This window comes from Rhinoderma darwinii, chromosome 5 (assembly GCF_050947455.1).
Source record: "Rhinoderma darwinii isolate aRhiDar2 chromosome 5, aRhiDar2.hap1, whole genome shotgun sequence".
Lineage (NCBI taxonomy): Eukaryota > Metazoa > Chordata > Amphibia > Anura > Rhinodermatidae > Rhinoderma > Rhinoderma darwinii.
In genome coordinates, this window is record NC_134691.1 from 199,524,337 (window position 1) to 200,101,052 (window position 576,716).

The following is a 576,716-nucleotide window of genomic DNA, read 5'->3' on the forward strand; positions in this document are numbered from 1 at the left end:
TATAGGTCACATTTAGGACAATTACGCAAATAGTGTGCTGGAGCGTCCCTATAAGATAAATTAAAGGCGTATGTTGCTCTATGCATAAGTCAAAAGTGCATCTCCCGCCACTGTTCATTTACCATGACCTTCCTCACTTTCTCCCACCCTTCCAGAATTTTACTGGAGAGTTCTGGGTCATCGAGCTCCACCTCCCAAGTCCTAAAACAAGAAGTACTAAAGGAATTGAGATGAGCATTTCTGAGCTTGCCATATACAGTAGACTTGCTAGATTTCTTCCCATAGCGTTCTGTGGCACCGTCCCATCAAATGCTCCCCGTCTCTCCACCGCATCAATGTTGCAGACTTTGTTTTTACAGAACTCTGTAACTTGGGCATACTGCAAATACTGGTTATCACCTAAATTATATTTACTTGAGAACTCCTGCCATGTAAGCCATCTCCCCTCCTCAACATTCATGAGTTGACCCATAGCATTGATCCCCTCAGATATCCATTGAGAAAATAATTTATTCTGACTTACCTGTGGAAACATAGTATTATCCCACAGCGGCCAAAATTTAGAAAGACCATAAGGAAGACCATATAGCTTCCGTATCGCCTTCCACGCACTTATTGTATCTCTAAGCAGTAAACTGGACTTAACAGTACTAGGAAGCTGAGCATAGGACAGGTGCAATAAGGCTGACAAAGGAACCGATCCTGCCAGATTCTGTTCCAACTGAACATTAGAGTACAAATTAGTATTATGCAGCCAATCACCTATGTGTCTACAGAGTGCTGCTAGGTTATAATACTGTATAAGTGGTAACTGTATACCACCGTCACACTTGGGCAGAATTGTAAAAAAGCCGACTTTAGTCTTTGGCTATCTAAATGTTTGATCAATATGGGTATAGTTTGCATGGGATACAGAAGACAAGCAAAACTTATCATTTTTAAAAGGGCTGCCCTCCCAAACAATGACAACGGTAGTGACGACCATCTGTGCAACACCTTATGAATTTTTTCAAACAAGGGTAAATAATTGAGTTTATACAATGAAGAGGGAATTTTGCCTATTTTAATCTCCAAGTATGTTATACAAGACCTGGCTATGTCCACTGTCACACGTAAGGGTAGTCTCGCTCTTGATTCCGTCAAGTAAAGCAGTTGACTCTTTTGCGCATTGACTTTATAACCTGAGAACAATCCAAAATAATGTAGCTTCTCCAGCACCCCCCCCCCCCCAAATGATCCCCCGGCGACCCCAAAAATAACAAAAGATCATCAGCAAAGCAAGTCAATTTTATCTCCTGACTACCAACCATTATCCCCTCAAAATCATTGGAGGACAGAAAATGTCTTGCCAATGGTTCCAAGGCCAAGTCGAACAACAATGGAGAAAGGGGACAACCCTGCCTCTTGCCCTTCTGCAAGTGAATCGGTGCAGAAAGAAAACCTGTGGTAAACACCCTGGCTTGTGGGTCTAAATATAGCGCTTCTAGATAATTCCGAAACAATCCCTGAATCCCAAAACGTTCTAAAACTAGACCCAGCCAATCCCAGTGCACATTATCAAAGGCCTTTTCGGCATCTAACGTCAAAAGTGCTGGCGATTCATATCCCGCAATGTTAGTAGACTTTATTGCATCTTGTACCGCCAGCACCGTACGAATGTTTTTGACCGCTGATCTGCCTTTAACAAAATCCACTTGGTGTGGTCCAATCAGATCTGGAAGAAACTGAGCCAACCTGTCGGCCAATATCTTGGACAATATTTTAACATCCTGATTTATCAAAGATATTGGGCGATACGATCCCGGGTCAGTCGGATCCTTTCCTTCCTTATACAAAACCTTAATATATGCTACATTGCCCGATTTCAGGAATTCCTTATTTAGGAGCATATGATTAAGAACCGGAAACAAAATGGGCGTGACTTCCTCCCTCATAATCTTGTAAAAGTCGCTGGATAATCCATCTGGCCCTGGCGCTTTGTTATTCGACAATGAGTTAATGGTTGATAGTATCTCTTGTTCCGTGATAAAAGCATTTAACAACCCCTATCGGAGTCCGAGAGTGAAGGCAATGTTAAAGAGTCCAAAAACGCCCTACCCTCCTCCATATTTGCAGTATCCCATGCATATAAAGCAGTGTAATAATCACCCAGGATATCATTGACTAGCTTTGGATCCTTCTGCAAATCACCTTTCCCATCTCTCAAACCCCCTATATGAGTCGGTCGAAATTGTCCTTTCGCCAATCTGGCCAACAGTGAACCCGTTTTATTGCCATATCTAAAAAAATGCGCAGTTCTTTGTTCTCTCTGAAATATTTCCTTTCTATCTAGCTACATTTCAAAGTCAGCTTTGGCTGTAAGCCATTCCGCCCTAAGCGCTAATGTGGGGTTTGCCATGTACGCTGTATATTTCATACCAAGAGTAGTACTAGAGTCATTATAAAATGTATTGGTCTTGCGTTTAAGCGATGACACAAAGGAGATAATCCTCCCCCTCAACACTGCCTTAGCAGCATCCCAAAACAAATGACTGTCATCTTTATGAGCCTGATTCTCCTGGCTATATTCCAAAAACCATCCCTTCAAGCGCGATTGAAAGGATTCATCATTCGCCAAGAAAGAAGGAAATCTCCACAAGATGTCCGATCCCCGTTTAAATGTATCAGCCAAGACCAGAGAGACCGGCGCATGATCTGAAATCACCAAGTCCTCTATCCGAGCACTAATGATCCTAGGGAGGAGCACCGGAGAAGCTACAAAATAGTCAATACGAGACCATGCCATATGTGCATGGGAAAAATGCGTGTATTCTCTACCCAAAGGAAATTGCGTTCTCCATACATCCACCATACCCGTAGAAGACAGTAATGGAGCCAGAACCTTATCATGCGATCTTTCTGCTAGTCCCCTACCATCTCCCCTTCGTCTGTCCTCCGTTGTGCATAAAACTGAGTTAAAGGGAAAGTGTTGCCAGCAAAACATGTTTTGTTTTTTTTTTAGTTAAACAATTAGTGTATAGGTGATTAAACATTGTTCTAATTTTATTTATTTTTTCACGAGTCAGGAAATATTATAAATTGGATTCAATTGGATTCTAATTTATAATATTTCCCATTGCTGGTCACTAGATGGAGCCATTCCCAAAATTGCAGCATTGCATGTGGTAAAGCAACCACATTGCTTTATGCTGCAAAATTGGGTAAAAAGCCCTCGCTCTAGTGAGCTCTCAGCATCCCCCCCTCCTTTATCCTGGCTAGTGCCGGGAGAAACGAGGGGTTTGAACGGTCTAACCTCTTACACTGTGTGTCGCCATTTTTTGAGCTAACACACAGTGTAGAAGGTTTACATACAGTAGTAAACACACACTGAAACACAAACATACATAGAAATCCCTTACCTGCTCCAGTCGCCGCCGCTCCCTCCGGTCCATCCGCTCCGTCTGCTGCCGCTGCTCCATGTGCACAAGTCCGGAAGCCGCGACCGGAAGTAGTAATCTTACTGTCCGGCCGCGACTTCTGGTCCACAGGAAAATGGTGCCAGACGGCGCGCATTTCAAATTGAACTGTGTGGGAGCGGCGCATGCGCCGTTCCCACACAGCAGTGTACATGTTAGTGGATGGAACGGGCCCTGTTCGCAGTCCCTATGGGACTGGAGCTGCCGTATTCCATGTCTGTATGTGTCGTTAATCGACACATACAGAAATGGAAAAAAAAATGGCAGCCCCCCCCCAAAAGGTTCTGAGGTTCCTTGTCAGCTAAAAGTTTACCTTCCATAAATTGAAAGAAGGCCTGGTTATTGTCATTCGGTGAATATATACAGTACAAGCTCAATCTGCCCATTGTACCGTCCACAATAACATGTAAATATCTGCCCCCTGCATCCTGCTCAGAGAAAATCACAGAACAATCCAGTTTTTTGTGTATTAGGAGTAAGACGCCTGCCTTGCCATTAACTGCTGGAGATCCCAATACCGTACCCACCCATAGTTTTCGCATTCTCTGGAAATCACCCTCTAGCAGATGAGTTTCCTGTAATATCGCTATATCAGCTTTCAGTTTTTTCAAATGACGAAGAACCATAATGCGTTTATGCGGGGACTGCAGCCCCTTCACATTCCACGTTATTGTTTTCATGTAATGTCAGTCAAATCACAAAAAGGACCTAATTGGCATCCCACAGAAATGGCAAAGCAGACCTCAACCACCGAGACAATTCCCCCCATCCCTCCCCCTCAATGAACATAAAACAAGACTGGAACCCTAACAGCAGATCATTACTAGTTACAGACTTCACGTTTTTCGCACATATAAGCGTGGAATCTCTGCACATTCCACCACTAGAACACCTTCGGTAGAACATGAACTTCCAGTATTCCTTAGAAGTAACGACAATTCAGTATACTTCCACCCGACTCTATGCCAAAATTCCCTCATAACCCTCAATAAATGTTGAATTTCCTACCCATATATCCAGTAAACATTATCAACAGAAACACAGGTAAGTAGGACAATTTTGAAGCAAACATTGTGAAACTAGAAATAGCCTGAGACTCCCTCCGTCACCGTCTGGACATCTCCCTTCAGTCCGGGGAAGAAGAAGTAAGGTCCCTCCTGGAACTCCTGTGTCTGGAACAACCCCTGTGAGGCAGTCCATCTCTGTGTGACTGAAGATCGCCATTATTGGCTCGGGGCAAACTGTCCACAAATTTAGCCGCCTCCCTCGGAGAAGAAAACGAATCCACCCCACCACCTGGTTCAAAAACCTTGAGAATGGCGGGAAACATTAAAGAAAAATGAATGCGTTTCTGGACCAAGGGAGAACAGACCGTGCTAAAAGCACGCCGCTTGCGTGTAACATCAGCAGAGTAATCTCCAAATATTAAGATTCTATGGCCTCGTATTCTCACTTGTGCCGAGGGTCAACGATAAGCCTGTAACACATTTGTTTTATCCACATAGTCCAGGTACTTTACAATAACTGGCCGCGGTCTTGCTGGGGCGCCATCTTGGGTAGAACCCCTTATCGGCCCCACTCTATGAGCTCTCTCAGCTCTCAGCGGGGAAGGCAATCCTAGCGCCTGAGGCAATTCCACCGCACACAACTTTAGCAACTGGCCTGCAGGTATAGATTCTGGGTGACCAATAATGTGCAGATTGCTTCTTCTTGAGCGATTCTCCAGGTCATCAACTTTATCCACAAGCTGGAGATTAGAGGCAAGCACCCTCTGCACCTCCGCCTGCGTTCCCGCCAACTCATCTTCCATTAAACTGAGACGTTGTTCCAAATCTGTAATACGTTCCGTATGAACTGAGACATCAGACTGCAATTGATGTAATAACTTTGACACTGTCTCTTCCAGAGAAGCTGTAATATCTGGGGCTATGAGTTTAGCCACTTCTATGGCCAAGGTTTTGCAAGAAATGCCCATGTTATGAAGGAGAGTGTCAGGCTCACCTTCTTCCCCGTCTGGTTGCACCAGAGGAGGTTGCAATGCTGAGCGCGAGCTCGTGCTCCTCGTGTTCCTGGCTGGCTCAGGCGCCATTTTACCCAACGGCAGCGTGTCTTCAGTCTACAGGGCCTGCGAAGTCATGCCTGGGGTCCTGGTTTTCACCAGGAATCTCTCCATACGCCGGAGAGAAGCCGGTAAGTAAGAGTATCAGCCCGTAGCCTGTGAACTGAAGTCAGAGCCTTGGGATCCCGGTTTTTTGAGTCGGGTGAGCGGAGCTCTCTCTACTCGCATCTGGTTATGTGCGTGCTGGAACCGGAAGTCTGTTGGGTGGACTTTCAATGTTTGGACATAAACAGAAGTGGACCCCTGTATTATAAGAGTATGTGGGCCCCTTGCTCCTGTTAAGTGCTATGTGATCATCACAGAGTTTCTCTCAAATCTTTAACTGATGTGCCAATCTCTCCGCTATATTGCAATGTACTGTACCAGTACCAGATATTCAAGCTGGAGTTCTTGTAATCCATGTCGAATGCTCACCATAAACTAGTAATATCTTCGTAGGTGGACTAGGCTCTGACTTTTAGGTTCTAGTATTGAGTACAGGTGCCTTCCTGTAAAGGTCCTAGGTTCTAATACTGAGTACCCGAACTACAGTATAAGTAATGTACAAGTGTTAACTGTGATAGTAATGAGCTAGAGCTCAATTCTCCAGGAACCAAATAATGTGCTGTTTCATAGCATTTCTTTGTTCTTCATTTGCTTGGTAATAAACTATGAAAAAAGTGCTTCCTTTTTATCCTACTGATAAGCAAGCTCTTCCAAATTGCATATATTATATATTTTAGAAAGTTTGTTTGAAGCCCGATTTTTCATTGGTTTAAAATGGATCACGCCATCTGTAAGCCATAACAAACAATCAGATCGCTGCTTGGATTTTTAATACCTGCTTTGGAAATTATAAAAGCTTACCTGATTGGCTGCTGGTAGGGATGTAACAACCAGAGTGATGTCCCACTGCTGCTGCTGACATCATAATCTGCCTCCCGGTACATTATTCAGAGACCAGACACCCATCTAATACACTGCCTGCTGCCACCAGACTCCACATCCAGGAGAGGACGCACAATATTCCTCACAAGACCGTACTCCATCTCCTGCTACAAAGAGAAGCCATCTCTGCTGTGTTTTCCTGGGACATGATCAGAACAACTTCCTACATGTAACATGGGAGACATCACAGTCCTTCTACTATACTGGATAAAGGACGGGAGACAGTCCAGCAAGCCGGGTTAGGAAAGGAGGTGTTTATGCAAATTTGTGTTTTCAGGCAGAAAGGGGGAGAGTCATCAATGCTTTGTTACTATGGATTTGGGTTGATTGGTAATGATATATAAATAGTACGGGGGAGGGGTATGAGTGAGATTATAACCTATTTGTTCATCCACACACTAACGCTCTGTGCAGTAACGGGACGTCTCTGTAATGGAAATGTCACCAGATTTTTTTATGGACACAATCCATTATAACGTTCATTTTTATATCCATGTTACAGACAATTCTATTGCTTATTTATATAAATTAGACTTTCAATGTTAGTGTTTACTGAAAATTACAATGTTATATATGTCTCATAATGAGAGCCACTGTAGTTTATATGAGAAGAATGTGTTGTGCTGCTTACTATGGTGATAGCAGCCATCTTGGGGCTTATGTCAGAAGAATGCATTGTGCTGGTTGCAATGGCAGACATCTTGGAACTTATGGGAGAAGACTGAACCTCATTTAACACAACTGTCTAATAGAAAAACTGGATTTGTTGACCGTAGCAACCAATCACAGTGCAGCTTTCATATTTCCAGCGCAGTGGAAATAAAAATGAAAGCTGAGCTTTGATTGGTTGCTATGGGCCACAGGATATGTTTTTCTATTAAACAGTTTTGATAAATGCGGCTCAATGTGCTGTGCTGGTTACTATGGTGACGGCAGCCATCTTGTTACAGTCAAAGGCAGTTGGTGTGAGCAGCCTGATACTGGATAGAACTATATAAAGTTTATTTGTTTGAAGCCCGATCAGGGAATAGCTATTTTTGATTGGACATTGAACAAAGTTTGCCTCCTTTTGTGATTTTTGATTGGATTAAAAATCGCTTTTACTGAAAGTCACTTTTACTGAAATTTACTTTTCACTGCCATTCACTTTTCAATTTACATCGAAGTACACACTTGCCTGATCGTGACTTTTGATTTGTTGAAAAGCTAACCAATAGCGATTTTTGATTGGTTGGAAAACAAACCAACACGATTTTTGATTGGTTGTAAAACAAACCAGTAGCGATTTTTGATTGGATTGGACATTTCTCAAAGTTTGCCTACTTTTGCAGATTTTGATTAAAAGTCACTTTGATTGGTTGAAAAACAAACCAATAGCGATTTGTGATTGCATTGGACATCGAACAAGTTTGCCTCCTTTTGCCACTTTTGATTGGTTTAAAAGTCACTTTTACTGAAATTTACTTTTCACTGACCATGGCTCCCAAAAGAAAAACTCCTGAACAAAGACAAGGTCGACGCTTGGCTCAAAGAATACATCGAGCAGCAGAAACGCCAGAAATAACCAATGCTCGGCTTGAAGATCAAAGATTGCGACAAGCGACCTCAAGAGCTGAAGAAACACCTCAAGCGACTGATCGTCGGGTTCGAGCACAAGGCACAAGAAATATTGTTTCTCGACGAACATCTTGGGATTGCATGAACAAAGCTGCTATGCAATATGACCAAACAATTGAATATGATCTGCACGACTTGGTCAATATTGGAAACATGGACACGACCTGTGAACATTGTGAAGCCCAGAAGTGGAAGTCAGAGCCACCTAGCATGTGCTGCTCTGCTGGCAAGGTTCAACTACCCCCACTTACTGCGCCACCAGAACCACTCAGGTCACTGATGACTGCGAACACTCCCCAAACCAAGCACTTTCTGGGAAATTTGTGGCGCTACAACTCTTGCTTTCAGATGACTTTGTTTGGTGTGAACGAAATTCGAGAGAGAGGCTTCATGCCCACCTTCAAAATTCAGGGACAAGTTTGCCATCGACTTGGATCGCTCCTGCCATTACCCAATGAACTACCAAAGTTTCTGCAGATTTATTTCATGGGCGATGAAAAGCTTCAAGTTCTGCAATGACAGAGCAACGTCCCTGGAACTCGGGCTGACATTTTGCTGGAACTGTAGCAGATGCTTCACAAATATCACTGTTATGTCTAGATATTCAAGAGCTCTTTGGAAATGATGACTTTGGATAACTACAAAGTGGTCATCAAGGCTGACCGAAGGCCAGCAGGAGAGCATGAGTGGCAATACAACGCACCAACTGTCAATGAAGTTGCTGTCGTCATCTTCGGGGAATTTGAAAATGAGGATATTGTGCTGCAGAAGCTCCCCATGCATGAAAGATGGCTTCTGTACAAAGAGATTCCAAAGACAGCTGATCCATGAAACTCAGTCTGTAGATGATGGTTGTCCACTTTATCGCAGAAGAAAAGTGGGAGTAGGCGGGTTCACTGCATTGATGAAGATGAAGATTGGCAATAGTTACCAGGACATCGAGGTCGACAACAGATGGATTGTACCCTACTCGCCATTTCTTTCCAAGACCTTTCAATCTCACGTCAATGTTGAATATTGCAACTCAGTTAAGGCGATCAAGTACATCTGCAAATATGTCAACAAAGGATTGAATCAAGCAGCATTTGGCTTGGAAAGACAAGGAAGAACAACTGATTAAATCAATCGCCAAGAAAGACAAGAAAGAAAAATGTATGAAAACGATCGCTTCCAAACTGGACGTTACATCAGTAGCAACGAGGCTGTATGGCGAATTTTGGACTTTCCAATTCATGACCGCTATCCGACGGTAGTTCATCTCAACGTCCACTTGGAAAATGGACAGAGATTCTACTTCACTGAGGAAACTGCTGCACAACAAGTTTTGCAGCCCAAAGACACCACACTGACAGCATTCTTCAAGCTTTGCCAACAAGATGACTTTGCAACGACACTACTGCGGTGTTCCAAAGTATTATACGTGGAATAAATCTACAAGAGTTTTCAAGTGAAGAGTCCAAGGAACACCAGTGGAAGGTCATGTTGGAATCAAGTCAAGTGATGCTCTTGGCAGATTCTACACAGTGCACCCAAACAACCACGAGTGCTTTCTCCTCCGGTTGCTTCTTCACACAGTAGCAGGCCCGACATCGTTTGTTAGCCTCAAGACTGTTGGCGACCATGTTTGTACAACCTATTGGCAAGCATGTCAAGAAAGGGGACTCCTTGAGAGTGCTTCTCATTGGGACAAGACTTTAGAGGAAGCAGCAACCTGTCAATTTATTTGCTGTCATACTCACGACGTGTGGACCATCCAAGACACTTGAACTGTGGGAAAAGTACAAAGAGCACTTCTCGGGGGATGTTCTTCTGCAAGCACGACGGCAAAACCCGGGACTCCAATTGGATAGCTGTACTACGCAAATGTTCAACATGTCATTGATCCTACTTGAAGAAAAGACCCTCATGATGGTTGGAAAGAGACTTGAGCAACTGTGACTTCCCGTGACGGAAAGGAACAATGACGAAAGACTTGGATGGGAATTGCTTTCAGAAACAAGCTATGACATGAGCGCCCTGGAGACTTATCTTGCAACGAATGAACCTCTTTTGGTTGCTGACCAAACGACGTCGTACAATCAGATCTTGGACATGGTTATGAAAAACACCGGTGGTATTGCCTTCTTGGATGCTCCTGGCGGAACAGGAAAGACGTTTGTCATAAACCTGTTGTTGGCAAAGATCCGACAACGATCCAGGATTGCTCTGGCTGTTGCTTCCTCAGGCATTGCGGCAATATTGCTTGATGGTGGCAGAACTGCCGATTCAGCGTTCAAATTACCGCTCAACTTGACTCAAGATGCGTCTCCTCTTTGTAACATCAGCAAAGGTACTGGTGTGGCAAATGTCCCGCAAGAATGTTTGATGATTGTCTGGGATGAATGCACGATGACACACAAGTTGGAGCTTGAAGCTCTGCATCGAACTCTGCAGGACTTGCGTGGAAACAATACAGTCATGGGAGGTGTCGTCTTGGTGTTGGCCGGTGATTTCCGTCAGACGTTGCCTATTGTTCCAAAGTGAACACCAGCAGACGAATTGAAAGCTTGCTTGAAGCAGTCAGTGTTGTGGAGGCATGTGAAGAAGATGAGTCAGACTACCAATATGCGAGTTCATTTGCATGGAGATGCCACAGCTGGTCAGTTTGCCAGCAGAATACTCAATCTGGGGATTGGAGATGTTCAAGTTGACAATGGGACGGATCTGATCAGCTTCCATGATGATTTTACTAATTTTCCCAAGTCGTTGGAAGAGCTTACAGTGTCTTTCTCAACATCGCCTTCAACTACAGAGATCATGAATGGTTATGTCAACAGGCAATACTGGCTCCAAAGAATGATTCTGTCAGCGCCATCAATCAGCAAATTCAAATGACTCTGCCAGGTCAAGAAAAGCTGTACAAGTCCACCGACACAGTTATTGACCCCGATCAGGCGGTGTACTATCCGACAGAATTTCTCAAATCTCTCGAGCCGCCTGGCTTACCTGCCCATCAATTGATGTTGAAGGTTGGCTCACCTATCATGCTGTTGAGAAACATTGACGCTCTGAAACTTTGCAATGGGATGAGGCTGTGTGTCAAGAAGTTGATGGCTCACGTTATCGAGGCCACCATACTAACAGGATGTGCCAAGGGGGAAGCTGTCTTTATTCCTCGCATTCCCCTCACTCCAAATTATGTTCCTTTCGAGTTCAAACGGCAACAGTTCCCAGTATGCCTAGCCTTCGCAATGACAATTAACAAGGCTCAAGGTCAATCCCTGAAAGTGGCAGGAATACACCTTCAAACTCCCTGTTTTTCCCATGGGCAACTATATGTTGCTTACTCCAGAGTCGGCACTGGAAAGAATCGCTACATCTTGGCACCGGATCAAAAGACAAAAAACATAGTTTACAAGAAAGCGTTGGAATAGAAACATGCAGTCCTAAATCAACACTATATAAATCTGTAATGAATATATTGCTTCATTTAATTTCTTTTTTTTTTTTTTTTATTCTTTTATTTTCCGTTTTCGTAAGAACATTGTGTTATGGTGTCTAGCAAGGCTGCACCAACATCGGCTCGCAGGCCAACAACTGAGAATACATAGGCACCATAATCACAGAGAAAAATATCACAAAATGCAGAGAACATTGAAATTATAGAAGCTCTGGTATGCACCCTCAACCCGCAGCCATGCATATATACCCGTAAGGAAGAGCAGTAAAGCGTTGCAGTGCAACGAAAGAGGGGAGAAGACAGAAGAAAAAGAGAAGGGGGAAAGAACTGACCTGACACATGGGCCCACTGGGTAAGCTCAAGAAGCCATGACGATCTTGTAATCCTCTGCGGATTGAAAGCGAATCCATTCACGCCACGTTTTGAGGAAGGCGGCATGGGATCCCTTCATTGATGCCGTGAGGTCCTCCATTCTCATGGTCTCCTGAATTTTACCAAACCACATGCCCACATGCCCACAGTCGGGGGACAGGATTGTCTCCACAACGTGGGAACACATGCCCTGGCTGCATTCACTAGATGGCGCACCACTGACCGTCGGTAAGCAGATAAAGGCATCTCACACAAGTGGAGCAGGAAGAGGCCCGGTGACCTCGGGAGGGGGAAATCCGTAAATTTTGATGTAATGCGCCATACCTCAGACCAAAAGTCTGTCAGCGTGGGGTAGTCCCAAAAAATATGTAAGAGAGTACCCACATGGTCTCCACATCTCCAACACAACGGCGAGACCGCCGGTAACATCACATGCAATCTGGAAGGCACCCTATACCAACGATACAAGATCTTATACCCTGCCTCTTGAAATCTACTAGCCAGAGATGATTTATGTGTCATGTGGAAAATGCGATCCTTATGCTCTGGGGTAAATGTTAGACCTAAGTCCCGTTCCCAGCTAAGCATGTATGATGGTGTGGACAGGGTGGAGGGAGAGATCAGGAGGGCATAGAGTCTAGACAGTGCGTGACGAATTGTGCCCGTGCCCGTACATAAGAGTTCAAAAGGGGAGTTATCTCGCGAATACGCCGCTGGGTCAGCTAAGGACACAAGGAAGTGTCTCAATTGGGTAACCTGCCAAAAAGAAAAAGAGACCGGGTCCGACATGGACTCCAACTGAGTGCTACTCATCCACACCTCATCCTGTAAAAAATGGGCCGCACGTCCTTTACCTGCCTTCAACCAGTGCTGGAAGGGACCTCCTTCCCGTCCCAGTGGAAATGCAGGATTGCCCAGGACCGGGAACATCGGGGAGGGAGAGGGAGAGATCTCTTTCCGAGGAAAGATCAGTGCCACAATCGCCAGAGTGGGCCCAATCGTCGGATGTGTCCTTGCCGCCAGAGGGACCTGATTGCCCAACCATGGTAAGGCCTACAAAGGAACTTCCGTGAAGACCTGTTCCATGGACACCCATTCTTTAATCTCAGTATGTCTGAACCAATCCAAAATTCGTGCCATGTGGGAGGCCTGATGATAGGACACAAAATCCGGAAGGTCAACACCACCCTCACACTTCGCACGAAAGAGCATGGATCTGGCAATACGCGCAGGTTTCCCCGCCCAAATGAATTTATGAAGCATGGACAACAGAGACTGGAAGAAGGGGCATGGGATATGTATCGGCAGCGCCTGCAAAACGTATAGGATCCGTGGTAAAATGTTCATTTTAAATATGGCACATCTACCAAACCATGTAAAGGTGCCCGACGTCCAAGAGTCCAGATCGCTCTTTACCCAGGAGTGAAGGGAAGTTCACCGCATAAATGCGAGACAGGGCACTCGGAAGCCTGACCCCCAGATACTTAAGCAAATCCCTAGCCCATTTAAAGGAGAATGACTCCGACAGATCTGCCACAAGAGTCTGCGGCAACGATATGTTAAGCGTCTCTGACTTCGAGTAGTTGATCTTGAAACTGGACAGTTTCGAGTATTCACCCAGCTCCGTCATCAGGTAAGGCTAGGAAATCCTGGGGGCAGTGATAAAAGAGAAGGTCATCCGCATAGGCAGCGACCTTGTGGGACCTACCTCCCAAGGCTACACCCACAATATCTGGATTGGAGCGAATATAGCACAGGAACGGCTCCAGGCATAAAATAAAAATCAGTGGAGACAAGGGACAGCCTTGCCTCGTTTCATTAGAGATTGCGAGCGCAGAGGAGAGGTGTCCATTAACCTTAACCTGAGCTGATGGGGAGGAGTAAAGACCCGAAATCCAGCTCATCATATGTGTCCCCAGCTCTATGTGGCGCAAGGTAGCCAGCATAAATTCCCAATTGACTCTGTCGAAGGCCTTTTCCGCATTCGTCGACAGGGAGCAAGTGGGAAATGCAGTAGCGGCCGCTTGCTACATCACGTTAATTGCTCGTGTGGTATTATCCCGTGCTTCCCGTGAGGGCATAAAGACCACCTGATCATTGTGTATCACATTGTGAAGTAGCGGGGACAGCCTTTGGGACAGAATCTTAGCAAAGAGTTTAAGATCAACATTCAACAGGGAAATAGGGCGATAATTCTGACACATGGAGGGGTCTTTACCCTCCTTTGGTATTACTGTGATATGTGCCCTCAGCGTGTCCCGGGGAATGGTGCCCCCCTCTTTAAGTGAATTGAACGCAAGCAGGAAGTGGGGCGAGAGCACGTCTGAACAGGTCTTATAATATTGTAACGGCAGGCCGTCCGGGCCCGGGGCCTTCCCCACTGGTGAATCCTTCAGTGCCCACGACAACTTGTCCAAGGAAATGGGAGCCTCTAAGGCTTCAACCGCCTACAAGGGGATGCGTTTCATCCCCGAGGACCGGAGGTACTGCTCAATCTTTCCCAAGTGACTGCTGCCACCCGGGGAAGAAGGGGCTTGAGGGAGATTGTATAACGAGTGGTAGTAGGCACGGAAGGCCTCTGTGATATCCTGCAGAAGCTGTAGGTGTCTACTATGGGAGCCGAGAATGTGTGGGACATAGGTACTTGAACGTGATTTCCTAAGTGCCCGCGCCAGAGTTTTACCTGGTTTGTTACTGAATTCATAGAAGTGCCTCCTACACTTAACTATGGCAGCCCGAGCCTTAGAAAGACAGAGCGAACGTACCTGTAGCTCTCTCAGTTGTCCCAACTCTGCCCCCACAACCCGATTCTGAGACACCTTATGGGACTGTTTGAGCCGATGTATCCGGGTCAATAAGTCCCGGAGGTGTGCCGCCCGCTCCTTCTTAAGTACCGATACGTATAAAGGAACCACGCACTACACATTTATGGGCTTCCCAGATACAAAAAGGGTCAACTCCCGGCGAGACATTCATGTCGAAGTACTCCCCTAGTTCCCTGCGAATGTCCGATACTACTGCCGGATCCTGTAAGAGCGATTCATTCAGTCGCCACTTCCAGGGACGCGGACTGGCTGTTTGGCGGGCTAAAGTAAGCGTAATAAGGGCATGGTCGGCGAAGGTGATGTCGTCTATGGAGGCGGACGTGAGGTTGGAGAGGTGGTGATGGAGTAGAAAGAAGTAGTCCAGTCTAGAGTATGAGTTATGAGGTGCCGAAAAAAACGTGTAGTCTTTGGCCGAGGGATGCATAAGCCTCTACGTGTCAACAAGTTGATGCTCATGCAGCAGCCGGCGAATGCGGCGGTGTGCCGACCTAGGCAGAGAGAAATGCCCTCGGGAGGAATCTAATGTGGGGTCTAAAGTGGCATTCAAATCTCCCCCTAGTATGAGAGTGCCTTCCAGAAAGTCATCCAGAGCCACAAGGACCTTCTCCAAGAAGGCAACCTGACCCATGTTAGGGAGATAATATGAGGCCAGTGTGTACAAAGTGTTATCCAGCTTACCCTTCACGAAGAGGTATCGTCCCGCCCCATCTGTGCGAGTCCCCACATGCTCCCAGGGAAGAGAGCGAGAAATCAGGATGGAGACGCCCTTAGTCTTGGAATCAGGAGACACTATGATATCCTTCCGTATAATGAGAGTCCGTAAGCTTTGGTATGCAGTCGGCCCGAAAGTGGGTCTCCTGCAGGAACGCCACGTGTGCCTTACTTTTCCACAGGAGACGGAGCATGGAGGACCTCTTTTCCGGCATGTTCAGATTCTGTGCATTTAGGGAGACAATGGTAAGGTCAGTCATAGTGGACAGAATGATGGACAGAGGAGGGAAGGGGCAAAAAGACAGAAAAGAAAAGGAAGGAGAAAGGCTCCTGCACAGATAACCAAAGTATAAGAGATAAGAGGCAACACTATCCCACTAAAATCGGAGTACAAATTCCCTCCACTACTCAATGTGGGCTATGTCGTCCTCAGAGGAAATCACTCCGACCACGACACAGCGACACGGAACCCTAATGGGGAACGAAGAAAGACAGCGGCGTAGAAGACAATGTCACGCAAATACAGTAAACAACTAAATGCACAAATTGAAAGTGGCACAACCCCGGACCCCCCGCATTAACTAGTACTTAAACCTGCCCTCCCCTGTTAAACTAAGCTTTTGAACCCATCCATACTATAGAGAACTCCCCGGTCCATAGCTGGTACAGGAGACCCCTAGGGCCACACCAGCAATGACTGCAGTCACGGCTAACGGGGAACCCTATGGAGAAAAGAGGGGTTAAGTGCAAATAACGTCCCACATGATCGTAGAAGATCAATCTCTCCGCGGGGATCGGCGCCTCTGAGGCCGTGGTTCGACTGGTCCAGCTCCACCATCTCTTCGTGGGGATCGCCGCCCCGAAAGCCGTGGATCAGACATCTCGACTCCAGGGCGAGGTGCATGATGAGGCACAAAATCAGGATTGGGACCACCTCTAATAGAAAATGGTGCCGGGGGTTCAGTCCAATCCGGTAGTCGCACCGGTGAGATGTCCAAAAATCGGAAGGCCTCCTCCAGGTCGTCCGGGGACCTGACCGCGAACGATTGCCCTTGTCGGCAAAGGATGATGTGGAAGGGGTGGCCCCATCTGTATGTAGCTCCTGCAGACTTGGTTGCTTCTAGCAATGGACGGACAATTCTGCGCATGGAGAGAGTCAATCGGGATACATCCGGCAGGACGGTGATCTCGGAGCCCTGAAAAGTAACGGCTCCCTTCTCCCACGCTCTCCGGGCAATCTCCTCCTTCTGCTTATATAAGTGTACCCGACATGACGTCTCTGGGATGGTTACCATCTCTGACCCGGGGGCCTGCCAGCCTATGAACTCTGTCCATCTCGATGGCCATGTCTCATGGGCGATCAAGGAGGTTGTTAAAGATATGTGACACTGCGTCGTAGAGGCCATCCGGGGGTACTGATTCCGGTACACCCCCAACTTCAGGTTATTGCTTCTTCCCCTATTTTTAACATCGTCTAAATGGAGAGAAAAGTTCTGTAATTGCGAGGCTTGGGTGGCCAGAGTCTGCGAGAGAACTGAGATATCCACAGTGGATATGGAGTTTTGGCGCTCCAGGGTTTCCACCCTTGCAGTCAGGGCCCGCACCACGCTGCGGGGTCTGGGTGTGGCCTGCAGGAGGAGTGGAGGAAGATCGCGGCGGAGTCCCGTCCATCGTGGAACTGAGGTATCTGCCGTTTGTAGAAGAGCCAGCTGAAACCGGGAGGTTTTTGCGGCTTCTCCCCTTCGTCATCCTGCGGTGGAAACCGGTAAGTATGCCCTGTCGGGCGATTTTCTGTGCGGTGAGTCCGGAGCTGCAGCAAAACACGTCTTCACACTGCCATGCCTAAGCCACGCCCCTCATTTAATTTCTTTTATGCTTCCAAAAAAATTATTTACACTCTCTAGAAATTAAATTCATATCGAGAGGTAGAAATGAAATTCATACTAAGAGGTATTTAAATAGTGAGCTTTTACTCTATCTATACCGTAAGTCAACCTCCCGAGCAACGCCGGATATAAAAGCTAGTTTTCCTATATACACAGTGGCGGATCATCATGAGGGCGGTTCGGGCCCATGGCCGCCCGAACCGCACTTGACCGAACGGGCCCCCTCATGCCCGGTGGCGTCGCTATAACCGGAGGACAGCCACATTCACTTGTATTTGTGTCCACAGGATGCAAATACAAATGAGTACTATAGGCTGCAGGCCACGTTAGGACACCAGCCTACAAGGCACTGGGAAGACTCCCCGCACAGGCCAGCATGATGATGTCACTGCATCACGCTGGTCTGCACATGCACCCCGCCCGGTGGGTGTGTAGCGCTCCGTCCGTCGCGGGAACGGGGCAAGCTAAGTAAAATATTTTTTATTTTATTTGTTGTTTTTTTTGTGGGGGGAGCTCTATGTAGCAAAATATACAAGAAGGGGGGAAGCACTGTGTAACACTATATACAAGAAGGGGGGGAAGCACTGTGTGACACTATATACAATAAGGGGGAGCACTGTGTGACACTATATACAAGAAGGGGGAGCGCTGTGTGGTACTATATACAAGAAGGGGGGAAGCGCGGTGTAGCACTATATACAAGAAGGGGGAGTGCTGTGTGACACTATATACAAGAAGAAGGCAGCGCTGTGTGGCACTATATACAAGAAGGGGGAGCACTGTGTAGCACTTTATACAAGAAGGGGGGAGCGCTGAGTAGCACTACATACAAGAATGTGGGGCAGCGCTGTGTAGCCCTATACACAAGAAGGGGGGGAGCGCTAAGTAGCACTACATACAAGAATGTGGGGCAGCGCTGTGTAGCCCTATACACAAGAAGGGGGGGAGCACTGTGTGACACTGTAACATCTATGGCCACAGTCTGTCGCTCTGCCTTAAAACTCGATGGCCGTGGCCGTGGACATCTTACCTGCTTGCAGCGTCGTTCCCCTGTGAGGCGCCGGCACTCACTTCCGGACATCGAGACTATCTCCGGCGGGTGCGCGTGCCCGTACGTGCACAGTCTTAAAGGGCCAATGCGCACATTTTGCAGGAAGTCTGCAATCTAGCCCACGATGCCCTGGGCTATGAAAAGGACTCTGCCCTCTTGCTCTTTGCCAGAGCGTTGTTTGTTACCCATAGTTTGTCGTGCTAATGGTCTCCCAGTGTCTTCCAGTTTCCCAGTGTAGCTTGTTCCTGTATCCCGTATCCTGTTTCCATGCTACCCAGTTCTAGTGCCGTGCTGTGCTGTTGCCGTGCTGTTGCCGTGCTGTTGCCGTGCTGTGCTACAGTCTCGCTTGATTTGCTATGCCTCTCCTGATGTGTTCCTGGACGTGCCTGCCTCGTTACTGTCTAAGATTGCCTCAGGCATCCTCGCTGAACTATTGAATTCTGTACTTACCTATTTGGCCAGCTGCCATCCCACTACGCGTTACGGCCCAGTGGGTCCACACCCCGCCTCGTGACAGACACTATATACCAGAAGGGGGGGGAAGCGCTGTGTAGCACTATATACACGAAGGGGGGGGACGCTGAGTAGCACTATATGCAAGAAGGGGGGGAAAGCTGTGTAGCACTATATACAAGAAGGGGGTGCTGTGTATCCCTATATACAAGAAGGAGGGAGCGCTGTGTGGTAATATATACAAGAAGGGGGAGCGCTGTGTAGCACTATATATAAGAAGGTAAGAGGGGGGCGCTGTGTGACACTATATACAAGGGGGAAAGCACTGTGTAGCACTATATACAAGGGGGTAGTGCTCTGTGACACTATATACGGGGGAGTGCTGTGTGGCACTATATACAAGGGGGGAGCGCTGTGTGGTGCTATCTATAGGCGGCTGTGTGTGGCGCTGTCTACAGGGGGATGTGTGTTATGCTATCTACAGGGGGTCTGTGTGGTGCTATCTATAGGGGTCTGTACTATCTACAGGGAGTGTGGCGTTATCTACATGGGGGTGTCAAAATCTACAGGGGAGATTTACTGTGGTTCTTTACTTTACAGTTTGTGACACAATTATATTCAGGGGCACAGTGTTTGGTACTATTTTATTCAAGGGCACAGCATGTGGCAGCATGATAATTTTATCTTCGTTTATAGGTGTGGAAATGTTGGAAAAGTAAAGAGCGAAAGACATCTGAGTGCCAAATTCTGCAGAAATGGGTCATGGCCGGGAGAAGTCGTTATGAAGTCTGGAACAGATGGGGAAGAAAAGGGGGAAAAAACTACTGGAATCTGAGATGTCACCTGTGAGTCACTAGATTTATAGAGAATCTGTCACCTCTCCTGACATGTTTATTATAGGAAATCCTTGTATTTCAGAAAAAGACTTTGTGAAGTCCAGGACTGATAGACAAATTGGGGTTACCATTCCCCTTGTCAGGAGAATGTGTCCATGCACAGTGTAATCCTATCAGTATGTAGGGACACAGCCCTTTGACAAGGGGAATCGTAACACCCATTTGTTAATGTTTGCACAAAAGGTGGTGTTAACAATAGTTAGGCACGGCAGGGTGGCGGTGGGGAAGGGGGGGCAAGAGTTTAGGTAACAGCCCAGGGCCTATGGTCTACTTAATCCGTCACTGTATATAAATATGCAGCATATTACTTCCACACACACTGCCAATTTGCAACAGTAATTTGGAAAATCAAATGCATATTTTTCTAGAATTTGTCCTATAAATACGTATACTTTATGACCTAATTGTAATGTCGGGGTAGGGAAACAGACAAGTGAGCCCTAATCTTCCCGCCACTCAGTCCCTGCCTACTTGCAATGACCCGCCCTAGGCGACGGGGTACAACTGGGCGATGGTCCCTGCACTCAATAGGTGCACGACAGACAAACAGACAAGGGTACAAAGAAGCCAGGGAAATGGGGAAGTTGCCCACGGGAACACCGTGAGCAAAAAGCGAGTCAAACCAGGAGATGAGCGAGGCACAAAAATGCAGAGCAGAAGAGTGGTCAGAAAAGCCAAGGTAAATCACAAGCAGAGGATCAGTAGTTCAAGAAGCTGCAGCAGGGCCAGGAAACCAACAGAGAAGAAGCAAAGGAGGAACAGGAAAGGCAGGTATAAATAGACAGAGGGCGGGAGCTAGCTCCGTCTGGCCAGGCTGTGATAGGCTCTCCCACTCCTAAGCCTGCCATCTTGGGTGGTGGAAGATGGAGTCAGTCTCACAGACATAGAAGCAGGTGCAGATTGATTACCTATGGGCGTCGACACAGAAGTTGTGTCTGGCAGATCCTTTACACTAAGGCGGAATTCACACGACAGGGATTCCCGGCCGGGTGCCGGCCGTTCATAAATCGGCCGGCACCCGGCTGCATCAGGAATAATAGACCCCTAATGGGGCTATTCACACGACCGATTTTTTGACGGCCGGGAAAACCGCCCGTCAAAAAATAGGACATGCTCTATTTTCAGCCGGGTGCCCGGCCGCCCGGCTCCCATAGAAGTCTATGGGGCCGGGTAATACACGGCCATCACCGGAATGTGTTCCGAGTGATGGCCGGGTCTACCGTCGCTCTCTCTCCTCCTCCTCACAGTGCAGAGTGCATGTGAGGAGGAGGATCTTTTATTGCTCGCTGTAGGAGTCGGAATCCCCAATCCCCGGCTGGGGATTGGGGATTCCGCTACAGGAGAAGTGAGTGACTACACTGTCCATATATGGACACAGCGAAGTCACGCACTTCTGCAGCGGAATCCCCGACTCTATGGCCGGGGATTCCGCTACAGGAGAAGTGAGTGACTACACTGTCCATATATGGACACAGCGAAGTCACTCACTTCTGCAGCGGAATCCCCGACTCTATGGCCGGGGATTCCGCTACAGGAGAAGTGAGTGACTACACTGTCCATATATGGACACAGCGAAGTCACGCACTTCTGCAGCGGAATCCCCGACTCTATGGCCGGGGATTCCGCTACAGGAGAAGTGAGTAACTACACTGTCCATATATGGACACAGCGAAGTCACGCACTTCTGCAGCGGAATCCCCGACTCTATGGCCGGGGATGCCGCTACAGGAGAAGTGAGTGACTACACTGTCCATATATGGACACAGCGAAGTGACTCACTTCTGCAGCGGAATCCCCGACTCTATGGCCGGGGATTCCGCTACAGGAGAAGTGAGTGACTACACTGTCCATATATGGACACAGCGAAGTCACTCACTTCTGCAGCGAAATCCCCGACTCTATGGCCGGGGATTCCGCTACAGGAGAAGTGAGTGACTACACTGTCCATATATGGACACAGTGACGTCACTCACTTCTGAAGCGGAATTCCCGACCTGTGGCAGGGAATTCCTCTTCAGGAGAAGTCAGTGACTACACTGTCCATATATGGACATTGAAGTCAGTGACTTCTCCTGGAAGGGGGGGGGATGGGTGCAACCTACAGGGGACTGTGTGGCATCACCTACAGGGGGCAGGGTGGCATCACCTACAGGGGGCAGGGTGGCATCACCTACAGGGGGCAGGGTGGCATCACCTACAGGGGGCAGGGTGGGTGGCATCACCTACAGGGGGCAGGGTGGGTGGCATCACCTACAGGGGGCAGGGTGGGTGGCATCACCTACAGGGGGCAGGGTGGGTGGCATCGCCTACAGGGGGCAGGGTGGCATCGCCTACAGGGGGCTGTGTGGCATTGCCTACAGGGGGCTGTGTGGCATCGCCTACAGGGGGCTGTGTGGCATTACCTACAGGGGGCTGGGTGGCATTACCTACATGGGGCTGTGTGGCATCACCAACAGGGGGCTGGGTGGCATTACCTACCAGGGGGGCTGTGGCATTATCTACAAAGGGCTGTGTGTGGCAACAAATTTAAATGAAATTCATCCGATTTTAAAACGGACAGGGAAAAAAACGGATGCAAATCGGGTCCAAATCGGCCGGAAAAAACGGCAACTCGGCCCGGAACGGAATCGGAACGGATGCAAATCGGATGCAAACCGGCCGGGAAAATCGGCCAAAAACGGCCGATTTTCCCGGCCGACACTCGGACCCTGTCATGTGAATGAGGCCTAATGCAGATAAAAACATACTGCATGAATGACTTCTTTAGCAATTGTAAAAAGCGTGCACAATACTGTTCAACTACACTACACATACAGTTTAATGCCCGCAGGCAAAGTATTGACTCTGGCAACTTTTCTACTGATGAACTCAAACTAGGACCTCATGCTGTTAGCTTCTGTATTACACACTAGTGTTATAGTGTGTATGTGGTTGCTGCTAGCAATGACACATGTAATAGTAACGTTATATTTATCTGTTCTCATTTTCTTGTTATACCAAGAATATCATCTTCTCTTCCTCTATTGTTTTACCTTAGAGCACCTGCAGTTATTATATTACTATCATACCACTTTAACGCTGTCAAATATAAGACCTATTGTCTCCACTACGAGATTTCTTCACCCAATTACCATGAAGAAGTGTCAGGTATTATACTTATGCAGTCAATGTCTAGACCGTTATGCTGGTTCTTGGAGTCCTATCAATCGAGTTTACTCATCAGAACTAGCTCACTTGTATCTGGACTCTATGTCATAAAGCGATCAGACATAGAGTTGGACTGCAACATTATTCTTAAAAAGCACTCAATCAAACAAATCTAATGTGGCACACAAATTAACTTGCAAATAGGCAATTACTTAGCTTGTCGCATGAGATTTGTTGGCTGTGAGTGTAATCTACTGAGTCAGGGGTGGTAGGCCAGCATTGCAAATTATAAATCTACCGCATGTCATTGAATGCACGTATTCTGTGCGTAATCTTTTTGCAAAAGGTGGATGAGATTTGTTAAAATGTCATCCACTTTGCTGCTTCTGTTCCACCCACAACTGTGGACAGAAAATCTGCAGAGTGTACATTAACCCCTTACCGCTCAGTGACGTACTATTCCGTCATGGAAACCGCCCAGTAACGGTTTCGGCCCGTTTCGGCCCGTTTCGGCCGTCCTCCCGACACATCACAGCTCCTACAGCGGGGACCGATCGCTGTGTCCCTGCTGATTAACCCCTTAAAAGCCGCGTTCAATAGAGATCGCGGCTTTTTAGGGGTTAAGCTGCCATCGCCGGCCTGCTACACGATAGCGGCCGGCGATGGTGACTATGGCAACCGGACACCAAACAATGGCGTCCGGCTATGCCATCGACGGAAGCCTAGTGGGTCCTGACGAAATCAACTATGCTTGCTGTCAGTGAGTAGCTGACAGTTCTAATACACTGCACTACGCATGTAGTGCAGTGTATTAGAATACCGATCAGGGCCTCCTGCCCTCAAGTCCCCTAGTGGGACAAAGTAATAAAGTTAAAAAAAAGATGTGTAAAAATAAGAAAATAAAAGTTTTAAAAGTGATCAAAGTAAAAATCCCCCTTTTTCCCTTATCAGTCCTTTATTATTATTAAAAATATATAAACAAACAAATAAACTATACATAATTGGTATCGCCACGTCCGTAACGGCCTGAACTACAAAATTATTTCGTTATTTATCCCGCGCGGTGAACGCCGTAAAAGAAAATAATAATAAACCGTACCAGAATCACAATTGTTTGGTCACTTCACCTCCCAAAAAATGGAATAAAAAGAGATCAAAAAGGTTGCATGTACCTAAAAATGGTAATGATTGAAACTACAGTTCGTTACGCAAAAAATAAGTCCTCACACGGCTTTATTGATGGAAAAATAAAAATGTTCTGGCTCTTAGAAGAAGGTAACACAAAAAGTAAATGATTTTTTACAAAATGTATTTTATTGTGCAAACGCCATAAGACAAAAAAAACTATAAACATCCGGTATCGCCGTAATCGTATCGCCCCGCAGAATAAAGTGAATATGTCATTTATAGCGCTGTAAACAAACTAGAATAAAAAAACAATAGTAGAATTGCTGTTTTTTAGTTACCACGCCACTTAAAAATAGAATAAAAACGGATCAAAAAGTCGCATGCACCCCATGAAAACTACAATGATTTCCTCAAGGGGTCTAGTTTCCAAAATGGGGTCACTGTTGGGGGGTTTCCACTGTTTTGGCACCACAAGACCTCTTCAAACCGGACATGGTGCCTAATAAAAAGGACGTCTCATAATCCGCTAGGTGGTCCTTTGCTTCGGAGGCCGGTGCTTCAGTGCATTACCGCACTAGGGCCACATGTGGGATATTTCTCAAAACTGCAGAATCTGGGCAATAAGTATTAAGTTGCATTTCTCTGGTAAAACCTTTTGTGTTATAGAAAAAAATGGTATAAAAATGGTATAAAAAGGATTTTCCGACAAAAAAAAAATGTAAATTTCACCTCTACTTTGCTCTAAGTTCCTGTGAAACACCTAAAGGGTTCATAAACTTTCTAAATGCTGTTGCAAAAACTTTGAGGGGTCTAGTTTCTAAAATGGGGTGTTTCATAGCGGTGTCTAATATATAGGCCCCTCAAAGCAACTTCAGAACTGAACTGGAACCTAAAAAAATAAATAAATGAGGCAATAATTAGCTTCTTATATTATACTGATAATGAGCAGTGCCCACCCCCGAGATGGCCCCAGTTTTGACCGTTTGTATAAACGGAGACCCCTATCAGACCGTTTCAGTGCCCGGTTTTCCCAAGCATACACCCCAAGAAGTGTATTTCTATTGATGAGTCCTTGGTAGCTTTTAAAGGGAGGCTTCAATTCCGCCAGTACCTGCCGAGTAAGAAGGCAAGGTATGGCGTGAAGTTGTATAAGCTGTGCGAGAGTGCATCAGGGTATACCTACAAATTTAGGATATATGAAGGGAAGGACAGCAGTATTCAGCCCCAAGAATGCCCCCCCCCCCCCTTACTGGGAGTTAATGCAAAAATTGTGCGGAATTTGGTGCACCCACTGCTGGACCAGGGTTACCACCTCTACCTGGATAATATTTATACCAACGTCCCACTCTTCAACTGCCTCGCTTCCAGTCCTGCGGCATGCGGCATGCGGCATGGCTAGAAGAAATCTGAGAGGCCTCCCTAAGACACTGCTTGGGCAAACAAGAAGGGGTGAGAGCAGGGCACAATCTAGCAGCAACATATTGTGTGTCAAGTACAAGACAAGAGAGATGTCCTTGTATTGACAACAATACATGCCCACACCAGTACCCATGTACCTGTACGAGGTACCAGTACAGAGACCCCCAAACCAGACTGCATCCTGGACTACAATAGGTACATGGGAGGGGTGGATTTGTCAGATCAAGTCCTGAAGCCCTACAGCGCCATGCGGTGTGGTATAAGAAGCTGCCCGTGCACATCATTATCAAGAACCTAATCTTTAGGGACCAAGAAGGGGGCACCCAGTACTTCTGGAAGCGAGGCCACAAGCATCGTACCAGGGCAACACTTTCCAGAAGAAGTTCCCCAAACTGGCAAGAAGGGAAAAAGTCAAAAGAGGTGCAAAGTCTGCTATAAGAGGGGGTTAAGGGAGGACACAATATATCAATGTGACACATGTCCCGAAAAACCAGGGCTCTGTATGAAAGAGTGTTTTAAAATTTATCATAGATCCCTTAGATTTTTCATCCACCCCGATGCACTCCGCACAGCTTATCCCCCTCATCTTTTCCTGCTGAGCGCTGCTGTGTGCCCAGGCAGCTAATAAAAGCCACATGTAGGGTATTGCTGTACCTGGGAGAACCCACATTACAGTTGATGGGGTGTATATCTCCGGTGGCACATTCTGGGCACACTATATCGGACACTGAAATGGCATAGATATATAGAAAATTGCAAATCTCACACTGCCCCAACTGCTGCGCATTATCTTTTACACAATACCTGTGGGGTCAAAATGCTCACTACACCTCTAGATGAATGTCTTAAGGGGTGTAGTTTTTAAAATGGGGTCACTTCTCAGGGGTTTCAACTGTACTGGTACCTCAGGGGCTTCTGCATACATGACTTAGCAGCAGAAAAGCTCCAGTAGGCCAAATGGTGGTGCAAAAAAACTGCAGTTTACCACCACAAATGGGGTATTGCTGCACTCAGGAGAAATTGGGCAATAAAATGGGGTATTTTGTTCCCTGTGAAAGTAAGAAATTTTGATCAAAAATGACATCTTACTGGAAAAAATTACATTTTTTTAATTTCACAGCCCATTTCAAATACGAGCTGTGAAAAAACTGTGCGGTCAAAGTGGTCACAACAACCATAAATCAATTCCTTGAGGGGTGTAGTTTCCAAAATGGGGTCACTTTTGGGGGATTCCTACTGTTTTGGCACTGCAACACCTCTTCAAACCTGGCATGCTGCCTAAAATATATTCTAATATAAAAGAGGCCCCAAAATGTACTAGGTGCTTCTTTGCTTCTAGGGCTTGTGTTTTAGTCCACGAGCGCAGTAGAGGCACATGTGGGACATTTCTAAAAACTGCAGAATCTGGACAATACACATTTAGTAGTGTTTCTCTGGTAAAACCTTCTGTGTTACATAAAAAAAATGGGATAAAATTTAAATTCATCAAGAAAAATGAAATTTGCTAATTTCACCTCCACTTTGCTTTAATTCCTGTGAAATTCCTAAAGGGTTAAAAAACTTTCTAAATGCTGTTTTGAATACTTTGAGGGGTCTAGTTTTTAAAATGGGGTGTTTTATGGGGATTTCTAATACATAGGTCCCTCAAAGCCACTTCAGAGCTGAACAGGTACCTTAAAAAAAGGCTTTTGAAATTTTCTTAAAAATATTAGAAATTGCTGTTTATGTTCTAAGTCTTGTAACGTCCAAGAAAAAAAAAAAAATGTTCAAAAAAACAATGCCAATCTAAAGTAGACATATGGGAAATGTGAACTAGCAACTATTTTGGGGGGGTATAACCATCTGTTTTACAAGCAGATGCATTTAAATTCAGAAAAATGCTATTTTTTCAAAATTTTCCCTAAATTTTGCAATTTTTCACAAATATACACTGAATATATCGACCAAATTTTACCACTATCATGAAGCCCAATGTCTCACAAGAAAACAGTCTCAGAATCACTTGGATAGGTTTAAGCATTCCGACGTTATTACCACATAAAGTGAAATATGTCAGTTTTGAAAAATGGGCTCTGAGCCTTAAGGCCCAAACAGGGCTGCGTCCTTAAGGGGTTAAGGCTATGTTCACACGGAGTATTTTGCAGGCAGAATTTCTGCACGCCGATTTTCGCTGCGTTTTTCGCCCGCGGCCACTGGGCGCTGCAGGCATAAAACACCGCGAAATACGCTTTCTCTGCCTCCCATTGAAGTCAATGGGAGGTCAGAAGCGGAAACGCCCGAAGATAGGACATGTCGCTACTTTCTCCCGCGGGAGAAAACCGCCCCCGCCTCCCATTGAAATCGACGGGAGGCATTTTCGGGCCGTTTTTGACCAGCTTTTTGGCGCTGTTTCCGCGTCAAAAAACTCATCAAAAAACTCTGTGTGAACTTAGCCTAAGGGTATATGCACACGCAGAGCCAAAAACGTCTCAAAATGCGGAGCTGTTTTCAATGAAAACAGCCCCTGATTTTCAGACGTTTTTTGAGCAACTCGCGTTTTTCGCTGCGTTTTCGCAGCGTTTTTTTACATCCGTTTTTGGAGCTGTTTTCATTGGAGTCTATGAGAAAACGGCTCAAAAAACGTCCCAAGAAGTGTCCTGCACTTTTTTTGACGAGCCGTCATTTTGCGCGCCGTATTTTGACAGCGACTCGTAAAATGACAGCTCGTCTGCACAGAACATCGTAAGACCCATTGCAAGCAATGGGCAGATGTTTGCCGATTATTTATAGTATTGGAGCCGTCTTTTCAGGCGTAATTCGAGGCGTAAAACGCCTCCATTACGTCTGAAAAGAGGTCGTGTGAACATACCCTTAGTGTAAACATACCCTAACATTTTCACAATATAAAACTTTTTGGGGAATAGTTAGTAAAGTAAATCACAACTCTGTGTAAGAAGTCCAGCGGCATAGGGCACATGTACAGGTGTCAGTACAGCTTCACTGCACATGATGCTGCTCCTGAGCTCTCTGAAAATTGTAAGTTACTTTACTAGCTGTTCCCAAAATGCCAGTCTTTGATGTGGGCAGGTTTGGAACACTTAACCCCAGCTGAAAAACTGGAGTTAAAAAGAGGAGTTAAAGCCCCTGTAAGTACTCTTCTTTTCTTTTACTTTAACAATTGTTCACAGTTTTTTTGTAACTGGGATAATGGATAGTAAGATTGGAGGTTTTCTTCAGTGCACAGTTTGCCATATGTATGCACAACTGCAGCCAGAGTTCCAGGGTGAATACCTCTGTGGGAGATGTGAACATGTTGTTCGCCTGGAAGCTCGCATTAGAGATCTGGAGGAGCAAACTGCAACACTGAGGGCGATAGACAATCTTGAGCGGAGAATGCTGCTGAATGAGCAAGCAGTTAGTGGGGTAGAACTGCAGGGTGAAGACATGGGTCAGCAGGATCAGGCAAGTAGCTCACGGGCTGAGTCCGCTCCATAGAGCGAGTGTGTCGGCTTGTTTAACCCGTTAAATGCCGCGTTCAATAGAGACTGCGGCATTTAAATTACTAAAAACAGGGGGGCGACCCCCTGTAACGTCTCAACGGCCCCCCCGCGGTGAGATCGGGGGGAGCCGTTGGTTCACACGGCTGCCTGGGGGTCTGACGAAGTCCCTCAGGTCCGCCATCTTGGTACTCCTATGAAGCTCTGCCTCCGGCAGGGCTTCATAGGAGACTGTCAGAATCACGATATACTGCAATACATTAGTATTGCAGTATATCGTGCAAGCGATCTAACGATCGCTGGTTGAAGTCCCCTAGGGGGACTAATAAAAAATGTAAAAATGAGTTAAATAAAGGTTTTTTTTGTGTAAAAAAAAAATAAAATATTAAAAGTACAAAAAAAAAACCCTTTTCCCATTTTCCGCATAGAGCATAGTAAAAAATTAAATAAATAAACATAATTGGTATCGCCGCATCTGTAAAAGTCTGAACTATCACAATATATCATTATTTAACCCGCACGGTGAACGCCGTAAAAAAAAAAATTGTAAACGCCAAAATCTCTATTTTTTGTTCACCTAATCTCCCCAAAAAAATGAAATAAAAAGTGATCAAACCGTCACATTTACACCAAAATGGTATTATTAAAACCTACAGCTTATCCCGCAAAAAATAAGCCCTTATACCACTTAATCGACGGAAAAATAAAGACGTTACGGCTCTCGGAATTAGGCGAAACAAAATAAATTTTCTTTTTTACACTTAGGTTTTAACTTGTAAAAGTAGTAAAATATAGAAAAAGCTACACATATTTGGTATCGGCGTAATCATATTGACCCATAGAATAAAATGAATATGTTGTTTTAATTGTACAGTGAATTCCGTAAAAATGGCACGCAAAAAACCATGACGTAATCGCTGTTTTTTTCATTTTCTACCCCACGAATAATTTTTTTCTTGTTTCCTAGTACATTATACGGCAAAATAAATGGTGCTACGAAAAACTACAACTTGTCCCGCAAACATCAAGCCCTCATAGTACTATATCGACGGAAAAATAAAGGCGTTATGGCCTTTGGAAGGTGGGGAGGGAAAAACTAAAATGAAAATCTGAAAAAGGGCTGCGGCGTGAAAGGGTTAAACTAGGGCTGAGGAGGGAGGTTAATGTAGAAAATAAAGGGGTAATCAGGTTAGAGAGGGGTCAGACTATATTGGTGGGGGGAGAAACAGACTGTGGGGAGAGGACTAGACAACAGGATAGGGAGATCCTTTTGTTATAAAACAGCAATGAAAATGAAAATAAAAATGCCCAAATAATCACATTTCTGATACCGAAAGTGAAAAACTGAAAGGCAAGCCAAAGTGTATGTTCACAAATGCTAGAAGTCTAGCAAGCATAATGGGGGAGCTGGAGGCCTTGGTACTGGAAGAAAATATAGATATAGTTGGTGTTGCTGAAACATGGCTGGACTCTTCACATGACTGGGCTGTAAATCGACAGGTTTTTACACTTTTTCGGAAACACAGGACAAATAGGAAAGGCGGTGGTGTATGTCTGTATGTGAGAAGCGATATGAAGGTGAGTGTGAAAGAGACAATAGTGGGTGAAGATTGTGAGGAGGTTGAAACCTTGTGGTGGAACTAGACAGGGAGGTAAACACTGAAAAAATTACTTTTGGTGTAATCTATAGACCCCCCAATATAACTGAGGAGATGGAAGTTCAGCTATATAAACAGATGGAGCGGGCTGCACAGGCGGGTACTGTAGTGATAATGGGAGATTTTAATTACCGGGATATTAATTGGTGTCATCGTTCGGCTTCAACTGCAAAGGGGAGACATTTCCTCAACCTGTTGCAGGAAAATTTTATGGGCTAGTTTGTGAAAGACCCGACTAGAGGTGAAGCTCTGTTGGATCTGGTCATTTCTAATAATGCAGATCTTGTTGGGAATGTCAATGTTCGTGAAAACCTCGGTAACAGTGATCACAATATACAGGGTGGGCTATTTATATGGATACACCTAAATAAAATGGGAATGGTTGGTGACATTAACTTCCTTTTTGTGGCACATTAGTATATGGGAGGGGGGAAACTTTTCAAGCTGGGTGTTGACCATGGCGGCCATTTTGAAGTCGGCCATTTTGTATCCAACTTTAGTTTTTTCAATGGGAAGAGGGTCATGTGACACATCAAACTTATCAAGAATTTCACAAGAAAAACAATGGTGTGCTTGGTTTTAACGTTACTTTATTCTTTCATGAGTTATTTACAAGTTTCTGACCACTTATAAAATGTGTTCAAAGTGCTGCCCATTATGTTGGATTGTCAATGCAACCCTCTTCTCCCACTCTTCACACACTGATAGCAACACCGCAGAAGAAATGCCTCCCGATCTGACCCCCTTAGACTTTTATCTTTGGGGTCATCTGAAGGCAATTGTCTATGCTGTGAAGATACGAGATGTGCAGCAACTGAAACTACAGATACTGGAAGCCTGTGCTAGCATTTCTTCTGCGGTGTTTCTATCAGTGTGTGAAGAGTGGGAGAAGAGGGTTGTATTGACAATCCAACACAATGGGCAGCACTTTGAACACATTTTATAAGTGGTCAGAAACTTGTAAATAACTCATGAAAGAATAAAGTAACGTTAAAACCAAGCACACCATTGTTTTTCTTGTGAAATTCTCGATAAGTTTGATGTGTCACATGACCCTCTTCCCATTGAAAAAACTAAAATTGGATACAAAATGGCTGACTTCAAAATGGCCACCATGGTCAACACCCAGCTTGAAAAGTTTCCCCCCTCCCATATACTAATGTGCCACAAACAGGAAGTTAATATCACCAACCATTCCCATTTTATTTAGGTGTATCCATATAAATGGCCCACCCTGTAGTTCCATTTTACCTATACTGTAAAAAACAAACCCAGGCTGGGAGGGTAAAAACACTTAATTTTAAGAAGGCCAATTTCCCCAGGATGAAGGCTGCAATTCAGGATATAGACTGGGAAGAACTAATGTCAAATTATGGTACAATTGTTAAATGGGAGATTTTCAAATCTACTTTGGGTAATTATAGTGCAAAATTTATTCCTATAGGTAGCAAGTATAAACAACTAAAATTAAACCCCACATGGCTTACACCTTCTGTAAAAAGGGCAATACAAGACAAAAAAAAAGGGCATTTGCAAAATACAACTCTGAGGGTACAGCTGTAGCCTTTGTAAAATATAAAGAGCTTAATAAAATCTGTAAAAATGTAATAAAATTAGCAACAATACAAAATGAAAGGCAGGTGGCCAAGGATAGTAAAACAAATCCCCCAAAATTCCTCAAGTATATAAATGCAAAAAAGCCAAGGTCTGAACATGTAGGACCCCTAGATAGTGGTAATGGGGAGTTGGTCACAGGGGATCAAGAGAAGGCAGAGTTACTAAATGGGTTCTTTAGCTCTGTATATACAACAGAAGAAAGAGCAGCTGATGTAGCCGGTGTCAGTGCTGTTAATATATCAGTTGATATACTGAATTGGATGAATGTAGATATGGTCCAAGCTAAATTAAATAAAATAAATGTACACAAAGCCCCGAGACAAGATGGGTTACACCCTAGAGTTTTTAAAGGGACAGTGTCATGATTTAAAAAAAAAAAATGTATGTGTTTTTATTTAATAAAATATAATATTGACTTTATTTAATTTTTCACACTTTAACACTTTCTTACTTTACTGGGGGCTGCCATGTTTTATTTCATCTGTGTATGTGCTGAGTGTGTGTCTGTGTGCAGCAGAGCTGAGTGTGTGTGTGTAGCAGTGCTGAGTGTCTGTGTGTAGCAGAGCTGCGTGTGTGCGCTCGCGCAGCAGGGTTGTGTGTGTAGTGTGCGCAGCAGTGCTGTGTCCTATTTTTGTGTAGCGGAGTATGCACGTGCGCCGCTGATCCTTCATAGCGCTTATCAGCAGTTTTGAAGAATCAGCGGCGAGCACCCCCACCCCACACACACACACACACACACAAATCCACCCAGACATGCAAAATCAAGCGTTTTTTGATGCGGTTTTTGGCACGTAAAATGCGCAAGAAAAACGTGTCAAATACACGACATGTGAACCTGTCAACTGAAAAGTAATTTGCTTCATCATTCTAAGGCCTTATTCACACGAACGTATAAGACTGTCAGTGAATTTCACGCAGCGTATGTGCGCTGCGTGAAACTCATGACATGTCCTATATTTGCACGTGTTTCGCGCTGCACGCACCCATTGAAGTCAATGGGTGTGTGCAAATCGCGCTCGGCACACGGAAGCACTTCCGGGTGCCGCGCGTTATGCGCGCTATAGTAGTAAAAACTATGAATGAAAACAGAAAAGCACCACATGCTTTTCTGTTTGTAAACATAAAAACAGAGTGTCATCATGATGCCGCCTGCGCGAAAATAACGCATCCGCGTACAACATGCTGATGACACACGGACATTTTGTGCGCGCAAAACGCAGCGCGCAAAACGCCTAAGGACTTATTTACACGAGCGTGTTTCACGTCCGTGATACACGCGTGAAAATCACGCGCGTCGCACAGACCTATGTAAGTCAATGGGGCCATTCATACATTCCGTGTTTTTCACGCAGCGTGTGTCCGCTGCGTGAAACTCACGACATGTCCTATACGTGAGCGTTTTTTGCGCATCACGCACTCATTGATTCGCGCAACAGTAGATCAAGAAATGAAGGGAAAAATAAAACCACCACCTTAATTTCTTTTTCTAAACCTCAAAACCGCGTGTCATAAGGATGGCATATGCGTGAAAATCACGCAGCCACGCACCAAACACTTATGACAAACGGAACTGCAACGCGCAAAAAATTTAGCGTTTTTTTGCGCGCGCAAAACGCACACGTTTGTATAAATAAGGCCTAAGGCTATGTTCACACGCAGTGTTTTCAGCCGTTTTTCGGGCCGTAAACGTCCCGAAAAATGTCGGTAAAATGGGAGGCAGAACGCCTACAAACATCTGCCAAATGGTTTCAATGGGAAATACGGCGTTCTGTTCCGACGGGGTGTTTTTTACGCGGCCGTTTTCCAAAAAGGCACGTAAAAAGATGCCTACCAAAAAGAAGTTCATATCACTTCTTGGGATGTTTTTGGAGCTGTTTTTCATTGACTCTATAGAAAAACAGCTCCAAAAACAGCTGTAAAAAATGCAGCCAAAAATGTGAGTTTGATTAAAAAATGGCTGAAAATCAAGAGCTGTTTTCTCTTTGTTTAGTAAGCGTGTGAACATACCCTTAGCCTTTTGGTGTGTCCTATAGCTTCTGCCAGCTGCCATTTGTACATTCACAACCAAAATGGCAGCCAGACACTGCTTAGCAATTTGAAGACACCTTTTCCTGGCTTGTAGGAAGGGGGGTGAGATTCCCTCTCACATTTACGGCAGCTGTGAGTCAGGTTGTTTGGCCTTATTCACCTTGCTGTAATTCTGGGAAGTGCTCCTTCTGGTGGCCAACATAGGAAAACATATCAAATTATTATTTAATTTTTAATACTTTCCACCATGTGGAAGAAAAAAAAAAATACGGTCAAAAACTTAAAAAATATAATAGAAAAGAGTAACTTACTTAAATAAAAAAGGTTTAATTCGCGACACATTCCCTTTAAAGAGCTTAGTTCAGTTATTTCAGTCCCCCTCTTCATAATATTCATAGATTCTCTAGTGACTGGTATAGTGCCAAGGGACTGGCGCAGGGCAAATGTGGTGCCTATTTTCAAAAAGGGCTCTAGGTCTTCCCCGGGTAATTATAGACCAGTAAGCTTAACATCCATCATGGGAAAAATGTTTGAGGGGCTATTGAGGGACTATATACAGGATTATGTGACAAAAAAATAGTACAATAAGTGACAGCCAGCAGGGTTTTACTAAGGACAGAAGTTGTCAAACTAACCTGATTTGTTTTTATGAAGAGGTGAGCAGAAACCTAGACAGAGGGACCGCTGTGGATATAGTGTTTCTGGACTTTTCAAAGGCATTTGACACTGTCCCTCATAGATGTCTAATTAAGGACTATAGGTTTAGAAAGTATCACTTGTAATTGGATTGAGAATTGGCTCAAGGACCGTATCCAGAGAGTTGTGGTCAATGATTCCTACTCTAAATGGTCCCCGGTTATAAGTGGTGTACCCCAGGGATCCATGCTGGGACCACTATTATTCAACTTATTTATTAATGATATAGAGGATGGGCTTAATAGCACTATTTCTATTTTTGCAGATGATACCAAGCTATGTAGTAATGTTCAGTCTATAGAAGATGTTTGTGAATTGCAAGCGGATTTAAACAAACTAAGTGTTTGGGCATCCAGTTGGCATATTAAGTTTAATGTAGATAAGTTATGCATCTGGGTACCAACAACCTGCATGCATCATATGTCTTAGGGGGAGCTACACTGGGGGATTCCCTTGTAAATCATAAACTGAATACCAGCATGCAATGTCAATCAGCTGCTTCTAAGGCCAGCAAGGTATTGTCGTGTATTAAAAGAGGCATGGACTCGCGGGACAGGGATGTAATATTACCACTTTACAAAGCATTAGTGAGGCCTCATCTAGAATATGCAGTCCAGTTCTGAGCTCCAGTTCATAGAAAGGATGCCCTGGAGTTGGAAAAAATACAAAGAAGAGCAACGAAGCTAATAAGGGGAATGGCGAATCTAAGTTATGAGGAAAGATTACAATAATTAAACCTATTTAGCCTTGAAAAAAGACGACTAAGGGGGATATGATTAACTTATATAAATATATTAATGGCACATACAAAAAATATGTTGAAATCCTGCTCCATGTAAAACCCCCTCAAAAAACAAGGGGGCACTCCCTCCGTCTGGAGGAAAAAAAGGTTCAACCTACAGAGGCGACAAGCCTTCTTTACTGTGAGAACTGTGAATCTATGAAATAGTCTACCACAGGAGCTGGTCACAGCAGGGACAGTAGATGGCTTTAAAAAAGGCTTAGATAATTTCCTAGAACAAAAAAATATTAGCTCCTATGTGTAGAAATTTTTACCTTCCCTTTTCCCATCCATTGGTTGAACTTGATGGACATGTGTCTTTTTTTACTAACTATGTAACTATGTAACTATCTAACCCTAACAGTGTCCAATATAAGACTGTTTTGGGAATAGTTAGTAAAGTAAATCACAACTCTGTGTAAGAAGTCCAGCGGCATCGGGCACATGTGCATTGCGCACATGAAGCCAAGGTCAGTACAGCTTCACTGCACATGATGCACATGATGCTGCTCCTGGGCTCTCTGAAAATTGTAAGTTACTTTACTAGCTGTTCCCTAAATGCCAGTCTTTGATGTGGGCAGGTTTGGAACAATTAACCCCATCTGAATAACGGTTTGCTGGTAGTTTATGGTCTCCAAACCTAGTGACAGGTTACCTTTAAACTTTTCTTAGGAGTCCATTTAGTAGCGCTCATGGGCAGTCATGATTGAATGAGAGCCCTTAATCCCTCCTGCTTTGCATGTGTCAGAGTTACTCATTTGTATGTTAAGTGGCTGTGCACTAAACATTGATTTCCCTTCTGTCCAATTACACACTCGGTAAGTACCGGAGGTCATAGACAAGAAGCTGTGCTAATCATCATTCTCATTAACAACAATCTCTGACCGGCAAAATAACATGGGAATTGGTAACATGGTGAGCCAGGGTCGGGATGTATTCCTGGCATACCTTTTGAAAGAATTCTATGTGGTGCAATAAATGGTGAAGAGAAGAAAAAAACTTATATGCTAGTGCTCATTCTGTTCAGTAGTTGAAGAGGATTTGCATCCAAAACATAAAATTGGTCATCTATTAGTAAAGCAGAGGTTGTAGTCAAAGTTTCAAAATTTTTTTTTACTTCCAATGATATTGCCAAATAAATGCAAATGTAAAATAAAATTAAAAAAAAAATTATTAGAATAGATAGATAATGGTGGGAAAAGAGATTACACTGTACAGTAGATGGTTGAATAGTTATCTTTAAAGGAGAGCGATTGGTTTATTTAAGTACAGTAAAATGTCTGATAACCCAGGAAGTCTGATAATTCGGCATATGTTTCCTACACATAAATACAATATAATGCGGAATTTCAAAAGACCAGAAGACAGAGAGAATAAAATTTGTACCAGAATTAGGCCTTGCTCACATCTGTTTTGGAGGCAGCGTTAGGGGCCTCCATCACAGATCTGGCGGGTGCCGATGGTGTCCATCATGTAGCGTAAGCGGTGCTTCCAGTGTGTTTTCATTGTTCTGCTCCTCTGACGGAGGAGTGAAAAGGATTGGACAACTGATGTTTTAATTTGTATCAATGTCTATTGACTCAAATGGGAAAAAACAAGTCCCTTCAATTTTTTACATAGACTATAATTAAAGGGAACCTGTCACCAGCATTTCACCTCTTGAACTTTAATTCTCCCTCACTGGCCACTGCTATCAAAAGTTCATTGCCGTTATCCCCTCTCCCAAACTCCTCCTCCGACTGTAAATAACGGCCTGCAAACATTTTGCGCCTTTTATCGTAATAATCCGGTGTCCCTTTGTGCGCACACACCAGAAGAGGACATCAATACACAAGCGCGGGATTTTGTGTGTGGGGGGAAGGCGAGGAGCTGTCAATCAAAAGTAAGGAGGCGAGGTAAACTCGGAAAGACTTGAGGAATGAGGATTTGACTCTTTTCAAACGAAGATATGACTCTTTTATGCTCATTAGCATACGGCGTGGGAACACTAAAAAGCGGAATACTAAAGCTACAGAGCCGACAAAGCAGACAATTATAGGTTATATAGAAATAATTTTTCACCCTCTACCACCAGGTATTGCTGGTTTAATAGGTGAAATGCTGGTGACAGGTTCCCTTTAAGGACAGAATAAGTAATGTAAAAACTGCATCAGTTGAATTTTCTAGTGAAGAGGCCTCTGCTATTATGTTATGCGATTAGCTATATGTATTATATGTATTATTTATTTAATAATTATACAAAAAATGTTAGAAAAGCATGTCAACGAGAGAATGTTCTACTTGACATTCATTGATTAGCAAAGCTAGAGTATTCTGCCACCTCTTTAGTTTAATAAGAAGTACTGTAGGCTTTCGCATCAGACTCTGGCAGGAATACTGATCTGAGGCATCCTTGAGAAATCTCAAATATTAATTATTTCTAATACTTTATTTAAAGCATTGACAGATACATTTCAGAAACTAGCCTAAAGACAAACATTGGTACTATCCTTAACAGATGACGGCTTGCATTTTCTGGCCTGTTTATGCAAAATTACTCATGGAACCATGTTGGTCAGGATGTCTCTGACCTTTTCTATTTGCTTTATAAAATACTTGCTTTAAGTTAACATTTTAGTTGTCTTTTGTAGTGTACTTTATGTGTGAAAAATTGCGTTTCTCACAAATAATGAAACCAGCGTGACTAAAGCTATGTTCATATCATGTTTGGGCTATACATTTCAAATAAAAAAAATCTGATCGATTTGACGGCTCTGTAAAAAGTATATGTGCGATAAGCTATTAGTAAAGGCTCAGCTCTGTTTACCCAATCTGCTGTTTTTGTAAAAAAATATATAGTGAAAGTTTTGGTGTCCAACTGATCCAATTTTATACAAATGTATGCCATTGCCTGACATATGTTTGTACCCGTCTGCTATTCTAACAAAAAAAGTGTATTTATGTTGCTGAAAGCGTAGCAAGCATAAAGAATAGTACCCAGACATAAGCTTGTCAAAAATGACACTACACACATTAAACTTTTATGTTTCAGAGGTTTTATTTAGTAAACAAGCATAAGGCCAGATACCCACGGGACGGATACACTGCGTAAAAATCACGCAGCGTATCTAACCAGGAACCCGCAGGACATTCCGTCTGTGGTGCGATCTTTTGAATGGAAATTTCGCTGCAGTAGAAAGCCATTCATACTTACCCCCTCCCTCCTCTGACGTCCGCTGGATGACGTTGCAGGCAATGTGACGCTTCAGACTGTGATTGGCTGCAGTGTTCACATGGGATGCAATGTCATCCCAGGGGGCCGGACTGCAGGGAGAAGGAGGGCGTTCTAAATAAGTGTGTTTTTTTCTTCTTCCAGGATTGTGATTTTTGCGGTGTAAATGCTGAGATTACGCAATGCTTGGCTTTCTGTTTCGGGTTTTGCATCCCCATTGAATTCAATGGGGAAAACCTGCATCGGAAAATAAACAAAAACGCAGCATAAATTGATATGCTGCCAAATTCAATTCTGCACTGCAGGTCAAGTTATTAATGTTTACGCTGTGTGTTTTTTCCGCAGCATGGGCATGAGATTTACTAAATCGAATCCACTTTGCTGCTACTGTAAACGCTGCAGAATTTTTGCACACAATTCGGTTGCGGAAATTACGCAGCGTTTACTCTACGTGTGAACCCGGCCTAATACATCCGGATTATGGCCAAAAAGTGAACGATTGTGCAAACGGGAAAAATATATATGCCTTGTCTGCTTGCACTTATCAGTACAAATTTAAAACACCCGCTAAGTGGACTTAATCTGAGGCTGCCTTCTTCTATGCCTCCTTCACACAAGGTTTTTCTCTACCATTTTTAAACTGCATGAAAAAAGGAATGTTAAAAAGGCATTGATTATAAATGTAATTTGCATGTTTTACATGCATTTTTTTGGTGTTTTTTTCGCTCTATAGACAAGCCGATTGAAAAAACCCCATATTTTCGCATAGACTTTAAAGTAACATCTGGCTGCAGCATTTTTGGGAGGACACAATGTATTTGAATCCAGCCTTAGGGCGGATTCACATGAGCATGATTTGCGTCCGTGCAGGGCGCGTTGTTTTCGCGCGCCACGCACAGGCCAATAGAAGTCAATGGGGCAGTACAGACAGTCCGTGATTTTTGCGCAGCGTTTGTTCGCTGCGTACAAAACGCAACAAGTTCAATATCTCTGCGTATTTCGCGCATCACGCACCCATTGAAGTCAATGGGTGCGTGAAAATCACGCATGTCATACGGAGGCACCTGCGTGGAACGCGCGTTTTTCACGCAGGACACGTTGTCGCTATCCTAAGGAGTTTGAGCTAACTAGTCGAAACCAGCAGAAAAGCAGGAAGTAACTTAGAGACCAGGTTTTCAAAAAGAGGCCAAACCGTTTACTCCTGCACCACAAGCAGCTTGCAGCCATGCCTCGCCAGATGGATGTTGCTAAGCTAATCGCATTAGTTCAGGAGCGGCCGGAGGTATGGAACACCCATGCGGAGTCATACCATGACCGCACACTCAAGGAGGCTGCATGGGAGCATATTGCCGAGGTGCTGTTCGAGCAGGAGTGGGCCGACAGCCCCACCCGTGACCGCCAACGCATTGGTGAGTGTATATATGTGTGTCGACATATACGTGTATAATGCCATCCATATTGCCTATTGAGTCCCTGTTGAAACAATGCCTGTCATGGGCAACGTTTCGGTTCAGTGGCATCTTTATAGTAGCTGAAAGTAAGGTCTGTTCTTGTGTGGCGGTGTCGTACTGTCGTTTATATGCAGTGTCTGTGTGCGCAGTAACATCTGGTGTGTTGCTTGAATGATGTGTTCTTTATTATTTATACAGTGGACGATGTAAAGAGACAGTGGCGAAGTTCCAGGGACCAGTTCCGGAGAGATTATGGTTCCAGCGGCCACAGCGGAGGTGGCACCAGGAAGCGCCGCTATATATATTATGATCAGCTGTTGTTCCTGCGGGAAATAATGGGCATGCGACCGTAAGTACTCGTTGTTGGCCCTTTCTGAAAACGTGACCTCCCAAAAATGTCATATACGCCAAAGATGCTTTGTGTTTGAACAGTAAATTGTGTTCCTCAACTGACGTCTCCCCTATATTCTAGAACTAGCGACAATCTTGACGCGTCGGAAGAGGAGGCACGGGCCGAGTCTACCCAGGCGTCCGAAGCCCCTGCTACCCTAGTCACCCTAACCCCGGACCCCACCAGAGAGGATCCTGTCGTAGTCGCCTCAGCGCCAGAAGTGGGCCCACCGGACCAAGTGGCACCTACCCATGCAGCACCCCGCCGCAGACGCCCTGTGAACCCGTCCGCAGGTGCACAGGTGGACGCGCGTGTTCTTGAGTACCTGCGGTATGCAGCTGATGAGGACAACTGCGACTACTTTTGTCGCAGCATGGCACCTTTAATGCGCCGGATACCAGAGCATAGGCTGGCGCGCCTGCAATCGAACAGGCTGTCGCTCCTCGACAGTGCTACACCCCTGCTTAGTCCAGGGCGGTGCTTCACTGCTATCGAGCAGTGGCGTAGTGTGTTTATGCCCTCAGCGGGCTTCCATTTGCCAGGGCACTCACAACCTGCCCCTGCCATATCGCAGATGCCGCAATATCCTCCAGGGCCAAGATACCTCTCCCTTGGCCCAATGGCTGGCCCTGTCCGTCACTTCCCTCCCTACTCCCTACCTGCCCCAAGTTTTCAGGCTCCCATCCAGCCTCACGGCTACCAGCCACAGTATCAGCACCACTATGCTGCTCAGGGACATCCTAATCAGGCCCGGGGACAGCATAGTGGTGCTGATATGTCTGCATACACATCGCCGCCCCATGCCTATCACAATCTGTAGGGGCGCGTGTATACTAAGGCCAAATGTCCAAAAGCCATGACAGCCTTGTAATCATTCCTGGTTACTATCTGCAATGCATCATGTTGGTGCCAATTTTTGTTGGGGTATGTAATCCCCCGTCTGTTTTTTTGTGTTATGGAGTGTATGTGCAAATAACATAAATGCCAAAGTTATATATTTCACTCCCGTGTGGACAATCCTTCTGTTACATAGCTCACCGATTTCTATAGCCTCTACCGCTATGAGGTGCCATGGCGTAAGAGGTTTGGACGGTATGACATTTCTCCACCACATCGTTGAGGTCTTCGTTGATCGGAAGGGGTTTGGAATACCAGGAACTGAGGTGTTATTAGAATAGTTATTGTTTGGCCATACCTAGCTTCACTCACGCAGAAAGGGGCGCTGACATAGGGCAGGAAATCCTTTGTCTACACAAGAGGATGTTATGTCAAGGAATTGGTGGCTTAAAAAAAGGGAATTCCAAACCCCTCCCGAGATGTAAGCTCGCAACCCACATCAAGGGGCCTCAAGTTTTGTGAGTCCCTAACCCTACCCCACCCCCTCAAAGCAAAAAAAGGACTAGAGGGATAAACAGACATTCAACAAAAGAATACTAACTTCACCACACCTCAAATGGCTACGTTCTGCCAGGGTACATCTCCAGGCTGGCTGTAAAAATACTCTGCAAATTGCTGGCACACTCGCAGGCCAGATGTCGGTGGCCGCCCTGGCCGAGCAGGCTGGGCGATGCTGGTGGTGGGTACAGTTGTTAACATATATTCCCCATCATGAGCGGCATCATGGATGCGGGTAAAGTTGTGCAGCACAACACAGGCTTTGATCACAGATGTCACATTGGCTGGCGACATTTGCATTGCTGTCATCAGGACCCTCCACTTGCTGCACATGATGCCAAAGGCGCATTCCACCACTTTCCGTGCTCTGCCTAGCCGGTTATTGAAAATGTGCCTACGGTTATCCATGCCCCTAAGCGCATATGGACGCATGACTTGTCTGCTGAGGGCAAAACCCTCATCTGCAACCATAACATAAGGAACGGGTGGACCGCTGGTGCCAGGGAGGATGTTATACTCGGGAACATCAAGTTGGTTAGACATTAGACGCTGGCCCATTCTGGACGAGCGAAATATGCGGGCATCCGCAGAGCTTCCATAGGACCCGATGTCGACGATGGTAAAGCACAAATTACAGCCCGACAAGGCTAGCAAGACTATGGAAAAAAACTGCTTGTAGTTGAAGTATCGAGACCCAGAGTGGGGGGGGGGGGGGTTTCTGGACACGGATGTGCTTCCCATCGACTGCACCAATACAGTGGGGAAATTGAGTGTTGGTTTCAAACCACAAAGCCAACATGTTAGGTAGGACATGAAGCACATAAAACAATGTGTAACCTGGATTAAGAAACAGCACATACCGTAAGGTGACAAAGAGACACTCCTCTGGGGAAATACAGCGCCGCATGTTGGTGTCCTGATAGGTTATTCCTGGCCGAACCAGCTCCAGCAGCATATCAAAGACAGGCACAGACAGGCGGCAAAAGGAGCAAAATTTATCTGGGTGACGACGGAGGTCAGCATACAGGGTATGAAAATGCCCTTTAGAGGTGCGTTGGGCCACTATTAGGTGAACCCACATCCTACCTGATCTCCGCCGGTGTGGCAGTAGAATGCTACGGCGTTGGCCAAACCTCTGGGAAACCATCCATGCTAAGAGGACACGGGCCAGAGAGCTAGGTGGCATCAATGCAGTGGGGCATACAAAGTAACCGCAAATACTCGTTCGAACACTCTGTTGCACCAAAAGCTCACAAATTCAGCACCACAGGTGCGCACATCAAGCAGGGGTGTTGCATTCTTGGCCTTTTTGTAGGCTGGCGAAAACAGAAGACCTTATTGCGTTTTTTACAAGCGCAGGAAAAACGCATGTCTTACGCGCGTATTACACGCACACATGGCCCAAATATGCATGCCACACGCTGCGTTTGTTGCGTGCGCAAAAACGCAACGTTCGTCTGAATAATCCCTTATACTTATTCTCCCTTTTAGGGTAGGAACACACATGACGTAAACACTGCGGATTTACCGCAACCATGGCCGGCCTTAGGTACGTGCGACCAGTGCGGTCGCCCCGGGGCGCCGCCCGCCGCAGGACGCCAGCGGGTCAGGTGCCACTCACTGCACCGACCTCATACTGGCTGTCCCGCGCCTGGCCACCGCTCATCCGCTCACCCTGTCCTGCGTCCTGAATGATGAGACAGGCGTGATTACATCATTCAGGACGCAAGACAGGGAGGCGATACCGGCGTTCCTGTGTGTTTCCAGTGCTAGTGGGGACACAGAGGGAACGTTTTTTTCCAGGGCGGCTCCAGTTCCAGCAGGCAGTGTTTGCAAGAAGCCCAGGCAGGTATGTCACTGACTGGACTTTGTTTGAATGTGGTAACTGATGGGGTTCTAAAAAGGGAAATAATGGCAAATGGACAGAGGATTCAGTGCCACCTTGGTGCCCATTTGCCACTTATTGCCCTTTTAGTGTCCTTCTATTCAGTGCCCCCCTTGATGTCCATTTGCCATTTTGTTGCCCCGTTATTGTTCTTCTGTGACAAAAGATGCTAAAGGCTACAGGGGCAGTAAATTGCAAAATTGCAAATCGGCATCAAGGGGCCACCAAACAGAAGGACGCTAAAGGGGCAAAAGTGGCAAATGGGCAACATGGTGGCACTTAAAGGCACTAAAGTGTTAATAAATGTCAAATGGGCACAGAATTCAGTGCCTTCATAGTGCACATTTACTATTTGTTGCCCTTTTAACCCTGTTCAGATTACGTGAAAAGCTATGTACCCCTTTGAAATTGTTTTTTATTTTCAGTGTGTTTGGTGCAACTTTGTAATTACATTTAAGGCTTTGTTCACATCTGCGTCAGGGCTCCGTTCAGGCGTTCCATCTGAACTTTCCGTTAGAACAGAGACCTGACTGAAACAAACGGAAACCATAGGTTTCCGTTTGCATCACCATTGATTTCAATGGTGACTGATCCGCTGCAAATGGTTTGCGTTTGTCTCCGTTGTGCAAGGGTTTAGTCGTTTAGACGCAATCAAAAGTGCAGTCGACTACAATATTGATTCAGTCCGGTTTCTGTTCTGGCAGGAAAGCTCAGATGGATTGCCTGAACGGAGCCCTGACGCATATGTGAACGGAGCCTTATTAAACTATTTTAACTTTTTGAGATACAGCTGTTTTGTATTCTGTATACAGAGCAGCCGTATCTAGCGCTGAGACCTGAGTCCGCAGGTCAGTGGGACTGACGGGTTCAGTGTCAGCGGGTCCTGTGCGTCGACGGTTCATAACTTAGATGTGATCGATAACAGGTGGATCCTGCGTGTCAGAGACACAGGATATGCTGACACTGAACCCGTCAGTCCCACTGGCCTGACGGATTCAGATCTCAGCTCTAGATATGGCTGCTCTGTATACAGAAAACAAAGCAGCTGTATCTCAAAAAGTTAAAATTGTTTTTAATAAAAATTATTTATTTAGAAAGTTGCACAAAACACACTGATTATTTAAAAAAACAAACAAAAAAAAAACACAATTTCAAAGGGCTGCATAGCCTTTAAAGTGGTTGTCCAGAATACAAATTAAACATTTTGTTGAAGCAGCACGAGGAGTTAAAATTAAAAAAATAGCTTATACTTACCTCTCTCCTCCCAGACGTTCCTGCGCTGGGGGCTCCCGTCAGAACTGTTCTCTGTTTGTATACAGTGGTGACATCATGTTGACCGTACACCACCACTGCAGCCTATTAATAGCCTCAGCGGCGTTCAGCTGAGACCAGTAATTAGCTGCGGCAGTGATGTACTGTCGACATGATTTCACCGCTGCAGTCACTCTGTGTACACACAGAACAGAGATGACAGAAGCCCCCAGTGCAGGAATATCTGGGAGGAGAGCGGTAAGTATCAGGGCCGGCTCCAGGTTTATGTTGGTCCTTGGGCGACACAAGACTTAGTAGGCCCCTTTGTGGGGGAACTCACGGCGGCAGTAATATGGCAGAAAATGGCACTTTGTGCCCCCATATAGACGTTAGGCCGTGTTTATGCCTCCATATAGAAGTTAGGCCCAAAGTTTGTACCCCCATAAGTTTAGCACCCTCCGTAGATAGTGCCACACAGCCCCCCTCCCAGGTAGTGCCACACAGCCCCCTCCCAGGTAGTGCCACACAGCCCCCTATCTCATGTAGTCCCACACAGCCCCCTCTCCCTGGTAGTGCCACACAGCCCCCTCTCCCTGGTAGTGCCACACAGCACCCCCTCCAAGGTAGTGCCACACAGAACCCACCTCCCAGGTAGTGCCACACAGCCCCCTCCTCCCTGGTAGTGTCACACAGCCCCCCTCCCAGATAGTTCCACACAGCCCCCATCCCTTGTAGTTCCACACAGCCCCCCCTCCCTGGTAGTTCCACACTGCCACCCTCCCTGAAGGTTGCGCCTTTAAGGTTCCCTCTAGGAGTGGAATCCCCAGCCAGAGCATTGCCGACTCTCTGGGTAGGGATTCCGCTTCAGGAGCAGCCCCACACGTCACTGTCCATATATGGACAGTGTGTTCCGAGGCAGCCCAAGAGCCATAGTCCCGGGCAAAGAGCACTACTAGCACTCTGCCCCAGTTCTCCTGCTCTGCTCCTGACATCACTGTCCATATATGGACAGTGATGCCTTGACGACAGCAGAGTCAACACCCGGCGGCCGAGTGGCCCCCCCAAGGGAAGTGGGCCCCAGCACTCGCATGGGTTCGCCGGGTGCTGACGCCGGCCCTAGTAAGTATGGGTTGCTTTTTTATTTGAGGCCCTCCTCTCCTGCTGCCACATAAACAGTTTAAACCCAGACAATCCCTTTAACCTCTTAACACTATCCGTCTATGTATGGCGGATGTGCGTTCCAACAATATTGCATGTTCCACTGTGTGTTATCTGTGGTGTTACATAGGACTGCAGGTAACACTACTACATTATCTGTACTCCGAGAGCTATCACTGCGTTATCTGTGGTGTTACATAGGACTGCAGGTGTGTGTGTATTTGTGGGTCTAAGTGCCTAGATATGTATCTGTATGTGTATATATTTTTGTGTGTGCATATACTACATTATCTGTACTCAGTTATAACTGTGTTATCTGTGGTGTTACATAGAACTGCAGGTAACATCTAGTACATTATCTGTAATCAGAGAGTTATCACTGTGTTATCTGTGGTGTTACATAGGACTGCAGGTAACTATCTGTTCTGTGTATATATGTGCCTGCGTGGGTATATTTGGGCCTGTATGTCCATATATTTACCTATATGTATTTGTATAAGACCCATTATGTGTGTATACATGCCTCGTGTGTGTGTGTGTGTGTGTATATATATATATATATATATATATATATATATATATATATATATTGTGAGGGTTTAGCATCAGGAGAGGTTGGTACAGCGGTTTCTTTGTAGCCAGAGACAGGCACACCGTGCATTAAAAGTCATAACAGGGCTTTGCTTGTGTTTTTATTCTTGTCAAAGAAACAGCCTCTTGTACAACAAGGCAAAATACAAAGTAAATCCTGCTCGTCTGAGCACTAACTAAACAAGATATTATCTAACTATACCGAGTGCCTTCCTACCAGGCACTGGACACAAAGTAACACAGGTCTTTACTCACATAGAATACAGGCTACTCCAGCCTTAGTAGTCTCCAGTCTGAGTCAGGGGTGAGACTCACACACACTGTGTCTGCACCTTTTTATACACAGGCTGCAGGTGCAGCTAATTGAGCAGCAGCCTTGTCCTACAAGCAGAGATGGACTAGGGATTGGGGAACCCGCCCTGCTCTTCTCCAATCCAACTCAAGGCCCTTTTTCCGGCTTTTCCTTAAGCCGAGATTGGAAATCTAGAGCTTTCTATTGCAAGAACTACTCATTCCCTGGAGCCTAGGATACATATGACAGGATTGTAGGGGAAATGTACCTTCCCTCAATGACTTTACCTGTCACTGTCTCACAATATATATATATATATATATATATATATATATATATATATATATATATATACAGTATATAGTGTATATTTGCCTGTATGTCTAAATATGTGCCTTTATGTATGTATAGTATATATGTTCCAGTATGTGCATGTCTATATATATATATGATTAATTTTTTTTGTTTTGTAGGGGGCAGCAATAGAGAATCCCACACAGGGCGCCATCCAACCTAAGGCCAGCCCTGACCGCAACAGATTAATTGCGGAAAGTCTGCAGCGTATTACAGTAGCAGCAGTGTGGGTGAGATTTCAACAAATCTTGTCCCCACACAGCGAAAATAAGCTGCCGAAAAAAACACGCATAAATTGACCTGAGGTGCAGTTCCTTCAGCCGCAGTATGTAAATGAATGCTGCAGAATCACTGCTTTTCTTTTGTGTGTTTTTCCCATTGAATTCAATTGGATGCTTAAACCAACAACAAATTAGTGTGGGTTGCGACTTTTGCGTGGAATCCCAGCTATTCCACTGCAAAAATCGCAAGTAAGAAAAAAAAAAAGTCAGACTTACCCAGAGTTCCCTGTTTCTTCTCCAGTCCGGCCTCCTGGCACTACGCACAGAAGTAGTCATCGCACCACTTGTGTCATTGAAATGCGCTGATTGGCAGGGCAGAATGACTTGCCCTGCCAATCAGCGCCTTTCAACTACGCAAGTGGCGCAATGAAGTAATCGCACTGCTTGTGTCATCGAATGGCGCTGTTCCGTGCCCCGCCATTCAGTGCTTATGCATGTAATTGTATTTGTGTCCTATAGACGCAGGTACAATAAGGGTATTTTCACACGCAGTGAGCAAAAAACGTCTGAAAATGCAGAGCTGTTTTCAGGCGAAAAGAGCTCCGGATTTTCAGACTTTTTTTTAACAACTCGCGTTTTTCGCTGCGTTTTTTACGGTCAATGAATGAATGGAGTCGGGTAGTGGAGTTTTCCCAGGGCTGGAGTCCCCGGGCAAATCTTCTATTAGCACTCTGCCCAGGGTCTCTGGGGCTGTTCCTCATGTCCACATATGTAAGGCTTCCCACAAACGAGCGTGTTCGGTCTGTGAGATACGGACCGTATGTCGGCAGTATTTCCGTGACCGAACACAGTGCAGGGAGCCGGGCTCCTAGCATCATAGTTATGTATGATGCTAGAAGTCCCTGCCTCGCTGCGGGAAAACTGTCCCGTACTGCAATCACATTTTCAGTATGGGACAGTAGTACCGTGGGGAGGCAGGGACACCTAGCATCATACATAGCTATGACGCTAGGAGCCCAGCTCCGTGCACTGTGTTCGGTACGGGAAATGCGGCCGGCATACGGTCCGTATATCACTGACCGAACACGCTCGTGTGTTGGAAGCCTAAGGCTTTGTTCACATCTGCGTCGGGGTTCCGTTCATGGGTTTCGTCTTTCCTGTCAGGGAAACCCATGAACGGAAACCAAACAGAAACAAATGGAAACCATAACATTCAATGGTAATGCATCGGTTGCAAATGGTTTCCATTTGTCACTGTTCTGTAAGGTTTCCGTTGGTTTGACGGAATCAATAGCGTAGTCGACTGCGCGGTTTTGATGTAAATATACCCTCCCCCACACAAAAACTTTAACTAAACTTTTCCCTTGCATAACATCTACAGCAAATGAGCTACAAAGGTCTCTTCACACGTCTAGGTCAAATCGCGTTTTTTTGCAACAGTTTTTGTAAAATTGCTTTATAACCATGTAATTTGCCATGGTTTTGCGAATATCTCTGCAAAAAAACAAACAACAATGCAATATGATCGTAACTTGAGAATATATGCTAAATAAGTCCCCCCACACATGACATTTACGGTGAAACACACCCCCCCCCACAAGACTATTTATTTTTTCGGAGTTGCGATTTTTGCTGCGTTAATGCTGAGATGACACCACAAACGTCGCAACCCTTGGCTTTCTGTTGCGTGTTTTGCATCCCCATTGAATTCTATGGGGAAAAACCGCAACAGAAACTCAACCAAAACGCAGCATAAATTGACATGCTGCGGAATTAAATTATGCACCGCAGGTAAAGTTATTAACATTTACGCTGCATCTTTTTTCCGCAGCATTGGGATGAGATTTACAAAACCTCATCCACTTTGCTGCTACTGTAAATGCTGTGGAATTTCTGCACAGAATTCCGTTACGGAAATTCCACAGCATTTACGATACGTGGGAACACGGCATTACCGATCACATCTAAGTTATGAATAAAGATGTGATTGATAACAGCTTTATCCGACAGCTGTGACTGAACCTATGTCAGCAGTATTTCCCAGACCGAACACACTGCAGGGAGCCGGGCTCCTAGCGTCATAGTTATCTATGACGCTAGGAGTCCCTGCCTCGCTGCGGGACAACTGTCCCGTACTGTAATCATGTTTTCAGTACGGGACAGTAATCCCGCAGAGAGGCAGGAACACCTAGCGTCATAGATCACTATGTGTTAGAAGAATTTTCCATACTTATCAATAATGATTCAAGTTTTCACCTCAATAAGAGCTTCATTTTATTCTTGCGGCAAGGAGACAAGTGGCAAATCAGCAGTTGTCTGCCTTCTTTACATAAACTCTGGCTTATATGGGCTTTAACCACAACCAGGTGACATTTTGCACATGACAGTGAGAATCTTACACAAAATACTAGTCTAATGCAGTTTTGATTCATATAGCATATTTTGACACTAACAACTGAAACTGGGATAAAGTTGAACTTCCCTAAATTCCATCTGACTTTATTGAGAAATTTCAACTGTCCCAAATTTTTAAGCAAAACATATTTAACCCTTTATCAGCTAAAACATTTCCTGAGAAGTTCTGCATAGCTCAGTGTATCTATTACATGAAGTAAGAATACATTTATAATAAAACTTTCCTAACAATCCCCCCTGCTATAAATTTATCAAGAAATGTTTTTGCGAGATATCCAGGACAGGTATTCTTCTTTTGAATCTTTTGGCACATTGTCTTTGTTACTGAGATCTCAATTAACCTTTGGATTAATCCTCTTATGCAGGGTATCGCACAACATCCACAAACAGTCAATATACTGGCAACAACGGCAATGGCCATAAGTAAAGAGGTTACCAGGCCAGTCCATTTTCCAAACTACCCTTCAATCCATGAGGTAAAGTTGTCATTTATTCTGGAGTTTTCCCGCAAGCTCTTCGGACAGGGAATTGAGTCCTTCCAATGCCTTGGTAATACTACCATCAGGATCTGTATTATTGGGAATAAAAGTACAACAGAAGATACAAACATTTAGCAAAAACCCCCTTTTCCTGCTAGTAACATATCCAGGGCCATTCTATTTCACCATGTCATTAAAAATATAGGTCCCAACTGATCTGCAATGCCCTTTATTGCATCTCTGGTATTGTGATAAATATAATTAATCCAGTCTACATTTTTATTTATCGTAGACCACCAGCATGATGCAATCTGATTTTGGGCCTTAAACTCACTTGGCACCCCTCAAGGTACTCCTATTTTCTATGGTCAAAGGAACCTCCAGGGATAGACCGCTTATAGCGATTTAGATAGTTTCCAGGGCTTTTTCTCATTCTCTAAAACTCAGGGACTGAAAACAAGTGGAATGGCATTAGAAGCTGAACCAGAGTACAGCCTCCCCGCCACTTGGCCTTCCTGTCCCCACATAGCCACCAGAGATCAGTCCTTGCCCTTGTCTGGTTGGTAAACCAATTAGAGCAGTAATTACTATTATTGGTCACAAAACTCTTTAGTGATGTTCCCTACTTTCTTACATTGCCCATTCCTCAGAAAGCAGGTGTAGTTGCCTGGGAAAGCAACTACTAAGGGAGGGATTTCATCTCTTCACACAGGTGGGTACAATAAAGAGAATGTCTTTAGACTTCTGGTTCCGGCGCGCACATGAGCAGACGTGGGTAGAGAGAGCTCCATTCACCCGACTCAGAACGGGGTCCCAGGGCTCTGAACTCCGTCCAAGTTTCCTTGGTTGATACTTTTGATCAAAGGACTCTCTCCGGCGTATCGAGAGATTCCTGGTGAAAATCGGAACCCCAGACATTTCTTTGCAAGCCCTGCAGAATGATGCCTGGCCGCTACTGGGCAAGATGGCGCCGGAGCCAGCAAGGACCACGAGGAGTACTAGCTCACGCTCAGCATTGCAGCCTCCTCTGATTCAGCAAGCAGTGGAAGAAGGTGAGCCTGACACTCTCCTTACAGATCTTCACATTTCATGCAAAATGTTGGCTATTGAAGTGGCTAAGCTTATAGCCCCAGAAATTACAGCTTCTTTGGAGGCAACGTTGTCGACCCTGTTGCATCAATTACAGTCGGATGTTTCTAACCATATGGAACGCATCACTGACCTAGAGAAACGCCTCAGCTTAGTGGAAGATGAGTTGGCAGGGGCACAAACAGAGGTACAGCAGGTGATCGCTTCCAACCGCCATCTGATAGATAAAGTCGATGACCTTGAAAATCGCTCGAGACGAAACATCCTACACATCATTGGGCTTCCAGAATCAATACCTGCAGGACAGTTGCTTAAGTTATTTGTGGTGGAGTTGCCACAGATGCTAGGTATGAATACTCCGCTACAAGCTGAGAGGGCTCATAGGGTGGGGCCTGTTAAGAGGCTCCACTCAAGATGGTGTTCAGGTGCGACCACGGCCTGTCATTGTGAATTACTTGGACTATGTTGATAAAACAAATGTGTTACAGGCTTATCGTAGATCCTCTGCACAAGTTCAACTATGAGGCCACAGAATTCTTTTGTTTGGAGATTATTCGGCTGATGTTACCCATAAGTAGCTCTACTTTAGTGCAAAAAAACATTCGCTTCTCCTTGCTATTTCCCGCCATCCTCAAGATCTTTGAACCAAGTGGAGGGGTGGATTCATTTAATTCTCCTGGAGACGCGGTTAAATTTGTGGAAAGCCTACCTCGGGCGGGCAATTCAGAGCTTCTTCATCCACATAGGGACAGATTGCCCCGTAGAGGATGTTCCAGGAATAGGAGTTCCAGAAGGGGACTTGCTTCATCTTTGCCAGACTGAAGAGCGCCGCTATGGTGTGGAAGGCAGGAGAGTGACGAGGCGACCTTTTTAACATGGATTGTTTTTTACTTTTTTACAGAATGTTAGATGTGTAGGAAGCAGTTACGATGTATTCATTTTGATAGCTCAAAGTTTAATGCAATGTTCTGAGGAGCTTTGGAATAGAGTCGGGTGGGAGTCTACTGATTTGCCAATATTTCTCAGTTATATAGAAAGTATACGCTATTTCTTAGCTTTAATTTTGTTGGAATGTACAGAGATTCCACAACTATATGTGTGAAAAAAGTGAAGTCTGTGACTAGGTATAATCTGTTTTTGAGGTTCAAATACTGTTTTTGGTTATCTGTTTGGGGAGGGATGGGAGGGAATGTCTCAGTGGTTGAGGTCTACTGTAAAGGATCTGCCAGACACAGCTTCTGTGTCGACGCCCGTGGGTAATTAGTCTGCACCTGCTCCTAAGTCCGAGAGAGTGACACGATCTTCTACCAGTCAGGCTGGGAGGCTGAGGAGTGGGAGAGCCTATCACAGCCTGGCCAGATGGAGCTAGCTCCCGCCCTCTGTCTATTTATACCTGCATTTCCTGCTCCTCCTTTGCCTGTGATTCTTTTCTGTTTCCTGGCTCTGCTGCTCCTGCTATGATTATTGACCTTGCTTCATTTTTGACCCTGGCTTTACTGACTACGCTCCTGCTCTGCAATTTGTACCTCGTGCACTCCTGGTTTGACTCGGCTCGTTCACTACTCTTGTTACTCACTGTGTTGCCGTGGGCAACTGCCCCATTTCCCTTAGCTTCTGTGTACCCTTGTCTGTTTGTCTGTCGTGCACTTATTGAGCGTAGGGACCGTCGCCCAGTTGTACGCCGTCGCCTAGGACGGGCCTTTGCAAGTAGGCAGGGACTGAGTGGCGGGTAGATTAGGGCTCACCTGTCTGTCTCCCTACCCCATCATTACATCTACTTTGCAATTTTTGTGGGTTGCCAACTAGCTACTTTTAGAGAAATGTCTGATATAACATGAAAGTATTAACATGGAATGTAAAGGTACTGCAGTCCCAGCATAAATGTATTATGGTTCTTCGTCACCTGAAAAGGTTAAAAGCAGACATAGTTGTTCTGCAGGAAACCCATTTATCAGAACAAGATTTCCAGAGAATGCAAAAATTATGGGTGGGTAAAATATTGGGTTCTTCGGCAGTTAATGGCAAAGCGGGCGTAATGCTACTTTTGCATAAAAATCTGGAGTGTACTGTGGTTTCTACAGAAAAAGATGTGGAAGGCAGATATTTACATGTAACTTTGGAAGGAAGAATGGGCAGATTGAGCTTGTACTGTATATATGCACCAAATAATAACCATGCCCTTTTTCAATTTTTGGAATGTAAATTTCTAGCTGACAGAGAACGTCAAATTCTATTGGAGGGGCGACCTCAACTCAGTTTTCTGCACAACGGAGGCCAGGCGATGAAGGGACGGTAGAATATTAGCTGAAAGATCACATGATAAAGTACGGTCTCCACTACTGACTTCCACAGGTATGGTAGATGTTTGGTGGACACAATTTCCCTTAGGCAGAGAATACACACCCTTTTCTCACTTGCATTCAGCATGGTCACGTATTGATTATTTGATGGCTTCTCCCGTGCTTCGTTCCTAGAATCCTTAGTGCTCGGATAGAAGATTTGGTAATTTCCGATCATGCGCCAGTCTCTCTGACCATGTCAGATACATATAGAAGGGGTTCTGACATATTATGGAGGTTTCCCTCTGTTTTGGTGACAGATGAGTCCTTTCAGTCTCAACTAAAGGGCTGGTTCTTAGAATTTAGCCAGGAGAACCAGGCTCATAGGGATGACATCCACCTATTTTGAGATACAGCAAAGGCAGTATTGAGAGGGAGGGTTATTTCCTTTGTTGCGTCGTTAAAAGCTAAAACTAATAAGTCCTACAAAGAATCTAGCTGTAATCTTCGTGCGAAATACACTGCGTATATCAACCCTCCCACGTTAGCGCTTAGGGGTGACTGGCTTAGGGCCAAGTCTGACTTTAAAATGTGGTTAGATAGAAGAGAAAGATTTAAGAGAGCGCAGACAACGGCGCACTTTTTCAGGTATGGTAATAAAACGGGTTCGCTATTGGCCAGACTGGCGAAAGGGCAATTTCAACCGACCCATATAGGTAGTATGAGAGATGGGAGTGGTGAATTACAGAAAGATCCTAATCGAATTAATGACATATTGCGTGATTATTACACTGCACTATACGCGCACAGCACTTCGAATGTAGAGAAGGGTAAGGTTTTTCTGGATTCTCTCACCTTGCCTTCCCTCTCGGATTCGGATAGGGATTCCTTGAATGCTTTAATTACGGAGCAGGAGATAAAATAGACCATTCAGTCACTGTCAAATAATATAGCGCCAGGGCCAGATGGTTTTTCTAGTGACTTTTATAAAACTCTGAATGACGAGGTCACGCCAATCTTATTGCCAGTTTATAACTGCATGTCAATGAATAAAGAATTTCTGAAATCGGGCAATGTAGCTTATATTAAAGTTTTACATAAAGAAGGCAAAGACCTGGCTAACCCAGGCTCCTATTGCCCCATATCCTTGATTAATCAAGATGTTAAAATATTATCGAAGATATTGGCTGATAGGTTGGCTCAGTTCCTTCCTAAATTGATTGGGCCACATCAAGTGGGTTTCGTTAAAGGGAGGTCAGCGGTCACAAATATACGTATGGTTCTTGCTGTACATGATGCATTAAAGTCTAGTATTACTGATGGCAATAATTCTCCAGCACTCATAACGCTAGATGCCGAAAATACTTTTGATAATGTGCACTGGGATTGGTTGGATTCCATTTTAGACCGTTTTGGGATTCAAGGCTTGTTTCGGAATTATTTTGAAGCGCTATATTTAGACCCGCAAACCCGGGTGTTTACCTCAGGATTTTTATCAGCTCCGATTCACTTACAGAAAGGTACGAGACAGGGTTGTCCCCTTTCACCACATTTATTCAACCTGCCCTTGGAACCATTGGCAAGACATTTTCTGTCCTCCAATGATTATGAAGGTATTCTGGTAGGTAATCTGGAAATCAAATTGACTTGTTTTGCAGGTGATCCTCTGTTATTTCTAAACTCACCTGGGGCTCATTTGGGAGGAGTACTGGAGAAGTTGCATTATTTCGGCACGTTCTCATGTTCTAAAATAAAAAATGCTATAAAAAGTCAATTACTTTATCTGACGGATTCACGGTCGAGACCAGAATTACACAAGATAGTGGAAATAGCCAGATTTCATATAACGTATCTGGGAATTAAAATAGGGAAATTGTCCTCCTCATTGTACAAGCTAAATTATTTACCCCTGTTTGAGAAAATTCACAAAGAATTACATCGCTGGTCGTCACTACCATTGTTCTTGTTTGGGAGAGCTGCTCTCCTAAAGATGTTAAGTTTTGCCCGCTGTCACGGACACAGGGTATGTGGACCCACTAGGCCGCTCCGCCGTAGCGGGGAGGCAGCTGACCAGGTCACAGTCTATGCGAAAGTCAATGGCAGACAGTAATGCTTGGGTACCTGAAATAGTCCAGACGATGGCTGTGGCTTCAGCATGGATGGAGGCTGGTGCGGCAGGTGGCGCCAGACGTGGCAGGCAGTAGACACCGGACGTGGCAGAAGACACTGGACGTGGCAGAAGACACTGGACAGGGCAAACAACACTGGACTTTGCAGAAGACACTGGACGTGGCAGAAGACACTGGACGTGGCAGAAGACACTGGACGACGTGGCAAACCACACTGGACGTGGCAAATGACAGCAGGTGCAGTAGACACGACTCCAACGCTGGTAGGCACAGGAACTAGAACAATACAGAATACAGGAACGGGTAACAGGGCACGGGTAACAACTGGAACGGGGAAACACGAAGGGACCATTTGCGAGACAGACTGGGATAGACTAACAACGCTCAGGCAAGGATCAGAAGGCCTGGGGCCTTCTTATAGACCAGGAAATCATGGCAGTTGATGATGATGACAATCCTTTTGTGCGCACGCTGGCCCTTTAAGCAGGACGGAGCGGAAGTGAGCGCTGTCGTCTCCTAGGAAGGAGACAGGGGCCAGCGCTCACGGATCCATGCCTGCGGGCGTCGGGAGGTGAGTAAACCCGACGGCCCGCGGCCATGGACGCTACACCCGGCTTCTCTATCCCATGCAAACTATACCTTTATCAATTAAACATCCAGATATTCAAAAATTACAAACCGCATTTCTACAGTTTTCGTGGCAGAAGAAAAGACAGAGGATTGCATATAAGAAATTGTCCTTACCTAAATGTGATGGGAGTATACAGCTACCACTTGTGCGCTATTATAATCTAGAGGCACTCTGTAGACACATAGGAGATTGGTTGCATAATACCAATATATATTCCAATGTTCTGTTGGAAGAGACTCTAGCAGGACCGATACAGTTGCCAGCCTTATTACACTTGCCATATGCTCAGCTCCCTAGTCATGTTAAGTCCAGTTTACTGCTTAAAGGAACAGTGTTACCACAATTTTTTTTTTAATATGTTAAAGATGTTAGTGCTTTATTAAAAACGTTTGGATTAATTTGTGTGTTTGTGTGTTACTTTTTCTTATTTTTACACTTTTTCTTCCCTATGGGGGCTGCCATTTTTTTTCCATTTCTGTATGTGTCGATTAACGACACATACAGACATGGAATACGGCAGCTCCAGTCCCATAGGGACTGCGAACGGGGCCCGTTCCATCCACTAACATGTACACCGCTGTGTGGGAACGGCGTATGCGCCGCTCCCACACAGTTCAATTTGAAATGCGCGCCGTCCGGCACCATTTTCCTGTGGACCAGAAGTCGCGGCCGGACAGTAAGATTACTACTTCCGGTCGCGGCTTCCGGACTTGTGCACATGGAGCGGATGGACCGGAGGGAGCGGCGGCGACTGGAGCAGGTAAGGGATTTCTATGTATGTTTGTGTTTCAGTGTGTGTTTACTACTGTATGTAAACCTTCTACACTGTGTGTTAGCTCAAAAAATGGCGACACACAGTGTAGGAGGTTAGACCGTTCAAACCCCTCGTTTTTCCCGGCACTAGCCAGGATAAAGGAGGGGGGGATGCTGAGAGCTCACTAGAGCGAGGGCTTTTTACCCAATTTTGCAGCATAAAGCAATGTGGTTGCTTTACCACATGCAATGCTGCAATTTTGGGAATGGCTCCATCTAGTGACCAGCAATGGGAAATATTATAAATTAGAATCCAATTGAATCCAATTTATAATATTTCCTGACTCGTGAAAAAAAATAAAAAATTAGAACAATGTTTAATCACCTATACACTAATAGTTTAACAAAAAAAAAAAAAACATGTTTTTGCTGGCAACACATTCCCTTTAAAAATAATATTGGTGCTTGGAAGGCGATACAGAAGATATATGGCCTTCCTTATTGCCTTTCTAAACATTTTCCGCTATGGGATAATACTGTGTTTCCGCAAGGGCATCAGAATAAACTATTTTCTCAATGGAAATCTGAGGGAATCAATGTCCTGGGTGCTCTCATGAATGTAGAAGAGGGGAGATGCCTCACATGGCACTAATTTTCTAGTAAATATCATTTGGGAAATAACCAGTTTTTGCAATTTGTTCAGGTGACAGAGTTTTGCAAATCCAAAGTTCACACTATAGGTGCGGTGGAGGTACGTGGAGCATTTGATGGGTTGGTGGGTCAGGTCGCTATGGGAAGATCCCTTGCAAGTCTTTATGGCAAACTAAGAAATCAATCTCTCAAATCTGTTAACACTGCTTGTTTTAGGCAACGTTTCACCTTCCCATTGGAGGCATTTTCAAGCTATGAATGTGTGTGCTTCAAGCATTTAAATAGTGTGCAAAAATACAAATTGGCAATGTATGATAATCAAACATGATTAAGTTTAAAGTGCAATGCAGTAATACAACATACAAATACTGTCATTAATAAAACAATCATGTGAAAGACATGTGAAACAATAGTTGAATAAAAATTGAGCATATATCACAATAATCAGAAAAAATTACATGCATGTGCAATAAAGTGTCAGTCATCATGTTACGAGTCACAGCTGGCACTTACCCCAAGTCGCTACGAACAACACACCTGTTTAGGTTTTAAAGTATTAAAGGTAATACAATATTACCGTCATGACGATCTCGGCGTTCATTAGAAACCATCGCGCATGCTCGCATCCTCATTTCCGGATTCCACTGTTAACCAATCAAATGATAGATTGGAAAACCTGTGGACAAGAGATCACGCACACATGCATACTAGTTAGACTGAGACCTACATCGCCATTTTGGAAAAGGTAAGTATAACCCTGAATGACTGTCCCTTATACTGTAATAAAATGAATTCTAAAACATGTGTTGCTGCCGCAACTAAAGTGGATAGAATAGAATTAGCAACTCCAGTTGATTTATTAAAATAAGAGACAAAACTGTATATTATCATTTAAGGAAGAAACACTCTATTTAGGTTCTCAGAAAAAGACCCTGCGGGTTCTTACGACCAATGAATGTTCAAAAAAAATCATGATACATAATATCGAAGGGGGGAATTAAATTCACACAAGATATTGATGACGGATGTGAGAACATGCATAGACGGGGTTATATAAAATAACATGACCGTCATGACATAGTAAATATTTTCAAATCAGTCGTGTTCATCTCGACCAATGAGTGCACAGCCAACTTCCGACAATAATCTGTGAAAAAAATAAATAAATGTAAATAGAGTGAAGATGACCCAATTTGGCTCGATACAATAAAATATCAAATAAGTATATATCACATTCTGCCTATAGCTAAATACCTGACAACTCAACATAATCTAGGGGATTTTAGCAAATGATCCTTACCGAAGTATTTTCAGAGGCTATGTATGATCTCAACCTATAGTTGTTTTGTTACAAAATTTATTTCCTGAATACATTCAATGGATAGTCCACATTTAGACCATGTACCTGAAACATCAGCTCCTATAGCATATAGTCCCTTATCCTTTTTATTAGGGTATTTACATAGATAGTACAAATGTATTTATCTGGATATGATAGTTTATAAGCTATATTTCTATCCTTGCATTGGTCTCTCACCACAGCGCAGAAATCTATTTCATATGTTGCAGTCTTACCTTCAGTGAAATTAAAATATTTAACTCTCCAAGCTAAGTCTTTAGGGAATCATACCCCCGATCCTGCTTCCAAGGGATCATATACCTTAGGTTGACACACCTTGGACCCCCATAGGATACCTAGAATAACAAATAACATTTTGCCCTGTCTCCTCCCAGGCTCTGGATGTTTTCTTCGTTGAAGTTTGAGACCAGTCACTTCTAACACATGACCACCCTTTGTAATCAGTCTTTTGTAGCCTAGGAGGATAGTAGCAATTCCCTAAGTGTATCCAAGATTTACATTCGGCTATCTTTACGGCCGTAGGTGTGGTAAGCAGAACCTGATATGGTCTTTCTCAACAAAAATAAAATCCAATTTCCACACAGGTACAGGGTCACCGGGAATACAATTAGAGATAGGACCTTCCCTGTTGGTTAGCATTTTTGCCATATATTCAGCAAGTGTAAAATCAGACTCCTCCTAGAGAATGGTTTTAACTGTGGTATTACAAATGGTCTACCCATTTGGTAAATATATCAATAATCACTAAGCAATTATTATTCCCTTTGAGTTTCACATGAGAACCAAGGTCAAAAATAACAAATTTTAATAACATATACGAAATCAACATTAATATACTTGTCTTAAAGGAACAATGTCTTTCTTATTCACTACATAAGAACAAGATGGGGGTCTCCAGACAAGATAGCTGCTACACAAAATGAATTAATTTAAACATTATTTTAATCACTTTCATTTTTCCCACCTATTGTTTATTTGAGGACATTTTGTACCCAAGCCAGATACTTAAAAGAGGGCTTATCCCTCTTACGGACTTTATTTTCTACTTTCTCTATATTATGAGCATTCTTTACTGCTAAACCTACTAATATAAGCAATAATCCAAACTTGTCCTACCATATTGGTCATAATTGTCGCACTGTCACTTACTGTCCTAATGGGACTTTTACCCCTGCCTATATAACAGGTTGTGGGCAGCATCTTTCTCAAACCTAAAGACACCCAGGTAACATAACCTCAGGGCTCTCATTGCTGCCATGTATTTCTAACTTATGAGTGACAACAACCAGTGACCTTCACCTCATAACGCCACATAAAACACCCCAAGTTGTTATTCACATTACCGTGGCATGTTTACATACATTATAATTATAAACCTCAGACAATATAAACAATAGGGCCTCAACTAAGAAAATAATACAATCACCAATCTCATACTATTACCCCTCATGTTTGGGTCCCATCAGTTTATTGACAAGTACTGTACATCAAATAAAACAAACAAACAAACAAACAAACAAACAAACAAACAAACAAAGCACCTTTATATAAGAAAAACTTTTCTGTCTCTCTGGAGAGGGCACATAGAAATATGTAGTTACTGGGTACATTTTATGTCACACTTGTTGTTACCCTTTTCAGCAGGATTTGTACCTTGATCTGAGCTTATTACCGGTAACATCTCCTACTCACAGAAATATTCACAGATACCATGTATTTATCTGACAAGTGTCTCAAACCAAATTTTTTTCTTACCTACTCTGAGATTCAAATTAACACCCTTATACATGTTCCAAATATCTTACGAAGCTAAAAACAACTTCAATGAAAACCATGTGTTAGAATGGATATTGTGGACTTGGAAACTGTCCTCTTTTTGGACTTACATCCCCCTGTGGTTTATGTTTGGCGCATGTTAAACAAGTTAAACAAAAAGTTTTAGAGTAGTTAGTAAAGGAATATGCCGTGAACACTTTAGATATGATTTCTACCATCCCCCCTGTTGAGACATGGCTTGTAATATGGCTCAATATGACTGCATATCTGAATAAGTTGCTGGGTAGGATGTATTTGTTCTTACAAGATCCATCTACAAACAGTATGAGATCACTATTTGGTAGTGGAGTATCTTTAAGATCTAATCTTGGTAACACTATTTCTGCTATGGAGGATAAGCAATAATGTGGTTCACCATCCTCAGCAGTAGGCTTCTAGGTCGAAAAATTTAAAGTGGTACATCTTTCTATCATAAATAACACTAATGTGACGGAAGCTCTTATAGTATCTGCAGCGGCTACAACTGATTGAACACAGGGAGGTTAGGCTCTAGCTACTGGGCCGAGTAGTAAGCTAGAGGTCTATCCTTTCCCCCATACGCCTGTGTTAGCACTTAAGTCATGTATCATTTTTTTACAATCTACAGTTTGAATAAAGGTTTTATTTTTTTTAATATTTTTTTTAATAATCAGGTAGTCCAAGCACTGAAGATCCTACAAGAACCTCTTTTATCTGGAAAAAAATGCCTCTTCATAAATCAAAGACATCAATGGTCCAGTAATAGCAGCCTAATTGGTGATCCAATTTCTGCAGAAGTTAGTCATACCCAAAAAGGACATCATTTGCCATTTTGTCAGAGGTTTCGGTGCTTGGAGTATTGCTGACTTTCTTCCTTCATACAGATGTTTACCTTCTTGGGTAATATGGAGTATGGAATGCCTGTGTGATGCCGAGCCTAGTAAGTATATGCCCTAATACTTCTCCTGTGAAGTGGGTTCCTCTGTCTCTCTCATATACTTCAGGGACCCCATATCGGCATATTACTTCACTGAGTATTTTCCTAGCAGTGTTTTTAGCTATGTTCTTGGTTACTGGCCATGCTTCAGGCCAATTTGAAAACACGTTAGTACATACGAGGACATATTCATATACACCTACCTTGTGTAGCTGTATGTAGTCCACCTGCAGTCGTTGGAAGGGGTAATCAGGGCGAGGCATGTGCTTACTCAGTGTTTTTATCATTTTACCGGGGTTGTGTCTGACGCATGTCAGGCAACCCTATACATGTCGAGCAGCTGCGTTCTTAAATCCAGATGCAAACCAGTGTTGTATTGGTTTGCCAGTTGCAGTCAGAAAGCCTGTTGCGCGCCATATTGTGTCATAATCGTGTGCGACTCCAAAGGTGTACCTTGAGTCTGTATAGATGTTCACCCTTTTACCTGTGCCCAAATTACATGCTTCTGTGAGTGCCATGAGTTCTGCCTCTGTGACAGAGCTGCTGGAGGGCAGTGACTTTTTCAGCACTGTCTTACCTTCCTGGACTACTGCATACCCGATGGTGAAATATCCTGTCTGCTTATTCCAGTATCTGGATCCGTCTACAAAATACTGAACATCATAGTTAGTCAAAGGTACATCACTGACACCTGGTAACCCTTGGGATTCAAATTGCATTAAACTGTGACAATCAGGCTCATGTGCCATATCACACAAGTCATTGTCATTTGAAAATTCATACATTAAGGGTCCGGCACATATATCAACATATTGCAGTAGACAAGTGGTGGAGTGTTTGGGGGACCACTTATCCAACAGTTCTTTCATTGTACAGATGACAATATCAAAGGAATTTACTGCATCCTGGGGAAGCACCATCCAGGCATATTGTTTGCCTTTATGTGTGAAGGCAAAATATTGGCAACAATCTAGAGACAGTGTGATAGAGAAAAATACATAATTATCAATTTATTTTCTAATAAATCAGCACTATCTTTTATATAGACTGTGCTTGTTGTAATATTTCACTTGAGGGAGAGATTGGCAGTTTACTTTTTAACACACTGCTCCCCCCCCCCTTGTCTTTTACCACTTCCCTTTTGTTATAGAAACTTCAGCAATCCAAAATGCTGAAAGGAAACTGCTGTATTTATAACTCTAAAACCTGATTTTACACAGCTAACTTTAATTACTTAAAAAGTCAGTCTATTTACACAATCTTGTACTTTAGTTCAATGTTCTAGGACTTTTTACATACTAATTTTACATATAATAACAATCATTTGAAATTCAATTAATTCAGTATCAACATATAGTGACACATTCTTCTATAGTTTTGCTTTTCCGATAATTTTAACATTCTGTCAGAACCTTCCACCTTGTTCCCTTTTCTGAAATTCACACTTTTCAATTTCCTTCACTAAATTATAACATTCAATTACACTCAAATTCCCTTTAAATCCAAATTTGACACACCTTTTATCATCATCATCATTTTACATTCACCACATCTAATTTGTGCATATACTTAACATCCCCTTCTAAAGAAATATTTATTTACTTTATAACACAAACAACCGCATCCTGAAGCTGTTCCTGATATGTTACCCATGGTACAAGCGGTGTCCTTTTGAAAGGACGTCTAATTAAGCAATTTCAGAATATGTCTCGGGTTCCTCTCTATTTAATGGACACCTAAATGGGGCGCCTTCTAGCGATATATAGTTTGCCTCCTTCTAGGTCCGTTAATAATGCGGCAATAGTTTTTTTTTCTAGAGTAGGAGTCTTATGTATATTTAATCTAAACACTTTAAATGCAGAAAGATTTTTTGTTAAGGAACCAAATCCTTGAAATGTTCGTGGTCGCTGACCACGAACTCCTTCCATCCAGTCGACGCCCTTCTCTCAAGAGATGTCTGCACATACGGCCGTCCTGCTCCACAGTGACCACCAGGGTGCGCTCACGAGCTCAGTCCAGACTTAAGAAGCCAGAGCGCACACATGTTGGTGATTGTGTTAATTGCTCCAGAGCACCCTTCGCTATAAGAAGGTCCCAGCTCCATCCTCCCATGCCTGAGCTTTGTTGTTGTATTCCAAGTCTGTCTTGCAAATGGTCCCCTAGTATTTCCTGCGCCCAGTGTTCCCTGTTCCTGTATCCTGTAACCTGTATCCTGATCTAGTGCCATGCTTAGCTGTAGCCGTGCTGTGCTGCATACCATGCCTGTCCTGAATCTCCACGCCTGACGTCTACCTGCTGCCTAGTTCCTGCCAAGCCTGCCTTGCTACTGTCCGAGCTGCCACAGGTACTCTATATAAATTATAGACTCTGACCTGCACCCTGTTGGCCAGCTGCCGTACCGCCAAGGCCAAACCCTACGTAACAATCCTGTTTGATTAACTTCATATCCTTTATCAATTATTTTGACTATTCTCCAACCTTCAGTGGAAATAGCCAACATTAATCCAAACATACACTCAGGATAAGACATTCAAAACAATCTGGTGGGCCTTTGTCCTTTTCTAATATTTTTAAATATCATAGTCATCACAAATATAGTAAATAACAAAAGACCAACCAAATTTAATGAGAAGCTTTCGGGACAATAGACGTTAATCCACTTTTGTGCTACGTGACAATTTGGCTTACTAACGTTCATGTATCCCTTTATTCTATTATTTGATCTTGGTTTTATGATCTGACTCTAATTTGATCTCATTTAAAGAGTCTTGTAGAATTTTGATGGTCAGTTGGGAATGTTGAATAACAGTGTTCGCTGCACCTTTTAAATAAAGCCGCTTACCAAAACGTTATTCTCCCAGGACTGTAGTACTCACTGCACTCTAGATGCCAAGAGCCGCTTACCAAAACACAGTCCCAGGACAGTAATATCGCTCACCCAAGGTGACCACGACGAGAAAATGTGAAAGACTGTCTCAACTCTCACTTTTGCCACATTTAGACAAGACACGTGATTAACGATTAACAAACAAACAAATTTGATATGAATAACAAAACATACTATCATATTCTATATTTCTGTATACCTCGTATATCTTGACCACAAGGTATTTTCACCAAAGTCACAGTACACACACAAAACTTACAACAACATGCACAAGTATTATGCTGATCAGTCATATACTTAATGTTCCTGGGTGTTTTAACAGTATTTTTCCTACTGATTTGTCCTGGTAACAATTTTACAAAGGACCATTCCTGATTGAACTCCCTTATACACACAGGGTTTTATTTATTTAATCTTCACAGTCAAGGAGTCTCATATATGTGTAATCTATAAAAAAACATTTCTTTCAACTGCACAAAATAAATACTTGATTACCTTAAAATTTCTGGTGTCAGGGGCGTCCAGAGACAATAAGAGGCTGGTCAAACCAGCAGCAAATGTTCTGGATGTGTCTTTACACCACAGTTTGAAAGTCTTGGCCTGCGAGCCGATGTTTGTGCTGCTGATGTTTGCACTATTGTGTCTTGGTTATTGGAAAACGGAAAATAAAATAATTTATAGAAAGTCTTTATCTTTATTTAACTTTGGATTTAGTTTATCTCAATCATTCAATACTTTTAGTCACAATCTTAAACTTTATAAAACAAATAATCCTAATACTCTTTAAGAGATCCTCCAAATCTCCAAGTACTTTATCTTTTACGTGCTGCACGGAGGTATTTATTACCTGTAGCCTTCTCACACAGGCTATGGACTATTAACCTATTCCCAGGTTTTTATATTAAGACCTGTGCTTAGGTACTAAGACTGGGTCTTAGTTATATTAAGATCCAACTTAGGTTTTTACAGCATAACCTTATAACATCTAAATATGAAAAATAATAAAAACACATATAAACAAAATTATATTACCGTTATTCAGACGAAAACTCGAATCCTCAATTCTCCTGTCTATGTTCTTTTAGAATCTGTCACTCCACCCCATCCGTCCCATCAGACTGGCCTCTGTTTGACAGCAATTCAGCTAGAGGTCTTTAGATTTAGTGAGTTCATTGAATAACTGACCCCGTGCACGAATTGACGAATTTTATTCCGCAGCATACCAATTGTATTTACGGAATTGCTGCTTATTTTTTTGCGGGTTTTCTCACAACTGAATTAAAAGGGGAGGTAAAACCCGCAACAAATAGCAGTTGTTGCGGGGTTTTTTGCAGCGGGTTCGCAGCGATTCCGCTGCAGAAAATGAAAATCATACAAAAATATTACCCAGAAGGCTGTGTTTCTTCATCCCTCCTGCGCTGGCTCCTGGAATGATGTTTCATCCCATGTGACTGTAGCAGTTGTCTCCTGGGATGAAACATCATGCTAGCAAGCCGGCTGAATGCAGCAGTTTCTGCAGCGTAAAAACTTCACCACAGTTTGGTGTGGATTTTTGCCTGGAATTCCATGCGGTGCACAGGGCGGATATGCTGTGTGCTTTTACGCAGCATAACCACACTGTGTGAACTCAGCCTAACAGTTAAGTTCCCCCTCCCCAAAGAAAAATTAATAATGAATCCCTTTCCCCACACATAGCATTGACAGCCAAGTCCCACCCTCCCCCACAAAATTGTTTTAAACAAAATTCCCTCCCCCACATATAGCATTTACAGTTAAGTTCCCCCTCCCCACAAAACCGTTTTACAATAAATCCCCTCCCCCACATATATCATTTACAGTTAAGTTCCCCCTCCCCCACAAAAACTATTTGTAAAATAATTCCCTCCCACACACATAACATTACAGTTTCTTACTCTTACCTGTCCTGGAGGAATCTTCTGCTTGGTACAAGTTGCAGGCAGGAGGGGAGGAGAGCGGTGTGTCACTGCTTCACTCCAGCTCTTCTTCCTCCATTCTTCCTGTCTGGTGGGCGGATCCCTCCACACGGAGCTTCCGTTTCCTGCTCATGAAGCATGTTCCTCTCAGGGCCCCAGCGTAAGTTACTTCAGAGTAAAGTACGGCCCGTTACATTGCCTTTCTCCAAGTAACTAACGTTGGGCCCTCAATGAAATGTTTAAAGTAGCAGACGGGGCTCTTCTTTTCATGATTGTGGCCAGGCCCCTGACTGGAATACCAGCAGTACTGCCCTGATGGCGGCTCTGCACCCTAGTTGCCAACAGTCCTGATTTTGCTGGAACAATACTATTTTTAAATTCTCTGTGCCTACTGTCAGAGACTATGTCTTGTAAACTTATCAACTCTGCTTTCCTCTCCTCTTTCTTTGCTCTTCTGTCTTCTTCCTTTCCTTCTTAATGCTTCACTGGTGAGTAATATGTATCTGGGCACTTTATGGCACTATCTGTTATTTGCACTTTGAGTGCAGTGTATAGCCCTATTTTGATGTCTAATATTTGCCCCGGTGTGGGTTTAGGCCCCGATGTCACATAGTCTCAATTTCTGTGAAAAATTATCCTTGATATTTTATAGGATTGTTGGTAACTTTGACTACAGTTAAAAATAAAAAGACAGCTACTTTTTGTCATTTTTTTTCCCACTTCAAATTCGTTTTTGGACTTGATTTATCTTGTACAATTCACTACTCTGTCACATTTTCCTTTGATATCTGTCAGAGCAGCTTTTAATTTTAACAAAATGAATGACAAGAGAGTGAAAATAAAACAATTTTATTCAGTTAAAAGTCTTACGGATTTTGAATTGAATATTCAAAGTGTATAATTGCATAGGAAGCATAAAACCTAATGATGTAAAGTCCTTAACACCTGGCAACTAATGCACTGTAATGAATAATATTGTTAATTGTTTGAACAAAGAACTATACTTATATTTTATACACTGCTTAAAATGGCAAAGTACAAAGCATGTTATTTGGAAGAAATGTGTGTGGGATGTACTTAATGCATGTTTAATGTACAGAATGTTTTTTAATTAGTTTATGATGTGATTATGAAATTTCTTTTTGTGTATAAAGAACTAAAATGTCTGAACTTCTGAATAAAGACTAAAGAACTTAAGTATTCCTTTGTAATAACATTGTCTGTAAAACACATATAATATGAAGTGCTGATATCAAACTTCTCATGGTCGACGGTCCGCAGCTTTCAGCTGCATCGCTGGGTCTTCTAAGTGACCCAACAATGCAGCACAAGCAGCCAGGGGCGTCACTAAGGCTGGGTTCACACACCCTATTTACGGACGTAATTCAGGCGTTTTAGCCCTGAATTACGTCCGAAAATGCGGCTCAAAAGCGTCGGCAAACATCTGCCCATTCATTAGAATGGGTCTTACGATGTTCTGTGCCGACGGCGGCGCGTAAAAAAGACGCCCGCGTCAAAGAAGTGCCTGTCACTTCTTCAGCCGTTTTCCATTGACTCCATGGAAAAACACCTCCAATTAAGTCCGTAATGGACGCCGCGAAAATCGCCTGCAACATGCCATTACGGCTGAAATTACGGTGCTGTTTTCTCCTGAAAACAGGACCGTAATTTCAGCCGCAACGGACGTGTACGTGTGAACATACCCTCAGGGCTTAAAATGTCAGGGGAAATAGCCCCAATACATATGAGTCCGCCCAAAAAAAAATGTGTGTATAGGAGACAGCATAGCATATCTATAGCACTACGACCCTATAAATTATGGATAGGATTAGATACATTGGCTCAGCAGACAGTATCACACATGATAGGATTAGATGCAGTGGCCCAGCAGACAGTATCACACATGATAGGATTAGATACAGTGGCTAAGCAGACAGTATCACACATGATAGGATTAGATACAGTGGCCCAGCAGACAGTATCACACATAATAGGATTAGATACAATGACTCAGTAGACAGTATCACACATGATAGGATTAGATACAGTGGAAGGCAGTATCACACATGATAGGATTAGATACAGTGGCTCAGCAGACAGTATCACACATGATTGGATTAGATACAGTGGCCCATCAGACAGTATCACACATGATAGGATTAGATACAGGACTCAGTTCGCTGACATTGCGCCTCCAGCGCTGGACCCAGGAAAGGTAAGAATAATAATTTAGCTTCTTTATGTGTTACTGATTATTTTTGTGCGTTTGTGTTTTTTTACAGGTTCGGTTGTTGGACTTCGGATACGAGGACTTCAATGACGGCGTTTTTTTATTCTCAATAAAATGGTTGATGAGGGTTGTTTTTCTATTTCAATAAAATATTTTTTCTATGCGCTTGTATCTTTTTAAACTTTATTATCACCGCCTTAGTAATGGCCGCTGGCTGATCGACAACCTCCATTACTAAGGCGGGGCTTAATGTTAGCTGGTGCAAAGGCCAACACTAACCCCCATTATTACCCCGGTACCCACCGCCACCAGGGGTACTGGGAAGAGCCGGGTACGAACCAGTACCCGACCATCTGTAGTGACCGTCAGACACCGGGGTGGCCGTAGGCTGGTAGTATTAGGCTGGGGAAGGCCAAAAACAGTGGCACCTACCACCCTGGTAATGCTAGGCGCTGCTGCTGTTGTATCTGGCTGGTTATGAAAATTGGGGGGGACCCGACATCGTTTTTTCCAATTATATTTTTTTTTTTTTTTTTTTAAATGACGTGGGGTCCCCCCTATTTTTTATAACCAGCCAGATACAATAAAGCAGCATCAGCCTAGCATTACCAGGGTGGGAAGGGGCACTGTTTTTCGCCTTTCCCCACCTGATAATACCAGCCTGCAGCTACCCCAGTGGCCGACCATCACTACAGATGGTCGGGTACTGGATCGTACCCGGCTCTTCCCAGCACCCCTGGTGGCGGTGGGTACCGGGGTAATAAAGGGGGTTAGTGTTAGCCTCTGCACCGGCTAACACTAAGCCCCGCCTTAGCAATGGATGCTGTCAATCAGCCAGCGGCTATTACTAAGGCAGTAGTAATATAGTTTAAAAAAAAAAAACACACACACAACCCTCATTAACCATTTTATTGATAATAAAAAAAAAGCCGTCATCGAAGTAGTCCTGCAATCCGACGTAGTCCAACGACCGAACCTGTAAGAAAACACACAAAAAAAACGATTAGTAACACATGTGTTAGACTTAGATACAGGGCCCATGTGTGATCCTGTCTGATGGGCCCTGTATATAAGCCTGCCACAAGGTAGGCTTAGATACAGGGTCCAGCAGACAGTAATCTTATACAGTATAAGATTAATGTGCGCTGGGGCCCTTTATCTAAGCCTACAGTGTGGTAGGCTTATATACAGGGCCCATCAGACAGGATCACACATGGGTCATGTATCTAAGCCTACCATGTGATTGGCTTAGATACAGGGCCCAGCAGACAGGATCACACAATCTGTGATCCTGTCTAATGGGCCCTTTAAGCCTGCTACATCGTAGGCTTAAAGGGGTTGTGCAGTCCCTAAACATTGATGGCCTATCCTCAGGATAGGCCATCAATAGCTGATGTGTCGGGGTCCGTCTCCCGGGACCCGCCAATCAGCTGTTTTGAAGGGGCCGCAGCGCTCGTACGACAGCTGCTTCCCCTTCATTTCACTACTCGCTCACACTGTGAATCACCGACACCGATTCACAGTGTGATCGGAATGAAGTGACCGGAATGAAGGGGAAGCAGCTTTCGTACGAGTGCTGCGGCCACTTCAAAACAGCTGATTGGCGGGTCCCGGGAGTCGGATCCCGCCAGTCAGAGCAACTAATCTTACCTTCCTCTTCAGCAGCGGAGGTAGTTCTGTCCTCTCGAAGTTGTGCGCGGCGCACAGCGCTTGACGTCAGGACCTCCGCTGCGATCCGGAACCAGGAAGGTAAGTACAGTCTGTTACTATAGTAACAGGGGCCCGCGGCCCGAGTTACTATAGTAACTTTTTATTGATGTGGTGCGGGGGGCTGTGGGCCCCCCTGGCTTCGGGGTCCGGTCGCAATTGCAACCGCTGCGACCCCTATAGCTACGCCAGTGCATGTACATTGTACAGAGTTAACTGGGCTTCAGTGGTGCAAAATCCATAAAGTCTGTCTCTAAATTCCAGGTGTATTAGTACAAGACAAATATATTAAAAGTGCATTTTCAGTGATCTGGACAAAAAAACAAACAACAACTTTCTGGCTATGGTCTGCATTTACTAGATTATGTAATCTGTGAACTACATTGCTCACCATGCCTAGCTGCAAGATATTTACCTGGGAAGGTCTGTCTATATGTTATTCAGTATGTCATTTAATTGCTCACATGCATTATTCATGTGTCTTTCTAGATGTCAATAAATATCAATAGGAAACAGAACAAGGTATACAAAGTAAAGCTACCACAAGATACCTAAAATTTTCTACGAATCCGACAAAAAACAGTATAGCAGAATAGTAAGTGGATTGAAAATCAGTGAGATCAGCTGGAGACCCACTGGAGAGGAAAAAATTGCTTCAAAAAGAAATGGAATGGACACAATGGGTAGATTTACTATACACCAGAATTCTTGGTTATTCTCATGTTGTAGACAGTTTTTGCTCTACAAGCTTAGTAGCTTAGTAGGTGGGGTCTAGTGGAAGGGGTGTGGCTTAAAATGCTACACCGTGCGCCAACAATTGTCATAAACTAAGCGAACAAGTGATATAAGGAAAATAAAGTTGTCTAGCATATCTAGCAAGATGCACCAAATTTATCATACTGCTAAATCTTAGACAGCATTAATAAATCTGCCCCAATGTTCCCAAGTGGTATGAACATAGAACTTGATCACAATTGCTCTATTCATAGATGATTCTTATTTTATTTACTGTTAGGCAGTATTCACACGAGCTTGTTTGGTCCGTGATATACGGTCCGTATGTCAGCCGCATTTCCCAGTCCGAACACTCTGCAGGGAGCCAGGCACCTAGCATCATAGTTATATATGACGCTAGGTGTCACTGTCTCGCTGTGTGAAAACTGTCCCGTACTGTAATCATGTTTTCAGTACTGTAGTTCCGGCGGAGAGGCAGGGACACCTAGCGTCATAGATAACTATTATGCTAGGAGCAGTGTGTTCAGTCCGGGAAATGCGGCCAACATACGGACCGTATATCAACACGCTCACGTGAATCCGGTCTTAGTTCACACAGGGCGGATACGCTATGTAAAAGCACGCAGCATATACGCCCAGTATGCCGCAGGGAATTCCAGATGAAAAACTGCACCAAACTGTGGTGTCCGCTGCGAAAAACTGCAGCACTTTGACATTTTATCACAGGAGAACGCTGCAGCCTATGAAGTGTCATCCCAGGAGGTCGCACCCCTGATGTCATCCAGGCCGGCCTCTTGGGATGATTTTTCATGCCATATGACCGCCGCTACAGCCTGTGATTGGCTGCAGCGGTCACATGGGATGAAACGTCATCCCAGGGGTCAGCCTGGAGCAAGAAACACAGACTCCTGGGTAAGTATAAGATTCAAAAAAAAAATCGGAGTTGCGTTTTTTGCGGCAGAATTGCTGCGAACTTGCCGCAAAAAAACGCATCAACTGTTATTTGTTGAGGGTTTTACCTCCCATTGAATTCAATGGGGAAAACCCACAACAAATAAGCAGCGTTTACTCAGATTCAATTGACATGCTGGAGAACAAAATTCCGCAGCGCAGGTGAATTTCTGAGCGTTTTTTCCGCTCAGTATTTACGCAGCGTGTGGATAAGATTTGTTTTACAACATCCACTTTTGCTGCTACTGTATTTGCTGCGGATTTTCCGCAATGAATATTGTTGCAGAAAATCTGCAGTATTTATGCTACGTGTGAACTGACCCTTAAAGTCACATTTCATTATGTAGCATTTTATTGGTTGACCAGTGAAGAGAGCCGGAGGCTATGTCTTTTTAATGTAATGAAGATCACAGGTGGAGGATCCTTGATGAAGCCATAACGGCGAAACCGGTTGGGTATCACCTCTGACTTATGATATGCTTGCTACAAGTTCTACATCTTGCGAGTATAATAAAGAAATAGGGATTACTCCTTTTTAATCTGAATCAATGCAGTGTTGTTCTTTTTTCTCTGTGGTTCCTTTGCTGTAGCAAGGAACAAGGCTGGGTGTTGGAATCAGTTGTGACTGATGAGGTAGTTTGACCACTTAAGGTATTTGTAGCTACATGCACTAGGAGAGTTGGTGTCTGTTAACTTGAATTTAACTCTTTATAGGGATTTAATATGTGCTCTATTTTTATTATACTAGATATTTAATGTGATGGATTAAATGAATTATATTACATAATATTTGCCCATCCTCTCCCAAAATTAGGGGAGGTCTCCTGGACTCTTGGCAAACCAGGCAAGCAGGGCCGGCTCCAGGTTTATGTGGGCCCTTGGGTGACAGAACCTTAGTGGGCCCCTATGCGGTGCAACCCGAGCGGCGGCTGTATAAAGGCAGAAACAATGCCAGAAGGATGTAACCGTGGATCAGGGAATAGAGAATAGGGGTGATCCTCCAGCTCACCTGAATATAGCAGTCACACTGTCAGTAGCGCTCGGGTCCTCGTGTCGGCACACACAGTGAATGAGCGAGAAGGAGAAAGGAATGGATCCAGCGCTGAGACCAGGTGGTTTGGTTTAAAATTGGAAACTTCTTCCAAGATTTATTTTACAAAAAACAAAAAGAGTGAGTTAAAAAATAGACTAACGGTGTTCCTTCAGTATACAGTGGCTAGTTGAGGGGAATAGGCGTGTGCCTACGTGTTTCAGACGTGATCTGCGTCCTTAGTCATGGCTTACTATGAAGAACCGTGGATCACTTACCATTCAGATGTACGTCATGGGCCAATGAATCCAGATAGTGCAGTTTCTGCAATGTTTGAATCTTGATGTACCTGTTACATGGAGGTTGTGATTTCCGGAAGACCTGGTATCAGTAGGCTTGAGTATTTCAGTACCTGGAGTAATTAGAGCTAAACGTGATGTTGATAAACTGCCTCTACCAATACCACGTATACTGTCCCTGTAATGACAGGGATAGGGAAACAGACAAGTGAGCCCTAATCTACCCGCCACTCAGTCCCTGCCTACTTGCAATGACCCGCCCTAGGCGACGGGGTACAACTGGGCGACGGTCCCTACACTCAATAAGTGCACGACAGACAACAGACAAGGAAACACAGAACAAAGGGAAACGGGGCAGTTGCCCGCGGCAACACCGTGAGCAACAAGAGTAGTAAACGAGCCGAGTCAAACCAGGAGAGTACGAGGTGCCAAACGCAGAGCAGGAGAGTAGTGAACAAGCCGAGTCAAACCAGGAGTGTACGAGGTACCAAATACAGAGCAGAAGAGTAGTCAGTAAGCCAGGGTCAAAACGAAGCAGGGACCAGTAGTTCAAGAAGCTGCAGCAGGGCCAGGAAACCAACAGAGAAGAATCACAAGCAAGGAGGAACAGGAAAGGCAGGCATAAATAGACAGAGGGCGGGCGCTAGCTCCGTCTGGCCAGGCTGTGATAGGCTCTCCCACTCCTAAGCCTGCCATCCTGAGTGGTGGAAGATGGAGTCAGTCTCACAGACATAGAAGCAGGTGCAGACTGATTACCTATGGGCGTGGATACAGAAGCTGTGCCTGGCAGATCCTTAACAGTACCCCCCCTTTTATGAGGGGCCATCGGACCCTTTCTAGATGGACCTGGTTTATTGGGGAAACGAAGGTGGAACCTCCTGACCAATACCCCAGTGTGAACATCCCGGGCGGGTTCCCAAGTCCTCTCCTCAGGCCCGTATCCTCTCCAATGGACCAGGCACTGGAGGGAGCCTTGGACCATTTTGCTGTCCACAATCTTGGCCACCTCGAATTCTACCCCCTCAGGGGTGAGAACGGGGACAGGAGGTTTCCTCGAGGGAGCCAAGGACGGGGAGCAGCGTTTAAGGAGGGAGGCATGAAACACGTCGTGTACTCGAAAAGATGGGGGCAACTCCAGTCGGAAGGAGACAGGATTGAGGACTTCAATGACCTTGTATGGCCCTATAAACCGGGGAGCAAACTTCTTGGACGGGACTTTAAGGTGCAAGTTCTTTGACGATAGTCACACCAGATCCCCGACCATAAACAAGGGGTTAGCAGAACGTCTTCTATCTGCCTGAGTTTTTTGTATGCTCTGGGACGCCTCTAGGTTCTTCTGAACCTGGGCCCAGACTGTGCACAGTTCCCGATGAACGACCTCTACCTCGGGATTGTTGGAACTACCAGGTGAAACGGAGGAGAACCGTGGATTAAAACCAAAATTACAGAAAAAGGGGGAGACCCCTGAGGAGTTACTGACCCGGTTATTAAGGGAAAATTCGGCGAGGGGAATGAATGAGACCCAATCATATTGACAGTCAGAGATAAAACACCTTAAATATTGTTCTAGAGACTGATTAGTCCTCTCGGTTTGGCCATTAGTTTCAGGATGGAAGGCAGAGGAGAAGGACAGATCAATCTCCAACTTTTTACAGAAGGCTCTCCAAAACAAAGAAACAAATTGTACCCCTCTGTCAGAAACAATATTGACAGGGAGCCCATGGAGACGCAGGATGTGTTTGACAAACAAGGTAGCTAACGTCTTAGCATTTGGTAGTTTTTTGAGGGGCACAAAGTGGCACATCTTACTGAAGTGGTCTACTACAACCCACACCACCGACTTGCCTTGAGATGGAGGCAAATCGGTGATAAAATCCATGGAGATATGGGTCCAAGGTCTCTGGGGAATGGGCAAAGAACGTAATAAGCCCGCTGGTCGGGACCTGGGAGTCTTGGACCTAGCACAAACCTCACAAGCGGTGACGTAGGCCTTAACGTCTTTAGGCAACCCATGCCACCATTAGTTTCTGGCAATGAGGTGCTTGGTACCCAGGATGCCTGGATGACCAGATAGTGCGGAGTCATGATTTTCCCTAAGTACCCTTAGCCGGAATTGCAGGGGAACAAACAGCTTGTTCTCAGGAAGGTTCCCGGGAGCTGAACCTTGATCAGCAGCAATTTCAGAGACTAAATCAGACTCAATAGAGAAAATGATTATACCTGGAGGCAAAATACAAGCAGGATCTTCCTCCGAAGGAGGGCTGGCCATGAAGCTACGCGACAGTGCATCAGCCTTAATATTTTTAGACCCAGCCCTATAGGTAACCAAAAAACTGAATCTGGTAAAAAAATAACGCCCATCGAGCTTGTCTCGGGTTTAGCCTCCGGGCCGATTTCTAGGAAAACCAGATTCTTGTGGTCGGTAAGGACCGTTACCTGGTGCCTAGCCCCCTCCAGGAAGTGGCGCCACTCTTCAAACGCCCATTTAATGGCTAAGAGTTCGCAGTTGCCAATATCATAGTTACTCTCAGTGGGCGAAAACTTCCTGGAGAAGTAATCACATGGACGGAGATGGGTGAGGGACCTGGTACCCTGGGACAAGACAGCCCCCACTCCCACCTCGGACGCGTCAACCTCCACGATAAATGGCTCCATTTGGTTGGGCTGAACCAACACCAGGGCCGAGATAAAGCACTTCTTAAGGACCTCAAAAGCCTGGACAGCCTCAGGAGGCCAGCGGAGGATATCAGCACCCTTGCGAGTGAGGTCCGTAAGAGGCTTAGCGATGACCGAGAAGTTAGCAATAAATCTCCTGTAATAATTAGCGAACCCCAAGAAACACTGTAACGCCTTCAGGGAGGCAGGTTGGACCCATTTCGCCACAGCCTGGACCTTGGCGGGGTCCATGCGGAATTCATGAGGAGTGAGGATTTTTTTTTTCTTTATCAAAGATTTTTATTTTGAAAATATAACAATACAGAAACATTTCACGGTTTGTGCAAAAAAATGAAATTTGCACGCAGTGCAATACATTTAAATGAAGTATCATAGTGTAACAACAGTATGCATATATATACATGTATAAGAACAACAGTAAAAGGTAGCCTCCCACCTATCAGAATTGAGTGATAAGAGAGATATAACGACAATAACTGTACCATGTTCGCGTCAAATCAGTGCAATAGTCAGGGAGACCGCCCCCCCAGTAAAGTGAAAAGTGACACATATAAGAGCACTTTTGAATATATGGACACACAACACATAACACCAGACAACAAAGGGAAAACACATACAGACAAAGCGCCTCCGGTAGGTAATATAATTTGTTCAGAACATTCCATCCAGCCAGAGAGGCAAATCAGCACCATCCCGGAATCCAGACCACACCATCCAAGTTTGGACGAAGAGCCTTGATTTGTCCCTATCAGCGGACAGCAACTCCTCCATCCTCATAATCCCGTTCACCTCCGTTACCCATTCCGCCAGGGACGGTACAGTATGCGACTTCCAGTGACGAGGTATCACCGTTCTCGCTGCGGTCAAGAAATGTCGAAAGATCCCCTTTTGAGGTGTGGGAGTGATCCAGGAACCATAGAAAGCAAGCCTATGGAAGCCGAGGTCGGAACCTCAGTATGGAAAAGCTTGTTGCCTAGATCAAAAATCTTTCCCCAAAAGGGACGTAGCATGGGACAGTCCCACCAAATATGCAACATAGTTCCAGGAGCCCCCCCACACCTCCAACAATCAGCAGACACATCAGGGTATAGCCTATGTAACAAGGTCGGACAACGGTACCACCTGGTAAGTATTTTGTAATTCTTTTCCTGGGCAAAACAAGACATCGGTAACTTATGGGTTAGAAAGAAGGCGGTGCCCCACTCCTCTTCAGAGTGTCTAACCCCCATTTCCTCGTCCCATGCGGCAGTGAAGGATAATTGAGAAAAATAAAATTTTGGCAGGAGGATCCCATGTAGGTGGGACAACACATGAGAAGGGGCTGTGGGCAAGGACAAGTAGAGTTCCAGAGGAGTCTTATCCTGTAGTAATACCAGACAGTCACCCATGGAGGAGAGATAGGACCACAACTGCAAATAGGACCACCAAGTTGACCGCCTCCCCGGGCAGGCAGCAGATACATCAGTCATTGTCAATATGGCACCGTCTGGAGTAAGGGACTCAGACAAACATCCACCATTTCCTCTCTCCCAACAGAGGAATGTATCAACACCCTCCGCCGGAGGGAAAGAAGGATTATCAAATAGAGGAGTCTAGGGACCCAGGCGATGGACAAGGCCCGTAGTACCCAGCATCCGTTCCCATACCATGAGAAACTGACGTGTGAGGAAAGGTAGAGAGAGAGTTTGTCTCTGAAGGACTTATAGCCACGGCAGAGAGGACAATGCAAGAGGAAACATAGCCTTTTCAATGCGCACCCATTGCTTACCTGTTTCCGAACGGAACCAATCCACTACTCTCATAATTATCGCTGCTTGATGGTATTGTTTAAAGTCTGGGAGACCCGCGCCCCCGTCTATTTTTGGCCGGCTAAGGACAGCAAACCGGATACGAGGCTTAGAGGAGCCCCACACAAACTTGGTTATGGCCCTATGTAAAACCTGGGAAAAACTGGATGGTACAGCAATAGGGACGGTCTGGAAGATATATAGAAATTTGGGCAAGATATCCATTTTAACCGCATTGATACGCCCAAACCACGACATGCGGTTCCCGCCGTATTCCGCCAAGTCCTTCATGGTACGCTGTAGAATGGGCGTATAATTCAGAGCATACAAATCCGACTGTTGTGTGGGGACATGTACCCCTAGGTATTTTAAAGATGTAGGTTGCCACCTGAACGGAAAAACCTGAGCGAGATGGGCAGCTAGAGGGTGATCCAAAGAGATATTCAAGGCCTCCGATTTAGAGTAATTTACTTTAAAGTAACTTAAATGACCAAAGCACTCAAACTCCTCCGTCAAAGATGGCAAAGAAAACATGGGAGTTGTAATGTATACCAGGAGGTCATCTGCGTATAACGCCAATTTATGATGCTGTGAGCCAACGCGTATACCATTAATATCAGGGTTGTTCCGCAGTGCCACGGCCAGGTGTTCCATGACCAGAACATACAAAAGAGGTGAAAGTGGGCACCCCTGTCTCGTGCCATTAGCAATAGACAGAGGATCAGATAATAGTCCGTTGACACGAACTCGAGCATTAGGCCTTTGGTACAAGGCCATTATCCTATCCACCGTGGTGGTGCCAAGGCCAACCTGCGTCAGGACACTGCGGAGGAACACCCAGTGCACTCTATCAAAAGCCTTTTCGGCATCTATCGAGAGTAAGCACATCGGTATCTTACGGGTTTGGCAGTATGACGTCAAAAGGAGAGTTTTGTTCGTGTTATCCCGCGCTTCCCGACCACACACAAACCCCACCTGATCATCCACGATCAAGCCAGGCAGTAATGGCGATAAGCGAGAGGCAAGCAACTTTGCGAAAAGCTTCACATCTACATTGATTAGCGATATGGGCCTGAAGTTTGCGCACACCGTTGGATCCTTGCCTGGTTTTGGTAGGAGAGTTATATGAGCCTCGAGGGATTGAGGCGCAAAGGGACACGAGGAGGACATCGAATTAAAAACGTTCGTCAGAAAAGGAGCCAATTGATCTTTAAATGCCTTATAAAATTTATTATTAAACTCATCGGGCCCCGGGCTCTTGCCCAAGGGTGACTCTCCAATAGCACGCTCCACTTCGGCTTCCAAAAAATCCTCCTCAAGCTCCAAAGCTACCCCCTCCTCCAAGGTCGGCAACGCAGTATCATGAACATAACGGTCGATTTTATCCCGTAACGCCTCCGCCTGCATATCATGAAATTGGCTTTTAATATTGTATAGCGCCGAGTAATAGTGTTTAAAGCAGTCAGTAATACCAACCGGGTGATGAACCTCACCGCCCGAGGGAGATGAAACTTTAGGGATATATGACGCTTGTGTGCGGGGATGCAGCATCCGTGCCAGAGACCTACTGCATTTATCCGCATGTTCGTAGGAGTGCTTACGCATCCGATCCCTGAACCGAGCGTGTGACTGGTCTAAGAACGCAAGGATTCTCTCGCTGTAGTGAGCTCCGCAAAAATCTGTGAGGATGGGACCTGTTTATGACAGGATTCCAGATCCCGTATCTGAATCAAGAGACGGGCAATAGCAAACCCTTTTTCGCGCTTCAATCGTGCCCCATTTTGTATTAGTACCCCTCGAATGACACACTTCAGTGCCTCCCACTGGAGTGGCAAGGGAGTAGCTTCATATTCATGAACCTCAAAGAAACCGGTAAGTGAATCTTTAATGGCCGCCATGCATACTGCATCCCGTAACAAATTGTCATTAAGTTTCCAGGATTGGAAATTAGGCAACGAGTTAGGAAATGTGAGATTCAGAAACACAGGGGCATGATCCGACCAAACCATAGGGCCCACGTCAGAGGTAGGATGCCAGGTAAGCAAGTGGTGGCTAATCAAAAAACCGTCTATCCTACTGTACATGTTATGCAGTGGGGAGAAATAAGTGTATTCTCTTACCTGAGGGTGTAGAATCCTCCACATGTCAATCAACTGCATGGAATGCATCACAGTTTTCAGTGCCCCCAAATGCGACTTAGGGACAACAGACCTGCCCGAGGAGGTGTCAAGTCTGGAATCGAAAGTCAGATTAAAATCACCTCCAACAATTAAAACGCCCTCAGTGAACTCCTCCAATTTCCTTAAATACAATCGGCCCACTCGTGCCTGGTCCTTATTGGGGAGGTACATATTAGCCAGAGTAAAGATCTTATTACGTATGGATAGCTTCCGGGTCAACCAGAACATCAAGAATTTTTTGAGAGAGTGACTTATGAATACATATACTGGCACCCTTGGACTTGGATTCCGGGTTGGTACTGTGGAACCAGGCCGGAAAATATAGATTCGTGAACTGTGGCGTATGAACTGTGGCCTGAAAGTGGGCCTCTTGTAGGGACAAAATATGTACCCGCTCTTTATGCATGTTATATAAAATTTGTGAGCGTTTTTCTGGGACATTAAGCCCCCTAGCATTAAAGGTACAAACCTTCAATTGTGCCATCGCCACCTCTCACTGAAGGAACTCGTAGAGCAATGCACTAAGCAGAGGCGAGACGAACAGCAACAGGACAAACAAGGAAGGGAGACACGACAACAAAGACAAACAGACAGGTGAAATAATCACCCACTCCTTGAGCTACTCAAGGAGAAACAATCCAATATACACCGGATATAACCAGTGAGTCCCTAAGAGGAGAAGTGTCAGGACAAGGTCTAGCCAGCGCCCCGCACCCCCCAAACCAGTGCAAATATCACACATCTTAGAACCAAAACATAAATGGAAAGAGAATCAAGGCTATTAGCTCAATATCACGAGAAAATGAAGTAATGGCCGATATTAGGTCAGAATCGAACAGAGATGCCAGCATAACAATACATTCACGGAAATTTACACAGTTACCGCAAGAGTATACAGGCATGTAATTAGTAAAAACGTAGATAATCACATAACATACATAGTGCAGTAGGACTGGCAGCTGAGGAACATTAAGTAATCACGGGCAAATGGCCTATCTGATCACCTGCAGCCCATGCCCAGAGCGAAAGAACCAGTATAACGGAGTATTACATGAAACACATCAGACTTTCGCCTCCCAAGATATAAGCAGTAACAAATGAACTTAACAGGCCTAAGCCGACTGCTGGCCTACAAAAAAAAAAACATCCAGACGAAATCACAGCGGATCAGCACGTCGCCCACCAGGACGACCCATAGGAGAACGACCACGCCGGCGTGGCCTTGGACGCTGTGGTGGTAGAGGGACATACGGCCAATCATGCAAGGAAACTCTCGGCACCTGGAGGGCAGCACAGAAGTCCGGGACATCTCCTGGGTCTCGAACACTCAGCAATGTCCCGTCCCTGCGAACCTGTAGCTGGAAGGGGTGACTCCAGCAATAGGAGATCTCATGCTCTCTCAGCACATCCAGTAAAGGACGAAGCACTCGGCGTTTGTCCAGGGTCATCTTGGACAAATTGGATAACAACTGGATCTTGACCCCTTGTAATAAGACTTCTCCTTTATCTCGGGCCTTCCTCATTATCTGCTCCTTTAGAGAGAAAAAATGGACACGGCATAGCACATCTCTAGGCCTATCAGGATCCGGGTTACGAGGGCCAAGAGTCCTGAGAGCCCTATCCAGCTCCAATGGATCATCAGCAGGACGCTCCAGCAGGGAGTTAAACAAGAACTGTAAGACAGGTATGAGTTGCCCCGAAGATATATCCTCAGGAATACCCCGGAGCCGAATATTGTTACGGCGATTCCGATTCTCATGATCTTCAGCCAGGTTAAATAGAGCATGAATCTGCTGGGAGTGATGATCCAGCCGTTCTGCATGAGAGACTTGCTGCTGTGTGACAGTGGAAACGTCGCCTTCTATGCGCTGAACTTGATCGGACAATTGAGAGACATTAGTCGTAAGAGCCTGTATCTCAGATTTATAGGTCATCTCAAGACGATTCACATAACGCTTCATGTCCTGTTTAGTGGGCAATGTGGCTAGCTGTTGTCTCAGGCCCTGTAAATCATCTCCCATGCTAGCAGAGCCGACACTGTGGGGAGAGGAATGTAGATCCAAATCCCGAGGAGAAGCAGGCATCAATGCAGACCCCAGCATGCCAGAGGATGAGGAAAGAGAGACCCGGGTGCCATGACTAACACCACGTGGCGAGCAGGACGGAGTGGGAAGCGCCATGACAGTTCCAGAAGGACCCATCTCCACCCCCGCCTGCAGGGAAGGAAACGGACCCAGGGAGCCAGAGACAGAAGAGGGGGTACTGTCGGTACCTGATGCTGCAGCGGCAACCCCCGAAGAAGACTCCTCTGCAAGCGGGAATCCTGTTCCAGTTCGTCTCCCCTCCAGCGGCGCCATCTTGGGAGACGGCCCGGCAGCAGCGTCGGTGAGGAATCTTTGAATGGAGCCGGCTGAAGACATCTGCCTCGTACAGTATGGAGTCCCCGTGGTTGCCTTAGATTTCCTGACCATTAGGTAAGTTCAAGTGTGTCTTTTTAGTATGCTTATGAGCGGGTTAGGGAAGTGCAGGAACGGAGCTCTCAAGCAGCATGTCTGGTCAGCGCCATGTCCAAGCCACGCCCCGAGGAGTGAGAATTTGACCCAAAAATGGTATCTCCTGCACCCCAAACACACATTTTTCGGTCTTCGCAAACAGTTTGTTTTCCCGAAGGACCTGGAGCACCTTCCTGACATGCTCAATGTGGGAGGACCAGTCCTTGGAAAACACAAGTATGTCATCAAGGTACACTACAAGAAATACCCCCAGGTAATCTCTTAAAATCTCATTTATGAAATTCTGGAAGACCGCGGGAGCATTACACAACCCAAAGGGCATGACGAGGTATTCGAAATGACCTTCGGGCGTGTTAAACGCAGTCTTCCACTCATCCCCCTCTTTGATGCGGATAAGGTTATACGCCCCCGTAGATCAAACTTATTACCTAAGAGATCAGGAATCAAAGGAAGGGGATACTGGTTCCTTACAGTGACCTTATTCAAGTTACGGTAGTCAATGCATGGCCTAAGACCACCATCCTTCTTCCCTACGAAGAAGAAGCCAGCACCTACCGGAGAAGTAGAGGGGCGAATATAACCCTTGGCCAGGCATTCCTGGATATACTCTCTCATGGCTTCACGTTCGGGACAAGAGAGATTAAATATCCTACCCTTAGGGAGCTTAGCTCCTGGTACCAAATCGATAGCGCAATCGTATTCTCTATGAGGAGGTAACTGTAATGGCAGGGGGTAGGGAGACGGACAAGTGAGCCCTAATCTACCCGCCACTCTGTCCCTGCCTACTTGCAACGACCCGCCCTAGGCGACGGGGTACAACTGGGCGGCGGTCCCTGCGCTCAGTAAGTGCACGACAAACACGACAAACATACAAGGAACACAAGCAAGGAAAAGGGGCCGTTGCCCACGGCAACACCGTGAGCAACCAGAGTGGTGAACGAGCCGAGTCAAGCCAGGAGTGTGCGAGGTACAAAACGAAAAGCAGAAGAGTAGTCGGTAAGCCAGGGTCTGTATGGAGCAGGATCAAAAATAGCAGGAGCTGTAGCTGGGCCAGGAAACCACAAGGAAAGAAACACAAGCAATAACAAGCAACGAGGGACAGGAAGTGCAGGCTTAAATAGACCGAGGGCGGGAGCTAGCTGAGTCTGGCCAGGTTACGATAGGCTCTCCCACTCCTAAGCCTGCCAGCCTGAATGGTGGAAGCAGGAGTCAGTCTCAGGGATGTATTCTCAGGTGCTGACTGATTAGTTCTGGGAGTTAACTCCGAAGCTGTGCCTGGCAGATCCTTTACAGTAACACTTCGGAGGCCTCCTTAGAGAAAACATCAGCGAAGTCCTGAACAAACTCAGGTAGCGTGTTCACCTCCTCAAGGGGAGAAATAGAATTAACAGAAAAACATGACGTCACGCATTCATTACCCCATGGAGCCGGGACATAATTATACCCACCCGCTGGCTCTCAGAACCTGAGGAGTGGGGCTTTAAACGAAAATAGAGCCTACAACTCTCCCGAAAGGAGAGAAAAGTCTTCCGGTCCCCTGAGAACCGGTCAGGCAACTTGAGGTGGGGTTCAAGAGGTGAGGTGAGGGGCACTACCATGGTAGCATCAGGCTGGTTGACCCTCTGAGCCAGGGCCTGGACCTGTAGGGAGAGACCCTGCATTTGCTGAACCAGGGTCTTAAGGGGGTCCATAGTGGTGTGAGGGACCAGGGTAGAGTAGGTATATGGGCTTGTGATTAAGTAATGACAGGGATAGGGAGACAGACAAGTGAGCCCTAATCTACCCGCCACTCAGTCCCTGCCTACTTGCAACGACCCGCCCTAGGCGACGGGGTACAACTGGGCGACGGTCCCTACACTCAGTAAGTGCACGACAGACAACAGACAAGGAAACACAGAACAAAGGGAAACGGGGCAATTGCCCACGGCAACACCGTGAGCAACAAGAGTAGTAAACGAGCCGAGTCAAACTAGGAGAGTACGAGGTGCCAAACGCAGAGCAGGAGAGTAGTGAACGAGCCGAGTCAAACCAGGAGTGTACGAGGTACCAAACGCAGAGCAGTCAGTAAGCCAGGGTCAATACGAAGCAGGGACAAGTAATTCAAGAAGCTGCAGCAGGGCCAGGAAACCAACAGAGAAGAATCACAAGCAAGGAGGAACAGGAAAGGCAGGTATAAATAGACGGAGGGCGGGAGCTAGCTCCGTCTGGCCAGGCTGTGATAGGCTCTCCCACTCCTAAGCCTGCCATCCTGAGTGGTGGAAGATGGAGTCAGTCTCACAGACATAGAAGCAGGTGCAGACTGATTACCTATGGGCGTGGATACAGAAGCTGTGCCTGGCAGATCCTTTACAGTACCCCCCCTTTTATGAGGGGCCACCGGACCCTTTCTAAGTGGACCTGGCTTACTGGGGAAACGCAGGTGGAACCTCCTGACCAATACACCAGCGTGAACATCCCGGGCGGGTACACAAGTCCTCTCCTCGGGCCCGTATCCTCTCCAATGGACCAGGTACTGGAGGGAGCCTTGGACCATCTTGCTGTCCACGATCCTGGCCACCTCGAATTCCACCCCCTCCGGGGTGAGGATGGGAGCAGGAGGTCTCCTCGAGGGAGCCAAGGACAGGGTGCAGCGTTTGAGGAGGGAGGCATGAAACACGTCGTGTATCCGAAAAGACGGGGGTAACTCCAGCCGGAAGGAGACAGGATTGAGGACCTCAATGACCTTATACGGCCCAATAAACCGGGGAGCAAACTTCTTGGACGGAACCTTGAGACGCAAGTTCCTAGACGACAACCACACCAGATCCCCGACCATAAACAGGGGGTTAGCAGAACGTTTTTTATCAGCCTGAGTTTTTTGTACGCTCTGGGACACCTCTAGGTTTTTCTAAACCTGGGCCCAGACTGTGCACAGTTCCCGATGAACGACCTCTACCTCAGGATTGTTGGAACTACCAGGTGAAACGGAGGAGAACCGTTGATTAAACCCAAAATTACAAAAAAAAGGAGAGACCCCTGACGAGTTACTGACCCGGTTATTAAGGGAAAATTCGGCGAGGGGAATGAAAGAGACCCAATCAAATTGACAGTCAGAGACAAAACACCTTAAAGGGAATGTGTTGCCAGAAAAACATGTTTTGTTTTTTTTAAATTAAACATTTAGTGTGTGGGTGATTAAACATTGTTCACATTTTTTTTATTTTTTTCACGAGTCAGGAAATATTATAAATTAATTCTAATTTATAATATTACCCATTTTTGGTCACTAAAAAGCCCTCGCTCTAGTGAGCTCTCAGCATCCCCCCCTCCTTTATCCTGGCTAGTGCCGGGATAAACGAGGGGTTTGAACGGTGTAACCTCCTACACTGTGTGTCGCCATTTTTTGAGCTAACACACAGTGTAGTAGGTTTACATACAGTAGTAAACACACACAAACACGAACATACATTGAAATCTCTTACCTGCTCCTGCCGCCGTGGCTCCCTCCGGCCCGTCCGCTCCGTCTGCTGCCGGTGGTCCAAGTGCACAAATCCGGAAGCCGCGACCGGAAGTAGTAATATTACTGTCCGGCCGCGACTTCCGGTCCACAGGAAAATGGCGCCGGACGGCGCCAATTTCGAATTGGACTGTGTGGGAGCGGCGCATGCGCAGTTCCCACACAGACGCCGTACACTGAAGTCAATGGGACGGGAGCCGTTCGCAGTCCCTATGGGACTGTGGCTGCCGTATTCCATGTCTGTATGTGTCGTTAATCGACACATACAGAAATGGAACAAAAAATGGCAGCCCCCATAGGGAAGAAAAAGTGTAAAAATAAGAAAAAGTAAAACACAAACACACAAATAAATATAAACGTTTTTAATAAAGCACTAACATCTTTAACATATAAAAAAATAATTTGTGATGACACTGTTCCTTTAAGTATTGTTCTAGAGATTGATTAGTCCTCTCCGTTTGGCCATTGGTTTCAGGATGGAAGGCAGAGGAGAAGGACAGATCAATCCCCAACTTCATACAGAAGGCTCTCCAAAACAATGAAACAAATTGTACCCCTCTGTCCGAAACAATATTGACAGGGACCCCATGGAGACGCAGGATGTGTTTGACAAACAAGGTAGCCAACGTTTTGGCGTTGGGTAGTTTCTTGAGGGGCACAAAGTGGCACATCTTACTGAAGCGGTCCACCACCACCCACACCACCGACTTGCCTTCGGATGGAGGCAAATCGGTGATAAAATCCATGGAGATATATGTCCAAGGTCTCTGGGGAATGGGCAACGAACGCAGTAAGCCCGCTGGTCGGGACCTGGGAGTCTTGGACCTAGCACAAACCTCACAAGCGGCGACGTAGGCCTTAACGTCTTTAGGCAACCCAGGCCACCAATAATTTCTGGTAATGAGGTGTTTGGTACCCAGGATGCCTGGATGGCCAGATAGTGCGGAGTCATGATTTTCCCTAAGTACCCTTAGCCGGAATGTCAGGGGAACAAACAGCTTGTTCTCAGGAAGGTTCCCGGGAGCTGCACCTTGATCAGCAGCAATATCAGAGACTAAATCAGAATCGATCGAGGAAATGATTATACCTGGAGGCAAAATACAAGCAGGACCTTCCTCCGAAGGAGGGCTGGCCATGAAGCTACGCGACAGTGCATCAGCCTTAATATTTTTAGACCCAGCCCTATAGGTAACCAAAAAATTGAATCTGGTAAAAAATAACGCCCATCGAGCTTGTCTCGGGTTTAGCCTCCGGGCAGATTCTAGGAAAACCAGATTCTTGTGGTCGGTAAGGACCGTTACCTGGTGCCTAGCCCCCTCCAGGAAGTGGCGCCACTCTTCAAATGCCCATTTAATGGCTAAGAGTTTGCGGTTGCCAATATCATAGTTACTATCAGTTGGCGAAAACTTCCTGGAGAAGTAGGCACAGGGGCGGAGATGGGTGAGGGACCTGGTACCCTGGGACAAGACAGCCCCCACTCCCACCTCAGATGCGTCAACTTCCATGATAAATGGCTCCATTTGGTTGGGCTGAACCAGCACCGGGGCCGAGACAAAGCACTTCTTAAGGACCTCAAAAGCCTGGACAGCCTCAGGAGGCCAGTGGAGGAGATCAGCACCCTTGCAAGTGAGGTCCGTAAGGGGCTTAGCGATGACCGAGAAGTTAGCAATAAATCTCCTGTAATAATTAGCGAACCCCAAAAAACACTGTAACGCCTTCAGGGAGGCAGGTTGGACCCATTCCGCCACAGCCTGAACCTTGGCGGGGTCCATGCGGAATTCATGAGGAGTGAGGATTTGACCCAAAAATGGAATCTCCTGTACCCCAAACACACATTTTTCGGTTTTGGCAAACAGTTTATTTTCCCGAAGGACCTGGAGCACCTTCCTGACATGCTCAATGTGGGAGGACCAGTCCTTGGAAAACACCAGTATGTCATCAAGGTACACTACCAGAAAAATCCCCAGGTAATTTCTCAAAATCTCATTTATGAAATTCTGGAAGACCGCAGGGGCATTACACAACCCAAAGGGCATGACGAGGTATTCGAAATGGCCTTCGGGTGTGTTAAACGCAGTCTTCCACTCATCCCCCTCTTTGATGCGAATAAGGTTATACGCCCCCCGTAGATCCAATTTAGAAAACCATTGGGCCCCCTGAACCTGATTAAAGAGATCAGGAATCAAAGGAAGGGGATACTGGTTCCTTACCGTGACCTTATACAGGCTACGGTAGTCAATGCATGGCCTAAGACCACCATCCTTCTTCCCCACGAAGAAGAAGCCAGCACCTACCGGAGAAGAAGAGGGACGAATGTAACCCTTGGCCAGGGATTCCTGGATATACACTCTCATAGCTTCAAGTTCGGGACAAGAAAGATTAAATATCCTACCCTTAGGAAGCTTAGCTCCTGGTACCAATTCGATATCGCAATCGTATTCTCTATGAGGAGGTAACACTTCGGAGGCCTCCCTAGAGAAAACATCAGCGAAGTCCTGAACAAACTCGGGTAGCGTATTCGCCTCCTTAGGGGGAGAAATAGAATTAACAGAAAAACATGACGTAAAACATTCATTACCCCATTTGGTTAGCTCCCCAGTATTCCAGTCAAACGTAGGATTATGCAACTGCAACCAGGGAAGACCTAGAACCAAATCGTACGATAATCCCTGCATCAACGGTACAGAGCATTGCTCCAAATGCATGGAGCCAACAAGGAGTTCAAAAACAGGGGTATGCTGTGTAAAATAACCATTAGCAAGAGGAGTGGAGTCGATACCCACTACCGGGACAGGTTTAGGCAAATCAATAAGAGGCATAGCAAGGGACATAGCAAATTCCACAGACATGATATTAGTAGAGGACCCTGAATCCACGAAGGCACTGCCGGTAGCAGACCTACCACCAAAAGAGACCTGAAAGGGAAGCAAGATCTTAGTACGTTTCATATTTACGGGAAATACCTGTGCGCCCAAGTGACCGCCCCGATGATCACTTAGACGCGGAAGTTCTCTGGCTGCAATCTTACGCTTAGGACAGTTGTTCACTTGATGCTTGTCGTCCCCACAGTAGAAGCAGAGACCATTCTTCCTGCGGAATTCTCTACGTTGTTGGGGGGACATGGAGGCCCCGAGTTGTATAGGTATCTCTGAATCTTTCGGGGAGGAACGAAGCAACGGAGCTTCGGGAGGCATCACATAAACGTTCACGTTGTCGTTCCCTGAGACGTCGGTCAAGTCGTATCGCTAAAGCCATAACCTGGTCTAGGGAGTCAGAAGAGGGATAGCTAACTAGCAGGTTTTTCAGGGCATTCGACAGACCCAACCTAAACTGGCACCTTAAGGCAGGGTCATTCCACCGAGAAGCTACGCACCACTTCCGAAAGTCAGAGCAATACTCCTCAACAGGTCTCTTACCCTGACTTAAGGTCACCAGCTGCAAAGGCAGTCCTGTCAGTCTCGTCATAAATAAGTCCGAGAGCAGAAAATAAACAATCAACGGAGGAAAGTTCAGGGGCGTCAGGAGCCAAGGAGAAGGCCCACTCTTGGGGCCCTTCCTGGAGCCGGGACATAATTATACCCACCCGCTGGCTCTCAGAACCTGAGGAATGAGGCTTTAAACGAAAGTAAAGCCTACAACTCTCCCGAAAGGAGAGAAAAGCCCTCCGGTCCCCTGAGAACCGGTCGGGCAACTTGAGGTGGGGTTCAAGAGGTGCGGTGAGGGGAACTACCAGGGTAGCATCAGGCTGGTTGACCCTCTGAGCCAGGGCCTGGACCTGTAGGGAGAGACCCTGCATTTGCTGAGCCAGGGTCTCACGGGGATCCATAGTGGTGTCAGGGACCAGGGGTAGACTAGGTATGGGCTTGTTATTATGTAATGGCAGGGGGTAGGGAGACGGACAAGTGAGCCCTAATCTACCCGCCACTCTGTCCCTGCCTACTTGCAACGACCCATCCTAGGCGACGGGGTACAACAGGGCGGCGGTCCCTGTGCTCAGTAAGTGCACGACAAACACGACAAACATACAAGGAACACAAGCAAGGAAAAGGGGCCGTTGCCCACGGCAACACCGTGAGCAACCAGAGTGGTGAACGAGCCGAGTCAAGCCAGGAGTGTGCGAGGTACAAAACGAAAAGCAGAAGAGTAGTCGGTAAGCCAGGGTCTGTATGGAGCAGGATCAAAAATAGCAGGAGCTGTAGCTGTGCCAGGAAACCACAAGGAAAGAAACACAAGCAATAACAAGCACCGAGGGACAGGAAGTGCAGGCTTAAATAGACCGAGGGCGGGAGCTAGCTGAGTCTGGCCAGGTTACGATAGGCTCTCCCACTCCTAAGCCTGCCAGCCTGAATGGTGGAAGCAGGAGTCAGTCTCAGGGATGTATTCTCAGGTGCTGACTGATTAGTTCTGGGAGTTAACCCCGAAGCTGTGCCTGGCAGATCCTTTACAGTAACACTTCGGAGGCCTCCTTAGAGAAAACATCAGCGAAGTCCTGAACAAACTCAGGTAGCGTGTTCACCTCCTCAGGGGGAGAAATATAATTAACAGAAAAACATGACGTCAAGCATTCATTACCCCATTTGGTAAGCTCCCCAGTATTCCAGTCAAACGTGGGATTATGCAACTGCAACCAAGGAAGGCCTAAATACAAATCGGACGATAATCCCTGCATCAACAGTACAGAGCACTGCTCCAAATGCATGGAGCCAACAAGGAGTTCAAAAACAGGGGTATGCTGTGTAAAATAACCATTAGCAAGAGGAGTGGAGTCGATACCCACTACCGGGACAGGTTTAGGCAAATCAATCAAAGGCATAGCTAGAGACATAGCAAATTCCACAGACATGATATTAGCAGACGACCCTGAATCCACGAAGGCACTGCCGGTAGCAGACCTACCACCAAAAGAGACCTGAAAGGGAAGCAAGATTTTATTACGTTTCATATTTACGGGAAATATCTCCCCGATGATCACTTAGGCGTGGAAGTTTTCCGCCTGCTTATTCTTACGCCTAGGACAGGTGTTCACTTGATGCTTGTCATCCCCACAATAGAAGCAGAGACCATTCTTCCTGCGGAACTCTCTATGTTGTTGGGGGGACACGGAGGCTCCGAGTTGCATAGGTACCTCCGAGTCTTCCGTGGAAGAACGAAGCAACGGAACCGCGGGAGGCATCATGGGGGAGTCAGAGGAGAAAACACATAAACGTTCACGTTGTCGTTCCCTGAGACGTCGGTCAAGTCGTACCGCTAAAGCCATAACCTGGTCTAGGGAGTCACAAGAGGGATAGCTAACTAGCAGGTCTTTCAGGGCGTTCGACAGACCCAACCTAAACTGGCACCTTAAGGCAGGGTCATTTCACCGAGAAACTACGCACCACTTCCTAAAGTCAGAGCAATACTCCTCAACAGGTCTCTTACCCTGATGTAAGGTCACCAGCTGACTCTCGGCAAAGGCAGTCCTGTCAGCATCATAAATGAGTCCGAGAGCAGAAAATAAAAGATCAACGGAGGAAAGTTCAGGGGCGTCAGGAGCGAAGGCCCATTCTTGGGGCCCTTCCTGGAGCCGGGACATAATTATGCCCACCCGCTGGCTCTCAGAACCTGAGGAGTGGGGCTTTAAACGAAAATAGAGCCTAAAACTCTCCCGAAAGGAGAGAAAAGTCTTCCGGTCCCCTGAGAACCGGTCAGGCAACTTGAGGTGGGGTTCAAGAGGTGAGGTGAGGGGTACTACCATGGTAGCATCAGGCTGGTTGACCCTCTGAGCCAGGGCCTGGCTCTGTAGGGAGAGACCCTGCATTTGCTTAACCAGGGTCTCTAGGGGGTCCATAGTGGTGTGAGGGACCAGGGTAGAGTAGGTATATGGGCTTGTGATTATGTAATGACAGGGATAGGGAAACAGACAAGTGAGCCCTAATCTACTTGCCACTCAGTCCCTGCCTACTTGCAACGACCCGCCCTAGGCGACGGGGTACAACTGGGCGACGGTCCCTACACTCAATAAGTGCACGACAGACAACAGACAAGGAAACACAGAACAAAGGGAAACGGGGCAGTTGCCCACGGCAACACCGTGAGCAACAAGAGTAGTAAACGAACCGAGTCAAACCAGGAGAGTACAAGGTGCCAAACGTAGAGCAGGAGAGTAGTGAACAAGCCGAGTCAAACCAGGAGTGTACGAGGTACCAAACGCAGAGCAGAAGAGTAGTCAGTAAGCCAGGGTCAATACAAAGCAGGGACAAGTAGTTCAAGAAGCTGCAGCAGGGCCAGGAAACCAAGAGAGAAGAATCACAAGCAAGGAGGAACAGGAAAGGCAAGTATAAATAGACAGAGGGTGGGAGCTAGCTCCGTCTGGCCAGGCTGTGATAGGCTCTCCCACTCCTAAGCCTGCCATCCTGAGTGGTGGAAGATGGAGTCAGTCTCACAGACATAGAAGCAGGTGCAGACTGATTACCTATGGGCGTGGATACAGAAGCTGTGCCTGGCAGATCCTTAACAGTCCCTTACAGGGAACCAACACCACAAAAAAAGTTACCTTTACGAAAATAGTTATTGTTTAGTTTTAGTGCCACCTTTCTACTCGCTATACAGTGATACCTCCATATGTGCTCCCACACAGTAGTAATGTCTAATTTTTGCCCCTAAAGTATAGTAGTTCTCTTTCGTGTCCCCATATATTAGTTGTTTCCCTATATATTAGTAAGGCGCCCTTTATATTTCCCTATATATTTTTTAGGTCTCCTTTGTGCCCCCATATATTTGTTAGGCCCAGGGGCGCAGCTAGGGTCTGAAAAGATCAGGGGCACAAGCCCTGAGACATATATTTACCCCCCCCCCCCACGCCCCCTGGAAAATTAATAACGTTTTACATACATATCGGAGATAGCATATCTATAAGACTAAGGCTCCTTTAGCTACACTGCTGAATTTAATTGGATGCATTGTCTCAGCAGACAGTATCATACATGATAGGCTTAGATACATGGCCCCAGCAGATAGTATCAAACATGATAGGCTTAAATACATGGCCCAGCAGACAGTATCACACATGATAGACTTACATACAGGGCCCCAGCAGTAAGTATCCTTGTACTAACGTATGTCCACCCACTAAAAAAATGTGTGTGTATGTCAATGTAATGTCGGGGTAGGGAGACAGACAGGTGAGCCCTAATCTACCCGCCACTCAGTCCCTGCCTACTTGCACGGCCCGTTCTAGGCGACGGCATACAACTGGGCGACGGTCCCTACGCTCAATAAGTGCACGACAGACAAACAGACGAGGGTACACAGAAGCTAAGGGAAATGGGGCAGTTGCCCACGGCAACACCGCGAGCAACAAGAGTAGTGAACGAGCCGAGTCAAACCAGGAGTGTACGAGGTACCAAACGCAGAGCAGGAGAGTAGTCAGTAAAGCCAGGGTCAAATTGAAGCAGAGGTCAATAGTACTAGCAGGAACAGCAGATCCAGGAAACCAGACAGAATCACAGGCAAAGGAAAAGCAGGAAATGAAGGTATAAATAGACCGAGGGTGGGAGCTAGCTCCGCCTGGCCAGGCTGTGATAGGTTCTCCCACTCCTCAGCCTATCAGCCTGAGTGGTAGCAGATCGAGTCACTCTATCAGACCTAGGAGCAGATGCAGACTGATTAATCACGGGTGTCGACACAGAAGCTGTGTCCTGTAAATCCTTTACAGTATATGTATGTATATATATATATATATATATATATATATATATATATGAGACAGCATATCTATAGCACCATGACCCTATAACTATGGATAGGATTAGATACAGTGGCTCAGCAGACAGTATCACACATGATAGGCTTAAATATAGGGCTCAGCTCGCTGACATTGCGGCTCCTGTGCTGGACCCAGGAAAGGAAAATATAAAAATAGTTTTGCTTTTTTTTTTATGCGTTACTAATTTTTTTTGTGTTTGTGTTTTTTTACAGGTTCAGATATTGGACTACTTCGGATTCGAGGACTACTTCGATGACTGTGTTTTTTTATTCTCAATAAAATTGTTAACGAGGGTTGTAAGGGGGTTTTTATTGGATCGTACCTGCCTCTTCCCGACGGTGGTGGGTACCAGGGTAATAATGGGGGTTAGTGTTAGCCTTTTTACTGGCTAACACTAAGCCCCGCCTTAGTAATGGACGCTGTTAATCAGCCAGCGGCCATTACTAAGGCTGTGGTAATAAAGGTTTAAAAGAAAATACGAAGACGTAGAAAAAAAATATTATATTGAAATAAAACCCCACACACAACCCTCATTAACCAATAAAAAAAGCTGTCATCGAAGTAGTCCTCGAATCCGACGTAGTCCAACGACCGAAACTGTAAAAGAACACAAACACATAAAAAAAATTGTAAGCCGCAGATGACGTAATCATGTCAGCGTGACATGATTACGTCATCTGCGCACATCGCTTTGTAATTGTGGATGCGAGCGGCGCCATGTACCAGGAAGAAGGCAGCTCGTCGTGGGAACGTGATAGGTGAGTTTTTTTACATTATTTTTATTGGAGCAAAGGCACCAAACTGGGGGATTAACTTTTATATGGGAGCACAGGCAACGGACTAACTTCTATATGGGGCATGTGTGTATGTATGTATGGCCATGTATGATACTGTCTGATGGGCCCTGCAATCTACCACGGATGGCTATAGTTAATTTAAGCAGGTGGGCGGCGTAAAGCACCCGGCGGCCGAGTGGGTTCGCCGGGTGCTGACGCCGGCCCTGCAGGCAAGGCTCCTGAAAAATTCAGGGTTTGATTGATAGTAGGGGTCAGTCACTGCCATCTATACTGATCTCTGACACATGTTGGCCACTGATGATGATGGAAGGAGGTAAGTTTGGGAAATTTTTATACGAACAACTTGACATTGTCATTGTTTATGGTGGCAATATGGCTGACAGTGTTTAGGCTATGTTCACACATACTGGGTATGCTGCAGAAAATTTCCACAGATAATCTGGAGGAAGCCTCACAAATCCTGTGGATTTTGATCAAGACTTGTTTGCAAATTTGCCCTTGCGGATCAGCTTTCATAAAAAAAAATCTGTATACTAAATTTCCCATTCTTCTTCTGCCTCCTTGATAACGCTAGCCTGGTCTCCTGCCAATGTTTGTATCCTGGCCTACACATGTGAATGGGAATGGGAAGCAGCGGTCACATCTTTACATGACAAAGTCATCGCTGAGGGCCAGGATACGGAAGCCGGCGGGGAACCAGGCTAGTATTAACAGGGAAGCTGCAGAAGAATGGGAATGTAAGTATAGTGGGTTTTTTTTCTTCATTTTAAACTGCTTTTTTATTTTACATTTTGTCAGTACCTCCATATTTTGCAGCAAAATCAGCGCCAATTGGTGATTAATGCAGATTTTTACTTCCCCATTATTCCCCATTAAATCTGCACCCAATCCGCATCAGAAATTAAAAATTTTTTGCAGCATGTGTATGACATTTATTATAATCTCATCCATTTTTGTGGTACTGTAATCCACTGTGGATTTTTCTGCTGCAATTCTGGACGGAAAATCCACAGCAATTCTGTCATATGTGAACAAGCCCTGAATTGGGGCACTGACTTCTCATTGAAAATGGGGGCACTCTGTTTTGTAGCTTGGCCATTATTTGAGGGTTAAGGTTTTGCATGCAGGTTCATCTACCTTAAATTCTTGAACGTTGACAACCATGAATTACATAAATCAGTGGACTTTAACGTGTGACTCTCCAACTTTTGTGGGGCTACAGAATAAACACTTCCTCAGCATGCCATGGTAGTCTGTAGCTTTTGTAGCATGATGGGAGTTGTGGCTATCAAGCTGTTGTGAAACTTATATACATCATATACATTCATGTGCAAGATCTATCATCTGTGGTAATTAGCAGGTACTACTGTATATATAAACCTTAGATAGCGCAGAAATCTGAGCTCTGCGCAGCTCCAAACATTGAGTAAAAACAGAATGCTCAATTAAGTACTCCACGTAAATATAGTATCTAACTGTTGAAACTTAGGGTATGTTCACATGCCCTATTTACGGACGTAATTCAGGCGTTTTACGCCTCGAATTACGCCTGAAAAAACGGCTCCAAACCGTCTGCAAACATCTGCCCATTAAATTCAATGGGTCTCCGGTGTTCTGTGCAGACGAGGTGTATTTTTACGCGTCGGTGTCAAAAGACGGCGCGTAAAAAGACGCCCGCCTGAAAGAAGTGCATGTCACTTCTTGGGATGTAATTGGAGGCGTTTTTCATTGACTCCATTGAAAAACAGCTCTAATTACGTCCGTAATGGACGCTGCAAAAAATGCGTGCACTTGTAAAAACGTCTGACATTCAGGATCTGTTTTCGCCTGAAAACAGCTCCGTAATTTCAGACGTATTTGGCGTTGCCGTGTGAACATACCCTTAGAATTGACCCCATATGTTTACAACATATATTCTGCAAGTTCATGAAATAGCAATATTATATGCGTACAGATTAAATTCTTTAATACTGATCTAAAAATATAAATATAGTTAACTACTTGCCGACACAGGACGAGAATGCTCGTCCTGAGCATCGGGTGCTTCGCGCATTAGGACGAGCATTCTCGTCCTGTGTGACAGTCTTGTCCACGTGCGTTCAGGTTCAGGGTAATGGCTGTAATACACAACCACAGCCCCGCTCTAATGGTGGAGAGAAGAGAAACCTCTTCTCTCCGCCATTAACCCCTTGAATGCTGCGATCAAAGCTGATCACGGCATTCAAAGTAAATGAGAAGATGGGGGACTGCCCTTTAATCGCGTCACAGAAAATCCCTGTGACGCGATCAAAGCCCATAACTTGTATGGCCAGGCCGCCTAGGGCCCATAGAAGGAACCAGGGCTGTCTGACCATATTTCCTGTTGTTAGGGCATATTGAGGTATGCCCTAACAACTGCCTGTGTACAATCAGTAAACAGACTAATGTACTGGCATATAGATATATGACAGTACATTACAGTTAAAAAATCTAAATCAAAATGAAAAATCCCACTATGGGATTAATAAAAAAATGTTACATTAATAAAAAAATATATATAATGTTAAATAAAAAAAATAGTAAAAAAAATACACATAAATACACGTTTTTTACAATAAATAAACTTTTTGAAATATAAGTCCCAAAACATGAAATAATATAGACATATTTGGTATTGCCATAACCGTAACAACCTGTACAACAAAAATATAACATTATTTATGATGATCGGTGTATGGTGTAAAAAAATGAAATAATAAAACTGCAGCAGAGCTTTTTTTCTGCATTTTCGCCAAAATAAAAATCTGTATAAATGAAACTATAATGTATTTGTACCAAAAAATGGTACCAACATAAAGTACAACTCGTCCCGCAAAAAAAACAAAGTCTCATACAACTGTGTCGTACAAAAAAAAAAACAACTTATGAGCATTGGGATGCAAAGATGGGAATCTAAAAAAAATTGTTCTGTCCTCAAGGCCAAAATTGGCCGTGTCTTTGAGGGGTTAAAGGCCATTTTTTTTAAATTATTATCACATTGTATGTATTTTATTAAATAAAACATATTTACAATTATTTTTATAATATCAGTTATCCAGAGCCATAAATACAAAGAGTACAAAACATTTTCTAACATCCAAAAACTTTTGAGAATAGATAAGATTATACATATACAAGGAAACAGACATTTAGTATATATCTAGGAGAAAGCATGCAGGATGAGGCCCCATGCACATGACCGTAAAAAATCTCCGTAATTGTGGACCGTAATCATGAGACCTCAAAAGATATTCTCTAATTTTCAAAAGACGTCCTGTATTTCTCCTCCTCAAGTACCCTCGCATGCAGTAACGTAACTAGGAAAGACTGGGCCCCATATCAAACTCTTGACTGGCACCCCCCCAGGTGCCACATGCAGCCCCCCTTATAGATAGTGCCCCCTGTAGATTGTGCCATACAGCCCGCTGTAGACAGTGCTATACTGCCCCGCATCTGGACAGTGTCACACCCCACTTTTAGATAGAGCCCCCACCTCTAGTGGGCCCCCACCTTTTAGTAGAGGAATTCAATAATTTTGTGGCAGCCCTTAATACAAACGATTTAGGGCTCAGGTTCACATGTGAAATCAGTGATCAGGAATTATCTTTTTTAGATCTTAAGATAATTAAAACTAAGGAAGGCACAATACGTACTAAAGTACACCGAAAGGAGACAGCAACCAATAGTTTCCTACAATGGAACAGTTGTCACCATTATCCCCTCAAACGTGGGATTCCCAGAGGCCAATTCATGAGAGTACGCCGAAATTGTAGTTCAATGGACGATTTTGAGTCACAGGCACATGACCTCACAAACAGATTGAAGGAGAGGGGCTTCCCTAAGGGGGTAATTAGAAAGGCCTATGAGGGAGCGAGGGATGCAGATAGGCAGAGCCTTTTAGTCCCTAGACAACGTCAAGAGGAAAGGGTCACTAGGCTCATAGGTACTTTTGACTCCAAACAATCTGAGATCATGGAAATCCTCAAGAGGTATTGGCGTATCCTAGGAGCCGATGCGGACTTGGCGGATCAGATAACACAATGGCCTTCAGTCACGTTCCGTAGAGGTAAAAACATCAGGGATAGGGTGATGCAGAGTTGTTTTGATCCAATAATCCAAAAGGGTACTTGGTTAGACAGGCAGATACCGGGTACACACAGATGTGGTAGTTGTAGAGCCTGTGATTTCATTCAAAGTGGAAAAAAATTCAAAAGTGTTACCACCAAGGTTGAGTATGATATCCGAGATTTTGTGAACTGCAAAACGGCTGGAGTTGTCTATTTAATCACATGTCCGTGCCCACTGAATTACGTGGGCAAGACGATACGGCAGTTTCGGCGCCGGATTAGGGAACATGTTGGAGATGTTACAAATGAAAAAGATACTTCCATATCAAAACATGTGCATGCAAAACATCAAGGCAGGGCAGAATGTTTAAAATTTCAGGCAATTGAATTGGTACGTCCTCCTAAACGGGGAGGGGATTGGGATAACCTCATTCTGCGTAAAGAGGCCCAATGGATCTACAGACTGGCTTGCGTACATCCTGAAGGTTTAAACGAGCAAACAAATTATACCTGTTTTATTTAATATACAATCCATATCAAGTCATAGGGCTTTTTTGGTCCTCTGGGTGGGGGTATGGTAATGCATTCCTAGTCCCAGTGTAGTCACTTGTAATATATCAATCAATAAGTAGCAGGTATGGCAATTGAGTCCAGGAGTGTGTCATATGTTTTATGTGAGGTTTACAATTACGTCGTTCTTCCATCCATATATTATGTATTTTCAGGGTAGGTGCTCCTATCGTGGTAGTCCAATTGCGGTCCTGAGCTGATCCGCAACATATATCCAACCTAATAGTGTTATACTCCATCCTTGAATAGCATGAGGCTTTGTGTAGCAAACAGATACTTCTACAGCCTCCCATTGAGTCAGCATGCTCTGTGTTGTTTACATTGTTACTTCCGGGTATGTCAGCTGACAGCCGGGAGTCACATGGTTGAGCATCATGGATGTGCTGGGCCAGTGTGATTGGCTGTTTGATGTATGCTGCCGGAACCAGGGGGCGGAGTATTCAGTTCATAGTGACTCAGAGTCCCAGAGTGAAGCATGCCGCTGACATCTATGCGTGCATGCTTCCGTGTTGTGCAGTAGAATACCTGCTGCTGAAGATATATCGCTGGCATCCTGGCCAGACTGACAGACCCCTGATGATAAGTATAGAAACGCGTAGGGTCGCGTGAAGTGAGGGAATTTTGCGTAGGGGGCGGTGGCATTGTTGTGCATCTGTACATTGGGAGAATCTGGTGCGGTTAACGCAGGCTCCTGTGTGAACGAGGGTCCAAACAACTGCTTTACCAATGTTATACGCTGATTCCATATTTTGATATCTCTGTTTACATACCCAGTCACAAAGGGTTCGCAAACGAACTAGGACTGGGAGTATTGTGTTTAATACGTTTTTAAATACACGGTTGGGCTTTTCACAGTGGTGATTGTACCCCTGTTTTTAGATAGCTATGAAATAAAAATTATACATTTTACTCATTTATCACTTCAGTGAATTTTTCAAAAGAGCCCCCACCTCCACCTTGTAGATAGTGCCATACAGCCCCCCTGTAGATATCACCATAAAGCCCCCCTGTATATAGTGCCATACAGCTCCCCCTGTATATAGTGCCACACAGCCCCCCCTTAGTAGATATAGATAGTGCCACACAGCCCCCCTTAGTAGATAGTGCCACACACAACCCCCTGTAGATAGAGTTACAGCCCTCCCCCTTGTAAATAGTGGCATACAGCCCCCTTAGTAGATAGTGCCACACATGCCCCCTTAGTAGTGCCACACAGCCCCTTGTATATAGTGCCACACAGCTCTCCAATGTGTATAGTGCTAAAAACAAAATGCACGGCGCCACATTGTGCGGATAAATCCAAGTTGGCAAAAGTTGGTGAAAACAATAATATGCTCTCTTATGTACTCAAACAGTGGTCAAACACAGCTCGAGGTAGCTAATAAGTCCAATATGCGCTGCTGCCAAGATCCAAACCGGTTAACCAACAGGTCACTACAATAAAATGGAGGATTCAAATGAAGAAAAAAACGGATAATGAAAAGGCGCTGCTACATTACAGGTGGACAAAGGGACATGGAGATTTTAGACAATGTGAATTTAAAACATATATATATTTAATAACAATAAGAATGGCTACGCATTTCGACGTCTTCCTCAGGCCATATGTATAACAAATAATAAATAATACAGCTTCTTAAATATTTTACTAAATCTAAAAAAAACGCCAAAGCAGCAGAGGTCATTACCAGAAAGAAAAACCCACTAGGACATTGTGTAAAACAGTGATAAAAACCATTACAATAAGATAAAACATCAGCCATAGAAGAATATATAAATAAAATAAGTATATGTATGGAATATGTAAAAGATATATATAAAACTGTATGAATTTGAAAAAAATATACCATTTCTCAAGAAACATTTGCAATAACATAATAAAGTAGTTTTGACATAGAAGCAAAAAATGTATATATTAAAAATGTATATATTAATAAGAGATAACTGACATCAGGAAAAAGGAGGAGGGCAGATGCACAAAAAAGTAACACAATAGCTAATGTGCCGCTGGTTTCACAGATACACAGGCGGCGCCAGTAAGCATCCCTGGAGTCAAGGCAACAACAAACAGCTACGGAAGCCGAAGAGGGTCAAGGAAAACAAGCAAAGATGTGCGGAAGACACGCTACAACATAGGTAGGTAAAAATAAAATGTATGTATTAACCAGTTCAGGACCGGGCTATTTTGCGCCTTCAGGACCAGACACCGTTTAGCCATTTTTAGCACTTGTTAGTTAAATGGCTATAATGTTTTTATTTGTTGGGCTAACGACGTGATTTTTGCGACGTTTTTTCCGTAGGCAATGCAGGTTTCATTTTTTATCGTTTTTATACACACCTTTTTTGCGATTTTAGAATTTTTATTCATAAAGTTTGAAAATAATAGTAAAAAAATAAGCTTTTTTACGTTTCAGCTATTTTTTTGGGGTAATAACATAGTTTTAACCTAAAATAGACCTTTTATTTGTGATCGTCATTGTCTACAGTAAATTTTAATATATTACATGTCTATATTAGGGTAATTGGGTCAGCGCTAGCGTTACAACAATGATTGGCGGGGGGAACATGTTTTTTTTGGGGTGGGTATTTTATGTGTATTTATTATTTAATTTTTTTTTGCACTTTACTTTATTATTTTTTTATTACTATGGTCTGTCCCCCAAAGGTCAAAAAAGACCTTTGGGGAACTTTATATATATTTTTTCTTTCTTTTACACCATCTTTTCCACTGTAACTGGAGCTGCACAGCAGCCCCAGTTACAGGGGAAATCAGCCCTCTCATAGTGACGATTGTCACTAATAGGGCTGTGCTGGGTCTTGTAAGACCCAGCAGCAGTCTGTCACTAACGGGACCCGGCGATCATGTGACCTGTCACATGATCACCGGGAGGAATAAAGACAGCGCCGCTGCTGCTGTCTCTATTCCTATACACAGCGTTCATTGAACGCTGTGTAAAAACACATCGGAGAAGACAGAAGCAGTGAAAGCTGCTTCTATCCTCTCCTCAGGGTCCCCGGCAGTCACTGACAGCCGGAGACCCGACATTCAGCTGCCCGATCGCGCGGGCAGCAAGATAAAACCCGAGCCGTAAAAAGTCTATGGCTCGGGTTTTAAGGACCCTGACCACAGGCCGTAAATATACAGCCAGCGGTCGGGAACCAGTTAAACAAAGATGAGTTCTAAAGTAATATTGGTCAAGGATGTACATTGTGGTATAACAGATCAAACTACGTACACTTCCGTTCAAAAATTTTGGGTCACCCAGACAATTTTGTGCTTTCCATGAAAACTCACACTTATATTTATCAAATGAGTTGCAAAATGACTAGAAAATATAGTCAAGACATTGACAAGGTTAGAAATAATGATTTTTATTTGAAATAATAATTTTCTCCTTCAAACTTTGCTTTCGTCAAAGAATGCTCCATTTGCAGCAATTACAGCATTGCAGACCTTTGGCATTCTAGCTGTTAATTTGCTGAGGTAATCGGGAGAAAGTTCACCCCATGCTTCCAGAAGCCCCTCCCACAAGTTGGATTGGCTTGATGGGCACTTCTTGCGTACCATACGGTCAAGCTGCTCCCACAACAGCTCTATGGGGTTGAGATCTGGTGACTGCGCTGGCCACTCCGTTACAGATAGAATACCAGCTGCCTGCTTCTTCCCTAAATAGTTCTTGCATAATTTGGAGGTGTGCTTTGGGTCATTGTCCTGTTGTAGGATGAAATTGGCTCCAATCAAGCGCTGTCCACAGGGTATGGCATGGCGTTGCAAAATGGAGTGATAGCCTTCCTTATTCAAAATCCCTTTTACCTTGTACAAATCTCCCACTTTACCAGCACCAAAGCAACCCCAGACCATCACATTACCTCCACCATGCTTGAAAGATGGTGTCAGGCACTCTTCCAGCATCTTTTCAGTTGTTCTGTGCCTCACAAATGTTCTTCTGTGTGATCCAAACGCCTCAAACTTCGATTCGTCTGTCCATAACACTTTTTTCCAATCTTCCTCTGTCCGATGTCTGTGTGCTTTTGCCTATATTAATCTTTTGCTTTTATTAGCCAGTCTCAGATATGGCTTTTTCTTTGCCACTCTGCCCTGAAGGCCAGCATCCCGGAGTCGCCTCTTCACTGTAGACGTTCACACTGGCGTTTTGCGGGTACTATTTAATGAAGCTGCCAGTTGAGGACCTGTGAGGCGTCTATTTCTCAAACTAGAGACTCTAATGTACTTGTCTTGTTGCTCAGTTGTGCAGCGGGGCCTCCCACTTCTCTTTCTACTCTGGTTAGAGCCTGTGTGTGCTGTCCTCTGAAGGGAGTAGTACACACCGTTGTAGGAAATCTTCAGTTTCTTGGCAATTTCTCGCATGGAATAGCCTTAATTTCTAAGAACAAGAATAGACTGTCGAGTTTCACATGAAAGCTCTCTTTTTCTAGCCATTTTGAGAGTTTAATCGAACCCACAAATGTAATGCTCAAGATTCTCAACTAGCTCAAAGGAAGGTCAGTTTTATAGCTCCTCTAAACAGCAAAACTGTTTACAGTGGTGCTAACATAATTGCACAAGGGTTTTCAAGTGTTTTCTAATCATCCATTAGCCTTCTAACACAGTTAGCAAACACAATGTACCATTTGAACACTGGAGTGATGGTTGCTGGAAATGGGCCTCTATACACCTATGTAGATATTGCATTAAAAACCAGACGTTTGCAGCTAGAATAGTCATTTAGCACATTATCAATGTATAGAGTGTATTTCTGATTAATTTAATGTTATCTTCATTGAAAAAAACTGTGCTTTTCTTTCAAAAATAAGGAAATTTCTAAGTGACCCTAAACTTTTGAACAGTAGTGTATGTCTATTAGATATAAGAATAGATAATATGTTGATTATATTGCGGAACAATTGTAATACGGACCAAGTAAAATACTCATAACTAGAGAAGAATGTATATATACACATATATGTAAATAGAATAATATACCAACTAATAATGATAGAAGGAAGTAACGAGAAACAACAATTCCATCAATCAGGAAATTGACACATTAATTAACCCCTTAATGACCAGCCTATTTTAGACCTTAACCTCTTCACGCGCTGCTCCGCAATAGTACGTCCTGCAGAGGGGTTAGTTCCCGCATCCAGACTTACTATTGCGGAGTAGCTGTCCCTGACAGCTGACACTCCAGCCTTGCCGGTCAGCGGACCATCGCCGCTGATTTCGGCAATTAACCCCATAAATGCGGCGACGGATTGCCGTCGCCGCATTTAAGTGGTTTGAAGCACATCGGCAGGTGATCGTGGGGGCTACCGATGCTTGTCACGCCAATCGGAGGTCAGACAATGACCTCCGGGTTGCCATGTACGGAAGCCTCGGAGGAGCAGCCTCCGGCCGGTCCTCCGAGGCTTCCTGTCAGTGTGACTGTCACGTCACAATGACAGTTAGAGTACATTACACTACGTGTGTAGTGTAATGTACTCTAGCAGCGATCAAAGCTGCAAGTCTAAGTGTCCCCTAGTGGGACAAGTGAAAAAAGTAAAAAAAAGATAATAAAAATGTTTTAAAAAAAGTGTAAAAATAAAAGTTATAAGTTATATAAACAAACTGCATTTTTTTCCTATAATAAGTCTTTCATTATAGGAAAAAAAAATGAAAACGTTAAAAAAAGTACACATATCTGGTATCACCGTGTTCGTAATGACCCCAACTTTAAAACTATAATGTTATTTTTCCCGCACGATGAACACCCCAAAAAAAATCAATAGAAAACGACACCAGAATCGCTATTTTTTTGGTCACCACCCCTCCCAAAATAGAGAATAAAAAGTGATCAAAAAGTCGCATGTACCCGAAAATAATACCGATAAAAACTACAACCCGTCCCGTAAAAAACAAGCCCTTACACAGCTTTTTTGACTGAAAAATAAAAAAGTTACGGCTCTCAGAATATGGTGACAGAAAATAAATTCTTTTATAAAAAAGTGATTTTATTGCGCAAACGCTGCAAAACATAAAAAATCCCTATATACATATGGTATCGCCGTAATCGTACCGACCCGCAGAATAAAATATAATGGTAATTTATAGTGCACCGTGAACGCCGCAAAAAATAAACTAAAAAACATTGTCAGAATTGCTTGTTTTTGGTCACCCTGCTTGCAAAAAAATGTAATAAAAAGTGATCAAAAAAATCGCATGTACCCCAAAATGGTACCAATGAAAAGTACAGATTGTCTCGCAACAAATAAGCCCTCACGCAGCTCCGGTGGTGAAAAAATAAAGACGTTCTGGCTCCCAGGAATATGGCGATGCAAAATGTGCAGTGTTTTCTAAAAGCGGATAAGATCCGACACCATTTATCAGTGCGACACCGGCCACATATCTATGAATTATTATTTATTTACCGCATTTTTATACCCTCTTATTATGCCCTGATGTTCTCCGCACAGATTACATATGTCCCCACATTATAAACTGAAATACTAGCAAAACCCAAAACAGAAAAACTACCAACCAAATTCTGCACTCCAAAAGCTAAATGGCGACCCTCCCTTCTGAGCCCTGCAGCGTGCCCAAACAGCAGTTTGTGCCCACATATATGGCATCACCATACCCGGGAGAACCCGCTTAATGCTTTATGAGGTATTTGTCTTCAGGGGCACAAACTGGGCACAACATATTATGCACTAAAATGGCATATCCGTGCAAAATTGCAATATTCACACCATCCGCTGTGCATTAACCCCTTTGAGCACTATGACTTAATAGCACGTCATGGTGCGGGGGTGATGTATGGAGCGGTCTCACGTGCTGACCCCGCTCCATACGCTGCGGGTGTCGGCTGTGTATTACAGCTGACACCCGGGACTAACGGACACGAACAGCGATCACGCTGTTACAGGAGTCTAAAAATAACAATACACTGCAATACATTAGTATTGCAGCATATTGTACCCGCGGATCCAATGATTGCTGGTACAAGTCCCTTAAGGGGACTAATAAAATGTGTAGAAGAATTAAAGTTATTAGTAGTGAGAAAGATAAAAGTTTAAAGTTAAAAAAAAAAACATTTTCCCATTTTTCTTCAAAAGTAATGTAAAAAAATAAACAGAATTGATATCGCTACGTCCGTAAAAGGCCGAACTATTACAATACACCATTATTTAACTCGCACGGTCAACACCGAAAAAAACTTAAATAATTTAAACCGCCAAAATCGCTGTTGTTTTCGTTTTTACCGCACGGCGAAAGCTGTAAAAACGAAAAACAAAAAAAATGGAATCAGATTTTTTTCCTATATTCCTATATTTTCCTATTTTTTTTTCAGTTTCCCAGTACTTTTTATGGCACTTTAAATGGTATCAATAGAAACTACAGCTCCTCCCGCAAGAAATAAGCCCTCACCTCACTCTACTGACGGAAAAAGAAAAAAGTTATGGCTCTTGGAAGGCGGGTAGTGAAAAACGAAAATAAGAAAGCAAAAAATGGATCAGTCCTGAAAGGGTTAATTCATTTCTAATAAAAAAAATGTATGACCACATGTGGGGTATTTCCGTACCCGGGAGAAATAGCTTTACAAAAATTGGTTGTTTATTTCTCCTTTATCCCTTGTGAAAATGAGAAAATTCAACATTCTAGTGGCAAAAAATTGTGATATTAATTTTCTCCGCCTAATTCTAATAAATTCTGAAAAAGACCCGTGGAGTATAAATGCTCACTATACCCCTAGAAAAATTCCTTGAGGGGTGTTTCCAAAATGGGGTAACTTGGGGGGCTTCCACTGTTTTGGTCCCTCCAGGGCGTTGCAAAGGCGGCATGGCACCGAAAAACAATCCAGCAAAATCCGTGCTCCAAAATCCAAATGGCGCTACTTCCCTTCTGAGCGCTGCCATGGGTCCAATCAGCAGTTTATTACCACATATGGGGTATTGCCGTAATCAGGAGAAAATGCTTTACAAATGTTGTGGTTCTTTTTTCCTTTATTCCTTGTAAAAATTTAACATTTCTATGCTTTTTCAGAAAAAAAGTTGATTTTCATTTTCACTGCCTAATTCCACTAAATTCTGCAAAAAACCTGTGTGGTCAAAATGCTAACTATACCCCTAGATAAATTCCTTGAGAGGTGTAGTTTCCAAAATGGGGTAACTTTTGGGGGGTTTCCACTGTTTTGGTCTCTCCAGGGCATTGCAAACGCGACATGGCACCGAAAACCAATCCAGCAAAATCCATGCTCCAAAATCCAAATGTCACTCCTTCCCTTCTGAGCCCTCCTGTGGGTCCAATCAGCAGTTTATTACCACATATGGGATATTGCTGTAATCAGGAGACATTGCTTTACAAATGTTGGGGTGACTTTCTTCATTATTCCTCGTAAATATTACAAATTTCTATGTTTTTTCAGAAAAAAAGTAGATTTTCATTTTTACAGACTAATTCTGATAAATTTAGCGAAAAACCTGTGCGGTCAAAATGCTAACTATACACCTAGATAAATTCCTTGAGGGGTGTAGTTTCCAAAATGGGGTAACTTTTGGGGTGTTTCCACTGTTTTGGCACCACAAGACCTCTTCAAACCTGACAAGGTGCCTAAAATATATTCTAAAAAAAGGAGGCCCAAAATCCACTAGGTGCTCCTTTGCTTCTGAGGCCAGTGCTTCAGTCCATTATCACACTAGGACCACATGTGGGATATTTCTAAAAACTGCAGAATCTTGGCAATAAATATTGAGTTGCATTTCTCTGGTAAAACCTTCTGTGTTACAAAAAAAAATGTATTAGGAATAAAATATGTAAATTTCACCTCTACTTTGCTTTAATTCCTGTGAAACGCCTAAAGGGTAAAAACACTTTGTGAATGCTGATTCGAATACCTTGAGGGGTGCAGTTTTCAAAATGGGGTGACTTCTGGGGATTTTCTAATATATAAGGCCCTCAAAGCCACCTCAGAACTGAACTGGTCCCTGAAAAAATAGCCTTTTGAAATTTTCTTTAAAATATGAGAAATTGCTGCTAAAGTTCTAAGCCTTGTAACGTCCTAGAAAAATAAAAGGACGTTCAAAAAACGAGGCAATCATGAAGTAGACATATGGGAAATGTTAACTAGTAACTATTTTGTGTGGTATAACTATCTGTTTTACAAGCAGATATGTTAAAATTTAGAAAAATGCTAATTTTTGAATTTTTTTTCTAAATTGTGGTGTTTTTCAGAAATAAATACCAAAATTATCGACAACATTTTTTCACTAACATAAAGTACAATATGTCACGAGAAAACAATCTCAGAATCGCTTGGATAGGTAAAAGCATTCCAACGTTATTACCACATAAAGTAACACATGTCAGATTTGAAAAAATTGGCTGGGTCCTGAAGGCCAAAACAGGCTGGGTCCTGAAGGGGTTAATGACCAGGCTATTTTTTGTGTTTTTCCATCGTCGCATTCCAAGAGCAATAACTTTTTTATTTTTGCGTCGACATAGCTGTATAACGTCTTGTTTTTTGCGGGACAAGTTGTATTTTTTAATAGCACCATTTTGAGGTACATATTATTTATTGATTAACTTTTATTAACTTTTTTTGGGGGGGGATAGAATTTTTTTTTTCCGCCGATGCAGTTGTATGAGGGCTTTTTTTTTTGCGGGAAGACTTGTAGTTTTTATTGGTACCATTTTGGAGTAGATGTGACTTTTTGATCACTTTTTAATCACATTTTTTTAAAGTCAGGATTCACAGAAAACAACAATTTTTCCGTTGTTTTTTATTTAATTTTTTACGGCGTTCACCGTGCGGGTTAAGTAATGTAATAGCTTTATAGTCGGAGTCGTTACTGACGCGGCGATACCAAATATGTGTACGTTTTTACCTTTATTTTGTTTTTTTAATAGTAAAGCAGTTTGTAAGGGGAAAAAGTGGGTTTTTCATTTTTTTCACATTTTTTTTTTATTAACTTTATTAAACTTTTTTTTTAACTTTTTTACTAGTCCCACTAGGGGACTTCATTATGCGATCCTCCGATCGCTATTATAATACACTGAAATACTATTGTATTGCAGTGTATTACTGCCGGTCCATTTAAAGCGGACAGGCATCTGCTAGGTCATGCCTGCGGCATGATCTAGCAGGCATTCATTACAGGCAGACCTGGGGGCCTTTATTAGGCCCCCGGCTGCCAGTGGGATGAGAGGGAGCTCCCTCCCTCTCTCCAAAACCACTCAGATGCGGTGCTCGCTATTGAGCACCGCATCTGAGGGTGTAAACGGGTGAGATCGATACTAATATCGATCTCACCTGGCAGAGCAGGGATGCCCCCAGCCCTCAGCTACGTCTGGCAGCTGAGAGCAGGGAGATTTGACAGCTCCCTGCTTTGTTTACTTATTCCAATGCCGCGATGTAAAAAGTCCATGGCATCGGAATGAGGCCCGTTAGTGACCGACTTAAAGACTATGGGCCGGTCACTAACGGGTTAATAAGATATACAAATAAACAGCATCAAACAGGGCATGCACACATTAATCAAGTGATAATTCGGAGATGTCATTTAGACCCCCTGGATGTAATGTTAGAAGTTTAAATAACCAATTGTTCTGCCGTTATAAAATCTATTTGGAACATCCGAGCGAATGTGTTCAATGGGGGTAATAGTAATCGAATTGGCGATTATGTACAGAAGCACAGTGCCGGGAGGCACTATGCTTAACCCCTTGAGTACCCAGCTCATTTTGGCCTTGAGGACCAGACCCATTTTTTCAAATCTGACATGTGTCACTTTATGTGGTAATAACTCTGGAATGCTTTTACCTATCCAATTGATTCTGAGATTGTTTTCTCGTGACATATTGTACTTTATTTTAGTGAAAAAATTTGGTCGATAAATTCATTGCTTATTTGTGAAAAACACCAAAATTTTGAGAAAATATGAAGAAATTATTATTTTTCAAATTTTAAATGTATCTGCTTGTAAAACAGATAGTAATACCACACAAAATAGTTACTATTTCACATTTCCCATATGTCTACTTTATTTTTGCATCGTTTTTTGAACATCCTTTTATTTTTCTACGATGTTACAAGGCTTAGAACTTTAGCAGCAATTTCTCACATTTTCAAGAAAATTTCAAAAGGCTATTTTTACAGGGTCCAGTTCAGTTCTGAAGGGGTTTTAAGGGCCCTATATATTAGAAACCCCCATAAAACACCCCATTTTGAAAACTGCACCACTCAAAGTATTCAAAACAGCATTCAGAAAGTGTTTCAACCCTTTAGGCGTCTTACAGGAATTGAAGGAAAGTAGAGCTGACATTTTCAAATTTCATTTTTTTTTACAAAATTCATTTGTAATAAATTTTTTTCTTTACCACAGAAAGTTTTACCTGAGAAACGCATCTCAATATTTATTGCCCAGATTCTGCAGTTTTTAGAAATATCTTACATGTGGCCCTAGTGTGATAATGGACTAAAACACAGGCCTCAGAAGCAAAGGAGCACCTAGTGGATTTTGGGGCCTCCTTTTTTTAGAATATATTTTAGGCACTATGTCAGGTTTGAAAAGGTCTTGTGATGTCAAAACAGTGGAAACACCCAAAAGTGACCCCATTTTTTAAACTACACCCCTCAGGGAATTTATCTAGGTGTATAGTTAGCATTTTGACCCCACAGGTATTTTGCTATGTTTATTGGAGTTAGTCTGTGAAAATGAAAATCTACTTTTTTTCTGGAAAAACGTAGAAATTTCGAATTTTTGCAAGGAATAAAGGACAAAAAGCACCCCAACATTTGTAAAGCAATTTCTCCCGATTACGGCAATACCCCATATGTGGTAATAAACTGTTGTTTGGACCCACAGCAGGGCTCAGAAGGGAAGGAACGCCATTTGGATTTTGGAGTGCTGATTTTACTGGAATGGTTTTCGGTGCCGTGTCACGTTTGCAACGCCCTGGAGGGACCTAAACAGTGGAAACCTCCCGAAAGTGACCCCATTTTGGAAACTATTCCCCTCAAGGAATTTTTCTAGTGGTGACCCCACTGGTTTTTTGCTGCATTTATTGGAATTAGTCTGTGAAGATGAAAATATACTTTTTTTCTGAAAAAACATAGAATTTTCACAAGGAATAAAAGGAGAAAAAGCACCCCAACATTTGTAAAGCAATTTCTCCTGATTACGGAAATACCCCATATGTGGTCATAAACTTCTACTCAGAAGGGAAGGAGCACCATTTGGATTTTGGAGCACAGGTTTTGCTGGAATGGTTTTCAGGCGCCATGTTGCATTTGAAGAGCCCCTGAGGTATTAGTACAGTGGAAACCCCCAAGAAGTGACCCCATTTTGGAAACTACACCCATTGAGGATTTTGTTTTAGGGGTGTAGTGAGCATTTGGACTCCACAGATGTTTCATAGAAGTCATAAACATTGGGTAGTGAAAATGAAAAATCGATTAAGCCCAAAACTTTTCATTTATACAAGGGGCAATAGGAGAAAGAGCACTGCTCAATTTGTTACCCATTTTCTCTTGATTACAGCAATACCCCATATGTGGCTGTAAACTGCTATATGGGCACATGGCAAGGGTCAGAAAGGAGGGAGCACCATTTGGTTTTTGATCACAGATTCTGCTGGAATATTTTTCAGGCATCATATTGTGTTTTCAGAGCCCATGAGGTACCAATATAGAGGAAACTCACAAGATGTGACCCAATTAAGAAAACTACACCGCTCAAGGTATTCATCTAGGAGTATAGTGAGAAATTTTACTTTTCAGATTAGGAATTAAAACAAAATTGGTAGAATTTTATTTTTTATTTATTTTACAAACGCGTGAGTTTGATGAAACATTTTGGGGATGTATCAAGCACCAATGAGAAAAAAAATAACTCACAATTCATTCATTTTTTTTTCCTGTGTTCATGGATACCCTATATAGGACCTTTTTGTATTGAGGCACACGGTGGGGCCCGGAAGTGAAGGTGTACCATGAGGCTCTTCAAGGCCTAGTTTTTGCTTGGGTGATTATGGGCTACCATGGTGGTATTCATCTAGGGGTATAATGATTTTTTGTTTTGTTTTATATATCCAATTGGTGTACAAGTTGACAATTTTTAAATGAAGGTGACATAAAATTTAAGATGAAGTTTATATGGACATCCTGAAAATGGCATGAAAAAAATTAGTAGTCCACTGAAGAATGGTAAATTCTGAAACATTCTTTCATGCAAAGCCCTGGTTTGGAGGGGCAAGTGCTGCATTGATATATTGTATCCTTTCGGATACCCCTCTTCGAGCACACGCGACATCGTTTTTGTGGATGGCTCTTTTTTTCCGTTGGGGGTACTTCACTGGGGAAGTGCTGGCCAGGGACAATTCTATTTGCCTCACTTCCTGAAGCCCTGCTACTCGCTCCTTCCTCTTGGTCTTTAAAAAGTAATTTTTTAATTACTTTTTCAAGGTACTCGATGTACCTAGAACGATTGCCAGCACTTCGGTACAAAATAAAAGAATTGAGCAGGGCCATTTCAATTAAATATACGGACAGTTTTTTGTACCATACTTTTGTCTTTCGCATGGCACAGTATGGCTTCATTAGTTGATCTCCCAAATCCACCCCTCCCATATGCTTGTTGTAGGCCTGTATGCATACAGGCTTTGAAACAGTGGTGCTTGTTCCATGCACTGAAACTGGGTTTGTGGTGTTGCCATGGATTGTGGAGAGCATGAGGACCTCTTTTTTGTCCCTGAATTTTACTAGGAGCACATTTTCATCATATCGTGCCTTGGTTTCGCCAACTGACAGTTTCTCAGCAAGAAAAGGCTTTGGGAGGTATTTTAGATTCCTGCGAGCAGTGCCACAGGCCATTGTTTTCCTTTCAACAAGGCACTTAAAAAGCGGAACGCTAGTATAGAAGTTGTTGAGGTATAGGTTGTACCCCCTATCCATCAGAGGATGCAGCAGGTCTCACACTATTTTACCGCTTGTGCCAAGAACTGGGGGGCACTCTGGGGGACTAATCTGTTTGTCTTTCCCCTCGTACACACGAAAGGAGTGTGTGTATCCAGACTGGCTCTCGGACAGTTTATATATTTTTATGCCATATCTGGCTCTTTTGTTTGGCAAATATTGTCGGAAATGAAGCCTTCCTTTGAAATGGACTAAAGACTCATCAATGGCTATGTTTTTTTCAGGAACATAAACTTCTGCAAAAACTAAATAAAAATATGTGATGATGGGCCTAATTTTTAACAGCCTATCATCCGGGGGTGGGCACTGCTCATTGTCAGCAAAGTGTAAAAACTTTAAAAGGGCCTCAAAACGTTTTCGCGGCATCACAGCACGGAATACAGGTGTATCATACAAAATATCTGTGGACCAATACGATTTGATGGTTGGCTTTTTTATAAGGCCCATGTGGAGCAAGAGCCCCCAGAAGGTTTCAATTTCATTTGCATTGGTTGGATGCCAAGCTTGGGTTCTGGCATAATGGGATGTCAGATTTTTGGCTAAGAATTGTTGTGCATATAAATTTGTTTGCACAACCATTAGGTCAACTAAAGTATCCGAAAAAAAACATTTAAAATAAAATCTATTTCCTGAAAGTCAGTTGGATTTATTTTTATGCCAGGGGCAGAGGTAAACGCAGGAATTTCAGGTGTGTAAGAGGTAGGGGGTAGCCATATGGGGTCACTGGTGCTGGGGTCACTTGTGCTGGGCTAATTCGGATCACTAGCCCTGCTTCGTTTCTGAGGGGGTTCCTCATCATCAGTGGAGGAGGATAACAAAAACTCAGATCCACCCTCACTGGCGCTTTCCGCATCTGAACATAAAATGGCATATGCCTCCTCCATGCTAAATAGACGAGACATTATGGGTGTGTAATAACGCTGCACTAACCCTGACGTGCAAAACTAAATTCCTGAACAGTATTGGCAAGAAAACTGTGACGTGCAAAAGTAGCACACACAATTACTACTAAATTACTAAAACTTTTTTGTATTTTTTTTTGGGGGTTTTTTTGTATTTTTTTTATGAAGATAAAATGTAGAACCCCACAAAACTACTACTCAAATATATGGTAGTAGTGGGCGAGGTTGAACTAGTGTTGATTGGCACTAAAGGGTGGGCAGTAAACGGTGCTGGTGGGCACTAACGGGTGCTGACAGACACTATAGCGTCACTGAAGTGTGGGCAGTAATGGGTCCTGGTGGACACTAAAAGGTGTTTGTGGACTATAGCAGTACTAAAGGATGGGCAGTAAAGGGTGCTGGTGGACGCCAATGGGTGCTGGCAGATACTATAGCGTCACTAAAGGGTGGGCAGTAAAAGGTGCTGTTGGACGATAAAAGGTGCTGGTAGACTCTATAGCAGAACTAAAGGATGGGCAGTAAAGGATGGGCAGTAAAGAGGGCTGATGGGCACTAAAGGGGGCTAATATACTGATGGGCACTAAAGAAAAGTATTATATAGGTTTGATTGTTACTAGTGAGGGCTGATGGGCACTATAATGAGCACCAAAGGGGGCTGGTGGGCACTAAAGATGGCTGGTGGGCACTAAAGATGGCTGGTGGGCACTAGAGAGGGCTGCTGGGCCCTAATGGGCACTAAAGAATATTATTAGGTATATTCTGAGTGATGATGGGCACTATAAAGGGCAGATGGGCACTATAAAGGGCAGATGGGCACTAAATTGGTCACTAGAAACGCTGTATTTCACTGTATTTCTGTCACTCTCCGATCTCCTCACAGTTCTCACAGAAATGAGGAGATCAGAGACGCTGACAGGAGCTTTCTCCGGTTTCCTACGTCATAGATAGCTGTCATTGGTCAGTCTCTAAAGACTGACCAATCACAGCAATCGCCGACATCGGGGCATGCAGATCTGTCCCCAGCCCGGCAACAGAGGCGGTCAGCTATCACTGACAACTGCCGCCATTTCGCTATCACTATGTGATTTTACATAGTGTTCGCTATCACTATGTGATTTTACATAGTGACAGTTTGATCCTTCTCCGCAATAGTACGGCGAAGGTACGCTGGAATAAGCGGCCAGCGACGTACTATTGCGGCGAAGGTACGCAAGGGGTTAAGAAACCTTGTATTGACATTAAACCTGTGTTTGTTGATCCTAGTTCTAAACTTTGTGTCGTCCTACCTATATATTGTAAATGACATGAACATTCTAAAAGGTATACCACATAAAAACTAACACAATTGAGGAAAGATTTAATGGGGAAGGATTCACTAGTGACAGTTGATGTGTACACATCCTTCCTATGTGAAATGTTAGTGCAGCAAAGGCATCATGAGTGGCCACATTTAAAAGAACCATGTAAACTGGGGAACATTTTGGGAATAAATGGCTTAAAATTCTGCACTCTGCTAGGAGCAAGGATATTCCTCAAAGACTGTGACCGTCTGAACGTAATAAATGTATTTTCGGGTAATTCTTCTTTTAAAAATGGGTCATTCCTAAGAATATGCCAATACTTAGATAAAACAGACCTAACAGATTTATTCCCACTATTGTATGAGGTATTAAAATTATTTTTACATCTTTTTACCTCCTTTTTCGTTTGTATTTGGTTAATGCAAAATTCCTGAGTTAAATTGGCGGCTTTGTTGCGTGCACTTTTTATCAATTTAGTCGGAAAATGTTTCTCCTTAAACCTTCTTTCCAAGATGTTACATTCCTGAATAAAAATATTATTATCTGAAGAACAGTTTTTTCTTACCCTTCTGAATTGCCCGAAAGATAAATTTTTTATCCAAGGGGGATAATAACTCCTAAAATCAATATAACTATTGACATCTACAGATTTAAAATTTGTTTTTGTACCAAAATTGTAAATCTTGTCAAAGCTAATAGTCAGATCTAAAAAATCTATAGATTTAACAAAAAATGTATGGGTAAATGATAAACCAAAATTATTCGAATTAAGAGTCTCAATGAATAGAGAAGCCTCTTCCTCTTCACCTTTCCACACAAAAAAAAAGGTCATCAATAAAACGTCTATACATTAAAATTTTGTCTTTAAAACGATGATCACATGGATATATTTATCCTCGAAGGTTCCCATGTCATATATGGAAGGTTGGTGGTGAGGGCCCTGATCAATATGAACTTATTACCAAAAATGTTGTATGTTCTGATGAATAGTCCGATCTGGTTAACAGAGGGGATATATAAAACATTTGAAAGTTTATTTTCTGGCTTGGTTTGGAGAGGGAAACGTCCTAGAATCTCAACTTAAACAGCTAAAGAATTCAGCTGATTCTGGCGGTTTGGCAATACCGGCAATGAGGGAGTATTTTTTGGCTGCCCAGGTTAAAAAGATTCTTGACCTAAAGATGGAAAGTATTCTGGCTCAGACTCTAGGATATAGATATCCAGTGTGGCGGAATTACAATGTTTTTTAAATTTTGTTATCGAGAATGGGGAGAAAATATAGAGAGTAACTTCCCTCCTTGCACCTCTACACTATGGTATGGAAGGTAGCAGCTAAAAAATTTGACGTATGGATACTTTAGAACCACACCAATATGGGGGAATTTAAATCTGGGAGATTACTATTTTAATACTGAGTATAAATTCTGGAAGCAAAAAGGAATAAATAAGCCAGGGCAGATTCTCAAGGAAGGAGGTTTAAAACCATTTCAAGATCTAGTTGTGGAATATGGATTGGGGAGAAAGATAAAATATTTACAATTATTCAAAAATGTTTGTCTTCTGCCGCTGCAGACACCGTTCAATGCTTAGTCCAATAGATCAGCTGAATGTCAGCTCCTCCCTATCTTCTCTCTACACTCCTGAACGCTATTCTAAGCTGACATCTCATTTGACTTATGTTTATTTTCTGTGGTTGTAAAGATGTCAGCTTTGAATAGGGTACAGGAGAGCACAGCGAGGCTAGAGATAATCAGTTGCAGGGCTAATCGAAGCTTATGAATATCGAGGACTACGCAGCACGCTCAGTAGTCCTCAATATTTATGAGCTGAATGTATACGGCATGAATACGGCCTGCAGAAGAAAATTATTAAAAGAGATTATTGGCAAGTAGGGGACTCAATGATGAAATCAGGGTCTCTGTAACTACTTTATGCTGCCCTCAGATAGGGCAGCATAAACCTGGTGACAGACTCCCGTTAATATCAGACCCCAGACCCCTATATTAATATTGGACCCTAGACCAGAAAACCTAAATATATTCAGACCCCATGCCATGAAATGTGTCAATAAAAACTGTAGACTGCATTTACAGCTTTACTTAACCCCTTAATACCGAAGGTATTTTAAACCTTAATGACCGAGCAATTTTTTAAGTTTTTCCATCGTCGCATTCAAAGACCTATAACTTTTTTATTTTTGTGTCGACATAGCTGTATAAGGACTTTTTTTTTGCGGGACAAGTTGTATTTTATAACAGCACCATTTTGGGGTACATATAATTTATTGATTAACGTTTTAATGACTTTTTTAGTGGGGTACTGAAAAAAAAACAGAAATTTCGCCATTTGTTTTGCGTCTTAATTTTACGCCGTTTACCGTGTGGTATAAATAACATAATACATTTATTCAGCAGGTCGTTACGATTGTGGCAATACCAAATTTATATGGATTTTTTTATGTTTTCCTACTTTTACACAGTAAAAACAATTTTTTTTTCAAAATTATTTGCTTTTGTGTCGCCATATTTTAAGAGCCATAACTTTTCTTTTTTTGACCAATGCAGCTGCATGAGGGATTTTTTTTTTTGCGGGACGACTTGTAGTTTGTATTGGTAGATGCGACGGTTTGATAACTTTTTATCAAATTCTTTTGAAGGCAGGATGAACAGAAAACAGCAATTCTGGCGTTGTTTTTTATTATATTTTTTACGGCGTTCACCATGCGGGTTAAATATTATAAACTTTTGACTTTTTTTCATAAAGTATTTTGTAAGGGGACAAAGTGGTTTTTTTTAAATTTATTTTTTACTTGGGACATTTATTTATTTATTTCAAACTTTATTTAACTTTTTTTTACTTTATTTTTAGTCCCACTAGGGGACTTTACTGTGCAGACTTTTGATCGCTATTATAATACACTGCAATACTTCGTTATTGCAGTGTATTATTGCCGGTCAGTGTAAAACTGACAGGCACCTGTTAGGTCATGCCTCTGGCATAGCCGAACAGACAATCACGAAAGGCAGACCTAAATCACTAAAGCCGAACAGGCAATCACTAAAGGCAGACCTGGGGGCCTTTGTTAGGCCCCCAGGCTGCCAAAGAACGCATCTGCACCCCGCGATGCCAGTGGGATGAGAGAGGGAGCCCCCTCCCTCTAAAACCACTCAGATGTGGCGCTCGCTATTCAGCACCGCATCTGAGGGGTTAAATATGATCGGAGACCACTGTTAGTGGTCTCCGATCGTTGCCCTGAAGCCCGAGGCTGTGGATAACAATCCAGTGGATTCCGGGGAGACTATGGTAACTTTGGATTCAGCAGCGTTGATCGCAGGTTGTATAGATGTGGATGTGTTTTTTGCACAATGCAATCTCAAAGATGAGTTGCAGGTGATGGGCACAAAAGCTCTTGAGAACAAGGTTATGTTCCTGTCTGAAAAAGAAGTGAAGTTATTTTGGACTGTCAATTCCTTACAATCTTACAAAGACTGTAATAGATCACCCAGAGGATTACGCATGTATAAGGAGATCTCGCAATATCAGCAGGATATTTGGATGTGGAATTTGCTACACAATGGAAACAACTGCATATACAGCATTCTTTGAATTTAACAGAATTAATACTGACCCGCACTGAAAAAGAATATGCATCGATTAAAGAGGAACTTGGAAAAGCCAAACTGGAATTAAAAACGAGATTAACGGAAACACAGTTTCTAATGTTCATTAAAAAAGTTGACAAAAAGATCATTCCTGACCAATTGGAAACCAAGGAACGAAAGAAGGATAAATTTATTCGAGACAAAGGGGACTTTGATACTGGTCATATCTTCAATTGGGGCAATCGGAGAATGCGGAAGTTTAGACGTCAGAGAATCCAACATAAATCTTCCGATTACTGGACTACCGATTGAGGATCAGACTCGAGCCATGGAGTAGAAGTGACCAGGCTTGGTCCATTGATGGACAATTCTATCAGTCCTGTGACTGAAGGGAATAATAACCCTTTAGGCGGCATACCCGTAGGGGGCGCCAGAGGCAGAAGAGGCAACAATGCAGGTGTCAAAAGAAAGCAGGTCTCTTGGAGACAATAAGAGATTGTGCCTCCAATGACACCGCATTCATGTCTGATAGAGATGTACCCTATTCTACTAATGAGGTCACTGTGATTAATCTTTCTGATCTCACATTGACCTCAGATTGCATTTCTCTGCTCTCCAAGGGTTTTAACTATTGCATTAATTCAGAATTCGATCTCACTAAATTTGAGATAGATCTCTATAAATCGATACATAAAATGAATTTACATAGGGTGTTTTCAAATAATATCTCAACAAGAATACCTCCTATTGGGGAAAGGAAAGTCACTGTAGGTACCTTAGGTTTTAGCCTAAGTGATAATTTTTCAGCTGAAGATAAAAAGATGTTACACATACTTATGGATGTCCCATTAGAGGAAACAGATTATGACCGACAGTTGCAGTACACTGAGAAATTTCAGGGGGGAATACCATCTACTTTTAACCCTCCCTTGCCTGCCGGTACACAATTGGATTTATTTAAAAAAGAAGTCTTACGTGATGTCAAATGTTTGATTTATCCATCAGCCATTCCCAACTTGGAAAGAAAGGCATTGAAATGGTTGAGTTCCAATAAAAATGTTATATTAAAACCGGCAGACAAGGGAGGTAATATAGTGCTGCTGTCCAGAGAATATTATGCACATGAAGCTCATCGTCAATTAGATGATAATAGGATTTATGAGATTCTTAAACAAGAACCGACATCGTTGTACTTAAGGTTATTGAGATCATTATTAAGAAAGGGAGTAGAGGGTGGCTTTTTCTCGGAAAACTTTGCATAAAAATTAATTAAACCATTCCCAAAAAGACCATATTGGTATTTCATCCCAAAGGTACATAAATCTATTAAAGTCCCTCCGGGGCGTCCAATTATAGCAGGAATTGGGTCAGTTACTGAGCCACTTTCACGCTACTTGGACTGGGTTATGCGCCCATTATTAAAAAATATTCCTTCATATTTACAGGTTACTCAGTGCCGACGTGGAAACGCGTCGCTTCAGAAGAACTACCCTGAACGGCCGACGTAAAAACACTATACGCCGGTCGTTAAGGGGTTAAACGTTGCTTACTTGGTGGTGATTAAACCAACCGTTTTTCATCAAATCTGGAAATCCTGGTGCTGTTACCTGTTCTATGGTTTCTTCTATATTCAAGTTGGGGAATTGATTCATCCTCTGGTAACGTGCACATGGCCTGATTTACAGCTGGGTTAGAGTGCTGTGTTCATCTTTGTTTGGACTTTATATATAATATATATATATATATATATACATAGGAGACAGCATATCTATAGCACTACGACCCCTTTAGCTATGGATAGGATTAGACACAGTGGCTCAGCAGACTTTATCACATATCATAGGCTTAGATAAAGGACCCAGCTCCGCTGACGTTGCGGCTCCAGGAAAGGGAAGTATAATGATTGCTTTGCTTCTTTATGTGTTACAAAAATTTTTTGTGTGTTTGTGTTTTTTTACAGGTTCGGTTGTTGGACTACTTTGGATTCGAGGACTACTTCGATGACGGCAGGTTTTTTATTCCCAATAAAATGGTTAACGAGGATTGTGTTTTTTGTTTTATTTCAATAAAATATTTTTTCTATGTTCTTGTACTTTTCTAATCTGGCTGGTATGAAAAATGGGGGGACCCCACATAGTTTTTTTCCAATTATTATTATTTTTATTTTTTTTTAAATTACGTGTTGTCCCCCCCATTATTCATAACCAGCCAGATACAACATATGGCTAGCATTACCAGGGTGGGAAGGGCCACGTTTTCTGGCCTTTCCCAGCCTAATAATACCAGCCTGTGGCCGCCACCCAAAGCCCGACCATCACTGCAGATGGTCGAGTACAGGATCACGCCCGGCTCTTCCCAGTATCCCTGGTGGTGGTGGGTACCAGGGAAATAATGGGGGTTAGTGTTAGCCTCTGCACCAGCTAACATTAAGCCCTGCTTTAGTAATGGATGCTGTCAATCAGCCAGTGGCCATTACTAAGGCAGTAGTAATAAAGTTTAAAAAACTACAGAGACATAGAAAACATATTTTATTGAAATAAAAAAAAAACACAACCCTCGTTAACTATTTTATTGAAAATAAAAAAGCCGTTATTGCTGTAGTCCTCAAATCTGACTAAGTCCAAGAACCGTAAAAAAAAACACAAACACAAAAAAAAAAACATTAGTAACACATAAAAAAAAATGATCATAACTACCTTTCCTGGGTCCGTTAAGGTAAACTAAGTACTTCTTGATCCCTGCGCCACTGCCTGCTTTTGCAATAGGGCTGGTGCAGGGATATTAAATAAGAAGGTCATAAAAATTTTTATTAGCTTGTGTCTCTGCCGATGCCGTGGTCACAGGCCTGTTGAATGGTGCAGGTCACCGGGTGACCGGATGAAGTAGTCCAGGTGTGTTGACATGCCTGCTTCCCAGAATGCAAATCGCCATAACAGTCTCTGTGCAAACAATGAATGAGCAATTAATACTGAGAGATTTGAGCTCTGAAGCCTGAATAACTGTAAATGCAGATCTGGTCTATAATACAGCTTTAACTAATCACCAGTACAAGATAAGATATGCAATGTAATTTTTTCAATTATACAAAGAACATTTAGTCAGATTCTCAATCTCCACAAATACTGTACGTAAGCATGGCATCACGGATGATTTCTGTTATTATATAAGCATTCAGTACTAATTTATATCATATATTTATTTAATGTGCTTTCATTGCTTAAGACTTGTTTTTTAAGATGTGTTAGAATACAAACCTTTTGTTTGAAATTTCATTGTGCTTTATCGTGCTTATTTGTATCTAACCTGAAAGAATGTAAGAAATGAAAACAATGATTCTTTGCAAACTTTGGTAAAGTTATCTATAATTTAGGGTCTGTATTTGTACTTAGGTGTCTTTTAATGTGCAAGCGATAACAGGCCTGTAAAAATAGCATAACTGTCATTTCCTGTACAGATCAACCAGGCAAAGTGCAGTGAAATTTTACTGTGGTGTTCATGTGTCACATACAGTATGTTCTTGTCTCCTCTGATACCGAAGGATTGTTTTTAGAATAGTATTTTTCCTGACCTATTTTATTCACCCATCATCTGTCTGATTTTTCTTTTATGTACTGTATATGCAACTAAAAATGACGAATTCAGCTAAACTAAATCCCACCAATTCCAGGATCACTGATCTATATGTATCTGTTTTTGATATTGATATTTTGACAGTTTAAGGGCCTGATTTTATGGTTTTAATAATAGTGGAATAAAATCATGTTTTAAGGCTAAGGTTAATGTTTCTGTGATACCGTTTTTTTGGTACCTATGCTATTTTAAATTACCATATTATTCTGTGATTTTTAGTGGCTACAGTCAAAGTCATTTGCATTGAAACCCAACACTGTTTTATTTGAAGAGGATTGGTCAGCTCTCCTGACAGTAGATACATCAACTCTCCATGAAATAACAATTCTGGCTCATTTGTATTGCTCGGTATTAGACTATAAGCAGCAGCGTTGACCGTGGATTCCTTGGATCCACCAGACAAAATAAAAAGCCCATCCCCCATTTATGCAGTACCCGTACACATGCACTTTTATATACATTGTAATCTTTGTTGTAATTATAGTCATAGGGCATATCATCATTTCAAAAAGAAGAACTAAGAATAGGTTATTTATGAAAATAAGAAATAGACCTTGTGTCAGGAGATTTGCTCCAAACTCAACTTTGAATGGAGTCGTCTTCTGCTGGTTCTTTGGGGCCTATTATTGTGTCAGAGCCTGGATCCACTAGAGAATTCTGGTCGTTCGGTCGATGACTGACTATAAGTGCAAAAACGTACCTGGATGCCGGTCCCCGGCTAGTGTAGTGAGAATGTAGATGACGTCTCAAAGACGAAGCAGAAAAGTAGCACAGCAGGAATAATCTCCAGCGGCACCATGCAAACTTGTTGATAATTGTTGATTCTTGTTAATAATTAATTAACCCCTTAAAGAGGCTCTGTCACCAGATTTTGCAACCCCTATCTGCTATTGCAGCAGATAGGCGCTGCAATGTAGATTACAGTAACGTTTTTATTTTTAAAAAACGAGCATTTTTGGCCAAGTTATGACCATTTTCGTATTTATGCAAATGAGGCTTGCAAAAGTACAACTGGGCGTGTTGAAAAGTAAAAGTACAACTGGGCGTGTATTATGTGCGTACATCGGGGCGTGTTTACTACTTTTCCTAGCTGGGCTTTCTGATGAGAAGTATCATCCACTTCTCTTCAGAACGCCCAGCTTCTGGCAGTGCAGATCTGTGACGTCACTCACAGGTCCTGCATCGTGTCGGCACCAGAGGCTACAGATGATTCTGCAGCAGCATCGGCGTTTGCAGGTAAGTCGATGTAGCTACTTACCTGCAAACGCTGATGCTGCTGCAGAATCAACTGTAGCCTCTGGTGCCGACACGATGCAGGACCTGTGAGTGACGTCACAGATCTGCACTGCCAGAAGCTGGGCGTTCTGAAGAGAATCTGATGATACTTCTCATCAGAAAGCCCAGCTAGGAAAAGTAGTAAACACGCCCCGATGTACGCACATAATACACGCCCAGTTGTACTTTTACTTTTCAACACGCCCAGTTGTACTTTTGCAAGCCTCATTTGCATAAATACGAAAATGGTCATAACTTGGCCAAAAATGCTCGTTTTTTAAAAATAAAAACGTTACTGTAATCTACATTGCAGCGCCGATCTGCTGCAATAGCAGATAGGGGTTGCAAAATCTGGTGACAGAGCCTCTTTAAGGACCGGGCCATTTTGCACGTTAATGACCAAGGATTATTTTTTGTTTTTTCACGGTCGCATTCCAAGAGTCGTAACTTTTTTTTTATTCCGTAGACATAGCCGTATAAGGGCTTGTTTTTTGCGGGACGAGTTGTATTTTGTAATTGTACCATTTTTAGATGCTTATAATATATTGATTAACTTTTATTAACTTTATTTTAGGAGAGTATTGAAAATAAGCAGCTATTCCAGCATTAATTTTCACGTTATACATTTACGCCGTTTACTATGCAGCGTAAATAACATGTTACCTTTATTCTATGGGTCGGCACGATTACGGGGATACCAAATATGTAAGGGTTTTATATGTTTTCCTATGTTTGCACAATAAAAAGCCTTTTAGAAAAAAATGACTTGTTTTTGCATCGCCGCATTCGAAGAGCCGTAATTTTTTTATTTTTCCTTCAACGTGGCCGTATGCGGGCTTGATTTTTGCGGGCCAATGTGTAGTTTTCATTAGTACTATTTTGGGGTACATAGGACTTATAGATTAACTTTTATTTAATTTTTTATGGGGGGAATGGTAGAAAAGAGAGAATTTTGCCGTGGTTTTTTGCGGTTTTTTTGGACGCCGTTCATCCGGCGTTTTAATTAATGTGTTCATTTTATTGGTCAAGTTGTTACGATCGCGGGGATACCATATATGTGTATGTGTTATTTGTTTTGACACTTTTACTAAATAAAACCACTTTTTGGGCAAAAAAAGTAGTTTTATTTTGACTGTAAATTATTTATTTATTTTTTCACAAACTTTATTTAACTGATTTACATTTTTTTTTTTAGTCCCACCAGGGGACTTCACTATGTGATCTGCTGATCGCATATATAATGCTTTGGTATACTTAGTATACCAAAGCATTATTGCCTGTCAGTGTAAAACTGACAGGCAACCTATTAGGCCATGCCACTGGCACGGCATAATAGGCATACAGCCAGGGCAGGCCTGGGGGTCTTTGTTAGACACCCGGCTGCCATGGCAACCCGTTGGCAGCCTGAGATCGCATTCGCAGGCCGCCAATGGGTGACAGAGGGAGCTCCCTCCCTCTGTGAATAGATTTAAATGCCGCGGTCGCTATTGACTGCGGCATTTAACGGGTTAAACGGCTGAGATTAAAAATTTCTTCAATCTCGGCAGTTGCAGCGGGAGCCCAGCTGTCAGTAACAGCCGGGCTCCCGCGGCGATCGCGCGTCCACACCTTCTGTGCCCGCGTGATTTCCATGCACGTGGGAATGCACGAACAGGCTGCATTCCCCGACGTGCATGTACGTGAGTTGGAGGACTATGAAGGCAGCATTACCAAGTGGGGGCACTATGGGAGCAGCATGACTTAGTGGGAGCACTATGAGGGCGGTATTACAAGGTGGGGGCATTATGAGGGCATCATTACTGAGTTGGAGCACTATGGGGACAGCATTACTGAGTGGGGGCACTATGGGAGCAGAACAACTGAGTGAGGCACTATGGGGCAACGATTACCAAGTGCGGGCACTAGTACTGGGGGCCATAAGAAAGCAGCATTACTGAGTGGGGCTTTAAGGGGGCGCCATTACTAAGTGGGTGCACTATTACTAAGTTAAGGCATTAAAGGGCACCAATACTGACTGGGGGCACAAATACTGAGTGGGGGCAATAAAAGGACACCAATGCTGAGTAAATAAATGCAAGAAACACACACGGCGCCACATAGCGTGAGTAAGCCCAGAATGACAGTCAAATAATGACGAATGGATGCTTACCACAGGAAGGTAGATCAATCACGTAAGACAAGTGAATAGCAGTGAGTGCTGCTGCCGAAATCCCAAACGGTCACGCCAATTGGCCTCCGTGCAAAATGATCAAGTATTAGTAAAAAACGGGAATATATACGGCGCTGCTACTCAATAATGATGCATAAGTTATAATGTGATGTTTATTAGATAAAGGCTACGCGTTTCAATGCCGCAGCGGCATCTTCCTCAGGCCATAATGCTGAGTGAGAGCACTATTACTGAGTAGGGGCATTAAAGGGCAATACTTGGTGGGGGCACCAATACAGAGTGGTGGCACTAAAAGGGCACTATTACTGAGTGGAGGGAACAATTACTGTGTGGAGGGAACTAAGTTGGCACCAATACTGGGGGGGAGGGCACTGTAACTGTGATAGGTAGCACTATAACAGTTGGGAGAACTAAAAAGGCCCCATTACTGGGGTGGCACAGTTTATATGTGGGGTACTCAGGGGGCACCATTACTGTGTGGGAGCACACAGGGGGCACCATTACTATGTGGGTGGCACACAGTGGGAATCAGTACTTTGTGAGGGGGACACAGGGGTCACTATTTCTGTGTGGGGAGCACACAAGGGGGCACTACTACTATAGGAGCACTAAATAGCCACTATTTTTGTGTGGGGCACTGAGCACTGTGTGGTGCACTAAAGGGGGCAGCAAATGCTGCAGAAACAAGTGTTGCCTAGGGATGTCGTCCTGGCAGTCTGGGTCGGATGATCAGAAGAAAAGACGTTACCTGTGAGTCACTGTACTCACTGTATTCACTTATATTATAGTTCTGCAGTGTAAATATGCGCTGCAAAGTGCCAATATAGAGCTGGCAGGAAACTCACCTTTACGAGAAAAAGTGTGGGGCGTGTGGCAGTGGTAAGTGCTTCACCGCGAGAAAGATTTGGACAGGCTGCAAGCCCTGAAGTCAAGCAGGGATCTGCATCGAAAGAGGACGTTCTTCTGTGTCCAGGAGGAGTGCCATGGACCCTGTCCTCCAGCTTAATGGTGAGCCAACCATCATTGCCTGAAATTGCCTGGACCAAGTTGTAAGATTACCTTTCACCTGCCCATGCATGAACAGCTGAGTGCAGCATGTAATAGGCAGGGCTGCACAAACCCTGGGGCACTTTAAAAAAAATTCCTATCCTCCTCTGTTATTTAGAAATTGGTGCCGTTATATTTGGCGCCCGATATTTAAATAACCCCCTGAACTGTCAATGGGGCGTGTAATTGGCAAGGGAGCGTGTAACATTTCTGTGACACTGTTCAATCAGCTACAGACAGTGTCACAGCAAGAGCTGGAGAGAGGAGAGCGTGTGCATGAGCGCGTGGGCAGCTCGGAGCTGTGCGAGTATGAGTACGTAAGCTCTCACTCTTCTGCTCTTGGCAGACAAGGACAACAAGACTGTGCGATCTCTCTTGTCGTCCTTGTCCGCTGAGAGCTGAAGAGTGAGAGCATGCGCGCGCGCCCGCACGCCTGCGTGCACGGCTCCGATGCCACTGCTGAAGATACTCCCACTGCCGTTACATGCCCCCTTGCCAATTACACGCCCCATTGACAGTTAAGAGGGTTATTTAAATATTGAGCGCCAAATATAACGGCACAGATATCTAAATAACGAAGAAAAATAGGATTTTTTTTTATAGTGAGACAGTGTTTGTGCAGCCCTGCCTATTACATGCTGCACTCAGCTGCTCATGTATGGGCAGATTAAAGGTTCTCTTTAACCCCTTGGAGACAGCCAGTTTTGGCCCTATTTTCAAATATGACGTGTCACTTTATGTGGTAATAACTTTGGAATGCTTGTACTTTTCCAAGCGATTCGGAGATTGTTTTCTCGTGACATATTGTGCTTTATGTTAGTGAAAAAATTTTAACGATAAATTCAATATTTATTTGTGAGAAACTCCAAAATTAGCATTTTTCTCATTTTAAATGTATTTCTAAAACAGATAGTAATACCACACAAAATAGTTACTAGTTAACATTTCCCATATGTCCACTTTATGTTTGCATCATATTTTGAACGTCCTTTTATTTTTCTAGGACGTTACAAGACTTAGAACTTTTGCAGCAATTTCTCACATTTTCAAGAAAACTACACCCCTTATGGAAATTATCTAGGTGTATTCTGAGCATTTTGACCCCACAGGTTTTTTGCAGAAATTATTGGAAGTAGGCCGTGAAAATGAAAATCTACATTGTTTCAAAGAAAATGTAGCGTTAGCTACTTTTTTTTCATTTCTACACGGACTAAAAGAGAAAAAGCACCACTACATTTGTAAAGCAGATTTTTTGCAGAATTAATTGGAAGTAGGCCGTAAAAATGAAAACCTACATTTTTTCCTATAAAATTTCGTTTTAGCTAGGTTTTTCCATTTTCACAAGGTCTACAGGAGAAAAAGCACCCCAAAATTTGTGAAGCAATTTCTCCTGAGCACGTCAATACTCCATATGTGGTCCTAAACTGGCGTTTGGGCACACGGTACGGCTCAGAATGGAAGGAGTATTTTTTTGGCGTGCAGATTTTGCTGGATTGGTTTTCAGAGGCCATGTCGCATTGGCAAAGCCCCTGAGGGACCAAAACAGTAGAAACCCCCTAAAAGTGACCCCATTTTAGAGACTATACCCCTTAGGGCATCTCCAACTAGAGGTAAAAATAATAAGTAGTATTTTTGGGGGGGTTTTGCTGGTATTTTAATTTGTAATTGTGGGGGCATATGTAAGCTGTGTGGAGTACATCAGGGTATAATATGGTGGTATAAAAAAAAGGGTACATGAATAATAAAATGTATAATTCATAGATGTGTGGTACACTTTAAAACACTCCTTTATGCACAGGGCAGGTTTTTATGGGCAGGTGTCACACTGATAAGTGGGGTCCCTTCTTATCCCCCTTTTTGAACACACTCTTCACCTTTTTTGGGACATTCTCTTCTTTGCAGTTTGGGGGCCGATGCTGGGAAAGTGCTGCCCTGGTACAATACGGACGCCATTACTTCCAGCAGATGTGCTCGTTCCCTCTCCTTCCTGGTTTTCAACTAGAAGTGCCTTGATACCACTTGAAACTGAAGAAATATTTCTGTCCGGCCTTCACATCGGGATAGCACATAAGCGTTATACAATGCTTTCTGTACAATCTGCACGGCCACTTTTTTGTACCATGCCCTTGTCTTCCGCATTCCACTATACAGCTTCAGCACTTGATCTGACAGATCAACCCCTTCCATGTATTTACTATATCCCAGGATGCAATCTGGCTTGTGGGTCACTGTACTGGTACCTTGTACAGGGACAGGGGTGCTGCCATTCCCATGTATTATGGTCCGCTTGCCCTTGTACTTGACAAACAACACGTTCCCGCTGCATAGTGCCCTGCTCTCACTTCTTCTGGGACTTTGGCCAAGCAGGGTTTAAGGGAGGCCTCGCTCGTTCCCACACCTTCCTGGTTTTCAACTAGAAGTGCCTTGATACCACTTGAAACTGAAGAAATATTTCTGTCCGGCCTTCACATCGGGATAGCACATAAGCGTTATACAATGCCATCTGTACAATCTGCATGGCCACTTTTTTGTACCATGCCCTTGTCGTCCGCATTCCACTATACAGCTTCAGCACTTGATCTGACATATCAACCCCTTCCATGTATTTACTATATCCCAGGATGCAATCTGGCTTGTGGGTCATTGTACTTGTACCTTGTACAGGGACAGGGGTGCTGCCGTTCCCATGTATTATGGCCCGCTTGCCCTTGTACTTGACAAACAACACGTTCCCGCTGCATAGTGCTCTGCTCTCACTTCTTCTGGGACTTTGGCCAAGCAGGGTTTAAGGGAGGCCTCGCTGATTTTTGCGCACGGTGCCGCATGCTGCAGTATTTCTGGTGAAGAGGCATTTAAATAATGGGATGCTGGTGTACAAGTTATCCAAGTAAAGGTGACAACCCTGGTCCAGCAGTGGGTGCATCAAATCCCACACTAATTTCCCACTAACTCCCAGGACGGGGGGGGGGGGGGGTGCATTCTGAACGTTTAATCCTGGAGTCCTTCCCTAGGTAAACCCGAAACCTGTGGGTGCGCCCTGAGCTACTCCCGTACAGCTTCTACATTTTTATCCCATACCTTGCCCTCTTACTTGGCAGGTATTGGCGGAATTTTAGCCTCCCCTTAAAATGTACAAGGGACTTATCTATTGAAATGTTTTTTTCGGGGGGTGTACGCTTCTTGAAATTTTGTGCTAAAGTGATCAATGACTGGCTTGATTTTAAATAGGCGGTCATATGTGCGGTCATCACGGGGCGGGCAATGTGCATTATTATTATAATGCAAAAAATTACTTCAAAGCAGGTCCGCTTGGTGGCCATGCGGTAAATCGGGGTGTTGTACATAACATCTGTACTCCAGTACTGCCTAATCTTTGGCGTCTTCACTAGACCCATATGAGGTACCAGGCCCCAAAATGTCTTCATATCCGCTGCATCTAAGGGTGTCCACCTGAGGGGTCTAGCATATGATGGAATGGGGTTCTGGGCAATAAATTCCTGGGCATATAATCTCATCTGGGCCACCATTAAATTCACAAATTCTTCACTGAAAAAAAACCTTTAAAAAAAAAACAATTTTTGTGAGGTCTTCAGACTCAAAATTAATTCCTGAATTGCGCATGAAATCAGGTATCTGAAGCTGATAATTTACGGGGGCTGAGTTCCACATGAGCTCAGAAATTTGGGGGGTTTCATCAGCTGATGTTCTCGGGTGCCTTTGCAGGGGTTCCTTATCACCGGATGATGAGGAAGAGGAGGAGGAGTATAAGATGTATGGGGCAAATTCCTCTTTTCCTTCGCTGGTCGAATCAGTGTCAGAGGCCAGGAGGGCGTATGCGTCCTCTGCTGAATAGACCCTTTGGGATGATTGGGAAATTTTTATTAGGGGGGTGTAGTGCTATAACACGTGTAATACACAATTTATTTTTATACAGGGGGTTGTGTGTGTTGTGCTTTTACATGTGTATAGATGTACAAAATAAAAAATATTGGAGAAAAAAAAGTACTGAATAAACCAATAAAAAAAATAAAAATATGGCAATATGAAACTGCAAAAGTTCTGACTTCCTGACACTAAAAAATTATCCCTTACTGTAGTATAAAAAATATACTACAGTAAATTTAGACTAAAACTATAAAGCTACATCAATGTAAAATTTAGTGAAGGGACTTCAGTAAAAACCAAACTGAACGTCCGTCACTAACTGACGCTAATCCTATAACGCTATTTATTACTACTAAAAAACTGCAGTAAAAAATTACTATAGTAAATTTAGACTAAAACTATAATACTATGCTATGTAAAATTTTGTGAACGAACTTCAGTAAAAAAAACCTGAACGTCCGGCACTAACTGACGCTAAATCTGTAGTGCTAAAAATACTGCAGTATAAAAATTATACTGCAGTAAATTTAGACTAAAAATATAAAACTACACCTATGTAAAATTTAGTGAACGAACTTCAGTAAAAACCAAACTGAACGTCCTTGACTAACTGACGCTAATCCTGTACCCACTGGCGTAGCTATAGGGGTCGCAGCGGTCGCACCACAGCGGTCGCAGCCCCCCGCACCACATCAATAAAAAGTTACTATAGTAACTCGGGCCGTGGGCCCCTGTTACTATAGTAACAGACTGTACTTACCTTCCTGGTTCCGGATCGCAGCGGAGGTCCTGACGGCAAGCGCTGTGCGCAGCACATGATGTCACAGCGCTATGCGCCGCGCACAACATGAGAGAACAGAACTTCCGCCGCGGCTGAAGAGGAAGGTAAGATTAGTAGCCCTGACAGGCGGGGTCCGACTCCCGGGCTGTTTTGAAGGGGCCGCAGCACTCGTACGAGAGCTGCTTCACCTTCATTCCGGTTACACTGTGAATCGGTGTCGGCGATTCACAGTGTGAGCGAGTAAGTGAAATGAAGGGGAAGCAGCTGTCGTACGAGTGCTGCGGCCCCTTCAAAACAGCTGATTGGCGGGTCCCGGGAGACGGACCCCGGACACATCAGCTATTGATGGCCTATCCTGAGGATAGGCCATCAATGTTTAGGGACTGTACAACCCCTTTAAGCCTAAGATGTAGCAGGCTTAGAGGTCCCATGAGACAGGATCACAGATTGTGTGATCCTGTCTGCTGGGCCCTGTATCTAAGCCAATCACATGGTAGGCTTAGATACATGGCCCATGTGTGATTCTGTCTCATGGGCCCTGTATATAAGCCTACCACACTGTAGGTTTAGATACAGGGCCCCAGCACACAGTACTCTTATACTGTATAAGATTACTGTCTGCCTTGACCCTGTATCTAAGCCTACCTTGTGGTAGGCTTAGATACAGGATCCCACAGACCGTATCACACATGGGCCCTGTATCTAAGCCTAACACATGTGTTACTAATCGTTTTTTGTGTGTTTTCTTACAGGTTCGGTCGTTGGACTACGTTGGATTCCAGGACTACATCGATGACGGCTTTTTTTTTTTATTATCAATAAAATGGTTAATGAGGGTTGTGTGTTTTTTTTTAATTCAATAAAATATTTTTTGTATGTCTTTGTGGTTTTTTTTTAAACTATATTACTACCGCCTTAGTAATGGCCGCCGGCTGATTGACAGCATCTATTGCTAAGGCGGGGCTTTGTGTTAGCCGATGCAGAGGCTAACACTAACCCCCTTTATTACCCCGGTACCCACCGCCACCAGGGGTGCTGGGAAGAGCCGGGTACCATCCAGTACTTGACCATCTGTAGTGATGGTCGGCCACTGGGGTGGCCGCAGGCTGGTATTATCAGGAGGGGAAAGGCCAAAAACAGTGGCCGTCCCTGGTAAATAATAATTGGAAAGAACGATGTCGGGTCCCCCCCCCGATTTTCATAACCAGCCAGATACAACACAGCAGCTATCTAGCATTACCAGGGTGGTGAGGGCCACTGTTTTTGGCCTTCCCCAGCCTAATACTACCAGCCTGCGGCCGCCCCGGTCCCTGGCCGTCACTACAGATGGTCGGGTATTGGTTCGTACCCGGCTCTTCCCAGTACCCCTGGTGGCGGTGGGTACCGGGGTAATAATGGGGGTTAGTGTTGGCCTTTGCACCGGCTAACACTAAGCCCCGCCTTAGTAATGGGCATTATCAATCAGCCAGCGGCCATTACTAAGGCGGTTGTAATAAAGTTAAAAAAAATACAAGCACATAGAAAAAATATTTTATTGAAATAAAAAAACACAACCCCCATTAACCATTTTATTGAGAATAAAAAAACGCCGTCATTGAAATCCTCGTATCTGAAGTCCAACAACCAATCCTGTAAAAAACACAAACACACAAAAATAATCAGTAACACATAAAGAAGCAAAATTATTATTCTTACCTTTCCTGGGTCCAGAGCTGGAGCCGCAATGTCAGCGAGCTGAGTCCTGTATCTAATCCTATCATGTGTGATACTGTCTGCTGAGCCCTATATCTAATCCAATCATGTGTGATACTGTCTGCTGAGCCACTGTATCTAATCCTATCATGTGTGATACTGTCTGCTGAGCCACTGTATCTAATCCTATCATGTGTGATACTGTCTGCTGAGCCACTGTATCTAATCCTATCATGTGTGATACTGTCTGCTGGGCCTTATATCTAATCCTATCATGTGTGATACTGTCTGCTGGGCCTAATATCTAATCCTATCATGTGTGATACTGTCTGCTGGGCCACTGTATCTAATCCTATCATGTGTGATACTGTCTGCTGAGCCAATGTATCTAATCATATCCATAGTTTATAGGGTCGTAGTGCTATAGATATGATATGCTGTCTCCTATACACACATTTTTTTTTGGGCGGACACGTATGTATTGGGGCTATTTCCCCTGACATTTTAAGTCCTTAGTGACGCCCCCGGCTGCTAGTGCTGCATTCTTGGGTCACTTAGGAGGCCCAGCGATGCAGCAGAAAGCTGCGGGCCGTCGGCCATGAGAAGTTTGCGGGGGGGGCCAATAAGAACTTTCGCATCGGAGCCCATGAGCCTTTAGCTACGCCCCTGCCTGTACCGTTCTGACCACAGAGGTCATGGTATTCCCACCTCATTCAGATGAGTTGCGGGTGTTACTGGAGACTTCACCCAGTGCAGATATTGGGGTCATAGCACTCAAACTCTGCCAGGACCCAAAGAGTCTTAAAGAGGCTCTGTCACCAGATTTTGCAACCCCTATCTGCTAGTGCAGCAGATAGGCGCTGCAATGTAGATTACAGTAACGTTTTTATTTTTAAAAAACAAGCATTTTTGGCCAAGTTATGACCATTTTTGTAGTTATGCAAATGAGGCTTGCAAAAATCCAAGTGGGTGTGTTTAAAAGTAAAAGTCCAAGTGGGCGTGTATTATGTGCGTACATCGGGGCGTTTTTAATACTTTCACTAGCTGGGCGCTCTGAAGAGAAGTAACATCCTCTTCTCTTCAGAACGCCCAGCTTCTGACAGTGCAGATCTGTGACGTCACTCACAGTCGATCTTACCTGCAAACGCTGATGCTGCTGCAGAATCAACTGTAGCCTCTGGTGCCGATGTGGCCGTCACGATGCAGGACCTGTGAGTGACGTCACAGATCTGCACTGTCAGAAGCTGGGCGTTCTGAAGAGAAGTGGATGATACTTCTCTTCAGAGCGCCCAGCTAGTAAAAGTATTAAAAACGCCCCGATGTACGCACATAATACACGCCCACTTGGACTTTTACTTTTAAACACACCCACTTGGACTTTTGCAAGCCTCATTTGCATAATTACAAAAATGGTCATAACTTGGCCAAAAATGCTCGTTTTTTAAAAATAAAAACGTTACTGTAATCTACATTGCAGCGCCTATCTGCTGCAATAGCAGATAGGGGTTGCAAAATCTGGTGACAGAGCCTCTTTAAGCTAACAGCATGGAGGTTGACCAGCCCCTTTAGAAGCTCTCCAATCAATTCATGAAGACCTGCCCACAGTCCAGGTCTGGAGCTACCATAAAGACTTACACAAAGGTTGAATTTATTGTTTTCAGCATCATATTTTACTCAGGGAGTGGAGAGTTGCAACCCGCGGTTTAACAATATCCTACACAGCAGGAAGGATTCGGGAAAGTACTGAGTCTATTGACCTGGATTTTCCAAGATTTAGTCCAGGTCTGCATTTGGGTAAGATCCTTGTCACAAAAGCCCTTGGTAAAAAAAGGTTCCTGAAACGGTCTGCTAAATGAGACCTGTTATCCTCAGACCTATTGCAAAATGAGATTTTGCCTTAGTCCTAACAGGTTTATGATCAACTACCTCTGAACGTCTGGAAGAGGTCCCACATAATTACCTATCCTAAGAGATTATTTACTTCTGGTCATAATCAAAGGTGGACACAGGCGGTGGAGAGCCCCGTGTAGGGGGTAAGGTGTGTGGGACCCCATACTCTCCAATAGTTTACCATGGCACATTGCGTTGTATCATTCCAACAGTGCACCACTAATGGTATGCCGCTGTCTCGGTCCCTCAATTGTATTTTACTGGGCTCCTGTGCATCTGCACAGTTTGCATATAGGGGTTGTCCGCCCCTAATCAGAACATCTGTCAGAACTTCAAACCTTGTCATCAGTGGATCCATACATCAAATTCCTCCGGGACATAGTCTTACAGTTACTACCAGACTTCACTCAAAAGTTCCTCATTTGTAACCCGAAATCAAGTCAACTCCCTTCCAGTGTTCTGGCACGTGTCTTCCTCTCATGAGGAACATAATCTCCTTTCCTAGATCTCTGCTGTGTCTTGAGATCTAGTTGGCTTGGAGTAAGAGATTGGGAAGGTGGAGAATTTATTGTTTCCAGAAAGAAACAAAGACTTAAAATCCACTAAACCTACCTTGGGTAGATAAGGTGTAGAGACCAGTACGTTTAGCTTACAGTGTTAGATCTCAAATTAACCTCATTTAGTGTAAAACTACTCTAGTGGCCACCTCTTGGGCTGAATAAACTCTGATCCCACTGGATCAGATTTACTCTTCAGCTTGGAGCTCACTCTTAATATTTATCAACCATTATGGGCTGAATTTCGGTTCTCCAAAGAGACGGCTCCTGAGCGGTCAATCGTGGGTTCCACCAGTCAAAAGGGCCCTCCCTAAGGGGTTACTTCTCGCTAAATCCCCATTACAGTGCCCTCTGTAGATGCTGCCACAGTGCCCTCTGTAGATGCTGCCATAGTACCCTCTGTAGATGCTGCTACAGTGCCCTCCGTAGATGCTGCCACAGTACCCTCCGTAGATGCTGCCACAGTGCCCTCTGTAGATGCTGCCACAGTGCCCTCTGTAGATGCTGCCACAGTGCCCTCTGCAGATGAAGCCACAGTGCCATCCGCAAATGCTGCCACAGTGCCCTCTGCAGATAATGCCACACACACCCCAAGTAGATAGCGCCATTGGGGCTCCCTCTAGGAGTGGAATCCCCAGCCAGAGCGTAGCCGACGCTTTGACTGGGGATTCCTCTACTGTTGAATTCCCTGATGTCACTGTCTATACACAGTGACATCAGGGGATCCTGCTGGACCGGAATGTGATATCAGGGGCAACCCCAGAGCCGGAGTCCCGGAGCAGAGCACTAGTATAGGCTCTGCACCGGAACTCTGGGGAAGCCATTAACATTAGTGTCAATATATGGACAGTGATGTCAGGGGCTTGCCCAGAGCTGGAGTCGCGGAGCAGAGCCACCTCTAGCACTCTGCTTGGGATTCCAGCTCTGCTCCTGACATCACTGTCCATATATGGACATGGATATCAGGGGCAACCCCAGAGCTGGAGTCCCGGGCAGAGCGCTAGTAGGCTTTTCCTGGAACTCCAGCTGTGCTCCTGACATCACTGGGACTCCTGCTCTGGGGAAGCCCCTGACATCACTCACTGTCGATGTATGGACAGCGATGTCAGAGGCTTCCCCTTTATTAGCGCTCTGCCCGGGACTCCAGCTCTGGGGAAGCCCCAGACATCGCTGTCCATATATGGGCAGCGATGTCAGAAGATTCCGCAGTGTCCCAGAGCAGAACCTATACTAGCGCTCTGCCCGGGACTCCTGCTCTGGGGAAGCCCCAGACATCATGTGTCCATACATGGATACCGATGTCAGGGAATTCCACAGAGTCCCGGAGCAGAGCCTATACTAGCGCTCTGCCCGGGACTCCGGCTCCGGGGAAGACCCAGACACACTGTCCATTCATGGACAGCGATGTCAGGGAATTCCACAGAGCCCCGGAGCAGAGCCTATACCAGCGCTCTGCACGGGGCTCCGGCTCTGGGGAAGCCCCAGACAAGTCAGGGAATTCCAGAGTTCCGGAGCAGAGTCTGTACTAGCGGTTGTGTCCCGCGGGCCGCAGATGACAGCCCCAGGGGTCGCATGCTTGAGACCCCTGCTCTAGTTGATTAGTTTGATTTAATTAAAGATTCCATATGTCCTAATAGTTCACAGGGGCAGAAATATCCCATTATTGTGCTGCTACTAGGACTAAGAGAAAACAGATTAACGTTAGAAATCTACTCTTCTTTACCTCAGTGGGAGGTGCTTAGCTCTGGGCACCTGTCAACTGACATCTGTGTATGGTGAGATAATTAATGACTGAATATCTGACAATTTTAGCTAGTGCAGCGAGCGAAGATCAACGAGACAGCTCATTGATCGGCGCTCGTTTGCTCCTGTCACAAGGAGCTGTGTATGGGGACGAGCGGTCATTACTCTAATCGCTCATCCCCATACATTATTATGTTGGCAGCACGTCTCGTCTCCCTATTTACACAGGGAGATGTGCTGCTGAAAAGGATAATATTTTACTTTTTTAAAACTATACTACCAGCATATGATCCAGCGTTTGCTCGTTCATCTGCTGATCGCTGCCCTGTTTACACAGGGCAATTATCGGCCATGAGCGTTCTATAAACGACAGTTTGCCTAATAATTGCCCAGTGTAAAAACCCCCTTGTGTCATGGAGATAGAAGCCACTTAATGTAATAGTGTAACAAAATATGGAATAACCCCAAATAACAGGAAGCACAAAGCTTTTACAATTCAAATTTAAAAAATACATATAAAAACAATGTGATGGTGGATTTTTCCTTTTTGACTAGAATGCTAAACAGACATGCAGTAAAAAAAAATGAAATTAATGTGCATTGTGTAATAGCCCTGAATTGCCCCTTGACTCTGATGCCACGTCAATAAGTAATGATTTCTAATGCTAATGGCTGTGTCTGTGGGTAGTGACAGGACTGTGGCATAACGGGATCAGTAGTTTCGGAGCTGTAGCTGTCAATCACACTGCCTGAACTACAGTACTGCTGTCCACAGTGGGCTGCTAGGCAGCTGTCCCTTATATACAGAGGCGTAGCTAGGTTCTCCAGCACCCGGGGCAAAGATTCAGTTTGGCGCCCCCCCCCCCAACCTCTTTCCCGACATCTCCTTCCCCCTCGCCATGTTTGTTTTCCCAACCAATCAATGACGTGTCAATTCTTTTCCACATTTTTTTTTATGTAACTAAATCATAAAAACATTTGTACATTTTACAAGCAATATAGTTCTATCCACAACACCAGAACCAAGCGCATTACATAAATACAGTACCAGAACAAAGCTCATTACATATATACAGCACCAGAACACAGCTCATTACATATATACAGTACCAGAACCAAGCTCATTACATATATACAGCACCAGAACACAGCTCATTACATATATACAGCACCAGAACAAATCTCAGAACATAAATACAGCTCCAGAACAAAGCTCAGTACATAAATACAGCCCGAGAACCAAGCTCAGTACATACATATAGTACCAGTACCAAGCTCAGTACATATATACAGCACCAGAACACAGCTCATTACATATATACAACACCAACACAAATACAGCTTAATTTAGTGCAACCCCTGCCGTATAGGTTTGCACTAAATTGTTTCCAGCTCCCAGCATGGCCCAAACAATGGTAAGGATATGCTGGAAGTTGCTGTTTCAAAAAAAATCATATTATAATCACACCACCCATCATCTCGCTGCAGATTATACAGTGACTACAGTACTGATTAGAGGCAGAATAAAAATTTACATTAAGTGACTCACCGGTGACGTCTCAGATTCTAGTTATTTTTCTGCATCCGGTCCAGACCTCTATGATGACTTCTCCAGGCCACAGCCCGCTTCTGCAGTTTGCCGCTCAGATGTCTTCCAGCTTCTCACTTTTCCAACATTTCTACACCTATAAACAAATATAAAGTTCTCATTACACCACACACTACACCCCTAAATATGATAGCGCCATACACTGCACCTCTAATTATAATAGCACCATACACTGTATCCTCCACACACACCATGCCCCCTGTAGATAGTGCCTGCCATAGAGCCCTTTGTAGATAGTGCCCCCGTAGAGCCCCCTGTAAATAGTGCCCCCCATATAGCCCACCCCTGTATATAGTGTCCCACATATAGCTCCCCCTATAGTGCTCTACAGATAGCCCAGCCCTGTATATAACCCCCCTGTAGATATAGCCCACCCCTGTATATAGTGCTCCACATATATCCTACCCCTGTATATAGTGCTCCAGATAGCCCACCCCTGTATATAGCCCCCCTGTAGAATAGCACACCCATGTATATAGTGCTCCACATGTAGCCCACCCCTGTATATAGTGCTCCACATATAGCCCACCCCAGTATATAGCCCCCTGTAGATTTAGCCCCTCCGTAGATAAAGCCCTCCCGTAGATAAAGCCCCCCTCTAGATAAAGCCACCCGCCGTAGATAAAGCCCCCCTGTAGATATACCCCCTGTAGATACACCCCCCCCTGTAGATAAAGCCCCCCTCATAGATAATGCCACACACTTTTTTATTAGGATAAAAAAACAAACTAAACAAACTCTCCTTAATCCCGTTCCAGCGCCGTCCGACGGCAATGGAGACCTGCTCTATTCTGCACAGGTCTCCTGGGGTTGAACGACGCAAGCAGCGCGATGATGTTATTTTGCCGCTTGCGTCTACGAAAGGCGCTGATTGGCAGGGCAGAAAGACTTTCCCTGTCAATCCGGGACGGTTGGGAGGTATGATATAGATAATAGATAGATATGAGATGGATGGATAGACAGACAGACAGACAGACAGACAGACAGACAGACAGAGGTGGATGGATGGATGGATGGATGGATGGATGGATAGATAGATAGATAGATAGATAGATAGATAGATAGATAGATAGATAGATAGATAGATAGATAGATAGATAGATAGATAGATAGATGTTAAATGGAGAAATGTGTTTTTTTTATTACAACTCTTACTATTCTCCCTCTCCTGCCAGGAGAGGGAAAAGTTACAGCAGTCCCGTGAGGGGGTGGGGTCGCGAGGGGGGGGCAGGAGCCGTAAAAAGAATGTGCCTGGAGACACAAGATTTTCTAAAATCATAAAATAATGTAATAGTGTTCCCAGGCACTAAATTGTTTCCACTGTGTACTCACCACTGTCCTGTGTTTTCTTTTCCTCTGCAGTGCCCTGCTCCGGTGTGTCTGCTCCCTCTCTCCAGGCATGTGTTTATGGATTTACTCTTTGTACTGGGGCATAATCATGCTGGGAAAAGAAAAAGGCCTTACCCAAACTGTTCCCACAAAGTTGTAAACATACAATTGTCCAAAATGTCTTGGTATGCTAAAGCCCTAAGATTTCCCTACATTGGAACTAGACGGCCTAGGCCAACCCCTGAAAAACAACCCCATACCATTATTCCTCCTCCACCAAACCTTACAGTCGGCACAATACAGTCAGGCAGGTAACGTTTTCCTGGCATTCGACAAACCCAGACTTGTACATCGGACTACCAGATAGGAGCGTGATTCCACAGAACGTGTCTCCACTGCTCCAGAGTCCAGTGGCAGCGTGCTTTACACCACTGTATCTGACGCTTGGCATTGTGCTTGGTTATGTGAGGCTTGCATGCAGCTGCTCGGCCATTGAAACCCATGACATGAAGCTCCAGGCACACAGTACTTGTGCAGATGTTAATGCCAGAGGAGGTTTGGAACTCTGCAGTTATTGAGTCAGCAGCAACTTTTATGCACTATGCAACTAGGCGTATGTGACTTGTTGCAATGGTGGCATCCTATTTCAGAACCACTCTCAAATTCAGTGTTCTCTTCAGAATGACCCACTCTTTCACAAATGTTTGTAAAGGCAGACTGCATGGCTAGGTGTTTGATTTTATACATAATAATAATAATAATAATAATAATAATAATAATAATAATAATAATAATAATAATCTTTATTTATATAGCGCCAACATATTACGCAGCACTTTACAATTTAGAGGGAACATGAAACAAACAATATTAGACATTACATAATGACAAAGTTAATTTACAATTCAAACCTGAGGAGTGAGGACCCTGCTCGCAAGAGCTTACAATCTATGAGGAAATAAGGGAGATATAAAGTGTAACAGTGTTTGTTCTGTACAATAGTCCAGCCATTTTTATACACATGGGGTGGTACACATAAAGCTGCATGAGCCGGTCACCAGCCAGTATCCATGTATGACGGACATGAAGAGAATTAGTGTTACAGAATCTTATTCTGATGATTAATCTAAAAGGAGGGCCATGGAAAGGAGTCAGATTAGGGAATGTTATAGGCCTGTCTAAATAGATGTGTTTTCAGGGCACGTTTAAAACTGTGGATATTGGGAATTAATCTGATTGTCTGGGGTAGCGCATTCCAGAGGACTGGTGCAGCACGAGAAAAATCTTGGAGACGGGAGTGGGAGGTTCGGATTATGGAGGATTTTAATCTAAGGTCGTTGGCAGAACATAGAGCCCGAGTAGGGTGGTAGACAGAGATGAGGGAGGAGATGTAACGAGGTGCAGCACTGTGGAGAGCTTTGTGGGTAAGAGTAATAAATTTGAATTTTATTCTGAAGGGGATGGGCAACCAGTGCAGTGACTGGCACAGATTAGAGGCGTTGGTGTAGCGGTTGGTCATAAATAATAGCCTGGCTACTGCATTGAGGATAGATTGGAGAGGGGAGAGTTTGGTGAGGGGAAGACCGACTAGTAATGAGGTACAGTAGTCAAGACGAGAGTGAATCAGAGCAACAATGAGAGTTTTGGTGGTTTCCTCCGTAAGAAAAGGGCGGATTCTGGAGATGTTTTTGAGGTGAAAATGACAGGATCGTGAAAGTGATTGAATGTGAGGAGTAAAGGAAAGATCGGAGTCAAAAATAACCCAGAGACAGATGGGCGTGCTGCTTAGGAGTTATGATAGTACCACACACAGAGATGGAGACATCAGGTTTACGGAGGTTAGTAGATGGTGGGAACACAAGGAGCTCAGTTTTACAAAGATTCAGGTTCAGATAGAGAGAGGACATGATGTTAGAGACAGCGGACAGACAATCACTGGTGTTTTGTATTAGAGCAGGGGTGATGTCACAGGAAGAGGCATAGCATTAATTGTGTGTCATCAGCGTAGAGATGGTACTGGAAGCCAAATCTGCTGATGGTTTGTCCAATAGGAGCTGTGTAGAGAGAAAAGAGGAGCGGACTTAGGACTGAACCCTGGGGAACCCCGATAGCAAGGGGAAGAGGACAAGAAGTGGAACCAGCAAATGACACACTGAACAAGCGATCAGAGAGATAGGAGGAAAACCAAGAGAGAGCTGCGTCCTGGAGGCCAATAGAGTGGAGCATGTTAAGTAGGAGTATGTGGTCTACAGTGTCAAAGGCTGCAGAGAGATCTAGAAGAATCAGGAGTGAGGATTTACCGTCCGATTTAGCCGCCAAGAGATCATTTGAGACTTTAGTAAGGGCAGTTTCTGTGGAGTGTAGAGTGCGGAAACCAGATTGTAAGGGGTCTAGAATGGAGTTAGCAGAGAGATAGCGGATAATGCGAGAGTAGACCAAGCGTTCCAGGAGTTTGGAGATTAGAGACTGGTCGGTAGCTAGCAGCGCTGGATGGGTCAAGAGTTGTTTTTTTTCAGTAATGGGTTTATAATGGCATGTTTAAAAGAGGAGGGAAAGATACCCGAGCAAAGAGAGAGGTTACATTTTTAGTCAGGTGACCAGTGACAGCTGGGGAGAGGGACTGGAGGAGGTGTGAGGCGATATGATCACTAGGACAGGTAGTAGGACGAGAAGAATTTAGGAGCCTAGAGACTTCTTCTTCTGTGTTTGCGTCAAATGCTGAAAGTGAAGAAGAGGGAGTGCGGGAGGGAAGGGGATCGATGTTATTAGGGGACTGGGAGATAATATCATGCCGGATGTTGTGAATTTTAAATTTAAAATAAGTGGCCAGGTCTTCAGCACTGAGATCTGTGATTGGCGTCTGCACTTTAGGACTAAGGAGGGAGTGAAAAGTATCAAAGAGGCGTTTTGGATTATTAGATAGTGTGGAGATGAGAGAAGTGAAATAGACTTGTTTGGCTCGGTGAAGGGCAGAGTTGTAAGTTCTCAGCATAAATTTGTAATGGAGAAAATCTGCATCCAAATGCGATTTTCTCCACAGTCGATCGGCACATCTCAAGCACCGCTGAAGAAAGCGGGATTGAGGCGTGTGCCAGGGTTGTCTCTTTGTCGAGTGGTTCGCAGTGTAGGCGGGGCTGCTTCATCCAATGCATTCTTGAGAGTGTTAGGGTATGTGCACACGTAGTGACCAAAAACTTCTGAAAATCCAGAGCTGTTTTCAAGGGAAAACAGACCCTGCTTTTCAGACGTTTTTTGACCAACTCGCATTTTTCGTGGCGTTTTTCGCGCCGTTTTCGCGCCGTTTTTTACGTCCGTTTTTGGAGCTGTTTTCATTGGAGTCTATGAGAAAACAGCTCCAAAAACGTCCAAAGAAGTGTCCTGCACTTCTTTTGACGAGGCTGTATTTTTACGCGTCGTCGTTTGACAGCTGTCAAACGACGACGCGTAAATAACAGGTCGTCTGCACAGTACGTCGGCAAACCCATTCAAATGAATGGGCAGATGTTTGCCGACGTATTGTAGCCCTATTTTCAGACGTAAAACGAGGCATAATACGCCTCGTTTACGTCTGAAAATAGGTCGTGTGAACCCAGCCTCATTGTAAAGTTTGGCAGCCAGATTGGGACAGGAGAGGGAAGAGATAGGGGACAATGAGGACTGTAGACTATATATGAGTTTCTGAGTGTTAATGGCATGTAGATTTCTGTATGTCTGATACGTAGGGATGACCTGAGAAGGCAGAGAATATTTGATAGTAAAGGAGAGAATGTTGTGGTCAGAGAGCGGGAGAGGAGAGTTAATAAAGTCAGAAACTGAGCAGAGCCGGAAGAAGACCAGGTCAAGCGAATGCCCGTCTTCATGTGTAGGAGAGTTAGTAATTTGTGACAGACCTAGGGACGAGGTTAAAGATAGAAACTAGCAGGCAGAGAGGGAGATTGTTTTATCAATGGGGATGTTGAAGTCACCCATGATGAGAGTGGGTGTTTCAGAGGATATAAATTGTGGAAGCCAGGCAGCAAAATGAACCAGGAATTGGCGGGGTGAGCCCGGGGGGCGGTAAACAACTGCCACTCGGAGGGAAAAAGGGTGAAAGAGTCTGAGGGTGTGGACTTCAAAAGAGGGAAATGTGAGTGAGGGGACCGGGGGAATGACCTGAAAAGTGCAGTGTGGAGAAAGAAGTATACCTACTCCTCCACCCTGCCTGTTCTCAGGTCTGGGGACATGAGAGAAATGCAGACCACCATAAGATAGAGCAGCAGGGGAAGCAGTGTCAGACAGGTGTAGCCATGTTTCTGTAAGAGCCAGAAGGTTGAGAGAGTTAGAAAATATTAAGTCATGAATAAAGGTGAGTTTGTTGCACATGGACAGAGAATTCCAGAGAGCACAGTTAAAAGAGACAGGAGAAGATGTACAAGGAATGGTAAGAAGATTTACAAGGTTTCTATGTGTGGCAGGTAAGTGGTTGAGCTTGGCAGAAGAAAAGGGAGGACCAGGGTTGGGAGAGATGTCCCCTGCAGCTAGTAGCAGGAGAATGGAGAGAGACATGATGGTTCTGTGATTTATGAGAGCGTTTTTTTTGTTGAGCAGTGGGATTGTCAGGTCCGTATTTCACACCGAATAACCACCTCTGTAAATTGAAAGCTGAAGGCATGCCTGGAGAGAAGTACACCACACAATTGTCTGAGGTACAGCTTCAATGTCAGCCAGGAGGAACTGAACTTTATTCAGAACAAAGAAACACACACACAGAAAACACATGCTCCTCCCTATAAGTTTTCCTATACATTCTTCTGCACACTCCTCTTTGCATTCCAGGGGGCGGTGTCTTCCATAGGTGTGTCCGACATGAACAAAGAACTTGTTATATATATCAGTATATTACACAAAGAACTGAAATGTATATACATATGTGTGAGGATAATATTTTTCAGACAATATACATAGTAATGATCCCTGACAGTCCCCCCTAAAAATATTATTCTATCCCTGAGTCGTGCTTAGCAACCTACCACTGACCACTCGAACCAGGCGGGTAGGGGTTTTGGATTTCTTCACCAGCTTGAGACGAGCTACTCCTGATGAGTAACCCCCCTTTGTACCTGGACTTCCAAGGTGTCGGAGTGGTCCTAACTTTCCCTATTCTCCTCTGGATACAGGATGGTTGTCTTGATATAATCTACAAACCACTGCTGGTTGTAATATATATATATTAATCCGGTCTACATTTTTATTAACAGTAATAATTGTCGCACTGTCACTTACTGTCCTAATGGGACCTTACCCCTGCAGATATGACAGGTCATGGGCAGCACAATGACCTTCACCTCACACCTTCACATAAAACTCCTCAGATTGTAATTTGCAGCACCGTGGCATATTTACACACATTATAATTATAAACCTCAGACATTATAAACAATAGGGCCTCAGCTAATAACATAATGCTATCACCAATCTCATGCTATCACCCTCAGGTCTCGGGTCCCATCAGTTCATTGCCAGTCCTGTACACCATCGTCTTCTTCTTCTCCTGTCTTCTGCTCTTCACTGACTGTCACCCTCAGGGTAACCCACACAATTGTGGAGTCAGACTACGTTGGTGTCCAGTGGGGGCGTTATTATTACCCCCTCCTGGTCACTTACTTATCAAAACACTTGATCCTGCTGACGGATTCACTCAGGTCTTTGGTCTTTACTTTGCTGATGTCATCAGGACTTGGTTTGGTCCTTCTCATCTGTCCGACACCGTCTCCTTTAGTTTACGTCATCAGGCTGTACATAGCACCTCATGTTGTGAGCCTGGGGTGAGATCCCACGTAGGCGGATTAGTGGAGTTGTATTGTGACTATCAAACCCTCCGCATCTGTACTCTTCCTCTGGCAAGTTACTTGTCTGGGCGGCCGCTTAGAATTGTGACACTGCCGTCAGTTCATGATAAACGTGTTGTAGTGGCTCAGGCTGCGCCTGCCGCATCTCAGTGATGGAGTTCATCGTGTTAAAAGTCTTATTGTTCATATTTACTGGCACTTGCTGGGGACCCCCAACTCTTGTCAATTGTTAAAATAAATACTAATCTGGTGATAACATCATCCGCATACACTATAAACGTTGTTCTAAGTACATACAATAATGTCAGGCCCTTAAATGACATCAAACACCTTTATATAAGGAAAAACTTCTCTGTTACAATGGACAGGGCACCTAGAAGATGTGTGATTACTGGGTACATTTCATTTGCACTTGGTGATACCCTTTCAGCAGGATTTGTACCTTGATCTCAGCTGATTGCCTGGAACATCTCCACCTCACAGAAAGATACACTGATTCCACATGTTTATCTGACAAGCGTCTTAAACCTATTTTTCTTACTCTAATCTGGTTCGTTCTACCTGGGAAGGCCTCTCAAGGTCGGTTCTCTTCGTGGGAGGCGGGTATGATAAGGTTGGCACCGGTCTGCCAGGACTGTTCTGTAGGCAAATCAAACAGCTCTAACAGAATTTAGCAGCGACTGCTGTAAAACCTGGGACATACCAATTAGATCTTACCAAATCGATCCTTGCAGTCTTGGGGCATATGTGAGGTCATACACCATCAATGCAAAAGCCATCAAGAGTGCCTTGGGGGGTACCGGTTTACCTTCCTTTATCCATCCACATTCTGTCAGAATCTGGTTCTCACGCCTTCCGCTCCCAGTTGGACTCTTCCTGTGGAGAACAAGCTTTTTCATTGTATAAACATTAATTGATCTTAATCAAATAATTCATTTGAAGAAAAACATTAACAAATAGCATCTTTACATAAAACGTTCACACTGGTCAGTAACTAAAACTTACAAATTGATTCTTCTTCTTTATATACATATCTATACATACACATATACACTGCACAGAATTCTCTGCTCTAAAATTTCCCTTTCACAGCAAAAATAAAAATAAACAAATAAAAATGTTTTCGAATGGGAATATTCCGCTTCTGTACCTTTTATCTGACGCATGACTCTAATAGTCCAATGCTAAGGCTGGTCCAGAACTTTACATAAAACTTAACCTCAGTATTTAATATTCCCACAACACTTCTTAAATACAATTATTAAACAAACTAACTTTGGGACAACGTCTAGAGAACTGCTGACATCTTATCATTGTACAAACATCAGGTCAATACTTGGGATAACACTGTTCCCCTGTCACTTACACACAACGTCTGCAGTGGAGAAGATACCGGCGGGGCTTCAGGCCCCCCCTGAGAACAGGTCTACACACACGAGCACATTGTCATACACTTCTACCTCGGGTAGTTGTATGTTCTGCAGTCGCTGGGACGGGTAATCTGGCCGGGCTGCACTTTTCACAGGTACCTTTGCTGTTTTACCTATGTCATGCCGTGCGCACATCATGCTGCTACAAACTAGCGGCGGCATTATTGTATCCAGGGACAAGCCAATTTACTGACACCTGGCCGCACATACTCTTGTTGTCAGGTCTGTCTTCTCTCGCTCTCTCAATTGGCTTACCCGATGATCCAATAAAGTTCCTACTACCACCAAATTAATTAACTCAAAACAAACCAAAATTGTACCTGATCAAACCAAAATTGTACCTGATCAGTTCCTTCACCCTTCCCCCCTTTGTGGACTCTGCGAAAGTAATGTAGCAGAGTTCAAAACTACATCTCAACATAACAAAGTCTGGCACTCTATCTGTGCGGCACTAGTTTAACCCCCTGTAATGTGCAACAGCCTGAAAAAAAAATGACTTTTTCCTGACGAAAATACATTTGATCTTTACAATGACATAATTTATGTGTGAAATCAAAAACAAAACAATTGTAGTTAGTTATTCAATAAAACAAAAAATATTATCTCTGATAACATTAATTACTGCAAACCAATAAACTGTATATATAAATAGGGAACGGTGGGGGCACATACATTTTCAAAACCCCGTGTCTCACAGTATCTGTAGTCTAATACATCTGAATCAACATCAAAACACATGAAATCTGATCACATCAGAACACATAAATATCGTAACTTTTATAAACAACAGCGCATGCGCAAAAGAGAATAAATTTATTTAGGTTTGTAGACATTACTGATATATATATATATCTCTCAGCAGTGCATATTGAAATCCCTTTGTCCCATCAGCACTGCAGACTGCACCCAGTCAGCCCCCCTCCTCCTCCCAAACACAGCACACTACAGGGGAGAGGGAGGGGGGTCACACACTCATTTCTCACAACTTCTAGTCTCACAATCTTAACACTTTCAATGCCGGCAAAACAACATACGTATCTGCAATCATTCATCACACCATTGTATAGGAATTATCTACGTTAATGTTTAACCGTACAATCTGTCGGCCACCATCTCTATATTATGATGACGTGTTGTTTCATCAGTGAACTAGACTGGAACTTCTGTAAATAGAAAAAACACTACAAATGACAAAATTAACAAGGTGATTATTTCATACTGATTTGGTTGGGCCGGGCGTGGCCACATCAGGGGCAGGGGGGGGCAGCCTCTCCCATTGGAAACACAGTGCGCAGCTGTGAAGGGGGGGTGGTTTCCCACCAACAATGAGGACACACTCAACATGAGGTACGGACTCCATTACCGGGCGTCGGCTGGTCCTGTTTTCTAATACATACAGCATACAATACCTTTCTTATTCCTAACTTCCTCTTCTGCAAATCCCTCTAAAGCACTTTCCATCAACTTACTACCTTCCAACTTCCCTTTGTTCTCCAGAATACCTTTTGCCCAATCTGCGGCTTGGAGCCGCCCTCCTCTATGGATCCCACATACTTCCATCAATTTCTTCATTTTACGCACGATCCTGGAGATTTGAATATGGACTGTAAACCATCCATTCTAACAGTCTATATTATACACGTAATTTATATAACAATTTTCGATCTGCAACTCTTGGTCTGGCAGGAAATATATAATTTCACAGTCTCCAACACTAAGTCTCGCCGAAATAGTATCATCTCTAGTCTGCAATGTATTTATTATTACATCTCGCTAGAATTATAAAAATCTTTAATTAGACTCTCTGGCCTCGCTGGAAATATTAAAATTCCACAGTCTGCAGCTCGATGGTCGGTTATATAATCTTTTATTTAGACTCTAATTACCCAGAGGATGGTTAGTCGGGCGCGACTAAGGTCTCACAGGTTTTCAACCTCACAGCGGAAAATATCACCTCTGTCGCCTGTGATAATCCAGGAAATCAACAAAAGGGTTCTACAGATCGCCACAAGACTGTCCACTAACACAGATAAGACGAAGATTTATAAAATCAATTCGCTTACCGTGTTATTGCGGAGGTGATCAAATTCCTTCAGTGAGCAACTTTGAGTCCTCTGTTTCACCCTGTGATTGTCGACTGTCCGGATTTTGATTTTTCCTCGAGTGAGGTCCAGGTTTCGGCACCAAATGTCAGGTCCGTATTTCACACCGAATAACCACCTCTGTAAATTGAAAGCTGAAGGCATGCCTGGAGAGAAGTACACCACACAATTGTCTGAGGTACAGCTTCAATGTCAGCCAGGAGGAACTGAACTTTATTCAGAACAAAGAAACACACACACAGAAAACACATGCTCCTCCCTATAAGTTTTCCTATACATTCTTCTGCACACTCCTCTTTGCATTCCAGGGGGCGGTGTCTTCCATAGGTGTGTCCGACATGAACAAAGAACTTGTTATATATATCAGTATATTACACAAAGAACTGAAATGTATATACATATGTGTGAGGATAATATTTTTCAGACAATATACATAGTAATGATCCCTGACAGGATGAGATGGGTTAAGGTGACTGAGGAAAGTGAAAAGTGCATGGGAGCTGTACATGGGCGAGGCAAGGAGAGAGAGACTGATGTGGACTGATTTTTGCCAAGGCCTAAATGGGCGATAGGATTGTAAACCGATAGCAGCTATAATGATGAGCGCGGTAGTGAATATGTTTGTTTGTAAATTGTTTGTAAACAGGTTAAAAATTGAATCTAATAATTAGAATGTGTGCTAGTTTGGTTTTGCAGCTTACCTGTGTAACTGCCATGTATAACTGCCAGGACACTTTGACAATATGACACTTAGACAGAGATGACTTCTGCCTTCGAGCCCCCCTGCATGAGTGCCTTCCCCTTATGCTACATCTAAATTTATAGCGGAGTAGATGCTCAGATCTAGGCCTGATTAAGCACGTTCAGCTATTAATCAAATCAATTAGACACATGAGGTGAAAAGCTATGCAGAGATAAACAAACAGACTAGCTGGTCTGGATGATCATAAAACTTAAGGACAATCAAACACTTTGACAAAAGTTAGAGATAACATTAAGCTATATAGGAAGACAGGAAAGCAGAGTACCATAAAATAACAGTTTCAGCTTTTTGAAATGCAGCTACAGCAGAGATGTAGTTCATGCAGGAATGAAATGGATTATATACCATAAAATAACAGTTTCAGCTTTTTGAAATGCAGATACAGGACCCTAGCAGACAGTAATCTTTTACTGTATAAGATTACTGTCTGCTGGGGCCTTGTATCTAAGCCTGCCTTGTAGTAGGCTTAGATACAGGGTCCAACAGACAGTATCACACATGGGCCCTGTATCTAAGCCTACCACATGTGAGACTAATGTGTTTTTTTTTGTGTTTTTGTTTTTTTACAGGTTGGGTTGTTGAACTACTTCGGCTTGTATTACTAGGCTAGGAAAGGCCAAAAACAGTGTCCCTTCCCACCCTGGTAATGCTAGCCTGCTGCTGTGTTTTATCTGGCTGGTTATGAAAAATAGGGGGGATCCCACATCATTTAAAAAAAATAAAAATGGAATAAACGTCATGTTGTCCCCCCCCCCCCATTTTTCATAACTAGCCAGATAAAACATAGCAGCAGTGGGCTAGCATTACCAGGGTGGGAAGGGCCACTGTGTTTGGCCTTTACCATCCTAATAATACCAGCCTGCGCCCGCCCCGGTGCCGACCTACATTACAGATGGTCGGGTACTGGATCGTACCCAGCTCTTCCCGGTACCTCTGGTGGCGGTGGGTACCAGGGTAATAATGGGGGTTAGTGTTAGCCTCTGCACCGGCTAACACCAAGCCTCGCCTTAGTAATGGACGCGGTCAATCAGCCAACAGCCATTACTAAGGTGGTAGTGATAAAATGTAAAAAAATACAGACACATAAAAAATATTTTATTGAAATAAAAAAATTCACATCCCTCATTAACCATTTTATTGAAAATAAGAAAAGCCGTAATCGAAGTAGAAGTAGTCCTTGAATCCATAGCTATAGAGTCATTATGCTATAGATATGCTGTCTCATATATATATATATATATATATATATATATATATATATATATAAAACAAAAGAAACAAATATCCTTTTGAATAACCCAAAAGATGCAATTGTTATTGCATAGTGCCGTCCAATATAATAGTATAGCAAAAAAGAAAAAAAGAAAAGAAAACTATTGAACAAAACCAGCACACTTTGGGTAGAAATAATAATATTTCTACCCAAAGTGTGCTGGTTTTGTTCAATAGTTTTATTTTCTTTCTTTATTGTTTGCTATATACATATACATATATATATATATATATATATATATATATATATATATATATATATATATATGTCTATATATATATATATATATATATATATATATATATATGTATATATATATACACACACACATACGTACACGCATACACATGTTTTTTTTTGGGGAGGGTGAACGTATGTTAGTACAAGGATACTTACTGCTGGGGCCCTGTATCTAAGTATCATGTGTGATACTGTCTGCTGAGCCATGTATTTAAGCCTATCATGTGTGATACTGTCTGCTGGGGCACTGTATCTAAGTCTATCAAGTGTGCTACTGACTGCTGGGGTACTGTATCTAAGTCTATCATGTGTGATACTGTCTGCTGGGACCATGTATCTAAGCCTATTATGTGTGACACTGTATGCTGAGACAATGCATCCAATTCTATCCAGCGGTGTAGCTATTGGAGCCTTAGGCCTTATTCACAGGAACGTGTTCGCACAGACCTATGTTAGTCAATGGGGCCGTTCAGACAGTCCGTGATTTTCAAGCAGTGTATGTCCGCTGCGTAAAACTCACGAAATGTCCTATACTTGGCCGTTTTTCGCGCATCACGCACCCATTGAAGTCAATGGGTGCGTGAAAATCTCGCGCAGCACACGGAAGCATTTCCGTGTGTCGCGCGTGATTCGCGCAACAGTAGATAAAGAAATGAAGGAAAAAATAAAAGCACTTCCTTCATTTATTTTTCTAAACATCAAAACCGCGTATCATAAGGATGGCATATGCGTGAAAATCACGCAGCCACGCAGCAAACACTGATGACACACGGAACTGCAACATGCAAAAAAAGTCAGCGTTTTTTGCGAGCGCAAAACGGACAAGTTCGTGTGAATAAGGCCTAAGTCTTAGGGTATGTTCACACGGCGGGGGTCCGTAACGGCTGAAATTACGGGGATGTTTCAGCCTGAAAACATCCCCGTAATTTCAGCCGTACCGGCATGTGCAGGCGCTTGAACGCCGCGTCAATTACGGCCGTAATTAGCGCTGCTATTCATTGGAGTCAATGAATAGCGGCTCCAATTACGGCCAAAGAAGTGACAGGTCACTTCTTCTACGCGGGCGTCAATTTACGCGCCGTCATTTGACAGCGGTGCGTAAATATACGCCTCGTGTGAACAGACAAACGTCTGCCCATTGCTTTCAATGGGCAGATGTTTGTCAGCGCTATTGAGGCGCTATTTTCGGGCGTAATTCGGGGCAAAAACGCCCGATTTACGTCCGTAAATAGGCCGTGTGAACATACCCTTATAGATATGCTATCTCCGATATGTATGTAAAAATGTATTTATTTTTCGGGGGGAGGAGGGGGTAAATAAATGTCTCTGGGCTTGTGCCCTTGATCTTTTAAGACCCTAGCAACGCCCCTGGAGAAGGCACATATAATGATTTGCTGTTGCTTTTACATTCACCATTTCCCATGATTTCTCTGGATAAGTAAAAGCGTATGATTTCCTATATGCAGTATTTATCCGTGAACCATTTTAGCTCTATGGCCTTGCATTCATCACAATGCTTCATAAATAAACAGATTGCAGTTCAACGATTATTCTGTTTCCATGGCAAACAGCTCATTCGGTGTTGCAAAATACATTCAGTTAAAAACTGTGAGCTTTCTACCTTGCATATGTAATACATGAAGAGATGAACAACAAATAGGTAAAATTGTAGTACTTATACTGAACATAATCTAGTCTGTTGAGCAGAGAACATGACATGGAGCAGTATACGAAATGAGTTTCTTATATAAAAGTGCAAAAATACTTATCCTTATAGCGTATTTACATAGGTATAAAACAGACACTGGGAGAGATTTATTAATACTGTCATACAGCGTAGTTAACCATTCAGGTAACTTTTTGAGAATAAGCTGTCATATGTGTAGGGTTATTACCTTTTTCACCAAAACATACCAACCAAGGTAAAAAGGGATGTGGCTTTGGGACAGGGCTTAACACAGAGTTAAGTCAGTCCACACCCTAGTGTAAACGCTGCTGTTAGCTGGCTTTCAAATTGAGAGCAGCTAATGGGGCAGAGCCTGACCACTGACAGTGATGGCAGCTTAAAGAGGCTCTGTCACCAGATTTTGCAACCCCTATCTGCTATTGCAGCAGATAGGCGCTGCAATGTAGATTACAGTAACGTTTTTATTTTTTAAAAACGAGCATTTTTGGCCAAGTTATGACCATTTTTGTATTTATGCAAATGAGGCTTGCAAAAGTCCAAGTGGGCGTGTTTAAAGTAAAAGTCCAAGTGGGCGTGTATTATGTGCGTACATCGGGGCGTTTTTACTACTTTTACTAGCTGGGCATTCTGACGAGAAGTATCACCCACTTCTCTTCAGAACGCCCAGCTTCTGGCAGTGCAGACACAGCCATGTTCTCGAGAGATCACGCTGTGTCGTCACTCACAGGTCCTGCATCGTGTCGGACGAGCGAGGACACATCGGCACCAGAGGCTACAGTTGATTCTGCAGCAGCATCGGCGTTTGCAGGTAAGTCGATGTAGCTACTTACCTGCAAACGCTGATGCTGCTGCAGAATCAACTGTAGCCTCTGGTGCCGATGTGTCCTCGCTCGTCCGACACGATGCAGGACCTGTGAGTGACGACACAGCGTGATCTCTCGAGAACACGGCTGTGTCTGCACTGCCAGAAGCTGGGCGTTCTGAAGAGAAGTGGATGATACTTCTCGTCAGAACGCCCAGCTAGTAAAAGTAGTAAAAATGCCCCGATGTACACACATAATACACGCCCACTTGGACTTTTACTTTAAACACACCCACTTGGACTTTTGCAAGCCTCATTTGCATAAATACAAAAATGGTCATATCTTGGCCAAAAATGCTCGTTTTTTAAAAATAAAAACGTTACTGTAATCTACATTGCAGCGCCTATCTGCTGCAATAGCAGATAGGGGTTGCAAAATCTGGTGACAGAGCCTCTTTAAGCACTAGTGCTGAGAAAGCGCTCTTACGACAAGCATTCATGCCTCAAGATGGTCAATATGGGTACACATAAAGACAGAGACCCTCAGAGCTCCCCGAGAGCAAACTAAATCCAGGCAAATATTCAGAAATTCCTTAAAGGGAATGTGTTGCCAGCAAAACATGTATTTTTTTTTTAGTTAAACATTTAGTGTGTAGGTGATTAAACATTGTTCACATTTTTTTTATTTTTTTCACGAGTCAGGAAATATTATAAATTAGATTCTAATTTATAATATTTCCCAGTGCTGGTCACTAGATGGAGCTATTCCCAAAATTGCAGCATTGCATGTGGTAAAGCAACCACATTGCTTTTTCCTGCAAAATTGGGAAAAAAGCACTTGCTCTAGTGAGCTCTGAGAATCCCCCCCTCCTTTATCCTGGCTAGTGCCGGGATAAACGAGGGGATTGAACGGTCTAACCTCCTACACTGTGTGTCGCCATTTTTTGAGCTAACACACAGTGTAGTAGGTTTACATACAGTAGTAAACACACACAAACACGAACATACATAGAAATCTCTTACCTGCTCCTGCCGCCGCGGCTCCCTCCGGCCCGTCCGCTCCGTCTGCTGCTGCTGGTCCAAGTGCACAAGTTCGGAAGCCAAGACCGGAAGTAGTAATATTACTGTCCGGCCGCGACTTCCGGTCCACAGGAAAATGGCGCCGGACGGCGCGCATTTCAAATTGGACTGTGTGGGAGCGGTGCATTCGCCGTTCCCACACAGACGGCGTACACAGAAGTGGATGGGACGGGCCCCGTTCGCAGTCCCTATGGGACTGTGGCTGCCGTATTCCATGTCTGTATGTGTCGTTAATCGACACATACAGAAATGGAAAAAAAAATGGCAGCCCCCACAGGGAAGAAAAAGTGAAAAAATAGAAAAAAGTAACACACAAACACACAAATAAATAAAAACGTTTTTAATAAAACACTAACATAAAACTGACATGAAAAAAAAATTTTTGGTGACACTGTTCCCTTAACAAAATGAATGCTCACTATCCCGCCGTGGCACTTTAGATAGCAAACGAAGTGCGTGCTATTGCAGACACAGTAGATGAATCTAACATGAAGAGCCTCACAGACAGCGCTCAGGCGAATCCTCTGCGACACCGATCTCTAAGGTCTTCCTACGAAAGACAGTATTTGCAAGACCTGAAGCTGAGCTAGCCAACATTAAAACATGTGAAGCCTTCGTCCCTCAAGTACACCTGCAAAAAAAGAAGTATCAACAGGGCACTCATATTGATCGAATATGAAGCAAAACATTAGATGTAAAGGCATGCCGGAATCTTGGTTGGTGGATGTCCTCCATAAGATTGTTTCTGGACTATTTAATGATGTTTTGGGTTCGGACAAAGCATCTGAAATCACCATAGAGAGAATTCACAGGGCACTGTGTGTGAAACCAAGGCTAGACGACCCTCCAAGAGATATAATCTGCGAGCTGTTGTCATACATGGATACGGTAGCAATTCTAGCGGTGGCAAGCGAAAAGCAAGACTTTCATATATGTTAAAGCAGTAGTTTACTATCAAGATATAGCACCCTCAACTTTAGCAAAGCACAGACAGATGCGACCCAAATCCCAGAAGAATAGGTTGATGGCATCCAAGAATACGCAATATGCATATTCAATATGCAACTAACTTGTTTCCTGCAAAGATTCCTGTTAATATCCTGCTACCTGATACTAGTCCGCATCTCGCTATCTGCTATTAGTCAGTATCCTGCTTCAAGTTTGTATCCCACTACCTTCTACCACACTATATCCTTCTACCCGCTACCAGTCGGTATCCCACTACCTGCTACCAGTTTGCATCCTGCTACCGGCTAACAGTCTGTATCCTGCTATTAGTCTGTATTGTGCTACCTGCTGCCAGTCTGTATCCTGCTACCTGTTGAACTGTGACCTCTCCAGCTGCCTGCCACAGATCATCTGCCAGTGCCTGTACCCAGGGTGTACTTCCCCTTTGTCTCCTGGTCCGCTGGGCCAACTGCAACTAACACTGGGACCACCTCATGAGGTAGCGACTTGGTAGTATCCTCGCAGTGAAGTCCAGATCCCCATATGGGGGGTTACAGGGTGAATATCTAAATTGGATCAGCAAGGAGATTACAACCTGATCCGCATCCGTGAAGGTGACGAGTGGAAGACGGCCTTTAATACTCATGATGGCCACTATGAATACCTCGACATGCCGTTTGGACACTGCTATGCTCCTGCTGTATTTCAAGAGTTTATGAATTAAAATTTCCAGGACCTGCTATACGTCAATGTGGGGGTTTATCTAGACGACATCCTGATCTTTCCAACCGATTTGACTACTCACCGGAAACATGTTCACCAAGATTTTCAACGGTTGCGGGAAAACAACCTCTATATCTGTCACGGCTGTGGTCTCGGACCTGCCCTCACCTGTTAAAAATTCCCTAATACATCCCTGATCATCCTAGACTATAAAAAGGGCTCCGCCCTTCCACTCCTTGCCCAAGCATTGTTGTAGTTTTCCCATGTTTGTATTACAAATGGTCCCTTAGTGTTATCCTGCTCCCAGTGTTCCCATGCCCTGCTACCTGTATTCTGTATCCCATGCTGTGTTTTGCTCCTTAGCCGGTCTAACTTTGGAATCGTGTTTTATGGCCTCTGCCACATCTGGCGCAACCTGCCATGCCTGCTGGTATACACCACATCTGGTGTCATCTGTATCATCCGCCATGTCTGGCACAACCTGCCACATCTAGCCCCATCTATGCCAGAGCCTCTGCCACCGACTGGACCATCTCAGGTACCCTTGTGCTACAAACTTCTTGTAGAGACTTTGTATAGACCGTGACTTGGCCAGCTGCCTCTCCGCTACAGTGGAGCGGCCTAGTGTCCGCATACCCCTAGATCGTGACAATATCAAGTTGGAGAAATGTGTCTTTGAGAGATAATCCCATCCTTTTATGGGTTACATCGTCTCTGACCAGGGATTAAGGATGGATTCTGATAAATTGTCTGCTGTGTTGAAGGGACCACGTCCTTAGGGTCTTTGAGCAATTCAATGCTTCCTTGGATTTGTGAATTTCTACTGCCAATTCATTCCTCACTTGCCCTCATTGCTGGCTCCAATAACAGCCCTAGTGAAGAAGGGGGTAGATGCCAAAAGTTGGACTCCACAGGCAGAAGCTGCTTTTCTTCAGATAAAGAAATCCCCTCCATTTTTTATTGTCTACAGTCAGCATCCTCCGACACCTCTTCCAATTCCTTCTTCCTCTGAAGTACCCACTGCCAACTCCACCTATGGAAATTTGCACGTATGGCAGCAAACTAAATCTGCCATAATTCAAGCTGCCTCTACTATGAAGAGGTATGCAGCTAAGAAGAGAATATCTCCTCCACAGTATTCTCCTGGGGATAAAGTCTGGCTTTACTTGAAGAACATCTGTCTGAAGGTACACTCGTACAAGCTTGCTCCCCATGTTCTGGGCTTATTTGAAATATTGACGATAAATCCGGTTATCTACAAACTTCATCTGCCTCCTTCCCTTTAGGGTCCCTAACTCCTTCCATGTGTCTCTGCTCAAGCCTGTGATTCTGAATAGATATTCTAGGACTTCTTCTCTTTCTTCTGTTCCTGCTCCTGATGGTCTTGAAAAGAAGTTTCAAGTTGGGGATATTCTGGACTTAAAGAGAATAGGGAAGAGGACATTTTATTTGGTGGATTGGAAGGGCTTTTGTCCTGAAGAAAGATCATGGGAGCCTACTGAGAACATCAACACCCTGGAACTCCTGAGAAAATTCCATTCTGGTACTGGATAAAAGGAGAGGGGACGTAAGAGTGGTACTGTAAAGCCGATGGTGGGTGCCTCTCCTGCTGGTGGTACCCCTGCTGCTCGAGGCAGCTGCCACTTCTGCTCTGCTTCCCAAGGCCACGCTCCTGCTTGCTGCTGCATGTCCCATATGGCGTATGTGCACTCCCTGGCCGTCTCATAAACCTCTGGCGCGTTCACTATCCTCCCGAACCAACCCCTGTTGCTCCCGGCTTATTTAACCCCTTGACGCACCATGATGTGCCAGTAGGTCATGGTGTAGGAGAAGAAGTATGGAGTGGGCTCACTCGATGAGCCCGCTCTATAGGTGCGAGTGTCAGCTGATGAATTAAGTCAGGCAGCCAGCCCCTTCATCCGCGTCATCGACATACCTAGAGAAATGTGGAGCTCCTTTCCCTGGAACTTGTATCAAGGCATCACAGCAAGAACTGCAGCTCCGAACTTCTGGGTCCACTCCTTAAAGACTGAAAACCTGCAATCTGTGCAGGTTTAAATAATAAAGTATATTAGAACGTTTCTTCATTTCAGAAAGGCAAAATAATAAATAGTTTTTTTCTTTGTCAAACCACCCCTTTTAAGTTTTGTCCCAAAGAGAAAAAACTATTTAGACTGCACATAGAAAAAAAGAAGCAATAACAAAATAAACAAAAACTGTTTAACCTTATGGTTTATAATAGTAGGTGGATCCACCGGTTTGTCTGATGAATCAATGATAGACAATTAAATATCAGATGGCTGATAACAGATAATGTTTAACACAATATAGACATAGGTGGATTTTCTCACTGTAATTGACTGCCAGCAGAGGGAGGTGAGCCAACTGGCTACTGGTTGGGGTAGAAACTAGATCCCTTTAAATATTCTGTGAGATTTCATGGATTATGGAAAATACAGAAAAGTATTTGTCTGAATGGTCTCTAGGTGATGCCACCATAGCTCAGAAGTAATTATTTTTCATTTTGTTTATGCTACCGAGCTCTGTGCAGTACTGCTGTTTTCATACTAGCAAGAATTACTGTGGGTGGGATTATCATGTAAAGGATTACAGTTCCCATGATTCCTCTCACAAACATAGTTTATACAGTATATACAGTTGACTGCATGCTCCCCTATTACATAATGTAAGGTAGTGCTGTAACTACCAACTGTCTTCACACAACACAGGCTTTGCTACTGACACTGCACAATCTGCTACCCAGCATGTGAAATAGGGCAGGCAGAGAAGGGCAAGAGCAGGGAGCAGTGGAGACAAGAGTCATGTGATCTGATATGTTTAGTTCTTCAAAGAGGGGGACGGGCACAGGGGAGATAACCATATGTTCAGAATACGAAACCTCAGAAAAGAAGGAGATAAACATCATGAGCATGGTCATGTGACTACTGGTTTACAGAAGCTTTTCAGCTACAGACAGCAGATTAGTGACAGATCTTACTGCAGTTACACCATCTGCACATAATTTTTAAAAACAGGAAATTCCCTTTAATAGAATTCCATAAACAAACGTATGGTCATAAGTCTAAAACAAAACTCATGTGGGCCTGTTTAGGATGAGTCAGACAAAATAGCTGTTGGCAAAACAAGCATTTGCCCAACGGGTATCTGTGTGTGGCCGGCTTAAGACAGGTCTCAGTGGAGCTCACAAGAAAGGACAAGCTAAGATACTAAACAACTGCAATTCCCTCCAAAATAACTCAAACTAAATAAGGAAATATCAATCCAGCAGCTACGGAATTTTGGGCCTAATCAGATTCCAGCATGGTGCATACCAATGTGAAACAAAATTGGCAAAAGAGAAACTCAGCTTTGATACAGGTGATACAGTAGATTTCATACCAAGGAAAACGGAAGCTCTCACTCTCTAACAGTTTCTGGATGAAGATATTGGATCTGCATAGCTTCAGGAATACATAGCCAATGAGCTATGAGTTTTTGTTTTTTTATCATATAGAAAGCACAAACGACAGTTAAAAAGAAGAGCCAGCCTAGAGTAGCATGCTTGGGACAAGAGCATACATACCTTATGGGCAGCCCAAGCAGTTGCTTTATTGACTAATGAAAAGTCAGTTCAGATTAGCCTCATTCTCCTCAATCTCAAGTGTGAACATCTACAGTGCTCATTCTCTCTATAGTTCCCATAATGTTAGCAAAAATAATGAATCGAACAGGCCAAAAATTCACGTAGCTCTTTTCTCATACAAGGGCAGTTTATACCAAGCATTTATTAAGACTGGTTTTTCATATTACCATCCTTGCACCAGAAATTGAAATTTACCTAAGCCATGAGTTTGCGTGGATTACGCCATAATTTTCATCAGCTACTGATCAATTTGTCAAACCATGGGTGACTCTGCCCCTTCCACTAGGCTCCAGACACTTTAAAGAGGCTCTGTCACCAGATTTTGCAACCCCTATCTCCTATTGCAGCAGATCGGCGCTGCAATGTAGATAAGAGTAACGTTTTTGTTTTTTTTTTAAAACGAGCATTTTTGGCCAAGTTATTACCATTTTTACATTTATGTAAATGAGGCTTTCTAAAGTACAACTGGGCGTGTTTAAAGTAAAAGTACAACTGGGCGTGTATTGTGTTCGTTACATCGGGGCGTTTTTACTTCTTTTACTAGCTGGGCGTTGTGTATAGAAGTATCATCCACTTCTCTTCACAGCGCCCAGCTTCTGGCAGTGCACAGACACAGCGTGTTCTCGAGAGATCACGCTGTGATGTCACTCACTTCCTGCCCCAGGTCCTGCATCGTGTCGGACGAGCGAGGACACATCGGCACCAGAGGCTACAGTTGATTCTGCAGCAGCATCAGCGTTTGCAGGTAAGTAGCTACATCGACTTACCTGCAAACGCCGATGCTGTTGCAGAATCAACTGTAGCCTCTGGTGCCGATGTGTCCTCGCTCGTCCGACACGATGCAGGACCTGGGGCAGGAAGAGAGTGACGTCACAGCGTGATCTCTCGAGAACACGCTGTGTCTGTGCACTGCCAGAAGCTGGGCGTTGTGAAGAGAAGTGGATGATGCTGATTCGTCAGCATCATTCACTTCTATTCACAACGCCCAGCTAGTAAAAGAAGTAAAAACGCCCAGATGTAATGAACACAATACACGCCCAGTTGTACTTTTACTTTAAACACGCCCAGTTGTACTTTAGACAGCCTCATTTACATAAATATAAAAATGGTCATAACTTGGCCAAAAATGTTCGTTTTTAAAAAAAAACTAAAACGTTACTCTTATCTACATTGCAGCGCCGATCTGCTGCAATAGGAGATAGGGGTTGCAAAATCTGGTGACAGAGCCTCTTTAAGAACAGTGTGATGAATGGCAAAAACTGCACAAAAGTCGTAATTTTTACAGCAAATTGCAACTTTTGTGCTTTTTTTAAACTTTTGTGACATTGAAAAGTTAATAAATTCTACCCAATGTCTCTGGTTCTAGGGATTAGATAATGTGAACATACAGATGTAGCCGTCTTTACCTTGGCTTTTAACGCATTAAATAAACAATGGCTAGAACTCTTATCTTTACCTTTTTCAATGACTTTTCAATGGCTTTTGTTGTGTCATATCACTCTGCAGGAAGTCAGAATCAAGTTAAAGATGGCTACATCTTTACATCAGCATGGTGGTCCCAATTTAAATGTACTCCCTTAGGTTTGGTCCATCCTTGCGTGATTTTATATGCAAGAATGTACGTACTATGTTTGAGAATTCACCATCTAAGTTGTACCTAAAGGCCCTTTTACATCGGTCAATAATCGGGCAAACTAACGTTTATATGAACGCTCGTTCCCGATCGTTGCCCTGTGTAAACAGGGTAATAATTAGCCTATGAAGGGGGAAACGCTCGTTCATAAGCTGATTGCATCTTTTATGCTGCTAAAAAAATGATCGCAAGTCGGCAGCACATCTCCCTGTGTAAACAAGGAGATGTGCTGCCAACATAATGCAAATGTATGGGGACGAGCGATCGTAGTAACAATCGTTCGTCCCCATACTAAACGAACATTGCTTCTTTTTAAAGGAACAACGAGTGCCGATCGACAATCTTTATTGTCAATCGGCGCTCGTTTTAAAAGTGGTAAATACAGGCAATATCTGCCTGTGTAAAACCACCTTAAGGCCTCATTTACACGAGCGTAATATACGCGCGTGCGACGCGCGTGCTTTTCACGCGTGTCGTACGCACCTATATTACTCTATGGGGGCATGCAGACAGTCCGTGAGTTTTGCTCAGCGTGACTGCACTGAAAAAAACTCACGACATGTACTATAAATCTGCGTTTTTGGCGCATCACGCACCCATTGAAGTCAATGGGTGCGTTAAAACCACGAAGGTCGCACGGAAGCACTGCGTGATTCGCGCAAGAGCTGTCAAACTGAATGTAAACAGAAAAGCACCACGTGCTTTTCTGTTTACAAACATCCGAACGGAGTGTCTTACAGATGACCGAACCGAACTTTACCGGGTTCGGCCGAACTCGTTTTGACCGAACCCGGCAGGAGACAGTCACTGTGCAGGGTGCTGAAAGAGTTAAACTGGTCCAGCACCCTGGACAGTGACTTCCGATTCCAATATACGTGAACGTGTAAAAAAAAGTTCTGACTTACCGATAACTCCCGGCTTCTTCCTCCAGTCTGACCTTCCGGGATGACAATTCAGTCCAAGTGACAGCTGCAGCCAATCACAAGCCAAGCACAGGCTGCAGCGGTCACATGGACTGCCGCGTCATCAGAGGAGGTGGGGCCAGATGTCAAGAGAGGCGCGTCACCAAGGACGCGTCACCAAGGACGCGTCACCAAGGCAACGGCCGGGAAGTTCTCGGTAAGTACGAACCTCTTCTTTTTTTTTAAACAGGTTACTCGATATGGTGATCGGAATGCACTGTCGAGGGTGCTGAAAGAGTTACTGCCGATCAGTTAACTCTTTCAGCACCATGGACAGTGACTGACGTCGGCTAGCCTCATCTCTATGATGGCGGCTGCGCGAAAATCACGCAGCCGCGCATCATACACAGATGACACACGGAGCTGTCAAGTGCCTTTTGCGCACGCAAAACGCTGCGTTTTTACGCACGCAAAACGCACACGCTCGTGTAAATGAGGCCTTACTTGCATTATAAAGAGAATAGGCCACTATGGGTCTTTTTTTTTTCCTTGGGGAGAATGTGTTTGAAAACATGCAATTCAAGGAAAACAGGATGAATGTTAGCCAGAAGGAATACAATTTTACAATAAAGCATTGACTTGTGTTTAGAAGTCTGCACCTCATAAGATTAGAACATTTATCATTGGTGTTAAATTACACAGGCATTTAACTAACTATATATATAATACCATCATTATGTAATTGCACAATTTCACATGAATGACACAGATGTAGAGTAAAAATTGAAAAGTGTGCTCTTACAAGGTGGTTAGAAAAGCGCATGGATTTCAGAAATATAAGCAGGTGCAACCCAGTGTGCTAGATTATTTATCACAGCAAGTACTACAATAATCGCCTGTAGAAAACAGCGCTGAACAGACTGAATTTTGGTTAAATTAGATTGTAAATTATAGTCAATCATCCCAGTGTAAGCAGACAGAATTTACATACTTAGGAATATCTTTGTTTTTGTGTGTTCACATGTCAGGGTCAATCTATTGCTACAGTACTTGTTAGAACACACATAGTACTATTCTATAAAGTCTGGAAGTAGAGATCTAGCTAGGAGGACTGCAGAGAAAAATGGAGTCCCAACTACTCCAACCACTTTCTGCATTTTACCCAATACTCGGCATAAATACTGAATGTTTAATGGTGAGAAATAAAAAAAATCTTCTTCGATTCTAAGTTTTCATTTATCAGGGCCTAGATAGTGTGGTCCTCATCCACTTCTATAAACAAATAACCTCTGGTGACACATTTCCATATGTAGTCATTGGGGGAGTTTTATTAAGACATATGTTTTATACGATTTGTTGGAGTAAGATGCGACACATTTACTGTGGGAATAGCATGCGGCTGAAAGCCCACTTACTTGTGGTGGCCAATCACTGCACGATTTTGCCAGGTGTTACTACCAAAATCACCTAGTCATAGAGCGGGTTTTCTGCTGCATGCAGACCCCGCTACATGGGACTGTACTCTTAAAAAAAAAACTGCATCAAAATGGTACGCTCATTAAAAAGAACCTTCCACCTGCCCATACTTTCGCAGGTGAGTGCAGCAGGTAATGGGCAGGGCTGCACAAACTCTGGGCACTTTAAATTTTTCACGCTCTCCTCTCTCCAGCTCTTGGTGTGACACTGTCCGTAGCTGATTGGACATTGTCACAGTCAAAGTAACACGCCCCCTTGCCATTACACTCCTCATTGACAGTTCAGGGTTATTTAAATATCGGGTGCCAAAGGGGCGTGGCTTGGACATGGCGCTGACCAGATGTGCTGCCTGAGAGCTCCGTTCCTGCACTTCCTTAACCCGATCATGAGCACATCAAAAAGCAAAATCTCACTTACCTGATGGTCAGGAAATCCAAGGCCACCTCTGGGACTCCTTATTTTACGAAGCAGATGTCTTCAGCCGGCTCCAATCAGCGATTCCTCACCGACACTGCTGCTGGAACGTCTTCCAAGATGGCGCCGATGGATGAGAGACGAGCTGGTGCCGGGACTCCGCTTGCAGAGGGGATATCTTCGGCGGCCGTCGCTGCTGCATCAGGCCTCTGGTTCACTGGGGAAGTTTTCTTCCCTGCGGGCGGGGGTAGAGATGTGCTCTTCTGGGGCTGTCATGGTGCGTCCTGCTCTGGACTGCTCAACACGTGGTGCGGGTCATGGAGCCCGGGTCTCTCCTTCTTCCTCCTCTGGTGTGCTGGGGCCTGCATTGCTGCCTACCACCTCTCCCAGGGATCAGGATCCTCCTCCCTCTCCCCATATAGTTGGTGCTGCTGTCCTGGGGGATGATTTACAGGGCCTAAGACAACAGTTATCTGTATTGCCCACTAAACAGGACATGGAGGGTTATGTAAACCGACTGGAGACGACCTATAAATCAGAGATACAATCTCTCACCACTAATCTCTCTCAATTGTCTGATCAAGTTCAACGCATGGAAGGTGACATCTCAACTGTTACACAGCAGCAATTTTCTCATTCCGACTGGCTAGATCAACACTCCCATCAGATTCATGCGCTTTTTAACCTGGCTGAGGATCATGAAAATCGTAATCGCCGTAACAATATTCGGCTTAGGGGAATCCCTGAGGATATTTCTCCGGGGCAAATCGTAAACTTGTAAAATATAAAGAGCTTAATAAAATCTGTAAAAAGATACTAAAATCAGCAAAAATACAAAATGAAAGGCAGGTGGCCAAGGATAGTAAAACAAACCCTAAAAAATTATTCAAGCATATAAATGCAAAAAAGCCAATGTCTGAACATGTAGGACCCTTAGATAGTGGTAATGGGGAGTTGGTCACAGGGGATCAAGAGAAGGCAGCATTACTAAATGGGTTCTTCCACTCTGTATATACAACAGAAGAAGGAGCAGCTGCCAGTGCTGTTAATATATCAGTTGATATACTGAATTGGATGAATGTAGATATGGTGCAAGCTAAATAAAATAATATAAATGTACACAAGGCCCCGGGACCAGATGGGTTACACCCTAGAGTTCTTAAGGAGCTTAGTTCAGTTATTTCTGTCCCCCTCTTCATAATATTTAGAGAGTCTCTCATGACAGGTATAGTGCCAAGGGACTGGCGCAGGGCAAATATGGTGCCTATTTTCAAAAAGGGCTCTAGGTCTTCGCCGGGTAATTATAGACCAGTAAGCTTAACATCAATTGTGGGGAAAATGTTTGAGGGGCTATTGAGGGACTAACTGGTGTAATATATGAGTAAAATATAACATTTATTTATAACTCTCTAAAAACAGGGGTACAATCACCACTGTGAAAAAGCCCCACCGTGTGTATAAAAACGTATTAAATAATAAACACTGAGTTCTAATTCAATTGTGAACCTCCTATAGCTCAGTGTTCAACAAGAATATCAATACGGAATCAGCATTTGAAAAATGGGCATAACAATAGTCTTGACCCTAATTCACACTAGAGTCCGTGATAACCGCACCGGAAGCTCCTAGTGTTAAGGTATACAAACAATGCTAGTGTTCCCAATGCTAAAAAATTCCTATTCACAACCGACCCTATTGAGGGACTATATACAGAATTATGTGATAATAAATAGTATTATAAGTGACAGCCAGCACGGTTTTACAAAGGACAGAAGCTGTCAAACCAACCTGATTTGTTTTTATGAAGAGGTAAGCAGAAGCCTAGACAGAGGGGCCGCTGTGGATATAGTGTTTTTGGACTTTGCAAAGGCATTTGACACTGTCCCACATAGACATCTAATGGGTAAATTAAGGACTATAGGTTTAGAATGTATAGTTTGTAATTGGATTGAGAATTGGCTCAAGCACCGTATCCAGGGAGTTGTGGTCAATGATTCCTACTCTGAATGGTCCCCAGTTATAAGTGGTGTACCCCAGGGTTCAGTGCTGGGACCACTATTATTCAACTTATTTATTAATGATATAGAGGATGGGATTAATAGCACTATTTCTATTTTTGCAGATGACACCAAGCTATGCAATATAGTTCAGACTATGGAAGATGTTTGTGAATTGCAGGCAGATTTAAACAAACTAAGTGTTTGGGCGTCCACTTGGCAAATTAAGTTTAATGTAGATAAATGTAAAGTTATGCACCTGGGTACGAACAACCTGCATGCATCATATGTCCTAGGGGGAGCTACACTGGGGGAGTCACTTGATGAGAAGGATCTGGGTGTAATTGTAAATCATAAACGAAATAACAGCATGCAGTGTCAATCAGCTGCTTCAAAGGCCAGCAAAATATTGTCGTGTATCAAAAGAGGCATGGACTCACGGGACAGGGATGTAATATTACCACTTTACAAAGCATTAGTGAGGCCTCATCTAGAATATGCAGTCCAGTTCTGGGCTCCAGTTCATAGAAAGGATGCCCTGGAGTTGGAAAAAATACAAAGAAGAGCAACGAAGCTAATAAGGGGCATGGAGAATCTAAGTTATGAGGAAAGATTAAAAGAACTAAACCTATTTAGCCTTGAGAAAAGACGACTAAGGGGGGACATGATTAACTTATATAAATATATGAATGGCACATACAAAAAATATGGTGAAATCCTGTTCCATGTAAAACCCCCTCAAAAAACAAGGGGGCACTCCCTCCGTCTGGAAAAAGAAAGGTTCAACCTGCAGAGGCGACAAGCCTTCTTTACTGTGAGAACGGTGATTTTATGGAATAGCCTACCGCAGGAGCTGGTCACAGCAGGGACAGTAGATGGCTTTAAAAAAGGCTTAGATAATTTCCTAGAACAAAAAAATATTAGCTCCTATGTGTAGAAATTTTTTACTTCCCCTTTCCCATCCCACTTCCCCTTTCCCATCCCTTGGTTGAACTTGATGGACATGTGTCTTTTTTCAACCGTACAAACTATGTAACTATGTAACTCATACCCGCATTACAGTCCCTGTTTAACTCCTTGCTGGAGCGCCCTGCTGATGACCCGCTGGAGCTGGACAGAGCTCACAGGACTCTTGGTCCTCGTAACCCAGATCCTGATAGGCCTAGAGATGTGCTATGCCGTGTCCATTTTTTCTCTCTCAAGGAGCAGATCATGAGGAAGGCCCGGGATAAAGGCAAAGCTTTGTTGAATGGGGTCAAGATCCAGCTGCTGTCTGATTTGTCCAGGATGACTTTGGACAAACGCCGAGTGCTGCTCTCCTATCACCCCTTTCAGCTGCAGGTTCACCGGGATGGGGCGATGTTGAGTGTTCGAGACCCAGGGGATGTGCCAGATTTCTGCGCTGCTCTCCGTGTGCCTAGAGTTTCCCTTCCTGATTGGCTTTATGTTCCCCTTCCACCGCCGCGTCCACGATCACGCAGACGTGGTCGCTCTCTTATGGGGCGTCCTGGTGGTCGTCAGGCTGATCCGATGTGATACCGATCAGATGTCTCCTTTGCGGCCTACTGTCGGATTTAACATTTCATTTTAATTGTTATTGCATCCATCATATGCGGCGATTGTCTGATATGTTTAATGTGAAATTGCCGTTTGTGTTCGTTATTTTGCTCTAGGTGGATGCTGCTGGAGAACAGGTTGGCCACTTGCTGGTGGTCAATTGCTGCTGTTGAGCTAACAGAGTTGCCTCAACGTGAATGTTATATTACTATTTCCGTTATTGCTAATTGCCTGTATGTACATTTATGCTGACAATGAATGTATTCAGGGGAGTTTCTTCTCTGATGGCGTTTCTTTATGTACCTGATAATGCTGTCTGCCATTGCTTAATTATCTTGGGATATTATGCCAAATACCTTGGTTTCTTTTCCTCTTATGTTATGTTTTTATTAGCCATGTGATATTTTTTACTGGGTTGGGGGGTGCGGGGCGCTGGCTAGACCTTGTCCTGACACTTCTCCTCTTAGGGACTCACTGGTTGTATCCGGTGTACATTGGATTGTTTCTCCTTGATTAGATCAAGGAGTGGGTGATTGTTTCGCCCGTTTGTTTGTCTTTGTTGTCATGTCTCCCTCCCTTGTCTTGTCCTTTTCGCCACTGCTTTAGCGCATTTATTAGTTTGCTCCTTCTGAGAGAGGTGGTGATGGCACAGTTGAAGGTTTGTACCTTTAATGCTAGGGGGCTTAATGTCCCGGAAAAAAGCTCGCAGATATTGTATAACATGCACAAAGAGCGGGTACATATCTTGTTCCTACAGGAGACTCACTTTCCGGTGTCCCATACACCACAGTTTACGAATCGATATTATCCGGTCTGGTTCCACAGTGCTAACCCGGAGTCCAAGTCCAAGGGCGCTAGTATATGTATTCATAAGTCACTTTCTCATAAAACCATGGTTTTCCTCAAATTGTCCATCCGGAATAAGATCTTCACTTTGGCTAATTTGTACCTCCCCAATCAGGATCAGGCTCGAGTGGGCCGATCGTTTTTGAGGAAATTAGAGGAGTTCACATAGGGCGTTTTAATTGCAGGGGGTGATTTTAACTTAACAGTCGATTCCAGACTTGACACCTCCTCGGGCAGGTCCGCTGTTCCCAAGTCGCACTTGGGGGCATTGAAGACTGTGATGCATTCCATGCAATTGATTGACGTGTGGAGGATTCTGCACCCTCAGGTAAGAGAGTATACTTACTTCTACCCACTGCACAATATGTACAGTAGGCTAGACGCTTTTCTGGTTAGCCACCATTTGCTTACCTGGCATCCTACTTCTGAGGTGGGCCCTATGGTTTGGCGGATCATGCCCCTGTATTTCTGACACTTACATTTCCTAATTCGGTGCCCAATTTCCAGTCTTGGAAAATGAATGATAATTTACTGCGTGATGCAGTGTGCGTGTCGGCCCTTAAGGACTCGCTCACCGGCTTTTTTGAGGTTCATGCGCATGAATCTACTCTCTTGCCGCTCCAGTGGGAGGCGCTGAAGTGTTTAGTTAGAGGAGTCCTGATACAACATGGGGCACGATTGAAGCGGGAAAAAGGGGTAGCTATTGCGCGTCTCCTTACTCAGATACGGGATTTGGAATCTTGTCATAAGCGCGTTCCTTCCTTTTTGCGGAACTTACTACAGCGAGAGAATCATTACGTTCTCTAATAGATCAGTCACACGCTCGGTTCAGGGATCGGATGCGGAAGCATTCTTACGAATTTGCGGACAAATGTGGCAGGTCTCTGGCACGGGTACTGCATCCCCGCACACAAGCGTCATACATCCCTAAAATTGCATCTCCCTCGGGTGGTGAGGTTCATGACCCGGTTGGCATTACGGATTGCTTCAGACAATATTATTCGGCCTTGTATAATCTCAAAGGCCAATTTCATGATATGCAGGCTGATGTGTGACGGGATAAAATTGACCGTTATGTTCATGATACTGCGTTGCCGTCCTTGGAGGATGGGGAGGCTTTGGGACTCGAGGAAGATTTTTTGGAATCGGAAGTGGAGCGTGCAATTGGAGACTCTCCCTTGGGCAAGAGCCCAGGACCTGATGGATTTAATAATAAACTCTATAAGACATTTAAAGATCAACTGGCTCCTTTTTTGACGAAAGTCTTTAACTCTGTGTCTTCCTCCTGTCCCTTTGCGCCTCAGTCCCTCGAGGCTCACATTACCCTTCTACCAAAGCCGGGCAAGGATCCGACTTCATGCGCAAACTTCAGGCCCATATCGCTGATTAATGTAGATGTAAAGCTTTTCGCGAAATTGCTTGCCTCTCGCCTGTCGCCGTTATTGCCTGGCTTGATCATGGATGATCAGGTGGGGTTTGTACGCGGTCGGGAAGCACGGGATAATACTAACAAGACCCTTCTTTTAACGTCATATTGCCAAACCCGTAAGATACTGATGTGTTTACTCTCGGTAGATGCCGAAAGGCTTTTGACAGGGTGCACTGGGTGTTCCTCCGCAGTGTCCGGACACAGGTTGGCCTTGGTACCACTATGGTGGATAGGATTATGGCATTATACCATGGGCCTACAGCTCGTGTTCGAGTTAATGGTCTATTATCTGACTCGTTGTCTATTACTAATGGCACAAGACAGGGGTGCCCACTCTCGCCTCTATTGTATGCTTTGGTCATGGAACACCTGGCCGTGGCACTAATGTTAATGGCGTATGTGTTGGCGCACAACATCACAAACTGGCACTATATGCCGATGATCTCCTTGTGTACATTACAACTCCCATGATTTCCTTGCCATCTTTGACGGGGGAGTTTGAGCGCTTTGGTCATTTAAGTAATTTTAAAGTCAATTACTCTAAATCGGAGGCCTTGAATATATCACTGGATGCTCATCTGGCTGCCCATCTCGCTCGGGTTTTCCCGTTTAAGTGGCAATCTAAATCCTTAAAATACTTGGGGATGCAGATCCCCACACAACAGTCGGATTTGTTTGCCTTGAATTACACGCCCATTCTGCAGCGTACCTTGAGGGAATTGGTGGCGTATGGCGGGAACCGCATGTCGTGGTTTGGGCGTATTAACGCGGTTAAAATGGATATATTGCCCAAATTCCTTTACATCTTCCAGACCGTCCCTATTGTTGTACCAGCGGGTTTCTTCCAGACCTTACATAGGGCCATAACTAAATTTGTATGGGGCTCCTCTAAGCCTCGCATTCGTTTTGCTGTCCTTAGTCGGCCGAAAGTGGAGGGGGGTGCGGGTCTGCCGGATTTTAAACACTACCATCAAGCTGCGATACTTATGAGAGTGGTGGATTGGTTCAGCTCGGAAACGGGTAAGCAATGGGTGCGCATTGAGAAGGCTATGTCTTCCCTCGCATTGTCCTCTCTGCCTTGGTTGACGGTCCTCCAGCGACCAACGTCTTCTCTGCCTTTCCTCCCACGTCAGTTTCTTTTGGTTTGGGAACGGATCATTGGTACTTCGGACCTTGTTCACCGTCCGGGTCCTCTGACTCCTCTCTTTGATAACCCTTCCTTCCCTCTGGCGGTGGGTGTAGATACATTCCTCTGTTGGGAGAGAGGGGAGGGTGGATATTTGGCTGAAACCCTCACACCTGATGGTGCAATATTGTCGATGACTGCTGTCTCTGAGGCCTGCCCGGGGAGACGATCAATATGGTGGTCCTATTTTCAGTTACGTTCATATCTGTCTTCCATGGGTGATTGTCTTGGGTTGCTACAGGATAAGACTCCTCTGGAACACGATTTGTCATTGGATACTGCTCCTTCTCATGTGTTGTCCTATTTACATGGGATCCTTCTGCCTAGGTATTCTTACTGTCAGTTGTCATTCACTACAGCATGGGATGAGGAAATGGGGATTCGACATTGGGAGGAGGACTGAGGAAATTCTTTCTTTCTAACTCACAAATTACCAACTTCTTGTTTTGCTCAGGAGAAGAATTACAAGATACTCACCAGATGGTACCGTTGTCCTGCCTTGTTGCATAGGATATTTCCTAATGTACCTGCTGATTGTTGAAGGGGTGGGGAGGCTCCTGGAACTATGTTGCACATTTGGTGGGACTGTTCCAAGATTCGTACCTTCTGGGAAAAAAAATTTGATCTGGGTAACAAGCTTTTTAGCACTGAAGTTCCGACCTCGGCTTCTATTGGACTACTTTCGATGGTTCCTGGATCACTCCCACACCTCAAAAAGGGTGTCTTTAGGCATTTTCTGACCGCAGCGAGAACGGTAATCCCTCGACACTGGAAGTCTAGTACGGTGCCTTCTTTGCAGGAATGGGTAACGGAGTTGAACGGGATTATGAGGATGGAGGAGTTGATGTCCGTTGATCGGGGCAAATCTGCACTCTTTGTCCAAACTTGGGCAGTATGGTCTGGATCCCGGTGTGGTGCTGATCTGCCTCTCTGGTTGGATGGCCTCTTCTGAACTGCTTATATAGCTAAACTTGGTGTGTGTGTTGACCGTCTGTGTTTCCCTTTGTTGTCTTGTGTCTGTGTGAATTTACGTTTCAATATATGCATTTATACGTGCCAATTCCTACCTAATTGTGGGGACTGGTTTCCCTGAATATTGCATTACTTCTACTGTGAACATCGTACTGTTTCTTGCCATTGAATTTTATATTGATGCTAAAACCTGGCCGGTTGGGAGGCTACCTCCTACTGATGTTCATATGTTTTTGTAATATTTCTACGATCTGAAGTTAATATATTGCACTGCTCTGTTATATTTTCAAAATAAAAATCTTTGATAAAGAAAAAAAATATATTGGGTGCCAAATATAATGGCACCGATATCTAAATAACAGTGGAGGGTAGGAAAAAATTTAAACTGCCCCAGGGTTGGTGCAACCCTGCCCATTACGTGCTGCACTCAGCTGCACATGTATGGGGAGGTGAAAGGTTCTCTTTAAGACACAAAACATCACCACGATATAATAAAACACAATTAATAAATTTACGTCCAGGTGTTATTATTCAAATACAGAGGAAGAATAGAGAGAAGAAGTGTGACCACCTCTATAAAAGCAGAACTTTTGTCAGTTTTGTGTTCTGGGGCATTTAGGAGGTTGTCTACATCATGCCAAGAAGAAAAGACATCAGCCATGACTTACTAATCTGAGAAGGGTTATAAGGCCATCTCCAAATAATTTGATAGTCACCATTATGCAGCAACAACATATCATGTGCCAAGCATAAGGACAAAAGGAATGTCCTTATATCGACAACAATATACCAGAACAGCAGCTACCCATCCCAGTATGAGGTACCAATATAGAAACCCCCAAGCCAGTATATACCCAGGAGTAAAATAAGTACATGGGAAGGGTTGATTGGTCAGTTAAAGCGCTAAAGCCGTATGGTGCCATGTAGAAATCAAGGGTGTGGTATAAGAAGGTATTATTTGTATCCTGGGATATACGTCTGACTTACCTGTGATGTAGGGGCAGAGACTGGCGGTTCTGAGACTTTTGTATCATGCTCGTAAACTGATAGCTGCACACTGGACATATACTGATACCCCCCCCCCCCCGAGCTTGTAGAGTTTAAATCTAGGGTTAATACTCTGCTTTGGCTCCATTTTTTTTAAATTTAAGACGGGGCAATTATAAGAGGTTTGAAGACCTATGGGCTCCCTGGTTGGACTCACCGGATCTGGCCTCAGCTGAGCTAATCCTAAACAGAATGCCTATATGATAAGATATATTGATTGGGGATATTGAGCATTCCTGCTAATCTCTGGCCCTCCTATGATATTGTTCTATATGATATGTGATGAAAATGTGTAGTGTATCTCTCATGTATTCTTTTCTGCTGGCTAAAACATTGCTGTGATGGTGATACAATGTTGAATGCTTACTGTGATGGTTCTCTAGAGCTCTCTGTTTAATTACTGCAACGTGTGCTAATTTGTGATATACAATTTGTTCTCTTGTACCAGATGGCTCTAGTTTGAGCAGGGGTGGGATAGGGCGGAAAGGAAGGGGGGAGGTTGTGCAAAGTTATTTTCATGTATGTAAATTGTGAAATGTTAATAAAAAATTATTTGATTTAAAAAAAAAGTGCAGACTCTCAGCTTTAATTTGAGGGTATTCACATCCTAATTTAAGGAAGGGGTTAGGAATTACAGCTCTTTAATATGTAGCTGCCTCTTTTTCAAGGGACCAAAGGTAATTGGACAAATATCTCAAAAGCTATTTAATGGGCTGCATGGGCTGTTCCCTCGTTAATCCATCATCAATTAAGCAAAAAAGGAAAAAGGTCTGGAGTTGATTCCAGGTGTGGCATTTGCATTTGGAAGCTGTTGCTGTGAACCCACAACATGGGGTCAAAGGAGCTCTCAATGCAAGTTAAACAGACCATCGTTAAGCTGAAAAATATGAAGAAATCCATCAGAGAGAGCAAAAATTTGTGCTCTGATAATCTCGTGAACCCCAAAAGGCCTGGACGTCCACGGAAGACAACAGTAGTGGATGATCGCAGAATCCTTTCGATGGTGAAGAAAAACCCCTTCACAACATCTATCCAAGTGAAGAACGTTCTCCTGGAAGTAGGTGCATCAGTATCTAAGTCTACGATAAAGAGAAGACTTTTTTTTTTTTTACGTTTTTAAATAATTTATTTCAATAAGGCGAATAACGGAAAAACAATGATATCAATATAAGGACACAAGGATACATATTCTCCAATCCCTGACCCTAATTAGAACACATTGAACCCCCTCCCATCCCTTTTTTTTTTTGGGCGCACAGAAAAAAGAAAAAAAAAAAAAAGAGAAACATATAGTGGTTTTAATCGAAAAAATTATATATGTCTTGTTTGATCAAATAAACACTTTATCAGTTTATTCCATGGTTTCCTCTGAACTCCTTCTCCCTGATAAATAAATGGAAGAAAAGCTGCTTCTAATTCTTTTAATTCTTTGTTTTTTATTATGATAGGTATTATTTGGAATGTACATAAGATTTTTGGAAATGTAGTACCATTTTCACTAATGACATTCTTCCAAAGTGTGGCAAGTCCCTCCATATTCGTAAAGATTTTTCAACGTTTGCTAATAGTGTCTGTATATTGTTCTTGTAGATAAATTCTTTAATTCATCCCATCCTAACACCTAAATATTTTATTTCTTATTAGGCAATTTTTAATCCCTGTTTCTGAAGTCCCAGATTTTCCCTAATATTTTGTGCTTCGTCAAGAAACAATACCTCAGTTTTTTCATAGTTAATTTTAAAGCCTGATAGGGGGCTATATTTATTAAGAATATTCATAACTCTACGAAGGTCTTTATCTACATTATGTAAACATCAGCAAACATTGCCACTTTAACTTCGTAGTTGTTCATTTTAATTCCCTGTATATTATACTTTTGTATGATAGATCTAGCTATAGGCTCTATACATACATTGAACAGTAAAGAAGATAGTGGACATCCCTGTCTGGTTCTTCTTGATCATTTGAAAAATTAGAGTAATAAGCCCTGGAATAGATATATGAGCTGTAGGTGAATCATATATTTTTTTTTAAGTACCAAGTTGAGCCCGGGCCAGGCCACTCTATCAAAGGCTTTTTCTGCATTGAATGTAATAATTCCAGCCCTTGGATTCGATTGTGGCCTAAGCCTGGCCAAATCATGGACTGCCAATATTTTCCTTATATTTCTCACCCCATTCCTTCCTTTTATAAAGCCATTTTGATGTGGACCTATCAAAACCAAAAACGCTTTTGCTAACCTAGTTGCCATTCATTTAGTATAGATTTTGATATCGGCATTGATGAGGGAAATCGGGCAATAAGATTTTCGATCTGAAGGGTTTTTATATTTTTTTGTATCAATTTTATAGATGCTACATTTCCCGATTGCAGACCTTTATCATGCTGATACAGTTAAAAATATTTAATAAAGCATCTTTTATATGTGGAATGAAAGATTTAAAGAATTAATTTGTGAATCCATCTGGTCCTGGACTTCTATCATAGGCTAATCCAGCAATTGTTTCCCTAAATTCTTGAAAGGTTATTGGTTTGTTTATACTTGACAGTTGATCATCATTGAGTTTAGGCAATTTAAGTGAGTCTAAAGTGCTAGATGCAAGTTTTAGATCGATATCATCCCTTTTATATAATAGCCATGTGCACGGCCGTGATTTTCGGGTCGGCCGGGTGTGGAGATTCAAATCACGGGCCGTGCACATGGCCGTGGCCATTATTTGCTATGAGCCTGGACCGCAGAACACGGCCGTAATAAGACATGCCCGTTCTTTCTGTGGTCCAGGCTCCTGGGCCATGCACGTACCGTGGAAACCACGGTCGTGTGCATGGCCCCATAGGAATGAATGGGGCTGCAATTCTCACGTGGATTTTCAGGGGAATTGCGGCCGTAAAAGCACGTTCGTGTGCATGGGGCCTTAATCAGCCTCAAATATAGAAAGGCCAGATCAAACAACATGTAAAGAAGCCATCCCAGTTCTGGAACAGCATTCTTTGGACAGATGAAAGTAAGATCAACCTGTAATGATGGGAGGAAGAAAGTATAGAGAAGGCCTGGAGCAGCTCATGATCCAAAGCAAACCACATCCTCTGTAAAACATGGTGGAGGCAGTGTGATGGCATGGGCATGCATGGCTGCCAAAGGCACTGGGTCACTAGGGTTTATTGATGATGTGACTGAAGACAGAAGCAGCCGGATGTGTTCAGGGATTTACTTTCTGCTCAGATTCAACCAAATGCAGCAAGGTTGATTGGACGTCGCTTCACAGTACAGATGGACAATGACCCAAAACATTCTGCGAAAGCAACCCAGGAGTTTTTTAAGGCAAAGAAGTGGAATATTCTACAATGGCCAAGTCAATCACCAGATCTCAACCCGATCGAGCATGCATTTCACTTAAGACAAAACTTAAGGCAGAAAGACCCACAAACAAGCAACAACTGAAGACAGCTGCAGTAAAGGCCTGGCAAAGCATCACAAAGGAGGAAACCCAGCGTTTGATGATGTCCATGGGTTCCAGACTTTAGGCAGTCATTGCCTGCAAAGAATTCTCTACAAAGTATTAAAAAAAACACATTTTATTTATGGTAATGTTAATTTGTCCAATTACTTTTGAGCCCCTGATATGAGGAGGCTGTGTAGAAAAATGGTTGCAATTCCTAAACGTTTCACAGGATATTTTTGTTCAACCCCTTGAACTAAACCTGAAAGTCTACACTTCAATTGCATCTCAGTTGTTTCATTACAAATCCAATGTGGTGGCATGCAGAGCAGCCCAAATCATGAAGATTGTGTCACTGTCCAACTAATTCTGGACCTAACTGTATGTGTGTGCGTGTGTGTGTGTGTGTGTGTGTGTGTGTGTGATTGGTGCGAATGCAATTACATTTTATTAAAAATTATTTTTACTTTTTGAGATACAGCTGCTTTTGTATCCTGTATACACAGCAACTGTATTGTGCGCTGAAACCTGTATCAGTCACGTCAGCGGCACTGACAGGTTCAGTGGCTGCATATCCTGCATGTCTGACCCGCTTTGACTGAACCCGTCAGTGCCACTGACCTGACGTATTCAGGTCACAGCGCACGATACAGCTGCACAAAAAGTAAAAATAATTTTTATTAAAATATAATTAGAAATTTGCACCAACCACACTGATAGACATTTTGATTAAAAGAAAACTGTTTTCAAGGTGTACATAGCCTTTAAGAAGTTTGTTAGGGTGTACCTCCAGTTATATTAAAAAATGAATACAGTGTAGACCTCACCATCATGGAAAATGAAATTGGAGATGGTAAGCACCACTATCTTAATGTCTAAATGATCTGCTTTCCACATTTCCTGTTTTCGAGAAAGCAGATAATTTTACAGGACACCTTCATCCTGTAAATTCTACTACACAAATGACTTACTGTTTGTGCTAAGAATCTTAGTTCTTTAAAGAAAAGTTTGAGTTATGCACTAGGACAAAGATGAAAAATACTGGATTAACAGAATTGAGAAACCTACTATCAGTAAATCTTCTAACATTATCAATGCTACAGTACAGTATTTTACCCATCAAAGTGTTGCACAGGATACATGTAGGGTAGACACTCGTACCCAGCCATAAAGGGCCAGCCCGCCCGCACATGGGAATTAACATTAATTAGCCCATGATCACCTTGGACTAAAAGAAAAGCCCTGCCCCATTGTCTGAGCGATGTTGTGCTTTCCTATGTTAGTCTTGCAAATGGTCCCTCAGTGTTATCCTGTTCCCGTTGTTCCCGCGCCTTGCTACCTGTACCTATTTGTTCCTGTGCCTTAAACCTGTTGGAGTCATGTTGTGCCACCGGTTCCACCTGCTGTGTTACACCACGTCTTGTGTCTGCTGTCAAGGTGCCATCTGTGCCTAGCCGTTGCTACTGTCTGAACTACTACAGGAACCCTTGTGCTTGGACTATTTACATATTGGCTTGGTACTCTGTTGGCCAGCTGCTACCCCGCTGCGGCGGTATGGACCAGTTGGTCCACATACCCACAGATTGTGACAATAAGTACACAAGTACTATCTTCGACTGAAACAATACTGACTATAATGCTCCCTTTGTAACTTTTGTGACATTTTAAATTAAAAGTAGGAAACCCCTGAAAATAGACTCCCAAAAATTATGGCTAGTAGGGTTCCCGCTTTTTAAACATCAAAAACAGATGCTGTGCTACTAATATCAGACTACAACCTATATGATAACGAAGTTCAAAGTCTCAGATTTTATTTACAATATATAACCAGGTGCAAACACACCAAAAGTACATGAGCATGTGCGTATTGCAAGTAATGTGGTTTTTGAGGCTAATTAATAAAAAAAAGGAATACATGTGGCTGTAAATGGTCATTTTGCAACATACAGGTGATAATTTGTGATGTAAATATTTTTGCAGATTTTTTTTTATTCATGCATTAGTATAATAGTAACCTGTCTATTCACCATCTATAGTGGGAGTAAATGGCTCCCTAGTGCTTGATTATAGTTATTATTGAAATAACTGTTCATCCCCAATGTTCTAGTGATGAGCAAAACAAATAGTGCTTTAGGCTCAGCTGACAGACTACTGTGCAAATACTTTTCATAATCTTTGTCACAGCAGGGGACATGACAGATGCTGTGGCCACCTATGGATCACATCATGTTAAACTGTATTCTGTGACACATACACACACACAGTCTGTACACCCTTCTTGACCTATAATTGTTGGAAACCTTTGAAGGTCTCTAATGATAAACCTGTCATGTGAGTGTTACTTGTAAGATATATTTCCCACAGTGAAGATTAGTTAATTGCTGCTCATTTCTAGTCTTATCACTAGATAAAAAAATATATCAGGAAAACATTTGCTTATTTGACCAACAGTGATTTTATTATTTGTGTAATTATATCTAGATGCACTTAAAGAAAATAAAAATTATCCCCCATCATGCTCAATATTATATCATAGCCATGGAGTATTTATGTGTAATCCATTTTTTTACTAACGTTTTCACATTGTTATTTTTATACTGGTTTTTGTTTGTTTTAAAAAAAAAAAAAGTTTAATGTTTTAGCGTAGATGCTACCAAAAGCATTAAAAGTCAATAGAAAAAAGCATTTCATTGCAAGTACATTATACAGGGTAAACATATAGGGTATGCAATCTCCAACACTATGGATGGTTTTACAAGGGCAGATTTCCAGTCAGGTAACAAGCGTCGATCGACCTCAATAACATGTCAATCGGCACTTGTTTGCTCCATTTACATGGAGCAATGATTGGGAGTATGAGGACGAATTATCTTTTATACAATTGTACATCTTCATACAGTTTTCATCTTGTCCACAGCACATTCCGTTTACATGGGGAGATATGCTGCTGACAAGCTATTTTTTTGCCCCATAAAAGGTGCGGTCATCCGACAAACGCCATGTTTACACGGTGCAATGATCGGAACGAGTGTATGGACGAGTGCTGATTATCTGCCGTGCAATTGGGCCTTAGGAGTTAATAGTGTATAATAGTAATTTAACAAGAGACTAGATGAAAAAGACAAGAAAATCCCCAAGAGGAGGAAAAAAGGACAAAGATAGGGGGGAGGGGTAAGATGTAAGAGGGAAAGTTAAGGAAGCACGCAGCCTCAGAAGAGGGTATATAAATTAGTAAGGGAACTGAACAAGATTCAACCAGACCAAATTCGCAAAAACGTATTAAACCCATATAGTTAGATCAGCTTTCTCGATGAGCATATAGACAGACGGGAAACATATGGCAAATGGCGGCGCAAGACTTTCCACGCAGCTATCAAGAGGTAATACAAAACGTTCTTCTTAAGAAAGGCCAAAAAGACTTGAAAGGAGTGCAAGCTGAGAAGAGCAATCCAAAATGATTCCACAGAGCCACTTACTGACTGTGAAGACTTGAGTTCATAAAGTCTGCAGAAAAAAACAGCCCCACCAAACAGGAATCACGGTGCCCACATCATTCTCACATCAGTAACATGTATTTTGCATGAAATGATAAATAGAAAATGGACCACTGTAGGACAAGAATGCCCTCTGGAGAGAAATTGGCAAGTGTGTTCTTGAGCCGTGCATGCAACAACCAGTGAGTGGGCCAAAACACAGGCCTTACGTTTATCATCATCGGTCAGTGGTAAGCCCAATTGTCCAGTAATAGACTAACGCCAGAATCGATGAGTTGTAGAAACAAACTATGTGTTATGGAGAGGAGGTGGTGAAGTGCAGAGGCATTCAAAATAAGAGTTATAAAGTCTGTCATGGAGATAAAGTAGGGGATCTCTACAACAAGGAGTCAAGGTAGAAGATAATTATTCATATTCCAACCAAAATAAGGGTTAACCCATGAAAAAACTCAGTCAACTTTGTTACAGTTGTGCCAGCCCTAAAGCAAGACCGGAAGCAAGATCGGGCCTTGAATCTTAGATGAGATAGCGGGACACTCACACCCCTGTGGAAAATGGGGATTTAGTCCAGGTCTGACAGAAAGTGCCTATTTGCTGATCAGGGCAGTGGCGGATTATCATTAGGGCGTTTCGGGCGGTCGCCCGGGGCCCAAGACTGCCAGGGGGCCCAAGGAGCCTATGACCGCCCGAACCCCCTCATGCCCAGTGGCGTCGCTAGCACCGGAGGGAGCCCCGGTGCCAGGACCGCACCTGTCAGGCGAGGGGAGCTTTGCTTCTACTTAGCAGCCGTGGTCTGTGCTGCTTTAGAAGCTCCCCCTCCAGCCCCCCTTCCCTGCTCTAAACATCTCTGCTGCTAGCTGTCGGGACATGGGGGAGGGGAGACTGTCGGCGGGCTCTGTGCTGTGAGCAGGAGAAGAGCTGCAGTGAAGACATAAAAGGTAAGTGCATGTGTGTTTAATATCCATATTCATGTGTGTTTAATGTCCATATTCATGTATGTTTAATGTCCATATTCATGTATGTTTAATGTCCATATTCATGTATGTTTAATGTCCATATTCATGTATGTTTAATGTCCATATTCATGTGTTTACAAGGTGTACTTTGTGTATAATGTGCATACTCGTGTATAATGTGCCTACTTAGTGTATAATGTGCATACTCGTGTGTACTTTGTGTACTATGCATACTTTGTGTATAATGTGCCTACTTTGTGTACTTTGTGCATAATGTGTGTACTTTGTGTACTGTGCGTACTTTGTGCATAATGTGCGTACTTTGTACTGTGCGTACTTTGTGCATAATGTGCGTGCTTTGTGCGTACTTTGTGCATAATGTGCGTACTTTGTGCGTACTTTGTGCATAATGTGCGTACTTTGTGCATAATGTGCGTACTTTGTGCATAATGTCCTTACTTTGTGCATAATGTGCGTACTTTGTGCATAATATGGTACTTTGTGTACTGTGCGTACTTTGTGCATAATGTGCCTACTTTGTGTACTTTGTGCATAATGTGGTACTTTGTGTACTTTGTGCATAATGTGCGTACTTTGTGCATAATGTGCCTACTTTGTGTACTTTGTGCATAATGTGCGTACTTTGTGCATAATGTGCATAATGTGCGTACTTTGTGCATAATGTGCGTACTTTGTGCATAATTTGCGTACTTTGTGCATAATGTGGTACTTTGTGTACTGTGCGTACTTTGTGCATAATGTGCCTACTTTGTGTACTTTGTGCATAATGTGGTACTTTGTGTACTGTGCGTACTTTGTGCATAATGTGCATAATGTGCGTACTTTGTGCATAATGTGCGTACTTTGTGCATAATGTGCGTACTTTGTGCATAATGTGCGTACTGTGTGTACTTTGTGCATAATGTGCCTACTTTGTGTACTAGTGTTTAGGTAGTGTTAGCAATAGTTACGGCGCGGCAGGGTGGTGGTGGAGAAGGGGGGCCCAAGTTTGGGTAACAGCCCAGGGCCCATGGTCTTCTTAATCCGCCACTGGATCAGGGGATTCCATAGTGTCAGTAATGGGTTGGAGTGGAACAATAGGTCTAGGCCTGTCAGAGAGGGAGAGGGGACAAGCACAACAGGTACTAAGGGTGAAGTATTTACAGGTTTCTTTCATTGAAGATGCAATTTAATCCAGAACAAAATTATTCTTTTACTTTGTTGAAGTGGTTGTCTGATGACAACCGTTTAATAAACGGGTCAATGAGGAAGGTCATAAAAATGATCAGACATCTCTGTCGGCCATTATTGTAGAGAACAAGGCACTCTATAGAGCTTAATGGGAGTGCCAGAAATTGCTAAGTGAGTGCCCATTATATGGAAAGCAACAGTGCACCTGAGAACAGGGATTTGTGACCCTTGGTTTGCCTGTAAAGTTTTGTTTACCAGTTAATGCTTTATTCCATCCACTGATTGTAGCAGTGTAAACCCTCATATTTCTAGCTCACAATTTTATGTCTGTTTTGCCTCCCTCGAAACCAACTGCCAGGTACACATTTTACTCACATTCACACAAACCATGGCTCAGTTACAATCACCCAAATCATGGGTCTCAACCATTCACACAAAACAAGGGTCACACTCATATCACAGTGGGGCAGATCCAGGGTCAAATCCTAGGTGCAAAAAAGCGGTGCACACCTATTTCGTCATGCCTCTCGTCACGCTACTAAATATGTAAGCCACACCTACAACACAAGAAGGAAAATAAAAGTTCAACACAGAAACTCCTAATTACATAGTTGGGGACAGGTGTGCATTTGCACATTCAGTCAGGGACGAGTGAATGCTCCCACTATACGAAGACCAATATAAGCAATAATAGTGCCAATCGAGGACCATATAGTGTCATACAATGGGTCAAAACAGGTGATCTGCAGCCTATACAAGAGACTACAAAACGAATCAGATAGAATACGCTTAACAAAAAACGGCTGTAAAACACGGAGCTGTTTTCAAAGGAACACAGCCTCTGATTTTCAGCCGTTTTGTTATGCATCAAGTGTTTTTTTCTGCATTTTTTACGGACGTTTTTGGAGCTATTTTTCTATTGAGACTATTAAAAACAGCTCCAAAAACTACTCAAGAAGTGACATGCACTTCTTTTTTACGGGGCATTTTTTTACGCGCCGTTTTTACGAATGGTCGTGTAAAAAAATGCCTCGTGGGAACGAAACGCCGTTTTAGCGTTTGAAATCAATGGGCAGATATTTGGAGGCGTTCAGCCCCCGTATTTACAGACATTTTTCGGGGCGTTTACACCCCGAAAAACGGCTGAGAATAGGCCGTGTGAACATACCCTGACAATTAGATCCAGTGATTGACAGGTTGTCTTTTCTGATTCAAGTCGATCGCTTTCCAATTTTTTTTCCATCCAGCCAAAACTGCCATGACAATGTCTCCTGATGACTGCAGAGTTTGCTTCCCAGACATCCTGGGTGCCTTAACCCCTTAATGACTAGGCCTTTTTGCGATTTAATAACCAAGGATTAATTTTTTTAATTTAGTCGAGATAGCCGTACAAGGGCTTGTTTTTTGCAGGACGAGTTGTATTTTGTAATTGCACAATTATTGGATGCATATAATATATTGATTAACTTTTATTAAATTTATTTTAGGAGAGAATTTAAAATAAGCAGCTATTCCAGCATTGATTTTCGCATTATAAATTTATGCCTTTTACTATGCAGCGTAAATAACATGTTACCTTTATTCTACGGGTCGGCACGATTACGGGGATACCAAATATGTAAAGGTTCTATATGTTTTCCTACGTTTGTACAATAAAAACCCTTTTTTTTAAAAATTACTTGTTTTTGCATTGTCGCATTCCAAGAGCCGTAACTTTTTACATTTTTCCATCGATGTTGCCGTATGTGGGCTTGATTTTTGCTGGGCAAAGTGTAGTTTTCATTAGTACTATTTTGGGGTACATGGGACTTATTGATTAACTTTTATTTTATTTTTTATGGGGGGAATGTGAGGAAAAAAGGAATTTTGCCGTTGCCTTTTGCGTTTTTTTTGGATGCCGTTCACCCGGCGGTTTAATTAATGTGTATTGTTTGAGTGGTTACGATTGTGGCGATACCATATATGTGTATGTGTTATTTGTTTTGACACTTTTACTACATGGCCTAATAGGCCGGTGGCTGAAGGCAGACCTGGTAGGTCTTTATTAGGCCCCTGGCTGCCATGGAAACCCAACAGCGCCCCGCGATTTCTTTGCGAGGGTGTCGATGGGGTGACAGAGGGGGCTCCCTCCCTCTGTCAAACACATTAGATGCCACTGTCACTATTGACAGCGGCATATAATGGGTTACACTGTCGGAATCGGAGAGCGTTTAGATTCTGGAAGTTGGGGCAGGAGCCTAGCTGTGTACAACTGGCTGTTTGCACTTTAAAGGCTACACAGAGCGTTTGTTTGATTCAGCTTATGCAATTAAAAGGCAATGCCACCAAATAATAGTGAAATGTATGGAAAATTTTCACCCATTGAAAAACTAATATAGTAAATAAAACCTGATATGAATTTATCTCTAAGGCCTCGTTCACAGCTGCGTTGGGCTTCCGTTCGTGTGTTCCGTAAGACCTTGCCGTCAGGGGAACCCATGAACGGAAAGCCAAACGGAAACCATAGCTTCCGTTTGTATTACCATTGATTTCAATGGTAATGCTTCAGTTGCAAATGGTTTCCGTGTGTCTCCGTTCCGTAAGGTTTTATTTTTTTTTGCGGAAACAATAGCATAGTCGACTGCGCTATTGTTTCCGCTAAAAAAAAACAGAGAATTTATGGAACGGAAACAAACGGAAACCATTTGCAACGTAAACATTACCATTGAAATCAACGGTTATGTGAACGGAAGCTATGGTTTCCGTTTGGCTTTCCGTTCATGGGTTCCCGACAGAAAGGTTTTACGGAACCCATGATCGGAAGCCCAACGCAGATGTGAACGAAGCCTTAATTATTATTTTCCAAGCATTTCATAAGGAAACAAAGCACATACCCTAATTTACTTAACATAGAAAATGTATGGTTACATGAAATCTCTAAAGTAGTGAAAAATGTAGTTAAAATGTTTTTAAACTAAGTGTACGTGAACTTTAACCCTATATATATATATATATATATATATATATATATATATATATATATACACCCACACATATATAGTTATATTATAATTTTGTTCAATAAATTACAGAATATATGCTACTATAAATGCAGGAGCACCTCCTAGTGGCAGTATTTAGTAAGATCGTTTGATTTTCTTAGTTCCCAGTACTATATTTTCTGTCCCATGAGTAAAGGCTAACTAAGGATCATATATTATAAGTACAGGTCCACTATGTGTCTGTGCCAAATGGCACAAAAAATAAGCAGTAGTTATTGTAATATTAAAGTTGTAAGGAGTACAATGACTGCCTCACTATATGCGAATATATGGTGGCAACCATTACCCAGTAGTGAGAAGGGCAGCGCTTCTTTCATGAATATAGTGGACTCATAGGAATTGGTCTGTATTCCTTCAGGCTTGATATTCAAACAAAAACAAAGAAACAAAGAAATATTTTTTTCTGCAATGTGGCAAAGACAGACAAAGATAGTGGAGTTGCACTCAGGGCTGGCCTTAAGATTGATGGTGCCCCATGCGAAATTATGTTTCGGCGCCCCACCCCATCATTAAAAAAAATGCCCCATAAAAAGTATAATGCCCCATATAGTGCCCCCAAACAGTATAATGCCCGTTTAGTGCCCCCATACAGTATATCAATAATAATAATAATAATAATATTTAATAATATAATATATTATAACCCCTTCAAGGACACAGTATTTTGTCCTCTAATTGTGCCCACACAGTTTTATGCCCCCTAAATTCCACACGCAGTATATTGCCCCCTGCAGTGCCCCCACACAGTATAATGCTCCCCTCCCCTGGCTGCCACACACAGCCCCCCCTTGTAGATCGTGCCATGCAGCCCCCACCTTTCCCTTATAGACAGTGCCCCCATGCGGTTTTTTTAAGCTATTGAAGCCAATGCAAAAGACGCAGGCAAAAAAAGCAATCCAAACGAGCACTGCAGGTATTTTCTGCCTCCTATTAATTTCAATTGGAGGTCAAAGGTGAAAACCACTTGAAGACCATCAGCCGCCCACTTACAGTAAAATAACCATCAGCCCACCACTCACAGAAAAATAACCATCAGCCCACCACTCACAGATTGAGTGACGGGCACAGCGTCGTGAATTCCATTCAAGGAGAAGCCCCTAACGTCTCTGTCCATTTATGTCGGCAACGCTGTGGACGGGGATTCTGCTTCAGGAGTTGCACCTGATGTCACTGTGCATATATGGACAGAGACATCAAGCGCTCCGTCTAGGAGCGGAATCCCTGGCCACACGGGGATTACGCACCTTCAGGGAGCTACAGTGGTGCTAGTAGATAGCAGAGCAGGGAGATACCTCCCTGCTCTACTAGTGTTTAATAGTATCTGCATCCTAAGGACGCAGATTCTATTGAATGTGTAGTCTCTACTGCTGTAGCAGCCGCAGCAGCTGAAAGCGGCGCCGCCGTCCATGGGGGGCCCGTCCTGACAGGCGGCACAGGCGCCCTGATGCCTGGTGTTGACGCTAGCAGCCGCCATGGCTGCTACAGCGGTAGCGAAGCCACTGAGAGAAGAAGCGTCCGGGCAGAAAGGCAGCTGCTGAGTCGCCGGGCCCGGGCACTTCTAAAACAAGAAGGGGAAGGAAGCCAGTGCAGTGCCCCCTTCCACCTGCTGGAGTGATGCGCCCTGTGCAATGGTACAGGTCGCACACCCCTAAGGCTGGCCCTGGTTGCACTTCTAATCTCCTCCCTTAACTAGGGCAGCATATTAAGTAACACATCAGCATTAAACCCAAAAATATAATTAGACATTGAAATAAGATATGCCATCAATATCTGTTCGTGTGATGCTTGGACCCCATCAATCCATTGAACAATGGCTGCAGACCGTTTTTATTTTTTTCTGACACTATCATCCAAGTAAATGGTGCTGTGTTGCAGTTTCTACAAAGCACTGGATATGAACTGGTACTGTGTCTATACAGCACAGATTTGATGCAGATGTTGCAAGTTTTTTTTAAGCCAAAATCAGGAACAGAAGCTAAACAGTGTCTCCTCTTCTAGATACAATTCTGGTTTAGGCTTAAAAAATGCATGCAAAATCTGCATCAAATCTGCATTGTGTGAACAAGGCCTTAAAGTGTGCCTAAGTTTTCAGATAACTTTTCAGAATAAGTGTGTACATGAGAAATAATACTATTTCTGGTCATTACATGAACTGTATTCTGCATTTTTTAGCAGTTTTCCCTCTGTAGGCTCTATCTCTAATTTTCAGTGGTTTCTGAGCAAGTGGGTGGAGCCTAACTGCTATCATGTGTTCTATATTTTTCACAGAATGGAGAGGAGAATCCTGCTCTCCTATCTCTAGCTATCACATGTATAGAAGTTGCAGCAGCATGGAGGAGATTATACAGCTGTAATTAGCAGTGTAGCTGAGAATCCAGGACTGGGGTGGGACAGTCAGGGTATGTTCACACGATGAGAGGCATTTACGTGTGAAAAGACAGACTGTTAACAGCTGCCTCGTTTCACACATAAATGCTCCTCCTCGCATTTTGCGAGCCGTCTGAGACGCTCGTAAATCTTGAGCTGTGCTTCATTGAGTTCAATGAAGAACAGCTCAAATTACGTGGCAAAGAAGTGTCCTGCACTTCTTTGCCGAGGCAGTCCATTTACGCATCGTCGTTTGACAGCTGTCAAACGACGACGCGTAAATTACAGGTCGTCTGCACAATACGTCGGCAAACCCATTCAAATGAATGGGCAGATGTTTGCCGACGTATTGTAGCCCTATTTTCAGGCGTAAAACGAGGCATAATACGCCTCGTTTACGCCTGAAAATAGGTCGTGTGAACCCAGCCTAAGACTTACCAGAAACTGCAGCAGGAGTTCTGGGGAGCAGGAGAGTGAGAGACACAGACAGAATATACTTAGTATACCAAAGCATTATTGGCTGTCAATGGAAACCTGACAGGAAATCTATTAGGACGTACCTCCGGCGTGTCCTAATAGGCATATGCCCAGGGCAAACCTGGGGACTTTTATCAGGCCCCCGGCTGCCATGACATCACATCGGAGGCCCATGATTGCATTTGCGGGCCGCTGATGGGTGAGAGAGGGAGCTCCCTCCTTCTGTAAACAAGTTAAATGCTGCGGTCGCTATTGACCGCAGCATTTAATGGGTTAAGCGGCCGCGATCGAAGTAAACTTTGATCGCGGTCATTGGAGCAGGAGTCCGGCTTTCATCAGACAGCTGAGCCCTGGCTCCAGCCTGCACGGGACACTCGTGCCGGGCTTAGACTGGGCCACCGTAAAAAGGCGACGGCCTAGCCTAAGGCCCCTTAGTGACCGCCGTAAAAAGGCATATTGGTGGTCACTAAGGGGCTAACAATTGTGTGGTTTGTCAATATTACTTAATAAATAATAAAGGTTACGTTTTAATAAACCATGGATTATCAGGCAGTGAAGAGACACCCCCCCCCCCCCACTTTCTGCAGTCGGTCTATAACTAGGGATGGATTTTGCTTGACAACAGGAGGTGGGCTGCAGATTTCAGGATGTGAGGCACCATGTGGCAGTTACTTCACACAGAATTTGCATGGAAAAAACAACAACATATTAATAGTAGGTAACTTACAAAGTTGATCTATATCAGGTATATTATTAGATTAGCATAAGTTGTTTGAAAAGTGTATACTGAGTGACGTAGTATAATTATACATGGTGTACAAAAGAAGCAAGTTAGGCTGGGTTCACACAGAGTTTTTTGCAGGCGGATATTCTGGCTCAAAATTCCGTTTGGAAGTTTGAGGCAGATTTTCCTCTCCCTGCACGCCGATTTTCACTGCGTTTTTCGCCTGCGGCCATCGAGCGCCGCGGGCATAAAACGCAGTGAAATACGCTTTCTCTGCCTCCCATTGATGTCAATGGAAGGTCAGAGCCGTAAACGCCCGAAGATAGGGCATGTCCCTTCTTTCTCCCACGAGACGGTTTTACTGCTCGCGGTAAAAAGACACCTCCGCCTCCCATTAAAATCAATGGGAGGCCTTTTCGGGCCGTTTTTGACGAGTTTTGCAGCGCAGTTTCCGCGTCAAAAAACTGTGTGTGAACATACCCTTAAATTGATTTTTAATTTCTATTGACTTCATAGTAGCTCCTATTAAAGAGAGGACCTGTACCTCTCCTGACATGTTTATTTAAGGAAATAATTGTATTCTCCATGAAACAACAATTCTGAAGCATATTTTCTTAGATCTCTGCATTGTGTCATTCCTCTTTTATTCCTCCTAGAAATGTATAAATAAATTGACAACTGGGCGTTACCATTCCCTTTGTTGAAAGGGTGTGTCCTTACACAGTCTGACTGATTTTGTAGTGCTTCTCTAGACGAGTGCATATTTGCCGATATGGTGAAAAATATATAATGAAATACTTATGCTAAATGTTTGCTATACGATATTTTGTTTTTTACTTCCGGTAATCACAGGAGTTTTTGAAATTTGCCTTGAACGGATATACTGGATAGAAATGCTAGGAGTTCACATTGACCTTCACACATGCCATGATTAAGGACACAGGACGTGTCTGAAACACGTAGGCGAATAATCAATGCGATTCACCCCTTTCTTGCACTTTGATATTTTTAAATTTGTAATTCAAATAAAATTGGAACTCCGATTCCTTTTACAAACCTTCAGCGCTGGATCAAAGTCTCTCTGGCTTCTTCTGTCATTTGCCGTCAGCCGTACGGCAATCCGAGCGCAGTCTGAACAGGACACAACTAATGGTGAGCTGAAGGATTCTTCCCCATCTTCCCCCTTTTTACGGTTTCTCTCCACAGACTTAGTAGTGGTCCACGCACTAAATGACTTGTTTTACGCATTGATGTTCAGTCCAGATTTGGTGGAATTCTGGGAGAGACACATACTGTAGAAGAAAGTCTACAGTGAAAAGAAATAACCTGGCTCGTAGACACTGTAACCTCTAGTTTAAAGGTCCAAAGACGAGCAGTGATAAGTATGTGTGGCCTCCCAATATAGGTGGGCATGACTTTGTCTTAGTAGGAAATCTCTGTCTCCCGCCAGCAGGGATTCAACAGGGGAAAAAATATTCACATATAATATGTATATTTATTTAACCCTCAGTATATGTATGTAAATTATCTGATAGTCTTCTTTATCTCGCTATTGGCTTGGTTTTCTGTTGGTTTTAATGATTCTACCCTTGCTGTAAGCATATGCATTAAATTCAAGATAAACTACTGCTACTGCTTGTACATAGAGTACAGTGTGGCCGAAGAGTTGTGTCGTCATGACGGAAGACTGTGCAACTACACTTAGGGGGGATTCACACGAACGTGTATTCGGTCCGTGCGGGCCGCGTGGTTTTCACGCGCCACGCACAGACCAATACAAGTCTATGGGGCAGTACAGACAGTCCGTGCTTTTTGCGCAGCATTTGTCAGCTGCGCAAAAAGCGCGACATGCTCAATATCTCCGTGGATTTCGCGCATCACGCACCCATTGAAGTCAATGGGTGCGTGAAAACCACGCAGGTCGCACGGAAGCACTTCCGTGCGAACCGACTGAAACAGCGCACCAGCTGTCAAAAGGATGAATGTAAACAGAAAAGCACCACGTGCTTTTCTGTTTCCAAACATCCAAATGGAGTGTCTTGGAGATGAGCGAACCCGGACAATCGAACCGAACTTCACCGGGTTCGGCCGAACTCGTTTTGGCCGAACCCGGCAAAAAAAATTCCGGTACGCGACGTCAGGAGATAGTCACTGTCCAGGGTGCTGAAAGAGTTAAACTGTTTCAGCACCATGGACAGTGACTACCGGTCCCAATAAACATGAACCTGTAAAAAAAAACGAAGTTCTGACTTACCGATAACTCCCGGCTTCTTCCTCCACTCTGACCTCCCGGGATGACAATTCAGTCCAAGTGACAGCTCCAGCCAATCACAGGCCAAGCACAGGCTGCAGCGGTCACATGGACTGCCGCGTCATCCAGGGAGGTGGGGCCAGATGTCGAGAGGCGCGTCACCAAGGCAACGGCCGGGAGAGAAGTTCTCGGTAAGTACGAACTTTTTCTTTTTTTTTAACAGGTTGCTGTATATTGTGATCGGCATTCACTGTAGAGGGTGCTGAAAGAGTTACTGCCGATCAGTTAGCTCTTTCAGCACCTTGGACAGTGACGGGCGTCGACTAGCCTCATCTCTATGATGGCGGCTGCGCGAAAATCACGCAGCCGCGCACCATGCACGGATGACACACGCAGCTGTCAAATTGTTTTTGCGCGCGCAAAACGCCGCGTTGTTTGCGCGAGCAAAAACGCAACGTTCGTCTGAATCTGCCCTTAGGCTGAGTTCACACGGGGGAGATATGCTGTGTAAAAGCACGCAGCGTATCGGCCCTGTGCGCCGCAGGGAATTCTGGGCGAAAAACCGCACCAAACTGTGGTGCAGCTTTTTGCCCGGAATGTCCACTGCGGAAAACTGCAGCACTTAGCTGGCCTCCTGGGATGGTGTTTCATCCCAGGAGATCGCTGCAGCCCGTGATTGGCTGCAGCAGCGGTCAAATGGGATAAAGAGTCATCCCAGGAGGCCGGCCCTCGACGTCATCCAGGCCGGCCTCTTGAGATGATGTTTCATTCCATTTGACAGCCGCTACAGCCTTTGATTGGCTGCAGCGGTCACATGGGATGAAACGTCATCCCAGAAGGCCGGCCTGGAGGAAGAAACACAGACTTCTGGGTAAGTATAAGAATTATTCTTTTCTGAGTTGCGTTTTTTGCAAACCCGCCGCAAAAAATGCAACAACTGCTATTTGTTGCGGGTTTTACCACCCCATTGAATTCAAGAATATAAATTAGCGAGTGTACTCACATACTGCAGTAAGCACACTCCTAATACATTTTGCTTCCCACATAACCTCTTTAAGTGTACTATATCCAGGAATCAGGCTAAAGAATAGATCTATGGGTCCCTATACCACCATTCAGGTCGGTAACCCAAACAGGGCATCTCGTTTTGGGGATCCTACAAAAATAAAAGATTTTCCCTTAAACCCCTGAATATTAGGCAACCTCTAAACCTTTAGATCAATGAAGCATATTACAAAACTACTCTCTATAACCCTAACTTTAGTTTGATGTGAGACTATTAAGAACTAAAAGTCCCAGCAATAGCCATTCGACTTCTGCCCATGCACGACATTTAAACAGAATATCTGCTCTAGAGCATTGTCTATAAAACGAGACTTGTCTGCAGTTACTTTTGTTACATTTATTGAAGATAGTGAAATTTTATTTAAACTACCAACTAGAATCTGGCGAATGCACTACGGGATTATCAGGACGCTAAAAAACAAATGGCCATAGAGTTTAAAGCAATTTATTTCAAAATTCTATATGGTGGTAATATTTTTAATTGTTTTATTACACAATCACGTGGTCACATTATTTCTACATAGCTGAACGGTGGGCACCAAGAATTATTTCCTCCGGTGGGTCCAAGCTACTCCAGTCCGACACTGGATGTGTACCTTCACAGTCTGGCACTGACAGCGCTGATTGGACAGTGTAGGGAAACGCCCCCCCCCCCCCCAAAAAAAGTAACACCCAATTTTCAATTTATTCATAAATTTTTAGCAGGAATAACAGAGTGATGGTAGAACGCAGAGTTCTAAGATGCTCCAGAATTGTCATATTAAAGGGGATTAGAATTATTTACAGGTTAGGTCCTCTTTAAAAACGTATTCCCAATAATCACACAATACCCGTTTACTTATCAAATAAATGTTTTATTTCATTAGCAGCTTGTAACCAGTGATGTGAATCATATTTCTTTATATTCAGTACTGTACCAAAAGCAAAAATTGTACAGAAGAATCTTTGCCCAAGCTTATAAAATAATCCGAATAAATTCATTTGAAAAACAAGTGTCATAAATTAAAAATATTACATCAATTTACATTTCAATGCGCTTGATATTTTTAAAAATACATTTGCTAATCTGTCCTTTTCCATGTCAGATTCGCTACTTTGTGTTGACATAATTTACATCTGTACACAATAGCAAGAATGAAACAAAAACAAAAAAAAAGGTATCATGATATGGCTGTAGTAAAAGTGAATCCACTATGGACAACATACATTCCAAACTTGTTGTAAATGTAGTATCTAACATGTACTGGATGATATTTAACAATGATGAGATAATGGCAAACCCCAAACATTAAAAAGTGAGGTATTTAAAAAATGTATAGTGATTTTTTTTTAAATATATATGTGATACAGCCTCACTTTTACACCTCAGCTTGTCTATATGTCTCCATGGCCTACCGCATAGACTGTCTGTATTTATACTGTGCATTACTAGTCTTAGTATGAACAAAATGAGGACAATGATATTTTACAGGTTTTATGAAATTCATAAAATATACATTTGAAATCATCCACAGATACAGCAATTTATTATGTCTACACAATTAAAGTGTTGTGGAACATTTAGGACTTAATATAACTTGAGCCCAAGGTTCCAAATAGTGCATAATATTTCTTTGTGGGAATAAAAACTAGGGCATGCCCTGTGCGAAGAGGCATGTGGCTTAAATGGCATTGTCTGACATCAGAAAACAGGTTAATAAAAATAAAGGTTTGGCATGGTTCTGGACACTGGCTAATCTGCCCTGATTGGGGATGTTATGAGGTATGTATGACTGTACATAATATAGTAATAGCAAATAATATAGCAGTAACATTAAATTATAAAGTTCTATAAAACACCACAGTAGTCTTACAGACATTGGTTAGTAAAACGTATATTGATATGTATCTTCAGTTTGTCCCCATGGCTTATAAATCTTGAGCTACAACTGAATAATAACGATGTACTGTCAAAGTAACAATGGATTTCCACTGCAGAGTTAAAATAAGCCACAATAAAATCAGATAACAATATACTCGGGAATGGCTACCGTTACTGTATTCTATTATATAGTGAATATGTAAAAATGATACCCATTGGAGTTAGTTAGGATCTGCAATTTTATCCAAGCATTGCAGTGTTTACTATAAGTGATGATCATAGCTGATCCAGGATCGACCATATTGTGTAGAATGTGCTTGTTCAGGTTAAATATTCAACATATTAATTTATAATCATATTTACACACTATGAAAAAATATAAAATATAAAATGTCTTCTCTTGATTTCTGTTAGCCCTATAGAGTCTTTAGTTTTGGCAATATGTCTTAATAACAAACTACAGTATCAAACTATTTAATGCATGCTAAGGATGTAGTGTCCTTTTGTAAAGTAAGATTTATTGCAATGGTATATTAAATATTGCTTCTTGGTGGACTGGCAGCCAGAGTTTGGAAACCTGGAATGTTTTCTTATATAAACTTGCGGACAATAGATCTTCATAAAATACCTCCTTTTGATAAAACAATGTAAAATGTCCATGATAACCATGTGATAGATAATGGACTTGTAATTACTATGACTCAGATATTTGTTAGAGTACCACTGTCATGAGACATAAAGGTTTAAAGTACTGCCCCGTTTGCCCTCTTTTTGAAAAGGACCTGTGGGTTGCCCAGAATTAATAAAAAAAACATGGCTACTTTCTTCCTTAAACAGCACCACACTTGTCCACAGGTTGTGTGTGGTATTGCAGCTCACTTCAATGAAGATGAGCTGTAAAACGAAACATAACTCATGGTGAAAGCAGTCATGATTTTTGAATCCTGGACAACCCCTTTAAGTAAGACAGCTCTGTCGGTCAGCGGCTCCCCCATAACCAGCTGTAAAAACAGACTAACGGCTCTCCTCTTAAAGCACTGCCTGCCCTTCACGCTCTTTTCAGACAGACTGCAAAAGTGTTAACCGTTTATGGGTAAATAATAGATCCTGTCATGGCATTTATCATTTATCAAAGTGGCACTTTCAGTTCAATGCACATTGTCACAAGATTCAAATAAATTGGTATGTGTGAACCAAACGTTGATATATTTTGCTCAAACATACCAAATTCTTACATACTTTTATGACGGTTAACTGGGCGCCTGGCACACTGAAAGGAAAACAATTAGTCAATAAGGGCATGGCTTCCATATCTTATACTGATGGAGGGTAAGTAACCTGAAAGTCAGAATAAATGGCTCTATACTTACAGGCTGTAGCTGTGCTATACTCCCGCAGATCTGGAGGCATGCTGGCTACAGGGGGATAAAGGAGCAGTTTGTATGTCTACCCACACTTTTCTTGAATGAGGATGAATGGCCTAGTTTCTTTCGCTATTGTATGAGCTATGCAAATGCATTCTGTTAGAAATGCTTTGATGTGGTTTTTTTCACATTTTAAATCAGAACTACTTAAAGTTTTATTTAACTGTCCTTTTATTTCACATTAAATAATTGAAAAATATCCACTACCTTTTTCTTGTGCAGAAAAAAAAGTGAACGGAGCAGAGTAATGCCATGTACAGTGGCGTACCTCTTATAGAGGCAGAACATGCCACTGATATGGGGCCCGTGCCTTCTCAGAGAGATCTCTTTTCCTGATTACATACAGATGTAGCCATCTTTATCTTGACTTTTAACACATTAAATACACAGTGGTAAAAAACTTTAACTTGACTTTTTTAATGGCTTTTGTTGTGGGATATCCCGCTGCAGCAAATGATCAGAGTCAAGTTAAACTTGGCTACATCCGTATAAGCCTTGTATGTGAAGGAAAAGTGCTGAATGGTGGTGCAGCCTGTCAGTCACTCATCCGATGCACTGTGCAACTGTCCTACCAATCAGCACTTTTTCTGAACAGAGAAGTGCTGATTGGACTGTAGCTGTATAGTCTACTGAACTGAAGACGGGAAAGGGAGGAGCCAAGCACAGCACTGACTAAGGCTCTGTTCACATCTGCGTTGGGGTACCCATTCTGATGTTCCGTAGGAGCTTTCCGTCAGAACGGGACCCTGAACAGATAGAAACGGAAACCAGTGGTTTCCGTTTCCATCACCATTGATTTCAATGGTGACGTATTGGGTGCCCATGGTTTCCGTTTGTCTCAGTCGTGCAGGGGTTCCGTCGTTTTGCCGGAAGCAATAGTGTAGTCGACTACGCTATTGCTTCCGACAAAACTATGGGTTTGGTGCACAACAGAGACAAATGGAAACCATGGGCACCGGATCTGTCACCATTGAAATCAATGGTGATGGAAACGGAAACCTCTGGTTTCCGTCTGTGTCAGTTTGTGTCTGTTCAGGATCCCGTTCTGACGGAAAGCTCCGACGGAACGTCAGAACGGGACCCCAACGCAGATGTGAACGAGGCCTTAGCCGTACAGGCTGTGAGCTGCAACTTCATCTACCATTAAGTAGAAGGCATTATATACTGCATACAGAACTGACAGGGGGAGTCTATTGCTGGTGTGGGGGAAGCGGTAATGAACGGTTATTATGTACTTTACACTAGTGGTGCAGGAAAATGGGTTTTGATCTGTGCGTTTATCCACATACATGCATGTATTTCTATGTATGTACATTCTGGTTTATTTGTGATGTACAACTATGTGTAGTTGTGTCTCATCTTTTTACATATGTGTATGCTTTCTTTAATGTGAACTTGTGTATATGTATCCGTTGCAAAGGAGGGGGGCCCATTCAAAATGTAGCCATATGGCCCAATGATTACTAGTTACTCCCCTATGCATGTTGTCACATGGGCATGGTATAGTTTCTAATCACAATCCACATCAATCTTGTACAGCAGTTGTAAGACTATATAAATTAATGTGGATGGTGATTTGTTTCCACACACATACTATTGTTGTTGTGCCAGAATTCTCGCCTTAGTTGCACCTTTTTGGTGCAATTCATTTTAAAAAACAGATGTGTGCAACTTGTTCGACAAGGGGACGTTATTTCAAGAACATACTCAAATATGAATGAACTCACTACAAGTCTGGACAAAGAATATATCCAATGATCCATTTTAAGGCAAAATACATCTGTTTAGAAAGCAGGTATAGGTTGAGCTCATAATTAATCAAGGTCAACCATTGCTTTCCCTATGATATGTATATTTATAAAAAATGTTCCTTATAATATGAAGTGTTTATATGACAGATCCATTCTAAGTTATCCGTTAGGATCTGTTTGGATTCATATCTGTTATATACGGCATGGCTACTAGGAAGCCATGATGTCAGTGTGAACAAACAGTTATTGCCATTTCCTAGTACTTCAAGTGAGAAATTCAGATTATGTATGTATTTTCCAATTTTACTTTATGCTAAAATCACAAAGATAAACCTTTAAATATTTATCCAAGTGTATGTTGATCAGTCAGCATTGTGCCAATATAAGCCTGTGCTGCTCACAGATCATCTTCACTTGTATTGTAAGGCAGAACAGTTATTTTATGAGTTATAATGCTAAATGTGTAGAAATATTCCCCTGATGTGCTTTTAGCATGTTTGGAAAAAAAATATTCTTTTTTTTGTCCATATATGTGCTCATGGAAAAGGCACTTGCCTGTAAATTGGTGGGAATGGCAAGACTTGTGCGACATCATTGGGATTTTGAGGCATTGTTAGTTAAATGCATTAGGGGATATAGTACACCAAAAATTGAGGACGAATACAAAACTAAAGATGGTGAAATTTCCAAACTTAACATGGAAAAGGGGCATGGCTCATGATGCACCAAATTGCAGCAAATTTTAGCGCAAATAATGTGGGCTAAAATCAGCCAACCAAGATGTGGTATGAAGTTAGTCAGAAGAGTCTTAGGGTATGTTCACACAGCAGCGTCCGTAACGGCTGAAATTACGGGAATGTTTTCAGGAGGAAACATCCCCGTAATTTCAGCCGTAACGGCATGTGCAGGCGCTTGAACGCCGCGTCCATTACGGACGTAATTGGCCCTGCTTTTCATTGGAGTCAATGAATAACGGCTCCAATTACGCCCCAAGAAGTGACAGGTCACTTCTTTGACGCGGGCGTCTATATACACGCGCCGTCTTTTGACAGCGGCGCGTAAATATACGCCTCGTGTGAACAGACAAACGTCAGCCCATTGCTTTCAATGGGCAGATGTTTGTCAACGCTATCGAGGCGCATTTTTCGGACGTAATTCGGGGCAAAAACGCCCGAATTACGTCCGTGCACCAAATGTATCATCGAAAATGAGCCAGTATGATAAATATGTTGCATCTAGTCTAAATTGTCTGAATTTAAGACAGTATTAGTAAATCTGGTGAGCACTGAACTACAAGAGATTCCGCAGAAAGTATAGTTTTGGAGACAATGAAACGGAGTAACATTGGACAACTAAATCTAAGCAATGATTTCTCCACACAAGGAAAGTAATGAATGAGAATTAGGCTGCTGTATAAAACTTTTAGTAGCTCTCATTTAAAGTTGCCAGACACAATAAAGCTTAGAAGTACATTTTAATTTTAAAGATACACTTGGCATCAGATATATGTCAGTCTTGCATATTGTTCATATTGTGAATCAGATCAGGGCTTCTCAGACGTTTTATACTGGAGTCTCACCAGCTAGAAAATAGTGATGCCTGGGCCTCATCACCATTGGCAAAGTCCATGCCCAAATAAAAAAATATTGCTCAATTTACCTTTTATTGCTCAATTAACCATTTTGTGTCCTGTACCTAGTATATAATAATAAAATAAGTAGAAAATGAGTCAAATATGTTGCTAAACCAGAGATTGCTGCAGATTTTCTGGGGAAGTTGCCTCCCCAGCTGCACCTCACTAACGACTAGATAGTTCCAGTGAAACAGAGAAATATTACTCACTAGGTCATTATTTTGCTCCGTGTCCATTCTATTTACTTATATTACGATTCTGTGACTACTTTTAGCCTTTATAAATATTTTTTTTTAGCTAATTGTCATTTTTGTAGTTACACTACTAACTACTTATTTATCATGGGGTTACTCAAACACACCCCTTTTATCTGTAAGTCTTCATAAAGATTACTATACAGGTTTTCATTCATTTGTGTGGGAAAATTCGGTCTACCTGATCAATAAACTCTGCATAGATCTATCTAGTTTTTGAAAAAAATATATAGATATTTCTAGTCAATCCAATAATTTTTTTAACTTCAAATTAGTTTGTCTTAACCCATAAGTAAACACATAATTAATAATAGACACAGAACTGTAATTTTTTTCACTCTGTCTTTTTTAAATTAGTTCTGTGACTTATGCAAAATTAGAAAAATTAATTTAAATTTCATAATCTATTAAGAGATGTAATTTTATATTCAAATAGGGAATTAAAAAAACCATTTACAAAACCTATAAATAAACCCACAAAAAACATTTTTAGTTATAGAAATGTATACATTAGGCCTTCATACACATATTCCTAAACAAGCAGAATACCATAGAATAAGCTATTAAGGACACTTTGAGCTACAGTACAACAGGGCAATACAGTGGAAGTATGCATACAATGACTGGCAGTTTTTATATTTTAAAATGTCAAAAAGAGTCAACATTAAAGAGCTTTTCCAAGCTTATAAAATACACAAAAAAGTGCCTGTGTGTGTCTGAATGCTCACCAGGTGATGCCACCATAGCTCAGTAGTAGTTATTTTTCATTTTCATTATCTTACCCAGCGCCGTACAGTATCTCTGTTTTGATGCTGCCAGGGCTTTCTGGGGGCAGAATTACCATGAAACGGACTACAGTTCCCATGATTCTTTTCTCCTCTCATAGGCTTTGTCTATATTTACAGCTGCATATATACCCTTCTATTACAAGATGTGGTAGTGTAGTAATTACTGTCTGCTACTAAGACACAGCTCTGCTGTTCTGCTGCAAGACTCTGCACTGTCTGCTGCCCATCATTTGATACACCCCCCTCCAGAGAGGGAGGAGGTAGAGCCAGGGAGAAATGGAGATAAGAGTCATGTGATGTGTGAAGTCTTGTACTATGTGTTCTGTAGAATGTCACACAAGCAGGGGATGAACACCAAGTGAGATTGACTTACAGAGACATTTTAGCTACAGACAGTACATTAGTAAGTGACTAATTTAACTCCAGTTAAACCATCTACATAAAAATTTCAAAGATCAGATAACTCATTTAACTTCAATAGAATTTTTTTTCAGGTAGTGCAGAAAAGATGTGCTGCACTAGCCAGTAAAAAATGGACATGGAAGCATTGATGCAGATATTAAAGAGAAACTTTCACCTGCCCATACATGTGCAGCTGAGTGCAGCATGTAATGGGCAGGGCTGTACAAACCCTGGGACACTTTAAATTGTTTTCCTATCCTCCTCCGTTATTTAGATATCGGTGCCATTATATTTGGCGCCCGATATTTAAATAACTCCCTGTACTGTCAATAGGGCGTGTAATTGGCAAGGAGGCATGTAATATCGCTGTGACACTCTAAAATCAGCTACAGACAGTGTTACATCATGAGCAGGAGAGAGGAGAGTGTGCGCGAGCTCGGAGCTGTGCGAGCATGCGTGCGCAGGCTCTCACTCTTTAGCTGTTGGAAGACAAGCTGAACAAGACTGTGTGATCTCCTGTGAGAGATCACAGTCTTGTCCTTGTCTGCCGAGAGCTGAAGAGTGAGTGAGACTGTACACGCGCGCACGTACGCGCGCACATCTCCGATGCCGCTGCTGAAGATAATCCGGCCGCCATGGAACAGAAGAAGAAGAATCCACATTCTTCTTCTCCGCTTCTGTTCCGTGGTGGAGGCGGAGCTGCGCGTGTGCGCACACGCTTTCCTCTCTCCAGCGTTTGCTGTGACACAGTCCGTAGCTGATTGGACAGTGTCACAGCGATGTTACACGCCCCCTTGCCAATTACACGCCCCATTGACAGTTCAGGGGGTTATTAAAATATTGGGCGCCAAATATAACGGCACCGATATCTAAATAACTGACAAAGATAGATTTTTTTTTTATAGTGAGACAGGGTTTGTACAGCCCTGCCTATTACATGCTGCACTCAGCTGCACATGTATGGGCAGGTGAAAGGTTCTCTTTAAGAGGTTCCTTTTTTTTTAATTTCTATAAAGTATTCACCGCTTATTTATTTAACTTGGTTACATACGGTTTATATTAATTCACTTGAGCTACTCATTTTGGGCCTTTAAACATTTTTTGGTATATAGTTATTTCAGAAACATAATCAAATATGCATGAACTCACTACAAGTCTGGACAAAGAATACATCCAATGATCCATTTTCTGTTTATAAAGCAGGCATAGGTTGAGCTCATGATTAATCAAGGTCAACCATTGCTTTCCTTATAATAGTTATAATTATAAAAATTTTCCTTATAATATGAAGTCTTTATATGACAGATCCATTCTATGTTATCCGGTAGGATCTGTTTGGATTCATATCTGTTATATACGGCATGGCTACTAGGAAGCCATGATGTCGGTGTGAACAAAGCCTAACAGTTATTGCCATTTCCTAGTACTTCAAGTGAGAAATTCAGATTATGTATGTATTTTCCAATTTTACTTTATGCTAAAATGACAAAGATAAACCTTTAAACATTTATCCAAGTGTATGTTGATCAGTCAGCATTGTGCCAATATAAGCCTGTGCTGCTTACAGTTCATCTTCACTTGTATTTTAAGGCAGAACAGTTATGAATTATCATGCTAAATGTGTAGAAATATTCCCCTGAAGTGCTTTTAATGTGTTTGGAAAAAAAAATCTCTTTTTTTTGTCCATATATGTGCTCATGGAAAAGGCACTTGCCTGTAAATTGTCGGGAATGGCAAGGCTTGTGTGACATCATAGGGATTTTGAGGCATTGTTAGTTAAATGCATTAGGGGATATAGTACACCAAAAATTAAAGATGGTGAAATTTCCAAACTAAACATGGTGCATTGCAGGATATGAACCAGTAATCCTGTATTGTCACAGGGAAAGGGCTTATGGAACCCAAGGGTCATTGATGAAGAAATGTGCATTTATATGTGCGCACAGGCGTGTGGTAAATTGATTCAGGTAGAATTCATTTAATTTTTTTTAAATTAACATTTTGAAACTTTACATTTGTTGGGTAGTTTGTGTTATAGAAATACTCTAAATAAATATTATTACATTACAGAGCTTATAAAATCTGAAATACATAGTGGTGCTTGTTTCCTAAAAGACACGTCTTATTTTTGGCACTCAGGAAGCTGTTAAAACTAATATATATATATATATATATATATATATATATATATATATATATATATATTATTTTTACTACTAGGTTACTCTATTTTGCTTTAATCTTCAAAGAAACGGTCTATTCTCACAAAGAACAGTAGGAAAATTATTCTAAGGCAAAACAAGGTATTTGCTAGTGTGATTGTGGTTACACAACTTTGTGAAAAATGAACTGTATGGAAATTATTTATATAGATTTCTGAACAGATATACACAATATACATATAAACATACATAGTTTAAAATGCTTTACGGAAATTTAAAGTGCCACCGATGTGCTCATCTTTTTGAGACATTCTGTTGTTCTTTTTGGAAGCCCCTTTGATATGAAGGTAAATTAGATCAACTGTGATGCAACGGCTGCAATAAACCATCTTTGTAAACACGGAGAATGGCTTCACATACAAACTTGTACTGACTCTGTGGAACAAGACAAGAAAATTATACAATTTTGTAATTCCCACACATAAAAATACCAAAAAATCGCTAACGTTTCATAGATATTTTTAGCTCTTTTTTGTAAACTGTAAATTCTAGGAAAAGACGTCAGCATAACAAGCAGTATTATTAATATTAAATGCGATGATATTTTAAAATAATATTTGGACTGAAATATTATGGAATAAGTTGAATGTTTCTTATTTAGATAGTTATATAGGGTTCTCTTTTAGGGTATGTTCACACGCAAACTCAAAAACGTCTGAAAATACAAAGCGGTTTTCAAGGGAAAACAGCTCCTGACTTTCAGACGTTTTTTAAGCCACTGGCGATTTTCGCTGCGTTTTTTACGGCCATTTTTGGAGCGGTTTTGTATAGAGTCTATGAAAAACGCCTCCAAAAACATCCCAAGAAGTAACCTGCACTTCTTCACGGCCGTTTTTTTGAAAAACGGCCGCGTCAGAAAACGCCATTTTTCCCATTTAAATCAATGGCCAGATGTTTGGAGGCGTTCTGCTTCAGATTTCTCAGGCGTTTTTCGGGCGTTTACGGCCCGAAAAACGGCCGAAAATAGGCCGTGTGAACATACCCTTACACTGCAATTATATTTTGATATTCTTCAAACAATACTATTTTTCAGTGAAAGGACTAGGGCCGAATTATCATTGAAGCACTGGCTCAGGGACACCCCCGGCAGTCCCCATTGGCTTGGGAGGCTCTTATATACAATTGGACTCAATTGTCAGGACTGGCTTGCCTGCCAGTCAGTTTGCTTCCCTGCCATTCTGTGCTTTTCTTGTGATGCAGGCAGCGCAATGACATCATTGCGCCGCCTGTGTCGTTCCGCTGGAGCAGGCCTGGTAAGAATAGGCGCTGGAGGATGGCATAGGAACGGGTATAGGAAAGAGTTCCTGCAGGGGGCACTATGTGCATCACTTTCTGCAGGGGGCACTGTATACGTCACTTTCTGCAGGGGGCATTGTGTGTGTCACTTTCTGCAGGGGAAAGTGTGTGGTACTTTCTACAGGGGGAAGTGTGCGGCACTTTTTACAGTGGGCATCCCCAAGGTGCCTGAGCAATATTGGAAATACATAGTATTATCCTGCGAAAATTCCTCTATGCACCAGATCCAGTCTGCGCATGCTACCAGTTATCAGCCTGCATCCAGTTGTTCGTCACCAGCCTATAATCCTGTCTGCGGTTGCTATCCACCACCAACCTGCATCCAGTAATCCGTTACCAGCCTGCATCCAGTAATCCGTTACCAGCCTGCATCCAGTAATCCGTTACCAGCCTGCATCCAGTAATCCTCTACCAGCCTGCATCCAGTAATCCGCTACCAGCCTGCATCCGGACATCAGCTGCCAGCTACCTGCTGGTGTTCGACTGTCTACTGTCCACCTGTCATCCGTGATCCGCAGTCAAGCCTCCATCCATTAAGGTGCCATCTACCTGTGAGTGTCTTGCATGTCTGGCCAGCAGCTACTCCACCAGGACCACCTGAAGAGGTAGCGAACTGGCAGTCTCCCCGCAGCGAAGGCTAGATCACTGTATAGTGGTTAAAGGCTGAAGAACGGGGAGGCTGTTTAGACAACGCCCTTAGAGCTTGCCCTAAGCCAAACTGGTGGAGTAGCCCAGTGGGTCAACAAACCTGCTGGTCATTACAGTTTTCTCTACGACGCCATCCAGAATCTCAATAGGTCGCCAGGACCAGATGTTGCAGTATATTAATTACTTGGCTGCTGAGCAGAAGGTTAACCCATCACCTGTCCCACAGGCTGCAGCTCCAGCAGCACCTCTGCCTACTGCTCCAGGTCTCCACCTGCCATTGCCAACCAGCTCTTATGGGGATCCCAAGGCATGCCGAGGATTCATCAATTTATGCCAGATCCACTTCCAGCTGCACGCTCACCATTTTCCCTCCGACCAGAACAAAATTGCCTTTATGTTATCTCTCTTATCGGGACAAACATTGGCATGGGGAAATCCCATGTGGGAGCCTCAGGTACCAGAGACCTTAAGCCTTTCTACAGGCCTTCAGGACTGTGTTTGAGGAACCTGTTCGAACCTTGTCAGCATCCGCTGCCAACCTGAACACTCGCCAGGGCAGTTCTACCATGGGCCAGTACGCAACACAATTCTGGACTCTGGCGGCGGAAGTTTCCTGGAATAAAGAGGCCCTGGTTGCAACCTTCTGGCTGGGGTTTTCTGGCTGAATTAAAGACGAGTTGGCAAGCGTGAGTTGCCTTCTTCACTGGATGCACTCATCTCGCTGGCCACGAGAATTTACATCCGATTCAGGGAGCGCATCTAGGAGCATGCTCTAGAAGAGGTGCACAAGGGTTTACAAACTAGCCCCGTCCTTAAAGGGCCTCTGCTCACACAGATTTCTGAAGAACCCATGCAAGTCGAGAGGTTTAAAATCTCAGCTCAAGAATGCCAGCATAGACGAAAAGGCAATCTCTGCCTGTGCTGCCGAGGTGAAGGCCAATTTGTGCGCAACTGTCCAGTGAAGTCGGGAAACTCCAGCACCTTGGTTCGGTACGAGAGACGACCCTAAGTGGAGATGGTCCCTCTCTAAAATTGACTTTGTTTGTAAAATTGTCTTGTGGTCATACATCAGCTACAATCCAAGCCTTTCTTGACTCTGGGGCCGCAGGAAACTTCAGCTGTCAAGATCTGGTGACCCATTTTAACCTGCTGGTTGACTGTCTGGAGAGACCCTTAAGAGTGACATCCGTAGATGACAAGCATCTTCCTGATCCCATCCGGTTTATCACACAGCCTTTGTTTATACAGGTGGTAGTTCTGCACTCTGAACGGATTTCCTTCTATGTCCTGTCGGTTTCTATTATGGCTTCTGGGTCTTCCCTGGCTACAGTTTCATGCTCCAGTCCTTGATTTGAACTCCGGTCAAGTCCTTCAGTGGGGAACAAGCTGCCCCCTAGTGCTTGACACACATCAAACCTGCATCTGCACCGCCTGTGCCACAGAACCTGTCGGTACTGCCTCCATGCTACTCGGCCTATGCAGACGTCTTCCGTAAAAGAGAGGCAGAGACATTTCCACCACATCATCCCTATGACTGTCCTGTTGACCTCTTCTCATTGTCAACTCCTCCTCGAGGTTGAGTCTATCCACTGTCCCTTCCAGAGACACTTGCCATGTATGAATACATCAGAAAAAACCTAGAAAGGGGGTTCATCAGGAAGTAGTCTTCACCGGCCAGAGCTGGTTTCTTCTTCGTCTAACAGAAGGATGGATCTCTAAGACCATGCATAGACTATCATGGTCATAATAAGATCACTATAAAGAACAAGTACCTGTTGATCACTGAACTCTTTGATAGGATCCATGGAGCAAGGATCCTCACTAAACTGGATCGGCGCGGAGTATACAATCTGATGCGCATTCGTAAAGGTGACCAGTGGAAGGCGGCCTTTAATACTTGTGATGGCCACTATGAGTATCTCATCATGCCATTCAGTCTCTGTAATGCTCCTGATGCTTTTCAAGAGTTTGTCAACTACATCTATCGAGATCTTTTATATGTTAATGTGGTAGTCTATCTGGACGACATCCTGATTTTCTCACACGATTTGACTACACACCGGAAACATCTTAGTCAGGTCTTTCAATGTTTGCGGGACAATAAGCTCAATGCAAAATTGGACAAATGTTTCTTCGAGAATTCCTCCCTTCCCTTTCTAGGTTATATAGTACCTGACCAGGGATTGAAGATAGATCTCGACAAAGTGTCTGCTGTGTTGAACTGGCCTCGCCCTCAGGGTCTCCGTGCAATTAAACGCTTTCTGAGATTTGCAAATTTGTCCTGGCAGTTTATTGCACACTTCTCTTTGTTACTGGCTCCTATATTAGCCCTTACGAAGAAAGGAGTAAATGCCTAGAATTGGACTCCTGGAGCCAAATCAGCTTTTCTTTAACTCAAAGAGTCTTTCTCTGCCGCCCCTATATTGCGGCATACAGACTTCTCCAAGCAATTCTTCCTTGAGGTGGATGCTTCTTCTTATGGTGCAGGTGCCGTCCTGACGCAAAAGGGTCTTACCAGTAAGTTTCTTACCACCGGCTTCTTCTCCAAGTTGTTTTCTCCTGCTGAGAAGAATAACTCTACAGAAGACTGGGAGCTTCTGGCCATTAAATTGGCATTGGAAGAGTGAAGACATCTGCTAGAAGGGGGCGTGCATCCTGTAATTATCTTCACAGACCACAAAATTTTGATCTACAGACTGCTCAGCAGTTGAATCCGCGCCACGCCAGGTGGGGGCTCTTCTTTGTCCGATTTGATTTTCTGTTGCACTTCCGTCCTGTCGAGAAGAATACTAATGGTATGTTCACATGCTGAGTCAAAAACGTCTGAAAATACGGAGCCGAATAAAAAAAAACGACCCGTCGGAACAGAGTGCCGTTTTTCCCATTGCAATCAATGGGCAGATGTTTGGAGGCGTTCTGCTTCCGATTTTAGGCCATGTGAACATACCCTAAGGCTGATGCTCTGTGTCGGTCATTTGATGTTTCTGATCTACTTGAAGATTTGCAACATATTATCGATCCTTCTCGCATAGTTCCAGTGGCTCCGGTCCTGCTGAAGGATATCCCTCTAGGTAAGACCTTTGTCCCCTTGGCCAGAAGAAGAGTTTTATCCTGGGGACATAGCTCTAAACTGGTCCGGTCAAGCTGGAGTGTGTAAAACTCGAGAGCTCATTTCTTTTCAATTTTGGCGGTAATCCATGGTCAATGGTTTTCAGGACTATGTCGCTTCTTGTGCCTTCTGCTATCACTCCCAGTTCCTGATTCTCTGTGGCAACATATTGCGATGGACAGATCTGCCTCTTTCAGCCGGATGCAATACTATATGGGTGGTCGTAGATCGCTTCTCCAAAATGGCACACTTTGTTCATCTGTCTGGTCTGCCTTCTGCTCCTCATCTTGCCTGTCTCTTTATATAGCATATATTTTGTCTGCCAGGCCTGCCCCATCATATTGTCTCAGCAGTGTAAAGTTCACCTCAAGATTTTGGAGAGCTTTGTGTGGCCTACTGGAGGTCAAGATAGACCTTTCCTCTACCTACCACCTACAGTCCAATGGCCAAGTGGAAAGGGTCAACCAGATCCTAGAGAACGTTCTTCGCCATTTTGTGTCTGCCCAATGTGACAACTGGGTGAATTTTCTTCCCTGGGCCGAATTCTCATACAACAACCACTCCAGAGAATCCACAAACTTCTCTCCAGTTTCTCATCCCTCTTCCTGTGTCCCTTTCCTCAGAGGTTCCTGCTGCCAACTCCACGTTTGGGAACTTCTTTGGGATTCTTGCAGATCTGGCAACAATCGATGTACTACTGCTACTGCATGTACATGATGAAGAGTCGAATCATCATCAAAGTAGACTGTGCAAATCTCAGAATCAGGGACCGGAATGTACAGGGTGGGCCATTTATATGGATACACCTAAATAAAATGGGAATGGTTGGTGATATTAACTTCCTGTTTGTGGCACATTAGTATATGGGAGGGGGGAAACTTTTCAAGCTGGGTGTTGACCATGGCGGCCATTTTGAAGTCGGCCATTTTGTATCCAACTTTCGTTTTTTCAATGGGAAGAGGGTCATGTGACACATCAAACTTATCGAGAATTTCACAAGAAAAACAATGGTGTGCTTGGTTTTAACGTTACTTTATTCTTTCATGAGTTTCTAACCACTTATAAAATGTGTTCAAAGTGCTGCCCATTGTGTTGGATTGTCAATGCAACCCTCTTCTCCCACTCTTCACACACTGATAGCAACACCGCAGAAGAAATGCAAGCACAGGCTTCCAGTATCCGTAGTTTCAGTTGCTGCACATCTCGTATCTTCACAGCATAGACAGTTGCCTTCAGATGACCCCAAAGATAAAAGTCTAAGGGGGACAGATCGGGAGACCTAGGGGGCCATTCAACTGGCCCACGACGACCAATCCACTTTCCAGGAAACTGTTCATCTAGGAATGCTCGGACCGGACACCCATAATGTGGTGGTGCACCATCTTGCTGGAAAAACTCAGGGAACGTGCCAGCTTCAGTGCATAAAGAGGGAAACACATCATCATGTAGCAATTTCAGATATCCCGTGGCCTTGAGGTTTCCATTGATGAAGAATGGCCCCACTATCTTTGTACCCCATATACCACACCATACCATCAATTTTTGTGTTCCAACAGTCTTGGAGGGATCTATCCAATGTGGGTTAGTGTCAGACCAATAGCGGTGGTTTTGTTTGTTAACTTCACCATTCACAGAAAAGTTTGCCTCATCACTGAACAAAATGTTCTGTGTAAACTGAGGGTCCTGTTCCAATTTTAGTTTTGCCCATTCTGCAAATTCAGTGCGCCGATCTGGGTCATCCTCGTTGAGATGCTGCAGCAGCTGGAGTTTGTAAGGGTGCCATTTGTGAGTAGCTAATATCCGCCGAAGGGATGTTCGACTGATGCCACTCTCCAGTGACATGCGGCGAGTTCTACGCTGTGGGCTCTTGCTGAATGAAGCTAGGACAGCCACTGATGTTTCTTCATTAGTGACAGTTTTCATACGTCCACATTTGGGCAAATCCAACACTGAACCAGTTTCACGAAACTTGGCAAGCAGTTTGCAAACTGTAGCATGGGAGATGGGTGGTCTCGTAGGGTGTCTTGCATTGAAATCTGCTTCAATGACCCCGGTACTGCGTTCACCAGACATCAACACAATTTCTATCCGCTCCTCACGTGTTAACCTCTGCGACATGTCAATGGCTGTAAACAAGAGAAGCTTGTAAATAACTCATGAAAGAATAAAGTAACGTTAAAACCAAGCACATCATTGTTTTTCTTGTGAAATTCTCGATAAGTTTGATGTGTCACATGACCCTCTTCCCATTGAAAAAACGAAAGTTGGATACAAAATGGCCGACTTCAAAATGGCCATCATGGTCAACACCCAGCTTGAAAAGTTTCCCCCCTCCCATATACTAATGTGCCACAAACAGGAAGTTAATATCACCAACCATTCCCATTTTATTTAGGTGTATCCATATAAATGGCCCACCCTGTATATTAGCGGGTGTACTTACATACTGCAGTGAGTACACTGTTAGTAATTTTTGTTCCCCACATAACCCCTTTAAAGGTTGTTGCCACAGTGTATTTAACGCGTTAAGAGTCAAGCTAAAGATTGCTGCATCTGTACTGTATACTTAACAGGAGTAGCATAACATGCTGCTTGCGAGCTATTTTTTATAATCCATATATATTTCTTTTTTAAGGGGGGACGCAAAAATAACAGTTTGCATGGGGTCCCACCTAATCTATGGCCAGCTGGTCCTTCCACAGCTGCATCCCCATCCCTATTAATGAACCTGTTCAGGGAAGTTATTGTGTACAGTGTGGAACTAGGCATGCTTGGGACGTGCAGTTCCACTACTGCTAGTTATATTTGCTTAAATTCACAAATAATAATCTGACTTGCTCAGCTCAGGTACCCGAGTTCCTCCATTAATTATTTTTTTAAAACTATAAGGCTACATTCACATGAGCGTATCAGAGTCACGCGCGTGAAAAACGCGCGTGAATCTGGTCCGTATGTGTTGCGTTATTGCATCTGTGCTTTGCAAGTGGCATGCATTATTCACGCACTTGCAAAACACATCTTTTTTTAATTTTTATTATTTTCAATTGAATTGATGCGTAAATCACGCACCGCACATGAAAAACTCCTGCATGTGTGAACGGCCCCATTGAAATCAATGGGTCCGTGTGCTGCGCGTGATTTTCCTGGGCAGCACACGGACGTTATTCACGTTCGTCTGAATGAGCCCGAACGCTGCCCTGACAGCTGCAGACCTTCAGGGATTCTTTGGGGGTGTAGTTAGGAAACTTAATAGAAAAAAAAAAATCGCATAGATTGTCCCTTTTTCCATTCCTTAAAAGGCATGTATAATATATCGGCTGTAGACTGGCTGCAGCATTGGGACCACACAGACCTATGTATAGCGACATAAAGTGGTTTATATTATGTATCTATAGATAAGTTTATATGGTCCCTGTTCAAGGCGCTTATAATGTCATAATCTGATATGTAACCTGAAGCTCCTGGGCCCCAATGCAAAATCAGCAACAGGGCACCCCACCTGCCATTTGCGATTCATAATACTGGCGGTCTTCCTATGTAGCAGATGGGCCATTGGGCCCACTTAGGCACCAGGGCCTGGGTGAGACTGCTACTTCTGCACCCTTTACTATAATATAATATTAACTAATTATACACTTATTCATATGCACGCAAGTACATGTTAATTTTGCTTACTGATGTTTGAATCATCATAGGCCGCTGGTCTCGCATTTGCCTCACAATGTCCAAAGGATAGACAGGCTGGTTTTGTTCAATCAGACACATTGCTGTTTCCATGGTAATCAGAACGCCAGTACGACCGATCCCAGCGCTGCCAACAAAAGTAAATATTATGTTACAAACTATTATGGAATAAATTGATTGTTATATGACAGCTGTATAAAATATTAAACTAGAATAAAAAATGTTATGCAATAATTTATTTATATAAATGCCTCTTCTATTACATACGTTAAAGGCTTTGTACACCTTTGGAAGTAATTTTACTTTTTTAATTAAATCAATGTGTTATTTTTTGTAAGCAACTTTTAAATTTACTTTTATTAAAAAAATGTTTTTACTTTTAACAATACAGCTTCTATGTATTTTGTATACATAAAATCTGTATCGTTCTCACTCAGCCGAATCCGCCAGTTTAGCAAAACTGATGGCCCTGCTGAGAGCAGGTCTGGCGTGTCTCTGACACACAGGACCTAGCTAATATCACACATTACTTAGATTTGATTGATATTCGCTGGGTACGGTGTTCTTATTCCCGACTGTGCCTTTAACTGGTGATATCTCCGGTTGTGTCACAGCTAGAACTGCGATCCTGGTGGCATATGAAAGATAATCTCCTCTTTCATATGCCACCAGAACTACTGTTGTAGGTAGTCCAGAGCGGGAGATATGGCTATTTGAAGTGATCTCCCTTCCCTCCAGCCTCAGTCTCTCACAGTGAGCTTCACGCTGAGCTAGCACTGTGTGTGAAGCAGCCTCATGCTGAAAGGACAGTGTCAAAGGCTGTGAGCTAGCTCCATCGGAGGAGGATCCCTGGCGTTGACACCTTTTTGGCTAGAAAGCAATTTATTACCATATTTGGCGCCAAAACCACTGAGGGCCAAATGTCGGGAACAGGGGGCGTAGAAATAAAAGGAAAGCACCGTTGGAGTCCATGAGACAGCAGTAGTAAAATGAGACTGCTGGTTCACTTTCTATGACCTAGTGACAGGTCCTCTAAATATTTTTTATTCCATTTTTTAAAGGGCGGTAAGGTGATTAACAAAAGTCTTTTTTTTTCTTTTTTACAGCGTTCACCCTGCAGGAAAAATAATGTTATATTGTAATAGTTCAAACTTTTACAGACGTGGCGATACCATTTATGTTTGTAAGCCGATAGAAAGAGGGGGTGGCCATCTCCGACAGCCCATTACCCTCCTCCCGCACGGAGTGTGGATGGCTGTCAAGGCAGTCGGGGGCCTAACAAAGGCCTCCAGGTCTGTCTTCTTTCTTCTCCTGTTAAGCGTCGCCTCTAGTAGGGCTTAACAGGAACCTGTAAAAATTACACTGTGATACATTAGTATTTCAGTGTATTGAACCAGCGATCTGACGATTGCTGGTTCAAATCCCCTAGGTGGACAAATAAAAAGTTTTAAAAAAGTTAGATAAGATTTTAAGTAGTGTACAAAAATATCAAAACATATTAAAAGTTTCAAAAAAAATTAAACGAATAAACAAAATTGGTATCGCCGCATCCGTGAAAGTCCTAACTATTACAATACAATATTATTCAACTCGCACAGTGAACGGCATAAAAAAAATTTCAAAAGCCAAAATTTCTGCTTTTTTTGCTACCTTAGCATTAATTCTTTTTTTTTATAGAACGTGATCAAGAAAAGTCGTATGTACCAAAAATTGGTACCAATAAAAACTACGGCTTGTCTTGCAAAAAATAAGCCCTCACACCGATCGACTAAAATGTAAAATGTTATGGCTTTCAGAATGTGGCGACACAAAACAATTTTTTTTTAACAATTCAATTTTTCTTTGTAAAAGTAGTAAAACATTAAATAAACTATATAAATTTGGAATCGCCGTAATCGTATTGACCAGCAGAATAAAGTAAAGTTTCTCGTTTTTGACACAAAATGAAAGACATAAAACGAAAACCCAAAAAGAAATGGAGGAATCTCAGTTTTTTCCAATTCCACCCCACAAAGAATTTTTCCTAGCATATTTTATGGTACTTTAAATAGTGCCAATAGAAACCGCAACTCCTGCTGCAAAAAATAAGCACTCCATTGACCGAAAAATAAAAAAACGATGGCTCTTTTGAAGGCAGTGAGTGAAAAACAATTTTTTTATTTTAAAAATGACTGACTGCAAGGGGTTAAAGGAAAAATAGGAAAAGGTTTTTTTTTTCTACTTTTAATATTGGTTTTTTTTCTGATAAATTTCTATTTAACTATTTTTTTATTAGTACCCAGAGGACTTAAACATGATATCTCTTGCACAATACACTGCCAAACTTACATGTGTTACAATGTGATTTTACTTAAAGAGAACCTTTCACCTCCCCATACATGTGCAGCTGAGTGCAGCATGTAATGGGGAGGGCTGAACAAACCCTGGGGCACTTTACATTTTTTTTCTACCTCCCTCTGTTATTTAGATATCGGTGCCGTTATATTTGGCGCCCGATATTTAAATAACCCCCTGAACAGTCAACGGGGCATCTACTGGCAAGGGGGCGTGTTACTATGGCTGTGACACTGTCCAATCAGATATGGACAGTGTTACAGCAAGAGCGAGGAGAGAGTGTGCACACGCGCGCACACGCTCTCACTCTCAAGCTTTCAAGATGTCTTCTGTCGAACTGGCAAGGGGGCGTGTCACTGCTACGGACAGTGTAAGAGCTGTGGAGAGGAGAGCGCGCTCTCATCTCTTCAGCTCTTGCGAGAGATCAGTCTTGTATTGTCTGCCGAACTGGCAAGGGAGCGTGTCTCTGCTACGGACAGTGTAAGTGCTTCCCAGTTCTTACACTGTCCGTAGCAGTGACACGCCCCCTTGCCATTTCGGCAGACAAAGTACAAGACTGATCTCTCACAAGAGCTGAAGAGATGAGAGCGTGCATGCGCGCTCTCCTCTCACCAGCTCTTACACTGTCCGTAGCAGTGACACGCCCCCTTGCCAGTTCGGGTGAAAAGACTGCAATCACACACTCTCTCTATCCTCGCTCTTGCTGTGGCACTGTCCATATCTGATTGGACAGTGTCACAGCCATAGTAACACGCCCCCTTGCCAGTACACGCCCTGTTGACTGTTCAGGGGGTTATTTAAATATTGGGCCCCAAATATAACGGCACCGATATCTAAATAACGGAGATAGAAAAAAAAATGTAAAGCGCCCCAGGGTTTGTGCAGCCCTCCCCATTACATGCTGCACATGTATGGGGAGGTGAAAGGTTCTCTTTAATGGCTTAATGCCTTAGCACCAAGATGGCAGACCTGGTTTTCATTAGGCTTTCATTAGGCTTTCATAGGGTCCACAGGCTGCTATGATAAACATCGGCATCTCGCAATCGTATTGCGGAGGGGCAGGTGAAGTGACAGAGGGGGCTCCTCCCTCTTTCTAAGAGCTTGGATGCCACGGTTGCTATTGACTGCGTTATCTAAGTTGTTGAACTTCTGGGATCAGAGTTAACTCTGATCATGGACGTTAGTTCAAGGTGTCAGCTGTAATATACAGCTGACACCTGTTACATATAGAGCGGGCTCAGCCTGCTACATATCCCCTTTCCCTACCGACTATATCAAATGTAGGTAAAGAGTAAATATTAAAAAATTTTTCAATAACAGAGCATTTTGTAAGTGGATTTTTTGGGAGGGACTTTTGATTTGTTTTTTTATTTGCGAATATTTTATTTAACTTTTTTTAGTCCCACTAGGGGACTTAAACATGCAATTATGTATGAGAGCCACAGCGCAGATATGAACACAGCCTAAACCTTGTGGCGGTACAAAATTGTGAGGCAATGTCTAAGTTTTGGTGTACCAATAAGGTCAATGCAGACAAAATAGTTTCCCATGCAAGAATAATGAATAACAAAAAAACACAATACATCATAACAAATCCGGTAACAACTGGAAAGATTAAAAAAACCATACCTTGGCTCTAGGACATTTAGAAAAAAGATTGCTCAGGCACAGGGGAAGTGTCAGTAACCTCCTTAAATAAAGGGGAGGTAATTGGCACTAATCCACAAAAAGTCTCAATTTGTGTGGATCCAGGCTGTGTCAGAAACAGAATGAATTAGAGGAGGGTCTATGCATCATTACATTTTCACCACTTCGAATGTAATGGTCTTTACTCCCGACTATATAATTCAAACACTTAGACATTCCTCATAACCGAAGCTCTCCAAGATATCAGGTAACATCAACACGTTAGGATTATAGGTTGGACTTGATGGACCTGTGTCTATTTTCAACCTTATCAACTATGTAACTACATGTCTGACAGTGGAATGGAACTAAACCACAATTTGGAAAACCATTGTAAATATGCATACGGATTGACAAAACAACATGAAATAACTTATTTATTAATTCAACTTATTTATTAATGATATAGAGGATGGGATTAATAGCACGATTTCTATTTTTGCAGATGACACCAAGCTATGTAGTATTGTTCAGTCTATAGAAGATGTTCGTAAATTGCAAGCTGATTTGAATACACTTAGTGTTTGGGTATCCGTTTGGCAAATGAGGTTTAATGTAGATAAGTGTAAAGTTATGCATCTGGGTACCAACAATCTGCATGCATCATATGTCCTAGGGGGAGCTACACTGGGGGAGTCACTTGTTGAGAAGGATCTGGGTGTACTTGTAAATCATAAACGAAATAACAGAATGCAATGTCAATCAGCTGCTACAAATGCCAGCAAGATATTGTCGTGTATTAAAAGAAGCATGTACTCGCGGGACAGGGATATAATATTACCACTTTACAAGGCATTATTGAGGCCTCATCTAGAATATGCAGTTCAGTTCTGGGCTCCAGTTCATAGAAAGGATGCCCTGGTGTTAGAAAAAATACAAAGAAGACCATGAAGCTAATAAGGGGAATGGAGAATCTAAGTTATGAGGAAAGATTAAAAGAATTAAACCTATTTAGCCTTGAAAAGAGACGACTAAGGGGGGGACATGATTAACTTATATAAATATATTAATGGCACATACAAAAAACATGGTAAAATCCTGTTCCATGTAATACCCCCTCAAAAAACAAGGGGGCACTCCCTCCGTCTGGAGAAAAAAAGGTTCAGCCTGCAGAGACGACAAGCCTTCTTTACTGTGAGAACTGTGAATCTATGGAATAGTCTACCGCAGGAGCTGGTCACAGTAGCTACAGTAGATGGCTTTAAAAAAGGCTTAGATAATTTCCTAGAACTAAAAAATATTAGCTCCTATGTGTAGACATTTTTCCCTTCCCTTTTCCCATCCCTTGGTTGAACTTGATGGACGTGTCTTTTTTCAACCGTACTAAGTATGTAACTATATAAGGCCTCATGCACACGACTGTAGCCATGAGCACGACCATGATTTTTGGGTCGGCCAGCAGCGAAGTGTCACCCGCAAGACGCCCAAAAATCGTGGCCCGTGCACATAGCCGCGGCTATTATTTGCTATGAGCCTGGACCACAGAAGATGGCCGTAATAAAACATGCCCGTTCTTTCTGCGGTCCAGGCTCCTGGGCCATGCAAGGACCGTGGAAACCACGGTCATGTGCATGGCCCCATAGGAATGAATGGGGCTGCAATTCTCCTGTGGATTTTCGGGGGAATTGCAGCTGCAAAAGCACGTTCGTGTGCATGGGGCCTTACTATATAACTGGTGAAATAAACCATCAACCCCTGCTAAAAGAATTGGATTATAAATGCACACAGAAACTGATTTTTGAAATTCCAAGATGAGTAACAGAACTAATAAAATTACCTGCAATGTACAAGGATGGGTTGCTTTTCCACTCTCTTTTGTCTCACACAGGTTACAAATTCCAGGAAATCAGATGATTCATCTGGTACTCCATGATCAGGCCAAGCAACGTACTGCAGGTGAGAAACTGGAAGCTCTTCTCCTGTCTTTAAATAATAGTTGGATCACTTTGGCTGACAAGTTTTCTGTCAGACACATGTATATTGGTGTGACATTAAGAAAGGACTGAATGACAAACTAAACCATGTACTGTATATATTCTGAAGCTCTGCTACTTGTTGATAATAAATAATAATTCCTTGTGGCACAATACAGTTGTATGAACATGTTTGAGCACTTCTTGCAAAATTACACATTCAGCTGCTAAGTATTAGCACATACACCTCAGATGTTACAAGGGTTAAATCATTTAAATGGATTGTATGAGATTTAAAAAAAAAAAAAAAAGTCTGCTTTATTTTTAGGAACAGCACCACTCATGTTCATGGGTCCATTTAACATGCGAAAAGTACACTATATTATATTTACTTCAAGTGCTTTCTTATTTATCATATAAGAATCCTATGAATACGAGTAATTTTTAAAAACATTTTTGTATTTCTTTGCCACACCTCTTATACAGTATAATTTTATAGATAATATTCTTAGAAAGATGTGCCTAATAATGTGGCCAATGAGCGCGCACATCTATACATGTCCTTAAATGAGCGAGAAGAGTTTATACTATTAATGACCAGCCACAAGCCCCAGGCTTAAGAAGCAATTATCTAGACATTTATCAAAACATGCACCGGTTTTTACCTCTGTGTTTGTTACTATCATTTCTCTGAATACATAAGCAATCGTACAGTCTTCCGAGTTACACATCACTCGGAAATTCCCATATTCCATTACATCAGGAGGGTCAGGCCAATACTGTTGACATTTGGTCTAAAGGAACACAAAGGTTTATAAAATATAAATTTTCATTGACTTGTCATCACACACAAATCATTCATGCATCATCGACACATTTTTCGGAAATTCCTTGTCTTTACATCTTTGCACAAACCAAGGACTAAGGATTTGTTACACAATATCTATCTGGAATAATAATATGAAGTGATCATATTAGGGCACATTTACGAAGACTAATGTACTGCCAAGTATACAGCAACTTATACCACTTACATATCTTATCTATAGCCAAATTCATACTGTTTAATTTCAGGGTAAAAAAATATATTGCTTTAAAGTGTTTAATTATTGGTCTGTACAATCAAAAATAGTTGATTTGGGTTATGTTAATATTTACCACTGATCTAAAAATATAAACAAAAACAATGTCAAATATAATGTAAGAAATAAAAACCAACATTTTCTTATGAATATATGTAGCATATTGACTATTTGGTGAATTTTAAACACAACAATGGACATGGAAATATATATTTAAAAATGTATGTATTATATTTTAATACTAATGAAGACTGGTTATCAAAACATGATAGTTGAATAACTAGTTATTTGCTTTAATTTTCAGTGCATTTAAGATCAAGAAATCAAATTTAGAAGAGTGGTCGTCAATTGATTTTTCTAATTTCACAGTGGTTTTAAAAAGTATTTGGGGGGGGGGACGCTGAGATAGAGAGGACACGCTTTCATGAGGCTCCAAAGACCCGGTAAGGATTAAAACACAAACTCTGGCTGAGTGGTCGTACCTGCACCGCATAACCCACCAGACGGAACCGCCGACCTGTGGGATCCAGCGCCGGTGAGTTTGAAGTCACTAAAGTGACTTTTACCGCCACTGAAGCCGCGGTCTAAATTTCCGGCCGGTCCCAGTCGCGATTACAACCTCCACACAGAAGAGCAAGGGGAGAGATAGATATTAACTCCCTGGGCAACTGAAGCGACCATCACTAACACAGCATAGCGACACCACTGAGGCCGCGGTCTAGAACTGCAGCCAGCCGCCAATCGCTGGGTCACAGCTATAATACCGGCAGATCAAAGGGATAACCTCCTGATATAACAGAGGACAAACTGCCAAGTCAAATCCCCCTGTCTTCTAGCCTGTGGTAAGGTAAACAGAAAAACATTTGAAAACAAGAGACATCTCTAAAGAACTTGTACTGTTTCTCTGACATCAACAATCTCTCACCCTGTGTATGCTTTAAAAAAAAAAAAAAAAGAAAGGGGACAAAGCCTTACGAAGTAAGGAACATCACCTAGCCAACTTATAATCTATCAACACTACTGAATTATCTAAATAGTCCCAGTACTATACAAGGAAAATATCCCCTTCATAAGGGACAAAGCATTACTGCATGTGATATATCATCTAGCCTTCTTATCATTTATCAAAACTACTGAACTATCTAAACAGTCCCAGTACTGTACAAGGAAAACATTCTCAACATAAGGGACCAAGCATTACTGTATGAGAAATATCATCTAGCCATCCTATAATTTATCAATACTACTGAACTATCTAAAAAGTCCCAGTACTGTACAAGGAAAATATACCCTACATAAGGGACAAATCATTACTGAATGAGAAATATCATCTAGTCATCCTATCATTTATCAAAACTACTGAACTATCTAAACAGCCAGAGTACTATGCAAGGAAAACATCCTCAACATAAGGGACAAGCATTGCTGCATGAGAAATATCATTTAGCCATCCTATCATTTATCAATACTACGGAACTATCTAAAAAAATCCCAGTACCGTACAAGGAAAACATCCTCAACACAAGGTACGAAGTATTACGCACAAGTAAATTAAACTTAAGCTCAACTTACCAATGAACGACCAAAATGTAATGTAAAAAAAACAAACTTCTTTATTCTCCCCAGCAAAATTACATTCTACCAAACAACCATAGGGAAAACATCTAGAAACTCGAACGAGGAAAGAAATAGTAAAACCCCAAAAAAAGAATCTGAAAACGACAAAACCAACAAAAAAACTGACTTTTGGCAATAATCAAGGCAACAGACCAAAGACAGACTAGAAAACAAACATTTAATGGCATCTAATTGGTCAGAAAGTGAAGAAGAAGCGGAAAAATCACAAGACACGATGGATCTTAAAGAATACATAAAAACTTTGCCAACCACTGAATGTATCAAAAACCTATTTACAGAATTCACTCAAACAGTGAAAGATGACATATCCGAACTAAGAGGTGATGTTAGACAAGTCTTCACAACGGTACACACTCTGGAGGATAAATAAATTCTTCTTGATAAATAAAAATAAAATTATCTACAAAAACTCCACATAGACGATCTAGAAAACAGATCAAGGAGAAATAACCTACGAATAAGGTATCCCTGAACTGGTACCAGACAAAGATATACCTATGGTACTGAACCGGATCTTCAATTAACTTTTGGGCAAAGAAGAAAACCCTGATATAGGTCTAGAAAGAGCTCACAGAGCCTTCAGACCAAAATCGATAGGCTAAGACAAACCCAGAGATATTTTGTGTTACCTCCAAAGTTTTAGGGATAAAGAAGAGATCCTGTCAAAATCCAGAATTGCAAAAAGGATCGAGTACGAGGAAAGTGAAATTCAACTCTATTAAGACCTTTCAAAACTTACTTTGGACCTTAGGAGACAACTGAACCTCTAACCAGAGCTCTCGGGGAAAGAAACATTATATATAGATGGATGTTTCCATTTGGATTGATGATCTCTTTGGCAAACAAAACGCTAACAATCAAAACCCCAGACAACCTTCTTTATGTGCTAAACAAATTGGACTTAAAATCATATACAGATCTCAGACTGGATTACATCAGAAGAAAAACTGAATTTACCATCTCTTCCTACCTCAGGTGAATGAGAGAAAATTACACCACTGAAAGCCAAAAGAATGAAAAAATCTGAGGTCGATAGAGAGGAACGAGATTAAAACAGAATCGACTGGAAATCTTTACTTATCTATTGAACCTACAAATCAAGATATAACACTTCTTCAGGTAGTGGAAAAGTTTTTGTTCTGAACCATTGTGGTCTATGACCCACTCAAGAGACTATGATGTATCCTTTTTTCTATTGTACGCTGACTTCGAATTTATAATATCTTGTTGTTCTCTGGTTATTATTGTAATGACAGGGTAGGGAGACAGACAGGTGAGCCCTAATCTACCCGCCACTCAGTCCCTGCCTACTTGCAACGACCCGTCCTAAGCGACGGGGTACAACTGGGCGACGGTCCCTACGCTCAGTAAGTGCAAGACAGACAAACAGACAAGGGTACACAGAAGCTAGGGAAACGGGGCAGCTGCCCACGGAGACACCGTGAGCAACAAGAGTAGTGAACGAGCCGAGTCAAACCAGGAGAGAACGAGGTACAAAACGCTGAGCAGGAGAGTGGTCAGAAAGCCAAGGTCAATAACAAGCAAGGGATGAGTAGTACAAGCAGCAGCAGCAAGCCAGGAAACAAGCATAGAACAATCACAGGCAAAGGAGGAACAGGAAAGGCAGGTATAAATAGACAGTGGGCGGGAGCTAGCTCCGTCTGGCCAGGCTGTGATAGGCTCTCCCACTTCTAAGCCTGCCATCCTGAGTGGTGGAAGATGGAGTCAGTCTCACAGACATAGGAGCAGGTGCAGACTGATTGCCCACGGGCGTTGACACAGAAGCTGTGTCTGGCAAATCCTTTACAATTATAATTCCAATTCATATTTTCGTTACTAATATATAGTATAGCTAATATTGGTTTGTTATTTTTACAAATTATTTACTAAGATTTTGTTGGGGGGAGTCTCAAGAGTGCGAGCCTCTATTACTATAACCGAGGCCTGACCCCCTCCCCCCCACCAAGAATGGTAATTTTTTTTGCAAATTACTCTGGTGTGGAAAGAGGAGATCCCTCGGTTTCATAGCAGCTGCATAAAACAATAATTGTTTCCACTTTTGAAACATGTTATTTTTTTTTCCCTTATTCTCTAGTATTACCCTCTTCTACCCCCCTTAAATTTTCCTACACATCGTACCGCCATATTACCATGCTGACTATATAAAATTTAGCCTCTCCATCTTTCCATTTAGATTATGGTTGAATTAAATATTGCTACGTATAATGTAAAAGGTATCAATATCCCTCATAAGAGACTACAAATGCTCCAATTTCTAGAAAAAAAGGAAAACAGATGTTATATTGTTCCAGGAGACCCATTTTAAAAAAATCCTACACCCCCCTCACAAAAAACAAAACTTTCACTCAATGGTATAACTCATCATCTCCTCTTAAGAGAAATAAAGGAGTCTCCATAGTTATTAACAAAAATAACCCCATTTAAACTAAAAGAAACCAAGACAGACTCAGATGGAAGATTCGTATTTGTCATGGGCATTATCTTTGATAAAATGTTTACATTCGCAAATATCTACTCCCCAAATGTAGGTCAAGTCAAATTCATTAAATCTACAGGATGGGCCATTTATATTGATACACCTAAATAAAATGGGAATGGTTGGTGATATTAACTTCCTGTTTGTGGCACATTAGTATATGGGAGGGGGGAAACTTTTCAAGCTGTGTGTTGACCATGGCGGCCATTTTGAAGTCGGCCATTTTGTATCCAACTTTCGTTTTTTGGGAAGAGGGTCATGTGACACATCAAACTTATCGAGAATTTCACAAGAAAAACAATGGTGTGCTTGGTTTTAACGTTACTTTATTCTTTCATGAGTTTCTGACCACTTATAAAATGTGTTCAAAGTGCTGCCCATTGTGTTGGATTGTCAATGCAACCCTCTTCTCCCACTCTTCACACACTGATAGCAACACCGCAGAAGAAATGCTAGCACAGGCTTCCAGTATCCGTAGTTTCAGTTGCTGCACATCTCGTATCTTCACAGCATAGACAATTGCCTTCAGATGACCCCAAAGATAAAAGTCTAAGGGGGTCAGATCGGGAGACCTAGGGGGCCATTCAACTGGCCCACGACGACCAATCCACTTTCCAGGAAACTATTCATCTAGGAATGCTCGGACCTGACACCCATATTGTGGTGGTGCACCATCTTGATGGAAAAACTCAGGGAACGTGCCAGCTTCAGTGCATAAAGAGGGAAACACATCATCATGTAGCAATTTCAGATATCCCGTGGCCTTGAGGTTTCCATTGATGAAGAATGGCCCCACTATCTTTGTACCCCATATACCACACCATACCATAAATTTTTGTGTTCCAACAGTCTTGGAGGGATCTATCCAATGTGGGTTAGTGTCAGACCAATAGCGGTGGTTTTGTTTGTTAACTTCACCATTCACATAAAAGTTTGCCTCATCACTGAACAAAATGTTCTGTGTAAACTGAAGGGTCCTGTTCCAATTTTTGTTTTGCCCATTCTGCAAATTCAGTGCGCCGATCTGGGTCATCCTCGTTGAGATGCTGCAGCAGCTGGAGTTTGAAAGGGTGCCATTTGTGAGTAGCTAATATCCGCCGAATGGATGTTCGACTGATGCCACTCTCCAGTGACATGCGGCGAGTGCTACGCTGTGGGCTCTTGCTGAATGAAGCTAGGACATCGACTGATGTTTCTTCATTAGTGACAGTTTTCATGCGTCCACATTTGGGCAAATCCAACACTGAACCAGTTTCACGAAACTTGTCAAGCAGTTTGCAAACTGTAGCATGGGAGATGGGTGGTCTCGTAGGGTGTCTTGCATTGAAATCTGCTTCAATGACCCCGGTACTGCGTTCACCAGACATCAACACAATTTCTATTCGCTCCTCATGTGTTAACCTCTGCGACATGTCAATGGCTGTAAACAAGAGAAGCTTGTAAATAACTCATGAAAGAATAAAGTAACGTTAAAACCAAGCACACCATTGTTTTTCTTGTGAAATTCTCGATATGTTTGATGTGTCACATGACCCTCTTCCCATTGAAAAAACTAAAGTTGGATACAAAATGGCCGACTTCAAAATGGCCGCCATGGTCAACACCCAGTTTGAAAAGTTTCCCCCCTCCCATATACTAATGTGCCACAAACAGGAAGTTAATATCACCAACCATTCCCATTTTATTTAGGTGTATCCATATAAATGGCCCACCCTGTATACTTAAGACCTTAGATCATTTCAAAGAAGGACTGCTAATATTAGGAGGGGACTTTAATGTAACACTACAACCTTCATTAGATACTTCCAACAACTCCTCGGTGACCACATACAAAAAGCTCAAGCTTATCAAAAAATTACTAGCAGATTTACAACTAATAGACGCATGGAGAATAAAATATCCGTCAACTAAGGAGTACTCCTTTTTCTCACCAGTTCATAAAAAATACTCCAGAATCGACTACATACTGGTACCACTTACCATACTTGGGTTGATAAAAAAAAGTGAGCTACGGTCTGAGAACCCACTCAGATCATGCTCCCCATTTCCTCTCATTGGAATTGAACCCTAATGAGAGAGGTACATTTAATTGGAAATTTAACGAAAGTCTTTTGAAACATAAAGACGACAAAACATATATTTCGGATTGTTTAAAACATTTTTTCAACGAGAATTGCCCCGATGGCCTCTGTAATGCTAACATATGGGAAACCCACAAAGCAGTCATCAGGGGATGTCTGATTGAACTAGGTTCCAGAAAAAAAAAGGGAAAAAAGTAAAGGAAAGAACGATATGTTAGTTCAGATCCAAAAACTAGAGCAGATACATAAAAAATACTCTCTGTCTTAAGACTGAAAAAGACTTATTTAGATTGAGGTCAGAACTTAAGGATTTATTGAATCTCCACACGGAAAAGTTTCTATATTATGCTAAGTTGACATCATATACACATTCTAACAAATGCGGCAAGAAACTTGCCGCCCTGGTAAAAAAACATAACATAACAACCTACATCCCAAAAATGAAGGATAAAGGACATAGCTAAAGTTTTTAACAATTATTATGAAGAACTTTACAACCTAGAGACTAATAAACAATCTTATCAAGATAAGACACACAAAAAATAAAATAAAGTATTGGATGCTGTTGTTCTACCTAAGATTTCTGACCCTCAAAAAACTATACTTAATGCTCCCTTTTCACCCCAGGAAATTGAAGAAATAATTATGAAGAGCCCAAAAGGCCCAGATGGATTTTTATCCACTTACTATAAAGAATTTAAAGACATTCTGACCCCGTACCTTACCCATTACCTGAATAACACCAACTCGTCTAACCCATTTCGAAAAGAATCAATGACGTCCCATTTAACCCTGGACCCTAAGGAGGGTAAAGATCCTACTGTTTGTAACAATTATAGGCCAATATCACTAATAAATAATGATGTCAAAATATATGCTAAAGTACTCGCAAATAGAATACAGCCATTACTACCGTCACTTATAAACCCTGAACAAGCAGGTTTTATCCCTAATAGAGAAACAAAAGATAATACAGTGAGAATACTCAATATTATTCAATATGCCCAAAGACGTAATATCCCATTAGCCCTTCTTACGACTGACGCATTTGATAGGGTTGATTGGCAATTTCTAAAATTAACTCTTATAAAATTTGGCTTCCCAGACTTCATACTAGACAAAATAATGGCTCTATATAAAAATCCTTCTGCCAAAATCAAGATCAATGGCGAGTTATCCCCATCGTTTGAAATTAGAAATGGCACAAGACAAAGCTGCCCTCTATCCCCGCTACTCTCTGTCCTAACAATTGAAGTTCTTGCCCAAAAAAATTGAGAAAACCCAAATATTAACGGCATGTCATGCAATGAAATCGAACATAAAACAGCCACATTTGCAGACGACATGCTTATTATTTTGTCCAATCCTCAAAAAACGCTCAGGAATCTGATTAATGAACTCCAAATCTTTAGTTCAATATCCAATTTCAAAATCAGAACTCCTTAACATAAATATCAACACAAAGACTTGGAGATATTTATTAAAACTATCCCCCTTTAAAAACAACTCTGCCAGTATCAAATACCTAGGAACACAGATAAATCCAACTTTTTCAAAACTTTACGACCTAAACTTCAAACCACTATTGGAGAAGCTAGAGAAAGATGTGTATCACGGACGGAAATTATGGTCGGACATTGAACTATTCATACATAGTTACATAGTGTGAGACAGTGACAGGTAAAGTCATTGAGGGAAGGTACATTTCCCCTAGAATCCTGTCATATGTATCCTAGGCTCCAGGGAATGAGTAGTTCTTGCAACAGAAAGCTCTAGCTTTCCAATCTCGGCTTAAGGAAAAGACGGAAAAAGGGCCTGGAGTTGCATTGGAGAAGAGCAGGGCGGGTTCCCCAATCCCTAGTCCATCTCTGTTTGTAGGACAAGGCTGCTGCTCAATTAGCTGCACCTGTAGCCTGTGTATAAAAAGGTGCAGACACAGTGTGTGTGAGTCTCACCCCTGACTCAGACTGGAGACTACTAAGTCTGGAGTAGCCTGTATTCTATGTGAGTAAAGACCTGTGTTACTCTGTGTCCAGTGCCTGGTAGGAAGGCACTCGGTATAGTTAGATAATATCTTGTTTAGTTAGTGCTCAGACGAGCAGGATTTATTTTGTATTTTGCCTTGTTGTACAAGAGGCTGTTTCTTTGACAAGAATAAAAACACAGGCAAAAGCCCTGTTATGACTTTTAATGCACGGTGTCCCTGTCTCTGGCTACAAAGAAACCGCTGTACCAACCTCTCCTGATGCTAAACCCTCACAATAGTTACATAGTTTGTACGGTTGAAAAAAGACACATGTCCATCAAGTTCAACCAAGGGATGGGAAAGGGGAAGTGGGATGGGAAAGGGGAAGTAAAAAATTTCTACACATAGGAGCTAATATTTTTTTGTTCTAGGAAATTATCTAACCCTTTTTTAAAGCCATCTACTGTCCCTGCTGTGACCAGCTCCTGCGGTAGGCTATTCCATAAATTCACCGTTCTCACAGTAAAGAAGGCTTGTCGCCTCTGCAGGTTGAACCTTTCTTTTTCCAGACGGAGGGAGTGCCCCCTTGTTTTTTGAGGGGGTTTTACATGGAACAGGATTTCACCATATTTTTTGTATGTGCCATTCATATATTTATATAAGTTAATCATGTCCCCCCTTAGTCGTCTTTCTCAAGGCTAAATAGGTTTAGTTATTTTAATCTTTCCTCATAACTTAGATTCTCCATGCCCCTTATTAGCTTCGTTGCTTTTCTTTGTATTTTTTTCAACTCCAGGGCATCCTTTCTATGAACTGGAGCCCAGAACTGGACTGCATATTCTAGATGAGGCCTCACTAATGCTTTGTAAAGTGGTAATATTACATCCCTGTCTCGCGAGTCCATGCCTCTTTTGATACACGACAATATTTTGCTGGCCTTTGAAGCAGCTGATTGACACTGAATGCTGTTATTTAGTTTATGATTTACAAGTACACCCAGATCCTTCTCAACAAGTGAATCCGCCAGTGTAGCTCCCCCTAGGACATATGATGCATGCAGGTTGTTCGTACCCAGGTGCATAACTTTACATTTATCTACATTAAACTTCATTTGCCAAGTGGACGCCCAAACACTTAGTTTGTTTAAATCTGCCTGCAATTCACAAACATCTTCCATAGTCTGAACTATATTGCATAGCTTGGTGTCATCTGCAAAAATAGAAATAGTGCTATTAATCCCATCCTCTATATCATTAATAAATAAGTTGAATAATAGTGGGCCCAGCACTGAACCCTGGGGTACACCACTTATAACTGGGGACCATTCAGAGTAGGAATCATTGACCACAACTCTCTGGATACGGTCCTTGAGCCAATTCTCAATCCAATTACAAACTATACTTTCTAAACCTATAGTCCTTAATTTACCCATTAGACGTCTATCGGGGACAGTGTCAAATGCCTTTGCAAAGTCTAAAAACACTATATCCACAGCGGCCCCTCTGTCTAGGCTTCTGCTTACCTCTTCATAAAAACAAATCAGGTTGGTTTGACAGCTTCTGTCCTTTGTAAAACCGTGCTGGCTGTCACTTATAATACTATTTATTGTCACATAATTCTGTATATAGAACCTCAATAGCCCCTTAAACATTTTCCCCACAATTGATGTTAACCCCTTCCCGACATTTGCCGTACATGTACGTCATGGAAAGTACTGACTTCCCGCATCTTGCCGTACATGTACGCCAAATGTTTGGGACCGGCTCAGAAGCTGAGCCGGTCCCATCATCACCGGATCTCAGCTGTATCTTACAGCTGACATCCGGCTGTAACGGCGGGGACCGAAATTAGCTTCGATCCCCGCCATTAACCCCTTAAGTGCAGCGCTCAAACGCGATCGCTGCACTTAAGGTGTTTGCAGCTCATCGGAACCCCAGTAATGAAATTGCCGGGGTTCCGGTGGCTGCAATGGCAACCGGAGGCCTAATACTGGCCTCCCGGTCTGCCTAGCACCGAAGCCGGTCAAGATCCGCCCGGCGGCGGAGCCTGATCGGCTTCCGTAGCTGTCGGCAAGATGGCGCCGGGTCAGGAGCTGATCCGGCGTCATCAGCGGTGGAAGTCAGCTGTACTGTACAGCTGACATCCACCTGTAACGGCAGGAACCGGAGCTAGCTCCGATCCCTGCCATTAACCCCTTCGATGCAGCAATCGAAAGCGATTGCTGCATCGTAGCGGTTACTAGCAGATCGCCAGCCCTGACAGGCAATCGGGACTGGCGACTGCTGTTATGGCAACAGGAGACACAATGGTCTCCTGCTCTGCCATTACGGAAGCCGATTTAGGCCCCGCCGGGAGGCGAAGCCTAATCGGCTTGCTGTCAGTGAATGACTGACAGATCTAATACATTGCACTACATAGGTAGTGCAATGTATTAGAAAAAAAAAAATCTGACCGTTGGAACTTCAAGTCCCCTAGTGGGACTTGAAGAAAAGTGTAAAAAAAAGTATAAAAAAGTGTAAAAAAAAGTGCACAAAATAAAAGTTTGAAAACCGTAAAAGTTTCAAGTAATCAAATAAAACACAATCCCCCTTTTACTCTTATCAAGTCCTTTATTATTGAAAAATAATAATAAACCATATGTATTTGGTATCGCCACGACCGTAACGACCGGAGGTATCAAAATATTATATTATTTATTGCACGCAGTGAACAGCGTAAAAAAACCCGTAAAAAACGTTACCAGAGTTTCTGTTTTTTGGTCACTTTGCCCTACAAATATTAGAATAAAAAGTGATCAAAAAGTCGCACGTATCCAAAAATGGTACCTATAAAAACTATAGCTCGTCCCGCAAAAAACAAGCCCTCATACACCTCCGTCGACAAAAAAATTAAAAAGTTATGGTTCTCACAACTTGGCGACAGAAAAAATACATTCTTTTTACAAAAGTAATTTTATTGTGCAAAAAGTTGTAAAACATGAAAAAGTTCTATAAATTCGGTATCGCCGGAATCGTACTGACCCGCAGAATAAAGTTAACATGTAGTTTATAACGCATGGTGAACGCTGTATAAAAAAAAACGAAAAAAGCTGTGCCAGAATTGCGTTTTTTTGTTTACCTGGCATCCCAAAAAATAGGATAAAAGGTGATCAAAAAGTCGCATGTACCCCAAAATGGTACCAATAATCGCTACAGCTCGTCCCGCAACAAACCAGCCCTCATACCGCTACGTCTATGAAAAATAAAATTAGTTATGGCTCCAATAAGTCAGGAAATAAAAAAATATGCAGTTGTGCCCGAGGGGAACATTTCTTCTGTTTGAAGAGGCGATTTTTCAAGGACCTAAAATTAGGGAACCAGGAAAGGGAGGGCCCAAACATATCCGCTGGAAGCGACGGTGCCCGTATTATACCAGGACAACACTTCACAGCAAAATTCCCCAAACTACAAAGGCGCGGAGTGTGGACCAAAAGGGGGATAAGAAATGACACCATTTATCAGTGCGACACCGGCCTGTGCGGAAAGGATTGCCTCACAGCGTAACACACATCTATGGATTATTTTATTGGTTTTTTTTACCCCGTTATTATACCACCTGACTATGCCCCTTATATACTCCGCCCGGCTTACATATGCCCTACATTATAAACGGAAACACCAGTAAGACTCCAAACAAAACTACTACCAAGCAAAATCCACGCTCCAAAAGCCAAATGGCATTTCCTCCCATCTGAACCCTACAGCGTGCCCAAACAGCAGTTTCCTTCCACATATATGGCATCGTCATACCCGGGAGAACCCTTTTAGCAATTTTTGGGGTGTGTGTCTCCAGTGGCATAAGCTGGGCACGACATATTTGCCACTGAATGGCATATCTAGGGAAAAATATAAATTTTTAATTTGCACCATCCACAGCGCATTCATTTATGGAAAAGATCTGTGGGGTGAAAATGCTCACTACACCCCTTAATAAATGCCTTGAGGGGTGCAGTTTCCATAGTGGGGTCACTTCCCAGGGGTTTATTTTTATTATTTCACATCTGAGCCTCTGCAGTTGTGAACCAATACTTTGTAAATCGCCAAATTAGGCCTCAATTTTACATGGTACCCTTTCACTCCTAAGCCTGGTCGACTGTCCAGGCAAGAGATTAGGGCCACATGTAGGGTGTTTCTAAAACCAGGAAACCCAGCATAATAATTAGAGAGCTGTCTCGTTATGGTGGCACAAGCTGGGCACCACATATTGTCCACATATCTGTGGAAAAAATCCCATTTTCACTCTGCAACATCGAGTTCACACTAATTTCTACAAAACACCTGCAGGGTTAACATGCTCACTACACCCGTAGGTAAAAGCATTGAGGGGTGTAGTTTCCAAAATGGGGTCACTTCTGGGGGGTTTCCACTGTTTTGGGCCCACAGGCGCCCAGAAACCAATCCAGAAACATCTGCACTCCAAATGGCGGTCCTTCCCTTCTGAGCCCTGCCGTGTGCCCAAACAGCAGTTTATGACCACATATGGGGTATTGCCGTACTCGGTAGAAATTGCTTTACAAATGTTGGGTTCTTTTTTTCCTTTATTTGTTGCGAAAATGAAAAAATTTGCGCTAAAGCTACGTCTTATTGAAGAAAAAGGATTGTTTTTATTTTCACTGCCCAATTCTAATAAATTCTATGAAACATCTGTGGGGTCAAAATGCTCACTACACCCCTAGATGAATTCCTCAAGAGGTGTAGTTTCCTAAATGGTGTCACTTTTTGGGCGTTTTCATTGTTTTTTCCCCTCAGGGGCTTTGCAAATGTGACATGGCCGCCGCAAACCATTCCTGCTCAATGTGATCTCCAAAAGCCAAATAGCGCTCTTTCCCTTCTAAGCCAAGCCGTGTCTCCAAACAGCCGTTTATTACCACATGTGGGGCATTGTTTTACTCGGGAGAAATTGCTTTACAAATTTTGTGGTGCTTTTTCTCCTTCAGTCCTTGTGGAAATGAGTAAAAATAAGCTAAACCTACATTTTCTTTGAAAAAATGTTGATTTTTATTTTCAGGGCCTACTTCCAATAATTTCTGCAAAAAACCTGTGGGGTCAAAGAGCTCACTATACCCCTAGATAATTTCCTCAATGGGTGTAGTCTCCAAAATGGGGTCACTTGTGGGGGGTTTCCACTGTTTTATCCCCTCAGGGACTTCGTAAATGTGACCTGGCCTCCGCAAACCATTCCTGCTAAACTTGAGCTCCAAAAGCCAAATAGCGCTCTTTCCCTTCTCAGCCCTGCCGTGTCTCCAAACAACCGTTTATTACCACATGTGGGGCATTGTTTTACTCGGGAGAGATTGGTTTACAAATTTTACGGTGCTTTTTCTCCTTCAGTCCTTGTGGAAATGAGAAAAAATTAGCTAAACCTACATTTTCTTTGAAAAAATTTAGATTGTCATTTTCAGGGCCTATTTCCAATAATTTATGCAAAAAACCTGTTGGGTCAAAACGCTCACTATACCCCTAGATAATTTCCTCAATGGGCGTAGTTTCCGAAATGGGGTCACTTGTGGGGGGTTTCCACTGTTTTGTCCCCTCAGGGGCTTTGTAAATGTGACATGGCCTCCACAAACCATTCCTGCTAAACTTGAGCTCCAAAAGCCAAATAGCGCTCTTTCCCTTCTCAGCCTCGCCGTGTCTCCAAACAACCGGTTATTACCACATGTGGGGTATTGTTTTACTCGGGAGAAATTGCTTTACAAATTTTACGGTGCTTTTTCTCCTTTAGTCTTTGTGAAAATGAGAAAAAAAATCGCTAAACCTACATTTTCTTTGAAGAAATGTTGATTTTAATTTTCACGGCCTACTTCTAATAATTTCTGTAAAAAAGCTGTGCGGTCAAAATGCTCACTACACCCCTAGATAATTTCCTTGAGGTGTGTAGTTTCCCAGATGGGGTCACTTTTGGGGGATTTTGACTGTTTTGGCACCGCAAGAGCCCTTCAAACCTGACATGGTGCCTAAAATTTATTCTAACAAAAATAAGGCCCCAAAATCCACTAGGTGCTCCTTTGCTTCTGAGGCCGGTGCTTCATTCCAGTAGCACGCTACGGCCACATGTGGGATATTTCCTAAAACTGCAGAAACTGGGCAACAAATATTGAGTTGCATTTCTCTGGTAAAACCTTCTGTGTTATAAAAAAAATTGTACTAAAAATTTATTTCTGCAAAAAAATATGAAATTTGTAAAATTCACCTCTACATTGCTTTAATTCCTGTGACATGTGTAAAGGGTTAAGACATTTTCTAAATGCTGTTTTGAATACTTTGAGGGGTGAAGTTTTTAAAATGGGGTGACTTTTTGGGGGTTTCTAATATATAAGGCCCTCAAAGCCACTTCACAACTGAACTGGCCCCTGAAAAAATGGCCTTTTGAAATTTTCTTGAAAATGTGAGAAATTGCTGCTAAAGTTCTAAGCCTTGTGAGGTCATAGAAAAATAAAAGGATGTTCAAAAAACGATGCCAATCTAAAGTAGACATATGGGTGATGTTAATTAGAAACAATTTTGGGTGGTATAACTGCCTGTCTTACAAGCAGATACATTTAAATTGAGAAAAATGCTAATTTTTGCAATTTTTCGCTAAATTTTGGTGTTTTTCACAATTAAATACTGAACATATCGAGCAAATTTTGCCAGTAACATAAAGTCCAATGTGTCACGAGAAAACAATCTCAGAATCGCTTGGATAGGTGAAAGCACTCCGGAGTTATTACCACATAAAGTGACACATGTCAGATTTGAAAAATGAGGCTCGGTCAGGAAGGTCAAAAGTGGCTAAAGAGGGAAGGGGTTAAGCTGGATAAAAATCTGGAGAACTACATCTGGACCACTCCACATAATAAATTTCAATATAAATCAGTTGTAAATACCCTAATAACACGCTAAGAATTTGGCATAGACTCAATAAAAAATACAATCTCCTACCAAAGATTTGTGATGCCACACCCTTTTCATTCCTTATACCGAACAGATTCAGATCTCTAAAACAAAAACTAACCAGAGATAAAGGCTTAGCGAAGCTATCGGTTAGCCACCTCATTGCAAACAATGATATCATTCCAGATCTGAAATCGATACCTATTTTGGAGAACATAAAATTAATCTCTCAAGAAGTTGAGATTATACTAGGATCCATCAAACCTTTCCTCCCGGACATTACGGATTTAAATCAGAGAAAGCTAGTTAGTTAATCTACTAAAATCTCAAAACAGACCAGTCAAAGGCCAAATAGCAAAATTATATAAATCTCTTATAGCACCACAGGCATTCCCATCATACTTATTGAAATGGGAAAATGATTTGAACACCTCCTTTACGTCAGAACAATCTAAACGGATTCTAAGCAATTCCCACTCTTTCTCAGTTTCTTCAAGAATCCAGGGACTCCATTATAAAATCATAGCAAGATGGTATAAAACCCGGAATTATTACATAAATAGACCAAAATCAATCACCTACATGTTGGAGATGTAATAAAGAAAAAGGTACCATGTTACATATATGGTTTAAATGCTGTGTAATGTCCTGTTTTTGGCAAACTATTTAATAAATCTTAAATAAATATAGTAGGAAACCTATCACCCTTACACCAGAACTGCTATTACTCTATCTAGATATTACTCATCAACATATTAACTCAAAATCCATTATACCACACCTCTTAAATGCAGCGAAAACTCTAATAGCCAGACATTGGAAAGACACAAATCCTTCTACAACTCTGGAATGGTTAAAAGAGATCAATCTCATTCAATCCTTTGAAAAAAACAAATGGTCTAGGAACCTACAATACGATAAATATATTTCTATCTGGAACGACTGGTCTACATTTTATGGCTCAAATGAAATAGAACCATATCTACTCACAAACTCAATGAATTAATATCACAACATAAGTAACTACAGTCTCCATATCAGGGCAATAAGCAGATACCTTCGAGACCTTGTGCAAGCATAACTTAAAGAGGCTCTGTCACCAGATTATCAAATCCCTATCTCCTATTGCATGTGATCGGCGCTGCAATGTAGATAACAGCAATTTTATATTTATGCAAATGAGCTTTTCAATGGACAACTGGGCGTGTTTTCTCGTTTTACCAACTGGGCGTGTATTGTGTTTTTACCAACTGGGCGTGTATTGTGTTTTTACCAACTGGCCGTTGTGAATAGAAGTGTATGATGCTGACAAATCAGCGTCATACACTTCTCATCGTTCCCACCCAGCTTCTTTCACTGCAGACTCAGCGTGACGTCACCCACAGGTCCTTCAACCTTGTCGTCGGACAAAGAAGATACATCGGCTCCAGGTGTCCAAAAGGTTAAAATGCTCGTCTCTAGGGAGTTTACTATGCTCACCTGCACATGGTGATGATGCTGCAAATTCAACTATACCCTCTGACGCCTGGAGCTGATGTGTCTTCTCTCTTCCGACGTCAAGGTTGAAGGACCTGTGGGTGATGTCACGCTGTGTGTCTGCAGTGAAAGAAGCTGGCTGCGAATGATGACGTCACCCACAGGTCCTTCAACCTTGATGTCGGAAGAGAGAAGACACATCAGCTCCAGGCGTCAGAGGGTATAGTTGAATTTGCAGCATCATCACCATGTGCAGGTAAGCTTAGTAATCTCCCTAGAGATGAGCATATTAACCTTTTGGACGCCTGGAGCCGATGTATCTTCTTTGTCCGACGACAAGGTTGAAGGACCTGTGGGTGACGTCACGCTGTGTCTGCAGTGAAAGAAGCTGGGTGGGAACGATGAGAAGTGTATGATGCCGATTTGTCAGCGTCATACAATTCTATTCACAACGCCCAGTTGATAAAAACACGATACACGCCCAGTTGGTAAAACGAGAAAACACGCCCAGTTGTCCATTGAAAAGCTCATTTGCATAAATATAAAATTGCTCATAACTTGGGCAAAAATGATAGTTTTAAAAAAAACTAAAAACTTTGCTGTTATCTACATTGCAGCGCCCATCACATTCAATAGGAGATAGGGATTTGATAATCTGGTGACAGAGCTTCTTTAATATACCTACTCTTCAATTACAAATAATCTAACTAGATAGTCACTCGTTATTTGTATTAGTCAGCTACTTCTCCTAGGCTGAATATGCTTAACAAAATATGTTAATGTGGTACTAACTCACCCATCCCTTTTCCTTTCTGTACCCCTTCCCCATGAATCCTTTAATACAAAAAATAAAGAATTTACAAAAAAAAAAAAAAGGAATTGCCCCTTATATTGAATATTTACTTAAATAAAATATAATAATAGATAAGGGGAACTCAGCAGACTTTTTGAATTATTACTGCAATTATTTAAGAAAAATATTTTCAAACCATATATTACAGAAAAAACACCTATTAAAACCAAAGTAGCGTGAGGATTATCTGTTAGCAGCGGGTCCGGATTCTCTAACCCACGGCCATCAGGTCACTCCATTCCCCTGTAGTTGCTGCTTTTTCACACACCATCAGGTAATCCCAAATTTGAACATTTGCAGGAAAGGTACAAAACATGCTGACACAAATACAGTATATATCGCTGGTAGAAATAATGTGTTTACAAAAAGTGTATAAAATACATCATACCTTATCCTGCAAATCTTTGAACTGATCATTTGTGTGGAAGTTTTTATAAGGCGATTTTAATATACCGGAATAACATTTTTAGTCACAGTGAATCATTGGCTGTGCCCTGGTACATTATCTTTAGTGAGAAGAAAAAGCATTTTTACAATCCTAAGACATTAAATTAAAGCCCTACCCTTCCTCGTTCTGTTAATGTTGTTAACATGATGATATGTGTTAACCTGTTGTCCCAAACCATCTGCCAGAAATGTGCACACGTATGAGGAAGTGGGCCTTGAGTTGCAATATATCTGTTTATAATATTAGATGGTGGAATTTCCATCTGCAAAAGGAAAAGGAAACTTTAGTTACAAGATATAGGGCCTCATGTACAAAAACTAGAACAAACAAGAACTGGAGACGTTGCTCATAGCAACCAATCATACTTCAGTTTCTATTTTTTTTAAAGCATGCCAAAAATGAAAGTAGTAATCAGATTGGTTGCTGCAGGCAACACCACCAGTTCTTGTCTGCAAAAGCTTTTAGACATAAGGACCAAACATTTTTTTTTTCCTGTAAATGCACTTATAACAAAATTTTTAAAAAAACCAGTACATTGAATACTCCATTGAACAGACCTTTAGGAAATAATACAAACTACCCCTTATTTCAGTAATTTTACATGTCGAAAAAGGAACAGCAAAATGTGAGTGACCTATTATGGCTCTGTGAAAAATAGAGCTGTAATACGACCACGTGACCGAGACCCTAACAGTACAAGCGACACAAAAACAATGTTCTGTAAACAAATTAATTGCTATCGGTCTGGTGCATTCACGAGGAGCGCATTCCCTCAGCCACCTCCTACCCTCTTCACAGTTGAGGGATAGTAGCCGCTGTATAAAGAGATAGTCATCAGTCAACAGCACACAATGGGTAGAAATGATCAACTTTTTTACGGAGTAGAAAAGTCGCAAACAGCTCAAACGTCGCAAAAATTGTCTATTTTTGGAACGTCTCTGTCGGCCTTCTCACATTTCTAAAAAGTTGACAGGGCTTAGTGGAAAGGGGCATGACCACCCACAGTTTGATGCATTTATTGGCGTAAATTATAGCGGAAATCCAGATAGCTGTCGTAGATTTCACTCGCCAGTCTTAATAAATTTCCCAATGTTTATGAGCCATGTGTCCTAGTACTACTACTAGGCGTATCCATCACCAACAACAGTCGTCTGTAACTGAAAGCCGAGATCCCACAGTAAATACATCCACCCCCTCAAAAAAAAAATTATAAAAAATAAACGCTAACTTCAAAAGGGTACCACTAAAAAAAATACAAGTTATCCCACAAAAATTAAGCCCAAATACAGCTATGTCAAAGGAAAAGTAAGCAAGTAATGGCTGTCCGTAAAAACAAAAAATATTTGCAGTGTACCGTAGAGAATACAGATACTCTTCTGGTGAGGAATGAACACAAAATACACACTTTTCCAATGGCTAGCATCCAAAATACACAGTGCTTCAAACATGTACCTTTAAGCCTATTTGCATACCTCATTATAACGCTTAAATTTCATATATCTGCTCAATAAAAACAGATGTCCTTATGAAGACTATTATAGAAAACACCTTGTGAGATATCATAACTTTAAAGGAGTTGCCCATTCATAAGAAATTGATGGCCCAGCCTCAGGATAGACCATTAATATCAGATCGGTGGGGGTCCAACTACCGGCATTGAAGTGAATGGGAGAAGGCTGTAATACTCTAAACCGTGTGTCGGCGAATAACAGTACAAGCAGGTAAGGAATAACGGCAAAGTAGTGCTCGTACGAGCGCCACGGCCTCTTCAAATCAGATGATCGGCGGGGGGTGCCGTGAGTCGGAAGCCAACCGATCAGATATTGATGACCTATCCTGAGGATATGCCATCAATTTCTTAAAACTGGAAAACCCCTTTAAAGTGAATGTCCACACTCTGATATATTGTTTTTAGGTCCAATATTCTATTCAGATTAATGTTCGTAATATATCTTTATAGAGATAGAAGCGTTTTTCTGACACAATGCTCCAAGTCCCCTGCATAGACATCAAGTCAGAGCTTGATTTAAAGGGGGGGGGGGGGTGGGTGTGCAATCACCTCCCTCCAATTGAGCCCTGTTGCAATTGTTTTTATTGGATTTATCCAATAGATAACGGCGAATTCTGACAATACTTACCTTCCTCACTTCCGGGCTCTTTTTCAGAGCCGGGAGCTTTCGCTCTGTGTCCTGACACTGTCCACCAGTGTACACAACGTCTAGGACCATGTCTGTGGTGGCGGCAGCTGAAGAGTAGCCAGGAGGCATACATCAGTGGGTCTGGTCTCTGGCATCCGATCTCTGGTCATAATATATATACATGATCTGGTCTAGGGCCTAATTTAATTTGGGGGTCTGGTCTGAGGTCGGATTTAATTTGGGGTCTGGGGTCTGACTTAATTAATGGATCTGGTGTGTGAATTTATTTGAATTGCTACATAGACTTGGGATGGCTGCAAAAGTGAGGGGCCAAAGATGTCTGGGCAGAAAACTCTGCAAACATCAGGACGAGTCGTCATGTTGCCTTGGCCGGATGGAGAAGAAAAGGAAATAGATGTCACCTGTGAGTCAAAGAATTTATAGAGGATCTGTTACCTCTCCTGACAAGTTTGTTATAGCAAAACCTTGCATTCCCTATGAGATAATAATTCTGCAGCATCTTTACTTAGAACTCTGTGTTGTGACGTTTCTCTGTTATTCCTCCTAGAAATGTGAGTATAATGCCTGGGCTACATGGATACTTTTGTGACACAACTTAAAGGAGCACTCCACTTTATTTTTTTTATTGCACCCTCCATTTGTAAATTGGTGTTTCAGTGGGTTGCTTTGTGCAAAAGCGATCCCTGCATCTTGTCTTTTTCGGGTCCAGCGCCGCTCACGTGATCTTCCCTCTGACTTGTCTGAAGTCACTGTGCTTTTGAATAAACCGGAACTCAGGCTCTCAATGCATTCCTATGGGAGCCAGAACAGGGCTTCATAGGAATGCATTGAGAGCCTTACTTCCGGTTTTCTGAACAGCAGCGATTCCAGACCATGTCAGAATGAACAAATCAGGTGAGCGGCGCTGGACCAGAAAAAAGACAAGATGCGGGGATCGGTAAGTATTTCTACACACAGCACCCCACTGAAACACCAATGTACAAATGGAGGGTGCAATAAAAAAAATAAAGTGGAGTGCTTCTTTAACTGAATTTACCTATAGAACTACAGCTGCAGTACAAAACAATACCTTGAGCTGCAAGCAATCTTGTGGTCTGCAGCTGTCACTCGATAGTTAAATCAATGAATAGTGCTACAAAAAGTCTCTGCGTAGCCCAAGCCCATCATTGACAACTGAGTGCATTCTTCTCGCCAATAGTATGTGTCCCTAAACAGTCTGATACTGTTAGCGATGATTAGACACTGTGAGTGTGTGTAGGGACTTGTCCCTTTGACAAGTAAAATGGTACCACCTTTTTGTCAATTTATTCATATATTTCCAGGAGAAATAACAGAGTAACAGAACACTGCATAGTTTTAGGAAAATGTGCTCCAGAATTGTTATTTCCTCGGTAATACACGTATTTACTAAAATAGACATGTCAGAAATGGTCCTCTTTAATTGTCATGTATTCTGCCTGTAACTGCGTCTATTCTATTGTATAGCCTGCAGCGTGATAATACTCTGCAGAGCGCCAGTGTAGAACTGGTATGTTATCACAGTATAAAAGATTTGTATTGGTGCTTGTATAGTAGTAGAATACTGTTGTCCCTGACTGGCAAAGCGAAGCCTGTCCTTGACCCTGTGATGGAGGTGTTTCTATGTTCTACTATTAGTTTCCTTCTTGTGATGGTGTGGTTTACATATTTAAGGTAGTGACAAGGGGTAAGACCAAATAACGCAAAATTTTCTCCCCCCCCCCCCCACTTTGATATAGCATTCTGACTGCCTGCAGCTGCCACTTTAGGGAGCTTATGCCAATGAATAGAGACTTGTAGAAGTTTTTCAATAGTAAAAAAACACAAAAGAAAATACTAAACTTATTTTCAGTAATATAATTATTTGGGCGTCAGAATGTGAAGGGGGAGTTTTACCTCATCCCTCGACCCTGACATTTACCCACAGACATTGCTGAAATCTTTTTTTATTTAAAGAAGGGGTTTCTTTTTTTAGTAGAATGTAATTTATTTTTTACAGTCAAATATGCAGAGCAGTTTCAACATATTGTATTTACTTACATTCACATAACTTGCATTTATATAGTCTTCATTTCCCTGTAATAGTACTCGTGTTGTGTCATCTGCATGTTAGAAAATAAAATATAAAATCCTCAATGAGCTACTAAACATTTTATTTATGCTGTCTAATAAACAAAATGAAATGTATTAGGCTGTGTTCACATCAGCGTCAGGCTTCAGTTCATCGGTTCGGTTTGACTCTTCCGTCGTAGGAACCGATGAATGGAAACCATAGCTTCCGTTTGCATTACAATTAATTTCAATTGTAATGCTTCCGTTGCAGTTGGTTCTGTTTGTTTCCATTCAGTAAAGTTTCGACTACGCTAATTGTTTCCGCAAAAAAACCTGAAGCTTTACGTAACGAAAACCAACAATTTCCAAAATTCATCGATATATGATTTAGGAGGATACATTCACACATGCAGGTTTTTATGTGATATTCGGTACAGTTTTGGAAAAAATCACAGAAAACTGTAAGAAAAAAACACATTAAACAAACACATGTAGACGTACCCTTTTGTTCCCCAACTATAAGAACGAGGGGAAACAAATGAATCATATTTATCACAAAAATGAGGTTTACTGTATACCACAAGTAGTCAACCCCTCGTCTAAATCATGCCGTCCAGTCTCTACGAGTGCAGCTGTTGAAACCTCTAATAAACAAATGTCAAAAGAAGCTGGGAGCGAGGGAAACTGTAGTATTGTATGGTGCCCATTTAAGTGTGTGGAATCCACCAGAGCAAGAGCTACTCTGCTCTGAAGAATACAGGAGGAATCCAAGCAGGGGGTGTCCCGTCTTTGACATTAACAGTCCCTGAAGTGACATATGGACAGGAGCTGTACAGTTGGCACAATCCATTTGGAACTACAAATTCTATAGAAATGATTTAACATATTCATGTGTGCAAAACAGGGTATTCTATCATGACAAAGGTATCTGCAGAATTATTGACACTGGATTCATTGTATGGTTTTGTACTTTTTTTTAGATAAAGTGGTAAAATTCAATAAACATACTCACAAGGTAAGACATCTTTATATCGGTTTTTATCCATATTTTGACCAGTCTTTGCACAAGTAATAGCAAGCCCTGGTTTCTTCCGATATAATTGCTTTAAAACATGAATGAGAACAGAATTAAATTTTACAGAATGTACAGATTACAGAAATGATAAAACATGCGTAGTTAAAATAAGCTATGTGCAATTGTATTTCTCTTCAGACAATCAATAATATTATTTTAATACAGAAAAGAGTTTGAGGGGCTATAAATGTAGTGCAGCCAATGTAGTTCTATGGGATTTTATTACAGTGGTTTCTCAAGTTACAATGGCCTCAGGTTACAATATTTGCAACTTACAATTGTCTTTTCTGGATCATTGCGGCTTGAAATAATACTCAACTTACAATGCTACATGCAGTTCTGATCTACCCCACATGCAATTGTCACGAAGGTTCAGCCAATCGGTGTGGGTATTTCACTAGTAAAAGTCTTGTAAATCAGCCCATGACATTGGGAGCAGGTAGAGCCAATCAGTGGGCGATGTGGGCATACCGATTGGCTGTCTAGTTGCACCAACTAGGGGGGCTCCAACATAGAACGTGACACACCAGCTTCCTGCAACGTCCAGTTACATGTAAGGGCTAGTTTTCTACTTTTTTGTTTTTATTTTTTTATCATCTTTTGGAGGCTTCTGAACCAATTTCTAGTTTTCGATAGATTTATGGCCTCAGGTTACAATATTCTCAAGCTACTATGGTCATCACGGAACAAATTAATATTGTATTTTGAGGGATAACTGTAGTTCTGTTGTGTGTCAAAAGCAGAATTCATCACCATCTAATTTATATATTTGCTCTGGTTTACCGCATTTACAGTTTCAATCGGGACAGTTACCCTGTAATATTAAATTATTGTACCAGTTTTAGGCTCCATTCACACGAGCGTATCAGATTCACGCGCGTGAAAAACGCGTGCGAATCTGGTCCGTGTGTGTTGTGTTATGCATCAGTGTGCTTTTTTTACATTTTTATTTTCAATTGAATTGATGCGCAAATTACGCATCGCACACGGATGTGCATTCATGTGCAGTGCGTGGTTTTCACGCACCCATAGACTTCAATGGGCGCGTAGGTGTGTGAAAACACGCCAATATAGGACATGCAGTGAGATTCACGCAGTGGACTCTCGTTGCGTGAAAACTCACGCATGTGTGAATGGCCCCATTGAAATCAATGGGTCCATGTGCTGCGTGTGATTTCCATGCGCAGAACACGGATGTTATTTACACTCGTGTGAATGGGGCCTTGCAAGCCCTTTTTCCCGGCATAGTGGGCTGTGGGCACTGGCAGCAGACTGTGCAGGATTGTTAAACAATAACAAAACCTGAAGCCCAAGGGTAAAATATTAAATAAATAGCAAGGGGAGTTGTCTCTGACCCCCGGGTCATACCAGAAAAAGCAGCAAATGGAAATACAGGTAGAATTGACATCTAGTTTGCCTTTAGATATGTATCAGTTTGCAAAAGCCACATCCTTAGGCAACATTGAGACAAGCGTATTGTACCCATATTTAACTATCTGTGTTATGGATGTCACATACATCTTCAAGAGATCCACACATGATTTGCATAAATTACAACAAGAAATAATTTCTCTGATTTGTTTAGGTGAAAATAATTGATCAATTATAACTAAATAAAAAAATATTTCAAATAAAAAAATTAATAAACCTCAAATTGAATGAGGACAATTCCAGTCTCAAGGCCTTTAGTAAGTTGCTCCATTGAACCTTGCAATGTGTCGCAGTATTCTGTGGGAAGTATTATTGGTGGAAAACGCTGAAAGTCTGTTTCATCTCCGGATTTCAGCTCTCCAAACGGCTTCAAAACTAAAAAATAAATAAAAAAGAAACCCTTTAACCTTTAGGAATTTTTCATATGACATTTACCGCTCCGGTGTAGCAGCTAACAGGGGGACCTACTGCTATGTATATATGTCATCTGCTTTGACTTCAGGAGGCATCACCTGGTTATCTACAATGTAATGAAGTAGGGGAAGGGGCATTAGGCAAAAGCCAACACACCAAAGGCGACATTGACACTGTTCAATCAACCCATTTTGAGTTCAACCTTGTGGAGAAGGAGAAACAGTTGAACATTCAATGGATGACTAATGTAAATACATATGCCAAGGACTGCCATATCCTGATTTTGTCTCATGCTGATTATATACACTACAGTAATGCCAAGGATCAAGAAGACAATGACAATTCTTTGAAATAATGTTGTATTTTACATGAGACAGGATTTACACAAAGCGCTTAGGTCAGAATTTCATGTTTTTTTTTCTTTTGGTTGATAAAAACTTAAATGTTTGCTTGGCGATAGGAGAATAATAAGTTCTCTACACACAAGGGACGCGATGTATCATAACTGATGTAAAGGATAAGTGGAGAAGTTTCCCATGGCAACCAATCAGATTTCACATCTCTTTTTCAAAGGCCATTCAACAAATTAAAGCAGCAAACGGATTGGTTTCAATGGGCAACTACTCCACTTTTCCTTTGCAGAAGTTCTGATACATCTGCCCCGATGGGGCAGATTTATTATTTACTATACTCTTTGTGCTGTGCTCGACAAGGAGGAGGGGTGTCTCATAGGAACATGGGATATGGTCTAGTGGAAAACCACCATGCTGTAGACTAAGCCAACTAAGAGGTGGTATAGGAAAGAGAATTGTGTCTAACAGGTCTAGCAAGATTCATCAAATTTATCATGCAGCTTGCACCACTATGATACATTTGGTGCATATTCTGACTGCCTTGTCTAAGTTTACGTGGTCTAAATCTTAGACAGTATTAGTAAATCTGTCACAATGTGTTTTTGTTCGTGCCATTATTGGTCCTAGTGATGTTTTTCCAAACCTAACAATGCTCAAGGTGAAGAGTTTGAGGGCGTTTTCCCCAAATCTAAATTTTAATAAGAGCTGCACTAGGAAGTGCAACTGTCTATGTGAGGAAGTTTTTTTTTAATGTCATTTCTTAAACACACAAAAAAAAAGGTATCAGAAGTCAAAGTAGAACCTTTAGTTCAAGGTAAAATATATTTGTCCTTGTAGAAAAACACTCTTAGGGCTTATTCAGATGAACGTATATGTAGTCCATGTGACGTATGCTTTTTTAAACATCCACCACACGGCTGCATGCATTTCTATGGGGCTGTTCACACGGCCGTTGTTTTAACGGACCATGTGAAGGGCCCATGAAAAAATAGGTCATGTCTAAAGTCTATGAGGGATCCATGAAAACAGGTCCTGCACGGGTGTGACTCGGACGTGAAAAACTGCTGTTTTTCATATCCAAGTTTACACTCGTTCATCTGATCAAGGCCTTACATTCATAAAAAAATTATGTAATATGATTTTTTCCACAGCTTTTATATAGTAAATGTGTCAAAGAAATCTAGGTTGGGCAATTTATCTTTTTAACAGTCATTGTAAAGTATGGAATTTTTGTACTCACATTTCTTAAAGGGGTTATTCGACTTAAAGAGGCTCTGTCACCACATTATAAGTGCCCTGTCTCCTACATAAGGAGATGGGCGCTGTAATGTAGGTGACAGTAATGCTTTTTATTTTAAAAAACGATCTTTTTTCACAACGTTAGGAGCGATTTTGGTCTATGCTAATGAGCTTTCTTAATGCCCAAGTGGGCGTACTTTTACTTTCGAACAAGTGGGCGTTGTACAGAGGAGTGCATGACGCTGACCAATCGGCATCATGCACTCCTCTCCATTCATTTACACTGCACTAGCGATATAGTTATATCACTATGTGCAGCTACATACACAAACCCTAACATTACTAAAGTGTCCTGATAATGAATACACATGACCATCCAGCCTGGACGTCATGTGTACTCAGAATCCTGACACTTCTGAATCTTTTTTGTGAGATTCCGGCAAGTGAAATGAAATCTCGTTTAGCTCCGTAATCTCGCGAGATTTGGTTTCACTTGCCGGAATCTCACAAAAAAAGATTCAGAAGTGTCTGAGTACACATGACGTCCAGGCTGGATGGTCATGTGTATTCATTATCAGGACACTGTAGTAATGTTAGGGCTTGTGTATGTAGCTGCACATAGTGATATAACTATATCGCTAGTGCAGTGTAAATGAATGGAGAGGAGTGCATGATGCCGATTGGTCAGCGTCATGCACTCCTCTGTACAACGCCCACTTGGTCGAAAGTAAAAGTACGCCCACTTGGGCATTAAGAAAGCTCATTAGCATAGACCAAAATCGCTCCTAACGTTGTGAAAAAAGATCGTTTTTTTAAATAAAAAGCATTACTGTCACCTACGTTACAGCGCCCATCTCCTTATGTAGGAGATAGGGCACTTATAATGTGGTGACAGAGCCTCTTTAACGAAAAAACCTGTATGCCCATTAATTTCACCTACCAATGCCTCCTGTGTTGTTATTTCTTTGATTTTTGCTGTTCCCTGTGTTTTTATTGTTAACAGAGCCGCTTTACATGTGCCACTGCCAAATGATGGGCAGTCCCTCTCTGCTTGAATGGAAACTAGGAAAATACATTTCCCATGAATCCCGCTTCCAAGTCCCTCCTTTCAAGGCCAGCCCTCCCTCCTGCCATTATGTATCACTCAGCCGCTCCTGAACACGCCCACGGTAGCACAAATTGCGCTGTTCTGCTGAAATTTCCCCAAAATTCGGCCAAACAGAAGCAACAGCCTTCAGCTCAGGGGGACTAGAGTCTTGCATCTAGCGTCCATTGACTATTGAGTAAGTGCCACATAACTCCCCCCTTATCTCACTCCCCTATTACTTGGGGCCTTGTCAACAAATATAGACAGGCATTTCAACCTCCTCAACTCAGGTCATCTCCCTTATCATTACTAAGAGCACAGCTCTAATTTTTATTCTAGCTGCCCTGTCCAGAGCATAGTATTTGACCTCAGACTGTTTCTCTTTCACCTGGACTTTGGAAATATCCAGCGGGTCTCTGAACAGCCTGTAGTCTATTAGTCCTCTATAATATTTGGATTGACATGTGCTAGAGCGGAAGAATTTCCATTAGAGAACTGCACTCTCTTGCTTCTTAAGCGACAATCTGCACTAACAATGGTCAAACCCACTAAGGACAAATTGAGAGACGCTATGGGAACCCCACAACGTCTAAAAAGTCAATAAGACTGGATAAGTTACTTGCAATAAAATGGACAGCCTCGCCTACAGGAAAAAAATAAGCTGGTACAGAACAAACATGCAGAACCTGACCTAGCTGAAGATACAGATGGGGAAAGCAGTACAACTCCCCCAATATTTTTAAAGCATTTCTGTGAAAAAACCTGGTGCAGGCCCTATCACTTGTGCTGAAGAACCTTTCTGATATCAAGGCAGAGGTGCAGGACGTCGCCCATAGAGTGGAATCTTTGGAAACTGTACAATCTGCCATTCTGTCACATAGTAATGACACAAACTAACGTTTTGGCACAGCAGGATAACTTATAGTGTAACCTAATGATCGAAGATCAGGAAAACCGAAGTTGTAGGCACTTCCTGCTACGTCCATGACCTTGTTTTCTGACTTGTTAGGAGCTGAAAGGGCGAACAAAATAATCATAGAAAGAATGCATAGAGCCTTACGACAAAAACCAACGCCAACCGATTCACCAAGGGATATAATATGTGGCTTGTTGACTTAAATATGTGGACACCGCTTCAATATTACAAAGGGCTAGAGAAACTCCTAACATCCTCTATGTTGGAGTTCAGGTTCTCTTATTTTCAAGATATTGCAGTTAGTCAGTGCTAGCATTCCCTGCACTGCCACGACAAGACACTTGGATTATCTGTACGAAAACCAAAGTCTTCCAAACGCAAGATATTAGAACAAGCTTCTTCAGTAACTTGTAGACTCCTTTCCGGGCACACGGCTAAGTAATTGCAAGTGTACAATAAACTGCAGCTGGAATATGGATTTGAAGTTTCACGCTGTTGTCCATTATGGACCTACTGTTCCTACATGAGTTTCCAGACAAATCATTTTTTGATCAATAATTGTCATCTTGCACCTTGCATGTTCAGGATCCGAGTATACCAGTGCATAGCCCGGTAAAACGTTCATAGTTTAGGCTGATTCATTACAGATCATTGTATTTACCGATTAATGTTAGAACTGTACGTGTACTATTACACGGTCTGACATGGGCCATGTAAACAAGCGCCAATCAACGAGATAGGTCGTTGATCAGCGCTCGTCGGCTCCTATCAGTTGGAGCAATGATTGCCTATGTATAGGGACGAACGCTCGTTACTACGATCGCTCTTCCCTATGCATTTACATCATATTGGGAGCAGATCTCCCTGAAAAAACAGTGCGATGTGCTGCGACAACAATGATTTTTAATTCTGCAAAAAAGAGCAGATCAGCCAACGAACGAGCGTCTGCTTGTTCACCGGCTGATCGTTGCCCTTATTACACAGGGGAACGAGTGTTCATTTGAACGCTCGTTTGCCCGATCATTGGCCTGGGTAATAAGGCCTTTACTTATATGTGATCTTTAGTGAGTTCATTCTTTTCTCATTCATCCTATCTTTCTTTTCCCTTATGTCCATACCACTTCTCCTCCATCTTCTATCCTCTCCAATGGCTCTCCATAACACATATCCTTTCCTACTAAAAACTAACCTTGAGCAATATTGCCGGGGGCATGTTAAGCTGGCAATCACTTTCTATGTTAGACAAGGTTTGCACTTGTATTATGTAAAGTTTCTTTACTGCTATTGGTGTGACAATTAGTTGCCACTTGAAGAACGAAGTGCTCAGGACTTCCTGTGCATAGCTATGGTGACAAACAAAATTGTATTCCTTATTGCCAATATCCCCCAAAAAAGATGTCAAGTTCTAAATATCTTGCGGAAAGATACTTTTCTTACAAGAAACACATTTTAGATATCTTTATGTTCCAAACCTATCTCATACATTTTTACCCTATGGTTCCACATTTCTCGGCTTCTAGAGGCACTAGCATAGGTATTCTTAAACATGCATTATTTACAGCGGTAGCACATAAACTTGATCCTGAGGCTAGATAAACTTTTGTGAAGGGAAAACTGGGTAACACCATGGTGACCTAAGTCAAGCTCCATGCACCTAATAGTAACCAAGACCCCTGGATAGTTAATTCACTTGATGCACTTCCCTCCTTTGTAGAAGGCATTTTGGTGATGGAAGGGGATCTGAAATGCATATTAGATTGAAACCTTGACACTACCTCTAAATCACCTTCATTGTCGCACAAAGCCACAAGGTGAGGAAGGCATTGTCCAACCTTCACCTGATAGACTCTTGGATAGTTTTTCATCCAAATGTGAAGGATTATTTGATCTTTTCCCACGTCCATGGCACCTACAGGATCATCTTTTAGATCTTTTTTTTTATGACAGAGAGTCCCCTTCTTGGGGTAACAGCATCTCATATTGGTCTGATTACTATATCGGATAATGCACCAGTTTAACTGACCATCAATTGCTTTCCTTCCTGTAAGAAGCTTCTCATGGTCTTTAAATGGAACGTTACTTGGATGTCATATTTCTTTATTGCAGAAGCGACTTAAGGAGTATTTCCACTTTAATGACATTCTGGTAACTTTCCCACCAATCATATGGGAGGCGCATAAATCTTACATCAGAGATGTAATACGGTGAAAAAAGCCAGATCAGCACAGATGGAGTCACTCCTAAATTAGATGTCAGTTTTCGAGAATCTGGACAAGAAAACCAAACTGTAAAACACGCAGAATGACCTTCTAAGACTTAGAAATAAATGGAAGGGCCTCCTGAATGTCAGAGCAGCAAAGGCCCTTTAAAAGTTATAAATATAATTACTATGCTCATGGGGATAGGCGTTGAACGATAATGTCACATCTAGTCAAAAAATAAAAATCCTTAATTTCTAAAATAACAAAAAATGATGGAACGGTGGTCACAGATACATCGTATCAGAATTCCAAATTTGACACATCACTGTATGACCTTAGCAATGTACAAGGGGAGCCAAACAGTCTTGATAAAAGCGTTTTTGAAGCTGAAAATGAAGCTTCTTTTAATTTGGAGCTTCTTTTGAGGCTTCTTTTGAGGTGTTTTTCATTGTGTTCAATGTAAAATCAGCTCCAAAAGACGCCTCAAGAAGTGACACGCTCTTCTTTTTACAGAGCGTCTTTCTACGCTCCGTTTTTTAAAACAGCGGCGTAAAAAGACGCCCCGTATGAACTAAATGCTGTTTTTCCCATTGATTTCAATAGGCAGATGTTTGTAGGTGTTCAGCTTCCGTTTTTTGAGTCGTAAACGCCCCGAAATACGCCTGAAAACACTGCATGTGAACATACCCTTACTCTCGCACATTTAGCTGCTATAGAGAAGCCTTCCTTGTTAGTCCCCTTTACACCTGGTGAATTGAAGGAGGTGTTGTCCTCTATTCCCGGGGGTAAAAGCCAGGGACCTGATGGATTACCCATGTTCTATTATAAAATAGATATATTACTCCCTAAATTCCTATCACTCTGTAACTCACTACTACAAGGAAATCACATCTCAAATCAAATGCTAGAAGCGTATGTCACTATAATCCCTATAAAGGGTAAAGATCCAACAAACTGTGGGAGTTATTGGCCCATATCACTTCTAAATGTGGATGTAAAACGGTGGATGAAACGTTTAGCTAATCGCATAAAAAAAGTGTTTGCCTAGGCTCAATGACTCAGTACTGACCGGATGTGTTCCAGGCTGATAGGGGAAGTTCAACACAACGGGACTGTTAAATACATGTATGCACAATGTAAATGTCCCTCTCTAACCCTTCTCGGTACAGATGCCAAGAAGGCTTTTGAAAGGGTGGCATGGGACTATATGTCTGCAATGCTGGAAGGGTTCGGCTTTCCTACACCATTCGTTGAAGCAACACTGACTTTTTTTTATAGAAACCCCCCCGTGCTGGAATAAGTTAACAGTACCCTTTCTCCTCCCTTAGATGTACATAATGGAACACGGCTCCCCCTCCCGCAGTCACTTTTAATTTTGCAAATGGAAACTTTAATACAAAAAATATAACAACCCCCTGATATTAAAGGACTAGAAGTTGGCTCTGTGCCCCATTCCATAGCAGCATTTACAGAGGATTTGCTAGTTTTCTAACCAATTTATTTCCCAGATATTCTAGATATCTTGTATGGTTTCTAGGACCTACGAGCCCATTATCATCTGTATAGCTGATTTTTTTCTTGATTCAGTAAAAACAGAACTGTGGGGGGAAAAAAACACAAAAACTGAATGTAAGTATAGTGCAGTTTCAGAAAACTGCAATATAAACACATGAAAATTCATAGCATTTTAACAACGATATGCATTTTTCATGTCATTCTGAGCTTCGCTGTCCTGGTGGAAACTGAATGTGTGAACTTACCCTTAGGCTGGGGCTAGACCCAGACTTTTTTTTGCAATGAACAAAAAAATCGCTGTCCATAGGAATTCGATGAGTAGCTTGAAAATTTCTTTAAAATCTCTCCTGACAAGTCTGTACCTCTGAAAAATCACTAGCAAATCGCTTGACTGGAGCGATTTTGAAGAGATTTTCAAGCTACTTAATGTATTCCTATGGACAGAAATTTATCACAGCTATTTTTTTGTAGTAAGATAAATGCTCTGTAGTCCTAGTCTAATGCATTACTATGTACAGAGATTTATCGCTCACTACAAAAAAAAAAGTCTTATTGATGCTGTGCGGTCCTTATCTGTATCTCATTATATTATTGATGTTTTCCATTATGGTATTATGTATATAAACAGACTAGCTGAAAATATTTACCACAAGTCTCAGAACATTATATACTAAAATAATGTTATTAGATTAACATCATTAGTATTATAACAAGTCGAACCATTAAAACAAGAAATTACCTTTCCGCCTAACCAGTAGAGCAAGTTCCCTTGTGTGGGATTCCCGGCTGGCTTTTATAAACATAACCACTTGATCATGTGTGTGCTCTGAGATATCTCGACCGTTGATGAGCACAATTTGATCGCCTTCAACAAGCTTAGGAGAACACTTATCTGCCTGGATGACATAGAAACAAAAACGTAGTTACAGGCATAACGATAACTTCTATATATTTTTGTATTATATTTTTTGCACGGATCATGTCTCCATATTTTTTTTCACAACCCAAACTAGGTATATTAAAAGATCTGTGAAATTGCGGTACTTCCATTAACTTAATGTTTTTTTTAAAGTTTTTATAAAAAGTGTACACTGTTTCTGTTTGTCAGTATTCCTTGCAGTGACTGAAGAAGGGTAATAAAAATATAATAAACGTGAAAACTGTTCCATCCATTCTTAATCAAAAGCAACCATTAAAACACAATTAGTGTTACAGGCTCTGTTCTCATTTAAGGCTCTGTGCTCACTTTTCCGTTTTTCTGTTCCGACATAAAAAAAAACAAAAAAAAACCACAGAAGCAAGGAATCCATTGCATGAGAAAAAAAACAGTGCCAGATAGAACCCATTGGTTTTTGTCGGCTTCCGCCATTCTGAACAAAATAGTGATGCATGCTGCGCTATTCTGTATGGAAAGTATGATGAAATCTGCAAAAACGGCTCCTAACGAAGCCTCAGACGCAGATGAGAACAGAGTCTAAGGCGTCAGTGAATAATTTGTGAACCCCATACCTGTAAGTAGGGCCAGGACGAGGGTTGGGCGGAGTAGGAGGTGCCTAGGGCACAATGCTGGGGACCACTGTCATTAAATGTGGGTAATAATGATGTATCACACAATCGTATATACAGATATTAATGTTACATGCACAGACATAGTTAATATGCTAAACTTTAGGGACCTGGATTCTGAAACTCCTGCCCTGTGCCGCGAGAGAGTTTATCCCACCCCTGCCTGTAAGTTACTCTCATCTCTACCAGTTCACCAAGCTAACTGTATACTGTATAAATATGAAATGCTACACCAATCTTTTAGAGTATGTTCACACAGGTTGGATACGCTGCGTAAAAGTACACAGTGTATCCGACTTAAAACCCGCAGGAAAATCTGTCTGAAAAACCGCATCAAATTGTGGTGCAGATTTTCATCTAGAATGGTCGCTGCGGAAAGATTAGCAGAAAAAAAAAAAACTCAATGCTTACCTTCCCTATGGCAACGCCAGGGAGGTAAATATAGACTTTTTTTTAAATTACATTCAAACAAGAAAATGTTTTCACATTTGCAATTTTTGAGACAAAATCGCCGCTTTTTCGCCACAAAAATCAAAAGATTTGCTATTTGTTGTGGCTTTTTACTCCCCATTGAACTCAAATCGGGACAACCCGCAGCAAAAGTACAACTATTCCGCAGTTTAATTTTTTTCAGTGGATTTTTTTCCGCAGCATGTGGATGGGATTTGTACAAATCTCATCCACTTTGCTGCTACTGTTGAATCCGTTGTGAAAAATCCACAGCTAATCCGCCCAGTGTGCACATACCCTCAAAGTGTACCTTCAGTTATTTGCAGTAAAAAGTAACATTGAGCAGGACTCATGGACAGCAGCTTTTATACCTATTTTATATATTGAAATACTTTCTTCACTTTCCGTTGTCTGTTCTGTATGCTACTCACATAATACACAAAGTCTCCCGTAGCCATCATGCTGGGTTCCCCTACTGAAAACAGTATAAGTGCAGATTTTGCGCTCCATCTCTTGATTTGAACTGCGTGCAGCGCAGATCAGGAGAAGAAAATATAAAAATGAGGTATGTTACAAAAATAGCTGCTGTTAGCTTGTACGGCACAATATTATTTTTGGGAAATAACGGGATGTACACCTTAACATGCTAATATAAACACAGCTAGACATAGTTCAACTGGCAGAATTAATCTATGGCGCCGGGTATTTAAATCCAACACATCTCTTAAAAATGTACTGACCACTAATTCATAAAACTTACAGGTGATCCTGGGGTAATCCTGGAGACCACCAACTGCATTTTTTGATCGACACCACCCTGTAAGTTTGTAAAATAGCACATCATTTAACATGATTCCTCATCCAAATTTATCAACATAATACATACAAAACACATAAAATGAAAAAAATAAATGTGGGGATATATTTGTACAAGTGCGAAATTCATAAAACATAAAAGCATTTCATATATTATATTAAAATCTATAATTACCTTTAGGTTAAATCCAAATTTGCCCTCTTCATCTGGTGTGATACGGACCAACAGCAAATCACCATTAGATAGTTCATTCTATATTGGAGACAAGTTATTTACTTCAGAAACGATAAACATCACGTGAAATTTTAGATTTGTTCCGTAGCAGCAAAAAGACTCAGCAAATACGTATGTTAATACTCTGTATCCTATAAGTGCCTGTGTCAGCTTATCAATACTTTTCCATTCAGAAAGGGCTTATTCTAGTAATTAGAACCTGACTTTGTTCAGTCCCATAGGTATTTAACATAGTAACGAAAACTGATGAGATCAAAAAGAACGATTACATGACAAACTATGACTCATGGTGCTCGAAGGTGATTCAGTACATAAGTTTGCTTACAAACATTTTATTGTTCTTATTTATTTAGTTAGAGGCTACAACTGTATAATGTGATACAAAACAGAGGTAAAGAATAATACAAACACAAAATGTCAATGCACAAACAGTTTATAATCTAAACATAAGTGGTGATACAGGCAAGAGCTTTGTAGGGTACGTATACTGCTGAAATAAATGACAAACTTTTTGGCATAGGTTTGGAGTAATATGCATTGTCATACCTTTTATTTCTGTAACTTTAAAAGTGTTTACTACGATTTTTAATACAAAAAGACCCTGCAAAAGAAACTAAAAACAGAAACGGCTCTTTATACTATTTTTTTTACTATACAAGTGAATGTGCAACTTATGCAACTTTATGTAGATTGTGAACATCGCCTAAGCTGTATTAATGATAAACGACAGCATACACTTTTACAGGTAATGAAGCTTATGGTACTGGAATAATGATTTATGACAGAGAATTAGGAAACAGAGTAGAAAAAGGTCAATGGCAGAGCATATGTGTTTGGACTTGATTTTTAAACTTATGCGCTTTTATCGTTTGAACATTGCACCCTAATATTAAAAAACTCAACAAGAAAAGATGAAAATTAAACTTGCCAGCGAGGGCGGACATAGAAATTACAGGGTTGTAGAAATCCAAACTTTTCCACTATGTGATTTGGATTTTGAGAGAACCTATTCACAATAATCGAATATATTTTTGTTGCATCATGGGAACATACCCTTACACCCACAGCACAGGGTTTATACAAAAACTTCACGTCAACCACAAAACAAGGCCTGTCATCCCCCTCCCATAGTGTACAGCGCCCCTACAACCCCCTATTTAACCCTTACTTCCCCATAGTACACAAAACTTAAATCATATCACATAGAATCCCTCCCCCCTTTAGAGCACATCTCTGCCACCAATTGTCAGTCCTGGGTTAGATGTCTGTGCCACCTTCTCCCTTGGGCCCCACAGCAGTTGCCTTCCCTGTCTCTATGGTAGGTACACCACTACGCGCCAGGGACTGGATTTCCCAGTAACCTCCACAACAGCACTATAAGGAGAAAGGTTTCCCCACCTTCCTAGGCACACAAAACAAAATATTAGCACCAGTTATAAAACTCCCTACCTCTTACGTTTCCCAGTAAGTATTATAGAACCTCAGAATTATACAAGGAAATAGATAATTAAACAGAATACATATAAATAAATAACCTTTCTTATAAACAAAAAAAAATAAGGATGGGAAAGAAATCCCTGTGCCATTGTGGAGGTTGCAGAAAAATTCAGTTAGCAGTGAGTATTATTTTCATTTTTTCCTTACAACTTCAAAATTAAGGAGAAATAACTTAGAAGCCAAAAACTAGGAGGGAAAACAACAGAGAACACTTTACGACCCAAGGACAACTGGTTTAAAAGGCATGTCTAGCTTGTAGTGTTTGAAGTTTGTAGACAGCTTGACCACTTTGCAGCCCAAGAGATCCGCTCAATGGATGCATAAGCACACTCAGCCCAGGAGGTAGCCACGACTCAGGTGGAATGGGCTCTCAAAGCCTAAGGCTACATTCACACAAGCGTGGCAACCTTGGATGTGAAAAACTACAGTTTTTCATGTCCAACATTCACCCGTGCGGGACGCGTTGTCATGGATTCCCCATAGACTAGAGTCTATGGAGGGATGCATGAAAACGCAGGAAAATAGGATATGTCCTATTTTTACGCAGACCCTTCACATGCTCCATTGAAACAACGGCCATGTGAACGGTCCCATTGAAATACATGTGTCCATTAACGGCCGTCACACGGATGAGTTACTCGCTTGTCTGAATGAGCCCTTAGGAGGATGTTTGTATTTAAGTTGATAACACGAGAAGATGGCAAGTTTGATACATCTTGCAATTTTAGTTTTGCTGCCACGAGTACTCATGTCCTTCCCTTGGCACTGGCACTCGTAGCTGATTAGCCTTCTGAAAGCACTCAATCTTCCAGAGATAATGAAGAACACAGCGTTGAATAACCAAAAAGTGTGGAATTCATCCTCTTTCTGAGAAGTAACGTTCAAACAAAAGGAAATAAAACTGATCTCTTATTGAAAATTAAACTTTCAAACGATTTTTGGGAGGAAGATTTTCGTGGCAATTATCGCGCCGTTTTTCGCCCGCGGGCATTGAGCGCCGCGGGCATAAAACAGCGAGAAATACGCTTTCTCCTGCCTCCCATTGAAGTCAATGGGAGGTCAGAGGCGGAAGCGCCCGAAGATAGGGCATGTCGCTTCTTTTTTACTGCTCGCGGGAAAAAGACGCCGACGCCTCCCATTGAAATCAATGGGAGGCGTTCTCGGGCCATTTTTGCAGAGTTTTGCGACGCGGTTTCCGCGTCAAAAAACTCGGCAAAATACCCCGTGTGAACATAGCCTAAAGCTTTAGGACAAATTCTTCAAAATAACAAGGCTTCTAGAATGCCTCAATTTCTCCTCTTCTTCTTGCAGCAGTGATGGCACAAGGGAACGTTGGCTTCAGGGTAAGTAGTCTAATGGAAACCTCATTAATAGGTTTAAATGGTGGTCCCGTGAGGGCTGACAGGATTAAATGGGTTTTCCCATGAGGGACATTTATGACATATCTACAGGATATGTCATAAATGTCAGATAGATGCAGGTCCCACCTCTGGTACCCTAAACACTGTTCTAGCTTCTTGTACTCACGCTGCCTCCTGGCCACTTACTGATTACATGGTCCGGAGTTACGGAAAGAGCGTAACTCGCTGAGCTACACTTTTTCCGTAACTCCCATAGAGCAGAATAGTAGTTACGGAAACAGCGTAGCTCACATGCTACACTGCTTCCGTAACTGCCATTCACTACTATGGGAGTTACAGAAACAGCGTAGCTCAGCGAGTTACGGTGTTTCCGTAACTCCCGACCATGTAATCAGGAAGTGACCGGGAGTTAGCGTGAGCACAAAAAGCTAGAACGAGGGTTTAGGGGTCCCCGTTCTGGAGATAGATGCGGGTCCCAGAGGTGGCACCCACATCTATCTGACATTTATGACATATCCTGTGGATATGTAAAAAATGTCCCTCATGGGAAAACCCCTTTAAGTCCTAATGGGAACAGAATAATGAAATTGGGGATGAATTTTTCTAGAAGCTTTTATGAACCACTTGATCCAAGGTGATCCAAGGATGAGCAGCAAGTTATTGGTCCTAAAGGGAACCAAAAGCACATGAACTTTTAAGGTGCAGGTTTTCAAGCTTTTATCAAGATCGGCCGGCAAGAAGTCAAGGAATAGATCTGAAAAGGATGCTCTGTTATCTGAAAAAGTAAGAAAGCTGTTCCAAACTGTTAAATAGATCTTTGAGGTCACATATGAAAATTACTGGATCAGACAGGCCTCTCTATTTTAAGACTCTGCACTCAACATCCAGGCTGAGACTTAACTTGTTTACTTCTGGATGAAGGAACTAGACCATGAGACAGGAGCTCCTTTTCTGGAGGAAGATGCCATAATCTTCCCTTTGACATTTGAAGAAGGAGAGGAAACAAGGATCTCTTTGGCCAGTATGGTGCAATTAGTATCACTGTTGCTTCGTCTTCCTGAATCTTCCTCAGAACTTTTGAAAATAGTGAGATCGAAGTATTGGAAAACAGAAGTCTACTCACCCAGGAATGGGAAAATACATCAATTCCCAGAGAGAAATCCTTGTGAGCGAGAGAAAATAAATTCTTGACCTGGTTGTTCTGACTAGAGGCAATGATATGTACGATTGGATGCCCGAACCTCTTTGTGATCTAAAGGAACACACTTGGAGTCCTTTTCCACTCTCCCTTCTACAATGTCTGTCAACTCAGGAGGTCTGCAATGGTAGTCTCCTTCAGCCTTTGGAAGACAGCTGAAAAATTATGTCTGCCAAAGTTTATTTTTCCTTGGGCGTCTCGGTTTGTTGACCTAGGTCGCGGTTGTGCTGTTGTCAGATAAAATTTGAAGGTCCTTTGTTTGGAGCATGGGGGATAGACACTCTCAGTCTGCGGCAAACTCTCCTAGGAGGTTTAAAGATGCTTAGGACATGGGAACCTATCCCCTGAATGATTTGGCTCTGGGTATGGGCTCCCCCTCCCCTGCTGCTGGCACCTGTGGTGATGACCAAGGGGTTGAATTGTGCCCATGGTACCCAACAGTGAAGATTTCTCTTTGACATTGACCAGACAAGACAATTTTTACTACACTGGTGATCTGTACCGTCTTGTATAGGGTGCTTTGTTGCTTTTCCAAACAAAAATGCAGGAGGGCTTGAAGGATCTAGGAGGGGGCCTAAGGCCATTTGCCTGTAGGTATTGCTGAAGTAAGAATAAAGCAGAGACCAAGGAAGAGATCTTGGTGCCAATTATCTCGTATTTTTTGCTGGGAGAAAAGAGTTTGTATTTGTAAGTTCAACAGGATTCTCAAGATCTTTGATTTGGAACCAGGTCTGAGTAATTTATCATCCACCACAGGGAGAATAAATTGCTTCATATGTTCTGGAGATTAAACTAAACATTGACACTGAATTCCCAGCCACCAGGAAATCATCCAAGTTGAGGACAATTGGGATCCCCTTCCTGTGGAAAAAAAACCATGGCCATGATCTTTGTAAGTATTCTTGGGGTCGAGAAAAGTCTGAGAGGGATGGCTCAGATTTGGAAAGGATAGAGCTCCAAGTTTTAGATTATTGCTATTCTCAAAATAGCCAAATAGATCTCCTGACTGAATTGGACAGTGCTGCTACCTTGGCTGCAAGACTAACCACATCAGTGAAAGGCATCTGCTAGTAAATCTGTTGCTTTCCTTAGGATTTAGAGAGAGAGAGAGGGGCCAGAATATATTTCCCCTGAGTTATGGTCAATCTTTGGAATTTTGCCAGTGACTTTTTACAGATATCACATTCTTTTTTGGATTCATGAGAAATATCTCTACCTCCCTGGACGACGGTACATAGGAAACACAAGCACAACCTTTAAGATGCTGCTGGCATCATGACACCACTTTAGGGAGGTTGGTGGGAGATGAATGACGATCGTCCATGCCGTGTGTCAGCAACTGCTTCCACGTGTCCCAGAGGGACAGGAAACAACTGGGGAAGGTAAGATGTAGGAGGTTTGTAACTACTGCTGCTGTATTTTTTACTGGCCCTAGAGAGACGGGGAAAACCTCCTCCTGATAGTGCTGTTGTAGAGGTTTAAGAAATTTTTTTTTTTTTTGAAAGTTGCAGATTATCTAAAATAACACTGAAATAACTCACAACTATGGAGAGAAATATAGTTATAAAGATATGTGTGCCATGATCTGAAAGGTGCTGGTCTACAACACCTTACAGACATCATCTGGTAGCTGACAAACCAGTTGTTAACATCCATATCATTGTATATGTGCCACCTATTGTATCCTTCTCCTGGAGGGGAACTAACATGCAAATTTTTTTTTTCCATTGAGCTTTGCATGTATAATGCTTCATGTCAGGTGTATCTCTGTAGAGAGAACCAGCATCCCCCGAGTCTATGTGAAAGGCCTCTTAGCCTGTAAGCACCCTGCTCTATACTGACGAAAGGTAAAAAAAAACAAAAAACAGAAACAGCATTCTGCAGATGGGTTTCGCTTCCTTTTTAAGGAGATTCTAGCATGGCTAAAACCCCTAGTCATGTTTCAAGGCTCTTCTACAGGTCAGACATTGACTTACAGGAGAGTTACCTTAAATAGGTGGCACCAGAGACATTCTTTACCTTCTCATGGAGGAGAACTAACTTGCATGTAAATCACTTAGATATGCAGTAAGGCTAATGAAACCCAGTTACTAGCTGATATTGCCAGGTGGCATTACAGACGGCCACACATTTACCCTGCAGCGGGATATTCAAATGAATGAGCAACCATGCAATACATGGCCAGGCCGAGCCCACCAGAGTGGGAGCCACTTTTTCATAAAGGGGTTTTCCCATCTTAGACATTTACGGCATATCCACAGGATATGCCATAAATGCATGTCCCACGTACGGGGCCCACACCTATCTCATAAATGGGGGTCTGCCGGCTACATCCCGCATGGTGAAGTGGCCGCTGACCCCCACATCCAAGGGGAGAATAAGAGGTGCCTGGGAATTCCTGAAATTCATTCTTATGGGAGTTATGGAAATAGTTGTTTCAGTCTTTATAAACGTTATGTGGTCCTCTGTGTCTAAACATGATGCTAAATGTTTGCTTTCTATATTTACTATAAATGGTCGCCATATTTTTGTGTGATTTTACTTGGTCATATTCAGCTGATCAATTACTATTGGCCTTAACGTGCTTTTAACAAAAATGGGGTTACTTGACTATTAACCAAACAACATGATCTTCACTGCTTATGTATATACAATTGTGTGCAAGAGTTGGCAATCCTTAAAAAAGTCATTGTCCCAAAAAGTCTGTGTCTGTACTAATACTGGCGTTTCATACGCTAGTATAAGTCACTAGTTCATAACATTAAGATACAAATTATTTATTGCCTGAGTTGCATCGCATTAGTTGAATCTTCTGCTCTCCGTGCGATTGAAGGTGAAATCGAGGGCAGCTCCGAGATACCGTAGATTAAAGCTAGAAATGGCTTAAAATGTGAAAAATCTGTCGGACCATCTTTTAAGCCATGCTCCATTTTTGGCAAAATGCCATGCCCGCGATAAAAGTCGCAAGTTTTAGCACATAATAGCCGTGCGCGTAAATTTGTGGCAAACCAGTGCCATAAAACACATAAATATTAGGGCCTTTGTCTTTTAAAGAAGTTAAACTTTGTTTTATTCAAAGTATTATTATAGTGTTTAGAAATTATAGTTCATTGACAATTTTATACCGCATTATTTTTATTTTATATAACTGCATTATTTAGAAAAATAAAAATCCAGGAAAACAAATGACTTGGCTTGTAGGGCATTTTTTCCCTTGAACTTATGATGAAGCTCATCCTACAAGTGCTCAATAGGTTCTATCAAACACAGTACTCTGTCACCTTGTTTGTTCACTAGTTTCTACATATTGTTGCTCTGCTGCATGATGAAATTAGTACAAAGAATTTTGGGGATGACATGTAGAATGAATGGTAAACTGGAAATCTTTTGCTGCATCAGTACCAAAGCAGCCCCATAGCTTTAGATTTCCTCTTCCATTCTCGACAAAAGCCATCAAGCACTCCTACAGCTACATCTCACATATATTCTACTCTTTGATCAGTTCAATTTCAACAGGTTCTTCAAAAATAATTACACTTCTTAGCAATTCCAAACTTTTGTTAACTAGTGTATATACAACTATAAACATGCACACAAACTCGTTTTACATTAACCCCTTCAGGACCAAGCTCATTTTGGCCTTCAGGACCAGACCCATTTTTTCAAATCTGACATATTTCACTTTATGTGGTAATAACTCCGGAACGCTTTTACCTATCAAAGTGATTCTGAGATTGTTTTCTCGTGACACATTGGACTTTATGATAGTGGAAAAATGTGGTCGATAAATTCAATATTTACCAGTGAAAAACTTTGGTGAAAAAATTGCAAAAATTTGCATTTTTCTAAATGTAAATGTATCTGCTTGTAAGACAGGCAGTTATACCACACAAAATTGTTGCTAATTAACATCCCCCATATGTCTACTTTAGATTGGCATCGTTTTTTGAACATCCTTTTATTTTTCTAGGACGTTACAAGGCTTAGAACTTTAGCAGCAATTTCTCACATTTTCAAGAAAATTTCAAAAGGCTATTTTTACAGGGGCCAGTTCAGTTGTGAAGCGGCTTTTAGGGCCTTATATATTAGAAACCGCCAAAAAGTCACCCCATTTTAAAATCTTCACCCCTCAAAGTATTCAAAACAGCATTTAGAAAGTTTCTTAACCCTTTAAACGTTTCACAGGAATTAAAGCAACGTAGAGGTGAAATTTTCAAATTTCATTTTTTTTTTGCAGAAATTCATTTTTATTCTATTTTTTTTGTAACACAGAAGTTTTTACCAGAGAAACGCAACTCAATATTTATTGCCCAGATTCTGCAGTTTTTAGAAATATCCCACATGTGGCCCTAGTGTGGTAATGGACTGAAGCACCGGCCTCAGAAGCAAAGGAGCACCCAGTGGATTTTGGGCCTCCTTTTTATTAGAAAATATTTTAGGCTCCATGTCAGGTTTCAAGGGCTCTTTCGGTGCCAAAACAGTGGAAATCCACCAAAAGTGACCCCATTTTGGAAACTACACCCCTTGAGGAAATTATCTAGGGGTATAGTGAGCATTTTGACCCCGCAGGTTTTTTTCAGAAATTATTGGAAGTAGGCCGTGAAAATAAAAATCGTCATTCTTTCAAAGATTATGTAGGTTTAGCTAATTTTTTCTAATTTCCACGAGGACTAAAGGAGAAAAAGCACCACAACATTTGTAAAGCAATTTCTCCCGAGTAAAACAATACCCCACATGTGGTTATAAACGGATGTTTGGACACACGGCGGAGCTTAGAAGGGAAAGAGCGCCATTTGGCTTTTGGAGCTCAAATTTAGCAGGAATGGTTTGCGCAGGTCATGTCGCATTTGCAAAGCCCCTGAGGTACCAAAACAGTGAAAACGCCAAAAAAGTGACTCCATTGAGAAAACTACACCCCTTGAGGAATCCATCTAGGGGTGTAGTGAGCATTTTGCCCCCACAGGTGTTTCATAGATTTTATTAGAATTGGGCAGTGAAAATAAAAAAAATCCTTTTTCTTCAATAAGACGTAGTTTTAGCTCCAAATTTTTAATTTTCTCAACAAATAAAGGAAAAAAAGAACCCCAACGCTTGTAAAGCAACTTCTCTGGAGTACGGCAATACCCCACACGTGGTCGTAAAATGCTGTTTGGGCACACGGCAGGGCTCAGAAGGGAAGGAGCGCCATTTGCTTTTGGTGTACAGATTTTGCTGCATTTGGTTTCTGGTCGCTATGTTGCATTTGCAAATTCCCTGTGGGACCAAAACAGTGGATCCCCCCCAGAAGTGACCCCATTTTGGAAACAACACCCTCAAGGTATTCACCTAGGGGTGTAGTGAGCATGTTAACCCCACAGGTGTTTTGCAGAAATTCGTGTGCACACGATGTGGGAGAATGAAAATGGGAATTTTTCCTTAGATACGCCAATATGTGGTGCCCGGCTTGTGCCACCATAACAAGACAGCTCTCAATTATTATGCGGTGTTTCCCTGTTTTAGAATCACCCTACATGTGGCCCTAATCTTTTGCCTGGACATTCGACAGGGCTCAGGAGTGAAAGAGTACCATGTAAAATTGAGGCCTAATTTGGCGACTTATAAAGTATTGGTTCACAATTGCAGAGGCTTTGATGTGAAATAATAAAAGAAACCCCTGAGAAGTGACCCCATTTTGGAAACTGCACCCCTCAAGGCATTTATTAAGAGGTGTAGTGAGCATTTTCACCCCACGTGTCTTTTCCATAAATGATTGCGCTGCGGAAGGTACAAATTAAATAGTTTCCCTAGATATGCCAATTCAGTGTCAAATATCATGCCCAGCTTGTGCCACTTTTTTTTTTATATACACCGTTCACCGTACGTTATAAACTACATGTTACCTTTATTCTGCGGGTCAGTACGATTCCGGCGATACCAAATTTATAGAACTTTTTTATAACTTTTTGAACAATAAAATTACTTTTGGAAAGAGAATGTATTTTTTCTGTCGCCAAGTTGTGAGAGCCATAACTTTTACATTTTTTCGTCGATGGAGCTGTGTGAGGGCTTGTTTTTTTTGCGAGACGAGGTATAGATTTTATCGGTACCATTTTTGGATACATGCGACTTTTTGATCACTTTTTATTTCAATTTTTGGAAGACAGTGACCAAAAAAACAGTAATTATGGCAGTGTTTTTGAGGTTTTTTTTTACGGCGTTCACTGCGCTGGATAAATAACATAATATTTTTATAGTTCAGGTCGTTACGATCGCTGCGATACCAAATATGTATGGCTTTATTATTTTTTTCAATAATAAATGACTTATAAGGGAAAAAGGGCGATTGTGTTTTGTGTTATTATTTGAAACTTTTATTGTATGTTTTCCAACTTTTATTTTTACTTTTTTTACACTTTTTTTTACACTTTTCTTTAGTCCCACTAGGGGACTTGAATGTCCAACTATTTGTTTGATGTTCTAATACATTGCACTACCTATGTAGTGCAATGTATTGGAACTGTCAGTTGTTCACTGACAGCAAGCCGATCAGGCTCCGCCTCTGGGCGGGGCCTAATCAGCTTAGGTAATGGCAGACAGGAGTCCATTGTTAGGGCTCCTGTTGCCATGGTAGCAGTCGCCAGCCTTGCCATCGCATGGCAAGGCTGCCGATTTTCTACAAACCTCTAGGATGCAGCGATCACAATGGATCGCTGCATCGAAGGGGTTAATGCCAGGAATCGGAGCTAGCTCCGGTTCCTGGCGATAGATCGGGGTGTCCGCTGTAACATACAGCGGACACCCACTGCTGATGACGCCGGCTCAGCTTCTGAGCCGGAAGCTGAGCCGGCGCCATCTTGCCGATGTTACCGGAAGCCTCCTGGGCCCCGCCGACGACGGGGCATAGGAGGATTCCGTTACAGGCTGATCGGGAGGTAAGCATTAGCCCTCCGATCGCCTTTGCAGCCACCGGCAACCCAGCGATCACGTTGCTGGGGTGCCGGTGGCTATAAACTCCTCACATGCTGCGATCTCTATTGAACGCAGCATGTGAGGGGTTAATCGGTCGGATCGGAGGCTAGCTCCGGTCCTGGCCGATACCTTAGGGTGCCAGCTGTAACATACAGCTGTCACCCGGTGGTGATGTCGCTGGCTCAGCTCCTGAGCCAGCTTCATCTCCATGACGTATATTTACGTGAAAAGGCGGTAAGCCACCGATTTTAATGACGTTTATATACGTGATCCGGCGGGAAGGGGTTAAATAAGTCAAGGATTGTGAAGTAGCACACCGGTAAACTACTGGTCATATAGATATAGGGCACTACGTTGATACTTGTATGATGACATTTACCTAATGACCGCTAGCTCTGAAAATAAACATACATACCTTATCATAGTAGTACTGACTGGAATCCTCTGTTGAGTTCCCTATCTTGATGGTATCGTAGGTCTCTAAAAACGTCTTGTCCACACCTTCCAGTGGATGCGAGTAGGAATGATTTGACAATCCATTGGGGGAACTAGGAAATGAACCATGATTGCTCAATTTGTTTTCTTTTGGACTGTGTTCTAAAATATTTCTAAAGAATCAACAATAGAGATAGAACATTTAGTATACATTTCATGGACTGATGTAAATACACTAACAGATATACCATGAAATACAATAATTTACACATTGAACCTTTGCAACCACAGAAAAACTCTGCAAATTATTTACCATATATTACAATTTAAAGAGGCTCTGTCACCAGATTATAAGTGCCCTATCTCCTACATAATCTGATTGGCGCTGTAATGTAGATAACTGCAGTGGTTTTTATTTTGAAAAACGATCATTTTTTAGCAAGTTATGAGCTAGTTCAGATTTATGCTAATGAGTTTCTCAATGGACAACTGGGCGTGTTTTTACTTTTTACCAACTGGGTGTTGTACAGAAGAGTGTATGAGGCTGACCAATCAGTGACTAATCAGTGACCAATCAGTGACCAGTCAGAGATCATACACTTCTCATTGTTCCAGCCCAGCATGATCCACAGCACAGTGTGATTGTGCAGTGAAAGAAGTAAACACGCCCAGTTGCTAAAAACACAATACACGCCCAGTTGGAAATAAGAGAAAACACACCCAGTTGTCCATTAAAAAGGCTCATTTGCATAAATATAAAATTGCTCATAACTTAGCCAAAAATGATCGTTTAAAAACAAAACAAAACAAAAAAAAACCCACTTTACTGTTATCTACATTGCAGCGCCGATCACATGCAATAGGAGATAGGGATTTGATAATCTGGTGATAGAGCCTCTTTAAGTTTAATGAGGTTTTAGGTTTATATAAAGGTCATGTTCACACGTTGCGGATTTAGCACAGATTCCTAAATACGTATGCAATGCATGGGGTGGAGATTGTCTGTACCAGGTGCTGGTTTTACATCTGAGATTTGAACTGAACGTTCATGACGCTGGTTGGTCAGCATCATACACTTCTCTTTACAACGCCCACTTGGTAAAAAGTTAAAAAACGCTCAGTTGGTCATTAAGAACTAATTAGCATAAATCTAATATTGTTCATAACTTGCTCAAAAATGATCGTTTTTCAAAATAAAAAACACTGTTATTATCTACATTACAGCGCCAATCAGATTATGTAGGATATAGGGCACTTATAATGTGGTGACAGAACCTCTTTAACTAAGGCAAGTGAGGCCTGCAGTTCTTTAGATGTTTGTCTGGGTTCTTTTGTGACCTCCTGGACGAGTGGTCGAAACAGTGGGTGAATATTATCAGGAAGTTGAAATCTTGTGTGTAGATTTACAAAGGGAGGTAAACACAAAAAATATCATATTTTGTGAAATCTATAGACCCCTAAAAAAATCACTGTGGAGATGGAAGGTCAGCTATATAAACAAATGGAGCGGGCTGCACAGGCTAGTACTGTAGTGATAATGGGAGATTTTAATTAGGGGTCATGGTTCTACTTCAACTGCAAAAGGGGAGAAACTTCCTCAACCTATTGCAGGATAATTAAATTGTCCAGTTTGTGGAAAACCCAACTAGAGGTGATGTTTTGTTGGATCTGGTCATTTCAAACAATGCAGAGCTTGTTGGGAATGTCACTGTTCGTGAAAACCGTGGTTACAGTGACCACAATATAGTAACATTTTACCTATACTGTAAAAAACAAACACAGGCTGGGAGGGCAAATGCACTTAATTTTAAAAATGCCAATTTCCCAAGGATGAGGGATGCAATTCAGGACATAGACTTGGAACAAATAATGTCAAATAATGGTACAAATGCTAAGTAGGAGTGCTTAAAATCTACTTTGGGTAAATATACTGCAAAATGTATTCCTACATGGCTTACATCTACTTTAAAAGGGCAATACATTATATAAAGAAGGGCATTTACAAAATAGAAATCTAAGAGTACAGCCTTAGCCTTTGAAAATTACAAAGAGCTTAATAAAATCTGTAAAAAAGTAAAAATTTATCAAAAATACAAAATGAAAGGCAGGGGGCCAGGGACAAAGCAAATGTCCAAAAATTATTTAAGTATGTAAATGCAAAAAAACATGGTCAGAACATGTAGGTGAAAAGGTTCTGCCAGACATAGCTTCTGTGTCGACGCCCGTGGTTAATCAGTCTGCACCTGCTCCTAAGTCTGATAGAGTGACTCGATCTGCTACCACTCAGGCTGGTAGGCTCAGGAGTGGGAGAACCTATCACAGCCTGGCCAGAAGGTTCTAGCTCCCGCCCTCGGTCTATTTATACCTTCATTTCATGCTTGTCCTCTGCCTGTGATTCTTTCCTGTTTCCTGGCTCTGCTGCTCCTGCTATTATTATTGACCTCTGCTTCATTTTGACCCTGGCTTTACGGACTACGCTCCTGCTCTGCGTTTGGTACCTCGTACACTCCTGGTTTGACTCGGCTCGTTCACTACTCCTGTTGCTCACGGTGTTGCCGTGAGCAACTGCCCCATTTCCCTTAGCTTCTGTGTGCCCTTGTCTGTTTGTCTGTCGTACACTTATTGAGCGTAGGGACCGTCGCCCAGTTGTACGCCATCGCCTAGGACGGGCCGTGCAAGTAGGCAGGGACTGAGTGGCGGGTAGATTAGGGCTCACCTGTCTGTCTCCCTACCCCGTCATTACAGTAGGACCCCTAAATAGTGGTAATGGGAAGTTGGTCACGGGGAATCATGAAAAGGCAGAGTTACTAAATGTTTTTTGTGTTTTTTCTGTATATACAACAGAAGAAAGAGCAGCTGGTGTAGCCGGTGCCAGTGCTGTTAATACATAAATTAATATACTGAATTGGCTTAATGTAGATATGGTCCAAGCTAAGTTAAATAAAATAAATGTGCTCAAGACTGCTACCGGATGAGTTACACCCAAGAGTTCTTAAAGAACACGGTTCAGCTATTTCTGTCCTCCTGTTCATAATATTCAAAGATTCTCTAGTAACTGGTATAGTGCCAAGGGACTTGTACAGTGAAAATGTGGTGCCCATTTTAAAAAAGGGCTCTTGGTCTTCCCCAAGTAAATTTAGACCAATAAGTTTGACATCCATCATAAGAAAATATTTAAGGGGCTTTTAAAGGGAACCTGTCACCAGCATTTCACCTATTAAACCAGAAATACCTGGTGGAAGCCGGTGAAATAAAAACATTTTTATGTAACCTATAATTATCTTCTAAGTAGGCTCTGTACCTTTAGTATTCAGTTTTTTAGTGTTCCTGTGCCGTATGCTAATGAGCATAAAAGAGTCATATGTTTATTTGAAAAGTCATATCTTCATTCCACAAGCATTTCAGCGTTAACCCCGCCTCCTTACTTTTGATTGACAGCTCCTCGCCTCCTGCCAGCACACACTAAGTCCGGATGAAGCAGGAATGGGTGTCGGACCATACATAACGGGTGCATGCACGCTATATCAGACGAGATTTCAGCATTCATGGCAGTGACAAAAAATAGTATTAAAAAGTGACAGCTTGCATGGATTTACTCAAGACAGAAGTTGTCAAACTAACCTGATTTGCTTTTATGAAGAGGTGAGTAGAAGCCTAGACAGAGGAGACGCTGTGGATATAGTGTTTTTGGAGTTTGCAAAGGGATTTTACATTAGCTCATGGACGCATAATGTGTAAATTAAGGTCTATAAGTTTAGAAACTATAGTTTTGTAATAGGACTGAAAATTTGCTCTGGGTACTAATAATCTGAATGCATCATATGTCCTAGAGGGAGCTATACTGGGGGAGTCACTCGTTGAGAAGAATCTGGGTGTACTTGTAGATTATAGACTAAAAAACAGCATGCAATGTCAATCAGCTGCTTCTAAGGCCAGTAGGATACTGTCATTTTCTAAAAGAAGCATGGACTCGCAGGACAGGGACATACTATGATCACTTTACAAAGCATTAGTGTGACCTCATCTAGAATATGCAGTTCAGTTCTGGGCTCCAGTTCATAGAACGGATGCCCTGGAGTTGGAAAAAATAAAAAGAAGTGAAACTAAATTAAGGGGCATGGAGAATCTAAGTTAGGAGGAAAGATTAGAAGAATGAAACTTAGCCTTGAAAAAAGACGTACAAGGGGGACATGATTAACCCCTTCCTGCCCAATCACGTACAGTTACGTTGTCAGCGCTAATGTGTTTGCGCCTTTCACGTAACCGTACATGATGGTGATGGAGTGGGCTCAGAAGCAGAGCCATCACCAGCGGGTGTCAGCTGTATATTACAGCGGACATCCTGCAGTAACGGGCAGGCCTGGAGTCGGGATCTAGTCAGGATCTGACGATTAACCCCATAGATGGAGAGATCAAAAGCAATCGCTACAGCAGGGTGGTTTCTAGCCTGTCGGCACGCCTGCACCTCGGTCGCCGGCAGTTGCTATGGCAACCTGGAGGGCCTAACAATGGCCCCCTGGTCTGCCTAGTATAGAAGCCTATTAGGCCCCGCCCAGTTAAAAGAAAGTTAATAAAAATGTTGTAAAAAGTTTAAAGTTAAAAAACAATAACTGCCTTTTAAGTCTTTTATTATAGGAAAAAATGTAAAACATTAAAAAAGTGCACATATTTGGTATCGCTGCGTCCGTAACGATGCAAACTATAAACATATCACGTTATTTTCCCTCACAGTAAAAACCGTAAAAAAATTAATTAAAAAACAATTCCAGAATTGCTGTTTTTTTTGCCATCACCCCCCCAAAACAGAATAAAAAGTGATCAAAATGTTGCATGTACCCCAAAATTGTACCAATAAAACTACAGCCTGTCCCACAAAAAATAAGCCCACCCAAATCTTTTTTTATGGAAATATAAGAAACGTCTGTCTCTCAGAATATGGTGATACAAAAAATAAATGATTTAAAAGAAAAGTGATTTTATTGTGCAAACGCGGTAAAATAGAAAAAAAAAACTATATACTCATGGTATTGCTGTAATCGTATCGACCCGCAGAATAAAGTAAAAAGGTAATTTATAGCACATGGTGAACACCATAAAAAAAACAAAAAAAAAACATTGTAGAATTGCTTGCTTTCGGTCCCCTTGCTTGCTAAAAAATGGAATAAAAAGCGAAAAAACAAAAAAAAACGCATTTACCCTAAAATGCCACTAATGAAAACTACAGATTGTCCCGCAAATAACACAGCTCTGTTGGAGAAAAAGTAAAAAAGTTCTGGCTCTCAGAATATGGCGACACAAAATGTCATTTATCAGTGGGACACCGGCCACACATCTGCAGATTATTATTTCTTTACCTCATTATTATACCCTCTTATTATGCCCTGATGTACTCCGCACAGCTTACATATGCGCCCACATTACAAATGCACATTTTGCTCTTTCACGGAAGTCCTGTCATATGCCCATGCAAATGATAAATGCCTTAAGGCGTGTAGTTTCTAAAATAGTCACTTCTCGGGTTTCTACTGTACTCTGGTACCTCAGGGGCTCTGCAAATGCGACATGTTGCTTGTACACCAATCGAGTAAAATCTGCGCTCTAAAAGCCAAATGGTGCTCCTTCTATTTTGAGCTCTGCCATCTGCCCAAACAGCAGTTTAGGGGCACACATGGGGTATTGCCATACTTGGTAGAAATTGAGTAACAAATAGTGTGATGTTTTTTCTCACATTACCCCTCGTGAAAATAAAAAATTGGGAGCTAAAACGAAATTTTTGGGGAAATATTTAATTTTACATTTTCACTGCCCAATTCTACTAAAATCTATGAAATACCTGTTGGGTCAAAATACGAACTATACCCCTAGATACATTCCTTGAGGGGTGTAGTTTCCAAAATAGGGTCACTTTCGGGGGGTTTCCACTGTTTTGGCACAAGACCTCTTCAAACCTGACATGGTGCCTAAAATATATTCAAAAAAAAAAAGAGGAGGCCCCAAAATCCTCTAGGTGCTCCTTTGCGTCTGAGGCCTGTGCTTCAGTTAATTAGCGCACTAGGGCCATATCTCAGATATTTCTAAAAACTCCAGAATTGTGTTTCTCTGGTAAAACTTTCTGTGTTCAGATTTTTTTTTATTACAAATGAATTTTGGCTAAAAAAGGGAAATTTGGCAATTTCACCTCTACGTTGATTTAATTCCTGTGAAACACCTGAAAGGTTAAAACTCTTTCTGAATACTGTTTCGATTACTTTGAGGGGCGCAGTGTTTAAAATGGGGTGTTTATGGGGGTTTTAAATATATGGGACCCTCAAAGCCACTACAGAACTGAACTGGTCCCTGAAAAAATAGCCTTTTGACATTTTCTTGAAAATGTGAAAAAATTGCTGCTAAGGTTCTAAGCCTTGTAACGTCCTAGAAAAATAAAAGGACGTTTAACATTTCCCATATGTCTACTTTATATTTGCATTGTTTTTTAATCAGTAACTATTTTGGGTGGTATTACTATCGGTTTTACAAGCAGATACACTTGGTGTTTTTCACAAATAAGCATTGAATATATCGACCACATTTTTCCACTAACATAAAGACCAATATGTCACGAGAAAACAATCTCAGAATCGCTTGGATAGGTAAAAGCATTCCAAAGTTATTAGCAAATTAAGTGACACATGTCAGATTAGAAAAAAATGGGGCTGGTCCTGAAGGCCAAAATGAGCTTGGTCCTGAAGGGTTTAAAGGCTAAGTGAGTCTTCAAAATGATTTTTTTTTTAATATGAAAAAGGTCAATCCGTTTGTTTTGTGCAACTTTATAATTCGTTTTTATTAAAAATTATTTTTACATTTTGAGATAGAGCTGCTTTGTATTCTGTATACAGAGTAGCTGTATCACAGGTTCCACCTGTAATCGATCACATCTAACTTATGAACTTAGATTTGATCCATAGCAGCTCGATCCTGCATGTCAGAGACACGCAGGACCCGCTGACATTGAACCCATCAGTCCCGTGGACCCGACGGGTACAGGATTCAGTGTAAGATAAAGCTGCTCTGTATACAGCATACAAAGCAGCTGTATCTAAAATAGAAAATAATTATAAAGTTGCACAAAACACACTGATTGACCTTTTTGTTAAAAAAATTGCTTTCAAAAGTGGACAATGACCTTAAACTTGTATGCGTATATAAATGGCTCTTACTAAAAATATGGTGAAATCCTGTTCCATGTAAAATTCCCTCAAGAGAAGAGGGCACTCCCTCCGTCTGGAGAAAAATGGTTCAGATCTCCAGAGATGACAAGCCTTCTATACCATAACAACTGTGAATTTGTGGACTAGCCTACCTCAGGAGCTAGTCACAGCAGGTACAGTAGATGGCTTTAAAAAAGGCTTACATAATTTCATAGAACAAAAAACTATCAGCGCCTATGTCAATGTGTAGAATTTTTGTTTAATATTGATCCAGTCTGATTGCCAATTGGGATCAGGAAGGTAAATATATTTCCTTTTAAGGGCAGATTAGTTAATGTCTTATGGGTATTTTCTTTTTTTTTTCTTCAGGATCAATAGGGGTAAAACAAAATTCTATAATTTCTCCCATCCCTTCCCTTTCTCTCATCCCTTGGTTGAACTTGATTGACATATGTATTTTTTCAAATATACTATGTAACTAAGTTTTCTTCATTTGTGGATAATGGCTCTCACTGGGTTTTGCTGGAGTCCCAGAGCCTTAGCAATGGCTTTGGAACCATTTCTAGACTGGTAGATTTCAATGACTTTGTTTCACATCTGTATTTGAATCTCTTCAGAATATAGCATCATATGCCGCTTTTTGAGCCCTTTTAGCCCGCTTCACATTGCCAGGTTTTATTTTAGTGATTCAACAGGTCTGGCATTATTCATGTCTGGGTGTGGCTGATGATAATAATAATCATCTTTATTTATATAGCGCCAACATATTACGAAGCACTTTACAATTTAGAGGGAACATAAACAAACAATATCAAACATTACACAGACATTACATAGTGACAAAGCTAATATACAATTCAAACAGGAGGATTGAGGACCCTGCTCGCAAGAGCTAACAAACTATGATATGATAGTGAAATTAAATCTAATAGTCAATTGAGTTTGGTTAACTGGTTGATTTAGCAGCTAAGGGGGCTTCTCACTCACATTAGTGCCAGGTAGGACTGAACATAATTATTCCTTCAACAAATTAAATCATCATTTAAGAACATAATTTTGTGTTTACTTCGGTCATCTCTTACGAATATTAAAAGTAGTTTCATAATTTGAAACATTCAAGTGTGACAAATATGCAAAAATAAACGATGTGGAAAAATAGAAAAAGTATACTGTAGTTTTTCACAGCATTGAGGCATGGACTCCGGACTCTGAAGCACCAAGACGTTAGCAGCAGATCAATGAATTGGGCTTGTTTTTCCAGCACATCCCACAGGTTCTCGATCTCTGTCATGTTTCTCAAACCATTCCTGAGCAATTTTTGCAGTGTGGCTGGGCACATTATCCTGATAAATGTGGCCACTGTCAATAGGGAATACCGTTGCCATGAAGGGGTATATCTCCTTGCAACAATATTTCGGTAGGTGGTAAGTGTTAAAACATCCACATGAATTCCAGAACCCAAGGTTTTCCAGCAGAACATTGCCAAAAGCCACACTGCCTCAGCTGGCTTGCCTTCTTTCCATGGTGTATCTTGGTGCCATCTCTTCCCCAGATAAGCGATGCACACGCACCAATCTGTCCACATGATGTAAAAGAAAATGTGATGGGTATGGGCGCAGCAGGTTGAGCATCAGAGACTTATCCGATACCATGATGAAGAGGGTTGGATACGTGGTACTAGGTAGAGGTCCTGGAGCCGAAAAAGTCACCTGGTCTTGCAGTACTTGCTGCCAAAATTGTGATGTTAGTATCATCCGGGAGTCCCCAGTACTGCCATAGGCACAAGCGTCGATAGCAACATGCTTGTGATTTGCATCAGCCACCGCCATCAGGATCACAGCAAAGTACTTTTTGTAAATAAAGTAGTAAAATCCTGAGAGCAATGGCTGATGCGTATGTGCTTACGTCGACGGCCCCTATACAGTTGGGAAAAATGGCCACAGATTGAAAGCCTGCTATGATTTGGACCATATCTCCTTGGTTGGACTGGCGATCGCAATGGCTTGCAAATACTGCCAGATCCTGGAGATAGTAAATTTGCCAACCCGAAACTGGGGCTGCAGGGATGCATAACTTTCCCCTGCGGCCAAAAAATCTGGAAGAAAAAGAGAAAATAAAAAAAGATTTCATTGCGGAGTATCTTCGTTGACCAAAGCCGCCAATGGTAACAATGGTCAAGAAGGTCAAAAGTTATACTTTTTTTTTATCTCAAATTTAAGAGCAGCCTCTTGGTTGCACTAATAGACCTCCGCATGACAGTGTCCTCTCATTGGAGGTGCTCTCCAAAGATAACCAGAACTGAATTTCTCTGGATATCTGAAAATACACAAATGGAATAATTATTTAAATTGTATGATACAATTGTATTTGCGTAGCATTACAAAAAAAAAAACAAAAAAAACACTGAGCGTCTTAGCTCAACATTTAGTAGAGCGAAGTGGCCCCTCTCCGTGCAACGCCACAATGGCATGAGCTCAATATCGATGATGCCTTCTAGCTTGCTCCTGTTAAGACAAAAGTTTGAAAAATACATAATTTTTTACAGTTTTAACTTAACTAAATTACAATCATAACAAAAAAATATATTATTCTGGGGTACATACCTGCTACCTTCTCCAGTGGCGAATACTGTTTATCAACACCTTGATGAGGACGCTCATATAGGGTCTATGGACTTTTCTGCACTTCTGCAAAGGTGCTCTGTTGAGCTGGATCATTAATTAAAGTTTTTTTTGGATTTTTTAAAGGAATTACTGATTTTTTTTTATCAGAAAAAAACATCCTATCTGCTAGCCTCTGCACCAAAAAGCTGAAAATGGCATTTGGAGGAGGATAGGTCAAGTTTTTCAGGTCACATTGGGTATAAAAACCTCCAGAGTGTTCAAAATTTAAAATCTGCATAAAAATCTTCATCCAAATGTAGAGTCCGTGTGCAATCAGTGAGTAAAATAAGAAATCCACATAAAACATTAGCACGAAAAAAGTTTAAGAAGAAAATCCTCAATGTGTGAACATACCCTTATTGTTTGTCGCTGTCATTTTACTTTCTTCTATTTCTATACAAATACATGGTGTCCAAACTAAACGAAGAGATGAAATTTAACACTTACTTTGGAGAGTCTTGATCAGACAACCTAAAGAGAAAGAAGAGTAATAGTGAGATTGTGGAACATGTTTAAAGAGGCTCTGTCACCAGATTTTGCAACCCCTATCTGCTATTGCAGCAGATAGGCGCTGCAATGTAGATTACAGTAACGTTTTTATTTTTAAAAAACGAGCATTTTTGGCCAAGTTATGACCATTTTCGTATTTATGCAAATGAGGCTTGCAAAAGTACAACTGGGCGTGTTGAAAAGTAAAAGTACAACTGGGCGTGTATTATGTGCGTACATCGGGGCGTTTTTAATACTTTTACTAGCTGGGCGTTGTGTATAGAAGTATCATCCACTTCTCTTCACAACGCCCAGCTTCTGGCAGTGCAGATACAGCCGCGTTCTCCAGAGATCACGCTGTGTCGTCACTCACAGGTCCTGCATCGTGTCAGACGAGCGAGGACATATCGGCACCAGAGGCTACAGATGATTCTGCAGCAGCATCGGCGTTAGCAGGTAAGTCGATGTAGCTACTTACCTGCAAATGCTGATGCAGAATCAACTGTAGCCTCTGGTGCCGACACGATGCAGGACCTGTGAGTGACGTCACAGATCTGCACTGCCAGAAGCTGGGCGTTCTGAAGAGAAGTGGATGATACTTCTCATCAGAACGCACAGCTAGTAAAAGTAGTAAACACGCCCCGATGTACACACACAATACACGCCCAGTTGTACTTTTACTTTTCAACACGCCCAGTTGTACTTTTGCAAGCCTCATTTGCATAAATACGAAAATGGTCATAACTTGGCCAAAAATGCTCGTTTTTTAAAAATAAAAACGTTACTGTAATCTACATTGCAGCGCCGATCTGCTGCAATAGCAGATAGGGGTTGCAAAATCTGGTGACAGAGCCTCTTTAAAGCCCCAACAATTGCAGAATCCATAAAATGCCATAACAGACTAAGTGATATATGAGTAGATGAAAAAAAACAAAACACTCTCCACATATCCCTGATCAATTATTTTTCTGCTCTGTGCTATATCCGAGAGACTGAAATTGCATACATTGTTTTGTAATTGGATTGCTCAATGCCACTTTAAGCTTACAAGTTGCATAACAGAACAGTATGTACAATGCCCGTGTGCTAGCACATAGTGATTAACAATCAACGTGTGTTGGTGTGCAGGAAAAATAGCCCAAGGAAGACTTCGTCTCAGGTGATTACTTCAGAAGAACATTTCAGAGCTCCCTGAACATAGCTAGAGGGCCAGGAGTCCACTGGAGTGTGACCCAGTAATATACATGAGCGAACGGAATGTAAAACTATGACAGCACTAGGTTATGAACATTTATTTTATGCTAGGAGTGCTTTATTAGTTCCAAGAATACCATATAAAGGGAACCAGTTACTATATTTTAGGGCCATAAACCATAAAACTGTCCATTTTAGTATTTTGTCTTAGAAGGTTAAAATACAGCGTGGCGCTGAACGTAGATTACAACAGAAGAGTCCTGAGATAAGTCCAGTGGCATCCGGCACCTGCGCAGTGAAGTGAGGTGTACCAGCCTTGGTTTCATCTAATCTCAGGACTCTTGACCGGTAATTCATTTTTTTAAAAAAATGTATTCGAGAAAATGCTAAAACGGACATGGGGCATGTTGAGGATGCTAAAACCCAGCAGCATAGCGACATGCTGATGGTTTAGTGCCCTAAAATCTTGTAACATGTTTCCTTTCACGTTCATTGACAAAGCAACATGTGACTTATGTGACAGATACAACATGCCATGTAAGATGATTGCAGTCATTTTTCTGTTTGATGCACCCTTCTGCTCCAAATGACATCCTCCTGTCTGCATCTGTTAATTAAAGGACATCACTTCTGATTTCAGAGTATTGCAGAGTCTTGCCAGCGGCCGCATGCGGACAAAACCATGTTCACAGGCAGTGGCCAATGGCTGCACAAGTTTTGCTGGTAACACTGTTATTACCTCACTGTCGTGGTCACAAACAGAAATTTCAACAGGTGCGTGGGAGAGAACCGGCCAGGAAGGCTCCACCCATTAAGCCAAAAGCAGTTGATGGAAATCAGTCATGAGTTGGGAGGATGCTTACTGCAAAGGGCTGTCTGACGAAAAATAAAAACTATTATTTTTATTTTCTGAAACATTGTAATATACTTTCTTTTCCAAACTTGCACGAATCGCGAGGACCCGGAAGCTCAGAGAGGTCATTCTTGTCGTGACACGCGGACACAAGCTCCGGGGAAAGCAGTTTCCCCCTCCTCTCTGTGTGTCGATGAAGCGGACGAATGGGCTGGCTGCCTGGCTCAATTAATCAGCTAAGCCCGACGCCTCCTCGGTCTCTGAATCAGCCGTGACAGAGGAAGGAGCTGGCTTAGCTGAAGAATTGAGTAAGGCAACAAGCCCCTTCATTTGCGTCATCGACAAACAGGAAGGAGGCGGGAGTTCCTTCCCACCGAAGCCTGTGTAGTCACGTTTTCACAAAAACGGCAGCTCTGAACTTCCGGGTCCAGGGACTGAAAACCTGAGACCCGTGCAGGTTTGGAAAAAAAAAGTATATTACAAACTTTATTCATTTCAGAAAATAAAAATAATAGATCATTTTTATTTTTGTTGGACAACGCCTTTAAAATAGGATTGATATGCATATAGGTAGAGGAAGATGATGGTAATGTGCAAATAACTAGGGTTTTTTCTTTTCGATTTATTAAGCGGTCTATACCTAAAGTCGCTTTCACTTAATTTTTTTTTTCATAAGCTGGAAAATTAGGTTGATTTTAAGTACTGTACACCCAACTTTAATATAAAAAAAAAATAAAAGAATTCTGCATATGTAGTACCACTTTTGCACCAGAGTGCATTTTTGGTTAGTCTGGTAGACAAATACAAATAGGGTACTCCTACTTTCAGCAAACACATGAATTTAATGCCACACACTGCCATCCGTAGATAATGCCACACACTGCCCTCTGTAGATAGTGCCACACAGCCCCCTGTAGATAGTGTCACACACTGCCCTCTGTAGATAATCCCACACGCTGCCCCCTGTAGATAATGCCACATACTTCCCTCTGTAGATAATGCCACACGCTGCTCTCTGTAGATAATGCCACACGCTGCCCTCTGTAGATAATGCCACACGCTGCCCTCTGTAGATAATGCCACACGCTGCCCTCTGTAGATAATGCCACACGCTGCCCTCTGTAGATAATGCCACACGCTGCCCTCTGTAGATAATGCCACACGCTGCCCTCTGTAGATAATGCCACACGCTGCCCTCTGTAGATAATGCCACACGCTGCCCTCTGTAGATAGTGCCACACAGCCCCCTTGTAGGTAGTGCCACTGTCCCCTTGTAGATCGCACCACTGTAGCTCCCTGTAGGAGCAGAATCCCTCTGTAGCTCCTACAGACAGCTACAGTGGCGCTATCTACAGGGGGGTGCCATCTATGGGGGGGTGCTATCTAAAAGGGGGCTGTGGCACTAGCTACAGCACAAAAATCTCCTCCTCGTCACGTGCACTTCGTACTGTGAGGAGGAGGAGAGAGCAAGCGGCAGAAAGCAAGGCCGTCACTCGGATCACATCCAAGTGACGGCCGTGTTTTACATGGCCCCATAGACTTCTATGGGAGCCGTGCGGCTGTGAGAACGGCCCAAAATAGGGCATGCTCCATTTTTTGACGGCCCGGTTTACCGCCCGTGTCAATAGCCCCATTTGGGGTCTATTGTTTTTACTGCAGCAGTGTGACGGCCATTAAATAAACGACCGTCACACGGCCGACTATCCCTGCCATATGAATAGGGCCTAAAAGTATACTGTGACGCTGAATAGCTTTTACTGATACAAAAAAATAACATTTATTAGACACCTTTGTTCTGCGCAGCCATCGTTCAAAGGCATAATCACAGGGCACATAGCAGAGAGAGACACCGGGGAGGGAGACAAAGATGCTGCAGCATCTTCCTAGTAAGTGTTACATGGCACCCCAGTTGGGCTCCACCCACTAGCTCAGAGAAAATTGAGAAATATAGATAGTCTGCAGAGGGGAAAACGGCTTAAAAATGCATAATACAAGTCATATAATAGCCAGAAATAGTGTTATTCCTCATGTACACACACGACAGGTAAGGGTATGTTCACACGGCAACGCCAATTCTGTCTGTTTTCAGGCGAAAAAAGCTCCTGAATTTCAGGCGTTTTGAAAAGTGCATGCATTTTTCGCGGCCTCTTTTACGGACGTAATTGGAGCTGGTTTTTATTGGAGTCAATGAAAAACGGCTCCAATTACGTCCCAAAAAGTGACATGCACTTCTTTGAGGCGGGCGTCTTTTTACGCGCCGTCTTTTGACAGCGGCGCGTAAAAAAAAGCCCGTCTGCACAGAACACCGTAAGACCCATTGAATTCAATGGGCAGATGTTTGCAGACGGTTTGGAGCAGTTTTTTCGGCCGGAATTTGAAGCGTAACACGCCTGAATTACGTCCGTAAATAAGGCGTGTGAACATACCCTTATTCTGAAAAGTCACCTGAAAGGTTAGGTACACGTACGTTTTAAATGGATTATATAATGTGGAGACAAAGAGCATACAGTATGTACAACACCTGTTCATGGGTTATATCTGTTTTTGCATCTCAGCGCCATTGACGTACAACCCCTTTAAATAGTTTCCTGAGTTTACAAAAGACATCTTCATGTGTATTATAAAATGAAAATAAAATGCTTGATCTTTCTGTTTTAGCTGGGTAAGCCTTCCATCAAAATAGAAATACATTAATCCTGAGTACTGTAGGTCTAAAGGCTAGGTCAAAACTGGAGCAAGTTATTTGGGTTACCACAGTATTGCTACAATCTAAATTTATATTCCCTATGTTGCAACTGTGCCTAAAATAAGATCGTATTCTAGCACATTTCTTTTTCGTTAAAGTTTGGTGAATATACTGTACAATGCCATAGCTCCTTCTAGTGTCTATCATGCTCTACAACTGAGTAATTTCAATATCATTTCTCTTGATGTAACAGATAATATAAATCGAAAAAAAAAAGTTGGAAGGTCTAAATTGCAGAAAATACAAGCTTCACATACCTCTGGGGACTCCGATTTTGAGAGAACTCTGAATCACTTTCTTTTGAAGATGGGGAGCCTTTATAAGTGTAGAAAACATCTTCTGTCTCAGTCAGATAAGTCATTTCATTGATTAGATTGTCAGCAGATGAATGCTGTGGCTTCCTAATGACATGGCGTAATCTTGGACTCCGCCTGCAGAACCCCCCAGAAAATAAGACAAGCAATTAAGTCAGTTTTCTGATAAGGTCAATACTGATTTTCTGCTAGAAGCTTTGACAAGCCTATTCACATGTATGGTACTGTAATTTGTTGTGCAGTCTCGTTGGGGAATCCACACTGAAATTGTACAACACATCCATCACATCTGAAAGTGGCCTAACATTTGGCACTACTTACGTGCCATTTATTTTTGGGTGAAAAACAACGCATGTGTGAATGGCCCCATTGAATTGCACAGCATACGGACGAGTATTACGCTAGTCTGAATGAGACCTTAGGCTTTATTCACATCTGCGTCAGGGCTCCGACTATGGTTTTCATCCGGTCAAAACGACGGAACCCTTGCACAACGGAGACAAACTGAAACCATTGGCACCGGATCCGTCACTATTGAAATCAATGGTGATGGAAACGGAAACCTAAAAGTTTGTGTCAGTCAGGGCTCCGTTCCAACATAAAGCTCAGACGGAACGGAGCCCTGACGCAGATGTGAACATAGCCTTAGGCTGTTGCTCTGTTTCTCCCTCATACCTTACACTACAGCTCTGCTTATTTAGATTTCTCGTACTCCCTGCTTTGGGAGGGCACGATGAGTCCAAAATCAGTCATTCTGCAGTCTCATCTCAGTCTGGCAGGCGATATAAGGCTATCAAGACTTCCATGTACACTTTATATTTAAAATGCATTTTAAATTCTCTTTAGAAAAAAATTAAAACTTTTGCACACAAAAAAACCAACAAGTCCAAAAAGTTGTTGCATGAATTCATAAAACAGTAATTTTTTTGGAAAGACACTGCCCTTGAATCTCTAGGTGTAATTTCCTCACTGGTATGTCAGCACATCAGACCTTCCTCCTCACAATATTTTTTTTTACTGTGAATCCAGTGGCAGCATATCCTTTGTTGATCATGTGATGAGCTATAATATCAAGGCTTTATATGTTTTTTTGATTGTAGATTAAAAATGTTTGGGTTTTTTTCCACAAAAAAAAAGTCAGTAGCGGGTATTGTAGATATAAAATAAAAAAAATATTAGGAAAATGAAGCATGCTAAAATAAAATACCTTATAAAATGTATTACTTATTCTTTCAGTAACACCTAGTTATGTTTTCCTCTTTAGTATTATGTAAAAAGCCAACAATCTGACTTTTAGAATGTAAATGCATTTTCTAGACTATACTCATACAAGAATTAAAGTAGTCTAGAAAAAAACTAAAAACTTATTGGCATTTTTAACAAAACAGCCCATCTGGAAAGCCAACGAAAGGCCACATGTTCCTTCCATGTGGTTCAGGCCAAGCCTACCCAACAAAACCGATGGGCATATCTCTGGAACGGAGGGGGGCAGGAAAGAAAGAAATACAGCGCTGGAATCAGGGAGACAGTGCTATTCAGGTCAGTTAACCAGTTCAACTTATATGACCTAGTGACAGATGCTCTTTAAATGAATTAAGTATGTATCTGCCCAAAAAAAAGGATAGGAGTGTTGTCCCATAGTGATTGCCAGGGAGTGCTAACAGAGAGGAAATCGGAGCGATGGTAGCATTGGAGACCACAATAATATGGCACATTAGCCATCTCTGGTGTGTAGTTGATACTGCAGAATCCTGTTGGGCCCATTGTGGACCAGCTGAAATTCTGGGCGTATTCTGTACTAAACTATACATTTATTTCCCTTTAAAGTATTATTTTATTACTAAAATTCTAACAGGAATGAATTAAAAAAGGACAAAGAAACGGCTCTTTCCCCGGAAAGAGATCTCTCCGTCTCCCTCCCCCTTGTTTCCTATCTTGGGAAATCCTGCATTCCCACCTTGGCAGGAAAGGGGTCCCTTCCAGCACTGGTTGAGGGCGGGTAAGGGACATGCCACCCATTTTATACAGGGTGCGACATGGATGACTAGCCCACAGTTGGGGTCTTTGTCAGACCCTATCTCCTTTACTTCCTGGCAGGTCACGCAGTTGAGACACTTCCTCGCATCCCTACCTAACCCATCGGCATACTCACGAGATAGTTCCCCTTTCGAACTACTTTGCACGGGCACGGTGCGTCACTCGCTATCCAGACTTTACGCTCTCCTGATCTCCCCATCCAATCTTTCCACACCTTCCTACTTGCTTAATTGGGAGAGGGACTTGGGTCTAACATTCACTACGGAACATAAGGATCGCTTGTTCACTATGACACATAAATCCTCCATGGTTAGCAGATTTCAGGAGGCCGGATTTAAGATCTTGTCGCGATGGTATAGAGTGCCTTCCAGATTACATGCGATGATACCTGCGGTCTCACCGTTGTGTTGGAGATGTGGAGACCATGTGGGTACACTTCTACATATCTTTTGGGATTGCCCGCAGTTGACATATTTCTGGTCTGAGGTGTGGCGCATCTCCTCCAAATTTACGGATTTCCCCCTTCTGCGCTCTCTGGCCTTTTTCCTGCCCCATCTGTGTGATGTTCCATTATCTACGTACCGACGCTCAGTGGTTCGCCATCTGGTGAATGCAGCCAGAGCGTGTGTCCCCGCACTGCTGAGACAATCTTGTCCTCCGTATTTTGGCATGTGGTTCGGCAAGATCCAGGAGATTATGAGAATGGAGGACCTCACGGCATCGATGAGAGGGACCCACGCTAAATTCCTCAAAACATGGCATGATTGAATTAGATTGCAATCGTCTGTGGAGTATAGGACCATTATGGCCTGCTGAGCATAATTCCTAGGCCTCATGTGTAAGGTCAGTTCTCTTTCCTTGCTTTTTTCCTTCTGTCCTCTCTTCTTTTTTGCTTCTCTCTATCTCTACCCTGTTCTCACACGGGTCATTATGCATGGCTACTGGTTCAGGATGCATAAAAGGTCTTCTTTATCAATATCGATTTCAACTGTATGTTGTTGTTTTTGTGTTTCTTTGCACTCATTGTAATTACATATACTGGCCTGTGGGCCGATGTCAGTGCTGCATATGTCTGCACCATTATATTTGTGTTTTGGAAAACGGAAAAATAAAAGAATTTGTAAAAAAAAAAAAAAGGACAAAGAATGTTCAGCATACATACAAATTCTAAAAAAAAAAGTTCTCAGGATTTGTAGACATCATAATATTAAAGACTGGCCTGATAACGCTATTTTGCTATTCTGGAAAGTGCAAACAAATGTTATCTGTAAAGAATAAAGACGTGTTTTCTTTTCATCAGATACTTTTGTCTTATTTTATCCTCCCAAACAACTGATTATAAGGGAGATAACCAGGGAGAAGTCTTTAGTTGACATGTGGTGTTTAGTGGTATTTAACGGCCCAATGATAATTAAATGAGATCATAGAGGAGCAGCCGTAATTTCCGGATTCTGCTGCCTGCACGGTAATCAGTAGTCAGACTGCATCACGCTGCACATCCACGCTTAAGCCTGTAGTAATTAAAAAGCCCTGTGTGGTCTTGTAAGGGAAAGATGTGTGATTTACTAAGTAACACAGCAGCTTTTCCACTGACTAAGCATGTCCCAGCTAAATCAACAATCTTACAGAATGATGGAGGCATTAAAAAAGACATAAGCAGGCAGAATATATTGGAGCAATTTAGTTACACAGAAAAATACAGTCATCCACCAAGTTCAAGCTTTCTCAGGCCTAGCTGTTTTATCCAGAGGAAAGCAAAACAAAATTCCCTTGCCAAGTTTGACTCAATGGGGAAAGAAAATTCATTCTTGCTCCTACATAGCAGTCAGATAATTCTCCTGGATAATAATTCCCAATGCCAATAGTTATGAGATATATTTCTAGCCCTTTTTTGAATGCCGAAATTGTATCTGCCATTACTAATTGTTGGGGTAGAGCATTTAACTACTCGAACTATAAAGAACACTTTCCTGTATTGATGTTTTAGTTGCTTTTCCTCCACATGTAAAGAATCTCTCCTGTTCCTTTGTACAGTTTTTGGAATGAATAAATCATGTGCTGCTTCTTTTTATTGACCGCCCATATTTATACATGTTAATAAGATCACCTCTAGGACATCTTTTTTCCAAGCTGAACACCCCAATTTTTGTTGGAGACCTCCCATCTCATTTATTATCTTGTTGCCTGTTGGGGACATTGTTAGCTTGCTGCACTTATAGCATATTTCCTCAGTTCATAAGGCGTACATCACAACACCCTTGAGGTGGAACTAGGGAGTTACAACAAATATATTATGCGACTATGTGCCATTTTTCTAAATGTGAAGCAAATTGCATAAAATCATGCACGACACAAATTCATGCACCCTATGACACTATTGATAAATCTCCCCCAATTTCTGTAAATTAAAAGAAAAATATCTCATAGAGATGTATTAGTACAGAGTTTGTTAACAGCAGAGTTAGGGTTGCCTTTTCACTGTTAAGTCTCTGTGATAAAATGATATACAATGTGATACAGTGCAAGGTGTTATTAGCAGATTCAGGTAGGTATGTAAAGGCCCATTTACTAACAAAATGATTACAGATCACCAGCTTCCTGATATTGTCCCAGACAATAGATGGACCCTACAACTATCGTACATATTAGGGACAATTTTGTATGTATGTTCTGTACAGTGCTAATACAAACGTTAAGGGATGACACTTACAATGAGACAAATGATAAAGATAATTTTTTATGTATGAACAATCAATTTTCATCAATGATAAATGATATTTTTACTTGTTAAACATGACTTAAATAGGACCGGTCCGCTCTCCTGTTATCTCTATTTTTAATAAAAACTTGTATTTATCAAATATCAATTCTGGATCATGTTTTCTTACAACTGCATTGTACAATTCCTCTGTTGCACCTCCTGAAAACATATGAATAATTTGACAAAGGGGTGTTATCATTCCCTTGTCAAAGGGGTGTGTTCCTACACAGTCTGGCATTGTCATACTGTGTAGAAACACACCCTCTAGACAAGGTAAATGGTAACGCTCAGTTGTCAATAAATTAGTTTAAAGAATCATAATATAGCAAATACACAATGCAAAGATGCCCCAGAATTGTTATGTCATGGAGATACAAGTATTTACTTAAAAGACAAAGATATGTGAGGAGAACTTCAGTAACGTCAAACATACTGTATGTGCTACCTGTGAAGCTGCACAGGGGCCAAGTAAGTAAGGACATCCACTGCCACCTTAAAAGCAGCTAGCATCTTTCAAATATATTATTAAATCGAATTCAAGGGAATAAGATAATATATTACTGGTGGGTTGTTAGGGACATAAGGGGGTGGGCTCTGAGATGAGTTATTGGAAAGCAAGATGCCCATATACTGTTATTGAAGTCCCTCTGGAGTCTGTACATATATTTGTAAAGGGGAGGACTCAAATTACTGTAGGTAGGGACATGTGCAGATAATATTATGTTAACCCGTTCTTGACTGCTCACTCTCTTTTGACAGCGGAAAGTAAAGGGCCGGAGTCTACAGCAAAGTCTTTTGACGTCGCTGTAGAAGAGGCTTAAGAGTGCTCCAGTAAGAGCTCACAGGAGCTCTAACTAACAGCTCCTGTACTTAGATAAGCCTCTGACCCCAGCTGTTTAATCCTTTGATCGGCAAGGTCCATGACCGTGGATAGTTAAAGGGGACTCCCCTGGTTACATGATCGGAGACTGGGGGAACTCTTTGCGGTCAGCCCATGGGACCTACGAAGGATCAGGGCTGTTAGTTCAGCACTATGTGTTAGAGCAAAACTATGTGTCGCCCTAACACTGTGTCACAGTGACCCAGTCTAATGTATTAGAATACAGGACTATGCTAATATATTATAAGTAAAAAATAAAAGTTGTAAAAAAGTTATCCCTTCATGGGATTAAAAAATACATGTCGGGCTTCGTTCACATATCTGTTCGGGCTCTATTCTGACGTTCCGTCTGAGGTTTCCGTCAGAATAGAGCACTGACTGACACAAATGGAAACCATAGGTTTCCAACACCATTGATTTCAATGGTGATGGATCCGGTGGCAATGGTTACCATTCGTCTCAGTTGTGCAAGGGTTCCGTCATATTGACAGAATCAATAGCGTAGTCGACTACGCTATTGATTCCCTCAAAATGACGGAACCCTTGCACAACTGAGACAAACGGAAACCATTGGCACCGGATCCATCACCATTGAAAAATAACAAAAAAAAAAAAAGGCATTATTTAGAAAAAATATATTTTATTGCCCACACATTACATAAAAACAAAAAACCTACAACTACTAGGTATCTACACGACTGTAATAACCTTAATCATTAAATTAACAAGTTATTTAGCGTGAAACGTGAACGGTATAAAAAACAAAAAAACAATGCTGAAAATCCCTTTTTTTATATTCAAGCCCCAAAAAAAATTGAATACGTACAATACACAGTAATTTATTTGTACCTCTAAATTGCATAGGAAAAAAATTCACCAAAAAAAACAAGGCCTCATTTAGCCACGTCAATGAAAAAATAAAATAGTTATAGCTGCTGAAAGGCAAAGAGACAAAAACTAAAAAATGTAGCTGGTCATTAACATCTTTTCAGGTTTGGTCACTTATGTCGACTGCGCTATTATGTCCGAAACAACGGAATCCTGTCACAACGGTGACAGACGGAAACCATTAGCTAGGGAAACGGAAGCTGAGGTTTCCGGTTGCCTTTCCGCTGAGGGGTTAACCCGACAGAAGCGTCCGACGGAACCCCTTAGCGGAAACTTACGCTGATGTGAACACACCCTAAATTGTAGTGTGCTATATATTTTGCACATTTTCATTACACAAACAATGAAATGTAAACAGGTAACATAAGCTTGTGTGTGTGTCCTGCCACATGGATCACTGTTTTTCAGACACGATTCCCCTTTGCAAAATACTTTCTATGTAGAGAGAAAAAATTCAAAAGGCTACTGTGTATAGCTATTACTCACCAATTTGGTGTAATAGGAGGAGAACGTGAAGGAAGGCTTTTTGTTTCTAGATGCTCTACAGACAAAGATCTCCTTAAATCTGTGTTCAATACCATGCCGCCCATCACTTTTCTGCAAAGCTGACTGCTGGCAGATCTTCAAGAAATAAAGTTATATTGTTTTTAGCTTTTTAGAAATCCCCACTAATAAAGTTCATTACACACAAACACAAGATTTATCACACGTAGTACACAGAAAAAGCGGAGGAATTGTCTATAGTTGCCAATAAGATTCCAGCTCTCATTTTTCTAACGCTGAAATATTAAAGCCATGGCCCGATTGGTTGCGATGGACAACGGCTTTACTCATTTATTTGACCAGTATTTTCTTTGGTTTATAAAATCTCTTGCACTGGGTCTCATGCATAAATTTGGTGCAGTTTCTGTCTGTCTGGTCTAGTATCATAGTTTGCAAGGCTGAAAAAAGACATCTGTGCATCCAGTTTAGCCTATTATTCAGCAATGTTTATCCAGAGGAAGGCAAAAGCCAATTTTCCTCATCCTAGGGAAAAATGTCTTCCCGACTCCAATATGGATATCAGAATAAATCCCTGGATCAACAACCCATCTCCAGTAAACATAACTTGTAATATTATTACACTTAAGAAAGTCATCGAAGCCCCTTATAAACTTATTCAGGGAATTCACCATAACAACTTCCTTTTGGCGTAGAGTTTCATAGTCTCACTGCTCTTACAGTAAAGAATCCCCTTCTACGTTTGTATAATCTTCTTTCCTCTAGACGTAGAGGATGTCTCTTTGTAGTTACTGCCCTGGGTATAAATAGATCATGAGAGAGATTATTTTTCTAAACTAAATAACCCTAATGTTGATCAGCTTTCTGGGTACTGTAATCCATCCATTCCATTTAATAGTTTAGTTGTCCGCCTCTCAACCCGCTTAAGCTCTACTATGTCTTTCTTGTGCACTGGTGCCAAAAACTGTACACAATATTCCATTTACGGTCTGTCTAGAGAATTATAAAGTGGAAGAACGATGTTCCCCTTTTGATGCGCCCGCCCTCTGTCTATTTATACCTTCACTTCCTGCTCCTCCTTTCCTGTGATTCTTTCAGTCTGTTTCCTGGCCCTGCTGCTGCTTACTACTTGTCTTCTGCTTCATATTGACCCTGGATTGACTGACTATTCACCTGCTCTGCGATTTGTACCTCGTCCACTCCTGGTTTGACTCGGCTCGTTCACTATTCTCCTGCTCTGCGTTTTGTACCTCGTCCACTGCTGGTTTGACTCGGCTCGTTCACTACTCTTGCTGCTCACGGGGTTGCCATGGGCAACTGCCCCTTTTCCCTTGCTTGTGTACCCTTGTTTGTTTGTCTGTCGTGCACTTAGTGAGCGTAGGTACCGTCGCCCAGTTGTACGCCGTCGCTTAGGACGGGCCGTTGCAAGTAGGCAGGGACTGAGTGGCGGGTAGATTAGGGCTCACCTGTCTGTCTCCCTACCCCGCCATTACAGTATGTATTGGAAACTTGCATACATGGCTTAAGACAAATTAAATACATTTCTAGTTGGTAAAACCTTCAGAAACATGAGAATGAGATTGCATCGGTGACATATTTCTAATTGATGCCAATCACACAGCTGCTAGCTATCAGGACCCGTTGCAAAGAGGCCACCCTGGTCACGGGGATAAGGATACAACGGACTAATACTCTTAGCCGCACACTGTCAGGAAGTAGGAAGAAGCGTCTGAGCTCACAGTCACTTCCTCCTGGATGGTGTTGGTCCCTGTAGCAACAATAACGTTTTTGAGACTGGCACAGTTCAAGGGGCCACTGAAGGCACTAAATGTGGGGCCACAGCTGTAACAGTACAAGGAAGCACAAAACGAGGGACATAGCAGGCACAGTAAAAGGGGGGACATGGAGCCGCATAGCAGGCAGAATATTGGGTAGTAGCAGGTGAGCCTTAGTAATGGTCAGATGCAAAGAAAAGAAAGGAAACAGGTACTGTAATGATGGGGGTAAGGAAACAGACAAGTGAGCCCGAATCTACCCGCCACTCAGTCCCTGCCTACTTGCAACGACCCGCCCTAGGCGACGGGGTACAACTGGGCGACGGTCCCTACGCTCAATAAGTGCACGACAGACAAACAGACAAGGGTACACAAGCAAGGGAAAAGGGGCAGTTGCCCACGGCAACACAGTGAGCAACAAGAGTAGTGAACGAGCCGAGTCAAACCAGGAGTGTACGAGGTACCAAACGCAGAGCATGAGAGTAGTGAACAAGCCGAGTCAAACCAGGAGTGTATGAGGTACCAAACGTAGAGCAGGAGAGTAGTCAGTAAGCTATGGTCAATATGAAGCAGGGTCAAATGGTACAAGAAGCTGCAGCAGGGCCAGGAAACAAAACGAGAAGAATCACAAGCAAGGAGGAACAGGAAAGGCAGGTATAAATAGACAGAGGGCGGGAGCTAGTTCCGTCTGGCCAGGATGTGATAGGCTCTCCCACTCCTAAGCCTGCCATCCTGAGTGGTGGAAGATGGAGTCAGTCTCACAGACATAGAAGCAGGTGCAGACTGATTACCTATGGGCCTGGATACAGAAGCTGTGCCTGGCAGATCCTTAACAGTACCCCCCCTTTCATGAGGGGCCACCGGACCCTTTCTAGATGGACCTGGTTTATTGGGGAAACGAAGGTGGAACCTCCTGACCAATACCCCAGCGAGAACATCCCGGGCGGGTACCCAAGTCCTCTCCTCAGGCCCGTATCCTCTCCAATGGACCAGGTACTGGAGGGAGCCTTGGACCATCTTGCTGTCCACAATCTTGGCCACCTCGAATTCTACCCCCTCAGGGGTGAGAACGGGGACAGGAGGTTTCCTCGAGGGAGCCAAGGACGGGGAGCAGCATTTAAAGAGGGAGGCATGAAACACGTTGTGTACTCGAAAAGATGGGGGCAACTCCAGTCGGAAGGAGACAGGATTGAGGACTTCAATGACCTTGTACGGCCCTATAAAACGGGGAGCAAACTTCTTGGACGGGACTTTAAGGCGCAAGTTCTTAGACGATAGCCACACCAGATCCCCGACCATAAACAAGGGGTTAGCAGAACGTCTTCTATCTGCCTGAGTTTTTTGTATGCTCTGGGACGCCTCTAGGTTCTTCTGAACCTGGGCCCAGACTGTGCACAGTTCCCGATGAACGACCTCTACCTTGGGATTGTTGGAACTACCAGGTGAAACGGAGGAGAACCGTGGATTAAACCCAAAATTACAGAAAAAGGGGGAGACCCCTGACGAGTTACTGACCCGGTTATTAAGGGAAAATTCGGCGAGGGGAATGAATGAGACCCAATCATATTGACAGTCCGAGATAAAACACCTTAAATATTGTTCTAGAGACTGATTAGTCCTCTCAGTTTGGCCATTAGTTTCAGGATGGAAGGCAGAGGAGAAGGACAGATCAATCTCCAACTTTTTACAGAAGGCTCTCCAAAACAAAGAAACAAATTGTACCCCTCTGTCAGAAACAATATTGACAGTAACCCCATGGAGACGCAGGATGTGTTTGACAAACAAGGTAGCTAACGTCTTAGCATTGGGTAGTTTTTTGAGGGGCACAAAGTGGCACATCTTACTGAAGCGGTCTACTACAACCCACACCACCGACTTGCCTTGAGATGGAGGCAAATCGGTGATAAAATCCATGGAGATATGGGTCCAAGGTCTCTGGGGAATGGGCAAAGAACGTAGTAAGCCCGCTGGTCGGGACCTGGGAGTCTTGGACCTAGCACAAACCTCACAAGCGGCGACGTAGGCCTTAACGTCTTTAGGCAACCCAGACCACCAATAGTTTCTGGCAATGAGGTGCTTGGTACCCAAGATGCCTGGATGACCAGATAGTGCGGAGTCATGATTTTCCCTAAGTACCCTTAGCCGAAATTGCAGGGGAACAAACAGCTTGTTCTCAGGAATGTTCCCGGGAGCTGAACCTTGATCAGCAGCAATTTCAGAGACTAAATCAGAGTCAATAGAGGAAATGATTATACCTGGAGGCAAAATACAAGCAGGATCTTCCTCCGAAGGAGGGCTGGCCATGAAGCTACGCGACAGTGCATCAGCCTTAATATTTTTAGACCCAGCCCTATAGGTAACCAAAAAATTTAATCTGGTAAAAAATAACGCCCATCGAGCTTGTCTCGGGTTAAGCCTCCGGGCAGATTCTAGGAAAACCAGATTCTTGTGGTCGGTAAGGACCGTTACCTGGTGCCTAGCCCCCTCCAGGAAGTGGCACCACTCTTCAAATGCCCATTTAATGGCTAAGAGTTCGCAGTTGCATAGTTACTCTCAGTGGGCGAAAATTTCCTGGAGAAGTAGGCACAGGGACGGAGATGGGTGAGGAACCTGGTACCCTGGGACAAGACAGCCCCCACTCCCACCTCGGACGCGTCAACCTCCACGATAAATGGCTCCATTTGGTTGGGCTGAACCAACACCGGGGCCGAGATAAAGCACTTCTTAAGGACCTCAAAAGCCTGGACAACCTCAGGAGGCCAGCGGAGGAGATCAGCACCCTTGCGAGTGAGGTCCGTAAGAGGCTTAGCGATGACCGAGAAGTTAGCAATAAATCTCCTGTAATAATTAGCGAACCCCAAGAAGCACTGTAACGCCTTCAGGGAGGAAGGTTGGACCCATTCAGCCACAGCCTGGACCTCGGCGAGGTCCATGCGGAATTCATGAGGAGTAAGGATTTGACCCAAAAATGGTATCTCCTGCACCCCAAACACACATTTTTCGGTCTTCGCAAACAGTTTGTTTTCCCGAAGGACCAGGAGCACCTTCCTGACATGCTCAATGTGGGAGGACCAGTCCTTGGAAAACACAAGTATGTCATCAAGGTACACTACAAGAAATACCCCCAGGTAATCTCTTAAAATCACATTTATGAAATTCTGGAAGACCGCGGGAGCATTACACAACCCAAAGGGCATGACGAGGTATTCGAAATGACCTTCGGGCGTGTTAAACGCAGTCTTCCACTCATCCCCCTCTTTGATGCGGATAAGGTTATACGCCCCCCGTAGATCAAACTTAGAGAACCATTGGGCCCCCTGAACCTGATTAAAGAGATCAGGAATCAAAGGAAGGGGATACTGGTTCCTTACAGTGACCTTATTCAAGTTACGGTAGTCAATGCATGGCCTAAGACCACCATCCTTCTTCCCTACGAAGAAGAAGCCAGCACCTACCGGAGAAGTAGAGGGGCGAATGTAACCCTTGGCCAGGCATTCCTGGATATACTCTCTCATGGCTTCACGTTCGGGACAAGAGAGATTAAATATCCTACCCTTAGGGAGCTTAGCTCCTGGTACCAAATCGATAGCGCAATCGTATTCTCTATGAGGAGGTAACACTTCAGAGGCCTCCTTAGAGAAAACATCAGCGAAGTCCTGAACAAACTCAGGTAGCGTGTTCACCTCCTCAGGGGGAGAAATAGAATTAACAGAAAAACATGACGTCAAGCATTCATTACCCCATTTGGTAAGATCCCCAGTATTCCAGTCAAACGTGGGATTATGCAACTGCAACCAGGGAAGGCCTAAAACCAAATTGGAAGATAATCCCTGCGTCAACAGTACAGAGCACTGCTCCAAATGCATGGAGCCAACAAGGAGTTCAAAAACAGGGGTATGCTGTGTAAAATAACCATTAGCAAGAGGAGTGGAGTCGATACCCACTACCGGGACAGGTTTAGGCAAATCAATCAAAGGCATAGCTAGAGACATAGCAAATTCCACAGACATGATATTAGCAGACGACCCTGAATCCACGAAGGCACTGGCGGTAGCAGATCTACCACCAAAAGAGACCTGAAAGGGAAGCAAGATTTTATTACGTTTCATATTTACGGGAAATACCTGTGCGCCCAAGTGACCTCCCCGATGATCACTTAGGCGCGGAAGTTTTCCGGCTGCTTATTCTTACGCCTAGGACAGGTGTTCACTTGATGCTTGTCATCCCCACAATAGAAGCAGAGACCATTCTTCCTGCGGAACTCTCTATGTTGTTGGGGGGACACGGAGGCCCCGAGTTGCATAGGTACCTCCGAGTCTTCCGTGGAAGAACGAAGCAACGGAACCTCGGGAGGCATCATGGGGGAGTCAGAGGAGAAAACACAAAAACAATCACGTTGTCATTCCCTGAGACGTCGGTCAAGTCGTACTGCTAAAGCCATAACCTGGTCTAGGGAGTCAGAAGAGGGATAGCTAACTAGCAGGTCTTTCAGGGCGTTCGACAGACCCAACCTAAACTGGCACCTTAAGGCAGGGTCATTCCACCGAGAAGCTACGCACCACTTCCTAAAGTCAGAGCAATACTCCTCAACAGGTCTCTTACCCTGACGTAAGGTCACCAGCTGACTCTCGGCAAAGGCAGTCCTGTCAGTCTCGTCATAAATGAGTCCGAGAGCAGAAAAGAAAAGATCAACGGAGGAAAGTTCAGGGGCGTCAGGAGCCAAGGAGAAGGCCCATTCTTGGGGCCCTTCCTGGAGCCGGGACATAATTATACCCACCCGCTGGCTCTCAGAACCTGAGGAGTGGGGCTTTAAACGAAAATAGAGCCTACAACTCTCCCGAAAGGAGAGAAAAGTCTTCCGGTCCCCTGAGAACCAGTCAGGCAACTTGAGGTGGGGTTCAAGAGGTGAGGTGAGGGGCACTACCATGGTAGCATCAGGCTGGTTGACCCTCTGAGCCAGGGCCTGGACCCGTAGGGAGAGACCCTGCATTTGCTGAACCAGGGTCTCAAGGGGGTCCATAGTAGTGTGAGGGACCAGGGTAGAGTAGGTATATGGGCTTGTGATTATGTAATGATGGGGGTAAGGAAACAGACAAGTGAACCCTAATCTACCCGCCACTCAGTCCCTGCCTACTTGCAACGACCCGCCCTAGGCGACGGGGTACAACTGGGCGACGGTCCCTACGCTCAATAAGTGCATGACAGACAAACAGACAAGGGTACACAAGCAAGGGAAAAGGGGCAGTTGCCCACGGCAACACCGTGAGCAACAAGAGTAGTGAACGAGCCGAGTCAAACCAGGAGTGTACGAGGTACCAAACGCAGAGCAGGAGAGTAGTGAACAAGCCGAGTCAAACCAGGAGTGTACGAGGTACCAAACGCAGAGCAGAAGAGTAGTCAGTAAGCCAGGGTCAATACAAAGCAGGGCCAAGTAGTTCAAGAAGCTGCAGCAGGGCCAGGAAACCAACAGAGAAGAATCACAAGCAAGGAGGAACAGGAAAGGCAGGTATAAATAGACAGAGGGTGGGAGCTAGCTCCGTCTGACCATGCTGTGATAGGCTCTCCCACTGGCCGATTCACTTGTTGAGAAGACTCACGGGACAGGGATGTAATATTGCCACATTACAAAGCATTAGTGAGGCCTCATCTAGAATATGCAGTTCAGTTCTGGGCTCCAGAGTAGTCAGTAAGCTAGGGTCAATATGAAGCAGGGTCAAATGGTACAAGAAGCTGCAGCAAGGCCAGGAAACAAAACGAGAAGAATCACAAGCAAGGAGGAACAGGAAAGGCAGGTATAAATAGACAGAGGGCGGGAGCTAGCTCCGTCTGGCCAGGCTGTGATAGGCTCTCCCACTCCTAAGCCTGCCATCCTGAGTGGTGGAAGATGGAGTCAGTCTCACAGACATAGAAGCAGGTGCAGACTGATTACCTATGGGCGTGGATACAGAAGCTGTGCCTGGCAGATCCTTAATAGGTACAATCAGAAAAGACATCGACTGCAAATCTCGGATTGTGCCTTTATTTTTTTTAAAGGAGGGGGACAAATCTGACTCTTGCTATAGGGTGCTCTGTGGTCTCTATGAGCTCCCATGAATGCAGATCATTTTTTAGTTTTCTTCCTGACCAATGACATAATCTCATTAACATATAGAACACTGCACTCCTTAACCAGTTTGAAATGAGAGATTGAATGTACTGTACTATCAAAAGAAAAAGCGGCAATATAGATCGGATAGTTGTACTCACTTGGCATGGTTTATTGTACCCAGGGTCCAGTAATTAGACACCAGCTTCTTTTCATGAGGTAGTGATCTTTTTGTCTGAAAAAATGTATGATGTTCTACGCACGATTTCCAAAGGTTTTTACATGCCCGGTAGTTTAGCATATTGAAGGCTATCATCTGATCTCTACATTCATTCTGCAAGGTAGAATTTGTAGAATAAGTATTGCACATTGGTCAATCAAAAATCTATTAAAAAGGTTGAAATTATTTTTTTTTACTATTTTCAAGATGCAATTTTAGATGATTTAAAAGGACATTATGATATTTATTGTTGGAATTACAAAAAAGAATGAAGGGCTAATGCAGAAGTTGTGCCATAGAGATAAATATATATTTTTTAATAGTATTAAAATAATGAAAAACGTAACTGTTTGGTGAAAAAAATAAACTCGGAAAATAGGACATAATGTAAATGTGTAACGTAGCTCCAATCGGGAATGAAATAAAAAAAAATTCTTAACTATAAAATATTATTCAAGCTTATAACACTACCACAGCTAAAGATTTGAGTGCTGCATTTGCTCAAGTGGCCAGATTTTATTTTATTTTTTTGCCTCCCCACTTTTAGAAAGCCCTAACTTTTTCATTCTTACATTGATGTACTGCACAGCTGTATGAGATCTTGTTTTCTTGGCACGCATAAAAATTAAACTACGCCACTCGTCCATGGGCTGTGTCTGGTACGGCAACTAATCCCCAATCAAGTAAATAAGGACCTGCTGCCATACTAGACACAGCCCATGGAAAGTGGCTTTCCTGGACAAACCGTTCAATTTATATGATGATATTATGGGGTAAATCCAGAAAAAAAGTGTGATTTTGCAATTGTTGCTTTATACCATAAATAATGTGTTAACGTGTGAGTTATTGTACACGTTGTTACGGTAATGCTGGAGTCACAACCTGCCTGGCGTTTTTCGCAGCATGTTTTGCCCATAAACGCTGCGGCCAGATGTTACTTTAAAGTCTATGGTAAAATTTGAGTAGAAACACAACATTTTGGTTTGTGGCATTTTTGTAGCGTTTCTGAGGTCAGTGGTGTTTTTTTTGTTTCTTTTTTTTAAAACGCAGCATGATCATGTTTGGTGTACTTTTCTGGCATTCTTACCATGGTCCCCAAAATTTACAGAAGAAATGCCTGTACAAAATTACGCTAAATAAAATCGGCACCAAAAATTTTTTTTTTTTACATGCATTCTTAAAAGTATGTATACATAAATTTATTTATTTTGTAAGAGGATAGTATTTAGGTAAAGAGAGACAGTAGTCACAGAATTGATGGTCTTGGACAACACATTTACTTTATTTTGCACTGTGTGTGCATGAGAGGAAATAGAGTTACTTACATGTTTCTGATGTTGCTGTATAAAAAACTTTTTTCTTTTGAATGAGATTTTCAAAACATTTACCCTAAAAGAAAAAAAATGTGAAAATACATAAATTTATAATCATGACTTTTACCTTCACTATGAATTATTCTAAGTACAGAGTTAATTATATTCAGCCATTTTTTAGTTACATTTGATTCTGAGTAAACCTAGTGATATTTTGTATGACTGCCATTGAAGTACCTGAAGGATTAGTGACTCAGCTTTCTAGAGTACTGACCGGTAAATTGCCCCTATGCTGCACAACGGACATAGGGGATATAGCATTGTGTAACTAGCCAGATATACCATTCAGAACTCTAGAAAGACTGGGTGAGAACTCTTGTAAATCTTGTAAACAGATACACAGCCTTCCCAAAAGTTTTAATATTATTAGCAAATTGTCCTTTTTTTATATATTTTAGGGGAAATGATATTCAACACTAAAGATATGTATTATATCTGATCTAGAACATATTGGATTGAAAAGTAAGGGTATGTTTACACGGCAGCCTCCGTTACAGCTGAAATTACGGAGCTGTTTTCAGGAGAAAACAGCTCCGGAATTTCAGACGTAATGGCAAGTGCAGGCGTTTTTCGCTGCGTCCATTACAGACGTAATTGGAGCTGTTTTTCTATGGAGTCAAGGGAAAACGGCTCCAATTACGTCTCAAGAAGTGACAGGTACTTCTTTGACGCGGGCGTCTTTTTTATGCGCCGTCTTTTGAAAAAATGACCGTCGGCACAGAACATCGTAAAACCCATTCAAATGAATGGGCAGATGTTTGCCGACGCTTTGGAGCCGCATTTTTGGACGTAATCCGAGGGTAAAACGCCCGAATTACGTCCGTAAATAAGGTGTGTGAACCCAGCCTTACAGTTGAAACAAGCTGGTTGTAAGAATTATAAAACTGCAATGAAACATCAGTCAATGATAAGTAAATATAAAATTCCAAATTCCAAAAATGCTAATTTCCCTTAAAAGCTGCGTAAATCTGTATGGAAACAATCAATATGTATTACCATGGATAGAAGCTGGTACAAATCTGTTTCCTATAAACTGCTATGCCAGCGGAAGCTATTCCAATGACAAGATCTAAGTTATGAAGATCCTGGGGAGAAAAAGTAATTCATGTAATTATTTAAAGTAACACGGTCATAATTTACAATGCAACGTGCAAGATAATATCTGCAGCCGGCACCAACGCAACAAATAGTGAAACATGCTTGCCTCAAATGTATTTACAGTCACATTCTCGTAGGGTACTATATGGGCAACATTATGACATAGGTTTGTCAGTTTTATGTCAGAGTACCACTTTTCTGAAGGCACCGAATAGAATATCTTGTGTCATCAAATTGTTTCTTCCTTCTTTTGGTTCCCTATCAAGCCATCAACTTGAACAAATTATTTTTCAGACACAGGTTTAGGATTGAAAACGACATTTCTTACCATGCGTTCAAAAGGGGTTATCCAGTTCTTTAAAATACTTAAGATCGGCCATCAATATTAGATCGGACTCTCAGCACCCGTGGCGATCAGATGTTTGAGGGGGTTTACACAGGTCCGTACTTTTAGTAGCAGCTGTGTATGGTATTACAGCGCAGTCCCATTCACTTGAATGGGATGAAGCTGTGATAAGCTGTAATAGCAGGCACAGCTGCTATTTAATGTACGGACCGGTGCCTGGTAAACAATCAAGGAGACACCGCGCTCACTGGAATTGGATAACCTCTTTAAAATATTAGTATGGACCATGCATACAACCGTATTCATTTTTTTTGTTTTGTTTTATGCAGTTTCCGATTTTAAAGAAAAAAAACATACCATCATGATCTAATGAATGCTGAATATTGGGCTATATACCTCTCTTTCGGTGCTTCTAGTGGGGAATATGCTTTGCGCAGTGCATACTGCGCACCAATTTGTTGACCAAAGAAATCTTAGGACCCATCCACATCGCGTTTGTGCTCTCCAGCGGGCGTATACGTTTTTTTATAAAAACTTAGACCATTGAAAACGTATACAAACGTGTACTATTTTCTGTTTACGTCTGTGTTTTTTTTATAGCGTGAACGTTTAGCATATACTCATACGTCGGTATATGTTTCTGTTCGTTTTTTACCTAAAAAAAGTATATGTTTTTTCTAAAGTGAACACTGATAGAAAAAAAACAAAAAAAATGGATAGATTTACTGTATGTAAACGGATACAACGTATAGCATTACATTTGCATATGTCGTCCTTTGAGATCAATGCTAAAAAAAGTTATGTCGCGTATATGTTTTTTTTACGTACAGAATAGCATAGCAGACTCTTCAGTACTTTCAAAAACAGTATCCCAACGTAAACCATGACAAACATAGACCAAACGGATGCTATTTTAGTGTACGTTTGACCCATTATAGTCTATGTATACGTTTCAATACTTTTTTAGTGTTTAAAAACGTATACGCCCGTCGAATAGCACAAACGCGATGTGAATGGGGCCTTACAGTGTTAAAAGAAAAGTTTTACTTCATTTTTTTTTTTTATTAACTCTGCCTATATACGGAAACATAATATATTTTTTAATCTGTTTTCATTTTTTTTTTCCTACTCATGATGATAATGAGATGACTGCTGAAAAGTGATCTAAAACAGGAAGTGTCAGTCTATTGTGAGGCTCAGTGGTCAGAGTGAAAACGGCAATATTTCAGGAATTTTCTTTTTTTAATATACACAATAGAATAAAAAACAGAAAAAAAAAACAACAAAAACACCACTTAAACATTATTAAACGATCTAAAAAACGAATTCCTTTAAGGGTTTGTTTACACGCAGAATTAAACACGGCTGAAAATTCCGGAGCTATTTTCAAGGGAAAACAGCCTCTGATTTTCAGTCGTTTTTTAAACAGAAAATGGCTTCTGAGGCTTTTTTTTTTAGACGTTTTTGGAGCTGTTTTTTAATGGACACTATGAAAAGAAAACTCCAGAAACGGCTCAAGAAGTGACATGCTCCTTTTTACACGGCGTCTTTTTAGGTGCTGTTTTTTAAAACAGCGGAGTAAAAAAACGCTCCGTGTGAACTAAACACCATTTTTCCATTGAAAACACTGCGTGTGAACATACCCCAAGTCTGAAATGTAAATTTTCGCAATATATGCTATATTAATGAAAAAGGATAATGTCTTGATTTATTTATATATACTGTATATCAACTGTATAATCCGATGCTTTTATGCAGACTAGCATTGGTCATTTCTGCGTTTTATTACTGTTTGAGTTTTAAAATGAACGAGTACTGCTTTTTATTTGGTTAAGCGGATGAACTCATTCCTTTATGACAGATCATCTCTTGTTTCCTGAAAGCATTTCTCAGACTATAAAAACTAAATATTCCCTCTAGATTGTTCTAAATAACACAGTTTAACACAAAGGAATCATTTTACTGGAGCCTTTTATCACAAACTATCTGAGTAATACAATTGAATATTACCTTGAAAAAGAAAGGCTTATTCTTCTTTTAAGTTCTATTTGAGGCCACACTTAGCAGGGGTGGTGTTGCCAGCAACACATTAGTTATATGTTAGAATTAATTCTGCATGCAGGCACCTTTAGTGGGAGCTCCTTGCGTACAGGTTTTCAAAGCTAGTGTTGAAGGGGTTGTCCCAAGATTAACATTTATCACCTAACCACAGCATGGGTGATCAATGACTTATCACTGGGGGACCCACCAACCACTAGAACAGCCTGGTTCTCCTCACTGCACGATCAAAGGGAGGAGGGGCTTGAATGGAGGACGAGCATGCACCCTGCCACTCCGTTCAAAGTCTATGGGGTTAACGGAAACAGCTGAGCGCTGTACTCGGCTGCCTCCTTCAGTCCCATAGACTTTATATGGTATGGCAGGGTTCATGCTTGTCCTCTGCTTCATTGAAGCTTCTCCTCACTGTGGGGGGTAAAGTGAAGAGGAACCCCATTCTAGTGATCGGTGGGTGCCCCAGTGGTGGGGTCTCCAGTGATCAGACATTTATCACTTATCCTGTGGATAGGTGAGAAATGTTAGTCTTGGGAAAACCCCAATAAACGGACACTAACTTTTCAAACAACTTCTGCTAATCTAATAGTATACCTGATACAGATCAATTTGTAATTAACTTACTGTAAAAAAAAAGTTGTTTTATCCATGCAAATTCTGTGTTAAGTTACTGCCACTAGGTGTCTCCATTCCTGTAATCTGCTGTCCACCCCCAATTGTCAGGCAAAATCAGCCTCTAGTTACAGAGCACAGGAGACAGACTGCAATAGGTTGGGGTGTCACAGCGTGCCCATAGAAGTCTATGGAAAAGGTAGGCTGAGCAGGAGAAGTGAGCGAGAGAAACAGACATAGACACAGCAGCCCATAGAAGTCTATAGAGAGGGGAGGGGAGCAGGAGCAGAAAGAGAAAGACACGTTGTTCATAGAATGCCATGGGGAGGGGGAGCCAGAATAGAAATACATAAACATGTTGCCCAAATAAATCTATAGAGAAGGGAGGGGAAGAAGGAGCAGAGTGAAAAATATAGACAGACATGAAGCGGCTGCTGCTAATAAGAGTTACATGTCAGCCTAGTGCTGGATTCTCAGCTACTGTGCTCATTACTGATGTATAATCTCCATGTTGCTGCTGATTCTATATATGATAGAGATAGGAGAGCAGGATTCTGCTCTGTGTGCAGTGTATGACAGACATAAAAGCAGTTCGGCTCCACCTGCAGTGGGGAAAACTGCTAAAAAAAAATAGAATACAAGTCATATAATGGCCAGAAATATTGTTATTCCTCATGTAGAAACATATGACAGCTTATTCTGAAAAGTCACCTGAACAGTTAGGTACGCTTTAAGTTCAGTGGGAGCTATATAAGTCTAAATGCAAAGGAGCTCCCCTTAGTGGTGGCTGCAGGCAGTCAAGATATTATCATGTGTTTGTGGCTTTGTAAGTGAAGAAGGGTATTTAGAGCTCTGTCATAGAAAAAAATGAGCTCTGACTACTATAAAAATATATTAGCAGATTAATCAGCACCGAATTTTAGTCCTATTTAAATTTAATTAATTTACAGGTAAACTTAAGCCCTTTCCTATCTTAGTTGATAGGAGGTTTCCCAGTCCCCAGCTACAGGATCAAGATGGACTTGGACACACTATAGAATGGGTAGGGGGGTGGATTACCCCAAAATATACCTTTGAAAAAACCTCCTCCTTTATGCAGTAATATTTGGAGCTTTGCATTTACTCTGCACAAAACGTACAGAATGTCAGTTTTTCTCTCACAAAAGAGAGCACATTTTTAGCCTTTAAATTTGTCCTGTGTGTATGTTTTGCACATTATTTTAAACAATATGAAGTAAAAGTTATATTTTATAAAGCTCTATCATTATTCCAGTGATTCTTTACTAATTCTAAATAGAGTATTTATGCTATAAAAAACCTTTGGTGGAAGGAATAAAAATACCACCTGACATCTATTCTATCTTAGTTGACAGCAGATAATACCAAAGATCATTTTCATCATCCTAAACCAATAAAAATATAAGATATTTACCTCTAACTCACAATAGACCTCAAAGGACATTAAATATTAACTCATTTACACCATTGGTAACCATGAATACTAGCATTAACTGCATCATTCCCTAGACCGCCAGAAATATTAACCCCTAAACGACTATGGAAATACTGGGGTCAGAATTAATTTAGGGGTGTGAAATAATTTACGGGTCTGGTCTGAATAATCTTATGGGTCTGGTCTGGAATCTGAATAAATTTAGGGGTTCGGTAAGGGGTCCAAATGAGGTGTCTAGTCTGGGGGTCTAAATAAATTGAGGGGTCTCGTCTGAATTAACTTCGGGTTCTGAATTTGCATTGCTATAGAGCGTATGGATGGTTTGTGAAAGCGAGGGGCCAAAGATGTTTTGGCAGCAAACTCTGCAATCTTCGGGAGAAGCAATCTTGGAGGTCTGAGCCGGGCGGAGAAAAAAAAGAACAGTGAACAACTCTAAACAGAGAAAGCGTCACCTGTGAGTCACTAGATTTAATTGTGGTTTATTCTGCCTGTGTCTGAGCACTACTGTATTCTCTTGTATGGTTTGCAGCGTGAGCACACTCTGCAGACCACTTTGTAGAACTGGTATCTGACGACTATGTGACCATATATTTATCAGATACCAGTTTTACAAAGTGGTCTGCAGAGCATCCGTACGCTGCAAACCATACCAGAGAATACAGTAGTGCTCAGACACAGGCAGAAGAAACAACAATGAAATCTAGTGACTCACAGGTGACGTTTTAACTGATTAGAGTTGTTCACTGTTCTTTCTTTGTATGGTGGTATTATTGGCTATAGTTTTCTGTATATAGTGGCGGTGTATGTTTGTACTTCTTGTGTTATTCGTATGGCTTACATATTTAACCCTTTCAGGACTAAGTAATTTTTTGCATTTTTTGTTTTCGTTTTTCACTCCCCGCATTCCAAGAGCCATAACTTTTTTATTTTTCTGTCAATCGAGAGGTGTGAGGGCTTATTTTTTTGCAGGAGGAGTTGAAGTTTCTATTTAAAGTACAATATAATGTACTGGAAAACGAAAAAAAAAAAGGTTTGTGGGGTGGAATTGGAAATAACTTTGATTCTAGCATTGTTGTTTAGGTTTCGTTTTACGGCTTCTTCCGTGCGGTAAAGACAACAACTTAACTTTATTCTGCGGGTCAATAAGATTACGGCGATACCAAATTTCTGTCGTTTTTTTTATAGTTTGCTACTTTTACAAATAATCTTTTTATTTTTTCGTCGACTAAGCAGTGTGAGTACTTATTTTTTGCGGGACAAGAGTACTTTTTGTCAGTGTGTGGTCTGTTTTACCAAAGGACAGCACACTGATCCATGCAATTAAATAGGGTGTTCACACATCTGATTTTTTTTTTCATTGCAAGATGTCCATTGCAAGAAACTCACAGAATGCCCTATTCTGGTCCGTTATGCGTGAAAAAAACAAACAGCACACAGACGACATCTGTGTGCTGTCTGTTTTTCATGGATTAGTTGCTAAAGTGCAGAAAAAAGTGAAAAAAGTAAGTGCTTGCAGAGGAGTAAAACGGATGATACAGGGAAACCACACACACATTCATAAGGCCTCATGCACACATCCTTTGACGTTTTCACGTTTAAAACTGATCCATGTGTTAGTTGTGACATTCGTGTGGTTTCCGTTGTCACTCTGCATTTGTTCCGTTATTCCGTTTTAAACGGACGTTGTGCTTCAGTTTGTCTTCCATTTTAAACGGTCCGTTAAAATCCATCTTGTGTGTTAAATGCAGGGAACTCTGGCATGCCCTGCCCTTCCTTGGCAATGGATCCGTGAAAAACGGACGGCACACGTATGACTTCTGTGTGCCGTCCGTTGTTTTGACGGACCCATAGCCTTCAGTGGGCTAGATGGACACTGATCAACGGACAGGAGTAGGACATATTCTACTTTTGACAGAACGGAGGCACGGAACCATTAAAACAATGGCCAATTAGAAATAAATGTGTCAGTGTGCTAACCGTTAAAAAAAACGGAGAGTACCCTGAAGAAAATAACTGAAGTTGGCATGAGGTCTTAGGATAATCGTTCATTGTTTTGCGGGCGCAAATTGGACATGCTTGTTGAAATGCTCTATGGACAGATGAGACAAAAGTGGAACTTTTTATCACAAATGTGTAACGCTATGTTTGGAGAGAGAAAAAACCACTGCATAACATTACAATAAGCACCAAAAGTCAATTACGTTGGTAATCCTGAGATTGCTGCAGCCAGAGAAGGACTCAACTGAGCGATTTGCTCCTTCGGCTGTGATCAGTGCTCCTCGTCAGGCTGTAGACTGCTCACATAGGAGAGCCGATCATAGCAGAAGGTGCAGGGCGCTCAGCTGAGTCCTTTTGCACTTTTGTTTCAGCAACAGTAGGGGTCTCAGCACCCAGATATGTCTCTATGACATATCGAAAGTTTGATGAAAGTGTAGTTCCTATTCAAGGCACCTTGACATACTATTACTTAAACTGCGGCCTATCAAAAGTGTGACGAAAGTGCAGTTACGCTTTACCAACCTCGAGACTTGACAGACTATTATGTCGAGGTGCGGGAAGGGATAAACAAACAATGTTTATGAAGGGACAAGTACACTAGTAATAATACCAAATTTTTCAATTCCCCATCATTTTGTTTTATTAGACGTTTACTGCATATATACAGTACTGATATTATAATATGTAATATGTTTTACTTCAAATTCGTAATTTTCTCTGCTAGTAGAACCCTTCAAAATGTGTAATACACAAAGAAAAACTGCCCAAATTATATATTTACTATTGTACAGTAGTCTTATAATAACATACAAAAAAGCCTCATATGGCCCAAGACTATGTAAAGTAATTTGTACTGGATACTACTGTATTAAAAGTAGATAGTTCTAAAGGTCTCTAAACTTATTGTTTATGTATTAAATATATACAGGAGTCAAACATACTCTACCACTGTGCATTTCAACTCCATAGAATTCAAGTGTTCTTGCAATATTAATGTAGCAGGATTCAGCTTCTGTTTGTCCAAGACCACTAAAAAAACCAAGAGGAATGATACTTGTTAGAAGCAGGATCATTTTACAAATGTTGCAAACTAAAGTGTAGTGGATGTAGCCACATCATTTTCCTACCAAGCGGGACTAACGTACAGGGCACACTTTTTAGAACCCACAAATCTGCAAAGGGAAAATTTGCTGCATTTTCGTCATGGGCCTAATAGTAAGTTGTAGAACGTTTAATTTATACAGTGATTAAGCATCAGGTCAGGTCTCGTATGCTGCCTTGTGGCTTTTACAATTTGTTTCATTATTTCTGCGTAAAAGGTGTTTAAATGTTGTCGTGTTGCTATAAACACGCAACCTATTATTTTCTCTCTGACGCGTTTCACAAGTATATTATTAAGTCCTCTCTAGCTCATCAGGAAGTAAGCAGGAATATATATATTTTTTGCCTACACAGATAAATACTGAGTAAGGCATATGATCCAGACAGAACTTATATACTGGTGTAAGACATCTGAGGGAATAAAATGGTCTGCCGGTATAAGACCCCTCTAAGGATTAATTATAGGAGTCATAAAGAAAGCCTGCGAGTCCTGCTCCTTCCACCCACACAGAGTGATTGACATTTCTACCCATATACAAACGCATAAAAGCTGTCAATCACTCTACGTGGACTGGGGGGAGGGGTAGGTTGGGAAAAGCAGGACTCAAAGCCTTGCTCTATGCGTCTTGGCAGCATTTTTATTTACACGAAATTATTAAATAAAATAACATTGTAGCAGAGAGTTGATGGCCAACACTGGCCATGGTACAGCTGCACAATACGGCTAGTAACGCTCTGTTTACAGCACGTTTGGGGTGTACACTTAACGTATGTGCTAAAAGATATGTCTGACACTAAGGCTGGGTTCACATGACCTATTTTCCGAGATAATGGAGGCGTTTTACACCTCGAATTACGTCTGAAAAAACGACTCCAATACGTCGGCAAACATCTGCCCATTACTTTCAATGGGCTTTACGATGTACTGTGCCGACGACCTGTCATTTTACGCGTCGCTGTCAAAAGACGGCTCGTAAAATTACAGTCTCGTCAAAAGAAGTGCAGGACACTTCTTGGGACGTTTTTGGAGCCGTTTTCTCATAGACTCCAATGAAAACAGCTCCAAAAACGGCCGTAAAAAACGCAGCGAAAAACGCGAGTTGCTCAAAAAACGTCTGAAAATCAGGGGCTGTTTTCCCTTGAAAACAGCTCCGTATTTTGAGACGTTTTTGACTCTACATGTGAACATACCCTTACGCTGAACGTACCCATGGAGCCCTATGGACCCAGCGGATGCCAAAAGAGTGTCCATTTGTCATCCGTAGGGCAGGTGTACTCTACATTTGTTTACTATTTTTTTTCTTTCTGCTGTAAAAAAAAAAAGCGTAGTCTGCTGCACTCTCCTAAATAGTGGGTCACCACAAAAAAAAATAGTGCAGTGTGTACTTTTTTTTTTTTTTACATTTGGGGACTATATATGAAACATGCTGCTCTGCAGTGGCATACGTCGAGGGCCTCTGCAATCTGGGAATACGTCGGAAGATTTTCCAGCGGAATTTGCCGAATGTAAAAGAAAAACATGGTGTGAACAGAGCCTTATGTTTAGATCTGCCAGGTAGTCACCATATAACTTTTCCACACGCATGTACTGAGTCATCTTGTAGCTATTCACTCACTGTTATGCGTATGAAGTGTAAGCCAAATATTAGTGTTAGCACAGTAGTAATAAACACAGCATTGTCCATAAAATTGTGCCCGCCACAATGAAGTATCCATACTATTGTGCCAGTTACATAGCAGTATCCATAAAAGATCCAATCACATAGTAGTGCAGTCAGTAGTTACTGCTACAAAACAGGCCATACAAATGTGCCAGCCAGAGCAGATTGCATAAAAATATGAAAACCACAGTGCACATAAAATACAACACACTTCCATGGTCCTGCTCTCTGTCCCTCTAACAGGAAAGATTTCAAAGAACAGTGCCACAAATCCAGGACTGTCTCACTTAGTTCTAGACACTTTGGAATTGGGAAGTCATTCAGCCTGAAAGTGGCACTGTGGCCAGGCTTGATATATAATTGGCAATTATATGTGGCTCATACTGTACCACATGCAACTGAAAACAATCACTAGGTAGTTTTGTATGCTAAAATCTAAGCAGTCACAGGAATGTGTCAGCAGTCACAGAGCGATATATGGGAGGGCATTGTAATCATACCCTTCTTCTTAGTCATGAAAGCTCCTCCAGTCGCAAGTGCCACTCTCTGACCACAGTGACAGCTATAGGGGCCAATCAGGAGACTGCTCGAGCCGTCACTTAAAGCAGAGGAGCTGGGCGTGCAGAGCGGGAGAATTTACACTTCGAGTGCCCGCCTTAATGGCACTTGCGCTCAGGGGGTCGGGGGAATAAAACATTATTTTATTGGCGATGCCACTTCCATGACCGATAGAAAAGGTATGTTTAAAATGCCCTCTCCCCTTTATATCACTCTGTCAACAGTTTTTGGTAAAAACCATTCCAACATTACTAGAATAATGAGAATAGTTTATGAAATTAAAAAAAAAAATCAATGTTGTTTATTCTTTTTTTCCCAAGAATGTCAAAATTTACCTGTGCTGGCTGTGGAGGGATTCCACTTTACTTATAAAATCATTGTCTTGGCTAGGAATAAACTGTTTATTCGAGAGGTGTCCCGTGAGATGCACTGAAGGATTGTAATCGCCAAACTCAGCTTTACAATAAAAAAGAAATAAAACAAATGACCATTATTGAATGATATACAACTATATTTATATTAGGAAAAAAGCAAATTAGTTGATCTTTATGGTTATCGCCTTAAAGGGTTTTTCCCAGAATCAATATTTCTCACTTACCGCTCTATTCATATGGGGCTTACAGGAACGGCAAGGTAATCCCGTTCTCTTGATCGGTGGGGGTCCCAGCGGTAGGACCCCCACCGATCAGATATTTATCACCTATACTGTGGATAGGTGAGAAATATTGATTATGGGAAAACCCTTTTAAGTAAGATGAAATAAAAAAATTGCCTTGAAAAATATAAATTAAAAATGTATCATTTAATAGATATTCATTAAAATTGGTAAAGTTCTGGGTTCCAACTGACTAACACATGCTTGGATAAGTATTTGAGATGCGTAAAGGTGACCATAAGGCAGAGATTTCTTTATTTCTCCACAGTTTTTCCTAACCAGCTTGTCACTAATTGACTTCATTAATTGTCTGACTCTCTACTTTATCCACTTGTGAAAACCAATACACTACGCGTTTCAGCACTCAAGCTTCCTATTGAGTGCATCATCAAGGGTAGAGTTTAAAGTAAATGCATACACTGCCAAGGCACTGGTTCTGTGTAACATCGATGTGTGAACTGGCAGAGTAACGGCACTGGTATATGGCTCTGAGAAACACCACTGCTGGGGCCCATTTATAAGGCCCAAAACCCTACCATTTAGGTTGGACCCATCATCCAGCTGGCTAGCTTGTGCACACAATCAATTTATAGATGAGCCATCCATTACTCTTCCGTTTTGAAGCTGCTTTTGACAGCGATTGGCAGCTGTAATGGCCGCGGTCGCTGAGACGCCGGAACGCTGTGCTGTCCTCGTCTGCTGCTAGGATGTGCGTACGCTCGCTCACTCCCAGCCTTAATGGGCCAGCGCGCTCACCAGGAAAATCTCCCCTATCCTATCCCAGCAAACCAGGAACTATAAAAAGGACTCTGCTCTCTTCCTCCTTGCCTGAGCATTGTTGTGTCTACCCATGTTAGTTTAGCAAATGGTTCCTAGTTGTATCCTGTTCCCAGTGTTCCGGCATCCTGCTTCCTGTATCCCGTAATTGTGTTTGTTTCTGAGCGAAGTCTAGTGCTGGAGTCTAGTTCCTCCTCTGTGCCACATGTCATCTGCCACGCCAAAGTGTCTGCTATGCCTAGTGTCTGTCAGCTTCTATACAGGTACTCTAGTTCAATACTTTCATTAACTTTAGTTTGGCCAGCTGCTACTCCACTACGGTGGAGCGGCCTAGTGGGTCCACATACCCCCAGAGTTGTTACAGCAGTTAGGGTCGACATATACTCCTTGACATGGCTGATCTTAGACTGGTATCTGGGCATGTTCCTGTCCCTCATATATGCCGTGGCTCTAGATCCTGTCGCGTTCATCATTTTAAGATTGCGGTTGCTTACATTACTTTGTTTTCATCAACTCATGGATCGCTGTTGGCCGCCTTTAGTTCTCTCGGATACACAGGACGCTGCTGTCACTAGCGTGGATTGACCAGCTGGTCGATGGATCCTGCCTAATAGGCAAGGTTTTGGGCTTTATAAAGGGCTCCAGCGTAGATATTCTCATGGCGGCATACCAGTGCTGGTACTCTGCAGGTTCACACATTGATGTGGCACAGAGCCAGTGCCTTGGCAGTGTATTGCATTTACTTGAAACTTTACCCCTGATGATGCACTCAAAAGGAAACACGTAGGATGTTGTGTATCCACTACTGGATAGTGTAGGGAGTCAGCCAATTAATGTAGGACGTTAGTGACAAAGCTGGTTAGGAAAAACTCTGAAAAAATAAAGACATTTTTTCCTTACTCTCACCGCTCCCCTAGAATTGTCAGGATACCAGACTTTGGACTTCAATACTAATGCTATTGCGATTCTCAATACCAAAACGATACTTTGCCAACAATTAAAAATCCACAAAACTATAAATTCCTTTCATTTTCAGATATGAGGCACATAGTGTTATCAATTTAGTACCTCTAACAGTAATTAACACCATCATGTACCTCAAAGTCATAATGGGCAATATTGGGTTAATGTGTGAGGTACATGATGGGGTTAATTACTATTAATGTTAGGCAAATGGAGGTATTAAATTCATAGAACCATGTGCCTCACATTAATAGGTGACCCCATCATTTCCCTCACATAATGGCAATATTGGGGTTAACCTCTTAAGGACACGGCTGATTTTGGCCTCTAGGACAAATGTTGTTTTTTTTTAATTTTCATCCTGCGCTCATAACTTGACTATTTTTTGCTCAATGTAGCTGTATGATATTGTTTTTTGCGGGGCGAGTTGTAGTTTTTGTAGGTGTCATTTTTTGGTACATTTTGATTATCGCTAAATTTATATAAATTTTTATTTTGTCAAAAATGCAGAAAAAAGGCAGTTTTTCTTTTCTTTTTTTTTACAGGACTCGGATTATCGTAAATGATGCTATAAAATTGTTGTGCAAGTTGGTACAGACGTGTCTATACCAAATATTTGTATATTATTTTATTTGTTGGCACTTATATTTCGTAATATTTATTGTAATAAAAATTGCATTTGGGTGTATTTTTATTTTTTTTTACAGATTTTTTTATTTAAGATTAAAAAAAATATTATTATTCTTATTATTTCACCCATAGGGGGATTTTTAATTTTTAACTTTAATGTACTGGATTATATCAATATGCCAGTACATTAGCAGAAAACACGGTCAGACAGCCCTGTGGGCCTTAAATGGAACCTCGGCTGTCTGTCCATATAAGCAATGTCCCTCGATCGCATCACAGGGATTCCCTGTGGCGCGATCAAAGGAGATTCCCACTTCTTATTTCCCTGTGAATGCCGCAATCATCTTTGATCGAGGCATTTAAAAAGGGATAATGGCAGAGATCCAATATTTTTTGGATCTCCGGCGCTAGATTGGGGATGTGACTGTGTATTACAGCCGTTGCCCCGCCGATCAGCCTCAGCTGATACGGCCGACGCTGAAGATGGAGAACATGGCGAGTGCAGTGCAGTACACGCACCATGTTCTCAATCGTACTAATGACTAAATTCATGTATTACAATACTAAGCTGTGCTGCTGCACAGCTTGGTATTAAAAAATACATGAATTCACAGTATTAAACCGTTTACGGGTGCAAAGTATCGAAATAGTATCGATACTTCGATGCATTGTGCAACTGTGTCTGTATAGGTGAGGGGAGGGAGGAAGCTGCAAGTGACAGCAGGAAGAAAGATCACAGCCTATTACTGTGAGGATATGCGCTCTTGTCACATTTAGGGGGTCTTATTTGTTTTCTATTAAATAAGTGAGAAGATGAGCAGTTGCACATATAATCACCTCACGTAGAAACCGATGCCCGTCAGCCACCCTGATGAAGGTTAGTGACTAGATATGTGTGTATATATATATATATATATATATATATACACATACAGACACAACACTACTAGCAGCCAGTAACTGATGCAATTGTATTTCACACTTTGATAAGCTTTGTATGCTCAGTTATCGATTGAAATTTGTTTTTAAATATTAACAACATTGATTTCCTACCTTACAAATACAGGGTAAACATACTATGCAAATATGATCATAAGAATGATACAATTGTCAATGCAGTAATATTTTTTATGTCTTTGTTTAAGACATGCAGGATACTCTATTTTTGTTCATTTTAGGCATGTTTTCTCCTAAAAGAACCAAAAAGATACGCAGCCTCCTTTTTTTTATTTGACCTGTACAGTATTTGGGCCACAAATTAGTAAAAAATACTGCAGAAAAAAACCCATAACAAAAAGCTTTTTTTTTTTTTTTTTTAAGACCGAGATAAGCAAAACATATCTAAATATATTTTAATCTCGAGCAGTAGTATCTTCCACACCCAAATCCTTTAGCTGTGATGCCACAGCTTTACTCATGAACAGATTTCAAAACAGCTTAATCCCTGTTCAAGCTAAGAAAACAGCATTAGCTCCTTGGCAAATGCACTTGGACATGAGCCACGCAGCTCATCATAAATTGAAACAATACTTAATAAGTATGAACTTTAATCTCTACTTGAAAAACACAAAAGCAAATACATGAACTGTACTATAGAAATTGGATGCAAGATGTTTTGAACATGTTGTACGTTGTGTGCTATAGGGCCTGTTTGGGGCTTCCGTCCATCCATTCCGTCAGGAACAGATGAATAAAAAGCCGAATGGAAACTATACCTTCCGTTGCAGTTGGTTTCAATTTGTTTCCGTTCCGTAAGGTTTCCGCTTTTTTAACGGAAACAATAGTGTACCCGACTACGCTATTGTTTCTTTAAAAAAAACTGAAACTTCATGGAACAGAAACAAATTGAAACCAACTGCAATGGAAGCATTACCATTGAAATCAATGGTAATGCAAACGGAAGCTAAAGTGCATGAACGGAACCCGATGGTGATGTGAACAGGCCCTTGTATGTTTATCTTTGCAAACCACAACCAACTCTAACTTGATTAAAAGTCCAAAAGTGAAAAGGGCTGATCTACATTACTAATGCCCATGGACAGTGGTGATGTTTGTGAAAAAAAAAGTAGACCCTGTTTTTTAATCTTAGTTTTTTAAAATACCTGGTTTCCATTAGGTTACTCCAAGCTCCAGAGTCTTCCCGCTGTAGAGGGCGCTGAAAACAGTCAGCATCTCTCGGGCTGCACTGATCATAAAGATCTGGTCAGCGCAGCAGATAGAGGGGACTGGGTGCCATATAACAGCCTCACAGATTTGTCTATGATCAGACAGAGTGCAGTTTAAATGAGAACTCTGCCCAATCCCTTTTTTTTTTTTTTAAATAAACATTAGTTCTATCCCGAACATACTGAACGGTGGTAAAAGGCAAACCGAATACTGTAACAAGGAAAAAAAAAGGATTAATGTTATAGCCACCAAAATAAGGAAAATTACTTACATTGCACAGCATATGATGCAAGAACAACAGCTGAATTCAGTGGGCATGATATCCTAAAAGAAGATACAAAATTAAATTAATCTCTGAGGCTAAGTATTTTTTTTATGTACTTATCATGTTTAATCATTTTCATGCCATATCTTTTGTTTTTGTTTTATGGATAAAACTGGCCACGACTGCCTGAGGAATGGAGTTTGCACTGTATTCTTCTGAAGTATTCTACATAGTGACAGATTCAATTTAATGAACAGCAATAGCTTTTTATTATCTGGCATTCCCACTCTGCTTACTGACCGGGGAAGAGGTTGAAGAGCCATAAAGCATACCAGTCATTTCAGGGAACTTTTGAGAATAAGCGGTCATGTGTGTATACATGAGGAATAACACTATTTGTGGCTAATATATAACTTGTACAGTATATGCAATTTTCCACTTTTTTTTTCACTCTGTATGCGCTCTCTCTAAATGTTAGTTTTCCCTGAGCTCAGCTCATGAGGTGGCGACCAACTGCTGTGATGTCTCCCATACACAGCACACATAGAAAAAAGGAGATCCTGCCCGGCTATTTCTCTGTAGCACACCCTCAGAAGATGCAACAGTATGGAGGACATTATACATCAGTACTGGGCAGTGTAGCTGTAAATCCAGCTCTGGGGTGAGACAGTAGAACATTTACTGGAAGCAGCAGCAGCGTGTGTGTGTATTTCTACTGCCCTATATCAGTTCCCCCTCCCTCCTCCATAGACTTGTACGGACAGTATATATTGTGACCCCTTAGTGAGCTGATAATTAGTCTCAGAATTTAGCAGCGAATTGGGAGTGAATGATCAGTGCAAGATGCAGGGGGAAGTAGAAGAAGTGTCTCAAAGTGGAGAAAGAGGCAAATTTCTCTAATAAGATATTTTAAAAAGTTTCTCATGGTCGCATTGTTCTATTAATTTAGCAAAGTTTGTTAAAATGAAAGTGACCATTTATAGTATACCTCCAGTAAAAATTACCTTCATAGGGCTCTTAGATTCTCCATATAATGTACATTACCTTGTAAAGTTTTTCCCTTCACATCTCAGCCATATGTGCTGCAGACTTCTTCTTAACCCGCTGCGGATATTTGACGTAACTGTACGTCATATCCGGGAAGGAGTAGTATGAAGCAGGCTCATGGACAGAAATACTCTGCGGGTGTCGGCTGTAACTTACAGCTGACACTTCACTGGAACGGATAACTCCAATCCCAGCCAACTTAACCACTTAGATGCCAAGGCATCTCAGCCGTTAGAAAGAGATGCCCCCTTCATCACCCCATCGCCCCCTTACGCGATGTGATCGCGATGTGCCGATGGTTGCTACTGCAGACTCAGGGTCTCAGGGCTTAAAAGAAGGCGGTAAAAATTGCAATACATAGGTATCATTTGTTTAAGTTCCCTGGGGAAAATAAAAGAAATTTTTTTTTTACAAACATTTACGTTTTTTTGTAGTAAACAAAAAAATATAAAAAAGTTACAATTTTCAACGAAAGTAATTAAAAAAACAAAACAATTGGTATTGCCCGTGTCCATAAAAGTCAGAACTATTACAATATAAAATTATTGATCCGACCGTAAAAAAAATTTTTTTCTTAAGAAATAGTTTTTTTTATTGTAAAAGCAGTACATCATATAAAAAAAACTATATAATTTTGGTAACGATGTAATGGAGTTTTCTACTCCACAAGATATTTTTTTTTGTTTCCCAGTACATTATATGGCACATTAAATGGAGCCATTAAAAACTACAATTTGTCCCGCAATAAAAAAAAGCCCTAATGTGGATAGGACAATGGAAAAAATAAAAAAATTATGAGTTTTAAAGGGGGTGGGGAGGAAAAAACTAAAATGAAAAGACAAAACTGTCTGTGCTGGCAAGGGGTTAATTCACTGACAGGACGTTTTTATTATTGTCTGCCATGTTACAGATACAGTCGACTTGCAACCCAGTCACATTTTCTACAAGCCTGCTAGCTAACATTACACTTGTCAGCTTTTTCCCTCCCATCTCCCCTGAGCGCACTCCTACACACTGTCTGAATGTGTGCAGAGGCAGCTGCAACTCGGTCCCCGTCTCACATTACTCTTCAAACTCCAGCCCACCTCACTCTGCAAAGAGAGAGAAACTGCCTGCTCAATCCAGTGCTGATGCTGCTCTGATCACAGGACTGTATAGCAAGTTCCCTCTACAGAGAGCTTGTAATTCCCTGCTTGATTAACTGCTTCCCGACATCCGCCATATATATACAGTGCACATCGGGTAGGGGAGTATGGAGCAGGCTTACAGGCTAAGCCCGCTCCAGAGAATGAGCGTGTCGCTTATATCTTACAGCCGACACTACAGTGTAACGAGCAGGATCCCAATAGAGCACGATCTCACTCGTTTAACACCTTAAATGTCGCCGTCAATAGCAACCGCAGCATTTAAGTCAGGGGTCTCAAACTCGGCAGGGTAAGTGGGCCGCATTTAGAAAAAATGGGAAGTTGACGGGCCGCATTACTTTCAAATTTGATACAACACAAAATTATTGTTAATAAATTACTTATTTGAACTACTATAACACTATATTACTATAATAATAATAATACTGCATTACTATAAAATTAATACTACATTACTATAATAATACCGCTAGGTTTAAAATTTGAGATATTGCTCCACGTGCTTAATTCAACAATCCAGTTTTCCAGTTTAAGTGTCGCTAAATGCAATCCAGCGGCTCAGTTGGCAGCGTTTGGCAGACACACATGTCAAGATTGGGCACCCCATTTTTAGATAGTGCCACTGTGCCCTCTGTAGATGCTGCCTCAGTGCCCTCTGTGGATGCTGCCGCAGTGCCCTCTGTGGATGCTGCCGCAGTGCCCTCTGTGGATGCTGCCGCAGTGCCCTCTGTGGATGCTGCCCCAGTGCCCTCTGTGGATGCTGCCGCAGTGCCCTCTGTGGATGCTGCCGCAGTGCCCTCTGTGGATGCTGCCGCAGAGTCTTCTGTGGATGCTGCCGCAGAGTCTTCTGTAGATGCTCGCAGTGCCCTCCGTAGATGCTGCCACAGTGCCCTCCGTAGATTCTGCCATAGTGCCCTCCGTAGATGCTGCCACAGTGCCCTCCGTAGATGCTGCCACAGTGCCCTCCGTAGATGCTGCCACAGTGCCCTCCGTAGATGCTGCCACAGTGCCCTCCGCAGATGCTGCCACAGTGCCCTCCGCAGATGCTGCCACAGTGCCCTCCGCAGATGCTGCCCCAGTGATGTCAGGGGCTTGCCCATAGCTGGAGTCCCGGAGCAGAGCCGCTTCTAGCACTCTGCCTGAGATTCCAGCTCTGCTCCTGAAATCACTGTCCATATATGGACAGAGATGTCAGGGGCAACCCCAGAGCTGGAGTCCCGGGCAGAGCGCTAGTAGGCTCTTCCTGGGACTCCAGCTGTGGTCCTGACATCACTGGGACACCTGCTCTGAGGAATTCCACAGTTCCCGGAGCAGAGCCTGTACTAGCGCTCTGCTCGGGACTCCTCTCTGGGGAAGACCCTGACACACTGTAGATATATGGACAGCGATGTCAGGGAATTCCACAGAGTCCCGGAGCAGGGCCGATACTAGCGCTCTGCTCGTGACTCCGCTCTGGGGAAGACCCTGACACACTGTCCATATATGGACAGCGATGTCAGGGAATTCCACAGTGTCCCGGAGCAGAGCCTGTACTAGCGATCTGCTCGGGACTCCGCTCTGGGGAAGAACCTGACACACTGTCCATATAAGGACAGCGATGTCAGGGAATTCCAGAGTCCCGGAGCAGAGCCGATACTAGCGCTCTGCACGGGACTCCGGCTCTGGGGAAGCCCCAGACATCGCTGTTCATATGTGGACAGCGATGTCAGGGAATTCCAGAGTCTAGCGGCTCTGTGTCCCGCGGGCTGCAGATGACAGCCACAGGGGCCGCGTGCTTGAGACCCCTGATTTAAGTGGTTAGAAACAGGGGGACGGCCCCCTGTAACATTGCAACGGCCACTCGTGACGTAAAGTGCCGATGGTTGGCATGGCAGCCTGGGGGCTTAATGAAGGCCCCCAGGTCTGCCATCCTCTGGCAGAGATTCATAGGAGAGTGCCGGTATAACGATGTACAGCAATACATTAGGATTGTACATTAGTATAATGCAAGTGATCGCTGGTTCAAGTTTCCCTAGGGGGACTAGTAAAAAAAAGTTAAACACAGTAAGATAAAGTTATTTTAATATATAAAAAAATATATATTAAAAGTTCCAAAAAAAAACCTTCTCATTTTCCCCCAAGCAAAATGTAAAAAAAATAAAAAATTAACATAACTGGTATGGCCACGTCCGTAAAAGTCCGAACTAGTAAATAAAAAATTAAAACGACAGAATCACAGGTTTTTTTGTCACTTCATCTCCCACAAAAAAATAGAATAAAAAGAGTGATTAAAAAGTCTCATGTACCCCAAAATGGTACCAATGGAAACTACAGCTCGTCCCGCAAAAACTAAGCCCTCATCGACGGTAAAATAAGAGTTATGGTTCTCAGAATACGGCGACAAAGCTCAAATTTTATTTTTAACAATACGTTTTTTCCTTGTAAAAGTAGTAAAATATAAGAAAAACTGTAATGTCGGGGTAGGGAAACAGACAAGTGAGCCCTAATCTACCCGCCACTCAGTCCCTCCCTACTTGCAACGACCCGCCCTAGGCGACGGGGTACAACTGGGCGATGGTCCCTACACTCAATAGGTGCACGACAGACAAACAGACAAGGGTACAAAGAAGCCAGGGAAATGGGGAAGTTGCCCACGGGAACACCGTGAGCAACAAGCGAGGTGAACGAGCCGAGTCAAACCAGGAGATGAGAGAGGTACAAAAACGGAGAGCAGAAGAGTGGTCAGAAATGCCAAGGTCAATCACAAGCAGAGGATCAGTAGTTCAAGAAGCTGCAGCAGGGCCAGGAAAGAAACAGAGAAGAATCACAAGCAAAGGAGGAACAGGAAAGGCAGGTATAAATAGACAGAGGGTGGGAGCTAGCTCCGCCTGGCCATGCTGTGATAGGCTCTCCCACTGGCTCTCCCACTGGCGGATTCACTTGTTGAGAAGAATCTGGGTGTACTTGTAAATCATAAACTCAATAACAGCATGCAGTGTCAATCAGCTGCTTCAAAGGCCAGCAGGATATTGTCGTGTATTAAAAGAGGCATAGACTCACGGGACAGGGATGTAATATTGCCACATTACAAAGCATTAGTGAGGCCTCATCTAGAATATGCAGTTCAGTTCTGGGCTCCAGTTCATAGAAAGGATGCCCTGGAGTTGGAAAAAATACAAAGAAGAGCAACGAAGCTAATTAGGGGCATGGAGAATTTAAGTTATGAGAAAAGATTAAAAGAATTAAACCTATTTAGCCTTGAAAAAAGACGACTAAGGGGTGACATGATTAACTTATATAAATATATTAATGGCACATACAAAAAATATGGTGAAATCCTGTTCCTTGTAAAACCCCCTCAAAAAACAAGGGGGCACTCCCTCCGTCTGGAGAAAAAAAGGTTCAACCTGCAGAGGCGACAAGCCTTCTTTACCGTGAGAACTGTGAATCTATGGAATAGCCTACCGCAGGAGCTGGTCACAGCAGGGACAGTAGATGGCTTTAAAAAAGGGTTAGATAATTTCCTAGAACAAAAAAGTATTAACTTCTATGTGTAGAAATTTTTCCTTCCCTTTTCCCGTCCCTTGCTTGAACTTGATGGACATGTGTCTTTTTTCAGCCGTACTAACTATGTAACTCCTAAGCCTGCCATCCTGGGTGGTGGAAGATGGAGTCAGTCTCACAGACATAGAAGCAGGTGCAGACTGATTACCTATGGGCGTCGACACAGTAGTTGTGTCTGGCTGATCCTTTACAGTACCCCCCTTTTATGAGGGGCCACCGGACCTTTTCTAGGTGGACCTGGTTTATTGGGGAAACTAAGGTGGAACCTCCTGAGCAATACCCCAGCGTGAACATCCCGGGCGGGTACCCAAGTCCTCTCCTCAGGCCCGTATCCCCTCCAATGGACCAGGTACTGGAGGGAGCCTTGGACCATCCTGCTGTCCACAATCTTGGCCACCTCGAATTCTACCCCCTCAGGGGTGAGAACAGGGACCGGAGGTTTCCTCGAGGGAGCCAAGGACGGGGAGCAGCGTTTAAGAAGGGAGGCATGAAACACGTCGTGTACTCGAAAAGACGGGGGCAACTCCAGTCGGAAGGAGACAGGGTTAAGGACTTCAATGACCTTGTATGGCCCTATAAACCGGGGAGCAAACTTCTTGGACGGGACTTTAAGGCGCAAATTCTTTGACGATAGCCACACCAGATCCCCGACCACAAACAAGGGGTTAGCAGAACGTCTTCTATCTGCCTGAGTTTTTTGTATGCTCTGGGACTCCTCTAGGTTTTTCTGAACCTGGGCCCAGACTGTGCACAGTTCCCGATGAACGACATCTACCTCGGGATTGTTGGAACTACCAGGTGCAACGGAGGAGAACCGTGGATTAAACCCAAAATTACAGAAAAAGGGGGAGACCCCTGACGAGTTACTGACCCGGTTATTAAGGGAAAATTCGGCGAGGGGAATGAATGAGACCCAATCATATTGACAGTCAGAGATAAAACACCTTAAATATAGTTCTAGAGACTGATTAGTCCTCTCAGTTTGGCCATTAGTTTCAGGATGGAAGGCAGAGGAGAAGGACAGATCAATCTCCAACTTTTTACAGAAGGCTCTCCAAAACAATGAAACAAATTGTACCCCTCTGTCAGAAACAATATTGACAGGGACCCCATGGAGACGCAGGATGTGTTTGACAAACAAGGTAGCTAACGTCTTAGCATTGGGTAGTTTCTTGAGGGGCACAAAGTGGCACATCTTACTGAAGCGGTCTACTGCAACCCACACCACCGACTTGCCTTGAGATGGAGGCAAATCGGTGATGAAATCCATGGAGATATGGGTCCAAGGTCTCTGGGGAACGGGCAAAGAACATAGTAAGCCCGCTGGTCGGGACCTGGGAGTCTTGGACCTAGCACAAACTTCACAAGCGGCGACGTAGGCCTTAACGTCTTTGAGCAACCCAGGCCACCAATAGTTTCTGGCAATGAGGTGCTTGGTACCCAGGATGCCTGGATGGCCAGATAGTGCAGAGTCATGATTTTCCCTAAGTACCCTTAGCCGGAATTGCAGGGGAACAAACAGCTTGTTCTCAGGAAGGTTCCCGGGAGCTGAACCTTGATCAGCCGCAATTTCAGAGACTAAATCAGAAATGATTATACCTGGAGGCAAAACACAAGCAGGATCTTCCTCCGAAGGAGGGCTGGCCATGAAGCTATGCGACAGTGCATCAGCCTTAATATTTTTAGACCCAGCCCTATAGGTGACCAAAAAGTTGAATCTGGTAAAAAATAACGCCCATCGAGCTTGTCTCGGGTTTAGCCTCCGGGCAGATTCTAGGAAAACCAGATTCTTGTGGTCGGTAAGGACCGTAACCTGGTGCCTAGCCCCCTCCAGGAAGTGGCGCCACTCTTCAAATGCCCATTTAATGGCTAAGAGTTCGCGGTTGCCAATATCATAGTTACTCTCAGTGGGCGAAAACTTCCTGGAGGAGTAGGCACAGGGGCGGAGATGGGTGAGGGACCTGGTACCCTGGGACAAGACAGCCCCCACTCCCACCTCGGACGAGTCAACCTCCACGATAAATGGCTCCATTTGGTTAGGCTGAACCAGCACTGGGGCCGAGATAAAGCACTTTTTAAGGACCTCAAAAGCCTGGACAGCCTCAGGAGGCCAGTGGAGGAGATCAGCACCTTTGCGAGTGAGATCCGTAAGAGGCTTAGCGATGACCGAGAAGTTAGCAATAAATCTCCTGTAATAATTAGCGAACCCCAGGAAGCACTGTAACGCCTTCAGGGAGGCAGGTTGGACCCATTCCGCCACAGCCTGGACCTTGGCGGGGTCCATGCGGAATTCATGAGGAGTGAGGATCTCCTGCACCCCAAACACACATTTTTCGGTCTTAGCAAACAGTTTGTTTTCCCGAAGGGCCTGGAGCACCTTCCTGACATGCTCAATGTGGGAGGACCAGTCCTTGGAAAACACAAGTATGTCATCAAGGTACACTACAAGAAATACCCCCAGGTAGTCTCTTAAAACCTCATTTATGAAATTCTGGAAGACCGTGGGAGCATTACACAACCCAAAGGGCATGACGAGGTATTCGAAATGACCTTCGGGCGTGTTAAACGCAGTCTTCCACTCATCCCCCTCTTTGATGCGGATAAGGTTATAAGCCCCCCGTAGCTCAAACTTAGAGAACAATTGGGCCCCCTGAACCTGATTGAAGAGATCAGGAATCAAAGGAAGGGGATACTGGTTCCTTACAGTGACCTTATTCAAGTTTCGGTAGTCAATGCATGGCCTAAGACCACCATCCTTCTTCCCTACGAAGAAGAAGCCAGCACCTACCGGAGAAGTAGAGGGGCGAATGTAACCCTTGGCCAGGCATTCCTGGATATACTCTCTCATGGCTTCACGTTCGGGACAAGACAGATTAAATATCCTACCCTTAGGGAGCTTAGGTCCTGGTACCAATTCAATTGCGCAATCATATTCTCTATGAGGTGGTAACACTTCGGAGGCCTCTTTAGAGAAAACATCAGCGAAGTCCTGAACAAACTCAGGTAGAGTGTTCACCTCCTCAGGGAGAGAAATATAATTAACAAGAAAACATGACGTCATGCATTCATTACCCCATTTGGTAAGATCCCCAGTATTCCAGTCAAAAGTGGGATTATGCAACTGCAACCAGGGAAGGCCTAAAACCAAATCGGACGATAATCCCTGCATCACCAGTACAGAGCACTGCTCCAAATGCATGGAGCCCACAAGGAGTTCAAAAACAGGGGTATGCTGTGTAAAATAACCATTAGCAAGAGGAGTGGAGTCGATACCCACTACCGGGACAGGTTTAGGCAAATCAATCAATGGCATAGCTAGAGACATAGCAAATTCCACAGACATAATATTAGCAGAAGACCCTGAATCCACGAAGGCACTGCCGGTAGCAGACCTACCACCAATAGAGACCTGAAAGGGAAGCAAGATTTTATTACGTTTCATATTTACGGGAAATACCTGTGCGCCCAAGTGACCTCCCCGATGGTCACTTAGGCGCGGAAGTTCTTCCGGATGCTTATTCTTACGCCTAGGACAGTTGTTCACTTGATGCTTGGCATCAGAGACCATTCTTCCTGCGGAACTCTATACGCTGTTGGGGGGACACGGAGGCCCCGAGTTGCATAGGTACCTCCGAGTCTTCCGTGGAAGAACGAAGCAACGGAACCTCGGGAGGCATCATGGGGGAGTCAGAGGAGAAAACACAAACACGTTCAAGTCGTCGTTCCCTGAGACGTCGGTCAAGTCATACCGCTAAAGCCATAACCTGATCTAGGGAGTCAGAAGAGGGATAGCTAACTAGCAGGTCTTTCAGGGCGTTCGACAGACCCAATCTAAACTGGCACCTTAAGGCAGGATCATTCCACCGAGAAGCTACGCACCACTTCCTAAAGTCAGAACAATACTCCTCTACAGGTCTCTTACCCTGACGTAAGGTCACCAGCTGACTCTCGGCAAAGGCAGTCTTGTCAGTCTCGTCATAAATGAGTCCGAGAGCAGAAAAGAAACGATCAACGGAGGAAAGTTCAGGGGCGTCAGGAGCCAAGGAGAAGGCCCATTCTTGGGGCCCGTCCTGGAGCCGGGACATAATTATACCCACCCGCTGGTTCTCAGAACCAGAGGAGTGGGGCTTTAAGCGAAAATAGAGCCTACAACTCTCCCGAAAGGAGAAAAAATTCTTCCGATCCCCTGAGAACCGGTCAGGCAACTTGAGGTGGGGTTCAAGAGGTGAGGTGAGGGGCACTACCAGGGTAGCATCAGGCTGGTTGTCCCTCTGAGCCAGGGCCTGGACCTGTAGGCAGAGGCCCTGCATTTGCTGAGCCAGGGTCTCAAGGGGGTGCATAGTAGTGTCAGGGACCAGGGTAGACTAGGTATATGGGCTTGTGATTATGTAATGTCGGGGTAGGGAAACAGACAAGTGAGCCCTAATCTACCCGCCACTCAGTCCCTGCCTACTTGCAACGACCCGCCCTAGGCGACGGGGTACAACTGGGCGACGGTCCCTACACTCAATAGGTACGACAGACAAACAGACAAGGGTACAAAGAAGCCAGGGAAATGGGGAAGTTGCCCACGGGAACACCGTGAGCAACAAGCGAGGTGAACGAGCCGAGTCAAACCAGGAGATGAGCGAGGTACAAAAACGCAGAGCAGAAGAGTGGTCAGAAAAGCCAAGGTCAATCACAAGCAGAGGATCAGTAGTTCAAGAAGCTGCAGCAGGGCCAGGAAATAAACAGAGAAGAATCACAAGCAAAGGAGGAACAGGAAAGGCAGGTATAAATAGACAGAGGGCGGGAGCAGCTCCATCTGGCCAGGCTGTGATAGGCTCTCCCACTCCTAAGCCTGCCATCCTGGGTGGTGGAAGATGGAGTCAGTCTCACAGACATAGAAGCAGGTGCAGACTGATTACCTATAGCCGTCGACACAGAAGTTGTGTCTGGCAGATCCTTTACAAAAACGATAAAAAAAATTTGGTACCGCCGTAATCGTATTGACTCGTAGAATAAAGGTAACATGCCGTATTTACCGCATGATGAACGCCTTAAAAATTAAAGCCCCCAAAAGATTGAGGAATCACTGTTTTTTTCCTATTCCATCCCACAAATAATTTTTTTCCAGTTTCCCACTACATTGTTGTAATGTCAGGATGGGGAGACAGACAGGTGAGCCCTAATCTACCCGCCACTCAGTCCCTGCCTACTTGCACAGCCCATCCTAGGCGACGGCGTACAACTGGGCGATGGTCCCTATGCTGAATATGTGCACGACAGACAAAACAAGACAGGGTACACAAAAGCAAGGGAAGTGGGGAAGTTGCCCACGGCAACACCGTGAGCAACAGAGTAGTGGACGAGCCGAGTCAAACCAGGAGTGTACGTGGTAACAAATGCAGAGCAGGAGAATAGTCAGTCAAGCCAGGGTCAATATGAAGCAGAGGTCAATGGTAACAGCAGAAACAGCAGAGCCAGGAAACAGGAGAATCACAGGCAAAGGACAAGCAGCAAATGAAGGTATAAGTAGACCAAGGGCGGGAGCTAGAACCGTCTGGCCAGGCTGCGATAGGCTCTCCCACTCCTCAGCCTACCAGCCTGAGTGGTAGCAGATCGAGTCACTCTAGTAGACCTAGGAACAGATGCAGGCTGATTAACCACGGGTGTCGACACAGAAGCTGTGTCAGACAAATCCTTTACAATTGTATGGTATAATAAATGGTGCCTTGAAAATCTACAACTCGCCCCGCAAATATCAAGCCCTGACATAGCTATACTGATGGAGAAATAAAAAAGTTATGGCTTTTGGAAGGTGGGGAGGAAAAAACTAATGTGAAAATCCGGAAAATGGCTGCGGCGGGAAGTAGCTAATATATTCAAGGTATTTAAAAGCTATGTAAACCTTTACCACACTTTTTTTTTTAAAATAAAACAACGTATTTTGGGATTTTAAAAAACGCTCTCTCGCTCTCAGCTGCAGTAATGCAAGTGTCCTACTACTCTTCTCAATATTGAGATGAATAGAGTGTGCAGCCTGCAAGTGAATAAAGCTACCAAACAGCGTAGAGAACTAGCATTTTAAATTCTAGATTTGAAAATTATATTTTCCCCCATGGAGCATATCATAAGAGGTTTTTAAGTAGATCACTAGAGGTATACTTTAAATGCACATAAGATTATTGTTCTTGGTTCACCTTTAGTAATATATTAGGGAATATACATGGCCATACATCGACCTAATGGTGGATTTATCAAATAATTCTTGCACTGCATTCCCAAGTAATGGTATGGGCTGAGCCGTGGTTGTATGCAAGTATTAGGGTAGATTCGCATATGCTGTTTTTAAAGCAGTTTTTGATGCCGTTTTTAACGCCGAAGCCAAGAGTGGATACTAAAGAGAGGATATGTATAAGTATTTCCTTTATATTTTTCCTTCCTTTTTGAGTCACCCCTGGCTTTGGCTAAAAAAACTGCATCAAAAACTGCACCAAAACAGCATGTGTAAATATAACCGAAGTAGATTATCATCCATCACACAATACGTACTTTCAGAGAGAGGTCTGATCAGTCCCAACTTCACTCTTCAATGACCCCAAGCACATGGCCAAACTCATAAGGAACGTTATTTATATTTTAAAACAAAACAGACGTGTTAAGAGATATATTTTACCTTCCTTCCACTATATCATTTTTCAGCTGCAAGAAGTATAAATGCCTGTAAGACAAAAAAGAAAGAAAGAAGTTACAAATATCTTACAATACATCTGATAGTGAATATAGACTTAGCATGTTATAACTAATGTAAAAGTTTATAAACATTCACACTAAACAAATCAGTTCAAAAATAGATACCATCAACAAGGAATACGTAAATGATTTAATTTAATAAGAAATAATTTGTGTTTCTTCTATCATGATGGGGAAATGTAATTAGAATGTACTAATTACAGAAGTACAGTACAAATTAGCTTCTCAGAGTAACATTTAGATATAAACAGTAGTTGACGTAACCACGGAGATTGAAAAAAACAAGCCGTAGTGTACATTGTACTAAGCATTATATTGCGAGTTAGGGTCTATTCACGCGGCCGCGTTTAGTCCATGAGATACAGACTGTATGTTGGCTGTTTTTCCCGGACCGAAGACTGTTCAGGGAGCCGGACCCCTGGCATCAGTTGTCCATGTGAGTCACTGCCTCCCCGCTGGACTACCAGCCTGTTCAGAAAATGTGATTACAGTATGTGACAGTATTCCCGCGGAGAGGCAGGGACTCCTAGCATCATACAGAACTATGATGAAAAAGGGGTCTCAGTCTCCTTGAACTGTCTTTGATCCAGGAACTGCAGCCAATATATCTCACAGAGCGAACGCGTGTGAGTAGGCATTTTCTGCAAATTGGTTATCTATGTGTAAAATATATTAACAACAAGACCAATGTTTCCATGAACCATCAAGAAAATAATCCCTCAAATGTGCCCCAATAACCCAGCTAAAAGCAGCTAGAGAATTTGTAAATATATTCATTTGTTTCCAATTTTTATTTATTTTATTTTTTGCCTTTAAAATCCCACACCTTTTTTTGTTAGCAGAAATGTATCAGTGTAATAATATATAACAGTGTTTTTCAAGCACCTGTCTAGGGTTTACTGAATAGCTAAGGCTATGTTCACACGGAGTATTTTTCCGAGTTTTTTGACGCGGAAACCGCGTTGCAAAACTCGGCAAAAACGGCCCGAGAACGCCTCCCATTGATTTCAATGGGAGGCGTCGGCGTCTTTTTCCCGCGAGCAGTAAAACTGCCTCGCGGGAAAAAGAAGCGACATGCCCTATCTTCGGGCGCTTCCGCCTTTGACCTCCCATTGACTTCAATGGGAGGCAGAGAAAGCGTATTTCGCGCTGTTTTAAGCCCGCGGCGCTCAATGGCCGCGGGCGAAAAACGGCGCCAAAATCGCCGCAAAAATCGGCGTGCAGGGAGAGGAAAATCTGCCTCAAAGTTCCAAACGGAATTTTGAGGCAGATATTCCTCCCCCAAAATACTCCGTGTGAACATAGCCTAAGGCTGGGTTCATACTGAGTTTTTTGCAGGAGGAAAATCTGCCTCAAAATTCGTTTGGAATTTTGAGTCAGATTTTCCTCTGCCTGCATGCCGATTTTTGCTGCGTTTTTCGCCCACGGCCATTGAGTGCCGCGGGCATAAAACACAACGAAATACACTTTCTCTGCCTACCATTGATGTCAATGGGAGGTCAGAGGCGTAAACGCCCAAAGATAGGGCATGTTCCTTCTTTTTCCCGCGAGCCGGTTTTTCCACTTGCAGGAAAAAAATGCCTCCGCCTCCCATTGAAATCAATGGGAGGCATCTTGGCCTTTTTTGGCGCATTTTCCGACGCGGTTTCCACGTCAAAAAGCATGTAAAAAAAACTCAGTGTGAACTGGCCCTTAGGGAGGTTTAATATGAGTTAGTATTACTTCAAAACATAATTATTGAGTAAGTCAGGTCATAAGCTAACCTTTTTTATATTTAAAAAAAAAAAGAAAGATATAACATTTGCAGAAAGAAATATTTTGTGAAGCATTAATTGCGAAGACGCTTGTTGAGTAATTTGTCCTTAGTCAGCTGAGATGTGTAATATGCATGGTATAATACTTTATACATCCTACAATATGACCTAAGCTGCCTCCCATAACACATTTCCCTTGGTGTTTTCACTTTCAACAAAGGTCTTACAGATGGGAAATACATTAAAGAATGTTAAAACAAAAAAGTAGCCAATATATGTTAAATAGGTATTTTTTTATATTGCTTTTTTATATTGCTTTAAAAAACAGTGGCACTTTTCTATTCAGTTGTGAAAAAAGAGTGACAATAGGATTTGACATCATATTGGTTGTCCTTTGAGTAAGAAAGTGACAGTTGGTCATAAGTGCTTATTCAGTAGTGACAACAAATACGGTGTCAATTTTGGTTGTCTTTTCCTGGGAAACAAAACATAAAAATGTACAAATATCTTACAATTTTCTATAGAATTTAAAACCATCTATCCCTCTAACTACTAAGAATTTAACATGTATTTATTGAATAGCAAGCACTTGGCTTATATAGGTGTGACAGAAAAATGTAAATCTATATGTTCGCAGGTATCCATCTACTCAATCCTTAGCGTTTTCCTCTGGAAAAAGCAAAACACGTCCATATTTAGCTTTGCCAATTTTTATATGATATACAGATAATTTCTTAAAAGTCCCTTTTACACCGGCCAATAATCAGCAAATTAGCATTCGTACAAACGCTCATTCCGGATCATTGCCCTGTGTAAACAGGGCAGTGATCAGCCAACAACTGAGCAAATGCTCATTTTACAGAAGATCTGACCTTTTATGCCGCCTGAAAAATGGACGCTTGTCCGCAGCACATCTCCCTGTAAAAAAAGGGGATGTGCTGCCAACAAGATGCAATTGTTTGGGGACAAACAGTCGTATGTACGATAGTTCATCCTCGTACATTTCGGTCATCGCTCTGGGGTACTTTAACATTAAAAGGCCATTTCCCGTGATCTGGACAAAAAAAAAAGCATATTCGGTATGAGTCAAAGGGTCTACAAAAGCCTTACTTTCCTTGCAAAACCACTTTTCTGTTATCTAGTAATAAAATACCTTGCAACTTGCTGCTGTGCATTTTCCACTCAACTCCACCCTTCTGCATGTTCTGCTGGCCTCCTTCTCCCCAGTTCTCAATGACTTCCTGTCTATACATGTAATAGACACAACATCTATGGTCAAATGTAGAGACTCTGGCCTAAAGCCGAATTTTCTGTTTTTGTCCAGAGTCAGACTTCAATAATAATTCATATTTAATCAGTGCAAATACATTTTTTTGCACAGAATAGATGCAATTCCCCAATGCATTCCTACTACCTGTCTTATGGATATGTAGGACTATATTTTTCAATGGTTTTAAAAGCAACAATTTTGACAAATTCTCCTACTTTTATTTAAGTTGTGTGCGCAGTTTATGCTGCAGTTGCTGCACTATTCTGCAAACGCTTATCGAAATAATAAATTGTCCAGATTATTTAACAGTATACACAGCATTGTACCTACTAAATTATACAGTTGCAGCTGTAAGCATCTTTACCAGCTACGTCAGTCTAGAATTGCAGTTTTTGGTAAAGCGGATCATTGGCACAAAGCCTACCCAACTGAAAGCAAGTACCGTAACAAAGTCATGGGCCACCTCATCCAAAAAAGGGTTAGATTTGGAAATTTTGAATACCACCACTAGCATTGCTACGAGCCCTCTTCTAGTTAGGAAAATTCTGCACTACCAAATTGGAAGCAATTGAAAAGCACTATGCAGTGATTTGACCATTTGTAAGGCAGCAGTTAGTAATGGCAGCCTGCAGCACCGGGGCCATTGGCACATAACTGACCAAAGGACAACATCTGCATAGAGTTGGTATGTTCTTTCATCTCTGCATGGGTTTCACCGGGTACAGTGGATTCCTCTCATACTCTCAAAACATAGAGATAGGTAATTGGCTTTATACAAAATTGGCCCTATAGAATAAATGTGTGTTTGATATAGGGAAATTAGATTGTGAGCCCCTTGGCGACAGCGATTGATGTGAGTGATAACATGTAGAGCACCATATAAAATGTTGGCGCTTTAGAAGCAACAGCAAATACATAAAGCAAACATACAATATTAGTTCCTTTATCCGCAATGACAAATCAAGGGGAAAGTTTAACATGTGTAAGCCTTTCTGCTGTGACATTCTTCAACTTTTTGCATAATAATATAAGCCTGTGTCTAGCCAGAAACACCTAACCCCACAAATCAGTTGTTCAATGGATAAAATAAAGAATAATACAGGAAATAAGATGGTGCCTGCTGCAAGGCAACATGAAGGCTCTAAAAGGGTCTACTACCATGAAAGTATGTCATACTGCTATGTATGAAACGAATAGTCCAGATTCTTGTTATGCCACCCAATGTGTACGCTCCCTTAACCTGATCCTACAATCCTGAGCCTTTACTGACCCCATAAGTAAGTTGCATCAGACGCAAGGTAATATATGTAAAAACCTTTCCATTGATTTCCTTGTACATCTGGGGAAAAGCAGTCAGGGAGAAATATTGTAAAGGAATTGGCTAGTTTAGATACATGAGAAAGTAATTAGCAAAATCCAGATGTATTTACAGCAACCACTAAATACACATCTAAGGGCTCATTCAGACTAACGTCCGCGTGCTGCGCATCAAGCGCAGCACACGGACCCATTGATTTCAATGGGGCCTTTCACACATGCAGGAGTTTTCACGCAGCGAGAGTCCGTTACGTGAAACTCACGGAATGTCCTATATTGGTGCGTTATCATGCACCTACGCGCCCATTAATGTCAATGAGTGCGTGAAAACCATGAACCGCACATGGATGCACATCCGTGTACGGTGCGTGATTTGCACATCAATTCAATTGAAAATAATAGTAAAAAAAAAAAAGATGTGGTTTGCGAGCGAGTGAAGAGTGAATAACGCATTCGCCTCGCAAAGCACAATGATGCATAATGGACCAGATTCACACGCGTTTTTCACGCACGTGAATCTGATACGCTCCTGTGAATGTAGCCTAACACTATCAGAGCAGTGATACCACAGGTAATACCGTGTACAACGAAATGCTGACGGTTTAAGAAAGAATTGTTGTGCAAAATACTGATATAAGTGGCAAAAAGAAAACAACAAACCCTTTAAAATCAAAACATTTGTTTTGTGGCTTCATGATCTAAATATTCGTGTGAAATCAGAAACGAAATAAAAAACGCAAACCAAAGAATAAAAAAAAAGGGTCATTCTAAAAGGTGAAATTTAGCTCTGGAAGAAGAGACATCATTTACACACGCTGTTTCTATATAAATGAATAATAAATCTACTAAAGAAAGAAGGGGGATATAAGCATCAGGGCCACATAATCCACAGTAATAAAACTTTTACTAACGTGTAAAGAAACTTAATAGGAGGAATGGAAAAGAAAGCCATGTGAAATTGGCAGACCTAGTCCCTGGTGGGTTAGAAAAAAAATATGGCACACGACCGTAAGGGATTTTGCTGTCCGCAAATACGGATCCGACGGCTACGGATACACATCCGTTGCTGTCCGCAATTGTGGAAGCGCCCATAGACTTCTAATGAGTCTATGCCGCAATTACGGACAGGAATAGGACATGTCTTATAATTTGCAGATCATTTCTACTGCACGGACACACATCCGTAAATATACGGAAAAATGTCCGTGGCCAATAGAAATGCATGAGTCCAAAGTTTTGTCATGTCAAATAGTTCAGAACATATAAGGGCTGAATAGAATGCGAGTAATAACATAAAAATAAACCCCACAAAAAATCATTACCTTGTTTGATCCTGCTGTAGAGTATTCGGGTCTGGTATAAAAAATCGTACTCTAAAGAAAAGACAACAAGGAAAACCTCCTGGAATAAAGATACAGAACAAGAAAATACATTCAGTAGTGTTAACCATACAGTGTAAACATGAATTAAACATAGATTCTAGATTTCTAGAATCAAGACAATGAAGAAATGATGCAAAACCAAAAAGCGATACCTAGGACTACTGTAAGGACTGGTCTGACTCACCCTTCAGTTGTTTCCGAATTGGTTTGTTGGGTTCTAACCATCTCTGGAAAATAAGGTCAAAAAATGGTGAGCGTATTAATAATATCGAAATAAAATGGTTTAAAAACACAAAAATGATGTCATTTTTCTGTCATTTTAATTTCTCTTTTTTTCTATCAGGCAAAGTGACATACAGTAGTTGACATGATTAGTTGAGCTTTTGTTTATAATATAAAATACAATTTTTATATATTATACTTTATTAAAAATATTATACTATAGTATATCTTATAATATATAGTGATCCATGAACAGCAGTATGTTGAGGGTTTCCAAATAGAATAACTTTAAGACTGGAAAAACACATTGGCCGAGATTACACCAGTCTTAAAGAGACTCTGTCACCACATTATAAGTGTCCTATCTCCTACATAAGGAGATCAGCGCTGTAATGTAGGTGACAGCAGTGCTTTTTATTTAGAAAAACTATCTGTTTTCACCACTTTATTAGCGATTTTAGATTTATGCTAATGAGTTGCTTAAAGCCCTGAAGTGTTTAGACAGTGAATAGACATTCCACGGGATGTCTATTCACAATCTATGCACTTCATTACTGTTTCTATGGTAGTTACAGCAGAGGAAGCGTAATCTCGTTGTAAACTATCATTTACCACGTAATCTCGCGAGATTACGCTTCCTCTGCTGTAACTACCACAGACAGAGTAACGAAGTGCAGAGATTGTGAATAGACATCCCGTGGAATGTCTATTCACTGTCTAAACACTTCAGTATTGTTAATGTGTTAGTATAAGACAGCACTTAGCGATCTAAAAGGATCCCTATGCGCTGTCTAAATGAATGGAGAGGAGTGCATGACGCTGATTGGTCAGCGTTATACACTCCTCTGTACAACGCCAACTTTGTCTAAAGTAAAAACACGCCCACTTGGGCATTAAGCAACTCATTAGCATAAATCTAAAATCGCTAATTAAGTGGTGAAAACAGATCGTTTTTTAAAAATAAAAAGCATTACTGTCACCTACATTACAGCGCTGATCCCCTTATGTAGGAGACAGGGCACTTATAATGTGGTGACAGAGCCTCTTTAATATACAGATCGCTGGAGTAAGATGTGTCTAATTTACTAAGAGGTACACACCTCCTAATGAAGGAAGGAGAAGTATAAGTTCTTCCTTTATATTTCCCATTTCCTTTGAATCCACTCATGGCTTTGGGTCAAAATCAAAAAACTGAAACAAAATCTGCAACGAAAACTCGATTTGTTTCAACCCTAAAATGCGGAGCTCTGCTTTTAATATAATTACGGTAAGTAACATGTCATCGCATCGGCGTGTAAAACAAGATCTGGCTGGGGATCTGAAGAATGGTGGCTTGGCATGTTTGTCAAATTCCTCGCTAGGCATGTTTGTTAAATCTCTTGCTTACATTTTATTATTGGTGTACTGTATATGTAAACCAATCAATTGCGTCCAAAAAATAGTCACGTTTAAAAAACATTTGGCACATTTTAGGACTTATCTTAACCCCTCCGTTCTCTAGCCATTGTTAAATTTGGTATAAAAAAAAGTGTCAGGAACACATAATAAATCAAAGCGCACCATGTATTCCAATTATTTCTCTGCAATTTGCTATTTAATTCTTGAGAATTTTGCTTCATTATGTTTCTTTTTTTTTTAAAAGGCCATGTCATAAATGAGTAATAACAAAAACGTCATTGCTTGGAATAAAAAAATTTAAGATAGAGCGCAAAATTTAAGCGTCTAAGAGCGCATTTTACTCCAGCTCCCTTCATATTAAGACTGGCGTATGAAATCATATATACCAACAATTTAGCAAAATTTGTAGTAATATAAATTAGAATTGCTTTGCTTCTAAAAAAAAAAAAAAAAGACAAATTATTAAATAAAGATATTAAAAGTTTAGCAAACATTTTTCAAGAAAATGTCCTGTTTGGAAAATTCACTCCTTAAGACATTCATCCAGGGGGGAGTGAGCTTCTTGAATCCACAGGTCGTTTTAAAAAAAAAATATATATATATATATATATATATATATATATGTTTAGCAGGTGGTGGAGATAAAAGATGTATGTTTTCTTTCACAGATTTATAAGTTTAGTACAAGTTGTTTGCAGTATGCGCCACTGTAGAAATGCGCCCATGTTGACTCTCTAGCTCTGCCTTGGATATACTCATAGGTTAATCTAGGCCTGGTTCTGCGGGACCCTTGTGTGACAGATTCTGAAAAGAGAGGCAGAGATTATCCTAAAGTGGTAAATTAGAAAAAAGGGGATGTGGGGGCCTGAAAAGAACCCTGATGTGGAGGGATGGACGGCACTCAGGGGAACTCCGCTGAACGATTAGGCTTCTACAGGTGCTGGTACCGTCAATGTTGTATTCTGTAACCACCCAGTCGGGGACTCCTGGTTTGATTCTAAGGAGGAGTTGTTGGGCACAGATATCAGCAATTAACCAATGACGTCTTGTGTACGGTGGTCAGTATACCAGATTGCAGATGGACTGAACATATGGAAATACAACTGCGTCTGTTAGGGCCTGTGCCAGATAAATGCCAGCTTCCCAGAACCAGGATCCTGCTGAACCCACACACATTTCCAAATTAGTGATTTTATAGCACATTTCCTTCTGGTATCATTTTCATGCACTATTTTGTATTTTTACCAGTGCGGTGGCATAATAATAATAATAAAAACTTCCATCCAGGAGTATGCTTTGAATTGTTTATTATCTCTAGGGTCTATACTGTATTTTTAGTTGATAATAGGTGGTTATGTTAGCTGTGAAGAATAAAAAAGGGATTTAAGTATTAAATAAAATAAATTTTCAAGAGATGTGTGATATATTCTAAAATAAGCAACCCTTCCCATGTACTTATTGTACATACTGACTTGGGGGTGTCTGTGCTGGTACCTCCTACTGGGATCGGGAGTGCAGCTGTTGCAGTGTATTGCTGTTAATGTAAGGACATCCCGATCCCGTATAATTGACACAAAATACATTGTCACTGCATAATGCCCTGCTCTCGCCCTTTATAAATTTCCCCCTCTAAGCAGCTACCTAAGGAGGCTTCCCTGATTTTTTTCTTACAGTGCCGCATGCTGTTGTGCTTCTGGAAGAGAGACACTAAAATAGTGGGATGCTGCTGTAAAAGAGATCTAGGTAGATGTGGTAAACCTGGTCCAGCAGTGGGTGCACCAAATCACACACACTATCTTCCTACTAACTCCCAGGAAGGGTGTAAGGGGGCATTCTGGGGGTTCAATTATTCTAGAGACCTTCCCTGTATAAATGTTGCGCCTGTGGATGTACCTTGATGTAGTCTTGCATAGCTTCTACATCTTCTCCGTACAGTGCATAGCGGCCGTGCTGTAGAACAGCAACTCTGCTTCTACTCACTTGAAAAGGAGCAGAGCTGCAGTACTGCAGCTTGGTCGCTATTCTGACCGGAGCCATCTGCTTCCGCCATGGACAACCGGTGCCCGGAGGCAGATGGAGCAGCTGATCAGTGCGGGGTCTGGGTGTCGTACACCCACCGATCATATACTGACGACCTATCCTGTGGATAGATCATCAGTTGTCCGTGCCCGGACAACCCCATTAATGGAAGCCTAGGTAAGGTAGGACAGAAACACCATACACACAGATAAGGTTCTGTAGGCATTTACCCTGTTCTCCATAGGAGGGGCTGTACTCCATCAGTTCCTGAAGACTGTAAAAATCTATGGGATTTTTTTGTCAATTGATTCCCATTAATTTCAGCTGCTCAAAAGCACACTCACCCTGCTGTACGGACCACGCAGGAATTAGAGAAAGGTAGTGAGTGTCTCCAATATCGCCACCCCCCAGAAAAGATCTTACAAATAAACCAAAAACAGATCGCTGTAACATTTTTAAATAGCCCGAACACATTATTTACTTATATCTAATTAATGAAACTAAAATTAACCCTTTGCCGATATATGACAAAGTTACGTCATAGCTGATAAGGTAAAGTATGGAGCGGACTCTCTCCATACTAAGCAGCCGACAATTCAAAGTAACAGACAGAATCAGAAATGATTCCAGTTCCGCTCGTTCAACCCCATAGACTTAATAGCGATTGTGGCATTTAACCCCTTAAGGACGCAGCCTAGTTTTGGCCTTAAGGCTCAGAGCCCATTTTTCAAATCTGACATATTTCACTTTATGTGGTAATAACGTCGGAATGCTTAAACCTATCCAAGCGATTCTGAGAATGTTTTCTCGTGACACATTGGGCTTCATGTTCGTGGTAAAATTTGGTCGACATATTCAGTGTTTATTGGTGATAAATTGCAAAATTTAGAGAAAATTTTGAAAAAATTGCATTTTTCAGAATTGAAATGCATCTGCTTGTAAAACAGACGGTTATACCACCCAAAATAATTACTAGTTCACATTTCCCATATGTCTACTTTAGATTGGCATCGTTTTTTTGAACATTATTTTATTTTTCTTGGACGTTACAAGGCTTAGAACATAAACAGCAATTTCTCATATTTTTAAGAAAATTTCAAAAGCCTTTTTTTTAAGGTACCTCTTGAGTTCTGAAGTGGCTTTGTGGGGCCTATGTATTAGAAACCCTGATAAAACACCCCATTTTAAAAACTAGACCCCTCAAAGTATTCAAAACAGCATTTAGAAAGTTTTTTAACCCTTCAGGCATTTCACAGGAATTAAAGCAAAGTGGAGGTGAAATTTGCAAATTTCATTTTTCTTGCTGAATTTCAATATTATTCATTTTTTTTTTCCGTAACACAGAAGGTTTTACCAGAGAAACACTGCTAAATATGTATTGTCCAGATTCTGCAGTTTTTAGAAATGTCCCACATGTGGCCCTACTGCGCTTGTGGACTAAAACACAAGCCCTAGAAGCAAAGAAGCACCTAGTGCATTTTGAGGCCTCTTTTTTATTAGAATATATTTTAGGCAGCATGCCAGGTTTGAAGAGGTGTTGAGGTGCGAAAACAGTAGGAATCCCCCAATAGTGACCCCATTTTGGAAACTACACCCCTCAAGGAATTCATTTATGGTTGTTGTTACCATTTTGACCGCACAGTTTTTTCACAGCACGTATTTGAATTGGGCTGTGAAATGGAAAAAATGTCATTTTTTCCAATAAAATGTCATTTGTGATCAAAATTTCTTATTTTCACAAGGAACAAAATACCCCATTTTGTTGCCCAATTTGTCCTTAGTGTGGCAATACCCCATTTGTGGTGATAAACTGCCGTTTGGGCCCATGGGGGGGCTCAGAAGGAAAGGAGCGCTATATGTTTGTTGGAGTCCAGATTTTGCTGGATTGGTTTTCGGGTGCCATGTCGCATTTGCAGAGCCTCAGAGGTATCAAAGCAATGGGAACCCCCCAAAAGTGACCCCAATTTGGAAACTAGACCCCTTGAGGAATGCATTGTAGTTTTCTTGGGGTGCATGCGGCTTTTTGATCAGTTTTTATTCTATTTTTAGGTGGCGTGGTGACTAAAAAACAGCAATTCTACTATTGTTTTTTTATTCTTTTTTTTTTTACTGCGTGCACCGTGCGCTATAAATGACATATTCACTTTATTCTGCGGGGCGAAACGATTACGCCGATACCAGATGTTTATAGTTTTTTTTAATGTCTTATGGCGTTTGCACAATAAAATACGTTTTGTAAACAATCATTTACTTTTTGTGTTGCCTTATTCTAAGAACCAGAACGTTTTTATTTTTCAATCAATAAAGGCGTGCGAGGACTTATTTTTTGCGTAACGAACTTTAGTTTCGATCAGTACCATTTTTCGGTACATGCGACTTTTTGATCTCTTTTTATTCCATTTTTTGGGAGGTGAAGTGACCAAACAATTGTGATTGTGGTTCGGTTTATTATTATTTTCCTTTACGGCATTCACCGTGCGGGATAAATAACTAAATAGTTTTGTAGTTCAGGCCATTACGGACGCGGCGATACCAATTATGTACATTTATTTGTTTGTTTATATATTTTTATTAATAATAAATGACTGATAAGGGAAAAAGGGGGATTTTTACTTTTAACCCCTTCAGGACTGAGCCTGTTTTGGCCTTCAGGACGAAGCCGATTTTTCAAATCTGACATGTGTCACTTTATGTGGTAATAACTCCGGAATGCTTTTACCTATCCAAGCGATTCTGAGATTGTTTTCTCGTGACATATTGTACTTTATGTTAGTGAAAAAATTTGGTTGATAAATTCAATATTTATTTGTAAAAAACACCAAGATTTGGAGAAAATTTGCAAAAATTAGCATTTTTCTCAATTTAAATGTATCTGCTTGTGAAACAGATAGTAATACCACACAAAATAGTTACTAGTTAACATCACCCATATGTCTACTTTATGTTTGCATCGTTTTTTGAACATTCTTTTATTTTTCTAGGACGTTACAAGACTTAGAACTTTAGCAGCGATTTCTCATATTTTCAAGACAATTTCAAAAGGTGATTTTTACAAGGACCAGTTCAGTTCTGAAGTGGCTTTGAGGACCTTATATATTAGAAAGTCCCCATAAATCACCCCATTTTGAAAACTGGACCCCTCAAAGTATTCAAAACAGCATTCAGAAAGTGTATTAACCCTTTAGGCGTTTCACAGGAATTAAAGCAAAGTAGAGGTGAAAGTTACAAATTTCATCTTTTTTTTACAAAATTCATTTGTAATACATTTTTTTCTATACCACAGGAGGTTTTACCCGAGAAATTTAACTTATTATTTATTGCCCAGATTCTGCAGTTTTTAGAAATACCCCACATGTGGCCCTAGTGCGGTCATGGACTGAAACACCGGCCTCAGAAGCAAAGGAGCACCTAGTGGATTTTGGGGCCTCCTTTTTTTTAGCATATATTTTAGGTACCATGTCAGGTTTGAAGAGGTCTTGTGGGGCCAAAACAATAAAGACCCCCAAAAGTGACCTCATTTTGGAAACTACACCCCTCAGGGAATTTATCTAGGGGTATAATTAGCATTTTGAACCCACAGTTTTTTTTGCTAAATTTATTTGAATTAGTTTGTGAAGGTGAAAATCTACTTTTTTTCTGAAAAAACGTAGAAATTTGTAATTTTTTCAAGGAATAAAAGAGAAAAAACACCCCAACATATGTAAAGCAATTTCTCCTGATTATAGCAATACCCCATATGTGGTAATAAACTGCTGTTTGGACCCACAGCAGGACTCAGAAGGGAAGGAGCACCATTTGGATTTTGAAATTCTGATTTTGCTGGTATAGTTTTCAGTGCCATGTCGCGTTTGAATTGCACTGGAGGGAACAAAATAGTGGAATCCCCCGGAAAGTGACCCCATTTTGGAAACTACACTCATCAAGGAATTTTTCTAGGGGTAAAGTTAGCATTTTGACCACACGGTTGTTTTGCTGAATTCATTGGAATTATTCTGTAAAGGTAAAAATCGACTTTTTTTCTGAAAAAAGGTAGCCATTTTTAATTTTTACAAGGAATAAAGGCGAAAAAGCACCCAAACATTTGTAAAACCATTTCTCCCGATTACGTAAATACGCCATATGTGGTAATAAAGTGCTGTTTGGACCCACAGCGGGGCTTAGAAGGCAAGGAGCGCTATTTGGCTTTGGGAGCTCAAATTTAGCTGAAATGGTTTTTGGGTGCCATGTCTCATTTGCAAAGCCCCCGAGGGACCAAAACAGTGGAAGCCCCCCAAAAGTGGAAATTACACCACTTAAAGAATCTATCTAGGGGTATAGTGGGCATTTAGACCCCACAAGTCTTTTGCAGGATTTATTAGAATTGGGCCATGAAAATGAATCAACATTTCTTCCACTAAAATGTTGCATTTTTTTCAATTTTACAAAGGATAAAGGGGGTAAAAGCTGCCCAACATTTGTAAAGCAATGTCTCCCGAGTACGGCAATACCCCACGTGTGGTCATAAATGGTTTTTCATTAGAAAGTAATTAACCCTTTCTGGACTGATCCATTTTTTTCTTTTCCTTTTTAGTTTTTTCCTCCCCGCGTTCCAAGAGCCACAACTTTTTTATTTTTCAGTCAATAGAGCGGTATGAGGGCTTATTTATTGAGGGACGAGCGGTCGTTTTTATTGGTACCATTTTTTGGTAAATACAACTGTTTGAGCACTTTTTATTACATTTTTAGCTAGAGCGAAGGTGACCAAAAAAACAGCGATTTTGCCGTTTTAAATTCTTTATTTTTCACGTGAGACGCTCGATACATCACCCCCCACACTAAGACATGCTATGTTGTGGTGCGCGAAGGGGTTAATGCGCAGCGCATGGTGCGGAGTGAAAATTACAATTTTCCACTCATATGCCACTTTAGTGCACTATATGTTATGCCCAGTTTGTGCCACTGAAGACAAATACCTCATAAAATATTAACCGGGTTCTCCCGGGTATGGCGATGCCATATCTGTGGACGTAAACTGGTGTTTGGGCACGCTGCAGGGCTCAGAAGGGAGGGAGCGTCATTTGGCTTTTGGGACGCAGATGTAGCTTGGTAGTTGTTCTGTTTGGGGTTTTACTGGTGTTTCAGTTTGTAATGTGGGGGCATATGTAATCTGTGCGGGGTACATCAGGGTACATGTTATCTGTGCGGGGTACATCAGGGTACATGTTATCTGTGCGGAGTACATCAGGGTATATGTTATCTGTGCGGGGTACATCAGGGTATAATAAGAGGGTATAATAATGCAGTAAATAAATAATAATCCGCAGATATGTGACCGGTGTCGCACTGGTAAATGGCGCCCAATCTTATCTGCTTTTGGAACACTCCGCACATTTTGCATCGCCATATTCTGAGAGCCAGAACGGTTTTATTTTTTCTCCACCGGAGCCGTGTGAGGGTTTATTCTTTGCGGGACAATCTGTAGTTTTCATTGGTACCATTTTGGGGTACCAGAAATTTTTTTGATCACGTTTTATTCCATTTTTTGGCAAGCAAGGTGACCAAAAACCATCAATTCTGACAATGTTTTTTATTCGTTTTTTTATGGCCTTCACCCTGGGCTATAAATGACCATTATACTTTATTCTGCGGGTCGATACGATTACGGCGATACCAGATGTATATAATTTTGTTATGTTTTGCAGCGTTTGTGCAATAAAATCACTTATTTATAAAATAAATACATTTTTGTGTCACCCTATTCTGAGAGCCATAACGTTTTTATTTTTCAGTCAAAAAAGCGATGTAAGGGCTTGTTTTTTGCGGGACGGGATGTAGTTTGTATTGGTACCATTTTGGCGTACGTGCGACTTTTTGATCACTTTTTATTGTATATTTTGGGAGGGTTGGTAACCAAAAAATTGTGATTCGGGCACAGTTTTTTGTTTATTTTTTTTGCGGTGTTCACCGTGCGGGAAAAATAATATTACAGTTTTATAGTTGGGGTCGTTACGAACGCGGCGATACCAAATATGTGTACTTTTTTTAACGTGTTAATTTTTTTCCTATAATAAAAGACTTATTATAGGAAAAAAAGCATTCTTTGTTTGTGTCACTTATAACTTTTATTTTTACACTTTTTAAAAACATTTTTATTATCTTTTTTTTACTTTTTTTACTTGTCCCACTAGGGGACACTAAGACTTGCAGCTCTGATCGCTGCTAGAACACATTACACTACACACGTAGTGTAAGGTGTTCTAACTGTCATTGTGACGTGACAGTCACACTGACAGGAAGCATCGGAGGACCGGCCGGGCGCTGATCCTCCGAGGCTTCCGTACATGGCAACCCGGAGGTCATTGTCTGGCCTCTGGTTGCCATGATAAGGATCGCCAGCCCCCGCAAATACATGTGGGGGGCTGCCGATCCGCTGTAAACCTCTTCGATGTGGTGATCGCAATCGACCACCGCATCGAAGGGGTTAATTGCCGATTTCAGCGGCGACAGGCCGCTGATCGGCAACGGGGAGAGCAGGGCTGACACCCTGCACAGTTAACCGCCGCTGCGGTGTAGCGCCGCGCGGCGGTTAACTGTTAAAGCGCGGACGTAACTGTACGCCAAGGTGCGCAAAGTTACTGCTCACCTGGACGTACAGTTACGTCCAGGTGCGGGAAGGGGTTAATACTTTTAAAACTTTTATTTTCTTATTTTTACACAACTTCTTTTAACTTTTTTTTTACTGTATTACTTTGTCCCACTAGGGGACTTGAGGGCAGGAGGCCCTGATCGCAATTCTAATACACTGCACTACATGCGTAGTGCAGTGTATTAGAACTGTCAGCTACTCACTGACAGCAAGCATAGTGGGTCCTGACGTTGTCAGGACCCACTAGGCTTCAGTCTATGGCATAGCCGGACGCCATTGTTTGGTGTCCGGTTGCCATAGTCACCATCGTCGGCCGCTATCGCGTAGCAGGCCGGCGATGGCAGCTTAACCCCTAAAAAGCCGCGATCTCTATAGAACGCGGCTTTTAAGGGGTTAATCAGCGGGGACACAGCGATCGGTCCCCGCTGTAGGAGCTGTGACAGCTGCTGAACAAGACAGCAGCTGTCACAGCTCCTGTATGTGTCGGGAGGACGGCCGAAACGGCCGTTACTCCCGAGACGTACTATTCCGTCATGGAGCGCGAACGATACAGCTGCCATGACGTAATAGTACGTCCAGGAGCGGGAAGGGGTTAAACAATTGGAAAGAGGGTTCCCCCTCCGATAACCCCCCTGCGACATGATCGTGGGGTGCGGATTGTCATGGCAGCCTAATGAAGGACCCCAGGTCTGCTATCTTTCTGCTCCTATTAAGCCCTGTCAAAGGCAAGGCTTAATAGTAGCCTATAAATCATGATACACTGCAATACATTAGTATTGCAGTATATTGTGCAAGCGATCCAACAATCTCTGATTCAAGTCCCCTGGGGGAGACTAATAAAAAAAAGGTGAAAACAGTTGAATAAAGTTAAAAAAAAAAACCTTTTCCCATTTTCACCCTAAAACAATGCAAAAAATTACAAAGAACACAACTGGTATCACCGCATTTGTAAAAGTCCCAACTATTACAATATAACATAATTTAACCTGCACGGTAAACGCCGTAAAAGAAAAAAAAAAGGCCACCTCGTCTCCCACAAAAATATGGAATAAAAAAAGTGATCAAAAAAAGTTATGTACCCCATGGTATCAATAAAAATTAGAGCTGAGTTAACCCCGCAAAGAAAAAACCCTCATACAGCTCAATTACCGAAAAAATAAAAACTTTATGGTTCTCAAAATATGGCGACACAAAACTATTCTTTTTATTTTTTTGACAATTTGCTTTTTCTTTGTAAAAGTAATAAAACATAAAAAAAACAATATCAATTTGTTAGGCTGGGTTAACACAGAGGTTTTTGCAGGCGGAAAATTTGCCTCAAATTTCCGTTTGGAAATTTGAGGCAGATTTTGCTCTGCCTGCACAGCAATTTTTGCTGCGCTTTTCGCCCGCGGCCATTGAGCACCGCGGGCAAAAAACGCAGCGAAATAAGTTTTCTCTACCTCCCATTGATGTCAATGGCAGGTCAGAGACGTAAACATAAATAGTGATGTACGATGCTAGGAGTCCCTGCCTCGCTGCAGGACAACTGTCCCGTACTGTAATCATGATTACAGTAAGGGACAGTAGTTCCACGCAGAGGCAGGGACTCCTAGCATCGTACATCACTATGATGCTAGGAGCCCGGCTCCCTGCACTGTGTTCGGTCCGGGTCTTCCGGCCGAAATACGTTCCGTACATTACGGATGTAACATGGTCGTGTGAACCCAGCCTCAGCTTCAAAAACGCCTGAAAATCAGAGGCTGTTTTCTCTGAAATCAGCTCCGTATTTTTCACACGTTTTTTTGTTAAGCGTGTGAACATACCCAAAGAGTTTGTTCACACGGTTTATTTTCAGGCGTATCAGTTTCCCATTGATTTTAATGGGCAATACACTGTGCTGTTCATACGAGGCATATTGTTACGTTGCTGAATTAGAAAAATGCGACGTAAAAATACGCCTCATAAAAAGAAGTAGCATGTCACTTCATGAAGAGTTTTTGGAGCAGATTTTCCATTGACACCACAAAGAAATGCCTCAAAATACACCTTAAAAATACGATTGGAAACATCAAAATCAGCTACAAAATCAGCTACAAATATGCCTGGATTCAGAGTCCGTTCCCCCTTGAAATCAGCCTCATATTTTTCTGCCTCAAACATATGCCGTGTGAACATAGCCTTAGGAAAACGTCCAGCTGTGTATTACAGCATAACGTTTCACAACCTGAAAGGGATAATGGCCTAGAGGGATTTACAGTGTAAACATTTTTGTGCCCCATTTGCTAAAATACAAATAGTTATAAAATGAATTCAAAATGATAAGGGAAAAAAAAACAAAAAACACTCATGGAAATGTTTTTTTCATTCACATTTTGCAAATTATAAAATTAAAGAAAAGGTAATAATGCTCACTTACATGTGAATCTAGTGAATCTTCATTAAGCTGTAGGCCAAAATATTCTCTCTCTTTTAAACTCAAGTGATTGAAGATCATGTCCAGCAGGGTCTGTCCTGTGTCTTGTTTCTAGAAATAAAACAACCTCTGTTATTTTCAGAAAAAAAACGTTCTTTTCTCGTACTATTATCAAACCGCGGAAGCCCTTGTGTGCGACATTTCCACTTTATTTGTAATTTCTACTTTATTATTACTGCTTACAGTACATTAACATTTCTTACATTGCTCAGTGTTTTTAGTGAACAGTAGGACTTTTTGTTAGGCACCTTAAGAAAAACGAGGCAGTTTTGGTAAGGTGGTTTTCTTGGTTACCATATATTAAAGATGAAAGTACTTTAATATCTTGAAAGGTTACGGGTTTAGGGCCCTAGTCATATTAGACAAAGGTCAAGCTGTAGTAAGAGTGGCGTCTTAGGGTTTGTCCACACGTAGCAGAATTGCTGGGTATTTTCCGGCAGGAATTGAGGACGGAAAATACGCAGCAGAATGCAGTAGCTGCAAAGTGGGTGAGATTTAACAAATCTCATACGTACGCTGCGTAAAATTTCCGTCCAGAAAATGAACTGCGGTGCGTATTTTTCATATCGCAGCTTGTCAATTCCTGCTGCAGAAAGTGGACTGAATTCCGGTGTTTTTTAGAGGCGATGTCACCATCCCCCAACATTGAGAAAAACGCAGCAAAATCTGCACAATTTTCTGCATTAAAAAATGCAAGAAATGGTGCGGTTTTTCCACAGCGGAATTTCTGCTACTTTCTCCAGAATTGCTGCAGCAATTCCATTACGTGTGGACAAGTCCTTAGTCAGAAGCCTAAAGGAAGATGCTTGTAACTTATTAGGAGGCACATGCCTCTTAATAAATTAGTTGCATCGTCGGCTGTGCACTTGAAAGTGAAATCTATGGCAGTTCCATGCTGCCGTAAGATTTACTCTATAATTTACGCTAGTTTCTAGTGTACGTAAGGTATAGTAAATCTGTCGGGTCACAAATTATTGCACAAAAGAGCCATGCATCTAAATGTTCAAAATAATTTATGCTACTATAGTGGCACAAATTGTATAGTAAAAGAGAGAGAAAGTACCCAGACATCTAAAAGAGATCAGGAGAGGATATTGCCTTATTACAAAAGCGATACCTACTAGACAAATACAATTAAAAATATATAAAGAAATTGATTGGGTAAATCAATAGGGGCATCATTGGGCATTTAAAAAGCTGGTGTGGTGACTCTAATCAGTAAAAACGTAAGTTATTAGATCATTTCTATTGATAGCAACCGAACAGGTAGAAGAGAACATGTCACTATTAAAGAGGATCTGTCAGATCTCCTGACATGTCTGTTTTAGTTAATAATTGTACTTCCCATGAAATAACAATTCTGGAGCCTCTTATCTTAGAACTCTTAGGCTCTGTTCACATCTGCGTTGGGGTCCCGTTCTGGCGTTCCGTCTGAGGTTTCCGTCAGAACGGGACCCTGATCAGACACAAACTGACACGTTTCCATCACCATTGATTTCAATGGTGACGGAGCTGGTGTCCGTGGTTTCCGTTTGTCTCTTTTGTGCATCGGATCCGTAGTTTTGCCGGAAGCAATAGCGTACTCGACTATGCTATTGCTTTCCTGCAAAACGACGGATCTGGTGCACAAAAGAGACAAACGGAAACCACGGACACCGGCTCCGTCACCATTGAAATCAATGATGATGATAACGGAAACCTCTGGTTTCCGTCGGTGTCAGTTTGTGTCTGCTCAGGGTCCCGTTCTGATGGAAACCTTTGACGGAACGTCAGAACGGGACCCCAACGCAGATGTGAACAGAGCCTTAGGCTATATTGACACGAAAGTAAAAAAGAAATGACCATTAAAAACTGATCAACTGTCAGTTTTTCATGGCCGTTTTGCATCAGTGTGTCTCCAAATTTTCATCCATTTCCAGCCCGTCTGTCCGTTTTTAATGGCCGTTTGACATCCATTTTGCATCCGTTTTTCAAGGCCGTTAAAAAAAATTATGAATTAAAATTTTCAGGCTTTTTTTGTCCCAACCCCCTGAAAACACACAAGGGAAGGTCATTGTCATGATTGTTTCACAGCCCCCCTGTATATGATGGCACACAGACACCCTGTAGATGATACCACACAGACCCCCTGTATATGATGCCACACAGACCCCTAGATGATGGCACACAGCCCCCCTGTAGATGATGGCACACAACCCCCTGTAGATTATGGCACACAGACCCCCTAGATGATGGCACACAGCCCCCCTGTAGATGATGGCACACAACCCCCCCGTAGATAATGGCACACAACCCCCCTGTAGATTATAGCACAGACCCCTGTAGATGATGGCACACAGACCCCCTGTAGATGAAGCCACACACACCTCTCCGGAGAAAACACCCGCCCCCTCCTTGCAGTAATCTTTTGGGACGGTCTCTGTAAATTAAGGACAGTTCCAAAAAAATTTACTACGTTTGACAACAATAACCCCTGTACTAGCGCAACACTACCCTTGCAGTGAGCGCAACAATACCCGACATTTAATTCTGCCTGTATGCCTAACATCCTCACCGATGAAGCCGTCTACTTCACGTGTGGTCTCTAGTCTCACGGGTTATGCGAAGGCGGCGCGATTACGTCATCTCGTCGCCTTTGCAGAACTTGTGAGACTAGAGACCACACCTTGGTGAGTATGTGTCATCGCGCCGCAGATAGCCAGCAAGGGAGCCAATAGTTCCCTTGCCTCTTGAATCCCCATATCACAGATCCGTTTTTAACGGTTGTTACATGTATTGACAGCCGTTAAAAACTTATCCATTGACTTCTATGGGGGCCGTTATTCACTGTCGTATGAATGTAGCCTTAGTTGTGCAATTCCACTGTCATTCCACCTAGAAATTTAAGAATAAGTTGTCAACTGGGTATTACCAGTTGGGAGTGTGTCGTTACACAAATTGACAATTTCAAATCCGTGAAGACAGAGTAAGAATGAGAAGAGACATACCCCTACAACAAAGGGTATGGTAACACGAAGTTGTCAATTTATTCATAAACTTCTAGGAGGAATATAGAGGATTTTAGTTCTAAAAAAATAAGTTCCAGAATGGTCATTTTAGGGGAAAACAAATATTTACTAAAACAGACATGTGAGGAGGGGTGACAGGTCCTCTTTATGTCATATATGGGTATATTTAAAAGGTTTTCCGAGACGGTAAAAAAAAGTGTCGAATAGCAGAAATTATGCTAAAATAAAAATGAACAATACTTACCTGTTAAATCCCCCGTTGGTCTATGTCTACTTTGCTGCAGCGATGACATGACCGTATACCCATGTAAACACTGTAGCCACATCACTGGCCTTAGCGACGTACGGAACCAGGCCACTGAGGATAGTGATAGCTGTAGTGGTGACAACCTCGTATACCCATGTGCCTGCTGTAGCCAAAGTACACCAAGACCAGCAGGGACCACAGTATATCTGCTTTTTTTTTTTCCTATATTTTAGTGTAACTTCTGTCTAACAATTTTTTTTACCTTTTCGGAAAACCCTTTTAAGTGTTTATAATAAAAATAACACATGTAAAGTATACTTTTCTGATATTTCAGATAGTTTATTAAAAAATAAATCTCATAGCGAAATTGTTAGTGGAGACTCAATTATTGACAGCTGTCAAGTTAGATAAAATACACTGTAGGTGCATGTGCAAATGGTAGCAGATTTAAATATTTAAATAAATTTCAACAGCCTTTTAGAGGTTAATTAATCCAACAGAAAAATATTCTACATTTATCTTCCCTTTTCATGAGTAAATAAGTAGAATAGATTTATTTGCCCATATTTATTTCCCCTCAGATTTACCAAATAATTATTTCCGATCACACTCCAATCATGCTACATTTGAAAAGCTGTAGAGATGGCTCTAGGAATAGTGACTGGAGGTTCCCGAGCTACCTCTACGATAAAGCAGACTTTCAAAATGTAATAAAAAATGTGATTTACACAAATTTACAAACAATCCAACATTAAATAATAAAGAATAAAAGGCTAAAGAATAGAGATGAGCGAACTTATCAAAAGTTCGGTTCGGCTAGTTCGCCGAATTTCACAAAAAAGTTCGGTTCGGACCGAACTAGTTCTGACCGAACCTGTCACTTACGTGCGCCGAGCATGCTACTGTCCAGGGTGCTGATAGAGTTAATGGGCTGCACTAACTCTTTCAGCAACCTTCACAGTACATGCTCGGCGCGCGGAAAATACAATTTAAATGTAATAAAAAAATAAAAATTATACGTTCGTACTTACTTTCCTCCTGTCCGGCCTCCAGCGATGACGTTTCATCCCTTTCGCCGCTGCAGCCAATCACAGGCTGTAGTGGCGGTCACGCACGTCAGGATGACGCTTCATCCCACGTGACCGCCTCTGCAGCCAATCACAGGCTGCAGCGGCGACATGGATGAAACGTCATCGCTGGAGGCCGGACAGGAGGAAAGTAAGTATGAACGTATTATTATTATTTTTTGGCATGTATGTATGTTGGCATGTATGTATGTATGTATATCTGTGCATGTATGTTGGCATGTATGTATATATGTGCATGTTTGTATGTATATTTGCATGTATATATTTGCATGTATGTATGTATGTTTGCATGTATGTATTTTTGCATGTATGTTGTCATGTATGTATGTATGTTGTCATGTATGTATATATGTGCATGTGTGTATGTATATTTGTATGTATGTATGTATGTTTGCATGTATGTGTGTTTGCATGAATGTATGTTTGCATGTATGTATGCATGTTTGTATGTATATTTGCATGTGTGTATATATATATATATGTATGTATGTTGTCATGTATGTATGTTGTCATGTATGTATATATGTGCATGTATGTTGGCATGTATGTATATATGTGCATGTGTGTATGTATGTATATTTGCATGTATGTATGTTGTCATGTATGTATGTATATATGTGCATGTATGTTTGCATGTATGTTGGCATGTATGTATACATGTGCATGTTTGTATGTATATTTGCATGTATATATGTTTGCATGTGTGTATGTATGTTTGCATGTATGTTGGCATGTATGTATACATGTGCATGTTTGTATGTATATTTGCATGTATATATGTTTGCATGTATGTTGTCATGTATGTATGTATATATGTGCATGTATGTATGTTTGCATGTTTTTATTTTTGCATGTATGTTTGCATGTATGTTTATATATATGTGCATGTATGTAATTATGTTTGCATGTATTTATGTTTGCATGTATATTTGTGCATGCTTGTATATATGTATGTATGTATCTTTGCATGTTTGTTTGTATGTATGTATGTATGTTTTCATGTGTGTGTGTATGCATGTATGTATGATAGTTTGCATGTATATATGTGTGTATGTTTGCATGTATGTATATTTGCATGTATATATGTGCATGCTTGTATATATGTATGTATGTTTGTATATATGTATGTATGGCCATGTATGATACTGTCTGCTGGCGCCCTGTATCTAAGTCAACTTCACGGCAGGCTTCTATACATGGTATAACAGTCAGTATCACACATTAAACTGAATCTAAGCCTACGACATGTTTTATTTCATTTTTTTTTTTTTTTACAGGTTTGGTGTTTGGACTACGTCGGTTTCGAGGACTACGTAGATGACGTTTTTTTTTTTCTACAATAAAATGGTTAATGAGGGTTGTGTTGGGGGTGCTTTATTTCAATAAAATATTTTATCTATATCTTTGTCTTTTTCTTTTCAAATTTTATTATTACCACTTTAGTAATGGCCGCTGTCTGAGTGACAACATCCATTACTAAGGCGAGGCTTAGTGTTAGCCGGTGCAGAGGCTAACACTAACCACCATTATTACCCCGGTACCCACCACCACCAGGGGTGCCGGGAAGAGCCAGGTACGATCCAGTACCCGACCATCTGTTGTGATGGTCGGGCTCTGGGGCGGCCGCAGGCTGGTATTATGAGGCTGGGAAGGGCCAAAAACAGTGGACCTTCCCACCCTTGTAATGCTAGGCTGCTGCTGCTGTGTTGTATCTGGCTGGTTATAAAAGTGGGGGGGACCCCACGTCATTTTTTTAAATTATTTATTTATTTACATTTTTTTTTTTAAAAAGACATGGGGTTCCACCCAATTTATCATAACCAGCCACATACAACACAGTGTTATTAGCCTGGGAATGGACAAAACCAGTGGCCCTTCCCACCAATGTAATGCCAGACTGCTGCGGCCTTGTATATGGCTGGTTATTAAAAATGTGGGGGACCCGTCTATTGCTAAATTTGTTAAATTCAAAAAAAAAAACCGACGTGGGGGTCCCCCCCATTTTTATAACCAGCCCGATACAACACAGCAGCAGCAGCCTAGCATTACAAGGGTGGGAAGGTCCACTGATTTTGGCCCTTCCCAGCCTCATAATACCAGCCTACGGCCGCCCCAGTACCCGGCCATCACAACAGATGGTCGGGTACTGGATCGTACCAAGCTCTTCCCGGCACCCCTGGTGGTGGTGGGTACCGGGGTAATAATGGGTGGTTAGTGCTAGCCTCTGCACCGGCTAACACTAAGTACCGCCTTAATAATGGACGCTGTCAATCAGCCAACTGCCATTATCTAGGCACTAATAAAGTTTGAAAAAAAAAACACAAAGACAATTCTTTTTTATTGAAATAAGAAATCCCCAACAAAACCCTCGTTAACCATTTTATTAAAATTTGAAAAAACGCAGATCTACGCAGTAGTCCAACGAATCGAAGATGTAGTCCAATCGGTACATCAAAATCTGCAACAACATAAAAAAACAGTTATCAATGTGAACAATACCAATACTTCTACTCACCTACACACATATATACACGCACACACAAACAAACAACCATACACAGACACACACATATATACACAAACACAACAAGATATACACACACACACACATAAACAGACAAACACACACATATACACGAACTCACACATATACAAACAAAAACACACATATCCAAACACACACACACACACAGTTATACACACATACACGAACACATATACACAAACACATATACAAACAAAAACACACATACCCAAACACACATATACACAAACACATATACAAACAAAAACACACATACCCAAACACACATATACACAAACACATATACACAAACACACCCATATATACACACAAACACACACCCATATACACATATACAAAAACACACACAAACATCTACACACAAACATATACACAAATACACCCATATATACACAAACATATACACAAAACACATATACACAAACACACCCATATATACACACACATATACACAAACACACATATAAAAACAAAAACAGACAAAGTCACATACCCAAACACACATATATACACAAACACACACAAACACGGTTTCTTTTAAATGCTGCTGGGGAACCCGCTCGATCCACTATATAAGGCTGCGCTACAGTGCAGCATTTAAAAGAAACAGGATCCTGACCTGTCCATAGAGTTTAAGGCAGCACAGAGTATTTCAGGAGATGAGCGTGCAGATTCAGTGCTGCTGCGAACTCTGCTCTTACCATTACGTAGCTCTCAGTCTGTTACCTCTCCTCCACTCCTGTCCTCCAGAACACCTTCACATGATTGGCAACTCACCACGTAATGGTAAGAGCAGAGTTCACAGCAGCACAGAGTATTTCAGGAGATGAGCGTGCGGATCTTGTGCGGGGTGGTGACTTGCCAATCATGTGAAGGTGTTATTGAGGACAGGAGTGGAGGAGAGGTAACAGACTGAGAGCTACGTAATGGTAAGAGCAGAGTTCACAGCAGCACTGAATCTGCACGCTCCTCTCCTGAAATACTCTGTGCTGCTGTGAACTCTGTTCTTACCATTACGTAGCTCAGTCTGTTACATCTCCTCCACTCTTGTCCTCTATAACACGTTCACATGATTGGCAAGTCACCACCACGCACAAGATCCGCACGCTCATCTCCCGAAATACTCTGTGCTGCTGTGAACTCTGCTCTTACCATTACGTGGTGACTTGCCAATCATGTGAAGGTGTTCTTGAGGACAGGAGTGGATGAGAGGTAACAGACTGAGAGCTACGTAATGGTAAGAGCAGAGTTCACAGCAGCACTGAATCTGCACGCTCATCTCCTGAAATACTCTGTGCTGCCTTAAACTCTGTGGACAGGTCAGGATCCTGTTTCTTTTAAATGCTGCACTGTAGCGTAGCCTTATATAGTGGATCGAGCGGGTTCCCTAGCAGCATTTAAAAGAAACAGGATCCTGACCTGTCCACAGAGTTTAAGGCAGCACAGATTATTTCAGGAGATGAGCACGGGCAGCCGTTCGTTTTTCCGAGCCGTGCTCCCATCATGCACACGACCGTAAAAACACCCGTTATTGCGGGTCGTAATTACGACCCGCAATAACGGGCTCATAGACTTCTGTTACCCACGGGTACCTTTCCGTATTCTCACGGGAAGGTGCCCGTGCCGTTAAAAAAATAGAACATGTTCTATTTTTCTATTTTACGGGCCGTGCTGCTATAATTATAATGACAGCACGGTTCGCAAAAGCGGCCGGCTGCCCGTGGCCGGCCGGCCGTGCTCGTAGTTACGAGTCGTAATTACGAGCACGGCCCGTAAAATAAAAAAATAGAACATGTTCTATCTTTTTAACGGCACGGGCACCTTCCCGTGAGAAAACGGGAAGGTACCCGTGGCTAACAGAAGTCTATGGGCCCGCTATTTCGGGTCGTAATTACGACCCGTGATAACGGGTGTTTTTATGGTCGTGTGCATGAGGCCCCGTAATGACGGGTGGCTACATGTGTGCACCCGTCATTACGGCAGCGTTGCTAGGCGACGTCAGTAAGGGTATGTGCACACACACTAATTACGTCCGTAATTGACGGACGTATTTCGGCCGCAAGTACCGGACCGAACACCCTGCAGGGAGCCGGGCTCCTAGCATCATATTTATGTACGATGCTAGGAGTCCCTGCCTCTCCGTGGAACTACTGTCCTGTACTGAAAACATGATTACAGTACGGGACAGTTGTCCTGCAGAGAGGCAGGGACTCCTAGCATCGTACATAACTATGATGCTAGGAGCCCGGCTCCCTGCACTGTGTTCGGTCCGGTACTTGCGGCCGAAATACGTCCGTCATTTACGGACGTAATTAGTGTGTGTGCACATACCCTAAATAGTCACTGTCCAGGGTGTTGAAAGAGTTAACTGATCAGCAGTAACTGTTTCAGTACCCTGGACAGTGACTACCGATCACAGTACCTGTAAAAAAAAGACGTTCATACTTACCGAGAACTTTCTGCTTCCTCCAGTCCGGTCTCCTGGCCGTTGCCTTGGTGACGCGTCCCTCTCGACATCCGGCCCGACATTCCTTGATGACGATGCAGCCCATGTGAGCGCTGCAGCCAATCACAGGCTGCCGCGGCCTCTGCAGCCAATCACAGGCTGCAGAGGCCTCTGCAGCCAATCACAGGCTGCCGCGTCAGAAAAGGTCGGACTGGAGGAAGAAGAGGGACTCGTCACAAAGACAACGACCGGGTACGTATGAAATGCTTTTTATTTTATTTTTAATCAGCAGCCTCTTTTCTCTATCAGTGATTGATAGAGACAAGTGGCTGCCGATTTGGATAATGTTTTCGACCGGGTTCGGTCAAAACGGGTTCGGCCGAACCCGGTGAAGTTCGGATTCGCTGCGAACCGAACTTTACCGGAAGTTCGGACCGAAACCGGGTTCGGTTGTCCCGGTTCGCTCATCTCTACTAAAGAAGCAAAAAAAAAAAAAAAAAAACAGTTTGAAGTGGTCTTAGACAAAAATGTAACTTATGTACAGATCTTGTATAGAACGCCTGCTCTATAGATTTGTAAATAAGTCCGGTAAAATGTTAGCAAACTTAGTAAGAAACATACAATTATAATGGCTGTTAGAAATAAAAAGGGCCAAGTGCTAGCAGGTATAAAATCAAAAGCGTTTGGTAGGTCTTTTGAAAGAATGTGCCCACATACCTTTCGATTTTTTCCTGTTACCTTGTTTACATAAATAATAATCTTTATTGCATCTTGCAAATTGGGATGGAAGTGCTTCTGTTCTCTTGGCATCTAGAGCGGTGTTCACATCACCGTTGCCCTTCCGTTGAGGGGTTCCGTCTGAGGTTTCCATCGGGTTAACCCCTCAACTGAAAGGCAAACGGAAACCTCAGCTTCCGTTTCCCTCACCATTGATCTCAATGGTGACGGAAACGTTGCTTTAGATTTCTGTTTGTCACTGTTGTGACAGGGTTCCGTTGTTTCGACGGAATCAATAGAGTAGTCGACTGAGGTTTCAGTTTGCTTTTCCGTTGAGGGGTTAACCCGACGCAAACCTGCGTCAGAACCCCTCAACAGAGGGGCAACGGTGATGTGAACAGGCCCTAAGCCTGCCCAATTCTTCCCTCTGGCCTATGATTGACGTACCACGCTATGAAAACGTCACAGTTTCCCACATAGGTGTCTCTCGTAGTATGCTCATTTCTGGTTATGTCTTCTCACACAGTGAGTTCAGCAAGTCGACTTTTCCGGATGTACTGCTAACGTCCCAGGATATGCAGTCTGTCTTTGATGATGTTACATGAAATGAGCATACTGCGCATGCGCGAGACTTCTATGAGAGCTGTGATGTTTGCATAGTGTGGCTATATAAATAATGGGCATGGGGTTGGGGTTTGGCAGGCTTAGATGCCGAGAATAGAAGCACTGGCGGGGAATCAGGCCGCCGAGTGACACATCCGACCTAATTTGCATATTGCAATAAAGACGAGTATCTCAGCAAACAAGCTAATAGGAAGAAATCAAAAAGTATGTGGGAACATGACCTACCAAACACTGGTACCAGTTTGGTAGGCCAAAATTATCTGACAGATCCCCTTTAACTATTTTTAAAAAAAACAAACAGAATTTTTACCATCTGGAAACATGGCAAGTATTATTGCAATTCCCAAAAAAGACTAAGGATCATAGGATACGGCGTCCTATAATTTAAGCCTAACTCACTTCTAAATGTAGCGTCAAGGAATCACTACTTCAGCAATTCCCCAGAGTGAAAGTTTCTGGAATTGCTATACGAACAATTCCCCAAAGGCAGCTAGAGACTGTCTGGATCAAGCGTACAAGTAAATCAGCTACCTCAAGTCCGTCACTGCTCTTGTCAGCAGAGTCTAAGGCTATGAAAGGAGGAAAGTGGCATATCCAGCACTCTTATAAATAAAATAGGTAATTTTAAAAACATAGCTATGATTAGGTACCCTAGAGGTTTGAAACACGTAAGCGTGGTCCCAGGAATATCATTTTAATAGCTTTGCTTTTAAAATGACTTAATAAAACCTATTTTTTTTTTTTAAGAGTGCTGGATATACCACTTTCCTCCTTTCATTGCCTTATATACCTGCTATCGACTCGATTTTTCTTGGGATATCTCCGAACACCTTTACCATTTACATCGTGGTCTTGGCAAACGCCTGGATTAACGCAGTGGAAACGTGGTGAGCAAACCTTTGTTTATGTTTTCTATTTTTCAGAGTCTAAGGGTATGTGCACACGAGAACTGGCTTTTACGTCTGAAAAGACAGACAGTTTTCAGGAGAAAACAGCTGTGTCGCTTCAGACATAAAAGCTCCTCCTCGCATTATGCGAGGCGTCTTTGACGGCCGATCATTTGAGCTGTTCTTCATTTAATTCAATGAAGAACGGCTCAAATTACGTTTGCAGGACACTTCTTTGATGAGGAGTCATTTTACGCGTCGTTGTTTGACAGCTGTCAAACGACGCGTAAATGACAGGTCGTCGGCACAGTACGTCGGCAAACCCATTCAAATGAATGGGCAGATGTTTGCCGACGTATTGGAGCCGTATTTTCAGACGTAAAACGAGGCATAATACGCCTCGTTTACGTCTGAAAAAAGGTTGTGTGAACCCAGCCTTAGGCTACTCTATGGTCTTCACCAGAGCCCACCGCAAGGCAGGATGGATTTGGCCGCATAGAACCCTGGTTGCTTTTACAGAATAAGGTGTTGGACAGGAGGTGCAATGCAGGCAATACCAGAACAGATAACCAGAAAGCCAGAGGGATGATCAACAAGCAGAGTTCAAGACTAAGTTCACACAGTGTTTTTTGCCATGGTTTTTGCCGCGGAAATAGCAAAAAACGTCCGAAATTTACTCCCATTGATTTCAACACTCGCGGTAAAAAGAAGCGACATGCCCTATCATGAGGCGTTTTCCGCCTCAAAAACCCCATTGAAATCAATGGGAAATGGAAATAAACACGTTTTTTGACGCGTTTGATGCGTTTTTCGTCAAAAATGCTTGCGGTTATTCCACCTTTCTGTTGAAGAGATAGCAAAAAAAAGCGGCAAAAATCGCGGCAAAAAACGCGTGTGGTGCAAATCCACTTCAAACAACCGGAGCTGATTTTTCCGGGCAGATTTTTCTGCCTGCAAAAAACTCAGGGCCTAAAAGTCCAAATCACAAAACAGAAGAATAGCAGGAGTTGCAGAGGTCGAAACCAGCTGTGAGCGGAATATCCAAATCAGTGAGCAGAGTGTAAATCCAAAGACAAAGCCAAAGTCCAGTTCAAAGTATCCAAGTAGTCAAAGTGATTCAGGGTGTAACCACAATGAAAAAAACCGGAACAGACTCAAATACTCCACACTTGGCCCTGATAGGTTGTCACAGTACTTTGTCACACGTATTTGACCCGTATTCCACCAGTATTTACGGACCCATGCCCGTAAATACGGGCCCGTTGTCTTTGCAAAATTGAACTGCACTAATCGGCAGCCCCTTTTCTCTATCAGTGCTGGATAGAAAGAAGGGGCAGCCATTTTGGGCAGAGTTTCCGCAGCGGAACACAGCGATTGTAAGTAAAAGAAGTTCATACGTACCCCGGCCGTTATCTTGGTGATGCGTCCCTCTTTTGACATCCAGTCCCACCTTCCTGGATGACGCGGCAGTCCATGTGACCACTGCAGCCTGTGATTGGCTGCAGCGGTCACATGGGATGAAACCCGGGAGGCCGGACTGGAGGAAGAAGCAGGCAAGTTAACTTTGAATACTATTAACTCCAGCGGTAGTCACTGTCTTGAGTGCTGAAAGAGTTACTGCCGATCTGTTAACTCTTTCAGCACCCTGGACAGTGACTATCCCCTGACGTCGCCTAGCAACGCTCCCGTAATTACGGGTGTACACACGTAGCCACCCGTAATTACGGGAGCCCCAGAGACTTCTATGGGCCTGCCCGTGCCATAATTACGGCCTGAAATAGGACATGTTCTATATTTTTCAACGGCACGGGCACCTTCCCGTAAGCAAACTGGAAGTTACCCGCGGCCAATAGAAGTCTATGGGCCTGTAATCACGATCCGTAATTATGGACGTTTTTACGTTCGTGTGCATGAGGCCTAATAGATTGCCAACTGTGTACCCACACTAATTCAACCTAATCATAACAGGTTTGTAAAGAAGAGATCAGGGGGAAAAATAAATAAATCATATACCTAAATATTGACTCTGCTGGAATGGGCCAGAGACAGTCGATGTGAAGCTATCAAGGGTGGAGTTATTTATTTTGATGCAGAAAAGGCTTTTGATAACGTCAATTGGCTAAGTCACAAAAGTACTAAAAATATTCAGCTGGCAAAACAAAATACCTAAATATATTCAAAGCAATGCATAGATCCACAGAGGTGTATATAAGTATTTCAAGGGCATCCATCCTTGGAGCCCTTTAATTTATTTATGGGCACAAGACAGGGATGTCCTATGTCATCACTTTTATTTTACTTTGCACGCAAACCATTGGACTCATTTATTAAAAAAAATGGAAAATCATCAAAATGTAAACGGAAGAAACATGGATAGTGCTCTATAATATTTTACAGGTCTTTCCTGGGAGATATTGGAAAAAACATTGATGCAGTGTTGGACAACTCCATAGGTTTGGACAAGCATCTGTGTATAAAATTAATTGCGCCAAATCAGAAGTCCTTCTGTTTGAGTAAAATACAAACCAATAGTGAAATAAGGAAACAGACAAAGATTTCCCAAGACAACTATAAATATTAAGGTATTTATTTTCATATGGATACAAAACAATTATATGATTTGAATTCAATAGCAACCGCAGCATCTAAGGTGTTTGACAGTGGGAGGGAGCTCCCTCAGTCACCCCATCAGCACCCCCACGACGCGATCGCAGGGCGTCAATGGTTTTCCATGGAAACCGGGGGCCTATCAAAGGCCCCCAGATGTGCTATCAGTAACTGGCAGAGGCATGGCTTAATAGATTGACAGGGAATAATGCTTTGGTATATTAAGTATATTAAAGCATTATATCTGCAAAGCGAAGCTCCCTGGTGGGACTAAGAAAAAAAACCAGTTAAATAAAGTTTATGAAAAAAAAAGTAAAAAGACTTTTGTTCCATAAAAAGTGGTCTTATTTAGTAAAAGTGTAAAAAAAAAAGGTCAAAAAAATACAACATACACATATATGGTATCTTAAAGATTGGAGAATGGGGTCCAAAAAAAAACAAACAGTAAAATTCCTTTTTTTTATCCCATTTCCCCCCCAAAAAATAAAAGTTAATCAATAAGTCCCATGCACCCCAAATACCAATGAAAACAACATCTTGTCCCACAAACAACAAGCCCACAAAAATAAAAACGTTATGGCTTTTTAAAAGCAGCGAAGCAAAAAAGAAAAAAAAAGTGTTTTTTTTTTTTTTTTAAAAGGGTTTTTGCTGTGCAAATGTAGGAAAACATATAAAACCTTTACATATCTGGTATCTCCGTAATAGTACTGACCCATAGAATAAAGGTAACATGTTATTTACTCGACATGTTGAATGGCGTAAATTTAAAACGGGAAAAACAATGCTGGAACAACTGTTTATTTTCAATTCCCTCCTAAAATAAAGTTAACAAAAGTTAATCAATATATTATATGCATCCAAAAAAGGTGCAATTAAAAACTACAACTCGCCCTGCAAAAAACAAGCCCTTATATGGCTACATCCATGGAAAAATAAAAAAAAGTTTGAATGTGACAATGAAAAAACAGAAAATAATCCTTGGTCATTAAGGCCAAAAATTTTCTGGTCGTTAAGGCGTTAAATTAGTGGGAAACCTGTGCATAATTCACAATTATATAACATATAGGATTCAGGTAACTATACACACTTCTCTGTAATAATAAATATAACGCTTTTGAGAAAAAAGTTGGTCTTGTATCTCATGAGCGTGCCTACGCTATTGAATTTCCTCCTACCCGAGTCTGAATGTCCCTACTCCTTTGTGCAGAAATCGATTGCCTACATCCTTACCCCACCGTACACTCCAAAGAAAATCACAACCTGTAATTCACAAAATGTTAAAAACATGCACCACTGCCACCCAAATTATAAAGTATAATGTGCCCCAAAACCTAAACCATACACAATAGCATACATTTATCAATATGTTATTTTTTTTAAAATAAAATTAATTTCCTTCAATCCCATTGCCACATGTGTATAAGATCAAGCACCTAGCCATGAATCAGCCTTTACAAACATTTGTGAAAGAATGGGTCGTTCTAAAGCGATCACTGAATTCCAGCGTGGTACTGTAATAGGATGCCAACGATACAACAAGTCAGTTAGTGAAATTTCTTCCCTCCTAGATATTCCATGATTAACAGTGAGTGTTATGATTGCAAAAAAGAAGCATTTAGGAACCACAGCAACCACAAAAAGTTACAGAGTGCTGAGGTGCATAAAGTATTAAAGCCGCCAACAATCTGCTGACTCCGTAACTGCAGAGTTCGAAACCTCTGGCAATAACATCCGCAGAAAAACTGTTCGCCCGGGAGCTTCGTAGTATGGGTTTTCGTGGCCGAGCAACTGCATTCAAGCCTCACATTACAAAAGCACAATGATACCAAGCGTCAGATTGAGTGACTGACTTTAATATGGCGAAGGAGCCTCAAAACTCTCGACGTGAGAGGGCAGCATTGGTATTTTCTAATATCGACAGTACCCACCAAAATAACATAGATTTACAGGATAAATTCAGTAAATTGGAAAAATATCTAGCACCTGAAATGAGAATTTGGTGGGATTTGACAATCCTCCAAACCTATGTCTGGAAAGACACGGTTCCTAGAGGTTTACGACTCAGAAAAATCCCCATTTTTATGTATTCAGATGAATTTACAAATGATTGGAACTCTCTTCTCACGGAGTGTTCTCTCAATCTTATGAGACTAATCATCAAACAAAGAGATACCCGTCAAAAAATGGGGGAAAAGAGGTGACAGGAAACAAAGAACTAATGGGCATCGAGCCATCCCGCCGCCTCCGGAGTTGTCGGAATTGAATGCGCAAATAGATGTAATCAACCACTCATCAGTCCCCTTAACTGCAGACCAAATTGAAGTATTATCCTTTGGGTTAAATTTTGTTCCGGATCTGGACTTTGATATCTTTACCACCTTGTTGGATGTAAACAAGTTTGTTCGCAACCTCACTGTCAGGAGACATTTCATTACTTCCACCACTATGGACTCTGACATGAATAGTACAGCAATGGAGGTTAACCAAGGAAACAACTATAAATCTTTGTTTCAGGAACAGATCACTCTGTTTTTTTCTTGAGGACTTAAGAGGAAAAGAGAACCAACGAGCTACCAACATGGCTCAACATTTTATCACTCCCAACTCTAATTTCTATCCCATACAGTCCAGGACTGAATCTATGGAGAAATTCCAGTCTGCTGTAGAACGGGAATACAAAAGTTATTTGACATTACCAGGGGAGAAAAAGTCGCACATAATCTTACAATTAGACATAAATCCGCTCTTAACACACTGCGTAACAGCACAGATATCATAATTAAGATGGCCGACAAAGGGGATGTATCAGTCATGGATAAAACCATTTATAACTCTCAAATCTTGGCTCTCTTAGCAGATACACAGGACATATAGAAAACTTGATCTCAATTCTACTATTATTTTTCAGTCCACACTTAAGAACTTACTGAATGAGGGATTAGTATTGGGGGAATATGCCCAAAAACAATTTGATTATTTAATGGTAGAGAACCCAGTCATCCCAATCTTACAAGCCCTCCCTAAGACACACAAAGGTGTTGTTTCTCCGCCAATGCGGCCCATCGTATCTGGCCTGGGGTCACTGGCCGAGAGGCTGTTGGAATAGCTGGATTCATTGCTGCAGCCTCTCTTTCGGATAATACCAGGTTACATACAAGATACGCGTGACATTCTACGTGTTTTTCACAAAAAGATCTGGCACCAAGTCTTCGTTTGGCTCAGTTGTGATGTGGTGTCATTGTACACCTGCATTCCACATGACGTGGCCTTGAGGGCCCTCAATCATCATGTATCCAAATATGGCTCATATAGTCAGGAGTTACAATTGTTTATCAGGGAAGTCTTACACTTCCTGATGACCCACAATTATTTCAAATATGATAGTCGTTTTTATTTACAGCTGAGGGGGGTGTCAATGGGGGCAAAATTTTCGCCCTCCTAGGCCAATGCTGTTATGGCTTGCTGGGAGGAATTTGTCATATTTTCCCCTGATAACCCCTTTCACCAGGATGTCCACTGGTATGGCAGATATATTGAAGACCTCCTTCTCTTCTGGGAGGGCGATGTGTCTGCCACCAGCGTTCCACTGTGACACTATATCCTTTTTAGATCTAAAACTAACCTTCAAAGTGGGGGAACCTATTGCCTCTGAAACCTTCCGTTAGCAAGTAACAGGAAACACGATCTTGTATTCCAACAGTAGTCATCCCAGGCATACTATCATGTCCATTCTAGTTGGTGAGATGATTAGGGCAAAAAGAAATTGCAGTCAAGATGAAAATGTTGCCAGGGAGCAGTCAGTGATTTGCCAGAGGCTCAATAAGAGAGGGTATAAATATTAGGTCTTAAAACGAGCAAAATCTAAAAACGAGAGACCATCTCCTGTTCACTGAGAGGTCAAACGACACGAGGTCCGAACAAGCCTACCCTGGTGTTGCAATATAGTAACCAGTTTTCCCAAATTTAGGATATTATTCAGAGATATATTCCTATCCTCACAGAGGATGAGGGATCAGACAAAATCCTGGAACATGGATGCAGAATTGTCTCCAGGAGAGCTCCAACTTTAGGGAATTTACTGTTACCTTCTCTATTCTCTTCCTCTAAAGGCAAAACTACGTGGCTACAACACAAAGGTTTTTACAAATGTGGCTTTAACCCGTGCAAGGTGTGCACATATACTCGACCGTGCAAAAAGGTTTGTAATTCTAGTAAGGATAAAAATTATCCAATCAGAGAATATATCAATTGCAATAGCGAGTATGTAGTCTATATCATCGAGTGCACCAAATGTTGTCTGATGTAAGTTGGCTGCACAACCAGGAAGTTTAAAACTAGAATCCTGGAACACTTAGGATACATTAGGAACCCGGCCATCCAGGAATTTTATTTCATGCCACAACAGATCTACTTTATTTGTCGCTACATAGAGAATTTAAAAAATCGAATTAGGGTGATAATCTCAAACATGATCTCTTGGGTAGGGAAGCTTTTAGGATTTTCCACCTCAAAACTAGGTTTCCCATGGCTTTAAATCTAAAAAAGGAACTTATGTTTCATTGTTAAATTGTGCTTACGTGTTATCTCTTGCACATTTCTGATTCATGCGTGATGATGTTTTTATCCTCTCATGTGACCCAAGCTATTAAGTGATTTATTTAGTGGACTTTGGAGCCCCAACCTGGAGGCTATCCGTAATGCACTATGGATCATACTTTTCCCCTTGCTCTGTGTCTTGAATAGCAAGTGGTTTGTATATTAAGTGGAGTTCCAAAAACCGGATTGATTTACTGTGTTGTGTGTGACAAAGTGGGGGGCCATTGTATGTGATATATGTATTGATTGCTTGCTTGCTACAAAGTTTGCAAAAGTGACATAATTTGTAACCATTTTTCCTTTGCAGTTTCCTGAGTAGCTGAGTAAGGGGGAGGGGTTAGCTGCTACCAGGTGGTATAAATCAGGCCTCACTACTCTGTAGAGCCTGCTCTGTGTCTTGAATAGCAAGTGGTTTGTATATTAAGTGGAGTTCCAAAAACCGGATTGATTTACTGTGTTGTGTGTGACAAAGTGGGGGGCCATTGTATGTGATATATGTATTGATTGCTTGCTTGCTACAAAGTTTGCAAAAGTGACATAATTTGTAACCATTTTTCCTTTGCAGTTTCCTGAGTAGCTGAGTAAGGGGGAGGGGTTAGCTGCTACCAGGTGGTATAAATCAGGCCTCACTACTCTGTAGAGCCTGCTCTGTGTCTTGAATAGCAAGTGGTTTGTATATTAAGTGGAGTTCCAAAAACCGGATTGATTTACTGTGTTGTGTGTGACAAAGTGGGGGGCCATTGTATGTGATATATGTATTGATTGCTTGCTTGCTACAAAGTTTGCAAAAGTGACATAATTTGTAACCATTTTTCCTTTGCAGTTTCCTGAGTAGCTGAGTAAGGGGGAGGGGTTAGCTGCTACCAGGTGGTATAAATCAGGCCTCACTACTCTGTAGAGCCTGCTCTGTGTCTTGAATAGCAAGTGGTTTGTATATTAAGTGGAGTTCCAAAAACCGGAGTTCAAAAGAGGAGTTAAAGCCCAAGTAAGTGCTCTTCTACTTCTTTATCTTTTTGATTAACACCTGTTCGCTGTTTTTTTTGTAACTGGGATAATGGACAGCAAGATTGGAGGTTTTCTTCAGTGCACAGTTTGCCATATGTATGCACGACTGGAGCCGGAGTTCCAGGGTGAATATCTCTGTGGCAGATGTGAGCATATTGTTCACCTGGAAGCTCGCATTAGAGATCTGGAGGAGCAGAATGCAACACTGAGGAGGATAGACAATTTTGAACGGAGCTTGCTGCTCACAGAGCATGCAGTTAGTGGGTTACAACTGGAGGGTGAAGACATGGGTGAGCAGGATCAGGTAAGTAGCTGGGTTAATGTAGTTAGGGGCAGTAGAAAGGGGTCAAAGACAAGGAAGGCCGATCCGGTTTCTGACATTCCAGGTAAAATTGCCAAGTTGGGTGATGATGCGAGGGTGTCAGTCTCAGAAATGGCAGCCCTAGTGGATACTGATCTCCCTAACAGCCGGGAGAACAGCCCAGCTAGTAGTCGGCGGGATGGTAATGCAGGTAAGCCAAGACAATTGATAGTCGTAGGGGATTCTATAATCAGGAAGACGGATAGAATTATTTGTCGCCAAGACCACCTCAACCGAATGGTTTGCTGTCTCCCTGGTGCCAGGGTTCGGCATGTGGTGGAACGGGTGGACAAATTGCTGGGAGGGGCTGGTGATGATCCAGCTGTCGTGGTCCATGTCGGTACCAATGACAGAATAAATGGTAGGTGGAGGAGCCTTAAGAATAATTTTAAAGAACTAGGCTACAAGCTGAAGGGAAGGACCTCCAAGGTTGTATTCTCAGGAATACTGCCTGTGCCATGCGCATCACAGGAAAGACAGCGGGAGCTTAGGGAGTTAAATGCATGGCTGAAGTCTTGGTGTAGAGGAGAAGGATTTGGGTTCCTAGAGCACTGGGCTGACTTTTCATTGGGGTACAAACTGTATTCTGCAGATGATTTGCACCTAAATGGAAGGGGGTCCGCTGTGCTGGGGGAGAGAATTCTAGCTGGGGTGGCGGAGTATTTAAACTAGGGCTGAGGAGGGAGGTCAATGTAGAAAAAAAAGGGGTAGCCAGGTTAGAGAGGGGTCAGACTATATTGGTGGGGGGAGAAACAGAATGTGGGGAGAGGACTAGACAACAAGATAAGGAGATCCTTTCGTTACAAAATATCAGTGTAAATAAAAAGGACCGATTAATGTCAAATCACATTTCTGATAATAAAAGTGAAAAACTGACAGGCAAGTTAAAGTGTATGTTCACAAATGCCAGAAGTCTAGCAAGCAAAATGGGGGAGCTGGAGGCCTTGATACTGGAAGAAAATATAGATATAGTTGGTGTTGCTGAAACATGGCTGGACTCTTCACATGACTGGGCTGTAAATCTACAGGGTTTTACACTTTTTCGTAAAGACAGGACAAATAGGAAAGGTGGTGGTGTATGTCTGTATGTGAGAAGTGATATGAAGGCGAGTGTGAAAGAGACAATAGTGGATGAATACTGTGAGGAGGTTGAAACCTTGTGGGTGGAACTAGAAAGGGAGGTAAACACTGAAAAAATTACTTTTGGTGTAATCTATAGACCCCTCAATATAACTGAGGAGATGGAAGGTCAGATATATAAACAGATGGAGCGGGCTGCACAGGCGGGTACTGTAGTGATAATGGGAGATTTTAATTTCCGGGATATTAATTGGTGTCATGGTTCGGCTTCAACTGCAAAGGGGAGACATTTCCTCAACCTGTTGCAGGAAAATTTTATGGGCCAGTTTGTGGAAGACCCGACTAGAGGTGAAGCTCTGTTGGATCTGGTCATTTCTAATAATGCAGATCTTGTTGGGAATGTCAATGTTCGTGAAAACCTCGGTAACAGTGATCACAATATAGTTACATTTTACCTATACTGTAAAAAACAAACGCAGGCTGGGAGGGCAAAAACATTTAATTTTAAGAAAGCCAATTTCCCCAGGATGAGGGCTGCAATTCAGGATATAGACTGGGAAGAACTAATGTCAAATAATGGTACAAATGATAAATGGGAGATTTTCAAATCTACTTTGAGTTATTATAGTGCAAAATTTATTCCTACAGGTAATAAGTATAAACGACTCAAATTAAACCCCACATGGCTTACACCTTCTGTGAAAGGGGCAATACATGACAAAAAAAGGGCATTTAAAAAATACAAATCTGAGGGTACATCTGCAGCCTTTGTAAAATATAAAGAGCTTAATAAAATCTGTAAAAATGTAATAAAATTAGCAAAAATACAAAATGAAAGGCAGGTGGCCAAGGATAGTAAAACAAATCCTAAAAAATTCTTCAAGCATATAAATGCAAAAAAGCCAAGGTCTGAACATGTAGGACCCCTAGATAATGGTAATGGGGAGTTGATCACAGGGGATCAAGAGAAGGCAGAGTTACTAAATTGGTTCTTTAGCTCTGTATATACAACAGAAGAAAGAGCAGCTGATGTAGCCGGTGCCAGTGCTGTTAATATATCAGTTGATATACTGAATTGGATGAATGTAGAGATGGTCCAAGCTAAATTAAATAAAATAAATGTGCACAAGGCCCCGGGACCAGATGGGTTACACCCTAGAATTCTTAAAGAGCTTAGTTCAGTTATTTCTGTCCCCCTTTTCATAATATTCAGAGAATCTCTAGTGACTGGTATAGTGCCAAGGGACTGGCGCAGGGCAAATGTGGTGCCTATTTTCAAAAAGGGCTCTAGGTCTTCCCCAGGTAATTATAGACCAGTAAGCTTAACATCCATCGTGGGGAAAATGTTTGAGGGGCTATTGAGGGACTATATACAGGATTATGTGACAATAAATAGCATTATAAGTGACAGCCAGCACGGTTTTACTAAGGACAGAAGTTGTCAAACTAACCTAATCTGTTTTTATGAAGAGGTGAGCAGAAGCCTAGACAGAGGGGCCGCTGTGGATTTAGTGTTTTTGGACTTTGCAAAGGCATTTGACACTGTCCCCCATAGACGCCTAATGGGTAAATTAAGGACTATAGGTTTAGAAAATATAGTTTGTAATTGGATTGAGAATTGGCTCAAGGACCGTATCCAGAGAGTTGTGGTCAATGATTCCTTCTCTGAATGGTCACCGGTTATAAGTGGTGTACCCCAGGGTTCAGTGCTGGGACCACTATTATTCAACTTATTTATTAATGATATAGAGGAAGGGATTAATAGCACTATTTCTATTTTTGCAGATGACACCAAGCTATGTAATATAGTTCAGACTATGGAAGATGTTCATGAATTACAGGCAGATTTAAACAAACTAAGTGTTTGGGCGTCCACTTGGCAAATGAAGTTTAATGTAGATAAATGTAAAGTTATGCATCTGGGTACCAACAACCTGCATGCATCATATGTCCTAGGGGGAGCTACACTGGCGGATTCACTTGTTGAGAAGGATCTGGGTGTACTTGTAAATCATAAACTCAATAACAGCATGCAGTGTCAATCAGCTGCTTCAAAGGCCAGCAGGATATTGTCGTGTATTAAAAGAGGCATGGACTCACGGGACAGGGATGTAATAATGCCACTTTACAAAGCATTAGTGAGGCCTCATCTAGAATATGCAGTTCAGTTCTGGGCTCCAGTTCATAGAAAGGATGCCCTGGAGTTGGAAAAAATACAAAGAAGAGCAACGAAGCTAATAAGGGGCATGGAGAATTTAAGTTATGAGGAAAGATTGAAAGAATTAAACCTATTTAGCCTTGAAAAAAGACGACTAAGGGGGGACATGATTAACTTATATAAATATATTAATGGCACATACAAAAAATATGGTGAAATCCTGTTCCTTGTAAAACCCGCTCAAAAAACAAGGGGGCACTCCCTCCGTCTGGAGAAAAAAAGGTTCAAGCTGCAGAGGCGACAAGGCTTCTTTACAGTAAGAACGGTGAATTTATGGAATAGCCTACCGCAGGAGCTGGTCACAGCAGGGACAGTAGATGGCTTTAAAAAAGGGTTAGATAATTTCCTAGAACAAAAAAATATTAGCTCCTATGTGTAGAAATTTTTCCTTCCCTTTTCCCTTCCCTTGGTTGAACTTGATGGACATGTGTCTTTTTTCAGCCGTACTAACTATGTAACTATGTAACTATGTAACTAATGCAATATAGGGGTTTCGGATGAGGCCGACAGCTTATTCAGTTAGAATAGCCTGTACATTAGATTGCATATATTTCGCTAATTTACTACATCCTAAATACATACCAAATAGGTATTTGTAACAGGTATTTGTGTTTCATTTGAACATATCTGTAATTTCTTGTTTTAAACTTCTGTGCAATCGATGGTCTTGACTATACCAGACATTTGTAGGTGTGTACTCTAGTGGTAGACACTGAAAGGCATTTATTACAAGGTTCTGTGCTAGTTCACTTACTTTCCTAACTTGTTCATATTACAGAATCATATGGGATTGCATGCACTTGTAGTGCGACACAGAAGTTACATTTACAAGAGACCTACAATAAGATCTCAGTTGTATTATGTTCTTTCCTATATATATTCTAGTTCACCCTTTGTCAATCACCTGTTTTCGATATTCTGTTTTTATTTTCACATTGGATTTTAGTTTGTTTGTTATGCACACCATGCATGTGTATCCACTAATCTAGGAGAAAAATAAATATTTATTTTATTTTTTCCTCGTCCACTGCACTTTAATATTATGATTTCTTTTTGTTATGGAGTTTACATCATGCCAAGTGTGTGTGCATTCAAACTGGCCTTGATTTAATGGTGTCATACCAAGTATGTGTATATTTACACTAGCTACGATTTACCTTGAACAGGTGTTTTCCTGTTCTCTCTCATTAAGAGATTTTTAATTCTTCACCTGTTTGACCCATGACCCCTCCTACCCACTCGTGATCCATTGGACATTGAGCTGGGTATGGGAGTTTCCTTCTTTCAAATTGTTGGATATAAATGCCATGAGTAAGGACGTGCGATACGTCTGAAACACGTAGGCTACTTGTCGATGCATTCACCCCCATATGCAGTTTGAATTTTAAATACAATAAAGTTTGAAAACGCGTTCTTTTTTAATTTGCGCTGGATCCAAGTTTACTTTTCCTTGCCCAAAATTTTGAGACTAACACAAATTTTGTTTTCACAACGTTTGCTGCTCGTGTGTTTTTAGATCTTTTAGGACTACTTCAGACAAACGTGGGGAAACTCGGACGTGAAAAACATCCAAGTTTTCACGGATCCTCGTAGACTTAAGTCGATCGAGGGAGCTCTTCACACAGTCCGTTGAAACAACAGCCGTTTGAACGGACCCATTGAAATACATGGATCCGTGTGATGGCCGTTGTTGTAATGGCCGTCACACAGACGTATACCACGGTCGTCTGAATTCGGCCTAGGTCAGATGTTTGTATGGTATACTGAAGTACAATTATAAGCACTTCACAGGTTTTTGAAACTTTTAGCTAGCACCGATCCCTGCCATTAACTCCTTAGATGCAGCGATCAAAAGCAATTACTGCATCTTTGTGGTTTGTAGCCAAATCGGCAGCCTTGAAATGGGATCGCAGGTGTGTCGACGGCTGCTATGGCAACAGAAATGGCGGCGGAGCCTAATCTGCTTGCTGTCAGTGAACGACTGACAGTTCTAATACATTGCACTACATAGATAGTGCAATGTGATAGAACATAAATCAGACAGTTAGACCTTTAAATCACATAGTGGAACCAAAAATTGTTTATTTAATTTTTTTTTAAAAAGTTGCAAAAAATAAAATAAACGTTTCAAGTAATAAAATAAGACACAATGACCCATTTTCCCTTATCAAGTCCTTTATTATTAAAAAAAATAAATAAAATATATATATATATAAACCATACATATTTAGTATCGCCGCGTCCATAAATGCCTGAACTATAAAAATATTATGCTATTTTTCCCGCACGGTGTACGCCGTAAAAACAGAACCTAAAAAACTATTCCAGAATGGCTGTTTTTTGGTCACCTTGCCTTCCAAAAATGGGGAAAAAAAATGATCAAACAGTGGCATATATCCAAAAATGGTACCTATAAAAACAATAGCTTGTCTCGCAAATAACAAGCCCTCATATAGCTCCGTCGACTAATAAATTAAAACGTTATGGCTCTCAGAACATGGCGACAGAAAAAATACATTCTTTTTCAAAAGTGCTTTTATTGTGCAAAAAGTTGTAAAACATAAAAAAAAACAACATATAAATTTGGTATTGCAGGAATCGTACTGACCCACAAAATAAAGTTAACATGTAATTCATAGCGCATGGTGAACGCTGCATAAAAAAATATAATTAAAGAATTGCTGTTTTTTGGTGACCTTGCCTCCCAAAAAATAGGATAAGAAAAGTGATCAAAAAGTCGAATGTACCCCAAAATGGTACCAATAAAAACTACAGCTCGTCCCGCAATAAAACAGCCCTCATACCATATGTCCATGAAAAAAATAAAATGAGTTAGGGCTCCAATAAGTCAGGAAGGAAAAAATATGCAGTTGTGCAGCCCAGAAAGGAACATTTCTTCTGTTTCAAGAGGCGATTTATCAAGGCCATAAAATTAGGGAACCAGGAATGGGAGGGCCAGAACATATCTGCTGGAAGCGACGGCGCCTGCATTATACCAGGACAAAGACAACACTTTCCCATCAAAATTCCCCAAACTGCAAAGGCGCAGAGTGTGGACCAAAAGGGGGATAAGCAAGGACACCATTTATCAGTGCGACACCGGCCTGTGCAGAAAGGATTGCTTCACAGCATAACACACATCTATCGATTATTTTATTGTATTTGTTTACCCCATTGTTATATTACCTGATTATGCCCTGATATACTCCACAGAGATTAGGTGAACTGAAACACCAGAAAAACCCGAAAAAAATTACTACCAAGCAAAATCCACACTTCAAAATCCAAATGGCACTGCTTCCCTTCTGAGCCTTACACTGTGCCCAAACAGTAGTTTACTTCCAGAAATGTGGCATCGCCATACTCGGGAGAACACGTTTATAAATTTTTGGGTTGTGTGTCTCCAGTGGCACAAGCAGGTCACGATATGTTTGCCACTGAAATGGCATATCTAGGGAAAAATTTTAATTTTTACTTTGCACCATCCACAGCGCATTCATTTATGGAAAAGACCTGTGGGGTGAAAATGCTCACTACACCTGTTAATAAATGCCTTGAAGGTTGTAGTTTCCAAAATGGGGTCACTTCTCAGAGGTTTCTTTTATTATTTCACATCAGAGCCCTGTAACTGTGAACCAATACTTTGTAAGTCGCCAAATTTGGCCTCAATTTCGCGTAGTACTCTTTTGCTCCTGAGCCCTGTCGAATATTCAGGCAAAATATAAGGCCACATGTAGAGTGTTTCTAAAACTGGAAATCACAGCATAATAATTAGAGCTGTCTTTTCATGGTGGCACAGGCTGGGCACCACATATTGGCATATCTATGGAAAAACTGCAATTTTCACTGCAACATCGAGTGTACACTAATTTCTGGAAAACACCTGTGAAGTTAACATGCTCACTACACCCTTAGGTGAATACCTTGAGGTGTGTAGCTTCAAAATGAAGTCACTTCTGGGGGTTTCCACTGTTTTGGTCACATAGGGGCTTTTCAAATGCGACATAGTGCCCAAAAAACAATCCAGCAAAATCTGCACTTTAAAAGCCAAATGGCGCTCCTTCATTTCTGAGCCCTTAGGGGCTTTGCAAATGTGACATAGTGCAGAGAAACCAATCCAGCAAAATCTGCGCTCCAAAAGCCAAATGGCGCTCCTTCCCTTCTGAGCCCTGCCATGTGCCCAAACAGCAGTTTATGATCACATGTGGGGTATCTCCGTACTCTGGAGAAGTTACTTTACAAATGTTGGGGGAGGGGCTTTTTATTCTTTATTCCTTGTGGAAATTTTCTATCTTTGTCTTTTTTAGCTAAAACGACATCTTATTGGAAAAAAAAATTATTTTTCATTTTCAAGTCCAAATTCTAATAAAATCTAAGAAACACCTGTGGGGTCAAAATACTCATTACACCCCTAGATGAATTCCTTGTGGGGTGTAGTTTCTAAAATAGAGTCTTTTTTTGTGGTATTTCCTTTGTTTTGGCATCATAAGACCTCTTCAAACCGGACATGGTGCCTAAAATATAATCTAATAAAAACAATTAGCCCACTAGGGCCACAAGGGGGATATTTCTAAAAACTGCAGAATCTGGGCAATAAATATTGAGTTTCCCTGGTCAAACCTTCTGTGTTACAGAAAAAAAGGATTAAAAATGAATTTCTGCAACAAAAAAATGTAATTTGTCAATTTGCTTTAATTCTTGTGAAACGCCTAAAGGGTTAAGAAACTTTCTAAATGTTGTTTTGAGTACTTTAAGCGGTGCAATTTTTAAAATGGGGTGATTTATATGGGTTTGTATTGTATGGGACCCAAAAAGCTACTTCACAACTGAACTAGTCTCTGTAAAAATAGCCTTTTGAAATTTTCTTGAAAATGTGAGAAATTGCTGCTAAAGTTCTAAGCCTTGTAACATCCTAGAAAAATAAAAGGATGTTCAAAAAACAATGGCAATCTAAAGTAGACATATGGGAAATGCTAATTAGTAACTATATTGTGTGGTAAAACTGCCTGTCTTACAAGCAGATACATTTAAAAATGCTAAAAGTGCTAATTTTTGAAATTTTTTACAAAATGTTGGTGTTTTTCCACAATTAAATATTGAATGAATCGACCAAATCTTACAAGTAACATGAAGTGTCACGAGAAAAAAATCTCTGAATTGCTTGGATAGGTAAAAGCATTCTCAAGTTATTACCCCATAAAGTGAGACATGTCAGATTTGAAAAATGAGGCTCGGTCAGGAATGTCAAAAGTGGCTGCAGCAGGATGGGGTTAAACTTGTTTTATGGTTAACAGTGTATGTGTGTGCGTGTGCGTGTGTGTGTGTGTGTGTGTGTGTGTGTGTGTGTGTGTGTGTGTGTGTGTGTGTGTGTGTGTGTATGTATCTCTTTGTTCCTTATAATCCAAAAAGAAACTCACGAAACCACAAATGAATGTAATGAACCACTCATTCTCCCAATTTGCTGGTCTAAAGTATATAGGCTGTTACAAATGCAAAGGTCTTTTGCCCTATAACTTCTACATGACTGAATAATTAATTTAGAAAACAACAATACATTCTTTATTCATGAAGTGCTTCATTATAATTATGCAAACACTAAATCACACCAATAAGATTTAATATTGATATAAATATATAATGCAAAAGTTTAAACTATAATTTCAGAATTAAATATTACACTTAGTACATCATATTCGCTCCAATGACCTCTGTCTTCTCTACAAATGGATGGAATTAATTAACTTTTCTACACCGGTTTTTGGCATAAAAAAGTTGCAAATGCTTCAAAAGTCGCAATTTGTACAAACATTGTAACTTTTGATGCCTTAACGCTGCCCACGCCCCTTTTCCAAAATGTGGGTGAGACTTAGCAAAAGGGGGTATATAATTTACACTAGCTCGCAGCTGGCGTAGAATTCCCTTTTAGGCGCATGGGCAGCCAAAGATGCACCTAATTTAATAAGAGGCGCATCCTACTCCAGCTACTTTTATATTAAGACTGGCGTATCCCTCAACATTATTTTTAGTCTCATGCTAGATACTGCAAATTTAGGTAGATACTGTTCTGTTGGGACTAACCAAATCAAACAAAGTCTAATCTAAAGACTTCTTCCCACTTCTACATATCTGAACAGTATAGGCTGTAGAAAATGTTTGTCATTTATCAGCTGTAGCTGAGATCTCAGAGTTCCTCAGAGTTTCTGGTCTCCCTTGAGATTGGTTAGACATTGGCCCTTCCTGAATGGTAACTTTTTATTGTATATGGCCAGCTTAATAAAAAGGCATGACAAAAACAGTGGCAGGTGCAAGCCTGAATGAAAGTGATGTGGGGTGCTGATAAGTGATGCAGAAATAGAATCCCAAACACCCCCCATATAGGTAAACCCAAAACAGCATCACTGGCACAGCCCTAAAGGATTTTTTCAGGCTTATTTTTTCTTTAGCCCTCTTATTCATGAAGAATAAATTGCTTATTTTTTTAAGTGATAAATTAAAAAGACAAAAACACCTGTATATTACACAGACTAGGAGGGACGGGGAGGCCATTAACAGACTGATTGTCGCTGCAATGTTTATATCTGGTGGCACTCCGTTCTCTGTGAGCAGAAGTGAGATAAAGAGGCAACTGAAAAGTCCTCTTATTCTTCATCAATAGGATGGCTAAATAAAATCCCCATACCTCCTCCATTGCTACACCTGTGTAATGTCAATCAGAGCCTGACGGGACAAGGTTCTCAGTTGAGCACTTCTGCCATCACATTCTAGTTGGTGAAGGTCTCAGCACCATGAACCCCACCCGAGGGCATTGTGGATGAGTATACTGTGTACTTAAATAGAACTACAATTTTACTATCCGGCTATTCATTAATTCATTCCTTCAATGAGACGGACTGCAGTTCCCTAAATTAGCGCTGCGCCCCTTTATTCTCGGGATCGGTGGAGGTCCCTGAAGTCACACCTCCAACGATCATAAAGTGATGGCATATTATAGCGATATGCCATCATTCTATAATATAGGAATACTCTATTAAGTTCAAGAAATCAAAGTTAAAACCTTTCAAAATGAAATTTACTTTAAATGTGTAATAAAGATTACGTCATGGTTTAAAATCCATCACTTTTGGTATGAAAACCAGACAAGTTTCTAGATTACAATGTTTTGCATTTCTATTGACAACACAATCTGTTTATACAGAAAATATGAATTGATGTATTAAAATGAATTATTCAGTTTTAAATTTTGTTGACCAGCTGACAGGTGGATTACATAAAATGAAAGCTCAAAATTTGGTCAAAACATAAGCAAGAAATATAAATAAAACTTGCAAAAAAAACATATTAAAATGTGAGTCTACTTGACATTTATTTTTTTGGTTGTCAAAGCATTTCACTTTCGCATCATTAAACCGTATGGAAATCAAAGTAGACTAAGAAGATACTTAGCATAAAAGAGGAAACAAAGATTTTTTTTTGTAAACTAAACATACCACTTACTCAACAAGGAGGACATTTTACTTGGATAAACCATCACATATATAATATATATACACACACATATAAGAAATACAGATAGACAAGTCGTTTTTTGATGTTGCCTGTCTGTGGCCAATCGTGCCCATAATTACGGATCGTAATTACGAGCAGGGTCGTGTGCATGAAGCCTAACTGTCCGCAGGCTGTGCATGGTATTGTAGCTCAGTCCTATTTACTTCAATTGAGCTAGGCAGCAATACCAGACACAACCCATGGACAGGTGTGGAGCAGTTCTTAAAAGACGGCAGCCATGTTTTTCTAATCCTGTGCAAAACCTTCAAGGATTGAGAAGACAAAAAATTGGCAGAGCTTAAAATTAATTTTCACTATCATGTCATTGTGTGCCGATTAATGTCTCCATATATCTTTATAATGGTTGGAGCTTTATTTTTCCATTACAAAGCTCCAAATCGCCAGTATATACATAGATGCATGATACAAGTCTGGTTGCCTTCAGCCACCATTAGGGAGAGATTAGTACCCTACTGCATTATTAAATTGAACTCATAAACAGTATACAGTAAGATTCCTTTAGTAGTGGCTGTAGGCAGACAGAATAGGGGATTTGGAGACCTCTATCAGAAAAATAACACCCGACCACAGCACAAATTTTGCGCCTATTTAGATTATATATATATATATATATATATATATATATATATATTAGTTAAAAGGTGGACATTGGGTTTACAGCAAAATATATATATAGCCACCAAGTAACAGCAGTATTTTCTTCAAGAATCAATTTTATTTAACATAGTACATGAGAACTCCTGTATGATCGCTGTACTTGGCTAATTCGGTCAGTCCCATAGAGAATGAATGGAGCGTTAGTGTGCATGAATGACCACTGCTCCATTTAGCAGGGGACATGGGACCCTCATTCTCAAGATCGCTGTTGCTCCCAGTGGTTGGACCAGAAGCGATCATGCATTTAACACCTATCCTATGGATAGGTTTTTCTGTGGGAATGTGTAACTATAGTACTACGGATTTATGTAACAAATAAAAAATCCATGTAAATACACAAAACGGTATTTATTCTTTATGGCGAAGAGGCATCTTTTTTTACCTTCCAGTAGCATGTAGTTTCCCCTGCCCACAGTTTCTTAGTGTTTAGCCACCAAAACAAATTTATCTTAATGCGTACCTAACTTTTAAGAATAAGCTGTCATATGTGTGTACATGAGGAATAACACTACTTTTGACAATAACATGACTTGAATTCTGCAATTTCTATAATTTTTTTCCCTCTGCAGGTCCTATTTATTTTCAATTAAAATGTTTATATTGAAAATTTTTGCAGACACAACAGGTTGTTAAACATACGAAAACCCCAATACCCCCCAATCCCTCTCCCAATGTAAATTTTTACATCACAGCCATCACACCAGGAAGTGCACACTCAGTAGGCATGAAGAGAGAAAATTTACATTTATAGCAACCAGTAACAGAATGGAAAAATGCTCAAAATATGGATGTTAGACGCAACATTTAAGCCTGCACTAAATCGAATATACATATTATATCAATAGACATAATAAAACACTAGAAGAGGCAAATATGGAGATGTTGCAGCACAGTGTTTCACACTATGCTGACTTCAAGGGAATGTGTCGCTAGAAAATTACTTTTTTTTTTTTTAGTTAAACAATTATTATTTAAGTGATTACACATTGTATTATTTTATTTTTTTTTTCACAAGTCAGGAAATATTATAAATTAGATTCAAATTTATAACATTTCCATGTGCTGAGCACTAGAGGGAGCAGTTCCCAAAATTGCAGCATGGTCACTGTGGTAAAGCAACCTCATTGCTTTATGCTTCAAATTTGGGGAAGGCACATTCTCTAGTGTCCTCAAACAATACCCCCTCCCTTATTCTGGCTAGTGCAAGGAGAAGGAGGGCTTTGAATCTTCAAACCTCCTACACTGTGTGCCGCCATTTTCTGAGCAGCTGCACAGTGTAGGAGGATTAGCTACAGTGCTCAGACGACAATATAACACGAACATACACGAACGTGATACACACATAACATACACAAACATAAATAGGGGGGTGCTCACTGAAGAGAGCTGCTACTGAACACCAGCATGTAATCGGGTACTCACATGAGAGAGCGGCTACTAAACACCAGCTATGTGGGGGCTGCTCACAGGAGAGGAGCGGCTAATAAAAACCAGCTGGATAGGGGGTGCTCACAGGAGAGAGCGGCTACTAAATACCAACTTGTGGGGGGATGCTCACAGGAAAGAGCGGCTACTACACACCAAATTCTGGGGAGTACTCACAGTAGAGGAACAGCTACAGCTGGTATGGGGGTGCTCACAGGGCAGAGCGGCTATTAAACACCAACTTGTGGGGGGTTCTCACAGGAGAGAGCGACTACCAAACACCAAAATGTGGGGGGATGCTCACAGGGGAGGAGCGGCTACTAAACTCCAGCTTCTGGGGGGTTGCTCACAGGAGGGAGCTACTAAACACCAACATGTGGGTGGGGGATGCTCACAGGATAGAGTGGCTACCAAACACCAGCTTGTGAGAAGGGTGAACGGCTGCACAGAGATTTTCCGGGGGGGGGGGGGTGCTAAACACCAACTTGGGTGGGGCTAACAAAAAGCTGCTCAGAAAATTTTTATATTTTCAGTGAATTATAACATAACTTCTTATTTTACAGGTAAGTCTGTAATGGAGGCAGGAACGAGGGGAACAGGCGGGTTGTCAGCGATGAGCAGCACAAAGAGCAATGCTGCATTGTGTCTTTGCCAAGAACACAACACAGCACCATGGGTTGTCGACCCCTGGTCTACACAGAGCTCGCTCTTGGTTGATTTGAATTTTCGGTAGGGTCCTCTTTACAAAAGAACTGTACAGTAATCTGTTGTAGGGAAAACCAATTGTCCCACTACATCACTTTGTACTTCAGTAAAAAATAAGTAATGCAATGTATTTGCAAAAATTCCATACAGTTAGGTCCAGAATTATTTGGACAGTAAAACAATCTTCATGATTTGGGCTCTGCATGCCACCACATTGGATTTGAAATTAAACAACTGAGATGCAATTGAAGTGTAGACTATCAGGTTTAACCCTTTAACGACCGATGATGAAAATGAACGTCATGGTCGGCTGCTAGATCGCGCACCATGACGTTCATTTTCGTCAGTGTTTCAAACTGTCACTCTATGTAAACACAGAGTGACAGGCCCATGCTGACAGCTGTACTAGACAGCTGTCACATCAGTCTCGCCGGACAGCGGACCATCGCCGCTGATTAGGGCAATTAACCCCTTAAGTGCGGCGACGGATTGCCGTCGCCGCATTTAAGTGGTTTGAAGCACATTGGCAGCCCCCACGAAGTGATTGTGGGGACTGCCGATGCTTCTTGTGGCAATCGGAGGCTAGACAATAGCCTCCGGGTTGCCATGTACGGAAGCCTCGGAGGAACAGCCTCCGGCCGGTCCTCCTCGGCTTCCTGTCAGAGTGACAGTTACGTCACAATGACAGAGTACATTACACTACGTGTGTAGTGTAATGTACTCTAGCAGCGATCAAAGCTGCAAGTCTAAATGTCCCCTAGTGGGACAAGTAAAAAAAAAGTAAAAATAAGTATCAAAATGTTTTTAAAAAAAAAGTGTAAAAATAAAAGTTATAAATTCTGTAAACCCTAAATGCTTTTTTTCCTATAATAACACTTTTATTATAGAAAAAAAATGAACACGTTAAAAAAGTACACATATTTGGTATCACCGCGTTCGTAACGACCCCAACTATAAAACTGTAATGTTATTTTTCCCGCATGATGAACACCCCAAAACAAATCAATAAAAAACTACGACAGAATCGCAATTTTTTTGGTCACCACCGCTCCCAAAATAAAGAATAAAAAGTGATCAAAAAGTCGCATGTACCCCAAAAAAGTACCAATAAAAACTTCAATCCGTCCCGCAAAAACAAGCCCTTACACAGCTTTTTTGACTAAATAAGTGATTTTATTGCGCAAACGCTAAAAAAAAAGGAAAAAAATCTATATACATATGGTATCGCCGTAATCGTACCAACCAGCAGAATAAAGTAAAAATGTCATTTATAGCGTACGGTGAACGCCGCAAAAAGAAAACCTAAAAAAACGGTGTCAGAATTCCTGTTTTTTGGTCAGGATTGCAAAAAAATTGAATAAAAAGTGATCAAAAAAAATAAATAAAAAATCCCATGTACGCCAAAATGGTACCAATGAAAACTAGAGATTGTCCCGCAACAAAGAAGCCCTCACATGGGTCCGGTGGTGAAAAAATAAAAAAGTTCTGGCTTTCAGAATATGGCGATGCAAAATGTGCAGAGTGTTCCAAAAGCGGATAAGATCGGGAGCCATTTATCAGTGCGACACCGGCCACACATCTATGAATTATTATTTATTTACCGCATTATTATACCCTCTTATTATACCCTGATATACTCCGCACAGATTACATATGCCCCCACATTATAAACTGAAATACCAGCAATACCCCAAACAAAACTACTACCAAGCAAAATCTGCTCTCCAAAAGCAAAATGGCGCTCCCTCCCTTCTGAGCCCTGCAGCGTGCCCAAGCAGCAGTTTGCGCCCACACATATGGCATCGCCATACCCGAGAAAACCTGCTTAACGTTTTATGAGGTATTTGTCTTCTGTGGCACAAACTGGGCACAACATATTATGGAAAATTGCACTTTTCACTTTGAACCATCCGCTGTGCACTAACCCTTTTGCGCACTATGACTTAATTGCCCGTCAAGGTGCGGGGGTTGATGTACTGAGCCCGCTCCATACGTTGCTCCATACGTTGCGGGTGTCAGCTGTGTATTACAGCTGACACCCGGGACTAATGGACAGGTACAGCGATCGCTCTGTTACAGAAGACTGTAAGAATAACAATAAACTGCAATACATTAGTATTGCAGTGTATTGTACCAGTGATCCAATGATCGCTGGATCAAGTCCCCTAAGGGGATTAATAAAATGTGTAGAAGAATTATAGTTATTAGTAGTGAGAATTTATTTTTTTAAAGTTAAAAAAAAAAACACCTTTTCCCATTTTTTTTCTAAAGTAATGTAAAAAAAATTAACAAAATTGGTATCTCTACGTCGGTAAAAGTCCGAACTATTACAATATACCATTATTTAATTTGCACAGTGAACGCCTTAAAAAAATTTAATGATTGAAACCGCCAAAATCGCTGTTTTTTTTTTGTCACCTTAGCTCTAAAAAAAAAAATGTAATACAACTTTTTAATCACTTTTTATGTACCAAAAAATGGTATCAAGAAAAACTGAAGGTCCTCCTGCAAAAAACAAGCCCTCACACCACTCTATTGATGGAAAAATAAAAAAGTTATGCCTCTTGGAAGGCGGGGAGTGAAAATCTAAAAAAAGAACGCAAAAAATGGATCAGTCTGGAAAGGGTTTATTCAATTCTAATGAAAAAACGTATGACCACATGTGGGGTATTTCCGTACTCGGGAGAAATTGCTTTATAAAAAATATTTGGTTTTTTTCCTCCTTTATCCCTTGTAAAAATTCCACATTTTTGTAAAGGATCTGCCAGGCACAGCTTCGGGGTTAACTCCCTTAATTAATCAGTCAGCACCTGAATCTACATCCCTGAGACTGACTCCAGCTTCCACCACTCAGGCTGGCAGGCTTAGGAGTGGGAGAGCCTATCGCAACCTGGCCAGACTCAGCTAGCTCCCGCCCTCGGTCTATTTAAGCCTGCCTTTCCTGTTCCTCCAGTGCTTGTGATTCTTTTTCGTGTGGTTTCCTGGCCCAGCTACAGCTCCTTCTATTTTGTTCCTCCTCCATACAGACCCTGGCTTACTGACTACTCTTCTGCTCTTCGTTTGGTACCTCGCAGACTCCTGGCTTGACTCGGCTCGTTCACCACTCTGGTTGCTCACGGTGTTGCCGTGGGCAACTGCCCTTTCCCTTGCTTGTATTTCCTTGTATGTTTGTCGTGTTTGTCGTGCACTTACTGAGTGCAGGGACCGCCGCCCAGTTGTACCCCGTCGCCTAGGGCGGGTCGTTGCAAGTAGGCAGGGACAGAGTGGCGGGTAAATTAGGGCTCACTTGTCCGTTTCCCTACCCCCCGGTCATTACAATTTTAGTGGAAAAAAATTTTATATAAATTTTCGCGCCCTAATTCTAATAAACTCTGCAAAGGACCCGTGGGGTCTAAATGCTCACTATACCCAGAGAAAAATTCCTTGAAGGTTTTTCCAAAATAGGGTCACTTTTGGTGGGTTTCCACTGTTTTGGTCCCTCCAGTGCATTGCAAATGCGACATGGCACCGAAAACCATTCCAGCAAAATCAGAAATCCAAATGGCGCTCCTTGCCTTCTGAGCCCTGCTGTGGGTCCAAACAGCAGTTTATTACCACATATGGGGTATTGTCGTAATCGGGAGACATTGCTTTACAAATGTTGGGGTGCATTTTCTTCGTTATTCCTTGTAAATATTAAAAATGTCTATGTTGTTTCAGAAAAAAAGTACATTTTAATTTTTACAGACTAATTCCAATATATTTAGCGAAAAACCTGTGTGGTCAAAATGCTAACTATACCCCTAGATAAATACCTTAAGGGGTCTAGTTTTCGAAATGGGGTCGTTTATGGGGAGTTTCTATCGTTCTGGCAGCTCAAAGCTTCTCCAAATGTACAGTGGGGCCTAAAACATTTTCAAGCAAAATATGAGTCCTGAAAGCCTCCGGGTGCTCCCTTCCTTTTGGGCCCTGCCGTGTGTCCAGGCAACGCATTAGGGCCACAATGTGGGTATTTTTGAAAACAGGAGAAACAGGGTGATAGATTTTGTGGTGTGTTTCTTCATTCTCATGGTCGCTTTACAAAGAAATCGGTCTTCAAACTGATACTTTTATGAAAAAAAGTGAAATTATTATTTTTTTCACCTGCTATGTATTAAATTTAGCAAAAAATTGTGGAGTCAAAATACTTACTATAGCCCTAGATAAATACCTTAAGGGGTCTAGTTTTCTAAATGGGGTCATTTGTGGGGGTTTCCATCACTCTGAGACCTATGAGCCTCTGAAAACCTGGCTTGGTGCAGGAAAACAAAATGTACTTCAAAATTTATAAAATTATTATTCAATCAAGTCCTCTAAATTGCTGAAAATGTATTTTATCAAAAGTGCTGCCAAAATAGAGTAAAGAGATGGAAATATATATTTAATTTAAAAAATTGTACAGTATGTGTGTACATATGTGACATATTGCAGTTAAAAATTGGGAAAAATTGTAATTTTTACAAAATTTCTTCCATTTTTTAATTAATTTCCACAAATTGCATCAGTCTACTTTTACCACTAAAATAAAGTACAACATGTGACGAAAAAACAATGTCAGAATTACTTGGATATTCAAAACTTTCACAGAGTTATTCTCTGATAAAGTAAGACATACCAGATTTGACAAATCTGGCTTGGTCATTAAGGTACAAACAGGCCCGGTCATTAAGGGGTTAATTCAAAGGGTTGAACAAAAATATCCTGTGAAACGTTTAGGAATTGCAACCATTTTTCTACACAGCCTCCTCATTTCAGGGGCTCAAAAGTAATTGGACAAATTGTTTTGTTACGTTGTAGAGAATCCTTTGCAGGCAATGAGTGCCTGAAGTTTGGAACCCATGGACATCACCAAATGCTGGGTTTCCTCCTTTGTGATGCTTTGCCAGGCCTTTACTGCAGCTGTCTTCAGTTGTTGCTTGTTTGTGGGTCTTTCTGCCCTAAGTTTTGTCTTAAGTGAAATGCATGCTCGATCGGGTTGAGATCTGGTGATTGACTTGGCCTTTGCAGAATATTCCACTTCTTTGCCTTAAAGAGGCTCTGTCCCCAGATTTTCAAATCCCTATCTCCTATTGCAGGTGATCGGAGCTGCAATGTAGATAACAGTAACGTTTTTCTTTTTCAAAAACGAGCATTTTTGGCCAAGTTATGAGCATTTTTATATTTATGCAAATGAGCCTTTCTTATGGACAACTGGGCGTTTTTAATCTCATTTCCAACTGGGCGTGTATTGTGTTCGTTACATCTGGGTGTGTTTACTTGTTTTACTAGCTGGGCGTTGTGAATGGAAGTGTATGATGCTGACGAATTAGCATCATCCACTTCTCTTCGTTACCACCCAGCTTCTGGCAGTGCACCGACACACAGCGTGTCCTCGCGAGATCACGCTGTGACGTCACTCACTTCCTCCCACAGGAACTTCATCGCTCGGACGAGCGAGGACACGCTGTGTGTCTGTGCACTGCCAGAAGCTGGGTGGTAACGATGAGAAGTGAATGATGCTGATTCGTCAGCATCATACACTTTCATTCACAACGCCCAGCTAGTAAAACAAGTAAACACACCCAGATGTAACGAACACAATACACGCCCAGTTGGAAATGATCTCTGGATCTCCAATTAACTGGAATTAATAGATTTTCAGCAGTAAGAAGGTGGGTGGCTAAATAGTTTTAGCTGGGTCCAAGGAAGGGGTAGGGGCCCAAACTAAGATCAAACGAGTAGACAAAGCCGGGCAAATCCCCTGATTCCCCTGCCAATTTTCGCCCAATATCCCTATTAAATTGCGATATAAAATTATATGCTAAATTATTGGCGAATAGGCTAAATGATTGCTTGCCCTCCCTGATAGCACTAGACCAAGTTGGGTTTGTCAAAGGTCGTCAAGCGTGCGATGGTACGCGCAGAATGTTAGATCTCATCCAGTTAGCCGGAGATTCTACAGATGCCTCCCTTTTCATCTCCCTAGATGCCGAAAAGGCGTTTGACAGAGTTAACTGGCAATATCTGGAAGGTACTTTAGATAAATTTGGTTTTCATTCCTTTATAAAAACAGCCATCAGTGTGGAGTTCGCATCAATGAGCGAGTTATGAGATTTCACAAATTCTTCCAACTTATGTTCCACATGCTCAGTCCGCGAGGCAATATCCTGTATATCTACCCGTAAGTCCCCAATGTATCCTGGAAAAATGGGAGGATGCACTTGGAACGTAACAACGCCCTATAGTATGTTAATTTCAAATCCAGGAGACAAGTTCCGTAGGAGGGTATGTATCCGATACAAACTAAATATAAAAATAATACTAGATAAGTTGGAGGATAACTGAAAAGAAACCCCCCAGGAAAATAAATAATGAAAAAAAGGGGAAAAAATGTACTGGTGAATAATATGTACTGTTAATAAAAAATGTATAAAAGTATACATATATTTAGCACTTGCAGAGCGTCAGGTATATCCTGTCGTTCTTATTGAAATTTGGCTACAAGGTGGTTTCTCACATATATATATGTTTTGGCATTTTGGGAGACAACGAATAAGAGACTCCCATTAAGATTTTTTTGCTATCAGCAACAGGAATCAGGAAATCACTGATTGGTTTCTTTTTATTCACGGTTATCTTGTTAATCATTTTTGACGATACCAACATGACACAGGATTTCAACAGATCCAGAGCTGAGAGGGCAGCAGCGGTTTTTGGAGATACCAATTATACTCAGAACCCTGATACAACCCTGCACAGTCATTTCAGAGAACTGGAAAAACTTCTAGCTCATGAAGCACGAGTTTGGTGGGATCTGACTACATTGAGGAATTATATCTCTAAAAACATGATTCCACGAGGATTACGCCTGCGAAATATCCCGACCTTCAAATATTCTATTGAGTTTTCAGAGGAATGGAATACTATTCTATCGGATTGCTCCCTGAAACTAATGAGCCTCATTACTCAACAGGAGGAAATCAAACTGACCGAATTAAATTTGGAGACCGACAGGCTTAAGGAGGAAATAAATAAATCATCCAGCTCACCCGATTTTTCTATCCTAGAATCCAGAACACAAAAACATCTTGATCAATTAGAACAAACCATCATGGATACCAAAAAAAGCAAGTTCCTCAGAGACACAGAGGATTACGCTAAAGGAGAAGTGTTCAATTGGACGAAAAGGGATCATTCTTATAACAGATCTAAATCCATTCTCAAAGATCGTAGAAGACCAAGACATCATCACAATAGCCAACGTAGAGTGAGATTCAGCTCTACTGAGCCAGAGACAACAGATGGAGGCGAGGAGACATCAGACATGGATTTACCAAGAGAGTCCGGATCCTTTAGACATTCTTTCCCTGCCAAACGTGGTCCCCCAAAAAACGGGGGCGGAGGGGTGGCAGGAAGCACAGGAACCGGGGACACCGTATTACCACGACGATTACGCAATCAGAGACTCTAATGGACAATACAGATGTCATCAATTTGTCCCAGACACCTCTCTCCCCTATTCAAACAGAAGTACTCAGTCTCGGTCTTAATTTTGCCCCCAATAAAGATTTCGATATTTTTCAAACACTGTTAGATATCAACAAGTTTATCCGTAACTTGACTATTAAGAGGCACTTTCTATCGGACACTGATGTACCTTTAGCAAATAGTTCCATCTCTTTAGATACAGTTCCATCAGACACCAACATCTATCGTTCGCTGATGTTTAATGAACAAGTCACCTTACTCAACCTAGTTGACCTGGCTGAACAGAACACACTGCCTTTTGATTCATTAACGACCACATTCCCTACATCCAATCCAACATACTATCCTGTTCAGTCTAGAACTGACTCGATGGACAGATTTCAGTCCATCATTGAGGGAATTGCATAACATTGCTAGTCATAGTCGCAAAATGAAATCTCAACAGAATCTCACCATCAGCCAGAAAGATGCGATTAAATCCCTCAAAGACAATAGAGATATTGTTATTCGCATGTCGGACAAAGGGGGTAGTGTCACTGTAATGTATCGCAATATGTATGTTCACCAACTAACAGAGTTATTAAATGATACTGAAACATACATTAAATTAGATCACAACCCTACCTCTAAATTTCAGAAGCTTCTTGACGCGCTACTCAATAGGGGTCTGGAGGATGGCATCATAACACAAAAACAATTTAATTACGTGGTAGTCAAAAATCCCATTACTCCAATTTTGTATGCATTACCTAAGACCCATAAAGGCATTTTTCCTCCACCCATGCGTCCTATTGTCTCAGGCATCGGGTCACTCACAGAGAAACTCTCTGAGTGGCTCGATTTTTTGTTACAACCTCTGGTACAGCGTACCCCTGGACATCTCAGAGATACTAAGGATGTATTACACATCCTTGACAACAAAATATGGGATCTTAATCACTCTTGGTTAAGCTGTGATGTGGTGGCGTTATATACTTCTATACCCCACCACATAGCCATACAAGCTTTAAAACATCATGCAGCAAAATACAGTACATATGACGCTAGGTTACAAACATTCATGCTTGAAGCATTGTCATTCCTTATGACCCACAATTTCTTCAATTGTGAGGGACAATATTTCCTCCAAAATAGAGGAGTTTCGATGGGTGCTAAATTCTCCCCCTCCATTGCCAATTTGGTTATGGCGTGGTGGGAGGAAACCACTCTTTTTTCTGCCCACAATCCGTTTTTGCAATACATTCACTGGTATGGCAGATACATTGACGACCTCCTGATCATCTGTGAAGGTGATGTATCTGCCATACCCAAGTTTCTTGAGTTTATGAATTCCAATTTATTCAATTTGACATTTACACATATTCATCATCCAGTCAGTATCCATTTTTTGGATTTGACATTAACAGGATTGGTGGGCAAAAACATTCAAACAGAGATCTTTCACAAACCCATCTCGGGCAACACAATTCTCCATGCTGCTAGCAGTCATCCCAGTCACACCATCTCGTCTATACCTGTAGGTGAACTGACTAGGGCGAAAAGAAACTGCACTACCAACCAAGGTTTTTTGTTGGAACAAGCTAATATATGTAATAAACTTACAAATAGAGGCTATAAAAGATGGACCCTTAACAGGGCTCAGGCCATTGTCAACCTTAAAGATAGGAAAGATTTACTTTCTATACACCATCCAAACAGGGATGCATTAAAAAATAATAATTTGTCTAAACCGACGTTAATTTTGCAATGCAATAATCAATTTCAAGAAATACGGGACATGGTACATCGGTATATCCCAACACTGTTTGACGATCCAAAATTAGAGTCTATACTAAAAAATGGGTACCGCATAGTTTCCCGTCGAGCTCCAACTTTGGGTAATATTCTTTCCCCTTCATATTTGCCATCCATTAGTAAGCCTCCTACTTGGTTACAATATACGGGGTACTATAAATGTGGGTCCCACCCGTGTAAAGTTTGCACTTTCAGTAAAATCACCAAAACTTTTTCAGACTCTAACGAAACAACTAGTTTCCCTATCAAAACCTATATTAATTGTAATAGTGACCATGTTGTCTACATAGTTGAATGTTCACACTGCAATCTAAAATATGTGGGTTGCACCACAAGGAGACTGAAGGTCAGGATATTAGAACATCTTAGTTACATCAGGAACCCGGCCATTGTCAACATTTCAAATGTAAGTAGGCATTTTATCACCTGTCACAACAGGAACATCGACTCCTTTCAGATTTATGCCATAGAAAAAATGATTAAAACTAATAGGGGAGGTGATCTCAAACATAGGTTACAAACACGGGAGGCATTTTGGATTTACCATTTAAACACCAGATTTCCACAAGGTCTCAACCTCCGAAAGGAATTAATGTTTCATTATTGAAATTCACATATTATCTAGCCCCTCACAATTGGGAATTGTCGATGGTTATTACTGTTTTCATGTCTTTTGTATCATATTAACGTCTTTCTGTATACCTAATCAACAATATTAAATTTAGTCCAAATATGGGATTTTATGCATTCACATTTTTGTATTTATCTATCTTCAATTTCCTAGTGTCGCATTACATTTATTCATACTATTATGCATATATAAGTCAAGTGTATATTTTGTTATCAAGATATTCCGTTTTTATTTTTCATATTTTATCAGTGTAAACATCTCCTTTATGGGAATTAATTCCCTTTCATTCATCATTATCCATCACATTTATATGCAATTTTTTAATTTTCAACTAGTTACCTAAATTTCAACACGAATGTACAGTTGGTGTACTAGTTATGATTCTTATTTGCCGACTTTACCATTCCGGCTAAAGAATTATATAATTATATGTTTACATATTCTTATGTATCATATTTTGTATCATTTCATCTATTTTGCATATCTTTTGTTTAATGTTACTTTCACTGCAAATTTTTCCCATATGTTTTTCCTATTCCCTTGTTCTGACACATTTGTTTATGACTCATGACGCTCTGCAAGTGCTAAATATATGTATACTTTTACACATTTTTTATTAACAGTACGTATTATTCACCAGTACATTTCTTCCCCTTTTTTTCATTATTTATTTTCCTGGGGGGTTTCTTTTCAGTTATCCTCCAACTTATCTAGTATTATTTTTATATTTAGTTTGTATCGGATACATACCCTCCTACGGAACTTGTCTCCTGGATTTGAAATTAACATACTATAGGGCGTTGTTACGTTCCAAGTACATCCTCCCATTTTTCCAGGATACATTTACCCCCATGCCTTGCAGCAGCTCATTTGTCTGAGCCATGATTAAGAGCACAGCCAGTGCTTGAAACGCGTAGGCTTCATTTCGTGCCATTTCAACCATCTTGTTATCCTCCTGGTGTTTTCTTTCATTCCGTTGTACCATCCGTGTGATTATTTTTCCAATAAAGTGGGAACAGAGTTTCCCCCACCTTTACCATACATCGCTGGATCATTCCTCTTTTTTGCTTCTGTTTCACCTGCATTGAGAGCTCCTTTGACCTCGTGTTGTGGGTTCACAGCAACAGCTTCCAAACGCAAATGCCACACCTGGAATCAACTCCAGACCTTTTACCTGCTTAATTGATGATGGATTAACAAGGGAATAGCCCATGCAGCCCATTAAATAGCTTTTGAGATAATTGTCCAATTACCTTTGGTATCTTGAAAAAGAGGTAGTTACATATTAAAGAGGTGTAATTCCTAAATCCTTCCTCAAATTAGGATGTGAATACCCTCAAATTAAAGCTGAGAGTTTGCACTTTAAGCCAATATTGATTATATAACTGTGTATTCAATATGGTTTGGTAAACAGCTAAAATGCCAAAACGTATGTCACAGTCCAAATAATTCTGGACCTAACTGTATATCTAACAAAAAGTGTTTGAAGGTGGGCACACAACATTTAGGCCTCATTTACACGAGCGTATTATACGCGCGTGCGACGCGCGTGCTTTTCACGCGTGTCGTACGCACCTATAATAGTCTATGGGGCTGTTTAGACGATGCGTGAATTTTGCGCAGCGTGAGTGCGTTGCGTAAAACTCACGACATGTTCTATATTCTTGCGTTTTTCACGCAACACGCACCCATTGACTTCAATGGGTGCGTGAAAACAACGCATGCCACACTGACGGTCCTGCGTTGCATGCGCGAAAATCACGCAAGAGCTGTCAAAAGGATAAATGTAAACAGAAAAGCACCACGTGCTTTTCTGGTTACAAACATCCAAACGGAGTGTCAAATTAGAGATGAGCGCACCGAACTTCACCGGGTTCGGCCGAACTCGTTTTAACCGAACCCGGCAAAAAATGTTCGGGTACGCGACGTCAGGAGACAGTCACTGCCCACGGTGCTGAAAGACTTAAACTGTTTCAGCACCATGGACAGTGACTTTCGATCACAATATACATATACGTGTAAAAAAAAAAAGAAGTTCTGACTTACCGATAACTCCCGGCTTCTTCCTCCAGTCCGACCTCCCGGGATGACAATTCAGGCCAAGTGACAGCTGCAGCCAATCACAGGCCAAGCACAGGCTGCAGCCAATCACAGGCTGCAGCGGTCTCATGGCCTGCCGCGTCATCCTGGGAGGTGGGGCCGGATGACAAGAGAGGGACGCGTCACCAAGGCAACGGCCGGGAGACCGGACTGGAGGAAGCAGGCAGTTCATGGTAAGTGTGAACGTCTTTTTTTATTCACAGGTTGGTGTAGATTGTGATCGGCATTCACTGTCGAGGGTGCTGAAAGAGTTACTGCCGATCAGTTAGCTCTTTCAGCACCTTGGACAGTGACGGCCGTCGACTACCTCATCTCTATGATGGCGGCTGCGCGAAAATCACGCAGCCGCGCATCATACACGGATGACACACGGAGCTGTCAATTGCCTTTTGCGCACGCAAAACGCAGCGTTTTTTTGCGTGCGCAAAACGCACACGCTCGTGTAAATGAGGCCTTAAACAAAGATTTATTTGCTATTGCTATTAAAAAAGACAAACTGATGACAAAATTAGCATTTTGTTATCCATTTCAAACCCACTGAAATACAGGTAACGTAAGTAACGTTGAGTAACGTAATTTCATGATTTTTTAATAAAATACATACCAAAAGAAAGACATGTTATTTCTATGCTTGGGATTCACATTCAGACCTTGTTCCTATTTATATGGATAAAGTAATTACAGCCCACATAAGCTGTAGGCTGGCACATTATTTCTCTCATAAACATACTTCTAGGCGAAAATGTTCTATTAGTTCAGTCTATACAACCAGGATATTAGTCATAGCCAGACTGAAATGTTAGGCCTTCTCTAAAGCCCACTCAATTCCACAATCACCGAACAAATAACTGCAAATGCACATTGAGAATATTTATTGTTTCAGAGTCATTAATGCACACCTCCACCATGCTTCATACAGATTCATCTTGAGATAACAGTGAAAGAAAAGATCAAAGTCTAAAATTAAGAGTTTATTCTGGATGACTAATAAATCATATTAAAATATGAACCCTATAAACAATTACTGGACATATTCTGTAGCAAAATCAGTAAGCCAAGAAATACAAGGTAGGAACAATAGTCAAGAAAACAAAATTTGATAGCCTGACACGAGAAACTATTGCAAAATTTACATTCCACAATTGGTCATGAAAACGTAAATGTGAATACTGATTATTTCCATCAGATATCTAAAAAAAAAAATGGAATGCATGTCAACATCAGAACCAGCATGCAAAATGTAAAAACGTCCTAAGAAAAAAGTGTGTACCTGTGGATCTTAGGCCTTATTCACATAACCGTGTTCGGTCTGTGATATACGGTCCGCATGTCGGCCACATTTCCCGGGCGAACACACTGCAGGGAGCCAGGCTCCTAACATCATAGTTATGAAAACCTGATTAAAGTGCGGGACAGATTTCCCGCAGCGAAGCAGGGACTCCTGGCATCATACATAACTGTGATGCCAGTAGCGTTCCTCCCTGCACTGTGTTCGGTCCGGGAAATGCTGCCGACATGCGGACCGTATATCACGGACCGGACAAGGTCGTGTGAATAAGGCCATAGCCACACAATAGGACACTTCCAATTCTCTAATGTCCAGTGCAATTCTAAATAGAAGCATCACAGATTTTCACAACACAATGCACAAAGTTGTAAAAAAAAAATAATATATATATAAATCAGAAAATAAAAGATGAAACAAAAATATATATTCCAATATATATTTTTTAAAACCTACCATACATACTGTATACCTGTACAGTATATAAGGTGATAACATTTTGAGAATAAAACTATTTACTATATCTATCCACTTTAAACAATGGAAAATATAATTGGAGCTTAAAAGAGTTTGCGCATTATAAATCTTTCAGAGGTGACCTTGTTGAAACATCACATTTTCATATTTTAAAACGGGATTTACAGAAAGCAACACTGGAGTTGTAAGATTCAATAGATTAACAGTAAGGTATAATGTAGCAACATTTGGAAATTAACATCTTGGGCACTTTTCACACTGACCTTGTTTTCTGAACAGAAGGGATTGTATAAATTATGTATTTTTGCAACATCTATCCAATCCTTTATGGACATGAAGAAAACCAGAATGAAACAATTTTTTTTACCAACAAAATAGTGCCACATGCTGTGTTATTAAATTCTTGTATGGTGGAGGTTTACTTTCAACTTGCGGCCAAGGACTTGTACCAGACGAGCACAGAACAGAAGATTCATTTTTAACCCCTTAGTGACCAGCCCATTTTAGGCCCTAATGACCAAGCTATTTTAATCGTTTTTCTATAGTCGCATTCAGAGCTATAGCTTTTTTATTTTTTCGTCTACATAGCTGTATGAGGACCTGTTTTTTGCGGGATTAGTTGTGCTTTTTAATGGCACCATTTTTGGGTACATATAATTTTTATATCAACTTTTATTAACCTTTTTGGGGGGGATTATAAAAAAAAACTGAAATTCCGCCATTGTTCTATGCGTTTTTAAATTGACGCCGTTCACTATGCGACGTAAATAACATGTTACCTCTATTCTATGGGTCGGTACGATTACGGCGATACCACATATATAGAGGTTTTTTTTATGTTTTACGACTTTTTCACAATAAAAACTCTTTTGAACTAAAATTATTTGTTTTTGCATCGTCGCTTTCCAAGAGCTGTAATTTTTTTATTTTTCCATCAATGTAGTGATTTTTTGGGCTTGTTTTCTGCGGGACAAGACGTAGTTTTGAATCGTACTGTTTTGGGGTGCATGGGACTTATTGATTCATTTTTATTATGACTTTTTTGGGGGGCAATTGAAAAAAATTGCAATTTCGCCATGTTTTTTTGTGTTTTTTTTTTACGGTGTTCACTTTGCGGTTTAAATTACATGTTAACTTTATTAATGGAGTCATTACGGTCGCGGCGATAACACATGTGTACTTTTTTTTTTACACTTTTACTAAACAAAACCACTTTTTATGGAAAAAAATGGATTTATTTTTTTACTGTACTTTTTATTAATAATCTTTATTTCACTTTGATGACTTATTTTATTAGTCCCACTAGGGGACTTTACTGTGCGATCTTCCGATCGCTGCTATAATGCTCTGGTATACTTCGTATACCAGAGCATTATTGCCTGTCAGTGTAAATCTGACAGGCAATCTGTTAGGACGTGCCTCCGGCGCGTCCTAACAGGCAAATGTCCAGGGCAGACCTGGGGGCTTTTATCAGGCCCCCGGCTGCCATGACACCCCATCGGAGACCCGCGATTGCATTCGCAGGCCGCCGATGGGTGACAGAGGGAGCGCACTCCCTCTGTAAACAAAGTTAAATGCCGCGGTCGCTATTGACGGCGGCATTTAACGGGTTAAACGGCCGCAATCGAAGTAAACTTTGATCGCGGGCGTTGGAGCAGGAGCTCAGCTGTCATCAGACAGCAGAGCCCCGGCTCCTGCCTGCACGGGAGACCCGTGCAGGACTTAGACTAGGCTGACGTGAAAAGGCGTCAGCCTAGCCTAAAGCCCATTAGTGACCGACGTAAAAAGGAGTATTGGTGGTCACTAAGGGGTTAATAAGTGAATTTTGTTTCATTACAGCTGCATATCTATATACAGAAAAAAAAAAATCTAACCCTAGAAAACCCTCTTCATTATAGATATTTATAAAACAAATGCACTGGAGAAAAAAAGAACAAATATTAGTGAACACCTAACAGGGTTTTCTGGGACTTTAATATTGATGGGCATCAATATTTAATCGGTGGGGGTACAATGTGCCTGGGTAAGCAGTTAAGGGGCTACAACTGAAGGTGCAACACTGCTCCAGCGAGCACCGCTGCCCTTTTATTCAGTTGATCGACATGGGTGTTGGGAAGCGGAATCCCACTGATCATCATGCAGCCGTAATGAGCAGTGTAGCTGTGAATCCAGCACTAGAGTAGGGCTGGGCGATTTTGACAAAAAATAAAATCTAGATTTTTTTTCAACACTTTCGGCGATTTTCAATTTTAATTTTGATTTTCTTATTTTTTTCTGTTTATTTATCAGTAATACGGAGAGATAATTGAATACATTTTCTTTATATAAATAACTTTTTAACACATATTGCTATAATTATTGTACGTAACTTCACAAATTTTAACCTCTGCAAATACATTTTTATCATAAATACAATTGGAAAAATGTCTATCTAATCCCCGGCGGGGAACAAGTTAACAGAATCTATAATCAATGATGCGCTGCGTGCACTTACATCCCCCTCTGCCCGTCACCACCTCAGCCGGTCTCCAACATTGCAGGTGAGAGCAGTGTGAATTGCAGCAGGGCCAGGCAGATAGCGCCAAGCCGGCACAATGGAGAGAGATTACATTATAGTGTCTGAAGTGAGAGCAGGACCCTGTGCAGAACCGGCCCCATGATGGAATTTTAAAGAAATAATAGTAAGGCCGGATTCACACGACCATGATTGGGCTGTGAAAAATGACCTGTGTGTCCGCCGGATTTCCCAGCCTGACCACGGTACATTTGAACAGGACTCCTGGCATCATAGACATTTAGGCTACAGTCACACGACAGTGAAAAAAGATGGCCATTAAAAACTGATCATTTGTCAGTTTTTCACGTCCATTTTGCATCGATGTCTCCAAATTCTCATCCATTTCCAGTCCGTCTGTCCGTTTTTCATGGCCGTGAAAAAAAAATTAATAATATGGATTTCATTTGACAGGGTTTTTTATCCCAATCCCCTGAAAACATCACAGTGCCCATGTAGGTAGTGCCGCAACGTCCCTGTAGATAGTGCCCACATATAGTGCCACAGTGCCCACATATAGTGCCACAGTACTCATGTAGATAGTTCCGCAATGTCCCTGTAGATAGTGCCCACATGCAGTGCCACATTGCCCACATGCAATACCACAGTGCCCACATCAGTGCCACAGTGCCCACATCAGTGCCAGAGCCCACATGTAATGATAGTGCCCACATAGTGCCAACCCCCAATATAGTGCCACAGTGCCCATGTAGATAGTGCCACACCCCTAGCAGATAGAACCCCAACCCCCCTAGTAGATCGCAGCACCTCCTCCCTTGTAGATCGCAGCCCCCTTCCTAGTAGATCGCACCTCTCCATTGTAGATTGCACCCCGCCTTCCTTGTAGATCGCACCCCGCCTTCCTTGTAGATCGCACCCCCACCTTCCATGTAGACCGCACCCCCCCTTCCTTGTAGATCACATCCCCTTTTCTTGTAGATAGCACCCCCCTTCCTTGTAGATCGCACCCCCCCCCCCCGTATATCACACCGCTGAAGCTGCCACTAGGAACTGAAGAGGTTTAAGCCAGAGGTTGCTAAAGCTTTGGCCGGGGATTCAGCTCCTAGTGGGAGCTACAGTGGCACGAACTACTAGGGGGGGGCGGTGGGGTATGCAAGGGGGGTGCTATCTACAGCATGGCGGTGTGACACTGTACTAGGAGTCTCTGCTTCCCCACGGAACTGCTGTTCCGTACTGTATTATTTTGTTCACTACAGAACAGCAGTTCCATGGGGAAGCAGAGACAGAACGGGGCAGACCAGGCAGTGACGAGACGGCGGGGCGGAGCTTCCTCCTGCAGCATCGTGCAACGGCGCCACTAAAGAATCGATTCAACGATTCGGTTAAAAAACAGAATCGTGAGAGCCCTTAAGGGCGAATTAATTGAATTAATTTGATTAATCGCCCAGCCCTTCACTAGGGTGAGCTAAAACACACTATAACCTGCAGCAGCGTCGCTGTGCATCTCTCTTTCTCTCACTCTGCTCCTGTACCCTCCTTCCCCTCTACTCTCGATAGACCCTTATGGGCAACATGTAATCTGATTTTTCAAGTAGCTGAGAATCTGTATTTTCTTGAAAAGATAAATTTAGAATTAATTTCACAGTGAGTGAAAGGTTAGGAGGGAGGGGCAAGGTAGAATCTAGGAGCCTGAAAGTGGTGAAAGAGGCATTTTACTTGAAGAAGGTATAGTGCAAAGTTTCTTATATTCACTTGTACCATTGATCTATGCAAAGTTTGTTGAAAAGTTAGTGATCATTTAAAAGTCCTAGAAAAACCCCTTTAAATGCTCAGTCATCACATTTGCATGGTTGCTTGCTATTGGAGTGGTTCATATTTAAGTCTATAATTTTATAGTGTGCTACAGTAAAACTTACATTAGCTCTGAAACTCTGCTGCGAGCCATCCAGGAAACGAACATTGCAAACCACTTCTGACCTGTTTTTATCCTTTGGAAGTTCAGTTGCTCGAATGTTGTTTATCCTTCCACCCAAAGCACGCAGCCTAGAGTTCATAACTAACTTTGCACCTACAAAGAACAGAGAAAAGTTGAAATTACATGCATTTTCATGAACACATTTTTTTAATTGCCTTGAATACACATCAAGCTTGTGCCTTGTACAAACCAATAGGATACTTCCACTAACTGTGTGGATTTCAAATAAAATAATACTACATTTTAATGATATGCGCTAAAAATTGTGTCACTTCACATATAATATACAGACAGACAAGTGTGCTAAAATGTTTTGGCCATGAACCACTGTTATGTCTATTGTTTGGCTTGATTAATTACAGTACCAGCCAAAAGGCTTATAACTAAATTGGATTCAATCCGTGAAATTTCCATCTATTATCACTGAAATTTTGGAGGCATTCCTCCTATTGACAACATAAAGAAGATGGAAGCATTCCTCCAATGTAAATACAGGTGAGTACAGGCTGAGTTCACTGCCTGCTTCTACTAATAGTACCCTTTTTTTGACCAACGGTGGATTAAAATGGACATTGGTTATGTTAAAAATTAGATCTCCATTCAGCCTCCCTGCATGTTTCACCATACGAAGTGGCGTCTTCAGAAGAGTACGGATGTAAAGAAAGGCGCCCGTGACTTGGTTAGAATCCCTTCATATAAACTATGAAAGCAGGCTGATTGCTCCGGCCCAAAGACCAATCAACGATCATTACCCTTCCCTAAAACTTGTATTGTGCTCTCTGATTGGTGGCTGCTTCTGTGAACATCTTTAATTAATAATCAGTAACCTCTGACTTACGATGAAATGATGGGAAAGTGGGGGGGAGGGGTGTTGTAAAAAGGGAGGGAAATGGAATAATTATTTTTCATTTCTCTGGTTAGAGGATTAATTACAAAAAGTATGACATATATTTATGGTCCATAAAATCAAATGTGAAGCCAAACAAGTATGAAAACTGACATTGTCTCATCTTTATTATTGATGGTGAACCTTTTTTATAACTTTTTATGAAATGATCATTTTAAATGATTTAACACCCATTAAATTCTTTCAAAATGATGTTCTTTCTTTCTTTCATCCAGTTTCACAGCATTACATAATTTTAGATGTTAAAAATCCCCAAAATTGCTTCAAATCCATTCTTTGTATTTGGTATAGATGTCCTTCTTTAATCCATATATCACTTGCCTCTTATCAATTTTCCTACAATAATGGAATTTGCGATGTTCTGTCACAAGATATTTAGCTCTATAAATTTCCTTCAAAAAGGTAGAAGATAGACTCCCTCATATTTTTTTTTTAATAGAAGTGTATAATGACGTTTTTTTTTAATAAAAAAGGTATTCATTTCTGCCCCCCCCCATAAATAACAAAGATGCCTATATACGTAACCGTAAAGCCTATCAAATGTCTAATTTTGAACATTAGTAAAGCCGGTTCTTGTGATTGACACATCAATAATTATTTTTGTTAACTATATACGATAATCTTTCAAAAAATAAAATAATAGTGACAATTAATTTTTAAAGGAATGGTGTAAATGTAAACCCCTCATTTAGTCCCTTTGAATGGCGAGAATCCAGTCTATGAATCCATTTTGCTTCCGTTTTCAAAAGTAGATTATCAAGGTCTCGTTTTATTATCTGGATTCTCAAAAATCTTTCTTCGAAGCATCAAATTTTATTTGCAGGCTTTATAGTCACTGCATATATAAAAAACATTTGGTCTATTGGGAAGCCAGGTCTGTTCATTCACCCTATCGTTATGCACTTGGAGGTGACTGTGTGCAAGAGAATCCCTCAGTTTTTTCCCCTTTAGTATGTTATCATGGGTTTACCTGGCAATCTTATTCTGAATCTACATACACAGGGACTGGGGGACCATAAATGCAAGTGGGTAAAGAATTGGTTAAGGGACAGAGGACAAAGAGTTGTTATAAATGGAACTTACTCAAAATGGGTTGAAGTCAACAGCGGGGTACCACAAGGATCGGTGTTAGGCCCAATTCTTTTTAATCTCTTTATTAATGAACTTTTGGATGGGATTAATAGCAAGGGGTCCATTTTTGCTGACGATACAAAACTTTCTAGGATACTTAAAACTCAGCTTGACTTTAAAATATTACAGAAAGACCTAGATAAGCTGGCAGCATGGTCAAATGAAATTTAATGTTAATAAATGTAAAGTAATGGACAAAGGACGCAATAATATCATTAATTCATATACATTAAATTGAATAAAACTTGGGATAACGGAGATGCCTATTTATTTACGAATGCCATTGAGAGTTATAATTAATCAAGTATTGAATGACGGGTAATTTATTGAGAAAGGTTGAACTTGATGGACCTGTGTCTTTTTTCAACCTATGTAACTTATGTAACTTCCTTCAAATCATCTTCATCATTTCTTAGGATCTCCCTATGTTTTGAAATTATCCTTTTTATATCCTGATTTTGTTTAAATGTCCCTTATCAATTTGCCATTATTTTTTCCTTCTTGATGGTTGCTCGTTTAACAAGGAGCCATGATCTCTATATTTATATTTATCTTTGTAGTATGCCTTTTTCAAGGTCTTACATGAATATCCTCTTGATCAGAGTTTTGAAAATAGGTCCCTGCTAGTCGCCTCAAAATCCTTGTCTCTAGAGCAATTTATTTTTGCTTTAAGGTATTGTCCTGCCAATATTCCTTTTTTTAGGCTCTCTATTTGGTATTTGGTACCTTTCATCAATCCACACCATCAAATTCAAGAAATTGATCATGTTTTTGTGTAATTAATTTGTGATAAAAAGTTAAAGTATTTTTGTTCAAAATTTCAACAAAATCATTGAATAGCTGTGGTTCTCAATCCCATAGCATCCATATATTGTCAATGTATATCCCCCAGAAAATGATATGGTGAGTGTAAAAAATAAGGTCCACATTGAAGACCTCTTTGTCCCTCCACCAGCCCAGGAGGAGATTAGTTTATGGGGGTGCGCAAGATGTCCCCATAGCTGTCGCCCTGAGCTGGTGTTAGAAAGGGTCTCCAAAGAGGAAAAATTGTGCTCCAAAAGAAAATCAAGTAAAATTTAATACAAACCGATTGCGATCTTTAAATGTGTACCACTTGTCACAAGAAAATATGAAGTTGGATAGAGCCCCACTTCATTTTTAATGCTACTAAATAGAGCTTCTACGTCCGGGCTAGCTACTCATGTGTCAGGAGTAGCGCAAATTCTAAAAAAAAGTGGCTTTATTGTGCAAAAGCTGCAATACATGAAAAAAAAATATATAAAATTTGGTATCGCTGTAATCGTATCAACCAGAATAAAGTTAACACGTAAAGTTAAAGCAGAATTAAGTTAACACGTCGTTTATGTAGAAGGGTAAATGGCGAAAAAAACAACCCAATAAAAAAACAATTACAGAATTGCTTGTTTTTGGTCACTTCCTGTTTCAAAAAATTTAATATTTGTTATCAAAGCCCTAGTATTTGAGAACCAGGAAGGGAAGGGTCATAGCACATCTGATGGAAGTGAGGGTGCCCGTATTATATCAGGGCAACACTTTCCCAGCCAAATTTCCCAAACTACAAATTAGGAACAGTCCCAAAAAGTGCAGTGTTACAAAAGGGGATAAGAAAGAATACCTTTTATCAGTGCGATGCTCGTTTGTGAATAACTGATTGCTTCACAGCGTACCACTCATCTATGGATAATTGTATTATTTACCTCATTACTATATCCTCTTATTATGCCCTGATGTACTCCGCACACATTAGATATGCCCTACCTTATAAACTGAAATACCAGCAAAACTCCAAACAAAACTACTACAAAGCAAAATCCACATTCCAAATGGCACTCCTTCCTTTCTAAGCCCTACAGTGTGCCCAAACAGAAGTTTAAGTCCACATGTATGGCATTGCCATAATCGTGAGAACCCGCTTAACAATTTATGGGGTAAGATTTTCCAGTGGCACAAACATATTGTTCGGTGAAACGGCATATCTGTGGAATAATTGATATTTTTACATTGCATCATCCGCTGTGTATTCATTTCTGACAAACACCTATGGGTCTAAATGCTCACTATACCCTTTGATAAATGCTTTTAGGGGTGTAGTTTCTAAAATAGGGTCAATTTTTTTTCTTTGGTACATCAGGTGTTTTGCAAATGCGACATGGCATCTGCAAACCATTCCAGCAAAATCTATTCTCCAGAAGTCAAATACCCCTCCTTCCCTTCTGATCCCTCCCATATGTCCAGACAGCAGTTTATAACCACATAATATGGGGTATTAACATACTCTTGAGGCATTGCTTTATAATTGATGGGGTACTTTTTTCTTATTTCTTGTGAAAATGAAAAATGTTGATCTAAAACAAAATTTTATTGGAAGAAAAAATAAATTTCATTTTCACGGCTTAATTCTAATTAGTTCAGCAAAAAACCTTTGAAGTCAAAATTCTCACTATACCCCTAGAGGAATTCCTCAAGGGGTGTTGTTTTCCAAATGGAGTTACTGCACTATTACTACAGGGGCTCTGCAAATACGACATGGCCCCCAGAAATCAATCCTGCAAAATTTACAATGTTTTGGAATGTGATGTACATCAAGCTCATGTACAGTACTGTGCAAAAGTTTTAGGCAGTTGTGGAAAAATGCTGCATAATAAGAATGCTTTTAAAAATAGAAGTGTTCATGTTTTTTAATAATCAATGCACAAAATACAAAGTAAATAAACAGAGGAGAAATTAAATCAAAATCAATATTTGGTGTGACTTCCAAACAGCATCAATTCTTCTAGGTACACTTGCAGTAAAGTCATGGATTTTGTAGGATTATAGTCAGATGTATGATTAACCAATTATACCAAACAGGTGATAATGATCATCATTTTAATATGTAAGTTAAAACACATTCATTAACTATAACAGTAACAGCAGTGTAGGAGGCTTAAAACTGGGTGAGGAACAGCCAAACTCTGCTACAATGGTAAGGTTGTGGCAGGTAGTTCCATGTCACAGGTCCACCATGGTAAGAATGAGCAGAGCAACAAGACACAAGGTAGTTATACTACATCAGAAAGGTCTTTACCAGGCAAAGATTTCAAAGCAGACTAGGGTTTCAAGATCTGCTGTTCAGGCGTTTTTGAAGAAGCACAAAGAAACTGGCAAAGTTGAGAATCATAGATGCAGTGGTCGGCCAAGAAAACTTAGTGCAGCAGATCATAGACACATAATGAAGATGTCTAGCAGTGCCATCAGATCAGAACGGCCAGAAACCAGTGGGACCCAGGTACACCCATCTACTGTTTGGAGAAGTCTGGTCAGAAGTGGTCTCCATGGAAAAATTGCGGCAAAAAAAACATACCTTTGATGTTAAAACAAGGACAAGTGACTCAACTATGCATAGGAACTGCGGTGCAGAAAAATGGGAACAGGTGCTCCTGACTGATGAAGGCAGTTTGTTCTCCAAGGGCAGGTGAGCGGTACAAAAAGGAGTGTCCGCCCGCAGCTATCTCTAGAACAGGGCCCCCTAAACCCCGTTCTACCTCTGTGTGCTTCAGCAGACTCGTGTAATTCCCAACCACGAAGAAGAAAACAGCGTAGCTCCGTGAGCTACGCTGTTTTCGTAAGTGCCATAGAACTGAATGGCAGTTATGGGAATCAACTGCCATTCACTACTATGGGAGTTACGGAAGTAGCGTAGCTCAGCGAGCTACGCTGTTTTCTTCTTCATGGTCGGAAATCACACACTTTAACCGCTACACAGAGAGGTAGAATGGGGTTTAGGGGGCCCTGTTCTAGAGATAGGTGCGGGTCCCAGAGGTGGGACCCGCATCTATCTGACATTTGACATATCATGTGGATATGTCATAAATGGCCCTAATGGGAAAACCCCTTTAATACACTCAATAAGATTTTTTTATGTGGGATTTATTACATAACACACAAGAAAAATTACAATAACATAAATTGGCAGAGTTAATTTAAAGTTGTTTTTAACCACGATCACCATATGCAATCATATATGAGTTTTAATATGATCAGTCATAAGGATTTGGTAGCGGATATTAATTGCAAACATTCCAGTTATATGACTATAAGGGCTTCTTTCCCTAGCGTTTTTTCTGCTCAGTATTGTTCAAATCTCTGCATTATGCTGCGGAATTTCTGCAACAAGATCCGCAGTATTTACGCTACGTGTGAACTAACCCTTGTGGTTTATATAACTGATGCATATATACTTAAAGCAATACAAACTCTTTAATTAAATAATGTTAACATCTCACACAGTACACAAGTACACATTAATAAATTGTTCCCTGCTGTGCCTTAAAGAGGCTCTGTCACCAGATTTTGCAATAGGAGATAGGGGTTGCAAAATCTGGTGACAGAGCCTCTTTAAGCAGTTACCGACGAGCGTCGGATAACCGTTACGAGCGTCTGCTATTTCCTGCATTGTGACAGATATATCCGTCACTCAGATCTCACGGTGCTACAACTGTACGCACAAGGTCAGTGGCAGGAGAACGGCTGTTATACACAGCCATGCTCCTGCCACAACTGTCGGAATTGAAGAGAACTCCAAATCCGGCAGTTTATCCCCTTCGATGTTGTGATCGATAGCGACTGCGGCATCTAAGGTGTTTGGAAACGGACAGGGACTCCGACCCTGCGAAAGCCCCTGACATCAGTGTCCATATATGGACAGTGATGTCAAGGGCTTCCCCAGAGCCAAAATCCGCAGGCAGAGCACTTTCGATGCTCTGCACACAGACTCTGGCATTGGGAAGCTCTTGTTATCACTGTCCATATATAGACAATGATGTTGGGAGCATCCTGACATACGTGTGTATTTAATGTATTCCTGTAAAGAACGCCATATAGTGGCATAAGTCAACCATAGGCTCTCATGTACAAAAAAAACTTATACCGTGTGGTAAAGGTTTTTTTTCCGGATCCTAAATATTGAATAGCCTTGTCAACTACGCTATTTATCCCTAAGTAAAATAAAAAAATAAACCAACGTGTACCCGCCCGACGGAGATGAAAAAGGAACAATCTTTTGGTCTTTATCAGGCTAATGGAGCTCTATTGAAATGTTTAGCGTGTACATCGGGAGCTTTCGAGACGTACACGCTAAACATAGGGCCAAAACGTGATGTGAACTAAGCCTTACTCTATGGCATACATTTGCATACCTCAGGGCTTTACGCTGAATGTATGAATTAGGAGATTTTTGGTGTGAACAGAGTCTAAGAAGACCAATATTTTCTCATTAATTTTAAACTGGTGATTTAATAATCAGACTGTAATATAACTATCTAAAACTATTTAATTCTGCTATTTTAACAAAAAAAAATTATTATATTCAGCAATTATTGTCATAAAAACAATATCTGTTAAAATGTACAAACTCAATTGATCATTTGGCCTCTAAATTCAAAGCAACCCTCCAGGCCCCCCAAAAAATAAACTAGCAATAGTAGAATGATTTTTAACTTATCTAGCATCCATTTAGTTGTTTTTTCTATCTCCGTTGCCTCGCTCTCGGTCCTCGTTGTCTTCCATCCAACATGGCCGTCTCAGTCTCAGACTTAGGCACATGAACACGACCATAAAAATCGTCCGTAATGGAGGTCCACAATTACGGACCCATTCACGGGAAGGTGTCCGGGCCGTGAAAGTGTACCGCAAAAGATAGAACATGTCCTATCTTTTTCGTTTTACAGGCCAAGCTCCCATACTTTGTATAGATGCATGGGCCAAGAATGCAGGCAGCTGTCCCCGACTGTCGGCGGCCGGCAATGCCCACAATCGCGGCCCGTGATTACGGGTAAAGGCCGTGTGCATGAGGCCTCACACAGGGAGCATAGTCTGCATGTCTGAGACACCCCCCCCCCCTCCTCATTCACTACCCTCTGAAGTGTCAGTAGCGATCAGTAGTTGATATTTTTGTGGGGACTGTAGGTTCACTTTAAGACCTTATAGCAATAAGAGCTGTACCATTATATTGTCATTTAATCCATATTTTAGGTTATGTTTGTACAAATAAAAAATAAATAAGGTTTGCATTATTTAAGAGGAGAAGTACTGTGAGAATACTTAAAATTAATTAGAAATTTAATAAACAACCTTCTGACACCATCTGTAGCTTACATTTTGTAAAAGCTGTTACACTGGAAATACAGGTAAGTCTACCTTTCAGGAGGCAAGCATACAATTTTGGTTGGTATATGTCAATGGTTAATTCAGAAATGTGAAAACAAACTGACCTAACAAAAACATAACTTTCACATATGGACACAAAATTTAGTGCTGTATAAGTAAATAAATAAAATAATAATAGTAATAATAATAAACTATATATATATATATATATATATATATACACACATATACACACACATATACACACACACACACACACCCAAAATCATATTTCTTGTTGCTTCTATTAATCATGTTGCTACATTCTTATTAGATTCATTTTAGAAGTATTTACCTGTCATAAGAGAGCAGGTAAATGTGGAAGTTGAATCACAAAATGACACGTTTTACACACCCACAACAATGTGTGAATGCTGTTTTTAAAATGTGATGGAGTTGAAGAATGACTATGAGTCATGGTGACTTTACATGTCTATCGGAAGAAATCGAACAGTCATGTACACATACTAATTGAGATACAAGCAGTCTGCTAAGCCCAACTCTTTAACCAGTGGAGTAAAAGTCTGATAATTAACTAGAAGAAATTTCATAAAGTCTAAAAATTAAGCATCCGTTTATAGTCATGCCATTTGAATTGAAAAATAAGCCACAAAACGTCCAGGACATACTGGGCTGTTTCTCCATCTTCCATAAACTATAAGAGTGCCAGTGCATGCTCTGTTTGCCGATTAGCTGTGTAAAGAAGGGGGACATGGGACATCTGTTTTTTTTTTATTTAGCCAGTTGGGGTCTTTGTGGTCCAAACATCACTGAGCTTATATTTATGAAAAATTATTCTGATGTTTTCAGCCTTACCGTTTCTTGAATGGCGTTACGTTATACAATTTGTCACGATACCAGTTCAATAGTCTTGCGCCGTCCCAAAAAAACAAAAGGTTTCCTATTTTAACATGAAGTCTAAGGGGCGACAGATGCCATCATTTGGAGGAATCCGTCGGAGGTATACGCTTGTCTTTTTTTTTTCTTTACGTTAAACAAATCCATATTTCCGCATTCTGACTGTCCATTTGGCTTCAATCAGGCCAGTGTGCAGATGCATATCATTCTTCCAACTCTATAGGAAAGTGCAGCAGACAGTTCCTATACAGACAGTACCGCAATAAAATGTATACCACTTTTTTTTATACAATGAAACTTATGGGTGGCACTGGCATTCATCACAGGCCTTATTCGGACATATATGTTATGAGCGTGTACCTCCGATAGAAGCCATGAACGCAGTGTATACATAGCCTTTGTATAACGTCTCAGATCTTGGGATATACAGTATGTCGGGTTTACAGATAAGTAAGGGAAGAAAACATCTGCATATATATAGGTCTTAAATGTTATGGAATACCCTTTTTAAGTGCATAACCTATTCCCCTAAGGCCTGCCCTGTGCGCCGCAGGGAAGAAGCAGCGGGTCAGACCACACTAAGATGAAAGTGTTAACGGAACTCTATAAATTCTATGAATTCTGCCTGAAAATATTCCTTCAGAACACTCGCTGTCAGAATTTGGTTGGTCACTGCTCACTCACACAAAAAAAAACTCTTTAACATTGAACTCACTACACCGTGTTCCAAATTATTATACACATTGGATTTAAGTGTCATAAACATTTAATTAGTTTTTCAAATAAACTCATGGATGGTATTGTGTCTCAGGCTGGGTTCACACGACCTATTTTCAGACGTAAACGAGGCGTATTATGCCTCGTTTTACGTCTGAAAATAGGGCTACAATACGTCGGCAAACATCTGCCCATTCATTTGAATGGGTTTGCCGACGTACTGTGCAGACGACCTGTTATTTACGCGTCGTCGTTTGACAGCTGTCAAACGACGGCGCGTAAAAATACAGCCTCGTCAAAAGAAGTGCAGGACACTTCTTTGGACGTTTTTGGAGCTGTTTTCTCATAGACTCCAATGAAAACAGCTCCAAAAACGGACGTAAAAAACGCCGCGAAAACGGCGCGAAAAACGCCGCGAAAAATGCGAGTTGGTCAAAAAACGTCTGAAAATCAGGGTCTGTTTTCCCTTGAAAACAGCTCTGGATTTTCAGACGTTTTTGGTCACTACGTGTGCACATACCCTTAGGGCTCTTTGGATCATTGTAATCAATCTCAGACACCTGTGATAATTAGTTTTCCAGGTGTGCCCAATCAAAGGAAAACTACTTAAAGAGGCTCTGTCACCACATTATAAGTGCCCTATCTCCTATATAAGGAGATGGGCCCTGTAATGTAGGTGACAGCAGTGCTTTTTATTTTTTTAAAAACTATCTATTTTTACCACTTTATTAGCATTTTACATTTATGCTAATGAGTTGCTTAATGCCCAAGTGGGCGTGTTTTTACATTAGACCAGGTGGGCGTTGTACAGAGGAGTGTATGACGCTGACCAATCAGCCTCATGCACTCCTCTCCATTCATTTACTCAGCGCATAGGGATCCTGCTAGATCCTTATGTGCTGTCTTATACTAACACATTAACAATACTGAAGTGTTTACACAGTGAATAGACATTCCACGGGATGTCTATTCACAATATATGCACTTCGTTACTGTTTCTATGGTAGTTACAGCAGAGGAAGCGTGATCTCGTTGTAACCTGTCATTTACAGCGAGATCTCGCGAGATCACGCTTCCTCTGATGTAACTACCACAGACAGATTTCAGATTTTAGTCCGATTCCTGAATTTTATCTGCATTTAAACAGATATTAGTGAATGATACAGTGGTAACTGCACTAGACTCTGGAAAAAAAACATCAACATTTTTCGAGTAACACTATTATTTTTATTATAATTAGTAATATTGTATGTAATAATATTCATAATAAAAAAAAATAGCATTACATTTTATAATACATTGCAAGTTATGTTGCATTACAAAATAGTCCCAATCGTTACAGTGACATGAAAAAATAAATATTTGTTTAAAAAATAAATAAACTAAAAACTGAAAAGTTGTGAGGGCATATGTATTTACCCCCTTTGCTATGAAACCCCTAAATAAGGTCTGGTCAAACCAATTAACTTTAGAAGTCACATGATTACGGTGGTTGAATAAGGTCTCCTGTGTGCCTTCGAAGTGTCACATGATCTGTCACATGACGTCATTATAAATACACCTGTTCTGAAAGGCCTCTGAGTTTGCAACACCACTAAGCAAGCAACATGAAGACCAAGGAGCTCTCCAAACAGTTCAGAGACAAAGTTGTGGAGAAGTCTAAATAAGGTTTGGGTTATAAAAAAATATCCCAAACTTTGATCATCCCACTGAGCACCATTAACCCGTTAGTGACCGGCCCTTCGTGTTTCTACGTCGGTCACTAACGGGCCTTATTCCGATGCCATAGACTTTTTACGTCGCGGCATCGGAATAAGTAAACAGAGCAGGGAGCTGTCAAATCTCCCTGCTCTCAGCTGCCAGAGGCAGCTGAGGGCTGGGAGCGTCCCTGCTCTGCCGGGTGAGATCGATATTAGTATCGATCTCACCCGTTTAACCCCTCAGATGCGGTGCTCAATAGCGAGCACCGCATCTGAGTGGTTTTGGAGAGAGGGAGGGAGCTCCCTCTCTCCCCCACCGACACCCGGCGATACGATCGCCGAGTATCTGTGTCTGTGTCTCCAATGGCAGCCGGGGGGCCTAATAAAGGTCTGCCTGGAGTGAATGCCTGCTAGATGCCGGAGGCATGACCTAGCAGATGCCTGTCCGTTTTAAACGGACAGGCATAATACACTGCAATACAGAAGTATTGCAGTGTATTATAATAGCGATCGCAGAATCGCATATTATAGTCCCCTAGTGGGACTAGTAAAAAAGTTTAAAAAAAAGAAGTTTAATAAAGTTAATTTAAAAAAAATTTGAAAAAAAAAATAAAAAACCCACTTTTTCCCCTTACAAACTGCTTTACTATTAAAAAACCAAAATAAAGTAAAAAATTTACACATATTTGGTATCGCCGCGTCCGTAACGACCCCGACTATAAAGCTATTATATTTCTTAACCCGCAGGGTGAACGCTGTAAAAAATAAAATAAAAAACGACAGAAAAATTGCTGTTTTCTGTGAATCCTGACTTTAAAAAAATGTGATTAAAAAGTGATAAAAAAGTCGCATCTACTCCAAAATGGTACCAATAAAAACTACAAGTCGTCCAGCAAAAAAAAAGCCCTCATACAACCGCATCAGCGAAAAAATAAAAACGTTACGGCTCTTCAAATATGGAGACACAAAAAGAAATAATTTTGAAAAAAAAGCGTTTTTACTGTGTAAAAGTAGTAAAACATACAAAAACGATACAAATTTGGTATAGTTGCAATCGTAACAACCCGCTGAATAAAGTTATTGTGTTCTTTATACCACACGGTAAACGGCGCAGATTTAGGACGCAAAAAAGAGTGGCGAAATTTCAGATTTTTTTTCTATTCCCCCCCAAAAAAAAGTTAATAAAAGTTAATCAATAAATAATATGTACCTCAAAATGGTGCTATTAAAAAATACAACTTGTCCCGCAAAAAACAAGACCTTATACAGCTATGTCGACGCAAAAAAAAAAGGTTATAGCTCTTGGAATGCGACGATTGAAAAACGTAAAAAATAGCTTGGTCATTAAGGTCCAAAATAGGCTGGTCATTAAGGGGTTAAATCCATTATAAAAAAATGTAAAAAATAGCATGACACTACTACAAACCTGACAAAAAAAGATCGCCCACCAAAAGTCACAGACCGTGCAAGGAGGACATCAACGAGAACACTGAAGGATCTTCAAAGACTAGGACAGAGGTTCACCTTCCAGCAGGACAATGACCCTAAACATACTGCTAAAGCTGCACTGGAGTGGTTTAAGGGGAAACCATTTAAATGTCTTGGAATGGCCGAGTCACAGCCCAGATCTCAGTCCAGTTGAGAATTTGTGACAGGTTTTGGAAACTGCTTGTAAACGGACACCATTCAAACCTCCAAAAAAAATCAATTTTAATTGAAGGTCGTAATGCAACAAAAAAGGAAAAACACAAAGTCACTGTAATAAGGCTTTTATTTTTTTTATTACTTTTCTTCTTTTTTAATTATTTTCTCAATAGTGTGTCTTTACAATCAATAAATGAGCATAAATAGCTTAGGCTTTGTTCACATCTGCGCTAGGGCTCCGTTCCGCTGTTCCGTAGGTTTCCGTTTCCATCACCATTGATTTCAGTGGTGACGGATCCGGTGCCAATGGTTTCCATTGGTCTCCGCTGTCTCTCCGTGTAGTCGACTACGCTATTGATTCCGTCAAAACTACGGAACCCTTGCACAACTGAGACAAACGGAAACCATTGACACCGGATCCGTTACCATTGAAATCAATGGTGATGGAAACGGAAACCTATGGTTTCCGTTTGTGTCTGTCAGGGCTACGCTCTGACGGAAAGCTCCGATGGAACGTCGGAATGGAGCCCTAGCGCAGATGTGAACGAAGCCTTATCAAAACGTGAAATACATCCTTTTATAATTCAGAAATATATACTTGCTAAAAGTTTAATATAAAGTGCAAAAAAACCTGCATATGATTGTAAGGATGATCTTATCACTATGTAATATTAAGGAAATAGATCACTCGATGATGAAAAGAGCTATTACAAATATAACAAAACCCACCCACTAAAATCCTTAACCCATTTACAGGAGGGAGTAACAAACAAACAAACAAAAAGAAAGGAAAGCAAAGGAAGAAGAAAAGAAAAGAGAAGTGAAAAAAAAGAAGGAAAAATATAAAAAAAGCGAGAACCTCTGGGTAAGGTAAAAGTCTCACACTATCTGTTGTGCACAATTTTGCACTCCTTTTCTTCAGGATTATATTTTTGTTTTATTTCAATGCAAAGAACAGGGAGTGGGCTAAGAATTCATTTACAAGGTGCTGCTAAGTACATTATACGTATTCTATTACATTGGCTTCCTGCCCAGTCTCTTTTATGTTTGGCATATCTAAATCCAGGAACTCAATAGCTTCCGTTAATGCGAAGTGAAGTTTTAATTTGACATTGAAGTTAGAAATTTTGCAGATTCAAGCAACTGAAATAGCTCAGCACAGTGCTAGGGCCTCGTGCAAAAACATATCTGCCTAAGAATTGTAAAACTCACATCACATTTTGTATTTGAAAATCGTGTATTTTAGAGGTTTTATTGCGTTCAATTGTAGTTTTGCTGCTATAATGAAAGCCATGTATAAAAAAAAAATCGATTTTACAAATAGTTAGGCCCCATGCACACGAACGTGCTTTTGCGGCCGCAATTCCCCCGAAAATCCACGGGAGAATTGCGGCCCATTCATTCCTATGGGGCTATGCTCACGACCGTGGTTTTCACGGTCCGTGCATGGCCCCGGAGCCCAAACCGCAGAAAGAAAGGGCATGCCTTATTACGGCCGTGTTCTGCGGTCCGGGCTCATTGAAAATAATGGCCGCGGCCATGTGCACAGCCCGCGATTTGCCGGCGGCTCGCGGATGTCACTCAGTTTGCCACAGCTATTGTGGTTGTAGTGCAACTTTAAGCCACACCACAACGCAAAGTCTGTACCTAGCCTCATACTGGGGTGCAGATGCAATTGGTATGCAGGTACGAACTGTGCATATACTGTAGTACAGATTCAGAAAATGTACATTATGACACAGCTGTGACGTATTTAGCAGATTAGGTAAGGAAAGTAACAGCAATTGTCAAAAAAGCAGGTCATTTTAAACATACCCTTAGACCTCCTTCAAACTCAAGAAATTTTTGGCGTTTCAAACTGCATCAAAAAACGCTTAAAAAAACGCTACATTACTTAAAATGTAATATGCGTTTTTTAAGGTGTATTTAGTTGTGTTTTTGGTAGCGCTTTTCACTTAGTGTCATTTTTTACATGCTTTTTTCTGGTACTTTTGAAGTCCTATAGAGAAGCCTATGCAAAAACCGTCTGAAAAAAACGCTATTCCCAGAGCATGCTGAATTTGGGGAAAAAAAATGCCACCGAGCACAAAATTGCCTTAAAAAAACGTCACAACTTAAAACGCAGTTGTATGCAGTGCATTTGATATTTTACTATAGACTTTAATGTAACATCTGGATGTACTACAAAACGCAACAAAAACACGCTATTTAAAACATCACAGAAAAAGCACAAAAACGCCACAAAACGCTGTATGTTAATCCAGCCTAAAGCTACACGACGACTTTGGCTATAATAAAGGTTGTGCTGCCAAAGATCGCCGTGTTGCTCCCTGTCTGCATTGCAGGTAATAAAAGTCAATGTGTTTGCTTTGCGTTCCACAAGTTGCCTCGACCACGACTCCAGAGACGCAAGAAATCCAAACCAGCTGGACTTCTTGCGACTGTGGTGTCGCGGTGACTTGAGGGTCGCAAAGTGATCAAATTTGTTTTGACGTACACAGCGCAACTCAAGGATCTTTGCCCGCACAACCTGTTTAGGTTCAGAGGCCAAAACAAGATCACGTAGTGCTGACGAGACCGGTTGTTCAAGACAAAATTCCATTTCTATGAATCTGCATAAATTAAAAAAGAAAAGGAACATAGTTTTTCATATATGACTAGTAGCCATAATACAATAATATGGATTCACTAGATTCCACACCTTTTAGTTAACACCTAGCTTCCTGTCAATAGTGTTTTCACCTGTCTATACTATGTTGTCATCTTGTACTCATACATAACAAACATCCTGAGGACACGCGGCTACTCATAAGCTAGGGTTTAGTTAACACACAATAGTTCAGTTCAGGTAATTTTATTGACATTAATTAAAATTGTTAAGGGGACCTTAAAAAGGCAATCATTGAACACAACTATACAAAATATAGCAGGTACACAAACACACTCCGACAGAAGAAGGGAGTGGCCACTTGATTCGGTACATCTGTATATATGTTTACATAATGTAGATATGTAATAAGCTAATCACATGGCAGCAACTCAATGCTTAGGGCAAGTCCACATGTAGTAGTTTTGTTGCAGGTTTTGCTGTAGTTTTACACAAACACTGTAAAACCACCGTTTTTGCAGCTCATTACCATCCAAGTCATTTTTCAAAGGGTGTCCAAAGGCCATGACCATTTACGGCAATAAAAAGCTCTATTAGCATCTCGGACATTATTATGGCACTCTTCTTGAGTAAGTTGGTATTTAGATCCACTAACAAAATAATGGTTGAGCCTTTCTTTGCATATATTTAATTTGGGATGTGACATATTCTTTGAAAGACACATAATAAGAGGATCTGGTCGTGGGTGGTGGGGACCAGGTCGTGGATCAATTGTGTGGTCCTTAACCTGTTGCCTGTCACTTTTGACCTTCCTCCCACTGTCCTCTGCTTTTGGAAGGGTTCTAATTTGGTCATCTGTGGAGGGTCAGTATAGATCTGTCTTTGGTGGAGTGGACCCGGTCAGTGGCTTAAATGTTGTCCCTGACTGGCTCCCTGCTATCATTGACAGACATTTTTTTAGGAACTCCATGAGAAATTTTTCCTGAAGTCTTGAATGGGACCAATACTTTATTTAAATCTAATATTGACTGAATTTTGGAGAGATACATATGGAGAATATTGGGTCCTTGGTGGTGGGGACCAGGTCGTGGACCACTTCTGTGGTCCCTGACGTGCTCCCTGCCACCATGGACTATTTCTTCACTATTCCTAGGTTGGAAAAATATTTCCTTAGGCCTTTGTAGGAGATCTATTGGGCTCTGTCTTGGATGGTGGGGACCGGGTCTGTGGTGAAATTTGTTGTCCCTGACTGGCTCCCAGCTCTCCTTGACAGATATCCCCAGGTGCTCCAAGAATGGTCCTAATTGAAGTCCTGAGTGGGGTCAATATTTGATTATCACCCTACATAACATACATTGCTAATACTGGATATCCCTATATGTATAATTTAATTGTTTGAATTTATAAAAAAAAAAATATTTTATTTTTAATTAAAGGTTTCCCTTCTTTTACCCTAGTGTTTTCCCTTCATTTTTTCTTTATATTTTGGTTGGGAAGTGGGGTGGCACCTTCCTAGTATCTGAATGGGGTTAACTTAAAATGTTGAAGTTCTTATAATTGGGCATTTCTGAATTGTTAGTAATCTGTAGGCCTACTTGATTATATGTGATAATTCATGTTTTACTCTTGCTTAAAAGATTGTAATAATGTGATTTGTTTTCAATAAATGTGGCTTGTCGCCTTTAATCATGATACTATATAAAGCAGTAATACTGCAATGTTACTCAATGGCTCAGAGGAAGCCCCGGATGGGATGAAACGCGTTAGCCAATCAAAAAAGAGCAGGGACGTGAGGACGTCATCACGCTGTACACCAACCCGGGGTGGTTGTACGCCATACCACGCTGGTTCCCCCGCCACCTACGCCTGAATGCTTGCTGTTCAGCATACATGTTACCTCAGGATGTATTACTAAATATTCAGGAAGCAGCCGCATGGGAGGACGTAACTGGACACCAACAAGACATGTTCAATAAGTGCATTTGGAAGTGACCAAAAACATATTTCTATTATTCAGCTTTAAAGTGTAGCTAAACGTTTGATAAACTTCTGACATGTTATAGTGACATGTCAGAAGTTTGGATTGGTGGAGGTCCGAGCACTGAGACCCCCACCAATCGCTAGAACGAAGCAGCTGAAGCGCTCGTGTGAGTGCTCAGCCGCTTCGTGTCTGTTCGGCTTTTACAAATAGGCCGTGTGAACATACCCTAAAACTGTGTAGCTCTCTGCAGCATTGTAGATAATAAAGGGACTCGCTTGTCTGTGTGCTTCACATTCCAGAACCACGCCTTTCACAAGTATTTCAGTACAAATCCTCCCTTTTGTTGGGATTAGACTTCTAGACCTATATTTGGATTCTTTATCTTGTGATTTTAAACCCAATAAAAAAGTTGTGTTTTAATTGTATAAGCAATCAAGGAAATGATTCATTCTATCCTGCCAGTGGTCCATTGTACGGTTTGCACAATATATGCAAATAGCATACTGCGGAGTTCTCCCACATAGGGCAACTTTTACCCAGGCATATTTCGGTCAGTATTTTGCACCAGGCACACGATGCGGATTACCTGTGGATTTCCTGCGGCTTATCTGCTGCGTTATACAGTACTACAAAGTAAATGAAATCCCAAGTAATCTCAATTACACGTTACAGAATTTTTCCACGTGTAAATTGACCTGCGGTGTCAATTTATCTTGCGTTTTCGTCTCAGACTTGTGTCTATCAAGTTTATTTAAAAAAATGCACAAAAATCCACAGCATAAACTCTGCGCCTGTTTCCGCATCAAAATGTAAGATTTGCACCTAACAACGTATAAGAAATACAATGTTCAGTGCAGATTTTACCTGTTGCGTTACCGGAGTATATCTGCTGTTTTAATGCGGATTTCCACATCAAGTTACGCAACGTGAGCCTTAGGGTATGTGCGCACACACTAATTACATCCGTAATTGACGGACGTATTTCGGCCGCAAGTACCGGACCGAACACAGCGCAGGGAGCGAGGCTCCTAGCATCATAGTTATGTACGATGCTAGGAGTCCCTGCCTCGCTGCAGGACAACTGTCCCGTACTGAAAACATGATTACAGTACGGGACAGTTGTCCTGCAGCGAGGCAGGGACTCCTAGCATCGTACATAAGTATGATACTAGGAGCCCGGCTCCCTGCACTGTGTCCGGTACTTGCGGCCGAAATACGTCCGTCAATTACGGACGTAATTAGTGTGTGTGCACATACCCTTATTGGGAATATTTGTAACTCTTCTTTGTTTAGGCTTACAAATACTGATGCAAAATACTGACCAAAATACACCCGTGTGAAAGTTGCTTCTATCTTGGCACTCTCGCCGCATTTAAAAAAAAAACAAAACATTTGTGGCATTTAAAAAAAAAAATTGATGGTGGAAGCACCATGTGCAAACATAACCTTACCTGGACCCTACTTATAAGAAAATTATTGTATATTCGCTAGAAGTCCCTTGACGCTCTAGTGGATATTATCAATGCCTATTTAACAATCCCAACAATTAGAGCAATCAGTTCTCGTCTTGTGTTGTAACTAGCCAACATTCAGAGTTCCAACATTGTGCCCTGCCTAGTTTACTTCCAAAAATAGTAAATGGGTAGGCTGTTCACTCTTTCAAATGCCAATAAAAATAGTTGTTTGCATTGTAAATCTGTTAATGTAAAGTTGCATTGTTTTTTATGCTTCTTTATAATTACAGTTTGTATATAGCTTGTTAAACTATGCACATATGAGACTTGCCACACCGACCGGTGTTAAACTAAAGCCTAAACTTGTTCTGTTGAGCACTATTTAAAAAAGTTTCTGCTTGTAATCTCTCTTTTTAGAAGACTAAGTGTATGTTCACACGGCAACGCCAATTACGTCTGAAATGACGGAGCTGTTTTCAGGCGAAAACAGCTCCTGAATTTCAGACGTTTTGACAAGTGCACGCGTTTTTCGCTGCGTCTTTTACGGACGTAATTGGAGCTGGTTTTCATTGGAGTCAATGAAAAACGGCTCCAATTACGTCCCAAGAAGTGACATGCACTTCTTTGAGGCAGGCGTCTTTTTACGCGCCGTCTTTTGACAGCGGCGCGTAAAAAAAAAGCCCATCTGCACAGAACACCCTAAGACGCATTGAAGTCAATGGGCAGATGTTTTCAGACGGTTTGGAGCCGTTTTTTCGGGCGTAATTTGAGGAGTAAAACGCCCAAATTATGTCCGTAAATAGGGCGTGTGAACATACCCATTGGCCTCATGACCGTAGTGTTTGTTACTGTCCGCAAATATGGATCCGGAGACATCCGCAAGTCATTCGCATATCTAGCACGCTGTCCGTAGAGCGTCCATAGTGCATCCATATTTACGGATCTGCGGAAAAAAAAGGGGAAGCTGCAAATGATGTCACCAACATGTCCCAACCCCTTGAAAAGGTCACATGATCGCTCAGGCTCCATTTTCTAGGGGAATCCCCTGCTGCCGCATAGCAATGCTTCCACAATTATGGATGGCTACGGATGCACGTCCGTAGACATCCGCAGTTTTGCATGCGCCCATAGACTACTATGTGCGACTCCGTTCCGCAATTGCACACAGGAATAGGACGAGTTCTAACTTTTGTGGATTATTTTTGCGGCCCGGACACACATCTGTAAATATACAGAAAGGTGTCTGTTGCCTATGGAAATCCACAGAATATCCAGAACTATGTATCCGTAATTACAGATAAAAACTACGGTCGTGTGCATTGGGCTTTATATTGAAGGGGTTTGCAAACCTTTAATTAAAGGAGGCAAGAGGCTCACAATAGCTTACTATATTACATGGTACTATGCTTTAAATGCCTGTCTCAAGTGTTCCTGTTTCCCACCTGGCTCTTGTTTACCAAGTAGCCACTTTAAGGCTCTGTTCACACAGAGTTTTTTGCAGGCAGAAAATTCTGCCTGGAAAAATCAGCTCCGGTTTTTTAGAAGTGGTTTTGCATCAAATGCGTTTTTTGACGTGTTTTTTTACGCATTTTTGTTAGGCGCTTTTTTTTAGCAATTTCTTTAACATACAGAGGGAATAACCGGGAGTGTTTTTTGCCAAAAAACCTGTCAAAAATCGAGTTTATTTCCGTCTCCCATTATTTCAAAGGGGTTTTTTTTAGGCATAAAATGTCTCAAGATAGGGCATGTCGCTTATTTTTCTCGCGAGCGTTTTTACTTGCTCGCGGGAAAAAGACGCCTCTACCTCCCATTGAAATCAATAGGAGGCAATTTCGGCCGTATTTTAAAACCGCTGCAAAAAAAACTCCTCCATGTGAACAGGGTCATGAGCTGCAGGACATAAAAAATATCTGTGTTCCTCTGACACTGTTCATGTTTTATTCAAACATCGATGACCTTGCCTAAGGATAGGCCATCAATATTTAAGTCCAGAAAAACCTATTCATAGTTTAACTTGTACAGCTTACTACAGGACCATCAAATTGTATTATAATCAAAACGGTACATTTGACCTGTTCGCAAACTAGAAAGACGTAACTGTTAATCTTAAACTTAAAGTTAGCAGAAATTGTGCCAAATTTGTTAAGAGGTACAGATCTTTTAATAAATTTGCTGCATTTTTGGCTGTGCATGTGACAAATGCAAATCTTCGCCTGTAATGGCAGGTGTAGATTTGTGCCATAATTTACGCCAGTTCCCGCGATAAATTGTGGTAAATCAATCGTTAGCCCCTTTTGGCTAAATCCCACCCCTTGCTGAAAGTGGCGAGAGAAGTAAAAGCAACTTTTAGCGCAACTATGGCATGCGCCAAAATTAGCAACTTTTTTACGCCTGAAAAATGGCGTAAACAGTTTTGATATATTCCCTCCCAATTGTTCTGAAAGAGTGGGACAATGAAGCCATGCTTTAATTCCGTAAGCTAGGAGGGCCAAGCGAAATTAACAAGCAGGTTGTTGCAATGCTCTAGCAGCACTGTATGTAGTCTATGTTTCAGCACTTGCTGCTAGTGGAGCCATAGGTGACAGATATCATCATGTAGTCTTTACCTAAATTCTACTGACATATTGTGCATATGTGTCATTGGCTGGTGTAAAATTCAAGGGGACTGTGGTAAGGGTGATGGAGAAGCCATTGTTGGGATTAGATTTCCATATACAAAATTTTGTAGTGCTTCTTTCTATGCATATCCCTTTTTCTGTCCACTAATAACCTTGCCAGTAGACCAAACGCCATATTTGTGTTAATCACAAACTTCGGACTAAAGCACCTAAAAATACTTTTTGGGAGGCGTACAATTGTTTATAAGTCACATGCTTTTTTTTGGTCATGAAAGTCATTACATCCTGCCCATAGAAATCACTAGGTTCCCCTCTCTTACATAAAAATATCCTAACATGGCATTGGAACAGGGTAATTGTCTAAAGCAGATAACCCCTTTTTTATATAGTCGTCCAAGAAAGGCAGCACTCCAAGTAACAGTGAAAAAAAATGGCTTTTTATTGGCCCTTGTGCAACGTTTCAGCTGTACATATGGAGCCTTTCTCAAGCATGCTATAGGAGACTGGGGGCTGTGATCGAGCTCCTGTGGCGATCACCCATCCATACTCTGACTGGATGGGTGACCCAGCGGTCAGGGTCTCTGAAGTCCGCCGTATAGACTATTTACGGCGGCACTTCAGAGACTGTGCACGCGCGATCGCGTGCACACAGCTCTGTACCCTGGCTGTTGCTAACAGCCATGGGCACTGGGCAGAATGTCAGGGGCCAATCTTTTGGCCCCTGAACATGTGATCGCTGTGACAACCAATCACAGCGATCACATGCATTTCTGCATAGAAAACAGTGTGCACGCGATCGCGTGCACACAGCCCTGTGCCCACGCTGTTACCAACAGCTCTGGGCACTGGGCAGAGTATCAGGGACCAATCTGATGGTCCCTGAACATGTGGTCGCTGTGAAAACCTATCACAGCGACCACATTTGTTTTATTTTGACTTTTCTGGCAGTAAATCTCCTGCCTCTTTTCTTCTCCTCAAACATTGTTTCAGTTTGAGGAGAAGAAGAGACTCGGGAGAATTGCTGCCAGAAGAATACAGTTACAGTTACACAAAAAATACAGTTACACTCTAAAACATTCTCTGTATAGATAGATTTCTATCTATCTATACAATCTATCTATCCATCTATCTTTTTTTCTATCCATCTACCTTTCTTTCTTTTATTCTATTAGAATAGGCAGGTAGGGAATATATAATTATATATATATATCCACATATATATAATATATATAGCAATAGCGGTTTATTTTTTTGTTAGCGGTAGTGTAGATCTATATACCAGTTAGTTTGTGTGTTTTATAAAAAAAAAAATAATAATTTGTTTAGTTAGTGTTAGTGACGTTATGGCGATGAAGTTGTTTAGCGCCGAGGAGGCATACGCCATGCTGTGGTCTGAGTCGGAGACCGCATCAGAGATGGCACCTGTTTTAGGTAGTGACGATGACAGCGTCACTTCAGGTTAATCTTCAGGGGACGTTGTCCCTGATGCAGTTGAAACTGCAGAACATGAAAGCGCAGCGCTGTAGCACGGGACAGCCTGGTCCCTCCAGTCCAGGCTCTTGTATGGGCACCTGCCCCATCTTTTTGGCCTAGAATCCACGGATTTACTGCCACTCCTGGCATAACCATGGACAATACAAATTTTGTCCAAATGGATTACTTCCATTTATTTATAACGGACGACATCCTAAATCAGATTGTCCACGAAAATTTTTTATATGCCACTCAATATATAAGGCAGAAACCTTCAACCACCCATGCCAGAGATTGGACGCCCACCAATTTGCAGGAATTAAAACAATTTTTGGGGCTCACCCTAAATATGGGTATTGTCAAAAAGCCCTCCATTAGGTCTTACTGGTCAACAAGACCCGCCCAAGCCACCCCAGTATATTCTGCAGTAATGCCCAGGTCTCGTTATGAGACAATAATGAGGTTCTTATACTTCAACGACAACGCACAGGCCCCCCCCAAGTACCGATGCAAACCGGGATCGGTTGTTCAAAATAATACTGCTAATAAATTCCCTGAATAATTTATTTCTGCAACTCGACACCCCTGAGCAGAATGTAAGTGTGGACGAATCCCTCCTCAACTTTCATGGCAGACTTAGCTTTCGCCAATATCTACCTTCCAAAAGGGCAAGATATGGCGTTAAGCTTTACAAATTGTGTGAAAGCGGGTCAGGATATACCACCGCCTTCAGAATTTATGAAGGGCGGGACCGCACAATAAATGTTCCTGGATGCCCCCCTGATCTTTCCACCAGCAGTAAGATCGTGTGGGAGATAATGCAGCCTCTGCTTCACAAGGGGTACCACCTGTACTGCGACAATTTTTATTCTAGTGTGCCCCTGTTTAGGCATTTGCATGCTGCAAGGACTGGGGCATGTGGTACCATGCGCAAAAACCGAATTGGTTTTCCACAGCAATTAGTGGGGAAGCGCATGGTAAAGGGGGACTCCTGTGCTTATGCATTTGAGGAATTGCTGGCGGTCAAGTTCAGGGATCGCAAAGATGTGTATGTGCTAAGCACGATTCATACCGCAGGAACAGTGGCAGTGAGGGAAAGGGGGGCAACATCGGACAAGCACAAACCAGTGAGCGTGTCCGAATATAACAAGTACATGGGGGGGGTGGATTTAAGCGACCAGGTTTTACAGCCCTATTTAGTAAAGCGAAAAACAAAAACCTGGTACAAAAAAGTGGCCATTTATTTGTTACAGGTGGCCATCCACAACTCATTTGTGCTCTACAAAAAAAACAGAGGCAGAGACACATACCTGGTTTTCCAGGAAAAAATTATTGAAGGCCTCATTTTTGATGTTCAGGACACCCGAGAATGCCCCCAGTCTGAGGATGTCACGCGACTGACTGAAAGACACTTCATCAGTCGGATTCCCCCAACACCAACCAGAAGCAACCCCCAGAAAAAGTGCCGCGTCTGCAGAAAAGACGGGCACCGCAAAGATTCCCGATATTTCTGTCCCTCATGTCCCTCACAACCAGGCCTGTGCATTGAGCCATGTTTTAATAAAATACCACACTGTTCTGCATTATTAGATTTTAGTTAATTAGTTGAAAATATATTTGCCCTACATTACTTTTTTATTTTTCCCCTGATTTTACTCCAAGGGTAAGGGAGGGAATGGGTGGGGGGTGGATGTCATGTTTGCATATTCTCTAAAGTTCATCTGCTGGTAGCTCCATTTGCATAAACCTGCAATTTCTTATTTTAGAAAACCCCAAAAAATAAATTCCCATTATACCCCTAGATGAATATTTGGGGATCTCTGCTTCAAGGGCAGATATTTTGGAAGTGTTATAGAAACTCTGTTGAGTTTTGTAAAACCAGCTTTGAAAAAAAGCGATTTGTGAAATAAGCTTCTTCTATCGTCCGCCCTCCTACATCTCTATGTGATAAATAAGGCACACATATTTGGTATCCTCATGCACGGGAGAAGTGGAAGAATGTGAAAGGAGATGAATTTTGTCCGTGGTCCATACTGTGTGTGAAAAATGGTAGCATAAACTGACGCAATTGCTAAATTCTTGCATTTTTTTCCAATTTTGCCCACTTTAGAGAAAAAAATAAAAATGATATATACTGACAAATGGCACTAAAACAAAGCCCTATCTGTCCTTTTTAAAAAGAGTGTAAAATTCAAAGATGAACTTTATTCACCTGCTGAGTTATAGTCATCTAAAGAAGCGCATAGCAAAATTGTGAAATTTGCTCTGGTCATTTAGCTGTAAAACAGCCTAGTCCTTAACCGGTTAAAAAAGCATGCACTTTTTACCACAATTTGAATTGAAAATCGCATTCATTCTTCAATGCGGTATTTGGCCATGCGGAAAAAATACGGCATAACCTCACCGTGTGAATAAACTGTCACGATCCATGGGTATGTGGCCGCACCGCCATAGCGGAGTAGCAGCTCGCCAAACAGTCCTTGTACAATTGTACTTTTGATAGTCCAGACAGTAGCGGAGGCTGGGCACAGATGAACTTGCAGGCAGATGACACCAGACGTGGTGTATAACAGGAGGCGTGACAGGTGGCACAACACGACTCCAACACTCTAAGGCACAGGAAGAAATATAGCACGGGATATGAGTGAAAGGGCAGAGCCCTTTTAATAGTCCAGGGTGATCATGGGCTAATTACGGATTTTACACATGTGCGCATTACTGGCCCTCTAAGGCCGGGCGCGAGCGTGCGCGCACCCTATGGGAACCAGCACATTGATGCAGAAGTGAGTGCCGTCGTCTCTCAGGAGGAAGATGCCGCCCAGCACTCACTCGTCCATGGCCGCGGCCGTTGAGGGGTAAGTTAGAACGACGGTCCGTGGCTGTGGACGTTACATAAACCCTTTGCGGAATGTTTGTAATGAGGTGAATTTATCTTTATTGAACATTGATAACTGAGAAGCTAATATAATTTTAATGGTAACTTTAATGAGCAAGCTGTGAGGGTTTTAATTACACAGAATATAAAGCCAATTCATGTTCCCTCAAGGTCATTGCTATCTATCTGACCTATTTGTTTTAGCATTTATTACTTTATAATATTGCTCGATATCAGAGGTCATTTGATGTTTTTTTTCTTCACAATGATTTCAACTTTTAACCTACGTACATTGAAATTTGAACTTGGCAGGACCTTTTTTCTTTTCCCTTCATTTTATAATATTCTGCAGAAAATGTCTAGACCTACAGATGCTGGATTATCTGATTTTACTTATTATTATGATTTTTTTCTGTTTGCATATTTCTGATAGCAAAAACACAGTGTAAAACGCTATAATACTGTGAATTTGATAAAAAATAGTTATAAAAACTAGAACACAAAACGTTCTTAGTTTTTCTAGAAAGAATAGCACAACACAGAAGACATTGACTACATTGAGTTCCTTTGTAGGTAGCACTTCTTGTATAGCCAACAATCTAATGTGAATGGGGGCAGCCGAACTGTCCACTCACGTCTGCCGTTAGGGGATAGAAGGATTTTGAATGATCGATTTCAACACGTCTCATTCTTTGTTACCCTGGGGAATAATTGCTGCCGAAGGTGTTTGAGATGATCTGAGCGTGCATGTTTATGGGGGAGTCAGGCGATGACTATCTAGATAAGATAACTCATTTTAATCCTGCCACCCTTGCTTCTCTAAGTTACAGGTTATGGATAGGCATACTAAATCTGGATTAAAGAAGCACCACAGCAATTATTTTTTTTGCCTATATAGTGCAGTATACGCTATTATTAAAGAATAATGTAGATGCTCCTGTGTATACCCTGTGTATACCTAGTTTATGTGCCATCTTGGTTCCTTCTTCCTGTCTAATATGGTTTCCCTAATCTATCCTACATTTCCCATGATGTTTCTGGCTTTGCAGAGGCAGGGGGGTGGAGTCTCCTCACAATGCACTTGGTCTGATATGAGTGCTATCTAAGTGCAACGAGTGATAGATCAGTGACATATAACTTCTGTCCCCTAACTGCAGTCTCTCTATATTCTATGTGATGCAGCTCAATCTGTCTCCTCTGCCTCCTGCTATTGATAATTTTTTCTATGTCAGCTCTAACAAGCTGGAGGCAGGGGAGAGCTGCATCTCATAGAAATACACTGGACTCTCTGTACACAGCACTCTCAGATAGTATAGACCGTTAGTGTGAGTAAGGGGAGGTTTATAACTCTACAGCTAATCATTGTATACAGTGATATTATATAACTACACCCCTAGACCCTTAGATAGGGAAGAACTTTAAAATATATGGAAAAAAACAAACAAATTAACAAAATTCATACTGGGACCTATCCAGCACATACTGCGGTAGAAAAAAAAGTCCTATATAAATGTATTTATTGAGAAGTATAAATACCATTTCCCAAGGCTATTGCCTAATAAAATAAATAAGATACATTTATTAAAACACACCACCTGGCCAGGTCAATACATCACAAGAAAGGTAATTCTATATGTACATACATATGCCAAATAGAGAAGTATTATCATCTAGAAAAAGTTATTATGGACCCCTACGGAGTGCTTATATAAATCAGACCCATGATTCATGAGCAGACAGATCTGTCTAGTATGATGGAAGTATTGCACAAAATATGCAGTACAACTTGGTTTCCCCTTCAAATAACCAAAAAGCATATAGGTAGTTATATAACCTCCAAGAGAAAACATGATTACAGTACGGGACAGTTACCCTGCAGAGAGGCAGGGACTCCTAGCATCGTACATAACTATGATGCTAGGAGCCCGGCTCCCTGCACTGAGTTCGGTCCTGAACTTCCGGCCGAAATACGTCCGTCCATTACGGACGTTAATGTGCTCGTGTGAACCCAGCCTTACAGTTTTCCACCGCTCACACTACTTTAAAAAAAACAAAAACCAGTAGGGCAGGCTTCGTAGAATGGAGCAAAACCACCTGCAGTCCGACACATTTACTATAATTTATGCCAGAAACGGCCAAATTATAGCATAAATCTACGCCAGATCTAAATGTGACTTTCTGGCACACGGAGAGGTGAAGATGCAACAAATTTATTAAGAGGCGGGCACCTTTCAATAACTTAGCTTCATCTTATTCCTACTTTCTTTATAAAAAGGCACGGTTCACACCTGCGGTGGTGTTTCTGTTGTTTTGCTCCGTCATAAGATACCATTGCGCCTGACGGAAGCCATTGACTTCAAAAGGCTCCGTCGGGTTTCTGTCAGGTTGTCCGTGGTTTTACTGGAAATAATACCGATGCATGCTGCGCTATTGTTTCCAGTATTTTCGGCCTCCAACGCAGATTTGAATAGTCCCGAAGACTGGTGTATGAAACGCCAGTTTTAGAAAACATTTGGACAGGTTAACTATACTGTAAGCATGCTCTGTGACATGTGCAGAGGTCACTATGCAAGAAGAGGGCGGAAAGAGGAGCTGAGCTGTCCCCATCACCTATTGTTATTGCTGGATCCTGTATTATCTACCTCCATATGTATAATAGTGGTGTTACTTATCATTGTAATCCTGCCTGTGATGAAAATAGATAGCAGCAGAAAAATGATCTCTACAAATAAAGAAGTGTCAACCTATTGTGTGGCCAGTGTGAAACGTAATATTTCACGATTGATTTTTTTTTTTTGTTAGCATAAAACACTTTAAACAGAAGGAAAGGTCCTAAAGAATACCCTAACTGGCATCATAAGAAGATAACCCTGGGGGCTTTACTCAGGTCCAAGGTCAATGGATCCAATCTTTTCTTTTTTTTTTGTATAAAAAGTATACATCACCACAAAAATGTTTGGCTATCCTCTTCTTGGGAGGCACAATAACGTTCAGGAGCCCGAATCCTAGTAGCACCTTCAGCAACAGCCTTATGCAAACCCTGGATCTTATTATCCTTTCCAAACCTCCAAAACCGCCGGTGGACATATTCTCAAGGCAGTATTATCCTCTCAATCTAGGTCCAAAGACCTATAGTCGTCATTCAACTGGTGCTACTGAATTCTATCAGCCACAAAATGACCCTATTAATAGCAACTTTACATATGCGCAGTAACCAGCCATGGTAACAATCTCTTCATGTACCAAACTCTGCAGCCTGAAATCAGCACTCTAAAAATCTATGATCACTTCGATCATGACAGACATGTGGAGTACTGGATAGTGCTGGGAATACAGGATGCTCAAAAGTGATGGGAACCAGGAGCCACATTAAGGAGGCCTGTCAGCCACATATGGTCACTGCGGACATACAACCTATGCTAATCTCTGGAGCTAAGCTAGTCCTTTTTAGTTAATCCTCCATACAAAGACCATCAATTACTGTGCGACTCAAAAGGAGAACAGCTGCAACCTGCCTATTCAGAGAAACTATGTGTCACTTTTCTTACTCTTCTATGCCAGGCTTGTAAACGCCCACAGGAAGGCCAGACTCAACATGTACTCTTCTAAATGTGGGCTCAGTACTAAATATATATATATATATATATATATATATATACACATACACGCACATTTTACATACATATATATATATATATATATGTACACACATACACACACACAGATATATATATATATATATATATATGCAGTTCAAAAGCAAATGAACACAGCACTCCAACATACCTACATATTAGTCCATGTGCTCGTTACTAGAGGATGAATCAGTTCCCTAAATTGAATGTAGAAAAACCATAGAACAAAGTAACGGCACCATGACTTCAGAGTAGATGAAATAGGGTTGATGTATTCACCTCAAGTAAGCAATGTTTTGGTTCATCACAGAATCTTTCTCAAGCTAGGTTGAGAAAGGTTCTGTGACGAACCGAAACGTTGCTTACTTGAGGTGAATAAATCCACCCTATGTCATCTACTCTGAAGTCCTGGTGCCGTTACTTTGTTATACATACATATATACATATACACACATATATACATACACATACATGCATACATACACGCACATATATATCATGTACGTACGTATGTAAAGTTTCTGCTAAAACTATGAATATTAAAATATCTTCGGATATCTAGTCCTGACATACCGAAAAATTAAGTGGTATTCAGGGGTAATTGGAAAAAAACACAGCAATTCCGCCATTCTTGCGTTTTAAATTTACACTATTTATCGTGTGGTTATAAATAACATAACTGCATTGTTAGGGCCAGTTCACACAAAGTTCCAGTTTGACGCGCAAACCGCGTCGGAAAACACGTCAAAAGAGCGGCCGAAAATGACTCCCATTGATTTCAATGGGAGGCTGAGGCATTTTTTTCCGCAAGCTGAAAAACTGTCTCACGGGAAAAAGAAGCGACATGCCCTATCTTCGGGCGTTTACGTCTCTGACCTCCCATTGACATTACTGGGAAGCAGAGAAAGCGTATTTCGCAGAGTTTTTTGCCCCCGGCGCTCAATGGCCCTGGGATAAAAACGCCACGAAAAACGCAGCGAAAATCGGCGTGCAGGCAGAGCAAAATCTGCCTCAAAATTCCAAATGGAATTTGAGGCAGATTTTCCGCCTTCAAAAAACTCAGTGTGAACCCAGCCTTACTGTGCTGCAACTGTGAATCGTTACGATTACATCTATACCAAATGTATATAGCTTATTTTATGTTTTACTACATACTTTTTGCACAATAAACCTTTTTAAAAAGTATTTTTTTGTGTCGCCATATTCTAAAACCCATAACATTTATATTTTTCCACTCACGTAGTGGTATGAGACCTTACATTTTTGGGATGTTTTTATTGGTACCATTTTTGGCTTGTTTTTTATTGCATTTTCGGTAGGCAGGATGAACAAAAAACAGCAATTCTAGCAGTGTTGTTTAATTTAATTCTTTTACGGCGTTCAAAAGGTCAGGTTACATAATGTAAGTGTTTTATACTTCAGGTCATTACGGATGCAGTGATGCAAATTATGTGTAGCTTTTTCCTTTTTTTTTTTCATAGTAACTCATTATGTGGGCTTTTCATTTTTTATATCTTTATTCTAAACTTTATTCATCTATTTATTTCTTTTTTTTGTCTCACTATGGGTCTTGACTAAAATTAGAACCACAAAAATGGGTATGTATAGGACAAAAAGACGTATCTATCATGAAATAGCCACATAAAAAAATAAAAATAAATTATGTTTATTGAATAAAGTACACTACATAGAAGTTAAAAACACTTAAAATAGCATAAAGAATGCCATGTAAAGATCACTAGAATCAAAGGCGGTACGCGTGGGGCTTTCAATTCCCTTTTTTCCCCTTCATAGCTTGAGAAACAGGACATGCTGATCTGATGCCTAAGGGTATGTTCACACACACTAATTACGGACGTAAATCGGGCGTATTAACCCCCGAATTACGTCCGAAATTACGGCTTGAATGCGTTGACAAACATCTGCCCATTGAAAGCAATGGGCTGACGTTTGTCTGTTCACATGAGGCGTGTATTTACGCGCCGCTGTCAAAGGACGGCGCGTAAATAGACGCCCGCGTCAAAGAAGTGACCTGTCACTTCTTGGGGAGTAATTAGAGCCGTTATTCATTGACTCCAATGAAAAGCAGCGCCAATTACGTCCGTAATGGACGCAGCGTTCAAGCGCCTGCACATGCCGTTACGGCTGAAATTACGGGGATGTTTTCTCCTGAAAACATCCCCGTAATTTCAGCCGTTACAGACGCTGTCGTGTGAACATATCCTAACTGATGCAACATTTTCACACATTGTTTAAGATTACATGCATTGCATGCCTGTTCTGGGGATCTAGGTGAGTGCAAGGAGGTAGCTATTCGCTAGCCACTTATCATGGTGGTTTCCCCCGTCTAGTGATCTTTACATGGCATTCTTTATGCTATTTTAAGTGTTTTTAACCTCTATGTAGTGTACTTTATTCAATAAACATAAATTTTTTTTGTATACTTATATAGCTATTTCTTGATAGATACGTCTTTTTGCCCTATACATACCCATTTTTGTGGTTCTAATTACAGTGGTTTACAGGGTATGTGGCAGAATATATGGAGTGCCTGCCAGTGAAATACATGGGTCTTCACTAAGTGATCGTTTGATCACTTTTATACACTGCAGTACTTTTGTATTGCAGTGTATTATACCGGTCAGTAGCTGGGCCTGATAGGCATACACTATTGGCAGACCTGGGGTCCGCAGGGGTGCCGATGGGGTGACAGAGAATGCCCCCTTCCTCTGAAACCCTTAGATTCAGCTGTCAACTATAGACCGCAGCATCTAAGGGGTTAAACAGCGAGGATCGGAGGTAACTCCCATCCAGGACATTAGAGCAGGAGCCCAGCTATCTTAAGACAGCCCGATACTCGCTCTAGGAGGCATGGAAAACCTGTGCGGGGCTTTTGAGAAAGTGTTGTGAAAAGACGGTGCTGTGGAATAAATACCTTTAATGACCGCCATTCATAAATATGCATCCTTATATCTAAGCCACAACTAGGAGTGGGCCATAACAAGAAAGAGGTACAAATCTTTTCACTATAGTTCAAAACTAGTGGAACATATATAGAGAAGTATATTGGAAAGGTTTGCGCCTCTTCCTGCGTATGGACCCACTCCTGGTTTTGGCTTACAAGTACGGATACAAAATAATGACCACAATACTGCTGTGTGAAAGAGGCCTTATGGAGGATTTATGATGTTTAGTTGTTGATGCTGTGAAGAGCAGAAAACCAAAAAATGGTAGCACAATTGATAAAGTTAGTTGTTTTTCAGTCTAACAGACTATTAAAAATATTTTTTTCTTTCATCTCTTTAACCCCTTCCCACAATCGGACGGGACTGTACGTCAATATTGCAAGTGCTTGCCCACAATATCACGTACAGTCACTACCAAGGTTTTAACGGTCACCGTGTTAAGTGACATGGTGACAGCGTCCTGATCGCAACTGTCAGCGACAGTTGTCGAGCAGGACTCACGGTACAGGACCAATCAGAATGGTCCCGTGCCGGCAAGCCCTGTGATTGGCCAGTCAGTACTGACTGACCAATAACAGCGCAGGAGGCTTGTTTTGCCAGCATCTCCGGCTCTGACAAGCTCATTTCTGTCAGAGAGCTTGTCAGAGACAGTTGCTAGTGTGAAGAAAGTGAAGAGTCTAAAAAAAAAAGAAAAAAGGAAAACCCAGTGATCTGCCCCATTTGTGCCCACTGACCAGTGATCGCCACCTTTGGTGCCCTCTGGTCATCATATATATTCAGTCACCTAGAGTGCCTTTGTGCCGTGCTGTGATCTGTGCCCAGTGATCACCTGTCACAGTACCCGGTCGCTATCACCCTGCTGTGTCTATAGATTGCCCACTGCCCGAGTTCCCTGTTAGGCAGAAATTCCACGTCTCATATAGTTTTTCCCCTAGTAGGTAGGGTACCCTTACTCATCGCTGGCTGTCGGTCTGTTCTCGTTGCTCAGTTGGGAGTGGCGGTGTTTATTTTTTTTTAAAGAAAAGTTAAAAAAATTGTAAAAAAACATTTGTTTTCAGTTAGTAGTTGCAATTTGGGTGCAGCGTTTAAGTATAGTAATCTAAAATCCCCCAATATGGCCATAAGAGTCTTCACAGCCGAGGAAGCATATCAAATGATGTGCTCCGATACGGACAGCACGAATGAAGGTAGAGCACAGTTCGTGCTGTCATCTTCGTCCGCATCAAGTGACTCAGAGTCTGCACCCCCCCGTTGGCGCAGAAGAGCCGAAGGTCCTGCTCTGCCTGAGCGCATATGGGTAGCTGCGGCCTTTATACCACCCAGGTGCCTGAATTTACAGCCCCCTCAGGCATTCAAGTTGATACTACAGGGTTTAGCCCCGTAGATTATTTTAAACATTTATTTTCTAACACCCTTTTAAATTTAATGGTCCAGCAGACTAACATATATGCAGGCCAGTTCATATCCCAGAACCTCGACTCATTTTATTAGAGAGGCCAAAATTGGACCCCCACAAACGCAGTGGAATTACGGTAGTTTTGGGGCCAATTTTTAAGCTTTGGTCTCGTCAAAAAGCCAAGTATTAGAGACTATTGGACCCCTGATATTTTATATAATACACCCTGTACTGCACAATTATGAGCAGGACACGATTTGAAACTATCTTGAAGTTCCTGCACTACAACAGTCACTGCCCACCCCCACAAAACCTAAATTTTGATAGTCTCTATAAAATTAGTCCATTAATTGCCCACTACTCCCAAAGTTTTTCCCAAGTTAGTGAGCTTCAAAGGTAGACTGCACTTCAGGCAGTAACTACCAAATAAAAGAGCCTGGTACGGCATAAAAACGTATAAATTATGTGAAAGTGCCACCGGTTACACCCACTCTTTTACAGTTTATGAGGGGAAAGACTCCCATATAGATTCCCCAGAATGCCCCCCCACTCCATCCTAGGAATTAGTGGAAAGAATATCATTATATCTGGACAACTTTTACAACAGGTTCCCATTGCTAAAAGTTCTCTAGTCCAGATCCACCTTGGCGTGCGGAACAATCCACAAAATTCAGAAGGGCCTCCCCAAAACTTTACTGGGTAAGACACTAAAATTAGGAGAGAGCAGAGTTGTCTGCAGCGACGATCTGCTGCTCCTGAAATATAAGGATAAAAGGGACGTCCTTATACTGACCAGCATTCACGACAGCAGAGGCAGCCTTGTCCCTGTAGGCGGATACACCACCCAAGTCCCCAAACCATTTTGCGTACAGGAGTACAACAAATATATGGGTGGTGTTGAACTGTCTGACCAGGCATAAAACCATACAGCGCCATGCGCAAGACCAAGGTATGGTATAAAAAGCTGTCTGTGCATCTTACACAGATGGCTTTATACAACGCCTTTGTCCTCTGCAGATATGCTAGCAGTGGAGATACTTTCCTCCAATTTCAGGAAAAAGTCATCAAGGCCATGATGGAAGGGGAGGGCAGTTCATCTGGTCCTTCCGTCAGAAGGATAATTCCCCGCCAGCATTTCCCCACAGAAATTCCTCCTACTGAAAAAAAACAGAAGCCCCAAAAAAGGTGCCGAGTTTGCGCCAAGTGAGGCATTCCTAAGGACACCACATACCAATGTGAGACATATCCCACAAAGCCTGGCCAGTGCATGCAACAATGTTTAAAAAAATATCCCACCTCCTTGGATTCATTTATTCTTTATGCACGTTTTCCGTCTCCCTTATTGGCCATGACAAATTATTATTTTTACTGACCAGCCCCATTTCAAATTTGCAAAAAAATAAATAAATAAAAACAAAACTAAAAATTCTCACTATACCGAGAACCCGAGGGAGTGTCTATCTCACCTAAGTTGCAAATCTGGGTGAGAAGAATAAATCCAGATGAGATTGCTTGTTTCTGCAAATCTTTTTTTTGCTGAGGCCTTTGATTTATTTTTTGGGCTGGATTTCATGGAATGGTGGGTAGGTTGGTAGTGGGACCTGCCATTCCCTCTCCCTATATTGCAGGTTTTCCAGGTTCTCCTTTACAGTTACTAACATTAACCCCTTAAGGACGCAGCCTAGTTTGGGCCTTAAGGCTCAGAGCCCATTTTTCAAATCTGACATATTTCACTTTATGTGGTAATAACGTCGGAATGCTTAAACCTACCCAAGCGATTCTGAGACTGTTTTCTCGTGACACATTGGGCTTCATGTTCGTGGTAAAATTTGGTCGATATATTCAGTGTTTATTGGTGAAAAATTGCAAAATGTAGAGAAAATTTTGAAAAAATTGCATTTTTCAGAATTTAAATGCATCTGCTTGTAAAACAGACGGTTATACCACCCAAAATTGTTACTAGTTCACATTTCCCATATGTCTACTTTAGATTGGCATCGTTTTTTGAACATTCTTTTATTTTTCTTGGACGTTACAAGGCTTAGAACATAAACAGCAATTTCTCATATTTTTAAGAAAATTTCAAAAGCCTTTTTTTTAAGGTACCTCTTGAGTTCTGAAGTGGCTTTGAGGGGCCTATGTATTAGAAACCCTGATAAAACACCCCATTTTAAAAACTAGACCCCTCAAAGTATTCAAAACAGCAGTTATAAAGTTTTTTAACCCTTCAGGCATTTCACAGGAATTAAAGCAAAGTGGAGGTGAAATTTGCAAATTTCATTTTTCTTGCTGAATTTCAATTTTATTCATTTTTTTTTTCTGTAACACAGAAGGTTTTACCAGAGAAACACTACTAAATATGTATTTTCCAGATTCTGCAGATTTTAGAAATGTCCCACATGTGTCTCTAGTGCGCTCGTGGACTAAAACACAAGCCCTAGAAGCAAAGAAGCACCTAGTGGATTTTGAGTCCTCTTTTTTATTAGAATATATTTTAGGCAGCATGCCAGGTTTGAAGAGGTGTTGAGGTGCCAAAACAGTAGGAATCCCCCAATAGTGACCCCATTTTGGAAACTACACCCCTCAAGGAATTCATTTAGGGTTGTTGTTACCATTTTGACCGCACAGTTTTTTCACAGCACGTATTTGAATTGGGCTCTGAAATGAAAAAAATGTCATTTTTTCCAATAAAATGTCATTTGTGATCAAAATTTCTTATTTTCACAGGGAACAAAATACCCCATTTTGTTGCCCAATTTGTCCTTAGTGTGGCAATACCCCATTTGTGGTGATAAACTGCCGTTTGGGCCCATGGGAGGGCTCAGAAGGAAAGGAGCGCTATATGTTTGTTGGAGTCCAGATTTTGTTGGATTGGTTTTCGGGTGCCATGTCGCATTTGCAGAGCCTCAGCGGTATCAAAGCAATGGAAACCCACCAAAAGTGACCCCATTTTGGAAACTACACCCCTCAAGGAATTCATTTATGGTTGTTGTTAGCATTTTGACCACACAGTTTTTTCACAGGACCTATTTCAATTGGGCTGTGACATTAAAAAAAATGACATTTTTTCCAATAAGATGTAATTTTTTACCAAAATTTCTTATTTTCACAGGGAACAAAATACTCAATTTTGTTGCCCAATTTGTCCTGAGTGCATCAATACCCCATTTGTGGCAATAAACTGCCGTTTGGGCCCATGGGAGGCCTCAGAAGGGAAGGAGCGCTGTGTGTTCTTTGGAGTACAGATTTTGCTGGTTTGGTTTTCGGGTGCCATGTCGCATTTGCAGAGCCCCAGAGTTATCAAAGCAATGGAAACCCACCAGAAGTGACCCCATTTTGGAAACTACACCCCTCAAGGAATTCATTTATGGGTAATGTGACCATTTAGACTCCATAGTTTCTTCACAGAACTTATTTGAATTGGGCTGGGAATTCAAAAAATATATATTTTTTCCAATAATATGTTATTTTAGCTCAAAAATTCTTATTTTCACAAGAAATAAAATACTCCATTTTGTTGCCCAATTTATCCTGAGTGCGGCAATACCCCATTTGTGGTGATAAACTGCCGTTTGGGCCCATGGGAGGGCTCAGAAGGAAAGGAGCGCTGTGTGTTCTTTGGAGTACAGATTTTGCTGGATTGGTTTTCGGGTGCCATGTCGCATTTGCAGAGCCCCAGAGGTATCAAAGCAATAGAAACCAACCACAAATGACCCCATTTTGGAAACTACACCCCTCAAGGAATTCATTTATGGGTGTTGTGACCATTTTGACCCCATAGTTTTTTCACAGAACTTATTTGAATTGGGCTGGGAATGAAAACAAAATTATTTTTTTCAAATAATATGTAGTTTTGGCAGTAAATTTCTTATTTTCACAAGAAACAAAATACCCCATTCTGTTGCGCAATTTGTTCTGAGTGCCGCAATACCCCATTTGTTGTGATAAACTGCCGTTTGGGCCCATGGGAGGGCTCAGAAGGAAAGGACCACCATTTGGCCTACTGGGGATTTTCGAGTGCGAAGTCATGTATGCAGAAGCCCCTGAGGTACCAGTACAGTTGATACCCGCAAGAAGTGACCCCGTTTTAAAAACTACACCCTTAAGGCATTCATATAGAGGTGTAGTGAGCATTTTGACCTGAGACCTACACCCCATAAACTGTAATGTGGGTTCTCCCGGGTATGGCAATACCCTACATGTGGCTGTTATCAGCTGCCTGGACACACAGCAGGGCCCAGAGGGGAAAGACGTGGGGGGATAAGCTGTGTGGAGTGCATCAGGGTAAGTAAAATTGGGGTAAATTATAAACCAAGGGATGGATGATAAATTTTAAAACACTTTCATACAGAGCTCTGGTTATTCGGGACACGTGTCACATTGATATATTGCGTCATGCATTATCGCCCTCTTATAGCAGACTTTGCACCTCTTTTGACTTTTTCCCTTCTTGCCAGTTTGGGGAACTTCCGCTGGAAAGTGTTGCCGCCCTGGTACGATGCGTGTGGCCCCGCTTCCAGAAGTACTGGGTGCCCCCCCTTCTTGGTCCCTAAAGATTAGGTTCTTGATAATCACCTCTTGAAATTCCAGGAAAGTTCCCGTCTGGCCTGCACATCGACGTAGCACGTACGCATTGTACAAAGCCATCTGTATGATGTGCCCGGCCTGCTTCTTATACCTCACCGCATGGCGCTGTAGGGCTTCAGGGCTTGCTCTTACAAGTCCATCCCTCCCATGTACCTATTGTAGTCCAGGATGCAGTCTGGTTTGGGGGTGGCCTTTCCTTCATATATCCTAAACCTGTAGGTATACCCGGATGCACTCTCACAGCTTATACATCTTCACGCCATACCTTGCCCTCTTACACGGCAGGTACTGGCGGAATTGAACCCTCCCTTTAAAATGTACCAGGGACTCATCAATAGAAATACACTTCTCGGGGTGTATGCTTGGGAAAACCGGGCACTGGAATGGTCTAATAGGGGTCTCCGTTTATACAAACGGTCAAAACTGGGGTCATCTCGGGGTGGGCACAGCTCATTATCAGTATAATGTAAGAAGCGAAGTATTGCCTCATTTATTTATTTTTTTAGGTTCCAGTTCAGTTCTGAAGTTGCTTTGAGGGGCCCATATATTAGAAATCCCTATGAAATACCCCATTTTAGAAACTAGACCCCTCAAAGTATTCACAACAGCATTTAGAAAGTTTATGAACCCTTTAGGTGTTTCACAAAAATTTAGAGCAAAGTAGAGGTGAAATTTAAATTTTTTTTTTGTCAGAAAATCCTCTTTATACCATTTTTTTTATAACACAAAAGGATTTATCAAAGAAACGCAAATTAATACGTATTGCCCAGATTCTGCAGTTTTGAGAAATATCCCACATGTGGCCCTCGGACGGTAATGGACTGAAGCACCGGCCTCAGAAGCAAAGGAGCACCTAGTGGATTTTGAAGCCTCTTTTTTATTAGGCACCATGTCCGGTTTGAAGAGGTCTTGTGGTGCCAAAACATTGGGAACCCCCCAAAAGTGACCCCAATTTGGAAACTAGACCCCTTGAGGAATCCATTGTAGTTTTCTTGGGGTGCATGCGGCTTTTTGATCAGTTTTTATTCTATTTTTAGGTGGCGTGGTGACTAAAAAACAGCAATTGTACGATTGTTTTTTTTTTCGTTTTTTTTTACAGCGTTCACCGTGCGCTATAAATAAAATATTCACTTTATTCTGCGGGGCGATACGATTACGGCGATACCAGATGTTTATGGTTTTATTTTATGTCTTATGGCGTTTGCACAATAAAATACGTTTTGTAAACAATCATTCACTTTTTGTGTTACCTTATTCTAAGAGCCATAAAGTTTTTATTTTTCAATCAATAAAGCCGTGCGAGGACTTATTTTTTGCGTAACGAACTGTAGTTTCCATCAGTACCATTTTTAGGTACATGCGACTTTTTGATCTCTTTTTATTCCATTTTTTGGGATGTGAAGTGACCAAACAATTGTGATTGTGGTACAGTTTATTATTATTTTAAATTACGGCGTTCACCGTGCGGGATAAATAATGAAATAATTTTGTAGTTCAGGCCGTTACGGACGCGGCGATACCAATTATGTATAGTTTATTTGTTTGTTTATATATTTTTATTAATAATAAAGGACTGATAAGGGAAAAGGGGGGATTTTTACTTTTATTACTTTTAAAACTTTTATTTTCTTATTTTTACACATCTTTTTTTAACTTTTTTTTCACTTTATTACTTTGTCCCACTAGGGGACATGAGGGCAGGAGGCTCTGATCGCTATTCTAATACACTGCACTACATGCGTAGTGCAGTGTATTAGAGCTGTCAGCTACTCACTGACAGCAAGCATAGTGGGTCCTGACGTTGTCAGGACCCACTAGGCTTCCGTCTATGGCATAGCCGGACGCCATTGTTTGGTGTCCGGTTGCCATAGTCACCATCGCCGGCCGCTATCGCGTAGCAGGCCGGCGATGGCAGCTTAACCCATAAAAAGCCGCGATCTCTATAGAACGCGGCTTTTAAGGGGTTAATCAGCGGGGACACAGCGATCGGTCCCCGCTGTAGGAGCTGTGACAGCTGCTGAACAAGACAGCAGCGTCACAGCTCCTGTATGTGTCGGGAGGACGGCCGAAACGGCCGTTACTCCCGAGACGTACTATTACGGCATGGAGCGCTAACGATACAGCTGCCATGATGTAATAGTACGTCAAGGAGCGGGAAGGGGTTAAAGTAATTAAAAATTCTTACTATACCCCTAGATGAATACCCCTAATGAAGAGGGGAGTTAAAAATTCTCATTATACCCCTAGATGAATACCGAGAGAGGTGTTACTTTACAATCTAAAATGTCTCACTAAACCGCTAGATAAATTCTTTGAGGGGCTTAGTTTTCAAAATAGGGTCACTTTTCTTGGGTTTCTGTTTTCATGACACAGGGCAGTAAATGCCACCATAGTAGGCCTCAAATGTTGCATGGTGCTCTTTACCTTCTGAGCCCTACCATGTGCTCAAACAGCAGTTTATGACCACAAATGGGGTATTGCTGTACTCGGGATAAATTGTGTGACAAATTGTGGAGTGATTTATCTCCCATTACCCCGAACTAAAATTAATAATTTTGGCCTAAAACAACAAATTATTGGTAAAATGAAATTTTTCCTTTTCATGCCCCAATTCTAATAAACTCCATACAACACCTGTGGGGTTAAAACTGGTCACAACACCCCTAGATGATTTTTTGAGGAGTGAAGTTTCAAAAATGTCACTATTCTGGGGCTTGTAATATTTTGACACCCCAGAGCCTCTGTTTTCATGACACAGGGCAGTAAATACCACCTTAGTAGGCCTCAAATGTCGCGCTTTAACTTCTGAGCCCTGCCATGTGCTCAAACTGCAGTTTATGACCACAAATGGAGTATTGCCGTTTTCAGGAGAAATTGCGTAACAAACTGTGGGTGCTTTTTCTCCTTTAACCCCTTTGCGCCATTTCACGTACAGTTACGTGATGGGAGATGGTCTTTTCGCGCATCTCCACGTAACTGTACGTGAAACAGATGGAGCTGGCTCAGGAGCTGAGCCAGCTGTTACAGCTGGCACCCTGAGGTATCGGCCAGGACCGGAGCTAGCCTCCGATCCGACCAATTAACCCCTCACATGCTGTGTTCAATAGAGATTGCAGCATGTGAGGAGTTTATAGCCACCGGCACCTCAGCAACGTGATCGCTGGGTTGCCGGTGGCTGCAAAGGCGATCGGAGGTCTAATACTTACCTCCCGGTCTGCCAGTAATGAAATCCTCCTATGCCCCGTCGTCGGCAGGGCCCAGGAGGCTTCCGGTGCCATCGGCAAGATGGCGCCGGCTCAGCTTCCGGCTCAGAAGCTGAGCCGGCGTCATCAGAAGTGGGTGTCCGCTGTATGTTGAACACCCCGATCTATCGGCAGGAACCGGAGCTAGCTCAGATTCCTGCCATTAACCCCTTCAATGCAGCGATTCAATGCAATCGCTGCATCAAAGTGGTTTGTATGAAAATCGGCAGCCCTGCCATACGATGGCAAGGCTGGCGACTGTTACTATGGCAACAGGATGCCTAACAATGGCTTCCTATCTGCCATTACGTTAGCCGATTAGGCCCCGCCCGGAGGCGGATCCTGATCGGCTTGCTGTCAGTGAACAACTGACAGTTCTAATACATTGCACTAGATAGGTAGTGCAATGTATTAGAACATCAAACAAACAGTTGGACCTTCAAGTCCCCTAGTGGGACTAAAGAAAAGTGTAAAAATAAAAGTTGTAAAAAATACAATAAAAGTTTCAAATAATAACACAAAACACAATCGCCCTTTTTCACTTATCAAGTCATTTATTATTGAAAAAAATAATAAAGCCATACATATTTGGTATCGCTGCGACCGTAACGACCTTAACTATAAAAATATTATGTTATTTATTCCGCACAGTGAACGCCGTAAAAAAAATAACTAAAAAATACTGACATAATTGCTATTTTTTGGTCACTTTGTCTTCCAAAAATTGAAATAAAAAGTGATCAAAAAGTCGCATGTACCTAAAAATGGTACCTATAAAAACTATAACTCGTCTCGCTAAAAACAAGCCCTCATACAGCTCCGTCGACGAAAAATTTTAAACCGTTATGCTCTCACAACTTGGCGACAGAAAAAATCCATTCTCTTTACAAAAGTTATTTTATTGTGCAAAAAGTTGTAAAACATAAAAAAGTGCTATAAATTAGGTACTACCGGAAATCGGACTGACCCGCAGAATAAAGCTAACATGTAATTTATAATGCGTGGTGAACGCTGTATAAAAAGAACTAAAAAAATATATGTCAGAATTGCTGTTTTTTGGTCACCTTGCCTCCCAAAAAAAAAAAGGATAACAAGTGATCAAAAAGTCACATGTACCCCAAAATGGTACCAATAAAAACTACAGCTCGTCCCACAAAAAAAAACAGCCGTCATACCACTACGTCTATGAAAAAATAAAATAAGTCAAGGCACCAATAAGCCAGGAAATAAAAATATGCAGTTGTGCCGGCCCGAGGGGAACGTTTCTTCTGTTTCAAGTGGCGAATTATCAAGGCCCCTAAAATTAGGGAACCATGAAGGGGAGGGCCCAAACATATCTGCTGGAAGTGAGGGTGCCAGTATTATACCAGGACAACACTTTACCAGCAAAATTCCCCAAACTGCAAAGGTGCGGAGTGTGGACCAAAAGGGGAATAAGTAAAAACCATTTATTAGTGCGACACCGGCCTGTGCAGAAAGGATTGTGTCACCGCATAACACACATCTATGAATTATTGTAGTTTTTTCCCACTATACCACCTGACTATGCCCCTTATATACTCCGCCCGCCTTACATGTAACCCCACGTTATAAACTGAAACACCAGTAAGACTCAAAACAAAACTACTACAAGCAAAATCCACGCTCCAAAAGCCAAATGGCGCTACCTTCCTTCTGAACCCTACAGTGTGCCCAAACAGCACATATATGGCATCGCCATACCCGGGAGAAGCCTTTTAACAATTTTTGGGGTGTGTCTCTCCAGTGGCACAAGCTGGGCACCACATATTGGCATATCTATTGAAAAACCATTTTCACTCTGGCAGAAATTGGTGTGCACTCGATGTTGCAATCACCTGTGGGGTTAATATGCTCACTACACCCCCAGGTGAATACCTTGAGGGGTGTAGTTTCCAAAATGGGGTCACTTCTGGGGGGTTTCCACTGTTTTGGTCCCACAGGGACTTTGCAAATGCGACATAGCAACCAGAAACCAATCCAGCAAAATCTGTACTCCAAAAGCAAAATGGCGTTCCTTCCCTTCTGAGCCCTACTCTGTGCCCAAACAGCAGTTTATGACCACATATGTGGTATTGCCGTACACAGCAGCAGTTGCACAAGTGTTGGGGTGCTTTTTTTCATTTATTTGTTGAGAATATGAAACATTTTCAGCTAAAACTACGTCTTATTGAAGAAAAAGGATTTTTTTTTATTTTCACTGCCCAATTCTAATAAAATCTATGAAACACCTGTGGGGTCAAAATGCTCACTACACCCCTAGATGAATTCCTCAAGGGGTGTAGTTTTGTGAATGGAGTCACTTTTGTGTAGTTTCCACTGTACTGGTACCTTAGGGGCTTTGCAAAAGTGACATGGTGTCAAGAAACCAATCCATCAAAATATGTGCTCCAAAAGCCAAATGGCGCTCCTTCTCTTCTGATCCTTGCCGTATGCCCAAACAGCAGTTTATGACCACAAATGGGGTATTGCCGTACTCCAGAGAAGTTGCTTTACAAATGTTCGGGTTCTTTTATTCCTTTATTTGTTGAGAAAATGAAAAATTTTGAGCTAAAGCTACGTCTTAATGGAAAAAAAGGAGTTTTTTTATCTTCACTGCCCAATTCTAATAAAATCTACTTTTTTGGTGTTTTCACTGTGTTGGTCCCTTAGGGGCTTTGCAAATGCGACGTGTGTTCCGCAAACCATTCCTGCTAAATTTGAGCTCCAAAAGCCAAATGGCGCTCTTTCCCTTCTAAGCCCTGCCGTGTGTCCAAACAGCCGTTTATGACCAGATGCGGGGTATTGTTTTACTCGGGAGAAATTGCTTTACAAAAGTAGTGGTGCATTTTCTCCTTTTAGTCCTTGTGGAAATTAGAAAAAATTAGCTAAACCTACATTTTCTTTGAAAGAATGTAGATTTTCATTTTCACGGCGTACTTCCAATAATTTCTGGAAAAAACCTGCGGGGTCAAAATGCTCACTATACCCCTAGATAATTTCCTCAAGGGGTATAGTTTCCAAAATGGGGTCAAATTTGGGGGATTTCCACTTTTTTGGTGCCGCAAGAGCCTTTCAGACCCGACATGGAGCCTAAAATATTTTCTAATAAAAAGGAGGCCTCAAAATCCTCTAGGTGTTCCTTGGTTTCTGACAATAAGCTTCAGTCAATAAGTGCACTAGGGCCACATGTGGGGTATTTCTAAAAAGTGCAGAATCTGGGCAATAGATATTGAGTTGCGTTTCTCTGGTAAAACTTTCTGTGTTACAAAAAAAATAAATGAAAAATGAATTTCTGCAAAAAAAAAAAGAAATTTGAAAATTTCACATCTACTTTGCCTTAATTCCTGTGAAACATCTAAAGGGTTAAGAAACTTTCTAAATGCTGTTTTGAATACTTTGAGGGGTGAAGTTTTTAAAATGGGGTGACTAATCGAGGGTTTCTAATATATAAGGCCCTAAAATCCACTTCACAACTGAACTGGCCCCTGTAAAAATAGCCTTTTGAAATTTTCTTGAAAATATGAGAAATTGCTGCTAAAGTTCTAAGCCTTGTGATGTCATAGAAAAATAAAAGGATGTTCAAAAAACAATGCCAATCTAAAGTAGACATATGGGTGATGTTAGTTAGCAACGATTTTGTGTGGTATTACTATCTGTCTTACAAGCAGATACATATAAATTTAGAAAAATGCTAATTTTTGCAATTTTTCGCTACATTTTGGTGTTTTTCACAATTAAATACTTAATGTATCGAGCAAATTTTGCCAGTAACATAAAGTCCAATGTGTCACGAGAAAACAATCTCAGAATCGCTTGGATAGGTAAAAGCATTCCGGAGTTATTACAACATAAAGTGACACATGTCAGATTTGAAAAAATAGGCTCTGTCCTTAAGGCCAAAACAGGCTGTGTCCTTAAGGGGTTAACCCCATGTGAAAATTATTAATTTGGGGCTAAAGCAACATTTTCTTTGAAAAAATGTATTTTTTCTTTTTTCTGCCCACTGTCTGAAACACCTGTGGGGTCAAAATGCTCACTATACCACTTGAAAAGGGGTGTAGTTTACAAAATGTGGTAATTTGTTGGGAGTTTCCACTGTACTGGTACCTTAGGGGCTGTTCAAATGCATCATGGCGCCTGAAAACGATTCCAGCAATATCTGCATTCCAAAGGCCAAATGGAGCTCTTTTCCTTCTGAGCCCTGCCGTGTGTCCAAACAGCAGTTTATGACCACATATGGGGTATTTCCATACTCTGAAGAAGTTGCTTTACAAATGTTGGAGTGCTTTTTATCCTTTATTTCTTGAAAAAAAATGGAAAATTTTGAGCTAAAACTACATCTTATTGGAAAATAATGTATTTTTTATTTTCACTGCCCAATTCTAATGAAATCTATGAAACACCTGTGGGGTCAAAATGCTCACTACACCTCTAGATGTAGTCCTCAAGGGGTTTAGTTTCCCAAATGGAGTCACTTTTGGGGGGTTTCCACTGTACTGGTACATTGGGTGCTTTACAAATGTGACTTGGTGCAGAGAAACCAATCCAGCAAAATCTGCGCTCCAAAAGCCAAATGGTGTGCCTTCCCTTCAGAGTCCTGCCGCTTGCCCAAACAGCAATTTATGACGACTTGTGGGGAATTTCCATACTCTGGAGAAGTTGCTTTACAAATATTGTGGTGCTTTTTCTCCTTTATTTGTTGAAAAAATGAAAAATTTTGAGCTAAAGCTACAGCTTATAGGAAAATAAAGTAATTTTTCATTTTCACTGCCCAATACTAATAACATATATGAAACAACTGTGGGGTTAAAATGCTCACTACACCTCTAGATGAATTCCTTGTTGGGTGTAGTTTCCAAAATGGGGTCTGTTTTGGGGGGTTTCCTTTCTTTTGGTACCACAAGACCTCTTCTAACCTGACATGATGCCTAAAATATCATCTAAAAAAAGGAGGCCATAAAATCTGTTGGTCCTGAGGCCTGTGTTTCAGTCCATTACCGCACTAGGGCCACATGTGGGATATTTCTAAAAACTGCAGAACCAGGGTAATAAATATTGAGTTGTGTTTCTCTGGTAAAACCTTCTGTGTTACAGAAAGAAAATGGATTAAAATGGAATTTCTGAAAAAAAACCATTTACAAATTTCCATTCTACTTTGCTTTAACTACTCTGAAACGTCTAAAGTTTTAAGAAACTTTCTAAATGCTGTTTTGAATACTCTAAGGGGTGCAGTTTTTAAAATGGGGTGATTTGTGGGGGTTTCTAATATATAGGTCCCTCAAAGTCACTTCAGAAGTGAACTGGTCCATAAACAAATAGGCTTTTGAAATTTTCTTTAAAATGTGAGAAATTGCCGATGAACTTATAAGCCCTGTAACGTCATAGAAAAATAAAAGGAGGTTAAAAAAACTATGCCAACATAAAGTAGACATATGGGGGATGTTAACTAGTAACTATTTTGTGTGGTTTAACTATCTGTCTTAGGCCTCATTTACACGAGCGTGTGCGTTTTGCGCGCGCAAAAAACGCTGCGTTTTGCGCGCGCAAAAGGCACTTGGCAGCTCCGTGTGTCATCCGTGTATGATTCGCGGCTGTGTGATTTTCACGCAGCCGCCATCATAGAGATGAGGCTAGTCGACGCCCGTCACTGTCCAAGGTGCTGAAAGAGCTAACTGATCGGCAGTAACTCTTTCAGCACCCTCGACAGTGAATGCCGAACACAATATACACCAACCTGTGAATAAAAAAAGACTTTCATACTTACCAAGAACTTCCTGCTTCCCCCAGTCCGGGCTCCCGGCCGTTGCCTTGGTGACGCGTCCCTCTCTTGTCATCCGGCCCCACCTCCCAGGATGACGCCGCAGTCCATGAGACCGCTGCAGCCTGTGATTGGCTGCAGCCTGTGCTTGGCCTGTGATTGGCTGCAGCTGTCACTTGGACTAAACTGTCATCCCGGGAGGTCGGACCGGAGTTATCGGTAAGTCAGAACGTCTTTTTTTTTTTTTTACAGGTTCATGGATTTTCGGAGCGGAAGTCACTGTCCATGGTGCTGAACCAGTTTAACGCTTTCAGCACCGTGGACAGTGACTGTCTCCTGACGTCGCGTACCCGAACATTTTTTACCGGTTTCGGTCAAAACGAGTTTGGCCGAACCCGGTGAAGTTCGGTGCGCTCATCTCGAATTTGACACTCCGTTTGGATGTTTGTAAACAGAAAAGCACGTGGTGCTTTTCTGTTTACATTCAGGAGTTTGACAGCTCTTGCGCGAATCACGCAGTTCGCACGGAAGTGCTTCCGTGCGGCATGCGTGGTTTTCACGCACCCATTGACTTCAATGGGTGCGTGAGTGCGCGAAAAACGCACGATTAAAGAACATGTCGTGAGTTTTTTTCTGCGCACACGCGCTGAGCGCAATTCACGCATCGTCTAAACTGCCCCATTGACTAATATAGGTGCGTACGACATGCGTGCAAACCACGCGCGTCGCACGCGCGTATATTACGTTCGTGTAAATGAGGCCTTACAAGCAGATACATTTAAATTTAGAAAAATGCTAATTTTTGCACATTTTCTCTAAATTTTGGTGGTTTTTACAAATAAATATTGAATTTATCGGTCAAATGTTTTCACTAACAAAGTACAATATGTCATGAGAAAACAATTGTGGAATAGCTTGGATAGGTAAAAGCATTCCAAAGTTATTACCACATAAAGTAACACCTGTCAGATTTTAACCCCTTCCCGACATCCGCCGTATATATACGGCGCTGTCGGGAGGGGCTTCCCGCAAAGCGCCGTATATGTACGGCGCAGTGATGGTGCGGGCTCAGGAGCAGAGCCGGCACCATCACCGCGGGGTGACAGCTGTATTATACAGCTGGCACCCTCCTGTAACTGCCAGGACCAGAGCTATTCTCCGATCCGGCAGATTAACCCCTCAGATGCTGCGCTCAATAGATCGGCAACCCAGTGATGCAATCGCTGGGTTGCTGTGGCAATCGGACGCCAGAAAATGGCATCCGAGTCTGCCTTGTACGGGAGCCGATGAGGACCCGCCTGCGGCGTGTCCTCATAGGCTTGCTGTCAGTGAATAACTGACAGCGCTAATACACTGCACTACATATGTAGTGCAGTGTATTAGAGTAGCGATCGGGGCATCAGGCCCTCATGTCCCCTAGTGGGACAAGTAAAAAAAGTTAAAAAAAAGTTAATAAAAATGTGGTAAAACAATAAAAACACACAAGTTTCAAATAAAAATAAAGCTAAACTGACTTTTTTCCCATAGTAAGTCTTTTATTATGGGAAAAACCGTAAAAATCAAAAAAACTATACATAATTGGTATCGCCGCGTCTGTAACGAAACAAACTACAAAACTATTATGTAATTTATCCCGCACGGTGAACGCGGTAAAAAAAAACCATGAAAAACAGCGCCAGAATCTTTGTTTTTAGGTCACATCTCCTTCCAAAAAATGCTAGAAAAAGTGATCAAAAAGTCACATTTACTCCAAAATAGTACTAATAAAAACGACAATCCGTCCCGCAAAAAATAATCCCTGACACCGTTTCGTGCACGCAAAAATAAAAAAGTTATGGGTCTTAGAATATGGCGAGACAGAAAACAAATGATTTTATAAAAAAAGTGATTTTATTGTGCAAAAGCCGCAATACATAAAAAAACCTATATAAATTTGGTATCGCCGTAATCGTATCGACCCGCAGAATAAGGCTGGATTCACACGAGCGTTCCGTTTTTGCGCGCGCAAACAACGCGGCGTTTTGCGCTTGCAAAAACCATTTGACAGCTGCGTGTGTCATCCGTGTCTGATGCGCGGCTGCGTGATTTTCGCACAGCCGGCATCATAGAGATGAGGCTTGTTGACGCCCGTCACTGTCTAAGGTGCTGAAAGAGCTAAATCTTTCAGCACCCTCGACAGTGAATGCCGAACACAACAGCGAAAAACCTGTAAAAAAAAAAGATAAAGTTCCTACTTACCGAGAACTTCCCGGCCGTTGCCTTGGTGACGCGTCCTTTGTGACGCGCCTCTCTTGACATCGGGCCCCACCTCCCTGGATGACGCGGCAGTCCAAGTGACCGCTGCAGCCTGTGATTGGCTGCAGCCTGTGCTTGGCCTGTGATTGGCTGGAGCCGTCACTTGAACTGAAGTGTCATCCCGGGAGGTCGGACGGCAGGAAGGAGACAGGAGTAATCGGTAAGTTAGAACTTCGGTTTTTTTTACAGGTTCATGTATTTTGGGATCGCAAGTCACTGTCCATGGTGCTGAAACAGTTTAACTCTTTCAGCACCATGCACAGTGAATGTCTCCCGACGTCGCGGACCGGAAATTTTTTTGCCGGGTTCGGCCAAAACGAGTTTGGCCGAACCCGGTGAAGTTAGCTTCGGTTGTTGGGGTTCGCTAATCGCAAAGACACTCCGTTTGGATGTTCGGAAACAGAAAAGCACGTGGTGCTTTTCTGTTTACATTCATCCTTTTGACAGCTGTTGCGCAAGCACGCAGTTCGCACGGAAGTGCTTCCGTGCGACATGCGTGGTTTTCACGCACACATTGATTTCAATGGGTGCGTGATGCGTTGAAAACGCTGAATCAACGGACATGTCGTGAGTTTTTGGCAACGGAGCAACGCTGCGCAAAAAACGCTGCCATGTCTGCACGGCCCCATTGGCAAATATAGCTACGGGCAACGCACGTGAAAATCACGCGTGTTGCACGTGCGTATTTTACGTTCGTCTGAATAAAGCCTAAAGCTAACATGTAATTTAGGGCACACTGTGGATGCCGATAAAAAAACCAATAAAAAACTATTCCAGAATTGCTTGTTTTTGGTAATTTCCTTTACCAAAAAATGAAATAAAAAGTGATCAAAAAGTCGTATGTGTTCTAAAATGGTACCAATAAAATCTACAGCCCGTCTCGCAAAAAACAAGCCCGCACACCGCTCAATCTACTGAAAAATAAAAAAGTTATGGCACTAGTAATGCGGTGATGAAAAACATCTCAATGCGCAGGCCGGAGGGGCACATTCCTTCAGTTTCAGGGCCCTAGTATTTAGGAACTAGGAAAGGGAAGGGACACAGCACATCCGCTGGAAGCGAGGGCGCCCGTATTATACCAGCGCAAAACTTTCCTAGTAATATTTCCCAAACTACGAAGGAGAAAAAGTCCCCAAAAGGTGCAGAGCGTTACAAAAGGGGGATAAGAAAGAAAACTGTTTATCAGTGTGACGCCGGCCTGTGCATAATGGATCGCTTCACAGCGTAACACACATCTATGGATAATTGTATTATTTACCCCATTATTATACCCTCTTATTATGCCCTGATGTTCTCCGCACAGATTAAATATGCCCCCACATTATTATAAACGGAAAGACCAGCAAAACCCCAAACAGAACTATTACCAAGCAAAATCCATGCTCCAAATGGCGGTCTTTCCCTTCTTAGCCCTACAGTGTGCCCAAACAGCAATTTATGGCCACAAGTAAGGCATTACCATACCCGGGAGAACCCGCTTACCAATTTATGGGGTAAGATTCTCTAGGGGCACAACATCTTGTGCTGTGAATGGGCAGATCAGTGGAGAAATTGAATTTTTCACTTTGCACCATCCACTGCGTATTCATTTCTGAAAAACACCTGTGGAGTCTAAATTCTCACTACACCCCTTGATAAATGCCTTTAGGGGTGTAGTTTCTAAAACGGGGTCACTTTTGTTTGGTACATCAGTGGTTTTGCAAATGCAACATGGCGTCCGCAAACCATTCCAGCAAAATCTACGCTCCAAAAGATAAATACCGCTCCTTTTCTTCTGAATGCTCCCATATACGTAAACAGCCGATTATAACCACATATGGGGCGTTACTGTACTCGGGAGAAATTACTTTACAAATGTTGGGGTGCTTTTTCTTCTCTATTCCTTGCAAAAATGAAAAATGTGTATCTAAAACTACATCTTGTTGGAAAAAAAAATATTTTTCATTTTCATGGCTTAATTCTAATTAATTCAGCAAAAAACCTTTGGGATCAAAATTTTCACTATACCCGTAGATGATTCCTCAGGGGGTGCAGTTTCCCAAATGGAGTCACTTTTGGGGTGTTTCCACTGTACTAGTACTACAGGGGCTCAGCAAATATGACATGACACCCAGAAACCATTCCAAAATCCAAATGGTGCTCCTTTCATTCTGAGCCCTACCGTGTGTCCAAACAGATGTTTGTGACCACATGTGGGGTATTGTTTTACTCGGGAGAAGTTGCTTTACAAATGTTGCGGTGCTTTTTCTCCTTCAGTCCTTGTGGAAATGAAAAAAAAAATACCTAAACCTACATTTTCTTTGAAAAAATGTAGATTTTCATTTTTACGGCCTACTTACAATAAGTTCTGTAAAAAAACTGGCTGGTCAAAATGCTTGCTACACCCCTAGATAATTTCCTCAAGGGGCATAGTTTCCAAAATGGGGTCACTTGTTGGGGGTTTCCACTGTTTTGTCACCTCAGGGGCTTTGCAAATGTGACATGGTCTCCGCAAACCATTCCTGCTAAATTTGAGCTCCAAGAGCCAAATGGCGCTCTTTCCCTTCTAAGCCCTGCTGTGTGTCCAAACAACCGTTTATTACCACATGTGGGGTATTGTTTTACTCGGGAGAAATTGCTCTACAAATGTTGTGGTGCTTTTTCTACTTTAGTTCTTTTGGAAATGAAAAAAAATTAGCTAAACCTACATTTTATTTGAAAAAATGTAGATTTTCATTTTCATGGCCTAGTTCCAAAAATTTTTGCAAAAAAACTGGCCGGTCAAAATGCTTGCTACACCCCTAGATAAATTCCTCGAGGGGTGTAGTTTCCAAAATGGGGTCACTTTTGGGGGGTTTCCACTGTTTTAGTTCCACTAGACCTGTTCAAAGCGGATATGGTGCCTAAAATATATTCTAATAAAAAGGAGGCCCAAAATCCACCAGGTGCTCCTTTGCTTCTGAGGCCGGTGTTTCAGTCCAGTAGCACACTAGGGCCATATGTGGGATATTTCCTAAAACTGCAGAACCTGGGCAATAAATATTGAGTTGCATTTCTTGGGTAAAACATTCTGTGGTACAAAAAAAATGGATTCAAAATGAATTTCTGGAAAAAAATAATGAACTTTGTAAATTTCACCTCTACTTTGCCTTAATTCCTGCGCAATGTCTAAAGGGTTAAGAAACTTTCTAAATGCTGTTTTGAATACTTTGATGGGTGCAGTTTTTAAAATGGGGTGACTTATTGGGGGGTTTCTAATATCTAAGGACCTCAAAGCCACTTCACAACTGAACTGGCCCCTGTAAAAATAGCATTTTGAAATTTTCTTGAAAATGTGAGAAATTGCTGCTAAAGTTCTAAGCCTTGTAACGTCCTAGAAAAATAAAATGATGATCAAAATACGATGCCAATATAAAGTAGACATATGGGGGATGTTAGTTAGCAACATTTTTGTGTGGTATAACTGCCTGTCTTACAAGCAGATACATTTAAATTGAGAAAAATGCTAATTTTTGCAATTTTTCGCTACATTTTGGTGTTTTTCACAATTAAATACTGAATGTATCGGGCAAATTTTGCCAGTAACATAAAGTCCAATGTGTCACGAGAAAACAATCTCAGAATCGCTTGGATAGGTAAAAGCATTCCGGAGTTATTACCACATAAAGTGAAACATGTCAGATTTGAAAAATGAGGCTCTGTCAGGAAGGTCAAAAGTGGCCAAAGAGGGAAGGGGTTAAAAATGAGGCTCTGCCATTTGATCCAAAAGTGGCTGCGACAGGAAGGGGTTAAAGGTAAATTGGTCAAAAAACAAGTCAATATAAAACATGCCAATGTGCCTAGTGTTTTTTGTAAAACCACTTTCTCCTATATATATCTCTAAGAGAACCACCAATGAGCGTGATGGTCCGGATTCTTCTCAATAGTGTATTACATAACACCTGGCTCAAAGTTATTCTAAAAGTAAGAACACCTCTAGTGTCCCCCTGACATGTTATGCTGCCACAGCAGCGTCATCAGGGAAATGGGACACAAGCAGGGGAATGGGATGCGAATATCGAGGTAGAAACCGTAACCATGCAGATCTACATGCCATTCAAAGCCTGTGGAAAGCTTGGTGGCCCCACTATAGACAAACTAATAGCTGACAAACTTTTTAGTCCATACACCAATATACACTATATGGTCAAATGTATGTGGATTTGTTTGTCTAGATTTTTACAGTCTGATTTCCCATTGCAAATAGGACATCACGTGTGGGATTCCCCTGTTCACAGTATCAACATATGGCACATAACTAAGTATAAAATGCAGAAAAAGCTTTTTTCTTTATATATGTGCACAGTCAGCAAAAGTAGTAAGAATAGCAAGCAATTCTCATGTAAGTTTCTATGAAACGCTGCCAAAAAGCCTTGTTCACACAGTGCATATTGGCTGCAGATTTTGCAAGTATTTTTTTAATTCAAAACCCAGAATGGAGCCTTAACAGAAGAAATATATAAAGGAAGTCTTAAAGCTTTTCCTATCCTGGATCCAATTCTGGTTTTGGCTTAAGAAATGCATACAAAATCTGCAGCAAATCTGCAGAGTGTGAACATGGCCTCATGTATGTGGACACCTGTCCTAATTATTGAGTTTGGGTGTTTCAGCCACACCCATTGCAAACAGGTGCATAAAATCAAGCACACAGCCGTGCAATCTCCATAGACAAACATTGCTAGTAGTACTGGTCGTACTGAAGAGCTCAGGGACCCTTAAATGTGGCGCTGTAATAGTATGCCACAAATCAGTTCATGAAATTTCTGATCTGCAGACCTACCCCGGTCAACTGTAAGTGCTATTATTGTGAAGTGGAAACGTCTAAGTGGAACAACAGCTTAGCCATGACTTTTAAGGCTCTGTTCACACTTTAGTTAAGTGTTCTGACAGTCTTACCATCATCCTGAACTGTATTTATGAAAGCAAGAATATGAAAGTGTGTGATGCTATTTTTGACATAAAAAATATCAGAATTCGAACAGACCCCATTAAAGTCAATGGGGTCTGTCGGGATTAGAGGGTATTGGTTTGGAAACAGCACTTGACATGACTGTTATAAGAACAGAAGCCTTGAAACTAGTGCAAATAAATCCTCTCTTATATAAATAGCAACTCCACAACTAAATGTTACTAACCCCTTAGGGTGAATTGCAGGTTTTGTTCCGTTTTTTTAATACAGTTTTTGAAGCCAAAAATAGACATGGCAGAATCTGTCTTTTAGGCACCCTGCACAAATAGCAGATTTGTTGCAGATTTTCTTCCGCATTTGTGGAGAGGGGAGGGGGCAGGGAGAGATACAGACCATCTGCCCATAGAGGTCTATGGAGAGGGGCGCAGGAAGAGGGAGCAGTGAAAGACACACACTCAGACTCGATGCCCATAGAAGTCTATGGAGAGTGCAGAAGCAGAAAGCAGACACAGGCTGCTGATAAGAGTTCTAGCTTGCTCCACTGCAGGTTTACTAGATACACTGCTTAATACTGCTGTATAATGTCCTCCATGCTGCTGCTTCTTTATATATGTGATAGCTAGAGACAGGAAAGCAGGATTCTCCACTTCTATGTGTTGCAGTGTATAGAAGACATGATATCAGTTAGGCTCCACCCAGTAGCTCAGAGAAAACTGAGAAGTAGAGCCAGAGCATGCAAAAGGAAAAAAACTGCTAAAAAAATACCATGTACTAGTCAAAGACCAGGAATAGTGTTAAACATCTAATTCACACATATGACAACTTATTCTAAAAAGTCACCTAACAAGTTAGGTACGCTAACAGGAACTTTATTTTCCCGTCCACGTAGCTATAGGAGTTTGTTTTTTTGTGGGACAAGTTATTTTTTATTCCAACTATTTTTAAGTACATATAATTAGCTGGTTAACATTTATATGGCCTAATAGCAATGTAGCAATGGCAGACATGGGTGTCTTTGTTAGGCCTCTGGCTGCTATGGTAACCCATCGGCACCCTGTGATGGAGTCTCCGGGGCACCATTTGGCTGAAAGAGTGAGCCCCCTTCCTCTGTCAAGCTCCTTAGATGGCACCATCCCTATTTATTGCCACTTCTAAAGGGTTAAACAGAAGGGATCAGAGACTTCTTCTGAACATATACTGCACAGTATAGTACTAAAAGAAACATTTGATAGTCATACAAAAGCAAATCCTTTAAGTGGCGCAAATTATAAAGTCCACTTAAATTTAAAGGGGTTGTCCAGTTTTTAGTTCTTTTTTTATTACTTATTTGTAGAATAGGAAATCATACAGTTTTCCCATATACTAGTCCTTCTCAATGAATTAGAATATCTTCAAAAAGTTAATTTATTTCAGTAATTCAATTCAAAAAGTGAAACTCATATTGTATAGATTAATTTTTTCTTCTAATGTTGAGGATTATGGCTAACAGTTAATAAAAACCCAAAATTTAGTCTCTCAGAAAATTAGAACATAATATAAGCCCAATTTCAAAAATGATTTTGAATACCGAAATGTTGGCCTAGTGAAAAGTATGTACAGTATATGCACTCAATACTTGGTTGGGGATCCTTTTCCATGAATTACAGCAGTAATGTGGCGTGGCATGGAGGCGATCAGCCTGTGGCACTGCTGAGGTGTTATGGAAGCCCAGGTTGCTTTGATAGCGGCCTTCAGCTAAGAACATTGTTGGGTCTGGAGTCTCGTCTTCCTCTTGACAATACCCCATAGATTCTCTATGGGGTTTAGATCAGGCGAGTTTGCTGGCCAATCAAGCACAGTGATACTGTGGTTATTAAACCAGGTATTGGTACTTTTGGCAGTGTGGGCAGGTGCCAAGTCCTGCTGGAAAATGAAATCAGCATCTCCATAAAGCTTGTCAACAGAGGGAAGCATGAAGTGCTCTAAAATTTGCTGGTAGACGGCTGCGTTGACTCTGGACTTGATATAACACAGTGGACCAACACCAGCAGATGACATGGCTCCTCAAACCATCACTGACTGTGGAAACTTCACACTGGACCGCAAGCAACTTGGATTGATGCCTCTCCACTCTTCCTCCAGACTCTGGGACCTTGATTTCCAAATGAAATGCAAAATTTACTTTCATCTGAAAACAGGACTTTGGACCACTGAGCAACAGACAAGTACTTTTTCTCCTTAGCCCAAGACACTTCTGAAGTTGTCTCTGGGTCATGAGTGGCTTGACACAAGGAATGCGACAGTTGTAGCCCTTGTCCTGGATACATCTGTGTGTGCCGACTCTTGAAGCACTGACTCCAGCCGCAATCCACTCCTTGTGAATCTCCCCAAGATTCTTGAATGGCCTTTTCTTGACAATCCTTTCAAGGCTGCGGTTATCCCTGTTGCTTGTGCACCTTTTTCTACCACACTTTTTCCTTCCTCTCAACTTTCCATTAATATGCTTGGATACAGCACTCTGAGAACAACCAGCTTCTTTAGCAATGTCCTTTTGTGGCTTACCTTCCTTGTGGAGGGTGTCAATGACTGTCTTCTGGACAACTGTCAAGTCAGCAGTCTTCCCCATGATTGTGTAGGATACTGAACCAGACTGTTGGACCATGTAAAGGCTTAGGCTGGGTTCACACGACCTATTTTCTGGAGTAAACGAGGCGTTTTACGCCTCGAATTACGCCTGAAAACACGGCTCAAATACGTCGGCAAACATCTGCCCATTCATTTCAATGGGTTTGCCGACGTACTGTGCCGACGACCTGTAATTTTACACGTCGCTGTCAAAAGACGGTGCGTAAAATAACAGCGTCGTCAAAGAAGTGCAGGACACTTCTTGTGACGTAATTTGAGCCGTTTTTCATTGACTTCAATGAAGAACAGCTCCAAATTACGGCCGTAATTGACGCCTCGCAAAACGCGAGTACGAGCAATTACGTCTGAAATGCAGGAGCTGTTTTCTCCTGAAAACAGCTCCGTAATTTTAGCCGTAATTGTCGTTATCGTGTGCACATACCCTTAGGAAACCTTTGCAGGTGTTTTGTGTTGATTAGCTGATTAGAGTGTGACACCATGAGTCTACAAACTTCAACTTTTACCCAATTTTCTAAGAGACTAAATTTTTGGTTTTCATTAACTGTTAGGCTGGGTTCACACGACCATGTTACGTCCGTAATGTACGGAACGTATTTCGGCCGGAAGACCCGGACCGAACACACTGCAGGGGGCCGGGCTCCTAGCATCATAGTGATGTACGATGCTAGGAGTCCCTGCCTCGCTGCAGGACAACTGTCCCGTACTGTAATCATGATTACAGTACGGGACAGTTGTCCTGCAGCGAGGCAGGGACTCCTAGCATCTTACATCACTATGATGCTAGGAGCCCGGCCCCCTGCAGTGTGTTCGGTCCGGGTCTTCCGGCCGAAATACGTTCCGTACATTACGGACATAACATGGTCGTGTGAACCCAGCCTAAGCCATAATCACCAACATTAACCCCTGAAAGAACAGGCCAATTTGAGTTTTTCCATTTTAGTTTTTTCCTCCCCGCCTTCCAAAAGCCATAACTTTTCTATTTCTTCGTCTACATAACCATATGGGGCCTTGTTTTTTGAGAGACAAGTTGTAGTTTTTCATGGCACCTTGTATTGTACCGCATAATGTACTGGGAATGTGAAAACAAATTATTTGTGGGGTGAAAGGGGCAAAAAAACAGCGATTATGCAATTTTTTGGGGGGGATTTATTTTTACGGCATCCAGCAGGCAGTAAAAACGACATATTCACCTTATTCTACAGGTTGACACAATTACGGCAATACCAAATTTATATGTTTTGTTTTATGTTTTACCACTTTTAAAAAAATACAACTATTTGCTAAAAAATGTGTCGCCATATTCTGAGAGTCATAACTTTTTCATGTTTCCATCAATTTAGAGGTGTGAGAGCTTTTGCGGGGCGAGCTTTAATTTCCACCGATACCATTTTGGAGTACATGTGACTTTTTGGTCACTTTTTACTCCTTTTTTTTGGAGAGCTAAGGTGACCAAAAAACAGCAATTTGCATGTTTTATATATTTTTGTTTTACGTCGTTCACCGAGCGGGTTACATCATGCTATATTGTGATAGTTCCGACTTTTACGGACGCAGCGATAGCAGTTATGTTAACTTTTTTTTTTTTAACATTGCTTTAGGGGAAAAAAGTAGGGAAAAGTATTTTTTTCTAAATTTTAATTTTTTGGGGAACATTATAAAAATCTTTATGTAACTATTTTTTACTTTTTTTATTAGTCCCCATAGGGAACTTGAAGCAGCAATCGTTGGATCGCTTGCATGATATACTGCAATACTAATGTATTGCAGTATATCGTGAGTCTCCTTTGAAGCTACAAAGATGGCAGACCTGGGTGCCTTCATTAGGCCCCCAGACTGCTATAACAACCTTAGTCACCGGCCGATCCCATCGCAGGAGGGGGAGCGATTGCCATGTTTGAGGGGGCGCCCCCCGATTTTAACAATTTAAATGCGATTGACCGCGGCATTTAAGGTGTTAAACGGGCGGAATCAAAGTGATCTTTGATTCCGCCCGTTGCAGTGAGGTGTCGGCTGTGTATCCATCCTTCTTTTCTCCAAAATCTGCTATCAAAGATTGCCGGCGAGCCCCACCAACTATTATCTATTGCGTATCAACAATTTTAGGGTCCTTTTACACGGCCCGACATGGGCCATGAAAAGGAGTGCCGATCGACAAAACATGTGTAATACGTCCGTGCAACGCGCATGCTTTTCACGCGCGTCACACGGACCTATGCTAGTCTATGGGGCAGTACAGACTGTCAGTGTTTTTTGCGCAGCGTGAGTCCGCTGCGTAAAACTCACGACAGGTCCTATATTTCTGCGTTTTTCACGCATCACGCACCCATTGAAGTAAATGGGTGCGTGAAAATCACACATGCCACACGGAGGCACCTCCGTGGGACGTGCGTGATACGCGCAACAGCAGGCAAACTATGATTGCAAACAGAAAAGAACCACGTGCTTTTCTGTTTACAAACATCCAAACAGAGTGTCATAATGATGGCGGATGTGCGAAAAGCACGCAGCCGCGCACCATATGATCATGACACACGGAGCTGTTAAGTGCCTTTTGCGCACCTAAAACACCGCATTTTTTGCGTGCGCAAAACGCACACGCTCGTGTAAGTCCGCCCTTAGTCGATCGGCGCTAGTTTGTTCCTTTCACAAGGAGAAATGATTGTTCGTCTCCATACATAACCAATCATTACTACGGTCAGTCGTCCCCATACATTTCAATCATGTCGGCAGAAAATCTGATATGATGCCGACTAGCGACCATTTTAATGGCCGCATAAACTAGCTGTTCAGCCTATGAATGAGCGTTTGCTCGTGCATTGGCTGATCTTTGCCCTGTTTACACAGGGCAATAACCGGGAATGAGTGTTCATATTAACGCTCGTTTGCCGATCATTAGCCCATGTAAAGGGGCCTTTAGTCAGTCAAACAGCCACTTAGACATACAGTACTGTGCAAAAGTTTTAGGATGTTGTGGAAAAATGCTGGATAGTAAGAATACTTTCAAAAATAAAAAAAGCTATTAACATTTCTATCAATTAACAAAATACAAAGTGAATGAACAGAAGAGGAATCTAAATCAAATCAATATTTGGTGTGACCACCCTTTGCCTTCAAAATAGCATCAATTCTTCTAGGTACAGTTAAACAAAGTCATGTATTTTGTAGGATTATAGTCGGCTGTATGATTAACCAACTATAACAAACAGGTGATAATGGTCATAATTTTCATATGTAGGCTTAACACTCGGTGAGGAACAGCCAAGGTGAGGTTAAGAAAGACCGTTTTATGTCACTGGTCCACCATGGCAAGACTAAGCACAACAACAAGACACAATGTAGTTATACAGCATCAGTAAGGTCTCTCCCAGGCAAAGATTTCAAAGCAGACTGGGGTTTTAACAAGCTCTTTTGAACTAGCACAAAGAAACGGGCAACGTTGAGAATCATAGACGCAGTGGTCGGCCAAGGAAATTCAATGCAACAGATCAAAGACACATCGTGCTTATTTTCCTTCTAAATCGTAAGATATCGTAAGATGTCTAGCAGTGCCATCAGCTCAGAATTGGCAGAAACCAGTGGGACCCAGGTACACCCATCTACTATTTAGAGAAGTCTGGTCCGAACTGGTCTTCATGGAAGAATTACGGCTAAAAAGCCATACCTTTGATGTGGAAACAAGGCCAGGCGACTCAGCTATGCATGAAAACATAGGAACTGGGGTGCAGAAAAATAGCAGCAGGTGCCCTGGACTGATGAGTCAAAATTTTAAATATTTGGCTGTAACAGAAGGAAGTTTATTCGCCGAAAGGGATGGAGAGCGGTAAAATAATGAGTGTGTGCAGATAACAGTGAAGCATGGTGGAGGTTCCTTGCAAGTTTGGGGCTGTATTTCAGCAAATGGAGTTGGGGATTTGGTCAAGATTAATGGTGTCGTCAATGGTGAGAAATACAGTCAGATACTTATCCATTATGCAATACCATCAGGGAGGCATCTGATTGGCTCCAAATTTATTGTGCAGCAGGACAACGACCCCAAACATACAGACAATGTGATTAACTACTTTCAGCATGAAGAAGAACAAAGGCCCCCACAGAACCCTGATCTCAACATCATCGAGTCTGTCTGGGATTACATGAAGAGACAGGAGAATTTGAGGAAGCCTACATCCACAGAAGATCTGTGCTTAGTTCTCCAAGATGTTTGGAACAACCTCCCTGCCAAGTTCCTTCAAGGCAAAAGGTGGTCACACCAAATATTGATTTGATTTAGATTTCTCTTCTATTCATTCACTTTGAATTTTGTTAATGGATTTAAAAAAAACTATTTTTTAAAGCATTCTTACTTTTCAGCATTGTTCCACAACAGCCTAAAACTTTTGCACAGTACTGTACAACTACTGTATATGAACATAGACAAAGGTATCTAGAGATAAAACATAAGAAGCTAGCTACGAGGAAGTATTAGAATGGACCAATTATGCAGGTCTACATCTAATAAGTTTACCCTCTGTAATGAACTACAACAACAAAAAATGTATTTAAATTAAGTTGGACACTGACCTAATTGGCCATTGAAATCATAGCAAACCATGACACCTTTACAGTCACTGCTCACCTAACCTCTTGTCTGTATGCCCTTGGTGATCTTGAAAGAAACCAATGCAATTTTAAGCAGGAGTTCAAGTGTCTACATGTCTGACTTGCATACTTCATTCCATTTACACAAGACTCAGGCTTAGAACAGCTCACTGCAAAGAGCTCCAGCTACGCAACATTTAACCCCAAAGGAGTAGGCATTGGCAAGCTGAAAGCTCATGTGCGGAAGTAATGTCTATTCCCTCACCAATACAGCCTCCCGAGACATGCCTTGCATAAGCACAATATTAAGCTCAACTAGTAAAATATGCCATTGTATGCTGAGGATGACACAAAAATGTAATTATTCTATACATGGTATGTTATAAAGGATCAAATCTACAGCTTAAATAGCCCTACACATTAAGGCCCCATGCACCCGGCCGTGCCCATAATCACCCGCGATTGCGGGCACGGCCGGCTGCTGACGCCCCGCCCGCATTTTTCGGGCTGTGCTCCCATACAAAGTATGGGAGCATGGCCCGTAAAATGCCAACGAATGGATATGTTCCATAATTTTCAGAACATTTCTACGGCCCAGACACCTTCCCATAAACAAACGGGAAGGTGTCCGTGCACAATAGAAGCGAATGGGTCCGTAATTGCAGACCGTAATTGCAGCCCGCAATTACGGACGTTTTTACGGTCGTGTGCATGGGGCCTTAGGTATACACATAAGATGTCCAGTTTATGCTCTCAAATGAGCTAGTTCCTTACTGTAAGGGTCAGTTCACACGGCGGAACTTGCTAGCGCGAAAAAGAAGCATTTGACTCCCATTGAAATTAATGGGAGGCGGAAGTTGCAGCGAAATCCGCGGCGACTTCCGACACTAAAATTCTGCAGTGTGAACAGGGCCTTAGGCCAGATTCAAACTAACATGGGCAAACTCTGACGTGAAAAACATGACGTACAGATCCGGAACAAAATAGGACATGTTCTATTTTTCAACTGACCCTTCACACGGTCCGTTCAAACAACGGCTGTGTAAACGGCCCCATTGGAATGCATGTGTCCGTGTGACGGCTGTTGTTTTACCGGCCACAACACGGACGTACTCTACGTTCGTCTGAATTCGGCCTTACAAAGGTGTGTTTTACTTTACACATGCAACTTTAATTATATTTTTAAAGTTTTGTATTCTTATTTTCAGGATTTATCATATCAGAATAGAATAAAACATCTTTATCATAACATAAGACAATTTTGTGTATAACAATATCAATAAAATTTTTATGTCCTTCTTTGAATATTTTTTAGTCACCAGAATGACAAACAAAAATGGGGAAAAAAATGATACATGTGAACGGAGCCTACCTAAAATCATACAAGCCAAATACATTTTCCTTAGTATAACACCCTACTACAGCAATCCTGTGGGGCTTTGTTTAGTCTAAACAAGTGGAAAGACAACCATGGCCACGGGTGAAAAACGCTGCGAAAACCGAGGCAAAAAAAGCACAGGCAGGTCAAAATCTCCTCCACAGAAATATTATCCCGTACTGAAAATACGATTACAGCACAGGACAGTATATCCGGAGGCAGGGACTCCTAGCATGATACATAATCTATGATGCCAGGAACTAGGATAGCAACATGGGCTTTATAATTCCAGATTTTGTACAAGAAAAACAAGGAGAGTAGATTGTGGTTAGTATTATTTACATAGGTGCAGGAACGGAAGGCGCTATATAAAGAAAGTGTTGTTTGTGATGCATTTGGAAGGTTAGTAAAGATGGAGAATGCTGCAGACATTCCTCTCAAATCTTCAGCCTGCAATTCAGCATTGTTGGGCATTGAATAGTAGTTACTGCCCAAACAACTACACATAGCGGATATTTGCTCTTAGCATAAATTCAAGTGTGCATGAGCCCTTAAAATAGGTACACACATATGTCCAGTAGTCAAAATAGCCTACGTGCTAACATGACTGACGGAGGTCGCCATTTAAATACATTACCAACTAGTCCTGTAATTATATGATCCCAAACAACCAGGACATTTATTTCATTCTGCTGACATGTAGGTCATTTTTCTAACACTATAAAAGCTCTAGGGCAGAGTCCACGGACATGCAAGGTGACTGCATACAACGCACGCATACATAGATCATAGAATGCATACAGAACATGACCTGATGACAAAGTGCAAGCATGCCCTGCATTTTTCTCATTATAATCCCAAAAAACAATAAGGGCGGATTTACACGAACGTGTAATACGTCCGCGCAACGCGAGTGCTTTTCACGCACGTCGCACGGACCTATGCTAGTCTATGGAGCAGTGCGTGAGTCCGCTGCGTAAAACTCACGACAGGTCCTATATTTCAGCGTTTTTCGCGCATCACGCACCCGTTGAAGTCAATGGGTGCGTGAAAATGACGCATGCCACACGGAGGCACTTCCGTGGGACGTGCGTGATTCGCGCAACAGCAGGCAAACTATGATTGCAAACAGAAAAGCACCACGTGCTACAAACATCCAAACAGTGTCATAATGATGGCGGCTGCGCGAAAAGCACGCAGCCGCGCACCATATGGTGATGACACACGGAGCTGTTAAGTGCCTTTTGCGCACGCAAAATGCTGTGTTTTTTGGGTGCGCAAGACGTACACGCTCGCTCGTGTAAATCCGCCCTAATGGATATAGGATATTTTTTTTATATCTAGCCCTTTTATTTATTGAAAAAAAAAAACAAAAACAAAAAAAAGCCCTCCCTCTAGCGCCACTGAACTGAAGCAGCGCTCAAGTCCATTAAGGCCACGTTCAGACGTGGCAGAATTTTTCCGCTGCAAATGTTGGTGCAGATTCGGGGCAATTACGCAACGAATCTGCAGCAACATTTGCATATTGGACAGGTAATTCAGACGTTGCAGAAAACACAGCGGACTTGCCACAGATTTCAGTTTTTGCATTGCAAAGGCTGAAATCCGCAGTGAAATTCCACTTCTTCTCCGCAATATAATGTGCATGCTGTGGAGGGAAAAATCTGCACCGCAGCCTATGGTCCGCACAGTTATTTTCTGCAACGTCTGAACGAAGTTTCCTAAAAATGTATAGAAAGAAATGTAAAAAACGGCTGCTGCAGAATTCCACTGCGGACTGTCTGCAGCGGAATTCCACAGCAATTCCGCCACGTCTGAATGTGCCCTTACAGCGCCCTCCGCTATTATAGTCTGTGCAATGTACGGGACATGTAACACAGTTGCAGCAGCAGCAGATCAGTTGGCAGGTAGGGCAGTGATTTATTTACAAACATTATTTTAACCCCTTAACGACCAGGTCTTTTTGTTAATGAGCAAGTATTACTTTTTGTTTTTTAACTGTCGCATTCTTAGGGTATGTGCACACGATAACTGCAATTACGTCTAAAATTACGGAGCTGTTTTCAGGAGAAAACAGCTCCTGAATTTCAGACGTAATTGCATGTACTCGCGTTTTGCAGGGCGTCTTTTACGGACGTAATTTGGAGCTGTTCTTCATTGGAGTCAATAAAAAACGGCTCCAATTACTTCCCAAGAAGTGTCCTGCACTGCTTTTGACGCGCCGTCTTTTAACAGTGACGCGTAAAATGACAGGTCGTCGGCACAGTACATCGTAAAGCCCATTGAAAGTAATGGGCAGATGTTTGCCGACGTATTGGAGCCTTTTTTCAGACGTAATTCGAGGCGTAAAACGCCTCCATTATGTCTGAAAATAGGTCGTGTGAACCCAGCCTAAGGCTTTATTCAGACGAACGGGAAAAACGTCCGTGCAACGCGCGTAATTTGCACGCGCGTTGCACGGACCTATATTAGTCTATGGGCCCGTGCGGACATGTGCGTGATTTTTACTCAGCGTGAGTCTGCTGAAAAAAAGTCACGACATGTCCGTTCTTTCGGAGTTTTTCGCGCATCACGCACCCATTGAAGTCAATGGGTGCGTGAAAACCACGCATGCCGCACGGAAGCACTTCCGTGCGAACTGCGTGATTCGCGCAAGAGCTGTCAAAAGGATGAATGAAAACAGAAAAGCACCACGTGCTTTTCTGTTTACAAACATCCAAACGGAGTGTCTTTGAGATGAGCGAACGGGGACAACCGAACCGAACTTCACCGGGTTCGGCCGAACTCGCTTTGACCGAACCCGGCAAAAAAATTTCCGGTACGTGACGTCAGGAGATAGTCACTGTCCAGGGTGCTGAAAGAGTTAAACTGTTTCAGCACCCTGGACAGTGACTTCCGATCCCAATATACACGAACGTGTAAAAAAAAAGAAGTTCTGACTTACCGAGAACTCCCGGCTTCTTCCTCCAGTCTGACCTCCCGGGATGACAATTCAATCCAAGTGACCGCTCCAGCCAATCACAGGCCAAGCACAGGCTGCAGCGGTCACATGGACTGCCGCGTCATCCAGGGAGGTGGGGCCAGATGTCAAGAGAGGCGCGTCACCAAGGCAACGGCCGGGAGGGAAGATCTCGGTAAGTCCAAACGTCTTTTCTTTTTTTTTTTAACAGGTTGCTCGATATGGTGATCAGAATTCACTGTCGAGGGTGCTGAAAGAGTTACTGCCGATCAGTTAACTCTTTCAGCACCCTGGACAGTGACTGACCTCGACTAGCCTCATCTCTATGATGGCGGCTGCGCGAAAATCATGCAGCCGCGCATCATACACGGATGACACATGGAGCTGTCAAGTGGTTTTTACCATATATGTGTGTGTTGTTGTTGGGAAAAAAGTGGTTTTATTTTTACTGTATTTTTATTTTATTTTTTTTAAACTTGAACTATTTAACTTTTTATTTATTATTATATACTTAGTATACAAAAGCATTATTGCCTGTCAGTGTAAAACTGACAGGCAATCTATTAGGCCATGCCACTGGCCTAATAGGCAGTTGCTGAGGGCAGACCTGGGGGCCTTTGTTAGGCCCCCAGCTGCCATGGAAATCGATCAGCACTCCGCAAGGATATCCTTGCGGGGCTGAAGATGGGGTGACTGAGGGAGCTCCTAATGGGTTAAATTACCGGAATCAGAGAGCGCTTCTATTCCGACAGGATCCTGGCTGTGTTTAACAGCCGTGCTTCTGTCACTGATCTCGTGGGTACACTGGCAGTACCCACGAGATCAGAGCAACGGATATATCCGTCGCTATGCAAGAACTAGCACCTGCTTGTGACGGATATATCCGTCGCTTGTTGTTAAGGGGTTAAAGCCCTCATTCTTCCGGAGGACGACAAACAAAAATAAATAAATAAAAAATAAGAAGTTATATCCTGCAGAACCCCTTTAAACAGAATGCTGGCCAGTTTAAGAAGCACTGCATGCACACGACCGTAAAAAATTTCCCTAATTGTGCACCATAATACGGTCCGCAATTACGGACCCATTTAGTTCTATTGGCCGCGGACGGCTTTCCGTATCACTACGGATATGTGTCCGTGCCTTAGAACTGTACTGCAAAAGATAGAGCATGTCCTATAATTCCGTTGCAGGCAGTCCGTAGTGGAAATCCGCAGCAGACTGTTTTTCCATTACGTTCTATGGCTTTTTAGGTAACTTAGTCTAGACGTTGCGGGAAAAAGCCGTTCCAGAAAATAGGCTGCGGTGCAAAATTTTCATTATGCAGCACAGAAGCAGAGGATTTTCACTGCGGATTTCAGCCTTTGCAATGCAATTTGCGGCAAGTCCGCTGTGATATCCGCAACGTCTGAATTACCTGTCAAATATGAACATTTTGCAGATTCGTTGCGTAATTGCCGCAAAATCTGCAGCTGTAAATTTCTGCCACATCTGAACATGGCCTGAGACATATTAATATAGTCACTGTATTATGATGATAGCAGCTGAAAGGACTAAAAAGGTCCATCAAACTAATATAAATATATATCTACATACATTTCTATGGCTTAATATACATACATTATAGATGTTGCTTTTATATATATATATATATATATATATATATATATATATACCCACAAAAATAATATATATAGTTACATAATTGTTGTAAGATCATTGTGTTTATTACATTTATCATAGTTGCCAACATTTGAAAACATTTTCAAGAGACTATTCAGCTTTTACCAGGCTTGGTTTGCCAGGGTGTGGCTTGCAATGGGGCGGAATGGTCAGGATATACGGTTTTCCCCCACAATATTCCCTGTATACTGTGCTCATAATGAGGACCTTACAGTGATGGCAGCAAAGACCCCATAATTCAGACCACAACCCATACTTCAGACCTCACAGCCCAGATGAGACCCCTCTGATTACGCACCTCTCCAGACTCCTAAAGAGAAGATGGGAGCGGGAGAGGAAAATTACTCATTATTGCCAACCCTAAATCCACCCCTGCCTTTGCGGGACAATGCCCGGGACTAATATATGCCGGGATTGTCTTTAAAAAAATAAGGAAAGTCACAGAAAATTTAGGACTGTTGGCAACTATGATTTAGGACTAATTCACACAAGCGTATCCGATTTGTGTCTGTAAAAAATAGACGGTTTTTCATGCATATGAATGTCCATTTGGATTCCGTGTATCATCCGTTTTTTTCGTTTGCAAGCACTTCCTGGTTTTACTTTTCTTATTTTCACAAAAAACATAGGGGTTCCGTCGTTTTGACGGAATCAATAGTGTAGTCGACTACACTATAGATTCCGTCACAACGACGGAACCCTTGCACAACTGAGACAAACGGAAACCATTGGCACCGGATCTGTCACCATTGAAATCAATGGTGATGGAAATGGAAACCTCTGGTTTCCGTTTGTGTGAGTCAGGGCTCCGTTCTGACGGAAAGCTCTGACGGTACGGAGCCCTGACGCAGATGTGAACGAAGCCTAACATATAAAAGATGCAAGCAGTAGTTAAGAGAATATTTCGGGTTTTTTTCTCATCATTTCTTTAGCAACTGGTGCGTGAAAAACACACAGCACACAGATGTCATCCGTGTGCTGTCCGTGTTTTTCATGCACCCATTAAGTTGAATGGGCAACGTGGTCCGCAAAAACGGACCAAAATAGGACATGCAGTGAGTTTTACGCAACAGACACACATTGTGTGAAAAATCAGACATGTGAATAGCCCAATTGAATTGCATAAGTCCATATGCTGTCCGTTTTTTTAACAGACAGCACACGGACATATAATATGCTCATCCAAATAAGGCCTAACGGTTGCAAGCTAGTTTAAAACTTCATACACAAGCTAGGTCAATTTTACCAATTCATATCAACATAATTAATCAATTGCCAAAATCGTAAAGTTGATACTTTCTCATGTTGACATAACCAAAACTAGTTATTAAGCAGGCAATAAAATACAGTCCTGACTCCCAAAATATGAGATGTTGGCTGATTAGCCGAAGTGAAAGGCCCAAAGCACACATCTCCTCTGCTCTGCGGCCTCCTCATTGCTTGCCAGGTACAGCCCCATACATGCGTTCGTGGCTATGCCTGGTACTGTAGCTCTTTCAACTGAATGGGACTGCGTTCCAGGGACTACCACTACCGAATGTATGGAGTTGTGCCTGGAGCATTAAAGGGGTTTTCCACCTTCTAACAACTGATGACCTGATGATAGGTCATCAGTATATTATCAGTGTGGCTCTGACACCCAGACCTCGCATCGTTAAGCCGCACGTGGCATGCAGGCACCGATGTTATGGCACATAATGCTATGTTGGCTCCTTACATAGCATAGCAGGGGTGCAGCAGAGCTGCAGTTCGGCCGCTATTCCGTTGCCTGAGCCAACGGCTTCCGGCAAGTACTTCCGATGCCCGGAGGCACTGAACCAGCTGATCTGTGCAGGGTCCAGGTGTCGGACGCCCACAGATCATGTACTGATGACCTATTCGGTGGATAGGTCATCAGTTGTCAGAAGGTGGAAAACCCCTTTAAGTGCCGAAGTCAGACCCCCACTGATCCAATATTGATGACCTATGCTAATGTAATTAATATCAATGTCCCGGAAAAACTGCATGCTGGAGGAGGGGAGGTTGGGGGGAGCTGACCGGAAAGGGGAACATTTATGTGAAGTTTTCCACAGTGGACATTCCGGCTGAAAAACTGTACCACAATTTGGTGGTGCGGTTTTTCGCCCGGAATACCCTGCGGCGCCCATGGCAGATATGATGTGTGCTTTTACGCAGTTATCCGCCCTGTGTGATCAAGGCCTAGTAGTGCATTTTTTTATGCGTTTTTAGGTGCAGTTATTACATTTTGATGCGGAAACAGGTGCGGATTTTATGCTGCACATGTTACTGCATACAGATACAATTCTGAAACGGAAACACAAGGTAAATTGACACGCTGATAAAATACGCACCACAGGTCAATTTGCATGCAGAAAAAATCTGCAACGTATAGATGACATTACTTGAAATCTTATTTACTATGCTGGTACTTTATTACTCTGCAGATTTGCCGATGGAAAATCTGCGCGGCAAATCCACACGCAATACGCATCGTGTGCATTTGGCCTTAAGGATGTACCCATTAACCTCCATCCCACTAACCTCAGCTTCTGTATATTTCTATATCTTGGTGCCACACAGGTCTCCTGACATGTCTGCTTTGCTAAATAATTGTATTCCCCATAAGATAACAATTCTGGAACATATTTTCTTAAAACTCTGCATTGTTCCAATTCTCTTTTATTCCTCCTGGAAAAGTATGGGTGTTACCAGTTGGGGGGGGGGTCTGTCTCTACACAGTCCGACAATGTTCAATCAGTGCTCACAGTGCCAGACTATGACAAGTTGAATGGTAACACCCAGTTGTCAATTTAGTTATACATTTCCAGGAGGAGTAACAGAGGAATGGAACAGTGAACAATGCTTAAAAAAAAAAAAAGTATGTTCCAGTATTGTTGTTTCATGGTGAGCATGTCAGGACAGCTAACAAGTCCTCTTTAAACTGGAATTCTACCAAATATGTTCTTTACAGACAGAGGTAGTCAGACCTGGGAAGTTCTTCAAATTCATTAGCTAAACCAAGTATGTATGAAATTATTATTTATTTCCTGTTGCTTACATATTCTGTACAAGGATGGTCATCTTTCACAACAGTTCCATATACTTTAGATGTCGGCCGAATCATCGTTCGACTGACAGCTATTCCTCTTAAAGAGGCTCTGTCACTACATTATAAGTGGCCTATTTTCTACATAATGTGATCGGCGCTGTAATGTAGATTACAGCAGTGTTTTTTATTTAGAAAAACAATCAATTTTGACGGAGTTATGACCTATTTTAGCTTTATCCTAATGACTTTCTTACTAGACAACTTGGTGTTTTTACCTTTGACCATGTGGGCGTTGTGGAGAGAAGTGTATGACGCTGACCAATCAGTGACCAATTAGCGTCATACACTTCTCTCCATTTATTTATTCAGCACATAGCGATCTTGCTAGATCATGATGTGCAGTCACTTACTCACACATTAACGTTACTGAAGTGTCCTGACAGTGAATAGACATTGCTTCCAGCCAGGACGCGATGTCTATTCACAATCCCGACACTTCGGTAACGTTTGTGTGGGACTTACAGCACAGCAAGCGTAATCTCGCAAGATAACGCTGTAAATGACAGCTTACAGCGAGATCACGCTTGCTGTGCTGTAAGTCCAACACAAACTTTACCGAAGTGTCGGGATTGTGAATAAACATCGCGTCCCGGCAGGAGATGATGTCTATTCACTGTCAGGACACTTCAGTAACGTTAATGTGTGAGTATGTGACAGCACATCATGATCTAGCAAGATCACTATGTGCTGAATAAATGAATGGAGAGTAGTGTATGAGGCTAATCGGTCACTGATTGGTCAGCGTCATACACTTCTCTCCACAACGCCCACTTGGTCAAAAAGTAAAAACACGCCCAGTTGTCCATTAAGAAAGTCATTAGCATAAAGCTAAAATAGGTCATAACTTGGTGAAAATAGATCGTTTTTCTAAATAAAAAAAACACTGCTGTGATTTACATTACAGCGCCGATCACATTATGTAGGAGATAGGGCACTTATAATGTGGTGACAGAGTCTCTTTAACTACCCTACATATATGCAAGCGTGCATGTGTTCTCAATAGTGATGAGGGAGAAAGCCACTGCTAGACTCCTCTGGCAGTGGCTTATCTACAAATGAACAAAAGAATCGGGCATGTTGAAAATCAACATGCTGGATCCTTCTTTCTCCCAAAATCGAGTCAATTATCGGGCAAACGTGCATTCATATGAACGCTCATGCCCAATCATTGCCCTTTGTAAACAGGGCAACGATCAGCCGATAAACAAGCAAACACTCGTTCATCGGCTGATCGTATAGTTTATGCAGCACAAAACATTATCGCTGTCAGCAGCACATCTCCTTGTGTAAACAGGCAGATGTGCTGCTGACATGATAGAAATGTATGGGGACGAGCGATCGTAGTAACGATTGCTTGACCCCATACATAACCAATCATAGCTCCTTGTAAAAGGAGTAAATCAGCACCAATCAACCAGTCTCGCTGATCGGCGCTTCTTTTTACGGCCAAAATTGGCTAGTGTAAAATGACACATAGGGCACGTTCAGACGTGGCGGAATTGCTGTTGAATTCTGCTCTGGACAGTCCGCAGTGGAATTCTCCAGCCGCCATTTTTTTCATTTCTTTCTATACATTTTTAGGAAAGTTAGTTCAGACGTTGCAATAAATTACTTTGCAGAAATTAGGCTGCGGTGCAGATTTTTCCCTCCGCAGCATGCTCTTACCATCGCGGAGAAGCAGAATTTCACTACGGATTTCAGCCTTTGCAATGCAAAAACTGAATGAAATCTGTGGCAAGTCCGCTGTGATATCTGCAACGTCTGAATTACCTGTCAAATATGCAAATGTTCCATCTAGATGACTTTACCAAACAAACATTGTCGTTGCCACATCACAGAATGACATCACTAAAGAGATTAGCTCCCGGAGTGTAAAATGTTATAAAATACATAGCATGCTCTAGTAAATTCTAATTTACATTCACGACGACAGCCTTCTTACTCAATGATGAGATTTCAAAACATGGTTAGTCACATTTACAGGTCTTCCCGTTTAATAGTCATTGCATAATATATAGACGTTGATAATCCACTCAGTTCTTACTCGGTTTACAATGTGATTTTTACTACTCACGGTATATAATGGGGGAACTACAGTCTTAGGCTATGCTCACACGGTAAACAAAAAATGGCTGCAAAATACGGAGCGGTTTTAAAGGGAAAACATCCTCTGATTTTCAGCCATTTTTTAAGCATTGAGCGTTTTTGAGGCATTTTTTTACGGACATTTTTGGAGCTGTTCTTCTAATGATCCAATGAAAAACATCTCTAAAAACGTCTCAAGAAGTGACATGCACTTCTTTTTTTACGGGGCATTTTTTTACGTGACGTTTTTACAAACGCCGCGTGGGAGCGAAACACCGTTTTTCCCATTGAAATCAACAGGCAGATGTTTGGAGGTTTTCAGCTTCCGTATTTTAAGCGTTTTTCGGGGTAATTACAGCCTGAAAAACAGCTGAAAATAAGCCGCGCGAACATACCCTTAGGCCTAATTCACACGAGCATTTCAGTTTTGCGTCCGCAAAAAAAGGAAACATTTCTCACGCGTTGCAGTTCCGTATGCCATCAGTGTTTGTTCCGTGTGGCATCAGTTGTTGATGTCAGTGTTGGTGCATACTTTTTTTTTTTCTTATCTGCATTTCAAAGAATTGGTGCCTGAATCACGGACAGCACACGGATGTGCGTGCGTGTGCTGTCGGTGATTTTCACGCACCCATTGACTTCAACACTGCATGTCTTAATGGCCCAATTGAATTGCATAGGTTCGTGTGATGGCCGTCACACGGACGTATTCAATGTTGGTGTGAATAAGGCCTTATAGAAATGGAAATACGGCTCAGCGCAGATCAGCTGTGACTGGATTGTAGGAGTAGAATTGGAGAGAGCCGTTGAATGACAGAAACAACCTCCTTAATTGTGTAAATAGATTGTGAGCACTGACATATGGCACGGCCTAGACATGCATATTGTAGCGCTTCTAGCATCTGTGCCGCCCTCAGCTCCTTTCCAAAAGGATCAACACATTCTTCCTAAGTCATTCCAGTTTAATTATTGCATTCACAGTCCAACCGAAGCCTATATATCTGCCAGGGCATTCATTTTACTTTTCTAAAATACAAATTTCAATCCAACACGAGTTTATAGCATGAGCTTTAGGGCTGATTCAGACGTGCGTGGCGTTTTTGCGCACTCAAAACATGCGGCGTTTTGCCTGCGCAAAAGCCACTTACCTGCTCCGTGAGGCAGCATCATATGATGCACGGCTGCGTGCTTTTCGCGCAGCCGCCATCATTATGACACGCCATTTGGATGTTTGGAAACATTCATCCTTTTGACAGCTGGTGCGCGAAACAGGCAGTTCGCACGGAAGCGCTTCCGTGCGACCTGCGTGGTTTTCACGCACCCATTGACTTCAATGGGTGCGTGATGCGCAAAATACGCGGAGATATTGACCATGTCGCGCTTTTTGCGCAGCGGACAAACGCTGCGCAAAAAGCACGGACTGTCTGTACTGCCCCATAGACTTGTATTGGTCTGTGCGTGGCGAGTGAAAACCACGCGGCCCGCACGGACGCAATACACGTTCGTGTGAATCCACCCTTACAGTTAGACCTTTAAGAACATAATGGAGAATTAAAGAGGTATTCTCATATTAGGCATTTTAAATTCCATTAAGGATTGATAGGTGTGGGTCCTACGATTCCCGACCGCGCATTTTCCATACACTTCAATAAAGAGGCGGCCTGGCCTGGCTTGTGCTCGGCCGTATATGAGAGTTACGGAAAGAGCCAACCAAGCAACACTTACGTTCCACGACTCTCATAGATTTCAATGTAAAGGGTGCCCGGTGAGCATGACAGTGCCCGGTCTTGAGGTATACAGTGCACTTTTTACTGTAACTATATACGGTTATGCTGCTCAGCTTTACAACCAATAGGGGTATGTTCACACGGCAGCGTCCGTAACGGCCGAAATTACGGGGCTGTATCCAGGAGAAAACAGCCCCGTCATTTCAGCCGTAACGGCATGTGCAGGCGCTTGAACGCCGCGTCCATTACGGACATAACTGGAGCTGGTTTTCCATGGAGTCCATGGAAAACGGCTCCATTTACGTCTGAAGAAGTGACATGACACTTCTTTGGCGCGGGCGTCTATTTACGCACCGTCTTTTGACAGCGACGCGTAAATATACGCCTCGTGTGAACAGACAAACGTCAGCCCATTGCTTTCAATGGGCAGATGTTTGTCAACGCATTCAAGCCGTATTTTCGGACGTAATTCCAGGCGTAAAACGCCCGAATTACATCCGTAAATAAGCCGTGTGAACATGCTCCACTCTATTGGCCTCAAGGACGCGGCTCTCTCTTGGTTTTCCTCCTATCTCTCTGACCGCTCGTTCAGTGTGTCATTTGCTGGTTCCACTTCTCCTCTTCCCCTTGCTATCGGGGTTCCTCAGGGATCAGTCCTAGGTCCGCTACTCTTTTCTCTCTACACAGCTCCTATTGGACAAACCATCAGCAGATTTGGCTTCCAGTACCATCTCTACGCTGATGACACCCAATTATATACCTCTTCCCGTGACATCACCCCTGCTCTAATACAGAACACCAGTGATTGTCTGTCCGCTGTCTCTAACATCATGTCCTCTCTCTATCTGAAACTGAATCTTTCTAAAACTGAGCTCCTTGTGTTCCCACCATCTACTAACCTCCCTAAACCTGATGTCTCCATCTCTGTGTGTGGCACTACCATCACTCCTAAGCAGCACGCCCGCTGTCTCGGGGTTATTTTTGACTCAGATCTTTCCTTTACTCCTCACATACAATCACTTTCACGCTCCTGTCATTTTCACCTCAAAAACATCTCCAGAATCCGCTCTTTTCTTACGGAGGAAACCGCCAAAACTCTCATTGTTGCTCTGATTCACTCTCGTCTTGACTACTGTAACTCATTACTAGTCGGTCTTCCCCTCACTAAACTCTCCCCTCTCCAATCTATCCTCAATGCAGCAGCCAGGCTCATCTTTATGACCAACCGCTACACCAACGCCTCTAATCTGTGCCAGTCACTGCACTGGTTGCCCATCCCCTTCCGAATAAAATTCAAACTTATTACTCTCACCCACAAAGCTTTCCACAGTGCTGCACCTCCTTACATCTCCTCCCTCATCTCTGTCTACCACCCTACTCGGGCTCTACGTTCTGCCAACGACCTTAGATTAAAATCCTCCATAATCCGAACCTCCCACTCCCGTCTCCAAGATTTCTCTCATGCTGCACCCGTCCTCTGGAATGCGCTACCCCAGACAATCCGATTAATTCCCAATATCCACAGTTTTAAACGGGCCCTGAAAACACATCTATTTAGACAGGCCTATAACATTCCCTAATCTGACTCCTTTCCATGGCCCTCCTTTTAGATTAGTCATCAGAATAAGATTCCCTCACACTCCTTCTCTTCATGTCCGCCATACACGGATACTGGCTGGTGACCGGCTCATGCAACTTTATGTTACCACCGCATGTGTATAAAAATGGCCGGACCATTGTACAGAACAAACACTGTTAGGGTATGTTCACACGGCGGGGGTCCGTAACGGCTGAAATTACGGGGATGTTTCAGCCTGAAAACATCCCCGTAATTTCAGCCGTACCGGCATGTGCAGGCGCTTGAACGCCGCGTCAATTACGGCCGTAATTAGCGCTGCTATTCATTGGAGTCAATGAATAGCGGCTCCAATTACGGCCAAAGAAGTGACAGGTCACTTCTTCTACGCGGGCGTCTATTTACGCGCCGTCATTTGACAGTGGCGCGTAAATATACGCCTCGTGTGAACAGACAAACGTCTGCCCATTGCTTTCAATGGGCAGATGTTTGTCAACGCTATTGAGGCGCTATTTTCTGGCGTAATTCGGGGCAAAAACGCCCGATTTACGTCCGTAAATAGGCCGTGTGAACATACCCTTACACTTTGTGTCTCCTTTATTTTCTCATAGATTGTAAGCTCTTGCGAGCAGGGTCCTCACTCTCCATGTTTGAACTGTAAATGATCTTTGTCACTATGTAATGTCTGATATTGTTTGTTTCATGTCCCCTCTAAATTGTAAAGTGCTGCGTAATATGTTGGCGCTATATAAATAAAGATTATTATTATTATTTATACCCTAATAGTAAAAGTGTCCCTATTCTTCTTCTTACAGAGAAATGCCGGCATACCCCTCTACGCTTCATAGAGAAAAACTCACATTCAGCCATATCTGTTAACTTGGGAATTAGGGTTCTTATCCCCAGTCAAACAACTTTTGGCCAACACCTATTTAATGTCTATGCCATTATTTATCTAATGTCTATAACCAAGTAAAAGGGGTTGTCTTTTTGGCACCGTTCAGACAGAGTTTTTTGACAAGTTTTTTGACGTGGAAATTGCCGGGGTTCCGGTGGCTGCAATGGCAACCGGAGGCCTAATACTGGCCTCCCGGTCTGCCTAGCACGCAAACGGTCAAGATCCGCCCGGCGGCGGAGCCTGATCGGCTTCCGTAGCTGCTGGCAAGATGGCGCCGGCTCAGGAGCTGATCCGGTGTCATCAGCGGTGGATGTCAAATGTATGTTACAGCTGACATCCACCTGTAACGGCAGGAACCGGAGCTAGCTCCGATCCCTGCCATTAACCCCTTCGATGCAGCAATCGAAAGCGATTGCTGCATCGTAGCGGTTACTAGCAGATCGCCAGCCCTGACAGGCAATCGGGACTGGCGCCTGCTGCTATGGCAACAGGAGACACAATGGTCTCCTGCTCTGCCATTACGGAAGCCGATTAGGCTCCTCCGGGAGGCGAAGCCTAATTGGCTTGCGGTCAGTGAATAACTGACACATCTAATACATTGCACTACGTAGGTAGTGCAATGTATTAGAAAAAAATAAATCTGACAGCTGGACCTTCAAGTCTCCTAGTGGGACTTGAGATAAAAAAAGTGTAAAAAAAAGTGAAAAAAATAAAAGTTTGAAAACAATAAAAGTTTCAAGTAATAAAATAAAACACAATCCCCCTTTTACTCTTATCAAGTCCTTTATTATTGAAAAAAAATAATAAACCATACGTATTTGGTATCGCTGCGACCGTAACGACCTGAGGTATCAAAATATTATATTATTTATTGCACGCGGTGAACAGCGTAAAAAAAAACTGTAAAAAACTATATCAGAGTTTCTGTTTTTTGGTTACTTTGCTCTATAAATATAGGAATAAAAAGTGATCAAAAAGTCGCACGTATTCCAAAAATGGTACCTATAAAAACTATAGCTCGTCCCGCAAAAAACAAGCCCTCATACAGCTCCGTCGACAAAAAAAATAAAAAGTTATGGTTCTCACAACTTGGCGACAGAAAAAATACATTATTTTCACAAAAGTAGTTTTATTGTGCAAAAAGTTGTAAAACATAAAAAAGTGCTATAAATTAGGTATCGCTGGAATTGTACGGACCCGCAGAATAAAGTTAACATGTAGTTTATAACGCATGGTGAACGCTGTATAAAAAAAACTAAATAAAACTATGCCAGAATTGCGGTTTTTTGGTTTACCTGACCTCCCAAAAAATAGGATAAAAGGTAATCATAAAGTCGCATGTACCCCAAAATGGTACCAATAATAACTACAGCTCATCCCGCAAAAAACAGCCCGGATACCACTACGTGGCTCCAATAAGTCAGGAAATAAAAAATATGCAGTTGTGCCCGATGGGGAACATTTCTTCTGTTTGAAGGGGCGATTTATCAAGGACCTAAAATTAGGGAACCAGGAAAGGGAGGGCCCAAACATATCCGCTGGAAGCGCCTGTGCCCGTATTATACCAGGACAACACTTCCCAGCAAAATTCCCCAAACTGCATAGGCGCGGAGTGTGGATCAAAAGGGGGATAATAAAGGACGCCACATATCAGTGCGACACCGGCCTGTGCAGAAAGGATTGCTTCACAGCGTAACACACATCTATGGATCATTTTATTGTTTTTTTTTTACCCCATTATTATACCACCTGACTATGCCCCTTATATACTCCGCCCGGCTTACATGTACCACCACATTATAAACCAAAAACACCAGCAATACTCAAACAAATCTACTACCAAGCAAAATCCGCTCTCGAAAAGCCAAATGGCGTTTCCTCCCATCTGAACCCTACAGCGCCCCCAAACAGCAGTTTCCTTCCACATATATGGCACCGTCTTACCCGGGAGAACCCTTTTAGCAATTTTTGGGGTGTGTGTCTCCAGTGGCATAAGCTGGGCACGACATATTTGCCACTGAATGGCATATCTAGGGAAAAATATAAATGTTTAATTTGCACCATCTGCAGTGCATTCATTTATGGAAAAGACCTGTGGGGTGAAATGCTCACTACACCCCTTAACAAATGCCTTGAGGGGTGTAGTTTCCAAATGGGGTCACTTCTCAGGGGTTTCTTTTTATTATTTCACATCTGAGTCTCTGCAGTTGTGAACCAATACTTTGTAAATCGCCAAATTAGGCCTCAATTTTACATGGTACGCTTTCACTCCTGAGCCTGGTCGAATGTCCAGGCAAAAGATTAGTGCCCCCTGTAGGGTGTTTCTAAAACCAGGAAACCCAGCATAATAATTAGAGAGCTGTCTTGTTATGGTGGCACAAGATGGGCACCACATATTGTCCACATATCTGTGGAAAAAATCCCATTTTCACTCTGCAACATCGAGTTCACACTAATTTCTACAAAACACTGGCAGGGTTAAAATGCTTACTACACCACTAGATAAATGCATTGAGGGGTGTAGTTTCCAAAATTGGGTCACTTCTGGGGGGTTTCCACTGTTTTGGGCCCACAGGCGCCCAGAAACATCTGCACTCCAAATGGCGCTCCTTCCCTTCTGAGCCCTGCCGTGTGCCCAAACAGCAGTTTATGACCACATATGGGGTATTGCCGTACTTGGGAGAAATTGCTTTACAAATGTTGGGTTCTTTTTTTTTCCTTTATTTGTTGCGAAAATGAAAAAATTTGCACTAAAGCTACGTCTTATTGAAGAAAAAGGATTGTTTTTATTTTCACTGCCCAATTCTAATAAATTCTATGAAACATCTGTGGGGTCAAAATGCTTACTACGCCCCTAGATGAATTCCTCACGAGGTGTAGTTTCCTAAATGGTGTCACTTTTTGGGCGTTTTCATTGTTTTGTCCCCTAGGGGGCTTTGCAAATACGACATGGCCTCCGCAAACCATTCCTGCTCAATGTGATTTCCAAAAGCCAAATAGCGCTCTTTCCCTTCTAAACCACGCCGTGTCTCTAAACAGCCGTTTATTACCACATGTGGGGTATTGTTTTACTCGGGAGAAATTGCTTTACAAATTTTGTGGTGCTTTTTCTCCTTCAGTCCTTGTGGAAATGAGAAAAAATAAGCTAAACCTACATTTTCTTTGAAAAAATGCAGATTTTTATTTTCAGGGCATTCCAATAATTTCTGCAAAAAAACTGTGGGGTCAAATCGCTCACTATACCCCTAGATAATTTCCTCAATGGGTGTAGTCTCCAAAATGGGGTCACTTGTGGGGGGTTTCCACTGTTTTATCTCCTCAGGGGCTTCGTAAATGTGACCTGGCCTCCGCAAACCATTCCTGCTAAATGTGATCTCCAAAAGCCAAATAGCGCTCTTTCCCTTCTCAGCCCTGTCGTGTGTCCAAACAGCCGTTTATTACCACATGTGGGGTATTGTTTTACTCGGGAGAAATTGCTTTACAAATTTTACGGTGCTTTTTCTCCTTCAGTCCTTGTGGAAATGAGAAAAAAATTAGCTAAACCTACAATTTCTTTGAAAAAATGACAATTTTAATTTTCACGGCCTACTTCCAATAATTTCTGTAAAAAACCTGTTCGGTCAAAATGCTCACTATACCCCTAGATAATTTCCTTGAGGTGTGTAGTTTCCCAGATGGGGTCACTTTTGGGGGATTTTGACTGTTTTGGCACCGCAAGAGCCCTTCAAACCTGACATGGTGCCTAAAATTTATTCGAACAAAAATAAGGCCCCAAAATCCACTAGGTGTTCCTTTGCTTCTGAGGCCGGTGCTTCAGTCCAGTAGCAGGCTACGGCCACATGTGGAATATTTCCTAAAACTGCAGAAACCGGGCAACAAATATTGAGTTGCTTTTCTCTGGTAAAACCTTCTGTGTTATAAAAAAAATTGTATTAAAAATTTATTTCTGCAAAAGAATATGAAATTTGTACATTTCACCTCTACTTTGCTTTAATTCCTCTGAAATGTGTAAAGGGTTAAGACATTTTCTAAATGCTGTTTTGAATACTTTGAGGGGGGAAGTTTTTAAAATGGGGTGACTTTTTGGGGGTTTCTAATATATAAGGCCCTCAAAGCCACTTCACAACTGAACTGGCCCCTGTAAAAATGGCCTTTTGAAATTTTCTTGAAAATGTGAGAAATTGCTGCTAAAGTTCTAAGCCTTGTGATGTCATAGAAAAATAAAAGGATGTTCAAAAAACGATGCCAATCTAAAGTAGACATATGGGTGATGTTAATTAGCAACAATTTTGTGTGGTATAACTGCCTGTCTTACAAGCAGATACATTTAAATTGAGAAAAATGCTAATTTTTGCAATTTTTCGCTAAATTTTGGTGTTTTTCACAATTAAATACTGAACATATCGAGCAAATTTTGCCAGTAACTTAAAGTCCAATGTGTCACGAGAAAACAATCTCAGAATCGCTTGGATAGGTGAAAGCATTCCGGAGTTATTACCACATAAAGTGACATGTCAGATTTGAAAAATGAGGCTCTGTCAGGAAGGTCAAAAGTGGCTAAAGAGGGAAGGGGTTAAACAAGAAAACGGTATACACAGTGCAATAACGTATTAATATAGAAGTGTTGCAATGATTGAAAAAAAAAAAGGATTGGGAAAACCCCTTTAAGGGGTTGTCTTGGCTGTGGCTCCAGGGAAATTTATGCTGGACATTAAAATGAATGGCTGACCGTATAATACATGGACGGGCCGCATCTGCCATAGCCACTTTGTACCTCTCCGCTCTGGCTTATAGAGGGGGCCTGCAGCGAGGACCCCCTCTATGACGTTCATATGCCCTAATAGGTCATATGGAAAGCAGAGGTCTTCATGAGATAACTCCTTTACGAGTTAGCGCTATCTATAAAAGAACGACAGAACATGTGCATTCACTGAATTAGTTTGGCTTCCTAGGACTTGCTCAGTTCTCATGTAAAACAGTGCCCATAGAAATATAATGTCCCCAAAAATGAAATGAGATGAATAGAAGTAGTGCGTGTTCGGACTTCCCAGAATTGTTACATATTTTCAGTTTTGCCTTACGCACCGAAAATCCGCGACAATTTACAGAGCAATACATGTGGATGGGGCTTTCAAAACCTGAACGGAATTGAGAGCATTCTGCAGATTTTCTTACTACGGGATTTGAAAGTACTTTAATGGTACATCCACACGTAGCGGATTTTGCAGTGGATTTCACCTTACACGTTGGAGGCATGTTCTGGGCAGATATGCTGCGTCAAGCTTCGCAGTGTATCCACCTTGAACACCGCAGGGAATGCCATCCGAAAAATCGCAGCACATTGTGGTGCGTTTTTCCGGCGGAACTTCCACTGCGTAAAGCAGTGCCGGAAAAATTAAAAAAATCGTTCAAACTTACCCACACTACTGCTAATGTAATACGCTGCAGATTTTCCACAATTAATCCGTTGCAGAAAATCTGCAGTGTTTACGCGGTGTGTGTTCGTACCCTGAAGGGGGGAAATCCGCAATGAAAATGACAAATCTGAAACATAGTTGACATGCGACATATAAATGGGGTTTTGAAAACTCTATCCACATTTTTACTGTACTTTGCGGATATGCGAAGTGGATTCCGTACCCTAAGAGTATGTTTCCACAGGCAGAAATAGACAGCAAATTTGGCTGCGCATATTGATGGTGATATCCACAGCTGTTTCACCTGCAGTTTTAGTGTGAAGCAATAATTATGTGCACCTGCGAAATTCTGCACTTTTTACTGCAAATCCGCTACGGAATCGCTGTACAAACCGCAGCACAACTGAACTTGCGATATTTAGTTTGGTATTTATGCTCCCCATTCTGGTCCATGGGCCAAACATGCATCATCACCACACAGAATCCTCCCTACAATTGAATATCACACCCCTGATCACTTTCTGCACGACTTTTCTGCGATTTATTTCCGAGTCTGATTAGCCGAGCGGTATCACATGTTCATGGTCTAGAAAAAAGTTATGACCACGTGGCCCTGCTACCCCTGAAGCACTCTATGGGGCAGATTTACTGAGCTAAATGCACCGGAATTCTTGCTCAATTTGAGCTAAAACACTGGTGTACACCTTTGAAAAAAAAAATATTTTTATTTTCCATAAAACAGTGTATCAGTGTGTTTGGTGCAACTTTGTAATTACTTTTTATTAAAAATAATTTTAACTTTTTCAGATATAGCTACTTTGTATTCTGTATACAGAGAATCTGTATCTAGCGCCGAATCCTGTATCCGTCAGGTCGCGGCACTGACATGTTCAGTGACAGCGGGTCCTGTATGTCTCTAACATGCAGGATCGAGATGTTATCGATCACATCTAAGTTCATATCTTACATGTGATCGATAACAGGTGGAGCCTGACCTGCTGTCACTGAACCCGTCAGTGCCGCTGACCTGACGGATTCAGGTCTCAGCGCAAGATACAGCTGCTCTACATACGGGATATAAAGCAGCTGTATCTGAAAAAGTAAAAATACGAGGGTAAGTCAAAAATTATCCGCACTCCGGTTATATTAAAACTTCTGTTGGCCGCACTTTCTTATCAGCACTTTTCATACGAGGTCGCTGTCTCCCCAGTCACTACTGCTCAGGTTTGAATGTATTAAGTCTATTTGAGACTGCGGTGCGAGAAACAATGGCTGCCTCACTTGTGATATGCACGAAAGAAGAACAGAGTGCAGTGATTTGTTTTTTGTGGTCTGAGGGTGTCTCTGAAGCCGATATTTATCGAAGACTTTGTGCACAGTATGGAGAAAGTGTTTTGTCACAAACGAGTGTGTATAAATGGATAGAGAAGTTCAAGGAAGGTCGCAGAAGTTTCAGCCATGAAGAAGGAGCTGGATGCCCGTACATGTGAACTGATTCTATTGGATAGGTTATCACCTGTTTGGTTCCCTGAAAGAAGCCCTACGAGGAGGAAGATTTACGTCTGATGAAGTGGTGAAGACAGCGGGGCATTCGTGGCTCGCAGCTCAGCCTAAAACATTTTTTAATGTGGGAAAACGAAAGCTTGTTGACTGATGGACAAAGTTTATTGAAAAGCAGGGAGATTATGTATTTTCTGAAAGTGGATTAAAATAAATTCTACAGCCAGAGTGCGGATAATTTTTGACTCACCCTCGTAATTTTTAACGTTGCCCCAAACACACTATTTTGTTTTTTTTTTAATTATAATTTTCAAAGGTGTACATCATTTTTAAGCCAGAATTATATGTTTCAGACTATTTTTGAACCGCACTAGACAGAACAGTGTCTATAAAATGGGCGTGGCTTACACGCACACAAAATAAATATTGTTTAAAGTAAACCAACCAAGAGGGTGTGTAAGGAAGAGAAAAGTGTCAAATAAGATGCACCAAATCTAACATATAGCATGCACCACTGTATAAATGTGGTGCACCTTCTGCCTGCCTGGTCTAGATTCAAAAGGAGTTCCCTGGGCATTTTATATTGACGGCCTATATTCAGGATGGGCAATCAATACCAGTTCGGTGGGGGTCTGACTCCTGGAACCTCGCTAATCAGCTGATTGAAGGGACCGCGGTATTCTCCGCCACAGCCTTTTCACCGTTTACAGGCACAGCGCCGTACACATCCGTAATCTTTGCCTGGGACTGACAGAGCTGCAATCCCAGGCACAGTCGCTACAGATGTGTACGGCGCTAACATTGAAGAGGCTGCGCGACTTCAGTCAGCTGATCGACAGGAGTGCTGGGAGTCGGACCCCCACCGATCTGATATTGATGACCTATCCTATAGATAGGACGTCAATATAAAATTCCTGGATAACCCCTTAAACCTCCTTCACAAAACCAAATTTTATGGCGTTTTAAACTGCATCAAAAATCGCTTCTAAATACGCCAGCAGTTTTTAAATGAAACATGCGTTTTTTGTGTTGTTTTTCATTTTGTACATTTTTTTTCTGGTGGTTTTGAAGTCCTATGGAGTAGTGTATGGGAAAAACCGCCTGAAAAAATTCCATACCCGGAGTATGATGCGTTTAAAAGAAAAAAAAAACAAAAAACACTAAACCACAAAATTGCCTCAGAAATGTCACAAACCAAGACGCGGTTGTGTATAGTGCATTTTATATTTTACTATAGACTTGAATGTCTGTTTGCACTCAAAACACATTAAAAAAATGCAGCAAAAAAGCCGTTAATAACGGCAAGAAAAACGCAGCTAAACGATGGATGTGAATCCGTAATAATAAATCTGCCCCTTAACTTTATTAGGGGGCAGTCACACGCAGCAGATATTGTTGTAGAACTTTTCTGCGACTGAAAATCCGTTCCATTCATCTGAATCCATGAAATCCATGCACCTTCTGCATTCAGATGTATGGACCGGGTTTTCAGCCGCAGAAAAGTTCTGCAACAAAATGTGTGAATCCACCCTTAGGCCTCAAGCACACTTCAGGGAAACGCTTCATTGTGCTATCCGTTTTTTTAACGGATAACACACTGACCCATTCATTTCTATGGGGCCATGCACACTTCCGTTAGTTTAACGATTTTGTGCTTCCGTTCCGCGAAAAATAGAACAGGCCCTACTCCTCTCTGCCATCGGTGTGCGGTCCGTGATTCCTGGATTCGCGATTTACCGCCATACATATAGCAACGGATGTGCGCTTGAGGCTTTAAAAGGTGTCTTCCTGATGACAGATTCCCTTTAGTCATTGTATAAAAGTTTAATCAAACTCTAATATACTTTGCACATAAATTCCTCACAGATTTCAAGCTCTCTGCTTGCAGGCAGTGAATAATTCACAAGCTGAAAACCTGACCTGAAAATGTGCTGCTCACGCAGGACTTGCCACAGCATATAACAACTCTCTACTAATGAAACCAGCAGCTGTGTGAGCAGGACCAGTTTCCAGCCACTAAATATAAACAATTACTGTTTCTATTCACTGACAGCATGCAGAAAGAATAGCACAGCATTGAAATGAAGCCGTTTAGTGAGTAAGCTGGGCTTATATTTAGTCAAATATTAAATATAGAATAAAACCAAAAATCGGAACTAATGCTGACATCATAATATTCAACGTTCTGAGGTATCGAATCATATCAGCAGCACATACGTATTATTTGTTTCCTCAGATAAACTGAAATATACAAAAGTATCAACACATTCAGCCATCTTTTCAACTAACTTTATTTATAATTGATATGTAGAACAGTATATAAGGCGCTAGACAAGGCAGCAGCAGCTAGTGCATTCCTGAAATGGGATAAGTCCAGCGGCAGCTCCCTTCCCCCTCTCACACACATCGCACAGCAAGAAACTCCTCAGGCTCAGGGTAAATATTGATGTTAGTTGCAACACTGAAAAACGAGTGTAGAGCAAAGCCAAGCTCTATGTTCCCATCCCATACCCGCCCACAGGCTTGTGGAGAAGGGCTAAGTCCATTCTCAGGAAACCAGTGGAGCCAAGTTTACCATGCTCTATCAATGCCATGTTCACCACCCACAGGAACCTATGCCACACAAGGTTGGTTCCAGGCTGGGCAGGAAGGCTACGGTGTAGCTCAGCTAGTACTGCAATGACTGAGGAGGCAGAGGTGCATACCTATGCTTGTAGTCGGGGTGACATCTCATGTTTCTAGAATAGACCCTGCATGAAGAGAGCTGTGCCTTCCATAAAAGTTGACAGGGTGGCATGGTGTTGTACCCTCAGACAAGCCTGGGAGTAGCAGTGCCCTCCACCTATGTGCCATGCATAGACCTGCAATGTGAGTCTCCTCTATGCCACCGCTTCAGAACTTGGTTCAGTGTTTCTAGGGAGCGCCCATTACAGCGAGCTGACAGGTCCATAGAGGACAATGCACACACAACGCCTCACTGCAGTTATTACCTGCACCATCCAGATCCTCGTCCAGTGCTGCTTCACGTTACTCTCCGAGCAGTCCTTCCCTCCACTCCAGGGACAGATCCCACTGCCAGGGTCCCGGGATCCTCCTGACAAAGGAGAGCAGGTGGTGCTGTTCTGTGATCCAGGAAGCAGAGCCCTTCACTGTCCCACTCCCAGCGGCCGCCGCCTCCTTGTCCTCCCCCAGTCCTCCTGTCAGTACGAGGAGGGGGGGCTCCACCTCTCACACAGGCTATGTATATTTTATAAGCATTGATCAGTGCGGAATACTACCGTAGTGACTGAGGTGTCCCCGGGAAGAGGCTGTGATGGCTCCTGCTCTCCTCAGCCCTCCTCTAATGTGTGTGACATCAGCTGGATCCTCCCCCGAGTCACTTCCAAAAGCAGATCCTGGATATCGGCTGTAGGTGATCGTAGAGCAGAGGACGCTGACAAGCAATGGACGCTCGCTGTGAACTTCCCAGAGTGACTATAAAGCCATGGGAGGGGGAAAGACTGTACACACCATAGGGAACGTTCATGGGACATAGAATTTGAGGTGAGGTTCTGGATCACGGACCAAGTTTTCCCTTGGAAGTGCTGAAATTGGTCCTTACAGGGGAGAACTTGTTCCAATATACGGCATCCGATGACGCATGCTGCAACACCTTGCGTCTAAATGCGTTTTTTGCTATGCTTTGCGGCGAAACATGCCATTTTGTTGCAATTTTGAGAAAATTGTGGCAAAACAATGTGGTTTTGCTATGGTTGTGGCAAAAAAATGCACTTTGACTGCAACATGTGAACCTAGTCATAATATTGGAAGATATGATCCATGTGATACAGATACCTAAACAATTATTGCATGAGGCCTTACTTTCACTTATGTTTATTTATTTTACCCAGCCACCCAACTTTCCACTACTCAGTGCCCCTCCAACTTTCTGTACTTTAGCTCTTTCCATTTCCTTCCATTCTTCATCCAACTTTCTGCAGATCCCCATTCACCCAACTTTCCAAAACTCTGTAGTCACCCAGCTTTCCGCAACTTCACACTTTTATCCTGTCACCCAACTTTCTGCAGATCCCCAGTCACCCAACTTTCCAAAACTCTGTAGTCACCCAGCTTTCCGCAACTTCACACTTTTATCCTGTCACCCAACTTTCTGCAGATCCCCAGTCACCCAATTTTCTGCAGATCCCCAGTCACCCAACTTTCTGCAGATCACCAGTCACTCAAACTTCCATGGCTCTCTAGTCACCCAGCTTTCCGCAGCTTCACACTTCCCATTGCTTTCCAGTAACCCAGCCAGTTTACACCTTCAAGTCTTTGGCCTAGCTCACACAAGTTTTTTGACAGGCAGAAAAAATCTGCAGATTTTTAATTGGCAGCATTTTTTAAAGGTTTTTTTTTCAAAAAAGACTCCTGCCTCCCATTGAAATCAATGGGGGTGTTTCTTGGCGCTTATTGCAACGCGGTTTCAGCATCAAAATCAGCTGCAAAGAAACGCTGTGTGAACTGAGCCTTTACGTTAGTCCACTCTCAGCTGTCCACTTATGTACGCTGCCTTACTTTCACTAAGGGTATGTGCACACGAGAACTGTCTTTTACGTCTGAAATGACAGACTGTTTTCAGGAGAAAACAGCTGCCTCGTTTCAGACGTAAATGCTCCTCCTCGCATTTTGCGAGGCTTCTCTGACAGCCGTAAATTTTGAGCTGTGCTTCATTGAGTTCAATGAAGAACGGCTCAAATTACGTCTGAAAGAAGTGTCCTGCACTTCTTTTGACGAGGCTGTATTTTTACGCGTCGTCGTTTGACAGCTGTCAAACGACGACGCGTAAATGACAGGTTGTCTGCACAGTACGTCGGCAAACCCATTCAAATGAATGGGGAGATGTTTGCCAACGTATTGTAGCCCTATTTTCAGACGTAAAACGAGGCATAATACGCCTCGTTTACGTCTGAAAATAGGTCGTGTGAACCCAGCCTTATGGTCTAAAGCAGGGGTCTCAAACTCGGCCGGGTAAGTGGGCCGCATATGGGAAGTTGACGGGCCGCATTACTTTCAAATTTGATACAATACAAAATTATTGTTAATCAATTAGTTATTTGAACTACTATAGTACTACATTCCTATAATACTACATTACTATAATAATACCGCTAGATTTAAAATTAGAGAGAATTCTCCTCGTGCTTATTTCAACAATCCAGCTTTCCAGTTTGTGTCGCTAAATGCAGTCTGGCGCCTCAGTGGCAGCGTTTGGCAGACACACATGTCAAGATTGGGCAGCCCCTTTTTAGATAGTGCCACAGAGCCCCCGGTGGATGCTGCCACAGTGCCCTCGGTGGATGCTGCCGCAGTGCCCTCGGTGGATGCTGCCGCAGTGCCCTCGGTGGATGCTGCCGCTGTGCCCTCTGTAGATGCTGACGCAGTGCCCTCTGTAGATAATGAAACACACCCCTAGATACTGCCACAGTGCCCTCTGTAGTTGCTGCCTCAGTGCCCTCTGTAGATTCTGCCACAGTCATGTCGGGCTTGCCCAGAGCTGAAGTCCCGGAGCAGGCTTCTGGCACTCTGCCTGGGATTCCAGCTCTGCTCCTGACATCACTGTCCATATATGTCAGGGGCAACCCCAGAGCTGGAGTCCCGGGCAGAGCGCTAGTAGGCTCTTCCTGGGACTCCAGCTGTGCTCCTGACATCACTGGGACTCCTGCTCTGGGAAAGCCCTTGACATTTGTAAAGGATCTGCCAGGCACTACGTCTGGGTATACTCCCAGGATTAATCAGTCGACACCTGAGGCCAGACCTCTGAGACTGACACCTGCTCCCACCAATTAGGGTGGCAGGCTCAGGAGTGGGAGAGCCTATCGCGGCCTGGTCAGTCAGAGTTAGCTCCGCCCCCTGTCCATTTATACCTGCCGTTTTCTCTTCCTCCTTGCTTGCTCCCGTTTGTATACTCCACTACTTCCTGATCCTGACTGGCTCATTCACCGCTCCGTTTCCTCGCGGCGTTCCGTGGGCTTCTGTATTCCCTTGCGTGTTCCCTGTTTGTACTCCCTTGCACTTAGACAGCGTAGGGACCGCCGCCAAGTTGTACCCCGTCGCCTAGGGCGGGTCGTTGCAAGTAGGCAGGGACAGGGCGGTGGGTAGATTAGGGCTCACTTGTTCCCTTCACCTCCTTCCTGCCATTACATAATAACAAGCCCTTACCTAGTCTACCATTTCTTCTACGCTGACGCTATCATGGACCCCCTTGAGACCCTGACCCAGCAGATGCAGGGCCTCTCCCTACAGGTCCAGGCCCTGGCTCAGAGGGTCAATCAGTCTGACGCTGCCTTTGTAGTACCCCTCACCTCACCTTTAGAACCCAACCTCAAGTTACCTGACCGGTTCTCAGGGGACCGTAAGACTTTTCTCTCCTTCCGGGAGAGTTGCAGACTTTATTTCCGCCTAAGACCTCACTCCTCAGGTTCCGAGAACAAGTGGGTGGGTATCATTATATCCCGACTCCAGGAAGGGCCCCAAGAGTGGGCCTTCTCCTTGGCTCCTGACGCCCCTGAACTTTCCTCCGTTGATCGCTTTTTCTCTGCCCTCGGTCTCATTTACGACGAGACTGACAGGACTGCCTTAGCCGAGAGTCAGCTGGTGACCTTACGTCAGGGTAGGAGACCTGTTGAGGAATACTGTTCTGATTTTAGAAAGTGGTGCGTAGCTTCTCGGTGGAACGACCCGGCCCTAAAGTGCCAGTTTAGGTTAGGATTATCTGACGCCCTGAAGGATCTGCTGGTTAGCTACCCCTCTTCTGACTCCCTAGACCAGGTTATGGCCCTAGCAGTACGACTTGACCGACGTCTCAGGGAACGTCAGCTTGAACGTTTCAATGTTTTCCCCTCTGACTGCCCTGCGATTCCCCCCGAGGTCCCGTCTCCTCGCTCTTCCACGGAGGACTCGGAGGTACCTATGCAACTCGGGGCCTCCATGTCCCCTCGACAACGTAGAGAGTTTCGCAGGAAGAATGGTCTCTGCTTTTATTGTGGGGACGACAAGCATCTACTGAACACCTGTCCCAGGCGCAAGAATAAGCAGCCGGAAAACTTCCGCGCCTAAGTGATCATCGGGGAGGTCACTTGGGCGCACTGGTATTTCCCGTTAATACTAAACGCAATAAGATTTTGCTTCCCTTTCAGGTCTCGTTTGCTGGCCGCTCTGCCACTGGCAGTGCCTTCGTGGATTCGGGCTCATCTGCTAATATCATGTCTGTGGAATTTGCTATGTCTCTAAAAATGCCTTTTATTGATTTACCTTATCCTATCCCGGTAGTGGGTATCGACTCCACTCCTCTTGCTAATGGTTATTTTACTCAGCATACTCCTGTTTTTGAACTCCGTGTTGGCTCCATGCATTTGGAGCAGTGCTCTGTACTGGTGATGCAGGGATTATCGTCCGATCTGGTATTAGGTCTTCCCTGGTTGCAGCTGCATAATCCCACGTTTGATTGGAATACTGGGGATCTCACCAAATGGGGTAGTGATTGCCTGATGTCATGTTTTTCGGTTAACTCTATTTCTCCCCGGGAGGAGGTAAACACGCTTCCTGAGTTTGTTCAGGACTTCGCTGATGTGTTTTCTAAGGAGGCCTCCGAGGTGTTGCCCCCTCATAGAGATTACGATTGCGCCATCGATTTGGTGCCAAGCTTCCTAAGGGGAGGATATTTAATCTTTCATGTCCTGAACGTAAAGCTATGAGGGAGTATATCCAAGAATGCCTGGCCAAGGGTTTCATTCGCCCCTCGACTTCTCCTGTAGGTGCTGGCTTCTTCTTCGTGGGGAAGAAGGATGGTGGTCTTAGGCCGTGCATTGATTATCGGAACTTGAATAAGGTCACAGTAAGGAACCAGTATCCCCTTCCTTTGATTCCGGATCTTTTTAATCAGGTTCAGGGGGCCCAATGGTTCTCTAAGTTCGATCTACGGGGGGCATATAACCTTATCCGCATCAAAGAGGGGGATGAGTGGAAAACTGCGTTCAACACGCCCGAAGGTCATTTCGAATACCTAGTCATGCCCTTTGGGTTGTGTAATGCCCCTGCCGTCTTCCAGAATTGTATTAATGAAATTCTGAGAGATTACCTGGGTAATTTTCTTGTAGTGTACCTTGATGACATACTGGTGTTTTCCAAGGACTGGTCCTCGCACGTGGAGCATGTCAGGAAGGTCCTCCAGGTCCTTCGGGAAAATAATCTGTTTGCGAAGACCGAAAAATGTGTGTTTTGGGGTACAGGAGATACCATTTTTAGGTCAAATCCTCACTCCTCATGAATTCCGCATGGACCCTGCCAAGGTTCAGGCTGTGGCGGAATGGGTCCAACCTGCCTCCCTGAAGGCGCTACAGTGTTTTTTGGGGTTCGCTAACTATTACAGGAGATTTATTTCCAACTTCTCGGTCGTCGCTAAGCCTCTTACGGACCTCACTCGCAAGGGTGGCCCCCTGAGGCCGTCCAGGCTTTTGAGACCCTCAAGTAGTGCTTTATCTCGGCCCCCGTGCTGCTTCAGCCCAACCAAAGGGAGCCATTTATTGTGGAGGTTGACGCGTCCGAGGTGGGAGTGGGGGCCGTCTTGTCCCAGGGTACCAGCTCCCTCACCCATCTCCGCCCCTGTGCTTACTTCTCTAGGAAGTTTTCGCCCACGGAGTGTAACTATGATATTGGCAACCGCGAACTTTTAGCCATTAAATGGGCTTTTGAAGAGTGGCGTCACTTCTTGGAGGGGGCCAGACACCAGGTAACGGTCCTTACTGACCACAAGAATCTGTTTTTCCTAGAATCTGCCCGGAGGCTTAATCCTAGACAAGCTCGTTGGGCACTATTCTTTACCAGATTTAATTTCTTGGTTACCTATAGGGCTGGGTCCAAAAATATTAAGGCTGATGCACTGTCACGTAGTTTCATGGCTAATCCTCCTTCTGAGAAGGATCCTGCTTGTATTTTACCCCCTGGTATAATTGTTTCTGCCACTGATTCTGACTTCGCCTCTGACATCGCGGCTGATCAAGGTTCAGCTCCCGGGAACCTCCCTGGGGACAAACTGTTTGTCCCCCTGCAATACCGGCTAAGGGTACTCAGGGAAAACCATGACTCCGCTCTATCTGGTCATCCTGGCATCTTGGGTACCAAACTCCTCATTACCAGAAACTATTGGTGGCCTGGGTTGCCTAAAGACGTTAGGGCTTACGTCGCCGCTTGTGAGGTCTGTGCTAGGTCCAAGACCTCTAGGTCCCGACCTGTGGGCTTACTACTTTCCTTGCCCATTCCCCAGAGACCTTGGACCCATATCTCCATGGATTTTATCACCGATTTGCCTCCATCTCAGGGCAAGTCGGTGGTGTGGGTGGTAGTAGACCGCTTCAGCAAGATGTGCCACTTTGTGCCCCTTAAGAAACTACCTAACGCCAAGACGTTAGCTTCTTTGTTTGTGAAACACATTCTGCGTCTCCATGGGGCCCCAGTCAATATAGTTTCGGACAGAGGGGTACAATTTGTTTCCTTATTTTGGAGAGCTTTTTGTAAAAAGTTGGAGATTGATCTATCCTTCTCCTCCGCCTTCCATCCCGAAACTAATGGCCAAACGGAAAGGACTAACCAATCCCTGGAACAATATTTAAGGTGTTTCATTTCTGACTGTCAATTTGATTGGGTCTCATTCCTTCCCCTCGCCGAATTTTCCCTGAATAACCGGGTCAGTAACTCGTCAGGGGTCTCCCCGTTTTTCTGTAATTTCGGGTTTAATCCTAGGTTCTCCTCCGTTTCCCCTGGTTGTTCCAATAATCCCGAGGTAGAGGACGTTCATCGGGAACTGTGCACAGTCTGGGCCCAGGTTCAGAAGAACCTAGAGGCGTCCCAGAGCGTACAAAAGATTCAGGCTGATTGTAGACGTTCTGCTAACCCCCGGTTTGTCGTCGGGGATCTGGTGTGGTTGTCGTCGAGGAACTTGCGCCTTAAGGTCCCGTCCAGGAAGTTTGCTCCCCGATTTATTGGACCTTATAAGGTCATTGAAGTCCTCAACCCTGTATCCTTCCGTCTGGAGCTGCCCCCATCCTTTCGCATACACGACGTCTTCCATGCCTCCCTCCTGAAACGCTGCTCCCCGTCCTGGTCCCCCTCGAGGAAACCTCCTGTTCCCGTTCTCACCCCTGAGGGGGTGGAATTCGAGGTGGCCAAGATTGTGGACAGTAGGATGATCCAGGGCTCCCTCCAGTACCTGGTCCATTGGAGAGGATACGGGCCGGAGGAGAGGACTTGGGTACCTGCTCGAGATGTTCACGCTGGGGTATTGATCAGGAGGTTCCACCTTCTCTTCCCCACTAAACCGGGTCCTCTTAGTAAGGGTCCGGTGGCCCCTCATAAAAGGGGGAGTACTGTAAAGGATCTGCCAGGCACTACGTCTGGGTATACTCCCAGGATTAATCAGTCGACACCTGAGGCCAGACCTCTGAGACTGACACCTGCTCCCACCAATCAGGGTGGCAGGCTCAGGAGTGGGAGAGCCTATCGCGGCCTGGTCAGTCAGAGTTATCTCCGCCCCCTGTCCATTTATACCTGCCGTTTTCTCTTCCTCCTTGCTTGTTATTCTTCTTGGATTCCTGGCCCCACTGCTGCCTTGCTCCAGCCTGCTTCTGCCTTGCTTCAGTTCCGTTTATCCTGCGTTGCTCTGCCCCTGGCTTGCTTCTGCTCCGTGCTCCCGTTTGTATACTCCACTACTTCCTGATCCTGACTGGCTCATTCACCGCTCCGTTTCCTCGCGGCGTTCCGTGGGCTACTGTATTCCCTTGCGTGTTCCCTGTTTGTACTCCCTTGCACTTAGACAGCGTAGGGACCGCCGCCAAGTTGTACCCCGTCGCCTAGGGCGGGTCGTTGCAAGTAGGCAGGGACAGGGCGGTGGGTAGATTAGGGCTCACTTGTTCCCTTCACCTCCTTCCTGCCATTACAACATTATTGTCGATATATGGACAGCAATGTCAGAGGCTTCCCCAGAGTCCCGGAGCAGAGCCGATAATAGCGCTCTGCCCGGGACTCGGCTCTGGGGAAGACCCTGACACACTGTCCATATATGGGCAGTGATGTCAGGGAATTCCACAGTCTGTACTAGCGCTCTGCCCGGGACTCCGGCTCTGGGGAAGCCCCAGACATTGCTGTTCATATGTGGATAGCGATGTCAGGGAATTCCAGAGTCTCGGAGCAGAGCCAATACTAGCGGCTCTGTGTCCTGCGGGCCGCAGATGACAGCCCCAGGGGCCCCGTGCTTGAGACCCCTGGTCTAAAGGTATAGTGTGCTCTTCCCAAAAGAAACCCAACTTTCCGCAGCTCACCATACTTCCTTCAGCTTTACACAGTTTCCCAGACACCTAACTTTCCACAACTCCAGACTTTCCGATGCACTCATCCAATATAAAATAATATTCACATTTATGGTGACTATTTGCATTTTTCTAAAATTTACATTAATAAAAACTAATTAAACACTAACTAATAAAACATAAGTAACTAAAATATATCGGCCCCAAAAGGGTGTTAAAATAAAGTACAACTTGTCCTACAAAAAACAAATCCTTAGTCGGCTATAGCACCATAAAAATTGAAAAGTTATGGCTGCCAGATTGCAGTTCATTGAATAATTTTTTTTTTATTTTCATTGATTTTACTTATCAAATAATTTTTATTGGTTAATTCATTTTCAAGGAATTGGTTTGTTTATGTTCCTCGAATTTCCTAATGTCGGGTTTGTTAGTGTCTTTTTAACCTGCTGATACTGTTACTTAGGCTAGGGCTACACGGCGACTTTGGCCGCATCCAAAGATCGCTGTGTCGCGCTGTGTACATTACAGTAACTTAGGGGAATGTGGTTGCTTTGCGACTCGCAAGTTGCCACGATCGACTACAGTCGCATTATGTACACAGTGGCAAGAGTTCGGTCAAGATTCCTTGCGACTGTGGTGACGCGGTCATGGCAAGTAGCAGATCGCAGAGGCAACTTTCATTACATGCGATGCAGGCAGCGTGACACAGCGATCTTTAGCCATTTGACCCGGGTTGCGGCCACTCACGGGTAAAAAAAAAAAAGGGGCATGTCCTTTCTAGCCACGGTTCCGCTTCTGAGCATCCATTGAAATCAATGGGAGGCAGAAAAAGCGTTTTTTTTTTTGCACCGTTTTCTTGCTCAATGGCCGCGGGCAAAAGACGCAATGAAAAATGCTGTGAAAAATGTGGCAAGAGAGTACAGACATGTCAAAATCTGCCTCAAAATTCCTGAAGGAATTTTGAGACATTTTTTTTCTGCCTGCAAAATACTCAGTGTGCACTAGGCCTTAAATCGTGGGGGTCCGACAACTGGGACCCCCACTTATCGCCAGAACTGGTTCCCATGTTCCCTATAACCCCCCCCCCCCCGGCCATGAGCCCGCATCCAGGAGGAGTTAAATGGTGGTAGTTGGGCATGTACCCTGCCGCTCCATTCAAAGTTTGTGGCACTGGCAGAAACTGCCAATGCCATAGGCATTGAATGGAGCAGTAGGGCGCCAGTGGATAGGTGATAGCTTGTTATAACCATAATACCCCTTTAAAACCAAGGCTCAATGGCGCTGTATCGCACAAGTGTATTCCGCTGTGGTCTCATTCTAGACACGATTGTAGAAGAATCACAAAAAAACTAAAACTGTTGTCTTTTTTGCAAACACATAACCTCCTAAATCACAATCACATTATCTCCCCTAGTGGCAGCTGCAGGCTGCCAGAATTTTATAATTTAAAGGGTGGGAATTTTTTGAATTCAGGACCATTATAGACATAAATAGAAAAACAATTATTTGTTACAAATACCGATTATAATTTATTCCATATGATCTCCACAGAGAGCATATAATTCTATTTATGTCTATAATGGTCCTGAATTCAAAAAGACATGAGTGGGTGGTTGAGACTATTTTGTCTCTGGGAGATATGGCCACCTATTTTTCAAGTGTAGCCGTTCTCTCCATTCATGTTGCGGTCCGTGGCCATTTCCTTTTAGACTATATAAATGAGTCTTTTGTTATAGACATTCAAATAAATCCCCTATATATATATATATATATATATATCTAATGTGGGCTATTTATATATAAAAAACTATAGATTGCTGGCTATATACTCTTTTTGAGTCTTTTTCCATATTGATAGAAACATACGTCGGGACAGAATTCACTGTCTGCGCATGCGCGGCTATACTGCGTTCCAGATATGCGTTCCACATGACGCTTTTCCGGCAGTTCGCCATTTTGCGCATGCGCATTATCGACCGCGGGACGCCATGGTTTACTCCATGCATCACCGAGAGCTGACACTGTAAGTTTTATGATATAATACTTCCTTTTTTTCTATTATAATTGCGTTGGAACATTCCCTCTGCTCCTCCCCCTTCATTATGAGCTGGTGCTTTTGATTAGAATAATTATAACATTGCCTTATTTTTTCCTGTATTGTTTATTATATATTATGAGATGTTGCTTCCTAAACACATTCATTGGACACACATATTGGCATATGTTTATTTTTTGTAGAACTATGTGCTGTATATTAATAGATTTTTTACATATATATTATTAATTGCACTGTTGAATGTATATCCTGTGTATCCCTATATATATATGTGGCACTATGCACTGTTGTAATTAGCTTGAAAAAGGTTCAGGTGTGAACTGAAACGTTGCTCATTCTTTCCACCTGGTGGTGAATAAACCAACATCTCTCCAACATTGAAGTCCTGGTGCAGTTACTTGTTCTTTGTTCCTGATTATATATATATATACACACAAAAATAGAATCCAGCAGCACAGGTTTACATGAAAGGGGGTGCAAGCCTTAGGGAACTGACCACTGTCCCTATAGACAAAAGGCAGTAAATAGGCAGCACTCACAAAGACTTATAGTGAGAAAAGAGGGTGCTTTATTGACCCCAAAAGTGCAACGTTTCGGCTCGCACAACCTGAGCCTTTCTCAAGCTTACTGTATATGGACAGTAATACCGTGACGACGGTAGCGACAGCACCCGGCGGCCGAGTGGGTCCCCACAAGAATAGTGGGCCACGGCACTTGCCCTGGTTCGCCGGGGGCTGACGCCGGCCCTGGTAGCTGTAGGGTAATTATTAGCTGTGTAAGGGTCCAATAGAGAGGATCAATTGATCAGTCCCACCCTTCATAAATTCTAAAGTAAGTGTTATATTCCGTCCCACTTTTGCAAAGCCTGTATAGCTTTATTCCATATCTTGCCCTTTTGGAAGGCAGATCCTGGAGAATAGAAAGCCTTCCGTGGAAGCTCCGGAAGGATGCGACCAGACTGACATACTGCTCTGGGATATATCATTTTAGTAAAGATTAATTTAAAATTCTAGGTGGCCTTGATTTGAATAACAGTTTGGATCGTCACTGGGGGCATGTAATTTATCACTAAAGGGTAGAAAACCCATTAGATGTTCATAACAGTTTTTAGGAACCAGCGGAATACACTGGGTTGATTTTGGCAGGACTACTAGACTAATATGTTTGGATTGTGTTTTTAGTTTTTTTATAATACCCATACTTAGAGGCCTCAATTTTTTTAACTCACTCAAATTTAGGGTTTGAATAAAGGATTTTGTTTAATGAATTGTGTGGGTTGCAAATTGGATGGGTGGACAATTTTACTGAGGAAGTCGTCACTTATAAATAAAGTGAAGTAGTCAAATTGGGCAAAATTTGCATTATTAACAAGTTTACCAGAAGTGGTGCTATAGTGGTGGAATCTAAGGTCAAAGGAAGGGGCAGGTGTCCTTAGGCGAGCTTGTGCTGGAGCAAGAGGGACCAGGCTCATCACCTTCATCAGGCTTGTTCCCTGAAGAAGCCAATGAAGTGACACTTTCAGTGTCGCTGGCAATAAAATGTTCCATCTCAGATGCTGAGATCTCATATTCTGACCACAGCATTGCGTATGCCTCCTCAGTACTATACAACCTCCCCGCCATAATGGTTATAAATAACTAAACATAAGAAACATATATAAAGAAACCTTATTTTTTATCTATATTAAATTTTTTATTCTCGTGAACTAATCTGCGGCTAGACATATATATATATATATATATATATATAGTTATATATAGTGACAACTTCGGGGAAAGTTCGCTCTCAGGATAGCCATCTCCGTGGTAAGATGGTTGGCACGCTAGAAAATTCTTACTCTAAAACAGTGGATTGGGGGTTTACAACTGGCCGCAACCAGCTTTATCATTTTCATACAGGGCAAAGCAGTTTCACAACACAGTGCAAAGTAAACCCTTGCAACACTAGTATTTTCTTTTATAGCCCCATAACTTATAAACCTAATAAACTGGCTAGACATATATACCCCTATGTACAGTGAAGGAAATAAGTATTTGATCCCTTGCTGATTTGGAAGTTTGCCCACTGTCAAAGTCATGAACAGTCTAGAATTTTTAGGCTAGGTTAATTTTACCAGTGAGACATAGATTATATTTTAAAAAAAAACAGAAAATCACATAGTCAAAATTATATATATTTATTTGCATTGTGCACAGAGAAATAAGTATTTGATCCCCTACCAACCATTAAGAGTTCAGCCTCCTCCAGACCAGTTACACGCTCCAAATCAACTTGGTGCCTGCATTAAAGACAGCTGTCTTAAATGGTCACCTGTATAAAAGACTCCTGTTCACAGACTCAATTAATCAGTCTGACTCTAACCTCTACAACATGGGCAAGACCAAAGAGCTTTCTAAGGATGTCAGGGACAAGATCATAGACCTGCACAAGGCTGGAATGGGCTACAAAACCATAAGTAAGACGCTGGGTGAGAAGGAGACAACTGTTGGTGCAATAGTAAGAAAATGGAAGACATATAAAATGACTGTCAATCGACATCGATCTGGGGCTCCATGCAAAATCTCACCTCGTGGGGTATCCTTGATCCTGAGGAAGGTGAGAGCTCAGCCGAAAACTACACGGGGGGAACTTGTTAATGATCTCAAGGCAGCTGGGACCACAGTCACCAAGAAAACCATTGGTAACACATTACGCCGTAATGGATTAAAATCCTGCAGTGCCCGCAAGGTCCCCCTGCTCAAGAAGGCACATGTACAGGCCCGTCTGAAGTTTGCAAATGAACATCTGGATGATTCTGAGAATGATTGGGAGTAGGTGCTGTGGTCAGATGAGACTAAAATTGAGCTCTTTGGCATTAACTCAACTCGCCGTGTTTGGAGGAAGAGAAATGCTGCCTATGACCCAAAGAACACCGTCCCCACTGTCAAGCATGGAGGTGGAAACATTATGTTTTGGGGGTGTTTCTCTGCTAAGGGCACAGGACTACTTCACCGCATCAATGAGAGAATGGATGGAGCCATGTACCGTCAAATCCTGAGTGGCAACCTCCTTCCCTCCACCAGGACATTAAAAATGGCTCGTGGCTGGGTCTTCCAGCACGACAATGACCCGAAACATACAGCCAAGGCAACAAAGGAGTGGCTCAAAAAGAAGCACATTAAGGTCATGGAGTGGCCTAGCCAGTCTCCAGACCTTAATCCCATCGAAAACTTATGGAGGGAGCTGAAGATCCGAGTTGCCAAGCAACAGCCTCGAAATCTTAATGATTTACAGATGATCTGCAAAGAGGAGTGGGCCAAAATTCCATCTAACATGTGTGCAAACCTCATCATCAACTACAAAAAATGTCTGACTGCTGTGCTTGCCAACAAGGATTTTGCCACCAAGTATTAAGTTTTGTTTGCCAAAGGGATTAAATACTTATTTCTCTGTGCACAATGAAAATAAATATATATAATTTTGACTATGTGATTTTCTGTTTTTTTTTTTTTATATAATCTATCTCTCACTGGTAAAATTAACCTAGCCTAAAAATTCTAGACTGTTCATGTCTTTGACAGTCGGCAAACTTACAAAATCAGCAAGGGATCAAATACTTATTTCCTTCACTGTATATATATGTACACAAATGACCATTGATATATATATACAGTATATAATATTCCAAGGAAAGCAGCACCATACAGCAGCAAACCAACATTTGCCTGTCTCAGGACCTCGACCTCCAGTCCTTTTTAAATACACAACTCTCAAAGAAATAGATAGCATTGCATGCAATTACAGTGAACAAGTGAACTTTCTTCACCCATCTGCAACGTTTCAGCCCAACTCATTGGGGCTTCTCTCTGAGTTGGGATGAAACGTTCCATTTGGTTGAATAAAGTCCACAATCTTTTTTTCAATAAACCACCAGAGTGCTGCCATTTTTTGTCAGCTGCATAGCCCTTTTGGATACTGGCTCGGTGTCCAAAGGCTTGCACCCAGATCTCTTGAACACAGTGCTGCTTTCTTACTTTTTGGATCTAGTATTTAGATAAATAGAAAGACAGATGTGAGATGTATATACAGGGGGGTGCATAAGTAGGTATACAGGGGGAGATTTTTCAAACTGTCTAGTTAGAATTTTGTGATGCAATTTTGAATGAAGAAACACAAGGAGACGGCATTATTAGAAAAATAACGTGGTCCGATGAAGCCTACTTCAGACTTTCAGGTGCTGTTTATAGGCACAACTGTGTTTATTACTTAAAGATGCTTTAGTGTTTTTGCACCCCATGATGGAGCAGGTGCTGATACTCTATGTTAATAGAATGAGCAGCTCACAGTGCAGTGCACAATCACCAGTTTCGTCACTAGCACCTGACATTCGGGTGTAAGCCCCAGACTTTTAGCCCACAAACATGGGCGTGTGCCACTTTCTATTGTGTGTCCCTAGGATGCAGATATAGTTGAATACTATGGTGGAGCAGGAAGCTATCAGCTCCCTGCTCCGCCATTCACTCTTGTAGGCCACGTCAGGCATGCAGCTTCCTTCGCGGACAGGTTCGATGCATTGATGCCATCTGGCCCGCCTGCAACATCACAGGCAGGTGCGATGACATTACTGCATCATGCCGGCCTGCACAGGGGTCTCATCTTGGTATCTCATAGGCTCTAGACCTAAAGTAGCTCAAGAGGACTGAAGCCTGAGACTGGGCAGCTCAGTTCATGGTAGGATTGGCGCTCGATAAGTATTGTTTTTTTATTATTTGTTAAGAGGCAAATAGGGGCACTATTACTGGGTATGGGCCACTAAGGGGGCACCGTTACTGAGTAGGGGGCACTATTACTGAGTAGGGAACACAAAGGGGCACTATTACAGAATAGGTGCCACTAAGGGGGCACCATTACTTAGTGGGGGACACTTTGGGGCAAAATTACTGTGTGGAGGGCACGAAGTTGGAACCAATACAATGGGGGCACAATTACTGTGTGGGGGAACCATTGTATGGAGAGCACTATTAGGGTATGTGCACACGACAGCGTAAAATACGTCTGAAATTACATAGCTGTTTTCCGGCGAAAACAGCTCCTGAATTTCAGATGTAATTGCTCGTACTCGCGTTTTTCACGGCGTCCATTACGGACGTAATTGGAGCTGTTTTTCAATGGAGTCAATGAAAAACGGCTCCAATTACGTCACAAGAAGTGTCCTGCACTTCTTTTGATGAGCCGTTTTTTTTACGCGCCGTCTTTTGACAGCGACGCGTAAAATGACAGGTCGTCGGCACAGTACATCGTAAAACCCATTGAAAGTAATGGGCAGATGTTTGTCGGCGTAATCAAGCCGTTTTTTCAGACATAATTCGGGGCGTAAAACGCCCTAATTATTTCTGAAACTTGGTCGTGTGAACATACTCTTACTGTGTGAAGGGGTTTTACATTGTGGGGGGCACTAACGGGACACTATTGCACAAATGGGGAACTACTACTATGGGGAGCACTAAGGAGTCACTATTACTGTGTAGGACACTATTATTGTATGAGGCACTATGAGTGGTTGGGGATGTGCTGGAAATGTGAAGGTCCAAAGACGTCTGGGCAACAAACTCTGAAGAGTCATACTCGGGAAAAGTTGTCATGTAGGTCTGGGCCGGATGGAGAAAAAAGGAAAATCCAATCAGATAAAACGTCACCTGCAAATCACTGGATGTGGCTGTATTTTATTCACTTATACGCTTGATAGTGTGATTACAGTCTGCAGAGCGCCAGTATATTACTGGTATGTGACCATTATATGTTATTGTTATATTGGTCTTTATGGTGGTAATATGTGGCAATATTATTAGATCTTTGTATAGTAGTATTATTTGATAGCTGTATAAATGTATTATTCAGTCACTATGTAGTGATGATATTTGGTGATGATATAGCGGTATAATTATTTAGCAACAGTATGGTGGTAATATAAGTAGTAGCTGTATGTGATAATGCTGTGGAGGTATTGTTTGGCCCTTGTATATTGTATTTCTTTGGTAAGTGTAGACTTTATTATTCAGAGATATACTATTATAACATTACATTTACATTAGTGTTTATCACAGAACAAATTACTTTGGGGCAGGACTGATGTATCTATGGATAAAGGCTCCAGGCATCACAGCAATGATTTTCATTAGGGTATGTTCACACAGGGCAGATACACTGCATAAAAGTACACAGCGTATGCGTCCTGGATCCCGCAGCTTTTCCGATGCAAAAATCGCAACATTTGGGTGCCTTACCTCCATATTGAACTCAATGGGGAAAACCCGCAACTGAAAACTAGCGATTGTCTATTGTCAATTTATGCTGCGGATTAAAAAAAACGCACTGCAGGTCAATTTATGAATATTTTTTTGGGTTGATGTTTTACGCAGTGTGTGGATAAGAGTTGTTCAATCTCATTCACTTTGCTGCTACTGTATTGCTCTGCAGATTTTCCGCAATGAAATACGTTGCAGAAAATACGCAGCATTTTTGTAATGACGGGAGTGGGGAGACAGACAAGTGAGCCCTAATCTACCCACCACTCAGTCCCTGCCTACTTGCAACGACCCGCCCTAGGCGAGGGGGTACAACTGGGCGACGGTCCCTACGCTCAATAAGTGCACGACAGACAAACAGACAAGGGTACCCAGAGCTAGGGGGAGAAAGGGGCAGTTGCCCACGGCAATAACGTGAGCAACAAGAGAATTGAACAAGCCGAGTCAAACCAGGAGAGTACGAGGTGCCAAACGCAGAGCAGAAGAGTAGTAAACAAGCCGGGGTCAATATGAAGCAAGGACAATGGTACGAGAAGCTGCAGCAGGGCCAGGAAACCAAACGAGAAGAATCACAAGCAAAGGAGGAACAGGAAAGGCAGGTATAAATAGACAGAGGGCGGGAGCTAGCTCCGTCTGGCCAGGCTGTGATAGGTTCTCCCACTCCTAAGCCTGCCACCCTGAGTTGTGGAAGATGGAGTCAGTCTCACAGACATAGAAGCAGGTGCAGACTGATTATCTATGGGCGTTAACCCCGAAGCTGTGCCTGTCAGATCCTTTACAATTTTTGCTACTTGTGAAAATACTCTTATAAAGTAGTTTCCAGGAACAGTGTACTGATCAGCCGGTGTATATCATATGTTTTTTTGGGGGTTGGATGAAACATATGCCTTTGGGCTCATGCTCCTGATCTATTTTAGACCCTATCAACGCCCCCGAGAATAACCATGTGCTATATACTAGATCTGTGTCTTTTCCATGTTTTGACACGTTAGTGTTGTAGTTCTATGACTACAGATAGGATATACACACGTTTGATCTTTTTATTTATTAATTTAGTGCCATGAACTTCTAGGAAGCTGTACATTTACAGTTGAAGGGGATTAATACATAGTGTATGAAGGATAAACGTACAGGATAAAGAGGCAGATACACAAAGAGAGATCCTGCCTAATCTAGCCGACAATCTACAATGAAGGGGGAAGAGACAGAATATTTAGAGGTAGAATAGTGCTGACCACAGTATATATGGTGGAGAGCAGCTAATGGTAGGCTATGCAGATGTATTTTTAGTTGTTGTTTTTTTAAAGTCTAGAGTCTGAAATCTTGGGGTATCTAAATCTATTGGAGGGGAGAATGTCAGATGCAGACATGTGGAGAGAAGAAGATCTTGTGAAGAGCAGAGGTTGGTGGGGTGGTATCTGGAGATGAGTGCATAGATGGATGGTGAGGACAAGTTATAAAGTGCTTTGTATGTCATTGTGGGATTTTTGATCAGTATTTTCTAGGGAATGGGTAACTAATGAAGAAACTCACAGGGAGGAGGTAGTTGAGGAGCGAACTAAGCGATGCATCAATTGGGCAGGCATTGTAAAGGATCTGCCAGACACCGCTTCTGTGTCGACGCCCGTGGTTAATCAGTCTGCATCTGCTCCTAGGTCTGATAGAGTGACGCGATCTTCTACCACTCAGGCTGATAGGTTCTCCCACTCCTCAGCCTATCACAGCCTGGCCAGACGGAGCTAGCTCCCACCCACGGTCTATCTATACCTTCATTTCCTGCTCTTCCTTTGCCTGTGATTCTGTCTCGTTTCCTGGCTCTGCTGTTCCTGCTACTACTATTGATTGACCGCTGCTTCAAATTGACCCTGGCTTTACTGACTACGCTCCTGCTCTGCGCTTGGTACCTCGTACACTCCTTGTTTGACTCGGTTCGTTCACTACCCTTGTTGCTCACGGTGTTGCCGTGGGCAACTGCCCCATTTTCCTTAGCTTCTGTGTACCCTTATCTGTTTGTCTGTCATGCACATATTAAGCGTAGGGACCATCGCCCAGTTGTACGCCGTCGCCTAGGATGGGTCGTGCAAGTAGGCAGGGACTGAGTGGCGGGTAGATTTGGGCTCACCTGTCTGTCTCCCCACCCCGTCATTACATAATCACAGGCCCCTATACCTTTTCTACCCTGGTCCCTACACAACTATGGACCCCCTTGAGACCCTGGCTCAGCAAATGCAGGGTCTCTCCCTACAGGTCCAAGCCCTGGCTCTGAGGTGCGACCATCGTGATGCTAACCAGGTAGTGCCCTCCACTTCACCTCTTGAACCCCATATCAAGTTGCCTGACCGGTTCTCACGGGACCGGAAGACTTTTTTCTCCTTTCGGGAGAGTTGTAGGCTCTATTTCCGTCTAAAGCCCCACTCCTCAGGTTCTGAGAGCCAGCGAGTGGGTATAACTGTCTCCCGGCTCCAGGACGGCCCCCTAGAATGGGTCTTCTCCTTGGCTCCTGACGCCCCTGAACTTTTCTCTGTTGACCTTTTTTTTCTGCTCTCGGCCTCATCTATGACGAGACTGACAAGACTGCCTTTGCCGAGAGTCAGCTGGTGACCTTACGTCAGGGTAAGAGACCCGTTGAGGAGTACTGTTCTGACTTTAGGAAGTGGTGTGTAGCTTCTCGCTGGAATGACCCTGCCTTGAGGTGCCAGTTTAGATTTGGTCTGTCGAGCACCCTGAAAGACCTATTAGTTAGCTATCCCTCTTCTGACTCTCTAGATCAGGTTATGGCTTTAGCGGTACGACTTGTCTCAGGGAACGACGACTTGAACGTTTTTGTGCCTTCCCCTCTGGCTCCCCTATGATGGCTCCCGAGGTTCTGTTGCTTCGTTCTTCCACGGAAAACTCGGATGAACCAATGCAACTCGGGGCCTCCGTGTCTCCCCAACAACGTAGAGAGCTCCGCAGGAAGAATGGTCTCTGCTTCTACTGTGGGGATGACAAGCATCAAGTGAACAACTGTCCTAGGCGTAAGAATAAGCAGCCGGAAAACTTCCGCGCCTTAATTGACCACAGGTATTTCCCGTAAATATGAAACCTAATAAGATCTTGCTTCCCTTTCAGGTCTCTTTTGAGGGTAGGTCTGCCACCGGCAGTGCCTTCGTGGATTCAGGGTCTTCTGCTAATATTATGTCTGTGGAATTTGCTATGTCTCTAGCTTTGCCATTGATTGATTTGCCTACACCTGTCCCGGTAGTGGGTATCGACTCCACTCCACTTGCTAATGGTTATTTTACGCAGCATACCCCTGTTTTTGAACTCATTGTTGGCTCCATTCATTTGGAGCAGTGCTCTGTACTGGTGATGCAGGGATTATCGTCCGATTTGGTTTTAGGCCTTCCTTGGTTGCAGATGCATAATCCCACGTTTAACTGGAATACTGGGGATCTTACTAAATGGGGTAATGAATGCATGACGTCCTGTTTTTCTGTTAATTTTATTTCTCTCCCTGAGGTGGTGAACACTCTACCTGAGTTTATTCAGGACTTCGCTGATGTTTTTTCTAAAAAGGCCTCCGAAGTGTTACCTCCTCATAGAGAATACGATTGTGCAATCGATTTTGTACCAGGAGCTAAGCTCCCTAAGGGTAGGATATTTAATCTCTCTTGTCCCGAACATGAGGCCATGAGAGAATATATCCAGGAAAGCCTGGCCAAGGGTTACATTCGCCCCTCTACTTCTCCGGTAGGTGCTGGCTTCTTCTTCGTAGGGAAGAAAAATGGTGGTCTTAGGCCGTGCATCGGTTACCGAAACTTGAATAAGATCAAAGGAAGGGGATACTGGTTCCTTACAGTGATTCCTGATCTCTTCAATCAGGTTCAGGGGGCCCAATGGTTCTCTAAGTTTGATCTTTGGGGGGCTTATAACCTTATCTGAATCAGAGAACGGGATGAGTGGAAGACTGTGTTTAACACGCCAGAAGGTCATTTCGAATACCTCGTCATGCCCTTTGGGTTGTGTAATGCTCCCGCGGTCTTCCAGAATTTCATAAATGAGATTTTAAGAGACTTCCTGGGGGTATTTCTTGTAGTGTACCTTGATGTAATACTTGTGTTTTCCAAGGACTGGTCATCCCACATTGAGCATGTCCGGAAGGTGCTCCAGGCACTTCGGGAAAACAAACTCTTTGCTAAATCCAAAAAATGTGTGTTTGGGGTGCAGGAGATACCATTTTTGGGTCAAATCCTCACTCTTAATGAATTCTGCATTGGACCCTGCCAAGGTGCAGGCTGTGGCTGAATGGGTCCAACCTGCCTCCCTGAAGGCGATACAGTGCTTCCTGGGGTTTGCTAATTATTACAGGAGATTTATTGCTAACTTCTCGGTCATCGCTAAGCCTCTTACGGATCTTACTCGCAAAGGTGCTGATCTCCACTTGCCTCCGGAGGTGGTCCAGGCTTTTGATATCCTTAAGAAGTGCTTTATCTCTGCCCCAGTGCTGATTCAGCCTAACCAAATGGAGCCATTCATCGTGGAGGTTGACGCCTCCGAGGTGGGAGTGGGTGCTGTCTTGTCCCAGGGTACCAGGTCCCTCACCCATCTCCATCCCTGTGCCTACTTCTCCAGGAAGTTCTCGCCCACTGAGAGTAACTATGACGTGGGCAACCGCGAACTCTTAGCAATTTAATGGGCATTTGAAGAGTGGCACCACTTCTTGGAGGGGGCTAGGCACCAGGTAACGGTCCTTACCGACCACAAGAATCTGGTTTTCCTAGAATCTGCCCGGAGGCTAAAACCGAGACAAGCTCGATGGGTGTTGTTTTTTACTAGATTCAACTTTGTGGTCACCTATAGGGCTGGGTCTAAAAATATTAAGGCTAATGCACTGTCGTGTAGCTTCATGGCCAGCCCTCCTTCGGAGGAAGATCCTGCTTGTATTTTGCCCCCAGGTATAATAATATCCTCTGTTGATTCTGACTTAGTCTCCGAAATTTCGGCTGATCAAGTTTCAGCTCCCGGGAACCTTCCTGAGAACAAGCTGTTTGTTCCCCTGCAATTCCGGCTAAGGGTACTCAGGGAAAATCATGACTCTGCACTATCTGGCCACCCAGGCATCCTGTGTACCAAGCACCTCATTGCTAGAAACTATTGGTGGCCTGGGTTGCCTAAAGACGTTAAGGCCTACGTCACCGCATGTGAAATTTGTGCTAGGTCCAAGACTCCCAGGTCGCGACCAGCGGGCTTACTATGTTCTTTGCCCATTCCCCAGAGACCTTGGACCCATATCTCCATGGATTTTATCACCGATCTGCCTCCATCTCAAGGCAAGTCGGTGGTGTGGGTTGTAGTAGACCGCTTCAGTAAGATGTGCCACTTTGTGCCCCTCAAGAAACTACCCAATGCCAAGACGTTAGCTACCTTGTTTGTCAAACACATCCTCCTTCTCCATGGGGTTCCTGTCAATATAGTTTCTGACAGAGGGGTACAATTTGTTTCATTGTTTTGGAGAGCTTTCTGTAAAAAGTTGGAGATTGATCTGTCCTTCTCCTCTGCCTTCCATCCTAAAACTAATGGCCAAACCGAGAGGACTAATCAGTCTCTAGAACAATATTTAAGGTGTTTTATCTCTGACTGTCAATATGATTGGGTCTCCTTCATTCCCCTCGCCGAATTTTCCCTTAATAACCGGGTCAGTAACTCGTCAGGGGTCTCCCCCTTTTTCTGTAATTTTGGGTTTAATGCACGGTTCTCCTCCGTTTCACCTGGTGGTTCCAACAATCCCGAGGTAGATGTCGTTCATCGGGAACTGTGCACAGTCTAGGCCCAGGTTCAGAAGAACCTATAGACGTCCCAGAGCATACAAAAGACTCAGGCAGATAGAAGACGTTCTGCTAACCCCTTGTTTGTGGTCGGGGATCTGGTGTGGCTGTCTTCAAAAAATTTTCGCCTTAAAGTTCCGTCCAAAAAATTTGCTCCCCGGTATATAGGGCCGTACAAGGTCATTGAGGTCCTTAACCCTGTCTACTTCCGGCTGGAGTTACCCCCGTCTTTTCAAATACACAACGTGTTTCATGCCTCCCTCCTTAAACGCTGCTCCCCGTCCTTGGTTACCTCGAGGAAACCTCACCCCTGAAGGGGTAGAATTCGAGGTGGCCAAGATTGTGGACAGCAGGATGGTCCAAGGCTCCCTCCAGTACCTGGTCCATTGGAGAGGATACGGGCCTGAGGAGAGGACTTGGGTACCCGCCCGGGATGTTCACGCTGGGGTATTGCTCAGGAGGTTCCATCTTCGGTTCGCCAATAAGCCAGGTCCATCTAGGAAGGGTCCAGTGGCCCCTCATAAAAGGGGGGGTACTGTAAAGGATCTGCCAGAAACAGCTTCTGTGTCGACGCCCGTGGTTAATCAGTCTGCATCTGCTCCTAGGTCTGATAGAGTGACTCGATCTGCTACCACTCAGGCTGGTAGGCTGAGGAGTGGGAGAACCTATCACAGAACCTATCACAGCCTGGCCAGAGCTAGCTCCCGCCCTCAGTCTATTTATACCTTAATTTCCTGCTCTTCCTTTGCCTGTGATTCTGTCTCGTTTCCTGGCTCTGCTGTTCCTACTACTATTGACCTCTGCTTCAAATTGACCCTGGCTTTACTGACTACGCTCCTGCTCTGCGCTTGGTACCTCGTACACTCCTGGTTTGACTCGGCTCGTTCACTACTCTTGTTGCTCACGGTATTGCCGTGGGCAACTGCCCCATTTCCCTTAGCTTCTGTGTAACCTTGTCTGTTTATCTGTCGTGCACATATTAAGCGTAGGGACCATCGCCCAGTTGTACGCCGTCGCCTAGGACGGGTCGTGCAAGTAGGCAGGGACTCAGTGGATGGTAGATTAGGGCTCACCTGTCTGTCTCCCCACCCCGTCATTACAGGGATAGTGTTATCTCAAGACTTTTTACAGAATCTGTCTTTCTAGGCCAGGGTTCTATTGCAATTTTACACGCTGCAATTATCAAACGTTGTGATCATGGTAGATCGTGGTGTGTTATCATGACTAATCTTAGCCTATGAGGTATCAAATGTAATGGAAGTCTCACAAAATTGCTTGTCTACCTTCTGTTTCATGCCGCCGCTATTCTGCAATTGCAGCCTTGGAGTATGATGCATAACTGTAAGGGTATGTTCACACGCTTAACAAAAAAATGTCTGAAAATATGGAGCTGTTTTCAAAGGAAAACGGCTCCTGATTTTCAGACGTTTTTTGAGCAACTCGCGTTTTTCGCTGCGTTTTTTACGGCCGTTTTTGGAGCTGTTTTAAATAGAGTCTATGAAAAACGGCACCAAAAACGTCCCAAGAAGTGTCCTGCACTTCTTTTGACGAGCCGTCATTTTACGCGCCGTATTTTGACAGCGACGCGTAAAATAAAGGCTTGTGGGAACAGAACATCGTAAAACCCATTGCAAGCAATGGGCAGATGTTTGTAGGCGTATTAGGGGCGTTTTTTCAGGCGTAATTCGAGGTGTAAAGCACCCGAATTACATCTGAAAATAGGCCATGTGAACATACCCATAGGGTATGTTCACACACAGTGGTTTCAGACATAATTCGTGCCTTTTACGCCTCGAATTACGCCTGAAAAAACGGCACCATTACGCTTCCAAATATCTGCCCATTTCTTGCAATGGGATTTACGGTGTTCTGTTCCCACGAGGTGTAATTTTACGCGTCGTTGTCAAAATACGGCGCGTAAAATGACGCCGCATCAAAAGAAGTGCAGGTCATTTCTTGGGACGTTCTTGGAGGCGTTTTTCATTGACTCCATTGAAAAACAGCTCCAAAAACGTCCGTAAAATACGCCGCGAAAATAGTGCCTTGCAAATAGTGCCACACAGCCCCCCCTTATATATAGTGCCAGAAAGCCCCCATTGTATATAGTGCCACACAACCGCCCTCCCGTATATATAGTGCCACACAGCTCCCTTGCATATAGTGCCACACAGCCCCCACCCTTGTATAAAGTGCCACACAGCTCCCCCTTGTATATAGTGCCACACAGCCCCCCTTGTATATAGTGCCACCCAGCTCCCCCTTATATATAGTGCCACATAGCCCCCTCCCTTGTATATAGTGCCACACAGCTCCCCCCTTGTATATAGTGCCATACAGCCCCGCTCGTATATAGTGCCACACGGCCCACCCTGATATATAGTGCCACACAGCCCCCCCATGTATTTAGTGCCACACAGCCCCCCTCCATTGTATATTGTGCCACACAGCCCCCCTTGTAAATAGTGCCAAACAGCCCCCCCTTTGTATATAGTGTCACATAACCCCCCTCCCTTATATATAGTGCCATACAGCCCCTTCCCTTTTATATAGAACCACACACACACCCTTGTATATAATGCCACAAAGCCCCCCTTGTATATAGTGACACACAGACACCCTACCTTGTATATAGTGCCACACAGCTCCCCCCTGTATATTGCCACATAGCCCCACTCAAAAAATAAATAAATTGTACTTACCTTGCCCCTTTCCCATGACGGACGGAGCACTGCACAATCCTCCGTGTGGGACGCTTGCGCAGACCAGCGTGATGCAGTGACATCATCACGCCGGCCTGCGCAGGCAGTCTTCCCAGCAATTTCTAGGCTTCAGGCCTAACGTGGCCTGGAGCCTATAGTATTCATTTGTATCTGCATTCTGAGAATGCAGATACAAGTGAATGTGGGGGGCCCCCTCCAGTGCTAGTGATGCCACCAGCGGCAATGGCCCCCCTGGGAGCCTTGGGCCCCGCATGGCTGCCCGAACCGCCCTTATGAGGATCTGCCACTGGGCATAGACTGTGGCACCATGAGAATTATTTGTTCGTTTATAGGTGCGGAAATGTTGGAAAAGTGAGCTTCCGAAGACATCTGAGCGGCAAACTCTGCATAAATGGGTCGTGGCCAGGAGGCGTGATCATAGAGGTCCGGACCGTATGAAAAAGAGAAAAATAACGACTCCAATCTGAGAAGAGGTCACCTGAGAGTCACTAGATGTAAATGTTTATTCTCCATGTGACTAATCAGTACTGTAGTCACTGTATGATCTGCATTGAGATGATGGGTGTATCGTTCTTTTTTGTGAAACAGCAACTCCCAGCATATCCTTACCATTGTTCTGGCACCAGAGCCAGCTCAGTACATATATACAGCACCACAACAAAGCTTAGTACATACTGTATATACAGCATTAAATCACTGTCAGTAATTCTCAGTTTCCGTTAGTTTTCCCCAACATGAATAGTTAAGATTATTTTCACTGAGTCGTTTAGGGGATATATACACAAACTGGACATCAATATATGTGATATATTATTTTTTTTAGCATCATTACCTACCACACTAGATTAATTTATTTTGTGTCAATGCAAAGTGCGAAAGCACTAGACACATACTCTTGATATATTGTATCATTTATCTTATATAAGCTGACATATCTGCGATACAAACATTAGCAGTGAAGCGTTGACTGCCAAGCTATGTATCCTCTAAGCGATTTAGTGAAAATACATATATACAGCACCAGAACAAAGCTCAGTACATACATACAGCACCACAACAAAGCTTAGTACATATATACAGCACCACAACATAGCTTTGTACATATATACAGCATCAGAACCAAGCTCAGTACATAAATATAATACCAAAACCAAGCTCAGTACATATATACATCGTAACAACCAAGCTCAAAATATATATACTGTACTTGTTCTGGTGCTGTATTTATGTACTGAACTTAGTTCTGGTGCTGTATTTATGTACTGAGCTTGGTTCTGATACTATATATATGTACTGAATTTGTTTCTGGTGCTGTATTTATGTACTGAGCTAAGTTCTGGTGCTGTATTTATGTACCGAGCTTGGTTCTGGAACTGTATATATGTACTGAGCCTGGTTCTGGCACCGTATCTATGCATTAGCCAGGATATTTGTCACGGCTTACTGTGCACGCCGCACTGTCCTCCACCCTTCTCACAGTGCACAGACTAACTAAATGGGATCAGCACACTCAGGATATTGATTGTGTGCATATAGGTCTATACGTAATGGGTGAGTTTAATATAATGTGTGGGTAGGTAGGTATGGAGGCTTATGTAGATATATACATGTGTGGAAATCTAGTTAAACATTCTGGACAGGGAATTTATTTATTTAGAGTCCACTTTAATATAGGGTTTATTTGGAATATTGAAATTATTTTACTTGATTATAAGAATCATTTTCCATGGCGTGATACACCGCAAAACAACGCGAAGCCTCCCCACCCGCGGTGCGTATGTCTTTGTCCACAAAACAGTGAACCTGTTAAAAATTTGAATACCACCCTACAATCTACTGGTCCATTTTTTTTTGCCTATTCACCCACCAGTGCCATTTACACCAATTCCTTTTTTTTACCCTTAACATTCAGACACAGCTGACTACAGAAAGCAGAAAATATGAGAAAGCACAAGTGGTGACTTAATATATTGTTCCGAAAACTCTTTGATGTTGGCAGCATGTGCAAGTCATACTATCAATGTATGGAGTATGCTGCACTATTTTTTTCCTGTTTCCATTTTCTACGATGCATTTGGAAAGTCTTCAGACCTTGTGCTAAAGTTTTTGCCCATCATTCTGCACTAAATACCTCATAATAACAAAGTGATAAGAGAATGTTAGTAATCTTTGCTAATTTTTCGAAAAGGAAAAACTAAAATATTGCATTGAGATAAGTATTTAGACCCTTTATTCAGTACTTAGTTGAAGCACCTTTGGCAGTAATAACAGCCTCCAGTCTTTCTGGGTATGATGCCACAAGGTTTGCACACCTGGATTTGGGTATTCTCTGCCATTCTTCTCTGCGGATCCTCTCAAGCTCTGTCAGGTTGGATAGAGAACATCAGTGGACAGCCATTTTCAGGTCTCTCCAGAGATGTTGATTGGGTCAAGTCAGGGTTCTGGCTGGGCCACTCAAGGACATTCACAGAGTTGTACCTAAGCCACTCCTGTGTTGTCTTTGGCCCAGTCTGAGTTCCAGAGGACTCTGGATCAGGTTTTCATTAAGAATATCTCTGTACTTTGCTTGATTCATCTTTCCCTCAACCCTGACCCAGCCGCTTAAAAACACCACCACAGCATGATGCTGCCACCACTATGCTTCACTGTAGGGATGATATTGGGAAGGTGATCAGCTTTGCCTGGTTTCCTCCAGACATGACGCTTAGAATTGAAGCCAAAAAAATCAATCTTGGTTTCATCAGACCACAGAATCTTGTTTTTCACAGTCTGAGAGTCCTTTAGGTGCCTTTTTGCAAACTCCAGGCGGGCTTTCATGTGTCTTTTACTGAGAAGAGGCTTCTTTCTGGCGACTATACCATAAAGCCAAGATTTGTGGAGTGCTGCAGTGTTGTTGATCTTCTGGAAGTTTCTCCCATCTGCATACAGGATCTTTTGGAGCTCAGCCAGGGTGACCATTGGGTTCTTGGTCACCTCTCTTACCAAGGCCTTCTGCCCCGATTACTTAGTTTGGTGGGGCAGCTAGCTCTGAGTCCTGGTTGTTCCAAACTTCTTCCATTTAAAAATTGTGGAAGCCGCTGTGCTCTTGGAAATTTTAAATGCAGCAGAATTTTTTTTAGTACCCTTCTCCAAATCTGTGCCTCCACACAATCTTGTCTCTGAGCTCTAAAGGCAGTTTTTTCTCCTCATGGCTTGTTTTTTGCTGTGATATGCATTGTTAGCTGTGAGACCTTCTATAGACAGGGGCGTGTCTTTCCAAATCATGACCAATCAAATGTATTTACCACAGGTGGACTCCAATCAAGGTGTAGAAACATTTTAAAGATGATTTAGAGGTCCCCAGAGCTAAATTTCAAGTGTCATAGCAAAAGGTCTGAATACGTATGTCCAAGTGAAATGTAAGTTTTTTATTTTTAATACATTTGCAAAGATTTCTAAAATTCTGTTTTCACTTTGTCGTTATGGGGTACTGAGTACAGAATGATGGGAAAAACCTTGATTTTTTTTTATTTTATTTTAACACAAGTGTTAACAAAATTTGGAACAGGTGTAAGGGCCTGAAGACTTTCCAAATGCATTGTACATTATGCTATGTGGGGTAGATTGCATAACTAGTGCCTGTACTTTACTTGTCATATCACGTTAGCACTAAAATAGATCTAGTGCTGGTTAAAATGAATTATGTGGTCTACAATTTATTCTCTGTGGTGAAAAACTGCTTTTCAAATGTGCTAATGTATATTGTGGCTAACATTGATTATGAAAGCACAAGAGAGAGTTGTGGGCATTCTACTAACAGTCAGCTCAAGTTTTGATGGAATTACAAGAATTGCTGTATGTATTGAGGTCCCTGTTTTGTCAAAGTCTCTGCCTCATTTACATATTGAAATTTACAATGCAAATACTAGGCACATGTAATGGCGGGGTAGGGAGACAGACAGGTGAGCCCTAATCTACCCGCCACTCAGTCCCTGCCTACTTGCAATGGCCCGTCCTAAGCGACGGCGTACAACTGGGCGACGGTCCCTACGCTCACTAAGTTCACGACAGACAAACAGACAGGGGTACACAGAAGCTAAGGGAAATGGGGCTGTTACCCATGGCAACCCCGTGAGCAACAAGAATAGTGAACGAGGCGAGTCAAACCAGGAGTGGACGAGGTACAAAACGCAGAGCAGGAGAATAGTCAGTCAAACCAGGGTTAATATGATGCAGAAGACGAGTAGTAAGCAGCAGCAGCAGAGCCAGGAAACAGACTGAAAGAATCACAAGCAAAGGAGGAGCAGGAAGTGAAGGTATAAATAGACAGAGGGCGGGAGCTAGCTCCGTCTGGCCAGGCTGTGATAGGCTCTCCCACTCCTCAGCCTCCCAGGCTGATTGGTAGAAGAAGGGGTCACTCAACCAGACTTAGGAGCAGGTGCAGAGTGACCTACCACGGGCGTCGACACAGAAGCTGTGCCTGGCAGATCCTTTACAGCACATGTAAAGTTGTGGGATGCAAATCGTTTTTACTATGACCTACATATAGTATCTTTTTTTTTTTTTTTGCATTTACAATCTACACTAAAGTCACGTGAAATTTGGAAGTACTTATTATTTTAATGAAAGGGGCTGTCCCAAAAGTATAATCCCTTCTCAAAAGCAAACCACTATGGCAATCAGCTGGTAGCAGCTGATCTGGCTGCTGAAATTCTCAATGTTAAGTTGAGATCGCCATGGGATGTCATGTAATTTCACACCGATTGATGGAGGGTGCAAGCTTGGAGAAGCAGGATCCTTACCTCGATCCCTGGCTCTGCTGCCTCAGCTTCAATTGTATCCACGGTCTTAGGATGTAAATATAGTTGAGTATTAAGTGCCTAAACAGGTGCTGAAAGGTGCAGGAGAGTCTAAGACTCCTAAGATAAAGGTGGCACAATGACTTCATCATGCAGCCTGTGTTGCTACCCAGCAGCTTGGCATGGCCAGAAGAGGCCAGACCTGGAATACAGCGCTGAATGATGGCAGGATAACGGGGACAATTGGGTATGTTTTGTTTTATTTTTTTACTAAGGGCGGCACTTTGATTTCTGGAGGGGCATTGTGTGGGGCTATGAGTTTGGAGATTACTGTGTGGTGCTGCGTTTTGGGGAGCACTGTGTGGCGATTTGAGTTTTGGATATTGACTTACAGGGAAGCTACCTCCAATAGGTGGCACTAGTGAAATTGTTTATCTTCTCCTAGAGGAGAACTAATCTGCATTTTTTTTCTTCCCAATGGAACATTGCGTGTAAGGGTATGTTCACACGTAGTGTTTTCAGACGTTTTTCGGGCCGTAAACAGACGAAAAGTCTGGGGCAGAACGCCTCCAACCATCTGCTCATTGATTTCAATGGGAAAACGGCCTTCTGTTCTGACGGGGCCACGTTAAAAAAAACGCCCGCGAAATACAAGTGCATGTCCCTTCTTGAGCCGTTTTTGGAGCCGTTTTTCATTGACTCTATAGAAAAACAGCTCCAAAAACAGCCGTAGAAAAACGCACACAGTATGATGCTCCCATAGTGCCTCCCACACAGTATAATGCCCTCTACCTGCCTGCGCACAGTATAATGCCCTCTAGCTGCTACCATACAGGACCCCCGGACGAAGGCATTTCGCCGAAACGCGCGTTGGGACTGACGTTCTCTCCATGCAGAGGACCACAAATGGGTATGTCACACATCTTCTCTTCCTAGGTATTTGTTCATTCCAACTGCCTTTATTATCAGTACAGACACGCTGTGTTTTCTATACCTGACCTCGGCCTTTAGCCTGCAGCTTTGTTGTTATATCTGTGCACTGGGCACATATGTCTGATATTCCAGCCTCTTTTTCAGCTGTATACATACATTTGTCCACTTGGCATAAGTAGATGCTTAAATACATAGGGGCTTTAACCACCAGTTACAAGGCTAATATTACCTAGGGACAGACATATACCGATACCCGTGACATTGTCATTTACTATTTTTTGTGTATGTTCTCTGTATGTGTCAGACGTCTTCTGTGTTTTATGCTCAGTATGACTCATTTTTTAATGCTGTAATATTCAATAAAATTTATAAATTTTTCAAGTTATCTGTGTTAATTGTGCCCTATATTCTATAGGTTTATATTAGTTGTTTAGGGCAACACACCAAGGGTTACTTGGCGCACTGAGGTCTAGCCTTTATGTACAGGCACTAGTATAGTGTATATTTATATGTATACTAATTAGACTCCTCTCCTGCATGTACCAATAGGTTTATGTACCATACAGTATAGTGCATCCCATAGATGCAGCCATACAGTATAAAGCCAACACAGATGCCCCAGTACAGTATAATGCCCACACAGATTCCCCCATACCGTATAATCCCCACACAGATCTCTCCATGCAGTATAATGCCCAAACAAATTCCCCCATACAGCGGACCGCCGCCGGTTACCTTCGGTGAATGGCCGCAACTGCAGCCTTCTGGCCGTCTGCCAGCGTCTCCCTCCACAAAGACGCCAGCTGGCGTGGCCTTCCCGTCCTGGACTGTGCTAAAGGGTGCGCACGCTTGTCCCCGGCGCAGTCTCTAAAGTTTCCCTAACCTATCCCCAGATCATCCTGGACTATAAAAAGGGATCCGCCCTTCCACTCCTTGCCTGAGCGTTGTTGTAGTCTTCCAATATTCGTATTGCAAATGGTCCCTTAGTGTTATCCTGTCCCCAGTGTTTCCATGCCCTTCTACCTGTATCCCGTGCTGTGTTTTGTTCCTGAGCTTGTTGGAGTCGTGTTGTGCCACCTGCTATTATACACCACGTCTGGTGTTATCTGCTACTCCTGGTAACATCCGGCACTGTCTGGACTATGTCAGGTACCCTTGTGCTACGAGCTCTTTGTATAGACTTTGCATAGACTGTGACTTGGTCAGCTGCCACTCCGCTACGGCGGAGCGGCCTAGTGGGTTCACTTACCCCTAGATCGTGACAGTACGCTCAGGCCATGGAACCTGCTGGCCAATCCAAGACTGCAGTTCAGGTGATACAAACATATATACATGACCTACGTGCTCGCCAGGATCAACTCCTCGTGGCTGTAAACTTCATTGCCCGACTGGAACAACTTCCTGCTCTTCTTCTGGATGCTGCTGTTGTTCAACTGCCCGTAACACCCCCTGTCTGTTCCGGATCCATAGTTTCGTTGACTATTCCTCCCTGCTATGACGGTGAACCTAGAGCCTGTAGAGGTTTCATCAACTAATGTATCATTAATTTTAGACTACGATTTCATCTCTTCCCCTCTGATGAGGCCAAGGTAGCATTCATCATTTCCCTTCTCGCTGGCAAGGCCCTTTCATAGGCGAATCCCATCTTGCAACATGAGGGACCTGAATTCTCGGACCTAGCTTTATTTCTACAGAATTTTCGTACTATGTTCGAGGAGCCGGGCCGAACATCCTCTGCAGCTGCCACTCTGCTAACCCTCAAGCAAGGAGGGTCCACAGTAGGAGAGTGTACTATAGTGTACACTATTCAAAGTGTCCGTCACGGGTGTTAAATGCAGTCTTCCATTCATCACCCCGGCGAATCCGGATTAGGTTGTAAGCCCCACGCAGGTCTAGTTTGGAAAAAATCTTGGCACCACGTATCCGATCAAACAGTTCTGAGATCAATGGCAACGCATACTTATTTTTCACCGTGATCTGGTTGACGCCTCGGTAATCGATACAAGGACGCAGGGAACCATCCTTTTTCTTGACGAAGAAGAACCTGGCTCCTGCCGGTGAGGAAGACTTCCGTATGAAGCCCCTCTCCAAGTTCTCTTTAACATAGGCAGACATGGACAGAGTCTCTGGCAAGGAGAGAGGATATACCCTACCACGGGGAAGGGATGCACCAGGAATCAGCTCGATAGGACAGTCATACGCCCGGTGTGGGGGCAGCGTCTCCCCCTCTCTCTTGCTGAAGACGTCCGAAAATGCAGCATAATGACCAGGCAATCCTGCCAATGAACGAGGCAGAGGAGGCTGAGCCGAACAAATCCGTGCCAGGCAACAGTTGAGACACTCGGGATCCCACTGGAGAACCTCTTCAGAGTTCCAGTCCAGGACTGGGGCATGTAGTCTGAGCCAAGGCAGACCCAGTGCCCACATACGCAGAGACCCGATGCGTTTTTTCGCCGGACATTATGGTCACGGGAATGGACAATTTACCCAAGGTTGTCTCTCCTACCAACCGTAGGCTTTGGGGCTTTTGGGGACACAGACGCACAAGATGGCCTCCGAGGCCGCAATATAGACAGAGTCCCGAGGTGCGTCTGCGTTGTCTCTCCTGGGTAGACAGCTTAAACTGTTCCATCCTCACAGACTCCTTAGGAGGGTCTGCATCTGAGGACAGCAGGGGTTGCTGCAAAGTAGGGACCAGACTAGGGAGACCTCCCTTCCAACGAACTTCTTGGAGCCGTTCTCGGATCCTTCTATCAATCCGGGTGGCCAGAAGGATTAGGTCATCCAGGGTAGACGGTAGATCTCGAGCGGTGAGCTCGTCCTAAATCTTAGGAGACAGTCCCTGCCAGAATGTAGCCACCAAGGCCTCATTGTTCCACAACAGTTCTCCCGCCAGGGTGCGGAAGTGGATGGCGTACTCGCCCACGGAGGTATCCTTGGCGTAGGTTATGGAAGGAGGCGGCTGCAGACGAGACTCGTCCAGGCTCCTCAAACACCGTGCGAAATGTCCGGAGGAACCCCTGAAGGTCACGGGTCTCAGGTCCTTGTCTCTCCCACATAGGATTCGCCCATGCAAGAGCCCTGCCAGTGAGGAGAGAGATGATGAAAGAGACCCTTGCGCCATCAGACGAAAATGCCCTTGCATACAGGCTGAAGTGGATCTGCCACTGGTTCAAAAATCCACGACAGGTCCCTGCGTCTCCATCATAGCAGTCAGGAAGTGGCAAAGAAAATCGGGGAGCAACACTGCCAGGAGGTGTAGTCAGAGGATCAATACTGCCAGGAGGTGTAGTAGTAGGAATGTCAGCTTGCACCTCCTGCCAACGTGCGATAATGTTCAAGGCCTGGAGGAGTCTGTCATGTCGAGACCGGAGTCATATCCGTCCGCATCTCTTGTGACGTTGTGGCGTCATCTTGTTCTTGGATCGATCAGCGGGGTCCATGGCCTGAGCATACTGTCACGTTGGGTACGTGGACCCACTGCGCAGTACGGCCTTGACGGTATTGCAGCTAGCCTACAGGACGCAGGTCACAGTCTATAGTTCGTATAGTGTCCCTGTGTCAGCTCGGACAGTAGCAAGACAGGCTCGGCTGGGACTAGCCAGCAGACAGACGTGAGGCTTGGTGTAGCAGGACAGGCGTGGTATACAGGATAGCACGGGATACAGGTAGCAGAAACAGGGAACACTGGGAAACACTAGGAGACCATTTGCTTAGACAAATATTGGGTATGACCACAACGATCAGGCATGGGAGGAAGGGGCTGAGCCCTTCTTATAGTCCAGGGTGCTCATGGGCGCGCACCCTATGGGACCCGGCCGAGGTAAGCGGAAGTAAGCGCTGGTGTCTCCTAAGGAGTAGACTGGGGCCAGCGTTTGCTGACCCATGGCTGCGGCCGCCAGGAGGTGAGTGAGTCAGACGGCCCATGGCCATGGACATGACGGTCTACAGTCCACATTGTCCCATATCTCTTCCCTCTCCTGTCCCAATCTGGCTGCTAAACATTACAATAATACTCTCAAAAATGCTTTGGATGAAGCAGCCCACCTACACTCCGAACCACCCAGCAAAAACGTTCATAACCCCGGCAAACACCTCAATCCTACTTTCTTCAGCGGTACTCGAGATGTGCTGAATGTCTGTGGAGAAAATCGCACTTTTCATCAGACTTCCCCCATTACAAATTTATGCTTAGAACTTACAACTCTGCCCTTCACAGAGCCAAGCAAGTCTATTTCGCCTCTCTCATCTCCACACTATCTAATAATCCAAAACGCCTCTTTGATACTTTTCATTCCCTCCTTCGTCCTAAAGTGCTGACGCCAATCGCATATCTCAGTACTGAAGACCTGGTCACTTATTTTAAAGTTAAAATTGACACCATCTGTATCATCGATCCCCTTCCATCTCGCACTCCCTTTTCTTCACTTTAAGCATTTGACCCAATAACAGACGAAGAGGTTTCTAGGCTCTTGTCCTATTACCTGCCCCAGTGATCCTATCCCTGAACAACTCGTCCAGTCCCTTTCCCCGGCTGTCACTAGTCTCCTGACTAAAATATTTAACCTCTCTCTTTTTTCTGGAATCTTTCCCTCCTCTTTTAAACATGCCGCTATAAACCCATTACTGAAAAATACAACTCTTGACCCATCCAGTGCTGTTAACTACCGACCTGTATCTAATCTTCCCTTCATCTCCAAACTCCTGAAACACTTGGTCTACTCTCGCCTTATCCGCTATGTCTCTGCTAACTCAATTCTTGACCACTTAAAATCTAGTTTCCGCACTCTACACTCCACAGAAACTGCCCTTAGTAAAGTCTCAAACCATCTCTTGCTGGCTAAATCTAATGGCAAATACTCTATACAGAGAGGCCTATAACATTCCCTAATCTGACTACTTTCCTTGGCCCCACTTTTACATTAGTCATAAGAACTTGACTCCCTCATTTAGCAGTATCCCCCCACACTCCTTGCACCCTAATGCACGTCATGTCTGTCATACACAGATACTGGCTGGGGACCGGCTCATGCAGCTTTATGTGTACTACCCCATATGTATAAAAAATGACTGGACCATTGTACTTAACAAGCACTTTTTTAAATTTATTTTTACATTTTGTGTCTCCCTTATTTCCTCATAGATTGTAAGCTTTAGCGAGTGGGATCCTCACTCCTCTTGTTTGAATTGTAAATTAGTTTTTGTCATTATGTAATGTCTGATATTGTCTGTACAATGTACCCCCTGAATTGTAAAGTGCTGCGGAATATGTTGGTATAACGGTTCTCATCGGTTTGTTCGTGGATCCTCGGTGTCGTCTGGGAGATGGTGCATGGAACCCAGGCAACGCTTGGCACAGCGGGTAGAGGCGGTCGGATGGATAGGCAGAAGTCAGGACAGGCAGCAGACGTCGTAACGGATATGGCAGCAATAGGTCAAGGCAGGCGGCAGACGTCGTAACGGGTATGGCAGCAATAGGTCAAGGCAGGCGGCAGACAAGGATAGTCAAGTTCAAGCAGAGGTCAGTAACGGGAAATCCAGACAAAAAGGCAGAAGGAACGGAAACAGGGAACTAGGGCACAGGGAACTCACAGGGAACTTGGTTGAACCAGCACGGATGGAAGGAGGAGGAACCTTAAATAGGAAGTTCTCGGAATTAAGGCGCGCGCTGGCCCTTTAAGGCAGGACGAGTCAGCGCGCGCACCCTCTAGTGACTGCAGCCGGACATCGAGGATGCCGACCGCGGAAGGAGGTAATGGCTGCACTCACCTGACGCCGTCCAGGGCCAGCAGAGCGTCCGGACCGGGTAAGTGGAGCTCGGGACGAGCAGCTGATGAGGGAGGGAACCGGAGCAGAGGCCGTGGGAACGGCGTCGAACGGCGCGCCAGCCGTTACAGTACCCCCCCTTTATGCTCCCTTTTTTAGGCTTGCTTGGATTCCCCAGTGTGGTTGTTGCAGGCAAATTCGGCCCATGGAAGCAGACCTGCCCAGTTGTCTTGTCTCGGAGACACGAAATTCCTGTGGAAACCTTCAAGTATTTGGTTTATCCGCTCTACTTGACCATTGGATTGGGGACGGTACACGGAAGAGAAGTCTAGTCTGACCTCCAGCAGTTTGCACAAGGCTCTCCAGAACTTGGATGTGAACTGAACTCATCTGTCAGAAACAATGTGCTTAGGAAGACCATGCAGGCTAAAGATGTGTTCGACAAACCACGTTGCCAGTCGGGAAGATGACGGAAGGCCTAAGAGAGGTACGAAGTGTACCATCTTGGAAAAGCGATCCACCACAACCCAGATTAGGGTACACCCAGCAGAACTAGGCAGATCGGTGATGAAGTCCATGGCAATGTGTGACCAGGGAGAGTCAGGCACAGTCAGGGGGTGCAAAAGGCCAGCAGGTCTTGAATGGGAGACTTTATTTTGAGAGCAAGTGGAGCAGGCAGAAACAAAGTCTTTAGTGTCTTGGGACATGGAAGGCCACCAGTACTGACGACCAATCAAATCAAGAGTTTTTTTGATGCCAGGGTGCCCAGAAACCCTGGAGGCATGACCCCAATGCAGAACACAATCCCTTTGTTTCGGGGGTACGTAGGTCTTTCCTCTGGAAATGTGTACCAGGAGCAGCGATCACAATACGTTTCGGATCTATAATAAACTGGGGCTGGGCTCTTGGTCTGTGGGGTCAAAACAGCGAGATAAGGTGTCCGCCTTGGTATTCTTTCCAGCAGGTCTGTAATGAAGCTGAAAATCGAATCTGTTTATTTTCAATCTGTTTTTATTGTTACATATACAGTGAAGGAAATAAGTGTTTGATCCCTTGCTGATTTTGTAAGTTTGCCCACTGTCAAAGACATGAACAGTCTAGAATTTTTAGGCTAGGTTAATTTTACCAGTGAGAGATAGATTATATTTTAAAAAAAAGAAGAAAATCACATTGTCAAAATTATATATATTTATTTGTATTGTGCACAGAGAAATACGTATTTGATCCCTTTGGCAAACAAGACTTAATACTTGGTGGCAAAACTCTTGTTGGCAAGCACAGCAGTCAGACGTTTTTTGTAGTTGATGATGAGGTTTGCACACATGTTAGATGGAATTTTGGCCCACTCCTCTTTGCAGATCATCTGTAAATCATTAAGATTTCGAGGCTGTCGCTTGGCAACTCGGATCTTCAGCTCCCTCCATAAGTTTTCGATGGGATTAAGGTCTGGAGACTGGCTAGGCCACTCCATGACCTTAATATGCTTCTTTTTGAGCCACTCCTTTGTTGCCTTGGCTGTATGTTTCGGGTCATTGTTGTGTTGGAAGACCCAGCAACGAGCCATTTTTAATGTCCTGGTGGAGGAAAGGAGGTTGTCACTCAGGATTTGACGGTACATGGCTCCATCCATTCTCCCATTGATGCGGTGAAGTAGTCCTGTGCCCTTAGCAGAGAAACACCCCCAAAACATAATGTTTCCACCTCCATGCTTGACAGTGGGGACGGTGTGCTTTGGGTCATATGCAGCATTTCTCTTCCTCCAAACACGGCGAGTTGAGTTAATGCCAAAGAGCTCAATTTTAGTCTCATCTGACCACAGCACCTTCTCCCAATCACTCTCAGAATAATCCAGATGTTCATTTGCAAACTTCAGACGGGCCTGTACATGTGCCTTCTTGAGCAGGGGGACCTTGCGGACACTGCAGGATTTTAATCCATTACGGCGTAATGTGTTACCAATGGTTTTCTTAGTGACAGTGGTCCCAGCTGCCTTGAGATCATGAACAAGTTCCCCCCGTGTAGTTTTCGGCTGAGCTCTCACCTTCCTCAGGATCAAGGATATCCCACGAGGTGAGATTTTGCATGGAGCCCCAGATCGATGTCGCTTGACAGTCGTTTTGTATGTCTTCCATTTTCTTACTATTGCACCAACAGTTGTCTCCTTTTCACCCAGCATCTTACTTATGGTTTTGTAGCCCATTCCAGCCTTGTGCAGGTCTATGATCTTGTCCCTGACATCCTTAGAAAGCTCTTTGGTCTTGCCCATGTTGTAGAGGTTAGAGTCAGACTGATTAATTGAGTCTGTGGACAGTAGTCTTTTATACAGGTGACCATTTAAGACAGCTGTCTTTAATGCAGGCACCAAGTTGATTTGGCGCGTGTAACTGGTCTGGAGGAGGCTGAACTCTTAATGGTTGGTAGGGGATCAAATACTTATTTCTCTGTGCACAATGCAAATAAATGTATATAATTTTGACAATGTGATTTTCTTCTTTTTTTTTTTATATAATCTATCTCTCACTGGTAAAATTAACCTAGCCTAAAAATTCTAGACTGTTCATGTCTTTGACAGTGGCAAACTTACAAAATCAGCAAGGGATCAAATACTTATTTCCTCCACTGTATATACATAAAGGTAAATATATATATACATACAGATAGATAGACCGATATATATATATATATATATATATATTACATACTCCGGAACATATACAAATACATAAAAGTCACATGTATACAAGCACAAAAAGACACATTCACATACAAACCCATACATTCCCACACAGGCACATATATACACAGTACAGATAATTTAGTAGATGTTACCTTCAGTCCTATGTAACACCACAGATAACACACTCTGATAACTATACCCACAGCCACACAGTGACTGCTGCACCTTCCTTTTGCAATTATTAGAGATTATTCTAAGTATGAATTACTTTCTCTTTGGTGACAATTTTTATCTCCAGCTACAAGGAACGGCGATGGGGTCAAATATTCCCCTCACTTATGCCAATATATTTATGCGATCATTTGAGGAGGCCTTTGTCTATGGATCCCACCACTTTAAACATGTTATTAAGTGGTGGCGTTACATAGACGATATTTTCATGATTTGGTCAGGGGATAGTGATACTCTCTTGGACTTCTTTTCATGCATTAATATGCATGATGATAAGGTCAAATTTACATTGGTACAGTCAGATACTGAGATTCAGTTTCTAGATGTCCTGGTTAAGATCAATAACAACACCTTCAGTACTGAGCTCTACACAAAACCTACAGATTGCAACAATCTACTTCTATATAGCAGCAACCACCCACGTAGTATGGTTGAGAATTTACCAACTAGCCAACTGATGAGGGTCAAAAGGATAGTCAGTGACACAGACACCGCCACCGTGACTCTCGGAAACATGATCAATCGATTCCGTACTCGGGGTTATCCAGCAAGAATATTGAATAAGCATAGGTCAAAAGTAGCTCTAATGGATAGGGACACACTTCTTAGACCTAAGGAAACTAAATAAAAAATGGATCGTATTCCATTTATTTCAACATTTACAGATCAGAGTAAGGCTATTACAGATATTATCAGACGGCACTGGCCTATGTTAAACAATTGTTTGACACATATTCCTGAATTCTCGAAATATCCGCTGCTCTCTTATCGCAGATCCAAAAGCCTTAGGGACAGATTGGTGAAAACCGATGTTGGGTCCCTTAAATCCACTGGACAGACATATCTGGCTAAACCCAGGGTTGGCTGTTTCCCCTGCTTAAATTGTATAAATTGTAAGCTTATACAAAAAGGCCCCACTTTTACACACCCCATCACGCAAAGAATCTTCCAGATTAGACATTTTCTAACGTGCAACACAGATTTTGTTGTTTATGTTCTACAATGCCCCTGTCATCTACTATATGTGGGTGAAACCACACTTGAGTTAAAAATCAGATTAAACCAACATAGGTATACGATTAGAAAAAAGCGTTTGGATTTACCTGTTTCGAAACATTTTTCAGAGATGGGCCATACAGAACAGCAACTAAAATTTTGGATCTTGGATCACATACGCCCCCTGAGACGAGGTGGCAACAGGACTAGACTATTAAAAACTAGGGAGTTGCAATGGATCAATAGGCTCAACACCCTGAAACCAAATGGGCTCAATGTCGATTATGCGTTTAGTGGAGTAATGTGAGAGATTTTCCTTCCTCTTTCCATCATGCCCCATTATGTTGATACACTTGATGTTATTATCAGTAATTATTAACATGTATACTTATTGGTTTTATTACCTGTTTGAAATATTGATATTTATTTTTCTCTATTTTTCTTTAGAGCGTTCTTTTGAACCTGTTTGAAGATTACCTCGACAGACGAAGAATATCACGGATTTTTCTATATATAATTATTATCCAATATTATTAAAAATTATTATATTTTTCATGGAATTTTTGCAATTTTTATTTTTTGCGGATATCATATTATAATATTCTATAAAAAAATATATATCAGTATATGTAGTATGCCATTATATCTCTAGAGGGTGTATTATATACATATTGATAGAACCTATAGGATTGAGAGGTTTGGACGTAGATGCGGTATTTATTTTGACTTCTCAAAGAACAAATATAGGAGTTACGGGAAACAATACGGCAAGGGGACATAAGACATGTCTGCATTGCATTTGTTTTACCCACTAGTGAGGTGGGGATGGGCATTTATAGAATGGCCACCGGCCACACCTTGAACTCCATTTCTAACAACAATACTTAAAACTCTGGTGTGAACAGGGCTGTACCGCTGCGCTTATGCCTCTCTCCTCTTTGGATGCCCTGTTGGGACATTCATTTGAATGTATTCACACTCTCCATTGATAAAGCTTTATCTTAGATTGGGAGCTATATAGTCCCCATTATGGTATGATTCGGTTATTTAAGATATATATACACATACCTTTTGATATAACCCTAAACAAATGGGACTTTTCCCTATTTAAAGATGTCCGCATCGCGTCTGCGCTTCATTGCGCATGCGCGAATGCATACCGGATATCCGCAATATTTAGAACATGGCAATATTCCAACGCATGCGCAATAGCGTTTTTTCGCTTACCGCTATGGCGGCGCCGTGATAGCACGTCCTTTGAGGTGATTTTCAATTTTAATTTGTTTTTATGTTTCACACATGATTCACACACATGTGAACACTACTCTTAATTGGATACTTTAACTGTATTGTGAGTTATATGCACATTAACTGTTGCTTATCCATCTTACTTTGACACTATATGTTTAATTCTGATGTGTCACTTTTTATTATATATTTATTACGCTATTTTTTTGTTGCTGTTATATACTTTTTCTTTGATTATGTTTGATTCACACACTTGATTGTCACTATGTTATATACTTGGAATGTATCACATGTTATTTGCTTGAAAAAGGCTCTAGAGGACAGAGCTGAAACGTTGCACAGGGGGCAATAAAAGTACCCTATTTTCACATTTACTGCGGAGTGCTGCCTATTTTTTGAATATTATACCCACAGCCACATATACACACACAGAGGCACATATATATCCATACAGTATATATGTATATATGTGTGTGTGTGTGTGTGTGTGTGTGTGTGTGTGTGTGTGTGTGTGTGTGTGTATGTATATATATATATATATATATATATATACACTACCGTTCAAAAGTTTGGGGTCACCCAGACAATTTTGTGTTTTCCATGAAAACTCACACTTATATTTATAAAATGAGTTGCAAAATGACTAGAAAATATAGTCAAGACATTGACAAGGTTAGAAATAATGATTTTTATTTGAAATAATAATTTTCTCCTTCAAACTTTGCTTTCGTCAAAGAATGCTCCATTTGCAGCAATTACAGCATTGCAGACCTTTGGCATTCTAGCTGTTAATTTGCTGAGGTAATCGGGAGAAATTTCACCCCATGCTTCCAGAAGCCCCTCCCACAAGTTGGATTGGCTTGATGGGCACTTCTTGTGTACCATACGGTCATGCTGCTCCCACAACAGCTCTATGGGGTTGAGATCTGATGACTGCGCTGGCCACTCCATTACAGATAGAATACCAGCTGCCTGCTTCTTCCCTAAATAGTTCTTGCATAATTTGGAGGTGTGCTTTGAGTCATTGTCCTGTTGTAGGATGAAATTGGCTCCAATCAAGCGCTGTCCACAGGGTATGGCATGGCGTTGCAAAATGGAGTGATAGCCTTCCTTATTCAAAATCCCTTTTACTTTGTACAAATCTCCCGCTTTACCAGCACCAAAGCAACCCCAGACCATCACATTACCTCCACCATGCTTGACAGATGGCGTCAGGCACTCTTCCAGCATCTTTTCAGTTGTTCTGCGTCTCACAAATGTTCTTCTGTGTAATCCAAACACCTCAAACGTCGATTTGTCTGTCCATAACACTTTTTTCCAATCTTCCTCTGTCCAATGTCTGTGTGCTTTTGCCCATATTAATCTTTTCCTTTTATTAGCCAGTCTCAGATATAGCTTTTTCTTTGCCATTTTCCCTGAAGGCCAGCATCCCGGAGTCGCCTCTTCACTGTAGACGTTGACACTGGCGTTTTGCGGGTACTATTTAATGAAGCGGCCAGTTGAGGACCTGTGAGGCGTCTATTTCTCAAACTAGAGACTCTAATGTACTTGTCTTGTTGCTCAGTTGTGCAGCGGGGCCTCCCACTTCTCTTTCTACTCTGGTTAGAGCCGGTTTGTGCTGTCCTCTGAAGGGAGTAGTACACACACTGTTGTAGGAAAGCTTCAGTTTCTTGGCAATTTCTCGCATGGAATAGCCTTCATTTCTAAGAACAAGAATAGACTGTCGAGTTTCACATGAAAGCTCTCTTTTTCTAGCCATTTGGAGAGTTTAATCGAACCCACAAATGTAATGCTCCAGATTCTCAACTAGCTCAAAGGAAGGTCAGTTTTATAGCTCCTCTAAACAGCAAAACTGTTTACAGCGGTGCTAACATAATTGCACAAGGGTTTTCAAGTGTTTTCTAATCATCCATTAGCCTTCTAACACAGTTAGCAAACACAATGTACCATTAGAACACTGGAGTGATTGTTGCTGGAAATGGGCCTTTATACACTTACAGTGAAGGAAATAAGTATTTGATCCCTTGCTGATTTTGTAAGTTTGCCCACTGTCAAAGACATGAACAGTCTAGAATTTTTAGGCTAGGTTAATTTTACCAGTGAGAGATAGATTTTATTAAAAAAAAAACTGAAAATCACATAGTCAAAATTATATATATTTATTTGCATTGTGCACAGAGAAATAAGTATTTGATCCCCTACCAACCATTAAGAGTTCAGCCTCCTCCAGACCAGTTACACGCTCCAAATCAACTTGGTGCCTGCATTAAAGACAGCTGTCTTAAATGGTCACCTGTATAAAAGACTCCTGTCCACAGACTCAATTAATCAGTCTGACTCTAACCTCTACAACATGGGCAAGACCAAAGAGCTTTCTAAGGATGTCAGGGACAAGATCATAGACCTGCACAAGGCTGGAATGGGCTACAAAACCATAAGTAAGACGCTGGGTGAGAAGGAGACAACTGTTGGTGCAATAGTAAGAAAATGGAAGACATACAAAATGACGGTCAATCGACATCGATCTGGGGCTCCATGCAAAATCTCACCTCGTGGGGTATCCTTGATCCTGAGGAAGGTGAGAGCTCAGCCGAAAACTACACTGGGGGAACTTGTTCATGATTTCAAGGCAGCTGGGACCACAGTCACCAAGAAAACCATTGGTAACACATTACGCCGTAATGGATTAAAATCCTGCAGTGCCCGCAAGGTCCCCCTGCTCAAGAAGGCACATGTACAGGCCCGTCTGAAGTTTGCAAATGAACATCTGGATGATTCTGAGAGTGATTGGTAGAAGGTGCTGTGGTCAGATGAGACTAAAATTGAGCTCTTTGGCATTAACTCAACTCGCCGTGTTTGGAGGAAGAGAAATGCTGCCTATGACCCAAAGAACACCGTCCCCACTGTCAAGCATGGAGGTGGAAACATTATGTTTTGGCAGTGTTTCTCTGCTAAGGGCACAGGACTACTTCACTGCATCAATGGGAGAATGGATGGAGCCATGTACCGTCAAATACTGAGTGACAACCTCCTTCCCTCCACCAGGACATTAAAAATGGCTCGTGGCTGGGTCTTCCAGCATGACAATGACCCGAAACATACAGCCAAGGCAACAAAGGAGTGGCTCAAAAAGAAGCACATTAAGGTCATGGAGTGGCCTAGCCAGTCTCCAGACCTTAATCCCATCGAAAACTTATGGAGGGAGCTGAAGATCCGAGTTTCCAAGCGACAGCCTCGAAATCGTAATGATTTACAGATGATCTGCAAAGAGGAGTGGGCCAAAATTCCATCTAACATGTGTGCAAACCTCATCATCAACTACAAAAAAAGTCTGACTGCTGTGCTTGCCAACAAGGGTTTTGCCACCAAGTATTAAGTCTTGTTTCCCAAAGGGATCAAATACTTATTTTTCTGTGCACAATGCAAATACATATATATAATTTTGACAATGTGATTTTCTATGTTTTTTTTTAATATAATCTATCTCTCACTGGTAAAATTAACCTAGCCTAAGAATTCTAGACTGTTCATGTCTTTGACAGTGGGCAAACTTACAAAATCAGCAAGGGATCAAATACTTCTTTCCCTCACTGTATGTAGATATTGCATTAAAAACCAGACGTTTGCAGCTAGAATAGTCATTTAGCACATTAACAATGTATAGAGTGTATTTCTGATTAATTTAATGTTATCTTCATTGAAAAAAACTGTGCTTTTCTTTCAAAAATAAGGACATTTCTAAGTGACCCTAAACTTTTGAACGGTAGTATGTATGTATGTGTATATATATATATATATATATATATATATATATATATATATATATATATTATGCAGTGCACCTCCAAACTGGAGATACACTTTTAAAGATGTGATTTCCATGAATTAATTGCCATGAATTGGTTAAAGCTTTATAGTTTACCATACATGAAAATGTTTTTTTTTCCTTAAGAGGCTGCAGGGTATATAGGGGGCAGCAGAGTATACAAGGGGCAGCAGAGTATACAGGGGGCAGCAGAGTATACAAGGGGCAGCAGAGTATACAAGGGGCAGCAGAGTATTCAAGGGGCAGCAGAGTATACAAGGGGCAGCAGAGTATATAAGCGGCAGCAGAGTATATAAGGGGCAGCAGAGTATATAAGGGGCAGCAGGGTCTATAGCGGGCAGCAGGGTCTATAGGGGGCCGCAGGGTCTATAAGGGGCCGCAGGGTCTAGAGGGTGCAGCACAGATATCTTCATTTGATCTGTTCTTTAATATTGAACACACGCTTATAAAGAGACAAACACATGCAGACACATACATACACACACTCACACACACACACACACACACACACACACTCACACACTGTAACATATACACATACAAACACACTTATATACACCAAGACATATAGACACACATAGAAACTTCCCATCCCTCCATGCTGACAGAATCACAGGCTTCTTGCAGGATGGGCTATGGGCGGAGCTTCCTCCTCTGCTCCTGTTTACTCCATGGGTGTAACTAAAAGCAGAGGATAGAGTAGAGGCAGAGCCCAGTGGCGCCCCTACATGCTGGGAGGGTGCAGCGCCCTGTGCACTTGCACAGCTCGCACACCCCTAAGGCCGGCCCTGGCTACAGCCCTAGCCTTATGCGTCTATAAACAAGTAATGTCTCTTTACATTAATTGCTATCAGTTTAGCTCCCATGGGATTGTATCACAGGTCTGGGATTGCTGGGTGGCCATCAAGGTGACTGTAAAGGTGGACATAACAGTACAGAACAGGTGTAACTAAAAAAGGTTCAAAGGCAGTGTTAACAACCTGACAAGGATTTACTGGTGATATTTGTTTTATGGGGAATTGATCTTTGAAAGATCGTTCACCTCTTACTTGGTATGTATTTCTTCAGTTACAATGTAAAAGTGTATATAATTCAAATATGGATTGTTGATAGAGAGACCTAAAGCAATTATTGCAGGCAAAATAGAGAAATTAAATTTTGCAAAAGTGCTTTTGCCAAACCCACACCACTGGGGTCCTGTATATTCCTACTATTCAATGCACTAAACTTTATAACACAAGCCTGCCATGGCACCTTTCTCTTTGATGCTCAGGCGCCAACCCATGTTTCCCCATGTGAAAAAACGATATATATATATATATATATATATATATATATATAACGTGATGTCTATCTTATATAATACAGGCAAAGAAGGGGGTGCTTAATTCGAGAAGATTCGGCCATTCATAATGCAAAGGAATGAGACACTGCGAGAGATATCCTGGCGGTTTTTTCCCCCCTGTGATGCAGTGTAAAGATCTGTTCTGCACACAATGTTCTATTTTCTTCTCTACCTGATCTCTAGACCCCAATGTTGTTAGGAAGGGTGTGTAGACTGAATCATATTTGACCTCCCCAATACACAAGAGAATTTTATACCATTCAATGCTTTGCATCTTACCATGTTGAATTAGCAATGACCATAACTGATACATAATAATACTAGTAAAATTCCTTCTATCGTACCAATAGGTTGTATCAAACATACTGCAATGCATTCATATCTGTCTACAACCTTTTTCATATTTTTCTTTATTACATGATGTACAGGACGTGCTCTAACTGTTAACAAAACTAGTTATTTTTCGTTATTTTGATTAACAAAAACTAGAATAATGATGCTTTGTCACCAACGTGCAGTGAAATGTGTGGCTAAGAAATCAGGAACTACAGCAGCCAAAAAACAATGTTATGAATCTCTGACTTTTACCTGCAGAAATTGAAAATTAATTTTAACAGTATTTGCAAAATTCAGTTAAAGGCTGCAGAAAATTCCAAAGCATGTAGAAACTCAAAATCTCATTCTCACTTCTGTCACCATATGCAGTCTGGCCTCTCTATATGGCACTGTACATTAACTCTTGCATTGCTTCACATCCAATGCAATCTTCACAACACAGATACAAATTGAAAACCAATGCAGTATTAAGTATTATAAATAAGACATACAATTATTAATATATAGGACTTTATTGTAGTAGATGTCGTATGTAAAATAAGAATTTACGTTCTACTTTATCATATAATAAAATTGTGACGGTGGAAGCTAAAGTAGAAGCAGGATTAGCAGTCATATGTGCAGCAGCATGCAATAAACACTACCATTCCCAAACTCGTTATTAAAAAGCCTTGGCAAGCAAGTTAGGGTTGCCACCTTTTCCACCCAAAAATACTAGCCAGATTTAGGGTGTATTTACATATGTCGGTGTTGTTACTTTTTTTTCGATGCTGTTTTGCACAAATCACTACACAAATCACAACAAAAGCACCACAAAACGACACATGTAAATGCACTCTAACATAAAAAAAGGTGGGTGTGGATTTTGGGGTGTGACTTCACACTAAGACAGACAGTAACTCAGTATCTGTCACGGTGGATATGTGGACCCATTGGTCCGTACCGCCGTAGCGGGATAGCAGCTGTCCAAACAGGATACCAAAGCAGAGTCAATAGTTCAAATAAGCGTGCCTGTGGCAATACAGACAGTAGCGATGGCAGGCTCGGATGGGACCTTGGCAGCCGGCAGACACCAGGCTCGGTGAAGTACAGCAGGTGTAGTATAAGACACAACACGACTCCAACTCTCTACGGCACAGGAACAATGTAACACGGGATAAAGGTAGCAGGAGCAGGAACACTGGGAACTGGAAAACACTAAGGAACCATTTGCAAAGACTAACATGGGTAAACACAACAATGCTCAGGCAATGAAGGAAGGGGCAGGGCCCTTCTTATAGTCCAGGGTGATCTGGGAGCAATCAGTGAATCTAAAACATGTGTGTTCTGGCCCATTAAGGCCGGGAATGAGCTCGAGCGCGCACCCTAGTGGTCACTGCAGGACAGGACGGCCGCATGTTCCGGCATCTCTGGGAAGGAATACGTCTGCAGGATGATAGGAGTCTACGGTCTGCGACTGCGGACTTTACAGTATCCCCCCCTCTTACGCCCCCTCTTCGTGGGGCCAGAACGAGAGAGGAACTTCTTAATGAGGGAAGGAGCCTTGACGTTCTCCTCTGGCTCCCAGGACCTCTCTTCTGGACGAAACCCCTTCCAATCCACCAAGTAAAAGGCTCTTCCTCTTATCCTCTTGAAGTCCAAGATCTCATTGACCTTGAATACATCGGCAGAACTGCTGGGGGCAACTGCAGCTTGCATATCCAGCCGCTGTGCAATAATGTTCAACGCCTGGAGGAGCTGGTCCTTTCGAGACCGGAGGTCTAGCATATCCGCTCGCATCACTTGTGACATCGTCATGGTCTTGGGTTGACCAGTGGGGTCCATGGGCTGAGCGTACTGTCACGGTGGGTGTGTGGACCCACTGGGCCGTGCCGCTGTAGCGGGATAGCAGCTGGCCAAACAGGATACCAAGGAAAAGTCAATAGTTCGATTAAGGATGCCTGTGGCAATACAGACAGTAGCGATGGCAGGCTCGGATGGGACCTTGGCAGCAGGCAGACACCAGGCGCGGTGAAATACAGCAGGTGTAGTATACGACACAACACGACTCTAACTCTCTACAGCACAGGAACAAGGTAGCACGGGATACAGGTAGCAGGAACACTGGGAACTGGAAAGCACTAAGAGACCATTTGCAAAGACTAACAAGGGTAAACAACGCTCAGGCAGTGAAGAAGGGGCAGGGCCCTTCTTATAGTCCAGGGTGATCTGGGAGCAATCAGTCAATCTAAATCATTTGAGTGTTCTGGCCCATTAAGGCTGGGAATGAGCCTGAGCACGCACCCTATTAGTCACTGCAGGACAGGACGGCCGCATGTGCTGGCATCTCTGGGAAGGAAGACGTTTGCAGGATGATAGGAGTCTGCGACCGCGGACGTTAAAATATCCTCCTCCAATATCTGCTCTTAAATATCGGGGGAGCATAGACAGGCAGTGTGCGCATGTCCGGCTGCTGAATGTGAATTGATCTGCCTCTCTGCTGCCTTGCCCACTACATCCTTCCGCCAGCGGCAAACTTGGCCTAATTCTGATGCTGCTGACGAGGAGTATCTAATCAAAATAGGAAGTAATCTGACTGCACACGCACCTCTTATTATGCAAAAGCACTGCCACTTGCTAGTGACGTAATTTTTTTTTTTATTGTCATCAGCCCCTAAGTATAAATACCAGCTGTGCTGGTTATTTACCTGCCTGGCCAATACATCCTTATATTATTCAACAATCGTACGTTATTTACTACCCGGTGAATCATCTATGATGCAGGTTGCACTTGTGTAATGTAATATATAAGAAAGCAATTTACGGCTCACAGTGCAAGATGTCCTGAGCACTGTGTACACCTATTACAATGATTCAAAGAAAATTATACATTTCTCATCTTGGTGTCAAGTTCTGACAATGCCACATAGTGTCCTGTTTTGTGATTCAACGCAACAGTAGTGGACACTAGTGCCTTTAATTTACTAAAGCCAAATGTCAGTATCTTTATTTTATGTAAAAAAAATGGCAAAAGAAAGGAGGAAAAAATATTCAAGCTTTTTTTATGTGCATCTGATGATTGACTATATCATGCAGCCCTAAATGCAGGCATCTATGGATTTGTAGAGCATCAAAGATCCATCTAAATCATGCTGAAAACACTCCATATTTTCACAGAAAAACTGTAAAATTTGCCCGCATGCTGGGGAATGTTATATGTTGAAACAAACTCCGTACTGGTTTTCAATTTATGATAAAGAAGTAAACATGTGGCTACTCCACACTGTACACTGATAGGGAAATCCAAGGCAAAATTATATTCTAATATGTTATACCTTCATGGAAAGATATAAGAGAGAAGATCAGATTGGCAAGTGAATGAAAGGGTCCTATAGCGCAATTAAACTGCTTTGGCACGGCACACAGATTTCTGTTACTGAATATTTAATTAAATGTCATATTGCTTAGAATGTTGTGTACGCTCTTCAGTAGCAGAAATCTCTGTGCACTGCCTAAGGGTTTTATGCTCTCTATAGAGGCCTTTCATTCTAGAATTCAGTAGTGATCTAAGATCAGACTTCATGTGATGTTCTCACATGCAGTTATGACAGATCAGAAGATCATTTTGATCTCGTCTAAGCGTCATTCACTTTTGACTAAAATACAGACTTATTCATTATTATGTTATATATTAATATATGTTCACATATACACCAATCAACCATAACATTAAAACCTAATATTGTGTAGGTCCCCCTCATGTTGCCAAAAAAGCCCTGAGAAATCGAGGCATGGACTCCACAAGATGTTAGCAGCAAATCCTTTTACAGTGTGCCTCCGGTTAAAAACAACTTTCCATAAATCAATAGTACGAACAAAGATATGAAACTTTGTAATATATTGTTATGACCAGCAGGTTTGTGGGCTACTCCACCGGGTTGGCTTAGGCTCACCTCTAAGGGCATTATCTACAGTGAAGGAAATAAGTATTTGATCCCTTGCTGATTTTGTAAGTTTGCCCACTGTCAAAGACATGAACAGTCTAGAATTTTTAGGCTAGGTTAATTTTACCAGTGAGAGATAGATTATATAAATTAAAAAAAAGAAAATCACATTGTCAAAATTATATATATTTATTTGCATTGTGCACAGAGAAATAAGTATTTGATCCCCTACCAACCATTAAGAGTTCAGCCTCCTCCAGACCAGTTATACGCTCCAAATCAACTTGGTGCCTGCATTAAAGACAGCTGTCTTAAATGGTCACCTGTATAAAAGACTACTGTCCACAGACTCAATTAATCAGTCTTTCTCTAACCTCTACAACATGGGCAAGACCAAAGAGCTTTCTAAGGATGTCAGGGACAAGATCATAGACCTGCACAAGGCTGGAATGGTCTACAAAACCATAAGTAAGACGCTGGGTGAGAAGGAGACAACTGTTGGTGCAATAGTAAGAAAATGGAAGACATACAAAATGACTGTCAATCGACATCGATCTGGGGCTTCATGCAAAATCTCACCTCGTGGGGTATCCTTGATCCTGAGGAAGGTGAGAGCTCAGCCGAAAACTACACGGGGGGAACTTGTTAATGATCTCAAGGCAGCTGGGACCACAGTCACCAAGAAAACCATTGGTAACACATTACGCCGTAATGGATTCAAATCCTGCAGTTCCCGCAAGGTCCCCCTGCTCAAGAAGGCGCATGTACAGGCCCGTCTGAAGTTTGCAAATGAACATCTGGATGATTCTGAGAGTGATTGGGAGAAGGTGCTGTGGTCAGATGAGACTAAAATTGTGCTCTTTGGCATTAACTCAACTCGCCGTGTTTGGAGGAAGAGAAATGCTGCCTTTGACCCGAAGAACACCGTCCCCACTGCCAAGCATGGAGGTGGAAACATTATGTTTTGTGGATGTTTCTCTGCTAAGGGCACAGGACTACTTCACCGCATCAATGGGAGAATGGATGGAGCCATGTACCGTCAAATCCTGAGTGACAACCTCCTTCCCTTCACCAGGACATTAAAAATGGCTCGTGGCTGGGTCTTCCAGCACGACAATGACCCGAAACATACAGCCAAGGCAACAAAGGAGTGGCTCAAAAAGAAGCACATTAAGGTCATGGAATGGCCTAGCCAGTCTCCAGACCTTAATCCCATCGAAAACTTATGAAGGGAGCTGAAGATCCGAGTTGCCAAGCGACAGCCTCGAAATCTTAATGATTTACAGATGATCTTCAAAGAGGAGTGGGGCAAAATTCCATCTAACACGTGTGCAAACCTCATCATCAACAACAAAAAAAGTCTGACTGCTGTGCTTGCCAACAAGGGTTTTGCCACCAAGTATTAAGTCTTGTTTCCCAAAGGGATCAAATACTTATTTCTCTGTGCACAATGCAAATAAATATATATAATTTTGACAGTGTGATTTTCAGTTTTTTTTTAAATAAAATCTATCTCTCACTGGTAAAATTAACCTAGCCTAAAAATTCTAGACTGTTCATGTCTTTGACAGTGGGCAAACTTACAAAATCAGCAAGGGATCAAATACTTATTTCCTTCACTGTAAGTAGCCTCCCAGGTCTTCACCCGTTAGTCCTTATACAGGGATCTGGTCTTCACTGCAGGGCGGCTACCAGGTTTCTACCTCTTGTGATGGTCCCGGCTGAGCAGCTGCTGTTCAAACAGACATGAAACAGGCACTGGCAGATGGTACCTTAAAGGATGGAAGCTGAAAGTAGATTGCTGTTCACAGGTGGATAGCAAATAACTCGATAGCAAATAGCTGGACACAGGCATGTTGCGGGTAGCTGGATACAGGCTGACAACAGATAGCAATAGCGGACTGGAATCAGATGCATTATCGATCCTTCACTGGATAACACTAGGTTGTTCCAATAGTGCTCATACACCATGTGGATAGTGGGGGTGCCTTAAGTAGTCCCGGGGGGCGACAGGGATTGGATGGGTGAATTTGAATTTCGCACACTGCCCCTATAAGAGATGGCCGAAGTTCGCTTGTGCACACTAAGGACACAGCGGGTGCGAGCAGAAGATACCAGCAGATGTTGGGTGGCTTAGAGGAGGAACAGGCCCCAGAAGGAGCTACAAGACTCGGCGACAGCGAATGCTGGCCTTACATATACCTTATAAGAGAAAAATGCCTCTTTCTCCATTTATCCTCCCCCCCCCCCCTGTTTACTGTACACTCACTCAGAATTCACTTATAGAATTAGTATTCTGAGCGGGGAGAGGATATGATTTCTGATCTCCACTAAGTGATGAGATTACATCTACCAATAGAAGTACATGGGGGGGGGGGGAGTGGCTGCAGAGTAAGAGAGAGAGGCACAGACACACATAGACACTGCAGCATTTAATCTCACCCAAGTGCTGGATCCACAGCTGCACTGTTTATTACAATAATGTATAAATAATGTATAATGTCCTCCATGCTGCTTCCGGTAAGCATTTTAGTACCTCATGCCAGTGTTGGATTCACAGCTACACTGCTTCTTACTCCTGTATAATGGATCTTCTCTGTATGCTGTGTATATGAGCCTGTTAGCTAGTCTTCTCCTTCTGCTTCCTCCTCCCTCTCCCGTCTCTATAGGCCTCTATGGCAGCTGTAACCTAATTTTGCAGTGAATCTACCTCCTTTCTGTTCTAGGGATTCTATGAGTGAATTGTCATTGAGTGAGCAGTTAAGGAAACAGGAAAGAGGGAAGGAGTCTGATATAAAAGGTATATCACAAAGTTTCTTATCTTCGCTTGTACAGATGCAGCAGTTGCCACCTTGACTGCCACAGGGCTATGGTGGTATCACAGGGTCTACGCTATTTGCGTAGTAAGCCACTCATTTAATTTGAATGAAAACAGCTGTGCTACTCAAATAGCGTGTGGTGCCATTTCACGCTACACTATTAACGTAGCACACCGACAGTCAATTTGGTGGCTGCTAGATCTGTACTCTTGATTTATTAATAACCTATAATGAAACAGAGTCTATGACAATCAAATAATTATAAAGTATACATTTTTATTAAGTCCAAAAATGTAAAAACACATGTATCTCACGTGCAAAGGCAAGGGGAGAGATGATGTCGTCTCAATATCCATGCACACTCCTACATCTAACTTGGAATAGTTAGGTGAGGCTTGGATGTCATTTAAATAGCATTTTAATAAACAATAAGGCTGGGTTCACACGAGCATGTTACGTCCATAAACAACGGAACGTATTTCGGCCGCAAGTCCCGGACCGAACACACTGCAGGGAGCCGGGCTCCTAGCATCATAGTTATGTACGACGCTAGGAGTCCCTGCCTCGCTGCGGGACAACTGTCCCGTACAGTAATCATGTTTTCAGTACGGGACAGTAGTTCCACGGAGAGGCAGGGACACCTAGCATCGTACATAACTATGATGCTAGGAGCCTGGCTCCCTGCAGTGTGTTCGGTCCGGGACTTGCGGCCGAAATACGTTCCGTCCTTTATGGACGTAACATGCTCGTGTGAACCCAGCCTAACAGCGTATAGATGGCATATATAGTTACATAATAGTAACTTACCCATAAGAGTAGTGATGTCTACCTGGCATCACACCCCGACGCGCGTTTCGGCTCCAGGCCTTCATCTGGGGGTGACGAATGGAAGACGGCATTCAACACCCGAGACGGGCACTACGAATACCTAGTGATGCCCTTCGAACTGTGTAACGCTCCCGCAGTGTTTCAGGAATTTGTTAATGATATCTTCCGAGGTCTCCTCTATGTCTGCGTTGTTGTTTATCTCGATGAAATTTTGATTTTCTCCCCAGATCTGCGACTCATCGGAGGCATGTTCGTCAAGTTCTACTACGATTAAGGGAGAATCGTTTATACGCCAAGCTGGAGAAGTGCGTTCGTCTTTGAGAGGAGTTCTCTGCCCCTCCTGGGCTACATCATCTCAGATCAAGGTCTCAAGATGGATCCTGAGAAAGTGAGAGCTGTCCTAGAGTGGCCACGTCCTCAAGGCCTAAGGGCCATACAGCGGTTCCTGGGATTCGCCAATTTCTACCGGCAGTTTATGCCAAACTTCTCACCTCTGACGGCTCCTATCTCTACCCTTACCAAGAAGGGTGTGAACGCGAAGGTGTGGACTCCAGAGGCAGAGTCCACATTTATTAGCCTCAATAAAGCCTTCACTTCAGCTTCGATCTTCCATCATCCTGACGTATCTTGGCAGTTCTCATTGGAGGTGGACCCTTCCTCTGTTGGTGCAGGTGCACTTCTGTTCCAGAGGAGCTCCAAAGGAAAGGCAGTAGTATGTGGCTACTACTCAAGACTTTTTCCTTCTACTGAGCGCAATTACTCTATTGGAGATCGGGAGCTACTGGCAATAAATTGGCTCTGGAGGAGTGGAGACATCTTCTAAAGGGCGCAGCTCACCCCATCCTGATCTACACCGACCACAAGAACCTTACCTAGCTTCAGTCCGCTCAACGACTAAATCTCCGTCAAGCCGATGTTCTTCACCAGTTTCCAATTCACCCGTTCTTCACCCGTTTCCAAGGTCGATGTTCTTCACCCGTTTCCAATTTGTGCTCCACTACTGTCCCGCTGACAAATATTGAGGGCCGATGCCCTGTCCAGATCGTTTGAGACGGAAGACACGGTGGAGTCCCTTCAGACTATCATAGACCCGTACTGCATTGTCACTGCTAATCCTCTGCAGGTTAGAGACATCCCTTCGGGAAGGTGTTTTGTTTGGTTGGCAGACTGGAGAAGAATTCTCCGCTGGGGACACAGTTCTAAACTGGCTGGGCACGCTGGTGTCCATAAAACCCGAGACCTGATTGCTCGTCACTTCTGGTGGCCCACGCTACCTAAAGATGTTCTGGAATTTGTCTCTTCTTGCACGGTGTGTGCTTCTAACAAAGTTACTCACTCCAAGCCTGCCGGCCTGCTTCAACCTCTGCCTTTACCCAATGCCCCCTGGCAGCACATTGCGATGGACTTTGTCACAGACCTTCCTCCCTCAGCAGGATTCAATACTGTCTGGATGGTGGTGGACCGGTTCTCTAAGATGGCACATTTTATCCCGCTGACCGGCCTACCTTCTGCTCCCCGACTGGAAAGTCTCTTCATTCAACACATCTTTCGCTTGCATGGCTTGCCTCTTCAGATTATCTCCGACCAGGGGGTTCAGTTTACCTCAGAGTTCTGGAGAGCCCTCTGTAATCTCCTGGATGTGAGATTGGACTTTTCCTCAGCCTATCACCCCCAGTCCAATGGGCAAGTTGAGAGGATCCACCAGATCATGGAGAATTATCTCCGCCACTTCATCTCTTTACAGCACGATAACTGGGTACAGCTTCTTCCATGGGCCGAGTTCTCGTACAACAACCACACAAGTGAGTCCATCACTTCCACTCCATTTCACATTGTGTACAGTCAACATCCTAGAGTCCCTCTTCCAGTGTTGACTACAGCTCAGGTACCGCTGCTGACTCTGCATTTGGGGACTTTCTGCAAATCTGGCAACAGACCCAGTCCTTTATTTTGCTGGCAGTCGATCGCATGAAGCGAAAAGCAGATACAAAGAGAAAAGAGCCTCCTCAGTATGTTCCGGGTACCAAAGTCTGGCTTTCCTCACGGAACATTCATTTGAAGGTGCCTTCCTACAAGTTTGCTCCCAGGTTCCTTGGTCCTTTCGAAATTCTGCAACAAATAAACTCGGTCTCCTATACACCGTGTTCCAAATTATTATGCACATTGGATTTAAGTGTCATAAACATTTAATTATTAGTTTTTCAATTAAACTCGTGGATGGTATTGTGTCTTAGGGCTCTTTGGATCATTGTAATCAATCTCAGACACCTGTGATAATTAGTTTGCCAGGTGTGCCCAATCAAAGGAAAACTACTTAAGAAGGACGTTTCACATTATTAAGCAGGCCACAGGTTTCAAGCAATATGGGAAAGAAAAAGGGTCTCTCTGTTGCTGAAAAGCGTGAAATAGTGCAATACCTTGGACAAGGTGTAAAGGATCTGCCAGGCACAGCTTCTGTGTCAACGCCCATAGGTAATCAGTCTGCACCTGCTTCTATGTCTGTGAGACTGACTCCATCTTCCACCACTCAGGATGGCAGGCTTAGGAGTGGGAGGGCCTATCACAGCCTGGCCAGACGGAGCTAACTCCCACCCTCTGTCTATTTATACCTGCATTTCCTGTTCCTCCTTGCTTGTGATTCTTCTCGTTTGGTTTCCTGGCCCTGCTGCAGCTTCTGAACTATTTGACCCTGCTTCATATTGACCCTGGCTTACTGACTACTCTCCTGCTCTGCGTTTGGTACCTCGTACACTCCTGGTTTGACTCGGCTTGTTCACTACTCTCCTGCTCTGCGTTTGGTACCTCGTAGACTCCTGGTTTGACTCGGCTCGTTCACCACTCTTGTTGCTCACGGTGTTGCCGTGGGCAACTGCCCCATTTCCCTTAGCTTCTGTGTACCCTTGTCTGTTTATCTGTCGTGCACTTATTGAGTGTAGGGACCGTCGCCCAGTTGTACCCCGTCGCCTAGGGCGGGTCATTGCAAGTAGGCAGGGACAGAGTGGCGGGTAGATTAGGGCTCACTTGACTGTTTCCCTACCCCCATCATTACACAAGGTATGAAAACATTGGATATTTCAAGAAAACTTAAGCGTGATCATCGTACTGTGAAAAGATTTGTGGCTGATTCAGATCACAGATGGGTTCGTTCAGATAAAGGCATAATGAGGAAGGTTTCTGCCAGACAAATTAATAGGATTAGGAGAGCAGCTGCTAAAATGTCATTGCAAAGCAGCAAACAGGTATTTGAAGCCGCTGGTGCCTCTGGAGTCCCGCGAACCTCAAGGTGTAGGATCCTCCAGAGGTTTGCAAGTGTGCATAAAGCTATTATTCGGCCACCCCTAAACAATGCTCTCAAGCAGAAACGGTTGCAGTGGGCTCAGAAATACATGAAGACTAATTTTCAAACCAAGTTGTTTACTGATGAGTTTCGTGCAACCCTGGATGGTCCAGATGAATGGAGTAGTGAATGGTTGGTGAATGGCCACCATGTCCCAACAAGGCTGCAACGTCAGCAAGGAGGTGGCGGTCATGTTTTGGGCTGGAATAATGGGGAGAGAGCTGGGAGGCCCCTTTAGGGTCCTTGACGGTGTGAAAATGACCTCTGCAAAGTATGTAGAGTTTATGACTGACCACTTTCTTCCGTGGTACCAAAAGAAGAACCGTACCTTCCGTAGCAAAATTATCTTCATGCATGACAATGCACCATCTCATGCTGCAAAGAATACCTCTGTGTCATTGGCTGCTATGGGCATAAAAGGAGAGAAACTCATGGTGTGGCCCCCATGTTCCCCTGACCTCAACCCTATTGAGAACCTTTGGAGCATCCTCAAGCAAAATATCTATGAGGGTGGGAGGCAGTTCACATCAAAACAGAAGCTCTGGGAGGCTATTCTGACATCCTGCAAAGATATCCAAGCAGAAACTGTCTAAATACTCACAAATTCAATGGATGCAAGAATTGTGAAGGTGATATCAAAGAAGGGGTCCTATGTTAACATGTAACTTGGCCTGTTAAGTTTTTTTTTGATTGAAAGAGCTTTTGATTTCTGTAAATATGACCTCCTGATGCTGCAAATTCAACAAATTACCATTTTAGTTCTCTTTACAACCTTTAAAATGTTTTGATCTCTGTTGTGCATAATAATTTTGAAACAGTGCATTTTGAGTTTTTACTTATAAAAAAAAATCTGTTATCATTAGGAGATTTGTTCAATAAAATTCGCATTATACTCCAACGGTTGATGGCTTGAAGATTATACTGACTGTCATTTGCATCGACTATTTAGGAAAATCAGCAAAAAATAACATTTGCATAATAATTTGGAATGCCGCGTAAGCTGCGGCTGCCTCCTACCCTCAGAATCCCCAACTCCTTTCATGTGCCCTCCTAAAACCAGTGGTCCTGAACCGCTACAGCAAGACTTCTAGTTCCACAGTTCCTCCCAGCGGTTCTTCTGATGTGTTCGAGGTGAGGAAGATGCAAAAGGGTAGGAGGAAGGACTTTCTATTTGGTGGACTGGAGAGGGTTTGGTCCTGAGGAGAGGTCCTGGGAGCCGGAGGAGAACCTCAGTTCTCCTGCTCTCATTAAGAAATTCCTCTCTCGCTCTGGCCCCAAGAAGACGGGGTGTAAGAGGGGGATACTGTAGCGTCCATCGGGACGGGCCGTCGGGTTTACTCACCTCCCGACGCCTGCAGTGAAGGATCCGTGGGCGCTGGTCCCTACCTCCTTCCTAGGAGACGCCAGCACTCACTTCTGCTCCGCTCTGCTGTGTCCCGTAGGGTGCGCACGCACGCTCGTGCCTGATCTTAAAGGGCCAGGGCGCGCACCTGTAAAACAATCATCATTATCAACCACATGATTTCCTGGTCTATAAGAAGGCCCCTGCCCTTCTGATCCTTGCCTGAGCGCTAGTTATTCCCAAGTCTATCTTGCAAATGGTCCCTTAGTGTATCCCGTTCCAATTGTTACCCGTGCCCTGTTACCTGTTCCTGTATCCTGTGCTGTGTTCTTGTTCCTGTGCCTACTAGTTGGAGTCGTGTCTACTGCACCTGCTGTTGCTTTGCCATGACCTGAGTCATATGCCACGTCTAGAGGGATTCGCCACGTGTGGTGCATCCTTCGGCACCTGCTGTCATCCGCCACGTCCTGTGTCATCTGCCACGTCCAGAGGGATTCGCCACGTCTGGCCCAACCTGCGGCACCTGTCATCCACCACTTTTGGCATTACCTGCTGCACCCACCTCCATCTGTGCCAGAGCTGCTGCCACTGTCTGGACTATCCAGGTACCCTTGTTCGGGACTCTGTTTTTCTGGGGTTCCTGTTGTTTGGCCAGCTACCTCCCTTCTATGGCGGTGCGGCCTAGTGGGTCCACATAACCACAAACTGTGACACTGTGCAGACTGAAAATATGTGAGATTTTAGTGATCTGTAAATATGATGATGGAATAAGTAGCCCCCTCCAGCAGGTGTCTGCACTCTTCCAAGGCCAACTTGACGGCGAGTAATTCTCGGTCCCCAATGGAGTAGTTGCGCTCAGCAGGAGAGAGGGGTTTGGAAAGGAATCCACACTATACTGCTTTCCCCTTGGAATTCCTCTGAAAAAAGAGTGCCCTGCAACCTCCAAGGAAAACTGTCGAGTCACATCAGGATGGTGAAGAACAGAGGCAGAAGTGAAAGCGCTCTTGAGGTTGGAGAATGCCGACTCTGCCTCAGAGGTCCAGTCCTTAGCATTCACGAGAAATTTGGGATGAACTGTCAATAAAAATTTGCCAATCCAAGAAATCTCTGTATTGCTCTGGCACCTTGAGGGCGCGGCCACTCCAAGACGAACTTCACCTTTTCCAGATCCATTAAAGACCATAATCAGAAATAATATAACCCAGGAAGGGCAAGGATTTTATTTTAAATAGGCACTTCTCGAGTTTCGCGTACTAGCTATTCCCCCTTAACCGCAACAAGACTTGGCGTACATGCTTCTGATGCGTCATCAGATCAGGTGAGTAGATCAAGATGTCATACAGATACACCACCACACAGACATAAAGAAGATCACGGAAGATGTCGCTTACAAATTCTTGGAACACTGCTGGAGCATTACTATGTTACGAGATACTCGTAGTGACCATCTCGGGTGTTAAATGTTGTTTTCCGTTCATCACCCTTGTGGATACAGATCAGATTATAGGCCCCGCGTAGATCCAGCTTAGTGAAAACCCTGGCTGCACAAATTTTGTCAAAGAGATCGGCAAGGGGTACTTCTTTTTAACCGTGATTTGGTTTAACCCCCGGTAGTCAATGCATGGTCGAAGTGATTCATCCTTTTTATCCACAAAGAAGAATCCATCTCCAGCTGGCCAAGTAGATTTCCTGATGAACCCGCTCTCTAGGTTCTCCTCGGCATACTCCAATTGGACAGTCATAGGGACAATGAGGAGGAAGGACCTCTGCCTCCTTTTTGCTGAAAACATCTGTTTAATTAGCATATTGTGGAGGTAGTCCATAGAGAGATTGAGGCAGATGAGAAACAACAGGTCGAGCCTGAGGCAGACAGCGGTGAAGACATCGGGGTCCCCATTGGAGGACCTCTCCGTAATTCCAATCAAGGACTGGAGCGTGCTGGAGAAGCCATGGCAATCCCAGCAGGAGGGGGTTAATAGCTTTGGTTAGGACGTAGAAGGATATTAGCTCAGAATGGAGGATACCTATCTGTAGTCTCAGTGGCTTTGTTATAGACAGGATAGGGTCCGGCAGAGGCTGTCCGTTAACAGAAGCGACCCCCAAAGGTTTCCACAGGGGAACAGTGGACAAGTGGTGATGGTCTATTAAGTCCTGCTGGATAAAATTTGCAGCTGCCCCGGAATCCAAGTAAGCAGGCACACAGTGTGATCGTTCACTGGTGACAATAGACACAGGAATAGACAGTCTGGGAAAGAGTTTATTAGTAGAAGTAGATTCACGTAGAGTTGTCTCTCCAATCAACCCTATGTGCTGGAGTTTCCTGGTTTCTGAGGGCATTGGCCCACAAAATGTTCCTTGTGACCAGTATACAGTATAGACACAACCCAGTTGAACGTCTGCACTGCGGCTCCTGGTCGAATAGTCTGAGTCTGTCTATTTGCATTGGCTCCTCCAGGGGTACTGTAATGACTCTGGGTAGGGAGACGGACAGGTGAGCCCTAATCTACCCGCAATTCAGTCCCTGCCTACTTGCACGGCCTGTCCTAAGTGACGGCGTACAACTGGGCGACGGTCCCTACGCTCAATAAGTGCAAGACAGACAACACAAGACAAGGGCACACAGAAGCAAGGGGAAGTAGGGGCAGTTGCCCACGGAACACCGTGAGCAATAGGCAGTGGTGAACAAGCCGAGTAAAACCAGGAGAGTACGTAGTAGCAAACTCAGAGCAGGAGAATAGTCAGTCAAGCCAGGATCTATGAGTAACAGCGGTCAATCAGGTAAATAGCAGGAATAGCAGAGCCAGGAAACCAGACAATCACAGGCAAGGAACATGCTGCAAGTGAGGGTATAAATAGACCAAGGGCGGGAGCTAGAACCGTCTGGCCGGGCTGTGATAGGTTCTCCCTCTCCTCAGCCTGCCAGCCTGAGTGGTAATAGATCGCATCACTCTAGCAGACCTTGGAGCTGCTGAAGGCTGATTAACCCCGGGAGTCGACACAGAACCTGTGTCTGGCAAACCCTTTACAGTACCCCCCTTTTATGAGGGGCCACTGGACCCTTCCTAGGTGGACCAAGCTTGTTGGGGAACCTAAGATGGAACTTCCTTAGCAATATACCGGCGTGAACATCCTGGGCGGGTACCCAAGTCCTCTCCTCAGGCCCATATCCTCACCAATGGACCAGGTACTGGAGGGAGCCTTGGACCATCCTGCTGTCCACCATCTTGGCCACCTCGAATTCTACCCCATCCGGGGTGAGAACAGGGATCGGAGGTTTCCTCGATGTAGCCAAGGACGGGGTGCAGCTTTTCAAGAGGGAGGCATGGAACACGTGTATCTGAAAAGACGGGGGTAACTCCAGCCGGAAGGAGACAGGGTTGAGGACCTCAATGATTTTGTACGGCCCTATATACCGGGGAGCAAATTTCTTGGATGGAACTTTAAGGCGCAAATTTTTAGAACACAGCCACACCAGATCTCCGACCACAAACAGGGGGTTAGTTGAACGTCTTTTATCTGCCTGAGTCTTTTGGATGCTCTGGGACGCCTCAAGGTACTTCTGAACCTGGGGCCAGACTGTGAACAGTTCCCGATGAACGACATCTACCTCGGGATTGTTGGAACCACCAGGTGAAACGGAGGAGAACCGTGCATTAAACCCAAAATTACAGAAGAAGGGGGAGACCCCCGACGAGTTACTGACCCGATTATTAAGGGAAAAGTCAGCGAGGGGAATTAAGGAGACCCAATCTTTTTGACTGTCTGAGATAAAACACCTTAAGTATTGTTCTAGAGACTGATTAGTCCTTTCAGTTTGGCCATTAGTTTGAGGATGGAAGGCCGAGGAAAAGGACAGATCGATCTACAGCTTCTTACAAAAAGCTCTCCAAAACAATGAAACAAATTGTACCCCTCTGTCAGAAACAATATTGCCTGGAACACCATGGAGACGCAGGATGTGTTTGACAAACAAGGTAGCTAACGTCTTGGCATTGGGTAGTTTCTTGAGGGGTACAAAGTGGCACATCTTACTGAAGCGATCTACTACAACCCACACCACCGACTTGCCTTAGGATGGAGGCAGAATGGGGCTAAAATCCATGGAGATATGGGTCCAAGGTCTTTGGGGAATGGGCAAAGAACATAGTAAGCCCGCAGGTCGGGACCTGGAATTCTTGGACCTAGCACAAACTTCACAAGTGATTCCCTCTGAGCAACCCTAGCCGGAATTGCAGGGGAACAAACCGCTTGTTCTCAGGAAGGCTCACGGGAGCAGAACCTTGATCAGCCGCAATTTCGGAGACTAAGTCTGAATCCACAGAGGATATGATTATACCTGGGGGCAAAATACAAGCGGGATCCTCAGGAGGAGGGCTGGCCATGAAGCTATGCGACAGAGCATCAGCTTTAATATTGTTTGACCCAGCACTATAGGTAACCACAAAGTTGAATCTCGTAAATAACAACGCCCATCGAGCTTGTCTCGGGTTTAGCCTCCAGGCAGATTCTAGGAAAACCAGATTTTTGTGGTCAGTAAGGACCGTTACCTGGTGCCTAGTCGCCTCCAGGAAGTGGCGCCACTCTTCAAATGCCCATTTAATGGCTAAGAGTTTGCGGTTGCCAACGTCATAGTTTCTCTCAGTGGAGGAGAACTTCCTGGGGAAGTAGGCACAGGGACGGAGATGGGTGAGAGACCTAGTACCCTGGGACAAGACAGCACCCACTCCCACCTCGGAGGCGTCAACCTCCACGATGAATGGCTCCATTTGGTCAGGCTGAATCAGCACTGGGGCAGAGACAAAGCACCTCTTAAGGATCTCAAAAGCCTGAACCGCCTCCGGAGTCCATTGGAGAAGATTAGCACCTTTACGAGTGAGGTCCGTAAGAGGCTTAGCGACAACCGAGAAGTTAGCAATAAATCTCCTGTAATAATTAGCAAACCCCAGGAAACACTGTAAGGCCTTCAGGGAGACAGGGCGGACCTATTCTGCCACAGCCTGAACCTTGGCAGGGTCAATGCGGAATTCGTTAGGAGTAAGGATTTGACCCAAAAATGGTATCTCCTGAACTCCAAACACACATTTTTCGGTTTTTGCAAAGAGTTTGTTTTTCCAAAGGGCCTGGAACACCTTCCTGACATGCTCAATGTGGGAGGACCAGTCCTTGGAAAACACAAGTATATCATCAAGGTACACTACAAGAAATATCCTCAGATAGTCTCTTAAAATCTCATTTATGAAATTCAGGAAGACCGCGGGAGCATTGCACAACCCAAAGGGCATGACGAGGTATTCGAAATGACCTTCGGGTGTATTAAACGCAGTCTTCCACTCATCCCCCTCTCTTATCCGGATAAGGTTATAAGCCCCTCGAAGATCAAACTTAGAGAACCATTGGGCCCCCTGAACCTGATTGAAGAGATCAGGAAGCAAAGGAAGGGGATATTGATTCCTTACAGTGATCTTATTTAAATTTTGGTAATCGATGCACGGCCTAAGACCACCATCCTTCCTCCCCACGAAGAAGAAGCCAGCACCTACCGGAGAAGTAGGATGGCGAATGTAATCCTTGGCCAGGCTTTCCTGGATATATTCCCTCATGGCTTCACGTTCAGGACAAGAGAGATTAAATAACCTACCTTTAGGGAGCTTAGCTCCTGGTACCAAATCGATTGCACAATCGTACTCTCTATGAGGAGGTAACTCTTCGGAGGCCCTTTTAGAAAATACATCAGCGAAGTCCTGAATAAACTCAGGTAGAGTATTCACCTCCTCAACGAGAGATACCAAATTAACAGAAAAACATGACGTCATGCATTCATTACCCCATTTAGTAAGATCACCAGTATTCCAGTTAAAAGTGGGATTTTGAGTCTGCAACCAAGGAAGGCCTAAAATCATATCGGACGATAACCGATGCATCACTAACACAGAACACTGCTCCAAATGAATGGAGCCAACAATGAGTTAAAAAACAGGGGTATGCTGCATAAAATAACCATTAGCAAGCGGAGTGGAGTCTATACCCAGTACCGGGACAGGTTTAGGCAAATCAATTAATGGCATAGCTAGAGACATAGCAAATTTCACAGACATAATATTAGCAGCATACCCAGAATCCACGAAGGCACTGCCGGTGGCAGAACTTCCATCAAATGAGACCTGAAAGGGAAGCATGATTTTATTAGGCTTCATATTTACGGTAAATATCTGTGCGCCCAAGCGACCTCCCCGATGGCCACTTAGGCGCGGAAGTTTTTCCGGCTGCTTATCTTTGCGCCTGGGACAGGAGTTCAATTGATGCTTGTCATCCCCACAGTAGAAAGAGAGACCATTCTTCCTGCGGAAATTTCTACGTTGTTGGCGAGACACGGAGGCCCCGAGTTGCATCTGTTCATCCTAGTTCTCTGTGGAAGAACTAAACAACGGAGCCTCTGGAGCCATCATAGTTCAAGTCGTCGTTCCCTGAGACGTCGGTGAAGACGTATCGCTAAAGCCATAGCCTGATCTAGAGAGTCTGAAGTGGGATAGCTAACTAACAGTTCTTTCAGAGCGTTCGACAGACCCAATCTAAACTGGCACCTCAAGGCAGGGTCATTCCAGCGAAAAGCTACACACCACTTCCTAAAGTCAGAACAGTACTCCTCAATGGGTCTCTTACCCTGACGTAAGGTCACCAGCTGAATCTCGGCAAAGGCAGTCTTGTCAGTCTCGTCATAGATGAGCCAGAGAGCAGAAAACAAAGGTCAACAGAAGAAAGTTCAGGGGCGTCAGGAGCAAAGGAGTAGGCCCATTCCTGGGGGCCGTCCTGGAGCCGGGACCTAATTATACCCACTTGCTGGCTCTCAGAACCTGAGGAGTGGGGTCTCAATCGGAAATAGAGTCTACAACTCTCCCGAAAAGAGAAAAAAGTCTTCTGGTCCCCTGAGAACCGGTCAGGCAACTTGAGGTGGCGTTCAAGAGGTGAGGTGAAGGGCACTACCTGGGTAGCATCACGCTGGTTGAACCTCTGAGCCAGGTCTTGGACCTGTAGGGAGAGACCCTGCATTTGCTGAGCCAGGGCCTCAAGGGGGTCCATAGTAGAGTCAGGGACCAGGGTAAGAAAAGGTATGGGCCTGTGAATATGTAATGACTCTGGGTAGGGAGACGGACAGGTGAGCCCTAATGTACCCGCAACTCAGTCCCTGCCTACTTGCACGGCCCGTCCTAAGTGACGGCGTACAACTGGGCGACGGTCCCTACGCTCAATAAGTGCAAGACAGACAACACAAGACAAGGGCACACAGAAGCAAGGGGAAGTAGGGGCAGTTGCCCACGGAACACCAGGCAGTGGTGAACAAGCCGAGTAAAACCAGGAGAGTACGTAGTAGCAAAATCAGAGCAGGAGAATAGTCAGTCAAGCCAGGGTCTATAAGTAACAGCTGTCAATCAGGTAAATAGCAGGAATAGCAGAGCCAGGAAACCAGACAATCACAGGCAAGGAACATGCTGCAAGTGAGGGTATAAATAGACCAAGGGCGGGAGCTAGAACCGTCAGGCCAGGCTGTGATAGGTTCTCCCTCTCCTCAGCCTGCCAGCCTGAGTGGTAACAGATCGCGTCACTCTAGCAGACCTTGGAGCTGATGAAGGCTGATTAACACCGGACGTCGACACAGAACCTGTTTGTGGCAAACCCTTTACAGGTACAACAGGAGAAGGCAAAAGAGGTCTTAAAGTTAGGTGCCAATTGATAAGATCTCTTCTCTGTGTGAACATCACAAGTGCCCTCTTGGATCCTCATATTGATCCAAGTTGCTAGAAGTATCAAGGTATCCAAAGTAGAGGGAAGCTCTCGAGATGCCAAATCATCTTATATACGTAGAGCTAGTCCCTGCCAGAAAGTTGTCACTAGAGCCTCATTATTGCAAACTAGCTACGTACGGAAGAGGATGGAGTACACCACTACAGTCGACTTCCCTGTCTAAGAGGCAGTAATGAGGCAGTTGGAGAAGATGTTTGACCCGGTTCCTCACAGTGCGGAAAGTCTCTAGAAACAAGGGCAAATTTAGAGGATTCCGGGCTCTCTCCTTCCAAAATGGGGTTTGCCCATGCCAGGGGGGCTTTGCCAGAGAGAAGAGAAATAACAAAAGCCACATTGGCCTCATCAGAGGGGAAGAGATGAGCCTGTAATTTGAAGTAGATCTTGCAATGATTTATGGAGCCTCTACAGGTCTTTGCATCCCCGTCATAATGAGGAAGTAGAGGCAATGAAATTCCAGACCCAGAACAGGCAGCCAGGTTAACAGAAGGTGAGGAAGAGGGAGTAGCCACGGGTGTAGCATCCAATCGGTTAATAATGGAGTTTACGGCAAGTAGAAGCTGATCCTGTCCTGCTCGGAGATCACGCATGTCTGTTTGAATCACTTGAAACTCAGATTTGGGTTGACCAGCGTGATCCGTGGCCTGAGCTGTGGGGAATGAGGACCCACTAGGCCGCTCCACCATAGAGAAGTAACAGCTGGCCAAACAACAGTCAATGATGGTCTTTAAGTCAAGAGTACCTGGATAGGAGATTTGGCAGACACTAGGCATGGCAGACACGTGGCACAGATGACACTTGGCACAGATGACGTGTAATCGACCGGGCCCACACCCTGGCACGAGTACCGGGTACAGATGGTGAACTCGACTCAGACACTAGACTTTATACTGGAACAAACACAATTACTGGATACGGGACACAGGATATGGGAACACGGGATACATAATACAACTAAGGGACCATCTGCTTAAACAAACATGGCTAGACACAAAACAGCGCTCAGGCAATGAGGATGAGGGCAGAGTCCTTTTTATGGTCCAGGGTGTGTTGGGATTGGGTAGCGAACATTTTAAAGGTATGCGCACTGGCCATTTAAGACCGGGGACGAGCACGCCCGCGCTCCCTAGGGGAAACAGTAGAACATTGCAGCCACGTGTGCTGGCGTCTCCGGGGAGGAAGATGCCGGCAAGCTCCCACTGTCCTGCGGTTGCGGCTGCCGCTGAGTATAACATGCCTTTCTATTATAGCCAGCATTAACGTTTTCAGCAATTTTTGCTAAAAAAGCCTCTGTGAAATCGGGCCAAACACCGCACGTGCATTAATGAGCCTTGGGTGCTCATGACTCTGTTGCCGAATTACCAGTTGTCATTCCTTGGACCACTTTTTGTAGGCATTACCCCTGCAAACTGGTAGCACTCCACAAGACCTGTTATTTTGGAGATGCTCTGACTCAGTCGTCTAGCTAACACAATTTTTCCCTTGTCAAAGTAACTCAGATCCTTACACTTACCCATTTTCCCTGTTTCCAACACATTAACTTCAGGAAATGACTGTTCACTTGCTGCCTATTATATGACTTTTCTTGTAACAAGATAATCAATGTTATTGACTTCACATGTCAGTGGTATTAATTTTATGGGTGAACGGTGGATGTTACAATACTAACTTTGGAAGGAAGCCGATCAATGCACTAATATATTCTTGCTAAATGTAGTGAATGTTTTTGCACATCCTGTATTAGTAGAAACCCAAGGGCAAATGTATATTTTGATTTTAGAACATCACTTAACTGTAGTAGATGAACATTTGCTTAGTCTAAAAACAATCTTATGGGATTAACCAGTTTAAACTAACAATTCTTGGTTATTGCATTAGGTAAGCACTCTACATAGATTTAGACAGCTAAATGTTAACTGTACCATATTGTATTGAATTTGTCTAATACTTTCAGATTATCTATGATCTGGAGTTAACAGGATTCCTTGATTTGTTTATGTGCTGCATATTCCCATTGTCATTTTCCATCTTTGCAGTTTAGCATTTTTAACTTGTTGATGTAGAATTCAGTAATGTCTGCTGATTCTCCATACTGTCAAGACTGAAAGATATCTGTAAAAATCTCCTTCAATTTTATGGATCAGCATAAGAATAAAATGAGCTTCCTGCCCTCTAGTGGGTAATGAAAAATAATAAATAGTTGGCAGAACAATATAAACTGTTCATATATTGCAGCCGAGCTTCATCCTATATTCTTCTCTCATTAATACCACAAGTATTCCTGCCACTATAAGATCTCTTTGGGCCATCTCAGCACTACTTTGCTTTTTTTTTTAATAACCTTTTATTTGTTTTTTTATTAACAATAGAAAAAGAAAATTCATACCTTACATCCATAAAGATTACAATGTTGTAAATTTGATAAGTACATATAGAGTATAAAATACCAATATGGCAGAAAATAAAAAAAATAAAACAGAGAAAAAAAACAGTGCATCATGTTAGTCCAATAAATCGTTCTAAGTATACAACACTTCTCTTTTCTTTTTTTTCTTTTTATAATGTTATGAGCAAGTTATAAACAACTAGGCAGATACTGCACAGTTTTAACTCCTGCCAATCCACTCTCCCTAAAGTATCACATATAGAGTCACTGTACTCCAAGCGTATCTCCTTACATTTTCTAGATTTTACTACTTGGTATACCTAGAGGAACTACTATATCTTCAAACTCTTGTGTGAAATAGTGCCCTTTAATAAGAGTGTTTCCATTTTGTGAAAAAACTTGTTGTGCCACTCTATATCTTTGTGCCGTTCTGTATCTAATCGATCCATGCCCAATAGAAATTTCAACTGTGATAGTAACATGTTAATATCAGTGACATCCTGAGAAAGCCATAGAGCAAAAATATATCTCATAGCCACTACCAATCTTATGAGTACTCATTTAGGTATACCCTTATGATGCGATTGGGTACCTTCCAGGGGTCACAACTGACAAAAAAAGTAGGGGTCAGCAGTAGTGGTACTTTCCAATGTGTACATATGTATAACGGTTCTCACTGGTTTGTGGATCCTCTGTGTCGTCTGGGAGATGGTGCTTTTAACCCAGGGCAACGCTTGGCACAGCAGGTTTAGAGGCAGTCAGATGAATAGGCCAGAAATCAGGTCAGTTACGGGTATGAATAGCAATAAGTCAAGGCAGGCGGCAGGCAAGGATAGTACAAGGATAGTACAAGTTCAGGCAGAGGTCACAACGGGAAATCCAGACAGGCAGAAGGAAAGGCAAAAGGGAAAACTGGGTACAGGGAAGCTCACAGGGATAACTTGGTTGAACAAGCAAGGATCTGAGGGAGGAGGATCCTTAAATAGGAAGTCTTTTGGCACACGCCGGCCCTTTAAGAAGGGAATAGTCAGCGCGTGCGCCCTCTAGTGGCTGCAGCCGCACATCGTGGATGATGGCCGTGGAGGGAGGTGAGAAATGCAGTTACCTGACGACACCCAAAGCCTGCAGAGCATCCGGGTCGGGTGGGTGGAGCTCGGGACGAGCATGAGGGAATGGAGGGTACAGGAACCGTAGCAGAAACAGTGGAAGCAGCGGGGAACGGCGCGGCAACCGTTACAGTACCCCCCTTTACGCCCCCTCTTTTTTGGCTTGCTTGGGAGCCTTCGTTCAAAGTCCTTGATGAGAGCTGGGGCGTTGACATTCTCCACGGGCTCCCATGATCTCTCCTCAGGACCATAATCCTTCCAGTCCACCAGGTACCACAATCTCCCCCGTGTTCTTTTGACACAAGGATCTCTTTAATCTCAAACTCCGCATCAGCCGCAGGAGCAGGATGGACAGGAACTTTTTGGGAAAATCGGTTGAATATTGTACGTTTCAACAGAGAAATGTGGAAAGAAGTAGAGATTTTCAGAGAGTGAGGAAGGCGAAGTCTGAAAGTTACTGGATTAATCTGTTCTGTTATCTCATAAGGACCCAGAAGACGAGGAGCCAGTTTGTAACAATGGGGTTCCAGTCATATGTACTGGGTGGACAGCCAGACTTTATCCCCAGGAAAGAGCCGTAGCAGTATCCTGCGTTTTTTATCTGCGTTTCTCTTGAACCTGGCTACAGCTTTTGTGGATGGAGTCCTTGGCGGCCTGCCATATATGTAAAAAGTCACGGTGGACCATGTTAGCAGCTGGAACCTCAGAAGGTACAGAAACTGGTAGAGGTATTCCTGAGTGCTGGCCATATACCAAGAAGAAAGGAGAAGAGCGGGTAGATTCCCCCTGTATGGTTGTTGTAGGCAAATTCGGCCCATGGAAGTAGACTTGCCCAGTGATCTTGTCGTGGAGACACAAAATTCCTGAGGAAACGTTCAAGTATTTGATTTATCCGCTCTACTTGACCATTGGATTGAGGATGGTAAGCGGAAGAGAAGTCAAGTTTGACCTCCAGCAGTTTGCACAAGGCTCTCCAGAACTTGGATGTGAATTGTACTCCCCGGTCAGAAACAATATGTTTAGGAAGAACATGCAGGCGAAAGATGTGCTTGATAAACAGCATTGTCAGTCGGGAAGATGACGGAAGGCCTGAAAGGGGTAGAAAATCGCCATTTTGGAAAAGCGATTCACGGCTACCCAGATCATGGTACACCCAGCAGATCTTGGCAGATCAGTAATGAAGTCCATGGCAATGTGTGACCAGGGAGAATCAGGCACGGGTAAAGGATGCAAAAGGCCGGCAGGTCTTAAATGGGAGACTTTATTGTGAGAGCAGGTGGAGCAGGCTGAAACAAAGTCTTTAGTATCTTGAACATGGAAGGCCACCAGTACTGACAGCTAATCAAATTGAGAGTCTTTTTGATGCCACGGTGCCCAGAAACCCTGGAGGCATGACCCCAGCGAAGAACACAATCCCTTTGTTTAGGGGGTACGTAGGTCTTCCCTCAGGGAATGTGTACCCCTTCAGCCGGGGCAGCGATCATAATGCATTCTGGATCTATAATGAACTGGGGACTGGGCTCTTGATCTGTGGGGTCAAAAGAGCGAGATAAGGCGTCAGCCTTGGTATTCTTTCCAGCGGGTCTGTAGTCAAGATGGAAATAAAATCTGGAGAAGAATAATGCCCACAGTGCTTGGCGAGGATTCAGGCGTTGAGCAGATTGCAGGTAAAGGAGGTTTTTATGATCTGTGTAGATGAGGATAGCAATAGGTCAAGGCAGGCGGCAGGCAAGGATAGTACAAGTTCAGGCAGAGGTCACAACGGGAAATCCAGACAGGCAGAAGGAAAGACAAAAGGGAAAACTGGGTACAGGGAAGCTCACAGCGATAACTTGGTTGAACAAGCAAGGATCTGAGGGAGGAGGATCCTTAAATAGGAAGTCTTTTGGCACACGCCGGCCCTTTAAGAAGGGAAGAGTCAGCGTGTGCGCCCTCTAGTGGCTGCAGTCGCATATCGTGGATGATGGCCGTGGAGGGAGGTGAGAGATGCAGTTACCTGACGATGCCCAGAGCCTGCAGAGCGTCCGGATTGGGTGAGTGGAGCTCGGGACGAGCATGAGGGAATGGAGGGTACAGGAACCGGAGCAGAAGCCGTGGAAGTAGCGGGAAACGGTGCGGCAGCCGTTACAAAAGGTTTGTATGTGGAGTACTAGACTTGGGGCACTATGAAAACCTATCCGGGAAATTTGGAGATACCGGTATGTTTAATGCCATATAGAGCTGAGTGCATCAGTTTAAAGTTTGTCTCTCTTCATCGTTTATTTATTATGCATTTTTGCACTATTTGCCAACCTTCTAACATTATTTCCCTGATCTCTGGATCTTGTGACCAGCGCTCCCATGTCTTAAATAACTTCTTATGATCTACAGTTAGGTCCACAATTATTTGGACAGTGACACAATCTTCATGATTTTGGCTCTGCATGCCACCACATTGGATTTGAAATGAAACAACTGAGATACAATTGAAGTGTAGACTTTCAGGTTTAATTCAAGGGATTGAACAAAAAAAAACTGTGAAACGTTTAGGAATTGCAACCATTTTTGTACACAGCCTCCTCATTTTAGGGGCTCAAAAGTAATTGTACAAATTAACATTACCATGAATAAAATATTTTGTTTTTTTAATACTTTGTAGAGAATCCTTTGCAGGCAATGACTGTCTGAAGTCTGGAACCCATGGACATCACCAAACGCTGGGTTTCCTCCTTTATGATGCATTGCCAGGCCTTTACTGAAGCTGTATTCAGTTGTTGCTGGTTTGTTGGTCTTTCTGCCTTAAGTTTTGTCTTCAGCAAGTGAAATGCATGCTCGATCGGGTTGAGACCTGGAGATTGACTTGGCCATTGTAGAATATTCCACTACTTTGCCTTAAAAAAATCCTAGGTTGCTTTCACATTATGTTTTGGGTCATTGTCCATCTGTACTGTGAAGCGACATCCAAACAACCTTGCTGCATTTGGTTAAATCTGAGCAAAAAGTATATCCCTGAACACTTCAGAATTCATCCGGCTGCTTCTGTTTTCAGTCACATCATCAATAAACACTAGTTACCCAGTGCCTTTGGCAGCCATGCATGCCTATGCCATCACACTGTGTCCACCATGTTTTACAGAGGATGTAGTGTGCTTTGGATCATGAGCCGTTCCAAGCCTTCTCCATACGTTCTCCCTCCCAGCATTCTGGTACAGGTTGATCTTAGTTTAATCTGTCCAAAGAATGCTGTTCCAGAACTGAGCTGACTTCTTTAGATGTTGTTTGGCAACGTCTAATCTCGCCTTTCTATTTTTGAGGCTGATTGTAATGATGGGGGTAGGGAAACAGACAAGTGAGCCCTAATCTACCCGCCACTCAGTCCCTGCCTACTTGCAACGACCCGCCCTAAGCGACGGGGTACAACTGGGCGATGGTCCCTACGCTCAATAAGTGCACGACAGACAAACAGACAAGGGTACACAAAAGCTGAGGGAAATGGGGCAGTTGCCCACGGCAACACCGTGAGCAACAAGAGTGGTGAACGAGCCGAGTCAAACCAGGAGTGTACGAGGTACCAAACGCAGAGCAGGAGAGTAGTGAACAAGCCGAGTCAAACCAGGAGTGTATACGAGGTACCAAACGCAGAGCAGAAGTGTAGTCAGTAAGCCAGGGTCAATATGAAGCAGGGTCAAATAGATCAGAAGCTGCAGCAGGGCCAGGAAACCACACGAGAAGAATCACAAGCAAGGAGGAACAGGAAAGGCAGGTATAAATAGACAGAGGGCGGGAGCTAGCTCCGTCTGGCTAGGCTGTGATAGGCTCTCCCACTCCTAAGCCTGCCATCCTGAGTGGTGGAAGATGGAGTCAGTCTCACAGACATAGAAGCAGGTGCAGACTGATTACCTATGGGCGTGGACACAGAAGCTGTGCCTGGCAGATCCTTAACACTGATTAATGGTTTTCACCTTATGGTGAACCCTCTGTATTTGCTCTCATGAAGTCTTCTCTTTATGGTAGACTTAGATACTGATACACCTACTTCCAGGAGAGTGTTCTTCACCTGGGTAGATGTTGTGAAGGGGTTTTTCTTCACCATGTTGTCTTCCATGGACGTCCAGGCGTTTTGGAGTTCACGAGATCACCAGTACACTCCCTTTTTTTAAAAATTTACTAAACTATTGATTTGGCCACTCCTAACATTTGTGCTCTCTCTCTGATGGATTTCTTAATTTTTTTTTAGCCTAATGATGGTCTGTTTCACTTGCATCGAGAGCTCCTTTGACCTCATGTTGTGGGTTCACAGCAACAACTTCCAAATGCAAATGCCACACCTGGAATCAACTCCAGACCTTTTTCCTGATAAATTGATGATGGATTAACGAGGGAATAGCCCATGCAGCCCATTATATAGCTTTTGAGATAATTGTCCAATTACTTTTGGTCCCTTGAAAAAGAGGCAGCTACATATTAAAGAGCTGTAATTCCTAAACCCTTCCTCAACTTAGGATGGGAATACCCTCAAATTAAAGCTGAGAGTCTGCACTTTAAGCCCATATTGATTATATAACTGTATATTCAATATGTTTTGGTAAACAGCTAAAATGACAAAACTTGTGTCACTGTCCAAATAATTCTAGACCTAGCTGTATTTTTAGGAAACTATTTCTTAACCCCTATATAATATTGATATACTAACCATATGCGAATTGGGGTTCTATAAAGTCATCTAGCGTATGAGTGGGTGCTTCTTTGCTTAAAAGAATTGTGTCATCAGAAAATGACCTATTGTTTAAATCAAGTTTTTATGTTAAATCTATTTTTTAAGATTTTTTTGGTGATTGTTTTTATTTTCTATGTCATCATCTATATTTAAAAATAATCCTAACAGTTTATATAATCACAGGCAGCATTACAATGTAAGATAACACAGGATCCTCCATTGATAATAGGTGATAGACACAGCTCCCCTCCTTGCTCTCCCTGTGCAGTGATCTCTGCACAGGTCACAGAGCATGCATAGAAAACTCTCCCACAGAAGTTAATGGGCTATATCTAGACTGTTGTTTCCTATGGTTCATGTGGCTGCTGTAAAGCATATCTCTAAATGCTGTTAACATCACCACAGGTAAGATGGTTACCCCCATAATCATGTACAAAAAATAAAATAAAATAAATCGACAATAAAAAAATTACAATAAATTAAAAAAAAATATGCATTATTATCTGGTTTTACTTTGTAAAATAAAAAATATAATATACAGAAAATTATTATCTGCCAATTTGAATTTAGTTTTTATCTTTGATGGAGAGAGCCATCTTCTGTCCTCGATATGCCTCAGATCTTTGGCTAAATGGATGCCTCTTTCCCACCATAATGTGAGCACCCTGGCAGTGGCGTAACTACCGCGGTAGCAGCAGTAGCGGCTGCTACGGGGCCCGGGGTTTGAGGGGGCCCGTGCCGCCAGCCGACACGCCCACCCAAATGCCCGGTGGCGCCGCTAGCAGCCGTTATGGCTGCTACAGCGGTAGCGCCGCTACTGTGGGGCCCGCGACGCCGAGCCTTACACAGGCCCTCTCATGCCTGTAGGTGTCGCTAGCACCGGAGGGGACCCCAGTGCTAGCGGCAGCCAAATACATGTATTAGCACTGAATGGCCGGGCATTTTCCGTTCCTGACCATCCAGTGCCTTACAATGACACTGATTGGCTAGCGGCGCGATGACATCATCGCGCCGCTTCCATGCTTGGAAGGTGCTGATTGGCGGGGCAAGTCATTCTGCCCCGCCAATCAGCGTCATTGGAGGATGCTCGTTCAGCTCCTGCAGACATGCTCAGAAGAGAGCATGTCTGCATCGCCAGTGAACAGCGTGGGAACGGGATCATGTGAGTATGTCAAATTATTTTTTTTCCCTCATAAAAATGTGAATGGCATTATCTATAGTGGGGGGGTCTATCTACAGGGGGGGGGTGTCATCTTTATGTGGGCTATTATATATAGGGGGTCTATATGTGGGGCAGTAGCTACAGGGGGGTCTATATGTGGGGCAGTAGCTACAGGGGGGTCTATATGTGGGGGTGTGGGCCATTATATACAGGGGGCTCTATATGTGGGCCATTATATACAGGGGGGTCTATATGTGGGGGTGTGGGCCACTATATACAGGGGGCTCTATATGTGGGCCATTATATACAGGGGGCTCTATATGTGGGCCATTATATACAGGGGGGTCTATATGTGGGCCACTATATACAGGGGGGGGTCTATATGTGGGGCACTATATACAGGGGTGGGCTATATGTAGAGCACTATCTATAGGGGAGCTATTTTTTAGGGTACTTTCTATAGGGGTGGGCTATGTGTGGGACACTATATACAGGGGTGGGTTACCTGTGGGGCACTAGCAACAGGGTGGCTATATGTAGTGCACAGTCTAAAGGGGTGGGCTATATGTGGGACACTATATACAGGGGGAGCTATATGTGAGACACTATCTACAGAGGTGGGCTATACGTGGAGCACTAACTATAGGGGAAGCTATATGTAGGGCAGCACGGTGGCTCAGTGGTTAGCACTATTTACTTGCAGCTCTGGAGTCCATATGTGGGCACTATCTACAGGGGCTTCTATGTAGGTCACTATCTACAGGGGGCACGGTGTGTGTGTGTGTGACAGTTATATGTAGATGTGTTGAGAATTTTAACTTTGTTTATAGGTGCAGAAATTAGAAGCTGAAGACATCTAAACGGAAAACTGCAGAAATGGGTCATGGCCGGGAGAAATACATCATAGATGTCTGAACCGGAGGGAGAAGAAAAGAACTAGAATCTGAGACGTCACCGGTGAGTCACTTTATGTAAATGTTTATTCTGCCTCTAATCAGTATTGTAGTCACTGTATGATCTGCAGCGAGATGATGGTGATAGGATTTTTTTTGTGAAACCGCATCTCCCAGCATATCCTTACCATTGTTCCGGCCATGCTGGGAGCTATAGTTTTACGCCGTACAAACCTATACGCAGTGGCGTAACTACTGCTATTGCAGCCGTAGCGACTTCTACAGGGCCTGCAGCATGAGGGGGCCCGTGGCACCCGCCGGCACGGCCCCCTCCCATGGCCGCAGGCTCCGCTAGCAGCCGCTATGGCTGCTACAGCGCGACGCCACTGAAGGGGTTTTTCCTACAAAAGACATGCATCCCCTATCCACAGGACAGGGGATGCATGTGGGATCGCTGGGACGCACAGCGATGAGGAGAACGGGGGACCGAAAGTCCCCCCTAAGTTCTCCATGACAAACCTCGGACTTCCGGGGTCTGTGTCGGCAGCTCCGTAGAAATGAATGGAGCGCCGGTTGCGCTTATGCGCATGCGTGACCAACGCTCCTTTCATTTTTATTGAACTGCGCAGACGCCGGAAGTCCGAGGTTAGTCATGGAGAACTTCGGGGGACTTTCGGTCCCCCGTTCTCCTTATCGCTGCCAGCGATCACACATGTCTTTTGTAGGACAAACTATAGGCCGTTTTTTTTTTTTTGGGGGGGGGGGGGCTATATGGCGTTATCTACAGAGGGGTTCTGTATGGTTTTATCTACAGAGGGGGCTGTATGGTGTTATCTACAGGGGGGGCTGTATGGCGTTGTCTACAGAGGGGGTCTGTATGGTGTTATCTACAGGGTGGACTGTATGGCGTTATCTACAGGGGGGCTGTATGGCGTCATCTACAGGGGGCTGTGTATGGTGCTATCTATAGGGGGGCGCTGTGTGGTGGAATCTATAGGGAGGCACTATCTACAAGGGGGGGAGTTGTGTGATACCCAGCAGAGGGGGGGCCCCAATCAAAAGTTTGCTATGGGGCCCAGTCTTTCCTAGTTTCGCCCCTGCACCCTGGTATCTCCTCCCTGTGAGAAATCTCCACTGCGGCATATGCTTCAAAAGCCGGAAGCAAAAATAAAACATTTTTTTAATTATTTCCCAGGTTACATTATTATCTCTGAGTAAGTTAGATGCTTTAAAGTCTCATGGAGCCGATAAGCTTCCTTCTCAGTTCCAATTGAGGTAGTAATCGGTAATATGGAGCCTATAAACTACATGCCTAAAAAAGACTAACTACATTGTAACCTCATAACCCCAAAGCATGGGCTATTGCAGTGTTTTCAAGGTCCAAATAAATTGGGTGAACGCTGTATTCTTACAAGAAATATCAGAATGTTTTAATAATAAAGTTAGTGTTTGGAGGGGATCTATCATTGATCATTTTGACTAGGTGGTCTTTCATTTACCAAGAAAGGTAAAAGGCAGTTGTTGCCATCTTTTTAACTCTGCAGGAATTATGTGTATTTGTGGTGGGTAGTGGTATGGAGTTGTTCCCGGAAATTTACCAATTTTATACCCAGGTAAGTAATGTGTGTTTGAACAGGCTTATTATGAAGACACAAAGCATCCCAGGTCGAGAGTGGTAGTGGTGACCAAGTTCCAGTAATACACTTTAGGCTACATTGACTGAGAATTGACTATAATGCTCTATTAGCTGAAAGGCAGAAGACATGTTGTCTTTCGGGCAGGACATAAATAGTACATCATCCGCAAAAAGTGAAAGTTTGTCCATCTTTGTTGCCACTGTGATACGGCTATATAACTTTGTGTCCTCATGATATCGTGCCGATGGTACCACAGATGTATTAAAGAGGAGTGGTGACAGGGAACATCCTCACGCGTTCCCTTCGACAAGAGAAAAGGGACTGAGAGAAATCCTGGTGTACGGATTCTCACCTGTGGGTGATTTTAAAAACCACCCAAAAAAAGTTCTATACGTGCCCAGGATATTCACTTTGTCCGGCACCATCCCCAGATAATTCTATTTCACATTATCAAAAGTACTCTCCACGTCCAAGGCCAACAGACTAGGTTGTTCATCTGGCTGAGGATGATGCCGTACCCTATCTAACATCTCTAGAACCTTTCTTAGATCACCTTTTATAAATGGGAAGCCCCTACTAAGTGTGGAAGTGAAGTAGCTAGGCGATCGGCCATTATTCTAGATAATTTGTAAACCTGATTAATCAGGGAGATGGGCCTGTAGGAGATCGGTTAAAGTGGGTTTTTCCACAGTTTCAACAGGATTTTTATAAGTGCCAACTTTGACTCCAGGTAATAACCCTGTGTGCAAGACAAAATTGAAATAGGCAGTTAGTGTTGGGGCGATTTGGTCTTGAAAGGATTTGTAAAACTCTCCTGAATACCTTTCAGGAGCTTGACCATTTTGGAGTATTTTAAAGCACTTTAGCGTTTTTGCTCCCCTTATACCTCTACATCATGTCTAAGGGTAAGAACTCAAATTTCTTCTTGTGTGTTTGGTCTCATAAATAATAATTTTTTTCCATTACAAGATTACAAGTACTAGCTTAGTTGTTTTATTACTTTTCAATCAGTGCCCTGTCTTTTTTTGCAATGGTCTAACACCATCATACTGGTTACATTTGTTTGTCTTTTTCTACATTTATTATATAGGTATGTTGGTATTTTATATGCTACATCCATCCAATATTTTTGAGGACTTCGCGGGCATTCCCCACTTACCGGCAGCCGCGACCGCAGGCCTCTAAGGACTTGCCGGCGTCTCCTCCTCCAGAGAAGCCAGCACACACTGCTCTCTCCTCCTGCTGTCTCTCCTAGGGTGTGCACGCGCGCTCGCCCCGGTCTTAAAGGGCCATGGTGCGCACCTGCAACTTAGTCCCTGTCTAATCCCTAAACACCCGGGACTTTAAAAAGGACTCTGTCCATTTCCACCATACCTGAGCAATGTTGTTTCTTCCCTACGTTTGTCTTGCAAATGGTTCCTTAGCTGTATCCCGTATCCTGTTTCCCGTATCCAGTATTTGTGTTTAGTTCTATTGCCTAAGTTGAGTGTCCGAGACGACTTCACCATCTGTGTCCGGAGCCCGTGCCAAACCCAGTGTCCGAGATGACTTCACCAACTGTGTCCAGTGCCCGTAACAAACCGGGTGTCCGATACGACTTCACCATCTTGTCTGGTGTCCGTGCCAAGCCGAGTGTCCGAGACGACTTCACCATCTGAGTCCGGTGTCCTAGCCAAGTCCAGTGTCTGAGACAACTGCACTACTCCAGTCCAATGTCCTAGCCAAGTCTAGTGTCTGAGACGACTGCACTACTCCAGTCAAGTGTCCTAGCAAAGTCCAGTGTCTGAGGCAACTGCACTACTCCAGTCCGGAGTCCTAGCCACACTTCACAGACCATCTTCAACCTGACTGTCTGGCATATACCCACTTCTGAGCTTCCAGGTACTTTAGCATTACTGACTCTCACAGACTCTGTTGATCAGCAGCTGCTCCGTTAAGGTGGAGTGGCCCAGTGGGTCCACATACCTGCAAGTTGTTACACTATATATGCGTTTTGTGGCAACACTGTTGGGTCTAACCTAAGTTATATACACTGCACTTTTTTTATTTTGTAGTAGGATGCTGGGAGGCTTCATGTATTTTGCAGTGCTTAGGGCAGGGGTGTAACTAGGAAACACTGGGCCCCATAGCAAACATTTGACTTGGCCACCCTCCCCTAGGTGCCACACACAGCTCGCCCTTGTAGATAGTGCCCCCTGTACATAGTGCCATACAGCCCCCTCCCGTAGACCGTGCTATACAGCCCCCCTGTAGACAGTGCTATACAGCCCCCCCTGTAGAGTGCTATACAGTCCACCCCTGTAGACAGTGCTATACAGCCCCCCTGTAGCCAGTCCTATACAGCCCCCCTGTAGACAGTGCTATAATTTCAAGTATCACAAAGCGGCATATCGATGTGCCGCACAGCGTAATTTTTTTTACCTTTTAAGCCACGCCTCTAATCCCACCCAATCCCCGTTCATACACACCTGGTTCAGCCCACACAGTATCATGCTCCCATAGTGCCTCCCGCACAGTATAATGCCCCCATAGCTGCCTCCATACAGTATAATGCCCACACAGATGCCCCATACAGTATAATGCCCACACAGATGCCCCATACAGTATAATACCCACACAGATGCCCCATACAGTATAATGCCCACATAGATGCCCCATGCAGTGCAATGACCAAATTCCCCCATACAGCATAATGCCCCATAGCTGCCCCATACAGTATAATACCACCCATAACTGACCACCACAGTGTAATGCTCCCCTTAGCTGCCCCCCACAGTATAATGCCCCATAGTATAATACACCCCCATAGCTGGCCCACATTATAATGCTCCCCATAGCTGACCACCACAGTATAATCCCCCCCCATAGCTGCTCCCACAGTAAAATGCCACCCATAGCTGACCACCACAGTATAATGCCCCCCATAGCTGACCCCACGGTATAATGCTCTCCATAGCTGCCCTGCAGTATAACGCCCCACACAGTATAATGCCCCCCATATCTGCCCCACACAGTATAATGCCCCATAGCAGCACCTCACAGTATAATGCCCCCATAGCAGCCCCCACAGTATAATGCCCCCATAGCTGCCCCATACAGTATGCCTCCCATAGCTGCACCCACATAGTATAATGCCCCCTCATAGCTACCCATACAGTATAATGCCCCATCATAGCTGTCCCATACAGTATAATGCCCCCTCATAGCTGCCCCATACAGTATAATGACCCCTCATAGCTGCCCCATACAGTATAATGGCCCCAAAGCAGCCCCCACATTATAATGCCCCACACAGTAAAATGCCCCCATAGCTGTAGCCACAGTATAATGCCCCACAGAGTATAATGCCCCATAGCTTCCCCCGCAGTATAATGACCCCCATAGCTGCCCCCACAGCTGTCCCCACAGTATAATGCCCCCCATATAGTAAAATGCTCCTACAGCAGCCACCATATTAGCCCCCCTTCCCTACCCAGTGTAATGCCCCATAGTGCCGAATAGAAAATTAATATAATTACTTACCTATCTCCATTCCCACGACGGGTGGAGGATCCTTCTCCTCCGGTCTGTGCTGTGAGTGACTTGGAGCAGACAGGTGCGATGATTTCACATCATCGCGCTTGCCTCCACTGAGCCGCTCACGGCAGAGTGAATGCTGGAGCAAGGATCTGTCAGCTCCGTGCTCCAGCATTAAAACTGTATCAGGAAGCAGGACCAGCGTGTTTAGCACTGTGTGGCTGCTGGGGGCCAGCAGGCCCACTCAGGCTTAGGGGCCTGTCGCAATTGCGACCCCTAGAGCTGCGCCACTGTTAACAGTATCTTTTAGCAGAGCAGGGAGATACCTCCCTGCTCTGTCATAGTGTTCAATAGCATCTGCCTCCGAAGGACGCAGATACTATTGAGTGTGGCGTCGCTAATGCTGTAGCAGCCATAGCAGCTGCTAGCAAAGCCTCCGGGCATGGGGGGCCCCGTAGCAGGCGCTATGGCTGCTACAGCGGTAGTTACGCCACTGGTTTAGGGTCATGTCATTCTAGGCCCCTTGCGTTCTCTCCTTTTCTTTTGTTTTTTTTATTGGATATCTATTTATGTACAAATATATATACGAAGTCTTTCACCAGCGTGCTCAATAAGTATGCCTAATCATCTCCCTTTATCGTCATGGGTTTATGAGAGTAATTTAAATGAATAATTTTTCTATACCAAGATCAGGGTCCCAGCTTTTCCCCCTTATCCAGCCAGTCACATAGCCAACCAAGAGTTTGTACATCCTATTAAAGTCAGATTCTTTTAGATTGGTCTCCTGCAGAAGCACTGTGGGGGAATTTACTTTCACTAGAAAAGTCGCAAAAAGCCCAAAAGACACAATCTGCGTTGAAACTTGCAACTTCCCACAGCCTGACAGATTTACTATAGTTTATTATAGAGGGCGTTTTCTCTTTTTATGTAAGCCCTCAGTATATCCACTTTGTTGGTATTGTCAAGAAATTTCATTACTACTTGTCTGGGATGCAATTGGTTGTTACCTTTTGCGCGTTGTCAGGGTCTATGGTCATGTCCCACCCGTTTCACTTCCTCCACCCTGCAGTTAAAGTGAGTCCCAAAGAGACTGGTAGCTCCCTTTCACATATACATTGCAGCTCGGATACTGGAATTAGTTCTTTCAACCTCACTAAACGCAGACTATTCCGCCTGGAGCAATTTTCCAGGTCTTCTACTTCTGCACTTTTGCTTCCGTGAAAAAACAAAAACCTAACGCAATGGAATCCAACTGAAACAAAAGAATTACCTTTGATATCAATGGTAATTCAAACGGAAGCGATGGTTTCCGTTTGGATTTTCGGTCATCTGTTCCCTAAGGCCCTATGAACACTGCCGTGCCCGTAATCAAAAGTATGGGAGCACGACCCGTAAAACACGGAATAACAGACATGCTCCATAATTCCCGGCACAGTTCTACGGCATGGACACCCATCCGTAGCGATATGGAAAGTTGTCCAGGGTCAATAGAACTGAATGGGCTCGTAATTATGGACCGTAAATGCGGTCCGTAATTACGGGCAATTTTGCGGTTTTGTGCATGGGGCCTTAATGGGAGACAACGCTAGTGTGAACTTAATCTTACCTGAAACCCTACCTCAATGTCCCTCCCCAGATGGGGGGGCGAGAAAAAAGCAATGAAAAACAATCCTGTTGAATATACAGACCCACTCCATGGTCCGCACACTGAGGCTTCATGCACATGACCGTGACCGTAATTACGAGCCGTAATTACGGGCACGGCCGGCTGCGGGCAGCCGTCTATTTTTACGGGCCGTGCTCCCATTATAAAGTATAGGAGCACGGTCCGTAAAATAAAAAAATAGGACATGTCCAATTTTTTCCGGCATGTTTCTACGGCATGGACACCCTCCCGTAGACATACGGGAAGGTGTCTGTCGGCCATAGAAATGAAAGGGCCCGTAATTACGGACCGTAATTATGGGCGATTTTACGGTTGTGTGCATGGCGCCGTACTCATATCTGGACTGTGAATAAAAAAATTCAGCTATTGACAATCGATTCATTTCTTTTTTAAATTCTTTTATTTTCCATTTTCAATAACACACAAAAGATAATAAAGTGTATACATGAGAAGCACAAACATCGGCACGCAGGCCAATATATGCAGCTACAGTAGATGTGAAAAACAGTTTTGAGCAACTGAAAACACCAGAAAAACCATCCTGTGCACCCTGAAACAGGACATAAAGAAGAGAGAGAGAGAAGCAGAAAGAAGAAGGAAAGCGGAGGGAAAAGAGAAATGATAGGGAACTTACATAAAGCACCAGACCAGAGGAATTAAAGTCAAGAGGCAACAATGGTCTTAAATTCCACAAAAGATTGAAATCTAATGCAATGATGCCAGGTTTTGAGGAATTTAACATGGATCCCTCTCATGGATGCAGTGATATCCTCCATTCTCATAATCTCCTGAATCTTGCCGAACCACATACCAACCGACGGAGGACGAGATTGTCTCCACAGTGCAGGAATGCATGCTCTAGCTGCGTTCACCTGATGGCAAACCTCTGATCGCCTGTACGTAGTTAATGGAATATCACACAGATGGAGCAGGAAGAAAGCCGGGAACATGAAAGCGGAAAGTCAGTAAATTTGAAAGAGATGCGCCACACTTCCAACCAGAAGTCTGTCAACTGCGGGCAGTCCCAAAAGATGTGTAAAATTGTGCCCACAAGATCTTAAATCCTGCCTCCTGGAATCTGCTAGCCATGGAGGATTTATGTGTCATTGTAAACAAACTATCCTTATGTTCCGCAGTAAATTTTAGACCCAAGTCCCTCTCCCAACTAACCAAATAGGAAGGTGTGGAGAGGTTGGATTGAGAAATCAGAAGAGCATAAAGTCGAGACAGTGAATGATGCACTGTGCCCATGCCGGTGCAAAGAAGCTCAAAGGGGTAACTGTCCCGAGAGTATGCCGATGGATTAGGTAAGGACATGACGAAATGTCTCAACTGAGTAACCTACCAGAAGGTAAAGGAGTGAGAATTTGGCGGCTCACCGCTCTCTGTGGCGCCAGCATAATCGCTAAACCAGTCCCCAGTATGGCTCAGTGCCCGACGAAGGTCTCACGACCGAAATGTTGCACATGTAGCCACTGGCATATATTGAAAAAATATATATATTGAAATAAATCTACGCTAAGTATTCCAAATGTGTGCCGAATACAATTCTTTTGATCTATCACTGGGTTGGGACCCTATTTCGAGCACCTGAGAAAACTAGTGCTGTCTGAACAAAACCACACATGCCCTACTTGGAGGTGGAGTGGAATTGATTATTAATTCACTAGTGCAGTCGTAAGGTCTGTGGGGAGGAAGAGTCTCTGCTTGACATTTACGGATGACATCAGAAAAATTGGTATATGGTGTCAGCAAACCGTCCAAAACTGGTTCCGCGGGCCAAGGTCAAGGAGGACAGATGACATACATTTTTGTGGTAAGTTTTGCTGCTCATCGGGTTATCTGACCAGAAGTCCAATCTATAACTGGAGCGTGTTTCCGTAACCAGTAGAAGATAAATGAGTTTTTTTTTTCCAAACATGGAAAAAAAATTGTTTTTGATTCAGTGCTCTCACTTGCATGGAGATGGGCTTGATAACCTGGTGGCTGATTTCTGACAATAATTTTCCATCAGCAGAAGAAACAGAAAGAGTCGTGTCCAGCTGGAGCACAGGGATCTGATAACTAGTGACTGGAGACTGACAGAGATAATTCTAATGGAACCAGATACGACAAATGCTTGCACAGTGAAGCGAACCCCTGAGGTGGACAGATAAACTGGCACAGTCATTTTTGAGAGGTAAATTCTCTGCCTTGGGTATCCGGTTCTACTTGCCCTAGATGTAGGAGTTTTCCCGTCCCCACTGGATAATGACTTCTGTCCCCACTGTACAGACACAGATTAGTGGTGTGTTGTTTTTGGCGTTCTTTTATGGAGAGTCTTTCAACCTGCATAGATTCTTCAGGACAAGCACAAGTGTAGGCATGTAAAGGTTTATGAAAGGTGGGTGTCAGCCGCGGGTACTCGATGAACTCGGTCCATTTCACGTTGTCTCTCCTGAAACCGAATGTCTACAGTCCTGGCCAGAAGTTTTAATACTGACACAAATTTTGGTTTTCAAAAAATTTGCTGCTTCAGTTTTTTAAGTAGCAATTTGCATTAACTCTAGATTGAGATGAAGAGTAATCAGATGAATTGCAATTAATTGCAAAGTCATTCCTTGCCATGAAAATGAACTTCATCACATAAACCCCATTTCCACTGCATTTCAGCCCTGCCACAAAATTACATGCCAATATAATTTCAGCTCGAGAGAAAGTGTTATAGAGGACAAGGCAGCTGATATCACTCTGTCATGCTGATTGAATTATAAGAGCAGACTGGTTGCTTTAAAAGGGTGATGGTGCTTGATGGTGCTTGATGGTGCTTGAAATCATTGTCTTCTTCTGTTAACCATGGTTACCGCCAAGAAAACGCGCAGTCATCATTGCTTTGCATCAAAAGGGCTTTACAGGCAAGGACATTGATGCTTGTAAGATTGCCCCTAAATCAACAATTTATTGTATCACCAAGAACTTCAAGCAGAGAGGTTCAATTGCTGTGAATAAGGCTTCAGGGCACCCAAGAAAGTACATAAAGTGCCAAGACCATCTCCTAAAGAGGATTCATCTATGGGATTGGTTCAAGACCTGTGCAGAGCTTGCTCAGGAATGGCTGCAGGCAGGTGTCAGTGCATTTGTTTGCACAGCGAGGTGGAGGATTTTGGAGGCTAGCCTGGTGTCAAGAAGGGCATCAAAGAAGTCACTTCTCTTCAAAAAAAACATCAAGGACAGACTGACAGTCTGCAGGCAGTATGGGGATTGGACTGCAGAGGACTGGGGTAAAGTTATTTTTTTCTGATAAAGCCCCCTTCAGACTGTTTGGTACATCTGGAAGAATGATTATCCGGAGAAGAAAAGGTGAGTGCTATCATGAGTCCTGTGTCATGCTAACAGTAACGTATCCTGAGACCATTCATGTGTGGGGTTGCTTTTCATCAAAGGGAGTGGGGTCACTCACAATTTTGCCTAAGAACACTTCCATGAATAAAGAATGGAATCTAAACATTCTCCAAGAGCAACTTCTCCCAACGATCCAGGAGCAATTTGGTGCTGAACAATGCTTTTTTCAGAATGATGAAGCACCATGTCACAAGGCAAAAGTGATAACTAAGTGGCTCGGTGAAAAAAACATTGACATTTTGGGTCCATGGCCAGGAGAATCTCCAGATCTCAATCCCATTGAGAACCTGTAGTCAATCCTCAAAAAGGCGTGTGGACAAACAAAAACACAGAAATTGTGTTAAACTCCAAACACTGATTAGGCAAGAATGGGTTGCCACCAGTCAGGATTTGGCCCAGGAGCTGATATCCAGCATGCCAAGGTGAATTGCAGAAGTCTTGAAAAAGATTGGTCAATACTGTGAATATTGAGTCTTTGCATCAATTTGATATATTTGTCAATAAAAGTTTAAAAACATATAAAATGCTTGTAAATGTACTTCAGTATACCATAGAAACATCTGACTAAAAGATCTAAAAACATTGAATTAGCAAACTTTGTGAAAACCTAAATTTGTGTCAGTCTCAAAACTTTTGGGGAGGACTGTATATGGTTAGCCAAGAATATTAGATCATCCAAAGAAGCTGGTAGATACCGTACTTGTAGTTCATCCTTGATGTGGCCTGCCAGACCTTCCCAAATTATTGCTACAGGAGCCTCATTATTTAATTGTTACTTTGTAGCCAGGGTATGGAACTGCATGGCATATTGTCCTACAGATGAAGTGCCCTGGTGAAGTTTGATTGGGAAGGAAACTGCAGATGATTCCCGACCGGGCTCTTCAAATAAATTTCTGAAAGTGGATAGGAATGCTTGTATATCAAACATGACTGGATAATTCTATTTCCATAATGGCGATGCCCAGGCCAGCACTTCTCCAGACGGAAGAGACAAGATGTAGGCTACATTGGGCAGATCAGAAGCAAACTGTTGCATCATCACTTCGAAATAGATTGTGCGCTGATTCAAAAATCAGGACTTGGAGGCACCATCATAGCAATTCGATAGATGCAACTCAAAACCATAGGCGGCAGCTTAAGATGGTGGCGTATGCGCCACCAGTGAGGCAACAGGTGCAGCTTGGAAAAGGCATAATATTAAGGCAAAAAGATACATTCTGCAACAACTGGAATAATTGATTCTGGCAGACACATTGAATAGAAAGTTCTTGGGTCAGGTCAGAAACTTCAGGCAGGGGAACGTCAGCAGGGTGCATGGTCTGAAAAAACTGTCACGGGGCCACTAGAGATAGTGACGGTCATGGGGCTACAGAGAATCATGCGGACCCACTGCGTTGCCAACATATTTGGTGTAGGGCTAAACTGGGGAAAACAGCTCCTGAATTTCAGACGTTTTTGCATGTACTCGCGTTTTTCGCAGCGTCTTTTACGGACGTTATTGGAACTGTTTTTCAATGGAGTCAATGAAAAACGGCTCCAAAAACGGCCCAAGAAGTGTCCTGCACTTCTTTGACGCGGGCGTATTTTTATGCGCCGTCTTTTGACAGCGACGCGTAAAATTACACCTCCTCTGAACAGAACATCGTAAAACCCATTGCATGCAATGGGCAGATGTTTGCCGACGTAAAGGAGCCGTCTTTTCAGGCGTAATTAGTGGCGTAAAACGCCCAAATTACGTCTGAAAATAGGCCGTGTGAACATACCCTAATACTCAGTATGTCAACCATTACTTTAAGGACTGCACTGACGCTTCTTGGGAAGAGTATACAAGTTCACAAAATATTGTCACGTCTATCCTGTTTTACTTCTGAAGAATGACCTCCTTGAGTTCCTTCATGCTTGATGAGAAGCTGCCGAGCTTGGGTTGAGGTCGGGTGACATATTTGGCCACTGCAGCACATTCACCTTGTTCTTTCTTAAGCCCTTCCCGACATTTGTTATAAGTATACGTCATGGAAAGCCAGTGCTTCCTGCAAATTGTCGTATACTTACGACAAATGGATGGCACCGGCTCAGAAGCTAAATCGGAGCCATCATCCCCGGATGTTAGCTGTATCTTACAGCTGACACCCTGCTGTAATGGTGGGAACTGAAGTTAGCTTAGATCCCCGCCATTTGCCCCTTAAATGCAGCGTTCAAAAGCGATGGCTGCATTTAAGGCGTTTGCAGCTCATCGGCACGCCAGCAAGGAAATTGCCGCGGTGCCGGTGGCTGCAATGGCAACCGGAGGCCTAATAGTGGCCTCCCGGTCTGTCTACTACAGAAGCCTTTCAGGCCTCGGGGCCTAAAAGGCTTCCGTAGCCGTCGGCAAGATGGCGACGGCTTAGCCTCCTAACAATGGCCTCCTGCTCTGCCATTATGGAAGCCAATTAGGCCCCGCCCGGTAGTGCAATGTATTGTAAAAAAAATCTGACAGTTGCGCCTTCAAGTCCCCTAGTGGGACTAAAAATAAAGTGTAAAAAAAGTTGTAAAAAATATAATAAAAGTTTCAAGTAATAAAATAATCGCCCTTTTCCCCTTATCAAGTCCTTTATTATTGAAAAAAATAAAATAAACAATACATATTAGGTATCGCTGCAACCATAACGGCCTGAACTATAAAACTATTATGTTATTTATTCCACAAGGTGAACGGCGCAAAAAAAACCTGTAAAAAAACAATCCCAGAATTTCTGTTTTTTGGTAATTTTGCCCTACAAAAATTTAAATAAAAAGTGATCAATAAGTCGCAGGTATCTAAAAA

The 576,716-nt window shown here is 42.7% G+C and overlaps 1 protein-coding gene across 1 annotated transcript; it reads right to left on the reverse strand.

The window, feature by feature from the left end:
- Positions 1 to 203,467: 203,467 nt before the first annotated feature.
- PTPN3 (protein tyrosine phosphatase non-receptor type 3) lies at positions 203,468 to 486,413 on the reverse strand. The gene is made up of 27 exons (XM_075826850.1): positions 486,070 to 486,413; positions 398,513 to 398,664; positions 346,471 to 346,578; positions 333,993 to 334,035; positions 333,749 to 333,827; positions 328,009 to 328,053; positions 315,622 to 315,674; positions 310,495 to 310,615; positions 307,781 to 307,868; positions 300,277 to 300,365; positions 299,233 to 299,296; positions 297,849 to 298,021; positions 289,813 to 289,947; positions 282,704 to 282,877; positions 277,612 to 277,635; positions 267,295 to 267,487; positions 255,816 to 255,893; positions 255,585 to 255,641; positions 253,548 to 253,704; positions 245,301 to 245,458; positions 243,590 to 243,680; positions 242,566 to 242,627; positions 238,464 to 238,610; positions 220,059 to 220,187; positions 219,258 to 219,403; positions 213,452 to 213,587; positions 203,468 to 205,098 (listed from the first exon to the last, which is right to left on the reverse strand). Exons 2-27 carry the CDS (start codon positions 398,648 to 398,650, stop codon positions 205,021 to 205,023), a joined length of 2,766 nt encoding a protein of 921 aa, XP_075682965.1. The 5' UTR covers positions 398,651 to 398,664; positions 486,070 to 486,413; the 3' UTR covers positions 203,468 to 205,020.
- Positions 486,414 to 576,716: the final 90,303 nt, after the last annotated feature.

Bases quoted from the DNA above. Each gene is read 5' to 3' on its own strand.
- PTPN3 (XM_075826850.1), bottom strand. From the start codon at position 398,650: ATGAACTCTAGGCTGCGTGCTTTGGGTGGAAGGATAAACAACATTCGA. The intron at 333,828-333,992 runs GTGAGTCAGACC...TCTTTATTCCAG, and splicing joins AATTCGGAAACAACTGAAGG to GAGGTTTTCCTTGTTGTCTT. The intron at 220,188-238,463 runs GTAGGGCTTTAA...GTGTTCCTTTAG, and splicing joins CATTAACAGAACGAGGAAGG to ACCAAATGTCAACAGTATTG.